The following is a 563,161-nucleotide window of genomic DNA, read 5'->3' as shown; positions in this document are numbered from 1 at the left end:
ATGACCCTGGCAACCCAGTCTTCTCTTTTATGAGCTTATTCAGAGGTTCTGAGTGAACAAAGGCTTTCCTTAAGCCCCCTCAGTGCCACATGTGGGTGAGCCCACAGCCTCCCAAGGGCCAAAGCATACAGGAAGCAGAGACTCTGTGCCTAGTGCCAGCACCTCCCAAGACATATCCCAAGGCCCCTATGCCCACCATGTCCCCACTTGGACAGCCACGTGTGGGAGCATCACCTCAGCAGGGGATGGAAGGACATGAGAACTAGCAGGTCCCTCCTGGCAGACCTATTGTGGACTCTAACCCTCCCCTGCTGACCAGCCTTGAGGAGCACTGGCCCCCATGCAGTGAGCTTAATTACTTTGCAAGAGGACATTTGTAACTGGACTTCCTCTTTGTTGCAGAGAAAGCTGGGAGTGGGCAAAAGAACAAAGGCAGGTCTTTGCAGAACACAAGTGAGGGAGAGCCCATGCTGGGAATCTGGGTCTGGGCCCATGAACAAGGGAGCTGAGGACATGAGGACTTGGGAAGCATGAGGATAGGGCTCAAAGGGAGCTAAACCCCCACCTGAATGCTCAGGCTGCCCTGTCACTGGGCTTCCACAAGATTTAGCCATATCTGAACTAATTCATGGAACCAGAAAGGGACAAAATGCCTTGAGGTTGTCTCTCTCCTCTTCCCCTGATCCTGGAAAGCCATTCTCTTAAAACAGGTTCTCTTTCTGTTTGGGCAGAAGACAGGGAGTCACAGGGAGTGCAAAATTTGTGTTGTGCCCCTGATCAAGGGCCTGAAATATCGCTGTTAAACTATTTGTCATGATATCTAATCTAAATTCCTCCAGCTACTCAATGCTGAGTCTGCAGAGACTCAAAAACGCTTGTGGGGCATCCTTTAATGTATATAATGGGATCAATGGTTCTTCCCCTGATTCTCCTGCCTTACTTGTCTGGAGGAAAATTCCCTTGGCATAATAATTCTCTGAGCAATTCTCAGCACCAGTATTAACAAAGGAAATGTCTGTGTGTGATCAGTATTCCACTCTGAGAAATCTGACCTAACACAACCTGCTTCTACAGAAGACCAAAGGGTTCCTCTGGCTGGCAGTGACCAAGACAGGTGGGGAGAGAGGCAGAGAGAAGACCCAGAACTAACTGGGGAAGAGGAAAGGTGAGGAGACAGCATAAAGGAACTCCAAGGTGCCCGTCCGAAATTAGAATCTATAGGCTGAAAACAACTCCATAGAACAGGTTACCTTTGCTGCTTACCTCGATTCCTTCACTTTGTGTGTTTGTGTCCACCTGAAAGTATATGCTTCCTCTGATGAATTTAGCTGCTCTCCTTTCTGCAAGCTACAGTGTATGCACATGGGAATCACCTTCCAGTATATGTCAAGGTCATTTCCAAATCATCCTTTGACATTCTTTTCTCCAGAATGACTCTTTCCCCGCTTTCTCTTCCCTCAGAAATTTGAAAGAAGGGAGAGGAAAGGAAATTCATGAATTGAATATATAACACAAAAGAGGCAATGAGGGAAATACTTTCCATCCATATTTTCATTTTACCCTCCTAGCTAGCTGCAAAGGTGAATGTAAATTTATCATGAAAAGAGGATAACCTTTCTCAGATAAGGAAACTGAGGCTGGAGAAATGAATTGAGTGGCCCTGGATCACTAAACTGTTAAGAGCCACTCATCAGGTTGAGCCCTGGATCTGTCAGACTCCAAGAATGGGATCTTCATGGCCCTTCCATCAGCTCTGAGTCTCTGTTACTAACCCTGACCCACTTGCATGCCCCCATATCCCATTAGCACTGCTGTTGCTTCAAGCACCTGACCTAGATCTGAACACAGAGAGAAAACCGCATCATGTAGCCAAGTTGGAAGGCAGCAGATAACCCCTAGGTCTGGGTCAGACTCATGCATGACCCTGTGGAAGTGGAAGCTTCTAGGAGAAGATGAATATCTGAATACAATTATTATCCATGGCACACAAGGCTCAAGGGCAGGAAAGGGTTCTTACTCGCCTTAGCTAAGCTTTTCTAGAAATCACAATGTGCAGCACTCAAGGCCCAGCTTCTGTAATTACCAAAGTGGTGTCAGGAAGATGGATTTCTCAAATGTGGTGAATTCTCAAATCTGTTTTCCTTTTTATTTTATTATTTATTATTTTATATATATATATATATATTATTTTATATTTCATTTATTTGAGAGAGAGAGTGAGCACACACAAGCAAAGTTGTGGGGAGGAGCAGAGAGGGAGGGAGAGGGACAGACTCTGCACTGAGCACAAGAGCCCAATGTAGGGCTCGATCCCAGAACCCTGAGATCATGACTGAGCTGAAACTAAGAGTTAAACTCTTAAACTACTGAGCCACCCACATGCCTCTCTGTTTTCCTCTTTAAGCCTGACTGTGAATCCTAGAAAGATCTCTGAATACAAGAAACACAACAGAGGCAACCACCAAGCTATAGAATCACAGAATATCATGGCTGGACAAAACCTCAGAGTTCATCTAACCAGACCCCCTTATTACACCTCTGGAAAACCACCTGTACCAAGTCTTTCTCCACTTGGCCAACGACAGACGGTTAACTCAACATTGAGACCCCCAAACTGCCATCCAACCTTCTTACCACTTCCCCATGTATCCCAGTTCAAGTGATGTATTTAGGTGTCCTTCCAGCTTGGGGGTGCCATGGAGGCAGCAGAAGGCACTGTTATAGGAAACCACGAGAAAGGACAAGCACTCGCCCCTATCTAAGAAGTCTGTGCCTGCCTCTTCCTATTACTGTCAGGCTTTCTTCCACATCAACACCTCCTCTTCCATGTGACCCAGGCAGAAATGATTTCTATCCCCTTCCAGGACACTGACATCATAAATGCACAGCGTAAGCTCATATTTTGCCTAATTGCTTCTCATCTCAGCCAAAGGAGACAGGGCCGTAGGGCTCAAAATGGCAGAGGGGTGAATTCAAGGATAGAGTTGGACTCTTGTAGTAATATGGGTAAGGCCAAGGTCTCTATCCAAGGCTCTAGGAAAATGCAGAACCATGGAGGAGAAGCCACCAAACTATAAGGAGTCTGTTTCTCTGTCTTCAGCCAGAGCCGTATGACTAACTTATAAGAGTTCTTTGACTATATGCTCACTCTGGCTTCAGTTTCTTTTTTTGTTTGTTTGTTTTTATCTCAAGAAGAAGAGGAACCAGAAGTTTATCTGGGAAAAGACTCTCTGAACCCACCTAGGGAAAGCTTAGACCACTTCACCAGACTGCCCTTTGCCTAGGAGACATTCCTGAAGCCTGACAACCAAGAGGAGCCTCCGAGCCCAGGGAGGAAGATGATCCTCCTGGTTCTGAGGGTGTCAGAGCCTGCAAGTTTGTCTGCTGTCCACTGGCTTCCATGTCAGGTTATAAAACCGCTGGCCAACCCACAGTTTCCCTAAACATGCTCAAAGATTATCTTACCATGGAGGGTTTTATCTGACACAGAGATCTTGCTGCGTTGCTCAGGAAAATATCCTAACGGCCACAAAAAGGTAAATCGAGACGCCAAATTCACGCCAGCCGGGGCCAGTAGCAACATGGCCTTTTGCCTGGCAGTTCTAGGACAGTTCGCAAATGTAAACACCTCTGCTCTTCCTCTTGTTTCCTCCCCCCTTCTCTTTTTGTTTTCTTTCCTAAGGATTAAGAGATTTCATTTTCATTGTTCCATAGAAGGAATGGGAGGTCTTTCTGAGCCAATGCCAAGCACTGTGTGTTCCTTATGGTTTGGTTTGGAAATAACTTGAAACTCTCTGTCCCTTACCCGCCAACCATCCCACACCGTACCTACCCCCAGTCCCTCGGAGCCCTCCTATCAGAATCTCGTGAAGCTGCTCCAAAAGAAGCAAGCCTTTCTCCAACCTTCCCCAACCATGTAGAAGCCAGGGAAGGCCAGTGGAAACACTGCCACCCTATCTGAGACAGGAGTGCAGGCTGGTAAGGAAGAGGAGCCCGAGAAGGGGAGAGAGCTCTGTTAACAGTCTATCTGGAAGTCCTGATGTCTCCACGCATGGATGAGACAGGGGCAGGGTCCCGGGCTAAGGATGACTACAGGCCTTAGACAGTCCCTCTCCTCTCTTGGGTCACTGGTTTCTAGTAAGCTCTTGGAAGAAGCAAAGGTAGATATCGAGAGATGGGGCAAAGGGAGGAAGAGGAGCAGGATCCTGCCCGCTATATGCTCTAGTCATTCTCCATTTGCATGCTCTCATGCCACCCCACAACAGGTCCACTCTCCTTTCAGTCTTGGGCCCTGGAACGCCTGGAAACACTGTATCCATTGTCTTCCAGCACGCAGATGGGTTCAACCAAGCAGTACTCCAGGAGGCTCCTGGAGAGTGGAAGAGCAGTGGTCCCTTCTGGATCTAAATTATTGACACATTCCTCCACTACTCCAATCATTCCCCGCCCCACCCCCAATCCCCCAGAGAGCCCAGCCTCCATGAGTCCAACCCTCTCCAAGACTGGAAATACTGCTTCCTTCTGTTCATACCTTAGAATGGTCACCGCTTCCTGCTGTTGCTGGTCTCTGGGTGCTTGTGTGCCCCTTAACATACCCCCACACTTTGTAAGCCACCACCTCACTGAAGTCTTTTTTGAACCACCCAAGCTGAACGCTGTTTTTTGCCAGGACCCTGATTCCTGCATCTGGTATGTTCAAGGCAAGTGTGGAGGGTGAAAAGGAAAAGAAGGGAACTGTTAACTCTGAAGAGGTCATGTGTGGTCCCCGGGGCCACCTGGGGACTTGTTACTATTGCAAATTTTGGGGCCCTACTGCAGACCTAGTGACTCAGAAACTCCAGAAGCGGATCCTGCAATCTTCATTGTTATCAAAAGGTTATCTCAGCAACCTAGTTTAATACCTCCATCCTGGCAGTCACCTCAGAGGCAGTCACCTCTGACACATAGGAAACAAGGAAGCACACTGCTGTGACCCTTGGGAGCCAGTGACAGGAGTCTTCCTCTTCTCTCTCTCGCTCTTTCTCTCTCTCTCTGTTCTCCCTATCCCCTATCCTATCGCGAGGGGAGGAGATGAGGAGACAAACCATCCAGATTGTCCACAGTCATGAAAACTGGGTTCCTGCCCCACTTGGTCATCCTAAGATGACTCTGTAGGGGACTTTTACCACTTGGGTGGTGGCTTGGGTTAAAGAGGTCCCTATGAGAGGACAGCCCTTTGCTGTACTGTGCAAAGGGGACAGAAGCTTTCTGCTGCCGTCAGGAGCTGGTGCTCAACATGCCTGTTACTCTCTCAGATTCTTTGCACGTAAACGCAGTCCAGACGCTTTGTTCTCAAATGCATGAATCCACAGCACGTTGGCTGCAGATACTGTCTAACTGCTTTCTTCCAGCGGTGCCCAGCTGTGTCACATGGACTGAAACACTGTGCTTTTTCATCATCAGGAAAGTTTTCTTCCACTCTCTCTGCTCACATGTGGCCCATTCTGACCCTCCGTATGCCAGCTGCTCAGGAACTCATTCACATTGGCAATGGAAACACTCAGGCTCTGGGGGAAAGACAGACCTCGCCTGGAATCTGACTACCCATTGTGCCAGCTGTGTGCCCACAACCAGCTCCTTCATTTGGCATTCGTCTCCTTCATCTATAAAAGGGGAGTGATAATCTCTGTCTCTCGGGGTGGGGTACGGACTCACTGAGATGACATGCGTGCAATGCTTTCGCATAAGAGGTGGCCCGTATTCAGGGTGGATAAAAACTTGGTTTCTCAACTCCTACTCCTGGGAGGCTATGAGCCTGTGTTTTCTATGGTGAGCAGAGCAGAACCTGGAGTCAGACGGCCTGTGTTTGTCCCAGCCCCGCCACTTATTCTCTGTGTGTTTGGGGGCAATTTATTTAACCTCTGTGTACTTCGGTTTCCTCAACCACAAAATGAGGATGATAATAGTACCTACCTGACTGGATGATCTAACTCAGAGCATACATAAAACCTAGCACTTCTGTCCGCTCCGGATGCCAACAGCTCTTATTCATTACAAATAACATTACTATTATACATTCCAAGTGAAAGACTGAGAATCAAAGCTATCAGGGAGGGGTCAACAAACAGGGACAATGGGACAAAATATTTGAAATTAGGACCACATTCATGTGCCTCTTTGCATCTTGCTCATCCCCAGTGTCAGGGGTAGGGAGAACGGTGGAGTTTAATACACCTCTCCAATAAGAGTTTAGGAAGACAGAAGCAAGGAGATCATCAGAGAGGGTGTGAAGAGTCTGAGAGTAGGAGGAAAATGGCCCAATGGGGCTGGTGGTAAAAGAAATAGCAAAGCTGAGCCAGACCCAAGGACTAGGTCTTTGAAAGGTCCTTGCCACAAAGTACTTCTCATGGGTGAGTTTTTCCATTGCCTGGAGAAGAACCAGTCTGTTTTCCATCCCCGCGTCTCTGCAGAATCCTCCACCACTACCCACTTTGTCCACGCCCTTCCCTACCCTGTAAAGCTGTTCCTTCTTTTTTCTCCTTCCAATCCTGCAGGACTCTACTCCATTCCCACTTCCTCTGGGCCACTCCCTGGTGGATCCATCCCTCTCCTACCTCCTCCACCACTGGAGACCCCCATGTGGGCTGTGGTGAACTCCATGCTACTTAGCACAGATTTGTCTGCATTCCTAGCCAGTATGCTGTGGTTTCACACATGCAAGTCTTTTTCCCCAAACCAGTCATAGGCTTCTCCATGAGGGGAAGGACCACATCTTCCACTGCTCCCAGGCCCAAGGCTCTGAAAGAAATTAGACCGAAAGGAAGCATAAAGGGTACGTTGAAAAGCTTTGAACAGCAAGGGACTTGCACCAAATCTTTCTACCCAGACTTCAGTGATTCTCGCCCCTGCATGCTTCCTTGTTCACAGGGCCCTGAGACAAATGAAAACATAAAGGAAAAATGGCAGAGTGTTCTTTCTCTATCTTGGTGATTCACTGTCCTTGTATTGGCCTGAATCTTAATCCTACCCCCACAAAGCCCACGATTTCCCACTCCCCAAGATAACTCCAGTGCTCTGCTGCTCTCCTTCCTCCACCAACAGAACAGCAGTGGACAGAGATGTGAACCAAAGGGACTCTGCTACTTGGTTCCCCTCCATATGAGATGGAAGAATTGAAATATGGATCCAAGGTTGAAATATGGATCCAAAATATATATCTATAGGAATTAATAGACGATTCTAAATTTAAAATTTAAAAATTAAGTGCAGAAGCATGGCATGGTGAGAGTTGACTGCAACTTCAATATAAAATAATAAATATTATTAAGAAAATTAAAGCAACCTGGATACATCAATAAATACCTGATGTTCAAAACATTGGTGGTGATATTTCTGCTCTACTAAATGTATTAGTCAGACCAGAACTAGAACATCTGGGACTTTTTTTGTAGGGAAGGTACAGACCAGAGCCAGGGAAAGACAAGTTCAAAAAAAGCATTTATAAACCAAACCACAAGAATAATGCTGGAAGGAACTGAAAGCATTCAGCCTGGAGGGGGGAAAAAAGGTCTCCTAGGGATATGATCCCTATCTTCAAATATTTGAAAAGTATTCATGTCAGAAAGAAACTACATATTCTATTACTCCAGAATAAGGGGAAGCAGATCTCAATATGAGAAGTTCCTTTAGTGCTCTGAAAAGTATAATGGACTCCTTTGTGAGGTGGTGAGACCCCCACCACTGGAGATATTAAGGAGACATGGCTCCTTGCAGAAGCCTGTTGCTTTCTAAGTCTGAAATCTTTAGCTGAGTCCACCCTCCCCATTGAAATCATACCTATCATTCCAGAAGGGTTCCTATCTCCCTCACTGACACCTCCCTGTCTGGCCACCCACCCCAGCCACTGTGATCCCTTGTTGCCACTTCAAAGACCTTCATGCATCCTTTACATGGTCTATTCTCCTTCAGTTTGTGTCCACTGCCTTTCTGATGTCCTTTATGTGCCCTTTATGTGCTCCTCAAGGACCGAGAACGCTGCATCTTGCATCCCAGCATTAGGGTGTTCCCAAATCTGTTCAATTGTTTCAACCAAATGACTAGTACTCTCGAAGCTTCTCAGCCATCAGCACCCCCTCCATTTTCTCTAACCTGGAGGAGTATCAGAATCACTGGGGACTCACTGAGACCTACAGAATTGGAACTTTCAGAAATGGGGCCTTGGAATCTACATAGTTTTAAAGGGGCTCAGGTGATTGTGAGGAGTGGTTGGGTGTAGGCACCACTGCTCTTGGAGATATAGAAAGCATTTCCTCTGGCCTTGGACTCTTCCCCAGATGACTCAACTCATCCAAGACCATGTTGATAAATCCCCCATTGTGCTATGGCACCCATGCTCCAGTCTCCTGTCCCTTGTCTTTCCCCCGTCTGCCTGGTCCTCTAAACGTACTTCTGTCACTCCCACCTTCTGCTTCCCTTCCATGCCATGAACTTGCACATCACAGCCCCAGCCCCCTTCTGAATGGATCCCTACATCAATGCAGTCTCTGGCTTGGCCTTCCTAACCAGCACGCTTTGCCAACAATGACCTGTGGGGAGCTACAGAAAATGTCTTAGTTTATTTGCTATTTCAGGGGAGTTCACCCATGTATTTGCTCCAAGATAAACACTCAAGAATATGACTGATTAGGTAGAATGTACCTAAAAATCTATTTGTGCTCTGTCTCTTATCTTGCAATAGATTCTTAAATGGGGGAGGGGGGAGATTCTCATTTAAAGAAATTTAGTGCCTTTGAAAGCATGAGCGGGGTTTCAAAAAGATGTACTCTTCCTAAATGAGATCTCCCATTCAAAGAGCCAGTGGCCTTTATCCCTACCTGTTTGTGACGTTTGATGTGCCTAATATCTAGACTAGCAGGGCTGGAAGGGACCTTCAGTGACATCTTATCCAAGGACTCAGAGAGTCACCTAAAGTTCTTAGAATACAAACCAAGCACTTAAAACTTTCCTTATAATTTTATTGTCGGAGGCCACACCTTTGTCTTGTCCACCAGGAGATGGAAACAGTGGATGCTGTTCTCAGACCGTGTTAACCCTTCACACATTTGTGTTCCATTCCAGGGATTCGGCCACAGGGTACTGATTCCCTGTGGCAGGTTTCTCAACAGCAGCACTACCAATATTGTTGGCCCAGTGTTCTTTGTTGTAGGGGGCTGTCCCAGCCACTACAGCCACTTGGCAGCATCTCTGAACTCTGCTCACCAGAGGCCACCAGCAGTCCTCCCTAGTCCTTTGAGGGGAGAACAGAATAGTCCCCAGAAAGAATGTTCCAGACAGTTCTATCCTCTAGGAGCCCACCATCCAGATAGGACATCGGCATCTCCACCAGTACTTGCCAAACCCCAAGATAAGCTCTATCACAGGAAAGAGAGAGGTCCAACCCTGCCTAGAGAGGCAGAAGAGCCTTCACAATTTTCAGAAAAGTCTTCATGGTGGGGTGACTCTGGGGGAAAGTCTTAAAAAATAAGAAGGCCTTTCCAGAGGAAGCGTATTTCAGCTGAAAGAAATAAGCTTGCACCCAAGGCATGGAATTGCGTGCTGTATTCCTTGAAGAGAACTGTTCAGAGGAGCTGGAACTGATGGGCCCTGGTAAGAAGGGACAAAGAAAGATAGAACAACTGAACCAGAACTTTCAAAAGCTCCAGGTTGAGATCCCTGGATGGTGTTGTCTTTTCTGACAGCCCAGCCAGTGCTGGAATTCAATGACGGTGACTGCCATGGCCCAAACCCAAGATCTTGCATCCAGGTGTGTCTGGGTGGGGAGGTTACATGCCAATAAAGGCTGGGCTTACTCTGACAGAAGGCACTCAACGTTCTGCCGAAAAAGAGAAGCTGCCTGTCAGTAGCCATTGCTTCTGGCCTTCCCAGAATCCCAGTAGCCCTCGCTACCAAACTGGCGTGCCCTCCCTCCCAGCCTCTTCTGCTAGCCTTGAGGGATGGCTTCTGTGGCCCTTCCCCTCATCATCCTTCCTCCCCTGGGTCTCCCCACACGTGACAGAATCAGAGCGAAATACTTTCATATCTGTGGGGGTACATTTTCTCCCAGTACTTTGTCTCCATCTTGTCGCTGCCGCTCACTTGGACCCTGGCCGATGCATGCGCTGTTGGGGAGAGCAGGGGATGGAGAAAATGACCTCTGGAAGACCCCTCCAGCTGACATATCTGATTCTATATCACTGAGGAAACTGAAGAAAGGAAAATGTTTATTAAAATCAGTGAGACCTAACAAGGGGGTGGAGACGGGGGAGCGCCTGAATTCCAGCATTCTCCCCACGGAGAGAGGGTGGAAAAACCCAGGCCTTCCAGCCTGGACATCATCAGATCCCAGCTTCCCCAGAGTCAGAAATCAGTGGAAATGTATATATATTTTAATACACCCTCATTACCAATAAAAACAGTGTTACATCAATACAGGGGTTGGTTGAATCGCATCCCAACTTCGCTAAACGGGGAACGCATCGAAACGCCTGTAATAATATCATGCAAGGCGGTCCCTTTGCCAAAACGTCCATGGAGGGGAATTCATACTGCCAGAGAAAATCTGTTCTTCATCAGGGCTTCAATATTTGAGGAAGCCGGGGACATTTTTCCACAATTGAAGCAAATTGCTAGCTGCCAATACTATGATTTAATTCCCTCTTTTTTTCCCTTCATTTGAAACAATTATCATGAGGGATTGGTGGGCCATGAAGTCCCTGTGCGTAACCCCACCTCAGACCCACATGGACGGAAGGAATGTGCCCAGGGAGAGCAGGAAAAGAGGGAGGGTGGTGTCCAAGGGAGGTGAAGAAGAAAGGAATGAAGGGAGCCAAGGAGAAGTGAAGGTAGGGAATAAGGGGGAAATGGAGGCACTGAATGAGGAGAAGGAGAAAGTACAAGGAAAGCAGAAAAATGAGTTAGGGAAGGACAGAGGAGAACGAGAACGATGTGGGCGAGGGGAGGGGAGGAGGGGAAAATCCCAGCCGGAGAACAGAGGATGCCAAAGTCAGAAAGGAAAGACTCAGAGATGGCGCAGCTCAGTTTCCTCTCAGGGGCGAAATGTTTGCCCAAGGCCACGGAGCTCAGAGGGAGAACCAAGCGCTCCTGACTCCTCCAATGCTGACTCCTTGGCAGCAGGCAGAGAGCAAGGCAAAGAGAGGGGAATTAAGAAGAAAAAGATGAGAGCTTGTATGTGTGTGTGTGGTTAACTAGTTTTCAATCCTGTCATTATTTAATAGTATTATGTCAATGTTGATTTATTTTGATAGCGGCTCTGGGGTTGTGTAAAATATTAATATTAAAGGAAGCTGAGTCAGAGATCTCCAAGACCTTTCTGTATTACTTTTTGTAATTCCAGTAAAACTCTTATAAAAACAAAACAACAACAACAACAACAAAAACAAACAAACCTTCATCATTATTTCAAAGGCCAGGTTTGAATTTAGAAGCAGCATTAAGTCCCTGGGTCCTAATCTCTGGACTCTGGTCAATGGCTCACCTCTCTCGTCTTCCCTCCTTCATCTCCTTCCCATACAAGCAGACATAAGTGGATGCTCTAGGTTGTTTGCCCAAGCTCCGGCCCTGGCCCCCTGATCCTGCAAATAGCCTCTCCTTTGCCACCTCCAGGGCCTAGGACTGTGCACACCGGCTATGCCATCTACCCCGGGAAGACAGACCCAGGGAAAGCTCAGGGCTTTTTGAGCAGAAAATTATACAGTCTCAGGTGCCAGAAACATGGCCTAGAAGCAGGTGTGAACCACAGGCTCCAGGGAGGCCCATCGTTGGCATCAATGTCTGAGAAGGCGCATGGGAAGAGAACTTTGAGGTTAAGGATGCCTTACCAGCTTCCTCTGTCTCCATGAAGACAGTGACCACACTCACTGTAAGGAGGCAGGTCCTGTACATTCAGATCCTGATCAAACACCCCACACCCCTCACCTCCCATCCCCTTTCAGGAAGCATCCCCAGATTCACTCCATCCCCAGACACAGGGATGCATGCTTTTCTCGATTCCACATCACCTCCCTGAACTCCTAGTAATTCTCTGATTACAATTCTTTGTGTTCAACCTGTGTCTCCTCCACTAGACTGAGAATTTCTCAGAGGCAAGGACTGTGTCTCATGCACCCCCCACACTCCCAGCCCCAAGTACGGCACATAGATGGGCATTATTCATGGATGGTTACATTGCTCTGTCTTCCAGAGAACAGAGCAGAGAGGTTAGGAGATTATGTTGCTTGGAATCACGCAATTCAGAGTTCAAATCTGACTCACACATTTCATTGCTATGTGACCGTGAAAAAGTTACTTAATCTCTAAGGCTTAGCTTCCTCGTCTGAGTTGTTGTCAGAATTAAATGAGGCAATGCTGTTGAAGCACTTGGCAGAGCCCCCAGTATTCAGCAAGCACACCATAAATGTGATGAACGGTAAGATCAGGTTGCCAGGATCATGGGCTGGTCCGTGGATGGCTGGTTTGCTCACACCTCCATAGCTGTCTCAGTTATCTCTAAGTACAGGGAGAGCCAAAGCAAAAGATAGAGGCAGCCCTGAAAGAAATCACCCCGGGTGCCTCCCAACCCCAGCAGCCAGGTCAGCAGCCTTGCTCTGTAAACTCAGGCCAGCAGGATGCCGCAGCACTCCCAGCCCACTGCTGACTGATGGAGCCCCAGACACTTTCCAGAGAGCTGACACTCTATCATCTCCAGCTCAAGCCATCATATTTCAGGGTGGCTGGTGACAATGCTGAGACACATCGGGAGCTGACAAACCAGAAAAGACTGTTTTCAAGAGATCAACACATCAACACCTGTTAGTAAAAACTAACTAATTCCAGCAGCCCGGGAATGCCAAGAAAGAAAAAGACATGAAAGATGGATCCCTGGATGGTAGTAACAGAGACTGAGGTCTCAGAGCAGATGGCCCTGTGTGGCCACAAGTCTGGTGTGTTAGGATAGGGCAGCAGTCCCCAAGGGGGTCCAGGAACAAGGTCAAGAGGAAAGTGTAGCAACTCAAAGCTACACCAAATCAATTCCAACTGCAATTAAAATGACAAAAAGCAGAAGGAATAATAAAGGGTAAAAATCCAATCAAACCCCACATTAAAAAAAAAGTTTGTTAGAGAATTAAAATGTAAGCAAATTCAATTTAGGTAGAAGAATTTCACTGGATAAAGGGCATTTCTGAAATACAAAGTCAAACAGTTAACAGATGTAACTAACTGTAGACATTTAGGGTCTAGTTCTGGAGCAATAAAGCAGCAGTGTTCTGGAAAAGTCTGTCTTTCTCATTATCCTGCCAACGCCACCAGTGAAACCCTGCTCTGCAGCGTTTGTAGGTTTCCACGGTGTGAACATTTGGAGGGAGGGGCAGGGGGAGAGGGGAAAGAGAGAACCCCATGCAGGCTCCATACCCAGCACAGAGCCCAACTCAGGGCTCAGTCTCACCCCCTGAGATCCTGACCTGAGCCGAAACCAAGAGTCAGATATTTCACCAATGGAGCCACCTAGGCGCCCCTGGACGCACTTTTTTAAAATAAGTTGTTTGTCTTGTTATAACTGAGCTCTGGGAGTTCTTTGAGTGTTCTGGGTACTAGTCTCTTGGCAAACATTTTCTCCCATAATATAATCTGCCTTCTTACTTTCTTAATAGTATCTTGTGATGAACAGAAATTTGTTTTTTAATTTTGATGAGTTAAATTTATCCATTTTTTTGTTGTTATTAACTTTGTGGTCTGCTTAAGAAATCTTAGCTTACCCCACGATAACAAAGGTATTCTCCTATGTTGCCTGCTAGAAACTTATTGTTTTAGCTTCCGCATTTAAATATATACCCATTTCAAGTTAGTTTTTGTTTTTGGTATGAAGTAGTCTCTTTTTTAAATCCCATATGTTTCTATTCAGTTGTTCCATTATCACTCACTGAAAAGAAGACCTTCCCTTTCCCACTGAGCTGCTTTGGTGCCTTTGTTGAAAAACAAGGGACTCTGTACACGTGGGTCTAGAATCTACAGCTTTCCAAACTGGTCTGCCTGCCCAGGCACCTGAAACTTCATCGTTAGAGATAATTATCTTTGTAATTTGCATGATCCAAGTCCTTAAAATCCCAAATATCTATCTGTGAAACACCAAATTGAGCTCTGTTCTCAATTTATACCTTGGGGTCCTGGCTTTCATTAAGTGCCAGACAGTAAAAATGCCCTGGGCCTGAAGTCAGAAGATCCGGGTTACAGACAGTTCCAATCCAGCAAACTTCCACTGAAGGCCTTCTCTTTGCCAGGCAGGGTGCTTGGTTGTGCTGGGGTAAGGGAAGGGGAATGGGAAAGTCTGAGAAACACTTTCCCTGTCCTGAAGGCCTTCACAGCTGGGCTGCGGCTCAAATGGTCTGAGACCACCTCCACTGACCCCAAGCCCTACAAAGAACCCTAGAACCCAGAGTGGAGAATTTGGGAGATTTTCCATTCCACTGGTAGTTTCAGAAATTTTAAGATGTCCTAGTCAGCTCCCTACTGGTTCTCAAGAGCCCTAAATTTCTCCACTGTTGAAGAAAAATTAAAATGGCCTCATTCATACACAGTGCTTAGCTCTGAACTTGACATCTAGTAAGTGCTTAATAAACAAGCTGTTATTGTGATGATGGTGATGGTGGTGGCGGTGGTAGTGGTGGTGGTGGTGTTAATTCCTCCCAGGGCTGTGATAAAAATAAAGTTGTAAGGACACAAAATCTCAGGGTTGAAGGAAACTTCCTACTGGAGATCAGTGTTTAATTATCCAAGTGGCCTAGATATCTCAGATAAAAATACAAATTCCCAGGAGTCAGCCCAATATTCCCTTCTTTTTCCACTGGGTGAGGCCTGGGAACCTGTATTTGGAACAAAAATCTCCGGATATTCTATGATCAGCTAAGTGTAGAGACCACTGACCTCTGGCACAACCAAAGAAAGGTGGGGTTGGGAGGATGCCTACTTTTCTTAGAATGGTGTTATTATACAAATGTAGTTGGTTAAGCAGACAAAATTGCTATAGTCATCAAATACTTTCCAGAGAAACAGCTACCACTAGGCAAATGCAGGGAAGGAAAGGACAGGAGATAGGAGGGGGCTGGAAAGGAAGATGGGTGGGTGCCAGGAACACATTTCAACTATTTCACAATTTTACCTGGGGCCAGGCCCTGCTTAATACCCAAAACCAATTTGTATGAACTTAGTGATGGATGAAACCAACAGGTCTGGTAGCCAATTCAAACTCTAATATGAAAAAATAAATAAATAAATTGGAGCCAAAAACTAATTGAGTGCAAGATAAGACAAGCTGATATTGCAAACTCCTTGAAAAATGATTTTAAGGCACAGTAGCAAATTTCCAATTCTGACTGAAGTATGGTGACCCAGCAGGACTGCTGAGAGTCAGGGCACCTCCAGAGTTGTGCAAATCTGACAGATGACAGGCCAAAGTAAATTGATTTCAAGATGGAACAAAGCAGGGAGGGGTTGGGACTGGTTTGGTCGGCAATAAAATTTTCCATGGGTCACTCAGATTTCTTCTTTTTTTCTGAATTTCAGGTGCTTAAGCAGATGGCTAGAGCACAGGAAGAGAGGAATAAAGGATCTGGCTGAGAAGAACAAAGTGGAAGTCCTGTAGGTCACGACTGAGACCGGGAAGCAGAATGATCCCACCCCCAAAATCTCCTGAGGACACTCACAAGCATACAGCCTCATGGTACAAGAGGAGAAGGCCTGGGCTGGGATGCAAGAGGTCTTGCTTTAGCCAATAACAACCAGAATGACCTTGGGTGATCCAATTCCATTCCCTTGGCCTCAGTCTACACATTGTCACTGGTCACTAGTCACTAGATCCTACAGCCATGACCCCTAAGGTCCCTGGAATACTGGATGGCTATTTCTGGTTCATTAAGCCTTACTTAGAGAATAGGGAGCCCACTATGGTCACCAAAAATTGCTTACCGGTGAAACTTCTCCCACTTTTCCTCATATCCACTTGTGCTTCTCAGGATGAGTGGCTGAGGCCACAGTGCGCTCAGTGGTATGGAACTGGGGAAGCGGGGGCTCGTGAGTCTCCTCTCCAACTGCAAACCCCACCAGACCTGAGTAGGAGATGGCCTTAGAAGCACTGCTGAGGTCTCTTCTAACACTTCTCCCACCCAATCTCATCCCCAGTTCCCATCATCACCTTTTCATCTGGGCTGGGGACCTGGAGACTTGTCCACCGAGGGCACTCACTCATGCTGTGGAAAAAAAGAGAGAGTTAAGAAAAGCCAAAGGGAGCACTGCCCTCCAAGTCCAGAAAACCAGTAGTATAAAGCATATTTCCTCTCACTGTCATAAGCTAACTCTGGAATGGCAAGTCCACAGTCAAAGAGAAACAGAATATTTGGCAGATAAGCTCCAACTCTGATCTCTTGGTATTCACATTAAGGAGACTTATCTTTAAGAGACAAATATGGCACTAATATTCGCTCTTTCTCTTACACATACACACACACACACACACACACACACTGTTGACACTGTTGACACCACTGTTGACAGAAGTTGGGGAAGAAGTTGATATTTTTCCCTTTGTTTTCCTTGCCTTACTTTAATTATTTCATGGTGAAGTGATATATATGTCTTAAAGAATCTTATTCCTGACAAGCCTGCCCAGATGACTTCCTAAACCATATCACCTGATGAAAAATGGCAAGACTGACTTGTTCAGTTGAATCCCTGGAAATGGTGCAGTCTCCTGATCTGTCCTTCTTATAGAAAATATGCCACCATCTTGAGGGTTGCAGTGGAAGTTCAAATGCAGCCCAGTCATTGTGACTGGGATCGTGATGATGTGGATGATCAGTTGAAACCAGCATTTCAGGAGAACCACCCTTGAGGCACCCTTTCATCCTTGGAAACATTCCTGCCTTGCCTTGGGTCAAGCTCACTGCCTTCTTGGTTGGGACAAAGAGCAAGGCAGTTCCACACTTGGAGACTCAGGGCCCGCTATCGGCAGATTACCCATCTGACGACTCACTTAAGGAGACCTGAAGTCTTTCTCTCCCTATTTCCAATGCCTGGCACAATTATTTGTACACATCAATGCAACAGAATTTCAGAAGACATTAGGACATAGTCAAATTCAACCTGCACGAATAGACACAAAGACAGCCAGGCTAAGAATAGATTTCTAACAGAGTCACCTAGTGCTTTGTCCCTTTCTTAAGAACAGAGTTTGGGCATTTTCCCTTGTTTCTAATTTGAACCTTCTGGCTATTTTATGAGTCTACTTTCTTCTTTTAAGGGAAGAAAGAGGGCTCCCTAGCACAGAGAAGACCCCACCCAAATTCTTTTTTTTTTATTGTATTTATTTTTTTCCTTTAGAGATGGGTGGTGGTGAGGGACAAAGGGAGAGGGAGACAGAAAATTCCAAGCAGGCTCCATGCCCAGCACAGAGCCCAATTCAGAGCTCAATCTCAAAACCTTGAGATCATGACTGGAGCTAAAATCAAAAGTCGGATGCTTAGCTGACAGAGCCACCCAGGCACACCACACATTCTTAACATCAAAACAATTCATAGCCTGGAAAGAGAATCAGAATTCCTCAGACTATATTGCCTGTAACTTGTAAGATGTCTGTAGGCCTAATCTTGTAAACTTACTTATTTTCCCATATTTTGAGAAAGAAGTCTTCCAAATCCCTTTTTATAGTCATAGCCACATTTGATATATTCCTGAGGTCTCAAAACCTCAAATCCACTATTGTTGGTAATGAACACAGAGGTTCCTCTACCAATAGAAGGGTCTATACAAGCCATTTCTATAAGGCACACATTCTTATCAAGAAAGGACAGGACTCACCACACACCAAGTGTGAGCACTGTGCATTTGAAATATTTCCCAATTTTTCAGATAAGAATTCAACCAGTTAACTTCATTCCACAGCCAATATCCTTCATGCAGTAACAACCAAATGGCCATATGGGAATCTAAATTGCTGGAGCTTGGTGCTTCACCACGTGGCTGAAGACTGTGCAGGCACACAAGAAATTTTTCCATCCTAGACTTCCTGGAAATGCCAAACTCTGTTTTGTCCTCATCTTAAGTGAACTGAATTATAAGTTGGAAATAACTCAGTTCCTTGAAAAAGGAGGTGTGCTAGGTACATTCCATCCCCAGATCAAATTAAATAGTTTACTCCAAAGTGATCTTTCCCGCACACCGAGGCTCATCTGAGTTTCCCTACAGTAAGCACAGACTTCGCTCAGTGGGAAAGTCTCCCTTTCGCAACCCCCAAACCCTCCTCTGAATCGTGTCCATTTCCCCTGCTGATTTTGTTCACTCTTAACATGGACAAATTGTTAAATGGGTATTCTCTTTTATTTCTCCTGTTTCCTCCCCTCGCCACACCCATACTCTACCTCTTTGCAAGCCATGAAGGAGAAAATGAATCTCAAGAGCCAGAGAAACTAGGTAGTCTAGAGAAAGTTCTTTGGACTTTGGAGGGTATGCCCAGCCCTAGGATAGCTGGAGAAGAGTTTCACAGAGTAAGAGTCACACATGGCTAGAACTGTGTGGTGAGTGGGCTTCACCCACCTGCACCCTTGGTTTCTGTCTCCTAAGCTACCATGAAAGGGAAGAAGCCCTCTCCCACCCTCTTTAAAAACCAGGCCTTAGGGGTGGGGGGTGGGAGTTTGGGGTACTAGGTGGTGGGTATTATAAAGGGCACGAATTGCATGGAGCACTGGGTGTGGTGAAAAATAATTAATACTGTTATGCTGAAAATAAAAAATAAATTAAAAAACAAAACAAAACAAAACAAAAAAAAAAAAAAAAACCAGGCCTTCTCAGAGGCTGGTCACTGATAGGTGCTGTGGAGAGTGGAATAGGGACGTGGGAGCTCCCTGTACCATGTTTGATGGGCTCCATCATCATGGTCCTTTGGGTAGTTTTAAAATCTGTTTTCAGGGGCACCTGAGTGGCTCAGTGGGTTAAGCCTTTGCCTTCCGCTCAGGTCATGATCCTGGGGTCTTGGGATCAAGCCCCGCATCAGGCTTTCTGCTCAGCAGGGAGCCTGCTTCCCCTCTCTCTCTGCCTGCCTCTCTACCTACTTGTGATCTCTCTCTGTGTCAAATAAATAAATAAAATCTTTAAAATCTGTTTTCAAGTATTTTTCCAACTTACCCATTTCCAAGATTGTATATGTCAACAATAAGGATATCATTACATTCAACAGATCATGTATATGTCATTTGATCGCCTAGCATCTAAGATCTTCCCTGCTGGAGTATGAAGAGTCTGAAGAATGAGACTGTCAGCTTTTATGTCTGTATCTGCAGATCTTAGCTTAGAGACTGGCACATATCAGGTGCTTAATAGAGATAGTTAAGTGAATAAATAAAACAATAAATGAAGTCTCAACCTAGACCCAGCATTAACTAGGCAGACCTTGGGCAAGGAAGGGAGACAGGGAGGGAGGAAGGGGGAGAAGGAAGGAAAAAATAGAGGGAGAAGGGGAGGAAAGTAGCAGCATAATGTACAGCACCAGTTCTCCAGAAAGATAAGATTTTCCTGCCTAAAATAATTGAGGAACAAGGAAATTCGATTTATATAGTTCCCTCCACTGGAAGACAAATCAGATGAGTGAAACTGAGTTTCACAGGCAAAAAAGAATGTGTGTGTGCATGTGTTGAGGGGGTAGAGGGGAGGAGAAGGAAGGTAAAGACACATAGTCTACTGCCAAAGAGAAAAGGGTTACAGGCCTGATTCTGCCAGGTTAGCCGTCCCTATTCATCAAACTCACTTAATTGCTGTAGTCTGGACTCCCTTTTGCCTGAGTAAACAAAACCTAAAAGATTTTTCGAGTTTATGCCCTTGTTTTCTTAGCTCTTCTGAATGTGCTGTCAGCCAAAGGCATTGGCCGCACCCCTCTCTTTCAACACACTCCAGGGGTTTGCTCTGTTTATCAAGCAAACAACGGGATTGCAGCAAAGACTATCTCCAGCTTCAGGGAAGCTGCTCTGTTGGCTAGCTAACCTGTTTGAGGAGCTGACAAAATCAATTTTCTCTGTTGGAATCCTCAGAAGCCATACAGGGTCCTCCAGGCTCCTTACTCTGCACCTTCTTGGATAATCAATCCATCCCCTCCCCAGGTGAAGGCTGAGACTGATGAGACCCCCTTCCCAGTTTTTGTGTTGGCCTCCTGGCTGTCATGGCCACGTTGTCAACTTAATTCCATTGCTAGATCATGAAAGTTTTAGCTACATGTTGATGGCAGCCCCACCCATTTGACTTGCACTTCTCAGATTACATGCTGAGTAAAAGGCATTTCTTTTAAATATCTAAAAACCCACCAAATGTTGCAAAAGCATGCATTCATGTGCATGTGCACAAACACATACACACACACAAATACAACCTGAAAAATCTCATTTCTCACAGGATTCTGAAGCCTTGCTTCTCCCGAAGCAGCCCTTATGCACTGCACAAGGCTTATGCTTCCACGCCCTAGAAACCTCTTTGAAATAAGCTGTTTTGAAAATTGAGCAAGTCAGAAAGATGGCGGTAGGGAGGAAGGTCACCTTGTGTAGATTAAAAGAAGTGTTCCGGTTAAATGCCTACATGTTTTGTCATCATCTAGATTGATTGCGACATTCCAGTAACACAAATATATTTATCTTAGAGTTCTATGTAATGTATACATAAATCTTACATATTTGTTCAACATTTACTGCCATTATTTATAACGGTCTGTGAGCACTGCAGATGTTAGGTTGATGCTGTTTTACATCAAAAACTTAGTCTACAAGGTAAAAACCCAACTCTGACAATGACTCCAAACACAGAGGTTTCCAAATCCAACTACACATTTTTAATATTGATTGCAGGTCCCATCCCTGAATTTCTGAATCTGGATATTGGGGAGGGAGTCTTAGACTCCTTGCTTTTAACCACATTTCTCAGTGATCTTTATCAGTCAGCTCAGCAGGGCAGGACTCAACAGTCTAGCAAATGTAGCTGCAATTATTAACAGAGTCTTCCAGATGGAACAGCCTCTGCTGACACCCAGATCTCTCTGAAGTCCGTACTCCCCAGGACCTGTGAGAATGAGATGAGGGAAATCCTGCATCCCTGGGGCATGGTAGAGACCTCAGAGAAGGAATTTCTTGAGTGAAGACCCTGAAAGATCATGGTAGAGATCAGCTCGCTCTGCTTCTTTCAACAGTGTCAATCTCATCCCCTACATCACCCTTCTCAAATTGTCCTTCCATCTGCAGGTTTCCTGTGGACATGAGGGAAAAAATGAAATCCTGAAAGATCACTCAGAATTGCTCCAGAGACCTACCCCCCAAAACATTTCTGAAATGACCTTTTCTGCTGCTTGCTCCAATTCAACATTTACGAAGGCTGTAGTTTTTCACCTTTTCTCCATCCCCCAAAAAGATGTTGCTCAAGCTAGTGCCATAAGCAGTGAGGACAATCATTAACCTAATATAAGCCTAATCTCACTTCATTTTGCATCAGAAAACTCAAGAAAAGCCCAGAGGCCAAATTACCTCCTCCTTGCACCCTTTATATTCCCCTATTTCTGGACATTCAAAGATGCAAGGGATTCTGGAATCCTTCCAGCTCTCACTTCTTTATCTTCTACTCTGGCAACATTCATCGCTTGTTCTCTGCCTTGCTTTTTTCTGCAGTTCCCTTTATACACTGTACAGACCACCAAAAAAAATGCTAAAATTCTATCCCTTAGCAAAGCAGAAACTGCTCAGTAGTGATGTTAACCTCAAGTTGGGCTTTCAGATCCTCTCCTCTTTGAACCTCTTTCAGAATCTGTCAATCCAAGGACACACACTCTTGTCTCTAAGTTCTTTATAGCTATGGTTCATCACCATCCACAAGGTCACTGACTGCCCTTCCCCATGACCTACAGCTGTATTTGTTTGCAGCCTTAAATAGTACTGGCTTCTCCTTCTAAACAACTGCCTCCCTGCCCCACCTCCCACCCACCACTCCTCATCCTTCAGCCCTGGGTCAGCCAGTGGTAAGTCAAGGGCAAGTACAAAACAAATTTGCAGTTCTCCTTCCTGCCCCAGATCTTTCTTAGTGCTAATTTTTTCCAGCTTTTTCCTTAATGCTCAATATTTGTATCTGGGATTCCTGTCTCCAGATGTATTAGTTTGTGTGTTTCCAGGCTGGACTTTACGCCCCTTGTCTCTTCCCTAAAAGAAAGGATCTTTAAATCTAGAAAGTTCCATTCTGGAATCTTTCCTATTGTCCACCAGAAGCTCCTATTCCAGAATCCACACATGGCTTGGAGAAGAGGTTGGGCAAGGGTGAAGCTTGTTCAAGCTGTAAATATCCAGCCAGTCCATCCCACAACACACACCAATATTGGCAACCAACATCGTGGCAGCTACCACCCCTCCCTCTGACCCTCATTTGAGCAGAGAACTGGCCACAGCGCCTCCCAAAATAATCTGCACACAACTTAAATTGAAATTTACAAGGAGACCTATCACATTTTTTCCTAAAATTCTAAATCCATAACATCTACAGAACTCCTTTTATCCAGTTATTGAGTAATTCTGTGGATGGAAAAAAATGGAAAAGAAGACAAACCCATCCTTCATCCACCCATTAAGGTTTTCATGTTTTGCTCTTTCTTTTCTACCAGCCAGACCTTTGCGCTTTGCCCATTGTCATACCAGTTTGACAAGTGCTCTGGTGCATATAGAAGTGATTAAGTTTGATTAGAGCTCCAAATATTCACCATGCTCTTGAAAATCAATGATGCCTCCCTTCCAGGGTCTTGGTGCTAAATGTATTGATCCATTAGGTGTTCTCTAAAATATGGCACTCAAGGTGAGTCCTGTGGGTCTGGAGGTCTGTGGAAAGGTAGTTCAACTTCACTAAGTACCTGGCTCCCTCATGTGACACCCAGGGGGCTCCTAGTTCTTTTATACTAAGCTAAATCTGAATCCCTTGAGCTAACAAAAAGAAATCCAGCCATACAGTAGTTTTGGGAGAAAGAAGCACAATGAATCCAGTCACTACCATGTCACAGATTCTGAAAGTTGGGAAATTTCTGCTCTCTGGAATGTCAGTGGGCCAAAGTGACAAACTAATTGTTCTTTTCCATCTGGGTAGTTGGCATCATGTGGACATAACTGGTATCTGATTCTACTGCCTTGACAAATACTGAAACTATGCAGACCAAATTTTATTACAACAGCCTCAAAGGGCTGTCCATTTATATCATGCTGAATTTTGCTGCATCAAAGATTTTGCAAAAGAAGAGGGCACCTGCTTAGAATTCTTGTTCCTGCCTGGAGAGTTAGAAGAGAGCAGTAAGGGTCCCCCAACTGTCACATGAAGACCTGCAGTGCCAACTGTCACATGAAGACCTCCAGTGCCCGCAGTGGCATAGCACATGCTAGCTGGCACCTTCCAGCTGGAAGAGAAAGACAGAAAGATATATGGAGAAAAAGAGACACAGAGTGATTGAACCCAAGCCACTCAGACCCCAGGCTCAACTGTCACACCCTAGTTACCCTAGAACAGAGTTTAACAGGCCATTCCCTGATCCATAAAGTATCTCAAGAATTCTGGTCTAAATTCCATGGTCTATTTAATTTCTCTCTGCTTATCCAGAATTCCCAAACTCATTCCAAGCTGGAACTCTGGATTCTGGGCCTGTGTGAGGCTTGGTGACCTGTGGGCACCTCTGATCTTGGGTGACCCCCACCTTCTAGTTTGGATCCTAAATCTTAAGTGTCTCTTCCAACTTGACAGGTTTCTACCTTGCCCTCAAGACTCACTATAAAAACCCAAACTGCCCGGGGCTCCCAGAAGTGAGCTGGCCTTGATTCAGTGATCTGGAACTAGATATTTTTATGAAGGGCTAAGTTATGTCATACCTTTCCTGAATTCCAGTCCAAATTTTGTTTTTAGAAGCTCACTAACAAAGAATACACAGCTGGAGAAAGTTATCTCTTTTCTCTTTGTTTTCTAACCTCCAAATTAAGAACTAGAAGTCACATTTCCAATAAGATATCCTGGCCTCTTGTAGATGTTCAGAAACCTGGGTTTCACTCCAGGTTCTGGCACTAACCTATTTGGTGACCTTGGGAAAATCCCTTGACCTCTCTGAGCTCAAGTATTCTCTTTAGCTTCTATATGTTCCTGTGAGATCTAAGAAGTCACAGCCTTGCCAACCTAACCACCCACCTGGCTTAAAATCATGACTATAATTTGGTTATTCAGGTAACCCCTGTGAAGGTGAATTTAGGTGTCACTTTAAAGGGCATTTTTGTTCCACATATAAGTGAAACCATGTGATAATTGTCTTTCTCTGCTTGACTTATTGATTATATAGCATAATCCCCTCCAGTTCCATCCATGTTGATGCAAATTCATCCTTTCTAATAGCTGAGTAATATCCCATTATATATATGGACCACATCTTCTTTATCCATTCATCTCTGGAACATAAGGAATAGAACGGAAGGCATTAGGAGAAGGAAGGGAAAAATGAAGGAGGAGAAATCAGAGGGGGAGATGAGCCATGAGAAACTATGGACTCCAAGAAACAAACATGGTTGCAGAGGGAAGGAGGGTGGGGGAATGGGTTAGCCCCGTGGTGGATATTAAGGAGGGCATGAATTACTGTATGATGACTAACATAACATAATAATAAATAAATAAATTGCATTTTTTATGAGATTTGCATTTAAATCAGTACACTTTGAGTTAGAAGCTCCTCCTCTGTAATATGAATGGGCCTCATCCCAACAGTTGAACCTGAATAGAATGAAAAGAGCTGTCTCGGAGTGATACAGAAATCTCCAGCAGACTGCCTTCAGACTTCATCTGCACCATCAGCTCTTTCTCGATCTCCAGCCAGCCAACACTGCAGACTTTGAACTTGCCAGCCTCCATAATTGCATGAGCCAATAGCTTATAATAAATCTCTCTGTATATACAGGCTCATCCGATTGGCTCTGTTTCTCTGAACAACCCTTACTGACACAGCTGCCAAGGACTGAGCATCTGCATGTACTGAGCCCCATGGCCATCTCTGAAACATAGGGTTCTGCTACCAAGGAGTATGCAACCTAGTTGGAAAGATAAGACAAACTTGGAGGAAATAAGGCAGAACAATATACACAAGTGGCAGAGAGTGTGGGCCAGTTGCTGGTGCTATGGCTCAGAAGAGGATTCAGAAGAAACTCTGAGGAGGAGATGACACTTGTACTGGGCCTCTAGGACAGCTGGAATGTCTCAAGGGGAAGAGAAAAGGAGGGATGGCCCAAAAGTGGAGATGTGTATGGTTCCTCTCCTGCCCCTGGTTTCCTGCCTTCATGAATGCCATCACCGTCTCCATAGGTGCCCAGATCACGTGGGCCTTGGTCTTGTCTCCACCCAAGCACTCCAGCCTCCACTCCTTTCCCCCACAGTCAAGCATCTACCTTTAGAGACTAAATACTGAGAAATGTTCCCCTGTTGTCAAGCCCCACAGCTGCCTTTCTAGTCCAGGCCGCCATTTTTGTTCCCTTGAGCAACAGGTATACCCCTTATATGCTCACCCTTTCTTTAATCTTGCCTCTCCAACTCTTTGCTCCCCACAAAGCAGAGTGATCCCTCAAAAGTGAACATTGGGGGGCGCCTGGGTGGCTCAGTGGGTTAAGCCTCTACTTTCAGCTCAGGTCATGATCTTGGGGTCCTGGGATCGAGCCCCGCGTTGGGCTCTTTGCTCAGCGGGGAGCCTGCTTCTCCCTCTCTCTCTGCCTTCCTCTGTGCCTACTTGTGATCTCTGTCTGTCAAATAAATAAATAAAATATTTTAAAAAATAAAAAAATTTTAAAAAGTGAACATTGGATCATTCTCTTTACTTAAAATTCTTCAGCAGCTCTTCATTTCCTATAGAATAAAATGCAAATTTAGTATGGCTCCATCATGTTGTACTCTAGCCTTTGCTATGTCTCCATCCCCATCACTTGCTGCTCACATCTTTTACTACTAAAAGCTCTCAGGTCCTCAGAAACGCCATCTTTCCCATCTCCAGACCCTTGCACATGCTACGCCCTCTACTCAGAACCCTTTTCCTCTTTCTTTAGCTACTTGCCACTTTTCTTTGGGTCTCAGTTCTTCTATTTTCTAGGAGGAAACCCCCCAACTTCTGCAGATTTGTTTGGGTATTTCCCCAGCTATGCCCTCTCCTCCCTCTCTCCAAGAACTTACCGTGAGGGCCAACTGATAAATTTCCTATCTTCCCAACTGGAACTTAAACTTGAGAGACATGTCCAACTCCCAACCCCAAAAATTCCCCCAAATACTAAAGTACACATGCTAGAAACTCACATGTTTTAAGTATGCTAGGTTTGTCCTGTGCCCCCCAATACAGCAATAACAAGACAAGCCTGCCTTCACAGTGCTCACATGCCAAAAATTACCAAAAAGTAGATAATGTATAAATGCAGTTAGAGTTGTGAATACAGCCATAAAGGAAATAACTAGAAGGTTGTCCTAGGCCATATTGGAGGAGCTTGAACTAGAACACCTACTTTAGACACCAAGTGGTAGAGAAGGTCACTCTGAGAAGCTGACCTTGAGCAAGGATCAGAAGGATCAAAAACGGCCAGTCATGCAAAGACCAGGGAAGTGAGATCTTGAGGCAGGAGAAAGCTGGGTATATTCTAGGAATGTCAGAAGATTGGGATGGCAACAGAGAAGAAAAAGAACATATTCTTCATGCTATTAACCCCACTATTAAAGCCCAGAGGCTCAGACTGCAGCCACTTTATCGCCTGTGAGATGAGTCACACAAAGAGGTGGTTTAGTTCCCTCCAGTGGGAAAGGCCCTCAGTAATAGAGGAGCCCCATACAGCATTGCCTTTTCTACAAAACATTTCAAAGTCCTAAGGCCCTGGCTTACAAGCTCAAATTCCAATGCAGTGAAGTAAAACTTGTCTTATTTAAAATGTTCCATATGCTAAAATCAATTAATAACTAGTAAAGAAAGAGGAATGAGATTGTTAGTGGTTCCTTTTTTCCTTGATGGGGAAAGAAGAGGATGGGCAGAAGACAAGACTTCTGGTGTCCTTCCAACCTTCACATCAGGATTATCTCTTTGAGGAGTTGGGCTCTGAAGGTATCACTGGGATGAGCAGACCTCTTTCTAAGGATTAAGAGTAGGGACTTCCCTTATGGGCATGACATTTCCCAGCCACACCCACTTTATTCCAAGGTTGCTAATGCACACTAGACCTGGAATGTGACCTGTCATCTTCTCCTGGGCTGGTTCCACCCTTTCCATGCCCCAGAACAATACCCATGATAGACTGAGTAACTGTGGATAATAACAAGGACACTGGAGCCAAGAACTATTTACATGTCCTTCTGGACAACCTGTTCTCTTAACCCACTATCAGAATCAGAGCTCCCTCCCTACATTCGTCTGCTCCTTCAGCCCTCGGAGAAGGTACACATTCCTAGCTTAGGCAATGCATTCTTGCTGTCCTGACACATACTACCAGAGTAGGCCAGGCAGGCCATTGAGAGAGCCAAGCTACCCACCCAACACTTGACTTTGGCCAAGGGCATCAAGCCAGGCCATGGTATCATAGCCACTAAGGTCCCTTGATAAGCCACATCAACTCAACTCTTAAAATTGTTCATGGTATTGTTGATGGAGTTCACGAAGATTACATCAGACTGTATCCCTCCAAAGCCCAGACTGAATGGTGTCTGGTGGTTAATTAGGACAAGTCTGATGGTTAACTCTCCCCTCACTATGGAGGCAGCTGCTAGATCCAGATCTGGGGTGGGCTTCAGTAGGGACAATATTTTTGGTTGTAGGATGCACCATAACATAATGGAAACTTCTGGGTATGCATAGATGTCTACAAAAGCTCTTAGATCCAAATCCATCACTATGAAACCACCACTGACTTTGGATTATTTTGGACAAATGTTCAATATCAATGCCTTCCATGAATAGGTTTCATTCATTCATTCATTCATAAATTGTATTTAGCAGTTCCTGCATGTCATTAGCTGTGCTAGATATGTGGGTAATGAGATAAATAGGACATGTTCCCATCTTTCAGGGATCTCCATAAACTGTGATATATTTATTTACTTTTATTTATAGAATAATAAATACATTTATTTCTCTTGAGAAGGTAGCTGAAATACCTCTACATGAAACTTCCAAAGCTACAAAAACTACCAAAAACGTCATCGTGAACTATAATGAGCACCCCATCTACAAGGACAGTGATGCTGCTGCCTGCCAGCCACCCACCACACATGGGTATCTGAATCCTTCCAGCTGCCTTAGAGACCTGGGTCATTACTTTCTCTGGGCCAATAATTCTGATGTTCCTACAGCTCTGTCCCAGCCTCTGTCTCAGTTTCTGTCTCTGAGGCTGTATTAGTCATGCTAATGCTTTTTTCTTTTCCACAAGGCCTCATGTGTCATAGACGATTAATAGTTAACAAACAGAATGGAATAGAGCTGCAATCTCTACAGCAAAGAAGGCATTCCCTTTTTTTGGTGATTACTAATGTAACATTAATATTAATAATGACATTTGAATGCTTGCTTAGTCCCAGGAAAGTTCTAAATGTTTTCTGTAATTATATCATTGAATCCTAACAGTGTTACCAAGAGGTAAACACTATCGTTCCCCTCTTTTCAACGTGACTTTGTAGAAGCAGCACCAGAGGCTAAGATTGACTTATGTACTTGATTCCCTGAAAGGATTTCCAGGGGTTCCAGCTGAGATCTGCTGACCTGGTTCAGGCTTCTCACTTGATGAAGCCCATTCATTCAGGCTTTATCACTGCCAGTCAGTGGCTACAGTGCTCTTCCAAGTGGTGGTCACAAACCCACAGGTTCCAAATTATGAGGTTATTTAGTCATTCAAGGAATACCTATTCTAAATTTCCATGTGATGAGAATTCAGTGATAAAACAAGCACAGTCTCTGTCTTCAGGAGGCTTTCAATCTGGAAAAGTAGATAAAAGATAGAAAAGCAAGAGCAGGCCTTGAACTGACTGGACTTCCTGGCACCAGCCTAGAAACCAGTCTGAGCCTGGCCCTTCAGCTCCCCTACTTCGAGCTCCCACAACTGGACTCTTGTGCTCCAGGCCCTTAGTATGGCTCACACCTTGGAACTGTGCCTTCCTATGGCTCAGAACCCTACCCTATGATCAACCTCACTCCACCAGCACCCATGTCATCAGCATCATGGGCAAGACAATGCCAAAAATCTACTTTATGCCTCTTAATGGAACTAAAGACAGAGAGAAAGCATCCAAAGAAAGTCGTTGGACAGACTGCCTCATGACTTCAGGAATTGGAAATCAGAAGACATCCATAGCTACTGAGATGAGCACTTCACTTGTATTGTGGCAAGAGAAGTCACTTGACCAGCATCTTTCTCTTCATTATGACGTGTCTGTGAACTACAGCCTGGACTCCACCATCTTCTTCATTGACATCATTGTGGCCCATGAACCTGATGGCCTCCTGGTCATTGTTACTGCCACCTTGCTAATGACAGAAAAGTGGATGGCCAAGAAGAACTTCCCAGTGAAGAACCTGGATGAGGTGGAGACCCTCATTCCACTTCTATCATTTGCTCTAACAAAACTGACACTGAGACTCACAATGGGCCCCACATGCAGTTTGACACTCAGATCTACATGGCTGACACACATGAAGAAGAGACAAACCAACTCTCTGGCTGAAGCTCTGGAATCTGGGTCTCCTTATTTAAGATAATAACACTGGATAAGCAAGTTGGGTTCAGCAAGGATAGGAAAATATTCCCATCATCAAGAAAGTTTTGCTTGGAGATGCCTCAGAAATTGCCCTTGGACGTTCTCAGAGGTCACTGTGGGGTGCTTGGGTAGAAATTAGGAAATAAAACTGCAAAAAGCCTGTAATCTCTTTTGATTCTACCAACAAATTTCAGCTCCTCATATATGAGAGTGATGGCTCCAGTGATAAATGCCCCCCTGTGATGGTGAAACCTTCTCTCTACGAAGGCCTCAGAGAGCACAGCATCATCACTATCAATGTCCTAGATTCACCCCTGGACAAAGGCACAGCTGAGGTCTTCCTCACAGTGTATACGGAGCTAGATGGCCTAGGAGAGACACATCTTTGTCTTCTACCTCCTCTACCTTCCAGCAAACAAGTTCTCAGAAACCTACTCAGTTGACAGATACCATGATCTTTCCCCAACTTTCTCCAACTTCTGCTTTGTACACTCTTGTCAACAAAAAATACATCCCCTTCAGTCTGTGCACTGTGCCTGATGCACTCAGTGAATGCCAAAGTGCTTGTATCAAGATCATTATAACTACAGGTAACTGTCCTTCATAGCCAAAACACTCCCAAGGGTGTGTAGGTACCATTTCAGCCAATAGTAGGATGGTAGAAGATATCAAAAAATGCCCATTGCTCATGGGGAGCAAGTTAGCGAATAGGCTGCGAAGGCCACTGTAGTGGCCAGTATGGAACCAAAGGACATAAATCATGAGCACCTGTATGAGCTCTTAACCAACCACTTTGGGGATCATCTTTGCAACCATTGACCATTGTGTTAGGCTTTGAGAGATCAGACACAGTTGTTGCCATGACCAATGAGGTGGTGAATGATTTTCCAGTCTAAAGAAGGCAGATATTGGGATTGTCATGGAGGTGGCAGGTTCTGATGCTGCCAAAAAATAGGTCACACCATCTTACTGAATGACAATGACATCTCCTCCCCTCGTCACAGAGTGTAGGAAGACTGCCTAATCTTTGATAACCTGAAGATCATTGCTTTTACCCTGGCCTAGAACACTGCTGAACTTTGCCCCCATTTTTAAATTAACTTTAATTAATTAACATAAAGTGTATTATCAGTTTGGGAAGTAGAATTCAGTGATTCATCAGTTACATATAACACCCAGTGCTCATTACATCAAGTGCCCTTTTTAATGCCCATCACCCAGTGACCCCATCCCCCTGCCCTCCAGCAACCCTGTTTCCTATAGTTAAGTCTCTTATAGTTTGTCTCCATCTCTGATTTCATCTGCCCTTTTTAATTTATATTACTGCTGAGTTTTCCCTGCCCACCAGCATCATTACTATCTTGTCCATCAATTTGGACAAAGACATAATTCCCTCATCACTTTATCTTACGAAAAAGCTGAAAATGATATTATGAACCAGAAGCCTCACCATAGGAAAATGGAGGGGCTGGTGAACAAGCCAGCTGCCATATACTGCTGCCCACACACTGGCCTCATGCAAGGCTCTGGAGCTTTGGTAGTTCATGTCACTATGTATGCAGGGGGAGATTTAGACCCAGTACTCTCATTAACTCTGGGACAATGGGAAAGGACAGCATGAATGACTGGGAAGACAACTATGCACAAGAATGGGAGAGGTATCAGAGAAAATACCTGGCATGAACAGGCTACACAGCTGCTCTCATTGGCATTATTAAGGTCCAGCACAGAGTACATCTGATCGTGAAGAAAATCCAGAGTAATTTCATCTTCTAGAAAGATCTTTCCAGAAATAAAGCCATCAAGGCAGGGATTGCTTCCTGATTTGTCATAGCATTATTCCTTTCCTATGGCCTTAAAAGTACTACAGTTCTGAATTTCACTGTGTTCCTGGCACAGGGTTGGTCTGAGGATAGGCCACTTGCCATTCTTCTCCGGATGTATAATCACGTGTGAAAACTTTTCATCAGACTTTACTGTGGAAGCTGTTAGGATAATATATCACTAAGACATCCTTTTCCCCATGTCTCCCAATTTCACACTGGTGATATCTTCAGATCTCTTGTGCTATGATCACAGCATCAAAATCCACACTAGAGAACAACAAAAATTACATGAAAGACATTCGATGGATGTTTTGTACTTTACAGCTGAGATCTGACTGTTCATGCATGACTTTCATCTCTACCACTATCTCTTGTTATCAAACATGATAATGTCAAGGTGATGCTGTAGGGAACAAAAACACATTTTCATGTACACAGGTTTCCATGGTAATAAATAGTCTTGTATAACCCAGATGTGAGCTGGGCTTTCCCTGCTCTTAAGCTCTAAATAGGATTCCCCAAATCTCCATTCTGCAAACTGTTGAAGATCCAATGCCCTCCCCAATATCTCTGTGAATTTCTGAGGAAACTTTCTTCAAAAATTCAGCTCCAGGTTTGCAGGAAATGGAGGTGGAGGCAGGGTCACATCATAAGAACATGGGCTTCCACATTCATTACTCTCAGATATTGCCAGCATGCTTTCCCTGCACATCACCCTTCACCCCCACCCCTCGCTGTCTCACTAGACCATTTTTGTATTATCTACTCCCATTCACCTCCTCTCCTGCCTCCCAGATTGCCCTTGACCCCTACCACTAGAACACCAATTTGGCTTCCCCCGACTCATACTCTAAAACTGAGCTCCAAGTGTACTTTATATCCTAACTCAAGGGGCTCAACTGAACAAAAAGGTCTTTCAGTTACCAGGAAGCCATTATGGTTTGAAAGAGTAATATCTATTTCTTGTAAAACATTTGCAAAGCACTTTCCAGCACTGACATTTTGCCAATCCTGTTTCACAATTTTGACTTGCGTTTATTCATGTAGAACTCATATTATATTGACAGGCCCGGAGAGAACTCATTTTAAAGTAAAAGACATTTTCTAAAACAAATAAAGATAGAAAATATTAAGTGACATGAAAGAAAGAAAGAAAGAAAGAAAGAAAGAAAGAAAGAAAGAAAGAAAGAAAGAAAGAGACTATCAGTAACTGACCTCTCACATCCCTTCTTAATTCCAATTTTCCATGATTCTGGGTCATGTACCGTGATGCCCAGTTAAAGGAATAAAAGAGGTTTCAAGGAGCAGGTGCATCTGGGCCAGACCTAAAGAAGATATAGTGTCAAGATAAGGGATCCAATGTTTAGAGAAAAAAATTAACTGATTCCATTTTCCTTTGAATGAATCAGAAGTCTTTACCCAAAAAATCAATATTGGGACTTTGACATTTCTGGGACATTCTCATTTATCTCTTAGGTTTTATTACTTGTAAAATGAGGAGATACCACTGCCTCTATTTCCATATTTATTTCCTTTAAGGAACATTTCTTGGGCGCCTTCTATGTTTTGGGCTGTGCACCAGGCACTGAAAATACAAAGATGCAGCCCCCAGAGGAAGGAATTCAAGTCAAATGGGAGAACGGAAAGACAAAAAATGTAACTCAGGTTCAGACCTTCCACCCCCGCAATCCTGACAGTCTCTAGTTTCTTTCACTCAAATTTAGGCACAATACCCAGGGTCCCACCCCCAAGTTCATTCCCACCCGCCATTTTGATGATTTTAATAATTTGCAATAAACCTTCAAAGGGAATCAGGATCACTTCCTTCCCTTCACTCCCACAGTCTCTCCCATCCCCTGGCTTCCCCCTTCCCCCTTTCTCCTTTATTCTATCCTCATTCCCCTCTCAACAACAATACAAATTTTCTTCCTTGCCCTACGCATGTGGTTCCAAAGTCATCTTTTGCTACTTGAACACAGCCTTGGGTGCCACCCTCCACCCATAGTGACTCAAAATATTTCTTCCAAAAAATACAGGCCCCTTCAAAGGGGGTCTCCATCTATGCTCAGAAAACGTAGCCATGCTCAGACTAGGGTGGGTCTTGTCCAGTACAAGGCAGAAGAGGCAGCCTGTGTGGGAAAGACTAAAGCGAATTCTGGTTGATAAAACATTATTTCTAATTCTCAGGAAGACCTTTCCAGAAATGTAGGGAGTTGACCCACATACTCGCCAATGTTTGGGTTATGTTTCAACCTTGCTTGAACACTATGAATGCACACAGTGCCAACTCCCATGTGCTTTGAGGAGGGCTGGGTACATTACGCTTCTCTGGTTTTGTTTTTGGGTCCTTTCCCCATGTGTCTGCAGTGTTTCTTCCATTAAAACCAGGACTTTTCCTCCCTCTGAGCTTCCACACAAACTCTGGCCCAAGCCAATACTCCCAAGGGATGCTAAATCCACTTTTGGAGTCAAAAAATAGGGATAATTTATTCAAAAAAACATGCCAATAACTCTACAAAGAACTTTTACAGGTGGTATCATTTTGCTCCAGATTTCCAGACAGGAAGGAGTTATTTTGCTCACTCATGGCATAGCAATGACAGGTTGTTCTCCAGACATTTCTGTGATGGAAAGAAAGGCAAGTCTAGAGCATGAAATAGGGCCCGAGAGCCCCTGCAGCCTGGTGTGGGAATTTCTGCTTATTCACCTCTGAGTTCCCTCTTTTATCTAGGTCCTTCTTATGTGCAGAAATCACATCTCAAATCAGGATTCCAGATGCAGTCTCCCAGCAGACATGATGTTCTTATTAAGGCAGCTTGGAGAGAAGATTTCAGAAAGACATGATCACTGTCCTCAAATAGTTAAAGGCATGTCACATAGAAGAGGCATTATATTTACCCAGCTTGGTGACAGAGAGGAATGGAGATAGTAGAAGCCACTAGAAGGCAAACACATCTTCATTATGGAAAAGAGGGCTTTAGACCAACATAGAATTGAGCTATTTCAAACATCTGAAGTTACAAACTCCCCCAGATTCCCCAATACCCAATTTATTTGTAGCACTGACTAGCATGTGGTGTGAAGATGTCCTGGGGAAATAACTTGAACTTGAACCATGGCCAAACTGGGGTTTCAGACATAGAAAGGGACATGGTGAATTTGGGGTGCGTGAGCAAAACTTGATAAGAGAAGCCAGACTTCAAAGGGAGAAGCAAAGCAGAATCTGCAAGGAGGAGGCAGAAAAACATCAAAGTGTGGGGTCTGAACTTCAGGAGCGATAGTGGGGACTTCGGGAAAAGTCAGACGGCAGCCTTGCTTTAATCGTGCCAGCCCCAGGCACCATGGTGATATGTGCATCAAGATAACCATGGTATCTAAGGACTCAAGCAATTTTTCAGAGGGAACCACAAAGTAGACAACCAAGACAAGGAAACCATTTCTGTCTTGGCAAAGAAAAAACTCTTAGGTAGCTTGGAACAGTAAGGTATCAGTCAGTAGCCTGGGGAAAAGTCCGGAAAGGCCTTACCACAGGCTACAGACCAAGTGCAGCCTCAGAGATAGAAACTGGGACAGAGGCTGGGACAGAGCTGTAGGAACATCAGAATTATTGGCCCAGAGAGAGTCTCCAAGGCAGGCCCAGGTCTCCAAGGCAGCTAGAAGGATTCAGACACCCATGTAAGGCAGCTCGTGTAGACTGCCAGAGACAGGATGGTTCTTCTCATGACCGTCATTACACAGGACCAAAACTTTGCAGCTACATAGATGGAGAACATCCAACTATTGAATTTTATGTCTGCATTCTTTTTTTTTTAATTCAATTTACTTAACATATAGTGTATTATTAGTTTCAGGGGTAGAATTTAGTGATTCATCAGGGCATATAACACCCAGTGCTCATTACATCAAGTGCCCTCCTTACTTCCCATCACACAGTTACCCCATTCCCCTACCCACCTCCCCTTCAGCAACTCTCAGTTTGTTTCTTATAGTTAAGGGTATCTTACGGTTTACCTCCCTCTCTGTTTTCATCTTGTTTTATTTTTCCTTCCCTTCACCTATGTTCTTCTGTTTTGTTTCTTAAATTCCATATATGAGTGAAATCATATGGTATTTGTCTTTCTCTGATTGACTTGTTTTGCTTAGCATAATACCCTCTAGTTCTATCCACATTATTGCAAATGGCAAGAGTTCATTCTTTTTGATGGCCAAGTAATATTCCACTATGTATATACACACCGCATCTTCTTTATCCATTCATCTGTCAGTGAACATCTGGGATTTCTCATCTTCTTTTATATTTCTTTAAGGTCAGAGTTATATATATAATTTGCTTAAAGTAAAATATACCCTTTTAAGTGTATAATTTAATAAATTTTCACAAGTGCATACAATGTAAAATCACTCCCACAATCAAGATACAGAACATTTCCATCACCCCAAAATGTGCCCTCATGACTTTTTGTAGTCAATACCTTTTTATAGTCATACGCCAGCCTCTAGCAACCATCAACCTGTTTTGTTCTTTCATTTTGTTTTGTTTTTAATATATACAACTGACCCTTGACCAATGAGAGGGTTAAGGACCCTGACTCCCACACAGTCAAAAATCCGTATATAACTTTGCCCAAAACTTAGCTACTAGTAGCGTGCTGTTGACTGGGAACCTTAGCAATAACATAAATGTTTGATTAACACAAATTTTTTATGTTTATGTACTACATACTGCATTCTTACAATAAAGGAATTTAGGGAAAAGAAAATGGTATTAGGAAAAGGGCTGATATCCAAGATCTATAAAGAAATCCTCAAACTCAACACTCAAAAATGGATAATCACGTCAAAAAATGGGCAGAAGATATGAAAAGACACTTCTCCAATGAAGACAAACAAATGACTAACAGACACATGAAAAAAATATTCATCACCATTAGCCATCAGGGAGATTCAAATTAAAACCAAACAAACTGAGGGTTGCTGGGGGGAGGGGGGTTGGGAGAAGGGGGGTGGGGTTATGGACATTGGGGACGGTATGTGCTTTGGTGAGTGCTGTGAAGTGTGTAAACCTGGCAATTCACAGACCTGTACCCCTGGAGATAAAAATATATGTTTATAAAAAATAAAAAATATTTAAAAAAACCACATTGAGATACCACCTTATACCAGTTAGAATGGCCAAAATTAACAAAACAAAAAACAAGTGTTGGAGAGGTTGTGGAGAAGGGGGAACCCTCTTACACTGTTGGTGGAAATGCAAGTTGGTGCAGCCACTTTGGAAAACAGTGTGGAGATTCTTCAAGAAATTAAAAATAGAGCTACCCTATGACCTTGCAATTGCACTACTGGGTATTTAACCCAAAGATACAGATGTAGTGAAAAGAAGAGCCATCTCTACCCCAGTGTTCATAGCAGTAATGGCCACAATCATCAAACAATGTAAAGAGCCAAGATGTCCTTCAACAGATGAATGGATAAAGAAGATATAGTCCATATATACAATGGAATATTATAACCTTCATCAGAAAGGATGAATACCCAACTTTTGTATAAACAGGGACAGGACTGGAGGAGACTATGCTGAGTGAAATAAGTCAAGCAGAGAGAGCCAATTATCATATGGTTTCACTTACTTGTGGAGCATAAGGAATAACATGGAGGACACTAGGAGAAGGAGAGGAAAAGTGAATTGGGGGAAATTGGAGGGGAAGACAAACAAAGAGAGACTATGGACTCCAAGAAACAAGCTGAGGGTTTGGGAAGGGAGCGGAGTGGGGAGATAGATGAACTGGGTGGTGGGTATTAAGGAGGGCATGTATTGCATGGAGCCCAGGGTGTGATATGTAAACAATGACTCTTGGAACACTGAAAAAATAAAATTAAATTTAAAAAAGAGAGAAAATCATTAGATTTCTAGAGGTGCCTAGGTGGCTCAATCAGTTAAGCAACCACTCCTAATTTTGGCTCAGGTCATGATCTCAGGGTCATGGGATGAGGCCTGTATTGGGCTCCATCCTGGGTGTGGAGCCTCCTTAAGATTCTCTCTCTCTCCCCCTCCCTCTCTCTCTTAAGAAGACGAGAAGAGAAGAGAAGAGAAGAGAAGAGAAGAGAAGAGAAGAGAAGAGAAGAGAAGAGAAGAGAAGAGAAGAGGAGAGAAGAGGAGAGAAGAGGAGAGGATTATGGGGTGCCTCGGTGGCTCCATTGGTTAAGCATCTGCCTTTAGCTCATAATCCCAGGGTCCTGGGATGGAGTCCCACATCAGGCTCCCTGCTTACTGGCGAGACTGCTTCTCCTTTTTCTTCTGTTGCTCCCTCTGCTTGTGCTCTCTTTCTCTCTCTCTCTGTCAAATAAATAATAAAATAAAAGATTTTTTTAAAGGAAAAATAAAATCGTAAGAAAAAAAATATTGACACTAACACACTGCATTTAATGGGGGGAAAAAATCTTCAGTTACATGGATCCACTCAAATATATTATTTGTTGCTTCTTCCAGAATGTCATATAAGAGGAACTGTAAACTTACACAGCCTTATGAGTCTGGTTTCTGTAGATAAGGCATTGAAACTGATCCATGGTCCATGATGTTGCACATTTCAGCCCTGGGTCCTGGTTTCCTAGTAGTAGAGCTCCAGGTACAGGTACACCATGGTTTATCATCTACCAGTTGACAGACTGTTGGTGATGTTTCAGTTGTTTCTAGTTTTTGATGACTACAAATGAAGCATTTGCATCCAGCTTTTAGTGTGGACATATGTTGTCATTGGGTAAATAGCTAAGAGTGAATCGCTGGACCCAACACTAACTATATGTTTAACTTCTTAAGAAACCTTCAAACTATTTTCCAAAATTGCTGGACACTTTGGCATCCCCACTGTCTCTAACTCTTATTGGGCAGGACCTCATTTAAACTCATCAAATCTCAGGCTGAAAATACTGATATTCTATGTCTGCTGATTCAATATCTAGGAAGTCAGACATGTCCTGAAGAAGTGGAAGAAACAGAATTTGCAGTTTCTGGGAAAGGGACTTTTGTGACAATGTGGGTATCCTGCAGGGGCTAGGTAACCACTTGTCACGGATGCAGAGGAGGGCTAGATGACCTCACCTTCCAGCACCCTCCCCACTCTGCTTTCTGTGAGACCATGAAATGACTGTCACCCTGGCAAGCATTCTCAGACACCACTCACCATTTCTTACCACTTGGCTCACAGGCAAACATGCATTTTGATGTTTGACATCTTTATCACCTTGACTGATGTATTTCCCTGAGTTGATATCTTTTATGCAATCAATTGGATCTCTTGGCAGTTTTTGCAAAAGAGGTAATAAATTAATGGACCACCCACCTTCTGTTTCAGGTTCATCTGCTGACCTGTTTGAGACTGTAGATACCTCATTCAGCCTCTGTATGCTTTAGCTTCCCCATCTCTGCCTGACAGCACCTAGTGCTGAGAATTCTGTGGAGCACACTGAGAATAGGAATGGCTGAGAAATGGTGTGAGTATTTATGACTAGAAATACTGCTTTTACTCCGTCCTCTTTACTGTGAGTTTTGGAGTCCAACAAGCCTGAATCTGGATCCTCACTGTGTGACAAGCTGTGTGATCCTGAGCCAGTCGCTTAACCTCTTTGAGTCTTGGTAAAATGAACATATTCTGCAGATGATTAGTTAATGTAGGCAAAGCACCTTGCATATTATCTGGTAGAGTCACCGTCTGGGAAACATGATTCTCGTATTTACTGTCACTGAATCTACTCTCTCGATCACCATTACCTAAGGGCACTGTGGTCATCTCAAGTTAATGTAGTAGGAAACCTGGGGCCAGGACATAGTACTAGCTACAGAGTGGAATGTGGGGATGGCAGGAAGGGCTGGATGGGTAGTGACTCAGGTGACTCAGAAGTGACCCATCTGCAAGCACTGAGGAGCTGCCTCCTTGTGGTAAAGCTCCCCTGTTTCTGGATTTGGAACCATTTTCTATAACTGTCTATGAGCTCTTGGCTTGTGATATCTTTCTGTTTAAAGGCTTGCATTTCTGTGTCTCCCAAGGCTCTTGACTCCTCCCAGCCATACTGGGCCTACAGGAGCAGAATTACCCCCAAATTACTTGAAAGGACCGCAGGACCACAAGTATTCAGCAGAAGGGTGGCCAAACAGCTCTGAAATGTTTTTCTTCTATAACCAAGGTAGTGGGTGGATCTGAATGGACCCTGACAATCAGTCTTGGCCAGAGAAATCAGAAACTTGTAATACCTGTGAACTTTGTTTTTAAAGGGATTTCCCTAAACCAGGCCATTGTCATCTCCAAGAACATGGGAATAATGAAGGGAATATGTCCTTCACCTTGAGAAATGTCTGTAAACACTTCTCAAAACCAACTCAGTGACTTCTCACCTCCCATCTCCACCCAGGTTCCTCCTGTGTATGTCACCCCTCATCCCAACCAACCTACCTCTCTTAGGTTGGGGAGGCAAATTAATCCCTTCCCTCTCCCAGCCATGTAGTAAACCAGGACAATGGGCTCCAGCCAAGATCTGTGCAATGAAGGAGCCAAGAGCTGGGTGGGCAGTGGTCACCCCTCTTCCCCAGTCCTGACCTATCCTGGATCTAGGGGAGGATGGGAGAGCGGGAGTCTGCACAGAGCACCACGGGGAGAGAACACTTGACTTGGAGGGAGAGCGCACCATGTAGATCCCGGAATTTCTGAGTCATGCAAATTTGGGCAAGTGACAACTTCTCCTAGACTCCGTGTTCAGATTCTGAGCCTATAAAATGGGGGTGACAACACTGCTCTTGCAAGATTATTTTTGGGGATTTGAGATTACACATATACAGCATCTGGCACATAGTAGGCACTTATTAAACCATAGATACTCTTGTTATTGTTGTCTTTCTTCTTAAGACAATTATTTCGAAATTCTAGTACCGATTCTCAGCAGGTCCTCCGATGTATGAATGGGAAGGAGGGGAAGGAGCAGGTTCATGAGCATAGGCTCTCCCGTCTCCGTTACTTGTGGCCTGAATAGGGGCATAAACAGGTTCTTTGTTTTTCATCAACTCAAGCCTTGGAGGGAAATCTTAGAGTGATGAAGGAGCTGGAAATGAAATCGTTCAAATGTCACTTTTCAGCTACTTAGCTTTAGAAACATATTCTGAAAGGGGGAGTTAATTTAGATGGCTGACTTTTTTTTAATCATTATCAATTTGGGGTTCTAGACTTCATTTCTCTGGGCTCTCCAAATGCTCCCTCACCCTCCCACGCCCACACCAAACCATGGAAAATCCAGAGTTGGCCTTGGACAGCGTGTTCTGCCTCCTCGCAGGTGATACCTATTTTGGGGACAAACAGAGGGGTCTGGTTTCCAAGGCTGTGGAACTGGAAGCCAATCCACTTGCTAAAAAGATTGGAAACAGCGTCCCAGCAGCTTACAGCTAAGCATGAAGGCCTCAGCCCCCAGGGAAGCTCTCACATTACAAAACTTGACAGAAACCACTTGGAGAGACAAGACCCAGGTCACTTTGTTCCTGCTGCAGGAATCTGGGTGGGAGACAGAATTGTGACCGGATCCTGGCCCCAAATGCCATCCCAGCCATGCAAGCTAGCTCAGCAAAATGGACTGCTTCTCCCAAGTCAGCCACCTCAGCCTTTCCGATCTCCCCACTCTGTCTTTATGTCCACTCATTACGCAACAGTGTGGGACCAGGACTGCTGGAGGGGCAAGATCTATTCTCACCAACCCGGAAACCCCACACCAGCATTCCTGTTTTCAGTATGATACCTCTGCCTGCTCTGGAGAATATGCTTAACCAAGCCAGAAACCAAAAATGCCCCATCCTAGGCCTTGAGATTTCACCCGCCAAAAACATGTCTTTCTAAACTGTGCAGGAGATTCCAGATCTCAGAACAGAAGTATCTCACGGCTCCTGGCTCTACATGCTGACTCATTTCTCATGGACGAGTTAAACCCCTTTTGGGATACAGAACTAAGCTACAGGTGCCCCAAACCCTGTTCCAAAAGCCCTCCAGGAGGGGGGTGCTCAGACAGAGCCAGAAGAAGTGGAGGCGGGTGGCAGGGCTGGGAAGGCACCAGAGGACGGGAAATGAGCTTCTGCCCCTCGGTCAGTTTCCAAGAGCGGTTCCTTCCAGCCAGACTGATTGGGACGCATACAGCTGTCTCCCTGGTGGGGTTTCAGTGTGTTTCCTCTCCAAAACTGCAGCTGGAAAGGACAGTTGTGCACAAATGAAAACAGGACTACAAATCCCTTTTCAGCTTCCTTTCAACACAAACGAAGTAAAAATGCGGTCAGTGAAAAATAGGAGAGAATAACATCCTGGTGAATTAGTACTTCAGCATAAGATTAATTGGAAAAATTGCTTAAGCACTAATTGTTTCTGTTTTGCATCTCTAGAATCCTGGGAAGCTAATCTAGTCTAAAGAGGAGGAAAGATAGGGACTTCGAGATTCTGATGGAAGTGTCAGCTGACCTCTATTTATGTCTGTGTTCATTGTCTCAATTCCATTTAAATTATTGTGATTTCTTTATTAAAGAAGCAATCTCAGTTTGTTGGAGCAAAAAATCAAAATTCAGTTAACTAGAAAAGCTTTTTTAAGTCCCCCTTCATTTCTTTCCCATCCCATATGATGTACATAAGTGCCAGATTTTTTCTATGCTCTTATTAAGGTTTTGTTTTTATAAAAGTGGAAACACACATATTTTGTAATTCTTTATCCTCTCAATTTTATCAATATGTAACCTCTAACCCAGGTTACCATTCTTTTTAATATATTTATTTGTGAGAGAGAGAGTGAGTGAGTGAAAGAGAAAGCACAAGCCGGGAGGAGAGGCAGAGGGAGAGGCAGGAGAAGCAGACTCCCCACCGAACAGGGACCCAGATGTGGAGCTCAATCCCAGGACCCTAGGACAGGACCTGAGCCGAAGGCAGATGCTTAACCACCTGAGACACACAGGCGCCCCAGGTCACCATTTTAAATAGCTCTGTATCATAGCCTCATATTCCATAGTCTACTCAACAAATCCTTATTATTGAATATTTACAGTCTTTCCAATTTTTTGTTAATAAACATTATAATTAAACCCCCCATCTTGCATATATAGCTATGTGAATTTGCCTGGTTGTTTAATATATTCCTAGATGTTACATTACCATGTAATATTTTGTTTATTTTTGATACATATGCCAAATTGTCTTCCAGCACGGTTGAATCCAGTTATATTCGCATTGAGTCATGAGTCATGAGTGCTCACCCCCTCCACACACACACTGTCACTATTATGAGTATTGTCATTCTTTTCTTTATTTCTTAGCCATGTCCAAGTTTACTTGATAACTGCTTTCATTTGCTTTGATGAGCATATCATGAATATTTTGTCTTTTCTTTTGATTACATTTGTGAGATCAGATCAACCTTGGTCATTGTCTATTAATAGGGGGAAAAAGAGAGAGAGAGAGAAAGAAGGAGTATGGAGGAGACAAAGGAAAGTCCAATCAGGTAAAAGAGCAAGAACTGGATGTAACATGGAAAGACCAAAAATCTTCCCAGGAAGGAGGCAGTGGAAGGGACTTGATGCAGACAATTTCCTGGGTCTTTGCCAGTTGGCACCAGTTGGCACCTGAGACAGAGAACTCTCTCGGTGCCATTCAAAATGGTAGGACACCTTGTGCCACCGTTTAGTTTCTTCACAACCATTTTTAAGTTGATTCAAGTGAGTGTGTATCCAACTCACAGATAGTGCACATTTGAGCAGAGTTGCATTTGCTTGGTCTGCAGAAGACCACCGCACAACAAAAAAGTGAGGCATTCTCAGAGGAATGGAACTGGCTGGGTTGCCTCCCAGTATGGACTCCCCAAGCCATTCTGTTCATTAGCAACCCTGTCAACAGCACCACTACCAACCCCTAACCCCAAAATACCAGAGACTCGTTGGAACACAAGTGAGAGAAATGATGACATTTTCCAAGTGCTTCTCCTGTGCTTATGACTTCCTTTCCTTTATGTTCCACACACATCATCTCTTTAATTCTCTCAATTTGAGGTACATGTCATGGTTTTTCCCTCTCTCTGTGGAGGTGGAAAGGACAAGTTGAAGCAAAAACCATGGCAACAAAGCCAGAACTTGAGTCCAGATGCTCTAATTTTCAGCTTAAGCCCTTTCCACTCCCATGGCTTGGTAGGGCTTGCAGGAACGCTCCCCACTTCTAGTTCAGTTTGAGGAGAGCCTCAGATGAGAGCCCAAAGATAGCCAAACCTCTTCTTGTTGTACCAGATAAGAAAGAAAACAGTAGTCAGGCAACAATGCCCAAAGTCCCTTTCAAGTTCTGGACACAGGGCAAGGTATCACTCTTCTTAGAGGAGTGGACTCCAGTGCCTTCAGGACTGAGAGGTGTTAAGAAATCAACCCCTTTTAGACAAGCTACATGTAAATGAATGACACCCATTCTGTTTCTCCCTGGAAAAGCTCCTACCAGACCCATGTGGCTTAATCTGAGCTGCTTAGAAATCACAGGGATCACGCAGGGACACAGGATATGAATGCAAGACACCAATCATGTGTCTTCCTCTTCTCCATGGCAGCTTTCCTCCAGGAGGCGGAGAAGATCATGGCCACCAGATGTTGCTGAGGGAACAAAAGTTGGCGCCTGGGCTTTGCCAGAAGCCTACCGCCCCATCCTGCCACAACCATGGGGCTCCCTCCAACGATCATCATGGGGTTCACATCGGAGAAGCTTCTCCAGCCTTTCCAAATGCTCATCTGCCTGGGCACCAGGGCTCAGACGAGGCACCACAGGGAGACCAGATCATCTGGTGTTAAGTATTTGTCAAGACCAAGTTGAGTCTGGTAGGCTGGTTTGAGGGTTGCTGTCAGGAACATCAAAGCAATGAAAATATTAAACAAATAAGCTACTTTAAGATATCCTCCAAGGTTGGGGGACCTCTTATAAGCAAAGGCTGGTAGAATTCTGTCATCCCTCCCCCTGTCACCAACCCCCATACTTTGCTGGATTCTCTGCAGAGAATCCAAAACTTTTCACCTAAATTAGATCTTCTACTGATGGAGCTTCAAAGCACTCCATCTCCTGGCCTCTCCCAGCCTCTCCCACCTTCTTCAATGTCTTTTAAAGGACCTTAAATCTACCCCTTTGGACCCCCTCTAAAGACAAATGCCATACAACTCCATTCTCCAGCTTTCCAGTTTTTTCTCAGACCATCCCACGTAGCAGAGTCCTCCAGCGTCCTATTTCCTAAGATGCTTGAATCATACCAAATCCCTGACTCCAGGGAAGCTTCTTTTGTCCCACACACCCACACTAGTGGCCATCATCACCTTGCACTCAGGCTTGCATTCCAGGGCAGGCGTTGACCACAAATGCCCCAAAGCACATCTGCTAATCCACACATTCACACGTCACATTGCAGGAACGCAATTACCTTGTGACTGAAATCAACCTCAGAAAACTTGCTTTCCCTGCCTTCAGTACCTTCTCTCTTCCTCGCTCACCAGACTGCCTCATTCCAGCAGATGCCGAGAGCTTCTGGTTGTTAAGAACTCATAGGTCCCCCTCAGATCCGCAAAACAACTAGATGAGTTAGATAGCATGATCCTCATTTTACAGGGGGAGGGAGCACGGTTCAGAAAGATGGAGTGATTTGCTCAGATTCACACAACTGGCTGGAGCCTGTCTACTGAGATTCGAACTCCAATCCATTGAAAGGACAACGCATGCTCTAACAACAGCCTGCCACATGAGAGACTTCCGCCAGGTCACACTGTTGTTTAGTGGGGCTAGAAAAATAGAACTAAGAGGAAGATCGAGGCTTAAGGAAGGGAGTAGCAGGGATAAGCAAAGAAGGTAGCCTGTTGTCAAGGCAAATAAGTGAACTTTTATAGGCATTTGACTATGGCAGTTTTTAAGCAGAAAAGCAAAAGTAGGCAGAGGAAGAAAAAATATGTAAGTAGAAGAAAAATCTCTAAAAATCATTATGTCTAGGCTCCTGCCTCCAGAAAAGACTTCCCTTAAGCCACACAGACCAGGTGGAATCATTTCTCAGGAATATAAGATCTCTATGCCTATATGGTATGAAATCCCAAGCAAATGTCCCTGAGCCTTCCCCAGAAAGCCCCCCTCCCATGCCACACCCTGTCTTCAGCTGCCCCGGGACAACCAGGCTGCTGCAATGGCTTGGGGTTCAGCCATGGTTTGAAGCACCAGCTCAACACTCTCGCTTGATTCTCAGTCTTGATATGGTTCATGAGAAAGCCCAGACTTCCCCATATCAGGCCCGAAGGGCAGGATGAATTCTGCAAGACCTCCCACCCAAACCAGCATCAGAACTAAGATCCCATGCCTGTGTTGCCTGGGCTGTCCCCAGCAGGGGCACAACGAGATCTCTGGGCACAGATTTTCATGGTGACTCCCAGGAACCAAGACCCTTATGGATGGGAAGCCAGACTCCCAGTCCCATTGGCCAACCCAGCACTCTCTTCCCTCATTGGGTTCAACAAGACACCACCATCACAAGTCAGGAGAACAGGGTTCTTATTCCAGGTTAATGACCAACCAGCTGTGGAGCCTTGACAAGTCTCTGACCTCTGACAGGATCAGACCCGTCATCTCAAGACCCTCAAAAGACTGAGCTTCCAACCCATCATAGAGAAGATCTGATCCAATGCCCTCATTTTCCTGGTGGGCAAGACAAACCTTGAGGCTGGAAGTGACTTTGCCAAGACAGTGGAGTTGACCAGAGTCAAACAAGACTTTAGGAGAGGAGCAGAGGCACTTTCACACCTCTCACTTGGAAGACAAATACCCCCACAAAAAAGGGGATGGCCCCTGGGAGGTGGAGGGTGGAGGATTGAATTTCAGGGATCCTATAGAAGAATAGAATGAGCACTGGACCAGTGGTTAGAAGACCCATGTCCCCACTTGCCTCTGTCTCTTACCAGGTGAGCCACCTTGCCCTGTCCCTCCACCTCTTCTTGGCACTCAGTTCTCATTTATAAAATGAAGCCCCCTATGCACGGTTCATACCTGCTATGAGAGGTAGATGAGACGTGTGTCTCGAAAACCATAAAGGTCTATATGTGCACAAGTGAATTCTGCTTGTCTACACAGCCACCTTTAGGATTTGGGTTTTGGACCAGGAAACAGACAGAGACAAGGGTGAGCTATGCTGTCTGAGCAGATCTACGGCCAGGGGCTCTCTCAGCAAAGGGGTCCCAGAGCACAAGCCTAAATCCATGTCATTAGAGCAGGACTCAGGTTGTGTGTGTCTAAGCAGCTTTGGTTGGAAAAGATTAGGAGGCCAGTAGAGCGAGAAGAAAATTTGATGAGACAGCAGAATCCGGCCCACAGTACCACACTGCCCTCTTCAGGTCAGCAAGGAGAAGGCATCCCACGGGGCCTGGTCTGGCAAAGTCAGAACCCCCAGGGTCATTGGATCCATTCCTCTGCCTGAGAGCAGAGCAATCAATCCCTCTGCAAGCTGAAACGGGGTTGGGGGAAAGTCCTCACTCTCAGCAAATCTGTTCTGCCTAGCCCAAATCTTCCTCCTGTCTTGATGCTCCCCACTCTCCAACCTGCCTTCTGAGGAGCCTGCAGGCAGCCTTAGCATCTCTCTCGCTCAAGTTGGGACTTCGATGGTTCTGGAAACAGAGTAGCAGCCCCAGCTTCCACCCCACTCACTGTATCCTCTTTGCCCCAGAACAGGGTGGTTTCTCCATATTCTGGGCATCTTCCTGTCCTTGGGGAAAACCCCCTGAGCCGAGGGAATCGTGACTTGCCTAAATAAAGGGACAAGCCAAGGCCCTGCAGTTTTTGAGAACGAACCAGAAATTCTGTGACTCAAAGAACCTCCGGCACAGAAACCACAACTGCTCCTCGATTTGGAAGGTGGCATCCGGAGCCCAGAGCCTGCCCCCTGGGCCCATGAGAATGTCCTTCTTCAGTGGCCCTGGCTGGGCCAGACCTTCCCCCACCCCCACCCCATTTGCTGTCCTTTCTCAGCTGGTATAGTTAAGAGCCCAGCCCTCTGCAGCTGGCTGACCAGCCTCCAGGCGTGGGCTCGGGCCACGCTCCTGTGTGCCCCTGTGCAGACCCGGGCAGCCGCTGCAGCCGGCCCGGCCATGTGACAGCAGTGATTCACACCCGCAGACGCCCAAACCAGCTTCTCCATTCTTCCTCTCCAGGATATCACAAAAGGCACAGTCTTGGCTGTTCAGGCTGGAAAGCCTTCAGGACAGAGCTGCATTGTTCCCAGGGTCAGGAGGGGCTAGAGGCTGAAGGGAATTAAGAAGACAGGGAGCCCAGGCACAGGGTGGCTTTCTAGGCAGCAAGCATATCCCTCGTGCAGGCCAAGCCCACTTCCTGTCCTGGCTCAGATTCTGGGGCTCGAGTTCACATCTCCTCCTTTAGAGCTGATATCAGGTTGGATCGTGGGTTTTTCTTATTTTCCACTCTCTGCACATGTGCATTTCTTCGAAAAATACACATGTATTGTTTCTTTGGTCCTTTAGTAGAGGAGTAGAGGCACTTTCACAACTCTCACTTAGAAGACAAATACCCCCACAAAAAAGGGGACATCTTTTTTTTTTTTTTTTTTTTTTGAGACAATAACATAAACGTGGGGCCTGGCAACCTTTGCCTTTGGGGCATGCTTTATCTTTTCTCTTCTGCTCCCTATCTCTAACTAAACAGGGTCCCAGCAGGTGGATCAGGTCTTTCAAGGATCTGGGAAATTATTAGTCCAGTCCTTCTGATTCTCAGATTAAGAAAATCTTCAATTCTGGGTGGTTAAAAATAAGTTCCTAATAAATATTTGGAACTGAAAGGGCTTCTGGAGGCTACAGGGTCCCATTCTGATCACTGGGGAGGTGGACCTTTCTCTAGCCCGTGGCAGGCTAGTCGGTCCGCCCCACTTCTAAGCAGCTCCAACTCATCAGGAAGTGTTTTTGAATATCAAGCCAAAAAATCTTCCTTCCCTGCCCCACCCCCGTGGTAGACTGGAAAATGGACCACCATTCATTCCACTCCTCCTCATTCCCACACTGTTTGCATGTGACTTTACAGGACAGATCTATGACTTGCTTTGACCAACAGAAGGCAACCAAGGTAGTATCATGCCATTTTGGAGTCTAGGCTTCAAGCGTCTTGCATCTTTTCACGCTCTTGGAACCCCGTCACTTCCATGAGAACAAGATCAGGGTCGCCTGGATGAGGACGAACAAAAACAGACACAAAAGGTGAGTCATACCAGCTTGAACGCCCAAGAGCAGCCAGGCCTCAGCCGGTCTGCCAGCCGACCACAGATGCACCAGTGAGCCCCGGCTGAGGTCCGCCCAACTGGCCCCGATCGGCAGAACTGCCCTTCTGAGCCCATCCCAAATTGCATGCCCTCTGAATTATGAGCTGAAGAAATGGTTGTTTTCTAAGTCACTAAGATTTGGGATGCTTTGCTATGCGGAAAGTGTAAGCTGATGTACCCCTAATAACCCTCCGGAACCATACCAAAAAATTCTGATTCCTTGTCTGGGGCGGAGGGGTGGTAGACAGGGCTTTAAAGACTGAAATAGCTGATTCTCATTGACTCTACACTCCAAAATGGCTTTGGGGGGCGGTGCCACCCTCCAAACCCTGCCTTAGAGGGAAAGCACAGCCCAGGCAGCTTCCCCCTCCCCCCACCCCCAACACCAGCCCCTGGAGCTGCAACAGAGTCTCCTTTACCCTCCATGTCTGCATCCATCAGTAGCGTCCTGTCCACTCAGGAACCCCAAAAGCCCCAGTGCTCAAATATTCTAGTCTTTCTTGTATATTCTATGATCAATTAAGAAAAAACTGAAAGGTTGAGGCAAAGAAGGCGCTAAAAGTTCAATGAAAATACTTAAGTCAATTAGGCTTCTTGAAGCCACTTCTGACCCAAATCTAAACTGCCAAAAGCCCTCCAAACCAATGTCCTTGGTAGGTTTCCAGTGGAGCCCTGGCTCCATGGGCCGCAATAGTGGGGAGGTGGTCAGAGGCTTCTGGCTTCCAGAATTTGCCACGTGGAGCCAACAACAAATGCACTGAACTTGGTCTTGGGGTCTAATGGGGAAGGTCACCATCCCCACCACAGGAGACAGATCCAGCCAACGGCAGCCCCCATTCTTAACCAGACACAGAGGGAAGTGGCATTGTGGGAAACAGCGGCCATCTGTGGATCCTCTGGCTGAAAACTTCGCTGCAAAGTTGGCCAGTTCCAAACGAGCCCTTGCAGCTTGGCTTCCTGTTTTCCATTTGCACTCCCCATGTGTCACGGCACAATTATTCTGGGAGACGTTCTCAAAATGGACGTGGTCTCCAATTTTCTTTCCCTAATAACAGTGCTGGAAATAGGGGTGAGGGAAGCAGAGAAAGAGAGAGAGAAACCCCAAACCTCAGAAAAGGATGAAAACACTCCTAAACTCTATTTTGAAAATGAGAAAGTCACAGTACACAGCCCTCTACTCATTCAATCCAGACCCCTGCTCTGGCCAGGCTACGGGTGAGGACACAAAGATTTGGGGAAGTGAGGCAGGTGAACCCTACTTTCATGGCACATGAAATGAATCAGTCCCGGAGGCAGAGAGAGGTACAGCACAGGGAACAAAGTCAATGCTATTGTAATGACCTTGGGGGGCGACTGTGCTTACCACAGGGAGCATGGAGTGACATATAAAATTGTTGATCCACTATGTTGGATACCTGAACTTAACAGAACATTGTGTATTAATTACACTTCAATTAAAAAAAAAAAATTTTTTTTTTAAATATCCTTCCCTGAGATCCTAAATCTCATCAGCGTAGCATCGATGACAACAGCAGCAAGTGGCTGGTGGCAAGCTCCTAGGAAGATGGCGGCCACCAGCAGTTGTTCTTCAGCCTCCGAAAGGACACGGAAAGTGGCTCAGAGCAGAACAAAGAAACGGCAGCTCTCTTGCAACTCTCTGCTCTCTTCCGTCAGACAAATGCACCAGTTCCCAAATCCATTCTTCCTCATGGCCGTGGAAACAGTCTGAAGTCTAGAGCATGCATATTTTAAAAGTCTTGGGGCGGACTTGCTTGTGGATTTTAGATTAAAAGGTTAGAATATGTGAGTGTGAATGTGTCTGTGTGCCTCAGTTTACCTGTTTTTTTATCCATGTGCATACAGATACACACTTGTTTTTGTGAGAGCTGCTGCCCATGAGTGAGGGTTTACATAAATAATGCTGAAAGTCAGTGCAGATGTCTGTGTAAGCCCATGCATTTGTGCACTTGTTGGCCAGTACGTGCATGAAATTGTGCATGTGTGTGTACGTGTGCAAGCGTGTGTGTTCTCCGCACATACTTCACCCCAACATGTCTTCAGGACTGAGTTTGAGGTGCCTGTACCTGCCAGTGGACGCCGGCGTCTGAGAGGTGTGTCTGTATGTGCACGTGTCCTTCGCACACGTGAGGCCCCGTGCCCGCCCCATCTCCTCCTTCCTTCCCATGAGCCTGCAACAACTTTTGTTCACCTCCCTTTGGGATCTGCCAGCTAATGGCAGGGGTCCCTCTCCTGGGAAACAACACTCCTCCCCTGCTCATTTGTGTCTCATCAGAGGGCTCCAGGCTCCAGCCCTTAAATGGCAGCCCACGATTGCAACGGACGACTTTCTTAATTGCCCGTGATGCTTGCGGGCACAGTGCAAACACCGCAGTAGCTACTAGGCAGCGTGAGCTCAAGAAGGCTGCATTTTGCGCCTGTGTGAATTGAGTGTTCCTGGGAGCTGAGAGGCCAAAGCGGGTTGGAGCCACCGAGAGGCTGTTATTATGGCCTGGCACAGGCCCACTGGAAGCTTCTTGGGACCCTGAGGCGATTTCACCACACTCTCCATCGGCAACACCCCTAGAATTTCCAAACCAGGACACCACCCCTGCCCTGGCTGCCTCTTCCCCCATCCCCTAGTCCCGCTTTCTCTTTCTCTTTCTCTGTCTTGTTCTTTCTCCCACTTTCCTTCTCTGTGTCTCTCCTCTACCCCTTTTCTCAGTTTGTCCCTCTCTCTTCTCCCCTTCTGTCCTCTCTCTTGGCCTCTCCACCCATCCTTAGCTCACAACAGCACACTTAAAGCTGGAGAGTGGCCTGAGAATCAGGCCCCCAACGGCCTGGCTCCTGCTCCCAGTCTCTCCCCCCAGGTCCTCATCCAGCCCATTCCTTCCAAGCTATGGGTGCCCAGGGGGGATTTGTTCTTTATATTTATCTCCAGGGCTTTGGAGAGACCAGGGTGGCCTCTCGCCCCTAGCAAAGGGGCGGTCTTGTTTCCCTATTTCCATCTGTTCACCCCCTCCTAGGTGCCTGAGATAGCCGTGCCCAGCTCCTTGATTTCGGCTTCAGTGGCTTTCACTCACATGGGGGAAAGTGAGGATCCAGAAACAGGGAGAGGACACAGAGAGCCCCAGCAGGACAAAGGTAGGGCCACATTGCCTGAACCCCAGGCTCTTGGGTCCATAACTTAAGGCACAAAACTTCTCCCTAGGCACAGGTTGAAGAGAGATTTGAAGAATTTTGAAGCAATGACAGCAGACCACCTGATTTCCTCCTGAAATCTGGGAGAAGAGGTTTGGGGAAGAGCGGGAAGATTCTGTTTTATAAAGGGCTCAAAGTACCCCCAACCAAACAGTTCTTCAGAACATTTTGCTTGGTTCCATAAATGTTTATAACTCAGTGAATGAATGAATGAATGAATGAACAGACTACTAGATTCTCCTCCCCAGGGATGCCAGGAAATTTCAATAATGCTAAATCTAGATCTCTCCTCCAAGCACAGATGTGTAAGGCAACATCAGCAAGGCTTTCCAACAAAAGGAGACAGCAACCCTTGGGTCAGTACCCTCCCGTGGCTGCACTCCAGATTCCTTGGCTATGAAATGAGCCTCCTGTGAGAGTCTCAACTGATCTTCCCACCAATAAGGTTGGGGACGAGTAAGCTGAAGCATCTGGAGAAAGGAGTTGCAGATTCTTTCATGGTTTTGACGCCATGCACCCAGCACCCTCTCTGGTCCCCATCCCACCAGGATCCCTGGAGACCCACCTTATGGCCCTTACACAGACTCCTCAGCACCACTGGAAGGACATAGAACCAGAAATGTGGATGCTAGCCATATTACCCTCCCCATTTTGCCCACCTTGCCAGGTATAGGGCACAAATCGCACTAAATGGTGAGGTAGTATGAGAGTTTGGGTCCCCTACTCTAGTCAAGATGTAACTCTCACTTTCTCATCCCTTGGCGGGATTAAACTAAAGTCTCCTCCATGTGTCTTTGCCTGAAAGAGCTTGTTTGACCCCCTCCCCTCCGCTGTCCTGCACATCCCACCCCCTCTCAAGCTTCTCCCAGAAGTCCTTCATTAACAAATCACCTATACACTAATCCTCAGCTCTGGTCTGCTTCTGGAAAGCTGATCTTAGACAACAGGTACTCCAACAAAAATGCTTTCAGTTGGGGTGTGTAGGCAAGAAAAGCCGTAGAAATTTCTTGTCCATCTAAAGAGAATGGCCACTTTCCAGATGTTTGTTCCTAGAGGGAATGGAAGCCATGCAGCAACATACCCTGATTTTTTTTTTTAATTCTTAAAGGAATTCATGGTTTTCATGAGATCTCTTGATTTTTAAGTGTGAGAAACATCTGAGAGCATGTTTAAAGCCCTGCTCACAAACAAAACAAATACACAGACTGTATTCAACATTCTGGCAACCAGATGCCGATATGTGATCTTCTGGTTCAAAGACTCCAGTTAGGAAATGATTGAGAATTACTTCTCTATTCAACTAAGTTGGTATCCAACCCAAAATCACCATGCACTCAAAAAAGCAGGAAAATAGGACCCATAATGAAAAGATCAACCATTCTGTGAAAACCAACCTGGAATTGACACGTGGTAGAATTTACAGCCAAGGAAATTGAAACAGTTATAAGAGCTGTGTCCTACATACCCAAAAAGTTTAGCAGAAATATGCAGCATATCTTAAAAGACGCAAATCAAACTTCTAAAAATGAAAACTAAAATGTCTAAGATGAAAAATACACGTGTTAGAATGAATGGGAAATCAGGCTTTGCAGAAGGAAAGATTAGTAAAGTTGAAGGCATAGCAATAGGAACTATCCAGGACACAGAGAGAGAAAAGAAAATTTGGGGGAAGGGGGGAGGAACCTAGAGCATCAGGGATCTAGGGGATGACTTTGAGCTGCCTAATACATGTATAAGTGGAGTAATTGAATGAGGAGACAGAGAAGACAGAAGAAATATTTAAAAAATACTGACAAAAAATTCTCCCAGTTTAATGAAAACCATATATCAACAAAGGAATGAATGCCAGGCAAGAGAAATATGAAGAAAATCACACCGTATAATTAAATTGCTCAAAACCAGTGATAAGTAAAGAGATCCTCTTAAAAGTAGTCAGAGGAAAAAGATAGATTACAAGGGAACAAAGATCAATATCTGAGTAGATGTCTCATCCCAAACAGTTCATGTGAGAAGGGCACTAGAACCACATCTTTAAAGGAGGGAAAGAAGAAACTGGAATTCTACACCTAGTGAAAATCCTTCTTTTAAAAAGGTGAAATAAAGATGTTTTCAGACATGAGAAACTGGAATAATCCATCAGCAGCAGACTCAGACTAAAAGAAATGTTAAAGTCCATCAGATAGGAGGAAAATGAAGCCAGATGGAAAATGAATCTCATAAGGGAAGGAAAAGCACCAGAAATAGTACTTTGCAGCATATTAAAAAAAAAAAAAAAAAAAAACTGAGGGCACCTGGGTTGCTCAGTCAGTTACATGTCTACTTTGGCTCAGGTCATGATCCCAGGGTCCTGGGATTGAGACCCGAGTCAGGCTCCCTGCTCAGTGGGGAATCTGCTTGTTGATTCTCTCTTTCCTTCTCCCTTTGCCCCTCCCTTCCCACTCATGCTCTCTCTCTCTCTCTCTCTCCCTCTCTCTCTCTCTCTCCCTCCTTCTCCCTCCCTCTCAAATAAATAAATAAAATGTTTTTCAAAAATGAAAAAATAAAATAAATTAACTCAAAACAAATCAGAGACCTAAATGTAAAACTGTAAAATCATGTATAGAGAGAATATCAAGGAAAAGTTTTATGATTTCGTAAATACAGTACCAAAAGTACAGGTGATAAAAGAACAAATTGTTTAACTGGTCTTTGTCAAAATTAAAAACATCTGCTCTTCAAAACGAGAATGAAAAGGTCAGCCACACACTAAATATTTATGAGTCATAAGGCTGATAAAAAGGATTTCAATACAGATTTATGTAGAGAACTCTCAAAACTCAATAATAAGAAAATGAGCAACCAGTAAATAAGACAACCAAAAGACTTGAATAATGGACACTTCCCCAGGAGAAGAGACACAGGCAACAAATAAGCACATGAAAAAGAAGGTCAGCATCCTTACTCACTAGGGGAGTGCAAATTAAAACCCTAAGCACATACCACTTGTGAAGCTAATTAAACAAGGAGGCCATTAGACTGAGGTGGCTCTAATGCTCTGGTGTCTATATAAACAAGTCAAACTTACAGGAAGCCTGTAAATGCCTCCAGGTTACAAAATCAAAAACCCCAAGGACAGCCAATCACCAACAGCCAACTAGCCTTTCAGTCAATTGATTGGTCAATCAATAATCTCCCTACTTTGCTTCTGCGTTTTCTCTATAAAATCTCTCCCTGAGCTCCTCCTGCTCCCTGAGCCCTCCTAACCACTTCCAGCTTGGTGCTACCCAGGCTCAAATCAGTGTTTGCTCAGATAAACTCTTAAAGTTTGTAATGTGCCCCAGTGTATTTTTTTTAACACCCTAAACAACTATTAGAATGGCTAACATTTTTATATAATTTTTTATTATGTTATGTTAGTCACCATACAGTCCATCATTAGTTTTTGATGCAATGTTCCATGATTCAGTTTGCATATAACACCAGTGCTCCATGCAATATGTGCCCTCCTTGATACCCATCACTGGGCTAAACCATTCCCCATCCCCATCCCCTCTAAAACCTTCAGTTTGATTCTTGGAGTCTATAATCTCTCATGCTTCATCTACCCCTCTGATTCCCCCCCCCTTCATTTTTCCTTTCCTTCTCCTAAAGTCCTCCATGCTATTCCTTATGTTCCACAAATAAGTGAAACCATACAATAATTGTCTTTCTCTGTTTGACTCATTTCACTCAGCATAATCTCCTCCAGTCCTATCCATGTTGATGCAAAAGTTGGGTATTCATCCTTTCTGATGGCTGAGTAATATTCCATTGTATATATGGACCACATCTTTATCCATTCTATTGAAGGGCATCTCAGCTCTTTCCACAGTTTGGCTATTGTGGACATGCTGCTATGAACACTGGGGTGCATACAGCCTTTTTTTCACTACATCTGTATCTTTGGGGTAAATACCCAGTAGTGCAATTGCTGGGTCATAGAGTAGCTCTATTTTTAATCTATTGAGGAACCCACACACTGCTTTTACAAGGTGGCTGCACCAGCTTGCATTCCCACCAACAGTGTAAGAGGGTTCCCTTTTCTCCACAAACTCTGCAACATCTGTTTTTTCTTGTCTTGTCAATTTTTGCCAGAATGGCTAAATTTAAGAGATTGACTCTATCAAGTGTTGGTGAGGAGGTGGAGGAACTGGAACTTCCCTAAACTGCCAGTAGGATTTTAAAATAGGACAAGCACTTTGGAAAGCAGTTTGGCAATTTCTTAAAAAATTAGATACACACCTACTGTATGACCCACTCTACCCTATGACTTACCCTAGAGAAATAAAAGCATATGTTCATACAAAGACCTGTACATGGATTTTCATAGCAGCTTTATTTGAAACAGCCAGAAACTTGAAACAACCCTTCAACAAGTAAATGAATAAACCATGGTATGTCTATACAGTGGTCCATTACACCACAGTTACAAGGAGTGAACTACTGCTATGCACTAGGACACAGAGGAATCCCAAAATAAGTACACCGGTGAAAGAGTACAGACAAGATGATCTGATCTAAAACAGATTTTCCATTTGTAGAAAATTCTAGGAAATTCAAACCAACCTGTGGAGACATGAATCAAATCAGTGATCTTATGGGGAGAGAAGCAAAAGACGACCCTGAAGGGCCACAAAGAAACTTTGGGGGATTATGGACATGTTCATAACTTGATTGTGGTGGTGGTTTCACAGGCATATACATACGTTGACACTTGCCAGATTGTACGTCTTGAATACATGTGGTTCTGGTGTGTCCGTTGTACTTCCATAAATCTGTTTTTAAGAACAGGGTCCAGCAGTTAATGAGTGCCCAATAAATAGTTGTTGAATTAAAAAGAAAATTAATGGTTACAAAGAGGAAAATGTCCCCGACCTGGGCATCTTGGTGGGGGCCAGGGGCAGGGGGCTCCACTGCCCATAGGATTTGGGACACTTGGCCCCCCATAGAGGTCCAGCCCCATGGTGGTCCCAGGGTCCATTCATTCCCTCTCCACGTGCCTCCACAGGGATTGAGTTGACAGTACATTTACTCCAAGGTCATGTTGTTAATATCCATGGGGAAATGAGAATGGATACAAATCTCCACCAGGGACCAGAGCTGCCTCAGATCTTTATTTTTACATAATCCATATAAAAGTTTGCCTTTTATCCAGGCAGAATACCTGACTTAAACTAAAATAAAAGAGTTTACCCTCTACCCTAGAACCATAAATGCAGTATAGGCCAAAAGATCCATGAGCAGGCCATTTGTTTGTAACTACTCTGCACCATGGTCTTCCTGGTGTTTACTAAAAACCTAATAAAGATTTTTCAATATGTTTCTATGAAACTGCCTTTTACTCTGGATAGGAATTCTCAAATGACCACCGAAGGGTCTAATTTATGACCCCTGAGCCCACAGCTACCTCATTTATGTTCATTTATATTTAAAACAGTTCTTACTCATTGACATGTGTTTCTTATCTCACAAGGATTTTCATAGCGCCCCGTGGGAGTCAGGGGAGCAGACACATGATCCCCTCCTCACAGATGAGAAACCCCAGGCATGAATGTGAAGAGATGTGCTCCATATGACACAGCAGTGAAGCCACGGCTCACAGGCCACATGACTACCCACGCGGTCTCCGCCGACGTGGGGAGAAGGAAGCACCGTCGCCAGTCAGGGCCTCTCAGAGACCGTGACCTTCCCCAGCTCTCTGGGGTCAGAAGGAGCTGTGCCGTGAGGTCATCCATGGGAGCCCCACTGCCCTAGTGTCCCAAGTCCTATCTGCCACAAAGACTCACCCTCCTGCCTTTACTCATTCATCAGCTGGGAAAGGATATGAATCTGATTACTGAAGGGGCCGGAAGAATCCATGGGACTGGAAGCCAAAGCGGATGCCTTTTGTCCAACTCAGCTCTGTCCCTAGAGCCAGCAGGCAGTTTAAATAGATCTCAGACAGCAACTGTGCTGGGAACCCAAGGTCAGAGAAGAACACATAACTCCTACATTCCACCACCACGAGACCCACTGCATGGGGCCAGGATCTCAGATGCAGAAAGTAGGATGGGTAGGGCTTCTCCAAGGAGAAAAGCAGGAGAATGCAGAGCTGGTCTTGCTGCATAAGCCCGGGGAACCTCTGGTCCAGCCTGACATTCCTGTTTGACCACAAGCCCCAGAGGTCCATTAAAAGTTCAAAGGACAGCACATGAGGTTCCCGACCCCTTATCTCCAAATGGCTTTAAAATCAACCAGCCATACAGCTGCAGGGATCTGCCACTGGAGATGGGGAAGCAACTCAGGATGCTGGTAGAGAAGATCACCAACCAGTAGGTCAGAGAAACCTACTTTCAGACCCAACTCTCCAATTTCTTAGCTGTGCGACCTCAGGCAGGTTACTTTGCCTCTCTGAGCCTCAAATTCCTCAGAGAACAGGCATGATGGAAGTGCCTACCTCATTGGGTTGCCATGAGGATGAAATGGATTAATGCACAGAAAGAGTTTAGTGAAACGCAGGGTACACAGGAAGTGTTATTGTTATAATTCTGCTTGGAGACAGAGGAAAGGAAGGGGACACTGTGGCCTACTGGAGGTTTGCTGGATGGGTCCCTGTGGACGAGGGGGGTAAAACAGGGCAAAGGGAGCCAAGACAGAGCACACAGATGCTAAAAGTGGGCACAGGAGGCTACCAGATCCTCCACATCCTTCTGTCATCTAATTATTGTTCTCACTTGGCAGATGACAAAATGAGACTCAGGGGGCTGCATGGTAAGACACCCCCAGCCAGCAGCTCCAGTTCCACCATGAGCCCCGATTCTGTGGTCTGTCCTTCACTCTTAATCGAGACTGGGTCCCTTCCCATCTAGAGAGCCACTGGGGACAGGATGTGCCTTTCAGCAAGCCTCTTCCAGCACCATGCAGAGAACAGCTGACCTGCTTGTCATCGTCCTGCCTCCCCGCTGTGGCTGCACCATTATCCTCTGATGCCTGTCACCCTCCCCGAGCAGAGCCCCCCAAACCCAGCCCAGCAGCCCACCTGCCCTGCATTAGAAGCTCAGGACACAGACCTTCCGGCCTTCCTCCCACTTACTGTGTCACAAGCCAGGCCCAGGCAGCTCGGTGCTAAATCAGTACTTGGGGCGGGGAGTGTGGAAAGGTGCAAGGGGAATAAATCACTCGGGCCCTACTCAGGGGGAGATCACGCACCAACCAAGTCACAAGGTTGGCTGCAACAAGTGTCTTAGAGGCAGAAGCACAGATAAAAGGCGCTGGGAGTTCTAAGAAGGGAAGAGAGCCTTCCAGCTGGAGGGCAGGGAGCAGGCATTTGACCCAGGTGGCATTTCTGTGCCCCAGACAGCCAAATCCGTGGGGATTTAGCTCCTGACTTTCCCTGATGAAATGTGGGAACAGGTGATGGAGGCAGCTGGTAGCACTTCTCTGGAGACCTTGAAGGGGAGCCAGAGCCAAAATATGTCCTCAGCTTTGGACTTCCCATGCCTACACACACACACACACACACACACACACACACCCCTGAGAGCTCCCCAAAAGAGACTGGCTGGATTTGAATGCAGAAGGGGTCTCACTCAGGGCCCACGGGGGGACTTCAGAGCCCAAGTGACTAGGAGAGAGCTCTGAGATCTCACCCCTCTGCCCTCAACTTGCTGCGAGTCTGTTGGCTCTGGAGGACCCCTCATGGACCTCACTGGGGAACCCCTCATGGACCACAGCCATTCAACAAGCAGGAACGGTGTCCCTCTACTCCCAGCCCTGGCGTAAGTGCTGGAAACTCATTCAAAAGGTAGGAAGGGTTGGGATATACAGGACTAGATGGGAAGCTCACACCTCACCTGTCCCGAACACCTCCAGGCTTCTCTGATCCTCTTTCTTTCTTGACTTCGTTCTTTTATCCATTTACTTAACAAATGTTTGTTGAGCCCAAGTTCTCTGAGAGGCCCATGGTCTCTCCCTCCTTTCAAAGTTTGCTTTCTTAGGAAGAGTGCATCTCGAATTCAGGCAGGGTCACCTTCTGTCACAGAAACATGACACGGTTGTTAAGGACTTCCAACGCTTCCTATCATTCCCATCCCAAACTGCATCAGAACCTCAGCCGTAAATCTGGGACGCAAGCACAAGTCATGGTGCCTCCAAGTCCAGCTCTTTTGTGTGCAACCGATGCACATGTGTGGGGTCTCTGAACTCAGAAGCACCCCATGGTGGCTTTGCGACTCTGCTGTCACCGTCTTGAAGTTCTTAGTATTTGTATGTTTGGGTTCTATAGGTGAAGCCCAGTGGGACACGGACACGCTTGTGAGCAGAGCGGAGACAAGCATCAGCTTGCCCACCGTCTGCAGTCAGCATTTGCCATTCCTGTGAGCAGAGTTTCAGTGGGCTCGTGGTGCGTGGCAGTTCCGCACGACTCAAAGCAAGTACAAGATAAGTGCGTCGTGCTTGTGGTCAAAGCCACGTGGGAGCTGACCATCTCAAGAAGCTACATTGCCCATTCAAACCAAATGTGGTTTGAACTCAGAAAGAAGGAAAGAACTTCTAGCAAACACGCACAACCATGGGAAGGGGAAAAGAGAGCAATGCATGGATCTTATCCCTTTCGGGTCTTTGATTCCCAGTCAGGAAGGTAGAAAGAGCTACAGAATGTGCACTCATCGAGAGACAAATTGAAACTGTAGAGCTGGGATGCCTGGGTGGCTCCGTCGGGTAAGTGTCTGCCTGCAGCTCAGGTCAGGGTCCCAGGGTCCTGGGATGGAGTCCTGCGGTGGGCTCCCTGAATCTGCTTCTCCCTCTGCCCCCACGCTGCTTGTGCTCTCTCTCAAATAAATAAATAAAATCTTTAAAAAAAAAAAAAAGGGGGGGGGTGTTCATTAGAACTGTAACTTAAAAAAAAAAGTGGGGTTTGTTTTGTGAGAGTTCCCACTTCTCATATGTGAACTATGATATGCGATTATGTCATCCCAGTGCTTCTGCTAGTTAAATGCTCCTCTATTTTTTCTTTTTTTTCTTTTTTTTTTAAAGATTTTTATTTATTTATTCGACAGAGAGAAATCACAAGTAGATGGAGAGGCAGGCAGAGAGAGAGAGAGGGAAGCAGGCTCTCCGCTGAGCAGAGAGCCCGATGCAGACCTCGATCCCAGGACCCTGAGATCATGACCTGAGCCGAAGGCAGCGGCCTAACCCACTGAGCCACCCAGGCGCCCAATGCTCCTCTATTTTTTCATCTAAAACTGGCATTGCATAAAATAACAATAAAATTTATGCCTATCGCTTGATTTCTAAATTTCCATTTACTTAGAACTACATTAAACAGCGAATTAAAAACACCTTGACAGACCAAGCAGGAAAAGAAAAAAGTTTCATGTTTTAGGAGCTCTAAAGGCACTTTCCCCTTGCTGTTGGAATAAGGGGCCCATTTTCTCATCTTGCCCTGGGGTCTGCGAATTCTGCAGCCAGCCCTGTGGACACCTGCTCATATGCATATTGGATGAATATTGGAGAACAGTCGGCTGGGTCACGGGGAAGCCGGGGTCCGAAGCCGCAGTGTGCCCGGCTGGCCCTCACCACTCGTGGCAGCTCTCGAGCATCGACAAGCATCTCCCTCGAGTCTGCAGTCAAGACATCAAATCATAACTCGAAATCTGCCACGGCGGGAGTATTTACACCCCAGAAGGGATCTCACACTACAGATCAGGCCTTTCTTCCAGACAGCTACTGTTAAACAGAGGCTCGCTCTCTCCTCGGGACACCAAAAACCAGGCGCGTGTGATTATTCAAGGTCCCATTGTTCCCAATCAGAGACCTGTCGGATTTGGTTTCCAAGGTCTTAATGTGGAAAAGGGTGGTCCCCGAGAGGCTATTGAAAACCAAAGGCTAGCAACCCAGCAGATCCCCGTGCCGGCGATGATCAGGCTCTCCCTGGATAATGCAGGGGTTAACTGCAGGAAGTGTGTCCTCCCCACGTTGTCCTGTCACCAGGCAGGAAGTGTAACCTTTGCTTACAAATGCTCACTCCAGAACATGCCTCCCGGCCCATAATTGCTTTCAGAACATGCTGTTTCCACTTAGGGAAACCTGAGCTTCCTTCCAAATGGCACCGGGCATGACCTGAAATTGCATGTTTGCCTTCCGAAATGGATGCCCCAGTCAAGCTTTGGCCCTGGAGTCCCCGAAGCCTGGGATGCAGGAGGCGCTGGCCGGAGCTTGCTGAAGCATGGACAGCCATGGCACCTGGTGAAGCCCAGCCGGATGTCAGGCTCCCACAGCTTCCGCCACAATGCAGAAGCTGGCACTGGTCCCTTCTCTACTGGTGCCAGGACCCACCCAGGGCCCAGCGCTGCGGCTTGGGCCAGCATGGGTTCCTCAGTACCCCCAGACTGCCTAAAGTCTCCATTCATTAATGCACAGCACACTTGCCAATTACCCACCTCGTGGCAGGCACTGAAGACACAAGCCTGAATGAAGTGTTTAGCAAAACAGATGTGGAGGCAAGACCTTATCATTTAAAGGAGACTCTGATGTGCTCCTGGAGAGAAGAAGGAAAAAGAAAGTGATTATGTCTGGCCTGGCAGGGAAGGACAGGGTCTAGGGTGTGTGATGGAGGCCATGATTCTCCATCTTGGCACTGAAGAATGAGTAGAGTCGAATGCTTTATGGTTTCCAAGTACTTGCGCAAGCATCAGTTCACTTGAGTCTAAGAACCATGATATCATAGAGTAAGAAAAACAGTGTTAGCTCCACTTTCAGGAGGTGGATTAGGGTCAAGGTGATTTGACCATGATCATGTAATTAGAAAAGGAAGAAAACAGCTGAATATCAAAGAGATGAGAGAAGAGGTAAGACCTTAGCATCTTCCATCCAACAGGAGGAGAAGCTTATCTTAGAAACTGAAGTGGGAGAGGGCTGGTTCTTGTTTCCCCAGATCCTGATACAAGGGTGTCCTCCATCTTCTTCCTACTGGGAGATACTCTCTCTGACCTCTGTGTCCCTCTGGTTTCTCTCTTCTCCACAAATGCTCACCCAACATCTGGCCACCCGCAGCCCCTGATTCCTGAGCCCCTTAACTCCAGTTGCCCCCCTCTGCCCCACCTGGTCTCCTGACCCACCCACCCCCCCACTCGCCATCACCAGTGTGTGCTGGCCAGTGAGGTGTGTGGAGCTTGCTCCTGGAAAGAGAATCTGGAGGCTCCTGGGCATAATCCCTGCAGCTTCATTGGCTCCAGCCATAAGTATGCCCCATCCCTCCAGCTGCAAAGAACCACATGGAGAACCTGGGAAATACTGGAGTCCTGGACCCCACCTCTGATGTCTCTGGTTTAGTGTCTGTAGTAGGGCTGGGAAGTATGACTTCTGAAGTTCCCAAGTGAAAAATGAAAAGCAGACACAGGTGCTTTTTCTTCTATCTGTACAGTTTAATCTCAGCAATACTTGGAAATACAAGGATATTCATGGTAGTATTTTGCGTTTTCATTAACATCAAAGAGGGGGTGAAAAACTTTAAAGCTCTCCAAATAATCTGACATACCCAGATTTGGGATGAGTCTACAAGGCCCTTGGGAGTCATTTCACTGGCCACCTCTGGTCTTCAAGAAGTGCCTTTTAGTCTAGCCTCTGAGAGCATGGCCCACTTCCCATCCAGGTCACTGGGGAGGCAGTGGTGATGGCCTCCCTCCCACCTGTCCCCATGGTCTCACCTCCCTCCCTGACAGATGGCCCTCCCAACTGCCTCCCTCTTTGTTGACTCCAACAAAGAGATATTTTCCCTTTGTATTGGAAGAGGACAGGCCCTTGCAGAGTTGAAGGCGTAGGGGTGACGATAAATTTTTTGGATGGAAAAAATAGAGCTTTGAAGTGAATTTACGGTGATACAGGAGTGAGTTGGGGGGCAGAGATGCATAGGACAAGGGGGTCGGGGATTCTCCTGACACAGCCACACTGAGAAGAGACAAGAGGCATTCGTGCGCTTGGGCTGAGGCTACAAATCTAAAATCAAGGAGTTGGCTTGGTTGGTCCCTTCTGAGAGCTGTGAGGGAAGAATCTGGCTTACAGATGGTCATCCTCACGTCATCTTTCCTCCTCTGTGCTCCAATTTTTATAAAGACACCAATGATATTGGCTTAGGACCTACCCTAATGACCTCACCATAAGTTCCTCACCTCTGAAAAGACCCTGTCTCCACATGAGGTCATACTCTGAGGTTCCAGGGGCAAAGACTTCAGCATATTAATTTGGGGGAGACACAAGTCAACCCATGAAAGTGACCTAAAATTTCATCTGTTTTCACACCATGTGATGCCCCAGCCCCTCCGCCTGTTTCACAGAAAGGCAAACCGAGGCGAGGCGCAGCAGGCCGCCCATCCACCAGAACTGCCTTGACTCGTTGGAAGGAGCCAGAAGTTGACCCAGCAACAGGACTCCCAGCCCAGAGCGGTCACCACAGGTTCCTGTGAAGCCAGAAGGCAGAGGTCTCAGAACTGGAATCTAAGTCCATCCAATACCGTGTGGTTTGCTCAGAGAGCCTTTTATTTACTTTAAAATATAGACATATAGAGAGCTGCGTGCCCTCCAACACATGTGAAACAACCTCTATTCAGATGATCTACAAAACCCCAAATTGTTCCTATTAGGTTCCCAGGAGCCTCTCAGTGAGCGCAGCTGGACCTCAAACCCCACTGCGTGGACAAGCACTAGCTAGTCATTCCGGTCACTGTGGAGTCTGAAAATCCCTCACATGACCCCGTCCCTGCCCAGCGCCCCCGCCCCTCACCACATCATCAGAGTTCACTAAGTCCGTCCTTAGTTCAGATTAAAAAAAGAATGTTTTTCCCTTTTTTCTAACGTCCTCAATGTCATCGTGTGGATGACAAGGGGCAATGGTGTCCCAGGCCTCCCAAAGGGTGATCTGACAATTCGGGGGAAGGGATGTAGACTGGACCTGGTGAGAACTTCCCGATACCCACGGCCCAGCTCAGACAGCTCTGGTCAGCCTCCAAGCCAGAGCTCAGTGGACCCTGACTGTGGCCATCCGTGCTGGGAGATTATTCTGAGGCTGGATCCAGTTCTCTCTGCGGCTCAGCTGAGTCCCTAAATCATGAGCTCAGCCTCCCGTGGGTTCCACATGTGAGTGTAAAGGCATTCAAACGTGTACGAGGAGAGCCGATCCGTTTTTCCAAGGAAGCATGACCTCTCAGGGATGCTCCCCACCAATTGCTATCATGCCCAGTCCATTGTGAGGAGCTTCTGGGGGATGGCACAGGGTTTGGCCAGCACACAAGGATGTTCTGGGGTTCACAGAGTCAGACAGTAGAATAAACTGACTCTTGGACCGCAGTGTGTCCATCATGTATCTGCCTGTTTTCTCCCTAGTCTCGGATCCATGCAGCACTGCAGAGAACCACACAACCCAGGCTCCCTTTCCTCTGATGTGGGGACACAATGGGAGGCTAAGAGGCAGAAAGACCACACTCTTTCTGCCCTCTCTTTCTGCTTTGAGCAGCATCTCAAGCAGTGGCCGCTCCCCTACCCCCACAGGCTGCCCGTGGTCTCAGCCTCCGCCAGGTGGTCCCCATCCTGGACACCAATAACACCACCCCCCCCTTATCCTTCCAGCCCCAAAGGAGTTTGGATCTTCCTGATATGATGAATTCCTATTTGCCGTCTCAGCCCTGCCATCTCTGTATTCGACTCTCTGCACAGAAAATATTCCACGTGGCTTCTGTTTTCTGTCTGGACCCTGACTAATACTGCGAATGACAGAGATCCAGTTAAAACCTGGCAGGAAAAAGGAAGGACGCGTTGCCTCGCAGAAGGCGACTGCGGGCAGGACAGGGAAGCAGCTGGGTGTGAGGAGCAGCCGGACCCAGAATTCTCTGCTTGCTCGTGTCTACTTCTCTCGGCAGGCCAGCTTCCTTCCCCCAGACAGGTGTCCTCCACGCTCTTAGGCAGTGGCCCCTCCACAGCTCCCGGACACACGTGCAGGTCCAACGCCAGGAGGAAATAACTGTTGTTCCTTCAGTTCTGATTAAAAAGCCAGCAGGTGAAGACGAGCTGCAGACACGTGCCCACCTCCGTGGCCGAGATGCCGGGAGCTGGCAGGCAGAGCCCACTAGAATCACGTAAAGGGGGCCCCCCTTCAGTTATCAGGCTTGTTAGGGGGCTCAGTCCCAAGGCAGAGAGAGCAGGGGAAAGGGTGGTTTGGCAGGAGGAAAGGGCAGCAAATGCAAGCAGAGCCTCATTGCCTGTCGCGGCTTCCAGAAAGGCCGCGGCCCTGACGTTCCTGTGGGCAGTCACTGCTCCTGACCCCATCTCATCAGGCAAAGGAAGGGAGAAGAACTGATCTGTTGGACCCCTCCCCTCTGCCGTCTATCCTAGGTCAAATTGTCCATACGAGGCATTAACACTCCCCCCACCCATACTTCTCGGTTACGGCAACACTTGGCATCTTGAAGGAACCCCCTCTCCATCAGAAACCAGGATGGGGGCAGGGGGCAGGAATGAGGGCCTCTGTGCACCAGGTCAGGTCAGGCCCACCATGGCGGGGGCAACGCAAGCCATGCTGTGGCCCAGATTCATCCTGGGGGAGGACAGCCCTGGCAGGAGCCATCGCCATGGCAACAACAGATGCATCTCCCTAAGCAAGGGGTGAGGACCCAGGAGAGAGAAAAGGCCGCGCATGTCAGAGATGATGCAGACACTGCTGTGATGGGAGTGAGGGGACCAGGGCCCGGAAGAAGGAATCACTGTCCCAAAAGGAAGGGGTCCTATGGGGACAGAACCAGAGCTTCAGGACTGGGCGCCGCCAAGTTGAACAAGAGGTTGAGCTGACAAAGGCTATCCCTGTGGCTTACACAGCAGGGGCACACAAAGACATGCGGGGAACAGCAAGAGACACTGAGTCAGGCTGTCTGGAGCTCTGCTGTGTTCTCTCGCGTCTCCTTTCCCTTTTCCGGGCACCCGCTCGTACCGGATACCATTTCGGGGGCTACTACATGGTCTGTGCTCACACTCACATGCCCTGAATGCAAGCACTCCTCACAGCCTCTACGCTGGCCAGCCCCGGTCCTCCCCACCCCGCGGCTCCCAGGCTCGGCTCCTAATGAGTCGGCCTGCTTCTCCAGCCTTCCTTTGCTTCAGGCTCTTCCACACACAGCAGCAAGACGGCCCTTATAAAACCCAAATCAGATCTGATTTCTTCTTTCCCCTTCTTCAAGCCCCTCAAGGCTTCCTTCCCCTCACACTTTGGACAAAAGCCATACTCGTCTGTTCTTAGAAGCTCTGGCATCTAGACCTCTAGCTTCCTACCCTCCGCTCTCCCCTCACATACCAGTCTCAGCCACACCGGCCGTTTTGCTGTTCCTGGACCTCAGCCTACGTGCTCTTACCACAGGGCCTTTGTTTTTGCTGTTGCTTTCCATGAACCCCAATTCCCCTGGATATCAGCATGGCCCATGCCCTCCCTTCTTTCAGGTCTCCGCACTGAGTCACACTCTCAGAAAGTCCCCCAGTCCATCACCCAAGCCACAATAGCACTTCCATTTCACATCCTACCCCCTTCAATTGTTTTCTATTCCTCATGTATTTACCGTGCACTGACATCCCTCTGTGTGTGTGTGTGTGTGTGTGTGTGTGTGTGTGTGTGTCCTTCTTCTCCTTCTCCATTGGAATGCATGCCCCGTGCACTTAGGGGCTGGTTCCCTGACACAGCTAAAACAATGCCTGGCATGAGAGATGTTCAATAAATATTTGCCTAATGAGCAGATTAGTCTGGTTCAGGATAGATGGACCCCCTGTGGCAAAATGATGCTCAAGAGGTGTGAGAACATGTGATCGTCACGAATGCCTTGGGCTGCATTCTGCAGCCACATTGGTCTGGGAAGCCGCAGAGGCCCGCAGCAGCTGGGACTGACCCCACCTGCTCTCTCCAGAGCAGGGCAAGGAGGATGGCAGGCCAGGATCAGAGGCCAGGCTACCTGTGGTAGGGGGCAGGTCAAGGTGGGCGCCAGGGGGAACACGGTGCCCTCCCTCAGGGCCCATGCTTACAACAGTCTATTGTCTGTTCAAAAACATTTGTCTTGGAATGTCAGGGGAAAGGGGAGACGGGCTCAGCTCCCCCTGCAGTACAGCCTAGGAAATGGAGTCTCAGAGAAAGCAAATGACTTTTTCCAACCTGACACAATAAGTGGGTAGCCAAGCCCACTGTGGCAGACACTCTTGGCCTCTCCATGGTGTGAAGGATTTGGTCCTAGGAACACACCTTCCTTCAGACAAAGACCCTGAGAAACCTTCCCACCACTCGTGGCTAAGGGGAAATTCAGCCCTTAAAGAAGTTCGTTGATGTGACAATCACTGGGTGTTGCATTCAACTAATGAATCATTGGACATTATATCGAGAATAATGATGTACTATATCTTGGGTAACTAAATTTAAATTTAAAAAAAAAGAAAAAAGAAAGATGCTTCATTGTATTTAAAGTTAAAGCAGTAGAGTGATTTGTCAGGAGACAGAGGATTTTCTTACTCATTTAAAAAAAAAAATAGGTTTTGCAAACATCATGAGGGTTGGGAAGACACTTACATGATTCCCACTGCTTTCTGAGTGCCAACCAGGGGCTGTGCACCTGGCCGGCTCTCATTAATCAGGGCTGACCTAACCGGGTAAGGAGAAGGGAGAGTTGTTCCTCTGGAGGAAAGGGGCCTGGCACCAAGGTTGGTATTGTCTCCATTTTGAGTCCTTCTTTTGTATCCATACGGGGGGAAGACTCCTGTCCATACAGGAGGCAGTTGAGATTGGTCATGGCAGTGTTAGGATGAGAAACCAAGGAATGTCCCTGATTCAAATAATTCAGTCATGGATTAAAACAGGACAACGTACACTACTCACCACTCATGAGGCCTTTCTTGATTTAGAGAGTAAGACAAGCTGCTGTGAAGCCTGGGAGTTATTCATACCCTTGTAGAGCTGGACTGAAGTGGGCACACCACAAGAAATGCCCCCACAAAGGCTTTAATTATGAAATTGCCGACATTTTCCCGCTGCCAATCGTATGAGGGAGAACGCTACCTTCTTGCTCCTAAGGGTTGGCCTCTTTGCAAACTTGCTTGACTAAAAAATGGTTTCAATAAAGAGATCTGCTCGCTCCCTGATCCCCACCTGCGGGCATCAGGTCTGTGTGATGAAAGGCCACCACTGCCCCAGGTCCCAAGAGCAGCCCACTTCTCTGAGGACATGAACACATTTCTGACAAGTGGAGTCAGCAGATCCAAATACACAGTCAGACAGTGAATGTCCCAGCAGAAACTGAAGACTGCACCACCCCCAGAGCCAGGCCTCATGGACCCCGCTCAAAGGCCCTAACCGGCTCTTCCTCTGGCCTCGATGCCCTCCACAGGGCAAGGACTTGGGGGGCAAAGGGAATATGCCAGCCCAAAGCTCAGCTCTCCTTTGCACACCAGGCTGTGGGCACCTGCGTGGGCCGCTGCCCGGGGGTCCTCCTACCAAGACCAGACCTACCCCCTCTCCTGGCACACACATACCTGGCTTGAGGGGTGACCCAGATGGGCTGCAGGGTGTGCTGTCACCACCTGCATGCACACAGGATCTCCAGGTTCAGGGGACAGACGGGGGAAGGGAGAGCCGAGGGGTGGGGATGGTGGGTAGGGACCAAGGACAGTTCTCCCTGCTGTGATATATCGCCATCTTCCAGGTTGTTAAAAAGGAGTTTTGGGTCAAGGAAGGAGGAAAGAACACACAATCTGGAGCTGTTTATAACTGTTGAAAACTTAGCCATATACTAGATGGACCTCCCTCCTACCCTGGAACCCAGTGATTATAGGGCTGGGTCTGGATGGGAAGTCACTTCTCCCCATCAAGGCCTCGGGGGCCGCTGCTCAGGGATACTAAGCCTGCCAAGGGGCTTGTGGGGGCTGGGGTTGGATTCCCAAAATCCCAGAGCAGCAACCCCATTTCCACAGGATTCACCCCAGCAGGGGCTTCCCCGAATTCGAGCTTCCAGCCTTCCTCTGTCAGAAGGAAGAAGAGTTTCCTTGGGATACCGTGAGCTGCCGACATCACTGAGCTTACTGTAGCTGTTCCCAAAGGTGGGGGAAGGGGGGTGGAGAGAAGGAGACTAGATCAAAGAATTTGTGTGGGGAGAAGGGAGGATATCTATAGGGACTGAAGGAAGGCCCAGAGAGGTTACTTTCTTTAAGAGCGTGATTCTCTGCAAGGCTTGCAAGACTTTCGAGAGATAGGGAAAGAAGCAGAAATGGTCCTGGTTTTCCTGAACCTTGGGGCCAGTGCCTGAAGGCATGGGGTTTAGCTCCATGTCAGGTGGCAGCAGAGGCAGCTGGGTCCAGGGGAGTCCTCAGAGCCCTAGAGACAGACAAGGAGGCATGGCCATCTGTCACTGACAGCACACACGGCCGGTTTGGAGGACCCCTTGAAAATGCCTTTATTTTAGCTTCTTTAAAAATTGTAAAGCAAAAATCAGTACAGAAAAATGAATATGGGACACCTGGGTGGCTCAGTCAGTTTAAGTGTCTGCCTTTGACCCAGGTCATGATCACAGAATCCTGAGATTGAGTCCCGCCTGCATCGGGCTCCTTACTCAGCAGAAAGCCTCTTCTCCCTCTCCCTCTGTCTGCAGCTCCCCCTGCATGTTCTTGTTCTCTCTATCAAATAAATAAATAAAATCTTAAAAAAAAAAAAAGAAGAAGAAGAAGAAGTAGAAGAAGGAATATGTAATCATGAATTTAGCCTGACTTGTGTTTGTCTTTATACCAGTGCTGTCATATGATGTTGAACAGTTTTCTAGAGATGAAGGGGCCCACAAAGGCGAGGTGCCTCAGACCCATAGAAATCAGACTGGGTCCGCCAACAGCAAGAGGTCCTGATGGGGCTGCAGTCCCTTTGGGAGACACGGCCCCAGTCCTCAGACTGTCAGCGTCAGTCAGCTCCGCTGAAACTGGGAGTGGAGCTGCGGAGGATGGAAGGTGGGGATAGAAAGTACTTGGCAGCGGGCAGACAACAGCGGGCAACGCCAATTACTGGGAATTATTGGCGATGGCCAAGTCCACTGGATCCCAGAGATGGCTGCCTCAGCTGCTTACGACCCTAGGCTCGCAAGGACAAATCTAGGTGCCAATCCCTACTTTACATCTCACCAAAGGTGTGACTGTGGGCGAGAACCTGCGTTTCTCAAGCTGTCGAATGCAAATTATGCATTTGCTCAGAGAGGAGCGCAAAGCCCCACACATGGTTGCTGCTCCTGGATGCTGACGTTTTCCCGGTAAGATAAGGGCAGGTGCCCGCAGGGTAACTGAGAGGTACCTCCCACCCCAAAATATCTCTCCACCAGCACCCCCTTTCTCATATCTTCAAATCGGCCATTCAAAGTCGTCTTGTTTGTGAACATGTAGACAATCTCTAGGGCCAAGTAAGAGAGTGGGCTTAGAGGGAAGAACAAGCAATGACGGAGTGGGGCGGGCATCGCACCCACAAGGCGGGAAAAGCACAGCATGAGGTGTATTAAATCAACACATTGTACGCCTTAAACTAACACATTGTTGCATGTCCACTGTATCTCAATGTTTTAAAAGTGCTTTTTAAAGCGCTTGTGTTTTAAAAACACAAGTAAGGGTTGCTGGAATAATCTAGACAGATTCCCAGCCCAGGACAGGAGCAGAAAGAGAAGGAAAGAGCCGAGAGCCCGCTCAGGGAGACAATGTGTGAAAGTGTCCCCTCCAGCAAGCTGGGGGGCCGTAATCCTGCGCGCTCCTCCTGTATAGCTGGGTTCCTGTCCCTATTTGCCCTACGGAGGGCATTTCATCCACCACCCCCACCTCCAGGCAAGACTCCTAAGAAACCCCAGGGATACCAGGAGACCTTAGTCTTGCTGTTACAGTCTCTAGGGAACAGGGACTTTGCAACCCCTTCTTCTCTGCCTGAACATTTTAGACAAATTACAGATATGTCCCAGAAATGCTGTCAGAGCCACATAACTTTCTGGGACTCTGAAAATCCCACGTTGGCCTCTGTCCCCCTAGTTCTTTCCAGCCACTCCCCAATCATCTGATTCGTACCGCAGCATTCCCACCTACAGAAGAACCTCTTAGCAGGAAATTAACTGACAGACCATTTTTCAAACCTTTTTTTTTTAAAGGCTGATTTTTTTTTTTTTTTTTTTTTTTTACCTTTTTACGTTAGGGTAAAAAAAGAAAAGAAAAAAATCAGCTGTGTCGAGACCAACAACCTGTCTTTCTTTAAAAAAAAAAAAAAATTACTTTCTTGGACTAAAATCAACCCAATGTTTTGTTTTTAATTTCCCAAACCAAACAACATGTGCGGATCTAGGATCTAAGTTTCATATCCTTCTCTCCACCAGCTCATCCCTGACGCAGAACACAGGGAAAACCAAACAAACAGGAGGGAAGGGTGGGCAGAAGAAGGCTCATTCCTTCCGGGCCAGCTGCCTGATTTCCATCAGGCCAAGTCTGAGATTTCTGTGGTCCATCCGTGGTTGGTTAGGATTTGGAGAATGACAAAGCTACACGGGCATCTGCAGAAGCTAAAAACTTCTGATGGTTGCCCCAAATCATTTCAAAGAAAAATCCCACCGTGAGGTTAAAGCAGCCATGAGCTAGCATCATGGCTGTGTGCAAAGAACCTTCATGCAAAAAAATCCCAGCCTTAGAAATCAGCAAATCAGTTTGAAAAGTTAAAGCACCTAGACCAGCAGATAGGCAGGGCAAGACCCTCATCTAGGGGTGCAATCAATGGGTCCAGGTCCCCTGCCCTGAACTGTTTCCTTTACATTCCTTTCTTCCATCACCCCAGCTGAGATCCCGAGCATCCAAGGGGAAAGTTCCAGGTCTTGCTGTGCAAGCATTTGAATGATCAGAAATGAACAGAACCGGTCTGGCTCTCCCACCCACCGTCTCCCACCCCACGATGGCTAAATGAACTCAGCTGAAAATTTCCAAAAGTATTCCACTTTGGGGCCAAGCCCAGAGATGGAAACTTTTAGCCTGGGAAGGGAATTTAGCAGGAAGCAGAGCAAGTGAAAACAGAAGGACTGAACAAGGAGGTAATGAGAAGGGCATCTCTGTCTCTGTGCAGGCAGCCCGTGGAGCCGGGCACCATGCTTGGTCCACCCTGCGACTGTCTCCCGAATGGGGCATCCAGCCGCTGAGTTACCGTCGTGGGAATGGGGCACTGGCAGGCAGGCACTGGCCTCCTTTCCCTAGGGCCTGTATAAGGAGGAGTCTCTAGTCTTTGTCCTCTGTACCTGGACAACTCACCAGAGCTAGCCCTGTGAGCTCTGAGCTGGGCTTGCTCTGGGGGCTGACCACTCCTGACCAAGTGTAGAGGTCACTGGAGGCCGCACGAGAGGGTGGCTGTGGGGTCTACATGGCCTCTCGCTGGCCCCAGAGGAGTCTCTCAAATGACCAAAAAGTCTTGAAGGCAAGAAGCCCCTATCTAATGGGGAAGATGGAGATAGGAGGGCAATCTATCATTCCTAGGGCCCCCGAACTTCCCATTCCCATCCCTAAGTAGGTTTAGGCATCTCCCCACCACAAAAACCCTTCTCTGAAGGTGAGAGCCCAACACCACCTACCTGGTCGAGTTTAAAGCAGGAAAGTTACGTGAAGCTCTGGGCCAGGTCCTGTCACTCAGAACTGACCACTGACCTTTTGAATGAAAGCCCCTCAAAGGTATGGCACCACCTGGCTCTGCACCCCTAGTGTCCGGCACGTTACCAGGCATACAGTGGTGCCTCATTAATACTAGATGAATATGCAGTCACACACACACTCCAAGTGGAGAGCTAGGGGAATCTGGAGGGACACACACACACACACACACACACATCACCAGATGCCAGCCTCCTGGTTCCCCAAAGGCGTAGGAGACACTGCATCTCTGTGAAAAAGAGGCTGCACCCTACAAAAGCCATACAGCCCGGGGAACTGAGGGATCCCCCAGAGAGGCTGGGCCAGGGGAGCAGTTTAAAGCAAGAAGGCAGGCCAGTGAAGAATTCACAGTCACGGCCAGTTCCAGAAGCCAGGCTGGAGTCAGGACCCCCCACTTCCAGGCACACTCTGATTTGCATCACATGGGCAAGCTTAGAAATACCCCAGTGGGAGAGTCCTCCCTCTCCTGGGATCACTGCCGACATACAACCCATTCTGTGGTCAGGAAGCGGCAGCATGAGCACAAGGCTTGTTGGCATCTGTATGGCTGGCAGACACAAGTATGATCTCCACTTTACATATAAGGAAACTGAGGCACCCAAGTTCAGTCACTTACCCAAGTTCACAGAGCTACTGAGTAGCAGTTTGGATTGAAGCCTACCTCACCCCTTTGGCCCCAGAGTTTAGGCCCCTCAATACCGCACTCTCCTCCCTTAAGAGGAAGAGAGCTTAGTTTGACTCCAATTAGATGGATTCCGTTGGGTGTCGTTGCTTTAGCCCAGGAGGGCTTCCTGGAGCAGGAGGAATCCTGAGAAAGCAGAGGCAGGGGCACTAAGGAACTCGGGAAGGAACGGGCTTCCCAGAGCACGACTTATGGAGACAATGGCAAAATGGGGATCAGGCAGCCCATGACCACCTTTGGGGTGAGAGGTAACAAACACTTGGACATCTGCCAAATATCACCTAAAAGCTTGTCCTGGTGCCTGGAATTGTCCCTCTTAAAAACAAAAAGAAAAAGAAATTGGCATTCCTTTAGTGGCATCCTGGGGTCTTAGAAGAGAGGTTGGCCATTCCAGTCCACAGATCTTCAAAGGAGTCAGCTGCCCTGACAAGACCCCCAGAGGCCACACACTCTGGCCCCGACCTTCCTGTCCTGTGTCACATGCTCTGTCTCTCCCACTGGCCGCCCAGATAATCCCCTGTGCCTCCACCTCATGCTCCCCAGCCTTACTCGTCTCTCCCATCAGCCTAAGCCTGCAAAGCCCAGCTCACGTGTCACCATCCTGCTTCAGGCAGACTTTCTTTCTTTCTTTCTTTTAAATTTAATTTCTTTTCAGTGTAACAGAATTCATTGTGTATGCACCACACCTAGTGCTCCGTGAAGTTCGTGCCCTCCATCATACCCACCACCAGGCTCCCCCAACCTCCCACTCCCCGCCCCTTCAAAACCCTCAGATTGGGGGCGCCTGGGTTAGGCCTGGCTCAGTAGCTTAAGCCTCTGCCTTTGGCTCTGGTCATGATCTCAGGGTCCTGGGATCAAGGCCCACATCAGGGTCTCTGCTCAGCAGGGACCCTGCTTCCCCACCCTTCTCTCTCTGTCTCTGCCTGCTGCTCTGCCTACTTGTGATCTCTGTCTGTCAAATAGGAATCCATCAAAATCCTTGAGGAGAACACAGGCAGCAACCTCTTCGACCTCAACCGCAGCAACATCTTCCTAGGAACATCGACAAAGGCAAGGGAAGCAAGGGCAAAAATGAACTATTGGGATTTCATCAAGATCAAAAGCTTTTGCACAGCAAAGGAAACAGTTAACAAAATCAAAAGACAACTGAGAGAATGGGAGAAGATATTTGCAAATGACATATCAGATAAAGGACTAGTATCCAAAATCTATAAAGAACTTAGCAAACTCAACACCCAAAGAACAAATAATCCAATCAATAAATGGGCAGAGGACATGAACAGACATTTCTGCAAAGAAGACATCCAGATGGCCAACAGACACATGAAAAAGTGCTCCATATCACTCGGCATCAGGGAAATACAAATCAAAACCACAATGAGATATCACCTCACACCAGTCAGAATGGCTAAAATCAACAAGTCAGGAAATGACAGATGCTGGCAAGGATGCGGAGGAAGGGGAACCCTCCTACACTGTTGGTGGGAATGCAAGCTGGTGCAGCCACTCTGGAAAACAGCATGGAGGTTCCTCAAAATGTTGAAAATAGAACTGCCCTATGACCCAGCAATTGTACTACTGGGTATTTACCCTAAAGATACAAACGTAGTGATCCAAAGGGGCACGTGCACCCGAATGTTTATAGCAGCAATGTCCACAATAGCCAAACTATGGAAAGAACCTAGATGTCCATCAACAGATGAATGGATCAAGAAGATGTGGTATATATACACAATGGAATACTATGCAGCCATCAAAAGAAATGAAATCTTGCCATTTGCGACAACATGGATGGAACTAGAGCGTATCATGCTTAGCGAAATAAGTCAAGCGGAGAAAGACAACTATCATAGGATCTCCCTGATATGAGGAAGTGGTGATGCAACATGGGGGCTTAAGTGGGTAGGAGAAGAATCAATGAAACAAGATGGGATTGGGAGGGAGACAAACCATAAGTGACTCTTAATCTTACAAAACAAACTGAGGGTTGCTGGGGGGAGGGGGGTTGGGAGAAGGGGGGGTGGGGTTATGGACATTGGGGAGGGTATGTGCTTTGGTGAGTGCTGATTCACAGACCTGTACCCCTGGGGATAAAAATACATGTTTATAAAAAATAAAAAAAAATTTTTAAATCTTAAAAATAAATATAAATAAATAAATAAAAACACCATGACTATAAATGTGAAGAAAAGGGACAGAATTTAAGTTTTAACAAAAAAAACCCTCAGATTGTTTTTCAGAGTCCACCGTCTCTCATGGTTTGTCTCCCTCTCCAATTTCCCTCAACTGCCCCCCAGAACTCAGCTCTCAGGCTAGAACAACTCCCTAAAGGGATGCACTCTGGTCACTATGTATCCATCCCCTGCCCCAAAGCCCCTCCAGGAGGACTCATCCACCTCCGTGCCCCCCACAGAGTGGGAGCACCCCTGTGTGGCCCCTCTCAGAAGGTCCCAACAGGCAAATCTATTATTATCAGTGATGTATGCATTTTTATTTCTGACTTTTTGACTGTGGTAGAATATACAAAACATAAAACTGACCATTTTAACCGTGTGTAAGCGAACCGTGGGCATCAAGTACCTTCACTCTGTCATGCCACCATGACCACGATGCATCTCCAGAACATTCTCATCATCCCAAATTAAAACTCTCTACACATTAAACAACAAACCCCACACCCTAGCCCCCAAGCCCCCAGTAACCACCATTCTACTTTCTGTCTATGGATTTGACTACTCCAGGGACCTCCTAGAAATGGGACCACACACTACGTCCGGTTATGCCTGGCTCGCCTCTCTAGCCAAATGTCTTCAAGGTTCCTCTGTATTGTAGCCTGTGTCAAAATTTCACTCTTTTTCGGGCTGAATAATTTTCTATTCTTATGGAATATTACATGAATATTGTTCCATGTAATACTTACAAATATTACATATCAAAGATACCATTTCACCTCTCCACTGACAACCCATGTTTTGCTCCCACTTCTGGATATGGTGAGCATGGGTGTGCACACAGAAGGGTGACTTTGGAGGTGGATGAGAAAGGGCTCTGGGTCAGGGAGCCCAGCCTGGGAGAGGGGCCCTGAACCTGGGGGGCTGGGGAGAAGCCACGCCTGGAAGCCTCCCTTTGCCAGCCAGGAGGAAGGGGCTGGGAGCACAGCACGGGTTGGACAGAGACAAGGGAGAAAACATGCCCTGCCCACTCCTGCTGGGTCTGTGCTCACTGCCCAACACACACCCTCTCCCCAACCCTCAGGGGAGCCTCCGACACAAGTACTGGCAACTCCCCCATTTACAGGACAGAAAAACATGGCACAGAGAGGGGTGAAGTGCTCTGCCCTCATCACCAGCACACAGGAGGCAGAGCCAGGATTAGAACCTGGAAATTCTGGCTTTGGGTCTGAGCTGGAGATCCAGACAGAAACCTCTCCCTACCTTGATAGGCCTCAACATCTCCCCCGGAGAGGAAGAGGAGCTGGAGTCCAGACATCTGGGAGAATCTGATGGGAAGATGTCTAGCCCACCGGGGCAGAGGCCTTGGACTTCAGAAGATGAAGATTCCAAGAGGGGGCCCAAGGCGGGGGTTGGGGGGGTTAGTCTAGAGGAACAAGGATGTAATCCTGATGCCAACAGGACTCCTGGATAGGGAGCCCTCTTGGCAGCCTAGGCTTCCGTAGGCCCCACTTGCCTTGGGAACCACAAAGCCAAAATGTAAAGGAATCTATTTTCTAAGGAAAACACATACTTATACATTCTGAGTAATTTCCCGTGGAACTAGGGAAAAACAAACACGACACCCCAAATGGTTTTTTGCTTACAAATGGTTTCAAGTAAAGAGAAGTGGCAGAAGAAAATACAGGGTCAGGGGAAACTCTGTGCTGGCTCCAAACCTCAGAAACAGCCTGGAGGCTTGAGGGGCTGGAGGGGTGAGGAGGGATGGGAAGGGATAGGGAGGGGCGGGAAGGGACGAGGAGGGCTAGGGAGGGATAGAGAGGGACGGGGTGGTGAGAAGAGATGAAAAGAGATGAGGAGGGATGGGGAGGGATGAAGAGGGCTGAGGAGGGTTGGGGAGGGTTGGGGGAGGGGATGAGAAGGGCTGGGGAAGGATGAGGAAGGATGAAGAACACTGGAAGTGATGAGGAGGGCTGGGGAGTGATGGGGAGGGTTGAGGAGGGCTGAGGAGGGATAAGGAGAAATGGGGAGGCTGGGGGGGTCGAGGAAGAGACAGGGAGGGGTGAGTAGGGGTCGAGAGTGTTGAGGAGGAATGGGGAGTGATGGGAAGGGGTGGGGAGGGCTGGGGGTGCTGGGGTGCTGGGGAGGGCTGAAGAAGACTGGGAATGATGGGGAGGGGTGAAGAGGGCTGGGGAGAGATGGGGAGGAAGAGAGAAGAATAAGAAGGGAGGAGGAGGTGTGGAGAGGGCTGGGAAGGACTGGGGATGGGTGAGGAGGGATGAAGGGGGATGGGGAAGGACAAGAAGGGCTGGGAAAGGCTGAGGAGGGTTGGAGAAGGCGGGAGAGAAATGGGGAGCAATGAGGAGTGGTGGAAAGGGATGAGGAAGGATGGGGGTGGGGAGAGATGAGGACAGCCAGACACGGGACTGAGGCGCCCAGACCCAGAGGCCTGCTGGCTCCTCTTCTAGGAGCTCCTCATCCACCCTGGGAGGACTCAAGTGTTGCATGTCCCACATGGAAGGGGATTCGGCAACTAGAGGGGAGATCATGGAGCCACAGAGCACAAGTTCAGACTAGGTTCAAGAGCCCAGTGCAGTGGGCACCAATAGTGGTGCAGCAAGGTAAAGGAGAAAGCTATGTCACATGGCCATAGACTGGATGGTCTGGGAAAAACAGGCTAGAGTAGGCCTGGGGGCCAAGGAAGGACAGCTACATGGGAGGCTTCAGAGGACAAGCATCACTCCAAGAAAGCTATGAAGAAGGACATGGGTAGGGAGAGGACAGTGTAATGGTGGACAAGCATTTTGTTTTCCCAGGCCTAAGGGTACAATGCCAAGGGCAGAGACCCATCCGTCCTCTGCTCTCGGCCAGCTCTCTCCCCCAGGACCCACCAGAAGGTGCTGGAGACAGTGGGCTCCACGGCAAGAAAACCTGATGGAGACCCAGACCTCCTTCCGAGGCTACCCGCCCTTGACCAAGTCACTTTGCCAGCCTGAGCCTCAGCTTCCTCGTCTATAAAACCAGAAATTGCCTCGGGTTAGCCATTTGTGATATTTTAGAGTCAAATCCTGGCTTCCTCCCAAAATGAACCTTACCCTAAACCCTAACCAGAAACAGAAGAGGCAGGACCATGAATCAGACCAGAGGCCTAGCAGGGCTAGCTCTTCCATCCGTCCACATAGTCCCCTCCACCAAACCAGAAACAACACAGAACACGATTTGAAACTCTCTTCACCCTTCTCCACAGAGCCCAGAAAGGATACAACTTCTCATGGCTCAATCTGGGTCTCCTCTTCCTTCTTATGTTTTCCTAAATGTCTCAACCACCATCAAAATGCTGTCAACTTCCAAATTTTAACTTCAAGTCACAACAATGGCTACCCAACATCTACTCCTGGCCCTCTGTATTAGTTGTCTATTTCTGTTTTATCTCACACAGTTTCTGCTGGAAGGTTCTGGCTCACAGTCTCTCATGAAGCAGAAGGCAAGAGGTCGGCTGGGGCTTCTGTCCTCTGAAGCCTTGAGTGGAGCTGGGGGATGCATTTCCAATATGGCGCACCCAAACAACTGTTGGCTAGAGGCCTCCGCTCCTTACTACCTAGACCTCAACAAGATGGTGGCAACTTGCCCCTCAGCGAGGGACTCAAGGGAGGATAACAAGATGGAAGCTCCAACGCTTGTTATGACCTAGTCTTGGAAGTCAGAGAACATCACAGTATTCTGTTTATTGTAAACAGGTTACTAAATCTGGCCCAGATTTAGTTGAGGGTGTTCCGGTGGCTTGCTCAGTGGGCACCTGTTGCTCTAATAGGCACCAGGAGGGTGGGATCAGGTTTGGGGAAGGAGGAGTTCACACAAGTCTGGTTTGGGATGGTGTAGTGGTTTTAAATAGGTCCACAAATCCTCTGATAGTCCTTTCTTCAAGTGTTGGAGCTGGATGCCCCTTAGAACACACTCCTCAGTCTGTGTTACTTAACCAAGTCTTTTCTTCCCCTTGACACTAAGCTCCATGCAGGCAGGACCACACCTGCCTTTCCTTGCCACTGTTTAAAAGACTCCTGAGCCAGTGCCCTGCATAGGGTCAGTTTTCAGTGTTTGTAGAATCAGCACCTGAAATGTTCTCTCAGGTACTTGTGGCCAAGGTTCTAAGATGCAGCAACTAGCTGACAAAAAAGGTCTGCCCTCCACAGCTTCCTCCATCCTTCCTCACCCACCCAGAAGGGGCTGACTCGTCAAGTCACCCAGTGAGCGGGACCACCCCTCACATCCTGCAGCCTGTGTAAGTGTAAACAGAAACTGGACCCCTTTGTGGGAGCACTGGGGATGGGGCCTGCCTGCCTTGCTCTGGGACTGGCTGGGGCTCTCCTGTCCTCTAAGGAAGTGATAGATGGATTTCACTCATGGCTTCCCCATGCCTGGGAAAGGCACACATTTGCCTGTCTTGCTCAGGGCCGAAGATCCTGGTGGTCCAAATCCCTGGCCCTCTCTTCAATTACTTTCCCTGAAATTGGGGTCAACCTTCAATATTCTCACGGATTTCTCCCCCAGTTATAGGCCTCAATTTGTTCCCTACAGTGGGATGACCAAAATATTCCCCAAGATACCCCTCACAAGCATTTCTAGGACCCCCGAGTAGATTTGGAAGAGACTTTCAGCTCTTTCCCTAAAATATAATGTTCTTTCACATATATCCCTGCCCTCAAGTTACTTAGTCATTCAACAACCCTTCTATTTATTTTCTTTTTTTGAGAACCTAATCAGTACTTGCCTCTATTTTATATGCTGAGGTTGAAGCAATGAACAAAACAGACAGCAACACCTGCCTTCCGGGGTTTGTGTTCTAGTGAAAGCCCTGCAGAGACAAAGCCAAAGTCCAGAGATTTCCTCTGCCTGAGTCAACCTCTCCAGTGCCGCCATCTTGAATAGCAGAGCATCTTGCGGATTACTGTCTCCTTTCAAGTTCAGTTCATGTTTCAGCTGTAGCTCTCCATGGCTTGCCTTCCAGAAAGGGGCAACTAGGCCCTCTTGGGCTTCTCTAATATCTCCAACATTTTTCCTTCTTCCTTTCCTTCCCCTCCCCTTTCCCTCGATCAGATTCACTAGTCAGCACTTTTAGCCCAGAGGAACATCTGTCTATCCCCTCTTCAGTAACTCACCCCCTTTTGTTTTGTTTCATCAGCATGGCTAGGCTTTGCCGCCCTCCATAAGGATTTTCTCCTCCCTAGAGGCTGCTTCTGGAGTCCACAATGACAGGGAAGCTGAGCATTTCCCAGTCGGTTGCCAGCCCTCAGCCGAGCTTGGCCTGGGGCCTGGGCAAGCATCTCAGGAGACGAAAATCAACTTTCCTGGACCCAGCTCCTGGTTTTCCAGTGAGATCCCACAGTCCCCACAAGCTGCTGGCATACCCTCTGGAAGGACATATGGGATGGTAAACAGGACTGTGTATGTCCCCACAGCCTGCAGGCTCCACAGGGCAAAGCCTGGCCCTTTCCATAGGAGTAAATCTACACACAGGCTTTATCTCTGGTTCCCATGTGAACATTGTATGTGCCTAGCCCCAGACTGAGGTATGGCCTTTGGGACCCCTGAATCCCAGGGCAGGTGATGGACTCCTGACCACTCCAAGTTTGTGACAAGGTCTGGGAACTACAGTGTCACATATGATGATGCCATGCTCCATGAGCTCTACCCTCTCCAGCAGTGAACCTGGCCCTCAGGATCATAGGGCCTGGCATGGACAAGAAGATGCTACACGTTCCCCTGCTTTCCCTCTCATGCACACAAAAAGAGAGCCATCCACACTCATGGACCAGGCAGATGCCAACTTCCAGATGAGTGAACAGGCTCAGCAGAGTCTGGACTCTCTCAGGCCCCTGCATGATGTTCGAGGCCCTGCAGATCTAGTTTTGGTCCATCATCAGCATCTTTCCACCCTCTGCCAAGGCTGAGACTCCATTTGGGTAGAGAGAATAGGCTGGGCAGAAAAGGGAGACTCTCCCAGGCAGTCACAAGGATGGCCTGCAAATGAGCAAGTTAGGACAGGACAAACAAGGGCTACAGAAATCTGCGTGGACCTCTGATACTGGGGTGGCCAACCTGACCCCTCAGAACGGAGGTTGGGGAGGGTGGCATCTTTTCTCACCAAGTGTCTCCTGCCCCATTTAGAAGAGTTTCCAACAAGGGAACATGGGCAAACTGAGGGTGACCCAGAAATGGAAGCTCAGGAGAAAACAGTGGCTTTAGGAGACCACTTGAATTGAGAGGAGAAAGTCGGGGCAGGGGTAAGACAGAGAGGTTACATTGACCTTGGGAACCCAGTAAGACTCTGAGTTGAAGCCGTCAGGGCAGAAGTCACAAGGAAATGATGACAGTTAGAGCGTGGGAGATGTTTCCCAAGGAGGGAGAGTGGGATTCAAGAGTCACGGATAAGCAGACATCATCTTTCCTGGAGAACAGTGCGAAAGAGGATACCATCCAGATGGAGTACGGCAACTCCAGCTTCCAGACCCCAGATAGGGGGCAGGGATGGTATGTGATTCTGAAAGTCCAATTTTCCCGGAGCAGAGAAAGTCCCACAGTGAAAATGCCAGAAAGGGGTGAAGACTGGCTCAGGAGAAGAGGGGGTCCAACCGGCCTCTTTGCTTTCACCCATATAGCCTAGGTCTTGAGCCTTGACAACCCCCAACCCCCAGCAGATATGTCCGATGGTACCTCCCAGAATAGGAACCATTACAGAAAGAGCAGAGGAAGGGGGAAGGATCTGGAAACATGGCTCTGAATGACCTCCATCGTCCATAACAGGGAGGGGCGGAACAAGATCACATTCTTCTGGCCTCCCCATGCGTATTTCAACCAGGATGCTTTACTTTCCTCATTTTATTTCTTCTAGTGGGGTTCCATTTGCACTTCCATTTGAAGAAAAGGTAGCCCAGCTAATGAGAATCTCTAGACCCAACATTGGCCAAGGACCCTTCCAGCTCTGCTGGGTGCCGTCTCCCCTCTGCTGCCCTCTCCCAAGCATGCTCAGGTCCTGGGAGTAAAAGCTGATGAGCCCAGCTCCTCCAGGGTCAGAGCTGGCTAGCCCTCCCCTGATATCCTCATTCACCATCTTTGAGTGTGGGTGCCACTCCCGCATGTCAACAGCAGAGTCATTCCCGTAGGGAAGTATGCTGCCAGCCTGGCAGGTCTTTTGAGACACCCTGGAGAGACATTAGCCACTGAGGCTCCTGGGAACACAACGGGAAGCCCTTGGCACAATCCTGGAGCGGAGTTTAGCCTGCTCTCCTCTGATCACGAGCCCCAGCTGGTCCCCAGTCACTTTTCTTTGGACTGTCAAAGTGAAAGACTTGGGTTATCAACGTTTCCCAGACTGTGAGCACAGATACTCTAATCCCACTAGATACTCCATGGAAGGAAGTTTCTCTGGGCAAATAATTCTCGGAAATGCTACCACAATACCAGCTCTTTTGGATCTCCCTGTCCCCCTGGGCATACAGACTAAACTTCGAAGATGTTCGGGGAGGAGGGGTGATGTTTAGCTTCAGGTGACGTTTGGTACGGCTTCCCTGCCTGGGTTATGTTCTGAAAGCTATATCTCAAACACTTTGAAAAGGGCACCCCCATAGCCCCCACTTATAAAGGAGGAAACAGAGGCATGGGTTTTTGGGTACTGAATGGCAGTGCTGGGATTTATTTAGATCAGACAGTCTGGCTCTGGAGTGGGGACTCCTAGCCTTCACTCCACAGCACTCAAGCAAGCTCCTGGGGTGGGGGTCGGGGGGTAGCGGACTGTAAAGGGGGACCCATGGGACCGGCGCATTGCCTCGCGGGTCAGCTCTCTGTCCCCTAGACCAGAGGGATGGGGCCATCAGGTAGACGTGAGCATTCTAGACCCCACCTTCCGGGGTTCCCATCTGCCCGCTCCTAAGCTGTGGGTCCTGATAGCAGGTGGTCTGGGCTGCAGCCAGGGTGGGGGAGCAGGGTGTCAGAGGCTGGAGGGGCAGGCACATGAGTGTTTGGGGGGAAAACATTTCTTGAGGAGAATGAGCAACATGGACACCCGTCCCTCCTCTAATTCTGGCCCCCTTCTCTCTTTTCTAAGTCTCAGATCGCAGAAGCCCGCCCCCTCGGCAGGTGGCAGAGACGCTCCAGGCTCCAGCTCCAGCTTCTTCCCCACCCCAAGCTGGTGACCTGTTTCCTCTGTGAGGATTCCTCCCTCCCTAGGCAAGGCCCCTGGCACCCTCCAGTTGTGGATCAAAACACACATGCACAGGAGGTCACCTTCCTCTTCCCTCCCAGAGCACTATGTTCAGTTAAGACACTCGTCTCCCCAGTAATGGTGGCGCTCCCCCCTTTTGAATCCCTCTCCGTCCCTCAGTGTCTCTATCTCTCAGTGTCTCTGTCTCTCCATCCCTCCTTCAAATTCAGTGGGGTCTTCTCATGGTGAGCCAAGTCTCTAACTGGTCTCAGAGGTCCTCCTGTCCTGTCCTCATTGCTCAAGCTGTATTCCAGGATGCTAACAGGCATTTTGTGACAAGTGTCCCAGGTCCAAGCCCAACATTTGGGAGGCTGTGGACCGAGGTGAGCAGAGCAGAGCCATGCAGTGATTGTGCTCATGGACTGGGCAGACAGATGGGGATGGCTGCCCGGCATGGGGATCCTGATGTCCCCGTTCTGTACCCCTGTGGGGTTAGTCTTGTCAAATGCAAATGGTGGCCAGGCACCTACCTTGTAATTTTGTCCTGTTTGTCACGCACAGTAAGTTGCAGAGGAAGTCACTTGGCCCAGAGCACTTATTAGCTCTTATTGTCCTTTTGATCTGAGCCAAGGGCAGGCCTCCAGGCCCCCCAAAAAAACAACAGTACCATCAGCAGACAGTCCCTCCTCTGTGGTCTGGCCCAAAGACAGTGAGGAGCGGTGAACTCTGAGCAGGTGAGAGAGGAGTACCACCCCATCACCAGGCCAAGGGGACACACTCCGGGACAGAGCCTTCGCCAGCCCAGTTTACAGATGAGGAAACTGAGGGAAAGAACCAAGGCTTCTCGTTAGCTGTGCTCTGTGCCCCAAGCCCAGTTGAGGCTTCAGCAAGACAGCACTGAGTTTAGCAGAAATCCCCCAGGACATCGGGGGTGGGGGACTGGGCAAGGAGGCAGGAGACATTGGGAGACATGCCCTCCACCAACCCGACCCCCAATGGATCTCTGCCCGGGTACCAGGCCTCCTCGCTGACCAGGCCTGCGACTTCCCCCGCTCTGGGTTTTTCTCAATTCTGCCTCTCCCCTCCTCCTCCCCCTGGAAAGCCCTCTTAGGCAGGCCTCTCCCAAGCCTCTGTTCACAAAATTATAAGCTTCCTTTGTCCCCAGCCTCTTCTGGTTATAATACTCGTGGGCTCGCCTGAGCTTTCAGGGGCATGGAAAATGTGACTTCACTCCTCAAGGATTTTCTGCTTTAACAAAATGGCATTGGGGAAAGAAAAAGAAAAAGAATGCCTCTGTCCATCCTTGACGGAAGAGGCACCAGGGCTTCTGCCACCCAGTCCAGAGCTAGGAGCAGAAGCCCCAGAGGGTCCGGCAGAGATGGACAGGGGACCCCTCCTGTCCCCACAGGCTGGGAGGGCTGTGAGGGGAGCAGAGAGGGAAAGGCTCTCTGGAGAGACATGTAGAAGGCAGGAAATGCACACATCCTTCCTTGCCATGCCCTGATCTGACTAATCGATGATTTCTGCACTTAGGGATTCGTTCCGCCAGTCCACTTCCTTGCTCCAGATGCTTGGAGTGGGGGGCTCTGGGCTCCGGCCACCCAGGTCAGAGTCCTGGCTCTGCCCCTTGCTAGCTCCTTTACTTTCGGTAATGGACTTCACCTGTCCTCGCCTCAGTATTCCCATCTGTAAAGTGGAGACAATACAGCCCATTACCTGCACCAATGAGAGAATATGCTCAAAGGGCTCAGAAACAAGCCCAGCAGATTGCAAGCACTCCGTGACCCGTGCCTCTGCTCTCATCATTCACCCCTGCACCTTTCCCAAGAAGACCAGCTTGCCGATGTTGGACCTCGGGGAATGATCTCCAGGCACCTGCTGCCTGCAGACTCCAGCCTGGCCTCTCGCCGCCGAGCCCACACAGTGGGCAAAGCGGAGGCATTGAGAGGTAGGCTGGCCGCTAAGGATAAGAACCCAGGGAGCATTTGCTGTGCACTCTTCCTCAGCGAGCTCACCTCTTAAAGAACTCAAGTCCCCAGGAAATCAAATACGTTAAAATAAAAGGCCAGAAATAATAGTGATACTCGTGTTGATGTTACTGTTCCCACTTTACAGATGAGATCCAGAGACACAGCCATCAAATGATCCAGGAAGGGTGACCCCGCCGCCTTAGCTCTTTCCTCTTCATTTTTCTCTGCTGCATTAAGGGGCACTTGAGTGGAAAATCCCAGCGCTTCTGGGAACTGGTGGTGGGGACCCCACCCTGCAAATGCGTAGAGAAGCACCGTCCAGGGGCACGAGCACCTTTGCACAGGCCTTACAAACTCTGGTTATTTTGAAAGAAAACTTTTGTTGCAATGATAATTGAGATTTTCTTTTTTAAAAAAAAGCAATTAAAGCATGGCTTTTGGTAGCAGAAAATAAAACCTCTCCATTTCTCTCCACTTAGCCCCCACCTCCACCCAGTGGCCTGGAATTTTCCATTCTTTTAAGGAAACAGAAATGTCTAGAGCTGACCCAGCGGTGCTGAGGGACAAAGGAACACAGACTGTCAAAATGGAAAGACCCCTCATTAGACAGATGAGAAAATTGATGACAAGAACGACCTGCCCAGGGTCAGGCACTTGAGCACATACTTGGGCACACGCGCGTATGTAGACACGCGGGCGGTGCACACTCGGGCTCTGGCGCCGCACAACCCAAACGTGCCCTCCCGCACGTACACAGGCGAGCCGAAGCGCCCTCTTCTTGAGCCCACCCCTCACCCTCCCGGGAAAGCGCTCTGCTCACCTGTGGGTAAAGACTGCCCCCTGGTGGTCACCGGAGTCATTACAACCTGCGGGCCGGCATCTTGAGCTCTTACTAGGTCCTCCTTCCGAAGTAAACCCAAGACTGCTCTGGGAACTTGATTTTCACCAGTGTGGTCAGGAGTCTTAGGACCAGGGAAGGAGTGAAGCAGAGACTTGGTGTTTCATGTCAGGTGTCCGGGAGGCCGACGCTGAGGTGGAGATGGGCAAGCAGGAAGTTTATGGGGGAGCATTCTAGAGACCAACACGCATGCTGGAGAAGGGCACAAGCAGGGCCCAGCTTTGGCAGTCCCCCGAAGGCCTCCGCTGACCCTACAGGGGCTCTGACGTTGGAACAGCCCTTCATCCAGACTCAACAGATTTAGCAAATAAAAAAATAGAGCATGCTCAGTTAAACTGAAATTTCAGATAAAGGGTGAACAATTTGCTAATAGAAGTATGTCACATACAAGATGAAGGTGTCTGGGCGAGAGGGTGCAAGCTGCGGGCGGGAGGAAAATGCATGTGTTACCCAGAGAGACGGGACAAACAGGGAATGGACTGCGGATAATGGGAGCCGTGTTTCTCACTATTGGGGATGGGACTAGGAAATCTAGCAAGGGAGGAGGCAGGGAAAGTAGATATGTTGGTGCGAACTCAGCTTCCAATGGAAGGTGATGTAAGAATAAATACAAATATAAACGTGTGACTATAGATATAATGTCTGAATATATACCTGTGTACATAGGCGCATACATAGTTTGAATGTTATTGACTATTTCCATATGGAAAAGGCTGGAAAATGGACAGCTGCATTTCCCAGGTTCCCATACACCTGGAATTTTAAATATGATTGGTACTCTGTCAATCAGATAGATGCACTCGGGTTTTTGAAAGCAGGGGTGGGGCTGTTACTGCTGTGCAGCTTTCTGTGCACAGGATTAATACAAAGGGGAGGGGGTCCAGCAACAAACTTCAGGAGTACCGAGGGAGTGCTGGATGCAGCTAATCGGCGACTGATGGGTTCAGAGCAGCTTCGGGTGGTTCTAGAGCCAGTGGTGGCTTCCCCCATCTAGACAGTTTTCTCCCCTTAGGAACAGGAGCTGGCTAGTGTGGTCCTGGAGATGTGGCCCCCTGAGTGTGGGCATCACAGAACCCTGGCGGTGGTTGGGGAGCGGTTCTTGAAATTTTAACCTAAAGTCTGTTTTTTCCTCCTCTCCATATATGCTGAAATTTGTTTAGAAAATTCCCTCCCACTCAAGCTTATCTAGAGTGGCTTTTGTCCTGTGCAGAACCCTGACCATACAGCTGTGTTCATGTCAACCCTGACGTTGACTTTCAGCTTTAGAGTCAGCCTATGAAGGAGAACCCAGAAATGGACCCTCAATTCTATGGTCAACTCATCTTCAACAAAGCAGAAGAGAATATTCAATGGAAAAAACGGAAAATTGGACCGCCACATACAGAAGAATGAAACTGGACCATTTTCTTACACCATACCCAAAAATGGAAGAAAGACCTAAATGTGAGACAAGAATCCATCAAAATCTTAGAGGAGAACACACACAGGCAACAACCTCTGTGATCTCAGCCACAGCAACTTCTGGTTAGACACATCTTCAAAGGCAAGGGAAACGAAAACAAAAATGATCTGTTGGGACTTCATTCAGATAAAAATCTTTTGCACCACAAAGGAAACAGTCAACAAAACCAAAAGGCAACAGATAGAATGGGAGAGGATATTTGCAAATGTCTTGTCTGATAAAGGGCTGGTATCCAAAATCTATAAAGAATTTGTCAAACTCAACACCCGAGGAACAAATAATCCAATCAAGAAATGGGCAGAAGACATGTCTTCAAAGAAGGCATACAAATTGCCAACAGATACATGAAAAAATGCTCAACATCTCTTGGCATCAGGGAAATACAGACCAAAACACAGTGAGATACCAGCTCATACCAGTCAGAATGGCTAAAATTAACAAGTCAGAAGCGACAGGTGTTGGGGAGGATGTGGAGGAAGGAGAACCCTCCTACACTGTTGGTGGGAATGCAAGCTGGTGCAGCCACTCTGGAAAAGAGTATGAAGTTTCCTCAAGAAGTTGAAAATAGAGCTACCTTACAACCCAGCAATTGCACTACTGGGTATTTACTCCAAAGATACAAATGTAGTGATCCGAAGGGCTACCTGCACCCCAATGTTTATAGCAGCCACCAATAGCAGTATTGGTGGAATGCTTTTCCACAAAGTATTGTGGAAAGCCAAAGTATTGGAAAGCCAATACTTTGGCTTTCCACAATAGCCAGACTGTGGAAAGACCCCAGATGTCCATCAACAGATGAATGGATAGAGAAGATGGTGTGTGTGTGTGTGTGTGTGCGCGCGCGCGTGCGCGTGCGTGTGTAATGGAATACTATGCAGCCATCAAAAGTGATACCCTGCCATTTGCAACAATGTGGGTGGAACTAGAGGATATGCTAAGTAAAATAAGCCAGTCAGAGAAAGACAATTATCATATGACTTCACTCATATGTGGAATTTAAGAAACAACAGAGGAGCATAGGGGAAGGAAGGGAAAAAGAAAACAAGACCAAATCAGAGATGGAGACAAACCATGAGAGACTCTTAACCATAGGAAACAAATAGCGCTGCTGGAGGGGAGGTGGGTTGGGGGGATGGGGTCACTTGGTGATGGACATTAAGGAGGGCACATGATGTGATGAGCACTGAGTGTTATATGCAACTGATGAATCACTGTCCTCTACATCTGAAACTAATAACATACTATATGTTAATTAATTGAATGTAAATAAAATAATTGAATGTAAATAAAATAAAATTAAAGTTTTTTTAAATTAAATAAATAAATAAGAATCAGCCTCTGAAGTAATCACTGAAGAAAATAGAAAGACTACAAACTTGGGGATACACAAAGGACAAAGACTGCTAATCATTAGCCAAAATTAACTATTTCGTTTTCCTCTTCTTTCTGGGCAGCTAAGCAGAATACATCTCCCAAAATCCCTTGCAAAAAAAAAAAAAAAAAGTGTACCTCAGTCTTCTGAGCTGCAGCCAATGGGGTGTGAGGGACGTGACATGTGCCTGGCCCAGAGACATGGCCCGCTTCCTCTTGTCCGTGCTCATTATTCTTTCCTGCTGGCTGGCAAACAGATTATCACCTTGGACACCCCCATGATTCGTGATTGAATTCTTCAAGCTTCCATCAGCCTAAATCAACGAATGAACTGCCAACCTAGTCACCGTCCAGTGCTGCACTGGGAGCCGGAAGTAAACTTCCACTGTGTTCAAGACGTATTTGTCTCCTCATCTAGTTGTAAACAAACTCATATAGTCAGTAAAAGCACATGTGAAAAAAAATAAATGTGCGAGGGGAAACAATTGGTGAGGGAAATGGACCCAAATATCCTCAACTTACAAAATGAGGGAGTCAAGATGTATTTTTATAATTTATGTAACAAGAAATAAAGACGCATCTTCTAGAAAGTTCCAAAATAGACAAAAGATGGACTACAGGTAGTGATATTGGTAAGAGGTGGAAGGCAAAGGGAGGGGATTATATGAGTTAGCTGTCAGTGTATCCTTGCGGAAAATGACTGCATAATCTCTGAAACAATCATCAAGAAACAGGAGCATATTATAGAAGAGGGAACCACAAACAAAACTTCATTTTTTTATTATGTTCTGTTAGCCACTGTATAGTACATCATTAGTTTTTGAGGTAGTGTTCCATGATTCATTAGTTGCATATAATACCCAGTGCTCATCACAACAAGTACGTCCTTAGTACCCATGACCCTGTTACCCCATACCCCTGCCCCCTCCCCTCTGAAACCCTCAGTTTGTTTCCCAGGGTCCATAGTCTCTCATGATTTGTCTCCCTCTCTGATTTCTCCCCCTTCAGATTTCCCTCCCTTCCCCTATGGCCTATTCCTTATGTTCCACATATAAGTGAAACCATATGATAGTTGTCTTTCTCTGCTTGCCATACTTCACTTAACATAATCCCCTCCAGTTCTATCCATGCTGATGTAAATGATAGGTATTCATCCTTGCCGATGGCTGAGTAATATTCCATTGTAATATGGACCATATCTTCTTTATCCATTCCTCTGCTGAAGGGCATCATAAACGTGAAGCTCCCTCTGGATAATGGGCCTGAGATAAGGAAGAGTGGGGCAGGGCTCTCAGGTCAGCTTCACAGGTGTGTGGACCCTACCATTGGGCTCGTTCTCATGTTCTGCTTTCAAGGTCATGAATTCTTGATGGTTTGCCTTTGAACTCGAGTTTCATAACTCAAGCCCAGTAGCCTATGGAGAATACCCATGAGCAGAGAAGATGCAGCAATAAGCTTATCCATGAGTCTTTACTGCCCAGACACACACAGCCATTGGCAACACCCAGCGAGCCCAGAATCCAGTGGCTGTGTTCTGCGCTGGAATTCAGCAGGATTCAGAGTGAGTACGAGGCGAGCATGACGTATGTATGACTGGGTAAGCTGGGGGCCTGACAGCCCTGGGAGGCCACGCCTTCCTTTTGAACCAGAACTTGCTTTGAACCCAGACAAATGGAAACCTTGTTCTAAGAAACACACGCAACCGAGGAACTGATCGCATTCTTCCTCATTCGTGTTACTCCCCCCTATGAGCCAATCATTCATGTGGGAAATGATGCTACAGAAGGAGAGAGGCGGGCCCATCGAAAGCATTCTTCATGTCTGCTACTGTGTTTTCTATTTCGAGCCTTTCCATTTGATTTTTTCTATAGTTCCCACCTCACTTTTGAAATCACCATCTGTTCATCTAGGCAACAAGCTGGAAGGATCTCAAAAACGTATTGCTTAAGTGAAAGTAGCCAAACTCAAAAGGCCACTTACTTTAAGATTCCATTTACATAGCCTCGAAGAGGCAAAACTCTAACGACAGGAAATAGATCCGTGGTTGCCACGTCCTGGGGGTGACAGAAGGGATTGACCTGAAGAGGAGCAAGGACCTTTGGAGGCTGGTGTGGTGGTGTTGGAAATACTATGTATTTTTATTACAAAAAGGTGGAGGTTAATGAAAATTCATAGACCTGTCAATCTACAATAATGAATTTTGTTACATACAAATTATATATCAATAAACCTTATTTTTTCTTAAAAAATACAATGAATTTCCTGCCATCACACTCATTCCAGGAGAGCTAACTTCTAAGAAGGTGTCCATATAAAGTGTCGGTGGTGATGGAAAGCAATGGGGCAGTCTCTAGCTCTATTGGTAGGAGTATAGATTCCTATGAGAACTTTGGAAAATTCTTTAATAATATCCACTGAAGTTGAATATATGCATACCCCATAACCCTGTCCTTCTATTACTAGGTTTATGCCCAAAAGAGATTCATAAGAATGAACCCCAGATATTTAACCCAAAAATACAAATGTAGTGATCCCAAGGGGCAACTGCACCCCAATGGCTGAAGAAACGATGTCCACAATAGCCAAACTATGGAAAGACCCCAATGTCCATTGACAGATGAGTAGATAAAGAAGATGTGGTTTGTATATCCAATGGAATACTACTTGGCCATCAAAAGGAATGAACTCGCCATTTGCAGCAACGTGGATGGAACTAGAAGGTATTGTGCTAAGCTAAGTAAGTCAATCAGAGAAAGACAAATACTGTATGATTTCACTCATGTGTGGAATTTAAGAAACAAAACAGAGGATCACAGGGGAAGAAAGGGGAAAAAAAAAAAAAACAAGATGAAATCAGGGAGGGAGATAGACCATAAGACACTCTTAGCTGGACATGGGGAGATGGAGAGGAGAAGGGAGTTGAGGGAAATTGGAAGGGGAGGTGAACCATGAGAGACTATGGACTCTGAAAAACAACCTGAGGGTTTTGAAGGGGTGGGGGGTGGGAGGTTGGGGGAGCCAGGGGTGGGTATTAAGGAGGGCACGTATTGCATGGAGCACTGGGTGTGGTGCAAAAACAATGAATATTGTTACGCTGAAAAGAAATTTTTAAAAAAGAGAGTTATAGGGAACTAACTGAGGGTTATGGAGGGGAGGGGTGTAGGGGTGTAGGGGGATGGGGTATCTGGGTGATGGGCATTAAGGAGGGCACGTCATGTAATGAGCTCTGGGTGTTATATAAGACTGATGAATCACTGACCACTACCTCTGAAACTAATAATACATTATATGTTAATTAATACAATTTAAATTTTAAAAATAATTTCTAAAATAAAAGAATGAACCCCAAGGGAGAAGTACAAAAACGCTCACAGAGCTTTACTTGTAGTAGCCAAAGATGGAAACAGCACCATGTGATTGATAATTAATTGTGCTCAACATTTATATACACGTGTGTTTTGCACACTTTTTTTAACGCATTTTGTGGGGTTTTATACTTTATAAAAACATACTCCATAGCAAAGTGGACACGGCCCCACACTGTGGACATTTCGGTTGAATAATTTGTGTTCTCAGGGTCTGTCCTGAGTATTTCAGGTTGTTTTTTGTTTTTGTTTGTTTGTTTGTTTGTTTAGCATCCCTGGCCTCTGCCCACTAGACCCCAGGAGGATTCCACCCTCCGCTATGACCGATGTCACCTGGATGGGCAAGACCACCACTGGCTGAGAACCTAGGGATTCAGAGAAGCAGTCAATAACGTCCTCTTTCCACACCTGAATTCAGAAACAACTGACTGACCTGAAGTGGGGAAGAGAAAGGTCAAAACATTAGTGACGGAGCTGATGGGACAAGGCGACTTTAGAGCAGGGGCCACACTAACTTGCTTCTGTGTCACTCATAAAGTGAGACCCTCCCATACCAGGGATGAGCAGCTCGGGACAACCCCAGGGCTCCCGCAAAGGCCAGGCCCCCAGCCACGTGGCAGAGGAGACTGGAATGCAACCATTCTAGGAGCAGGCTGCCTCTGAGGGGGCAGAGAGAAGTGCAGGGAGCTCCATCTCTCCTCCCAAACTCCCCAACCCAAGAAGGGTGAGGAGAGAGGCCAAGGCATTAGGCAGAAACCCCTCCGGAGAAGAAGAGGTTATGCCCCTAATATTGTGTCCCTCCACCCTGGACATGGCTGCGTGCCGCTCAGCTGGCCTCTCCATGGGTCCCGCAGGGATGGTGGAGGGCATGGTCCAGCCTGCTCATCTCTGGGCCCCCGGTGCCCTGCACAGGGTCCGGCTGGCCCGGAGAGCTCAGTACAGTCCTTCCCACAGCTGCTGCTCTGAGGTGCCTGGAGCCCTTAGAGCCCCACGTTCCTCCGGAGAAAACCACTCACAACAATGAAACCCGAAAGCCGCCACCGTCTGACACGCACCCTGCTCCTGGATATCTCCCACAAAGGGAGCCCCAGGCCCAGGAGGAACTCAAACTGTGGGCTGGCTGGGGGCGGCCCTTCCTCGGGTCGTCTAGCCTTGTCGTTGTAGAACCACGGCATGGCCATAAGGGGGCGACATCCCCTTTCCTAAGCCTCTGCAGCCCCGGTTCCCAAAACCAATGCTTTCCCCAGGTCCAGGGAGGTTGGAATGAGGCAGCTTGCCCATTTCCCTCTTCTAAAGGAGGAAGGGGATTCTGGGCCAGGTAATTGGCCTCGTGGCCACAGCTGGATGTCCAGTGGACTCGGACTCTAACCGTGATGTCCTTGGACAGGAGCTGTCTCTCTGTGGTTTTTCTTTCCCTCCTCCCCTACATTCCCGGAGGTTCTCTCCCATTAAGCCCTGGAGCATCCCCAGCCCCACTAGAGGCAGGGAAGGCGACCCCTCTAGTGTGGTCTCGGGGATCTCCCAGCTCTGGCCTCATGTCAACCCTCCGTCTTCTCACCACCACCACCACCCCCAGCACCCTTGTCCACAGTGTCACTGCTGTCCTTTCTGCCACCCATGGTCAGGCCCTGGAGTCTCCCCAGAAGCATCCCACAGACAACATCTGCCTTCTCGGTCTCCTGAGGGCCATCCTAGGTCTTTCAGTCCCTGAACCTTTGGACCAGCCAGGCTTCATGAGGCCAAGTGACCTATGGAAAGTCCCTTCCCCTCTCTGAGCTCAGCTATCCTGCTCACAAAGGGCACAGTGAGATGAGCGGTAACCAGATCTCATGAGCCCCCAGTCTTCCTCTCCCTAAGGCCCATCCCTGGCTGTCTTCTTCCCTCCCTCCTGTCTGGCTCTTCTCTGGTCTCACAAGGACTTCCGACTTCTTGGGACGCTGCCCTCAGGAGGCTCCGGCCTCTACTCCACCTGTACTTTCCTAGCTGAGTCTTTGGGAGCAGACAGATGTGAGTTCGAATCATTAGATGGGCTCTTATGAATTGTTACTTCTCTGAGCCTTGCTTTGTTCATCTGTGGAATGGGGGTGATAATGACCACCTTGTTGAGTTCACGGAACATGAGATCCTATGTCTCTCACACATCGCAGGCAGTCAGCAGATGTGACGGCCCTCCCAGAATTCCAAGCTGGACACCCTGCATGAAGGATTCCTTTGTCATGACTGCCCTCTGTTACAGACAAGGAAACTGAGGCATAGAGAGGTCAAATGCTTGGCCTGGCGTCAGGGACTAGGAAACCGCCAAGCACACTGGAGGGATGGCCCACCACGCACTCCGCTGCCATGTTCCACGCGCAGACCGCTGGAAACGTCTCACCTTTGTTTTTCAGCTGGGGTATCAGAACATCAGTCCTGTTTCTACAGAGGCGCCCCCTGTCACTCCTTTCGCGGGGGAGAGGGCCTGTTCATTTATTTATTTTCATTTTTGGTCACATTCGGCTTCTCTTTCATAAAGACCTGGGGTCGTCTGGTGAGCTTAGTGGCCTGGGAGTCTTCGAGAGGAACGTGGAAGTTCACGCTCACTCTCATGGGCGTCACTGACCTTGAAGAGGAGGGAGGGAGGTAAATGACCACATGACCACATCCAGGGACTTCAGATGCTTGCCTTCCTGATTCCTAGACCCCAGGCCCTGTGAACGGGAAGCTGCTGGAGGGCCGGACCCTGCAGAAATGAGCTCCCATGGGGGCAGAGGCACAGCGGCGAGCAGAACGGAATCTGCAGAGCATCTGGTCACCCCAAGGGGCAAGTGGGACCAGCTGCGTTGCATGCCTTGAGAGACCCTCACCTGCCCCCCCGCGAGAGGAGGGACAAAAGCAGGCTGGCTGCTGGGGAATGGGCAGATGGGGCTTGTGGAACCGGGGGATTAGAACACGGGGCTGGGTTGTGCAGGGCTGCAAGAAGGCACCCAGACCCATCGACTGGCCCAGAGGCCCAAGTTAGAGACGCGGACACGCAGTTTTGAGAGGGGAATTCTCTTGGCCAGCCCCAGTGTACCCAAATCTCTTGGCTGCTAGTCCAGTGCCCCTCCACGGAGCCATCCCCTGGTCAGGGCCTCAGTGACTCCTGATGCTGCCAGCTGCCTGCAGGGTCTCTGGCCCTGTCCCCAAGCAGGTCATGGAGGGGCTCTGGAACAGCTCCAGTCAGCCAGGAAGGAGGATTGGTGATGGAAACAGAGGCCTCCAGGTCTCTGTCCCTTCCACTCCCCCGGAGCTTTTAATAAACACCTGCCTCGAAGTGCCCAACGACTGGCTTCCTGCTCTAAGTAAACGGGCCTCTCAGGACCTTGGAAGTTGGATCTACCCGGGGTGCACGGACACCTCTTCCAGGAGTGCCTGCAGTTCCCCCTGTTGGCCACTGGGGGGAGCCTTGGGCCTGGGACGGCACTGGGAAGCTGGCCCCTGTGGTGTGGCCCTAAGGCTGGAGGAGAAAAGCTTAGATACCAGAATAGCAGCCCCGTCTGGACTTCCAAAGCCCTCCCACAGCACACCCCCAACCCATGCCTAGTTCCCTCCTGTTCCCTGAGGTCCCTGGTCCATCCCATCCTAAAGGACCACAGCCAGGAGCTGCAGCTTGTCTACGAGTGACCATAGGGAAGGTGGCCTAGGGGACAGAGATGGAGCAATGAGATGCAAAGTGAGGGGACAGGACCCAGGGAAGAAAACAGGAGAAAAAGCAGCTAGGAAGGGGTAGGGAAGGCGAGAAAGGCAGGAGGGGAGGGAGGGCCCCCTCGGGAAGAAACCTTGAGCTGAACGTCTTCCCTGGGCCTCCTCCGTGGGGCTGGCCCTGCAGGGCCCAGACACCCCCTCTGCATCTGCCTGGAGCCCGGTCTGCCCTCCGCAACACCAATCCAGGGCTTGGGTTATCAGCACCCCAGGGAGCAGGACATCCGGGAGGAAGGGCTGGGAGAGAGCTGTAATGTCACACCAGGCACACACAAAGGCGGCCAGCTGTCACCTGATTTTCACCTCCCTTATCTCCCCTACTTGGGGTAGAGTCTGGCAGTTCTAGTGATCTGAAGGAGCTTCATTCAGAAAAGGCCTCTCCCTCCCCAGCTCACACCTGCTGATACCACAGCAGAGCAGTGAGGCATCAGACGGCTCCTTCAGCAGGGCTAACCCCAGGGGGCTTCCAATTTCCAGGGCAAGTCACCCCCTTTCCGGGTCCAGGCCCTGAACGCAGGCTGAGCACCTGAGAGCAGAGAGCAACGCTGGGGAAGAGACATGAATCGCGGTGGGGAGAGGTCAGGGTTCTTGAAAGAGCTGTCCACACTGGCTGTCTCTCGCTACCTCCTGTTCGCTCACAGAGTCACCGATTCTAGAAATACCATGAGCTGTTTGGGGCCAGACACTGTGCTAAGTCACTTCCTCAACCCCATGCTCTGCCGTCTGTCCCCAGAGGAGGAAGCCAGGATGACCTCTTCGTGCTCACTTCAGTGACCTTCTCCCAGGGCTTTTGACGCAATCTTGGGCGGGGGTTGGGGGGGCAGCTGGATTGTCTGTCGATTGTCCATTTCTTCCACAAAACTCTCACCCCTTGCCTATGGAGACACGAGCTCTTCCTCCCCTTCTAGAGCTCCGGTCTTCTTCACAGGGCCATCTTCCTCTACCTCCTCCCTACACCCTCACGTGCCCTGGTCCCATTCACAACCCTCCCCATCCCTATAATGCCTTTAGAACAGGATGAATCTCTACCCACAGGCGCACAACAATCCTTCCGTGATTCAGCTCAATTTCTCGGTCACCCAGCCCTCTGGACAGACATAGTGAGGAATTTCAGCAGCCGGGGACCTGAGCCTTAGGGAGCATTGCAGCATCCTCTGGGAGGCATGGCCCTGGGTGGGCCGCTCTCTGCAGTTTCTGGACCACACCCCAAAACAAGGACCCCTGGTCCTTGTCCTCTGTACTGAGACCCAGGACCATCCTTCCCCTGTGTCCTGTCACCTCTCAGGAGGTAAAGTTGAGATGCTCCTACAGCCATCTGCCACCCCAGAGCCCACCTGGAGTTGGATCCTGGCCTCTGGGCCACCCTGCAGCATCCTGGGGAGGAAGCGGTCAAAGTACCCCAACGCACAGACATGGCTGCTGGGGGGCACCCCCAGAGGCGAGGTCCTTCCCCTGAAAGAGGGTGACCGCTGACCTGCACGACTATGCCACGTGATATCACTGACTCCAGGATCCTGACCCCTCACTCCTAAATGCCCAGTGACTCTTTCCACCGGAAGTCCCACGGCACTCCAGAGTCCAACTTCTGCTCAACACATGCACCTCCAGAGTCTTCAACTTCTGCTCAACACATGCCTCTCAACTCGGCGTGCTGTCGCCAGGCCCAGTCCTTCTCCACAGGCCTTCCATCACCTCTGCGTTGGGTCAGGGATGAAGCTCTTCCCTGTCTGCCTGCTGAGCATGGTCTGAGTGAGGCCACAGAAGGAAGCACAGCGCGGACACTCCCCTCGGAGTGTCCCCACAGAGGGGTTCTCCCTCCCACAGCTGCAGGTGCATGAGTCAGAAACTAACAGTGACTCCCAGCACCCACTCTCCTCTTCTCGCTTTAGTAAGAAGTCCCCAGACGTATGGCCAGGCTCTTGTCCACACAGCATAAAAATAACATTTCCCAGCAGCTAGTTGAGGCCATGTGATAGTTTGAGTCCTTGCCTTCTGAGCAGAAACAATATATACAATGGAAGCAGTGTATTGTGTCCTTAAAGAGATAGGCATGATCTTTCCTTCCCACCTTTCCTTTCCACCACCTGGAATGTAGTTGCAATGACTGGAGTGGCATCAGCCTTTCTGGCCACATATTGAGGATGGCCGAGCGACAAAACTAAGTTCCTAAGCAACTTCATACGCAGAGCTCTGATAGGAGCTAGAGCCTTTACTTGAGAGAGAAAGAAACTAGGTACCTATCACATTTATCTCGAGCACTTTCCAGCTATGAGATCTCGGGCAAACTACTGAATCTTCCAAGCTTTAGTTTCCCTAGCTGTATTACCTATTTCCTGGGGTCGTTTTATAAATAAATGAGGTAACATCAGAACATCGTCTAATGTATAGCTAGGCTGAGCTGCAAGAGAGATTGAAACAGAGAGCCCAGGCATCTTGGCCAAATACTAATCTAACCCCACCACTCCCCTGATTCACACTTTTCAAGAAGTCTTAAGGACTTAATAGTCTGAGGGGGTCTGAGGTCAAATACGCAGATAATAAACACAGCTCACATTTATCAAGCACTTACTATTTGCCAAGTGCTGCTCAAAATGTCCGTACAGGCAGAGACTCTCAATTGCTACAACAACCTGAGTCAGAGACAACCATTACCTTCCTACACTGATAGCAAGGTCGAACAACTCAGGGTGTTCGGGGTGCTCAGGGTCATACAGCTAATAAGAATGGAGTAGCATTTGAACCCAGAGCCCACAGTCTGTGCGTTTAACCACTTTTCTCTCTGGCCTGCAATTGAGTGTGAAATTAACACTATAATACACACTGCCCAGGGGAGGCACCTAAGGTTCAAGCATGCTATGCCCCTCCTGAACCCTGGACCTTAGCACGTGCTGTTCCCTCCACCTGAAATACCCTTTCTCTCCTTTCTGCCCAATCAACTCCTGTTCCCTCTGTGGACCCTAACATTTGGATAGAGTCACATCCTCTAGGACACCTTCTCTGCTCTCCCCAGACCATCAGAATCTGCTTAGAAACTCTTTCCACACCGTGCACCTGTCCTCCAGGGCACTTATCATATTGTAATTACATACTAGCTGCTTCTTTATGTTGTCCCCACTCCCCCTCCCCGCTGTCATAAAACCCAGAATGCTGCAAGAGAAGCAAACACACCACTAGTGCTCAGGGCCCAGTACAATGCCTGCACCTAGTAGGTATTCGAGGGCTAGTACAATGCCTGCACCTAGCAAGTACTCAGGCCTAGTATAATGTCTGCACCTAGTAGGTGCTCAGGGCCCAGTACAATGCCTGCACCTAGTAGGTACTCAGGGCCTAGCACAATGCCTGCACCTAGTAGGTACTCAGGGCCTAGCACAATGCCTGCACCTAGTAGGTACTCAGGGCCTAGCACAATGCCTGCACCTAGTAGGTACTCAGGGCCTAGCACAATGCCTGCACCTAGTAGGTATTCGAGGGCTAGTACAATGCCTGCACCTAGTAGGTACTCAGGGCCCAGTACAATGCCTGCACCTAGTAGGCACTCAGGGCCTAAGTACAGTGCCTGTACCTAGTAAGTACTCAGGGCTAGCACAATGCACCTAGTAGGTACTCAGTACATCTCAGGCTTATTCACAGGCTAATCGATTTATCCCAAGGGAACCCCAAGGTCTCCACCAGCTCTAGGGGGTGTCTTTTCTCCGTCTCTCCCTGGTGGTCTCCTGCCCTCCTCCAGGACCCCTGGCCCACACAGGCTCTGTTCCTGAAGTCCCCAACCAGTCTGAGTCCCATGAGGAAGGGGTGGTGGTTTGGCAGCTCAGGTCTGCTCATGCAGGATAAGAGTCAGGGTAGGGGGACAGAGTCTGTGACCCTGTGTACCACCCCCGACCCCTGGTTTCCCAGGACCAACCCAGAAGTCAGGGAATGGGAAGGGGCTGAGAAGAGGGGTCCGGAACCTAGACATCCTGTCTTGATGGCCAGAGATGATCTTTAAACCCCCAGAAAAGCTGGAGCCACAGAGGCGGCAGTACCACCCCCGCCCCGAGCCTGTGGTCGGGAGTCAGGAGCCGGCTAGATCAATATCATTAGGGAGGCGTTCAGCCATGAGTCTGTTCTGCTGCCAAGTCCCCCCAGAGGCCTGAGAGATGATGGGGAGGAGGCAAGAGGCACAAGAGGAGGAGCGAGGCTGCATATTCCTTAAGGCCCCAGAGCCCAGCTGTAGACGGAGGGGGGGGGGGTGTCCTACCTGCACACACCCTCCACCCGGGGTTGGCATTCTCCCATTTTACAGATGAGGAAACTAGGGCCCAGAAAGGACAATGCTCTCCTGAGGTCCTGGCAAAGCCAGAGCCAAATCAGCTGTGCCTGGTTCAGAGGCCAGCTCTCCCAAGGCAGGTCAGAGCGGACGAGGCTCATCTCTGGTCCAAGGGCCTGGCTGCATGGGCACTCCTGGCTCAGGCTGGAAGAGGGGCCTTTCCTAGGTTGTGCCTGCAGCCACACCTGGGATAGATGCAGTCATCACTCCTGCATCTGCAAGGTCAGGGGCTCACTGGTCCCAGGGCACACTTTGCAGTAGCTCCCCTCCACTCTGTGCTCTCTGCGGCACTCCCCTAGGAGGTGTGAAGCCCAGAGAGTGTGGGCTCCCTTGTCTGCAAGAGGCCACAGGACATGGCACAGCCATCCTCTTGGCCTCCCCACGCCTCTGTGTCTCCAAGCTGAGCTGTCCCAGTCCTTGGGCTCCTCGTGGCTGCAGCCCACTGGCCCTTTTCCACCCACTCCTGCTTGCCCATGTCCTGCGTCCACTCTGCACCAGGCCCCTGGGGTAAGGGGCTACTGTCTCTCTCCTCTGACTGCACCGCTCTGCTGATTAGCACAGCCAGAGGTCAGCTCGCTGCGGGAGTAGCCCTGTCCCATTGCCGGCTTGTAACCCTGGGACTGAGTCTCCACGCCAGACTGCTGGCAGCAAGAAGGTAGCAAAAGAGATGCCTATGTGGGGACTCAGTACATCCCAGTGGGCTAGGTCTCGTGTGTGTGTGTGTGTGTGTGTGTGTGTGTGTGTGTCTGCACGCACACAGGTACATTTGTAGTACTCCTGCTGCCATTGTTTAGAAGCAGCTGTCGCCTTCCCATACTTTGGCTTGCTTAGAAATTGCTGAGACTAATCATTAGTCATTTTTGCCAGGGAATGAGGAAAATCCAAGTCTTTAAAAGAGGAAGGCAGAATTTAACCCCCAGGAGGAGCGTAAATCCAGCCCCGCTGGAACTGGATTTCCCAGATCCTACGCTTCTACTCACATCTCGAGGGCCTGGGCATGGCCGCAGGGGACAAAGACAGCTTCTCTTTCCTCAAAGAGCTCTGGCTCAGGAGGGTTGGGGCTAGGAACCCCTCTAGATGCAGGAGGAGGGACATCGGGCTCAGCCCCTCGAGGGGACAAGGGAGGCACATGGGGAAGGAGGCCATGGGGACGCCCGAGCCCATCCAGAGGGGATTTCGTCCTCCCCTGCCCCTCCTCCAGACTGTTCACCAGTGCGCGTGCTTCTGTGTGTGGACACATGCCCCTGCCGTGGAGGATTCCATTTGCACAATGGTCTTCCACACTGGTTCCGGCCACAGAGTCCCCGTCGGAGGGGTAGAAGATTCCAGTGCCCCGGCAGGACTTCAGACTCACTCAGAACCTCAGGGGGTGACCCACCCAGGCTTCAGCACTTGTCAGCCAAGTTTGAGACCAAGTGAGAGACAACTCCTCTTTGGCCCCCAACCCCAACCCTCTGCCCCGCCTGCCCTCCTGCTGCTGTTCCTGCCTCTTCCAAGGGCAGCCTCTCCAAACACTGCCCACAGTCCAAACGCCTGCCCACAACAGAGCCTGCTCAGCGCCAGGCCCCGCCCCCGCCTAGCTCCCGCCCCGCCTGGCTCCGCCGACACTCCCTGGTCCGACAGCTGGTAGGGCCTAGGACTCCTCGTGTCCAGTGGAGGCCCAGACAAGAGCCGTCACGGTCCCCATCGTTCAGGCAGGGCGGAGGCGAGCCCTGAAGGGCATTTGAGTCCCACCGGGCCGCTCAGGCTTCAGCACACATGCAAGTCTCCTGGGGGTCTCCTGAGGGTCTGGTCTGCAGGCCTCTGCCTTTCCTATAAGCTCTGGGCAATGCCAACGTTGATAGCGCAGGGTCCGCACTCACATAGGAAATGGAGGGTCTTCTGTGTAATAAGGTGTGTCGGGACTCAAGTCCCTGCGTCAGAGCCCTCCAGCAGCAGCCCGCTCTCTCCTCCCCCTCCTCTTCCCGGCACCCTGGGAGCACAGATGCACCCCCCACCCGTCACCTCCCTGGTGGGACCCCTCAAAGCCAGGCCTCAGAGCCCAACCACAGGTCCCAGCCTGCCATCTCCTCAGTCTCTCTCATCCACTAGCCCAGGCCCAGCTCGAGGTAGCTACATCCATCCACACCTGGGTGGCCCTGGAGGGTGATCTCCTGCTCACACACCTGGAGTCCCGGTCCACTCTGTGGGAAGCTGGCCAGCCTGCCCAATTCCCAGGCCCCCCATCTGGCCAGTTCCCCCCGTTGGGTCTTCTGCCTGCCTCTCACTCATCAGAGTCTGTCCTTCCCTCGTAAACAAAATCCTAAGGGCCAAGGAAGGGGTGTGAGCTAGGAAACGCATGGGCTTTCAGGGTTCACAGCCTGCTTGGCTGATTACCAGCCTTAGGATTTCGAGCCATCTCCCCACGTCTTTGAAGCTCTGTTTCTTTCAAAGATGGCCTTCCTCCTCCCAGGAGCACGTGTGTGACAAAACACACAGACACACTCGGCATGGCCTCCAGAACTTAGCGGGATTGTTCAATGCCAGCTGTCACCAGTGGTGACAAGTTCCAGTTCCACCTGTTAGAAGCTAGGTGACTTCTCACAGACTCAGTTTCCTTCTTTGTCGCCTCAACGTAACGACACCCTCTTTCGCCGTGGTCCAGAAGGCTCCAGAGGCTGTCCAGAAAACCAGCTCTGCATACACTGGTTGTTTCCGAGCTGGTCCTATGACCCAAACAAGGCCCATCAGAGTTAAAGAGCACTTGCCCTAGCATTTAATATTTGCACAAAATACTGGGGAAAAGAGCTCCCTGCGGGGGCTGCCGCACTGGTTGGATATGAGCTGGGAGCGCCTCGTGGCCCAACGCTGGGGCACAGCCTGCCTGAATGGGAACCCAGCCCAGAGCTGAGGGATGGGGACCAATTCTGGCTCCACCGTTGGAGCTGTCGGGTCCCGCTGGGCCTCGAGAGCCAATAGAGTGCTTTTTTTTTTTTTTTTTTTTCTCTTAAACCAGTTTGAGTTTCGCTCCTCGCTAAAAGAGTCCAGATGAAACTTTCATGGCAATGAGAACGGAGACCTGGACGGCGGGAAAGCCACTGGGAGAATGATGGGGGAGCCGTGTGCGAGAGGCACCCCCTGAAGCCCACCGCACATCCGGAGCCTGGAGGGGGCACCTTTGTGCTCACCGCTGAGCCCTGGGCAGACCCCTTCCCAAAGAACACAGCTAGAGAAAGACACAGATTTTTCTTTCGCTTTATCATGAATAAAGCCATACAATGGGCGCAAGGAGAGAAAGCAGCTGTACAGGAGCGGGCGGGCAAGGGCTTCGATACATTCATATCCAGGGAAGTAGCGCAGATTGGGGTTTACACAGGTGGCAGAGGCTATAGGCACGATGATACAAAATAAAAAGGATATTTCCATCTATATAAATACACAGCCACGGGGTCGGGAGGAGGCTGGGTTCTTCCGTCTCTCCTGCAGGGGCCAGGGAGGCCAGGAGGCGGAGGCAAAGAATCTCTTACATTTGTTCTGGACGGCATGACAGAGGGAGGAGAGAAAATGGGGGAACACGGCATGTGAACACCGATGTGCTCACTCTCACACACAAACCAAACACGGCCACCCAGGAGAGTCTCCACCTGTTTAACACTGATCAGAAACCGAACTTGGGACATCCGTCGGCAAAGACCCCACTGCCAGGAAGAGGCCAGGTGTGGGACGTACATGGAAGTCCTCCAACAGTCTGGACATCGGAGGACAGAGAAGTCAGGAAGGAGCCCATCTACCAGAACCCCACCCAGGAGAGCGAGTCGTCCCCAACAACGATACTGCGGTTCCTCCCATCAGGGGCCCTCCTGATTCTTTTCACGGCTGGGTGATATTGAACTTGATGTCCTATTGCCCACCCACTCCCTTGGACGCTAACCCCACCTTTCCTAAAGAGATCAGCAAAGTATGCACCGCATACCCCTCGCGCACGCGCGCGCATGCGCACACGCCTACATCTAGCCTTACACTGGCCAGGAGCTCCAGTCTCCAGGTCCTGGGGCCTGGACCTGGATGAGGCATGGATCTTGGCCTCTGCCTCCAACTTCTCCAAGGACCCTGAGCATGGGGAGATGTAGGGGCTGGAGGGAGCCCCCGGACAGGGCATGGACCTACTTGACCTTCCCAGGGCCTGAAGTTGGGAAGCTCCAAAGAAGTGCGGTAGACCCGGGAGGGCGGGTTGGTGGACAAATGTCCAGGGCATAGATGTTCTGCTTCTAGACGCCTCCACACACCTTGTGTGGCAGGAGGAGCCTGCCCGACCTGGACTGGGGCACATCGGAGTATCCTCCCACTCCTCCTGAGAGCCCCCTTTATAAGGATCACACTTGTCCAGCTGGCTGTGGCTTCTTCTGGCCACCAGGCCCCACTGTTCCTGTCCTGCTAGTCTCTGATACACAGAGGGATTCCTCAAAACCCAAGGGAGAAGGGGTCCACGAGTTTTCAGAGCTGCTAGGAGCGACTCCGATGAAGAGGGCGATCAGAAGGCCCACCCTAAACCTCGGACACAGCGTACATGGCCCTCAAGCAGCTGACTAGGTAAGGAAGCCAGGACACCAAGACTGCTGGGCAGGGGCATTTCAGGAACCCCTGGAGGTGGACCCAACAGCTCCCTTCCTTCCTCTCTCCCCTCTGGGGTCACCTCTCCATTGTTCCCGTGCTCTGCCCTCTCCTCCCGGTCTACCGGCATGAACTCCCCTATACCTCGTTGACCCTCTCTCACCGAATCAGACAGATGTCACTTCCCTGCCCTCTTCCCTCCAGACACCGCTCAGGCCAGCCCCAGGGAGGCCCCAGGCCGACCTCAGACAGCCTGGCTGGAGCACAACGGGGGCCATGAGCCTGCCTGGTGTCTGCACCCCGCCCTGTAACCTGACCCTGCCTCTCCCGCTCCTCCTTGCCAACCTCCCCCGGACCCTGGACCTGCCAGCCTGTTTTCAAGACCAGACAGCACTCTCCTGGCTGACAGACAGATTCAACAGTAACAGCAAAAAGGGGTGCGGGGGAGGGAGGAGAGAAAAGGTTAGACATTTACACAATAATAACAATAATGATTAAAAGTGCTTTCTCTTAAAGGAAATCTTTGGCAAGAATATACTGCGGTGCTGTGTGTGTGTGTGTGTGTGTGTGTGCCCGTGCGCACGCAGGGGTGCACAGACCTAACCTGTGAGACATGAGAGGGCCACAGTGTCCTCCCAACCAGTGTCTGACCCCAAAGTGGAGCCACTTGGAGACTGGGGTACCCTTCCCAGCATTCTTCTGGAAACCCACTCCTTCCAGAGGGATGCGAGGGAGTGAGTGAGGAGTGAGCTGCTCAGCTTCCCAGGATGCCCTGGTCCTTCCCAGGGTCACACTGGGCTCAGGCCTGAGCGGGGCAGGCTGGCCGTGCCTGGGAGGCAGGGGCTGCCGGTGGGCGGTAGGAAAGCGTGTGTGAAGGCCCAGGGCTGGCTGCTGAAGGGTCTGCCGCTCCGCCAGGCCCCGAGTGAGGAGAGGCCATCCAGACCAGGAGGGGCAAGCGCCCAGGGCCACGTCCAGTGGGAGATGTAAGATATTTACAGAGGAAGTGGGGAGGAAATATCTCCCATCTGGGGAGAGAGTTGGGGTGGGTGGGAAGGAGGAGGGGAGGATTTCTGGGTATCTGGCTTGAATGCCTCAGAAGGAAGAGCGCTTTGGAGGAACCTTGGTCACCAAGTACAAGGCTGCAACCTTTAGGAAGCGGGGGCCTGCTCCCCACCGTCAGACACTCTCCTTTCCAACTCCCTGAAAACAGAACGTCCACACAGATACAGCTTCTTGGAGGAGAAAAAAATGCAAAAGACACACACGTCCCCATCCACCACACACACCCTTGTCCCGGCAGTCCCACAGGGAGGAGGGCAGCCCCCCCGCCCTCTCTGGGAGCTGACTGTTGTGCCCCGGGCTTGCCAGAAAATAAGGGGACCAAGGGAATGGGGCAGGTGCCACCACTGAGCCCTGCTTCCTCCAAGAATAAAGGGCCCCTACATTTCAGACTTCACTTAGACATGAAAAAGGGATGGGAATTGGTTTATGCCCCGGGAGGCAATAAAGCAATATGGGAAAACAATAAATACTTCTCGTCAATTTACCTATTCTTTTTTTTTTTAACCTTTTCTTATATTTTATTAGCTTACAGATTCTGTCAGTATGTCCCACATATATATTATATATATTTATATATCAGTACAATGCCTCTCTCTAAGGGACCCCATAGGCTTAAGAAGCCCCCCAAGAATGGAGTCCTGGTGAATTTTCCATTCCAGCTTAGAGTCCTTGGGTGGTGGTATGAGGGGTCCCCAACTGCCCAGTTGACCTCTTGGCCCTCTGACCTCAATGCATCCCTTGGCCCCTCTGTTCCGTGGGCAGCTTGGTTCTGCCAGGGAAACCAAGGCAGGAGGGGGGACAGCAAGTCTTTGGCATGGGAGGCAGGCCATGTGGGATGCACAGACAGCAGCAACAAGAAATCTGCTAAGGACATCCCAGGCAGTCCGGTAGAAATCAGACCCCAAAACACTCACAGAGGGAGCCACGAGCCCTTCGGGGGCCTTTCCTGGGGATTGCTGGGCAGGGCTTCTGAAAGCAAGTTCCCCAGGACAAGCTCCAACTTGAGGACCCTGAAGGACAGGGCAGGGCAGGGCAGGAAGGCTCAATCCCCCACACCCAGAAGGGCAACAAGCAGATAAGGAAATGAGGAAAGGCTGGTCTGGGGCACAAAACCCAAGAACGGGCTGAGGGCTCAGGGCAGTGGGAGCGACCTGCCCAGGCTGCTGAGGGACCACACATGTCCAGTCTGTCCAATCCGCTGAGCTCCGAGGCCGAGGCCGCCCCTCCTGGTGGCTCTCTTCCCCAAAACTACGCACATGTGTGTCTGCACCTCCCTCCAAAACCAATATTCTGGCCTCCCCTGCCCCGCCGGGGTCTTTGTTGAGAAGGGGCTGACGACACCCAGGGCCGCGAGAGCGCAGGTAAAGGGACCCACAGTCTGTGACCCAGAATCCTGGGGAACGGGGCTTATGTCCCCTCGGGCTGCCCTGTCACCCCCTGCTGTCACCTTTTCTGGACAGGAGGCACATGTGTATGCAAACACACGGGCACAGACAAGGCTAGGTGATACGACCCTGGCTAAGAGGCACGTGGAAGTCAGTGTGTGAGGACAAGGGTGTGGTCCCACGACACACCCTCTACACACACCCGCACACTGCACGGCAGAGGCACAGTCCCGAGACCCTGCAGTACCCCAGGACTCAGAAACTTTCAAAGGCAAAAGTTCGGCCACTTGATGTTCCGTGCTGGCTCTATTTGGTTCACCCATCTACCCCAGAGGCGGCCAGAAAAGGATGCTCTCAATCTGATTTCTCCTTGCCAAGCAGTAAGGTTAGGGAGACAGAGCTTTTCCATCTACTCCCAAATGACAGATCCCCAAGGAGCTGGTCGGTCTCCTCTGAGGAGCCCCATCCTCTCAGAGGGGTGGGGGGAGTCAGGTGGACCTGGTGGGCAGTGGAGGCTTTGGGGGCTCCACAGTATCCATCTACCCAGGGGAATCCGAGTTATTCTCCTTCATCTTTTTCTTTCTCTCTCTCTCTTTCTCTCTCTCTCCCCCTTCCCCTCTGCAATTCACTTCCCCCTCCCCACGTTGCACTTTCTTCTCTCCTTCTCCAAAATTGGCCCAAAGTCCTCCTTCTGGATTCAAGGGTGGTCAGGATTCATGGGTCCCCTCCCCACATGCCCCATCCCCACTGCCCTGGCCCTGGGCGAGGGGTGGCGTTCATCTCTTCTGGCCGGCATTCAGCATGACCTTGGAGACGAAGTTGACGATGGCAGAGGCGGGCTGGTTGGGGTCAAGCTCAGCGAAGAGGTGGCAGGCGTTGTCGGTGGTGCTGCCCTGCTTCCGGGCCACGAAGCCGAAGAGCCTGTGGGGGGTGGCGGGAGCAGGAGAGGGGGTGACAGGCGTGAGGGGAGGGTTGGGGGGTGGGGGACGCCCGAGACCTGGGAGAGCTGCCGGTGTGAGCAGGCCCACCCTCAGCTCGAAGCCCTTCCCCGGTCTTCCTACCTCCCCCTGCCCACAGGGACGGGAGAGAATCCTCCCTCTGGTCCAGCCCCAGAAAGCCAGGTCCCAGGGATGAGAGTGTCCCTGGTTTCGGGGTAGGCAGGCACTCCCCTTTGAGGAGCAATGGGGGAGGAGGAGCTGGAAGCAAATGAGGAGACTGGACAGCAAGAGGTGGGGAGACCAAAAATAAAACGGGGACATTCCTAGGCAGGCTTCTGGCGGCACTTCCCAGCCCCACCCGGCCTAGCCTGTTCTCGCACACAACACAGAAGCACGTGAAGGAACCACGGACGGCCCGTCACAGTGCTTGGCCTCCTCAGACACAAGGAGAGGATCAGGGAGACAAAAGGATAAGGGGTTGCCACCCACCTCACACTCACACACACACACACACACACACACACACACACACTTCTCGGCTCGAGAGAATGGGAGGGGATGGGGGACCCCACACCTGTTCCTCCCCACCCCCACTCCCTGCACCAGAGTGACCTGGCATTCTCTCTGCAAAACAGAGTTAAAAATATGAGCAGAGAACAGAATGTGAGCCCGGGTCCCCTCCCCGTCGGCACATTGCTAATTAGAGCGAGATGGGGAAATCGGACAGCTGGAGATTCCGATGGAAACCCCTCTCCCCAGGACTGGACCACAACAGCTAAAATTAGCAAAGTTGGGTCCTGCCTGCCACCACCCGCATGCATAAACACACACACACACACACACACACGCACGCACACACGCACACACGCACACACGGACGTAGGACTTCCTACAGCTTTGCTGTCCCCACCTTTGTTTCAGGAGCCTGGAGCAGCTAGGGCCCGAAGTCCGGGATAATGACCTGCCCAAGTGCAGGGGATGCCCGGGTCCATGGCCCAAGCGCCAGCACCTCCCTTCCAGGCCGCTCAGGCTCCTTGGTGCCCAGGAGGGCAGTAAGGGCGGAGGGAGGGAGTGGCTCCGAGCCACCGCAGGACCTCGAGCCAAGCCTGGCCGCCTGGTTCTGCCAGGGTGGGGAGCCAGCCAACCTCACCAGCCTAAACATGGCCTGCCTGCCCTCCCTGCTGTTTATTTCAGCTCCCCCAGCCAGTTCAATGACTGCCAGGTCCTTTCTCTGCTGGGGGGAATGGATCCAGGCAGGAAACCTCAGCCCCAGGGCAGGGAGGAGCACTTGCAGGAACCTGAGAACACGCCTCCCAAAATCTGGGGCCTCAGGCGCCTGGCACACCTACCCCCCCCCCCAGTGCTGTCCCCTGACTGAGCCAGGCTCTCCTGGGCCTCTGCCCTGCAGAGCAAGGTCACGTCAGCAGGAAGCTCAGCACAAACCCAGCTCCAGAATGAGGAGAACAACTTCCGGGCTTGGGAGCAGCCCACTTCTGTCCCCCACCCATCATCTCCTCATCACAGGGCCCGGTGGTGACCAAGGATGAACTCCTTCAGACACAGAGCTTGGGCCTGCTTGCTTGGGTCAGGGACTTGGAGACCCTAACGGTCCTGGGAACTCAGAGAAGCCTAAAGCAGGTGTGAGGCATGCTTTGAGATGGCTGGACACCTGGGTCCTCCTTTCAGCTGGGCCGCCCATTCTTTACATGGCCTCGGGCACAGCGAGGTCCCCTCCATCCCACACAGCCCCTCTGAATGCTCCCAAGGGCGTTCATGGAGCTTTCCACTGTCGAGCAAGATTCCCTCCAGACTACAGGATTCACAGAGGCTCACCCGAAGAGTGAGAATGGGAATCAAGGAAGCCAGGATTTGGGCAGAAAGACCATTCAAACAACCCCCTGCCCCGTGGCCACAGCCTCCAATATGTTTCCAGCTCCCTGTCCACTTCCCCAGCTCCCTGACACTCTGGTCCTAGGAGAGAGTGGCAAGACTAGCTCCAGCCTCAAGAAAGGAGAAGGCAAAAGTCCTCGCTGCTTGGCCAAGCTTTTCTCCCAAGTGACTGACCCTGGCACAAAGGCCTCTGTTACCCTTCACCTACCCCTGGCCCCAGATTCTAGGCCTCCCCCTGAAGCAGCCCGCTGGGGCAGTGGAGAAGACACTTACTTAGCGGGGACACCTCCCTCTGTTTTCATCCACCTGTGGAAAGAAACATACCATCGCATAAAACACTACACCTTTTCACCCCCTAGAACCCAGCCCCTCACATGACCAGGCCTCCTGGGGGAAGGCAAGGGAGACCCCATTCCAGGTGGATGGAGGCCTCCAAAAATCAAGCAGGGGGAGGCACTGAGGGTGAAGAGAACACCGCAGCCTGTCTCCCAAGGAGCTCTCTGGTGTGCAGAGGAGCAGCAGATTCAAGGTCAAGGATATGGCAGAGGGCATGGAAGCAAGCATCTGAGTCCCTGGGAGGGTCTCCAAATGTGTGCTGGGAAAAACTCAGACAGCTACTCAACACAATTACTCACAGTCTCACAGACACAGACAGACCTTCAAGTTGAACCAAGAATATTCACCCACAGCCACACGTGCACACACTTGCACACACGGAGACTCCAGTGTTCTAAAAGTGTGCAGAAGGGAAGGTGTCTGCAAAAGACTTACTTTCTCTCCTGAGGATCCAGGTCACAGAAGGTGACAGTGTTGAGTGGGTAGTGTCGTCTGAAGAAGAGCCTGAGGTACAGATACCAGGTAAACAGAGAATGAGCGTGGAAGTGACCACTCTCTTCCAACCTCCCCTTGCAGGTCAGGCCACCACGTGTAGCTGTCACGGACTGACCTCCACCTTATACACAAGATGGCCTGGGCCACTCATAGAAGCGATGCCCAGGGACAAACAGACGTGTTACTGAAACAGGTCCCAAGTGCTAGTAAGTGGGAAAAGAAGGAAGAAATTGGTATTGAAGAAGGAGAAAAATGAGCAGACCCTGGAGGAGGAAAGAAAGAAGTAGGAGGGAGAGTCTGAGAGGAAAGGCTCTGCTCTAGAGGCACTTTTGTCAGTTGTATTTATGGCTGTGTGCTCAATCCAGGCACAACTGTAGTAGGAAAGATGCAAGGAAGGAAGGATGGATGGATGGAAGGATGGATGGATGGACGGACAGAAGGAAGAATGGATGGATGGATGGATGGATGGATGGAAGGTAGGTGGGTGGATGGGTGGATGGAAGGAAGGATGGATGGACAGAAGGAAGAATGGATGGACGGATGGATGGAACGGTGGGTGAGTGGATGGATGGATGGATGGACGGAAGGAAGGAAGGATGGATGCATGTATGGATAGAGATAGAAATGGATGATGGGATAAATGGGTGGGAGAGGATAAATGGAGGATGAATGGATGCAGGAATGAGCAAATCAACTGGTGAGTGGATGAGTAACCGGACGGATGGGTGCGTGGGTGGTGGATGGGTGCGTGGGTGGTGAATGGGTGCGTGGGTGGGTAGAAGAGTGGATAGGTGGCTGGATGAGCGAGCAGGTGGCTGGATGGATGCATGGATGGGTAGGCGGATGGGTGGGTGGGCGAACAGGTGAGTACAAGGAACAAAGGGTAAGCGGGTGGGTAAGTAGATGGATAGACGGTCACCGGGAGAGAGCCCGACATGGAAGCAAGTAGAAGAGGCTTACTTTCTCTGGTTGTCAGTCAGTGTGATTCCCTGGGCAGAAACTTTGAAGTGAACGATGGTGGCAGCTGGTGTGGGGTCAGCAGCCAGCGTCTCAGAAGTGGCTTTGGAGATGGCCTGTGGCCCAGTGAGTGACTCCATGTCCACGGAGTTGACGAAGAGCACATTGCAGGCTGGAATAAGCCCGCCCAGAGAGGAGTCAGTGGGGCCGCAATGGGGTGGCAGGGGTGGTGCGGGGGGTGGGTGACACACCACGTCAGCTCTTTGGGGAGAAGGAGTGGATGAATTCTAGGCCAGCCCCCCAGCCAGGCATCTGCACAGACATGTGGACTGCCTGGCGGTACTCGGGTCTGCAGGGAGGGACAGGGCAGGCCAGAGGAGAGGGGAGGAGCCCGCACGGGGACCCAGGCTGGGGCGGCCACTCACCTGCCCCTTGCTTCAGCAGATCAGTGGTGGAGTTGGCAGAGCCCGAGCTAGCTTTCGACTCATCTGTGGGGTCTGAAACAAAAGTTTAATTCAGCCGGTAATTAAAACTCGAGAGCTGGAAAGCAGCACACGTCTGGTTGAGCCTCAGGCAAGCTCTGCAAATACTTTGTGCAATGGATACCACTTTTCCTAACAGGCCCTGGCAGGTGGCACGTGCGTGTCCAGTCGGAACATTCCAACAGTGACGGCAAGTGTGCCGCACGCGGGGGGAGCGCTCTGGAGTCCAACAGTGTGGGGTTCAGACTCTCGCCCCAGCATCTGCCAAGGAGCTATAACACGGAGATGTAATTGTACCCATTTTGCTGGGTTTTTGAGATGTTCCACGCACAGGGGGAGCCCAGTGCTTGGCATAAAGCAGGTCTTTGAGTGGCAATGGATGTCGCTCTTGTCATTGCCCGTGGGTATGTCTTTGTGTAGCTCCATGAGGGCCCTAAGCCATCAAGCCCTTAATGCGACAAAACTATAATTTCAATATTAATAAGAACTGAGTATTGTCGGTTCTTATTGACACGCCAGACTCTGGTGTGCAGGCTTACGAAAACCCAGATGGCCAAGCCCCACCCCTGAGTTCCTGAGTAGGTGGGGCCTGAGAGTATTTGCATCCAAGTTCCCAGGATGGCCAACCCCGTGGGTCTGGGAACCATACTTTGCAAAGCGCTGTTTTCTACAATGTAAATATCAAACAGCTTTATAATTGCTCCACTACTTTCATAAGTTTCATAGAACCATAATTTAGTTGGTGTCCAAAATATGGGGTTAATAATGCTACTTAAGTTGTATTTGAACCTTTAAACCAATAATGTTGGTCAATTATCATTAATAATTCAATGAATTGAGTTGGATACATTGAAAATATCAAATAATACTGGGGGTTGTGTGTGTGGGCATAACCGCAGGAGCTGCAAGAGAAACTGGAAGAAATTCCCAGAGACACTCCTGAATATCCTAGTTTTGAACAGAGGATGGGGAGAAGGGACCCAGTCTCTAGTTCCTAGACCTCGAGGTCAAGGCCAAGCACAATCCCCCACGCTTGGCCCTTGTATGTGGGGCCGGGTGGCAGAACCCCATCCAGTGTCTGTCCTGGATGTCTGTCTGCCCTCCTCCAAAGCTGAAACACTTCTCTGACAAGGGCTAAACTCTCCTTCGCTGGGCCCATGGTCCCACTCAGATTCTCACCTATAAATTCTGAGGCTCTCGGGTTCCATTTATACTTCCCACAACCAACAAGCCTTGCTCTTCCCATCAGTTCCGCAACCCCTCAGTCAGAGAACACCCTCACAGCCAAGCAGACCGGAAACTCCAAAGACATCTTGGCCCCGTTTCCTTCCCACGCCAGGCAGAGCCTGGCCACCTCTTCCTCCGAGTGCACTCCCTCCTCTTCACTCATGCCAACCTCCAACCCCCGGGGAACATCCCCCACCACATAAATCCTCCTTCCCCTCCCCCTCCCCTCAGCCCCATCCACCAGTACCCATCTCAGCCTCTATACATGGTCCTCCCCATGACTGTTTCCTAGTTCAAGTGCCTCCCCTGGGCATATTCTGAAGATTCGTGAAAGAATTCCTTAAAGCCACCAGAGAATTTTCCAGAACAATCTGGCAAGTCAATTATGTGTGTTCCTGGAGTTAAGTTTTTTTAAGAGCTTTTCCTTCTTTTGTATTGGGTGGGGGTGGGGGGAAGGAGAGAAGTTTTGAATTTCCCCAGACTGGCAAAATGACCCATGTCCTCCAACCCTGGCCTGTGTTCTGGAGAAGCTGGCAGAGCGGACACAAGAAGGAGGCCAGCTCGGAGATGTACTTGGAGAGCAAGGAGTCTCACGTTCCTACCTCGGTTTGGAATGACCAGCTTACAGGGCAGAGCCAGTGGGATGATGGAATGCTGGTAGACGAGGGCAGAGAGAGACCCTGTGGGAGGAGACAGCACGTCAGGACCGGTGTCCCTGGGAGCGGGCCAGGGCGCTGAGGAGCCGAGACACCCCACCGCATTATCCATAATCTCTGGCTTCTTTATCACCTCTCCCTCAGCCCAACAATGAAGCTGAAAACCCACCCCCTTCTTGTTAGCAAGATCTAAGGGAGAAGGTTCCAGAGGTTCCCTCTAGCTGCCACAAAGGTCCTTTCCAGAAAATTCCTCCCAACATCTCTCTTCAGTCCTTCCGGCTGCTGGGGCCCCTCTCAGGGCAGTGCAGCAGAGGTAGCAGAGAATCGTGGGATGAAATCCCAGCTCAGTCACTTATCAGCTCTGTGTTCCTTGGGTAAGTCTGGCTTCTGTGAACCTCATGTGGGAAATGGGGCCATAACACTTCCCAGGCAGAACTGTGAGGAGACCAGAGGTAATAAAAGGTTCCCAGACGGTGACTTTCACATCGTAGGGGGCTGTCTGTGGTTGTTAATTCAAATTCCAATGATCAAGCTTTTCAGGCAGTGGGACAAATACGAAAAGGCCTGTGGCTAAGCGAAGCAGCCACGGAACAGAGGACGAGGGCCACTGGTCCCTGCACCCATGACAAGGGGGACCAGGGACCACCTGCGACTCTGCGAGCAGGCTGTGGAAGTGGGGGACAGCTTACCAAAGTTTGGCTCATTGGGGCACCCCTTGAGCTTGACTCCTCTGGGGCCGGTCTCGATCAGGAAATGTCTCACCAGCTCGTGGGTCATGTCCCCTGGGATGAGAAGAGAGGAGGATAGAGCACGTTTCGTGGCACCCTCCCTCCGCCTGCCAGTGGCACTCCATCACTTCTCCCCACTGCGGCTCTGAGAGGGGAGCAAGGCTGGGATGGGCAGTACGGCCGGAACCCCAGAATGGAGAGACCACCACTCAGGCAAATACAACCACAGGGTCCCCATAATCCTGCTTCCCTGTGCTCTGACCCCAGCCATCACCAGGCCCAGGACTTGCCCTCCTGAAGAGTCTGACTCAGCAGGGACCAGGCCCCTGCTGCTCTTGGGGTCCTCAGGCACCTCAGTCTCTGAGGACACAGCACTGACGACCATGTTGTCCAGAAGCCCTGTTCGAGGAGGGGAAGCTACCTTTTTTATTCTGCTGCATGATGGTCGGAGGGGGAGAAGACACCTTCATGGCCAGCCCATAGGCCCCTCGGAAGGAGTGGCTGTCGCGGATGATGAAGGCCCCTGGCTCCTGGTCCTTGAGGAGTGCGATGGCTGGGAGGGAAGGAGGAGAGAAGAGAAGTGGGGGGGAGGAAAGAGATGGCCGTGATCTTAGCTGTAACTCGAGGCCTATCAAACCTCGTTCTTTAGAACCGAAGGTTCAGAAGGGTCCTCCTCTGCTACAGGAGACAAGTGTCTTCTATGAAAAGCCAGGTAGTAGATATTCCGGGCTCAGCAGGCAGTGCAGCCCCTGCTGTAAGCACAGGGCCACCACGGCCGCCTGACGGCAGCCACACACAATACAGAAGCCAGTCGACACGGTGCATTCCCCTCAACTACAGTTAAACCAACAGGCAACAGTTCGGTTCGAACCTGTCGCCAACACCTGCCTGCCTGGGGAGCCTGAAGTGGGCCTCATCCCCAGCCCCACTATCCCAAGTTTGCTCTTTCTGTAAAACGTGCACAAATCTTCCACTTTGTGTAGACATGGGGCTGAGATCTGCTATTACGTTAGCTGGCCTTTTACTTTACTTGGAAAACCCAGACTTCACTGATTTTAAAGATCCTTCATGGGTCTACAAACCCTGCTTCTGCACCACCCCCACGCTTCACCGTGGGGAGGTGCCTCTTACTGTCTGACCTGTGACTGCCACGTGTGACAAAAAGGAGCAAGTCTGCTTGTGTTCCGTGCCCAAGGAAGACACGGTGGGCGGCAGGTAGCAGTGACCTCCGATGGACCACAGGACCCTCGTGCCACCTGGGACTCACCCTGCTCTCTGGAGATCTCAGGCTTGTACCAATACTTGGAAGTGTCCTGAACAAACTTCACTTTAGCCCGTGTCTCAGGGCTGTTGTCTACAAGAGGAGGAGAGAGAAACAGCGTTAGGGGTTGAACTGTAGCCCCTAAGAAGGTCTGTTGGAGCTCTAAGTCTGGGCACCTGTGAATATGACCTTATTTGGAAATAGGGTCTCTGCAGATGTCATTAAGGTAAGGTGAGGTCGTGCTGGGTGAAAGGGGCCCCAATGCCATAGGACTTATGTCCTTATCAGAAGAGGGGAAGACACAGAGACATGTGGGGAGGGTCATGGAGACGGAGGCAAAGACCAAAGGGTGTATCTATAAGCCAAGGGACACCGAGGATTGCCAGCCACCATGAGAAGCTAAGAGGAGTCCTGGTGCAGAATCTCCCTCGAGCCTCCAGAAGGAACCAAACCTTCGAAAACCTTGACTTTGGACTTCTAGCCTCCAGCCCGGGAAGGATTAAATTCTGTCGTCTCAAGTGACCACGTGTGTGGTACTTGATCACGGTGGTCACAGAAAACTAGCACAGGAAGGCGGTGTCCTCGCTGCTGGAGGGGACCCTGAGCTGCCTGCCCATCCTTCCCATCTCCGGCCAACTGTCACGCATCATGAAGCTGCTCTCCTGTCCAAGAGCCTGGCACTGCATTCTCCCCGAGCTGAGGAAAGGCCTCCTCCACTCCATCCCCCCCCCTTTTAGTTTTGGACTAAACCCTTCCTGCAGCTTCTCTCCCACAGGCTAAGGCACCCCACCTTTTGGCCTCTCTCTCCACAAGATGGACTTCCCAATTGTGTCATAACCACCGCAAAGATGAGGGAAGAAAGAGACATTCCCATCGCTTCTTCCCCAGCACCCCTCACGCCCTATATGGAGAGCCCGTGTTCTGCATCACAAACAAATTCAGCCCTGCCCTGGAACAGAGGAGGATCTGCCCTGGAACAGAGGAGGGGGTGGCCTAGAGGCTATCTACTATGCATCATATACCTACCCCCACTTTTCTGGCAAATGACCCTCACTCAGACCCTCCACAGACCAGAGACGCTTTATGGAGCATTTAGATTCTGTAAGATGCTCAGAGAGCATCGAGTCTGACCACTTAACTTTACAAATGAGAGAAGTGAGGATCAGAGAGGGAGAGGGACCTGCCCAGATCACACAGCTGGTTCTTGGAAAGGCTCCTGTAAGTCCTTCCCAGGAAAGGAAACACAGCCGCCAATGCGTGGTCCTCACTCTCCAAGCTCCTCCTTCATGTTTTGGCACCAAAGAAATAAACGGGGAGCTGGAGGAAGAGGGAGAAAGGAAGATTCCAATTGCATATGTGTTTTTGCTCTCCTTTCTTGGAAGAGAAGCTGGGACAGAGGCAGCCTGGGCTGATGATGCTGGGAAGCTGATGGTGAGGACCGAGCCACGAGTTAGACTGTGTGTCCAATGCTCAGTTCATTTCGACTTGTCAGTTACACTGTGCTCGACCCCTGGGACCAGCCTCCGGAGGACAGCAAGGGGGTAGGACAGCTCCCTTTCCTGGCAGCTGTGCGTGGAGGGGGGGGTGCTCTGGGCTAGGCATCTGGGCCACAAGGGCTGCCTGCTGCCTCTCTCTCTCTGCTCAGAAGGCCCAGGCCCCCACTGCTGCTGGGGCCTAATGAGCTGTCAGAGGCGGCTGGAGCCCCATGTGCCTTCCTGTGTTGACTCCAATGGCTATTTTAAGCAGGGAAGATGGTGGGAAACAGGAAATGTCCCAACTACTAGAAGTTTTCCATCCTCCAAGAAGAGGGGCTGGGAACCAGATGTCCCTGGTGGGCAGCAGGAAGCAGGGGTGTGCAAGGTCCTTGTAGGTGTCCCGAGTTGGCAGGCTCAGGGCAGGACCCGGGAGAGTCACACTGAGCATCAAGGCAGCTGGGCCCCACCCTGGGCTGCCGGAAACTGTCTAAATCATCCTCGAATGCCCCAGAACCCCGGGGCCACTCTGCAACAGTCATGTTCCAGGACTGGCTGAGAGCTGCAGATCAGCTGAGGCCTCGACCTTTGTGTTTTAATAATGAGCCCTCTCCACAGAGGAGAAAAATGCCTAGTTCTGATGATGAGTGAAGAATTCAGTGTGTGAACACATGGGCTTCTGCAAAGCTGGGCCGGTAGGAAACAGACTCAAGCAAAAGTGCCCAACCTCTGGCCTCGGCCCACAGGGCAGCTAGCTTCTTGATCCGTTATTAGTGACATGCACACAGGGGGATCAAAAGGTGGGGACAGAGTGCCGTGAGTGGCCAAACATAGGAGGTCCACGTTGGGAAGGCAGATTTTCAAGGGAAGGCTAAATCACAAGTATGGAATCATGATCATTCAACTCCAATCACACTTTAAGGGCACAAACTTTAGGGTACGTGGGCCCAGATCAGAAATCATTTATCAAGTGTGTAACCCTGGATGAATGACTGAGCCTCCCTAAGCCTCGGTTTGCTCCTACATAAAATGGGGGTTGTAAGTGGGGGGGGCACCTGGATGGCTCAGTGGGTTAAGCATCTGCCTTCGGCTCAGGTCATGATCTCAGGGTCATGAGATTAGGACCCGCATTGGACTGTGATCAGCAGGAAGCCTGCTTCTCCCTCTCCCTCTGTCCCTTCCCTGCTTGTATTCTCTCTCTCTCTTAAACAAATAGTAAAAAATCTATAAAATAAAATTTAAAAATAAAATAAAATAAAATAAAACAAGGGCAAGAATACCTACTGTGCCATGCAGCCGTGAAGACTAAGGAGCCCATGAGTGGCTCAGAGCCTGGCACACAGCACATGCTCAACAGGTGGCAGAAGCCAGGTTGGGGGAAAGGATCATCATTCACAGTAAGGTCACCATTATTACTCTCCTCCTCATCATCCTCATGGGCACCCACATCCTCATCACAGAATCCGCACCCAGCACACTTACTCTGAGGACACCTCCAACTCCCACTGTACAGACAAGGAGACTGAGCCCCAGAAGTCAGTGATCTGCTCAAGGTCATATGCCCAAAAGACAGAGGCGGAGACAGATACCTGAACCGGCAGACGACCCGTCACAGTCGAGGCAGGGGCGGCAGGAGGGGCTCACCTGGCATGGAGTACTTGGAGAAGTCGGGCAGCGTGTGGGAGAAAGAGACAGTACTGCCCCCGCTGGGACTGGACATGCCGCTGGCCACAGGTGAGGAGGACACCTTCCCGTTGACGGTGGCGTAGTTGGGGAGGCTGCCCGCACGGTCTCCCACGGACATCCTCCGCTTTTCCGGCAAGGCTGGTGTGGGGCTCCCTTGACGGAAGGCTGCTGAATCCGGCGACGGGGAGGTGGCAGGGCTGCTCAGGCCCGGATAGTAAGCAGGGGACACGGGGAAGGAGGGTGTAGAGGGCGCCTGGTAGCCAGAGGCACTGCTCTGCCGGGACAGTGTGGGTCTTGGGTCCTCGGGAGTGGAGTGACCACCATAGGCGACGTGCCGGTCCAGGCTAGGGCTGCCGGGAACCACAGATCCAGACCCTCCCATGTGCCGGCCCATGCTGGGGCTTCCCGGGCTGGCTATCGTGTTGCCATGGAGACCAGGAGCCAGGCTGCTTTGGTGGGCCCCGGGGTGCCGGCCCAGACTGGGGCTTCCCGGAGTTGTGGCCACACCACCATGGAGGCCAGGAACCTGGTGGGCCCCGGGATGCCGGCCCAGGCTGGGGCTTCCCGGAGTGGTTGCTGCACTACCCTGGGGGCTGGAGACGGTGCTGCCATGCAAACCAGTTCCTGCTGGACCCATCACCTGGCGGTGGCTCAGACTGGGGCTACCAGGGGCAGCCAGGCTGGGGTTGATGGCCCGGCGGCCAAAGCCAGGACTGGGGGGGGTGTTGGTGCCCACTGTCCTGTGGCTTGCTTGAGGGCTCCCAGGCACCGTGTGGACACCGGCCACGGTGAACTGAGACCGCGCCTGGCCTTCCGGAGAGCCAAACTGCTGAAGGGAGTAGTCGGGGCCGCCGTAGCTGCTGCCCGCAGGCGGGAGAGGAGAAGAGCTCTGGTAGTTTCTCTGAGCCGAAGGGCTGGGCTGGCCCAGGCTGCCGGGACGAAAGCCTGAATCCAGCAGAGGCTGGGTGGGTGTCCGGGGGCCCTGGTCACTGCTTTCCCCGGACGGGAAACTCCCCACCGAAGTGCTAGAGAGAGAGGAGGCCGAGTGAGATGTCAAGGTGAAAGACAAGCTCTCCGTGAGCACGCAGCCCACCCTCCCACCACCAGCAACAATAAGAGTTCCACTGGCATGTGTGCCAAAACATCATGACTTTTGCACATCACCCCATGGAAGCAGCAGCAGAAGAGACGGAGGCTCAGAGAGGTGAAGCGCTGAGCTCATGATCACACAGTAAAAGACCAGGCTTCCGGCTCAACTGCATCTGATTTCAAAGCCCGTGTTTCCCCCACTGCTCCTGTTGGCTCCTAAATAGCAAGTCAAAATGAGGGGGTCTCCCTAGGGACACTGAAGATAGCTCTCTTCGTGTCACCTCCAATAGCACCAAAACTGAACACCAGGGAGGGGTCGACCCATCTCGCTCCTGTTCCTGCTGGGAGCATCCCCACCTGGACTCACTTTTCCCAGAAAACTATGATCGTCTTTGGACACAGAGAACGCTGGAATTGGGCTTTCATTCCTGGTTAGCTCCAAAAGGCAAAGACAACAAGTCTCCCAGAAGGAGATTTCAGCTTGTTGTAAGGTCTGCTTTCCAGCTGTTGGATCTGGCCCCTAATTCAACAAGCTGCCTTGCATGGTAATGAGACTCCTATGGTTAGCAGTATTTAAGCAGAAGCTGACCTGCTTCTTGACCTGAATGTTGGGGGGGGGGGTCTTCTCTATTGGGAGGTTAGATTAGATGAGCTCAGAGGTTGCTCCCCATTCTAAGATTTCAATAAAATTCATTTCAGAGGGGGCTGGCCCTGGGGGAATGGTCACAATCATAGATTCTCCTCTGAAGTTTTGTGTAACTATCTGTACAGCAGGGCAATGCAGCGGCCACCAGCTGGGAAACCTAGGTTCTGAAAAACCTGGTTAACTTTTCTCACATGGCAAAAAAGGGGGCTGAGTTAGATAGCCCTGATTCCTTCCAGACCCAAAGTCCTACCCCTTGATGATATGGTAGGAGAGGCAAAGGTTGACAGGGACCCTGTCTGAGCTGTGGCTGTAGGGTGGTAGCAGGCGAGGTCTGCAGCAGGAGCCCCTGGACAGGGGCCAGGGGTGGGGGGGGGCAGTCCTTACACAAGACGATGGGTCAAAGTCTGGAGCTACAGACTGGAAGGAGTCTTGAGGTCAGGATGGATAAGCTCAGGTCCCTGGGGGGGACCTGGGGTGGTGGGTCAGGCAAGAGCCAAGGGCAAGAAGCAGGTCATGGGCCAGGCCAAGAAAAAGTCTACCTCGAATCCCAGAAGGAGCTAGAGTGGAATGTCATTCCTGGGACGGAATAACACGGACTCTGAGGAATGGAAGGATGTGTCAAGCTGAGAGGGGCGGGGTAAGGGCCAGTGACATGGAGTTCTGGAAGACTAACCCCAAGGCAGAACCGCTAGCTTCCTGAGCCCTGAAAAGAGCCAACTCTACAGCAGGAGGAATCTGAGTGAGAACCAGTGAAGACATCCTAATATCAGGGCACCCTGAACAGGAGCCATGGTGGCTGGCCAGGTTAGGAAAATCCCCTTAAAGGAAGAATTCACCTTCTGCCTAGAAGCAGACTTGCCAAAGAAATGGAGCCGTCTGCCCTGTGCAGAGGTTGGAGAGGGGGCGAGATGGACCAGGGTGCTTGCTCGGCTTGAGGTTCTCAATTCTCAGAACACAGGAGAACACAGCCTCTGCACCCCCGGGCCACTCCCACCCTAACCTGGAGGGGCACGCTGCACTGGGCCAAGGGAGGGCGTAGGGCACACAGCAAACTCAGCACTAGGCCTGGCCTGTGATAACAGGAGGGGATGGCTGGAGAGTTTCTGGGCCCCATGGAAGGCCAAGGCAGGAAAGGGGGTGGACACGCAGAGGGATGCCTAGCAGTCTCCCCTCCTGGAGGAGAGCTCTGGTCGGGACAGGCGAGCCCAGTCAGCAGCCCCAGGCCTGGCACCCTATGGCAGGGCTGATCTTGAGCTCCCTCTCCCATGTCAGATCCCGTTCTCCCTGTCACAAAGCCTCCAGCCCCCTCCCCCTGCAGTCCACACATGGGGGCCTCCCTCTTCACAGCCCTTCCCAGCCTGATTCCAGGCTCTTCTCTCTGTCTGACCCACTGAGAATGCCAGCTGTCCAGCCACCTTCCCACCTGCAAGTGCATGCCCTCAGCCCCACGCATCAATACATCCACACCCCAGCCCTCTGCCCTGGCTGCGCTGTTCCTTCTAGAATGCCCGTTCCCTCCTCCTCCTCCACCTTTCCACAACTGCTCATCCTTCTGGCCTCACCACCAATACCTCCAGCCCCCAGAAACCCTCTCTGCATCCCTAGCCAGAAATAGCAGCCCCTCGCTGGGAGCTCCAAACCCTTATATGTCTGCTCTGGGCACATCTATCACCCTGGGACAGGCAGGCACAGAGACGCAGGCCCAGGCCAGAGGAGAGACGGGGGCTCTAGAACCAGACGCCTTTGGTCCGAATCCTATTTCGCTACTGTGTAGCTGCAGGACCTTGAGCAAGCTAGGTGGCTTCCCTATGCCTCAGTTTCCTCTTCTAAAAAATGGGATCATAAGAGTACTTACTGCTCAGGATTGCTGAGAGGACTAAATAAAATAACCAGATAAAGCATTTAGCAAAGTGCCTGGCACACCAGAAGCACTTGCTACAGAGTGATTGCTGTTGGCTAGGTTTTGAACTTGTGGGAAGGACTGGTTCCCCACGATGGCCCTCATTCCTTCCAGCACAGTTCCGGACAGTGGGATCAGATTCAGTCTGGGAATTATAGTTCATCCACGCTCATGCTCCCCGTGGGCTTTGGCACCCAAGGTGCTCTCTTGATGCACCCCCGCTTCCAAGGTACAGCTATCTGGATATGATTTCTGCCCAACCATGCTCTAGGCAGATCCAGGCCTGGGTCCTCTTCCCTGCTTACCTGTCAGCGCTGAGGATGGGGCTGCTGGTGGAGAGGGGGCTGGGGGAGACAAAGGAGCCTCCCAGGGTCCCGTTCCTCAGGGGCGTCTCATGGCCATAGGCTTGGGCAGCTGGGGCGCTAAAGCTCTTGGGCTCGGGGTCCTGAGTTCGGGGTCCAGCCACTGCTGTCCTCACCACCGACTCCACATAGCTCCGGGGCTCTGGAAGGGGGCAGAAGAGAGACTAAGATCCACGGGGGCAGAGTGCAGACCCCTCCCAACCTGCCAGGGAATTCCCCAGCCTGTGGGGACAGCCCCCCAAAAAGACAGCCAAGCATGCAAAGGGCACTTCTGGGGTTCTATCAGCCGGCCCATGCCTACCCAACTTCTCGGTATCGTGGAGACACTGTAAGAGCCCCCACAGAACCCCACAGAAGCTTCCCAGAAATGGACTCCAACTTTGCCTCTGAACACAGTTATCATGGAATCTTCCCTCCTATAGTTAAGCGCCCCTTTTAGCTGCTTCCTCCCTCCTAGGTGCCCCCTGGCATGGCTGGAGTCTGCTCCGGCCCAGCCTTGCCCATGTTCAGAACAGTGCCAGGTTTCCCGTGGGCTCCACCCACGCCCAGAATCCAGAAACAGGCTTGCTGGCCTAGCAACAGGCCTATGCCGGGGAGACACGCCCAGTCCCTTCCACGCCAAGACACACCCATCCACCGTGCCTGACACACTTAGCATTCCTCTAGAGACTGACATCATTATCCCTGCCTGGTGTTTAGAAGAGCCTAAGAATCTGGGGAGTTGGGGGACAGGGGCCAGAATGGGCATTCTACAGGTGAGGACACGGAGGCCTGGGGCATGTGACATCTGGAGGCAGACCGGGAGATCTGATTCACAGCCGGGATCTGCCTGACCCTCCTCCCAGATCTGTGGAGCCAGGCCTGAAAGGCACTCAGGGTGACACAGTGAGAAGCAGCAGGACACTCCTGGCTTCTCCTGGGACATGATCAGGGATAGATGATGTTCCCATCACCTCCAAATCCGGCCCTGCCCTGTCTCCCCCAAGTAGGACGTGATCGGAGCACAGCTCATGCACTGACCCCAATCAGGGCATCTGCTGAAACCAGCCCGAGAAAGAGAAGAAGCAGAGGGTTTGTGCTGCCCTGGGCAGGCCAGGCTCCGGGAACTTTTGCTGGCCAGGGCACGTGGGGGCGGGGAGAGACGTCAGCAAAGGGACAAACAAGCATGGCGTGAGGCAGAGCCAGCCAGCTCCGTGCCCGAAACTGGTGTCCATATAGGCGGAGCCCAGCCTCGCAAGAGGCCTCCTCCAAAGTCTCCTCAACCAGCCGGGGGCCACCCACCCCCCTCCCAGGAGCCTCAGACCGCTTTCCCTCCAAAGGCCTGGATTCTGTGCTGCCCGCATCTGAGGGTTGGAGCCTGGAGGCACTGCAGAGGCCCTCTGGCCCGGTGCAGGCACACATTTTGTTTTGTAAAAGATTCCACAGTAAATATTTCAGGCCATTTAGAAAACGGTCACTGGAGCAGCTAGTCAAGTCTGCTTTTTCAGCAATCACTCGTAAACAAAAAAGCGGGGCCGTGTTACAATAAAACTTTCTTTACAAAAACAGGCAGGAAAAAAAAAAGGCAGGAAGCCAGAGTTGGCCACAGTTGGCTAACCCCTGACCTCACCCCTCTTCTCAGCCCAGAGAGGTAGAGAGATCTGCCTCAGAACACACAGCCAATCAGTGGCCACCGTCTCCTGACCCTCAACGCTGGCTCCTGGTGGCCTAGAAAGGGCCCCAGCATCCTGGGGATGCCAAGAACTGGCAGCCACCCAGTCCGCCAGCACGTCAGCCTCGACTATTAATAATGATAAAAATAGCAAACAATTACACGAGGAAAGTAGGAGAACGTCAGTAATTGGAGAATGTAAGCAGCTCACCCCATCACACAGCACCAAGGGGCAGAGTTGGCCCAGGAAAGCAGGCAATCTGGCCCAGAGCCTGCCCCCTCGCCCACAGCACATACGCCAGCCAGCTAAACATCAGGGAGCCAGATTCGTCTTGGGGGACCAGCTGCATCCTTGCCATGCAACAAGGACCCCATAGAAACATTAGTGGAGACATGATGCCAGGGCCGACCGTCCCCTGCCACACCTCGCCCTTCTGGGTCACTTCCTGAATACTCCTCCTACCCTTCCAGGCTCCAGGCTTCACCCCCGTGCCTGCAACACTTGCCACCCCACTCCCACAGGGAGACAGTGAGGGCTCCATCTGCTCCCCGGCCACCCCAGGCCGATTGCTGATCTCTATTCGCTGCGCCCCACACACCCCCGGGGCACACAGCGAGCCCCCGATAGGCGTCTACCCTACAAGCTAGCAGACGCCTGACTTTCACCCTCCAGCTCCCCCCACTCCCATGCAGAGATGCATCAGAACTAGGACCCAAGAGGCACACGTTCACTTTTCTCATCCCCTGGAATTCATGCTGACCCCAGAAGTTCAAGCTACAGCCCCCGTAAGTGATTCCTGAAGTCTGTGTCCTTCTACCTGTTGATGGCCCCCCTTCCACTGGCCAGCCCGTTCTGCGCCCCTGGAGGCCGCTACTGACCGCATCACCCAGACCCTCAGGTCCCAGGGTCCCAGAAGGCTTTGGCCTTCGGCCTGTGAAAGAGACTGGCAGGAGATGGGAGACAGAGTAAGGAGCAAAGGTCAAGGTGCCAGCGCCTGCCTCCCTCTACCCAAGACCACAGCTCCGGTCAGGGTTCCTGTCCGCCAGCTCTCTGCTTTCCCTGAGGTCTGGTGTGGGAATGGCTCCTTCTTCCTGCTCGAGATCACCCGGGGGTGTTCACCATCCATCACTGCTTTACCCAGACCTTTTAAATAGTCCATGAACCTCTCTGTTGTCCCATAGAATGAGCCATCCATTTCCTACCACGACCCGGGCCCATACACTGGGTAAACAATACACATTAGCCTATACCCCACCTGTAAAAACAAACAAACAACAACAACAACAAAAAAAAAAAAACACAAAAATACTACATATATCCCTTCCACCAGCAGTAAAACAGATAAAACAGGCCTCACCACCCTGTCGCCTCGTCAGAACAGAGCCACAGCAGGGACCCGTGGACACTGATTCCAATCCCACCTGCTCGCCGGTACCCAAGGCTATGTCTCCACCCACCGCTCCTGGCCTGAACGCGACAGCCTGAGCTCCAGGCCGGGGGCCTGCACATAGTTGGCACAGGGTGGCGGTGGGATGGCGGATCAGAAATTCTGGGCTGTCGGGAAGCCCAGCGTGGTCACATTCATAAGGCATAAGTGTCATCGTCCCTTCCCCATGGCCACCGGATTGTAAGCCACAGAAGTCAGTCGAGAGTTCTGCCTGAACTCGGGGAACAGGATCGCTTCTCCAGGGAGAAGCAGCATCTGCCTTCCTTCCACACGGCAGGAAACAGTCCTCAGACTCAGAGGCCAACCAGCCCCAGGGCTCCGCTCCCAGGCTTGCAGGATTTCAGCGACCCAGCCCACCCGGCCCTGTCCTCACCTGTTCCCCACCCTTCCCCGGTCCTGACACACGACCATCCTCGTCTCTGCTCGGCTAGTCCGCTACCATCTGTCACCCCTTCCTGGCCTGCCAGGCCCACCCGGGGGCAGAGAGGAACCAAGTCCTCTGTTTCTCATGAACCCGGAGCAGGACGGACCTTCGGGAAGTTATTTCCTTTCTGGAGTCCATCTCCAGAACTGTTCAAGACCAATCTTTAGGGCCAAAATCAGTTTCCCCAGTTTCAGACTCAGTTATATTGAAAACACCTCCTTTTTCTGCTTATTCTTTGGCTTTTTCTCTCTTCCCAACCACAGGATCCCCCTTCTTTCAACTCCTGAAGGGGGTGACCTGAGACAGGCTGCTGAAACTTGCTGGGACTCAGTTTCCTCATCTGTACAAGGGGAATGAGACTACTTACCTGCGCAGCCAGGATCAAGTAACAGAGATGGGGAAGCTCCCTCTCGTTCTTTCCTGCTTCACCCCACACCAGCATTTCTAAGCAGCCCTCCCGGCGCCTGCCTCTGTCCTGGCCACACCCGCTCCTGTGTCCCTCCACCCTTCTCTCCCACCCCCTCCTGCTACTTTCCTCCTCTCGTCCAGTCCTGGGGCAGCTGCACCCAAAGGAGATGGGAAGAGTAGGAGAGGTAGGGCCTAAGGGTGCTTCACATGGAACATTCCAGAACTCAGACTTACTCTAAGTGGCTGTTGGCTGCTGAGAGCAGAAGGAAGCAGAAGAGTGACTTGGCCCCACCAGGCCCAGGGCGCGGTCAGCTCTTCACCCCTACCCTGAGGTGCATTTCCTGCCACTGCACACCCACCCCCAAGGATCTAGTCACCTGGTCATCCGTACAGAATCTAACCAAAAGAAGCTTCCACACCTTCTTTCCCTGTTTCATCTGGGAAGATATTCTTGATGCTGACCTCATGTCTTTACTGCTGCAGGCTTTCTTCCTCTCCTTCCTTCATGGAGGAGAGTGCCCAGTCCCCAGGCCCACTGTTTAGAGGTTGTGCCCAGCACAGTCACATGGAAAAGGGGGCAGCCTCCACAGATCTGGCATTCGCTCTCAGCCGTGCCCCTGACTGACCGTGTTAGGCCTTAGACAAGACATTTAACAGCCCTAAACATCATCTCCTCATTGGTAAAATGGGGTTCCTACCACTTTCTTTTGGATGCATCTGTGATTGCTAAACAAGATGATGTGACGATGGTCCTACATGGTCCTACTCCTGCCTGCTGAACCTCATCCGGACCACATTCCCCCTTGCTCCATCCGCTAGCTCCCTCTTACTCTCAGCCTCACTGATTATATTATTCCTGGGGGGAAAAATGCAATCCTCTCCAACCCCAGGGCCTTTGTACATGCTTTTCCTCCAAATGGAATGCTCTTCTCACCTGCCGGTTTCACCAAGTTAAAGTCACTCACCCTCACATCTTACTTCTTCAGCCAAAGTCAGGTTCTTGGCTAGAAAGTCTCCTAAACTATATCCCTTCCCTTTGGAGCACTCTCTCAATATGTAATTCCAAGTAATTTAATTCTGGCTTCTGCTCCTGCCTATGCTCCATGAGATGAGGAATCACAGTCCTGCTTATCACTACATTCCCGGAGCCAGGCCCAGGGCACAGGTAGGCACATAAAATACTGAATAAATGAATCAGTGAATGAGACAATGGATGCATGACAAACATTAAGTACAGAGCCTTGACCAGAGCAGATTCCCTTAAAGTCTGCTCTTCCTCTGGCTAGGTAATCCTGCCTCTGATCATTTTTCCTCACAGGCATCTTTTTCTGAATTTCTCATCAAAGTCTCAGCAGGGAAATCAAGCCACACTTCAGAGGGTCAGCAAAGAATGTGCTTTAGTCTGACCCGGGAGGTGGTACATGAGTCAGGAAAAATGGAACAGGCTGCCCACAGCCTTGCTGCCTGCCCCTCTCCTGCCCCACCCCCCAGGCTGCAACAGCAATTCCAACCCCACGCTGGAATCCCAGGGCACGGTGCCTGGAAGCAGGAGGAGGGCCTTGAAATAGCCCCTGGATGAGGAGGAGACAGAGAAGAGTAGGTCCAGTCTGGGTCCTGCTGTCTCCTCACTGTGGCCTGGGGCAGAAGCCCCAGACTCCCAACCCCACAACACACGCCTCAGCCCCCCATCCCTGAAAATGATGGGTGTAGCTGAGGAGATCTGCAAGAACCTTCCCCTCCAAACTCTGTGGCTCCAGGACACAGGGAAGAGGGCCGGAAGCCTCGGGGCCCTGAAGGCTGAGAGGCATCTGTGAGGCAAAATGGGCAGGTCTCAGTTCATAACTGCTAATACTCACTTCTCTGAAGCATCGTCCCCAAGGGGAAAACACAGCATCCAGGGCCTGTCAGCTCCTGGGATAATCTCCCCTCAGACCCTCCCACTAAGAGTGTTTGTGGGAAAAGAAAGAAAGAGAGAGAGAGAAAGGCTGATAGAACCTTTAAGGAAACCAGGCTGCAGAGAACCAGGACCCAGGTGGGAGGTCAAAACATCTAACACGTCAGAGCTGGAAGGGACCTCAGCCTCCCCGCCCCGATCCAAGGCCCCCTGGTGAAGGAGAGGAGGACACAGATGCCCAGAGCCACACACAGAAGGCCTAGGCTGGCACCCTCTCCATTTCACCTCATGCTCTGACTTGTCATTTGAATTCTGTCCCTAATAAGTTCAAGGCCTCCAACCCAATCAAGTCCCCTCTCTGCTTACGTCCCATTCCCTGCTTCACGTACAACACAGAATTCATCTAAATCGAGGGTTAAGCTGAGCCACAAACATGCGAACTCCAGGAAACTATCAAAATTATGTGCATGGGTGTCCCGACTCACTCATGTGGGAGTGGACCCATCGCTGTTCTGAGAACCCCAGAGGCATCCAAGCTCCCAGAAGGACAGACTTCCTACCATCTGTGTTGATAAGCCCCAAGCACGGGCTTCAAGCAGCCTACTCTCGGCTAAGACTGCTGAGAAGGCCTGCTTTGAGTGACACATATGGAGTGCCCCCAGGCAGCAGAAGAACATGCATCCCTTCGCCCATCGAGGGGGCTGGCAGCACCCCCAGGCAACCTAGCGGGGGTGCGGCTGAGGTGGGGGTCGACACCAGATGGCACCGCCCTGGCGCCTGGAGCTGGCTATGCCTGAACCCCAGCCCAGCTTGCCCGTCAGAACTCAGGCAACATCCAGGGTGAGTGACAGCTCATCAAGGGGTGGGGGTAGGGGTGACAATAGGCTATGTGCCCAGTCATCTGAGACCTGTCAGGAAAGAGAGCTACACCCGAGCCAGCCCGGGCAAGCTACTCAAGAATGGCCATTCCCAGACCCAGAGAGCAGGAAGCGGCCACACAGCAAAGCCACACTTACCTTTGGGAAGCTCGGTCACCACCTTCCCCTCATCCTCCTCTGAGGGAAGACGTGAGGAGAGGTAGGAGGAAGGAGAGGCAGGAAAGAGAGGCAGGTGAGGAGGAGAGGAAAGGCAGAAAGGAGAGAGAGAGATCGATTAACAGATTATTTCCTGAAAGACAATCCGCTGAGAAAAAAGAGGCAGGAAAGCAGGGGTGAGACGGGGGCAGAGGAGCCCAGGGTAAGAGGTGAGGTCCACCCTGACACGGCCCTGCGGGCTTAGGACACATAGTCTAAAGAGGGATTCGGTCTCAGGGACAAAGCCGGCCCCCACTCCCAGCCCCTGTGCCTGGGGCTTGCATCCCAAGCAGAAGTGTGCTGGCTGGTGAGAGGAAGCCCCAGGCCCCTTGTGCTCCCCGGTGACTCAGTGTCTGCGGCCATGCAGACACCTCCCAAGGGGGAGGCTGTGCCGGCCGTGTGTCCATGTGGGTCACACATGCGTGTCATTGCCCTCCTACCTGGCTGGATCAGTCTTCTGGCGACTAAGGAAGAAAAGCAAAGTTGGCCCCAAGAGCCCCAGCCCAGCCCTAAAACCAGAGACAACCTTCTGGTCTCAGCCTGCGCCCTCTACTCTCCCCTTGCCCACAGGGAGGAGGGGAGCTGGGGGATGTGGTGAGGAAGTGGGAGGTGGGAACTGGGGTGTGTGTGCACACGCACAGGTGTGTGTGTGTGTGTGTGTGTGTGTGTGTGTACGGGGGGATAGAGCCAGGCTTCTGGCAGGGAGCTAACCAACTCCAAGGAAACTGAGGCCAAGCGTCCAAATCCCCAAGTCAGAGCCCCTTTGGAGTGGCACTGACCCTACCTGTCCATGGGCACAAGGTTGCAGAGGGACCTATCCCCCTCAACCCCTGCAGAGAGCCCCCGTCCTCAGGACTGACCGCACTGTGGGCACAAAGCCAGGCTTTCTTGTTTCCAGAGGGTCCTGAGGACCTATCATCTCTGGGCATTTTTTGATGAGATCCCGAGGCTCGGCCCCGGACCACAGGGGTCCTCCAACCCCTACTCCTCCCTCTGGCCTCCCGACCGCTTCCCTTCCAGCTGGAGTCACTCACCACCTGTAGGGTGCAACAGGATGTCCGCTGGGTTGTGGGGTTTCAGGCCGAGAGCAGACAGGGGTGTCTTAGCCAGACCTGGAGGGGAGCGCACTGTGCCAAGAAGAAGAGAGGAGACACGGGGAGTGAGCCTGGTGATGAGGGAGGAGTGGGGAGAGGAAAAGGGGGGGCAGGAGCGGGGACCCCCTTGAGTGAGGACATGTCGGTGAGGGGTGGGCAGCAGGAAGGAGGGCAGAGGAGCCGGCCCCAGTCCCAGGGGTTCCTCCCTTGCTCCCACGGCCCTTTCCTGTTTCCGTGTTTCTCCACAGCTCCAACGGTAGAGTGAAAAAGTCAGCAAATGCCCCTCAAGCCGGCCCTGGCCCTCGACCTTGAGCAAATAACTTTTATCCTGGGGCCCCCAGGGGCATCACTGTGGTCCCCTTACGTCGCCATAGCTCACAACATACACACGGCTTTCCTTGGCTATCTCTGACTTCCTCCGGATTATATTCTCTCTTCCCTCATCCTTTCGCTCCCCCAACACACACACAAGTCCTTCCACACTGTGCACTTGGGTGGGCTTAGAGAACAAAAGGAAATGGGAAAACAAGAAGGCACATCCTGTAAAGGACGGAGGGAGTAAGGGATCACGGGTGGAGCCATGCCAACCCTGAGATCCCTGGGCAGCCCTCGGCTGGAGGTCTTTGACCCCTAGCCGACCATGCCACTTGTAAACCCCAGGAAGAGAGAATTTCTCAGTGTGGGGCTCTCTGTACCCCCAAAACCTCGGTGTTCCTCTGGCAAGAGCACCAACTCCCTGCGCAAACCCCAGGGCCCTTCCAAGCTGCCTGGCTGGGCTAGAGGTGTCATGGAACACACAAGGTCAGAAAGGGCCGTCAGCCTTGTCCCACCAGCCAAGGACGTGCTGAATGGCACTCCGAGCTGAATGGTAGTGTGGTTGGTATGCCCAGTCACACGATTTCTCGGGGGCAGCTGCCATGTCTCCTATCACGGCTGCTGGGAGCATGCAGAGGCGACCAGCCTTGAGGACAGGCAGCCACACAGGTCAGCCAGAGCCCAAGCCTGCCTGCCACACACTAATGGCCCCAACAAATGAGCTATAGCCCTCGGGTGCCTGGTCCCCACACGGCAGCCCCAGGACCCTCCTGGACCCCTCCTCTTTTCCCCAAAAGACAGAGAGACCCACTGGAAACAAAAAGCTACAGTCTCTCACTATAAGCAACATACATAGCTTCTCTGTGCACATGTGGGTGTATACACAGGTACACACAGAAATAGTGAGAAATCACAGGGCCCTGGATGGGGCAGACTGCGCCCGCACACCGTCCTCAGATGTCCAGTGGACATAACACAGCAGAGGGGACAAATGTGTACAAATGCAAACATCCCAGTAAAAAAGTAAGGCTAAGCTTGCATGTCTCTATCCCTCCCTCTCCTTACACACAAACACACACACACACACACCACACAAAGATTCAATTTCTGCCCCCCTGCCCATTACTAAAAATGGCGTCTTGCAATAGACCCTTATTAATGTTTGTCAAATGAATGAATAAATCTGAATGTAATTAACCATGGAGGAATGAGCCCAGCCTCAGAGACCACAGTCCCTTGAACACCCATGGAGCACCTCCAGCCCACAGGCCAGCATGTGTTGGTAAAGGAGGTGCTGCAGAGGCACAGGGCGATCACTGAGACAAGACGAAGAGGACGAGAGGCAGGGGGAGGTTTCTCTTGGTTCCACCTCCAGCTCCTCCAGCTCCCTCGTCGCTCGTGCCCCCGTCCCCTGGCATCGGGCTCTTCTGCTGAAGCAGACGAGTGGGCGGCCCCGAAGCCAGGCAAGGTTTTTGCTTCCCGAGAGAGGAATTCCTTGCATTTCTCCGCCCCTGTCCTCTCTCCCAACCCTGTGCACTGATGAAACCTCTGACTTATTCTCCCCGCTAGGGCAGCAGGGCCGGCCAGGGCAGCGAGTGAAGAACGGGAACAGACACATATGACAAAACCTAAGCCTGACTCTGCCCGGATGGCTTCCATCCCACATGGGGTGGTGCCCAAGATCCTGGCTGACTGGACCAACAGTGAATCCGAGCATGCGGGAGGGTGGCGGGTTAAGACCACCCTCAGGAGGGAGAGCGATTCCAGGGAGTCACAAAAGGCCACGGAGTTGCCTCTTGGGTAGCCCACCCTGGGCGCACACTGTCTGAGATGGCAGGCAGGATGGTGACGGCTGTACAGCCAATCAGAATTGAGATCCGCTCCAGGTGTAACACATACCAGGTCTCAAACACTTGGTAGGAAACACGAATGCGATGTATCTCTTTATATTGATTCCATGTTGAAATTATAATATAATAGATCTTTCGAATTCCATAAAACGTCTTAAAAGTAATTTCACCAGCCTCTTTTCACATTAAAAAAATTTTTTAAAGATAGAGCACTGGGCGTTAGAGGCGACTGATGAATCATTGAACATGACATCTGAAATTAATGATGAGGTACGATGTGTTGGCTGATTGAATCTCAAAAAAAATTTTAAAAAGTCTGTAAGATATCTCATTAATATTTTTATCTTGATCTATCTGTTGAAATGATAATGTTTTAGACGGTTGGGGTTAAACAAAAAAATATTACAGTTTACTTCTCCAGTTTTCTATGATGTTTTTCAATGCGGCCACTAGAAAATGCTCCATCGCAAATGTGACTTGGGCTGGATCTCCACTGGGCCACGCTACCCTGGGGAGGGTCATGGTTTCCACTCCCAGCTTTGGCTTCCTGCGTGCCCCAGACAGCAGCCCATACAAGCCCTCGGGAGAATATACATACTCTCCACCCTCCCTGGTCTCTCCTTCCTTGGTTGCCCCAGACCTGCCACGGGGACCCTGAGTCCGTCTCAGGCATGTTCCATCGCTGTCATTCCACGGCTACCCCACTTCCAGCTTCCCCGTCTTGTCTACCATAAGGTACACGACCCCGGCCCTGCACACATCCAGATCTTCTCTTTGGATGGAAAGGCCTCTGTCCATCAGGGCTTTGCCTCTCCCATGAGTCCATCACGGGCTAGAGACGGAATATTCCTGCCCGGACACTGAGGATAGATGATCTGGGGACTCCTTTCTTCCCCTGATGAAAACTTAGTAGGCTGCGTGAAATGGAAGAGGTGCCCGGATGTAGATAAAAATGGGGCTCAAGAGCCAGGAGATCAAGGGGTACAGAAGATCAGAGATACACAGCAGGTCACCGAGAGTCACTTTAGGATGGGAGGGTGGAGTTTTGCACACAAGATGCAAAACCTCTCAATGATTAGGAAAATTCTAGACTTTGGGAGGCCAGAGACCCCGCAGAAGGTCAGTAGGATCCCGATGTGGGGGGTGGCTACTGCACCCCCACATGTGTGCGTGTGGACAGTGGAAGGAAGAGGAGCCGGACAGGGATGCTGAACTGAAACGAGCCATCTAGACCCAGAGCGACAGATCTCAGCCCTGCCCTCCGTCAGCATCTCCCCACAAACCCAAGGTGCTTACTCAGGCCGGGGCTGAGAGAGAGCCTTGTGGGGACCCAGGGAAGACAGGCTTAGTGAGGAGCTCTTACCCCCACTGGATGGTGGGCTGGTCGGGGAGGTTCCCTCCATCTCCTCAAAGGCCTCCTTGTAGCTGTGCAGATGGGGCTGCGGGAGAAGAAGAGGGGAGGTGGAAGGGGAGGCCCACTGGTGGCTGTGACTCTGAAGAGCACGGGTTTACCAGGTAACAAGCCCACATGTCCCCTCGCCAGCCCTACCACCCACCCCTCCTCGAGGAACCACCATTCATGGCCCACCCCCCAACCCCAACTCCTTTGTCACTGAGAGAACCAGAAGTTCTATTTGCAAAGCCATGATCCAGCACGGGTGGAAATCAGGAACACTTGCCTTGGAAATGTTCCGCAACAGGGCCAAAGAGAATGGGGCTGGGGGTGGGGGACTCGGGTCCTGCCAGAAGGCAGCAGAGAAAAGATGTCCAAAAGCCATTTTTAGCCAGAATGACTCGCTAGCCTGGATTTTATGGGACATGGGTCACTCATATCAGAATCTTCCAGCATGGATGTTTAAAACGCCTATTCCTAGGCCCTGCCCCAGATCTAATATGCTGGGATCTCTGGAGGTGGACTTGGGAATTAACATTTTTCTCAAGCTCCCTGGTGGTCTTTGAAGTGTGAGAGCTACTGCCTCCCATGACAGACTGCCTCCCATGACAGACAGACATTTTGGCATTGAAATTAGATCTCCCAAGGAAACCCCACACCTAGAAAGAATTCAAAACCACTCTTGTCAGTCTATAGGGCCTGGCTGGGAGCTTAGAGACTGTGGTCATCTGTGTCGTACCCTTACCATCCTACTAAACAGCACTCTTTAGAAATCAAGGAGGGAACTTTGATCTCAGTGTTAATCTAAAAAAGAGAGAGCATATAAGCTATTTAGGGAGGAAATGCCAGATTCCATGTGCCAGAGAAGAGACAGGGGTGAGGACTGAGTTTCCTGATAGGGCAGGGCCACACAGGTGACACTGTGACTCCTAGACCATTGAGGCGGGCTCCACTCCTCTCTCTCTGGCCACAGGACTCACCTCTTTGGGTCGCCCTCCAGGATTGAGGGCGATGGTGAGAGCCAGCTCAGGGGAGACGCACTGGACAGGGGAACGAACCCCAGGGCTACGGGGGGACGCGGGTTCTGGAGACTGGTTCTCATACTGTCCATCGCTGGCTGCCCGCCTCCGGAGAGGGGCGGGAGGCTCTGCAGGCTGCTTCTCCCGAGCCTGCACCCCTGGGAGGAATGCGGGGCAGAGAGAGCAATGAGCATTGTAGACGAGAAAGGATCGATCAGGCCCAGTTCCCCAGAGGAGGAGGTGTGTCTCAGCCAGGGTCCACACTGGAGCTGGGCCTGTCTCACCTCCGGACTCCCCACTGCCTCCCTCTGCCCACACCCCAGGCTTCCTCTGCAGGGTGGGGGATCCACTGAGGTGGGGCTGGCCTTCCCCAGGATTCTCCGCCCTGCACAGGATTGGGGCCCAAAGCACAAAGGGCTGATACGAGAAACAGATGTCAATGCCTTTCAAACCCTGGAGGCCGAGGGCCAGGGCTTCCAGGCAAGTGAGGGAAGGTGGGGAGAGGAGAGACCGTCTCCAAGGTGACTGCATCAACCAACAAGCAACATCGGGCCCGCGGGGAAGAACTTGGGAGAGAGCAAATCATGCATCATCTCGCAGATGGCGCTCCCAAGAAGAAACAAAGAAATGACTAAGCCTTGTCATGAAGTCCCCAGCCCCAGCTGGACCCTAGAATATTGCTGGCCTTCTCTGGGGTTCCCCAGCCTTCCTCCTGTGCACCTCTGACAACCTTTACCAACCGCCTTTATGTTGGCCTCTCGTCTACACTCCCCTCGTTGCGCCCCAAAGATGGTCCAGCTTCCCGCCCCGCCCCTCCCCTCCCCTTGGAGCATCAGGCCAAGGGCCTGAAGTCATGCGCTCCATCTGCCTTTCTGCATTCCCTTCCATTCCCCAGGCTGTTAGCCTCGCCCGCCTTCCTTCCTACTCTGTCTCCCCGCAGCTGGGCTGAGCCTCTCTGAGCTGGCTCCAGAATCCTAGAAAACGTACTCCCCACGGCCCAGAAGCCAAGATAGGCTTCTTGTCTTTGGGATTTTGTGTGAGGACATCCGCAGCTCTGCCTTCACCACACCCCCTGCAGGGGTAGGTTAAGCGAGGGGAAGTTCTGGGCTGCACCAGAAGGCACGTGGGACCCTGGCTGTGCCAGCCTTGTGGCCGACACATCGGGACGCCCTGTCCCGTGGCACTCTGTGCACACACACACACCTGCATGCACGCACACACACACCACTGGTCCCCCCAGGATGTGCCTGTGAGGCCCGCTCCAGACTGAATCACCTGCCCTCCATGGTGGGGTCTGCGTGACCCCTGCTCCGGCTCCTGGCACAGCCGCTAAGGCTGCCATGAAAATCCCAGGCTGGGAAGCCTTCTGACCTGTCATGAACAGCAGGCTGCCGACGCCAGACTAGGGGAGGGCACACACTCACTCACGCACACACACACACGCACACACAGCCCCTCGGAGACACGCACTCATCCGATCACATAGCCGGGGGCCCCATCCGGATGGCAGCAGGACTGGTGTAGCGTCTACAAGGCAGACGAACCCAGGGGAGCATGGGGGGAGGTTTCAAGCCTCCTCTTGGGACTCTCTACAACTCAGGGCAGCCTGCCTGCTATCTCAACCAAGAGAAAAGAGCCCTGGAAGGGACAGTGAACCAGACTCACAAACCGCTTGACTTAAAGCAAATAAGCCCTCCTCTTAAAATGCCCTGATTTTCCAAATAGAAAAATGGGAGGTCACCCAGTCCTAACAACGGTCTGTTAGGACCAGGATAGGACCATCAAGCCAGATTAAAGACGCAGCAGGCTCTCCCAGGACTGGGCAGCTCCTGGGACCCCAGGCCGCAGCCACCCCAGGCTCCCAGCCATCAGAGAAGGGGCTGCCCTGAGCACCATGCCACGTTTGCAGGGGCTTCCTGCCTGCGCCCCACTTTTCCCACCTCCACCGAGTCCCTGCCGCCTGGGCGGCCTGGTCCAGAGCTGCCGCGTGTTTCATTCCTGGCAAAAACATTAGAAAGAAACAGACATAACCATTGATTTTCTAATAATAATTGTGACAAAGGAGGCCCATTTGGGAAAGGCTCTAGGGGTTTGGAGCTAAGTTCAGCTCCAAGGTTAAAAGAAATGCATTAGGGCTGGTTTCAGTTCCGGCTCACCCAGCCCAGCAGCCTCTTTCTGGCAGATCCCTGTGCCTTTGCAAGGGGTGGCTGGGTTCCCTGGTTGGGGATCTGATGTCTGCCCTTGAAAAGTGGGTCTGTTTCCATTCGAGGCCCTAAATCTCCCCGAGGGACAGAGAAAACGCTCTCCAGTTTGCCCAGAAGCACCCTCCAGTCAGGTGCTGAGCTGAGAAGGGGCCAGACTGCCCGAGAGGAGCTTCTCAACAGCAGAGGAAGCGAGATCCTGGTATAGTCAGCTATCTGAGAACGACCACACCTCCTCAAGTCCCGTGGCGGGGGGAGAGATAGACCGGGTGACCCCCAAAAAGCTGGACTCTGCAGAAGGGAAAGACCCCACATTCCACTCCCTCGGAGATGGCCGCTCCCCCTGCAGCGTGCCCCATGGCACCCGTGGCCAGTCAGAGCCTCTCACATTCTCTGAACACAGTATCTCACTGTTGTTCCCTTTGGCAGGCCCAGATATGCCCCAGAGCGCTGGAGAGCCATGTCCCCTCTCTCTTGTCCTTCTCTACAGGAGGGGAGACAGGGCATGGCAGCGGGGAGGGAAGAGAGTCCTATTGTTCCTCAGCCAAGCTGGGACGGCTGGACACAAGCTAACAGCCAGTGTCACAGAGACAACACCCCTCCCTCATGTCCCAGAGACTGACCGATGCTAAAAATAGGTTTAGTCCCTGCCACACACCTCCACACCACCACCCTCAACCCCAGGACTTTCTCGATCACTTGGCCTGGTTCCCTGTCTCTGTCGAGGCCTCTGTGTCCATGTGTTCCACTCCCTACACGCATGCGTGCGCGCACGCGCGCACACACACACACACACACACACACACACACTGACCTCCGGGGGCTGCAGCCCTAGCACACACCCAAACACCCACTTTGGCAAAGCACAGGTGCCCCGAGTCCCATAGACAAACGCCTGGAGTCAGGTTTCATCACACGCCGCCCCTATCCCCCCCCCCCCCCCGGCCCCCAGACTGGTCAGGGCCACCCCCGCAGACCCAGCTCTTCTTTCCAGCCTTCCGATTTCCAAAAGCCTGGATTCCTCAGCTCCAGGCGACGGGGCTGGGTGTCCAACAGCATGCCTGGGGCTCCGAAAGCCAGGGTCTCCGGGAGGCCACCTGCCGGGCCAGGGCACCAGAAAGCCACACGGCGGCGATCACACTAGCAGCCCCAGGGCAAGCCAAGCCAGCTCCCCTCGGGACAGGCCCACTGTCCCAGATCTGCCCCCAACACCCAGGTCCGACTGAACACTGCGCTCCCCACCACTGGGCCGAGAAGGGGTGAAGGGAGGGGAGAGGAGGCGGACAGGGGGCATTCTGCTAGAGCCATCTCCCCATTTTCCATGGACTGGGAAGAGGAGGGTCTAGGCAAACACCAGATACTGCCCTTAGGAGTCAAAAATCCCCACTACCCCTACACCTTTTCCTGGAAGTGCTCAAGGCCATGACCTGGGGGGAACCTGAGCACGGCCTATCTCTCCCCTGGGCCTCCAGGCTTGGAGGGGCAGGGAAAATGATGGGGCAACTCCCTCCCAGAGCTAACAGCCTATGGGCAGACGCTAGTGGGCATCACCCTCCATGCGGGCATATTGGGGCACGTCAAGCCACCATGCAAAATACACATGGTAGGCTATGATGACTCCCTTTTCCATGGTAGGAAATGGAGCTCTGAGTAACTACGAGACTTGCCCAGGGTCACAGAGGTGGTCACTGGCAGAGCCCGGACCATGCCCAGGGCTTCTGACTCTTGGACATGGGTCCTGGGATCAGAGATTCGGGATGAGGTCAGAGGGGGAGCCGTGTCCCCAGAGGACCATGCTCAAGAGTAGACAGAACAGCAGGTGCCAGGGCGCCACTCTTTGTCGTGAGCCTGGTGACCCATGCAAAGCACAGCCTGGCTCCTGCTGAGACCCTGGCCCAGCAGCCTGGGTCATCTGGCCAGGGTGGCCAGAGGGCTGGGCTGTCCCCGCCCTCACCAAGCACACTTACTGCAAAGGCATGTGTGTCCGTGGGGAGCCTGAAAGTTCATCTAGTCACCCCAGACCCTGTTCCTAGCAAGTAAGGCCAAAGCCAAAAGCATCAGGCCTGTGTCCATGCAGAAGTGGGAGCACTCGCTCATGCAGAAAGGAGGGGGAGAGAGTCTTGAGAGAGGCAGGAGGGAGAAGTAGGCTGTGGCGGGGGTGGGGGGGTGTAAGGAAGCGGGGGCGGGGGGGGGCAAAGAGAATGGGAAGAGACGGAGAGAAGAGGACAGAAGGAGGAGGAAGAAAGGTAAGGGGGATGGGAAAAATGACCCAGGATGAGAGCGGGCAAAGGTTAGAAGAAGTCCATGAGAAAGAAGGGAAGAGAAGCTGAGAGCTACAGTGAGGGCCAGAGACTGGTAAGGGGGAAGGGGTGGAGGGGAACCAACCGGAGAGGGAGGAAGATCGGAGCCGGTGGAGAGGACGCAGCTGGAAGCCGGTGTGTCCCATGCCCTGCAGCTTGGCGTTGTATGCTGCCCACCCCGACCCCGGGGAGCCGGCAGGGAGGGAGGCAAGCGGGAAGAGAAGGCGGGGGGGGGCAGGGAGGGGATGACACCAGGCAAGGGAGGCACCACGCCCATGGCACAGAGGACAGATGGACACAGAACACACGGAGAACGCAAGGGACGAGGCATTAAACAAGACGAAACAAAACAGAAACAAAGAGAAAATCAAGATTAGTTGGTGTTCTGAGTCTGGGATCTGGCCACACGCTTGGAGGGAGGTGGGAGGGTGTGAGACAAGAAGAGAGGGTGAATCCGGGGTCTTGCTTCCCCAGTGGGCAGGTGGACCTCCTGCTGTCCCTCAGGATGCCACATCTCTCACTTTTCTAACCCCAGCAAGGGGCAAGCAGGTGCTGGCCCGGGACCAGGCGAGCAATCCTATTGTTCCACAACTCACCTGTCCTCACAGTCAGCACGGCCCCATCCTGGGACCTCTGTCCTCTCGTGGTCACCTGCCTCCTCTGGATCCAGCAGTGACCCTACCAGCCTGAGCCCCAGGGCCACAGTCCCTAGCATCCTAACATCCCCCTGCCCTTCATCCTTCCCTCACCCCCACCTCTGTAACCCTCTTCCCTGGAGTCCCTTCCACTTCTACTCCTGCCCAAGGCTGCTGGGCACCACCAGAAAGTCCTTAAAATGAGCCCATCTTAATGCACTATGAAGACCTGCTACACCCTCCTTTTATCCGCATTCACTGACTCCCTGTCCCCACGGGGGCTGCACAGGAAACCCTGCTCCTTCCCCAACGCACCGCCTCACAAGCTAATCCACACCAGCTTCTTGGCCACTTCCCTCTGAAGCTCTGGGACTCAGCCCTGGGACCTCTGCTGCACGTGTGTTCCCCCCAGGTGCAACCACACGTGCCACACTTCACATGACACCATACACTGGCAACCTTACGTCCCGGCATCACGATGCCCACATTTCTAAGTTCCAACCTCTCCCCGTGGCAGCTTCGAGGGCATCTCCCAACTATCATGGCCAAAATCACACTGCTGACGTTCCCTCCAAGTCTGCTCTTCCCACATCCTTACCCATCTCAGCAAGGAGCAACTCCATCCTTAAGTTGCTCGGGTCCAAAACCCTAGAGCTGTCCTTGACTTTTCTCATTCATTACCCACGTCTAGCCTTGATGGCTCCACCTCCCAGACTGTCTACAGCCTAAGCACTTCTCACCATCTCCACAGCAGCTGCCTCACTGTCTACCTCCCTTCCATCCTGGCCACACCGATCCTTTTAGAACAAGTCAGATGACATCACTGCTGTGCACACAGCACACAGAGTAAAAGCCCAAGCTCTTAGAATCACCTATAAGGCCCCCTACAAGCTGGCATCCAGGCCCATTACCTCTTCGACTTCAAGCCCTACTCCACACCTCACATCAGGTACACCTCAACCTCAGGGCCTTTGCACTTGCTGTTCCATTTGTACATCCCCTCACTGCCAGGGCAGCCTTCCCTGATCCTATGTCAAGTGCAACCACCTACCCACTCTCAACTCCTGACACTTTCCTGCTTCGTTTTATCTCTGTGCCACTTACCACCATCTGACAGATTATATATGTATTCGCTTATGTGTTTATTGTCCACCTCCCTCATGAAGGCAAGGGTTTTTACCTCTTTTATTTACCACCATCTTTCCAGACCCTAGACTAACACAGACGAGGAATGCACGCTGAATGAATGACTGAATGGACCTGGATGTAATCTCCTCTTTCCATGATGAAATGTAAAAGTTGGGTTCTCAATTCGAGGTCCCAAAGCTTGACACATATATTTCCCTATATCTGTATTCATCCTTCACTCTTACTCCACAAGGAGGTATCTCACCTCCTCATTGAGCCTTAATCATCCCCCTGGGCTCCTAGGCCTATATCCCCTCGTCCTTCCTTATTGGTCTTATCCTAGCAACTTCTTTCTTTCTCTTCCATCTTTTTCTTCTTTCTATTCCCTCCATATTCAACTTCTGCTTCTCCTCTAAAATCATTCTCATGGCTTCTATATTTAGAGGGGGGGAAAAATAGGCTCTTCATATCAGCCTGCATTCTTCAGCTACCATCCTCTTTGCTTTTATCATACAACCACTCAAAAGAACAGTGGTCATCCTGGCTGCACTGCCTCTCTGCACTCACCCCTCAATCCTGCCATCTGCTTTCTACCACTACTGCTCTACTGAAAATATGTTTGAAAATCCCTGGGGCCACCTAACTGGAAAGCCCAGTGAATTCAGTCCTCCTCCTCATGATCTCTCCAGTGACACTGTGAACCCCCCACCCCCGCTCCTAGAAATCCTTTTCTGTCTTGACTTCTGTGGTGACCCACTGTCCCTGTCTTCTCTCACTGTCCTGAACGTTTCTTCTCAGCCCCCTTCCCCTCCATTCCTCTCATAGCCATTTCATCCTAAGTTCTTTTCTCTCCATGCCCTCTGACATAGAGAGTTCATTCATGGCCAGTGCTTTAACCCATGTCTTTTGAGGATGACTCCAAATTCTATAGTTTTTTCTATTTTTTCAGGCTCCAATTTCAGATGTTTAGCTGCTTACCATACATGTCTATGTACAGGCTCTACTGTCACCTCAAACTCAAAATAAGGAACACTGATGTCTTCATCTTATATGAAATCTGTTCCTCCTAACTCCTGGCTTATTAATGGAACTAGCATTCTGTTCCTATTCATGGAGCCTCAGAATCCTCTTTGATGTCTTCCTCTCCTTCACCCCTACACCCAATCAGTTTGTAAGTATATTGGCTCTACTCTTATAGTATCCTTGGCACCCATCTCTTCTTTTTCATCTCCATGGTCAGCACCCTAATACAATTGCCTGACCCAGTCTACTTAATAAACAATGACAACTCCCAACTCAGAGTTTCTCCTATTTTGCGTTCTTCCTGCCCAGATCTACCAGATACATCTTCCTAAATTACAGCTCTGATCATGGCATACTCCCAACTAAAACATGGCCACAGCTTCCTACATTGCCACTAGATAAGATTCAAGCTCTTTAGTCTGGTATTTTAAGACCAACCAGAGGCAGGTCCCAGGCTACCTTCCTTGACTCTCTCTCACTGCCAATATGCTCTCAATCTACTATATTCGTCAAACACTTATGCTTTCCTGTGTTCTTCAAGAACCCTGTCTCTCCCATGACTTCCAAACTCCTATTCTTCTCCCAAGGCTCTTATTTAAAATTCATACTCAAAATGCTCCTCAATCTCTTCCACTGATACTGATCTTTCCTTTTTCTTCACTCCTTGCAGAACTTTCTCCATATCTCACTATTGGGAATGACTTCATTTTAAAGTTCAAGTTCTTTCTCCCCTTACTAAACTCTAGACTCCTTAAAGATAAGATGCACATCTGATCACCAACATGCATAGAAATCTCTACCTCTAGAGACATCTGAGATCAGTCCAGTCACAGACTCAGGATCATAAGATAACATGGACTCAACGACTCTGGCTCCTATTTCTTTTTCTTGTCTTATTGCACTGGCTAAGATAGCCAATACAATGTTAAGTGATAGTGGTGATAACAGGCATACTTATTTTGTCCCTGGTGTACCAGGAATGCTTCTAATGTTTCACAAGAAAGTGTGACATACGCTACAGATTCCTGGTACCTACTGTTTATCAAGTTAAGAAAACTACCCCTATATTCTCTGAGATCCAAGCTGAAATAAGAGATAAGGAGTCATTGGATCAAAATGGAATGAGCCAGGGATCTAGTATTGAGGTATGGAGGAGGTACTGAGCCAAAGAAGAAAAGGCAGACCTGCAGGAGAAAAGCCAGGAGAAACCAGATCCAGTTCATGGCCATTAAGGGGTTCTCCCTCAGATCTGAGCTTCCTGGGTTACATGCTGAAGCTTGTGTTCAAGCTTCTTGCAGAAGAACATAGAAGCAGCAGGAAGAAGTGGTACTGGCCTGTTGCCTGACTCCCAGGTTGTTGTACACAATGATCCTGCCTTTGCACCTCTGCTTACACAAGTACTGCAGACACTCTGCAGGGTTACTGAGGAATTTGTGCAAACAGGACCTGCTGACCTAAGAAATACTTTCATGACAGAGCACGGACCAAAGAGGCCCCTTTATAGCCCTGGGGACCAAATATATCTGTCCCCTCTCTACATCTAATCCTTTCTCCTGACTGATTCACTCACAGTTGGGGGAGAAGATGATAGCAGGGTTGGGGACAGAGACATTGTACCAACATCTCTCCCTCCCTATGACTCCTTGGCAGCCAAAGCCTGAGCAACTAAGGATATGGAAGTTGACAGTCAAGACTTCAGAAGTTGGTAGGAGAGGAAAGACTGAGGGGAGATACACATTAAGATGGGCATCCTTCTGGAGCTATTAAGATACGGCTTCCTTTACAGCAAGCTCCAGGAGAGCTATACAGAAGGATTTTCTGGTAGGGAGAGCAAATTCACTCTGCTTCCTCAGAGAATCTGTCCATCATTAAGTTAGAGTGTTACTATTCCCCAGGCTACCTCAACTCTATAAAGTAGTAAGAGGGCCCCATTCCTCTCCCTTGAATAAAACCTCTGACAAAGAAGCCAAGGGTCCTTCTCTCAGGAGCTCAGAGGTGGGAAAAAGCAGAAGATGGCAGCCCCATGTGGACCACACCACAAAGCCTTTCACCTCTAGAATTAGAGAGCTACTCATCCTGTGTTTTGACATTCAGTTAAAAGCAATGATGTGCTTCTAGACCAGCTCTCCAGGCGAGGTGAAACCCTGATGGCCAATTTCCATGCCATAAATATTTTCATCAGAGCCAATCTGAAGTTACTGAGAGTGGAACTAGGGACCATGCTCTGCTCCAAAGTATAGCAGAACATCCCTGCCCCCACACCAGGTCCTGAACCCAGCCCAATAGCCAGCCAGCCTGCCCTCAGCTGCTTCCCCAAACCCAAAGTCCAACCTCAGGGAGGGGTCTCCCTCTCACCCTGCAGCTGATATGATGACTCAGCTTCCCTACATTTAGGGGAAGGGGTGGAAGGCAGAGTCAGCTGCCCAGGCTCCTCTTCTCCTGTCCACTGAGGGGCTTGGCAAAAAGTCCCCTAGCCCCCATCTCTAGCCCACCTCTGCCTGGCCTGACCTCCACAGTTAAACAAACCCACAGGATTTCCCACTGAGTGTGGCTGCCCCCATGGAATGGTCGTGGCCTTAGGCCAGCAAGAAAGGAAGAGAGCCCTTCCCACCCCTCCCAGCGTGGCCCTGCAACACTCTGCCATTTCTTGTCTAGATCTCCCCAGTAAGCTCTCTGGTTGCCCCATCCCCTCTCCTACCTCCAGAAATGAAGCCCATTCTCCAGTAGGAAATGGAGCTATGTTTCTCAGCACCTGCTGCTCATACACAGACATCCAAAAGCAAGCACTCACAGGAGAGTTGAACAAGGGGAACCTTGGCCTCCCCACCAAAATGAGACATACCTGGAGGGGACCCACCAGAGGATGAGCACTCAGATAGAGCCCTGGCCTTAAGGACACCCTCCTTTCTCTGTTATGCCTCTGGGAGGGCCCAAGAGGGAAACTGAGTCTATAGAAGCCTCCCTCCCTCCAGGCTTCTCCATACCTTCCCCAGGAACTGAAGCCTGAGGACAGCAGGCAGTTGCAGAGAGCTTCTTCTCTCTGCCTCGAAAATCTGCACTCCAGCCCCAAAGTTACCACTTCTAAACTTTCCCTGATTGCTCCAGTTGGTAAGCCTTGCTTTCCCTCCAGCTCCAGGGCTTTGGTCCCCACCCCTGTCATAGTACAGCTTACGGATCCTGTGTACCTGTCCCTTTACTATAAGACACTGATCTTTGAATCTCATGCCTGCCTTGGAGCCTAATGGACGAGGAATGCAGGGAGGGATGGCTAGCACGTGACAGCCTCTTCCCCAGTCAAAGCAGCACCTGCCATGGGGTGAAGGCTACTCTTGTACCTCCCCCAGCAAGATTATCCAAGACCAAAGAGGGCGGGCATGGAGGGAGTAGGAAAGGAGTCCCGGGGCTGGTGGTCCCCACGGCTCTTACCTGCTACCCGGTGGGCTACCAGCCCCTCCAGGTTCAGTGGCTCCTCGTCTGGAGTGCGGGATGGGTCTGAAGTTGCCTCCTTTGGTGGGAACTGAGGCTGAGCGGGGAGGCCAGAGAGAGAGGCTGGGGGCTGCTGAGGCCCTGGAGGGCTCTGGGTGGTTGGAAGGAAGGTGGACGAGGAGGAGGAGGCTGGGCTTTTCGGACGGAAGCTCTGGCTGGCCCCAGCAGGACATGGTTGATAATCGTAAGGTGAGTATGGCCTGCCAGAAGGGAAGGACTCCAGGGCCAGGGAGGACCGTGGGGCCGGCTCAGGGGTTCCCAAGGAATGCCCACTGGGGATGTAGCCAGACCTGGACTGGGTCAGGGGATGGGGCTGGCAGGGGGAGCCAGCGAGAGGCTGGGAGGATAGTGGGGAAACCCCTGGCCAGGCCCCCGGCACGCTCTGGGACTTGTGCAGGGGGGCGGCTGCCGCGGCGGGCTCCAAATCCAGCATCAGCATGTTCAGTGCTTCGATGGACTGCTCGATCTCCTGCTGGGAGGCTGCCCTTGGGAACTCAGGGAGGCCGGGGGTGGGGGTCTCTGCCAGTGGCTGAGGGCTGGGCCTGCTGTGCCCGAGACTCTCCAGGTGGGCTCTCTCCTGCTGGCGAGGAGGGGGACGAGGCTGCTGCTGCTGTTGCTGCTGCTGCTGCTGCCAGGAATTCAGACCCCTCTGCACAGCCTCCCGGCTGCTGCCACTGCGGGCCGGAGCTGGGGGCAGCTGGGGCTCGCTCTCCGGAAAGGACTGGGAGCGGAACATACCGCTGGGGTCAAGGCCATAGTGGGAGGTGGTTACTGGCTGTGGCCAGGCTGGGTGGGGCCCCTCCCGCTGGTAGCCAGCTAAACCCTCCTGTGCCGAGTAGGAGGGCCGCACAGGGGCAGGGTGGCTGACATGGGCAGGCGCCACCCGGCTGGCGGACTCATAGGGGTAGCCCCCGCCATTGACCATTGGTTCCGCTGGGTAAGACTTGTCCAGACCGTTGGTCAGTGAGGACAGGGCCTCTGGGTAGCCCCCCTCACTGGTGTTGGTGACCCCGTCCAGGGAGGACAGTGTGCCCATGCTGCCCACGCTGTGCCCGTCCTGGTTGGGCAACTCATCATCCAGGATGTCTGTCTCCCGCTCGGATGCCAAGGCCCCGCCGTTGACATGAACCTGGGCTGGGACGATGTGGCGGCCGGCGGCGGGTGCAGCTGGGCCCCCCGCGGGGCGGGACCGGAGATGCTGCGTGTGGTACATGGGCGCTGGCTTCTCTTTCTCGACGCCGAAGCCACTGAGCAGGCGGTCCAGCTCGCGCTTCTCCTCAGGACTCAGGGCAGCGGGGGCACTGGTGGGGCCGGGGGCCGGCTCATCAGTCTTGTCTGTCTTGGTGGAGGCTGTGGAGTTGCCTGAGTCGCTGCTCACGGAGAGGGTGTGCTCCACGTGGTTGGGGGTAGCCGACAGGGCAGGGCGCACGGCGTTGACGGCCCCAGTGCTGCCATGCAAGGAGTCCTTCTTCTTCACCTTGGCGTACAGGCTCCCATCCAGAGGCCCCTGAGTGTGTCCCACCACTTCTGCAAGACAGCCGGAGGACAAACGACAGGTGTCAGTGAAAGGCTGGCACACCCTCTCATCTCCCCGAGGGAGGGAGGGAGGAGCTGCCGTTCCCCGAGTCCTAAAATCTCCTTGCACCACTCAAGACAGAGCTGAGGTCAGGGATGTGAGGGACAAGGACAAAAGGACCCCTACCCAGGCTGTGGGGCCCTAACACACAGTTCCAGGGCTGTGAAGCCAAAGTGGACGGGGAGGGGGAGCCTGGGAGCAAGGGGCCCCAGTCCAAAGCATGGCCGTGGCATTTCACCAGCCTCCCAAGGACCCAAAAGTACTGGGTCAAGATGGGGTTCTGCAAAGCCAGCAGTCCCCGCATCAGAGGCGACGCGCCTTCACTCAGAGTGCTGGGCTCCTGGGATTCTGGAAAGAGGATCCAGAGAGCAAGAGGGCAGGGGAAGCATTTTAGGGGTCCAGAACACAAAAGGAGATGTTCTCCTCAAGGAGGGGTGTCCCCTGTGTCATTCTGTCTGGCGACCCCATGAGCAATACTTTCTCTGAAAGGAAATAGTGAGTGCTGGGTGGCTCAGGGCCAGAGGGCTGACTCAGGACCGAAGAACGTCCCCACCCAGAGGGACTCAGTGATTTCACACCCTGTACAGTCAGCAGCCCAGCTTCCAGCCCCGACACACACACACACACACACACACACACACACACCCCTCCCCTCCCTTCACTCCAAGGCAGGCCCTCAGTTGGCAAGAAAAGAAAGCCCCGAGTCCTAATAGGGCAAAGTCCAGCCAGACACCAAGAGTCACACGCACACACCATCCACACACAGGAAAACCAGACACAAAGACGTCCCGAGACACACACGCCAGCTGGTAATCACCCAAGTCAAACACCCACAATTCACCCAAACTGAACCCCTGGTGCACTCTCGGGGTACGCTCGATAGGTGTCCCTGAGGCACTTTACACAAACTTCATTTCCAGTCCCACAAGTCAGGGAGTATCATGCCTCCTTCAGGAACAGGAGAAAGTGAGAGTCACAGAAGTGAAGCCGTTTATCTACAGACATACGGTATCTGGTAAAGTTCTGATTTAAAATCAGAACTAATTTAAGATTTAATTAAAACAAAACTAAATTAAAGGCAAAACTAATTTAAAATCAGAACTTCAAAAATCATCCCATTTTTATTATTTCACACCATCCGTCATATAACACACACGCAGAGTAAATGAAACACGTAAAAGGCAGCAATACCCCAAAATAAATACTTAAATCTAAAGCCACAATCATTTCAGAAAATACAAGCGCCTACCATGCCCAAGGATCAGCCCTCAGGCCAGAAGTGGCAGCCTCTAAAAATAAACACTCGTACAGAAGCCCACAGCCAAAAACAAGGGATCAGACAACCACAAAACAGGAACATCGTGATCAACAGACACACACACAAACCACAGGCCGACCAAATGACGTCACCGGGAGCAAGCGCAGCGGTGCCCAACGAGGCACAGCGTCCACGCACACCCCCCCCCCCCGCCAGGGCTGGATGCTCTCTGCCCATTCACCTAACTCTCCAGACCCATCTCTCTGTCCCCTGTTTTCCCCGGGGCTTTGGGACCTTGGCCAGCAGCAGGTCCCAAGGGACACTGGGCCAGAGAGTGGCCACAGCCCCAGACTTCAGGGGATGGGGCTTGTTGGGATCGGGAATGGGTCTGAATCTGGCCCTTGTGCTGGGGCCCCTAAGGGCTGCTGAGATCAACTGGCCTGTCCTCACCTCTGAAGGTGTCAAAGCTACTGAAGGAGAGAGGCTGCCTGCATGCCGGGTTCTTCCAAAGAGCTGGGCTCCTGCCACACAAAGAAAGAGACCCCAGCTAACGGCTTCCATGGGGGGAAGCGTCGAAGACAAGAGCTCTGCTCCACTCAGATTTCTGGGGGTGGTTCCCAGGAAGGGGGGGGCCCTTAGACCAGTCAGTGGTAGGCCGAAGAGCTGTCCTTCCTTCCCACTGTGCCTGGAAAGTGGCTGGCCCCAGAAAAGGAGGCTCACACTGCGAGGTCAGCAAGCTCCTCCAGCCGCGGCAACCCCTAACCTCCCAAGTTCATGCTCCTGTGGTCTGGGAAGTGAGGGTAACAACAGCAAAGCAAAGGATAGAGTGTCCAGCTCCCCATTTACACTTGGGGGGAATGAGAACCACTGGGTACAAACCAGGGTAAACCAAAAACTATTGTTTCCTTCAGGGAGAAAGGAGACCCACTCCCGCATCTCACTTGGGTTCATAAAAGAAGAGCTTTTGGCAAGAGAGCTATGAAAGCATCCCCTGAGGGAGACAGGGAGGAAGAATTCACACTGACTACCAGTACCTGATATCTTGCCCCTTTGGGCCCCTTCATTGATTGCAACAACATCAATATTAAACCTATTCTGCCGTGTAATTAACCCCCACACGGACCACTCTTTGCAGCAACATCGGAAATAGTAACTGCCAGGCCACTGAGGCTGAGTTAGAAAATCGAAGAAGTGCAGATTGTTTAACTAAATCTTTTCCACACCATATGAATGGAAATGTCTATTGCTGTCCTCCAAAAAGGAGCCGGCTGCTCCTGACCACCAAGCGCCTGCCCCACACTCCAGGCTGTCCTACACCTTCACTGGTCTCCGTCTCCCCATCAAGAGGGGGCTGTGAGGACAGCCAGGCCCGTCCCGGGTCTGTCTAGCCCCCAGGAAGGCTCCACTGAAAGCCCAGTGTGTTGGCGTGATCCTGGCATGGCAGGTAGCCCTGTTCCCCCCGTCAAGAGATGAGCGCCGCCCCCCTCAGCCCCCCACACCGGTACACACATGCTCGTCCTTCCCTTCTGCCCGCCACTGCGGCCACATTAAGTGCTACTTAGCAGGACCACAAGAAGCCGGAACACAATGTCGGTTTCACTCTGTTAAGGCAGGAAGAGCAAGAGAGAGAGGCAGGCAGAACAAGGAAAGAAAGAGCCAGAGGAGATGGTGGGGGAAGATGGCTTTGGGGCTCTCAAGCTGGGGGGGTCACGAGATCCGACTCAGTCCCAACAGCCTCTGGGGGCACAGCCAGCTCAGGCAAATCCTCTCGGGTGAGAAGGCATTGGACACCCAGTGTGGTAGGGAGCGGGGACAGAGGAGGAACCTGCCAGACCAGGGCCATCGGTAGCGGCACAGGTCACCACGGAGGAGAAGGACAGACAGCCGGGTAACACAGGTTGCAGGCAGCCCAGAGTGGGGAGCTCCCAGGCCTGCAGGTCGGCCAGCCGGAACGTCCTGTCTTGTGGGCCATCTCCCTGGCTGCTTCTCTAGGGAAGCCAAGACGCCCACAGTCCCTTAAGACCCCATTTGCTTTGTCTGAATATGTCTCCTGGCTCCCCCGGCAGCTGCCCAAGCCCCAGCCCCACCCTCGACATCGAGCTTGATTGCACCAAGAGGCCCTTCTTCCACGGCGGCCGTAATCCAGATGTGCGAGTCATACTTTTGGAAAGCTCTGAGGAAAATCCCCAGCTGACTTGGACATGGACCTACTCCTAGGCTCCCTCCAGCAAGCCACAGAGGTGTGTGTGGTGCTAGAAGCCCAGTACAGGCCAGGAGGCAGGGAAGGAGAGACATGTGCTGCCTGCATGCTGCAAAGAGAACGAAAGGACTACGGGACGCAAAGGTGACCCGGGTTTAGGACAGTTGTTTTCCAACTTCGAGGTTCATAAGAATCTGCTCCACAGATTCCTGAAAATGGAGATGCTGGGATCCCGCCCCCAAAGACTCACTCATAGGCCTGGGGCGAGGCCAAAAAGCAGTATTTTAACTCTCCCAAGGCTCTGGGGCTCACACAGGTGGACGATATCTTGAGAAACGCTGACCCCAAAAGTCAGCCCTTTGGATCTGAAAAGAAGGATCCCCACTTCTCTTACTAACGTCTAGCGGAGAAAGTCTGCTTATTTGGTGGTCAGGAGAGATGGCCCAACCATGGAAAATAAAAGGCTCGAACCTGGTCGGCTCTAAGAAAGAAGGTTCCTCTGGTGGTCAGCAAGCGGCGACCCCACCTCCTCCGACCAGCAGGCTGGTTTTGAATAGTGAGTGACTTACTAAGGTTTTCAGGCTGGGGCCCTTCAGGATAAAAATCCCTTTGGGTCCATGTCCAGCTGAATAGCAATACATTAAAATATACTACCCAGAGCAGAGTGACCAACCAATGCGGAGAAAAATCAAAGCATGCGAGTAGGAAGAGGCAACATGCCCACCCTGGATACCGGTAGTTTGGAGGTAGACCTGGGCCCGGCACAGCCAAAGGGAATCTCAGATCCTACAACAGGGAGTGGAGCATCAAAGGTTGTGAGCAAATGTCTAGGAAGTAGGGGGCCTTTGACAAGGGCTGAGGCTTGGCCAAGAAGAAGCAAGGTCTGGACATGTGAACCGGAAATTTCATCACAGAATCTCCCTCAGCCAAGGAGGGAGCCAGGCGGGGCTACTGAGGGGCAGCATGTGGGAGCCAGAGGATGGGGCTGGGTACCAGGGAGGCCCCAGGGATGTGGTTCTGGAGAAAAGCCAGAGAGGAGAAGCGCCCCTTCAATTCCACCGTTGTGCTAGATACAACCGTTACTCAGAAGGACGGTCCCCATCTTAATGTCAAGTCGCTTGCCTCTGCCACTTAACCACACAGAGCCTGGCTTCCAAGCCTGGAGGGTGAAGATTCAGATGCTTACCTGCAGGTTTGCTGAGTGACAGGACTCAGGAGCTAAGTATCTGAAACTAGGCATGGCACATCCTGGCATGCTATGTTCTCCTCTTTCCCTCCTGTTTCACATGTTTTAACAGCTCCTATCACCCACCCAGTAAAGTCCACACCACCCCTCCACTGCTGGACAAGCCATACCTCCTATCATCTGGCCCCCCATTTGCCTTTTGAAGCCTCACCTTCACTGTCCCCAATACCCCCAACACCCTTCACTCCTCTTACTATTCCTATGCTTTTCCTACTCTGGGCTTCCCATCTGTTGTTCCCTCTCCTAAAAAATCCTTCTTCGTGTTTCCCACCCCCCCACCCACAACTCTCAAACTCCCTGGAAAACCCCTTTCTCCTCCTTCAGGTTCAGCCTGAACTTCTTTGGGAAGCAGCCCTCAACCTAACCCTTTCCACAGCCCTCCAGACTGAGCTTAACCTCTTCTGAGTTTCTGTCGCCCTGGGCAGACAACTCCTGGAACGCAAATCACCCGGAGGCTGGTCATGACTGCCATCCATATTTGTCCTCCCGCTAAGTGGGGGCTCCTTGAGAAAGAGCCTTTGTCCCCCCCCCCCGCCCGCCACCCTGCCAGTGCCTGGTTCCCAGACGGTACCCTTCACAATATGGTCTATGCCAACAGTGCCTCTTAGAGCTTAATGCCTAACCCACACGGCTTACAGCACCGCTCTGCAGAACGCAGGGCCTGGCACACATCGCACGTTTCATAAATGCTTCTTGCATCACATTAAATAGTCCAAGAATTTATATATAGTCCTGTCGGCCCCTGAGGTACTCTTCTTCCACTACCATCCAGAGATGTGACAAATCAGAGGTTCAAGGTGGACCCAAGCTTCTCCCGAAGGAAAGAGAAGAGACAAGCCCTGCAGCCAAAACATCATGAGAGAGAGGCATCTACACAGCTGGTGGCCCAGGTGAGGCACGGCAGAGGTCCTGAACCAGAGCCCACCCCAGGGAGTCCCTCAGAAGACTTGGAGCCATACTCCAGGCAGGCGGACGTTAACTTTCATAGCTATGGACGCTTTGGGATATCTGATCAAAGTCCTGACTAATTGCCCTCAAAATGCATAAACACAAATTGTGCACATAATTGCTGGGGTCCTCAAAGACCACCTATGGATCTTCAATGTCGACGTATGAATCTACAGGTGCTGCCTCTTGGACTCCTTCTCTGTTGCCTGGGATTCCACGCAGAATGCCAGGCTGCCTCTGAGAGAAATAGAAGAACACACAAAAAAGGACGATCTTCCGGCTGGAGGAGCGCAGGTGGGGCCCAGCCCAGAGGAGCCCACTGAGTCGCAGCCCGCCCTAGAGAGGGGAGTGTAAGGCGGTGATGAGGATGGACAGCTCAGACATGATCTGGGGTCCTCTTGACACGCCATGGCAACAGTGGCAGGGATCTCCTGTAACCCCGTCTGTGACAGTCTTGGCCCCAACCCATGCCAACCTCCCATCCCACAGCAGCCGGAGACTAAAGCAGTCCTTTGTTCCTCCCAGCTGCAGAGAGATCTGGAACATCTCCAAATGGGAATGGGCTCCATTGGGGATTCTGAAGGTCAGCAGAATTCGAGGTGAAGGGAAGTCCCCAAGTCTCTGAAGGGAAAGCACACAGCCTCTGGGATGGAGAGCAGGCAACAGGTGCAGCCCAGGAGACCTAATAAGGTTCACACTGGGAGGTGCCCACTCATGGGCATGGGGCCTCAGGCCCTGCGGGCAGAGACAGATGAGGCCAGGCATAGCCAACAGACACCTGTCTATCTTCCTGCTTGAGAGCACTCAGAGGGAACCCCCTGCCTTCTCAGAGTCCAAGTGACCACTCTAGAGTCCCCCACAAACTTGCCTCTGTCGACTTGGGGGTGGGGCGGAGGAGCACAGGAAAGAGAGAAGGTCCAATGGCCAAATGGGGCCCTGGTCTAAATGTCAGCCGGAGGGCCCCAGGACGGAGAAAGCCAGCATTTTGCAAACAGAAATGGGAACTAGAGCCCCTCCCACGGGCTGCTCCTGTCTCCCGCTGCTCCAGGAAGTCAGCCAAGCCAAGACGGCTTTCTAAATCCATGGAGATTTTAGCTGAAGGGTCTCAGGGGATCAGTTAATCCACTGCCCACCCCTCATATTACAGAAGGACAGTGCCACTCAGCAGGCCCAGGGGATCCCCACACCAAGGTCACCCAGCACGGACAAGTTCAGTGCTTTCTCCTAATGGCCTTCAAGGTGAAGATGGCTGGAGTCTGGGGAGGGCGGGGCGGGAGGGAAGGCCTCCAACCATGGCCATAGAGCAAAGAACGGCCCAATATAATCCATGGGGCTTCATCAAGGGCTGATGACGGATGTGTCCCCAGGCCTTCCTCAGGAAGGACCCACAGTGCTTTCACAGATACCATCTGATTTGAATTCCTCCAGAGAGAGGGAGCAGGGACAGAAAACTCAATTCTGACCTTTATTTCAGACCCAAGGGACCAGGGCCTGGAGTGACCTGCCCAGGTCACAGGACGACCCACGCCCTGTGGGGCAAATGTGAACTTGCAAGACCAGCCTCCTGACTCCAGCCTGGCCTTCAGCTCCCACGCCAGACACTATAAGCAGGGCCTGGCACTCCCACTCCGCGCCCGCAGCCTATCCGGGCACCAGATATCACAGGCGCTCGGGACAGTAAAAATAGTGCCCGAGTCCACAACAACCAAAGTCCTTCTCTGCCAGGCCAGGGTGCCCGCCCGGACACTCGCGGATCCCTGGCCAGGAGGATGATCGAGCCACTCTAAGCCCTGCCAAAGTTAGGGCAAAGTCAGGAATGGGAGCCCGCGGGTGGCCCGCAGAGGAATGGTCAGCACTGGGGGGACCACAAAGGTCAGACCACAGAACGGGAGGGGGGGTGTCCTGGACACACATCCCACTAGGGGTGTCTCAGGGGCTCGCCAGGCTGCCACCACATTTCCTTCACCCACCACCCCATCTTCATCCTCCATGAGTCATTACTCCCAAAGACTGAGGCCAGCTCAGACACACTGCCTCCCACAGACTCAGCCACCCCCCCAGACCTGAGGTAGCAGCTCTTCCCTGTCCCAGGGCAGCGGAACCAGCCAGGTCCACCCCCACCCACCTCCAAAGGCGCTGGCATGGGCCACGACCCCATGCAACCCCCACACACTTCCCGGGTCCAGGTCCACCGCAGATCCCGGTGCATAAGCCCAGCAGCCTCACAGCCCCAGGTCCAGTGGAGAGCCACCCAAGGACCCACACAAATGCCTAGCAGACACTCACCCTCTGGACAGAGAGGCAGAAAGGGGAGGAGGAACTGCTGCTCTGATTTGATCTCTGCTCCTTGTGCCTCAAGTTTCAAATAATTCCTCCATGGCTGCAGCCCCAAGGCTGGCTGTGTCCTGCTCAGGCTCCTGCAGACTGTCAGGGGTGGGAGGAGCCCGTGCCGCCTGCCTGCCCGGTCTGCACGCACCACCCCTCCCTCTGCTCACTCCCTCCCTCGCTCTCCCCCTCTTGGCCAGCTCAGCCCGCCTCCCTCTGGCTTGTAGGAAGCCAGTGGGATAAAACTCTGTCTGTAATTTCAGCCAGCTGGGTCCCCAGGGTTTCACTTATCATCCTGTAGCTATGCAGCTCTTGAATGACATCACAGTGGCTTCCCAAGCCCTCCACACGGAGTGAGGAGCCCCGGCCAGCCCAGCAACCGCCCCGGCACAGCCCGGCCCAGCCTGCCCCCGTCCCAAACCCATCACAGCCCCTGGTGCCCAGGGCAGTGGGAAGAAAGAAGAAAGGGCCGGGGAGCGGAGCAGTCGGGATGCTCGCCGGAGAGAGGGAAGGGCCAGGGTTCCTACGAGGGTACTGAGATTTATTTCCTCAAATTTTTCCACATTTTTTTTCCATTTTCAGCAAATGAAAGGCAGAACAGATGACAACAATTTTCCAGCTGCTGAACAATAAGGTGGAAATCTTTTTTTCCCCTCCCTCTCCCCCTCCTTCCCCCACACCCCCACCACGGGGTAGAGTCTCGGAGCCATGACACTTCCTTGGCTCAAAAAAGGGCAAGAAAAAAGAAAACCCACAAGCCCCTGTACTTCCCAGAGGTGACAAGAGGCCTGAGGAAAGGTACCGAGCTGTCACCCAGGCAGTTCTGGGGGGGAAGCAGGAGCCTCAAAGTTACATTCTCAGGGCAAAGCTTTGGATTCTGGCCCAGCAACCTTGACCATTCTTGAGACCTGACTCTGGGAAGGCCAAATGGGACTCTGGCCCAGGACATCAATCTACCAGGCCCCCTAAGATGCCTCCAACTGACCAGCCATCAGTACTCAGTTTGTTCCAATCTATAAAGACCAGGAATGGCAGAGAGGATAACTTCTCAGAGTGTCAGTGACCTCCACCTTCATCCCCAAGCACCCAGACCTGAAGCAGGTGCGTCTGCCAAAGCCATGAGAGCTGCCCCAAGTCCCCACCATGATCTGGCATGCCCTAAGAAGTGCCAGAAGTCTCTGGGAGCAGGACACCAGACCGTAACTCTTAGGCGCGCGATGTTAGTACCTTATTTTCACGTCATATGAATGTCCCACGCCAACTCCCAGAGTGGGTGAGACATGGCCTGGTGTCTGCAGCCAGCCCCAGGGGCACTTCCGGGCCTGCTGTCTCCTCAAGGACCTCAGTTAGTTTGCAACCCCAAAGTGCTTCTGCAGCAACCCAACCCCAGTGCCCAGACCCTCCACAGCCAGGCCTGGGCACTGCAGGTTCAGCAAGGAGAAGCATGCCAGGTCCAGACCCTCGGCTCCTCCCTCTCCTGAGCTGACACCTCAACCGCGGCCCCCTCCCTGGCACCCACTCTCTCACTGCTCTTTTCTGAGAGTAAAGAAGAAAATAGGAGGAAGAACAAGTATGGCACTGAATGTCCTGTCTTAACCACATCTTTAGGGACGAGATGGGCGAGCACCCCCCACCCCCACCCAGTATCACAGACCTCACAGGAGTCATTAAGAAGGGGGAAAGGAGGGGCACCTGGATGGCTCAGTGGGTTAAAGCCTCTGCCCTCGGCTCAGGTCATGATCCCGGAGTCCTGGGATCGAGCCCTGCATCGGGCTCTCTGCTCAGCAGGGAGCCTGTTTCCCCCTCTCTCTCTGCCTGCCTTTCTGCCTACTTATGATCGCTGTGAAATAAATAAATAAAATCTTAAAAAAAAAAAAAAAAAGAATAGGGAGGGGAGAAATGGATTCCCAGAACTGGGGACAGGAGGACTTCCGATCTTCCCAGCGCCAGGATGTTGGGAGATCACAATCCAGACAAACTCCTACGGTTTTCCTCCTACCTCTTCAAAGCCTCCCGGAACTAACCCACAAACCCCAGTTCACCCAATTCCCACCGAACCTCTTGTTTATCTGTACCTGCGAATCCCAACAACACTGTTTTTATAAAATTTTGTCATTTAAAAGAAAATTAAAAATACAATAAAATTTCGTGATTTTTAAAATAAACTTCAGTTCAAGTCGTTCTAAGCATCCGTATATCCATATACACCAACCAGGGTAAAGTCTATACTTTTTTTCTCACTATGCATTAAAATAAATGCACCTAAAATCCTTTTACATGTAACTGTCAACGTGGCCAACGTACTTTGGAAACATCACCACACCGCTGTCCTTGGAAGCAACAACCCCGTCCTATGGCGTTCTGCTCCCGTCCTGGGATTGGCTGCACCAGAAGCCAATTGAGAGACTCTTAGAAAAACCCTGACCTCCCTGGCCCCACCCAAGACCTTCAGAAGCAGAACTGTGAGAGGTGGAGCCTGGGAAATCTGAATCATAAAACACTCCCCAGCTGAGAACGCAAGGCACCCAGGTTTGGGGGAAACTGATTCTAGATGTGCTTAACTATTTTCAGTTATGGGGAATCTTACTATTGCCCCAAAATACCCATTTCATCTTTCGATGCTGTAACAAGTAGATTTCAGCACCCTATTTTTTTTTTCCACTAACTGGCTGTATGGTGCCCCATGGGATGGCTCAGACAAGCCAAATTTCTGCCACATGAGAGCTCTTTAGATACTAAACATGGTGTGCACATTCCTCCCAAGTCTCTCCTGGACCCAACCTGGAGTCCTTGAGCCCACCACACCATACCCTCCCTTTGCTTCTCTTTCTTACCTGAGCCCCTACTTCCAGCAGATTTTATCCCTCTGAAGCAAGGGACCCACAAACAACAAATTTGGCTCTCGGACTGGTAAGGAGCCCCCTAAGCCTATCACCTCCACTTTCTGGACACCATACCTTTCATAATGAGGCCTAATGTTTATACCCAGCCCTACTTGCTCACATCACTTTAGCACCTGTCAAGGACACAGTGGCTAAGAACACAGGCTTAGGCTGTCAAGCAGACACCGCTTTGAATCCAGACACTACCACTTACTAGCTTAGTGCAACCCTGGGCCAATTCCTTAATTTTTCTGAGCTTTAGTTTCTTTATCTGCAAAATGGGTACATTAATATTTTTATCTCAGACGGTACTGCAAAGACTGATAAAACGCAGATAAAGCATGGAAAGATGCTCTAAATGAGGCAGCCACATATATACAACTATGCCCACGACCTGTTTCCCCCTCCTTGTTCCCGAGCCCAGCTCCACCGTGAGCTGCACGTTGGTGACCCTGTCACCCTGGGATACAGATGCTTCAACTTCTGGGCGTATCATTTGCCTCACCCTTTCCCTTTTCGAAAATCACAGCATCAGATGAAACAGCCCAGACTCTGAGAACATGATGCTTCTCACCTAATAAATACCAAGACTTTCCAGCTTGGTCACTGCTAAGAGCAGGCCAGATAAATGCACTGCCTCTCCCACCTCCAGGGATGGCTTCCGCCTAGGACCATAGCGGGGGTGGGGGCACGGGGGTCCTGTACACAAGTAGGAAAGTACTGGGCACGGGGTGTGGTAGATCTGGGTTGAAAAAGGATATATGCAATTTAACCACTTTCTATTTGAGAAAAAGAAGAAAATTTTTTTCTCAAATACCTAGGGCGAAAATCTTTCTACATGGGAGATGTGTGAGGCTAAGCTTGAGAGGTGAAAATATTGTTCACTCTTCCCAGGTGGCTGGATAGGCCCTGTCCCCTGGGATAGCCCTGGGCAGGGCAGTTTCATGAAATGTAAGATCTAGAGCAGGGATATAACCTGGTGACCTTCTGGAGCCCCTCAGGCTCAGTAGTACTGGAGCCCCAGATTTGCCACACAAGGCCCAGCTGTGGACTGCTGGCCCAGGCTGATCCCTATAGTCTCAGCATGATCAACCCAGAGGACATCCGGAGTTCATCAAGCCCCCACCACACACACCCCAATGTGGCCAAGACTCAGGGTGGAGAAGTTTCCAAGCCCTGCGTATTGGGTCAGGACTGGAATAGAGACTAACCACCCAGGAGCAAAATGGCAGAGTGTTTTGGCTTTCAAGCAGCGGACCCTGGAACAGAAAGAGGAAGCGGGATAAGACAAAAGGGCTTGGCTTTCTCACCCTACACACAGGAGAGCTAAGAACCCAGAGGCAAAGGGCTGAGGGAACAGGGAGGCCAGCGGTCCTCCCCCAAGGTGATGTGTCCCCCCAGAGAACGTGGAACGATGTCTGGAAATATTTGGGGCTGTCTCATCTAGAAGAAATGCTATCGGCATCTGGTGGGTGGAGATGTTTCTAAACATCGTACAACACAGAGGGCGGGGCCTGGCAACAAGCAACGACCCAGTCTGAGTTCAAGTGTGCCACCGCTGAGGTGTCATGAGCCAGCCTGAGGGCAGAGGGAGTCTGGGGCGGGAGAGACAGAGCTCGCACTGTGACTCAGGAGTCCCGGTTTCCGGTCTCCGCTGCGCCACTAACGAACCACTTGACCTTGGGTAAGTCATTTCCTTTTCCTGGTCCTCGGTCTCCAAAATGGTAGGGATGGCGAGAGAAGAAGAAGACGAGCTCTGAACTCTAAAATAGCTGGTTCTACGCAGAACCACCGGAGGAGAAAAGCAAGGGTGTGCCGGGTGTTAAGGTGTTGAGTGAATGTCAGGTGGGCGAAGGGGAGCACGTGGAGACCCCGCTCCCCGGCGGGGTGGGATGCTGTGTGTGGGACCTCCTTGGGACTTCCTCCCACCTTCCAGCCCACGGGAGAGGGGAGGCGGGGCTCACCAGAAGCTTGGGGAGATGAAGAAAGGGCAGGTTCTGGGCACCCCTCCCATGGCCTGGGCCTTCCAGGGTCTCCAATTGTCCCCCAACCCAGGGCCCAGCTCAGAAGAGCATTCCCCAAGAAGGGGGTAAGGGCCAGTGTGCCAGAGGATCGCTCAGGAAGGGGACTGTCAACTTCCAGGCAAATTTCCGGGTGGGACAAAGGTCGGGGGCATACCCACATACCTCCTCCTATCTCTCCCCACTCACTGCCTCCCGAGGCTTGGCCGCCAACTGGAAAAGGATGGAGGGAAATGGAGAGAGGGCTGCGGAGCTTGACCCAGGAAGGGCCCAGGAAGAACGGGAGCCTGTCCCAGAATGGGGACAGCAGGTTCTATACTGTGGGTCTGCCCTTCGACGAACCCTCTCACGTTTGCTTCCACAAGTGCCTTTCAAGGGCAATACCATCATGCCCATCTTCCTGATAAAGAGACTAAGTCCTGGACGTCGCAGCTTGCTTCAGAGCACACGGCCAGTCCGACTCCGACGTTCAGGCTCTTTCTGCTTCCCAGAGAGGAAGAAGGAAGGAGCACGAGGGGCAAAGGGTCAGAGCCCAGAGCCGGAGCTGGTGGAATCCAGCAGGAAGAAGGGAGTGACGAGTGGCAACCAACCACGATGCTGGCTCAGAACTCGCCCAAAACAGGTGGTCCCCTGGGGCCGCTGTTCCCATCTAGGTGGTCCCCGAGGGCTTTTATGCACATATCCTAATGATGCTTCCAGGGCTCCAAGCATGTCTGGCAACTTGTAGGGAGCTGCTATAGGGCTGGTTCAAAACTCATGCAAAGGAACCCATCTCTGCACTTAGGGGTCGATCCCCATTCCTGACCCCAAACAGGCCCATTAGGTACCACACATAACTACCAGTTATTGGACTGGCCATGCAGTTTGATAACTGGAGCCTCCATCAAACACCGCACACTGTGGGGTGTGCAGGGGGGTAGAGGTCCGTGTGGGTCTATGAATGGGTGGTGGGTGTCTGTCAAGTGGGGGATCTTTGGGGTTCTCTGCACAGGTGGTGAATATAGGCAGAGGGGTCCATGTGGTTCTACACCTGAATGGGTATGGGTATGAATGGCAAATCTGATGGAGTCTCTGCTTCCTTTCCCAAATGGGCCCATCCATGTGTATCAGTATAAGGAGGCTCACATGGGCATCTCCATGGGGGTCTGCTAGGCAACGCACCTGAGCTCACACACGTGACCCAGCATGGGCCAGAAACTGGCCATCCCCGCTGCAGAGGGACCAGCTAGAAGTGACCCTCCTGACCCACAGAAGCTACAGAACCAGGGGGTACAGGCCCAGACAGGACCCAGAAGCCAGGGCACTGCCCCCAGGCTTCTTTCTCTCCTTGTGTCACATGAAGAGCGCCTGCCTGGTTCTGGAAGGTTTGCAAGCAATGCTCAGACAGAGGGAGTGGGGGCAGGGAGGCAGGAAGGGAGAAGAAAAGATCTGAGCAGCTTTGAGCTTTCATATCAAAATCTGATCTCACTGCCCCTAGAGAAGGAGGAGGACAAACATCAAAGAACACTTTGCTGCTCGACAATTTTTAAAGCTATCAGAGCAGCCCAAGGCAAAGTCTCTGACAAGCATCAGGGCATTGACAAGCCATAAGGATGTGAAGGGTTGGTTGGTCCAGGATAAGCAAGGAAGTCGGAGCTCCTGAAGCCCACCCACTACAGCTCCTGAGCTGCTTCCCAGAAGAGGGAGTCCCACTGTAGCCTGTATAAAGTCCCCCAAGGTCAGACGGGCCCTGGCCCTGGAGGGTAGGGGAGAGACCCCAGCAGGGCTACCACCGGAGGCAGGAGGACCCACATCCCTGCCAGAGAGCTCTGCGCTAGCAAGTAAGGCTTGAGCGCAGAAAGGGAGGGGCAGGAGAAAAGGGCGCTTGGGGCAAGACTCCAGAGTCCCCTTTGCACACAGAACCTTGCTGGGGCTTTGTCGGAACGCTCTAGAATTTGCCTTGTTCCCCCACATCCATGCACCGTGGTCACTCATCCCATTTAGACAGATGTGTGGGGTGGAAGGAGCCTCAAAAAAAAAAATCCAGTCCTGCCACCAGTTCTCGTTTCTCATGACCCTCCAAGGCAAGACAGTTCTCCAGGATGTCGGATCTCTCCATCCGGTCTGCTGCAGCCAAATCCCACTCTTTCCCACTCAGTCAGTCCTCATATCCCTAACTGGCCACCACACAATGAACAGACCTAGAAAAAGGCTGTCTGGTAGCAACAGCAGTTGCCTGGGAGTCAGGGGGCAGAGTACTAAGGAGTGCTCTTAAATGGGCCTCAGTGTACTCCTCTGTGCAATGGGAGAGCATAACCAGGTGACCCCTGAACTCCTGGTCAACACCAGATGCTCAAAGATCCACCTCCGAGAAGAGGCTCAGCCAGGCACGGAGCCTGGTTCTCCTCTCCTGCTTACTCCAGCCTGGGGGGCTCCAGGCTCCAGGCTCATCTGAAGTTCTTTCTGCGGCAGCCCCAGGGCCCCCCGGGGACTAGAACAGAAATAGTGCCTTACAGGAAATCTGGAAGTATACGCCAGGCTGCAGAGCTCATGAGGACCATGCTAGGCAGTAAAGAGGTTGATTTATTTTCATCAGTGAAATGCCGAAACCCAATCCCCAGAGCAAGCTGACCCAGCAGACGGCAGCAGCGGGGAGCGCCCCACCAGGGAGCAGAATTAGCCGATTGCAGCCTGCCAGGTCTCACCGCAGGGGCTGATGAGGGGAGGGACAAGGGGGGGGGCAGCTTAGACCTGTGGCTCCAGGTCCCTCAGGAGGGCCTCCTCCGAGCCTGCCGCTGGCAGGCGGGGGTCTCCGGGATGCAGGTGCAGCAGCCGGCAGAGTTGGGCAGGCAAACTTTCCATTTTTAACTCTTGTTTTCAGGAGCTCCAGACCCCAGGCTTTGAGGTCCACATGCCTACTTGTGGGGGGCAGGGGGCAGGGGCCAGAGCTCTTCAGACCCCTGCCCCTGCGAAGCCATGGTGAGAAATGAATGGTGGGCATCAGAATCCCAGCTCTATACCTAAATGGCTGTGCAAACACTTGCAAGTTACTTAACCTCTCTGTGCCTGTTTCCTCACCTGTGAAATAGGAACAAGACTACTCAGCTCACAGTAGGGTCCTGAGGAGTAAAGGGAATAACGGGCACCTCACAGTGTCCCACATACGGAGGGTACATATAGAAGGCAGAGGTGGCTTTTCCTCCTAGTCCCTAACCAAGTCGCTGGTGGGGAGTGTCAATCACTAGAACCCTTACAGAGGCCACTTTGACACTATCAGAATGATACACACATATATTCTTCACCCCATAATCACATTTCTACAAATTCCACTTCCACAGATAGAGTTGCACAAGCAAAAATGGTGACGTACAAGGTTATTCTCTGCAGCATATTTGAAAATGATGAAAGACTAGAAATAAATGTCCACATTACTTAAATACAGTGAAATAAAATACCAGTTAAATAAAACATAGAACACCCGTGCACTGATGCATCTGAAGGGGGTAAAACGGCTCTTTATAAGCTATTATGGAAGGATACCTATGCCGCACCCTTAGATGAAAAAGTTCAAGATATGAGCCAAATCCTCGCAATGGCTACCAGACCCCGCAGTGACCTGGTCCCATTACCTCTGACCTCACTGCTTACAGCCTTCACTGCAGTGACACTGGACCCCTCGTGCTTCCCAAGCCTATGTTTTGGGAAAGCTGCTGCCTCAGGACCTTTGCACTTGCTGCCCTTCTGCTGCTGTAATGCTCTTCCTCAGATATTTTCTTGGCTAACTCTCTCACCTCCTTCAAGTCTTTGTTCAGATATCTCCTCCTCAGTGAGGGCTCAGCTGATCAGCATTTTTAAAATTTTCAACTTACCTTCAACTCCCCCCAATCACACTTACTCCACTCTATTTTCTCCCAGAGTATTCATCGCCTTCTAGCAAGCTCTGTCGTTTACTCATAATGTCTTTAAAAAAACTTTTTCAGGGGTACCTGGGTGGCTCAGTGGGTTAAGCTTCTGCCTTCGGCTCAGGTCATGATCCCAGAGTCCTGGGATCGAGTCCCACATTGGACTCTCTGCTTGGGAGGGAGCCTGCTTCCTTCTCTCTCTCTCTCTCTCTCTCTCTCTCTGCCTACTTGTGATCTGTCAAATAAATAAGTAAAATATTTAAAAAATAATAATAATAAATAAAAAAACTTTTCCATTGCCTCTCTTCTCCCACTAGAATAGAATCAGACAAGGGCAAGGATCTTTGTTCACTCGCTCATTGCTGTATCCTCAGTACCTAGAATAGTGACTGACACATTGTAGGCCTTTGGTGACTATTTGTTGACCAAGTAAATGTTACTAAGGCTAGTCCATGTACCAAAGAAAAAATGCAATTTTTTTTCTTTTTTCCTTCTTTGTCAGTGGAGCGGATTCAAGGTTACCCTTACCATCATGTTATTCTCACGCTCCGGTACTCTGTTTTCTCCAAAAAGAAGAGAAAGAAGAAACATTACGGCTGTGCCAGCAGTCACCATAACCCATAGCCTGGACATTGTGGAGGACTGGTACCGGGGTGCGGGGCAGGGTCCATGGAGGGGAAGACCCTGGAAAGACCCTGGGAGCTAGGGCCAGCTCTACCCCCAGCTATCAGTGTGGCCTCCACAAGTCCCCCAACCCCAGAGCAGAGGGAGAAGCTCTCCTGAGAAGCCGTGGCCCCTGGCCACGGGGCACAGTGGCTGGTGCCACAACCCCTCCTGCCCTTATCGGCAGGCACGACTTTCTACAGCGTCTCCAGCACTAGGAGCCAGTGCAGGGCCCACCACCTAGGAGGCGATCGGTAAGGATTTGGGGGGAAGAAAGGACACAGCAAAGGAAGGGAGAGAAGGAAGAAGGGAAAGAGGCCAAAAGGGATGATGGGTGAAAAGCAGCCACCTTTGGGGAAAAAACAAGATCTGATTAGTGGAAGCATCAGTGTCTTTCCTTGCACGTGGTTAGAGTCAGTATCTTGGGGTCTTGTGGGCTCTCGCTACTTTACACTTGTCTACAGGTCCAGCGGGAGGGGGAGAGGGGCGGAGAGTGCCCTCCTCCTGCCCTGCCTAGAGCTCGATATTTGAGCCCGGCAGGAGGGCCGACATGCAGTCCAGGCCACTGGCCAGGAGCTCTGGTCTGCTCTGAGTGCAGCTCCGGCCTTCCAACCTCCACCTGATGGCAGAGATTACAGAGGACCAAAGGCACATTCACTCTGGTGGGTATTGGTTTACTGAATGTTCCATGGGCAGACACTACTCTCCCGGCCTGCCAGCTGCCTTGCAGAGAGCCAGCGCAGCGTCTGAGGGCATTGGACAAGCCCCGCCTCACCCTGCTAAGCAGGTGGCTGGCAGATGCTGGGTCAGTGGTGCCATCTTCTCTGCCCACAAGGTCAGGCCGACCTTGCATATGGACTCCCCCCACTTGGGGTATGAGAAGGCACCAGATCCTCCTTAGGAAGCCATTTCCTCCCTGCCTCTGTTACTATGTCTGTGCAGGCCATCCCACACAGAGACCCATCTCCCTTGCTTCTTGGCATCTCTGCCCAAGGATGCCAAGAGGACAAGGATCCAACCTCCCCACCACAGTTGATCCACTCTCTCAAAGCCAGGAAGTTCTACCAGATGGATAACTCAAACCCTTCCTGCTGCAGACTAAACCCTGGGTCCAAAGGACAAGACAGAACAGTGACAGATTTCTGCAGCAGCTGTGAATTTCTCCCTTTCTGCCCATCCCTGTCGCCCCAGCCCCTGCAGTCACATCCCAGAAGGGCTGCCCTCTCCAGGTTAGAATTTCCCAACAAGAATCATTCTGGCACCGAACACCAGCTTCTTGGTCAGACGATCACCCCTTAAAGCCCTTTGCTCAGAGGTAGAGGCAAAGGCATCACTGTGGGCCTCCGAGAACCTCCTCGTGAGTTATTTGGGACCACCTGTGACCTTGCACGCCTCTCTTCCTGCTTCTACTCATGTCTCACCCAAAAGGTCAGAAGGCAGGAAGGCCAAACCCTATGAAAGTATGTCAGGGGCAAATATACACCACAGGCCACACGTGTCCTTCCAGAGTGGACACAGGGGCTGTGTTCCCCTGCTGCCCAGCTGCCTCACTTCCAACACAAAGGGGTCACTTTCTGGAGGAGGCACTACCCTCCCTCCTCCTGCCTGGCCTCAGGGAGATGAAGGCACACGGGGACATGGGGGGGCTGAGCCCCTGCCACCCAGGGGTCCGAGACGTGGCCTCCCTCTCCGTGTCATAGGTAGCTTCTCTAGGCCAGCTGAAGCACCGGCTCTAGGGCTGGAAGGAGATCAGACCCAGCAGCCGAAAGCATTTCGGGCTGTAGATAAATTATCTTTTCGATCTAGATCATTAAACGATAGGAAGCCAAATCAATCCCTGACTCTGGGCCCAGGGCCCCCATGCTGGAATCCTGCCTCCATCATCTACACGGGACACTATCTTGGATAGAGCCCCTCAATCTCTCTCAACCTCTCTCCTGGCTCAGGCCCAAAGTCTGGAGGATGAGAGGCAGGTGAGGGGACAGACAAAGGGGCTGTCTTGGCCAACTGCATCCCAGGCTTAGCTGAGGCCAAAAGCACGCAGGCCGGCGGGGGGCCTCTCAGATGCTGTTCGAGAGGGCCACCTGTTGGGCTGAACTGACTTCTCTGCTACTACCTGTTTTGTCGTCTATAAGGTGGGACCCCGCATTGCTACCCGATGTTAACCTGGAAGTATCGGAATCTCAGCTGTGATAGAGGCCCCAGGAAGACAAACGCCCCATGCCCGGATGGAAGGCAGGTAATTGGCACACAAGCAATGCAGAGAAACACCGCCGGCATCACGAGCGGGAAGACACGACACCCCATGGAACGGGAGAAAACACCTGCAAATCACTTACTGATGAGGGACCTGTTTTCAGAATAAAGAACTTACAACTCAATAGCAAACAGACAAAAAAAAAATTTTTTTTTTGTTTTTTTAGTATGCAAAGGTTGTGAATAGAAATTTCTCTAAAAATGGATCTCTAGTGCTCAGTTACCACATGAAAAGATGCTCAATATCACGAATCCTGACGGAAATGCAAACCCAGACCACAGTGAGATCCTCACTGCGCCTCACGCCCGCAGGGATGACTTGGGTCCTGAAGGCAGGAGGCAGGAAGGACACGGATATACGGGAATCCTCAAGGGAAGGGACACGGTGCGACCACCTCAGGAAAGTCTGGCAGGTCCTCAAATGAGTAAACATATCGCGACCCTATGGCCCAGTAATTCCACCCTTAGATTATCTACCCAAGAGAAACCAAAACCTGGAGTCCACGCGAACACCAGTCCACGAATGTCCACCGCAGCTTTCTTTAAAATATCTAAAAAGTGGACACACAAAAAACGTTCGTTGACTGAGGTACGTAGGCCCAAAATGTGGTGTGGCCGGCAATGGGGGATTATTCAGCAATCTCAAAGCCCAGCACTGACCCACGCTCCAGCAGGGAGGCGCCCTGAAAGGAACATGCCTAGTGACAGAAGCCGCGTGCGGGATAATTCCATTTACAGGAAATCTGCAGGACATTCCAATCTGTCAGGACGGAAGGGAAACGAGGCTGGGGGTGGGGGCAAGAAATGAGCGGGGAGATGGCTGCTGATGGGGAGGGCGAGGGGATGCCCATGGCAGGGGGCGGCTGCCGATGGTACAGGAGCGCAAAGGTTCCACAGTTATAGGTTATGGTGATGGTTGTACAACCCCAAATTTAGTAAAACCCACTGAATCGTGCATTTTAAAATAGGTATAGTGCCAGTATTAAGATATATCAATGAATACAATTTTATTATGTGATATTGGGAATATATGGTATCAGCTGTTATTTTTTTTTTTTTTTTTTTTTAAGAGAGAGCAGGCCGAAAACTGTTCTGCGGTTCTAAACTACGTCACACATATCCACGTCAAGGAGGAAAAGGATCAGGAGGGGGAGAGGCCAAGAGGAATTTTACAGAGTCTTGTTTTGCTGCTGGAGGCTTTTCCCATGATCCCAGGGAGCCTTGCGGAGCACAGAGCAGGGGGGAGGCAGAGCCTGGCTCAGGCCCAAAGTCTGGAGGGTGAGAGGCAGGTGAGGGGACAAACAAAAGGGCTGCCTTGGCCAACTGCATCCCAGGCTTGGCTGAGGCCAAGAGCACGCAGGCCGGCTGGGGTCCTTCTCAGATGCTGTCTGAGAGGGCCACCTGTTGGGCTGAACCGACTTCAGCAGGAGGTGGCTGCAAGGAGCAAGGGACATGTGGGCCCAGAAGGGTTGTGACAGTCTGCCTGAGCAGCAGTCCCCCGCCTGAAGGAGACACGGAAGGAGTAACGTATGGAGAGCTCAAGGAGGGCCCCCCAAACACCCACAACAGTGCTGCAGGAGAGACACAGTCAGCATCTTTGACACTTCCAGAATCTTCCATTGGCAAAGAGCTCAGGAGTGCTCATCCACATCCACATCCACACACAGAGTGTGCCCAGTGGGCAGGAATCCCCTCCTGATTCCCACCCTCATTCCCTCAAGTCAGGAAAACCTAGTGAGCTGCCTCCCCCACACACACATATACACACACCACCAGTGCCCAGCAGGAGCTGAAAAGGGGGGGAAAGAATGGGCTGACTGAAGTGCCAAGTCCACTGGCACTGGGCGCACTGTCAATGGACCAGAGGGTGGCCCCAACAGGCATGGGACTTGCCCTGGTATCAGGCAGGTGCAGGGACAGCACAGGACAGATTTAAGGTCAGTGGTAGACAGAGAAAGGGTTTAGATAACACCACCCTACAAGTTCTGCCTAGCAATCACGAGACAGTAGAGCCTCCTGGTGAGGTGTAACCAGGAGAACGTGGAATTGAGGGTGCTGGGCTCCAGGCAGGGACTAAGGCTCCCTATCATCTAATCACTGGCACTGGCCTCATTATCATCTTTAGGGCTTTAGCTAAATCCCCCCTTTGGAATCCATCCTCCTCAGTCCACTGATAAGGGAACTGAGAACCAGAGAGGAGAAGTAAATTGTCCAAGGTCACCCAGCAAGGTGATGTCAGAGGCAAATCTCCTGACTCCCAAGAGTGGGTACCCGGAAAAGGGGCAGCTATAGATGGCTCCCAGAGAGCAGAGGGGCCAGAAGGATGTGGACTCCTTCTGAAAAAGAAAGGGCTCATATACATTCAAATAACCTCTCTCCTTCTCTCCTCCAGCACTTCAGTAATAATGATGATGATCACAATGACGATGACGATGATGGACACAAATTACCATGAGCATTGTACATACTGGGCACTCTGGATTTCAACTTCCACGTGCATTACCTCTTTGAATTTTAACATCAATCCCATGAGGAAAGTACTGCTATTTGTACCCATTTTATAGATAGAACAGTTGGGTCTCAGAGAGGCAAAGTGTCTTGACTAAGGAACAGGGCTCGGCACCAGATCTTCTGACTCTGGATCCCACAGACTTCATCCCTGCCATAGATCTTAATCTGTTCCACATTACTTCTACTTTCTGTCTTCCAGGCACCATTTCTCTGCCCTTCTTTGAAGCGTGACTTGCTTTGGCCAGTGAAATGTCACCAGAAGGAATGTGTGTCATGTCCAGGCAGAAACAGTGCGCACATCACAGCATCCGCTCCCCACAGCGGCAGCAGTGGTGGAAACAGCTATGGGTCAAAGCCACCGCCAGCCTGTCAGAGTAAATACGATGATTGCAGACCCCTTGCCGACCCCACTGGACAGGCAGCATGGGCAAGAAATAAATATATATTTTTATTTGTTTGTTTTTGTTTTTGTTTGGAGTAAGAATTTGGGGCTGTTTGTTACCCAGCAAACCAAGCCTCTCCTGACGCCTACAACTACCACCGAGCACACTGTACCCCACCGCTGCCCACCGCCACTGCAAGCTCAAAAGATGGGAAGGTCTGAGAGGGAAAATCAGTCGGTCCGTCTTAACGCCTCCCAACTCACAGAAAGAAACAATGATTAAGCTCAAAGAAACAGAAAGAACCACTCCCCCAGTCTCCTCATGTTATAGGAAATGAGGGCGCTCTAAAGAAAAGGAGTTACCAAGGGCACCCAGAACACACATCTCCAAGCCAATGTCTGTCTGGGCCTGTCTGTCTCCCTCTGCACGTCTCTTGGCTGTTTCTCCTTCTCACTCTCTGACTGTTTGCTGTGTCTCTCCCCTTCCCTCTTTCTTCTCTCTCAAAAAAAAAAAAAATAAGAATCAGACAATTCTTGGACAAGCCCTGCTCAGGAGCAGTCACCGCAGACCAGGGGCCCCTGGCTGCCATCCTGAAGGCTGTTCCCCAGCTCAGACAACAGACCTTGAGGAGGCGCTGGGTGTCTCACAGAACTAGAAGCTCGCCCCTGAGGAAGGGAAAGCCTCTCCTCACAGACCCTGCAAGGGCTGAGAAGCTTGGGCACAAAACCACACCCCCTTGTCACCAGTCCCTGGCTCTTGGGGGCCTTCCCACAGGGAAACAAAAGAGGGCCTGATGGGCAGCACACTTAAGAAACCCAGAAAGGGATGGTTCCTGGTCACCCTTGCCATCCGTAGCCGGGCCCGGAGGCTTGTCCTGGTCTCCATTTTTTCTTTTTGGCCCTGAGCTGTCCACTGCTATGCCCAGCACGCACCCCTCTTCCCCAATACCCATTTAAGTTATGAGAGACCTCGAACAACTCAGTGTCTGAGGAGATGAGGGGACAGGAGAAGTGAATGGGGAGGGGGGGACAGTGAGCAACTCACGCCTGGCCCAGCCTCTAGGCTGCTCAGAGGTGGAAGGCAGCCCACAGCTCTTGGTATGGAACTCGCTTCCGAGAAGGCTCACCCTGGAACACTCTGAAGGAATTTGGAGGCTGCTCTGTGCAGCATAGGCAAAAAACACAGCCCCGCTCCCACCCACAGGGAGCTGGGATCTGGGCACGGGGCTTCAGAACTCGGGCCAAACAGCTAATGGGGCTCCTGGAGGCTGTGAAATGTGGTGTCAGCCAGAGCGCTGAGCTGGCAGGCTCAGACCAAACCAGAGAAAGACAGAGACAGCCTGCAAGGAGGAGGCTGGTGGGGGGCCAGATCGCTTGTCCCCCCATCCGCCCTGGACCTTCTCTCCCCCCCCACCCCACGCCTCCCCACTCAGGACCAAGGCTCCAGGCATCCGACTACAGGCAACCCAGAAAACTCCTTTCTCAGTGTCATGGGCTGACGTGTTCCCCCAACCCAAGTTCCCCCCCACCAAGCCCTCAGAAGGGGGCTATATTTGGAAATAGGGCCTCTAAAGAGGTAATTAAGTGAAAACACAGTCACATGAGCGGGCACTGTCCTTATAAAGGGATCAGGACACAGACACACACACAGGGAGGACCAAGTGAAGACGCGGGGAGAAGACCGCCATTTACAAGCGCCAAAGGGACCATTGCTGCTGACACTTTGCTCCCAGATTTCCGACTTCCAGAACTGGGGGAAAATACATGTCTGCTCTTGGAGCCCACAGCGGATTTTGTCGTGATGGCTCAAGCAGCCTCAGACACCAGCCCGCGGGGTTCCCAGGACAGCACTCCTCCCGAAGTAAGGAGTTCTGGAGAGGGCAGGTGCTCCCCTGCTCCCCAGCCACAGGTCCCAAGGCCCAGGCCCTCCTCTAGTCAGAAGGTTCTTGATATTGAGCTTCCATCTTTTATCACTTCCCCTTCCTTCTGGCCTGAGTATAGGGAGCCGTACGGGTCCCGAGCATCCGTGGTCCCAGCAGCCTTGGTCCACCACACACAGGCAATACTCCCTTTTCCCTCTATTTCTGGTTCAGTTTCTGGACTCATCCGACATGAAACAGCCTGCCCCATGTGGCGGTGAGCTCTCTGCCATCCAAAGGTGTGAGACCTCAGAAAAGCATCCACAAGGATCACCCAAATTAGGGGGTTTGGGGTGCTAAATATGCTGAGCTCCAAAAGAGGTGGGGAGAGGCCAGAGTCAGAGCCCTGGATGCAATAGCAACCCCATGCCCTATGTCATGACCTCCTCCCCCCAGCACGACCACCTTCTTCACACATTGGTGTGGCCATTGGCACAGTGGGGTCAGTATGACAAGGGAGGAGCGGAGGTCATGCATAGTGGGGCTCCATGTAGGAGGGTTTCCTCTCCCTCTGGCAGGTCCCCGGACTCTCGAGCCTCAGGACCCTCGCTGTGACAGTAGGGCGTCAGACAGGCTCCGTGACCAGCCCAGACCACCCCAGAGAACAGAAGTCCTGTGGACTTTCTTCCCTCACTTTGCTGCTGAGACCGATCAGGGATATCCTGGGGCAGTGGGAACTTGATCTGGGAATGGGGGGCTGAGGGAGACGGGTGCGGTCATCAAGGAAGGGGTTAAACACACAGTAGCACAGACAGCGAAGTCAGGGGTTTCCTGCAGGAGCAGGAGGAACAGGGGGTAGAGGGCTGATGGCGCTCGCTGCAGGGAGGGGGCGAGGAGCAGCCAGGCCAGAGATCATCTCTCTCTGTTCCCCAGTGCCTGGCTCAGCGCCCCCAGCCTTCCCCTCGGAATCACCAGGCAGCCTCCAGAGGGACTGGCCTGGCCTTTCCCATCCCCTCCCTTACCGGGCCTGAAATAGAGGCGTGCCATTTCCAGAAATGGCCTCACCTCACCTCAGACACCCGCCCTATTTTGAGAGGCCATCCCCTCACCAGGGCATCTTGGTGTAAGCATCCCCACACCCTCCTGGGGCGGGGGGGTGGGGGGAGTGGGGGGGCATGTCGGGACATCAAGGGATGCGCCTCAGCTGTTCCCTGCACTGAAGCCCAGCTAAGCACCTGCCACAGGGACAGCCTGGTGGTCTCCCGGCTGCTGCGCCCGAGGTATTACAACGTCCAACCCCTCCCCCACCCTGAGACTTGAGACAGGGCTCCTCTGGTCCATCCCGTGGTGGGAGGTGGGCACGGAAGGGGCAGATTCATCCAAGATCAGTGGCACCCGGGTGTGTCATGGGAGCCGGTACCCGAAATACAGGCATCTGTGGTTACCGAAATCGTGTGGGGGTTAGCACTGGTATTCCACACCCAGATTTGCTCTTTCCTGGCGAGGCGACTTTACACAGTTTACTGAACCCTATTGTGCCTCAGTTTCCCTACCCAGGCATGGTAACAATGCCCACCTCACAGGTGAAACAGTGACTCGCAAGGGATTGGCACTGTGGCTGGCGCGGAGCAAAGCCAGAGCAGCCTCCCAAGGCCAACGGGCCTCCCCCTTAGCTTTGTCTGCAAACGTCTGAGATGCTGGCCACGGTCACTACCGACAGGTCAGAGACTTCTGAGGAGCCACGACAGCTGCCGCCACAGCTCCTACCCCCGCAGAAGGTGCTCAAAATGATCTGTCAACTGAATCTCCCGTTCACAGCAGAGCAAATCGAGGTCCTGAGAGGATGGTATCTTGTCAGAGGATCTGAACCCGGGCAGTTTGACTCCAGAGGCCACATTCTGGACCCCAACACTAAACCGCCTTCCATGAAAATTGCTGCATTAAGCCAAGGACACCCCACGTCTGCAGAAGAGGAAATTAAGACCACAAGAAGGCTAAGTCAGGCCTTCAGTGGTAGGGGGCAGGATCCAGGACCTGAACCACACCCAGGCCAGCACGCCCTCTCCACCACTCTACTACAGCATCTCAGGCTTCGCCTACCTTTGCCCGTCTGTGACATCCTCAGGGAGCAGAGAGACACCCCCCCCCCCGCCGCCAGAGCCCATTCTCCTAGCCCTAGGGCCACTCCAGGGAGCTCCCTGGCACCTTGAGGCTCCAGCTGGAGTCATCTCTCTGGCACCCCAGAGTCTTGGAGGTTAGGCGCCCTTCCCCTAACTAGTACCTAGGGAAACTGAGGCATAGGACTTGCCCACAACTAAGGAGAGAAGCCCAGACCTCCTATTTCCCTCTCCAGACCGAGAAAATTCGCCAGAAAAAAGAGCTTTTCTCTCTGAGCCCCAGAACCTAGAACCTTCCAGAAGTGCCTCCAGCCAGGAAGAAAAGCAGGACTGGAATAATGGTCACTGCTCCCACCCCACAGCTGGCTTTCCTGTCCCTGTGGGGGAATGCGGCCTAGCAGCGGACAGGCAGGCTCGGTCCCGGGGACCACCCCAACCACGGAGCTCCCAGCCCAGGCCAACCACAGCAGGGCCAGGCCAGGTCACGGAAGAGGACAGTAGAGCCTCCGTCTGCTTCCCCTGCCTGCCCTTCCCACCCTTCAGGCACGGGTCCAGCTTCTCAGCCTCCACACAGCAGCCCCTCTGTCCCTGCAGGATGAGCTGACCTTTCACTGGCCAGAAAGTCCCACGGGTTCCATCCCCCTGCCTGAGGGAGCGGATGAGGAGAGAGGAGGGAGGCAAGGGGCAGAGAAGAGCCCAGGGCTCACCCAGCCGCTCCTTCCTCCCCCGTCCTGCCTGTCGTGGCTGCGCGCTCCCTCTGCCCTGCTGTCTGCCCCTTGCCTTTGCTCAGGGCAGCGGGCCTGCCCCAGCCTCTCTTTTCCCCTTAACTATCTTACCTTTTGCTTGCCTGGCACTTTATGGTTTACAGAATGTTTTGACATTTACCATTGTACGGAATCCACAGAAGGGAGAGAGGATGGGGACACACCGAAAATACCTTGAAATTGCCAAGTGCTCTTGTTAAAAATGCAAACATCCCCAGGATGATGAACAATTAGGCTGGCAGCCACTGGTGGCTCAGAACTAATTCATTTCATCCTCTGCCTTCTCCCCCAGGCACTCAGCACAGCAGAGGGAGGGCCAGGATGACAGGGGGAGGAGCGCTGGGGGAGGTGCCTCCGCAGAGTGGGGTATCTGAGCCCCTGGAGGACAGGGAGGAGGATGGGGAGGGTGGGGACTAAGGTAGACTTGAGGACAAGCCATTCACTTTGCAGTGCTGCCTGCCTGTAAACAGCAGGCTCTCATCTAGGCCTAAATCCTAGCCCAACCACAGCCCACGGCCCACTCACTTAGAAATCCATCACTCATTCTGGTAGCCCAAAGGTCAGAGAATCTTTTTTCAAGAAAAGGCCTAGAAGACTTGCAGAGTAGAGTCAACAAACCCAAAACCCTGGAGAAGAAGGTGGAAGGAGGCGGGGAGTTGGAGAAGATCGGGAGCAGGGGGCAGCCAGTAGGCCTGGCTGTCCCTAACCCAGCTCTGCCCCAGGGCCCAGAGTCCCCAGGATGGCACACCCCCACCCACCCTAGGACCAGCTGCAGCCCGGAGCCTGGGAGCTGGAGTCCTTGAAAGGACATATCCTGGGCCGTGGGGTCAAATCAGAAGACCCTTCCTTCAAGGGGGCGTCTCAGTTATCCCCAGCTGAAACCCAGGGGATGGGCCGAGAGTCCAAGGTTCCTTCCAGCTCCCACATGCTGCAGTCCCAGGACCAAATCAGAAAAGCGAGTCTATGCCAAACCCCAGCCAGGCGTCTCCAGGGCTCCTGGGCCCCAGGCACGCTCACTTCTGGAGCCCCGCCCCTCCACCCACATTCAAATGAACCACACAAACATATACAACCCACAGCTAACCGTCAAAGACTGAACTGAGTCGCTGCTGCCCACTTGACATAATGCTAGGTTTTGTAGCTAAATTAAACACGCATTAATTTCGACTGCGGCTTACTTTTCAGATTTTGGAGCCTATCAGTTTCCAGCTTTCAAACATTTTTGTTGGCTATTGATGAAAGCTTGCAGGCCCTACATGCTGGGTCCAATTCCTAGTGCTCCGACCCAGGGGGAGTCAGACCGCAAGCCTGGAGACATCTAAGAGCAGGTTTCAAAGACATCTAACAAAGTGCTGCATTTGCTGCACAAGAATTCTATCGAGCTCCACTCAAGGCCACCTCCTCCAACGAGTCCTCCCAGGCCACTCCAGGGCCATGCCAGCTCTTGAGAATCCCTCCCCTGCCAGTGTCAGAGTCCAGGCCATTTGTTCCTTAGTGGTTGTTCACCTGCATTCTTCAGCTCTGTCTTCATTGTTTCACACATTCCTGTTTTGTCTTATCTGTTTTGTCTTATCGGCCCCCACGGGACTGGGAGCTCTCAGAGATGCCCTGGACCTCACCTCTGCCTCCCATCTGAACCTGGTACAGAGCCACGGCCCACCAGCGGCACCAAAACCACAGGAGCAGGACAGTGCCGCGGGGAGGGGAGCTGGAAGTCTGGGTGCCACCTACCCTCCATGCCGTCCTCTCGATGCCCATCGAAGTTGTCATAGGAATCCCAGCGGATGAGGGGGTCAGAGGTGTTATAGTCCACAGACACACTCGGCCCATTCTCCAGGTGTTCCATGCCTGAAGGAAGGGGGACGGAGTGCAATGAAGAGAAAGGAAAAAAAAAAAAAAAAGGATCAGCAGCTGGAAAAACAGAGGCAGCCAGCAGCTCTCCCAGGGCTGCTCCCTGAGGGGCTTCTCCTATTCCTGACCACGGTGGGGTGCGGCCAGTGGCACAAAGTGGGCAGAGAACCCAGGGCTCTGGCTCCTTGCATTCTTCTTTTGTTTTATTTTGTTTTAGGATAGAGGGCAGAGCAGAGGGAGAAGGAGAGAGAGACCCCCAAGCAGGCTCCACACCCAGCGCAGAGCCCAACACGAGACTCGATCCCACGACCCTGGGATCATAACCTGAGCTAAAATCAAGAGTCAGACACTCAACTGACTGAGCCACCTAAGCACCCCTGGTTCCTTGCATTCCTGAAAAGGCTCATACCCGGTTATAGAGGTAAATCAAGACAGGACACTGAGGAATGAAGACCCACCCCGAGGAGAAAGCTGAGGGCTCCTCTGGCTAGGTGTCTGCCTCTTCCTTTGTGTGTCCCAGAGGCCCTTGTGGCAGTGCCAGGAGACCAGAAAGGCTACCCCTGGAGTCAGGGGGAGTGTAGAAGAGGTTGGTGATGAGCGGCATGGGGTCAGGACAGCAGGGAAGCCATGGCCATGACACTGAGAGGATACAAGGTCATCTGAGCCATCCCCCTGCCTCCCACTTAAGGTGTTCCCGGCTCCAGGCAGAAATCTGAGGGGAAAAGCAGTCTCTCCTATGTACTCATAGAAAGATGAAGACCACATGAGCCACAAGCCTCGCCTCCTGGGGCAAGTCCCTTTCCTGACCTGGCAGGCCTTCCTTGAATCTTCCCAGAGTCCCTCCGCCTGTAGCCTAACTTCATCTCGTCTCATTCTGTTCTCAAATCGGATAGAGAACAACTGGTCTCCACATACAACAAGTTTAAAGGCTTCACCACTATTATTAAACCAGGCTTCTCATCTTCAGGTTGAATCACTTCAGTTTTCATAAATACTACTCATGCAGCTAGTACCCCTGAATGGGCCTTCAGCCCCTCCTTCCATCTGCCACAGCCCTCAGTCTCGGAATATAATGGGATGGTGACCTAATGGGACCAGAACAGTATACGCAGCCCAGTCCCTCTTGGTTGGCTCTTTTATTTTTATTATCCAAAGATTAAGTCACTGGTTCATGTTTAGCTGGGGGTCCACTATGATACCCAGATCCTTTACTGTTGGCCTGCCTCCCATTCACAGGCAACTTGATAATTGTAGAGCACATGAGTGGGAGAACTGTGGAAGTAGGGAGAGGACAGATTAGGATAGAGACAACGGGGTAGAAAAATGAACTCTAATAAGCTTATACCTTGAATTTTCTCTGGTCCATAAGAAAATACAAATTCTACTTTGCCATATTCTGGAAATCGATCATCTGAAAAGGGGGAAGGAAAAACAAAAATGAGCAATTAATTCCCAAAAAGGACTCCAACTTTAATCTTTCTAGAGAGATTAAATAATATGCACGTATATGGTTAATAATACTATAATACTATATACACATATATATAAAAAATATATAGATAAATAGATAATGAAATAGGCCTCTTGCCCACCTTTGGCCCCAGTCTTACTTGCCTGAGATAACCCATTTCTATTTCTTGTTCTACAAGCTGTTACCTTAAGACTCTAAATAACCACTATTTTTATGCCACCATTTCCTGATACACCAATTTCAAGTAATCTCCCTTGATTTACCACTAGGAAGATAATGAACTTGGCGCATTATTTCACTCCCATCTCCCTTATTAATTCTAATAGTAGTGGGAGTAGTATTTATTCTGATTGCCTTCGAAACTTTAAATACTACAGCTAAGCCTCTATTTCTTGAGCTATTGTCCATGGTGTCCGCTGACTCCCTTGTGTAAGAGAAGAAAGTTTGTGCCCCCACTTTCCCTGCCTCTACGGACTCCACCTTGATGTTGTCTGCTGTCCCTTTATGTTTCCCTGTTAAGACTGATAACGCTAACATTCCGCTCTGTAATTATGATGGCATCTTCTGTTTCTGCCCTCCCGGCTCCTGTACAGAGGAAACTCATCACAGAAGCATTCTTCTACTGCAAGAACCAGACTACATTGTGTGTGTGTGTGGGTTGGGGGGGGGCCAGGCTCCTCTCAGCTCCCTTCCCCCACCCTCCAAGCCCCAGCTCTATTCTCTGCTCTTGGCCTAAGTGCAGTCTGGACAAAGATTCTACCATCCACCACTTGTGGGAAGAGAAATTCCAGGAGGGATGGTGACCGCCTGTCATCCCTGTGCATGTCTCTATCACTGTACGCACCACTTCATAGCACCCCAATTGTGTGTCTCTTTCTCCCACGGAACTGCGAGCTCCCTGAGGGTAGGGCCTGACTTCTTTCTCTTTGTAATCCCAGGGTCTAGCACATGCCTGGCACATATAGACCCCCAGGTATTTCTTGGAGGATGGATGGATGGATTTGGATGGATAGGTGGATTGATGAGTGGGTGGGCGGATGGACAGATTTAGATGGGTAGGCAGATAGATGGACAGACGAATGGGTGAGTGGATGGATTTAGAAGAGTGGATGGATGGATTTGGAGTGGATGGGTGGATGCATTTGGATGAGTGGATGGATGGATGGGTGAGTGGATGAGTTAATGGGTGAATGGATATGGATATTGTCCCAAGTTTCAATGTGATACAGACAAAACCTTAAATAGATAAAGAAGCAAAGGAAGACACCTCCCTAACCACCTCTCCCTCCCTCAGGAAATGGTTCCCTCTTCACTGCTGCCGTAGTTCCTCCATTATCACTCTTCTACCTTATGGCATTATTCCCTGTTGGGTCTATGTCTCTATTCAGTGAGCTCACCTTTGAAGGCATCATCAAGGTCTTCCTTCCCAAAGACAACCCCCAGGTCATGGATGGCACAGGTGTGGAACTGCACACGGAAGATGACATCGCGGGCTGGGCTCCGGAACTTCTTGTGGTAGCACTTCAGCTGGTGGGAAGGAGAGCAGAGCCCATCAGGGGCCCGAGGAGGGGAAATCAGATCTCAGGGAGCTCCTTATTAGCTCCATGACTAAGACCCCAGGGCTCCCCCAAGCCTAATGAGGGAGAGGTCACCAATACCATATAGAATCTTAAAACTATCTGGGGAAACTTCCAGAAAACAGAATGTTGGAGGCCAATCTTGTCCTTTGGGGACAACACTGTCCTCCCAAGAAGTTCCTGCACACAGAATGGAAAAAGAAGGAGTGAATTTAAATTGCAGAAGGAAAGACTAAAGTTAGAGTTGAGGAAGTCCTGTCACCACAGGAAGCAAGAAGGTAACAGCTCACACAGAGAGATATTTCCCTGGAGATATTCTAGAACAAGAGATAAGCACAGGAGAAGGGATATTCAGCTCTGAGGCAGGGGAAGGCCTTGCAGGAGCCCTGAGGACCTATGGCCCCACGGCTGGTGTGACAAGAGTGACAATCCTGTTAGGAGGGGAGCAGGAAGATGGAAGAAAGGAGAAACAATAAACAGGGAGGAGGGAGCTTGAGACAGAGGGGCAGCGCTCACCAAGATGTCTCCCTTCAAGAGCAGCCCAGGCTCGATGGTGATGCAGATGCTGGTCTGGCTATCTCCTTGGACATTACTGGGGGAGAGGGGAGCGGAGAGAAAGAGAGCTGCTGAGGGGGCAGGCCTTGCGTTTACTCCCTGCTCCCCCTGCCAGAGGGCTCCTGGGAAGGCTTGCTGCCTCTGTCTCTCTGCCAGATGAGATCCTCCCAGAAGTCCTGGCCCCATCTCCCCACACTCTTGTCCCTGGGCCTGGGCCTCAGGCGCTGGACTCGAGCATCCTCGGCCTCTCATTCCCGCGGAATACCTACTAGATGCCAGATGTGTAGACAGGTTGCATGGCCTGGTAGATCCGGAGAAAGGGCCGACACCCTGTAAGGGAGGGTGGTGTTAGCGGGCATGGTGTGGGGGCAGGGGGAGTTGGGGAAGGAAGGAAAGGCTGGGGAGAGCAGAAGTAGGAAGGAGAAATGAAAAGAGAAAGGAGGAGGGGGCGCCTGGGTGTCTCAGTGGGTTAAAGCCTCTGCCTTCAGCTCGGGTCATGATCCCAGGGTCCTGGGATCGAGCCCCGCATTGGGCTCTCTGCTCAGCGGGGAGCCTGCTTCCTCCCCTCTCTCTCTCTGCCTGCTTCTCTGTCTACTTGTGATCTCTGTCTGTCAAATAAATGAACAAAATCTTAAAAGAGAGAGAGAGAGAGAGAGAAAGGAGGAAGAAATACTAGCTTTTCATCTGGGAGGCATTTCCGAGTTTAGAAAAACCATGGCCGCATCCAACTTCCCACACCAGCCGGCACCGCCAGAGTCAATCCCATGAAGCGACCCAGAGCTCGGAGAAGGCTCAGGAGGTGGTGAGGTCCAGACTCCCACCCAAGCCCACGCTTTTATGCCTTAAGGCTGCCTCTTGAGAAAAGAAGGTGGGAGCCAGGAGGGGAGGGAGGCCAGGGGGCTCGGGCAGGTACCTCCTTTAGACTCAAAGTTGGGGATGCCGTGCATGATCACGTGGTGCAGAAACAAGGGCTTGTTGTTCATTTTGATGGAGCCAGAGAGCAGGCCACTGAAGTAGTGCACGTACCTGGGGGCAGGGAGAGAGAGGCAGCGTCCGCCTGGAGCCTTGTCCTAGAGCAGGGCCATCCCCGTCTCTCTTCTGGCCCTGCCCAGCCCACCCACCCCCCACTCTCCTAGGTCACCTGGAAGCTGGGGTCTGCGCCCCAGCATAGTCCTTCCTAGCTGCCTGGAGTCCCAGGTAGGGAGGACAGGCAGGAACTGCTCAACTAGGAGCTGCATCAAACCCATAGGACTGCTTGGGGGTGTTCTCTGGCGCCCCCTGGTGGTCACCATGAGCATCTCGTTCCAGCTTCACTCCCAGCCCAAAAACCTCCTGCTGGACCAAAATTCCTCCCACACATCCCTGACATCCCTCACATCATTAAGCTGCGCGCTACTGCACACGGCAGGCTGATCAACCATCAGACATCTCTAATACTCTCACACAAAGCTTAAACCAAACTTACATTTAAACCCAATGCCCCAGTTCTGCCCTGACAGACCCACCAGCCACATGACAGTCGAGCAAACAGTAAGAGCTTAATAATTACAGTCCCTATTTTACATCGCACTTAAGTGTATAAATCTCCCTCTATATATGGTATTGAAAGACATTTAACTTTCACTAAGCATTCCTATCCCTAGGGTCAAGACTCCCCAATACTTTCTGGATCTTACTGGAAGAATGCAAGAATTAACACATCTCTATTCCTTCTAGAAGAGAGGGGAAATGGGGTCCAGAAAGAGTTGCTGACCCTTAGCAAGAACACACAAAACTGGGGTGGGCAGGGAGAGAGGAAAAACCGTCTGAATTTCAGTACACCTGCCAGAAAGAAAGGTCGGTCCTTCTGCTGGGGCTTGCTTGAGGCGTCCTCCTTGTCTGAATGGCCAGAGGACGTGAGCTAGGTCAGCCAGACCAATCAGAACTAACCCTAAGACTCCGTGAGGGGCAAGGGGGCTCTCTGAGGCTGGTGGAACCAGAACCCCCATGACCATGACAACAGCCCCCTCCTGTCTCTCGGCTCCTTGACCCACCAGGCCTGTAGGCCTCTGTCCCTGGGCCTGGGTGGGGCCGCCTCGCACTACCCAAGCCAGATAATCTGATGGGCACCACCAGTTCCTATTCAGCCCCTGCCCAGCCCCCAGCCCCGTTACTCAAACCGGAAATCTGGAATGGCGGTTCCTATCAGATCTCCAGCCTGTGCCAACAGGATGTGTCTATGTGCTGAGGACAATGAGTCTGGGGTGGGGTGACAATGAATGGGGGAGTTGCAGACAAAGCCACTCCCCACTCCTCTCCTCCAACTGATCCATTCCCTACAAATGACACTGCCCAGAAGGCGGGAAAGTGGCAACAAATACGCACTGAAGCCAACAGCCGCACTTTCACACGGGCCCAGACAGAACTGCCCGCCCATAAGCAGATGCGCTTGCAGATACAAGCTGCCAGGCAAACAGATAATGTAGATGCCCCCGCCCCCGGCCACGTGCGGTATGAGCGGGTGCGGCACACTGTGGACTCGCCAGACACTCCTACTGCTGAGAGGGGACACAGAGCCCAGTCCCCAGGCTTTCAGCTACAGGGACATGGCTGCTCCACCCACTTCCTCCAAGCTACATGGTGCCGTTGCTCCTTCACGGCGAGACTCGTGACCAAGGCCACCAGTCTTATGTGGCAAGTGGGTACTTGAACGACAGCATCTTTCCTCCCTGGGAAAGACTCTCTTCGATCCACAGCGGCTACGTCTGGCAGCCCAGCCAGAATTTTCTGCATGTGGACATCCGGTTTCTGATGGCTGATCCGGAGACCGGGTCTGGGGACTCACTTCTGCTTGGACTCCCCGCTACAATGGCAGACACAGTCACTGGCAGAGCCAGCAGCCTTCTAACAAGGCAAGCAAGGTGGGGTGATGGGGGATAAGACGGGGAACCCCAGCAGGGAGAGGCCAGGGGCTCCTGCTGGCCCCGTCAGCATTCAGAGGGGCTAGAAAAGCCAGGGGGATGCTTTGGCCCCAGGCCAGCCTGCTTGCTCTTCCCTCTTGCGTGGTTACAGCAGACCTGCCCCCGGATGCTTCCTTCCTCCCCTCAGAACTTGCCCACCCCACGCGTCACTTTCTCCCCAAGTTCAACCCCTGTGCCCACCGCATCGCTCTCAAAGCCATCATGTTCTGTTTGGGATTTCCCCCCCTTCCAAGTACTTCTCACGACCTGAAAGTATATTGATGGCTCGTGTCCTGCCGAAACAGCCAGCACAGCCGCAGCGCATGGAGCAGTGTGGCCCATCATGAACACGGACGGGTGGCGGGCCCCCCCCTCCGGCTACACAGTGGCTGGACCCCATTCCCCATCTCCAGTTCTCCCCTCTGGGCCTGGGCTTCTGCCTCGCCCTCACCAGCAGCCTCCCCACACCCCACTAGCCCTGACTCTACCTGTGCTCACCTGTGGACCAGCAACCATCATTACACAGCGTGTTATCCACAGAGCAGAATCCAGCCCTCAGGACTGGGGGTGGCATGAGACCAGGGGGATCCCCGGCCTGGCCTGACTTACAGGCCTCTGAGTACCTCCCAGCTCTGCGCCTACTCGCTACGGATCCTGGCCATGTTGAGTCCCCTCCCTAGGCTCAGGCTTCTCATCTGTAAAATAGGGATATGCCCTGGATGGTCATACGGTAGCTCATCATTACTCAGGTTTGGCCTCAAAGCCACCAGCTCTGACCGGTGTTCCTTGATCCCCTTCACTAAATAGCCCCAACCTCCTCCATCAGGTCTAACCCACTCCGTCCTCTTCCTCTCCTAGCACCAGCCATTACTGAAATGGTCCTGTCGGTCTACCTATAGTGCGAGGTCCATCCTTCCCAATGGGATATCAGTTCACTGAGGGCAAAGCACTTTGTCCTGTTCAACTAGATGTCTCCAGCACTTAGAAAGCAGCAGAGAACCTGAACCTTGTCTGGTAGATGAATGAACCATCTCTGCCTTACTTTCTGCCTAGGCTGCCACAGACTCCAACGAGACCACGTGCTTGAGAGCCCCTGGGTAAATTTTTAAAGCTCTTCCAGCAGAAGATGACCTTTATGGTAAGAATCTCTGACCTCTCCAGGGCAGGTGCCTAGGACGTCTGCCTCCTGTAGGCTCATCGAAGCCCGGAAGCAAGAATAGCACCGCCTTCTTATACAAGCTGCCTTCTGGCACCCAGACCAATGTGTCCCCCATCAATGGCCCCATTGCTCTCCAGCACTGGCCTCAGGAGTCAATGGCCATGCCCACCTGTGGGTGCACACAGCTACCCCTGGGCTCACCCGTGTCCCTGAGCTCACACCACTCCAGGATAGCACCTGAATATGCACGTTCGGTACACGACCCCCCTGCCCCCGAGGCATGGTTATTCCAACCCCAGCCTGGATAGCAAGCTCACACACACACACACACACACGTAGGCACTGGCTGTGAACCCTGGAGACCCACCTTCTCTGGGATGGCTGGCCAATGGGCACAATCTTATCCTCATAGAACCGCTTCATGGCAAACCGGTCCAGGGCCTGATCAGCGCTGCGGGGAGAGACAGGTGCTCAGAGGAGCCAACTCCTATGGCCGACGACAGCCCCTTGCCTCCCCAACCCTGCTCTCCCAGACCTATAGAGCCCTCCAGCCACCCTATACTGAGCAGCATTCAGGAAAAGGGTGCCCCAGCATCTCTCCATCCTGTATGCTGCAGGCCTCAGCATGCGGGCTTTGGAGCCAGACAGCCTGGGTTCCCATAGCAAGTCTGCCACTCACTCCTCAGCCCTGTGTCCTGAATCAGGTTATTTAACCTTTCTGAACCTGACTGCCTTTCCTGTCAAATGCGAGTGACCAGAGTGTCTTCTTGAAGCTTGTTATGGCGATTAAGTGAAATAACATCTACAAAGAACTCGATACACAGGGGCACACAGTGGGTACACAGGAAACGTTCACCATGAAGGGAACATTAGACTGGGTTGAGTTTCTTAAAATCACAAAACTACCATCTAAGCCTCCATAGAACATTTTATCTATCTGCAAAGAGATCATTAAAAAAAAAAAAAAAGACAGATGATGTAGCCCCTCTGTTCCTAACTCCCCAAAGACATCCCATCCTAAACCCCAAAGTCCTTATTGAGGCCCACAAGGATAAGATCACTTCTAGATGGTTCTGCCAGACCCAGATCTGAGCCAGCATTTCTTTCTGACTCCCTCACCAGCTCACTTGGGAAAACAGAAAACCTTTTGCCAAGGAAAAGTGGCCCCGACATGGTGGTGGGATGGGGTGTCCAGAGATGGGCCTGCCTCCCAAAGCTGCTCCCACCAGTGCTCCCAGTAGAGGGAGGAACTTTCCCTTCTCCCGCCCCCCAGTACGCACAGCCACCTGCCTCAGAGCTGTAGACTTCGTTCTGTGGGCTCCTCCACCCCATCCCCAGCACCTGTGAACTCCAAGGAAGGGAAAGGCCAAGGAAGGATGGGCAGAGGGGGTTCCCACTGACAATATGCAAAGAACGGGGGGCTCTTACCTGGCAGAAATGTTGCTGTAGTGCATGTAAGCCGCAATAACAACGCCTATCCTGCCTCGGTTTCCCTAAAAGAACCCCAAACACAAAGTCTTTATTTGTAAGTCAGCCCTCCTGCCCCAGAGCCCATCCAGAAACCTGGAGAAAAGGGGGGCAGTGGCTGGAGAGAGGGGTGTGGTTCTAAGGGAGAACTGGATGGAGGAGGGAAATGCAAGGGAGGAAAGCAGGTCAAGCTGAGTCTCAAAGAGAAGAAATACAGCCGGTCATCTACCACCCTTGAGGGCCCCACAAGCTCATTTCTTGGGGTGCCCCCTGGGACAGAAGCTACTATCTCCTAGAAAGGAGAAAACACACAGACTTGCACGCTCACACAGTCCAATGATACAGTCAGGCACACACACTCATCCAAGGCCACATCCACGCATGTGCACATGTATGACCACATAGGCACATGTGTACACATGCACACACATGCACACGCACACCCGGCGTACCCCCTACTCTGACCTTATTGTGTAGAACAACGACGTTGTGAGGGTCTGCGTTGAGCCAAGTGTCCATGGCCTTGCAGACACTGCAGATCTTCTCCAGGGCAGGGGTGTGAAGGTCAGGCCAGCCAAATTCCAGTACCTACAGTCCAAGCCATGAGTGAGAAGGGATGGAAGTCCCAAAGAGTGGACCAGAGCTAAGGGGAGGGGGCACATACCCCATACCCAGGGGCCACAACAGCAGCCACCCACCTTGCTTCCTGCCCTGCCATCAGCCGAGAGGGCAGGCGAGGGTGCGGATGCAGGGGACACCCCCCCAGGACCAGAGACCCAGGGCCCGAGTCTCAGCTCTCACATTGCCTCGCACTAGGGCCTCTGGCAAATCATGGCCTCTGTCCTGGCCTCAGTTTCCCCATATGTGTTGTAAAGCCAATGACTGCAAGATCCCTTCCACGTGATTCTGACTCCAAAATGTGCTGGGGCCCCCCAGTACTTCTCCCAAACTCTCCTCCCACAGACAACCCCAAGGCCTGGCTCAGGGACAAAGAGGGGAAGTCAAGGGCCCCCAGCCGGTGACACCTCTTTTCCAGGACCGGACACACAAACCATGGGTTTTCCAGGTCAGCCAAGAGAAGCCTGAAGGGGACAGAGGGCAGAACTGAACAGCAGCCTTCAGGCTCCTCGAAACTTTTAACTCACACATCATTAAACGGAGAGAGAATTCTTGCTCAGAAGAGCCAAGAGAGCACATCTCATCTAGCCCTGTCCACTATCAGAGGTGCAAACTGAGGCCCAGAGAACTGTCACCTGCCCAGGGTCACAAAGTAAATGGGCGCCAGAATCCGGGAGCCCAAGCACATCTGTGCAAAGCCCTGCACTCAGCCTGCTGAGCCAGTAAGTGAAAAGGGCCGTAGGCAATTCCCAGCCAGTTTAAATGCAAAATGCATTTCAATATGGCTAGAAATTCCATAGCTCCAGCCTCACCCCAGAAATACTCTGTGCACCCCAGGGGGCCAGAGCTGGGTAGGAAATCGCTGCATCCAGCTTGGCTCTCAGCAATTTGTATTGCAAACACAACAAACACAGTCTTTTCCTTGTTCTAAAGAGAAGATGACACAGACTCGGAATAGGATCGGCAGAAGGGTCTCAGCACTTCCCCCCAGATTCTAAAGCGGGAACCACAGGGAGACAGAGCCCGTCTATTCTCCTTCTCTTCCAGGCAATGGGAAGCCCCCACCCCGGATCGGCATCAGCTCACCTTGGCGTGGAGCTTTGTGATGTCCGGCCTCCGCTCAGAGAGGTTGAAAAGCTGGGAGGAAAAGGAAGAGATTGTGAGATAGTGTCCGCTGTCTTCTGTCTCTCTGTCTCTTTCTCTCCTCCCCCCGCATGCCGCCCTCAGTGAAAATCCTACCCGTGCAAGAGCTTGCAATGGCGTCCCATCAGACACACACACACACACACACACACACACACACACACACACGCTGATCGACAAGAGCTCTACAGGTTCTCAGGGTAAAGAGGGGGAGAGGGAAGTATATAGACACAGCCACTCCCCTCAGGGAGCAGACAGACACCCAGAACTGAAGACAAGAAGGGGACGGACGCAGCCTGTCTCGGGTCCCACATGCCCCCTGCAAGGTGAGTGTCTTCATACCCCGAACGGGAGTCCGGGAGGGTTAACTGACAAGTATTTGGCCGTCTCTGGTTTCCACTTCCCACGTCAATGTCAGAACCTCATCACCCAAAAGTGCAATAGTTGTGCAGCGGGACACCCTCCCTCAGAGGGGGAAAGTCGCCCCGAGTGGGCCCTCTCTGACCCTCAACACCCCTCTCCCCGCAGATGCCCTCCAACACCTCACCATGTCCCACAGGATTCCCCCCAGTTCCTGGAATTCCCTTTTCCACCTCCAAAGGAGGGGCACAGAATTGCCGTCTTCCTGGGGAGAAAAAAGGACCCACAGCCTGCTGTGGGTAAGACAGAGGGAGGGCAGCACAGCACAGAGACCCACAGGATCCTGGACTCCTGACTGGGAACAATCTCAGAGGGCTACCAGGCCATTCTTGGACCCCACAAGGGCTCACACTTTAGCACATTAACAAGAGGTCCCACTCCAGTGTCCCCAGTCAGCCAGCTTACGCTGAGGCCTTTACATCTAGCAGAGGGCTTAATCCTCTCAACCACCACAAGAGGTGGGTGGTGTAATTAGACCCATTTTACAGATGTACAAACTAAGGTTTTGTGAGGCAAAGTGCATCAGAGCAGAGCCTACATTCAAACCCAGGACTCTTCCAATATCTGAATCAGAGTCCTCAACAATGCCCACCACGGCTAACGGACAGACCTCTGTGGGTTCAGCAGCATCCCATAAAGATTCATATCCACCTGAAACTTCACAATGTGACCTTATTAGGAAATAGAGCCTTTACTGATGTAAGTACTTAAGGATCTCAAGATGAGGTCATCCTGGATTTAGGGCAGGCCCAGGATCCGATGCCTGGTGTCCTTATAAGATGAGATGAGGAGGCACAGAGAGAGCCAGGAAAGAAGGCAGGCCGTGTGTGGACAGAGGCAGAGTGATGGGAGTGATAGAGCTACCAGTCAAGGTCACCGAGGATTGCTGGGAAGCACCAGAGCCCAGGAAGGGGCGTGGCCTTCCCAACATCTTTATGTGGACTTCTAGCTTCCAGAACTGTGAAAAAATTAATCCTATCATTTATAGACCAGCCAGCTATGGTCATGTGTTATGTGTCAGCCCTAGGAACCGAATATGGCCTCCCACTGCCTGCCTCGGCTCACATCGCATTGAGCCTGCCCCGTCCCGTCTGTGGGTCCAGCCCAACCCCACAGGTGCTTCCCTGTAAAGTGGAACCGAGCCCTCCTCTGGGCCTGATCCCGCAAGCCAGCCCTCTGACATCAGAGAACACCACTGGCCCCCTCATCCACGTCCGTGCGGCACTCCTCCTGGGCCAGGCCCTGCCCCAGTGCCAGCCACATGAGGTCCCACAAGATGCCTGTGCCACAACTCTGCCCTCAGACCTCAGCTCTGTCACTTTCCAACGCTGCACCTGAGGCAGACCCCCCTACCCCCACTGCGCTCCAGCTAAACCTGATTTCTAGAGCTAGCTCGAGGTCAAATATGTGGACAGCAGTTAGAACAGGGCCCGCCTCAGAGGGAATGCTCGGTAACATGAACTCAGTGCACACACACACATGCACAGACACACACAGAGGCGTGCATGCACACAGGACTCGGGTCCAGGTGCCGCATTCCAGCTGTGACACACGCCTCCCAGCAAAGTGGGGCCGGAGAGTGAGTGGAGATTCGGGCCACAAGCAAGGCACATAAATCACGGGAAGGAGAGGGAGTTGGCCCTGGGGACACCTGAAGCAAGGGGGTGGCGAGCAGAAGGGACGGGGGCACCGGGCCCCTCCTCACCAGGTAGCTGCCGCCGTGCTTGGACTTGAGCATCTGGGCCACCTCTCGGAGGTTGCTCCGGAAGTTCTCCTCATTGGCCGTGCTGGGGAAGGAGACGGCGATGATCCTCTCGGTGACGTACACTAGGTCCAGCTCACAGCTGTCCTCCATGGCCCGGCTCACGCTCATGTTTCTGGAGAGACAGGGGGCAGAAGGGGGTCCAGTCCAGGTCGGGACCCAGCTCCACAGGGCAAGGTTAAGGTAGCTGTAGTCCCTGCACACCACGTGGGGCCCCCAATTCCATCCCAGGAGACTTTGATCTCCCCTGACCCAGAGCCAAGCCTGGGGCCTCCCCTGGCCAGGCCCGTGCAGTCAGCAAGGCCAGCCTGGGAGCCTGGGTGCACCCGGCCGGGGGCTGGCAGGATCTCGGGCCATTTCTGTCATGACAATAGTCCTAAATGCCCATCCACCCTGGCGGCGCTGCCTTCAACCTGTGAACCCAGAGGTCAGGGCCAGGACAGGAGGTAGCCAAGAGTACAGCTCAGCCTCCCGACACACCGTGGCCACCTGGTCTGGCAGCCATCTCTCGAAGCATCCCGGGACAGATCTTGAAGAGGAAGGAGAGCCTGAGCTGGGTGCTCTCTAGCATCCCAGGGCTGAGTAGCAGGCTGCTCTCCCCTTGCTCCCGAGCTATACAGAGGGTGGGGAGTGTTCTTGGGGGAAAGAGCAGCTCAGGTGACATTCTCACCTGGGCTCCAGGTAAGCTAGACCACAGTGCCCATTCCAGCCCTCCCCAGAGGCAGGCCAGTTCCCGCCCTTTGTTCCTCGGCTGTCCCTCACGTCTGGCAGCTCCCACCACCTGCCTAGGCTATTTCTTGGCAGTGACCTCTGTGATCTTGAAGGACCCAGGGAGCAGAGGGCACTGAGTCTTTGCTGCTGCCATGGCAGGGGGTCCCCAGAGACCCCAGCACCATCTGAGCTCTTCAAAGAAGTGGGAAGCCCCGGGCTGGGCTCTGGGTGAGGGGACGTAGGGCTTCATGCCTTCACAGCTCACGAAGCTTCTCTTCCAGTACGAGGGCCCAGGAAGGGGCAATGGGTCTCTGCACACTGAAATTCCATCCCGAGGCATACCTGAGGCTTCTGGGGGCACCTCGCACCTTCCTACCTTCACACTTTTCTACCCTATCCCCAACCCCCTACTGTCTCACTTGCCCTCTCTATCCAATGTGGGCCACACTCATATTTCCTTTTGGGCATCTTCCACTACGGCAGTGTAAAGGAAAGACTTGGGGGAGCATCGAAGAAATGCCAGCAGGATATTTCAAGGAACAAGACAGCACTGGCAGAATCCAGATGTCCATCAGGATCAACTCTGAGTCCAAGCGTGTATCAAGGGCTTGGAGCTAGGGGAGCCAAGGGTGATATATGACTTCTCCATGGTAGCAAGGAGAGGAGCCAAGTGGCAGAGGTGCCAGTGGGCTGTGGCAAGGAGCCCAGTTTGATTTGACCTCTGAGCCCCCACCATCCTTTGTCCCTAAGATAAGGTTCTCACTGCAGCCTTGGTCGGGGTGGGGGGGTGGGGGGGTGTCCAAGGCAGAACAGCACCACCGCCTGGACAATTCCAGCATCGCACCCTGCACCCACCCACCCCAAGGTGGTTCTCCGGGCAAGGGAAGAAGGGGATCCTCTAAAAGGCCCCCCTGTCTGTGGGCCGCCGGGCCACAACCGGCTGAGGGCTTTAGCTACACATTTAGCTACACATCAGCCCTCTCTGGCTGGGGCTCCATTTCTCCAGGGCCAGATTCTCAGTCATCTCGGGAGCCTCAGGAGTGGAGGGGAGGCAGAAAGGGAAAAGCCTGAGCCAGAAAACCACAGAACCCGGACACAAGGAAAAGAGATTCTGGATCAGCAAGACCCCGAGTCTTCATGCATCCCCTCCCCCAGCCCCTGTCAGCCAGCCAGCCAGCCAGAGAACTTTCCTTTTAGAAATAGCCCTCCAACACCAAAAACCCCTGCCCACAAAAAGGACCTAGACCTAGCCCAGGCCTTGACGCCTGCCAGTCCCGAAGGCACACCCAGGTCTTGCCTCTTGGTAGCTGCGTGACCTTTAACAAGTCACCTCACCTCCCTGAGACTCAGTTTCTTCATCTGCGGAACGGAAACAAAACACTTACCTTGCAAGATTGTTGCAAGGACTAGATGAGATCGTGCAGGGACCATAAAGAATCCAGCCCAAGGCCTGGCTTCAAGCTAAAACTCAAAACATGAGCATTTCCAAATGGGCAGCTACTGGCATCCTCTCCCTGTGGCTGGCATGTCTCCCACACCCCCTACCTGTGGCTTTATGACTTCGGTCACAGAAACCCAAAGGCATGACTTGCTGGAAACACCCACAGTGACCTCACTGCGGCACCCCCACCCCTGGCCCCCCACAGGCCAGGCATACCTGATGGGCTGAGGATGGGGCTGGACGCTCAGGGTGACTCTGGCAGAGCCCTGGGACAGAGAAAAGAGAAGTGGCATTACAGAGGGGCCCGGCAGAGGGCCGGCCACGGGAGCAGTCAGGGCTATGGACAAACACAGATTCCCTTCTCCTCTCTCTGCCAACATTCCAGCCCAGGCACCCTAACACCCAGGCAACACAGCGACCCAGAGCCAAAAGCCATCAGCGCCATTTCCTCGGGGGTGTGCACGCAAGCCCTCAGAGGGCTCAGCTTCCCCCTCCCTGGGAAAGGAAGAAATCCCAAACGCTGAGCACAGTCTGGGCTGGTGCCGTCTGCACGGAGCGCACACTCACAAAAAAACAGTCACTAAGCAGATGGAAACACGGTTCGTCTTGAGTCCCTGGACAGCGTCATAGCAAGTCCGGGGGGAAAAGATGGACCACAAGCCTCAAAGAAGGAACATCTGGTCCAGCAGCCCTCCGCCTGGCTCTGAGCCTTTGTTGGCGACCACCATCCCCCCACATTCCTCCCCGCAAGGTGCTGCCGCTGGTGTGGGGTCCAGAGTAGCTGGAGGAGGTGTGTACCAGCTGAGGCCAGTGTGAGGCAGCAAATCACACATTAAGGACCCGCTGCCCATTGTCTGTCACCTCCTCAGCTGCTCCCATCCCCAAGGTGGTTCCCTGGCACAAAATTAGGCAAACGGACCCACACTGGGGTCCCAAACAACCCAGGACAACCCAATAGTGCAGGGAGGAAAGCTCAGGGCTGGGGCCCCGCAGCACCCCGCCGGGCCATCTTGTGCTGCTTGACGCTCTAAGCTTCCAGAATGTCCCACAGAAAATGAGGCAGTCCTTACCGAGCGGTTTGACGATGAAAAGGACGTAGGCATATGGGTTACTTATGCAGTGTTACTGTTCTTACATCTGACCCAATTAAAGGGTTAGAGATACAACAATTATTCACCTCTACAGAAAATCAAGGCCTGCATCGCCTCTGCCGCAAGCTGCCGCCCACCCCAACAGCCACCTCACCTGATGCCCAAAGGCCCAGTTTCTAGCTCCCAGGCCCGGCCAGAGCCCTCAGAGCCCACTGGCATCTTCCAAACCTCCCTGTGCCTCCCAGCCTCTCCCAACCTCCAAGCTGCAACCACCTCTTGAAGGAACAGGACCACAGTCTGCCGGGAAGAGGGGAAACTAAAGCAGCGACTCACCGCCCCACCCCAAGTCCCGGGGAAGTCGACAACTGGCAGGATTCACCCTCAGTCTCTGGGTTTGACGGCGGGGGCCCGGAGCAGAGAAGCGCCTTCCAGCCTCTGCCAGGGCCCTGCGGCACCTACCAGGCAGGGGTGCATGGTAGGCTCGAAGGCCTGCCTCCCGGCTGGGCCCGAAATCAGGGCAGCCCCGCAAATGGGAGGGCTCTCCATCCAGCCCCCAGAGAAGGCTGCAACCAGAGCCCCCTCTGTGTGGGCTACAGCTGGCCCACCACTGCTCAGCCTCTGTGACAGCAGCGGGAGGAACAGAGAGCCAAATGGAACTGTCAGCGTGGGAAGTTTCTGTCTCCACAACCCCCTGGCCCTGACGACTTGGGTTTACATGAGTCAGGCATGGGGGCGCGAGTAGAGGGTGGTAAGGAGGGATCGTGTTTGGTTTTCAAGCCCCAAACCGGGCTGTTACAAGACGACCTACCCAGAGGAACATAAGAGACCCGACACTCCATCCGTCTTGATCTCACTGGTCCCTGATTAGGAGTCACTGAACCTCCCCAGGCCCCAGGCCCTGCTCCAGGCCCCAGGGATTCCTGCTATAAATAGCCCCTCACGTCTCATCTGCTGCCGACCCACAGCTACACTTGGGGGACTCAAACACTGGAAGCCACAGCAGTAGCTGAGGCTCAAGGTGTGACTTGGGCCACAGGTCCCTACCCACGGAGCTGTGGGGAGACAATGCGATATTGAGACTGGCTTGGCGTGGGGACTGGGGAGCCAAGGGGTGCCAGGAGCCTCCCGGGACCCGGGGTGAAAAGGAAGAATGGGGCAGGAGAGCTGGATCCCGTTTCTCCACCCCCCCCTCCCAACGTTACAACACTCCACATTCCTCAGCTTCCCCACCCCAAAAAAGTCAGGAAAGATAAATAAAAACTTGGCCCCAACGGAGTCTGGCCATGCCGCCTCCAGAGGTGATAAGACAAAGTCCAAGCCGCTGTGCTCCCCTAGGCTGGCCAGGGCAGGAGAGGCAGGGGAGGGATCTGCCGTGGGCCATGACCCCACCAGATGACAGGGATGGGAACAGCTGGATGGTCATCCCCTGTTGAATCACTGGGCTGTCCTCTCACTGACGGGGCTTCCTGTTTTCCGCAGAGTTTGGGGACATGTGACGCTTGCTGGCAGAAAGCAGACAGAGACGGGTGACAAGTCTGAGTCCAGTGGACATGGAGACTCACACGCCGTTGCGGGGCTAGGGGGTGCGAGCCAGCACGGCCTAATGCTCCAAAACGCACAGGTGACCTCACACAGGTAGCCAGAGACAGGCCCCCCACTGCTGCATACCTCCCCATGCAGGGTCTTTCTGGCAGGCTGGGAGTGAGTGGGACACACAGGTCATCTCTGCTACCCATCACAGTGCTTGAGCCCTCCTCCTGAGAGCCCTCACTGGGTGCCACCCACTATGTGCCCGGCAACATACGAGGCACATACGGGGACCAGGTGAAGTCCCTGACCTCAGAGAACTTCTATTCCATGAAGGAAGACACTCTTATGAACCAACCCATCTGTAAAATGGGTACAGCCCAGCACTCATGGGATTTCACGAGATCTACCTGTTCCACCTAAAGCTTCCAAGGAAAACTACCAGACGGCTTTACAAAGAGTCCTACAAAGATTTTATTTTAAAAAGAAAAGTAAATTCTCTGTCCTCGGGTAATCTCATTCTTCTCCTGTCTGGGGCTGTCCGAACCCTTTGGCCCCCCAGGCGTCCACTTCCTCCCGGCCCCTCCCAAGACCGAGATCAATAAGACAACTTCAATTCAACTCCCTAGGCACCAAGAACTCTCTCCCTGTAAAGATCCAGATCATGGTCGCTGTCTCAGGGAGAGAACAGCATGAAAGGAAACTCCACCCCACCCCCCCTACCCCTGCCAAAATAGTGGTCTTGCTTCTCTTACTCTCGGGAAGTTCCTCCTGGTGTCTAACCCCTCCCCTCCTCCTGCAGATCCAACCAACTCTTTTTGCCTCGGTCCTCTTTGCCGACCACCACTCAGACACTCCTGAGCAGCTCAAGGTCTGCGGCCCTAGGTTCCAATCCTGCCTTCTCCACTGTACAGCAAGGAGCGGGAACCTCAGGACTTGGGTGGGGTCGGTTTAGAGCAAAATCAACTGTGTGGGAAGAGTCCTGCCTGCCTTTGAGGTCCACAGACCAAACACAACAGCTCGGGACCAAAAGAAAAGGCGTTTCCTGAGCCCCAGTCCCTAGGGGGCCCAGTTGGGAGGAGGGTCTTTATGAAACACCAGGGGCCACGTCAGGCAGCCAGAAACTGGTGCCCAATCTATGTCAGGGGCCCATCCCCATTCCTACCTTTCCTCTGGGGGCTGTGGCCACCCCCTCCACCCCCGCCAGCCCCTCCAGCCACACCCCTTCCTCTCTCCTTCCTGCCCACCAGCCTGGATTTTTCCAAAACAAAGTGCGACACAGCACACTGTCCACAAACCTCTCTAACACACCAGCCCTGCTAGAGGAAAACAGCCATTCCCGCCTGTGAGTCCTGGGCCATGGGCCAGAGCCAGGAAAACAGCTCAACAAACAGGCACACAAGCATGCCAGGAGGCCCAGGGTTGCAACGGCTCAGCCTCTGAAACCGGTCTCCTCACACGGGCCAGACTGCAGGGGAGCCCCAGGCTGGGCGGGTGTGGACTAATGACCCCAGGAGCACCCAACCTGGGACAGGTGTCTGGGAACTTCAAAAGTGAGGTCTTGCCTCCTCTGCAGTACACAGGCCATTCTAGAATCTGCTCCCTTCACTAGACTGGCTAAACTAAGATTCATGTTGTCCCCCACCCCACATCCAGACAGGACACAACCCTTACCCACCGTGGCACACCCAGAAACACACACACCCTCATCCTAAATCAACAAAATTTTCTTCTAAAATAACGTCCTGTCCCAAATAAAGGGCCACTTCTTTCTTCCCCAGGACCAAGGTCATACCCACCATGGCGTCAAAAAGTCCTTCATGATGTCTAACTTCCCTCTCTCTTGCTATAGCTTTCCCTGACCAGCTACATCTGGCCCAGGCTGGAGTTGTGGGAAACAGCAGCATTAGGACTTGGCTTTTAAATGTGCTCAGACTACTGTAAAAGGTTTGGTTCACACAGCGTCCCCGGGTCAAGGGTTCGGAGAGCCGGTAACACCAGATCCAAGCAGCAGACCCAGAAAGGGATGCAGAAGGCCCTCACCAAGTCACTGAGCCCTTTCAAGTCTCTATTTTCCCATCTAACAACTAAGACCAGAGCATGTGCCATTGGGGGGGGAGGGGGCAGGAGGGATAAATAAATATATAAATAAAAACCCAGTCCACCTCCTGGCCCTTAGTCAAAAGAATAGTAATAATAATGGCTAATATTTATTGAGCACATATTATATGTTCTATGTGCATTAAGTTTGTTCGTCCTCAGTAGCAGGTACACACAAAAATTAATTTCTGACCCACACCCCAGCCCCAGAAATATCATAGACTTGGACCAGAGTCCCTCCCGACACTTGCACTCTGAGCCCAGGGGACCCATGCATACCTTGAACAGAGCTTTCCCCACTAATTTAGGAGGCATGCTCCCACTCCGGACAGGCTATGCAGCTGGGGAACGCCTTGGCCTCGCAGGGCGGGCCCCGGGGCAATGCGACAGTGGCAGGCTCCCCACAGAAGTGTGGCTGCCTACGGGAGCTGTCTCCTGCGGCCCCAGCACCTCCCTCCGGGGCCCTCCCCACCATGGGTCAGGCAGCTGTCAGATGATAGGGCCTCATGCCATCAACAGCTCCCCCCGTGCCAACCGCCAAAACCACTCCCTGTTCCTCTGCAGAGCAGGGCGGGCAAGGATGGAGAGGCCAACAGAGGGGCAAACTGTCAGAGGAGGGTGGGGAAGAAAGAGCAAGGCCCAGCGCTGGGGGGTGTCTCCCCCAGGGATGTGAGGACAAGCCCAGACACAAGCATTGCTCAAAGTAGGGTCCTGAAAGAGCCCCTTCTGCCCTTCCCTGGGGTCTTTCCATTGTAGGAATCTGCCCCTTGACCTCTACCAAAAATGCATGGCAAGAGGAGCCCAGAGGGCTCAGCTGGCTTGGCCCACCTTCCAGGCTGCTCCTGAATCGAAGGCATTGAAATCACACAGAAGACTCTGACATTTTCAAAGGCTCCGTTCTCCCAAGAAGCCAAGCCTGCAATACCCCAAGGTCTGATGACCCTGAGAGCCCACAAGTCCTTCTGCACCTTGGCCCTTAGTCCTTGGTATTACCTTGGTGACTGCTCACCACCACGCCAGGCCTCCAAGAGTTCTCCCTCTCTGCCTTCCCCACCACCCACCCGGCAGCACAAAGGTCTGGCAAAGCGGTGGGCAAATGAGCTCCAGAGCCAGCCAAGCTGGAAGCCAAAGCCAGACGGAGGCCCAGTGCAGAAGTACATGGGGCCTGTTCACCATCCCAGCCCCTCCTCCCCTGCTCGGCCACAGAGCTGAGTGACTCCAGCCCGCCCTTCTGGAAAGGAGGCAAGGGATGTTCCACCCAATGGGACAGGTACGGGACCTTCTCCCCTACCCCATCCCCACACTTACGTCTTCCTCAAGACTTTTCCGTGTGTTTCCACCCCGGAAAGCTCCTTCTCCCTGGAGACAGAGAAAAGGCAATCAGAGCAAGGAGTCAAGGAAAGTATTCAAAAGGCACCGTGGTTTCTGACCTCCTGGGTCTGGCAGGGGTGGGAGGGTGAGGGGGCTGGCAGAAGGGCCTCGGAGGAACTTAGCTGTTTCTTTAGCATTTTTTTAAAAAGATTTTATTTATTTGACAGAGAGAGACACAGCAAGAGAGGGAACTCAAGCGGGGGCAGTGGGAGAGGGAGAAGCAGGCTTCCTACTGAGCAGGGAGCCTGATATGGGGCTCGATCCCAGGACCCTGGGATCATGACCTAAGCGGAAAGCAGACACTTAAGAACTGAGTCACCCAGGTGCCCCTGTTTAGCATTTCTTTGTCCACTAAAAGCCCCTCAGAGCTAACCAACCCTCTTCCCTGTGTCTCCTGACCACTTTCCCGGGAGATCTTCCTGTTCCCATTCTGCACGTGAGAACACTGAGGCACACACAAGCCCAGGACTTGCCAACAGTCACACAATTAGAAGCTTGGCAGAGGCAGGATCTGAACGCAAGCCCTCTGACCGGAAGCCCACTACTGAGCCCAGGCCAAGGCCAGGAGATGTCCCTTGGCTGCCAGCCTCAGCTTCTCCACTGCAGGACCCGCCCACTCTCTTCCCTTCCTCCTCCATGCAGCCTGGAGGAAACGGGGAAACTGCCTGTCTTTCTGCTAAGTCAGAAAGATCTGTTTGGAAATATCTGCCCGGCTTTCTTGCACTCTGCATATTTGATAAAGAAACCCACATTAAACCACGGGCCTCTCCCACCTGCCTACTTCCCTAGCAATCCATTTCCGAACACACGAGTGAGGTCACATGCCTGGCTCCCAACGTGACCCACATCCTCATCACTCTCCCCCAAGTTCCTCAAATCGACTCCAAAAGGGTATCCTCAGACATCTGTGTTCACCTTCCCCCCATATCGCCCTTCTGCCTTTGGGCCTCCCCACGTTGGCCCAGGGTGTTCCCCACCACCCAGCCCACCTGCTGTCACTCACCGTGTCGGCTACATTCTTCGGGGCACTCTCCGTGTTGATGGGCTGTGAACATAGGGAGAAACCAGTGTGAGGCCTCAGGGTGAAGAGCCATGGATTGGCTCTCTCCCCAGGGCTGGTGGCCGCATGGGCGGAATGCCTCCTGAAGCCGGCCCCATGGCATCAGCCCAAGGCTCAGACTTAACCTGGCTCACCCCAAGCTTGGGAGGCAGTTGGGAAAATGAAAAACAATCTTACTGGTACTAGAACCACCCAGCTCGGCAAACCTCACCAAGGCCTCTGACTCAGTGCTGACCCCTCAAAAAGGAACCCAGAGCAGGTAAAAGTCACACCTGTACCTCTGGGCCAGACACCTTCACCCACACCGGCTCATTTATTCACGACAAGAACCCAGGGGGGTAGGTCCCACGAGCTCCCCTGAGCCCCACTTCACAGAAGAGGAGGTTAAAGGAGTGGTAAAGTCATTGACTACTCCTGGTAACAATAGGATTAATACCCCATCCTCGGACTTCAGGCTCTTGGTGTGAAATCACCACAGCCCAGGACAAGGCCTGCCAGAGTCTTAACTTCTGTGGGCTTCCAAGGCCCCACACCATAAGCCCTGGCCACTCGCAGACCCCAGTGCCCCAGAGCTTGGCCCCATCCAGACCTGTCCCCTAGATCCCCTTGCTTATTCGCCATCCGGCCCTTTGCTTGTGGGACGGCTCCCCTGCCCATGCTCTTTTCCGACAAGCTGTCGTCCCCCCCATAAGGCCATTCCTGGACACCCAGCAAGAAGGACTTCCTCCCATCTTGGGACTCCAGTAAGCCTGCCCTCTGGGCGACGTATCTGGTCCTTAGGGTACAAATACTCTCATCGCGGCAATACGTCTCGTTCCCCAATACGATTTGGTGAGTCTTATCCCACCTGCCTAAACAGATTCAAAGCAGCACTGTAGGAAGTTCCACGGTCATGTCCAGGGACTGGGGTGGATGTGTAGAGGCCACCAATAACCCCTGTGGACTGAGCCTATCCCACGAGCCAGTACCACCCCTTCCCAGCCAGGACCAACAGACGTGCTTTCTACTAATGGCATCCTGAGAAGCGGCCTCCTTGGACTCTCCCGTAACGGGAGAGAAACTTCCCCACTCCAGGTCCACTTCGTGCCTCCAGTCTCTGGGGCTCCATTACCAACCCAGTGAAGTGGTTCCAGGGTCCCCTGAGTCACACAGAAGGACAAGAGCTTGACCGTGAAGGTGAGGAAGCAAAGCCTTTGCCAAGATGAACAGGGACCAGCTCAGGAGCCGGTGACTCAGAATAGAAATGCCCACCCTAACCCCATTCCTGATGAGCCCCTCATCCCTGAAGAAGACAGGGTAATGGACAGAAGGGCCTCTGAGAGGCTTTGCCATCAGGGAGGACAGCAGGGCCAAGATGGGCATGGAGGAAAAGAGCCAGTGGAGGTCAAGGTAGCAGTACTCTTTCAGGAAACAGCCTGGACTCCTTTCCCCCTAAAGCCTGGAGGATGGAGAGCTGAGGTCAAAACTGCTTTCCAAGGCAGCTTAGATAGTGGAGGAAGACAAGACCCGAGAACAGAGCAGGAGGTGGGAAGGCAAGTCAGTGGGGCCCTCCCAACCCCCAGGTCAGCTCACCTAGAGCCTGAGGATGGCTCCGGAGAGGAAAAGGTGCCACGTTCCACCCTCTTGGAAGACCCCAGTCCTCCCCCAAGCCCCTCCTAGCCCCCATTCCCGAGCCACAGGCCACCGGGCAGGGACCTCTGGCCCTAGGCTCGTGTCTTCTCTGGGCGGCTCTGGCCTCCAGGTGAGGAGGAGAACCAGGAGAGCAGATCCCAGGGGCCTTCTACATGCAGATTCTACACCATAGGACTGTGATTTGAATCCAGATCTCTCAACCCCAAACCCCTCTCTCTTCACCAGCCTGCCTAGATGGGGGCAGTCAGAAAGGACAGAAGTGGGGTGGGAGGGAGAAAGCAGAGACAAAGCACTGCCCCAGGCCCACGACAGGCCCTGAAGAGCCTCTCATCCTGCTCTGAGTGAAGCCTCCTAAGAGGCCCGGACTCTGGGCAGAACAGAACGTGAGGCAGCAGCCCCGAACAGCCCTCAGAATCACCTGGAGGGCTGTGGACACACAGGGGACGGGCCCTGCCAGGAGGGTCAAACCGAGCGGGACCTAAGAACGTGCCTTTCTCAAAGGTTTCCAGACCTGGGAATGACACTTAGAAAACCACGGGTCTAAGCGAACAGCATTAGCCGTAACGTCCGGGGCCGAGTCCTAACTCACTCTGATTCCTGTCCCGTGTGACCTCAGGCAGGTCACTTTGTCCTCGGGGCCCCTCACCAGGCCTGCAGGGTGCTGTTTTGTGAGCACCAAATGGGACGGAACACATGAAGCGCTTAGAGCGGGGCCTGTCCTTAGGAAGCTCTCGTTAATGTCAGCTGTCATTTCTCACCCACACCCTGCTACACGCTCCAGGGGCCCAGGCCGCCCCACCTTGACCCTCCTGCTCTGTCCGCCCCTCCCCAGTCTGGCACGACGCAAACCGGGGAGACGGGAGCCAATATTAGAAAACACAGGCCTCAGCCCAGCTGGAGAAACTTCCCTCCCAGCCAGCAGCCTTTGAACAGCAGCTCCCCTGCCCTCACCCCTTCCGCAGGCCAGCCCACAGATGCCTGCAACTTACTGGTCAAGGTGCTCCCTGGGAAGGCAAAAGCCCATCCAGAGTGACATGCCCCGTGTTTTTCCCCCCCGCAGCGTTTGCAGACAGGACCCAGCGTGCTGGCTGAGCTCCCCACCCCTCCCCTCCCGCCCAGTCCTCCCAGGATGGAAGCCCTCCCTGCTTCCCTGCTTCCCAGCCACCGCCAGCTCTGGGGCTATTGGGAATGAAAAGGGCAAGAGGCAGGTTGCATGAGGGCAGGCTCTCCCCCGACGCTGCCCCCACCTTGCCCCAGGCCCCCAGCGATGCTGTAGGGAAGCTTCCAGAACACCCGAGCTGTGGGTCCAAAGCCAGAGCCAACGGTCAGAGAGCCCCACTCAGCCTGGGCTGTTACCCACCTTGGACACAACCACGCAAACATGTCCTTTGTCCCCGTGGCACGGTTTATTTTTCTCCTTAGAACTCCTCACTCTCTGGCACACGATGTATTTTGCTTCCTGATCTCACTTAGGGTCTTCCTTCCCTGCTAGCACGTAAGTGCCCACAGCCTCCAGAGCCTAGGACTCAGCCTCGCACACTATAGGCCCTCAGCAAATACCAGCTGAGTGAGCCGACCAGGAGAGCCCCTCACTCTCTTCCCCAACCCCCTGACCTCGCTCACCGCTGACCACACAGCACCCCCGGCCCTTCTGGAGCAAAGGTCTCTAAGTTCCATCTTTGCTTGGATCTGGGCCAGGACACAGCCCATCCTTGCATACCACTCCTCAGAACACCGGCTCTGGGAAGAGCCATCTCCTCCCTCCCTGTTTCACAGATGCGGAAACTGAGGTACAGAGAGGCACGACGCCCCACCTCTCACAGTGGGGTCTGTGGCCAGACTGGGGTTGGCACCCAGATAAAGGAGAGCCCCCTGCTGAGCTCACCTTCTGCAGAAGGATATGGCCCATGGAACCCAGACAGAGACAGCACCCCCACATCTAGACCAGGACACCTAAGCCCAGGACAAAGTCTTTGGCTTTTTTTTTTTTTAAGATTTTATGTACTTATTTGTGAGACAGCAAGAGGGAGAAAGCCAAGGAGAAGGCAGAGGGAGAGGGAGAAGCAGACTCCCCGCAGAGCAGGGAGCCAGAGATGAGGCTCGATCCCAGGACCCTGAGACCATGACCTGAGCTGAAGGCAGACTCTTACTCAACTGAGCCACCCAGGCATCCTGACAAAACCTCATTCTTCAGGACCCCAGGCCTTCCAAAGCTGAGGGCAGCCAACGCACAGCCCCACCAGGGGTCTTCCAGAATACTCTTGGCCCCCAGGCAGGACAACTCCAAGCAGGAGGCAGGGTTTGGACCTGGTGTCCCTTGATGGCCACACCTTGTGCTTCCCAGTTCGCTCTGCTCTAGGGTCTCAAAACCAGGGACTGGGGTGAGGAGCTTCGGGCAGGAAAGTTCAGGAGGCGTTCACTCTCAGTTTGCTGGACGTGCATCCACACAACGCTGACAGCCAGGCCCCCTCAAGTGTCCCACCCTGCGTGCCTCCCCTGCCTGGCCTCTTCCTGCCCAGCTTTGGGGGTGGGGGGGTACCTTTTCATAACAGCAATGTGCTAACAATCACAGTTCCCAAAGTGCTAATGATCTGGGTACAATACCAAGTTCTTTACTTCCACAATCATAGGTCCTCGGAACCGCCCAGGAGAGGTAAGCATGACCCCACTTTGCAGTTGAGATGAAAGGCCCAAGAGGTTCAGTAACTTGCCCAACATTGCATAGCTGGTCTTTGACCTGGCCTCGCTCCATACTGGGTTCGTTCTCCTCTCCCTGACGAAGACCCTCACTCACTAAAAGTTCCTCTCGTTCAACAGCCCTCCCATTGGGAGCAAGCTCTCTGTGACTTGGAGTGGAACCTTCTCGGGTCCTCGGGAGGAAGAGACTCCTTCAGTCCACTGCCATAGGAAGAGGAGGAAGTGGACGGCAGTAGGAGACACTGAGATCAGACATCAGCGAGAACTTCCTGAATGTGAGGGGTTGTGAACCACAGGGCGGATAAGGGAAACTGCACATCCTTTGCTTAAGTTTTTTTTTTTTTTTTTTTTTTCCAAAAAAAGACATGCACGCCCCCTCCATGCATGCATACCCACCCCTAACCGTGTGGGCTCAAGGGGCTGGGTGGCTGGGAAGATGCCCAGAGGTTCGTGCATATGATACGTTGGTGGCCTTCAGGGAGGGTGGGCTGGGAAAAAATGTATCTGTGGGCTGCTGCTGTGGAGGACGGAAAAGGCAAGGGCCATGGCGGGGGGAGGGGTAGATGCCCAAGCCCAGGCTAGGGGGAGGGGTCTGGCGCAGAATGCGGACTCAGCCTCCGGAGGAACATTCTGTCCAGAAATTCCTCACACCCTCCTCCCTTCCACCCCTCCCGTCCTCCCCAATCTTGCCCCCTGGGAGGCCTGGAATCCAGGCAGTTTTTCAGGCCAAAAAAGACCCCATGACATCACATCTCCTGCCAAGGCAACCCACTGTGAGCTCACAGGCGGCGCTGCCCGTCAGGACGGGAAGGGAGCCAGTGGGAGCCAGCAGGTAGGGCTGCGGGGGACTGGAGCGTCCTCAGCCTGGGGACCCACAGCAGGTTATCCGAGGCTCACTTGCTCTACAAATAGAACCCTAAGCAGATGAAGGGAGGGGCTGGAAGCAAAAGGGAAGAGCAGGGATGCACATTTACTGGGCACTTAGAGGGGGCATGGCAAGGCTGGCACCTGACAGACCCCCCCAGTCCGCCCAGCGGGAGCGGGACCACAAGGATAAAACATCCCAACATCCCGCAGCAGCTGGGGCCTCTCAGGGAGCTCTTTGAACCCCTTTGTGCAGATGCAGAAACCAAGTGTCCAGGTCTGCACCTCCAAGCCTGTGTCTGCCCCCTGCTTACCACCCACCCCCTGCCCTGTATTAATTACCACCATCCTGGGAAAGGGGGGAGCTCCTGGGGGTGGGCCTCGACACTGAGGGCGGGGGGCTGGAGAGAGGGTGCGGAACTGGTAGGGCTAGGCCCTGCCAGGCTGGGAAGGAGGCCGATGGCCTGGTTCCCCATGAAGTCCCTTCAGGGGCTCCATCCTCTCCTGGGCAGGCCTAGGCCACCAGAGAAAAAGAACAGGCAGGGTGTGATGGAATGAAATGTGATGCCTGATTTTCCCTGCCCCCCACCCAGGGAGGGGCCTGGGCAAGCCCACTCCTGTCCTCAGGCCGGCCCCAGCTCACCCGGAGGGACCCGGCCCAGGGTTCCTGGCAGAGAGAGGGCAACAGCAGGGGCAGCATGCGCTCACTCGGCCAGGTCACGGGGGAGTACTCCTCCACCCCTCCTTCCCCGCATCGGATGCTGTTTTCCCCTCAGCCAGGGCCCTGAAGGGTCCAGGAGTCCCCAGGCCCTTCCTCTGTGCCCCTCTGGCCACCATTGGCCACGCTCTCTCTCTACTCCAGCTGAGCACCCGTGCCCAGCACTCCTCCCACAGCCCCTCCCCACCGAGCCACACCCCACAGCTGGCAGCAGACTCTCAGATCCTGCTCTGGGTCGCTTCCCCACTCAAGGACCCATCCTGGCCCTACTGCTTGGCTCATCAAGTTCAAGTTCCCCTGCCTGGCTTGCGGACTCCTCCCTTATCTGGCCCTTCCCCACACATGCCATGTTTGCTGTTTCCATTCCTGCACTCATCCCAGCCAGGGCCACCAACCAAAATGACACAGAACTCCCTGGTCCGCACTAGCCCCCCAGCAAGGGCAGACGGGCCAAAAATATTTACCCTGGATTTGCCCCGGCTCCCAACAGGCTCAGTAACTCATACCAGGGCCCTGCCCCCTCTCTGTTTCAGCTCTCCCTCCTCCTCCCCTCCTCTCTTCCATTTGCTCAAACCTTAAACTAGACCTGGAACAAGAGACAGACTTCCTCAACTACCACAGCACAGACTGATTGCTTCCTTCCCAGGCCCCCAAGGCCACCTTTGGTCAGAAGCCCCCATACAGGCACTAATTGTTTTCCATCTCACACTCCTCTCTTTCTCCCCCACTGAACAAGGCTCTCAAAGGCTTCTCTTCACCTAACTTGGGTCTCTCCTAATGGAGATCCCCGGATGGTGGTCAGCACATTCATGGATGCCTTGACCTCCAGGAACCATGTCCTTTCACAGCCCGGTCTACGGGCGGGACTTCTACCAGTCCCCCCAAAGAGAAGGAACTCGCCAGGAACACTCGCTTTATACCGAGTATGTGTCGGTGAGTATGGGTTCCAGCAACAGACAGCGACTCCCCGCCCCACGACAGGAGAAAGCTCTTCTTTACATCTAAGTCTCCTCCTCTTTGTAAGAACCTCCACTTACCAGGTTCTACTCCAGGGAGCAACAGCAAATCTCCCCTTGCCCACTTTCTCACTCCCATTCTGCATCTGCTCCCTATTTCCCCTCTCCAAACCGCATAGCCCTGTTGCACAAATGCAGATCTTCAGCTTCCCTCGCCACTCTGAGAATCTTCTTTGGAACGTAATGCCCAGTTTTCTCTCTCCTTTGAAAACCAAGACTCTATCGGGCTCATCTCTCCTAACATTGCTCCGTTTTCTAGAATCCTCCCAAGATGGCCTCTCGTGACATTTGTGGCGAGAAGATGAAATATCATCAGAGCCTAGAGTTCAAACCAAGAAGATGAAATATCATCAGAGTCTAGAGTTCAATGACTGCTAGTCATTCTCCTTAATGGAGGGCAAGATGGCATCGTTGAGGCTGAGGGCTCTGCCCACTTGTCCAGAACATCACATCCTCCTCCTCGTCCGTGAGGCACCGTGGTGCCTTCTTCCCTCACATCTGGCACTTGAGAACCTTGGGAAAGTCATCTCAAAATCTGAGGACCACCACCTTACGCCCAGGAGGATGGCTGCTCGCAAGAAAACAGCATTATTCACAACACCTAAAACCCAGAAGTAGCTCAAATGTCCACTCACAGATGAACAGGTAAGTAAATTGTGGCACAGACAGACAACGGAATATTATTCAGCCTTGGAAAGGAAGGACATTCTGATACACATCACAACACAGGAAGGCTTGAGGACATCAGTGCTAAGTGAAATAAGCCCTTCACAAAAGGACACATATGAGTTCACTCACTTGAGGTACTTAAGTGGCCAAATTCATAGAGATACAAAGAGAATGGTGGTAAGCAGGGATTCGGGAAGGGGAGGGAAGAGTTCTTGCTAAATGGGTAGACTTGTCTCTCTCCGCCTGCCTCTCTGCCTACTTGTGATCTCTGTCTGTCGAATAAATAAATAAAATCTTAAAAAAAAAAAGATATTAAATGGGTAGACTTTTGTTGAGCAAGATGACAAGAGTTCTGGAGATGGATGGGTGACATTTGCACAAGGGCAGGAACGAACTTAATACCATGACTATACACTTGAAAACAGTTAAGGTAATTAATTCTATGTTCTAGTATTTACCACAATAAAAAAAAATCTAAAGTCAAAAGAATTTTTCAGAGCCTCCTTTTCACCTGAAACAGAGCAGGACTAGAGCAAATGGTGTGTAAAGTCCTCTCATTCCTATGGCTCTACGCCAACCCCAACCCCACCCACCTCCTAGAAGCCGCACTGTGGCAGAAAGGAACTTTGCAGCCCCAGCATTGACACAGCAGTAGGCACAAGGCAGCTGCTCAGAAAATGTTTGTGGGCAGGACAGACGGACAGAAAGATGAAGAGACAGACGTTCCTCTAAATCCCAGGCCCTGAGCTAGCTAGGTGCACTTGTGGTTGGCGCTGTTACAAAATCCCAATCCGTGAAACTGATATGACATTGTGTGTCAACTCTACTTTAAACAAATGGAGGGAGAGAGGGAAGGAGAAAGGAAAGGAAAGGAAAAGAAATCCCAGAAAAGTCCACCTGGCTGTCATCAGTATTTATATCAGCAGCAAGCATCCAGGAGGTTCTGGGGAGAAAGCAGAACCAGGAATCTAAAAGCCTCTTCCTGACCCAGCACCCCATTACCCAACCCCCCAACTCCCGTGGGACTATGAACAGGTCACCTCGTCTTTCTGAGCCCCACATTGTTCCTCGGCCTACCCAGGTAGCTCTGACAACATGCCCTGACTTCCACAGAATCCACCGTGGGGTCCCCGTGGCCTGATGTCCCGGGAAGGGCTTTGAGAACCACAGGTGTCGTGCAAGTGAATGACGTCTGCCATGATTGATGGTCAAGCAGGCGGACGGCAGTGCTGGGCCACTGAGTCAAAATCCCACACCTCCTTCAAATAGCTCTGTGGCCCCCTCAGTTCCTCATCTGTAACACTGGGATAATCCCACAGCATCTCTCTTGTTGTGTTGTCATGAAGAATAAATGAGTTTATTTTTGCAAAGCTTTCAGAACAATGTCTGGCAGAAAGTTCCATATAGGGTGACCATCTCACCATTGCTCTGATGGCTATTATGGGAGAATCTGGCCTGGCATTCCCACTGTCCCATTCATCTCTTCCCTCCTGTCCCAACAGACTCCCCACCCCACGTTCAATTCATTCTGAGCACCTGCTAAGGGGCTGCTCTGGGTGAGGAGAGGCATTGCTCTCCCATCTGTCCCCAGCGCACGTCTCCTGGGTGCCAGGCTCTGTGTGCAGGAGGGCCCACCATCCGGCCAACCTTGGCGGCCACTCCACTTGGCTATCACCCTCGGGAAATTCCTTTTGACTCTTTATTTTTCAGAAGTGGAGAAAAGCTGCTTCAGCAATTTCCAAGGATCAGGAGTGTCCGTGCCAAACAAGCCCTCTCACCTCTCCATCCTGCCCCCACCAGGGGACCCCACAGGAGGGAGGTGACCCTAGGACCCTCTACCCAAGGCCTTGGGCAACATCTGTTGAGTAAGATGAAAACACGGGTTGAAGATTAAGCCACTTTGCCCCGGCTGGCCTGGCACAGGCTGGAGAATGTATCCAGCAGACCCACAGCAGGCAGAAATCCTGTGCCCAGGACAAGGGCTCCTGATCTGAGTGGGGGTAAGATCAAAGCGAGACAGGTGAGATGGCCAGAGGGAGATCTGTGCCCTCTCTGAGACCTGGAGAAACCACAGCAGACACACACGCTGCGAGGCACGAGGGAAGGGGGCAGGGAGACCACAGACCAGCTCTGCCAGGGCTGCAGGGGAGGCAGCAAATGGAAAAGGAAGGAAAAATACAACCCGCCCTTTCCTCCCTCTTGTGAACCTGCTCAAAGCACTTGCCTAGCCTGCCTTGAGGAAACAGGTGCTGAGTGCTCTCTGGGGGAAGCCGAACTTTCTCCCGGTTTCCCCTGGGCCACTTTCCCACTCCCTGGGATGACAGCAGAGCGTCCTTCTGGAGCCCAGCACCCTTCCCCAGGAACAGAGAGACCCCTGCCCACGGGCAAGCCAGGGAACAGCAGCCCTACTTGCTGAGCCCCTACCCGCACAGGGCATCCAGCTGAAGCCTTTCTTCCAGCCACTCGGTGAATGCGCGCTGAGTCGGCGAACACCTACTACGTGGCGGGTGGTGGGGATACAGCAGTGAACTTGATAGATATGAATCCCTTGTCCACACAGGCTGCTGTGCTGGGAGGAGGGGAGCCCTAGAAGTGAGATGCACCATGTCCCCAGTGGTGAGACCGTGAAGGGACTAGGAAAGCAGGCACGGGAGACGGAGTTGCTGGGGAGAAGGGACATCTCCCACATGTGTGAACACCTGAGGGAGGGAAAGAGCCTCAAGGGGGACTCGGGGGTAGAGCCTCCCAGCCAGGAGGCACACGAGGGACAACAGTCCGGGAGCAGGATCGTGCCTGCTGTGTTCAAGAGCAAGAAAACCAGGGCGTCTGGGTGGCTCAGTGGGTTAAGCCGCTGCCTTCGGCTCAGGTCATGATCTCAGAGTCCTGGGATCGAGTCCCGCATCGGGCTCTCTGCTCAGCAGAGAGCCTGCTTCCCTCTCTCTCTCTGCCTGCCTCTCCATCTACTTGTGATTTCTCTCTGTCAAATAAATAATAATAAAATAAAATCTTTAAAAAAAAAAAAAAAGAGCAAGAAAACCAGGTATCTAATGCAGAGTGAGGGAAGGAGAGAGTTTCTAGAAGGAGATGTCAGAGAGGAAAGCCATGCTGCAGGGTTGTACATGCCAATGCAAGATGCTGGACTTTTACCCCAAATCAGGTGGGCAGCTCTGGAGGGCCCTGAATACAGATTAAATACACTCACGGGGCTCCTGGGTGGCTCAGTAGGGTAAGCGTCTGCCTTCGGCTCAGATCATGATCCCGGAGTCCTGGGATTGAGCCCCGCATTAGGCTCCCTGCTCGGCGGGGGGCCTTTTTCTCCCTCTCCAGAGCCGCCGCCTCCCTACTTGTTGTGTGCTTTCATGTGCACACTCTCTCAAATAAATAAAATCCTTTAAAAAAAAAATTCACTCATTTGCTCCTTTTATTCTCCCTAAAAACCCTACAGGGCAGCGGCTATTACCAACTCCCAATCTGTAGAGGGGAAACTGAGGTCCAGAGAGGTTAAGCATTGTGTCCAAGGTCACAGAGCGGAGACTGAGAAGCCAGGATCCAAAGGGAAGGAGTCTAACCCCCTCACACTCTTGACCATGCCGGGGCGGGGGGCGGGGTGGGGGGAGCCTCAGGGAGCACAATCTGGTACGTCAACCACTCCATCACCACGTGGCCGACCCAGCCTCCTGGAATGTTAGAGCCCCCCTCCTCACAGGTGGGACAGGACACAGGGATGGGAAGAACCTTCTGGTATCTAACTGCAATCCTTCTGGCCCGAATGCCAACCTCTTCCCTTTTGTTCCAACCCCTGACCCTTCCTCACATAAACAAGCTCTGAGTGGCCAGAAATCTGGCTTCTGCCTGCAGATCCCTAAGCCCCAGACCCCCCAGCTACCCTGAACCAGCCAAGGACATTCTGTTCTCAGGGGCGAGGTGGCAGTTGAGTGGAAATGATGAGACTTATACTCCCTGCTTCCTCCATCCCCTCCCCATCCACCCGCTACGGTGACCCTCTACAACCCCAGAGCGACTTCTTGCTAGTGGTTGCAAACCAGGCCTTGCACTGGCCTCCCCCTACCCCCCTACCCCCTGCTGTTGTCAGATGACCTGTGACCAGGCTCTGTGCGAAGAACACTCCACATCTGGAGAGGCATGGCTGGGCAGAGCTGAGGCCCAGAAGGGTCTGAGCCCCATGAGACCGGGGAGGCAGGGCCTCCGAGAGGAAGAGAAATAGCTTGGCGGGGCCCGGCCAGGGCTGCAGAGAACAGGCACCCGGCCATGGGCCCAAGGCGGCCAGGGCTGCAGAGGACACGGACCCGGCCATGGGCCCGAAGCGTCTGAGCGTCCGAGACCCGAGCGTAGAGTCCCCCTACAAACCTTACTTCACCCCATCCATGACCCTCCATGGAGGGGACACTTCCAGCACCAAGAAGGCCTTGGGAGCATCGGGAGCAAGCACTCCCCTTGACAGGAAGGGAAGCTGGGGTCCAGAAAGAGGATGGGCTCGACCACTGTCACTGAGTAAGTGGGTGTCCGAGGGAAAGGAGGGACCAGGGGTCCTGACAGTGTCCAGGCTGAGTGGACGCACAGACGCCTGAAAGTGCCAGGACACCCTGGCCCCCTCCCCAACGGCCACCCACACTGGTGTCACCAGAGGGTCCTCTGTATCAATAAACAGGATTGTGTCCATAGGGGCCCTCTGTCCTGTGTGCCCCCCCACACACACGCAAACACACATACATGCAGAGCCCTCCGCTCCAGCCTTCAGGGCCCTGCCCACCTCCAGCACCAGCCTGGGGAGGAGGGGCGCTGGGGACGCCTGAGAGCAACGGGAGGAGAAGCTCCCAGTGTTCCAGATCAGCCCAGCTGGGATCCGTCTGGAACGAGCCCCTCTCCCCACAGCCCACAACTCATAGGAGACCCATCCCTGCCCACACTCTTCTGGAAGACTGACAGGGGAGGCTGGGCTGGGAGACACGGAGACAGAACAGAAAAGCAGAGTCAGCCAAGGAGCTTGGAGGCGGATTGGGCCACCTGAATGCGAGCCACTGCCCAGGCGGGGGAGCTCTGTGGGTCAGGTCATCCACAACCCTCCCTCCGGCTGAAGGGGACCTGACCCGAGACCCGGCAGGTAGAAGAAGGTGCCGTCCCCTGGTCCCAGAAGCCCCAGAACAACAGGCACCTGGCCTGGCCCAGAGGCATGCGAGATGCCCTTTTATGGGTTTTTCCAAGGACTTTGGTCTCAAATGGAACTAAGAGGGCCTGCATCTCGTCAGAAGGGACCTCATGACTCATTTCCTCCCAGTCCAGCTTCGGTCTGGGGAAGTGTCCCCCTCCTCCTCCTTACCTAATGGCCCAGAACCCTCTGGGGCCAGCAGCATGCTTAGGCCTAAAGGCAGCTGTAACAGAGGAGCTGAAGAAAGAGGGGAGAGAGCCCAGCAGGGTAGGGAAGGGACTGTCACTCACCACCAGTTCACGGCTGGATGGAGGGATGCAGGGGGCAGCCACCTGTGGGAGGAACAGAGAAAGGGCAAGGTTAGTATCTTTCATCCACACAGAAAACCAGGGCCTCCTGAGGCCATTCCACGGCCCCACCTCCATGCCAGACACCCCTTCCCTCAGCTTAACACACTGACCATCTCCGGCTTGAGAGGTCACTAGAAGATGCTGCAGCCACGTGGTAGATCCCTCAGGCAATCACACTGGGGAGAGAGGGAGTGGCAGAAGGCAAAAATGAAATGTACATCATGATTTTTTTTTTCAAGATTTTATTTATTTATTTCAGCAAGAGCGAGCGTGCGTGTGCACGTTCAGGGTGGGGAGGGGCAGGAGAGGGAGAGAATCTCAAGCAGACTCCACGCTAAGTGCAGAGCCCCATGTGGGACTCGATCTCCCAACCCCGAGATCATGACCTGTGCTGAAACCAAGAGGCGGAAGCTTAAAATGACAGAGCCTTCCAAACGCCCCGTATATCATACAATTTTTAAATTCTGTAGAAAAATAGGCAGAACACTGGAGGTCAGTGCACCAGGATTTTTAGTAGCAGTGGGTTCGGGTCATAAGAAGAAGGTTTTTTTTTTTTCTTTGCTCTATGTTCTAAATGTTCTACAATATACTAAGGTTTGTTTTATATTTTTTAAAATATTATATTTTATATTGTTTTATATTTATTAATATTATTAATTATTAATTATTATTAATTATTAATATTTATTTATATTATTATGTTTTATATTTTTTAAAAACTCCTTTAAGAAAGGAGGTTCTCCCCAATGCCAAGGCATCTCACCCAAAGCTGCAGACAGAGTCTGGGGTCCCCACAGCTTGAGGGAAGCAGGTTGGTGAAAGGCCCTGCCAGTTCTTCTGAAGAAAGCCTTGAGGGGTGAGAGCACCCTTTATGGGCGAGATTTTATTCTTAACACCATCCTCATCTTCCTCTCAGATGGAGGGTGGGGACCGGCACGTGGGCCTCCAGACAGACGGAGGGGAGAGGGAGGGCTGCATTACCCCCTCCCCTGAGATAACACCTCCATCCTGGCCAGGCAGCCAAACCACTACCCTGACAATTAGCAGGGCCCTTTATCAGAGACTCAGTGTGTTCTTTTTTTCTAGCTGGGACACGTTTTTCTTGGAGCTCATACCTTAATCTTGGCTCCAATTCCCAGCCCAAGGGGCCCACAGAGGGGACTGGGGGGAGGCTCTCCCTCAGGCATAAGTGGGTCTGGGCACAAGCCCCTGATTGCCAAAGACAGGGCTGCTGCCTCTTCAAACAGTAGGCAACCCCAGCTCCGGCCACCAGCTCAGCGGAGCGGCGATGGTGACAGCCTCCAGGCTCGGCTAGAGCTGGCTCCCCCACAAGAAGCCACCCTCAGCCGGGCCCCCCTCTGCCTGACCCAGCTCTGTCCTCCATCCAGCCCGAGGGATCCCCAGGATTGACACACCAGCCCAGAAGGGGCAAGGCTCATGTGACAGTGTGCCCTGAGTTCTAGAAGAGGCGGAGAAGCTGGGAGTTCAGCATCCCTGGGTTCTCGACCCAGTCCAGCTACAGACTTCCTGCCCAACTCATTCTCCAGCAAAGAAGCCTGAGCTGAGTCTCCATGTCTATCGCCCTGTGCTCACCGTTACCCCGAGACTGAGAGACTCACATGTGGGGCCAAAGGAAAGGAACAATTGCTACGCTCATTAGATACGGACTGTAGGAGCGACAGGCATTATTATCAATGCTTGGCCCATATTAACTCATTTGATCTTTTCAAACATCCAATAAGGTAGGTACTAGTCCATCTTTGGCTAAGGATACACAAGAGGTTACACAACTCGCCCAAGGTCACAGAGCTGATAAGCGGTGAAGATTTAGTCTGAGTCCTAAAATGAAATATGAAGGGAAACTCTTCCCCTGTGTTCAAGAGAAAGAGGAAACAGGGGGCCAAATGCTCTCCCAAGTTCAGGGTTCTTGATACACACAAGCATGGAGCCATCAGTGAGTGTTTTAGAAGTTTCTGGGGGAGACAGAGTCCAGGGCGGGGTGGAGGATCCCAGGAGAACAGACTGGGAAGGAAGGAAAGGTCCCAGAGGTGGCTGGGGCTGGCGGGCCAGACAAGGTCTCAGCCATGGGGGACACAACTGCCCCCCCGGCACCTGTGGGGCAGGAGTTCTGCATCCAACCATGGCCTCTTCCCGTGCCCTACTGCCCCTAACCCCATTCACAGGTTGTAGGTTTCAACCTCATGGGGCCAGGTTCCCAGTGTCTCCTCTCCCACCACTCTGTCATGTAGGGGTCCCTCGGGCACTGGGTGGGAGCCAGTGCAGAGCACTCTGCTCTGCTCCTTCCTCCGGAGCTGGAGCTGGAGCTGGCGCTGGCGCTGGGGCTCGGGTGAGGCTGGGAACCTGCAGGAGGGACGCTACGGGCTCCGGCCTCAGCCTCCAGACCTGAGCAAGTCCTGTCCATAGCCATTGTCTCCCACGCCGTTACATGAGGGGTTTCTAGTCTCCCTTCTGGGTCTGGGGACTTAGGGAGTCAGGGGAGGTTATAGATCCATTTAAAGTGGGGATGGAACGGACAGTGTCCTCTGAAACAGGGGGAGGGCCTCTCTCCCAGAACCACCTTAAGGCAGTGGTGGAAAGAAGGAGGGTCCAGGTGTCCCGACCCCAGGTCCCTTTCCTGTTTCCCCTGAGGCAGCACCACCCCTAAGGACTGAGCTCTGCAGCAAAGCGGGGGACCCCCAGCTGGAGGGCCTGACGTCCGGGTGCCCCTCGTGGTCTTCTGCCCCCCAGCCTCTCCTCCACCCGCCACCCACAGCTGTGCATTCCAGGCCAGCCGGCCAGCCAGCCCACTAACTTTGCTGTGTGTTTCAGTGTTTCTTGTCTCTCTCTTTTTTTTTTTTTTGTAAGCAGAGAAATGTTTCCTTAAAAGGCTCTCTCCTTCCCTCCGGCACCCTGGCCCCTGGCCACCCTCTCAGGAGCCTGGAATGTGCCAGGGAGAGCCAGGGCCCCCTGCCACTCTGTGGCCTGTGCCCTCCGGCCCCACACCCCTGGTGTCAGCGGTGACCACGCCCTCTGCCCTGTGGGGACCTGAGCTAGGAATCCTCTCTCTGCAGAGGGGGCAGACTCTGGGACATCCACAGGAGCTCGGGGTCCCAGCCATGTCATAGTCTCGCTTCCCAGCCACTGGCAGGGATTCCTGGGCTTGGGCCCAGGAGGTCAGCCTTAGGTAAGCCTCCTCCCCCAGTACAGCTCCAAAAACCCGGCTACACACTGGAGGCTGAGCAGGCCTGATGCTCAGTCTGTCCACTCAGAAAAACGTACCAATTAAACTAGCAACAGCCACAGTTACGTACATCACACTTACTATAGGCCCGTCTGCATGAACTCCCTCATTCTGTTCCTACAACAACCTTCAACATCCCATTTTACGGACCAGGAGCCTGAGACGTGGACAAGTCAAGAAGCTAGCCGATAGGGAAGACGGGCTGTGAACCCAGCAGGGAGGCTCCAGGCAGAGATGCGCTCCTGCGCTCTGGGGCATGTGGTGCTTCCGTACACACTAATGTCCGGACAGCTGTGTCCAACAACAGCAACAGCCCCTGGAACGTGGCTTTCTGTCTGCTCCTAGCCTAAGCTCTCAAAATGTTTGGGGTAGAGACTCCTTCTCCCCATTTCACAGATGAAGAAAGTAAGGCATAGAAAAGGTAACAATTCATCCAAGGCCACCGCAGAGGCGCAGTCTGGCTCCGATCCTGCAAGGTAGAGAGCTGGGGGCACTGCTGGGCGTGACTTGCCAGGCCCAGACCACAGCTAATGCCTGGCATTCTTCAGTCCCCTACCCACTAATACCTTCTGAATTTCGAAGGTCCCTGGATGCGATTCCAACAACAGGACACACCCACCCATGGAGACACCCCCGGGGTCAAACGCACCAGACAGCAGCCCTCCAGGCCAGGGCTCCCTGTGTGATCTGGGCTCTGAACCTCCTCTCCACCAGTACTCTGTGTCCATCCCCCTTGCCCAGGACCTAAAGCCACACATCAGAGTGACTCTTCTCAGTCCTTCAAGCACACCTAGCTGTGGGCCTCCTCGGGACCTCTGCATATGCTGTTGCCTCCACCTGGAACACTCTCAGCCCAGCCATCTGCATTAGCTGTGTCCTTCCCAGACTTCTGGCTTTGGGTTCAATGCCGCCACTGCCAAGAGGTCCTCCCTGATTCCCTTAAGTCACACGCATGCACACACCCACACACAGACACTGTTTCTCCAGCCCTCTTATCTCTATCTTCACAGCCCTAATTGCAATTTGCAATTAAACAGGTGTCAATTTCCTTGTCTGTAACCTGGTTCCCCTGTGAGAGAACAAGTGTCTTGAGGGCAGAGAATACATCTCATTCATCGCACTGGACCCAACACATACTGGCTGCACACAAAGCACTTGCAGAAGGATGTAGGACACTCAGGCCCCAGGAAGGAAGACACCTGCAGCCACCAGTGGCCAAAGTCACCACCATCACTGAGCACATCCTATGCGTCAAGTGCTGGGGCCAGTCCTGCCACATGCTTGTCCCTCTCCGCCCTTCCAATCCTGCAGAGTCAGCAACATTGTTCCCATTCTACAGATGAGAAAAATAGAGAGGCTCGACGAGATTGTGCCACTCGTCCCAGGTCAGTCAGCTGGGAAAGGGCTCACTGCAGGTGAAATCTTGGTCTGGGAGCTCCAGGCACTGTTCTTGGCAGAGCAAGAGAAAACCCAGGCATGTACCTGTCATGGCCCTCCCGTCACCTCACTAGCACGCAAGCGGCAGGACCTGGTCCCCAACTAGGTGACACTCCATCCCTGGGGCCTCAAGCTGTTGGCCCTGGTTACATAAAACCCTGGGCTCCTAAACTTGCCCAGCCCTCCTGAGAAGCTCCCCACATCCGCCTGGTCCTGGGGCCAGACAGGACCACCTTGCCCCAGCCAAAACTGAGAACCACTCAAGCCTCTAACTCTAGCTTCATAAGATCAGAGCAGAAGGTTTTTTGGTTTTTGTTTTGTTTTGTTTTGTTTTGTTTTGTTTCCCCTATCTCTAGCTAGTCCTCTCTAATCTTATTGTAGTAAGATGCACACAACATAAAATTTACCATTTTACCTATTTCTAAGAGAACGTTTCAACAGCAGGTAAGTGCATATTCACGCTGCTGTACAAGCATCACTCCTCCCCACTTCCAGAACCTCGTCACCTTCCCAAACAAGAAATCCCACATCCTTTAAATAAGAGCCCCATCCCCCTTCCCTTCCAGCCCCTGGGGATCTCTCAGCTCCTGTGTTTCTGAATTTATGTGTTCTAGGCGCCTCACATAAGAGGAATCACACAGCACTTTGAATCTGGCTGATCTCACTTCATGTCCTGGGCTGAGTTCCATCCCCCCAAATTCACACGTTGCAGTCCTAATTCCCAGGACCTCGGAACGTGACTGCATGGAGCGAAAGAGGTGATGAAGCTACAACAAGGCCATCAGCGGGACCTAATCCAGCCCGACCCGGTGTCCTTATTGGAAGAGATTAGGACCCACAGAGAGTCACCAGGGGAACGTGCAAAAGGCAAGGGCCATGAGTGGACGCAAGGATGGGCCTCAGAGAGAATCAAAAGTGCCCACACCTGGACCTCAGAGCTCCCGCCTCCAGAACTGGCTGAGGAGGAGTTTGCTATGCGAGCCATCTAATGTCCAACATGTTGTTAAAGCAGCCCCAGCAATTGTCACACCCGGCATCCCGTCCTCATGATTCATTCAGGTCACTGCAGGCATCAGAGGTGCCTTCCTTTTCAGGGCTGCATACTAGTCCACTGGGCAAGCACCGCACACTGTATTTACACACCTGTCCTCGACGGACATGCAGGCTGTTCCCGCGGACACCGCCTCCACGCCCTTGCTCCCACAACTCCAGGCCCCCATCTCAGTCGACACACAAAGGTACACAGGAAGGAAGGAGCAGAGCACCTATGTGCGTCACTGACCTGGGTGCTTTACGTACATTTTATATAGTCTTCATGACAGGTCTTTGTGGTACGTGGGTTCAGAGAAGTCAAGTAACAGCCCAAAGTCAAACAGCTCAGAGTAGGAGGAATGGCAGATGCAGAAGAAGGCAGAAAAAGATGCTCACTGTGTACCAGGCACTCTGTGTTATCCCTTCTACTGCCTGGGACCTTCTGGAGGAGAGACGAGTACCCTCATCTCACAGGATCTCAAGAGATCTTCTCAGCAATCCTGTGAGATCCAAGATGGCATGGCCACTAATTGACACAGACCAGGGTCTGCCTGATTCCAATGCCACCTGGCCCCACGCGCCACACTCTCTCCACAGCCAGATGGGGGCACCCGGGGCTGTGAGAGCAGAAGGCACTCAGGGGTCCCAGGTGGGGTCCACAGAGGAGGGGACACTTACGCCAGGCCTTCAGGACATATTGCTTCTGTCTACTGGGCATCTCACCTAGGACCATTCCAAGAGCCCCGAGGGTGGTAAGGCCTGGTCCAGAGCCCAGGGCTCACCGGGCATGTGGATGGGATTTTAAAAGGTAAAGATGAGGAAAGGGCATTTTGGGTGGAAATGGTCACATGAACAAGGCAGGGAGGAAAAAGCCACTACAAGTCCCCTTTGGTGGGACATGGGATGGGGGAAGGGGAAGAGGAAGGACACACTGAAGAGGACAAAGGGAAGGAGGACTGGCTGCAAACTCTCTTTCCGGGCTGGACCACAGGCAACTCGGAGGGCCCAGCCGAGAAGTTAAGACTTTCAGACGCTGGTACTGGGGAGCCACCAAAGGTGCCTGAGGAGGATAGGGAGCAGAGAGAAGTAAAGAGTAAAGCTTAAGGCAGACAGAAGATATGTAATGATACTAATAATAATGGGGGGGGGAGAAGGGGAGCCCAAAGCCCACAGATAAGGGGCCACTGGGCACCCTAAAACCCAGAGGTCATCATCTCCACCCTATCAAAACACACATTTGGACAGACCCCGACCTCCAGCCTTGCCCTCTCTTCCCCCAGCCACAGCACGGGAGGACAGCACTGCCCCGACTTCTTCCCTCCCTGCCCTACCAGGGGGAGCAAGTGGACCCGCCCCACAGGGCTTCTGCTTACCCTCTGGGCCCCACCTGGGAAACCCGTGACCAGCATGTTGCCACCTCTGAGCCCTCGTCACTGAGGCGACACCACAGAGGTCAAGAAGAACAGAGACCACAATCCCCAGAGGATCTAGACTCCATGCCACATCACTGAGGAAAGAACCAGAAGACCCCATAGCCCGTGGACAGCCCGGCACCTCAGGCTTCATGGGACAAGTCTGCCGAGCTCCAGAAGGAAGACCATAGCTGGGCCCCATGAGCCGGGCCAGGCAGGCAGGCAGGCCCATCAAGTGGACAGAAGATGGCTTAGAAGCCCGGTGGGATACCAGTGTGCCCTGAGTGTCCACAGCAGGCAGCTACAGAATGCCTCAGCCGGGGTCGGGGTAGCAAGGACAAGACCAGGGCTGAGAAAGGCAGAGCCCCAACCTGGTTCAGGGCCTCAAGACACCGGCCTCCCTTTCCAAGGCCCAGGCCCTGGGCCAGGGGCTACTAAGGAGAAGATGGCTACCACCCTGGTTCCATTTCCTCCCAGGCCTATGCCCCCCCTCGAGGCCGCCTGTCCTCACCAGAGCGTGCTCCCAGCCTGCCCGGCTCCTTCCTTCCCTTATATAGAGTTCTGCTCACGATCAGGAAAGGAAGCGCATCCAGTTCCTGGAGGCAAGAAGGGGCCTGTTCCTAGGGACACCTCGAGCTGAGGGGGGCAGGGCATGTTCCAGCCGAGAGTCCCCTCCAGAGGCAGGGACCAGGCCTTTTCCCAAACCCAGCACAGACTCCAACTCCAACAAGAAACAGAGGAGAGTCCCAGTGAGGCAACTCTGAGCAATGCCCCCGGGACTCCTGCCCACACTGTCTGCATAAACCCTCCTGGGCCACAGGCCTCTTGAACTGATGGCCCGGTCAACCTGTTCTCCACGCTCCGGCAGTAGCCCCTTCTCCCTGGTCCTCCCTCTTGTCTCAGGACCTTCTCCTCAGGCCCCACGCACCAGCCACCCAGCCCACTGCCAGCCTCTAGGTCTGGTAACACGTTCAAGAAAGGGACCTCCAGAGAGAGACGTTTCTCTGCAGCCAAACTCCAGCCATACTCGCACGCAGCAGCCGAACCTGCACTGCCCAACCCTCCGCAAGGCGGGGAGCCGGAAGGGCTCCTCCTGTGCCCGGCCAAGAGGAGCACCCCCAGGAAAGGGGGCATGCAGTGGACCTAGTGGGACACAGGCTCTGGTCCCCCGCAGAGCCCTCTCGAAGGATGGCATGAGTTGGCCCAGGCTGGAGGCCCAGCTGGTGGCAGGGCATTTTCTCTGGTAAGGGGAAGCTGTGCCTCCCCTTAAACCCAAGCCGAGACACCAGACACTCACAGGAGTGACTGCGGGAGGCCTGACTGTAGTGACTCCAGGAGGCCTGAGCTTGCAACCAGGCCAGTCTTCTTCTGATGAAACCCCCACGATCAGGAGAAACAGAGAAATTGAGTTCAGGGAAACCTCTAGTGTTTGCCAGGCCCTGGGAGCACAAGAGAGGAAGCCAGCGGTCCCAGAGGGGCTGGGCAATGGCCCACAGGTGAGGTGGGTCACGTGGGGCCGCAGGAAAGCACCAGCAGGGGTAAGAAGGCACAGCTGGGCCCTGGGCTTAACACTGGTCAGCATCCTGGGCCACAGCCCTACTGCCCCCCAACAACCAAATGCCTCCACCTCACTCCCCCACCACTGGCCACCCAAGGTTCTGAAGCCAGAAACCTGACCGCCTGCCCTAACTCCTCCTTCCCCTCCCTCCCAGGTGGGAGGACCGTTCTTCTGCCCCAATACCTCTTCGGCTGCCCAGGCCCGCCACACTGAGATGACTACAAGAACCTACAAGAACCTCCTAACTCAGGTCTCTGCCTCAGGTCCTACCCCTCTAACCTATCCTCCACTCAGCAGCCAGGGAACTATTTCTAAAATGCACATCTAGTCCTGTCACTCCCCTGCCGAAAGTCCTTCCCAGCTCCATGGGATGGAGTCCAAATGCCCTAATATGGTCCTTGCGGCCCTGCGGGACCTGGCCGGGTCTCCCTGCTTCAGGCCCCATTCCCCACCTCTCGGCCTCAAAGCCCTTGCTCCAGCCAGGGACACCTCCTTTCAGGTCCAATTCCGTTCCACGTACTGCACTCTGAGCCTATTTCCCAGATGAGGCTCAGAGAGGTCACACACTTGGCCCAAGGTCGCAAGCCTCAGCCGTGCTCAGCCCCATGCCACCCGGACCTTTCCGAGGCCCAGCAAGGCTTTCCCGCAGGGCATGGCTTCGGAGGCGGGTGGGGCAGGAGAACAGAGAGGAGACCTGCCAGCGAGGCCCGAGGCCCGCAGGGCAAAATGGAAGAAGAGGGTCAAAGGGGGCGCTTTGTGCAAGGCGTGGAAGGCTGAACTGACACCCATGGCCAGCGGCTTAGGACGAGCCCAATGCCTGCAGGGCCAGTAAGAGAGGGCGCAGGCGAGGCACGGGGTTGGAGGCCAAACATCCAGGCCAAAATAGTCAGCGGCTGCCGAAGTGAGAGCAGCGCTGAGCCAGGGCCGGGTGCAGAAAAGAGAGGCTAGTGGGGGATGGAAGAAGCTGGAGAAGCCGGACCCACCAAGGGGCCAGCCTGGAGGCCTCGGAGCAAGCAGCGTCCGTGCTATACAAGTGGAAGTGTCCACGCGCAGTTAGAAATGGAGATTTCAGAACTGCCTTCTCCTGAGACCCAAAGCCCGGGAAAAACCCCAGCCCTTCTTCCCCGCCTGGAGAGGGGCCATTTGTTCCGAAGCAGGGGGGTGGTGTGACAGGGCCTGCAGCACAGAAAACACAGCTTCTAGGAAGTTCCTCGAAGAATCTGGTCAAGGAAAGGGCTGTGGTCTGTGGTCAACGTTTCGGTGGAACTGGGGGGTTGGGGGGGGCAGTGGGGGACAGGCATGGGAAGCAAGACCCTGCATTCACCCAACAGCACTAAATTAGTCCCCTCCCTCGGTGCCAGGTTCCCAGCAAGGGAAACAGAGATGAATAAGAATGGCCTGGCCCCGGAGGGGAACTTGGGGCCCACATGTAAACCGGGAATTATAAAAGAACCCAGTAACTGCTATAATGAAGGTATGAAGAGGGCTATTATCTCACTGGGATTCAAATCCATCTGTTTTTCCAGAAATTACGCCCAGAGGGAGACTGCCCACCCAACCCCCCTCTCTCCCCACTGAGGGTTTCTGTCCCTAGAGGAGAACTTGAAGGGACAAAGTCTTTGACCCTAAACTGTGCCAGAAGAGTAAGGCAGGAAGGACGCATGGGAAAAAGAGCTAAGAGCAAGGGGGAAGCCCAAGGAGTCAAGAGGTCTCAGAACTGCAGCAAGGCGCACCAGCAGTCTTGCAACGTGGCAAAGGAGGCTGAGGGAGGGCTGGGGTGGGGAGCCGCTGGGACTCAGCCAGGCCACCAAATGGAGAATTCTGAGGCTGGGGGCCACCCTCAAACCCACGCCAACACAAGAGGGTCCCTCTGCCTTCTTAAACCAGACCAGAGTCAGCTCGCGGGCCAGGTCCAGGGCCTGCCGGCCTCTCTCTCTCCCTTCCACCTCTGCAAAGGGCAGGGCTCTCCACCCTGTTTCCTAATCTTAAAGGTGCTACAGGTTGCCGAGGGCACCACCCACTGGATAACAGCTTTTGAGTGGGAAAAATGATACCCCAAATGGGCATTTCAATTGCAAGATGCATGCTAATTTCAGCAATACTCAAATGTAAAAAAAAAAAAAAGAGAGTCCTTCAGGCTCCCCAAACTGCCCTATGCTGCTGACAATCAGGAAGTCTCTCCCAGCATCTACCTACTTCCTTTTTTAAAATTTGAAGAACGCCCAAAGAAAGAACAAAGTGAAAGGGAAACCCAAGTCCATGCTACCAGGAGAAAATTCTGTATATTCTCAAAGGCCATCTGTGGACCCCTGGACCCCTGCAGGTCATTCTGTCCCATCGCCTGAGAGCAGACAGCTTTGACTCTAAGCCAAAACCAGGAGCTGGGAGCAGTTCTGTTCTGAAAAATCACACCTAACACCTTCTCTCTGTGGATCCCTCCTTCCAAATTCCTCAACACATCGAGAGGCTGTGAATTTCCAACCAAAGGGCAAGAGCTGGGACCCAAGCAGCAATGGGCTGGGAGCCAGGTTCACGTTGCCACAGACCGCCACTTTCCACTACTCCCCGAGGCAGTCTCCTCGTCTGGAAAATGGAGAGAAGGAGACCTATGTTGTAGGGTGCAACTAAATAACGTTGACTGAATTGACACAACTAAAAACTCCCAGAACCCAGCCCATGCTTAGCACATGGGAATCCCCTCCATTTGGCGGCCACCAACATGGTGCCCCCCATGTCTTCATGTCCAGGGTCATAAGCTGCACGGCATGGGCCACGCGCGGGGGTCCCGTTCTAAAGGCTGCATGTATCTCAGCTCATCAAATCATCATATCTGGGGCACCTGGGTGGCTCAGTCATTTGGGTATCCAACTCTTGGTTTGGGCTCAGGTCATGATCTCGGGGTCCTGGGATCAAGCCCTGTGTTGGGCTCTGCACTCAAAGTCTGCTGGAGACTCTCTCCCTCTGCTTCTCCCCCTGCTCGTGTTCGCTCTTTCTCTCTCAAATAAAAATCCTTAAAAAGGAAAATGTTAAAAGAAAAAAGTCATCACTTCAGCCCTGGGAGGTAGGCTCTGTTCTTAAGCCCACTTGACGGAAGAAGAATGGAGGAACTATAACAGGTGAGAAGAGGTAGTTGATTGACAAGGTCCCATCCACTGAGACATCAGACCTTGGGACCCTATAATACAATGGAAAAGATTCCCATAAATATTAAAAAAAAAAAAAAAAAATCCTCCTCTTTTCCCTGAGCCCTTGACTCTGGCCTCAGCTTCAGTGATCTGAAAAGGCACTCACACAGGAAAGTCCTGGGCCCCAGACGGCAGCGCCAGGAGGAGTTAGCAGGTCGGTTGTGCACAATTAACCCAGAGCAGGGACTGGTGTTCTGGAACCCCATCTGGTCTGATGGGTCACACCAGGAGCCCCGGAAGCCAGAGTCCCAAGGGCAGGGTGGCCCAGCCCCATATTGCTCCTTTAAATCCATCTGCGATGAGGCACAGGAAGCCCCCCTCTCGCGCGCAATTAGCCGGCAGCAGAGACTTGAAGTGAAGCCAGCACTGAAGGCCAGCGGAGGCCTGGCTGTCACCGGCATTGTTCGGCTAGATCTGACGCATATCCACCTCCCCGCAATGTTTCCTTGTTCTCCGGGGAAACCTCGGAGATGCACGCCTCTGAAACCAGGTCTGCAGGGAAGGGGTTGCTGAAGGGAGGGGCAGCGGAAGACCCAACTCTAGCTGGCTCAGAAAGCATAGGCAGATTTTAAACAGATGGGGGAAAGGGCTCACATGCGCCACAGACCCGGGGACCCAGAGACACTGCTGAGGTGCAGACGCACAGTTCACACACCCCAAGGCACACACACAGCGCAGACACAGCCCACAGAACCCCTGCCAGCTCCAGATGCAAAGTCACTCCCCAGGGTTGCCAGCCCCACCCTGAGCAGAGCCTGCACTGACTGCTGCCCAGAAGCCTCGCCCCCACACCCAGGGGAGGGGGGACGCGGGGGACACGGTCCCGGAGCACAGCTGATCTCAGGAAGCTAGGGCAGGGAATGATCTGTGGATGCAGACTGGAGGAGGGGAGAGCGGGAAGCAGCAGAGGGGGGGCGAGTGTGAATGCTCACCCAGATCTCAAGGTGTACCCAGGAGCCAGCCTATCCACCTAGCAGGGCCAGCAGCAAATTCCCCTTGCTCTCTGCCCCCTCCTCGCAACCCGCCCACCCTCCTGGAAAAGCAGGTGAGGGCCAAGGCTCACTGATGGAAGCTGGGGAAGAGATGTCAGAAAGAGGAGGGCTAGTGTACCAGCTGTGAGGCAGAGCTGATAGGAGAACAACTATCCTGGAAAACGTGGAATACAGGCTTGGGAGCAGAAGTTTTAGGGGTGGAGGTGGGGAGGAGTCGCAAAACAGAGTTTAGGGCTTGATGTACCACTGAATTCGCAGACTCCCTTGAACGTACTGGGTATTACAGACCGAGTCCTCTCAACGGCACGTACAATAGTCAAATCTCCCTTCTCCATGTGGGTCAAGAAGCTCAGGGAGAGGAAGTTAAGTTGCCCAAGGTCACACAGCAAGGAGCAATGGAGCCAGGACTCAAACCCGGGATAGCCAGACCACAAAATCTATACCCCTTCGGGCACACCAAGTCACCCCCGTGCTTCGCCGACAAGATGGGGCAGCTGTGCGGCCTGGAGGGTGTGGCGGGATGGTAGGGAGGAAGGGCTAAGGCAGAGGGGCGCAGAGAGGCGAAGGGGGTATGGGGGTGGGCATGCCGGCCTGGACCCCCAGCATCTAAGGCACTCAGGCTGTCGTGACTCAGTGGCTGGGCCTCCGGGGAGCATTTCCGGAGCCCCAGACAGCTGGGCAGCCTCGGAGCCACCTGCCCAGCACAGACACTGGACCATTACTCACAAGTGCTGGTTACTCACTCTTCTCGGCACCCTGCCCCCTAGCACATCACTCACTCCCACTCTGCCCCCTGAGAGTGGCCAAGAGGAGCCAGCAGATGGGGCTGATTCCCACCCTCGCTCTGCTAGCCTCGATCCTGCCAGCGCAGCCCCACCTGAGTCACTGGGACGGAGCCCCACAGACTCTGGCCCACTCACCCCGGACAGCTGTTACCCTCCACTCTGTTCCAGGAAACAGAGCTGCCCAGAGGACTGCTCACTGGGCAAAGAACCTTCCAATCCCAGGGTTGGAAGGGACCTTCCCAGCATCTTAGCTGGCGTCCCAGCAGATGCCTGAAGACCTTCCAGGACCCCCACATCCATGCTAGATGGCTCCTCCATCAGCCCCAAGAACAAGAGCCTCTCTGTTCAGAAAGATCCGCAGCCTTGCAGAATTTCAGCACCGGTTAGAGAAATGGAGGGCCCTCCTAAGGCCAACCTCTCATCTTACAAATGAAGAAACCGAATCCCAGAGAGGGGACATGATTTGCCCAAGGTCGCACAGTGCCAAAGAGGGACTGGAAGCTGGCCGTCTGGCTCCCCTGCCACCAGTCCCTCCACTCACGGCAAGTCCTTTCAGCCCACAGGGAGTCCGTTGGGCCGGCCCTTGCAGCCTACCCCAGCAGCCCACCCTCACGCCCTCCTGTTGCAAAACAGCTGCACATAGGGGAGCTGAATTTGGCCTGGGGAGAGCTGAAGCCCAGATGAGAGAAGGAAAGAGCTGCCGTAAATCTGTGCTTCGTGGGGAGCAATCACTTTCTAACAGTGACGGAGCATCAGGAACATCTACCCGGCAGACGAGAGATAGACCACAGGCCTTCAGGAGGCCATGGAGCTAGAAGGCCAGGCCCTCTGGCAGGACAAGATGGGAGGAATTCCTGGGGTCCCAGCTGGGGACTTGGGAGAGTCCTGGCCTCCTCTCTGCTCACCTCTCCTCCCCCTGCCCCTTGCCCCGGCTCACCCCTGCTCTCCCAGGGCTCCAGCCTGGAATCCAGGCTGGCCGCGGCCTCAGCTCCCACGCCCAGCTCAGCCCAGCTGGCCACATCAGACACAACCCCATGTGTGGGGTTGGAGGCAGCTCACGGGGGACGAGGAGCCTTCGAAGCCTCTCAAGGAGTCTCGTCTCTCCTAGACTTTCCCACCCACTTGGGGCACTCATCCCTGAGAGGCCCCTGCCTGCCTCCCTCCTTCTGCACCACAAACAACAATAGTAGTAAGAGTAACCAAGGGTCACAGAGAATGGCCCTGTGTGCTGACCATGGCTCTATTTATTTCCCACTTTAGACAGATGAGTAAACTAAAATACCGACAGGTTGGGGTCAAGACCAAAACCCAGATGGCGTGGCCACGGCCTCTGATCTTGACACCCCCTGCCCCCGCCCCAGCCTCTGGCCCCATCGTGCCCCGTAAGAGGACCTCGCTCCAAGTTCAAGCTCCCAAAACCCCTGCCTCCTCATCCACGTACCGCCACAGACCTCCTGCAGCCACGTCAGCCTCAGTGACCCTTCAGCAGTCCTCAGGCTCTGGACAGGCAGCCCCCGGGCAGACACTGTACCAGGCCACATACGGTCAGGCCAGGCACCCTTGGCCTCCGAGCAGGCAGGCTCCTCCACCCTGACTTGGGGACACTCCTGTCCTGTTTGTTCATTCATTCGTTCAACAAAGAGTGAGGGCCCGCCGTGCGCCAGGCAGATGGCGGAAGACGCCCCCAAAAGGAGCGTCCCGATTCCTTACAGACACGAGCGGCCCGCGGTCTGCCCTCACTCCTGCCCGCGGCGATCCATCCATGCCAGTCTTGTGTGGGAAGCCTTGCCAGCAACGGCTCTCTTTTGGCCTGAAAGATCTCCCAGGAAGGAGATCCCAGGGCCTCCTCAGCCACCTGATCCAGGAGAGGAGGGCAGCCCGTGGGAAGGACCCGGGAGAGATGCAGCCAAGTGGGAGAGGCTTTCCCAACTTGGGGCTGAGAAATTCACACAGCAGACTCCGAGGGCACTGGCTCATGGGCTGTGCCCAGATCTCCCTGGCCACTACAGCCTTCACAGCAGCCGAAATCATCCTAAATAACAGTCTCATCACATTTTCCCCACATGAAAGCCCTCTGCTGCTCCCTCGTTCACCTGACCCAGAAGTCCCTCCATGACGGGGCCCCAGGCAACACCGGCAGGCTCGCCCAAAGCCAGCCTTTCTCACACACACACTTCCGGTGGGTCTAGTCTGTGCCAGGCCCTGAGCGGGGCACTTCACAGAGACGATCTCATTTCCTCCCAGTCATAGCTCTATGAGGCTGGATGTCAGCCCCATTTGACAGATGCAGACATTGAGGTTCAGTGCAAGGTCACCCAGCTAGCAAACAGCGGAGCCAGGAGGGACAGCACGTTCTGTTTGACTCTAACACAGGGCTGGGGCCATTATTTCATCCATCGTGACATGTGTGCCACTGTGCCTTCAGGCATGCCGTCCCCCTGTGCCTGAAGAAGTCTTTGTCCCTTTTGCTCCCCGTGGAACTCCTCCTCAAACTTCAAAACCCACCTCCAGGAGTGCTTCTTCTCCAAAGTTCTGCTAACCCCACCAGCTCATGTACACTGCTTCCTTCTTCAGTTCCCCTCTGCATTTGGTAGAAACCTTCCATCTACTCCTCTTCATCTCCTTCTAGACGGTGTCCCCCTGGTCTTTCCAGCCCCATACCCCTGGCACCTTACCTGGCAAAGGGTTGGTGCCTCAGAAAGTCTTGGAAGTGAATAATCAGGGCCCTCATGTACCAGGCCAGACTCAGCCACCATCACACGGCCACCACTGTGGGTCCCCAGGCACGGCCTCCACCCAAGAAGCCCCACCCCCAGTCACAGGCAGGGCCCCCCATGACCACCTAACACCCTGCTCGTGTCCCTCGGTGGGAGCTTCTCCCTGTGCCCAGCTGCCTGCCCCACTCTACCCAACCAGCTTGGCTGTTTCTGGGAGTCTCAGCTGGTGATTAGGGCCCTAATCAGCAGGACTTCCTGCCAGCAATTGCCAGAGGTGGGGGCAGGGCAGGAGGGAAGCAAGGTCAATCCAAGGTGAAGTTCTCGCAGCCTGGGACCAGGAAGATTCAGTCAGGGAGATGGAATCACAGATTCTTCCAGCCCCTGCACCCCCCAGCCTTTCACTGACAGGTGAGGACATCAGGCCGGGCAAAGGAAGGGACTCTGATTCCAGAGTGTAGGAACACAGCAAGAGCACTGCTCTCCCCCATGCTCTGGGCCTTTCTTATGCTCCCTTTGAGACCTCTGTCCGCCCCTCGACCCTGACCCCAGCACCAAGCCCAGGGCCAACCCCAAAGACTGCTCCCTAGAAAAGGTTGTTGTAGACCAGTGAATTGCTCAGGTCTGGTCAAGGTCAAGAGCCAAAGGCAAGCCCCTCCTCTAGATGAGCAATGGCCTAGAAATGGAGCAGAGGTGAGCAGGGGCTGGGGAGGGGAAGCGAGAAAGGGCTGGGCTGAGCTCAGAAACCCTCCCCAGCTGTCATCATCATCAACCCAAACCCATTCTTTCTCCAAAAAAAGCTTAATGCCTTCTGCAGCTGCAACTGGGCGGGTCAGGGGTCCGGAAATAGAGCTCACCCCCGACCTGGAGCGACCCCAGCCTCCCTGGGTGGGAACCAGGGGCTAGGTGGGAAGGCTGTTGGGGGCTGACCCCTGCTAATGAGGGACGTCAGAGGCACCAGAAGTGGACGACCCCAGAAAGGACAGAGGTCTGGGATGAGGCAGGAGTGTGGCCAGGACGCGCCCCTACCACGGGTTCATCGCTCAGAGCCTTGCAGCATGCAGGAAGGGCTGGCCATGGTTCTCCCTCACCTCCCACCAACAAGGGACTGAACTTAAAGTTGCAGCAAGAGGGATGCAGGTTAGACTTCAGAGATACCCAGAGCTATTTAGAGATCCCACTTTAAAATACAGACACCACCCCTATGGGTATAGCCCAGGGTCAAGAGTAGCCTGCCTGGAGGCGGGGCCAGCCACGTCTTTGCCAGGCGTGGGAGTCTCTGATTCAGTGACTCTCTTCAAGGAATGGGATAAGATCCAAGGAAGGGAGCTTGGACGGGTTTATAATAATGCATCTTGTTTACACTGATGGCCGCTTTCTCAGAGTCCTTCATAAACACAGCTCTGCATCGGCTCCCCTGGTCAGACAAGGCCTTGGGAGGTCCCCTTAGCTCCCTGCCTTTCCCCATTCACAGAAGGGGGAAGGGGAGAGACATATGTGGGGGTGTGGGGAGAGTCTCCTCTCTGGGCTCTGATGTTGGGTCTCCTAGAGGGAAATTGATGCCACTGTCTCCACCCTCTGGTCCCATAATCCTCCTGTCTTAGGGATGCAACCACCACAAGAGAGAGAAAGGAGTCCACGCAGAATTGGGCTCCGGGAGAAACACCAGTACCACTGCTATGACCCGTAAAATAACTACAATTACTAACATTCATCAATCCCTGACTATGTGCCAGGCGCTGCTCAAAGTGTTTCAAATAAACTAACTCATTCTATACTCACAACCACACCCAAAACAGGTGCAAAACTCTGCTTTCCAGATGAGGAAACCGAAGCTCAGAGAGGTTCCGCTGCTTGCCAAAGCCACACAGCTAATAAACAGGGTCGGCCTGAGTTAAGCCCCAGCAGTCTGGCCTTCAGAGTTACATTTTCTGCCTCGCTCTAGACCTCTTGGCCAACACAGCCCTGTTTCCAGGCCCAGTCTAAATCCCTCACTCCTCCGCCCCTCCTCAGGCAGTCAGTTAGCGCTGAGCACCCTTGGACAGGCACACGGCATGGACCACCAGGGAGGCAAAAGGCACGGGCTTGCCCTCAAGGAGCTTGGAATCCAGCTAGAAGATCTCAGCAAGTTTGCAAGGAAAACTGAGGGGTCCCATATTCTCTGTTGGAGAAGGCCTAGGAGGCCAGTTTCTGGGGAAACTGGACCTCAAACTGGGACTCCCCTTCACCATGGTGGCAGGACAGAACTCCAGTCTGTCACCTCACTCCTTGCTCATTGGCTCACTGGGACCACACCCTCCCAGCCCGCTCCCTCCTGCTTCCCAGAACACTCAGGCCTGAGCTACAAGCCTCCAGCCCTAAAAAGGCAGGGACTACAGAGCCAAGACTAGCCCTGGAGGAGGCAGCACCAGGGACTGGCTCGGGCCCCCCAACCCCCCACCACCCCACCCCATCAAGCTCCAACTCTGCAGAGACCGACCATCTCTCTGAGGGAAACCAAGGTGTGAACAAGTAGGAAAGATGGCCAAGGTCACCAACCTGAGTGGAGGCAAGCAAGGGACCCAGCTGTGCCTCCTGCCAACTCTGTCTTGGGAAAGTGCTGAAGGCAATCTGAGCACAGGAAGGAGAGGAGGGCCAAGTGTGACCTTGCATAATGGAGCAGAGCACCCAGGGAGGTGGGCACGGCCCACAAGGCTGGCAGCCCAGCCACCTGGCTACTCCCGTTCCAGCTCGCTGGTGCCCACACCTCTGCGTGCCTAATGGCTTTGAAAGCTAAGAGCCAGGGCTATGGGAATACAGCTCTGGAGACAATGGTCCCTCCAGTATCCCAAAACCTCTCCCTCCCTCCCCCGGCATCGTGCCCACTGGCTGTTTTCAGAGTCCAGTAACGGAGAGGGCTTTCCTCTGCTCCCCTCCAGTATACATCCCTCAGACAAACCTCAGCTCCCCTTTCTGGGCAGAGACTCGTGGCCCCAGAAATAAGCCAAGAAGCCAGAACCGCCCGCTGCTGAGAGCTTTTGCCATCCATGCCAGCTCTAACCCTGACTCGTCCAGACTCAAGGGCACACTCAGCATCTCATCTTCCCGCTCCTCTAGGGTCCCTGTTGGACCAGAGGAGAGCGTGTCCTCCTGAAGCAGCCTCATCTAGTCCCGACCGGAGACACAGGACTCCAGTTCGACACAGAGAAGGACTTCATCCTCAGATGAAGCCAGGACTGAGAGGAGGCAGGAGGATAACCAGGGCAACTCAGGCCCTACTCCTTCACTCTCCCCACCAAGGAGAAAAGGAGTCCCAGGGACCGAGGGGAGATGCAGGCTGGGACAGAAAGGACCGAGCCCAGGCGGTCCTGAACCCAGCCTAGAAGCCCACATTTGACATCATGAAAAGCCCCAGCCTCCCAGGGTGTGGAGTTCAGAAACCTCAAACCTCAACCCCACCCTGCCTTTCCGCCCACTGCCTGGTGCCCACCCCAGAGGGAAACAGGTCTGGAGAGGTGGCAGGGAGGGAGGGAGCAAGGGGATCCACTCCCCCACACTCCTCCCTTGCAACGCCATCGCGACTCACACATACCACTTCAAGCTGCCCGGACAACCCTGTGTTAGGTCACGAATTTGGAAACTGAGGCTCAAGCAAGGGCCAGCCCTGGGACTTTCTGCATCTCAGAACTTGACACTGTTCCTCTGCCTACTACCTCCAGGCAGCCTGGGGAGGCCCCTTCCCATGGTGGGGGGTAGTGGGACTATGGTAGAAGACAACAAAATGGCAGGGGCTTGAGCTGTCAAACTTCAAGCACACCCCAGCCCCTAATCCTCCCGCACGGGCCACCAGTTAGCCCCCTCAGCAGGGAGCACAGGCTCTAACTGAAGGCGGGCAGGGGGCAAGGTCGCCCCCTCCATTCCGCACCACGTCACACAGCCCACAGATCTGTGCTGGCCCTCGTCGGGTTAACCAGCAGGGCAAGGCTCAGAGTGAGACAGGAAGAATCGGAAGAAACTCAGAATCTTTGCAGGAAGCAGCTGGGGCAGACCTGGTAGGAGAGTGTGCAGTGGGTGCGAGCAGAGAGCACCAGGCTCTCCGTTCCCCAAACACCGGCAGGGAGGAGGAGGCAGTGCCCACACCCCAGGCTGGAGGCCACCGCCTTCCTGCTTCCCCGTTCTGGCTGTCAGAGAATTCCTGACTCCAAGAATCCCAGGACCTCAGCATCCCAAGAGACCATCAGGGTCATCTCTCCTAACCGCATCCCAGCTCAGGAATCCTTCCATGCTGTTTTCCAGCCTCTGTCTGAACTCCCCCCTGGACGGGAAGCTCACTACCTTACAAGGACCCCATTCTCCTGGGCTGGCCAGCCAGGCTAGTTAAGAACCCCTCTGTTAAACCTGAGCCAAGCTTCCCTCACCCAACAAAAATCCATTCTCCCTTTTCGCTTCCTGTTCCTACCTCAGTATAAACATGTCACTGAGAAGTCCCAAACTCCAGGTCTTCTGCTATAGCCCGTCAGAGATGAGAAGATGGTCACCCAACAGCAAGGTCGGCTCTGAACTCACCCACACCGCAGCCAGCACCCGCCACCCACCCAGCTACCAGCTCCCGGGTGTATACGATCCTGGAGGCAGCCACCCAGTCTGAGACTCTAAGCTGGGGCTCTGAGCAACGTGAAGTATGGAGAGCACTGGGAGAGGGATAGGGAAGGAGAGGCAGGTGTCTGGAAGCAGAGGGTCCCATGCTGCCTCCTCCACCACCTGAAAATTCTCATTTCCAGATCAAAGACCTGGCTCCCAGCTCGGAGGGTGGGGTGGAGGGGTCCTACAGACTGGTGGAGACCTTCACCACCCTGGGATCCCAGCACTGTTCCATGGAGAGCTCTTCCTGCCAGCTCCCCACCACAGCCCTGGGCCAGGGGTCGGACAGGGAGGCACTCAGCTGTAGCAAGCTCTGAGATCCTGGGGGAGAGCGAGGGTGGGGAAGACAGGAGCAGCGGCCAACTGGCAGGACTAGAAGCAACTTAAGGCCAAGTCTGAGCCACAATGGTCCCCACCCCACCCGGCAGCTCCAGGAAGGGGCCCAGCAGAGACTCAAGGAAAGAGAGTGCTCCCCACGCCCTCCTGACCCCCCTGCTTTCCCTCTGTCACATGGAAGAAGTTCTGCAACTTCCAGAAGAGAAACCCCTGGTTTCCAGGTCCTCCTCTGAGCCTCATCCCACAGTGGCTTGTCTAGCCCTCCCCTACCCAGCTCCCATCCTGTCCGCTAACCCCATCCCACCGCGCAGCAGGCTTCTCCTGGTCTCCCCTAGGTCCCCCTCCCCGCCCGGCTTTCTCTTCTACGATAGTGGCCTCAGCCTAAGAACATCTGGTCCTGAACTGGGGAGGGGGGGTGTGCCAGATACTGAGGTTAGCTTGGCAGAGCCTCTCCCGCTTGGGAAGGGGTGGCAGGCAGGGCACCAGAGGGTCAGAGGAGGAGATGGGGGGGTGGGAGGAGAGGAAAGGGGGGTAGAAGGCAGCTGTGTGTGTCTGTTCATTAACTACCTGGATTAGCCATTTCTGCCCGGAGGGGTGAGGAGGGGCTAAGAGCTCCTGGCTGGGGGAGGGCAGCGGCGGGCACGCATGCCAGGCTGGGCCCGCATGCCCAGGGACCCAAGCCGAGGGCAGTGCAGCAGGGAAACCCTTCCAGGCCTGCCTAACCCTCCCGTGCAGCTGTGGCCCGCCCTCTGGGAGATGAGAGGTGGGAGCCAGGAGAGCCCCAAGGAGGAGAACAGGGCCCAGCAGCAGCTCCAATGGGAGGCAGGGAAAAAAATGCCCAGGCTCACGTCTCTCATAGCCCTCTCTGAGACAGCCCCGGGAAGGCCAGTGGGTAGGGGAAGAGACTAATACTTCAAGCCTCCCCCTCTTTTGCCCTGCTGACCTCAGTCTCGAGCAGCCCCTGACACCCACAACTTCCCCAGCAAACCAAACTCCTGCGGATGGGCTGAGAGCAGGGACAACCACACCCCAGACATCCTTGCCAGAACCAGACCCCGAAGGCAGGGAACGGACAGGTTGGCCTCCAGGGTCTAGACCAGCCCCAGGGCATGTGACCGGGTGGGCTGACCTCCCCCTCCCCTAATTTATAGGATCAGGGGTCCTGACAGCATCAGTAGGACAGGCCAACATGCATGTGTGTGTGTGTGCGCGCACGCGCACACACACACACACACACACACACACACACACACACACACGCCACACTCACCTTTCCAACAGAAGGGCCACCGGGTGGGGTGGGTGTCAGGTCTCACAGGACAGAGCAGTGGGCAATGACGGGGCAGCAGCTGTGGCAGGCCAGAAGCTGGTTGCCGAGAGGAGGGCGTGAGTGAGCCTTGTGTTTAGGCAGGAGCGGGCAGGGGAGCGGAGCTGGTCCCAGGGCCACTGCTGGGAGCAACTGAGCCTGGGCGCTGCTGGCCTGGCTCCCTCCCCCCCGGCGAGGCGGGCAGACAAGCGCACCGCCTTCTTCCCCTCCTTCCCGGAGCCGGCCAGCAGCCTGCCCGCCGCCGCCACCTCCTTTAACCCCTGAAGCGCTTGGCTCCCGGCTTCCAGCTCCCGGCTCCCAGCTCCCGGCTCCCCGCTTCCAGCTCCATGGCTGGGCAGCAGGCACATGACTGGGGCCCTGGGGCCCAGAAGTTCGGACTCCCCTCCTTCAGCCACCAGCCCAGCAGTTTCCCCCCGGACCTGTAGGGAGGCATCAAAGGGCCTGGGGACACAGGTGGGGAAAGGGGACAGGTGGCCAAGAAGTCTGGGACACCAGGGAAAAACACAGCTGCAGAGAAATGGCCACAGTGCTGCCGGCTGGAAAAGGATATTTGGTCAGATGGTAATGACAATGATAATCACAAGAAGAGCAACTCCCAGTTTCTGTAGCGTACCCTGCTCTCTGCCAATCCCCACTCATTTGGTGGCAGGAGACCCAGAATCTCACTTTTGAACCCATTTTTCTGAAACACTCCCTGCTTTCTTCTCTGGGCTGAGTTCAAGCTTTTGTGACTGTATTTTATTTTTATTTTTTTTAAGATTTTTATTTATTTATTTGACAGAGATTACAAGTAGACAGAGAGGCAGGCAGGTGGGGGGGGGGAGTAGGCTCCCTGCTGAGCAGAAAACCCTGTGACTGTATTCTTAAAAGTGATGTGAAGTGGGGGCTCCTTGGAGGCTCAGTTGGTTAAGCGTCTGCCTTGGGCTCAGATCATGATCCCAGGGTCCTGGGATCGAGCCCCAAACTCTTTTCTCCATCCAGCTAGTTCTCTAGAGTGCATGCGCTCTCTCTCTCTCTCTCTCTCCCTCTCATTCTCGCTATCTCCATTGCTATCTCTCTCGAATAAAAAAATATTTAAAAAAAAAAGTGATGTGAACTCTAGTTAAAGAGACACATGCTTCAGCTCTCTTTGAAACGCATCAAACAATACCATGGACTGATGGATGGAGAGAGAAACAGAAATGTGATAAAGCAAATACACCAAAGAATTCATCACAGACTCTAGGGAGTTTGCCATAATCTTTTCAGCTTTTCTATACGCGCAAATATCAGCGGAAACAAGATCTGAAAGTCTGAAGCACCATAGAAATAAGAGTGAGGAAGGGAAAAGCCATTCGCTGAACACCTGTCGCACTCCAGACTCTGAAAGAATATTCTCTCTCACTTCATCTACGAATCTCCTTCATCCCAGCTGAAGAAAGCCATCTTGGAGTGGTTAGGTGACTTGTCCAAGACCACACAGGACGGTGCTGAGTGGAAACTCAGCCTTGGACAAGCTCGCTCCAGAGCCAAGCTCCCCACCACTCAGTCCTCCAGAGGCGGAAAGGCCCTTCTCTTCCCCATCTAGGCCGCCTTTGTGGGAGGTCCTGGGCCAGCAACCTGCCTCTCAGAGCCTCAGTTCCCCTGCTGTCTGAATAGTTTGAATCCAAAGTTCCTCAGGATATCTTCCAGTTCGAACACTCTGACTTCACTAATTTAGCCAAACCCTTCCCCAGGCTTCAGTTCTTCAAAGAGTAAAGTGACAGGGAAGGCCAGAGAAGGGACAAACGGCCTCAGGAAAGATCTGGGGGCATCTGGGGCCACCAATGGTCAAAGCTTCGGATGCCTTTCTCCCTCCCCACCCCACCTCCCTGGTTTTGGTGATAGTGAGATCCTTCAGGATTCAGGGAAGGGGGCACCTTCCTGTGGACCCTGTGTGGGCAGGGTAGAGACAGAGCCTAATTGTGCCCTCCCTATCCCGGCCTTCAGGACAAGATGACTTCACCCCTTCCTAGGTGGAGAGTCTGGGTTCCCAGGGTCCCAGATGCCAGCATCTCAGAACCTACCAGCCTTGCAGGTGGCCTTGGTGTGTGAGAGTGATGGTGCCGGCAGGGACAGAGATGGAAGAAACGTGCCCCGCTGAATGTCTGTGTCTCTGAGCCTGACAACTACCCAGCCCAGCTCCCTGCCCAGCCCTCCCTGGCCCCAGTTCTGGGGCAAAGGTGAATCCTGAGAGCCTTGTCCTGCTAACCCTTGCACCCCTGCAGACCAAGGGTGGCCCGGGGGCTTGGGACAGTCCTGGTGAGGTGAGGAAAGTGAGAGATTCCGCCTAAGAATGTTGACTCTGGATTCCCCCGGCCTCAGGGCCCCATGGGCCAGTCCCAATTGGGACTCGCCTAGAGGTGGATGAGGAGTCAGCCATGAAAGTGGCAGCCCCTCCCTGAGTCTTGGGCCACAGAGTAGCCCCCCAGCCTCATGTGCAGGACTGCACACTGGCTCCAGGGCTATCCTCCCCATCTCCTCATTCCAAGCCACACCCCCTGTCACCCTGATCAATACGAAACTGTCCCGGGCCCTCCACTGCCTACCAGATCCAGTCCCAGCTCTGCAGAAGGATGCCCTGTGACATAGCCCCAACTCTGAGCTTTTTGAAGGCACAATTCCCTCTCTTCTCTATCATTCATCAGGCCTCAACTCAAAAGCCACATCCTCCCTGGGTCCTTCTGCATCTGCACTATTTGGTAGGTACTGTCCCTTTCTCTGGACCCTCAAAGCCCTTGCTCAAACATTGACACCAGGACACTCACTTCTAGATCTCCCAGTGAGATCTAGATCCCAAGATTTATGCATCATTCCCTTCCACTATCCTAGCGCACCCAATGCCCAGCACAAGGTAGGCACACAGACTCTCAACGAATGCAGGTTGAATAACTGAATAGTAAAGAGATGGATGGATGGATGGATGGATGGATGGACGGACAGACAGATGATGGATGGATGGATGGGTGGACATATGGATGGATGGATGATGGACGGATGGATGGACAGACGGATGAATGATGGATGACTGGTTACAAACAGAAGGAAAGAGCACTTTTAAATGCCTGATTCTGCCCAAGACTACCAAGACGATAAAAGACGACTTTTATCTTCAAGGCTGTATAAAAAACTGACCATCAGAAAAACTGACCACGTTAAGACATGAGGTTCATGTACCTGATTTCCCAGGCACACACCCTCCACAGGAGATTGGGGAGTGGGGTGGGTGTCTAAGAGATGCTGTCCTCAGCTCCTTGCAAGGAGCCACTGGAAGGGACGCGCTCCAACTTCCACCCCAACACTACCCCCTCTCTCCCAGCCCTCCTGCTCCAGCACCAATCCAGCAAGTCTCTAGAAACCACACAGACAGGAAATCAAGGAGCTAGAGGATTTCAAAGCAAAAGAGTAGCCTTCCCCTTGATTTCCAAGAGCTGTCCCATAGCCGATCATCCCCCGGAACCCCTCCCTGACACCCCGGGGTTTCCCCAGTGTCAGTCCCAGCCTCTCACATGCCTGCACACACGCACGTGCACACACACACACACACACATGCTCACATCCAGAGTGAGAGCTGCTTTCTACAGAACGCTGCTTAGCCCCCTTTCCCTCCCCTCCTCACCGCCCTCCTCCAAAGGAGGCAAGGGATTCCCAGGGTTTCCCATCTCCCATTCCACCCTCCCCTCCCCGCCTCCTAAGCCAGCCCATGCCCCTCTCCCTCCTCCCGCCCTCCCTCCCTCCCACCCCTAGTGCAGGACTGCACATCTGGTTCCAGTTGTGGTTGGTCCGTTCAGGGGTAGGCCTGGGGGTTTCTCATAAAACTGAATAATACCAGTGTTGGAGCCTGTGGAGCTGGGGGAAGGGAGGGCAGGAGGCTGAAGGGACGGGAGGGAGAGAAGCGGGCAGCAAGGAGGCAGAGAAAGACACAGAGCCCAGAAAGGAGCAGGGCCGCGCCTGGCATCTAGCAAAGATTCAATGGGTGCTTGTTGAGGGGCGATAGAAGCCAGAGAGACAGAGGGCAGGAAAGCCAGGAGGAGAGAGAGCAGGACAAAGAGAGGGTCAGAAACAGAGACCTAGAAGGAGGAAAGAGACGAAGCTGGGGGTGGTGGGACAGCGCCACTGGGCCACAGAGCAGCCATTGAGAAGAACAGAGAAAATGAATCGTGTCTGTCGGGGCCAGGTGCTGAGTTAGGCACTTCCAGTGGAACAGGAGGGGATGTGACAGAAAGGAGGACAAAGGGACACACAGAGACACAAAAGAAAGGGCAAAGATAAAGTCAAGGGAAAGCCTGACTGCCTAAGAATGTCGACTCTGGATTCCCCCGGCCTCAGGGCCCCATGGGCCAGCACAGAGCAGTTCCCGGGTTTTCTCTTATTCTGTTTGCGCCAGGATTTGAAAGCCCAGCCTGCACCAAACCTTTCCCATGTGTCTTTCCATTAAAAACCCAAGAGATGTCTCTAATTCTTATCCCAGTCTTAGAGACCGGCTCAGAGCAATTAAGAAATTTACCTAAAACCACAGGGCAGCTGATAACACGGTATCTGAACCCAGGTCTTGCCACTCAAGGCTGTTTCGCACACCGACACAACTGAGAATTCCGGGTCCCTGGCACTCCCTCTGGAGGCCATTGCGCCATGTAACCCCCACTCTTGTGGGGCCGGATCCCTGGGTCCTTCTCACCCTGAGCAGGGCAGAGAGTAGACCACCACCGTCCAGCAGGCAAGGACTGGCTTCCCAATCTTCCTAGGAGGTGCTGGAGCTATCCTGTCTAGCGCCCTTGGCCCCCACCCGCGTCCTCCCTCTCCATGGCAGGGAAGGCAGTGCCACAGGCCCAGGTCCCAAGGGGAGAGGCCCTGGGCCTCAGGATCCTGCTTGGCCCACACCACAGCTGACTGGGAGCCAGGCCCTGGGTAACACCCTAGGCATTTGGTCAATGTCTATGCCTTGGGTTCCCCTCTCCCCCTTCAGACGACCGTCTCCCTACCAACACCCCAGCTAGAGAGGAGTTGGGCTTTCTCCCAGGATCCTTCATCTCAGGGCTACCTCCTGGGAACCACCCACCCCTCAACTCAGCGGGCCCTCCCTCTCCCCCAGAGCTGGCTTCAAAAGCCACACCCCCACCCTGCTGCCCCAAAGAGCCCCTCTCCCTTCCTTCCTGATGCTGGGTTCCACAGCCCAGGTCACAGGTCTCTTTTCTATTTGTCATCCTCAAGACTCAGGCCAGGGACACCTGGGTGGCTCAGTCAGTTAAGCCACTGTCTTCGGCTCAGGTCATGATCCCAGGGTCCTGGGATCGAGTCCCACATCGGGCTCCTTGCTCAACAGGGAGCCTCCTTCTCTCTCTGACTCTGCCTGCTTCTCTGCCTGCTTGGGCTTGCTCGCATGCGCGCTCTCTCTTCTCTCTCTCTCTGACAAATAAATAAATAAAATCTTAAAAAAAAAAAAAACTCAGGCAAGAAAGACTGAGGCAACAGCAAGGGGCACCCCCTCCTCACCACTGTCCACTCCATTTGCATCTAATTTGCATGCATTCCCAGCATCTTGCCAAGTGCAGAGCCTCAGCCCAGTGCCACACTCTCCCCCCCACCCCAGGGAGGGAGTCACACTCTGCCTTGTGCATTCGGATTTCCTACTCTCAGGTTTGTGCCCAGGGTCTGAGGGCAAAGGATCAATAAGGCAGGAGAAACCTGAAAGAAATGGTCTGCCAAAAACTTGTGCCTAAGACACATACTGGCAGCCCCTCCCTCCTGAGCCTGCCTCAGTTTCCAGCCAGGAAAGGCCCTTGGATCTAGCCCCAAGGCCTCAGACTGGGAGTCAGGGTCTTGAGTTCCAGCCCTGTCCAGCCACCGACGCCTTGGTGACCAGATGACACTCTTGGTCCCTCTTGGCTTCCATCCCCTCATCTGGCAACCTCTAAGATCCCTTGGAAGATTCCCAGAACACATTTTTAGGCAGACATTGGTCCTTGGCAGAAAGTCCCTGCTGTGCCAGTTCATTGCCCACAAATCCCTGTCTCCCCTGAGAAACCCGATTTTAAAGCTGTAAGAGCTCTGGGCTTTAATCGCCTCTGGGACAGGACTGCTTTCAAGCCTACACCAGCGATGATCACCGGCTTCAGCCCAGATACTTATTTTCATAGAACCCACAGCTCTCCCTCGCACAGCACACCCACCACCCTAACCCCACTATTACAAGGCCCCTAGCCTGCACAGGATAGTCGGGGATCCCCCACACCTGAAGTTATCTGGATTTCAGGAAGGTGTTGGCAGGAGCTGTGATGAAATGCTTGGAGACGAGATAGAGAGCCGAGCAGATTCCTAACCAGCAAGGCAAGGGGTGTTGATTAATAGATCAATGTCAACTTCCTGACTTGCCAAAGGGCTCTGTCCTCTGCCCTGGCTTGTCCAACATACTTATCAGTAACTTAGATGAAGACTTAGAACAGAGGCTTACCAAGTACACAAAGGTAAAAACGCAAAAAAGGAAGAGCTAAGGCGCTCTTGAACCAAAATGCAAAACTGACTTTATAAACAGGCCAGAATTAGTAAGGGAACATTTCTCTTGGGGTCAAGTCCTAAACTAAGGTTCCAAAAGTCATAAAAACCCTGAATTAATAATATTTCGTGCAATAACAACAACAAAAAAAAATAGTTCATGAAAGGAAAGGCCTAAGATTTAATGAAAACAGAAATTCAGTTCAGTTCTCAGTAGGCTATGGCTGCCACCAACAGGCACGTGGTCTTTGGGTTGCATTAAGAGAGGTATAGAATATAGACCAAGGGAGATGAAAGTTCTACTCTCCTCCATGACTCTCAGACACCACCAGAAGTGTCAGGTATTATTGAATCAAAGTACAAGAAAGGTTAAAGAAATTGGGCCAATTTTTCTTTCAAATCATTAAAAAAAAAAAAAAAAGACACAACACACATCGTCAAGTATTTGAAAAATGTCTTGGAGAAAGTGAGCCAGGACAAACTCTATTGCCCACATCCACCTCCTTTGCCTTTCTGCCCCTTCATCTATGAATTCCCTGAAGCCTGGGACCATTTCCCATTCATTTCTGAATGTCCAAAGGGCAGAATCAGTCAGGGGCTGAGCAGCTGTGAAGGACGAAACAGCATCCTGACCAGGCCTGTGGGCACTGATTAGTAGGGAGCGTGCTGGCCCCGGCACTAGAGCTGAGCTTCCGCCAAGCTGGCTGCTGAAGCCAGAGGAGGCCAGGAGCCGGGCTGGTGGCTGAACGTCTGGCTGGCACACACTGTCCCAGGCCGGCTCTCATGCTGGCCAGCCGGCCTCCCACCCCCCAAGACTCACCCCTCACCACCGTTCTGTGGGGACTGGCCCCAAATGGGCAGCCTAGCCCGACGTGGGGAGCTGCCCCGTGGCCCAGGTCCTGCCATCACGGGATTGGTCCTGTCTCCCATCACCTGCATGGCTTTCCAGCTCATTTTATGTGCATGGACTTTCTCTCCCTCACCCCCTAACCGACCCTCCTCTCATCATCCCTCCTCCTTAACATTGATCCTCATGCCTCCAGGGCTCTTAGGGCTGCTTCTTACTCTCTGCTCCCTGGCTGTAGGCTGCTAACAATGGCGGCCCTTGCCCTGCTCCCACCTCCTCCCCCATTTTTTCTTATTTATGTTGTGCTTTCAGGGCTGGAGAGCTGGAGACTCTCTCCTGAGGACTTAGCCTTGCCCCCCCCCCCAGATAATGATCTCTCCGCTCCATTTTGAAATGCTCCACTTTGAAATGCGGTGCTGTCCCTCTAGGAGTTTGAGAGCCAGGGAAACCAGGCCCTATCCTTCTGAGACTCCCCCCAACCCCTGTCCCCGAAGACTGTGTGACCTCAGGCAAGTTACTAACCCCTCTGAGATGAGCGCAGAGTCTGACCCAGAGTGGCTCTCCCTATACCCAAGCTCCTGCCACCCTCTCCTCCTTCAGAGATGCCATCACCATCCGGACCCTGGAGTCGGGGATTCATCTCTCCTTCCTGTGTGTCTCTTAGGACCTGTTTCATAAATACATTTACTAAGAGTTTTCCATGTGCCAGGCACTATTCCTAGAGCTTTGCGGTTAATAACTTCGATCGTCCTAACAACCCTATGGGTATTGACCACCGTTAATCCCATTTTCTAGGTAAGGAATGATGCTCAGAGACATCAACTGTGATTGCCACTGCTCTCCTCCCTGAAGCCGCGTGTGAGGGGGCCTCGGGCCCGTCACCTTCCTGTGTCCGACGGATGCTCGCTCACAGCCTCTCCTCTCCCACACCAGGCCCTCGGAGTTTACCCCACGCCCTGCTGAGGCTGGAAGGTTCCCATTGAGAGGCAGCCTGCTTCCTGTGCCTCTAGTTTCTGCTGCAGAGCGCAAGTCCCTTCAAAGCTTTATTCAGAAATATCTCTCTCTCTCTCTCTCTCTGTGTGTCTCACACACACACACACACACACACAACAGCTCACAATCTCCCCCCAAGTCCTCACTTCACAGGATAGACATTCGCAGCTCTGCTGCGGTTTCTGGCTCTTTCCACCCTCCAGGTGCTTGCCTATTTCCCCGCCTCTGACCCCATCCCGGCTGGCCTTCCTCTGTGCCTCCGTTCGCCCGTTCATTCAACAAACACTCCTGAGTGCCTGCGGGGAGGGGGGCCCAGGGCCAGCACTGAGGGCAGATCCAGGGGAAAGCCAAGACGGGGCACCTTCCCTCAGGAGTCCTTGGTCTAGAGGAGGGGACACCACCCAAAAGAAGCCTCAACACTTCACACCAACAGTGCTGAGCCGTGCGAGGGGAAGAGGAGAAAGCCCAAGGGAGGGGTGGCATGGATCCTGACAGCTCATGTGCACCGGACATGCTCCAGACCCCGATATAAAGCCCCCACATGCCTCATTAGCCTGTTCCCTCCTCACCATGGCCCTGGGAGATGTCTTTCTAACCCCACTTTGAACAGTGGGGGGAGCTCAGACACAAGTGGCCAAGTCACTTGCCCAAAACCAGTGAGACAACAGCTAAGCAGCGGTGGCCACAGCAACAGGCCTGAGCCCCAACTCTGCTCTCAAGCACCCGGCCCCCTTATCACCAAGAGGTTAGGACTCAGTTCCCAAACACCGACACCCCCCACACACGCGCAGCAGCAGCGGGCCATGCAGAAGGTAGCAGGCCTGCCCTGGTGGGACCCGGACCCCTCACTGTGCTTTTCACCCATCTACCCCTCAAGCAGCATCAGCTTCACCAAGATGGTAGTCACCCCAACCCTGGACTCCCCACTTATTCTCACTTTGCTGTCACCTTCAGACAGCTGACCTTTTCACTCTGGTTGGCTTCAGGATGGCTGGGGACAGCTCCTCCCACCAGGGCTTGCTTGAAACATGGCTCCTAGTGTCACCAAGGGGACCAGGGAAGGGTCGAGAAGGGCTCCAAACTCTGGGACACAATCATCCCAGGCTCTCCCCAGGGCCACCCAAGTGAGGCTCACAGCTATGGTAAGAATTTAGAGTTGAGGCATCCAACCCTCACATTGTAGTTAGATGCAAAGTGAAGCCCAGAAAGGCCAAGTAGGGAGTCCCAAAGTCACCACGGAGAGGAACTCAATGGCGTCAACCCAAGAACCATGTGGCCGGTGCAGTCCCCTATATCACACCAGCCTCTAGGAGAGCCAGTCCTGGCCTTGACAGAGAGGGATCCAGTTAATCCTGAGGAAGACAAGAGAGGCCCGGGTCCCTGGGCTGGTGAGGGACCCACAGGACCAGCTAAAGGATTCTTGGGCTCCAGGTGCAGCCCAGGCCTACTCTCCCCCAATGACCAGAACGGAGGCTGAGGCAGGAAGGGTAAGCAGGGCAAGGGACATCAGCTGGAGCCCCTCCCTCTGGGGGCTCCTCCCCGGGGACCCCATGGGTGACTGTTTTCCTAGGAACATTGTGTTCAAGCTGTGAGTCTTGGCCCAAGCACCCTACCCTGGCAGATCTCCAGCTGCCTGTTTAATAATGTACAGCCGATCGGCCAGTAACAGCAGGTTCCAAAAAAAATTTTTTTTTATGGTTGTTTTTGTTGTTGATTTTTTTTTCTTTTCCTTCCAGGTAGTTGGTGATGGTTATGAGGAACAAGTGTCCCCTGGCTGGGGTCCAAGGCAACCACCGCCTGCCCAGGCTAAGGGATCCTGGCAGATCCCACCTGCCTCTGCCCACCCCTCCCACCGTGCCCAGGCGCCAAAGTGCCCACACCCACCTCCGCGGTCCTGCTGACACCCTGGGCCTGCTTCCCAGGGGCGGGCAGCTGTCCGGGCACCTGGGAGGTCCAGAGAGGCCCAGTAGGGCCGAGGGAGAGGATGTGGGATGTGCTGGCGGGGGCAGAGGAAGGGCAGGTGGGGGCTCAGCACTAAATGGGCCCAGCGCTTCCTAAGAATTCCGCCCCGTCTGGCTGCAGTCAGGAACGGAAGGTGGAGCCGGGGTTAGCCCAACCAGGTGCGAGGACCTAAGTCCAGAGCCAGACGGCCAGCTCTCCTGGGAAGGACTGGGAGAAGGGGTGAGGATTTGGGGCCCTGCCCTCCTTCGGGCGACTCATCTCCATCTGAGAGAGAATCTGCAGCAGAATCAAGGGAGCTGGAAAACAGAAGCCTCACGGGAGGGGAGTTAGGACAGAGAATGGAACTTTCAGTCCTGTAAGAACAGATCCAGTATTGCAAAGATTGCTCCTGGGCTACGTGCAGCGCCAGGCCCAGGTGAAAAGGCCGGCCAGATGCCCCTTGCCTATCCGGCCTGGCACCCCAGAAATGGGAGTGAGGCAGGGCAGAGGGTGGGAAGAGGTGCCAGGAGCCAGGGACTGGGTCCTCACAGCTCCGCACAGCTCCCTGATGACCCCAGGGCCAGTCTGTGTCCTCTCTGGGCCTCCATCTTACTGCTATGCCAGGATGAGCTGGGGGTCCCAACCACAGAGGGACTGCCAAGCCCAGATGCAAGGCAGATGGAGGAGTCCAGGATCGTGATGAAGAGGGAGATGCATTAGCACCTATCAAACTCTCAGGATGGTCCAGGCCCTGTATGTTTCCCTCTGTCATTAATTCTGCTGGGCAGGTGCTATTACTCCGACCCCTAAACAGAGGCAGACACCGAGGCTTGGAGCGGGGGAGGACCCATTTACCCACAGAGGGAAGGTGGGCGTGACAGAGGCTCAATGTGCACACCAGCCGGCTGGCCTTGGAGATTCTGACGAAGGGGAGCAGCCCAGCCTCCAAGCACCAAGCACCCCAGCAACCCCTCCTCTCCGCTCTGCACATCCAACTGCCACCCCCCAGCCTCTGTCTTGCCCTGGTGGGTTCCGCAGCCTCCCTTCTGTCCTTTCCCTCCCTCCAGCTCATTAGGCCCCCTTGGGGCTTCCTGCTTCCCCCAGGGCAGAGGCATATGCAGCCACACGGCCCTGCACACTCACACACTCATACACACACACACTCACACATGTATGCACAGGGATCCATGCACTACACACAAGCATGTGTGCTTACACACACACACACACACACACACACACACACAAGCACACCTGTGAGCCCCAGCCACGGGTGGCCTGGCATAGACCCCTGCAGACTGTCTGGGCAGGCCGAACCGGACAGACGGCTGCCATGCCCCCAGGGTGGTTATCCCAAAGGCGAGAAGGCCGGTGGCTAAGAATACTGCGGCGCATTCCAGGCCTGAGATAAGCGGCCCCAAGCATCCTCGGCACGTTCTGGCCTCGCTGTCTCACCCCCGTGGATTCCACCCACCCGCAGCCCCGTCCCGGAAGGGCCCCAGCAGCCGGCGCCGCCAGTGCACACACCTTGGCTGAGGGCTGGCCGCCCTCCCCTCGCCAGGGACCCCAGGCACATGGCAGGTCTCGGTCTCCCCAATGAAGACACGCACGCAGGGAAGGAGGGGACATATGTGTCCATCCTGAGATGTGGGCTAACCTACAGGGCCAGCAAGCACACCCCCCCACACACACCCCTTGCTCGTTACACACCAGCCAGAACCTCATCACATCTGCGTTCACCCCCGCTCCGCAACATCACCGTATCCTGCAGGGGAAGGGACCGAGGTCAACAGAGACCCCACTGCTAAGAAGGAAGAGACCCTGAAATTGAACCAAGGTCTTTCAGCTCCTAAGCCAGGGCTCTTCCCAGGACCTCAACCCATCCCCCTTCCCAGCTGACTCTAAAATTACATCTTTCCAGGGCCACCATGCAGATCAGCGACATCCTTGAGGAAAAGACTCGTGTTCCTTACAGGCTTAGGAGGGGACTCTCAGTCACACACACACGCAGGCAATACCTCCACAGAAGGGTCAGGTGTTCTGGGGCACCTGCAGCTGCCTTGAGGAGTCAGGATTTTCCTAGGGGCAAGGGACAGAAGACTATGAGCTCCCAAATCCCCAAGTCCCCGAGGGTTTGGGAAGAAACGGAGTGAAGACAGAGAAAGGGGCTCCCCCACCTATGGAGCCAAAAGGGAAAGTCCTTTGGATTTTAGGGCCAGAGGATCAGGACAAAGGGCGGGGCCTTGGTGAACAAGGCAGGATCCTGAGGGTGACAGGAACATATGGAGTCCTCAGGGGCCCAGAAGGGACACAGAGAGGACAGACAGGAAAGAGAAAGAACAAAGCTAAGGAACCTGAGGTCCCTAAAGGAAAAAGGCAACAGGGAAAAATAAGAGATGCGGTTACGAAAGTTCTGGTGTACCTTGGTGATCCCGGGCAGCCCACACTTCTGTCTTTTTCTCACCTCATAGCCCAACCCTGTTCCAGGGCAGCAGTTCTAAAGTCTGTGTGCGTGGAAACACACACACACACACAAACACACACACCCTTACATCTCAAGTGTCTCTCTGGGTAACCCAGTTAATGAGGTCAAGAGCTGTTCTGGACACTTCTCATACGAGAACAGTGGGGCCCAGAGAGGGGCTGTGGCTTCCCGAAGGCGCCAGGTTTCCTTTTTGCTGGGTTGGGGGAGCCAATAAGAGGACCCTAGAATCAGGAGTCAGCCCTGCTAAGGAACAGAGCTGAGGCCAGAGGCCTCAGAAGCAAAGGGAGACCGGAAGGAAGCTGGCCCCGGGGACTCTGGGGCGTGACTTTCCCAGCCCCAAGGAGATGGGATCAGGGAGGATCAGAGCAGCATCCAAGCTTGGCACCAGCTGACCTTGGCTGGCGATGAAGGCAGAGGGCACAGAGGCGAAGGAGGTAGGGTCACAGTAGGGAGTGAGGCTGAAAGAGGGGGTGTGTCCCCATGAAGACTTGGCCATCCCCAGCCACTGGCTTGGTAAGGCAGCTGTGCTTCCCAGAGCTGTGTGACCCCACAGCCGGCGTTGCCTGCTGAGCACCCCATCCCTCCCACTCTGAGCAAGCCAGGCAGCCTTACATGGACATCTCAGGGACACAGGCGTGTGAGCTCCCCCTCCCCCCCAGCTTCACCCTGGGGTGCTGCGCTTTCTCCACCGTCTCTCCTTCCAGAGCCCCCCTCTTTCCTGGGGACAGGGCAGCAGACCTGCAGGCCAAGGCCAAAGAGGGGAAGCTGAGATGGGTGGGGGGGATATTGGGCTGTGGATTTCACACCAGCTGGGTAGAGACCCCAGCTGGAAGCTTGTAGAGAAACCTGGAATGGAGAAGCCAGGGCTACAAACTGAGGAATGAGGACCCATCGGAAAAGGGATCACAGATGCTCTGCTGATTGGTGAAGGGACAGAGCCAAGAATATATGTAGACACATGATTATTCCAGAAACAGGCAAGAGCAGGGTTTGCACATTCATTTGCCTGATGCAAGCAAATCAACCGAAAAACAAGACATTTTTGAGATAATCAGGGAAAATTGAACATGCACTAGGTTTTAGCTGCTCCTAGGAAATTGTTATTAATTATGTTGACTATAATAATGGTATTATGGTAATGTTAAAATTAAAAGTCCTTATCTGTTAATGATACACAGTGAAGTATTTACAGTGGAATGATATAATGTCTGGGATTTGCTTTAAAAACACTCCAGCAAAAAAAAAGGGGGGGTGGGGGAGGGGGCAGATGAGACAAAAACAAGGAGAGTTCACAGTTGTGGAGCACGGGTACAAAGGAGTGCATCATGCGGATGTTTTAAATCTCCCACAATAACGAACTGACAAACACACACACACACGCACGTACACACGCGCAGCAGGGGAAGGGGACTCATCTGATCCGTGTTCCCCAAAGTGTGGTATTCAGATGATTTTAGCTGGAAACGTGGCTCAACAATTTTCTTTTAATATTTTTGCATATTGAAAGAAATTTAAAATATGCAATTGTAGAGTAAGCCTACACTTTTTTTTTTTTAGAGTTTATTTATTTAATTGGGAGAGAAAGAGAACGAGAGGGAGAGGGAAAGAGAATCTGAAGCAGGCTCCCCACTGAGCATAGCACAACCCAGGTCTCCATCCCACGACCCTGAGATCATCACCTAAGCTGAAACCAAGAGTCAAGTACTTAACTGACAGAGCCACCCAGATGCCCCAGAGTAAACCTAAACATTCTATCACTTAAATGAGCAAAAGGTTATAAAAGCCAAGTCTTTTTTTTTTTTTTTTTAATGCCATAATAGTGTAGGCTGGTGAGAACAGAAACCTTCGAATGGCAAAGGAAATGCACCCGAGCACAGCTGGGAAAGCACCAAGCCCACCCAAACTCCCCATCGCCAGGGAAGCCACACAGAGTCCCGCGGCGGAGTCACTCCTCCCTCGCCGACATCCTGGACAAGCAGGTGTGCCAGCATGCCCGAGACACCACCGCAGAGGCTGCACCGGGTGATGCCCGTGAGCCGCTGGAGTGCAGGGACCGAAGTGGGGAACAGTGGCTGCTGTCTACCAAGGGCAACCCCCTGGCTCTGTACTTGCACCATCTCCCATCCCTGATCCCCACACAGCCCTCCAAGGTAGACAACATCATACCCATTTCACAGATGGGGAAAGTGTGACTCAGAGAAGAGGGGACTTTCTCAGGGTCCCAAGGCCAGTGTATGGCAGAGTCAGGATTTGAGCTCCCATCTCTCTGACACCCAGGCTTGAAGCTGAACCAAGAAGGCAGCCAGGTAACCAGGCCAGCCGGAGCCTAAGGTCCAGCACGGATCTATAGTGTTAAAAGAGTTGGGAAGGAAGACAAGAAGAACAGGCGCTATGGGAGGGAAAGAAGGGACAGGCGGGCCTGTAGGCCCCGGGCTGCACCATCGGCTTGAGTGTCCACAGAGTTGCTACCCAAAAGTGGCAGACAGGAAAGGGACTGCAGCAAGCTGAAGGAAGGTCAGACAGCTGGGGGCACTGGAAGGTAGAGATGGAAGGCTGGGAGCTTTGGTCAACGTTTCAAAACGCACTTCTGAGCTTCGGGCTGGAATTACACCAACTCAGCACGGGAACATAGGTCATTCCGTGCCTCCTGGAAGTCGGTACCCAAAATGTGTTTGACTAACAAAAATGGAGAAATGCATGTAATTTCTCCAAATGTGAGGTTCAGGGGGGAAATAGAAATAAAAGAATCCTTTCGTTGTGCACCAGAACCTGGACCACACCCGAGGACAAAGGGGTTAAGGTGGTGCCCTTGGCAAGTCTATCTGCCTCCCCAAGGTTCGAACTTGGCAAAGCTAGAAAACAGGGAAAGGAACGCTTGAGGGACACAAAGCTTCTATAAAGCCCTGGGCACCCAGAAGATCCCCATCCATCTTTCTGGGCAGCAGAGATGCCCCAGGGGTGCCCAGACTGCTAAGCAAGTCTCGCTCCATTCTTGTATCTGCTCTCGGGGCTGGAGCCCGGAGCCTGGCTTGGAAGAGCTGCCTAATGCTGGCTGTAAGGAGGGGGTCGCGTGTTATCAGCAACACAGGGGTCTGGCTCCATTCATTCGCTGAGTGAGGCTGGGCAAGCAGCTTGATCTCTGTCCTGTTCCTCCGGCCTTCCCACCTTCCCCTGCCCGTCCAGCCACGACTGAAATAATAATAGCAATAATGAGTTCCTCGTGAGGCTGTTTGGAGAATTCACTGACATGATCCATGTAATGTGCTTAGTGCGGAACCTGGCGTCTAATTGCTTGATCATTGATAACCACGGCGATTATTATCCTTAACTATCCTGTCTGAGAGCCACAGTGGGGCCCTTTGGCCCTCAAGGCCTCAAAGAGCCTGGACCAGAGGAAGCCTTAGGGTGGGCAGCAGCCCACAGGACAAAGGAGGCTGAGAGGGGAGAGCAGCCCAACCCCATCCTCTCCAGGAATGCGGCTGGCGGCTGGGAGGGCGGGGGGCGAGGGGAGATGCCTCGACGCTGAGGTCAGGCCCTATTAGGAGCTGGCAGAGTGTTTATCATCCTCACGTGTGGGGGGAGAGGGGGGTGGTGGAGATCGGAGAGGGGGAGGAGGAGAAGCAGCTGCTGGAAGGAGCGGGAGGACTCCCGAGCGGGAGAAAACTATGCCTTTGCTGGTGTCCTGGGAGACCCCCGACCCTGGGCCCCTCCGCTAACTCACTCCGCGAGTGGGGGGCAGGAGGAGAGCCGGGTGCACACAGAGGTGGCCCCCACTCACTGCCCCAGCTAGGAACAGGACACCCACCTCACCGAGGGCCCCATTCCCAAAGATCCTCACAACAACCCAGCAAGCTAGACCTCATCATCCTCATCGGACAGTCAAGGAAACTAAGGCTGGGGCTGGTCAGGCTCACTGCCCGAGGACGCTCACTGACACCAGTCCCCAACTCCTAGGTCTCCTCCGTACCCCAGAGGCCTCTCATGGGAGTGGTTGCCTGGGAGGGGGGCAGGGGAGTGTCAGTATGAGAAAGGCTATGGTCTTAAGGAGGCTTGGTTGGCCTGCACTGGTTTTCCAGATCAGTGCAAGGCTGGCTGAGATGCACCGTCCTACAGACACACTGGCTGCCAGGTCAGGACAGCTCAGCCCTCCCCTGGCCAAATACAACCACTTCTATTCCTGACATTCCAATCAAGGGGCCCCAGCTGCTCCTTCGGTCCCCTGGTGCCCCTTTCCTGGCTCCCCACCCCCAGAAGACAGCCCCTCCGGAATGAACCCAACTCACTCCAACTACCATTTCAACCTGTCTCTTCCTAGACTGTCCTCCACCAAGACCAGGAATTTTTTCTGGGTCCCCTCAGTGATTGGGGTCATACCCACTCCTCTAGTGGAGCTAGAACCACCCTGGGCCTCAGTTTTCCCTTATGGAAAGAAAGAGGGCAAGTGACCCAAGGCCCTAACGGTATTTCTTCCTCTCTCTCTCTCACTCCTTCTCTCTCTCACAACACACACACACACACACACACACACACACACACCCCTCATAGCCACAACTCCTGCCTGTGCTCTGTGACTAGCCCACTTTGATGACTCCGATTACTGTCTCCCATAGTGATCAGTCACCAGACAGACTATGGCTGCCAACGTCTCCTCTCCCAGAAGGGAAGGTACCTCATGTGTCCCCAGAAGACTGGCCACACGTCCCAGAAGGCAGCAGAAGCCAAGCCTTGTGGAGGGCATGTTCCCACTAAGGCTTCTGAGGAGATATTCAAAAGCCTTCCTCTGATCCCCCCGCCCCCCGAGTCCTCTGAGAACAAAAATGACTCTTGCATTTTACAGAGGAAAGGAGGGATCTACTCAAATCTCACAGAGGGCAAGAGTCAAAGATCAAATTAGCAGACTAACAGGCCCAGACCAGAAGCGCAGACTTCCATCCCAGATCAGCCTGGTGGGGCCCCTGTATTCTCTATCCCTCTACCTACCCTGACAAATGAGAAGCTAAGTGACTATCATGCTTCCTGCAGAATGGGTGGATGTGATGTCCGTCTGCGTCAACTTGTCTCAGCCACAGTACCCAGTGATTTAACCAAACAAAATCCGGACGTTGTCTGAGGACATCTACATCTACAATCATTTGAACTTGAGTAAAGAAAATCGCTCTCCAACATGAAGACAGGCCTCGTCCTAACAACTGAAGGTGCAAAGAGCAAAAACTAAGGCTTCCCGGAGAAGAAATTCTGCCTCCAGGCAGCAACACCAGCTTCTATCTGATTGGCTAGACCACCGGCCTGCCCTAGAGATCCCACACCAGCCAGTCCCCGCTGCCGCGTGAGCCACTGCCTTCAAATAAAGTCTTATAATATACACACGGGCATAGCTCAGAGACGATGCACAAGTTCAATTCTAGACTACCATTCTAGAGCCAACTGCCCCAGTAAAGCCCGTCAGATGACTTTTTTGGTTTCCCAGTGCATATCAAAGGTAAAAGTTATGTTTACACTAGACTATAATCTAATAAGTGTGCAAAGGCATTATGTCTAAAACTTTACACAATTTAAAAAATACTTAATGGCTAAAAAAAGCTAATCATCACTGGAGCTTTCAGCAAGTCACCTTTCCGCCCTGTGCAGGGTCTTGCCTCCGTGCTGATGGCAGCTGACCTATCCGAGCGGGGACTGCCAAAGGCTGGCGAGGCCGTGGCAACTTCGCAAAATAAGACAATAACCTTAGCCACGGCATGGACTCCTCCTTTCATAGACCATTCCTCTGACACTGTCTGAGAGCATCTACCCACAGCATGACTTCTTTTATCACTGGAGCCAATCCTCTCAAACCTGCCTCTGCTTTGTCCACTAAGTGTGTGCACGATTCTGAATCCTCTATGGCCTTTCCAACATCCCCACGGCATCTTCACCGGGAACAGACACCCTCTCGAGAAACCGCTTTGTTTGTTCGTCCACAAGAAGCAACTCCCCGCCCACTCAAGTTTGATCACGAGCTGGCAGCCAGGCCCGCACATCTTCAGGCTCCTTGGCGAACTCTAGTTCTCCTGCCATTTCCACCACGTCTGCGGCTACTTTCCCCACTGAAGTTTTAAACCTCCAGTAGGTGGGGGGGGGGGGGGGGGTGAAAAAGGCAATCCTGGCAAAGCACACTATAAAGAGATATGTCTGTGTGTACCTCCTACTGGTCGCTTCTGGGAAGAACCCTGGATGCAAATAAGATGTCAAAAAACGTGACTCCTACCAACGTAAACTCCCAATGGCTGTGGCAGGGTCAATTCGACCAAATGATGATGATGATGATAATAATAATAATAATAATAATAGCATTGGGTTACAACTTTTTTTTAAAAAGTGAATATCCAGGTACCATACTGACATAAATAAATAACTGAATAAAACAATAAGGGCTCATAGACAGTGGGCTGAATAGGGACAGTACAATGTGAAAGAACAGTCGAATTCTATCTATCCATGTAGAAGGAGTGATGCAAACATAGACTCAAATAAACTCAAACTAAGAGACAGTCTAACAAATATCTGACACGTATTCTTCAAAAGTGTCCAAGTCATGAGAGACAGAGAGGGATTGCCGAACTGTCCTGGCTGGGTAGAGGCAAAGCCGGCAGACTGCTAAATGCAATATGGGATTCTGACGTGGGTCTGGGATCCGGAAAGGGGCGGTGCTGGAAAAACCCAGCGAACTCTGCTAAGATCTGTGGATTAGTAACAGCATCCCATCAGTGTTAATTTCCTGGTTTCGATCATTACACAACAGATCTGTAAAGCTGTCAACATTTGGGGAAGCTGAATGAAGGGCATATGGGAACTCTGAACTATTTTTGGCAAACCTTCCGTGAGTTTAAAATCATTTCCAAAAAAAAAAATTTTTTTAAGTGAGTTCTAAAGAAGACACAGATTAAGGGTCAGAATGAGAGCCGGAGGGGCAGTTAAAGAATTAGATCTTTGGGAGGAAAGAGGGATTCGATGTGGGAAGTCCCCCGATGCCTCCACGAATCAGAGGAGGGATGCTCAGATGAGAGAAGGAAGAAGGCAGGCTGCTCAGGGTGCATACAGCACAGCACACAGATCTGGCCTCTGGATAAGGAGACACAGAGTATTTGGGCCTCCCAGCTCTGGGACCCTCACCTAGAGAGAGCCAGACCTGGCTAACGACCATGACACCACCACCACCACCATAGATGTCACGGGTCACAGGCCACTAAGCACCAGGAGCTGAAAGCACGCTCCATATTGACTAATTTCACCTCATTATAATCCTGCAGGAAGGTCTTTATGACCTCAGTTTATAGATGAGGAAACTGAGAATCTGCGGTAAATGACCCCAAGTCACTCCACTATAAACAAGGGAAGCAGGGAATAAATCCAGCTCAGACTCCCAAGCTCCCAAACCTCAAAAACAAAAGAGACCTTGACTACCCCCAGTCCATCTTTCCTCTGCACAGCACAAGATGGCTGCTAAGAGCTTACCATCTCACCAGACATCCTGGTCTGGGGGGACCATACTCATTGTCTTCCCTGAAGATTAAAGCTGGCTTGGTCATACAGAATTCCCTCCACCCAACCCGGCAGCCTCTGTCTGGGACCCCACTCCCAACGCAGTGACAATGACACAAAGTGCTGGGATTCATGACGGCTCTGAGCACTGTCTATGCATTCACTCATTTAACCCTTATGTGACAAGGCAGGGACAGATCAGAAGCCCATCACAAAGAGCGTGTTGAAGAAGAAAACTCAGAAACGGATCTACCGTGTACAGGTCAGACTCTCTCCTCGAGGCTCTCTGTAAGTCTGGATTCTATTTCTGGGCCCCAGTCCCACCACCTTCCCGGCTGGGTGAGCAGGAGGCTCAACCATCCCAGCCCGTCTCCTCCTCTGGGTCCTAGGGGATTACCGTAATGCCTACCTTTTCGTGTTATTGTGAGGATTAGATGAAATGGCTCCTGTCCATGCCAGGATAGGGGATCTTTGTAAGCCAGGCACTCGTGGTGGAATTCAAGCCAGTGTGCTCTTCCTAGTGCAGGAGAGGGCACTGGAGCCTTTCTGCTGTTCCTCCAATCACGTATGACCCACGAGTGACCTTCCTCCCCGGCTTCCTTCAGCAGAACCCAGTTTGAACCCAGACACCTCTGGACACCCTCGCTTGGGTGCCCAGGCCCAGCAGGTGGAAGCCGGCCAGGGGGTTAATCTGTGACTCACTCAGAGCTTTCTTCTGCCTCAGGACATACATACCCCTCTCTTCCTAATGGCCCCCCACGAACATCCCAGCCTGCTTGCCAGCTACAGGGTACAAATGACCAAGTCACTCATCAGCCAGAGGCCAGAACCCTCAGAGAAGAGGGGGTAGGGCCTCAGAGGTCCTCAGAGGCAGGGCAAAGCAGGGCACAGGAAAAGGGGGCCAGGAGGTGACCCCAGGCAGAGGAACCAATGTGGGGGAGGGGGAGGGAGTATGGGCCATTGTCATTGTGGCGGAGCTGGCCAGACCTGCAAGCTGGTAGATTTCTGGGGCACTTGGCTGTCTGTTATCTTTGGGTCTCAGAATAACAGAATAAAATATGAGTTTCCATGTATTGAGAAAGAGCCTATCTCATGCCAGGATCTTACCAAATCCATTTTCTCTAATCCTCACATCAACCTTGCAAGGTTGGCTGATATCAATGTCACCAGTTCTATATAGATGAGGAAGGCAGATTTCGGAGGTTGAGAGACTTGTCTGATATGACACAGCTCACATAAATGGCAGAGTCAAGATCTACCTGACCCCAAGGCCAGAGGAGCTCCAACTCCCCAGCGTACCCTCTTGGGACAGGCAGGCTCTGGAAACTGCTCGAGGGCAGTGGCCCGGGAGGCTCAGAAGTTTAAGACAGTCTTGGCCGCTAGGGAGAGCCATGCAGGAAAGAATGCTGGGTTCTGGGAAGGCAGCTCAGGACCCCAGGAGGGAGGGGCTCACCGTGCCCCAGGAGGGGGGAGCCCACTTCTCCCTTACCCTCTCTGCCTAGCCGGCTCCAGCAGAAACTGTAAACCCTCACGCTAAAAGCTGGAAGCAGTGGAGGAGACTGGTATGGGCCAGGGATCTAGGAGTCACCCTGTTCCCTCCCGCAGCACGGACAAGCTTCCCCATCTGCGCCACACCACGGACCCCAGGCCTCATCAGATCTCTCACACTTTCAGTGGGAAACTGCTGGCCTCTGTTCCCTCCCACATATTTTACCACACGTCCTGTCTCAACAGGACCCCAGGGTTTCCCTCTCCCTTCCCCCTCTCTGGCTCCAAGTCTCCAACTCCCATTCGCCCCCTCTCCCTGCTCTGGGCTCGCACCCTCCCCCTTTCAAAGTCCTCTGTTCCCTCAGAGGCAGCAATCCCCTATGGGATGTTTACACAGCCCCAGAGTCAGAAACACTGCAAACTATGAGACCTTTGGGGAGCCACATTCCAGGAAAATGAGAAGCTCAGTGTCACTTTCTTTCCCCCCCCGCCCCCCCCAAGCCCTCCCCGCCTCGCCCCCTCCCCGCCGGGATGTGTATGTGTGTGCGTGCGCGTACTCACTGCGAGGACACATGCCCCAAGCTCACTTATTAACTCCTGAAGGTCCTGCACGCTATTACCTCAGAGAGAACTTTAGGAAGATGGGGCAGGGGTGAGCAGGGATATAAAAATGTACAACTTCTTGCAAATTTTTATAACACAGCAAGGAAACAACTTCCCATCCAAGACCTACGTTATCCTTGACCCATAACCCAGGGGGGAAGTGGAAGCCAGGAGAACACAGAGCCCGGAGGAACCAGTGGCTTCCTGGGGAACGTAAGCCCGGGAAAGCTGAGGAGTATCCAGGGCAAACACGGGTTACTCGGGTGCTGTCAGGGAACCCCACCATCAGAATCTTTGGGGACATTACGTAGTACTACGTATCCCTGGACCTGAGTCCAGGCTCACTGAACCAAAGCCGAGGGTGGCAGGAACATGCTTAACGGGCTCACCAGGTGATGTGGGACCCACTGACAGGTGATGTGAGGAAAGAGCGACCCATGGCTCCTCCCCCTTAGTAATCGGAAAAACGGGCCTCCACAGCAGGTGGTAGAGGCCAAAAGCAGAATGGGGTGGGCCCCGCTACAGGGAAAAGTCATCAGGCTTGGGAGCCCCAGCTTCCCAGAGTTTGACCTCGGTGTTCTCATTCAACAGCGCATCCAACAACATCTGCTTTAGGTATGTTTTCTCAAGGACGAAAGGAGTCAAGTGTCACATAGCTGCCACGCAGAGGACACTCAAGAAACAGTGGCCACAGAGTGATTGAAATGAAGAATCCCGTAAAACTAAGAGGAAAAAAGTAGGGTCCTTGAAAAAGCCAACAAAGTTGACAAGCATTTAGGTAGCCCGACCAAGAACAAAAGAGAGAAGACCCAAAGTACTAGAATCAGAAATGGAACAGATGTTCCTGCCGACCTCATGGAAATAAAAAGGATCGTGAAGGAAGACTACAATCATATGCCAATAAATTAGATAGCCAAGAGGAAATGGACAAATTCCTAAAAAGACACAAATGTCCTGAGGCGCCTGTGTAGCTCAGTCGGTTAAGCGTCTGATTCTTTATTTTTTTTTTTAAGATTTTATTTATTTATTTGACAGACAGAGATCACAAGTAGGCAGAGAGGCAGGCAGAAAGAGAGAGGCGGAAGCAGGCTCTCTGCAGCCCGATGCGGGGCTCGATCCCAGGACCCTGGGATCATGACCTGAGCCGAAGGCAGAGGCTTTAACCCACTGAGCCACCAAGGCGCCCAAGCGTCTGATTCTTAATCTCAGTTCAGGTCATGATCTTGGGGTCATGAGATGGAGACCCACATTGGCTCCACGCTCAGCATGAGTCTCCTTTGGATTCTCTCTCCCTCTCCCTTTGCTCTTCCCTCTCTTTCTCTTCCATATATAAATAAATAAAATCATATTTAGAAAAGATACAAACTTCCAAAACTGACTGAAGAGGAAACAGAAAACCCGAAGAGACCCCTAACAAGTAAAGAGATTGATCTCACAATCAAAAAACTGCCCACAAAAAAAAAAAAAGAAGAAGAAGAAGCCCAGACTCAAACTGTTTCACATGTGAATTCTACCAAACATTTAAAGAACAATCAATATTAATTCTTCCTAAACTCTTCCAAAAGTTGGAAAAGGGGCAAACACTCTCCAACTCATTCTGTGAGGCCAGTATTACCTTGATGCCAAAATCAGACAAAGACGTTATAAGAGAAAGAAAACTAAAAACCAGTATCTGTTATGAACAAAGACACAAAAACCTTCAACTACACACTAAAAAATAAAGCCAGCTACATTTAATAATAATTACACACCATGACCAAATGGGTTTTGCCCCAGGAATGCAGGGCTGTTTTCACACCTAAAAATCAACTAGAGTAATCCTATTCCATAATTAAATTCCTTAATACAATCCATATCAAAGGAATAGAAAAAACAAAACCACTGATCACCCCAATAGATGCAGAAAAAGATTTTGACAAAATCCAGTAATATCTCCTGATTTATAAAAAAAAAAAAAAATACTCAATGAACTAAAAATAGAAGGAAATGCCCCTAACAAAGGGTATCACAAAAAAAAAACAAAAAACCCACAGCCAACATCATGCTTAATGGTGAATAAAGCCAAGAATGAGATTAAGATTTCTGCTCTTGCTACTTCTGATCAACACGGTATGGGAGGTTCTAGCCAGCAAACTGGGGGGATGAAGGGTATAAGAAATCAAAAACATCCAGGATAGGGGCACCTGGGTGGCTCAGTGGGTTAAAGCCTCTGCCTTTGGCTCAGGTCATGGTCCCAGGATCCTGGGATCGAGCCCCACATCGGGCTCTCTGCTCAGCGGGGAGCCTGCTTCCTCCCCTCTCTCTCTGCCTGCCTCTCTGCCTACTTGTGATATCTGTCTGTCAAATAAATAAATAAAATCTTTAAAAAAAAAAAATTCAGGATGGAAAGGAAGGAGTGAAACCACCTCTATCCACAGATTACATGACCTAATATATTGAAAATCCTAAATAATTCACTTAAAAACTATTAGAACTCCCCCGAAGCAAATAATGCATCATATTTTTTTTATTTTTTATTAACATATAATGTATTATTAGCCCCAGGGGTACAGGTCTGTGAATCGCCAGGTTTACACACTTCACAGCGCTCACCATAGCACATACCTTCCCCAATGTCCATAACCCAACCACCCTTTCCCTAGCCCTCTCCCCCCAGCAACCCTCAGTTAATGCATCATATGTTAATAAAAATAAATAAATAAAATAAAAAATAAAAACTATTAGAACTAATGAATTCATCAGGTTGCAGGATAAATCTCCAATGTTCAAAAATCTGTATTTCTACACACTATGCATGTATTTCTATACAGCCATCTGAAAATGAAATTAAGAAAACAATTCCCTTTAAAGAAATTCCATTTCTTCCATTGAAAAGAATAAAATACTTGGGAATACATTTTACAAAACATACTCTGAAAACTACAAAACCGTGTTGAAAGAAATTAAAGAAGTTCTAAATAAATGGAAAGACATCCCACGCTCCTGGCTCGGAAGACTCAATACCGTTAAAATAGTAATACTCCCCGGATGGATAGATTAAATTCAATGCAATCCCTATTAGAATCCCAGCAGGTTGCTTTGCAGAAATTGATAGGCTGATCCTAAAACTCAGGGACCCAGAACAGCCCAAGCAATCTTCAAAAAGAAGACTCACACTTCCCAATTTTAATACTTACTACAAAGCAACAGTAATCAGAATAGTGTGCTACTAGCATAAGGATAGCCATATGTATCAATGAAATAGAATCAAATCCAGAAATAAACCCACACACCCAAAGTCAATTGATTTTTTGACAGGGTTGCCAAGATCATTCAGTGGGGAAAGAACAGCCTTTTCAACAAATGGTTTTGGGACGACTGGTTAGCCACATACAAAGGGCTGTTATGTTGGGTGCTTACCTCATACCCTCATACCCTATATAAAAATTAACTCGGGGTGTCTGGGTGGCTCAGTGGGTTAAGTGTCTGCCTTTGGCTCGTGTCATGATCTCAGAGTCCTAGGATCAAGCCTCACATCTGGCTCCCTGAGCAGCAAGGAGCCTGCTTCTCCATCTCCCTCACCACCCCTGTCTACCCCACACAACTTTTAGCTCACGCACTCACCCATGATCTCTCTCTCTCTCTCTCTCTCTCTCTCTAATAAATAAATAAAATATTTTTTAAAAATAACTCACAATGGATGAAAGACCTAACTGCAAGAGCCAAAACTATTAAACTTTTCGATGAAAACTTAGGGTCAAATCTTCATGACCTTGGATTTGGCAATGAATTTAATATATATAAAATGACTTTTGCTTTTGGTGTCATACCTAAGAATTCATTGCCAAATCCAAGGTCATGAAGATTATATATATTTGCATATATATATACACACTGTATCAAAATTTTGCACTTTTGTGCTACAAAGTGAAAGGAACAACCCACAGAATAGGAAAAAAATACCTCAAATCAAATATGATAAGGGACCTGTATCATGAACATAAAAACAAAACTTACAACTCAATAATAGAGACAACCCAACTTTTTAAGTGGGCAACGAATCTGAATAGACATTTCTCCAAAGATACACTAATGACTAATAAACGCATGAGAAGATGCTCAGCATCACTAGTCATCAGGGAAATCAAAGCAAAACCACGATGAGAGGTCACTTCCCATCCACTAGGATGGCTAGAATCAAAAAGTCAGATAAGCTGCGACGAGGAAGGGGAGAAATGATAACCTTCCCCCATTGCTGGTGAGAATGTAAGATGGTGCAGCTATGTCATGGGCTGGACTGTGTCCCTCTAAAAAGATATGTTGAGGTCCCAATCCCCAGCATCTGAGAGCATGACCTTATGCAGAAGTAGGTTCTTTACAGAGATAATCAAGTTAGAGTGAGCTTCTTGTTGTGAGCCCTAATCTAACATGCCTGGTTACTGGAGACGAGATGAGAAGACAGAAGTACCACTGATTGCCAGCAAACACCCAGGCACTAGGGAGAGGCAAGAAAGGATCTCCTCTACACCTATTAGAGGAGCATGGCCCTGCCAACACCTTGATTTTGGACTTCCAGCCCCCAGAAATGTAAGACCATAAATTCCTGTTGTTTAAAGTCACGAGTTTGTAATACTTTGTTACAGCAGATGTAGAAAACTAATAGAAGCTACTTCCAAAAACAATCTAGCAGTTCCTCCAAAAGTTAAGCAGAATTACCCTACGACCCTGCAATTCCACTCCTAGGCACATAGAACTGGCCCTTGAACAAGGGTGTTAGGGGCACCAACAGTCTAAACAGTGAAAATCCCCATTTAAGTTTTGACTCCCCCAAAACTTAACTACTAATAACCTACTGTTGACTGAGAAACCTCACCAATAACATCAAGTCAGTTAACACATTTTTTTCATTGAAATTGACACATATATTCCATACTATAGTCTTACAATAAAGTAAGCTAGAGGAAAGAAAATGTTAACAAAAACCTCATAAGGAAGAGAAAATACATTTACCATCCTATAAAAATCTGTGTATAAAGTGGACCTGTGCAGTTCATACCTGTGTTTTTCGAGGCATCCAGGAGAAATGAAAATATACAGTCACAGAAAGACTTGGACATGAATATTCATGACAGCGTTATTCATGATAATCGAAGATGAAAACAACCCAAATGTACACCCATTGATGCATGGGTAAACAAAATGTGGTAGACTCTCGTGATAGAATATTGTTCAGCTACGAAAAGGATGTGTCTTTAAAACATTACGCTAAGCGAAAGAAGCCAATCACAAAAGCCATACGTTTCTATTATTCTATTCATATGAAATCTCTAGAACAGGGAAATACGTTGGGACGGAAAGTAAATCACTGGTTGCCCAGGACTGGGGCAGAGGTGGGGGGAAAGGATGGAAGGACTGAGTAGCAATAGCTATCAAGTACAGGTTTCTTTTCAAGGGGACTAAAAGATTCTGACACGGATGGTCAGTGCCAGACCAAGAGAGAAATGATGGAGACGGGTCTTCGGAAACTGCAGACCAGTGGTTCTCAAATTTGGCTTCCAAGGGGACTTACCTGGCAAGGTTTTCATTAAATCAACTTTATCAAGAGAGAAAAAATACAATAAATGCAACCCTTTTAAGGATATAGTCCAAGGAGTTGGACAGATGTATACATCTGCATAACTATCACCACCATCAAGATAAAGAACATTTCTATCACCCAAAAAATTTCCCACACACGCTCTGGCAAGCTTCCCACCACCCCCAGTTCCAGAAAACTACTAACCAACTTTTTTGCCATCATGGCTTCCGACTTTCAAGAACTTCAGAAAAATGGAATCACCTAGCATGCGCTTCTGTGTCTGGCTTCCTTCCCTCAGCAGTATCATCAACATTCACTCACAACGCCATGTGCAACAACTGTTCATTGCTTTTCGTCGCTTGGTCATTTTCCACTAGCCCACAATATCACATGTTTCTCCACTCATTTGTTGTTGAACATTTGTTTTTTTCCAGTTTGGGGTTATTGTGCATAAAGCTGCTATGAATATTCATGTATTTTGTGGGCATGTTTCCATTTCTCTCTGGTAAATACCTCGGAATGGCTTTGCTGGGTCAGGCAGCAAGTGTGTGTGTAACTTCATAAGGAATGGTCAAACTGCTTTCTGGAATGGTCGTACCATTTTACATTCCCAGTGCTGGTTGCCACTTTAAAAATTCCCAAAGCCTGATCTTGCCCCAAAGCAACTAAATTCGACTCTTACCGCCCTAGGTGACTCTCCTGTATAGATAAAGTCTTTGGGACCACTGCTATAATCTCAGGAGCCCTGGGGCAAGCAAACAAGCAAAAGACACATCATATTTGCCTGCACCATTTCCTCGTGCCTTCTTGATAATGGACAGAAAAGAAGAAACACATAAGCCAGTATCTTGTCAAGTCCACACTTTGCCCTGTGTTGGTCACTCAGATTTTCCCCACCTTCCAGGAGTTAGAAGGCAGGAAGAATACAAAATAATAAATATTGGCAACTTTTTCACCACTTGATCTAGAACGTGGCATATAGTTGGGTCATCACTCTCAGTGCTCCCGAGAGCCCTACGAGATAGGTCCTACTCTCATCCCCGTCCTAGGAGGGAACTGGAGCACAGAGAGATTAAGGAACTTGCCCAAGGTCACACAACCAATTAGGGATGCACTCAGGATTTAAACGCAATACTCTGCCTTCAAGGCCAAAGAACAACGGATGGGTCCTGGGGCTGTGAGCCTCCCCCAGTCCAGCTATAACCCGGAGCAGGAGAGTACCCCAAGCCTCCAGCACAACCACGAAGGAAACATAAGCAGGTTTATGAGAGAGCGGGAAAGGTGGTGTGTCGTAAGACTGAAAGGCGGGAATTCATTATAGGATTTCCTTTCCTTTCAAGCTTCAAGGATGAGATTTAAACACTCTGGTATAGGAGAGGAGACCAAGTCATTGCTGGTGCTTGGGACAGGGAAGAGCCAGGGTCTGGGAAGCGGGAAGGAGAAAGAGAAAGAGAAACAGGAGGTGAGTAGAAGCCGCCTGGAGGCTGAGGCGGGGACAGTTTGCCTGCCCAGCAGTCGCCTGGTACCTTCCTTTCATTCACATCTGACCTGGAATGAGCATTCTGCTGGACGGAGCAGCATTTTTCATCTGGGATGAAAATTTTAAACAAGGGCAAATCAAGAGCAAGAAAAACATTTCTCAAAAACATATTAGGGCTTAGGGAAACGGTGTGGGCTACGTGGGTACCCCTCAGATCATCTTTGCAACTTTTCCGTAAATCTAAGACAACTCTAAATTTACAAGTTCCCTTTAAAATAATAGGTAAACAGATGAGAGTTAGCTAGTTTGATAAAATGCACCTGGAGGTTGTGGACTCCTAGAGCAGGGGAGCGAGAAGAAACACAAAACGGACGAAAATCTGCCGTGTATATATACACACTGTGCGTACGCTGGAATAAACGTGGAAGACAAATCCTGGACCATCCATTTTAACCCTCAACAGGAGCGAAGCAACTGGGGACAGATAAAGACCCCATGAGACAGACGGATGGGGACTAAGGAGGCTCGGATCTGCCTCCTTCAAGGGATTCGCAGTCGGGAACTGGAGGGTGGCATTTCCATCCACTGGGGTGACTCTCCAGTGCCCAAACCAGCCCTCTCTCTGTCTGTTTCACTCTCTTCCCTTCTCACTTGCTCCCCACCCATGGATTAGGGCAGTGCCAGAATCGCATAGAAAGCCTCTGGCCCTTAGCCAAGTCGGCTACCCTCTCCAGGCCCCAGTCTTGGATCTATAAAATGGGGCTGCCATGAGCCCAGCCCACCTCACAGAACCGAGAAAGTGAATGAAGATGTTTGTGTATTACAAATTTCTGTGTCGACAGAGATGATTAAAAGTTTCTAGTCACGTCTGTTCAAAATAGCCCCAAACTGCAAATAACCCAAACAGCAATCAACAGTGGGATGGATAAACAAACTGTGGTTTGTTCATAGGCTGGAATACAACACAGCAATCAAAAAGAATGAACCACTGTAATATGCAAGGACAGAATGTTGAGTGAATGAAGCCAGGCAGAAGAGTCAACAGGGGCATCTGGGTGGCGCCGTCGGTTGAGCATCTGATGCTTAGTTTCAGCCCAGCTCATGATCTCAGGGTCGTGGGATCGAGCCCCATGTCAGGCTCTACACTCAACATGGAGTCTGCTTAAGACTCCCTCTCCCTTTCCTTCAGCCCCTCCCCCCTCCATGCTCTTTCTCTCTCTCTAAAACAAATAAATCATTTTTTTAAAAAAAGAGTAAATGTACTGTATGATTCAATTTATAAGAAGTTCAAAAAGAGGCAAAACTAATCTGCGATGGCAGAAGTAAAACTAGAAATTTCCTTTAGGGGATACTGTCTTGGAGGGGTGCAAGAGGGCACTTCGGGGAGCTGGAAATGTTCTAGATACTGATCTAGTTCATATACAGGTACCAACTTACTGACGTGTGTACTTGACGGTACGTGAGTTATACTCCCGCTAGAAAATGTAAATGACTAAACGTATGTGGAGCGTGAATCTCCGTCAGAAGGTCAGAGGGCTATTTGGAAGGATATTACGAAATGATTTTGCTGCTCCTTCTCTCCTGCTCTCAAGCCCTCCCTCATCCCCACTCCTCTGCCTCTCTCTAAATAGGAACCTCTTGTTCCTCAACATTCCTTTATTCCACTCCTTTACTCCTTCATCGGACCCCTACTATGAGTCAGGGACTATTCTGGAAGCTGAGGGTACAGGCTAGCTCTCAGCCCTCCTTTGCGCAATTAAACAGGTACTTCATATCTACTCAGGGGCCCCTGCTCAGCAGCAGGGAGCATTTCTCTCAAGCAGGTCCCAGTGGCAAGAACTGGGCACTGAATACCTGAGATCCCTTCCAGTCTTCACCTGTGGTTCAAGAAAGGAGAAAGGCGCCTACTGTGTGCTGGTGTGCATTTATTTCTCTACAACACAGGTCACAGAGCTGGAAGGCAGCAGGGGTAGAGGGACAGGTTTGATTCCTACCTCTCTGCCCTTCCCAACACTGCCAAGGACCACCCTCCCAGGAGCCAGGTCAACCTGGCCCTCTTTCTGAGCATCCGTGAAGTCGGCCTCCAAGGTGGCCCCTCCATTGATTCCTGCCTCCAAGTAATCATGTCTTTACATAGGTCCCTCCCATAGTCAATGACGATGACCTAGACAACAAACAGGATTCTGTAAACATAACTGTATTTGTCTTCCAAGGAGAGGACAAAAAGACATTGTGGCCAGCACGTTGCTCTCTCTTGAACCACCCACTTTAAGGAAGCCAGCCACCATGTTGTAAGGACACTCAAGCAGCCCCATGGAGAGTGCCATGGGGCAAGAAACTAGGACCTCCTGCTAACAGTCCACGTCAACTCGATAGCCACATGAATGAACCACTTGGAAGCAGCTCCTCCAGCACCAGTCAGGCCTTCAGATGACCACAGTCCCAGCTGACGTCTTGACTGTCGCCCCACGAGACATCCCCAGCCAGAACCAGCCAGCCAAGTCACTCCCAAATTTCTCACCCATGGAAACTGCATGGGATACTAAATGCTTGTGGCTGCTTTCCACTACTAACTTTGGGGGGAGATTGTTACATCCTATTGCTGTGTAAATAATACAGCCCCTCTCAGATCAGATTGTGGTTCATGTTGCAAGAACAGTCCGGAAGGTGGCATGTTAAGGCATCCAGAACTACCCACTCTCCAGAGGGGTGACCAGTGCAGGCTGAGTTTGAGAAGACAGGAGAGAACACACATATGCAAGAAATCCCCAGCATGTGGGAAAAGAGCTGTGAAATAAGAAATCAAGCAAAGCAGAAAACTTGGCACCTTCTTCCCTAGAAATTTCTCACACACTCCATCTATCTCGGTAAATGGAACCACGTGCACCCAGTGACTCTAGCCAAAAACCTGGGAGTCATCCCTGGACCCATTCTCTCTCACACACCCAACATCTCATTCATCAGCCAAGTTCTGGGCTCTACCTCAGAATGTATCCCAGATCTGGCCCCTTTTCATTGCCTTTCCGACAAGCACCATGGACTAAGCCACCAGCCTCCCCTACCTGGACTATGTCAGCAACCTGCTGGCCCATCTCCCTAGCCTACCCTGTGCCTGCTCAAGTCCAGAGCAGCCTTCTCAAAACAGAGATCCGATCATGTCCTATGTGCTCCAAATGCTCCAGGGCTCACTATTCTATAGTGACGTGACCTTCTTTCAAGCATTTGATAAGCTCATCTCACCTCGGGGCCTTTGCACTTGTTCTTCCAACTTCCAGGTCACCAAGGAACATCAACATTTGAGTCTCACCTCATGTGATCCTTCCTCTGAAAAGTCTTCCTGGGTCACGTTAGCCTAATCACTCTCTAACACACTGCTTTAGTTCATTTCCTTCATAGCATGTTTATCCTACTTATTGTCTGTCTCCCCCAGGAGAATGTCAATCCCATGAGGGCAAATGCCTTATCTGTCTTATATACCCAGAACACTGCCTGGCCCTTGGAAAGAGCTCAGCAAGCATTTGTGTAATGAGCCCTGTCTAGAGGTAAGGGGATAGATGAGATGACCTCCAAGTTGATCTGGTTATAAAATCCAGAGGACAGAGCTCTGCTGTGTGCGCTGGGGCTCCCACCGCCCTTCCCGGCAGGAGGAAAAGGCAGGGCAGTAGTAAGATCTGTGGTTTTAGGGGAAAGACTTGCCAGCTGGGTGGAGTGCACGCCACCAGTGCATCCCATTTCCTATAGAGGAAAATCCTCTAAAAGGCTCTTTCTGTCTGTCTGGCCATGCCCTGCCAGTCCACCTCTACCCTCTGGGCTGTCCTCCAGGGCTAGGCAGAGCAGAATTTTGCTATAACCGACAGCCTGGGAGATTCTGAGTCCCCAGCATTTCCAAGAATTGCCAGGCAGGTTATGCTCCCAGAAATCATTTCTGGCACCTCTCTGGCATCTCAGCCTCCATTCAACCAGACTCAGACCCTTCCCTGCCAGTGTGTTCATTCCCTCATCCTGTCTAAAGGCATCTGCTGCGGCAAGAGACAGAAAGCCAAGGGGGAGGGGCAGAGAAAGATTAAGGAACATCAGCAAGATGGGATCTTTAGAAGGAAGCACCAAGGCCCAGGGACAAAGATGGTGAGGAGTTACACCAGGAGACCTTGGGAAAGTCATTCACCCTTTGGGTGCCTCAGTTTCCTTATTCATAAAACAATGGGATCCTTCAGCCTGTTTTACGCCATGATGGATTAAAAGAATAAAGTCAGATAATGCACTGAAGTGCCTTCTAAAGCCCAAAGCGCTGTACAAACATTCATTGTTATTAAGAGAAGCAGGTGCAGAAGGGAAGAGAGAAAGGGAGTAGACAGGGGAGGAGCGAGAAGGCGCAGCCTCTGGGGTTAAAGGGTGGAGAAGCTCTGCTCTGGATGAACAGAACAGGGAGGCAGATGGGGGGAGAAGCAGAAACTCACTGCCCGCCCCCACCACGGGAGACAAGGCTTCGAGAACCAGAAAAGCAGAAGGCGATGGGAGGGGCAGCTCTCCAGGTGTGCCCATTGTGAGCCAGGCCCTTTGCACTTCTGCTAGGAGGGCACTCCTACCTGGAGTTTACCAATGGGGAGACGGCCCCAGCAAAACCAAGGATTTTGCTTGAGCAAGGTCACCAGGGAGGAAATGGATTACCTCGCAGATCTGTCCGCTCCATGAGCACCCTTCTCTAAAATAATCCTTGGCGCTTGGAGTGACCGGTTGATGATAATGACCAGTTACTCCATTCTGGAGCACCTACCTTACGTCAGGCACTGTCCTGGGCACTTTCACACCCATTATCCCATTTCATCCTCATAATAACCTCTTCTTATTCCCGTCCCCTCGAGGATGAAACAGGCTCACAGAGGTTGCATGACTGGCCCAAGGTCATTCGGCAAATAAAGAAGCAAAGGATGAGATGAACCAGATACTGAGTCTCCACTGCCCCCTGCATGCTTTTGAAACTTCCTCCCTCCTCCTTCCATTCACTGAACTCCTTCCAGAAAGATCTGGGGTGAACAGCAAAGGTGGACTGCAAGGGCAGGGGAAGATGAGCCATCATGGCGGGCGGCGCAGACGGACAGGTAAGGCCCGGCATTTCCACCTCCAGAAAGCTGGCCCATGTGACAGAACAGCCGCCCTCCCAGATAAGCCATCACAACGCAGCACTCTAAGAAGCCCGCTCCTGACCCATCACCCCTCTGTCCAGGCCTGAGAGGATGCAGCAGGGCTCCAAGCCAGCCAGGCCAACCCTCTAGCCTTCTTGCCTCAGTTTCCTTCTCTCACTTAGGCCAGCCTTGAAACACCAATGGGGAAACAGGACCAAAGTGCCACCTGGCCAATAATAAGAGTGAGATGATCTTGCGAGAGGTTCTGTGCCCGGGGAAAGCCTGACCTCCGACCTCATCCCCACTTCCCCACCTATCCCGTTTTCCCGCCACTGGCCTCCTTTGGCTGTGGCCCCCATCCCAAGTTTTTCCAGACTGCCTGAATTGGGCCAACCAGGGCTCTGTGCCGCCCACGGGATAAATGAAATGCATCCCCCTCCTCCTTCATTCCCTGAACCAGCGCCCCCTCCCCCAACTAAGGGAAATACTTTCAAAAGTCCCCTCCCTTGGAGCTTGGTCCCTGCCAGGCACCTTCAGGAGCTGCTCAGACCCCGCACGGTGGCCCCCCACCCCTGGGCCTCGCCTTCACCTTGACCCGAGCCCGCTCCCGGCCCGAAGCTTTGCATAAACAAAGAGCAGGGCAGGGGGACGACCCGGGCACCGCCCCCGGCCCGCCGGCGCCCCCTGCTCCCGTCCCGGACCCGAGCCAGTCCCGTCCCCGAGTCCCCCCGCCGAGCCTGCCGGCCCGCGGCCGCTTACCTTGGCCTGGCATTTCCGATGACAGGAGAAGCTGCAGACTGCGAGAGGGCGAGACACAGAAAGAAAGTTTAGCCGCGAGGTATGAAATGGAAACTCGGGCGAAATCTCCTCCCACCCCCGCCCGCACTCCGCTCTCGGGAGGGAAGGAGGGAAGGAGGGAAGGAGGAACGGAGGGAGGAGGGGGCGGAGGGGGGCGGCTGCCGCAGCTCCCCGGGGCCTGCGGGGCGGGAACGCCCGGGACTGCGGACCCGCGGGCCGCGGAGGCGCCGAGCCCCCATTGCCAGAGCCCCCGGGGGGGCGGGTGCGGGGAGGTGGGAGGGGCAGGGGGAGGGGCGGGGGGGACCTACTCCCCTGCTGGATCTGTGCCAGGGGCAGAGGAGGCCGGGACCCAGGCCCAGTGGCAGCCGGGACCCAGGCCCAGTGGCAGCCGCGCCAAGGAATAGGGCTTGGGGTGGGGTGGGGGTTCTCCCATTACATACACACCAGGCAGGCAGGCAGCCGGCAGCCCAGGAACCCGGATCGTTGACTCTCCCCCAGAGAGAGACGCACACACCCAATTTACGGTCCAGGAGAACCTGGGTGCACACACACATGCACACTCACACTCACCAATAACCACTATCCCCGTGCACCCGGCCAGACATCTACACATACACATATATATACACACATAGCCTCACACACACTCGCACTCATACTCATGCCCCAGGGAAACCTCTGACTCAGGGGCACCAGCACACACACTTTCACAGGACACCCCCAGCATACAGCGCGACACAGGCATTGGACACGGACACACGTATAGATGAGCCTTACGCAGGCTCACAAACTCCTTGTGCATCATTTGAAACACACACACACACACACACACACACACACACACAGCAGACTTAACTCTGCCCTCCCACCACCAGAAGCTGGAATCAAATTTCCTATGGGGTTCCCTCAGTCTGGAATGTCCCAGCCCTGCCTGCCCCACCCCCAGGGCCCTCCCTGGGGTTTAGTGGTTCCCCTCCCACCAGGTCTCACCGATGGGGTGAGGGGTCTCCTGAGCTGAGCTTCTGCACTGACTTGACCTTGTTAGCTGCTGAGAAAGGGGGGGGTGGTGGTGGTAGGAGTCAGGGAGGCTGGGGAGAGCAGCCTCAACCCCAAATCTTCGGCAAGCACAGCCCTGGGCCACAGCCCGCTGCCATGGCCTCTTGGATCTACAGTTCGTCCAACCCCTCTCTGGCTTTGAGCCAACCTGATTCTCAGCAGAATGCAAAAGGGGGAGACTGAGGCATAGATGAAGGCCCAGAGCTGCCAAAAGAGGGCTGTCCATACTAAGGCTTCTGATTGGTCTGTAGGAGTGGAAGTCTAGGATGTGACCTTGGCCACTGGCCCTGCCTGGGACCTTGTTCTCCCAGAACCTAGTCCTGGCCCCAACTCAGGCCTGTGACTCAGCTGTTGCTGAGCAAGCCTTTCCAAACCCCACCAGCCACCCAGGCCAGCTCGGGAACTTCTGCACCCCTGACCACACCAGGACATACCCACCCCTGGCCACCCAAATCAAATCATGCCCATCTGTCTAGCCTTTCTGCTTCTCTCTTGCCTTACCCCACCCCACCCCTACTACCCCAGGATGGCAATTCCCCTCCAGACACCCCAGCCCCACCCCCATGCCTTCTCTCCTGGCCTTGGAATGTGGAATTGAGAAAGCCTCAGGCCATGTGGCTTGGGCTGGCCCTTCCAGCCAGGCAGGCGCCCCACTGGGCCACTACCTCCAAACAGAAGGACCTTTCCCCTTCCTCTGCTGATCAAATCCCAACCCTCCTGGAATAAGTCCTGGGCCCCTCCTCTGTTCCCTACCTCCTCACAGCTATCACCACACAGAGCACATTTCCCCCACCGCCTCGGTCCCTATAACTGTGGGCTCCTTCAGAGGAAGGACCTGTCTCTCTCTCTTTCTCTCACTACACAATACCTGGTACACAGTAGAAGCTTAATAAATGATTAAGGAGTTGGACCTGACTGAAGATCTCCCCTGGAGTTTATGTGTTCCCCCATTTAATCATTCCCACCCCACTCTCAACTTTCCCTTGAGCCATACCCTGCCTGCCCCCAACATTTCATGATCCATCACAAAAGCATTTCCTAAGTGTCCACTCTGGGCCTACTGACCCCAGTCAAGATACCAATAGCACAATGACCTCTGGGACTCCAACTTCAAGTATCTGACAGTTGATAGAATGCGCCAAACCCTTTCCTACCTCAGGGCCTTTGCACTTGCTGTTCTGGCTGCCTGGACCATTCTTTTTCACCCCAGCTGTCTGTCCATTGCTCACCAAGCCAAATCCTTCTTCTCCTTCTAGAATCCACTGAAAGCCATCCATCTCCTCCAAGAGCCTTTTCCTAACCACCAAATGACATTAGGCACCTCCAATATTCTTTCTCGGCAAGACCCTGATAATTTCCTTCTTAATACAGTTCACAGTCTGAAGTCAACATGGGTAACTACTGCTCGCTTATGAATAAGTCTGCCTCCCTACACTAGACCTATGAGGGCAGGGAGCATGCCTGTCTCATTCACACCAAATCCCCAGTAGCTAGAACACTTTCTGATCCAGCCCCTGGGATGCACAGCTGAATGCAGCATCTTTGTGGAAATGGCAAGAAGGTGCCCTTTCTCCAGGCAGACCCAACTCTGTACCTGGGTGCATGGTCTGGAGAGCAAAGCGTGGCTGCTTCCAGCGCTCTCTCGGGTAGGTGCCCTTGGCAGTGAACAGCCTGCTTGACCGTCCGGGGCAGCCCCGCCTGTTGCACAGTGGGCAGACACTCAACAAATGCCCTTGGGTGGAGGGCAGATGGAGAGATCATTGGGCAACTGCAGTACATTGAGCCGAGGGCTCCGTGAGTGCTGGAATGCAGAGGGTGCCCTTGAGAGCTCTCCAGTGGGGAGCAAAGGGAGACCTTCCCCAGGCCCCAGCCCGGAACACAAAAGCTCCTCAAACTCCACTCAAGTGGTAGGTTCCCAGCAGCTCTGCCGGTGGATTTGTACACCTTAGGAGCACCCATGCCCACCCCCAGAGAGGCCCTCTTGGACTAAGCGCCCTCCAGGAATGGTGCCCCCTAGTCTGGCCACCCTTCTCCGGTCTCCCCCAGGGGGCAGTATTTCCTACTCTAACTGGCAGTTCCCCTGCTGTCACGTGGAATTTGGGCATGCCACTTTCTGCTGGCTTCCCACTTTCCAGATCCATGGCACGTTCAAATGTGCTCCAGGAAGGGAAACTGCGGCAGCCAGTGTTTTCTGCCTCCTGGAGGCACGCCTTCCTGTCATCCTCTCCCACAGTGAACAGCGCTGGCTTATGTACCCCGCTGAATATTGTAGAAACACTGGCATGTGACTCCTGCAGCTCTGTCATCAAAGGCATGGTGGCTTCAGCCCTGGTGTCTCCAATCACTGTCTCTGGGGGAAGCCAGGTACCACCCAGGATGCGTGAGGACCCCCAAGCGATGCTATAGAGAGGCCCACATGATGAACAGCTCGGGTCCCCCACCACCAGTCAGTGCCAACTCGGCAGGCGCGTGACCAAACCACCTTGCAAGCAGACCCTCCGGTCCCCGTCAGGCCCTCCGATGACTATGACCCCAGCTGACATCCTGACTACATTTGTGAGAGGTCCAGACCACCCCATGAAACCACACATGAAACCCTGACCTTCAGAAATCATGTGAGATCATAATTTCATATCTGTGGCAAATTGCTAAGTTTGGGGACAAATTTGTTGTGTGGCTCCAGATAACCAACACAAAGACCAGAGCCCAGGACCCCTCAGAAAGCAAGAGGCTAAAGGCTGATGCTGGACACTGAGGCCAGAAGGCATCTCCCCAGTCCTTCCTTGCACACCAGGAACAGGCATGTTCATCTCTGAAATTCTTTCTTCCCTTCCCTTCCCTCTACCAAGAATTAGTCATCATATCCCAGAAAGTAACTCCAAAGAGACTGTCCAATCTCCCTACCTCCTGCCAGTTCAGACCAATTAATCTTCCCTGGGTCCTGTCTCTCCTCCAGCCTTCCCCGCCCCCTTTAATCCACAGAGCCACAGGCCATTCTCAAGTGCAAACTGACCACATTGCACTCCTGCTTAGAACGGTCTTGTCCAGCCCCTCAGCACACTTATAACGCCCTTGCCGCCTCTTCCAGCCACTGCCCCAAAAGAGATCTGCCATCCTGAACTCCCCCAAAGGACACTGAATCTAGTATGTCTGAAATGGGGAACTCATATACATCCTCCAAGACCCGTTTCAAAAATGTCCCTCCCTGAATAATCAGGCACTCAAAGATGATCCCTCCCTCCTCTCTGCTCCCAGTGAGGTCCTGTTCAACCTGGCAGTTTTGTGTCCTGCCCCTCCTCCTGGCACAAGGTCTGACATACAGATGGGGCTCAACAAATGTGATGTAAATTTAAAAACTGGAAGAATTCTTCCCAGCCTAAACCACTGGGACCGATGCTGATGTTCTGGGGCAATGGAAGAGCCACAGGAGAGGGTGAATGAGCCCCACTTTTCCGCTCCAGCCCCTGCTAGGAGAGGGCCAGTGTGGACCATGACCAGTGCTTTCTGAGTGTCTCAGGACACACACCACCCATGATCCAGCCTGGTCCAGCTCTCCATGTACCCGCTTTCCTATCTGGCTGCATGGAGACTGGCTCTCAGCCCAGATGTTGGTCATGCTCTGTGACCTGGGACCAGTAAGCCACTCTGAATCTCTATGTTCTCCTTATCTGTAAAATGGGGGCAATAGGAGCATCTTTCCCAGGGTTGTTGTGAGAATTGATGGACTTCGTGTGTGTGGCTGGCCCCGAGGATGCTCTGTGGAAGGTTGTAGCTGGTATCAGCATCGGAGAGCCCCTGTCTCCTAATCAGGACACCGGGTTCTAGTCCTGAGGATCATCTTACAGCTGTGTGACCCGAAGCAAGTACCTCCCACTCTCTGGTCCCCACCACACCCTGCTGACTCACACTCGTTAGTTAGCCTACATTAGCCCTGAAAGTCCCCAAACTGCTGAGCCCTAGAACAGAGGATCCTCAAGCCATCTCCCCGCTGCGAGAGCCTGGGGCAACCCACTGGTCTCTCCACCAGTCACCACTTGTCTCTTCCTCCCTCCGACAATGGAATCGTGAGCAAGCCTGGGTTCCGACCCCGAACTCATCCCAGACTCTATGAAACACCGAGCCTGTGGTGGACAGGGAGGCCCACTCTGCAAAGTACCCCTCCTCATTGTGGGGAAACTAGGGCAAGAAAACGCCGCCTTCCCATCCTGCTGGGCTTCACGCTTGAGTCCTCCCCAGACACACATCCCAGGACCCACCCAACCTTGGTCCCCTGGCTCCCGCAGAAGGCTGGCCTCATAAGCCAATGACTCCACAAGATGAAGCCCCCTGGGGAGGGATCCTGTCAAACCAAAGCTTGGTAGAGCCCCAGGAGCCTCATCTCTGCCCATGGGTGTCAGCATGCCCCCCCCATCCCCGCCCAGCAGGGCCCAGCCAGTGGCAGGGCTGAGAACCTCAGAGTGTGGAGGGGTCCACAGGTTACCTGCTGGGATGGAAAACCGCACCCCCCCCCCAACCCCATTCTGAGCCGGCTCCTGCCTCGCAGGGCTGCTGGGACTCTGTCCTGAGGTGGCTTCCTGCCCTCCCGGGAACACAGGAAGCCAACATTGTTGGGATCTAAATGGCCTTTTCCTCCCAGCCTCAGCTCGGAAAATGAGCACATAGCCTCGGTGTGCACCTGACCCCAGCAGGAACTGCCCACACCCCCAGTGGGCCTCAACTCTTTTCTCCAGCTGGCAGAGACTGGCCCAACCACCCACCTGCGCGCACAGCCTCACGGCCTTTCCCTGCCCCACTTATCTCCACAGCCTGGCCTGGAGGTGTGTGACGGTTTCTATGATGTGTCAGCTCAGGTAGGCTATCTATCATACCGAGATAGTTGTTCAGCATGATCCTAGATGTTTCTGGGTAGGGGCTTTTATGGATAAGATTAACATTTAAATCAGCAGACGTTGAGTAAAGCACATTAACCTCCATGATGTGGATGGGCCTCGTCCAATTAGTCGAAGGCCTGAATAAAACAAAGACTGATTTCCCCAAGCAAGAAGGGACTCTGCCAGCTAACTGGTTTTGAATCTGAACTGCAACTCTTCCCTGGGTGTCTAGCCTGACCACAGATTTTGGATTTGCCAAGTCCCCATAATTGCATGAGCCAATTCCTTAAAAATAGATTATCTATCTATCCATCCATCCATACATCCTGTTGGTTCTGTTTCTCTGGGGTACCCCAAGTAATACAAGGTATCTCAGGGCATGGCCAGGGGTGTGGGTGCCGTGTGACTCTGAAGTTCAAGCAAGAAGAAACCTTGATGTTCCCATCCAGTGGTTTCAAACTTTTATGCAGATGGAATCTTACAGGGAACCTCGTTGATCTTGGTCAACATTGACTAAATGCTTGATCTGAGCTCTTTATGTGTACATATTATCTCATTTAATTCCCAAAGTAACCTGAGGAGGGAGGTGTGCTATGTGTCTCATTTGAAAGGAGAGGTGACTGAGGCTCATACGGGTGACACGGGCTGCTCGAGTTCTTACTGGTAAGGGGCAGAGCTGGGATATGAATCCAGGATGTTTGGGCTAAGCGCAAGACCACCATCCATTCTGCCTCCCAATATGTCTAACCTCTAAAACCAGAGCTGTTCTGATTAAAGTGTACAGGAGTTCCAGAACCCCAGCCCTTCAAGCCTTCCGCCTTAGGTTTCCCCATTTCCTACCTTCTCAGACCCCTAAATCGTCTCCAGAAAAACCTTACAGGTCTGTTGGATGAGTTTAGAGCCTCTGATCTAGTCCAATCCGTCCTTTAGAGAAATGGGAAAGCTAGGCCCAGAGAGGTTAAGTTTCTCACCCAAGCTCACACAGCCGGGCCATGGCAAGCCAGGACTAGAACCCATGGGTCTTCCCACCCTACCAGGCTGCCTCTAATGACCCCAAAGAGGTCCTCAGGCAGAGGGTAGAAGCTGGAGTCCCCAGTGAAATAACAAGAGGACAAAGAGCTCCCTGCAACAAGGTTTCCCCACATCCAGCCGGTAAGGGCTTCTGGGTAGGTTTGTCCCATTGCCTAATAATTTGCCTAATTATCTTTCCCAAGTGCATCCCCCTTGGGGGAAACAGCAGACGACTTCCCCGATCTTCCAGGTCAATCAGAGGCATTGAGAAGAGAAGTAATCTAAGCTTTGCCCCCCCCCAATCCAGGCCTAGATGGCAGCCCTTAGGCTCTTAAGCTGGCATTGTGGTCTCTTCCCTTGGGCTTCAGCCTAGCAGAAGGCCAGAGCCCTTTGGCAAGGCTGTAGCCTCCCTAGAGCACTGCTGCAAGCATCTGTGAGAAACCCGTTGTTTGAACGGAGGAACTCCTACACATCCGTCAAGACCCAGCCTACATCTGCCTTACCTGATGAACCCTGGTAGGAAAATCTCTGCTAAGTCAGAGAGGACCTTTCACACACACCTCTCTGTCAGTTTTGCTGCCATTTTCTGTGATTGTCGGGTGGCCTGTCTGCCTCTCAGGTCAGGGGCTGGGTCTTGGCTCCAGTACCTGGCTCCGCATCAGGCCCAGAGGGGGCGCAGTTCACCATCAGCAGATGGACACACGTGTGTTTGCAGCAGGTGAAGCGGCCGCCTCCACTGGGACAGTTAGCAGGCCTTCACAGACTCCAACCAGGGAGATTTCCAGATCCCCCCTTCCCCCATATGGCCCTCAGTGCCATTCTTGTCCAGCCCCCTCTCTCTAGCTGAGGAAACTGAGTCCTGAGCGGTGACATAACTCACCTGAGGTCACGCAGCGTGTGAGTGGCAGGGCCACAAATAGAGCCCAGACCCCTAACAGAGGCCCGGGCCTCCTCTCCTGCCATTGTCTTCATCCGTCCGTCTCCCCCAACACGGACACTTAGTCCCTAACGCCAGCATTCGTGTTACAGCCACACACAGAACCTCCGTGTTCCTCACAGTCACCACCTGCCCAGGGACCTGGGACAGGGTTTATTATTAACCCCACAGCACACAGGAGGAAACGGGCTCAGCGAAGGAGAAGACTGGCAGCCGTCTCACAGTGACCTCTTGGCCTGTTTATCAGTCACACTTACGCCCGAATGTCCTGCCACCTTAGTTCAGGCAGACAAGCGCCCCAGTTTCTCTAGATCTAGGAAATTGTCCTCACTGCCCCTGCCTGCAGGACTTCCCTCGGTGCCACATGCCCCGTGGAGACTGAATTGACAGCCTCGATGTTCCAGACACTCTGCCCCTCATCAACCCCAGCCACGAATCCAGAGGGTAACCATTCTGTAACCCCAGACTTGAAGCCCCAGAAAAGGAACCAGAGCACAGCAAACCCTGGGCTTGGCAAACAAAACATGACCTGGATTTTAGTCCACAATCACTCCCTTCACCAGGGAGCAACAATGCATATCTTGTGGCCCTGGATGGATGGATGGATGGATGGATAAGAGCATCTATCCAGCTTGTGCCACCTCCCGGTTTCAAAGCACAGAGAGTCGGCTCATTGCTGCGTCGCCCACCAGTTAGTTCAGTGACCCCAACACTGACCTCAGGCCAGGTGACACTGACGGTCTTGCTGAAAAGCCACACAGTAGCCTGTAGAGCTGGGAGTCTTCAATCCTCCCTTGCTGGGCCCCAGACCCCAGCCCTTCCATGGCCCAGTGCTGACACCTGGTGGTGCCTTTGGACATTAGTCCTGGCTTGCTTTCCACTTCTCAGTAACTCATTCAGAGCTGCCAAACCAGCCCAGCAGCCCACTGGCCATCTGCCCTCCACTCTGGTTCACACCAGCAGGGCCAGGCTCCGAACCAGGTAAAACCCGCGTCTCACCTCGGGAGCCTTCCATTCCCACGGGTCACATCCCCTCTTCAACCCAGGCCCTCAAGCCAGGACCACAGACCACAGACCCAGGGGAACCCAGGACCACAGACCATCACAGAAAATTCAGCCACAGATGTGTGCCCAAGGTCACAGTGAGTGCCGGACTTCCTTCTTCCCCACCCCTGTGCTGCCTCCTATCAGAGAAGTGCCAGCGGTCGCTGGGGTGAAGGGAAGGCACGCTGGGGAAGGAAGGAAGGATCTGAGGGGGACGCTCAGGGGTGAACTTCAGCAGGTTCAGGGGGCGGGGTCACGTGGGGTAGTGACGCTAGGAAAATGCAAAGCCCCGCCTCCAGCAATTCTGGCCTGACTCCTCCCACCTCCCCACGCTGACCCACCACCCGTCCTAGTGGGACCTCTGGGGAGGAGGGTGACACTATGCGGCGAATTTGGGTACTGCAGAAGGCCTTGTTGGCCGCCTAAATCCCAGCGAAGGACCATTAACCTCTACCCTTTGCCGAGAGCGGGACGTGCCTAGAATGTCCTGCACATGTACATTCGCACACACTCACGCTCCTATCCACCCACTCCCCACTCCATTGTGCCGCTGAAACTCCTTGTCTAGGAAGACTTCCCACCCCCAGGGAGCGCACCCCGACAGCCCCACTCAGACCCAGCCAGCAGTGTGCCTTGGCAAGAGTCTTAGGGACTGATCCCCAGCTTCTTCCTCTATAAATCGAGGGTGACACAGGCACCACCCCTGCCCCACGCTGTGAGCACCACAGGAGAGCCTTGTGAGCGCTGTGATACAAAAGGCTTTGATAATTACTCTGCTTCCCAGCCCCACTAAGACTTGGGGGTGGGGAGGGGGGACGTGGAGGGGAAAGTCCAGGTGGAGCCACGCGAGTCAAGGCCCAGGGCGAGAACAAGATTGGCCCCTTCGGCATGTTTGACACACTTGGTTTATGCAAGAGCCGAGCAGGGTGCAGATGGGCTGAGTGTGGACTTGGGGGACAGGAGTAGACGGGTCAGAGAGCTGGCAAGGGGTGGATGCCGGCGGGCCTCACAGTGAAGGAAGGGGACAGGGCTCTGGCTTGGGGGCCGGGGAGGCTCCCAAGGCTGAACCCGGGGACAGACAGAACTAGGTCTGCATAGAGTCCGGCTGGGAGAGGGTGAGGAGCAGTGGGTTGGAGAGGATGGGTCAGGAGGCAAAGGGGCTGCAGTCAGCCCTCCAGGTGAGAGGTGTGACAGCCGGAATTGGCAGCAGAGAAGCTCAAACTAAATTGGGAGGCCCTGCCAATGGAGAAGGGGAGGAAGGCATCTGGTAGGGCAACTGGATGAGTGATGACATCAGGCACCGCGATCAGGCGCAGGGGCCTCCCATTGATTTTACACTGATTTTACGGTGCGATCTGGGGCAAGACACTGATTTCTCTGACAAGAGTGGCAGCCAGACCCCAGGCTGGGTCAGAAGCCCATGAGAACAGTGACTGAAAAAGCCCAGCAGCCACCAGCCCCGCCCCGGTCTGAGCTGGGGCCTCTTAAACTCTTAAACTCACCCCTAAATTTGGTGCCCTTCCCAGTGCCAGGCATACGCCACCCACACACCTTCCACACACCCCATCCCCGTGCCGATCACGGGACCTCCACGGGTCATCCACGTGCTCGCCGCACAACACCCACACATCCCCACGCCCCACGTGCGTGCCAGCTACACGACACCCACAGGCTGGCCGCACCCCACTCACACCCCCTCCACACGCTCACTACGTGCCAACCACACACCACACACCACTGGGCGTACACCTGCCACAGGCCCCAGCATCCACGCATAGGCCATATGCCATCTCCATGCCACCCATCACCGCCACGTACCACAAACACCCACAAGCTCGTCATCTGGTGTGCTCAGATGCTCAGATGCTCAGCAACCCCAAGGACATCCGCCCAGGTCCCAGGCCACCTCATTCCCCCGACGACCCACTTCCCGTCCCCCATAGCCTGCCCAGCTGCTCACCTTTGCAAGTGCAACCCTCGCGGGTGATGACCTGACGGCAGATGCCACAGGGTTTCACCTTCTTGAAGGTCTTCACCTTGAAGTGGTGAGTCTTGGGGGCCTCCAGATCCTCTGGCTGTGGGGGGGAGAGGCACAGTGATCAGGCCTGGGCACAAGGCCGGGAAAGGAGCCGGGGGGACTCGGGGATAAGTGGGCCAGGACTGGGGAAAACAAGAGGTGAGAGAGCCCCTTCAGGGGTGACAGGCCTGAGCCTATTTCTGGGAGGAGATGCCCCAGGAAAGAGAGCTGAACAGGACCCAAACCCAAACACTGAGGTGGGCGGCATACGGGGACACTGATTTCACATGACTTACTCAATACAATTTCACACACGTACGCCATGTCACCACACTCCAGAAGACTCTCTCATAGCCGTCCCAGTCAATAGCCCCCTTAGGTAAATACTATTGTGACTTTTTTAAAAAGATCTTATTTATGTATTTATTTGTGTGTGAGAGCGGGAGGAGAGCAGAGAGGGGGAATGGGGAGAATCCCAAGTAGACCCTGAGATCATGATCCGGGTCAAAATCAAAAGTTAGATGCGGGGCTCCTGGGTGGCTCAGTGGTTTAATCATCTGCTCTTGGCTCAGGTTATGGTCTGGGATCAAGCCCCACCACCGGGCTCCCTGCTCGGTGGAGAGTCAGCTTCTCCCTTTGTGCACGTGGTCTCTCTCTCTCTCAAATAAATAAAATCTCTTAACAAAAAAAACAAAACAAAACAAAAAAAAAAGAGCCGGCTATTTAACCAACAGAGCCACCCAGGCACCCTGATACTATTGTGACTTCTATGGGCAAACACTCGTCTTGCCGGAGTTTGAAACTTCACTGCATCGTGAACGTCATTCCTGTGTCTGGCGTCTGGCGCTCGGGGTTCATCTGTGGGATTCAGCCACATGGCTCACTGCTGTGTGGTAGCCCACGTGTGAGAGTTGCTGCTTCCTTTACCCATTCTACTGGCGATGGTCCTTAGCCTCTTTACCCACGGAATGCCACGACCCCCCCCACTCTCTCTCACCCTCCTGCTACCACCTGTGGCCCCAGCCCAGAAGCCTCTGCCGTCTTTATTTTTATTTGCAGTTCTTTGCATTATGAAAATATTGGTCTGGGGGCACGTGGGTGGCTCCGTGGGTTAAAGCCTCTGCCTTCAGCTCAGTTCATGATCCCGGGGTTCTGGGATCGAGCCCCACATCGGGCTCTCTGCTCAGCAGGGAGCCTGCTTCCCCCTCTCTCTCTGCCTGCCTCTCGGCCTACTTGTGATCTGTGTCTGTCAAATGAATAAATAAAATCTTAAAAAAAGAATAAAAGAAAGAAAGAAAGAAAAAGAAAATATTGCTCTGTTAATTTTTCTTTTTATTTTTTTTTGAAGATTTTATTTATTCATTTGACAGACAGATCACAAGTAGGCCGAGAGAGAGGAGGAAGCAGGCTCCCTGCTGAGCAGAGAGCCCGATGCGATGCGGAGCTCAATCCCAGGACCTCAAGATCATGACCTGAGCTGAAGGCAGAGGCTTTAACCCACTGAGCCACACAGGCGTTCTGGTTAAATCTCCTTTTTAAAACTAGCCCAACCACACACATGAGATGAGAGGTGGGCAGGTGGTCCGAGACTTCTCTGGGTCTGACCAGCTGTAAGCCCCTGCTGCAGTCACTGCCCACTGCTACCAAGGCCTCAGTTTCCTACTCTAGACAGCGCAAGCTTGGACCACACACCCTCAAGCCCCAATAGTCTGTCTTTTGTAACCAGGTACGGGAACGCACTCTAAACCGCAAAGCCCTGCACCACCGGGGCTTAGACCCCCTACCTCCTTCTGTGGCCCTCAGCCCAGGCATGGGCTGGGGGAGCTTCCCGTTCAGGAAGACATCCCTGCTCACAGCACCATGCCTCTTCAGGGGACCCCACCGTGGTGTCCAACCGGATTCATTTCCCAGCTTCAGCAGCAGGGGCCAGCAGAGCACAGACCTTGGCAGCTCCATCGCTCTCTCCCTCTCTGGGGCCCAGAGCGTCCTGACTCCCATCTACACGCATAGCCACACACAGAGACACAGCTGATGACAGACCCTGCAGTTCCGGGGGAGGAAGTGTTCTTCTCTGCCAAGTCTCCCTCCCCATCCCCTGCGCCATTGCCTCTGGGCTGGGGCTGGAGGGGGTGACTTGTGTGTTCAGAGGAGGGAGGGAGGCAGCCTCCCGCAAACCCAGTATGTCCAGAATCCTCTTGGAAGACACTGACTGCAGTGGGGAGTCCCAGGGAAGAGAGAGGCTGAGCCATGAGCGAAAAACCGACAGATTGAGAGAGAGACAGAAAGCCAGAGAAACGAAGAGGCAATGAGATAGAAAGGGAGAGAGATAGACAGAAAGAATCAGAGAGACACAGATAAAGAGAGAGAGGAACAGAGAAGGATGTAGAAAAGCAACAGAAAGTCAAAGAGGAAGGAAAGAAGACCCAGATAAGGCAGAGGCAAAGAAAGGCAGAGACGAACCAGCACACACAGAGAATAAGAGAAATTAGACAGAAACACACGGAGAATATAAAGGGAACCGGAGAATCAAAGAAGCAGACAGACAAAAGGACACAGGCGCCAGCTTGAATGGGCCCCCAAAGGCTTTTAAACCTGGGCAGATTTGAGCATCACAATATGGAATGGTAATAGTGCTTAAATGAGTCCAGGCCCATATGGGAAATAAGTGAAAAAGCTCAAAGTTGATGAGAAACAGAAGATTTACATATCTCAAAGACCCTCACCACGCCACGGCTCTAAATTACAAAGGGGTAAAAAGTAACTTTGCCTGGAAGACTCCTCGTTAATCAAGGGATCAAAGCAAACATGACCAGTAATGGGGTGAATGGAAATCGTGCCCCGCAGAGGGGAAGCTTGGAGAACAGGACCCTACGTCTGCCATGTCCCTGCCTAAGGGACAAGTGGAATGTAATCATGAGGAAACATCAGACCGACCCAAATTGAGGCACAGTCTACCAATTAAATGGCTTGTGATCATCTGAAGTGACAAGGTCACAGAAGTCAAGGCAAGTCTGAGATTTCCAGACTGATGAGAAAGACCGCTGGAGTCTGAGGAGATACGGTGGTCAAAGGCAGGGGCTGGCTGGCACTGGGTTCTTCCCCCCAGCCCGTAAAGGACATCAGCAACTCGCCTGCAAACAGCTTAGGAAAACAAGTTCTTTGCACTATATTTGCAACGTTTCTGAAGTTGGAGATGGGCTCAAAATTCAAAGAGAAGACAAGCAGAGATGACAGGGAGGCAACCCCAGCAGAGACAAAGCCCAGGACAGACAGAGGTAGAGGGAGCGGTGGGCGGTGGAGCTGGGAGCCCGGCACTGCCCCCTGGTGGCTAAACCAGGCAACAGAGCCTGGGACCTGCAGGTCTGGAGTGTTGGGTCCTAGGAGCTATACTTCCACCTTCCGCAGAGGGTGGGGGCAGGGTGGCAGCAGGGGCAGGGCTGGGCACTGTCCTGCACTAGACCTCATTCAGTGTCCCCCAGCCCATCGGGAGACACAGGTGAGCCCCCACCATTCTGAAGTCTCACCTCCCCTGTTTGCCCGGCTTGGCCCTGCCTGGCAGCCTTCCAAATAATCTCGGTCTTAGACATTCCAGGGAGGGGGCTGGGCCTAAAGTCAACGGCAGCAGCCCAGCCCTGGGCTGGGGGGAGGTGCAGGAAAGGGACTTGGGGTTCCGTTTAAGGCCTGTGTAAGGAGGCAGGCAGGAAGCCCTATAGCCCAATCTTCTCAGGCCTACTCCAGCCACCCCCCAAGCCTGCCTCTCCCAATCCATGGAGTCAAGTGGAACTCCCCATTCCAGCTGAGCCCCTGGACCTCTCTGTCTATACCCCAAATCCAGCTCTTCCCCCCCAAAGCCCACGGAAGGAGGCCTTCTCCCCAAAGTATAGATGAACAGTGGAATCCCCCAAAATAGGCTCCTGGCAGCCCAATGAACAGATGGGAAGCAGGCAGAAACTTCCAGGCTGACAAGCAAACGCCCAGACTTCTCCCCTGGGACCTCCTGCCCAAACTCATAAATGTTGAGTTTACAAACTCTCCACACACGGGCGTGGAGAACAGGAACAGGGTCTCAGAAGCATTCTCCACCCTCATTCATCTAAGCAGCCTGTAGGCCAAGGCCAAGCCCACTCCTGCCCCTCCCCCCACCTCATTCTGGCTCTCTTGCTGAAGGAACTCTGGGATGGGAGTCTAAAGGAGGACATCAGTGGCCTTCTCTGGGCCTCACAGACCCCAGAGGAAAATGATGGGTTTGGACAAGATAGTCTGGGTATAGAAAGAGCAGGGGAAACATTAGGCCACTTTGACACAAGGGGCTGAAGGAATTGGGGTGGGACATGCTCATGGTTACAGAGAGGGGAGCCTCCTGGGATTTTAGCCCTCCACGAGAGGCTGGGGAGTGAGATGGGAGGGAGGAGGCCACCTCCAGGCAACTGGCCCCAGGCTGTGACCTCCTCAGGCAACATTAGCTTGTCCAGCTATAAGACAGGGTGTCTGGCAAAGTCATCGAAAGAGTCACTTACAGAGCTTAAGGTACCAGTCTGCTGGAGGAGAAAGTCTAGGGTGGGTGAGTCGTAGATCTTCCAGTATCTGAAGGGACTGTCCTTGTAAGCGGACACCAGACATGATCTATGAAGTATTCAAGGCAAAGCAAAACTCAGGGCGCAGGAGCCACGAGGACGTGTGGTTCGATGCAAGGGGGTACAAGAGCATCCCAACGACCAACCTGAGGTTAAAATCCTAGCGAAGAAGAAACTGGGGTGTCTGATACCCACATGGCCCTCACCCACGGTTACTCTGCAGACGCGGGTAGAGGACGGGAACGAGCCCACAAAGGCAAAGCTCTGCTCAGGGGTAGCCACTGGTTATGTTTTCCTGACAAGTGGCAGCCAGCCTCCCAAAGCACTCCCCGACCCGTCTTAGCTGGGTTAGCTCCTAGAGGACCTGGGGGATCCTGGTGGGCAAAGGAGGCACAGCCATGGCAGGACCTGCCTCCCTCAAGAGCCAAAGCCCAGAGAAGGGAAGGGGTCCTAGCCAGGAACTCATTCCTCCCCACCCTCCAAGCCCAGAGCCGGAGTCTGTGATAAGCACCCCCACCCAGCATCCAAGGGCTTTCCGGGGCCTCAGGGGGATCCTGTCCTTCCCACCCTCCATTCAGCCAAGCCAGACTGCCAGACAGTTCCATCCAGAGGGGCGTGGCACATCTGGCTAGAACAGCTTTGGCGGGAGTCCTGGGCCCTGGGGTGGGAAAGGCTGTTTGTCGGTTCCTCCCTGCCCTATGGGGGCAGAGTGTGGTGGGGGTGGTGAGTGAAAGGGGACTCACAGCCCTAGAGGTCCTTCAGCTCAGGCCTCTGGCCACCTCCGCAAGGAACTCCCCCAGCCCTACCCCCACTCGGAGCCCCCAGATGATGTGGCCAGAGGGCAGACATCTGCAGGCCAGTGAGCCTGGGGGAAGAAAGTCACCAAAAAGCAGGCGCTTGGTTGGTGCTATCCCCGCCTCCTGGCCATCCACCCCTCCCTGCCTTGTCTTCTGGGGTGGGGACACAAGGACGTGATTGGCATCAGCTGTCAATTCTGTGGGGAAGACTCGGACCCCCCAAGAAGCCGCAGGCTGGCATCTGGGAGACCCCAGTTACTTCAAGTGCAAGCTACCTCCAGACCTACCTCCCCTCACATACACACCAAAGTTCCTTAAACCACCCCCCCCCACCACCACTACCACCACCAATCTGCTAGCCAGCTAAGGGCCTGCCGGTGTTCTTGGTCGCCCGGGTGGAAAACTCTGAGTCACCCCCAACTCCTCCCAGCCCTCCACCCTCCAATCCAACTAGCTGCCAGACTCTGAATTTTGCTTCCCGAACACTCTCAGCCTTCTTGTGCTTTTTGATTCCGGGGTGTCTGCCCTGTGGAAGGCCGGGTCACTTTGTCCACAGCCACTGCCACAGTCTCCTGGGCCGCCGACCCCGAGGCCCTCCTCCCCACACAGCATCTAGGCAGCCTCCAAAGAACACAGCTCTGTGGGATCACCGACACCCCCACTTACCCGAAGGCCTTCCATGGCTACACAGGTACTCAAGACGAAATGTGCCCTCCCTCAAGCCCGCAGGGGAAGCAGCCTCCGTCCATACCCAGCCCCCGCAACCCTGGCATCTCAAACCCCACACCCCGCTCCCCAGCTCCCCACCCTGTGTCCACCTCTGAGTCTCTGCCCTGCTGTTCCCCCTTCCCAGAATGTTCATCCTCCCTCTCAGCCTGCCAAGCCTCTCTAGGTCCTTGGGGGTCCACCCTCAAGCCCCATGCCGCCAGGGAGATCCTCCCAGATCCTCTCCCCCTGTGCTACACTGCACACGGGATTCAGAGTCTCCACCCCTGCCTTCTTTCTCATTTCGAAGGGTTTGAAAGCGCTGGAAAGGATGAGCATGCATGTTCCGATCACCGTGATTCACCGTTTGCTCATGTTGTGCCTCTCCTGCCTGCGTGGTTTCTCCCGCCTCAGCCCCTACAGCAAGCCCGCCGTGAGGGTCACATGCAGGAAACCCCCTGTCAAGGGGGTACCGTTCTCAAAGATTCTGTTCATATTCGAATTCCCGCTTTTGCCCCATTAGCGTCCGTCACAGCTGGGTCTTTGGTTTGGGTCTGCTCTGGGACTCAGCATCCATCAGGACCCTGCACCACGTCTCCTTGCTGGGTTTCCTTCAGCTTTCATCTAGACCGCTACGCCACCTTTTGATTTCCCTTTTGTGAGGACTCCGGGCTGTTTTGCAGGAGGTCCCTCCGTTTGGATGTGTCTGCTTACTTCCACGGGGAATCCGTTCAGGCTGAGCAACTCCCCACCCCCACCTCACCCTCAGGCACCCCCTCCTCTCCTGGTCCCACTTTGCTGGTGCCCCATTGGAGCCCTCTATGCACCTGACTGTCCCCGCTCCTCCCCTGTTAGCCAGGTGGCCCCATACAAGTGGATTAACCCCATCTGCCTCACTTTACTAATAAGTAAAATGGGCTGATGATAGTTGCCTCCCACAGGTTGTTCTGAGACAATGCCTGGCGCCTGGTAAGCAAACCCCTAGGCATGGGCTATGTTTCACGTCATCTGTCACTCACGTGTGCACTAGGGAGCCCGTGTCTGCCGGAACTTCTGTTCCATGTCTCCGTGACCTGGAAGAATGCGATCCCTAAACGACTTCTGAAGGAGCGAACTGAGTGGATTTGCTGCCTGGCCTCAGTTACCCCGTGTGTAATCATACAACACGCCCACCGGCCTGCCCTCAGGGAAAGGACACAGGTCACCCCCCTCACCAGCCACAGATGCCAGGCTCAGATGAAAGCTCTTTGACTCTCAGCAGCCCTGCTTCTCCACGGAGGGAGGAGGGCAGGAGGCCTCACTGACTGAGCTCCTCCCCTGTGACAGAGGGGCACACGGAGGCTTGGGAGCCCAGCACTCAGCACCAGAGTCAGTCTCCGGAGCTGGATCACCTCTCCCCTGTTTGCCTCACGGCCCTGCTCAGCAACCTCACAAACACCATCCCCACATGCCTGAGCAGCCAGTCCCAGGTCCTTTCTTGTGCCCTAAAGTGAGTGGTCTCCTGGGGTAGGTGGCAGGGCTCAGACATGCGATAGGCTGATCCCCAGGCATGCGCTGGTGCTACAGCAAGAGGCTGCCACAGGTTCCCTCACCGACCCCTCATGTGATGAGGAGCCTGAGGAGCCTGCTCTGGACACACGGGAAGGGCAAGGTGGAACAGAGGTTCAAATCCAAGCCTCTCAGAGGCAGGGTCCCAAGTCCCTAGCACCGCACTCCCATGTCTCTGACAATGGGCCAGAAGCCCCAACAGTTCTGTCCTCAGTGTCCCTCTGCCCAAATACCTCCTGGCAGTTTCCCCAGTCCCGTCCACCCACAGTTATCCTTACCTGCTGCACCTGGACTTCTAAGCTCTCAGCTTCACCCCTACATTGAAGTTCACCTTCCGCAATACCTCCCCCTCCTCCAGTCCAGGTGAGGTCCCCCTTACCTACCTCCGCAGCTTCCCTCTTGGCAACACCCACCTTATTGTAATCTTTAGTCCAAGATCCGAAGCTTCTTGAAGAAAGTAGGCACCCATAACCACCCGTACGATGGACAGACCGGCGGTGGGGGTGCCCACGCGGCCCAGTGACTGGATGGTTTCTCTGTTGCACACAACGCTTTCCCGACACCGGCTGCTACCCCCAACCCCCACACCCCCAACCCAGAGCGCCAGCCCCTACCCTTCCCTGTCTAGGAACACTGAACCCAGAAGCCATGTGGGCCTTGGGCGGGCCCCTTCCCCTTTGTGGGTGCCCTTCACCGTGGCTGGAAACTGGAACTGTCGTCCCGGCCCTTCAGGACGTATAGAATCACACTGAGCTTCAAACAAAACTGTTGAAGTCAAGGAACTGTACACAAGGAAGGCACAGAGAGGCAAAGTAGCTCACCTGGGCACCCAGCTAACACGTGGTATCCAGGCAGGCTGGCCCCAGAGGCCATGCTCAGACCTTCGTGCCCGCTGCCGGCAGGAGAAGGCCCTGACTGTTCTCCGCCTTCTCATCCTTCTCCTGATTCTCCTGGCCCCACTCACACGCACCCCACCCACCCTGCCCAGGAGGATTCCCAGAATGGAAAGCCCTTGATGGGGGACCAGGAGAACCCCGCTCTCCTTCTGCTCTAGCTTGCCAAGGGCTCTGAACACAGGCCAACAGACAGTAAGAGCTAACATTTCTTGAGCCCTGACTGTGTGAAAGCCACTATTCTAAATGTAGGCACCCATTCGCTCATTTAAAACCCAACGACCCTCTAGACAGGTGGGGAAACCAAGGCACATGAACATGAAGCTACTTGCCTAAGGTCTTGCAGCTAGCAAGTAGCGGGCTGGGATCAAAGCCAGCCCACTGCCCTTCCTCTGACCACTGCAGAGAAACAGTGAGGTACTTGTCCCTGACTTCATGCCTCAGACGTCATTCTGGAAAGCTTTGCAAAAGGACGGTTTTCTTTCAGACCCCAGTCAGTCTCATGTAGCCCAGCCTAGGTTCCAAGCCCCACTTATCAGGAGGCCCGGAAGGCGGGGGACGGGGGGGGGGGACGCGGTCCTCAGAGGTGGACAACACTCCAGAAACAGCGGGTTCAGAACCAAGAGGTCAAACTGGGGGTCTCTGTGGCAGAAAACACACACCGAGAATCCGTGGGCTCGTGAGGATTCTCGATCCTTCTGAACCAAACCGCGCGCTTAGCTCTGGGAAGAACACCAGCTCCAGAAAAGAGAACGCTCATTGTCTGCAGCTGGAAAGGGTCTCTGAGAATACTTTCTCCGCGTCTGTGAGGTCCAGAAAAGTCGAGTGACCAGCCAGAGGCCACGGGGCTTGCTCAAGGCAGGGCCAGAGCACTTGCCCTCCCCCGACCACCCGGGGCCCTCTGTGGACTCCTTCAGCCCCAGCACCTCAATACACACCTTCCCAGTTCCAGAGAGGAGAGCAAGCCCTTCTGGAAGGGTCGAGACCTGCAGCTCCAACTCCATCAGCACAAGCCCAAAAAGCCTCAGTGAATGGGCATGTAATTATTTTCTAAATAAACCCTCCCTGAATATGTAATAACAGGAGCATCTGATGAGAAAATCAAGTTATGCATAACATGTAGCCTCGCTCCTCCACTAATAAATGATTTTTATTCCTTGAGCTCATGAAAACCGTGCACCACAGATACACTGCTGCCCAGAGAAAGCACCTGTCCTCATCTCCGTCCGCATAGACAAGCATGCACATACATGAGGGCACAAGACCTATCTCTTTCATTCCATGCCTCAGTTTACCTCCCTGAGGCGGAAGACCCAGCTAGTTGTTGGCCTCAGGATAGCTGGGCGGTCCCAGGGTGGTCACAAGCCTCAGAGGTGGGGCCCCATCGCACCACAGCCCTCCCAGGGAGATCTTCTCACACAGCAGACAGGGGTTCAGAGCATCCCACGAGGCAGGTAGGAGGTTTTGGAGTGGGGGGAGGATGAGCATCTACTGAGCACCTACTGTGTGCCTGGACACTCGATCTTTCGACATACATTATCTCTGTGCTCATCCCAGTCATGCAAGGTGTGCTTTATTATTCCCACTTCACAGACCAGGAAACGGAGTCTCACGAAGGGAACTGTTTTACCCAAGGCCTTTCTGGTAAATACTGGAACTAAGATTTTAAGCTAGCCTCATCTGGTGTCAGAGTCTGCACACTTCCTGCCACCAGCTGCCCCTTGGCGAGGTCTCCAGGGCCTCTGTGCTCCCTCTCCTCACCGGGCCATCTACCCCTCCATTGCCTGCCACAAACATACACCCAAGTCCCACCAGGAAGAGAGAAAGGTTGCTGGTAGAGCTGTGGGGGGCGGGGGGGGAGCCACTGTGAGGGAAGGGGCGCCAAGGGTTCTGACACGGCCAGAACTGTGCCTTGTCCACCCCACACTTCCCCAGACTCCAGCCCCCCGGCAATGGCCATCCCCGCTGCCCAGCCCACTCTCACTGGCTCTCCCTGTTCCCACAGACGAGCACCCACTGGGCTGGCCCGCAGGGCCGGGAAGGGCAGAGCTGAGAAGGGACCAGGAGAGAGGGCAGGAAAAGGGCTCAGAGGCCCCAAAGTGGCAGTATCCACTCCTGCCTTTGGTCACCATCACCTTCTCCCAGCTCTCAGAAAGGGCAGGAAGGTCCACAGGGCACTGCTGCCTACCTCTCAGCAACTGCCCTTCACTACCCTCATTTCACCCGCGGGGAAACTGAGGCCTGCCCAGGTGAAGTACTTCTCCCACGACCTCTGAGCAGAAGTGGCCCTTCCTCCATCCACAGCAGCCTGTCACCCCTGGAAACCTAACAGCCATGTGGGCCACTGCAGGGCTCCCCTGCTCCCCACCTCAATCCTCAGCCCTGTAGGCAGGCCTTCCAGAGCTGGTCCTAGGAGCTGGAAGGGTCTAGAGTGATGAACTTGGCCAAGGCTCCCATTCTACAGATGTTAACACCAGCCCAGAAAAATCACTGGTGTAGCCTCTGTGCAGGGCGTTCCAGGCTCTCTCCATCGACTGTTCTAACCCACCCCTGCACCCGAGCTCCACCCAAACCCCCCTATTCCATCCCCTCTCCACCCTTCCCCTCTCTGCCCCAAGGACACCTGGCTGCCCCCATCTGATCTCCCACAGCTGTCCCCAGCCTGGGCATGCCTGGGGACTGGCCGGAACAGGGAAAGGGGCAGGAAAGGCCACATCTGGATCCTGGGCCCAAAGCCCCCTCCCTCTGCAACCAGCCATCAGTCTCATGGAGACCCACATGAACCTCAGCCAGGGATGACTTCCTCGCCCTCCTGACCCCGTGCATGCCTTCACCCCTCTGAGGAAGGGGGCGGGGGTGTCTCCTGGCCCTCCCCCCACCCCTCCCATGGCAGTCAGGACTCTCCCAGCCTCCCTCCCTCCCAGGAGACTTTTAACCTCATCATGTGGCCCTCCAACCCCTGTCTGCCCACCATCGGGCACCCTCACCCCAACACACACCTCCCTAAGTGGGGAGAAGTGGGGGACACAACAAGGGAGAGGCAGGAGGGGAGAGAGGCAGGAGGGTCTTGGTAAGGATGGGAGGCCTAGAAAGGAAGCGGCAGCAGCGGGTAGAAGCTGACAGTGAGTCTAGAGGGATAAAAGTGATGGGATCAGAGCAGAACTCTCCACAGCCAGGCTTCCTCAGGCTTTATTCGTTAGGTCAGTGTCTCCCATTCCCTAGGCCCCCAGCGTGGCCACCTCCTCTGGCCTGGGCTGAGCCCCCCGAGGGCGTAGAGTGTTTTCCCCACAGTGTGGCAGGGGGGGGGGGGCGGCCAAGGAGAGGTTCCAAAAAGAAACAAACTTCTGGATGGCTTCCTTCTACGACAGCTCCCGGACTCAAGAGAGGGGCTGAGGGGGTATGTCCTAACCAGTGGAACCAGGGCCGAGGTCTCTGCTGATGGGGAAGGACCCCGGCTGAGGGCCCGCTCTAGTCTGTCTGTCCTTCTGTCAGTCCGCAAGAGGCAGAGAGGCCCTCCACCTTCACTACCAACACTCCCTCACGCTGGCTCTCAGCCTCAGCCTAAGATGGAAGGTGTGTGGGTGGGGGGGGGACCCACGACCTCCCAACTGGAACAGCCGGACCTACCCAGAGCATGCAGGACAGACAGATCCACGTCATCTTCGGCGGGTGCCGTCCCTCGGGCCCAGCCTGGAGCCTGCTCACGGCCCCCCTGAGCTCACCGCCCCCGCGGAGCAGGCAGAAGGCAGCTCTGAGACGGAGTCTGCCGCTACTCCAGCCAGCATCTGCTGGGCCTCTCACCCTGCCTGCTCCAGCTCACCCTCCCTCCTTGCCTCCTCCCCCCACTCCACCCCCTAGTCGCAGCCTCCTGTCTCCTCCCTCCTCCCAGGCTCTGCTGCTGGTGGCTTGAGGGTCAGAAGCCCTGCTTTGTAGGGGGGCGGAGGGGGGGGCGGTGAAGGAGACAAGACAAGGCAAAGGGACAGCTACTGGAGACAGCTCCCCCCCAGGCCATCACCATCCTGTCCACCCTGCGCCCCCACCCCCACCTCCACACACACAACGGCCCTATGAGCCACCAGGGCTCCTGCCTTCTGATCTGAGGCTGGCGGTCCTCACTGCAGAGCCCCCCTCCCTGTCCCCAGACCCCTGATGAACAGACAGACACAATCTGTACATCCTGGGGTTCCCCGGCCCCATCGCATCTCTTGAGAACAGATGCAGGCCCTCCTGCCCTCCAGACCTAAAGTCTGAAGTCCCAGTTCCCCTGCCCTGGGAACACACATTTATTTGCACACACTCAGCAACAGGCCCTAACGCAAGAAAAACCAGGCCCAAGACTGTGGGAGAATGGCCCTACCCCCAGGCTGTGGATTTCATTCCAATTTTTTTTCCTACTTTTTTTTTTCCCCCCTTCTTTCTTTCTTTTCTCCAAACATCTGTCCCAGCCCTTCCTGCCCTTCCTAAAGGGAGCCCCGCTCCGGGCTCCTGCAAGAGTCTGTTTTTCTTGACTGTAGCCTGGGCCAACATTTGGTTTGCATTTCCCCACTTCCTCCCCCACCCCCCCTGCTCCCCCTCCCTGGGCCCAGTTTTCACCTCCCACCATTTCGCCTGCTTCTCCCCCACGGGGTTCCCCTTCCCCTCCAGCCCTCCCCTCCCCTCACTCCCACCTTAGCTCAGGGGTGAGAGTTTGGGGTCCAGAGAGGGGTAAAAAGTAGGGTACGGAATAGAAATGTATTCCCGGGGAGCACTGCAAGGGAATGCAGCAAAATCGGCTCCAGCCCCTGTTGTCTTGATCCCCCCCACCCCCACCCCCACCTTCCCCCCAAAGACTTTCCTCTTTGAGCTCTGGCCAAGGCTGGACCAAGTGAGGGTGGGTGGGGCTGGTGAATCACCCATTCTGCTTTTTCCCTCTCCTTCCAGGGGAGGGAAAGAGGGCTCAGCCCCACCCCCTTCTGCAGACACATACACCAGGACACACAGTCCAACTCACATAAACACGCAGAGCACCGAGGACAGGGCCCCACCCAGACTAGGCACTCTGAGACCACTTTTCTAGATTGAGTCACCTGGCAAGAAGTCCCCTCGATTGGCTCCCCTGCACATACACGAGTGTGCCATGCGTGCCCCTGGCATGCACAAAGCCTTCTGTATCCTCTGACTCTCTCCCCCACTTCACCCAAACACATGCCCTTGCCACCCTCTGTCAACACCATGGCACAACCCAAGGGTTCGGTCCCTACAACTGGCCTCTCCCCTCAGCCAGACCTGTCCAGCCAGGTGTGTGGGCTCCCAGTCCAACTGAGACATTTACCTGCCTAACTCCAGAAAGAGAGGGATCCCTTCACACTTCATCCAGGGGAAGGCTACCATGTGCAGAAATGCAGGTTGTGCACTGCACAAGGGACTGACACTCTATCTTTTGGGGATTCTGAGAAGTCAGGGGAGGACACCGAAGCAAGGTGTCTGATTCTGGTCCTTGCTAGAGCAGATGCCTGAGTTCAAAGTCTTTGTTCTTGACAAGGAGACAGAGTGAGGAATCAGGGAAGGAACCCCTTCTCCAAGTCTCTCCAGGTCCTTCTGCAGAACTACAGAGCTGCAAGTGAGCTCCCTACCAGGCCTGCTGGGGCTCACTGATGGTTTGGCTGACACTGAGCGCACCAGATTTCCACGCATAGCTGGTCCTGTGACCACCGCTGGGGGCGTCCTCAGACAGACACCCCCAAGAACCTTCCCACCCTCCACAGACTGGAGCCAAGGGCAAGCAAGAAGGTCCAGCTCTCAGGAGGCCCTTCAGAGCCCCAGCCACCAGCCCTTCCAGCCTTCCCACAGCTCAGAGGGCCCAGCCAGCTACATCCTGACATCCCAGCACCCTGGTCCACCTGTACCCCCTGCCTTCTCCCACCACCCTTTGCTGCTGGCATCGCTAGACACGCCTCCCGGCAGCTATCTCAGAAGTTCTGAGAAATCACCTTGCAGCTTCCCAGAAATGCCGGAAAACAAGTCTGAAGACCAAGTCACAGTGACACCAGCTTGTCGGGTCTCCCACAAAGCCCAAAGCAGCCCTGCAGACCTCAAGCCAGCTCTTCCCCAATCCCCTTAGGCTGCAGAGGACCCTCATGCTGGGGGTCCCCCTGGAAGGACCCTCTCCCAGAATGTCCCCATCCCTCTTTTCCAAGCCTGCAGGGGTCTCTCCTGGATCTGAACCTCTTGCCGTAAGGAAGTCGTTCCTGCTACCTAACCATCCTGTTGAATGTTACACTCTGTCACCTGAGGCATCTCTAACTCCGTAATGACCCCATTTCTGGTTTATCACCCACTCTTCATCCTTCACAGCCTGGTGTCCCCTCCCCACACACACACAAGGGGAGTGTGCCTTGGCCAAGGACATGCCCTGTGTCTTGTGTCCCCAAAGCCTGGCATACTGCAGGTACCAGACGTGGCTGAAGAATGAATGAGTTGCTCTATCAGTCAGTGGGTCCTAAGCTATTTTCCTCCCATTAGCATCTACTGTCTGCTTCCTAAACCTTGCTTCTCTCCCCCTCTGACCCCCTTGGACGGGCCTCGGGCAGTCCTGCCTGTGCATGTTTGCACACAACTGTGACACCCACCCAGCTTCAGCACCGTCTCTTCCTGCCACCCCCTGGCTTCTGGGCTCTCTCAGGCCAAGGACTCACAGGGGGGCCAGATAATACTGCTCAGCCTGGGATTCTCCACCTTGGGCTTGGACCAGGGTCTTGTCTGCAGCAGACCTCAGGGACATGCCAGTGGGTTGGCCGGATTTTCTGGGCTGGGATCCCAGAAGCCTCAGAACCCGCCTCCACCCTGTGCCCTGCCACCCCCACTGCCTCCCCACTGTCGTTGCCAGGTTTGGGTTCCACTCTGCTCCGCCATCTGCACGCAGAACCCTACCTGCTAGATGCCCTCCAGATCCAGACCCAGCAGCCAGCAGTAGCCGCTCTGCAGGCTCTGGGGCTGTCGTGTGGTCACAGGGGACTGAGCTGGCACAGAGGGATGGATGAGCGAGGGCGGGAATGAAGCTCAGGGTCTTTGTGACACCCCTGACCCCCCACCCCCATTTCCTCACCTGCGGAATGACCAAGCTGATGGTCTCCGGGTCCCTGCCAGGTCCACCTATTGTGATGGCCCCAAGTTCCCAGGCTGAGGCCCCAGGTCCCTCCAGTCCACTCTTCCTATCCCTCGACACTCATCCATCAGAAAGTTCTTCCTGTCATCCAGCCCATCTCCTGCGGTGGTAAAGAGCCTTGTCTCTGTCACCACTAGCACAGAAGCTGAAGGTCAAGAACATGGGAGGTGGAAAGAGTCTCGGGCTCATCCAGCAGTCACAGTCAGGGCGATGAGGAAGGTGACGGTCAGAGCCTTCAGGGGCCCGACACAAGTTAAATGGGAGGAGTGGGCAAGGAAGGGGTCTCTGGGGATCTCAAGAGGGCAGCCCCAGCTAAAGAGGACATGGACTCCTCAGTGACAGCAGCCACTGTGGCATCAGGGACATCTGACAAAAGACCACCAGATCCTTTAATCTGTCAAAAGGTCCCAAATCTAAATTATCATATAAAATCTTTCATACAAGATATGCACAAAAAAACCCAAATTTTGAAATGTTGGCTTAAAAAAAAGTTCTGCTTGCCGAATTAAACATGTCCACTGGGAGAGTCTGGCCTTTGGGGTGCAGCTTATCTGACCCAGCCCCCTCATCAAACAGACGGCAACACAGCAGAGGAGGGCGGTCACAGAACTGGTCGGGAACACAGTCCCAGTCTCATGGTTCCCAGGCCCTGCACATCTCCCCAGTGGCCTGCCATGCAGCCCCTGTGAGCCCGGAGTCATGCTTCCAGCTTCCTGCCAAACCTGCCGCCCACCGCCCTCCACGCAGGGGCTGCTCACACCACAGCTTTCCTCCCAGTCGGTCCCAGATGCCTCCTGTCAAATAGGTGGGGGCACTGCTGGCTCTGGGGTTCCTCTCCAACGCCCGGCTACAGAGTCTGACAGCCAGGGACACGCAGGACGTCGACACCCAGCACTCGGCCACTCTATACCCTTTGGTCCCTTAGACAGTACTGCTCTACCCCTTGCCTCAGGAAAGATCGATCCTAATTATTCAGGCACTTCATTGTAGCGTCCGGTGAAGGCTGCGACCAGCTCTCATTTTACAGATGCAGAAGCTGAGGTACAGAGAGGTTCGGCAAGCCGCTCAGAGTCACACAGCTAGGGTGGGTGACTGACTCAACATTCTCGTGGGGGACTGAGAATGTTTCTGCTGCTCCTATCACCACAATATAGCCCCCCAGGGACGAGGCGTTGGGGTCCGCTGGGGCGGTGATGTGTTAGCTCTCCTCCCACTGCTGATCCAAGGGCTGGCGCTGCAGCTCCGCAGCTGGGGTCCATTACCCAGGCCCAGGTCTGGCTTGGGTGGAAGGTGTCAGGGGAAGAAAGAGGGAAGCCGGGGACAGTGCTGCCACAGGGTTTGGGGTAAGACTGACCGGCTTCTTCATGGCTCCCGAAGAGCCAACAAGAAGAGAAAAGCCGCAGACTGGCAACCTCTAGGGCCTAAAGTCTGGGTGAGCACGGGGTCTGGCCTGCGCTGCCAGAGAGCCTCCTTTCCAGTAAGCTAGGCCTCCTCGCCCTGCTTCCCAGCCCCATACACACTCGGCTTTTGAGTTCTACAGTGCTAGAATCCTAGCATGCCTCCACGTACCACTGCACAGGGTGCCAGGGGTCAGTGGGGGCTGAAGTCCCACCTACACTCCATTCGCCAAGCTGGGCCTGGGACAGACACATCAGCCCGTAGCCTGAGGCATCCATCCCAAAGCTTACCGAGGCACCCGCTGGGCTGGGGAGATCTTGCCCCTCGCCCCCATGCCCACCACCCCTCTAGTAAGAGCTGGAGGTCATCCCCTTGCATTCCAAAAATCAGGTTGCTCCCTGAAACAGAAGGTGAGGTTCCAACTGGGCCCTGCCTGGGCCTCATGTTCCCTAGCAGTCACAGGAAGGAGCATCACTCACATCCCCTTCCCCTAACCTCTCCTCCATCAGCGCCCTAGGTGGGGACAGAGTCTGGGCCCAATCCCAACAATTTTTAATAAAATCATTCCCAGGGCTCTAGTGGGTCATCTTGATCTTTCCCCCCAGCTCTAATTTCCGCATGACTTTGGCCCTCAGAGGCTGACGGGAGGTGAGGGGGCAGCTGCTCATCCACCCCCTCACCCCCAGTGCCCCGCTCGGATCCTGGCCCAGGAGGAGTTTGGGTCACCCTCCAAATGAGGACTGAGTTTGCACCCTCTGCAAATGAGGACTGGGGGGATTGCTAAGCGCCCCGGGGTCCAACTGACCTGGTCCTGGCTGGCCATTTCCCGTTGTAGGCTGCCTTTTCCCAAATGGGAAAACCCGACTCCGCAGCATGTGAACTCAGAGCCCGCTGGACCGTGGATGGGGCTCCGGGCCCGTGCTCCACAGCTGCAGCGCCTGCCTCCCAGCCAATCACTGGGGACAGTGCATTTTGCTAGAAGATTTCAAAGCACACTTTGGGTGACTGGGGTGGAAGCCTGCTGGCACCTTTCCCCACTGCGGAGTGACAGAGAGGGAAACTGAGGCCCAGGGGCAGCACCTGGGAGGAGGAGCTGAACGTTCAATCCCATACGATGGAGAGAGTGGATACCAGGAGAAATCCCTCCATCCCCACATACCCCAGTCCCAGCCTGTCTGGAGGTCTACAAGGAAGGAAACCTGTGCTGGAAAGGCACAGTAATCATCAAGATAACATCCCTAATTTTTATTGAACACCTACTATGGAATAGGTACTTTGGTAAACATCTTAAATGTATTGCCTCATTTAATCCTCACAACAACCCAGTGGGGTAGACAGTTTCATTATCTCCATTTGACACATGTGAAAATGAAGATACAGCCAGATTCAGCGACTTGCCCAAGGTCCACAGCTAGTAAATGCGAGAGCCAGAATCCAAAGCCAGGCAGACAGGCTCTGGATCCAGCACTCTGAATCAGAAAACTGTACTGAGCCCCTCTCCCCCAGTGTGACAGTGACCCTGCGGGTTCCCCAAAGAAATGCACAACGGATAAAACCAGTTCCCTGTTCAGGAACGCTAGTCCCCAAAATCCTTCCCCTCACTGGAGGGGAAGCATCTAAGGGCTAATGGTCACGGTCTTGGGGTTGTGTCTGCCCCTCCAGGGGAGAATTTAAGGTTACCCACAGATTTTCCAGTTCCCTACTCTGCGGGCTAGCTATGACCCCACCTCCACCCTCTCCCCAACCTCCCCCCTTAAACACACACACACACACATACACACAATCAAACACACCCTGAAGGCACCGTCAAGGAACTTCTCTGGGGCATCCCTGAGAAAGACAGAGAGACATCCCCCAGGACACGCCCACCCACAGACCCATAGCACTGTGGTCTGGTCCCCAAGACCCCTCCACACTCCTCCCCAGCTACTGCCTCCTGCCCTCATCCTCTCCCTGCCCAGTTCCCTGGTCCCTCCACCCTCTGGGAAATTCCTCCTGAGACCACCAGCCCCTTCAGCCCCCACTTCCATCTCACTGCGCTATTCCCCAGCCTCAACTCTGGGTCCTCTTAGTCCAGGAATTCGTCCTCCCTTCCCACAGAAACTTGGGATGCTGAAAACGCTTAGAAACACTCCTCTGTGCTCAGATCCCCATAGACTTCAGACTTCAGTACTATCCTTCGGACTTCTGACCCAAACTCCAGATGCGCGGGGGAGGGGCAGCCACTCCTCCCTCATGCATCCGCGGGAGTCCCCAGACTCTGATGAAAGCCAGGCTGACGAGGGTCAAGACGGCGTGTCCCTGATGGTAGGAGGGCCACACATCGGCCGCAGAGGAGACCACGGTCTGGGGAGTGCCGGGGGGAGGGGGGTGCAGGGGTGGGGGCGGGGGTTGGGGCGGACAGGTCCCAGGAGAGGCGGAGGGCTTTTACCTGGCTGCGGAGGCAGAAGCGCAGGGGCAGCAGGCAGGTGAAGAAGTACTTGCCCCATCGGATCACGCAGGAGAAGCACCAGCTCAGCCGAGTCATGGTGACCCCAGGGTGGGCGCCTCTGGCGGGCGCAAGGGTCTGGGGCGAGGACCGGCCGCTCCGGGCGCTTGAGTTGGAGTGGGAAGAGGAGGAAGGCGAGAGCCCGGCCCCGGGGGGGTGTCCGGGAGCCCCAGCCCCGCGGGAGCAGCCCGAGTGTCCGGCCCCCTACTAGCCGGAGGAGCCGCCCCGACGGGGCTCCATTTCCCGGAAAGCCCCTGTGGGAGGCGCGGGCCGCTGCTGGGCTCTTCCCCCCTCCGGGACTTGGTCCTGCGGTTCCCTCTCTCTTCCCCGCGGCAGGCGGCTTGACAGCCTGACCCGCCTGCTTCACGGGCGGGCTGGGGGGCGGGCACGAGCACCCCGGCAACTTGGGCGGCCGGCGGGGCGGTGCAGGAGAGGCGGGTCCGGACCGGGCCGAGGCGGTGCCAGGCGCCAGGAGTCCACCTGCGAGCAGGGTGCGGCGGCGCTAGGAGCCTGGGCGGCGGCAGCATTGCGCTCCAAGCTGCAGTGAGTGTGTGAGCGAGCGTGCGTGCGTGGATTCCCTCCAGACCTCTCTCCAATCCCATATTGCTCCCCAGAGCATAATGTGATTAACTTCCAGGGACGCCACCGGCTTCCAGGACCGGCAGAACATCCATGAGCTGGGGCGTGCACATGGGGGACGCTAAGCACAGCCTAAGCCAGCTGTCCCCACTCACCACCACCCTCTGATCCTGGCCACTCTCAGCCTCCTCTGCCTGAGCTCTCTCCAGCCAAGTCAGAGAGTGAGTGTGCTCTGAGCATCCAGAACCCACCCAGACTGGAAGAGACGCTGCCTCCGGGGCTGAACCAGCTCTCCTGGATGAGAGCGGAGCTATGGCTGAACCTTCTGCTCAGGGTTCAGGCGCACCACTGGGGGTCTTTACTTTCTGTCCTGCCCCATGCCTGCCCCTGGAGCGGGGGACCCTTCTTGGCCCCTGCCATGCTCAGATGTGAGCTGAGGACTGCTCCTCTTGGAATCTTGTCTGAGGTGACCATCCTGTGCCCCTGGAACTAGGGAGAGGGAAAAAAAGAGAAGTGAGAAGGAGGTGCAAGACGCAGGAGGGAAGGAAAGAGAAACAGCCACAGAGACACAAGAGCGGAGACAGACAGACCAGAGGGCCAGAAAACAGAGAGGTGGACCGGCAGCCATGAGCTTTGTTCCCAGCCCACTACTGCAGAGAAAAAGGGAGGGCAGCCAGCCAGCCAGCCAAGCCCGGAAAGAAAAAGGCCAGGGGGTGCGGCATGCTAGCAGAGCCCTATAAGGGCCTCCACAGCAACAAGCCACCAGAGCAGGGAGCTAGGGACCCCTCCCGCAGGGCCCACAGCCTGCACTGCACTGCCCAGCCAGGCTTCCTTGGGACCATCTGGGGCCTTTTTCTTGGCAATGCCTTCTCCCTGCCCCCTTCCCCGCACCCCTGTCCCAAGCTCTCCCCTACTCCAGCAGACTTCTCAGACCCCTGCCCCCTCCCCACTTCAGATCCCCCCCAGGAGACAGGCAGTGGGCGGGCAGTGCTTCAGGGGGGACGGGTAGAAACACAGTGAAAGAGAAGGAAGAGGTCCCCCTCCGGTATGTGGCTAGAGAGGGGGTAAGACAGACAGGAGGGTTCTCAGTCCCTCACAATCCCCCAAGCAAGGGGCCCAACATCACCCTCCCCCCAACAGACATGCACAGGGGCCTTCCTCCTCCCTGGGAGTCAGGCAATCTCCACAACCTCCCTCCCCAACAAGGCACCAGAGGAAATGGATAAGACTTAAGACCTGAGGAAACCGGGCTTAATCCATAGTGAGTGGAACAAAGTTTAATCGAAAGGAATCACTTGTTGAATTTTTTAAATAGGAGGAAGTCCTTCAGATAGGATTGGGTGAAGTGTGGCTCTGCTCAGCCAAAGAGAGGAGGACCAGATGACTTTTTCTTCCTAGCATCCTGAAGTCTTCCCAGCACTTAGGGCACAAAGGCACTCATCAAACACAGAAAGAAAAGGGGGAGGGGGTATAGGAATAAAGAGAAGAAAGTAGTGGCTAGACCCACTGCAAGCTTCAGGATCCACTTCAGGATCCCAGCAAGGAGATCCTGAAGAGAAAGGCTCAGAAGGACAGAGCCCCTCACTTCAGCCACTGCCTAGCAGGAGGTGTCCTTAAACTAAGGACCCTCCAGAGAGGAAAAGAAGAGTGTGCAGCTGACAAGGACATGAAGTCAGGCCCATCACTGCCTGGAGCCGGTCCCCAGCGCTCTCCTCCCAGCCTCCCGCCTAGCTTCATGCCCCATGTCTCAATTCCTGAAGATCCACGTAACCGTGTCCCCAACGTGCACTGCTGTGACAACACCCAGAAATGTGCCCCCCCCCGCCCCCTAGGAGTTTGATGCTTTTGGCAAATCACAAGTCCTCTGTTCCATGTTCACCACCAGAGGAGGTCAGAATCCTGAGAGTAACAGCTGCAGGATCCCCAGAACCACCTGGAAGTTTTCGGCAAGAACCCCTTCACTTCCTCTCCCACCAAAACTTTTGTGGGTTGGTAGGGGAAGGTGAGGAAGAGCCAAATCCCAAAAGGTGTCTCAATATCAATCCCCTTTTCCTGCAAAGTACTCAAAGCACCAGAAATTGCCTCCAGCTCCCCGTCAGGGTTTAGTACATCTTTCCTCCCTCTCCTTCTTCTTCCACACCCCTGAGCATCAGGGACAGAGATGCAAGGCTCCACAGAATGGACCAGACACGGATGATCAGACCCAGGGGACCACATATTAGAGTCAACGGATGGAGTGAGTGAGGGGTCGGGATGAGGCTGTGGGGAAGGGGGGTTGGTCCATCAGAGGACCTCACATCAGACCCTCAACCTTTACAGTGCCCACGTGGGTGCCAGGCAAGAGCCCCCCGACTCCCTACTCTCCTTTCCCACTGGAACCTTTGAAAAGCTGAGCACCATCCTCAGAGGGTTAACCAAACCTTCAATGACTGCTTCCACCTCCCGCCCCCCCCAACCAATTTGACATGGCCCTGTTCACGCCTCCATGGTCCCTGGGCCTGGCTCCCCGCACTGCCGCCCTCTGGGACCTCTTCTGTTCCTCTCTCTTCCTCTCTCCTCAGCTAGAGTCTACCCTGGCAAGCTAGGCTGTGCTGCAGGACTTGCCAGGGCTCAAGGGAGAAGGAATTTCTTCTCCTCCACAGCCCACTCTTGTTCATGGAGCCCAGAGACCCGGATGCTGACTGCAGGCCAGGGAGGAAACCCCTGGAGACCAGGTGAGATGGAGGCATAGACAGGGGGCATACACGGGGCCACTCTGGGCTTTTCTCCCCAAGTTTTCCCTGGGTCAGAGCCAGGAAGGCCCCTTTTCCGTTGAGTGGCAGAAGGGGAAACTTCCCAGAGGCTGCCAGCAAAGGTGTCAGAGAAATAAGAGAGCAGGTCACAGCCACGAGACCCCTAGGGACAAGCCTTGGGAGGAGGGCCCACCCACTCAGGGGAGGCACAGAGCCTTCTCTGTCCCAGGCCCCCAAGGTCACGGTGCCCCCCGCTGGTTTTGTCTGCAGGGGGACAAAGGCGGCTCCTGTCTGGGGAGAATGGCTTGGGCATCTGATCAGAGGCTCCAGGTCTTCTTTTCACACCCGGAGAGAGATGCACAGAGGCCGCTCCCCAAGGACCTCCCAGCCTTTCTCCCGCATCAGATGGGGACAGCTCTGCAGGCCTGGCTTCCTCGCTACCAACTCCTTTCAGCACCTCCCAGCCACAACAAGTCCTCCCGTGGCCTCCAGGGGGCTCTGGCTGGGGTCTCACCGCCCAGGCCGCTTCCACAGAACCCATCACCGTGCGGAGACAGACTTCACAGGCTGCTCCCATCATTTCGCTGCCCAACCATCTACAAGGTTCAGAACTCAAACAATTGTCCCTCCACAAAACAGTATAGGGGTCCCTGCAGGGCTGGGGTCCCATCTCATGTGGGCTCCAATGTCATCTCCTCAGAGAGCCCCATTAAGTCCTTGCACACTGTTCCAGCATCCGTCTGGGGGGCCACCAGCATCTCTTCACAGCGCTCAGCATCTCTTGTTGACAGATTCGCTCTCTCCCTGTCCTACCCCTTCCCCACCAGAATGCCAGCTTCCTGAAGAGCCGACCCGCCTCTCCACTGTACCCCTGGCGTGCGGTATGGTGCCCGGTGTGTGGCTGATGGACACACATTAGATGGTAGATTGGTTGGTTGATTGAATGAGAAGGAAGGAAGGAAGACCACTCCTGCTTCCAAGTGCACCAGTCAGTCAGGTCCCCCAGCCCTGGATTATGGGCCAGTGCAGAATGTGGCTTTCAGGCTCTGGCGGCTCTGGCAGCCAGTACAGTGAAGTCTTGATCCAACTCCTCTCCATTCGCCCCTAGCTAGGGGCCCCATGTTCCTACTCCAAAACAGCTCCCCAATATCCAGTCCTGATTCCAGTTCAATTCCAAGGAGACCCCACATCTTCTCCTGCCCCCACCCCAACACACACTCATTTACCCATGAGGCGCGGAGAGGTAACGTGACTTGCCAGGGTCACTCAGCTAGAAAGCAGCACTGCTGGAACTGGATGCAGGGCCCCCATGCTTGGTCCATTGCTTTGCAGAGCAGAGGAGAGGAGGCAATGAAGGGGGAGGGGAGGAGGAAAGGCAGGAAAGGCTTCTCCTCTTAGAGATAGCCCAAAGAGGTGAGTCCCTAAGTTCTCTTTCTCCCTTTCTCTGATCCCCAACAGGCAGGAAGTTCCTCCTGATACCTAACCTGCATTTCCCACTCTCTAATGCCAAAACTAGACTGCTTTGCCCGGGGAGGGAGAACAACTTGGTCACTCTCCTCTGCACAATGAATGCCTTCAGGCGCTGGCAGCTCATTATTCAAGCCCCCATCCCCACCCCACCCCCACCCCTCTCTATTCTGCAGGATGAGAATCCTGGGTCCTCTGGGCCCCTTTCCAAACGACTTCCATCACCACCCAGCGGCTGACATGAAAAACGGTGGAGGGGGGAGGGGTGGGGACAGACCTGGAGGGATGGTGAGGATCGATCCACTGGGAAGCCTAAGGCCTCATCTCCCTTCCAGGGAAGGCAAGAGCATCTGGGGGTGGAGAAGTAAGAACAGGGGCACTGAGGTCATCCTGGTCATCCCTCCGGCCCTGGGATACTGGTTGCAGGGCCCCCCGTGGAAACTGCAGACCAGTAGCTGGGCAGCTGGGTCTGAGCCCAGGCTTCTGCATGAGATTAAAGCAGGGACTGTCTAATTGATTCTGATGGAACTGGGAGAGGGAGGAAGATGAATGGAGAGTGGGGAGGAGGGGTAGGGAAGAGGGGAGAAGGGAGGGGGGAAGGGAAGGGAGGTGGACCGAGAAGGGCCCAGGCTGGGAAGCCCAATGGCATCAGAACTAGAGAATACAATTACCATTCCCCTCCACCCCCTCCCACCGCCACCCGGCCCCCTCCCCTTCCTGGGAAACCAGCCCACTGACTAGTCTGCCCCCAAAACTGGACAGAGAGTGGGGGGTGAGTGTGGAGGACAGAGGAGAGGAGCCAGATTAAAGTCCCCCAGTCCCAGAACCAAGATGACACAGAAAGGCAAAGACAGTGGCAGTGACTGGCAGACAGCTAGAGACATCCGGAGACCAAACGAGGCAGATACAGACAGATAAGCAGATCTCCATCTGCCCCCTCTTCGCCCAACAACCTCCCTCCCATCCCACTCCTATCACACCGCACCATCCTCCCCGCAGTCCCCTCCCTTGGGCTCCTCTCCTTGGCCCACCCCAGACAAAGGGTGAGGAAATGGGAGGGAGTCCGGGAAAAGAGATCCCAGAACTCTCGGTTTCCCCACCCGGCCCAGGGCCCTCCGCCTGTGCCCTACAGCACTCCGGGGAAGTGGGAGAAGGAAGTAGGGCCAGGAGGAGCCAGGAGCCCAGTCACTGAGACGGATCCCAGATGGACCCGAAGACTGAGCTGCAGGTAGGAGGGAAAACAGAGCCTCCAAGACAGACAAGCAGGGACAGGGAAGGCACTGGGGCTGAGACTGTCAAAGACAGGACGTGAGAGGAAGCCCGTGAGTAGAGAGAAGGACGACGCAAGCAAAATGGGAAGGCAGGAGGCCGGCCCCAGGACAAGGAGACAGGGAGGAAGGTGCCAGAAGGAATGGCTCCTCTGTGCCCCTTGCCTGGATCCCACATCCTCCCGGGACCCACAGACTTCCTTCTGCTCCCCTGACCTGAAATGTACAACAGGGCTCCCTCTTCCCGCTTCCCAAAGGGTCCCACAGCCCCTCTGTGATGCCCTCAGTCTCGACTTCTGGCATGTTCTAGTCTCATTCTGTCTGGTAGCTTCAGGGCAGAGCAGAGCAGGCCTTGGCCCCAGACAGACCAGAGAAGAGGAAGTTACTGATGCAGCCCCACGGGTGTCTGAGCCAAGTCACAAGGCCATGGGGGGTAAGGAGTCAGGCCCAAAGACAGAAGGCAACATCCCAGACAAGGCTGGGGCACAGCCCCTCCAGGAGCCCAGCACCATCTGTGGAAGGGGTACTGCCACCTTTGCCTTTCTCCCCTCCCAGGGCCGTTGAGAGTGTGCCAGGAGAGAGCTTATGGGAAGCATCACCTCCCAAAGGAAAGGATACAGGTTCAAAGCCAGAAGAGACCAGGGTCCAAATCCCTACCCTGACACTTAACCAGCTGTATGACCTGGAAGAGATTAGTTCCCTGTTCTGAGCCCGTTTCCCCTTCTGCAAAATGGAGCCAAGGACCCTAACCTCATGTGTAATCGTCAGAATAGAATTAAATGTGAAAATGCCTGGCCCCAGACCTGAGTCATCAAGGCACCCTGGGGAGCTACTGAGCAAATATCTCAGAACCTGGGGCAGGGGGGTGAGGAGGGGGGGCACCCTAGGGCAACTCTAAAAGCAAGTTCACCCACCCCCACCAGACAGACGCTCCCCACCAGAACCTTCGGCAAGAGTACCCTGTCTGGAACACACAGTTCACACCACCATCTGGGGAATGGACACCCAAGAAAGAGGAGCCAGGAGTCCTAGCCGGATGAGCCAAAACGGCATTGTTATGCGATGTTGGAAGCAGGCCAGAGGAGAGAGAGAATGGGGGCACATGAGCCCAGAAGAAGCCGGAACTCAAGAAGAAAGAGGGATTGAGGGAAGCCTCTCAGGCAAAGAAAACAGAAGGAAAAAGCCAAACGGTGAGTTCCTGAGCTCCCCACCCACCCTGAGAATAAACACGAGGAAATGGATCTGGACGAAAGCAGGAGAGACTCAAGTTAGACAACAGGCAGAACTTCCAGTGACACACCACACCTACAGAGAGGCCCCTATTTTCACCCCATTACCTCCCCTACTCTCCTTTAAACCTCAAGTGACGTTTGAGTCTTCAGCTTTCCATTACTCAGCCTAAAACCTCAGTATTGGGAATCCCTGTTCTCCTCAGCAGGAAAATAGGCCAGCCTTGTTTCCCTGATCGCCACATCTCCAGACTCACTCAGCCCAGCACTCTCCGTACGGATTCCCTGGCAGAAGCCATTACTCAGTCCTACCATCGATGGCCATCTCGGATGCCTGGAGTAGGGGACCACTTCCCACACAGACATCTACTCCTAACCCCTCAGGCCTCACCTGGACCACTCAGACCTGGCTCTGTCTAGATCAGTTGTCCCCTTCCTTACGTTTTCTCTCTGGGAGGCAGCGGGAAAGGTCCAGAGGCTGAGGGTGGGAGCAGGGGACACGGGGGTTGTGAAACAACTTTGGGGACGGGGGAGCCCTCACAGGGAAAGGCTGATGGAACCCCATTATTGTTCCTGAAAGCTTGGACTGGGTTGGAAAGGAAGCAAAAACAGGCCTGGAAATAGGAGCGTATACAACAGACACACACATACATAAAACATAGGCCCGACAGGACAAAGTGAGGGTCCCGGAGAGTCGGAGCCAGGCCTGGGACCCAGCAGACAAGGAGTGGGGGACCAAGGCAGGAAAGAATGAAGGGGGTAGAGCTGAATGGCCCCCCAGAAAGAGAAAAGTAGGTGCCAAAGGAACTTTCTGACCATTTTGGACCCGAAAATGACATACCAGCCTGATGCAGAATGTGCAAATGAGCTTGCCCACCGGGAATTTTTTATCTATGCTTGGCTGTCATGAGATGTCAGTGTGGGGGTGTCGTGTGGAGGTAAAGAACCAGCCCCAGCACCCCCAGCCCCTCACCTCCCTGCTGGGGGCCCGTCTCTCCCTCAACCCTTGGGTTCCAGAGAGAGGGCCTCCTGGGACCTCTCTGGACCCCGCCTCTGACCCTTGGGTCTCTTTCTAGGCCCCCAAAGCTTCCCCTATCTCTGCCCCTCACACCCTAAACTTCCTCCTTCAGCAAGGGGCTTGTCTCCTAGCCCACAGAAGGGGGATTCTGCCTCCCACAGAGAGAAGCTTTCTGTGGATAAAATGAGGAAATGTTTATCAACACTCATGGAACAGACAGGCAGCGAGGCCCCCTGGGATCTCCCTAGTCAGCCCTCTGCCTCCCCGGAGAGCTCCTCCAGCCCAGGCCCACCGGGGGTCCCTTCTGGCTTAAAGTTCTCCTGAAAGGGAGACCCCACAGCTTGCGCGGATCCTCCTGTTTCTCTGGCGTCCCCGCCCCGTTGGCTGGGAAGTGCTCCCGACTGTCCCACCTGCTGCTGTTTTCAAGCTGGCTTCACACACAGGAAGACAGGAGACCCTGCCCCCAGGTCTCCCGAAAGAAGGACTGTGTCTTCCAGTCCTCCTGACCAGCCACACGGCCTCTCTGTCTGCCAATTGTGGCTTTTTGGTTTTTTTTCTTTTTTAAAGATTTTATGTTTAAGTAATTTCCACACCCAGCGTGGGGCTCAAACTCACAACCCTGAGATCAAGAGTCGGAGGCTCTACCAACTAAGTCATCCAGGAGCCCCACACCCACCCGCACTTTGCTCTCCTGCAGGCCAACAGCGGCTGAAGCTCCGAGAAGCCAAGAAGAGAGTACTTCTGGTGACGTGGGCCAATAGAATATACACGCTCACTTGTGCTCCCTCTTGAAACTCCTCTAAAACAACAGCAAAAAAAAATTTTTTTCTTTTTTCTTTTTTTTTAAATTAAAGCAAAAAGCCGGAAGGACAAATAAAACAAACGAGAAAGGAGAAGACGCAGCACAACACAGGCCCCCCAGGCCAGCAGCGGGACAGCAAACCCCATCTGTTCCAGTCGTGCCCTGCCCAGGGCTCCAGTCGGGGGCACCCCCTCCCCCAACCCAGAGGGGCTCATTCCTGGCCCAGGAAGGGCCTCGGGACTCCTCCAGCCTCCCAGCCCAGTCGCTTGGATCTCTGGTTAAATATTTTGATGATCACCCTTGACAACAGTATCAAAATTCTGGGAGCTGGAGGACAGAGGGATGAGCAGGATCTGGGAGCCCGAGAGAGAGCTGCACCCCGAACTGGCCAGAAAAACCAAAGCCGGGAGGCCACCAGAGCCTCAGGCACAGGACCCTCCAAACGCTCTGAGCTGGTGGAGGCAGATACCTTTGGGGCTGGGGGCGAATGTGAACTTAAATTAGAAGATAGGTAGGACATTGGAGAAGCGGTTGGTTTCCAGATCCTCTCTCTGACCCCACCTTCCCCCAGTGGAAGGCAGGAGGTTTAGAACCTGGAGAGGATAAAACAGCGGGCCCTGGCCTGGGGGCCGTGAGGCACAGCTGCGGGTGTGAGTACTGGTGGGAAAAGGGGAGTTAAGTGTTTGCAGAGCACGAGGTAGCCAGGCCTGGACCTGACAAGCCCGGAAGGAGGAACCCAGATACAGACAGAAGGCTCCCCAGTGCAGCCACCCAGCCAGGTACCCAAAAGCCAGGCACTTGTGGGTCCATTCCCACCCTCAGAGCAAAGCATCCACCCATTAGGTTCCCATTTGAAATACAAGGCGAGAACCCAGGCTGCAGGGAAAGCTTACAAGGGAAGAACTAGAGACACAGAGCCACTTGGAGCCACTTGGAGTCACTTGGAGGAAACAGGTGGGGCGCAGGGAGAAGAACACTTCAGATCAAGTTATTGGCATTCACAGAGGCCAGAGAAGAAGGTACATCTATGAAACAAGAACAGGAGGCAAAAAACAAAGAATAAAAAGAATATTCAGAAAGCAAAGCAAAAAGCTCTTGGGAATTAACTGAAAAGTCCAGAGCCCAGACTGAGGCCCTCACTAGGCACTGGCCCATACCTGCCCCTTCCCCACTCTGCACACGCAGGCAGCCGGCCAGGCTCTCCTCTCCGAGAAGCTCTGCACCCCCCTCAGAGCCCCAGAGTCCATGATGGGAGTGGTCTGGAGACCAGATGAAATGAAGACTCAGACCCAGGGAGGAACCCAAGAGGCCAGGAAGACAAGGGTCTCCAAGGGCTGGAGAGGGCCAGAGGCCACCCACTTAGGTTCCAGCCTGGGCCCCTGACACTTACCAGCGAGGAATCCCGGGTGGATATCAGCACTCAATGCACGTCCCTCTGCCCACGTGTCACCCACCAGCACCGGAAAGTCTCTCCCAGATGTCGCTGGGGCCCATGGCCCTCCAACCAGTCTTCTGGCTGCAGCAGGGTGGTGGGGAGGCCCCGGAGCCCTGGCAGAATATGTCCCCCAAGGAGACGATGAGGGACCTGCGGGGTGGACCCTGCCTTCACCCCAGACTGTTCTGAAAGCACCCCAAGCATGGGTCTATTTTTAGCCAGTCCCCAGCGGGTGGCCAGCCACCCAGAGTTATTCTCGGCTGTGGGGACATTAGGCTAGCCAGGGTAAAGGGGAGCCAGGGCTGAGGCTGTGGGAATGGCACGCCTGGGAGGAGACACCCGTGGCCTGGGGGAGGGGCTGAAGAGCAGAGCCCAGGGCAGGAGTCAGGGCCAGAGAGGGCTGAGCTGGGGGCAGAAGTCCAGAAAAGCACAGGAGACTGGGAAGGCAGTAGGTGACAGGCCTCCCTGGAGCTGCCATCCAGGGACGGAGAGGGGGGTCTGCCTTGTTCTCCTCGGGGACAGGGGGCTGTGCCAAAGGAGGCAGAGGCCAGGCTGAGAGCGAGGGATGGGCATGGGGATGGGCATGGACCGAGTGAGCTGGGAGGACAGAGAAGGGGCAGGACAGGGAGCGAGAGACAGACAAAGAGACGAATGACAAGAGAAACAGAGAGCTGGGGTAGAGGTTGGGACGTGGGGGGGGCGGGGAGGACAGCACCGATCCTGGGGACAGTCTTGTCCTCAGGCCACACACCCTCTCAAAAGCACCCAATCTCCTTCCACCCACCAGGGCCTCTCAGCCTTGGAGGAGAGGCCCGACTGCTCGGCATCCCTGATTCAAGATTCCGCCCTACACCCACGTTACATATAAAAGTCACCAAGCTCAGACATGGACTGGAACGCATGCACGCACACACACACACACAGGTACCCACGCACACGTGCAGCCTCCTGGGAAGTGATGGGGCAATGGAGAGGGGCGAGAGGGGTGTCCCTTTGTCCCCCCTGCCCAGCCTTGGAAGCTCAAATCCACATAAAGAGCTTCACAAAGGGCCTCTGGCTCCCGGAGGGGGAGAAAAATGGGGGAAGCAGGAGGGAAGGGGAGACCCCAGAGCTGGAAATGCCCATCAGTGGGTCTGGGAAGCAAAATGAGGGCTGTTCTCATAGCCACAAGAGGCCACAGAAGAGCTTGGTGGGGAGGGGGCATTGGCTCAAGGGGCAGGGAGAAAGCTAGGGCCCAAAGTGGCTTCCTGGAGGAGGCAGTCAGAAGTACTAACCTGCTGAAGACATTGAGAGAGAGGTAGCCGGGCTTCCTTGCCCAGCTTAAGTGAGGGGGCAATAAGCCTAAGCCTACCCTATCCCCAGAGAAGGGGGCAGGACCGCAGACCACCCCATCTCCCTCCCCCTTCCCTAGGCTGCCTTGGATCTAGCTGGAGAAGGGTGGATACCTTCTTCAGGGCTGAAGACCAGGCCTGCATGGGGGTGAGGGGTCCCAGGAGAAGGACTGATCAGTCAAGCAAGATCATAGCTTCTTGACCCAAAGAGGCCAGAGGAAACAAGCTGAACCTTTTCCTTTGCTCCTACTGCACACCCAAACCCGTCCTACTGGGGGCGGGGAGGAGCTGTCCTACTCAGAAGAACAGGTAAGAAGCAGGAGAGAGACCATGTGCACAAGAGGCCTTAAGGTTCCTGGCTCATGTCCTGACTACACTAACAGCAGCGGGGCCATTGACAAGTCACCTCCCAGGGCCTCAACTTCCCCATCTCTGAAAGAGGCTAGTGGTGCCGGCTCACATCTTTCCAGGGTTGTTGGGAGCATCACGTGAGGCTGTCTTTAAGGGCATTGATTATCATGATCACCCAGTGACCTCTGACCTGCCAGACAAGTCAGAGGTCCCAAGCCCAGGGCTCCCCTTCATTCCTACTCCTGCTTTCTTCTTTCCGAAAGCAGTTCCCAGGGGAGGCTTCTGGCAGCGAGGGAAGGGGTCAACCAGATGATCCCAAAGCCTTCCCTCAGGGGAAGGACACTGATGTTTACTGGGGACCTCCTGTGTGCTAGGAGCTTGACGCACATCAGCCACCCCAATCTCCCGGCTAACCCTGTGAAGCCAGTGCCATCATTCCCATTTCCCAGATGAGGAAACTGAGCTCACAAAGTTATGAGGGACAGAGCCCAGACTGGTGACAAGAGGAGCCCATGCCCTGGGCTCATGCTTTTCTACCACAAACCCTCCCTCATTTCCTCATTGTAGTGTTCTACGCTCCCCTGTCCCTGCCCCTCACCCAATCCCTGTACCCAGAGCAGAGCTCCCAGAACCGCCCCTCCCCCAACACCCATCCGCAGCTGACCTCAGGATTCAGGACTGCAGCGGGTGACCAAGGAGCGACAGGAGATGCCAACAAGAACAGAGTGTGGACAGGCTGGACCAGCCTGCCCACTGTGTCCCAGGACTTGGCACAGACTGTGCGGCCAGCCCTGCAGAACAGCCTGGCGAGGTGGGCTCTGTGCGCCCATTCTCACGGGAGAGGAAGTGAAGGCTCAGGGGCACCAAGCAGCTTTTCCAGGGCACCCTGCTAAAAATCGGTAAGCAAGGATTCGCCCAGCTGCCTGACCCCCATCTCTGCTCCCATCCAGGCTCCCGGGGCTACAGGGCTTCCTGTCTGGACTGCAGCCTTGGAAAAGGCAGTGTGGAGTCCTGCAGGGAGCCCAGGGGTCTTGCCTCAGAATGCAGAAGAACCAGCGAAGAACCCCCCACCCCCACCCCAGGGCTACCTCCACCCTGCTCACCCCCTGCTGTCTTTGTGCAATTCCATTAAGAGGCAAAGGAATAAATTAGCCCTGCTTAGCATATTGAGTGGCTGGGGTTCAAGAGGCCGTCTGGGTGGCTCGGGCATCTCAATGCAGTCTGCCGGCAGCTGCAAAGGCAGAGAGCCCACGGGGTGGGGTAGGGGGTAGCGGGGGGGTGGGGGGGCAGTCTGGCCAAGCTGGGCCTGCTCCGACCTCCTACAGATGGCCTCAGCTCAGTGCCCAGCTCACTCCTGCTCCAACTTCATTCCCCTAATGGTGTCGCAGCTTGGCACACACTCTCCGCACCCGTGCCCCCTGCTCAGGCCAGCCCAGCCAGCCCCAAGCCAGCCCCTGAGGACACCCAAGGGTAGTGTCAGGGCTGGCGCTCTCCACACCCCTGCCCCCTGCTCTGACTAGCCACAGGCCGGCCCCAGCCAGCCACCCCACCTCCCCACTCCAGCCCCAGGACACCCAAGGGTAGTGTCAGGCCTGGCGTCAGGCTGCCCATCCTCCCCAAGATGAACTTTGGGATGGATGGCTCTGTTGGAGGGAGGGGCGGGGAGAAGAGAACAGCACAACACAGAGTCTGGAATGCCCCCCACCCCAGGGTAGGCTCTCACAGGCCTGAGGTGCCCATGCCTCCGTTCCCTCCTCAGCACCGAGACACCCCCAAGCACAAAGGAAAGATGGAGAGGGGAACCAGAGGGTCATGCCAAAGGCCAGCGGGGTCATCCCTCTGCCCTCAGAGAAGGGCATCCATTTCCTGTGACTAGGACAAGTAACTCAACAGCCAGAATCCAGCCTGAGGCCAGACTCAGCAGGCCCAGGCCTGGGAGGAAGCAAGACAGCCTGGGCCCCAGTCTGCTGCCTCCTGCCACACCTACGGGTCCTTCCCCTCCACCCCTCTCAACAGCCGCCCCAGATCCCCCAGGACCAAAGGCCTTTCCTCCTCCTGGTCTCCAGGCCCTGTGGCAGCCACAGGAATGCACCTTTCAGTCGTCCTGCCAGAGGGAGCAGGACCGGCCAAGGCCCCAAGGCCCCAGCTGAGCACTCTGAAATCACTACCGGTGCTCGCTCACGGCTCACCAGGGCCAAGCCTCCAGAGGGGGCCTCCGTTCTTGGAGGGCTAGGGCAGCTCTGTCAGCCTTGTTCTTGACAGACCCAAGACTTCCGGCCAACCTGGGTTCGTGGATCCCCTGTCAGCCTGGCTCCGGCGTGCACCGAGGGCGAGGACACTTCCGTCCCACCAGGCTCACTCGGGCTCCCCTTCACTCAGGCTCGGACTTGCGCGGCCATCTGAAGGCTCTCCCAGCCTTCCCTGGTTCCTTCCTTTCGCTCAGCCATTTCCCCTAATAAAATCTTCACACCTTTACTGACATCTTGTTTCCCGGAGGACTCAGACTCACACAACCACTCAGTAGCCAGCAACAACAGCTACCCTTCGTTAAGGGACAGCAACAAGCCCCAAACTGTTCTAAGAGCTTCTGAGGCAGCAGAGGGTATCGAGGCACAGAGGGGTTATATACCATGCTCAGCGATGCACAGCTGAAGTGGCAAAGCCCAAAGCTGACAACAGTTTCACCCCAAAGTCCCCTGGGTCACCACCCACCACCTCACACTGCGTCCCCTAGGACAGAGGTGCCAGCCCTCCCGTTTTCTGCCTTCCGGGGGGAAAAAAAGAGGGTAGAAAAGGGAACCGCGACTCCTGAGAAGCGGGCAAGACAGACACGCAGAGAGAGAAAGAAGGCACAATGGCTCCCCCCAAAGGGTCCTGATTCCCACAAGCGAGAGCACCTTCTCTCCCCAGGGCAAGGACGAGGCCCGGGGACCACAGGGAGCAAAAGAGGAAGAAGGTGGCTCTGGAGCCCTTTCCAACCCCGTTCATTTCTTGCCATCCTTGCCCCCCTGTCCCGAAGCACCCCCCTTGGGCATGTGACTGGGGTGTGCCCGAGGTGTCAGCCAAGGGACTCCTGGCAGCACCCAGTCCCTGCAATCTCCATCTCTCCCCACCCCCGCCATTCCTCGCCCTCCATCCCTTCCCGGGCAGAGCCGGCAGGCCTAGCCCGGCCTGGTCTCAGGGTCCCAACAAAGCCAGGCCTGTCCCCTGCCCGGCCTCCGTGGGAGTGATGTCTGGGCTGGGCAGAAGGTAAAAGTGAGCCAAAGGGACATGGCCAAGAGCCAGCTGTATGCCCTCCAGGTGAGTTCCCAGCTTAACCCCTGGCCTGCCAGACCAGAGTTCTCGAGGCTATTAGTTAGGGGATGAAGGGGTTGGCAGAGGTGAACTCAGGGATAAAGAAGGGGAACCAGCTTCCAAGGGCACCCGTCTACACACACACATGCATGCACGCATACACACACACACACACACGCACAGGTGCACACACGCAGATCCCCATCTGGTCCAGCCACAGGGGAAAGACCCCCCACCGGCTCCAGGCATCCCACACCCACCTCTCATCCATCTCCCACACTGTGCCGGAGATATTTTAAAACACAGACTCCACCTGCTCCCTACACACAGACCGCTAAACCTTCCAGGGGCTTTTTATGACCCACATTAAGTCTGAAATCCAAACTCTTTAGCTTGGCATTCAAGGCCCTGCGCTCGCTGACCCACCTCTTTTCCGGCTTCTGATGCAGTTCTCCCTTCCCACCCTATGCTCCAGCTCCCTGAGGGTACCACACACTTTCATGCCCCTGAGCCTTCCTCCCCTCTCTGTCAGTGAACTCCTACTCACCCTGTAGGACCCAGGTCAACATGTCACCTCCTCTGGGAGGGCTTTCTAGACTGCCCCAGGCAAACTAGGCCACCCCTGCTCTAAACCAGGGGACAGCTTATTCAGGCCTTCCAGTGCATCTTCCCCCTGCCCCCCAACCTGGGCCTCTAAAGGGAGGGTGAGGTCTAACTGGGGAAGACTAGTGTGTGTCCTCAGGACTTGGCAGCAGGCAGGTGAGTGGCAGAGAAGAAAGGCAATGGGCACGAGGACGAAGGCTGGGCAGGTCACAGGGTCTTACTCCCTTCCACTCGCTCCAAGCCTCGAAAAGGCCACCATCAGTGGACTGCTGACAATGGCTGAACTTGACCCCGGTGGTCCCATCCTCAGTCCCATCCCCTCCCCACACCCATGCCCATCCAGGGGGTGCCCAGAGGAGCTCAGGCCCAGGGAGAGCCCCAAGATGGAGCAGGGGTCTCAGCTTCCCAAGCAGGATAGCCCACCCAGCACAGCAGGCCACACCTGCCCACGGCCAGACCCTGTGCCCAGCCTCCCCCTGGGTTCTCTCGCCTCTCTGGGGTCTCTGTCTGTCCCAGTCTCACATGCAGCCGTCCTTCCGCTGGGCAACCCTTATTGAGCCCACCCTCTGCTACGTACCTAGGATACCAAGCTCTCAAGAACTGGACTCTGGTCTAAAAACACTGGCTCCGGGGCACCTGGGAGGCTCAGTAGGTTAAGTCTCTGCCTTCGGCTTGGGTCCTGATCTCAGGGTCCTGGGAGGGAGCCCCGAATTGGGAATCTCTGCTCTCTCTCTCTGCCCGCCTCTCTGCTTACTTGTAATCTCTCTGTCAAATAAATAAATAAAATCTTTTAAAAATAAAATAAAATATTTAACAAAATATAAATAATAAATAAAAACACTGGCTCCTTGGGACACCAGGGTGGCTCGGTCGGTTGGGCGTCTGCTCTCAGCTCGGTCGGTTGGGCGTCTGCTCTCAGCTCAGGTCATGATCCCAGGGCCCCCGATAGAGTCCTGCATCCAGCGCCCTGCTCAGTGGGGAAACTGTTTCTCCCTCTGCTTGTGTTCTTTCTCTCTGACAAATCAATAAATAGAATTTTTAAAAATAAATAAAATAAAAAAATAAAAAGCCCTGGCTCCCCGATTTCCTGGGGAAACAGAGAGCTTTGTGACGAGGTATCACCAGAAGTACCCTACCGCTCTCACAACCTAAGTCAGGAAGAAACAGTAAGGCCGAAGTCCTCCATCCCTTATCCCAGGGTGGGTTTGGAGACCCAGCCTCTGCTCGGGGGCCCTAGGATTTTTCAGGCTGGGAGAGAGAGGGGCTGGCTCAAAGTGTCAGGGCTGTTGTGTCCAGTGGGGAGGGGGTCAACTTAGGGACCAGAGCTAGGACAGTCAACAAGGGGGACCGAACCCTGGACACTGTCTATGTTCCCTTTGCTCCCCACCACTTGGCTTTTCTGCAGACAGCAGCCTCTGCTTCCCACCCACAGGCTGCTGCCCCTCCAGGGGCTGCTGTAGCTTGCCTGCCCTTGGCACCACACTCAGTCCTGGTGCCAGGGGCCCTTGGCAAGTTCATACATCAAACAGGGAGGCAGTGACTGGCTTCCTGCCCTTTGGGAAGGAGGGACGGTTGGAGGCATGGCCCATCCTCGGCTTCATACCCTCCTGACCCACCAGGGACCCAGACCTGCCCCTAGACAGTAGGTAAGTCCAGAGATGTGGTCAGCGGACTTCCACCCACCCCTACTCCAGTGCGGGCCTCCAGAGCTTCTTCCCCATTCTCCTCCTACCTGAGCCTCATCTTGAGACGGGGACATATTAGGGTGCTGGAGAATCTCCCCTCCCCCAAAATGCCTGAAGTGCTCCCTTTGTAGAATGATGCCTCTGATTCTTGGGATGCTGGGGTCTTCCAGAGACACTCATCAAAACAGAGGAATGAATCAGCCCGCCAGAAAGCACAACCAAAAGACAGGCACAAAAATGTTCACAGCAGGGGCACCTGGGTGGCTCAGTGGGTTAAGCCTTTGCCTTCGGCTGGGGTCATGATCTCAGGGTCCTGGGCTCTCTGCTCAGCAGGAAGCCTGCTTCCCCCTCTCTCTCTGCCTACTTGTGACCTCTCTCTCTGTCAAATAAATAAATAAAATCTTAAAATATAAATGTTCACAGCAGAGCTGTTTACAATAGCCCCAAACCAGAAACACCCCCAAAGGCCTGTCAGTAGCAGAACTGACAAATAAATTGTGTCTCTTCACCTGGTGGAATGGTGTCTGACAATGAGAAGGAACACCTCCAAGCAGGTGTAAGACGAAGGATGAAATTCACAACCCTAATGTTGAGCAAAAGAAATCAGGCACGAGGGGCGCCTGGGTGGCTCAGTGGGCTAAGCCTCTGCCTTCAGCTCGGGTCATGGTCTCAGGGTCCTGGGATAGAGCCCTGCATCCGGCTCTCTGCTCAGCAGGGAGCCTGCTTCTTCCTCTCTCTGACTGCCTCTCTGCCTACTTGTGATCTCTCCTCTGTCAAATAAATAAAATCTTTTAAAAAAAAGAAGAAGAAGAAGAAAGAAATCAGGCACGAAATAACCCAGAGGACATGCTCCATTTATAAGAAGCTCCACAACAGGCAAATCTGTGTTGTTAGAAGTCAGGATAGCCAAGAAGCCTCAGAGGGGGATTAGTCACTGGCAGGGGGCATGGGGAAAGGCTTCCAGATGTAACAACCCATTGCTGGCTGAGCACTGGGTCATGGGCACATGGGCATGTTTGGTCTGGGAAAATTCATGTGCTTTTCTGTATTTATGAAACACTTCATATTGATAAAATACTAAACTGAAATGGAGAAGTGCCTGATGAAGGCTTAGCAGCTGCACTGAAAATAAAGGGGTCAGGTTCATACACATCTCTGCCTCGCACCCACCCATTCCCAGCCCCTCTCCACCTCCTGTCCTTGTCCTTTCTCTCCTGACTCAGGCTTGGCCTCACTCCCCTAAGCCCTCCCTGTGGCCAGCCGCCTAACCTAAACCGCCACCCTCTCACCCAGATGACTGCAACCGCCTACTCCAGGCAGGTCTCCTGGCTTTGCGCCTCACTGTTTCCAATCCATATCCACAGTGCATGGAGTGCAGGGTTCATGGAGAGCCAGGAGCAGCCAGAGAAAGTCTCTGTCAAATCCTATAAGGGCTCATACCTCTTCATCTCAGGACCTTCAACTGCGCTGTTCCCACCCTTTGGGATGCTTCTCTTCCCTACCTTCTGCTTGCACTTGGTCTCCTCGCTTAAACACCACTTTCTCCACCTTCCCAGTGGACATCTGACCCCTCCACTGGCTCCCATGACACCCTTACTTCTCTCCCATGGCACTGTTTCCAGTACCGCATTTAGTCGCCAACTATTTGTTTCCGCTCTATTCTGTCTGTCCTGCCGGACTGACACCATCTCTGAAGGCAAGAACAGGGACTGTCTGCTTTCCTGCTCCATCCCCAGCTCCTAGCTCAATGCCTGGCTTCTTAGAGCAGGTGCTTAAAAATGCATGTTGACTAAAGGACTTAATTGTTCCCACTACCAAAAAAAAAAACAACACAAAAAACGATGTGACTTGTAAATGTGGCAGCTGAGATTCCAGCAGTAATCACATGGCAAAGTATAAATGTATTACATCAATGCCTTGTACACTTTTGGCTTATACAGTATCACATGTCAAATGTATCTCAATAAAAGTAAATTTGGTGGATCACCTCCGTGGCTCAGTTGGTTGAGCTGCTGCCTTCAGCTCAGGTCATGGTCCAAGGGTCCTGGGATCGAGCCCCGCATGAGGCTCCCTGCTCAGCGGGAAGCCTACTTCTCCTTCTCCTTCTCCCACTCCCCCTGCTTGTGCTCCCTTTCTCTCTGTGTCTCTACCTGTCAAATAAATAAATAAAATCTTTAAAAATAAATAAATAAATTTTTAAAGGTACATTAACCTACAATGAAATAAACTCAGTTAAAAGCTAAGGTAATAAATACTCCCTCAAACTGCCCCCAGAAAAATTCTAGTTGAACACATGAATGGCCAGGCCTTGGCAGACAGCCTTTGGAAAAGGCCAGGTTGCCTCTGGAAACAAAACTTCCACTTGTTGGGGGTCAGGACACCTGGGTCATGGTCCTCACTCTGCCACTCACTTGTTTTGTGGCCTTGGACAAGTCATTTCTCTCTGGGTTCAGTGTCCTCATTGTGAAATGCAGGCATGAGATGCAGCGGGGCCCTAGGTAGGCTTGAAGAGGTATATGACGTGTGTGTGTGTGTGTGTGTGTGTGTGTGTGTTCACATACCCGTGCACATTTCCTTAGCAAGAACATCCATAGCTTTCGTCAGATTCTTAAAGGGATCTATGACTGCAAACAGTTCAGAACCACTAATCAAGATCCTTTTCGCCTTTGGGGGGGGGGTGTCTATGATCATAGATTACAGGAAGTAATTCAACCTATAGCAGAGGGCGTTCAAGAACTTCCATCAGGGGTGTAGGACCCCACAATAGGAACACAAGGGAGGCTGCAGGACATGACCTCCTGGGGAAATCCTAAACTCAACGGGGCTCCTAGGCAATTGGGGAGAAGCCACAGCAAATGACCCCGGGGGGCTGGTTTTTCAAGACAGAAGGCAGAAGGAGCCCAAAGTCTCCTCCTCTTGGCTCCTGCCACCAGCGGACAAGCACCCACTTGTCTCGGGCTACGGCAGAAAGCGAGGAGGCGAGGCTGGCACCTGGAGATGCCCTCCAGGCCCCTTGGCACCCAGGTCAGAGAAGACTTGGCGGGAATGCTCAGGAGGGGTGCCAAACCCCACCTTCCCTTCTCCCAAGGTCGGCTGGCTGATGTGTAGAACCAAAGAGAGCTCAGGACGTAGGGCAATCATGCGCCCCTGAGGGGGCCACCTGAGGGGTGAAGAGCCTATACTTCCAAGCCCCAAAACCCCAGAGCTGGGGCTCTGAGGCCAGGGAGGCAAAGTGTGCAGGTCTCCCCAGAGCAGGCATGAGCAGGCCACAAATTGGGGATGGAGGGGGAGAGCAGAGTGGGCCACAGAGCCTGGGAGGATCAAGCAGGCCGCCAGAGAGAAGAAGGCAGTGTGCTCTGAGCAGAGGACAGCCTGCTTCAGGGATTAAGCTGGGGCAGCCCTGTTGGGGATGGGGGGGGGGGCAAGAGGGCAATGTGACCTGGATGGGAGGGGGCTGCCCCGAGGTGGGCGGAGCGGGCTGTGGGCGGAGGAAGCCATAGGAGCCTATGGCCTGAGAAGAGAAGCTTAGCAGTCCTGTTGGAGAACAGGGGAACACGCTTAGTGGCAGCAACGGTGACATGTCGGTGGCACAATGTCAGTGGGAGTGCCCTGGCTAGGATCCCAGAGGCCGGAGTAACTTCTAAGCCCTGACTCCTGAGGGGAGCTGAGAGCCCAAGAGATGTTTATCTGCCACAAGAACGTGGTAAACGCCTCCTCCTCCAACCGAGCCAGGCCAGGGAGCGAGAGGCCGAGAGGCCGCCCGGCTGTTCTGTCCTGGGTCTCCTGAGACCTGCGGTATAAAGGGGGAGGGGGTGCGCTGCTGAGGGGAGAGAGCAGCCAGGGGCAGCGTCCCCCACTGGAGCCAGGGCCAGGAGAGTAGCACGCACAGGCCAGGCCGGGGCTGGGATGGGGTTTCATCCCGCAGACGAAGGAGGGAGTGAGTCATGGGCGAGCGCCAGGCCCTCTCAAGAGGCCGCTCAGAAACCAGCTCATCCGAATGCAGACAGACACTTGTCCCCATCCCTGTCCCTGTGGCTCTCACACACCCACGCACTCACTCCTCTTCCCACTCCTCCCTTCTCCTTGATCACCCACATCCACTGCCTCTGGCTTCTTCCTCAGGAGGGGTGCCAAACCCGACTACCTGTCCCTGTCCCTGTCCCTGCCTAGTGGCTCACCTGGTCCCTAGTCCACAGCCACCCGCATCACAAGTGCAGAGGTAGGGAGACAGAGAAAGCCAAGTGAAAAAAGGTCTGAGATAGGAACAGATGAGGGAGGGAGACTGTGAACTCACATCTGCCTGAAACCTCCAAGGACAGAGCGGGTTCTTGAGGCTCTGGGTCAGAGGAGAAGTCCTGATGACCTCTGGAAGGGCCTGACCTGAGGGTGTTGGGCCAGGTCACTTTCACTCTCCAGACTCTCTGCCCCCTTTGTGAGGACTGAGAAGCGATAGTCTGGGATACCCAGCTGACCCCCAGAGGCCTCACCCTACCCTGGGGCACTAAGCTAATTCAGGCTCCCATCCGAATCACACCTGCACCACCACCACAAGATCACACCTGCACCACCACCACAAGATCGGGACAAGTACTCTGCCCCACCAAGGCTGTCCCTCCTGGTACACTGTGTTGCCCGAACTCCGTGTGCCTCAGGTGGAGGGATGTAAGACCCCAGCATAATCCAAACCCAGAGCAGCAAAACAAATCTGAGGAGGCTGGAAACTTCCCAGCCCCAGGCCGGCAGGTAAGTTGGGATTAAGCAGGTAGCCTAGAGCAAGGTTACCTAGTCCTACCTAGTGACCCCAAATGTCTCCTTGTCCTCCACTTCCTCCTTGGAGAAATCTAGTGCCCACATATAGTGGTTCTCCCGCAGACAGAACAAACGCCCACCTCCCAGCCTGGGCCAATCCCTAACCCTCTGGGTCTGCTACCCATTCGCAAGGTGCCCAGACTTACCGGAAACAGAGAAAGGGGGACTGGTGTCGGAGGGGGGGGGGTCCAGCTCCCCAGATCATCTTTAGGTCAGTCCTTGCTCTGGTAGGGCTTTCCCGGGTTCAGAAGGCCCCTCCCTCCTGCCTATAGAGGTGGGCGACAACCGCCACAGCTACCCTGGGACCCACGGTCAACTCTGGACCAGCTCAGGGGAAATAAATTCTTTCAGAGCCTTTCTCCAGCATTCCCAGCCCGGCCCTAAAACTGACCTGAACCATTTGCCCTTTTAAGTGACGGTCCTACATTCGTCTCTTCCAAGGACACGAGAGACTCAGGAGGGATCTCGGCTCAGCTCGGGCCTCCTCACCCGGTAGCGGCCCGACCCGCGCCTCCACCCCCTCCACGCCCCGGGGCCATGGGCCCCGGCTTCGGGCTGACGGGCGCTTGCCCGGCGCGGCTCCCTACCTGTCTCAGGTAAGCCGGGCTCTGCCTGGCCACCGCCACCCGCTTCCCCCGGCCGCCCCGCGGCGTCCTACCTGAAGCGGCAGCCGCCCGCTTTCGGCGCGCCCGGAGGCCCCGGGCTCCCAGCGCTCGACCCGCGCCGAGGCCGGGGGGCTCCCCGGGGGCTGGGGGCCGCAGGGGGGCCCGGGCTCCAGCGCCTCGCAGCACACCAGGCTCACGGTGCAGCCCATCCGGCCGGGCGCCCTGCGGGCCGGGGGCGGGGACGCGGGCGCGGGGCGGGGAGCTGGGAGGGGGGTGTGTGGGGAGCCGGCCCCCGCCCCCCGGCCCTGGCCAGCGCGCGGCCGGGGGGCGCCCCGCACGTCGGAGGGGGTAAGCGGCGAGGCCCCCAGCGCGGCCGCGCCGGGAGCGTCCTGGACCCGCGCCGCCAGCCAGCCGGGGAGTGCGGGCCGGGCGAGGGGCCGGGACGCGGGCGCCCGGGCGCAGCCGGGGGCGGAGGAAGCCCGAGGGGCGCGGGGAGGGGCGGGGCGGCGGCGGCGGGGGCTCGCAGCCCGGGGCGGCGACCCGCAGAGTCTGGGAGCGCGAGAAAAAGACCGACGGCGCGACGGGGGAGGCAGGAAGCAGATAAGAAGAGAGAGCAAGGAAGAGACCGCGGACGCGGGGACCCGGGGGACGGGGGCGGGGGGCTGGGGAACGAGGCCTCTGCGCGGGGACACCAAGTCCCAGAGAGGCAGAGACGCGCAGGAAGGGGCGGCGGGAGGGCAGAGCCGGGCTCGGCCACTGCGTGTGCCACTGTTTACAGGCGGTTGCTGAGGTCTGGAAAACCGGAGTCTGCGGGGGAACCTGCTCCTCTGTTCTTAGCCCCCAGGACCCGCCTTCGGGGCACCCCAGCCTAGAAAAACGGGGACCGGGAGGTGGAAAGACCCCAGCCTCAAGGAGGCGGAGCCCAGCCAGGGTGGAAGGGCCACGGCCCCAGGGACACCCAGCTGGCCGGGTCCTGGATCCAAGCCTTCGAAGTGGTTTCACTTCCATTCTTGGGGGAGAGGGGGCGGGTCGGGCAGTATGGCACTGGGGACCCGGAGACTAAGGTGGGGAGGAGGACAGGGCGATGGGGAGGACAGGGTCCCCACCTGCACCAGACTTCCACCGAGAGACTGAAGCCTGGCAGAGGAGCCGGAGGAAGGGCAATCCCAGCCTCTTGGTGCCGCCTGGTGGGGACAAGGAAGAAAGACAAGAGCAAGTGACCGTGGTAACAAGGGAACTTGCAGGGGGGCAATTGCTGCTGTCCCTCAGAGTGAGCTGGTGTGTGGCCAAGGAGTGACTCTAGCACGGGGTCTGCCTGAAGGGTACCACCCCCCAGTTCACCCATTCTGCCCTGGCACCCTGGGCCCTGCCTCTACCCCCTCTCCCCCCACCCACCATGTTCTGTGCTCCTCCTGCTCTGAGCAGGGTTTCCCCCTCCAGGGTGCTGGGCTGGGCCTGAGTCACTTCCCCGGCAGCATTCCGGGAAAGGAGGTGCAGGACCTGCAGTCACAAGGGACAGGCTCAGTCTGCAGTGCCCGCTCTCCAGGCCTTCCCAGGTGAGGAGCTGGGAGGGAGTCTGGGGGAGGCTGGAGAAAGGGGGCAATACCAGGGGTGGGGCGTGGGGCAGAGGCTCCTGGACAGAGAAGAGGGAGCTGAGGAGGCCCATCTAAGTGCTCATGGATTGTGTAGAGTGGACCAGAAGGGGACACAGAGACCCTCAGTCTGCCCTTGGGTCTACAGGTGGGGAAACTGATGCCCAGGAAAAGCAAAAGGTCACACAGTGAGTTAGTAGCAGGATCAGGATGGGGACCCAGGTCTCTTAACTCCCAGCTCAGTGTCTCCTGAACACCACCCTCATGCAGCCTCCCTCATTTACCTTCTTTTCTCACTCCCTCCCCCTCCACTGTGTCCCCTGCTTCTTCCTTCCCACCCACCGCTGGGTTCCAGCAACATCAGCCTGGGAGGCAGGGCATGTGGGTTTCCCATGCCCGGCCTTTCCTCCAGGTTACATCAGGATAAGCCACCGGACCCCAGCAGCCCCAGGGTTCCTCTCTGAGCCCCAGGACCCACTGAGGAAACAACAGGCTGCAGTTCCCCTGGGAGAGGACCACGGGATTAAAACCAGCTGCCCTGCTCCCACACATACCCTGTGGGTCATATTCTGGCACAGCCCCAGCTCTAGGGTCTCATTTTACTTCTACCTCCCTTTCCTCAAAGAACACACATTTTCCACTCAGCTGGGGACCCGGAAAGGATGAATGTGTGTCTCAAGGCAGATGACTGCTCCAACAAGCTCCCTGTGGGGAACAGGAGTGACTCTCCCTCAGCCCAGTGTCCTCACGCAGGAGCATGAACGGGTCTGCTCATGCCAAGTCGCCCCGTGTGAGGGCGCACAGTCCAGAGTTCGAACTCAACTCTAGCTTCTCAGCTTAGAGCTTTGTGATATCGGATCAAAGACTTCTCTGTCTGTCTGAGCCCCCCTTTCATCTTGTATCGAATGGAGTTACTGACCTCCTAGATTATTATGGGGACTGAGTAAGACAACGATGTCAGGCATGGAGCATGGCGCCTGACACCCAGGAACTACCCCCATTCATGGGGGCCACACGATCACGTTCCCACGCCAGCCTACAAGGAAGAGCTGGAGTGTTTATCCTACCTGTGAACTCACTGTGTGTCCCTAGACATATCCCATTTCTGGCCCAGGCTGTGATTCCTCCCCTGGGTAAGGAGCCATCCAGGAAGGGGCTCCTTTCCGGGTTGATCTCCCAGAACCACGAGGAATCCCATCATTCTGAAATCCTCATGACGGAGGAGGGGGCCGTCCTCACCAGAAACCTGAAAGGTGAGTGCGTCTGGAGAAATTTTCTGGGCTTGAGTTGGGGGAGAAGGGAGGGGTCTTGGGAGCCCCTCTGTCAGAGCCCCCACGACCCAGAGCCTGATGATGTCCACCATCCTCCTGCCCCCACCCCCTCCAGCTGCTGTCTCGGCCATCCTCCAGGGCTACGGGGGCCTGCAGCGGCCAGTGACAGATGCCAGTGCTGAGCTGCACACACTCTGTGGCTGCCTGGAGCTGCTCCTGCAGGTGACCCCCTCCCTGCCTCCCTCCCACCCTCCATCTCTCTGGGCCCAGATAGCCAGGAGGGTTTTCCCAGATACTGAGGAAGAGCCACTGACTAGTTTCAGCCCACTCAGAGTCAGCAAGCCCTTCTTGACATCTGACCTCACTCTTGGGGGTTGACACCATAGCCTCGGAAGTAAGTGGGGGCCCAGCTGGGGCCAGGTGGGGACGGGTGGGGCAGGGCGGTCACCCAGCTCTGAGGACTGAAGTTTCAGAGGCAAAATATCCTTGGGCTGGCCTTCCTGCTGCTGGCCGTTTTACTTAGTACTTACCATGGGCCAGGCTAAGCCTTCCTCCTGTCCCACCTTATTACATTCTCATTCTAGCCCCTTGAGGTGCCTGATGACCCTGCCACCCCCACGGATGCACACACACTCACAGCCTGTGTGTGTCTCTGTGTGTGATGCACATGTGGTGTGAGTGTACATATATGTAGGCATGAGGTGTGTCTGGTGCATGTGTCGATCTCCTGCCGGTCTACCCCTCATCTGCTACACTCCAGTCACGTTGGACTCCTTGATCTTCCTCAAGCATGCCAGGAACTCACCCACCTCAGGGCCTTTGCACTTGCGATGCCCTCTGCCTAGACTGCTCGTTCCTCAGAAATGTGGATGGCACAACTCATTTCCTTCAGATCTGGGCTTGAGTCACAGTTCCTTAGTGAAGTTCTCTCTAGTTTCTCTAATCCAAATTTTTTCAGATTTGGGAGAAGGGGGAGAAGAGCACAAGCAGGGGAGCGGTGGCAGAGGAAGAGGCAGCAGAGGGAGAGGGGAGAACTGATCAGGGAGCCTCACGTGGGGCTCCATCCCAGGACCCCGTGATCATGACCTCAGCGGAAGGCAGATGCTTAACCGACTGAGTGACCCAGGGACCCCTCAAATCCAAATTTTTAACATACGCACACAAACCCTAAATCACAGACACTCAGGCATACACTCCACACATACACACGACACACTCACAGACATCCCACACCACACATACATACATGTGTGCGCACACCACATACTTTCAGGTCCCCTTCCCTTCTTTATTTTTCTCCTTAGTAGTCAGTACTGCCATAACATATGTTTTACTTATTCGATTTGTTCATTGTCTGTCTCTACTACCAAGTGTAAGCCCATGCGGGCAGCTTGTCCACTGCTGAATTCCCAGGGCACAGAACGAAGCCCGGCACAAAATAAGTGCTCCACAAGTGTTACTGGAGTGCATGACTAGAATACCAAAGGCTCAGAGAGGTCCAGCACCTTGCTCGAGGTCACACAGCCAGTAAGGGCCAAGCCAGGTCTGCCCACAGTAGCCCTGTCCTCTCTCTGTGTGCTGGGATACAAGGTGGGTGCGGGGCGGGGGGGAAACATTTCTATGCTTTCCTGTCCCTCATCCCACTACCAGTTTGACCAGAAAGAGCAGAAGAGCTTCCTGAGGCCTCGGAAGGATTACTGGGACTTCCTCTGCGCCACCCTGTGGCGACAGCGGGGTAGCACGGAGCCGGCCCGCTTCATCCTCGCCCAGGACAAGGTATCCAGGGCCAGGTGGCCCTGCCACCGGGCCCTTGACAGGGATGACCTCCAGAGGCCCCCTTCCCACCCATCTCTGCTCCGCTGACCACAGACTGCTCACCTGGTTCTCAGGTCTCGTTAGCCCCACCCTCAGTATCCCTCCAACCACGTCTCTGCTCCCAAGACAGTACAAGCTCCCAGCTGGCCTCTGTGCTGGCTGAGTTCCCTTCATTCTCATAGCAGAGGGCCGTCCACCCCGCCCCCCACCACTATTCACCCGCTGTGCACTCTGCAGTCAAAGACACCTCTGGCAAAAGGCCGTGCCTTCATCCGCTTCTGCCTGGCCCAGGGACAGCTGGCCGAGTCCCTGCAGCTCTGCCTCCTGAACCCAGAGGTCACCAGGTAGGGCTCGCGGCACATGCTCCTCCTGACTCCCCCTAAGCCCACTGTCCTCCCCGTGAAACGTGCCTCCCCCCGCCCACCACCACATCCGGATGGATGGGTTAATGTCAAGGACAACTAAAACAAGAGCCATGAAGGAAAAGTAATGAAGAAAGGGCAAATGGAGGGGGGTGGTTAGAACACAAGAGTCCCAGTAGCACCATGATACTCAAGCCACCTGCTCCCCGAGGGCCTCAACCCAACCGTGGGAATCATGCCATGTGGTGGACAGCAGATTCTCGGGGGTTCAGGGGGCAGCAATAGTACCAAAGCCAAAGGCCAAAGGCGCTGGTCGCCATTACCACAGGGACTGGTATGGCCCCCGGAGCCCCCTGGTGTGCCCCGAGCTCCGGGAAGACCTCCTGGACTCTCTCTATGCTCTCAATGGGGTGGCCTTCGACCTGGACCTGCAGTGGCCGAACCTGGATGAAGCCTGGCCCATGTTCTCAGAGTGAGTGGGGGGGAGGGAGGCCCCCTCTTTCTAGGGCCTTACTGCCGGTTGACCACCACCCACCCCAAGCAAGCTCCAAACTCGGCCTGCTAGCCTTCCCTTCTTGCTGTCTGAGCCCCTGATGCCCCCCTCCCCAGCCTTCTGTTTTCCTGGGGTAAGCCCCTCATGTCCCATGAGGGACACACTCTTTAGGAGCCGCTGGATGCTGGGGGTGGGCCGTCAGAAGGATGAGCCCCGGGGGGACGTGAGGATGAGTGGTGGGTGGGGCACAGGCAGGGATAGAGAGAGCCGAGCCGGAGTTGGCCGTGAGGGCGGGAGGGGTGCTGCGGTGCCCGGGTTTTTCGACTGCTACCAGAGAGAGGCCCCCAGCCACCCCCGCCCCGCCCTTTCTCCACAGGTCCTGTCACTCCAGTCCCAGACGGACCCAGGGAAGAAGACCCAAAAAGAGCAAAGATTCCCCAAAGCAGGTGCCTCTGCCCAACTTCATTCCAAATCGCCTGCTCTACATCTCTGTTGGGCCTCCCAGGATGAGCAGTAACCAAGCAGATAGACAGACAGATATCAAGGAGAGAAGGAGACCGTTGGCACCATCCGTGGGAGGCAGGGGACCCAGGGTCGGGGGAAGCGCTCTGCTAGGTAACTAGAAGTAAGTAGGAAGGCCTCTGTCGAACAATGGGCAAACTTCTCAGTTCAGTTTGCCAAGGGAGCAACTGAAGAGCCAGGTTTCTGGGTTCAAATCCTAGCTCTGCCGCTAATAACCAAGGTCTTTAGCAAAGTACTTGTCTTGCCTTGAAGGTGATTGTGAGACAGTTGAGACAGACCATGTGTAGCCCAGAGCAAGGCCCCAGGCCACATGTTCAGGAAGTGGTGGCTTGTGGCTATTGTCATTCCCCAGTCTTGCTCTGCAACCCCTCAGCTTCCAGGCGCCAGGTACAGGTACCATGAGGACTCAGCCTTTGGCCAGAAGGGGGAACCTCTCATAACACAGCCCGTTAAGTGAGGTGATGCAGACATGCGCAGAAGAACACGGGAGCACACAGAAGGCTGCTTGAGAGAGGGGACTCTCGGCCCCTGTGGGTCTCTAACACCTGCCCCTATGGGCAGGTGTTATTACTCCCATTTCACAGGCAAGAAAACTGAAACACAGAGAAGTTCAGGGGGCAGAAAGGAGGAGAGGAGAGGGTAGGAAGAACTCGCAGGTCAGGGTGGGGAGGAAAGGAAAGAACACTGAGAGGCATCACTGCTCCCTGACCAGACAGGAACTCAGCCCCCGGATCCACCTGGGGTGCTGGTAACTGGGGGTGATTTGGGGGCTTCTCTGCAGATCCCAGCCACATATGGAGACCCCACAGGAGCCCAGCCAGAAGAGCCACACACTAGCCAAGCTGGTCTGCAAGCTGCGCCCAGGGAAGATGGGTTAGCTGGACTTCCCGGGGCCTGGCAACCCAAGCATCTTCTTCCCTTCGTGGAAAAGGAGAGAGAAGATCCCAAGAGCCTCGGGCCCCCACGGAGCACGTGGGAACCGGAGGGGAAGGAGCTTCAGCCAGCCCAGGAGAAGGGAGCCCCAAGAACTGGGGTCTGCCTGGAGAATTCAACCTCCAGTAGCCAGGGACAGGGGGAAGGGACCAACAGAGCTCCGAAGGAGGTGATAGGGACAGAGGCTGAGGGAAGAGGGGTTCTGCCCGGTGCAGAGGGGACCCACAAAGGGGAAACAGAGTGGGGTCATGTCCACAGGCTGCTGGCCTCCAGCCCCACAGGGACAATAGAGGACACAATGTCAGGGAGCTGGCAGAAGTGGAAGGCATCTAGCATTTGGGGGATGTCTGGGGTCCTACCGGACCTGGGAACAAAGGAAAACTCCACCCCAGAGAGGCCGCAAGAGGAAAAGGGAGTGACCAGTGTGACCAGGAGGAAGGAGCCGGCAGAAGTGGCCTTGCAGGATGTGGTCAAGGTGAGAGCTGCTGAGCGCTGTACCTGCCTTTTCTCCTCCCCCAACCCAGCCCCCCAGGTGGGAGTCATCAGTGGTGATGGGAGGGGCATCCTGTGCGGATCAATTCTGATTGGTCCGCACAGGATGATTATTCTTCGAGGGGGTCTTCTTGCTGTGAGCTCTCGCCAGGGCCACTTCATTCATCAGTCCTACGTGCCTGGCCCCTTGCGGGCACTTGAGTCTGAGACCCCTCCCCAGCAGCTCTCCGCCGGGACAGCCGCCTAGCGGCCCTCGTTGTACTTGCTTCTCCCGGAGATCACCAAGACTGATTTCAAGCTTTCCTTCGGCCTCCTCTCTAGCCGGGCGGGATCTTCATGCCCCTTGACTTCTGTAACTCTCATCCCTCAGCCAAGGAAGAAATGGCCCCAGGCTCACCCAGGGGCAGAACCTGGTGTCTAAGCTCCCGGTGCTGTGCCCAGTCCCGCCCTCCACCCGAGGGCTGTCTCGTCCGGCCTGGGGTCTCCGGAGATGTCGTGAGGTCAGACCCGGAGCTGGCATCTCCGCCCTCCTCCCTCAGCCTCCCTTCCCCTTCCTTTACTTCCCACCCCCAAGAGCCTGAGACATGAGCTCCGGAAGACCAAGGAGCAGGCCCGGCACCAGGAGCAGCTGCTGAAGGAGCAGGAAGGGGAGCTGAAGACACTGCAGGAGCAGTTCAGCAGGTAACCTTGGCAACTGTGGGCGCAAACAGGCCTGGCCCGGAGGTCCGCAGGACCGGCGGCTCTCCCTGGCTCCTGCTCGCCCCCTCGTGGTCACTTTGGGAAGCGCCTTCTGAGTGGCTCTCGCGCGGGGGGCACAGGCTCAGGAGGGTGAGGTTTGCGGGGCATAACTCCTGGGGCTCCTTGGGGAGCTCCCACTGGCCCCCAGCCCTGCCGGCCCCTCTCTCGCTGGCCTCCCCGAGAGCCTGCAGGAGAGGTGAATGCCTCCTGCCCCTCCCTCCCCTCCCACGCTCCCCTCTGCCCCTCTGCTGCCACTCCGCTCTTTTCAAGCCAGTCTCCTTCCCTGCTCTCCATCTTCCCTCCATACCCTCCTCTCATTTTCCTGCTCCCTGTTCCAGCCTCTCCTTCACCCTCGTGAGTCACAATCGTCATCATAACTAGCTCGTACGGAGCACTTACTAGGTCCCTGGCACCGTTCTAGGCGTTCCCTCCTAACCTATGAAGTAGGTTCTCTAAGAATCCCCATTTTATAGATAGGGCAACTGAGTCTCAAAGGTGCTGCACAATTCACCCAATGTCACCAGTTAGTAGAGGAGCTGAGGTCCGCACCCCAACAGCCGACTGCAGCACCGGACGGCTTACACACGGACCCTCAGGCCCTGTTTTGAGTGCCTGTGTTTATTTCAGTCCCCCCCCCACCTCTCCCGCTCGGCCCCCTCTCACCATCCAGCTTCTCCCACTTTCCGTCATGCTATTAACCTCAAGAGCCCAGAGCACACTCTCTCCATGTCTGAGTTTCTCTTTCAGAATTTTAAAAATATTTCCGCCATGCAAAGGTCTTCCTGGGTCTGACTCAGTCTCTGTGTCTGTCTCCTGTCGTCTCCGTGTGCCTCCGTGTGCCCACCCGGCTCTGTCTCTCACGTGTGGCCGACACCCACCTTGGGAGGTGCCAGCCCAAACCCCATTGGAGCCTGGGTAGTTGTGCTTCAGACTGAATCACGGGCCGCTTGACAGACTCTCTGCTTAAAAGGCTGAGAGAGGCTGCGGGCCCAAAAACCAACCCCAAAAGGCACCCCTCCCTGGGCTTCTCCCGCCGGATGCTTGGCTGAGCTTGGCAGTTTGGTCAGGAAAGATTCCTGTGACCCAGGCCCTAGGCGAACCCAGGGGCCTTGCCCACCCAGGAGCCTTCTCTGGGAATCACGATGGGCTGGAGGGAGCCGCTGGGAGATCCCAAAGAGACCACCAGGCCCAGGCTGCTCCCTCAGCTGGGGGAGCCCCTGTCTCATAGCCCACTATCCTGCCACCTGTTATCCTAGCCATTATCCCACAGACACTCAGATTGCCTACTCGGTGCCAGCCCTGTTGTAGCATATCAGAAATCTTCTTGCAGACAACACAGACCAAATCCCTGTTCCTGGGGAACGTCCCTTCTAGTCGGAGAAAGCCAATGGTAAATACGATAAGCAAGTTAATTGCATCGTGTCAGATGCGACAAGTCCTAAGAAGGAAGAAAGTCAAGCTGTGTCAAGGGGTATAGGTTAAATATGGCAGCATGGCCAGGGAGGGCCTCCGTGAAAAAGTGATGCTTGATCGAAGACCTGAAGGAAGTGAGGAATAAGCCATGTGCATATGTGGTAGAAGAACGTTCCAGGCAGTGGAACAGCAAGAGCAAGAGCCCTGGGGTAGGAATGGCCGTAGCAGGTCATCAGAACATCACAGAGGCCCAGTGGAGTGAAGGAGGGAGAGGATGGAGGGGCAAGTCAGTCAGGTAACAGGAGACCCTCACAGGTCATCCAGAGGACCTTCGCTTGCACTCAGAGTAAGATAGGAACCGCTGAGAGTCCTGAGTAGAGAAGGGACAAGAATTGACTTTTGGCTTTAATGTTAAGTATGTTTGCTTTTTTTTTTTTTTTTTAAACAGTTCAGTGGGGTTTTGTGTATTCATAAAATTGTGCCTTGATCACCATGGTTTAGGACATTTTCATCACCGCAAAGAGAAATCCCGTACCATGAGCAGTCACTGCCATTTTCTCCCAACCTGTCAGCTCTAGGCAAGCATTCATCTGTCCCCATAGACCTGCCTATTCCAGACTGATCTGTGCTCTCAGGGGCTGGAGGCTGCTGCTCCGTGGGGCTAAGCTGTAAGGAAGCAAGAGCGCTGATGAAGAAGGGGAGCACGGTGAAACCCCCAGATGTTCTCTGGCAATGGAGGTGCAGAGAAGCTGCAGGATTCTGGAGCCACAGTGAGGCCTGGCTTCCTGGTGGGAGAGAGAAAGACAGGCATCAGGAATGACTCTTGTTTTCCGGCCTGACCAGCTCGGAGTCCAAAGTCCCCGCTGACAGTTTGCCCTAGCAGGGCAGGCTTGTAGGGGGAAAGTCAGGAGCTGGGACGAGAGCATGTAAATTTGAGACGCCAGTCGGACGGGCAAGTGGAGCCGCTGGGCAGCACGGAGGGTGTAGAGCTCAGGGGAGAGGCATGGGCTGGGGATCTGCTGGAAAGTCAGCAGGAACAGAAGCTCCTGCCACTAGGAGGACGGAGGATGTGCTCCCCTGCCGCCTGGGGTCCAGGGAGCTTGGGAGGAATGTCACACTCGGGGGGGGCTGTGGGCACCAAGCTGGGATGGGCTGTCTCACCACCGCCAGACAGAAGTGCCGTGGGGCCCACTAAGTCAGCCAGCAATAGTGTTGTCCCTCTACTGAGGCCGTGAGCGGGGTGACAGCAGTCAGCAGAATAGGCGGGGTTTGGGGACGGGGAGACAGATGATAATTCAACAAATGGAAATGGGATGTCAGCTAATCATGGGGGCTGTGGGAAAACATCAGTCCAGGAATAGGGATAGAGATGGGAGTGCTCCTGAAGGGGGCCCGCGGATGCAAAGTCCCTGTGGGGCTGGAGCAGAGGGACACTCTCATGTGCTCTGCAAGGCTGGAGGAGAGTCTTGAGCGGGAAGTGGGGAGTCGCCAGGGCTTCAGGATTGATCTGTCTGTGGTGTGGAGAATAGACTAAAGGTGGGCAGGGGTGCGGCCCCTGGGTGCAGAGCCCCAGGCTAGACACACAGGGGAGACACAGCCGACCAGCCAAGCACCAGACCCCAGCAGACCAACCAGGGGCCAAGAAAATACACTTGGAACTGAGCTATGGTGCATGCGATAACCACTTCCCAGCTAACCACTTTCCTGGGAAGGAAACTGGCCTTCCCTGTTTGGCCTCCAGTCCCTGATTTGCAAAAGGAGATGGTGCTCGAGTTCCTCCTACAGCTCTGATGCTCTCTGAGACCATCTGCCAAGCAGGTGGGTTTCCTCTGTCCCTGGGTAATACCTCAAAGCAAAAGTGATTAGATCAGGTGTGAGTGGAAGAGGTCCTCAGATAGGGAATTAGGCAAACATCACATTTCTCCTCCTCTCGCTCCCCAGTGAGCTTCTCTGGGGCACACCAGGGGCTTATAACCCATCCCTTGCTCCCAGCCACTGCCCACTCCACTCTGGTGCTATAAACCACTGGTGACCAGGGCCCTGACTGGATAAAAGTGTGGGGAGGCAGAAAGAGTTGATGGCCTGACAGGTCTGCCTCCAGATTTCTGCTCCCTCCACTTACCAAACCTTGTGGCCCTCAGCAGTGTGATTTCCTCTCTGAAGCTCTATTTTCTTTCCTGTAAAATGACAACAGTCTTACCTGTCCATACGTTTGTGAAAATTAAATGAAGCCAGGCTATAAAACACTGAGCTCAGGGTCTAGCATGTAGTAGGTGTTCAATAGACTTGAATTCCTCCGTGTCCCCTCCTGCACCAGGAGTGTCTGTCAACCCCCACTTGAAATACTTCAGTGGATTTCCATTGCACTGAGGTCGAAGCCCCCTCCTCTCGGGGCCAGCGAAGCAGAGATCAGGCCCTGTCTCCTTCCCACCTCATCTCTTGCCCACCCCCACCTCCTACCATTCATGAAATTCCAGCTTCCCTTGTCTTCTTTCAGTTCCTCAAAGAAGACAAGCTCTTGCCAACTTGCGGACCTTTGCATGTGCCTTTCACTGGCTCTACATGGCTGAATTCTCATCTTTTGGATCTGCTCAAAGGTCACCTCATCTTGGGAGCCTTTCCCAAGCACCCTCTCAAGTCTGTCCCTGCCTCTCCTATATGCCGGTCATACCCTTAGCTTCACCGTGTCACTGGCCTGTCACTTGCTTTGACCACTGCCCCAGACACACTCTAAGCTCCACCAAGAGCCATAGGCACTGCTCCTATGCCCCCTCTAACAGCCCCTGGCACACAGGAGGTGCTTAATAAATGTTCCCTCCCACCTCAAAGACACACTGTAACGCATGCAAGTAAACTAGCTGGACAAAACGAAACGCCAGTACTAAGTAAGGATACTGGAGACCAGAATGTTCATTAAAAGTCCAAACACGGCCCTGAGCACAAGAACAGCCTTCCTTAGGCTGGAGGGACTGGCGGGTCTGCTGGAATTTCCATGGGTATCTGTAGTCGATTTGATCTCACAGCCCACCCGGCTTTCTTTCTGAGGCCTGCTACTCAGCAGTGTTGTAAAAATTCATAATTCAGTTCATTGTGAAGCCTCTAGCAAAGCTTCAAACACACTGAAGCCCAGGGTGGCGCCACGCACAGACAGACAGACACACACACACACACATCTGAGGTCACAGGATGTGTGGACCCGCCTTTGCAACACCCTCCTATCTGAGCGATGTAGGGAAGGGCTGGGACCTTCTTACTTCCAGTCCAGCACATTTCTTGGAAGAAATCTTCTAGGAAGCCACCAAAGACAAAAGGAAGAAGCCAGAACAGAGCTGAGGCAATGCCAGCTCAAACTGAAACAAAAATTTATGAAAGCCATATGTTTCATATTGCCTTTTTTAATTGAAAAGACAATGTACCATAATTTTTCAAAATATTTTAATAGCTAAAAATCACCCCAAGTCCTCTACCACTAATCCCCCCCCCCAACCCAATGATTGTTCTCAGCTAGGCACAGCCCAACCAGCCTGGGGCCCCAGACACCAACAGTGTCCATTTGGTGTATGTGGTATGGTGTGTTGTGTGTGTGTGAGCATGTGTGGCATAGGAGGGTGTGGGGATGTGGAGAATGTGTGTCTATGTGAGTGTGTGTGTGTGGTGTGGTGTAAATGTGTATATGTGCAGTGTGTATGGTATGCGTGTGTTCTGTCATACGCATGTGGTATGTGTGTGTTATGTGGTATAGATGTGTTGTGTTGTGAGTGTGTTATGTGTATCTATGATGTGTTGCCTCATGTGTGTGAGTGTGCTACCAGCATGTAGTATGTGATATGTGTGTTATATGTGTGTGTGATGTGTGTAGTATGTGTGGTGTATTGTGACTTGTGTGGTGTGTGTTGTGTGGCATAGTGTTCGTGTTGGGATTGTACACAGTGTATGTGGTATGTGGTGTGTGTGTGTATGTGCAGTGTGGCACAGGGGGATTGTGAGAGGCGGGAGTACATGTGTAGTGTGTATATATACATGAGCGTGTGTGTGGTTGACATGTGTACATGTGTGAGGCATGTACAGTGTGTGTGCACACCTCAGCTGTGGGAGGCACCACCAGCTTCCCCCAAGAGCTCCTCAGCAGGCAGAGGCCTGGCCTACCTCAAGCACAAACGCAGAGAACTGAGTCCTCCTTCTGTGCCCAGGTGTCAGGAGGAGAGGGACCAGCTGCAGACAGAGCTTGAACAGAAGCAGCAGGAGGCTGAGAGGAGGAATGCCATGTATGAGGAGGAGCTCGGAGGGCAGCAGGACCTGGTCCGCGCCATGAAGAGGAGGGTGCTGGAGCTGATTCAGTAAGGGCGGACACAGTGGGGCTGGGGTGTGGAAGGGGGGATGGCCTGGGATGTGGAGACTGGGGAATGAAAATTCTGAACCTTCTCTGTATGCTAACTCCTCTTTTGGCCACCCCAGCTGTTCTCCTCATTTTATAGATGAGAAAACTAAAGGTCAGAGAGGCAGACTTGGCCACCAAGGACACACAGCATATAAATTACAGAGAGTCCTCTGGCTCTAAGGGATACCACCACTCCAATGCACCCGCACATACACACACCTACAAAGTTAGGGGAAAGGAAAGGAGCTCACGGATAGAGAAGGAATTGAGAGAAAGGGGAGGTTAACTAAGAGCAAAGCATATATCCTGTGCCTGACTGCCTGCTGGGCTTCCATACACCAGGCCTGTGGGCCATCCTGGGTCATCTGCCCTAGGTTCCAGAGGCTGGGCTCACCAGGATCAATTCCAAACCACTAACACACTGGGGGATGGAGGAGTTATAGAAAGCCTGGTTTCTGCTTTTCAGGCCAGTGGGGAGCTAATGTTATACTTTGACCCAGTTCAGGAAGCAGGGTACCACTGGACTCAGCTTCCATTAGAATCGGAAGGTCATGGAGGGATCATCTAGGGCTAAATCCTCTGGCACAAAATCCAAGTGATACTAAAGCTGAGAGAAGGCAGAGGTCAACCTGGAAAGAACAAACCAAGAATTTAAGGAGTGATCTCCTTCAAGGAGCTGTCAACTTGGAGAAAGGGGGACATACAATGTTAGCTTTATAGCTCACAAAACAATTTGAGGTAGCCAACAATAAAAGACATATATACACACACACAGACACACACACACATGCACACACACATACATATGCACACACACATATATATAATTATTATATATAATATATATGATTGTTAAAGAAAAATAGATGAAATCAAAGAGAAAAAAATATATACTCCCAAGATATTAGGATTAGTGTTAGGGTTGAAATTTAACTCTGAGCATCTTGGCAGCAGAATATAAAATGGAAACACAGAAAGTTGACTAAACGTCACGAGGCATTCCAAGGAAATACGCCAGTGCATCAGGAGGGAAAAATGCTTTTCCTCATGTTAAAGAAACTCATCCCAAGATCCCAGGCTACACAGTATAATGTCCCTTGCAGAAGCGTTATGGAAAATCTGGCCCTAAGCCAAAAGAGGCAGTGGAAAGCCCTAGACACTGACTTCTGCATCAAGATGGTGATGATGACACCATGGTGATGATGGTGAAGATGACACAATGCATCACATATTTTCCATCCTGAGATCTCACTAGAATGATCAGAAAGAAAGAAAGAGAGAGAGAGAGAGAAAGAAAGAAAGCAAGAAAACTTGTAACAGAAAGGTAGAGGAGCCAACAACAGAGAAGAGACTTCAGCTACTTTCCAGAAACTGGAAAATGGATGAAAAAGTAGATACTGGATTTAGCCCAAGTTAGAACTTCAGGGCCCAGAAACACCAGGGACGTAGATGGCAGAAATGACATGGGTGACAGAAATCAGGAAAAAATAACTGATAAAGTTATTAGAAAGAGCAGTGTACCCTGCTTTCTGCCTGCCTCCCTGACTGCAGAATGTCAACACTGAGGGTTCTATCTCCCAGGCAAATAATTAAAATGCCCTTCTTTTAAAAAAAGTTTGATGCCGCCAAATGAAAGGGCAGTGTGTTCTGACATTCGACAGTCCATGGGGCAAGTAGCTCCCTGCCCAGTCCTTTCTAAAGGGAAGCCATAAACCAACCAACCGCCCTGTCCACTACTTGAGGCTCCAGCAGCTTGAACATGAAATGGTAACCAGATCCCCAGATGTTTGAAAAGAATCTAGAACATAAAGGGGGGAGACAAAGATAAGCAAACCAAAAAAATTCATCTCCCATGAAACACAGTGCTGTGGAAAGTGACCATCCAAAGGTGAGAAATGTTCTTGGAAATTAAAAATATCTCTCAATTTTTTTTTTAAATTCATAAGGACTGGAAAAGAAAAAGGAGGCAGTCCCTCAGGGCATAGCTTGCAGGGCATGAAGAGATGGAATACATGAGAGAAACAATTGCAAACATAAAGAATCAATCCAGGAGTTTCACTGTCTTCTCCAACTGACAATAATTCCAAAGAAAGACAAAATAAAATCAAGGATATTATCAGATAAAAAGCTGAGAGACTTTCCCAGCTCTTGGGGTCACAGGTCTCCAGATATAGAAGATGTCACTGAGTAATCAGCACAACAATTGAAAGGAAGGGAAATGCATGTCGAGATACAGTGTGTGAAATCTCAGTGAAATAAAGATGAGGGCAATATACTCAGACACATCACTTATAAAAGAAGTAGGACACAGAAAAACATGTTAGGGGTCAATGGCGCCTGGGTAGCTCGGTAGGTCAAGCAGCTCTTCATCTTGGCTCAGGTCTTGATCTCAGGGTCGAGGTCAAGCCCTGCATTAGGTTCCACACTACATGTGAAGTCTACTTAAAAAATAATAATCATCAATGTAGTCATACTTTCAAGTTCTGAGGAAAGATAGCTTTTGCCCCGGAATTCTAGGTCCGGCCAAACTATGAAGCCAGTAGGGAAGGTGATGCAGGAAAGACGTTTTTCAGAAAGACAGGTCACAGAAAATGCACCTCCCACACAGCCTTTCCTGGGAAGTTAATTAAGGATGTACTTCAGAAAGACAAGGAAGTAAGCCAAGAAAGGAGAAGATGTGGGATTTAGGGAACAGTCGTGGTAGCCCAGGAGAGAAGAAAAGGGAATCCCCAAGATGACAAGAGGACAGCAAGCCCAGGGAACAGTCAGTACAGACTTCAGCAGAAGTATTGAGGACCCAGGAGGAAAGTCTCTGGGGAGAAAGAGAATCAACAGAATAACTGATATGATGAACAATTTGTTGGGGGGAGGGAATAATTTGGCTATGTGAAAGGTATGTCATGCAAGGAGCAAAGGAAGGCAATTGCAAAGTCCTGGAAAAACAGAAAACTTCCAAGAAAGGAAATGTGTAGAACACATCTTAGCTGTCCTTGAAGCAATATATTTATATGTTGTCTAATACAGTAAATACTATTTATCGATTTTTTTTAAATGTTGGAATTAACCTAAAGACCAAGCACAGAAAACAACTGCAATTACAGAACAAATGTCCATTAGCACTTAAACAATATTACATATAGAATAGAATCCAACAGAATTTCTGTGAGGATGGAAATGTTTTCTATCCGCCCTGTCGAATATGGTAGCTACCACTCATGTGTAGCAACTGAGTACTCCACATGGGTTTTGTGGGACTGAAGAACTGAAGTTCTACTTGTGGTTCATTTTAGTCAAATTAAATATAGATTAAAGTAGCCACATGGGCCTAGTGGCTACCATATTGGATGTTGAAGGAAAAGATGAGTAGGAGAGGAGAAGAGGAGGCCCCCCGAAGAGGAAGGGATGCTGGCATCATCATATTACAGAATGGCAGTCCGGATGCTATCTGTGCTTCATAGGATGAGTGAGAAATAAATGTGTGAGCATATTCTGGAAAACTACAATCGTGAGAGAGGACCCAGAAATGGGATATTCTGGAGAGGAAGGAGATGGAGTCAGTGGGGATGGTACTAACTAAGCTAACCCCCTGACATCAAGGTAAGGTGTTCTCTCTTGATGTGTCAAAGAGAGAGGATATGAGCACATTACTTAAGTGTGAAAGTAACATCAAGGAGAAAAAGCTAAAAGTATAAGAAGTGGTTTGTCACTGAGATCAGAAGGAGTAGGGAGGGTGTCTGTTTCCTTCTGGTATAAGTTCTTCTGTACTATTGAATTTTATGAATCATTTTGATTAAAAAAAATATTTTTTTTCTGAAGAGGAAAACAGAGGGGGAGGGGCAGAGGGAAAGAGAAAAAGAATCTGAAGCAGGCTCCACACCCTGCTCAGAGCTGGGGGCGGGGCTCAATCTTGCAAAACCCTGAGACCGTGACCTGAGCCAAGAGTGGGAGCTTAACCTACTGATGAACACAGGTGCCCCCTAAACATCCTTTAAAAAAAAAAACAGGGGGTGCCTGTGTGGCTCAGTGGGTTAAAGCCTCTGCCTTCGGCTCAGGTCATGATCCCAGGGTTCTGGGATCGAGTCCCGCATCAGGCTCTCTGCTCAGCGGGGAGCCTGCTTCCTCCTCTCTCTCTGCCTGCTTCTCTGCCTACCTGTAATCTCTGTCAAATAAATAAATTAAATCTTAAAAAAAAAAAACAGTGAGGATAGTTTTGCTGGAGTGTATCATACATAACCAGAAGGATTTGTATCAAGTGCCAAATGAAAGCTAGGAGCATTATAAGAAACTGCTGGGGTCTCCTTGGAGGAGGTGGGCTATGAAGGCTATGTGGGGCTAGGGGGACCCGGGTGTCACCATCTGTCTTCCCAAAGACTACAGACTCCCTCATCTCTTGTGTGTGTGTGTGTCTTTCATGGTCTCTTCATTTCTGTCTTTCTCTACCACTGTCTCTTTCTGTCGCTTCGTCTTTCTCTGTATTTGTCTCTCCCTCTCTGTGTGTGTCCCTGACTGTCTCTGCATCTTGTTCTCTTGGTCTTTCCCTCTCTCTCTACATTTATCTCACCATCTACCTCTCTTTATCTCCCTCTCCATCTCCCTGACCTCCTTTCTCTCTGACCGTCTCTCTTTCTGTCCCTTTGTGTCTCCCTCTCATTTTCTATGTCTCTTTCTGCTTTGCTGTCTCTCTCTCTCTTTTTCCCTTTGTATGTGTCTCGGGATGACTCTCTCTCCCTCTCTATCTCTTCTTGGTCTCCATATTTCTCTTTCTCCCCGTCTTGGTCTCTCCATCTTCCCATCGCTTTGTGTGCCCCCCCCCCCCCAACCCGCCCGTCAGAGAGAAGGATGACCTGTGGCAGAAAGCCCAGCATCTGTCTTCCATGGCCCCCGGATGCTGTGTGGACTGCAACAAGATCTTTGGCCGGCTGTCTCGGCGATACCCGTGCAGGTAACTGAGAGGGCACAAAAGTCTTGTTCCGGGACAAGTGCCGTTTCCACCAGCCCACAGTACTCTGCCCCTGCTCAGAAGGGAGGGACCCAGGAACTGGGGGTTTATGAAAACCACTTAATGTTGGCCACTCACTTTACACAACAGTTAGCGTGGACATGAACCAGAACAGTGGGAAGAGGTCAGATAAGCAACAGTGTCTGGAAGATGGGACTGTGCAATCCTTCCGAGAAGAGACAGATGAACAGGCTTCTGGTCTGGGAGGAGATCTGAACAGAGGAAGCTACTCCCCTCACCTTCTGGGAACAGGGTGGCAGGACTAACCATGGGAGGGGGCGAGCAGGAGACCCTGTCTTTAAATCTTTGGATTTAAAGGACTCTGGAGGGGGTGGAGCATTGAGACACCTTTTAGGAAAGGGCAGGCCTCCTTGGACAGACCCAGGGCTGCTCTGCTGGAAGCTAGGAGCAAACCCCATGCTCCCCTCGCACGCATACGCCCAGGAGCTCCCCACTCTTCCTTCCTCTGTTCCAGACTCTGCGGAGGCCTGGTTTGCCATGCCTGCTCTGTGGATTACAAGAAGAGAGAACGCCGCTGCCCTCCCTGCTCTGAGAAGGGAGAAGCTCAATCCAGCTGACCGGCTCACCCAGGACGGGCCACCCACCCCACTCCGGTCACCTCCCTCCCCTCCACCCTTTCCATTCCTCTTGTCTGACCAGTCCTGCCTTCTAGAAGGTGATGACCTAAGACAGACAGCCCTTGCGCGCACCCGCAGTGTGAGAGTGGAAGCAGCCGGCTGGCCGGCAGGAGGCGGGAGTGAGGAGGCCTGCTGGAGCCCTGCACCCCCCACCCACGAGTGGGGTGGCTTGACAAAGCCCACAGCTGTCCGTGCTTCTCCCGTCCGTGAGGGCGCCAGCCATCCGCCTCCCTGAAGGCCTTCCGTGCTCAGAACATCCTGGACCGAGAAGACGCCTGGGCCCTGACGTGCCTGGGCAGCCCACCTCGCCAGCCACTGCTCATCTCACGCAGCAGTGTCCTGTCTGGAGTCGGCTTTGAAGGTCTGCTTTGGCAAGGTTTCATTTTTTACAGCTTTCTTGAGGTCCTATGGACGTTGAACACACTTCACACACATTGCACAACTGGATGGGTTTTGACTTTAATATCCACCCATGAAACCATCACCATATTCACACTCAGGAGCACACCATCAGCCCCAGACCTTCTTCATGTCCTTTGTAAGCTCTCCCTCCCAATCTCTCCCTCCCACTCCCAAGGCAAACCCTTACCTACTTTCTACCATTAGACACTGGTTTTCCGGAATTTTATATAAACGCAATCATGTGGCATGCATTCTCTATGGTCTGCCTTCTTTCACTCGGCGTCCTTATTTTGGGGTTTTTCCATAGTCCCTGTTTACTGTTAAGTAGAACTCCACTGCATGGAGAGACCACAATTTTGTTGACATGTTCAGCTGTTGCCAGACATTTGGATTGTTTCCAGTTTGAGGCTGTTACACATACATTTCCTGCGATCAGCTGCATACAAATCTTTGTACAGACATCGGCTTTTATTTCTCTTGGGGAAACACCCAGCAATGATATGGCCACGTCCATATCATTGATATGGTATATGTTTAACTTTTAACAGTTGTTGTTAAAAACTGAGTTGTTTCCCAAAGAAGCTGCGCATCGTCCCTTCCCACCAGCGGGCGCTGGGAGTCCCAGATGCTCCCCAGAGCCCAGACACAGGGCTTGCATGGGCCTCCCTCGGTCTTCTTTCCTCCCAACCACTGTGGTCAGTCCCAAGTGGGGAGTGCCTGGACGGAGGGGCAGAGACCAGGTGACTCTCTTCGCACAGTACTCAGTCAGCTACATTTTTTTTTAAAGATTTTATTTATTTATTTGACATAGATCATAAGTAGGCAGAGAGGCAGGCAGAGAGAGAGGAAGGGAAGCAGGCTCCCTGCTGAGCAGAGTCTCCCCCCCACCATACGGGGCTCCATCCCAGGACCCTAGAATCATGACTTGAGCCGAAAGCAGAGGCTTTAACCCACTGAGCCACCCAGACACCTCAGAGAGCTACATTTTAATAAAGAGGGTTGACAAGGGCTTGTGTAGTTCCACAGTACAAGGTCATATCCCTGACTGCCTGAGAATTCTTCAGTAAATTCCATGTTAATACCATTTCAGAGGAAGCGTGGGCCCCACTCTCCATCAAGGGGATTAGCTGCCCTATCTGAGCTCCGGGGCAGACTCTGTGGCCCCAAGCAGCCCTGCGTGCTCTTATCCCCATCCCCTCTGCCTCACACAGGCAGTCAGAGCTTCTGCAAGGGTTGGGCAACCCTGTGGCTCTGGCCAGTGCCTGTGCACCGCCTTTTGGGGTCAAGGCCACTCAGAGTTGCCTCCCATTACCATTGCATGGAGCAAGAGTTTTGCAATAGCAGTTCCTGCCCTGGAGAGCTGGTGAGAACTTCTCCTTAGCAAAGCCTGCAACAAGGTGAGGGGCAGGGAACGGAGGGAGTGGAGGGGGACAGGACCAGGGCTCTGGAGCAATTAGGGCAACAGAGGAACGGAGGGGCAGGGAGGGAGCGGAGGGGCACAGGACCAGGGCTCTGGAGCAATCAGGGCAACAGAATCAGCCCTACCCAAAGGGGCAGCAGTCCCTTCCTGCAGGTCTGATTTGCTCAGAAATTTGTATTAGGACAAAGTTCATATTCTAGTGGAAGACATTATGTTTTAGTGGAACTCCAGTGTCGAGTTCATGTCTGCCTTAAGACAGAGGGAGAGGAGAGACCTGGCAGAAACCTATGTTCAAAGAGGAGGCAAAGAGTTCTGCTCCTGGACCAGAACTCATCTGAAGGAAATCGAGGGCTGGGAATGGGGAAAACGGACCTTCTCCCCATTTGGGGAGGGATGGAAGGACAGTGCCGAGGTCCAGCCTCTAGCTCCGCACTGTCTCCACCCCAAAGAGTCCCTGCCAAGTCCAAGGAAGAGTGCAAAAGCTCCACAGACATTAGAGGACTGGGGACCCCTGGCAGAAGCTTCCACAGTCACCATAGCCACTCCTGGTGCTGCATGGGGACGTGCGTGGAACATAGGAGTGACTCCAGAGCACATGTCTAGCCCAGCAGCACCCAGAAGAGCACCTGGGGGGCACTTGCAACAGACTCCCTCAAATTCCTGGGAGAATTTATGGGGGGGGAGGCGGTGAAGCTTGCATGAGTGCAGAGACTGTCAGCCAGCGTGATTGTGGTCACAGCGCTTGATGGGACCTCGCTGTTACCAGGCTGGAAAACTTGGACAAGGTCATTATTTCTTGAAACCAGATGTCACTCAGATCCTCCAATGTACACGAGTTCCCCGACTTTGTCAAATCATTCCATGCTCGACAGAATGCTATGAAGCCCCCAGGACATGCCAGAAAACACTGTGGTTGGTTTGGGGATTCAGAGATTTTTATCATAGATTCGTCCTATTTATGTATAATATTTATATATTTTTCTATATTGTGTACCATCAATTTATATATTATTTTTATGTGTTTTTATGTATTACATATAAAAGATATAAAATCCCTACTTTTTTTTTTTTTTTAATTCCTACTTTTAAGAATGTCACAGTGGGGAGGCGGGAGCAGCAGAGATGATTACCAATCCCATAACTAAAGCCATGATAGGGATAAGCCCCGGGGGAGTGGGGCTGTGCAGACCGCACAGAGAGAGAGCTGCATGGCTCAGGGGCGGTCTTGACCAGGCGGAATCTTAAAGGAAAAAGAAGAGTTGGCCAGACCAAGAGTGTAGGAACGAGCATAGCCCAGGGAGGGAAAGGCATGCCAGGCTCTGCGGGGAACCACAGGGCTCTTTGGGAGCAACCCCTTGTTCTCTGTGGTTGGAGTTGAGGAGTCCGGGAGGTGTGGCCTGGAACAAGGCCAGGTAGGTACAGAAGGTCCCATGCGGAGGCTCTACCTGAGGGCAGTGCAGGTCCTTGAAGGGTTTGAAAAGGAAAAGAGCCTGATCAAATTCACACTTCGGGAAGATTGTTCTGAGAGCAGAGTGGAGGATGGTTTGGGGGAGAAAGACTTGAGGCAGAGATTATTTCGACTCGCTCTCTGCCCTCCGCGCCCCTCCCCCCCCACCCCACAACTGCTCATGCTCGCTGGCGCACGCACCGCTCTCTCTCAAATAAAAAATCTTTCAATACAGACACATTTAATCCACATGACAACACTATGCAGTAGGTGTTTCAGTAGCCCCATTTTACAGATGATGAAACTGAGGCCCGTGAGACTGAGTAACTCGCCCAAGGTCTGCAGTCCAGCTCTGAAATCCACAGCTCTCCCCCATGTATTGCTTTAGTTCAGGCAAGAGAGAATAAAGTGTTGCCTAACACTGTCCTTGAAGATGGCAAGGGGCAGATAATCAAGAGAGATGCTAAGAGATAGCCTCCTGTGAGGGGCCTGCCAGGGGCAGACTGTTTCCTGTAGGCTAGTAGCCCAGCTAGGAGGGTGGGGTCAGAATTCCCAGAGACAAGCTTTCTACCTGCTGCACCTTGTGGACCTACTTGCAGGACCTGTGGGACCTCAGGGGAGACGTCAAGAGGCTGCAGGAGGCTCAGGCTGCACAAGGAGTTTGAGCTGCAAAGAGAAGTTTGGAGGGAAGCCGGGCACTGAAGGTGGGGGAGACCCCAGCACTTATGGGGTGGGGGCTGAAGCCCGGGGAGCAGATGGGCTGGCCTGGTGAGGGCAGGGAAAGAAGAGGACCTGCATTGGTCCTCTCCTCTGGAGAACATCCAGGAAACATCCAGATTTGAGGGATGAATGGAGAACTACAGCCACAAAATGAGACCAAGGTTCAGGAGAAATAGGAAGAGAATGAGGTCAGTGGGATTAAATACTGCAGAGGTCAAATGAGACTTGAACAATAACCATTTCCCCATAAATACAGTTATGAGGCATACAGCAGGCTGGGAGAAAACATTTTAGCATAATTGACAAATGTGAGATAGTATGAGTAGATAGGGTAACTAACAGACCCTTTTATGAATTGCCAGTGGGAGAATAAATTGATAGGGGTTTTTTCTTTTTTTCTTTAAAAAATTTTTTTTAAATTTCAAGATTTTATTATTTATTTGCTAGAGGGAGAGACAGAGAGAGAGCACAAGCAGGGGGAGTGGGAGAGGGAGAAGCAGGCCTCCCGCCGAGCAGAGAGCCCAATGCAGGGCTTGATCCCAGGACCCTGGGATTATGACCTGAGCCGAAGGAGGATGCTGAACCACTGAGCCACCCAGGTGCCCCAATACAGTCTTTTCGTATGGAAGCATAGTGGATACACAATGTTATATTAATTTCAGGTATATAACACAGTGACTGGACAGTTCTGTACATTACGCCACCACAATACATGTAGTCACCATTAGCAGATATAGCCTTATCAAAATTTAAAGAGGCACCGATATGACCCAGCAAAATTACACTTAAGCCACACAAACCATCATACAAATTCCCAGAGACGTACATCCAAAGATGCTCGTAGCAAGACTTAAATATTCATCCACAAGGCAATTATCGGATCAATCATGATACATCCGCCCCGTGGACTAGTATGTTGTCAGGGAAAAAAGAAAGGTGGACCTCTGTGCAGCCCATAACAGTGTGGTGAAGTGCAGAATGATATCATCAGTTCCATATCATTTGTTTTAAGAAGAAGAAGAAGGAAAGCATGTCCATACATGCATGTGTGGAAAAGTCTGGAAAGATGGACATAAGATCTGTGTGTGAATCTAAGGACTTAAAGGAGTCCTTCCAGTTCGACTTCAGGTCCTTTGGTGGTTCCTCTATTCTTTACAGTATGTGGGCTTTGTTGTTATAACCGTAAAACCGCTTTATTTAAGAAATGGGCGTGCTTGCTTCGGCAGCAGATATATTTAAGAAAGGGGCTTTTTGGACGTCGTGGCCTGAGGTTGTTGGTAGTGTTGGCAAGAGCTGTTTCAGCAGAGGGACGGGAAGGGAGCTAGCAGCAGTGGGCTGAGCAGTGAAGGAGAGGAGGCGAGGGGGAAGTAGCCACTTTCTCTAGAAGTCCACCGTGAGCAGAGCGCTGGGGGCACAGTAGCTGGAGGGGTCCTACGACAGAGGGCGAGTGACAGAGACATGAGCAAACTCAGGGAACGAGATGGCGGATGGGGCAGAAGGGCCAGGAGACAGACCCCTCAAGGACGCGAGAGGCAGGGTGTCCCACAGCCGGGGCAGGAATTCACCAGAAAGAGAAGAAGGGATGCTTCTCACGCTGACCCTAGAAGGAAGGAAGAAAGTGTGTAACAAGCGCAGGCAAGTCTGTTCACCAGGGGCTGGGGTTGCCTGCATCTTCCTTGTAAAGAAGGATGTGCAGGTTGGAAACACTCAGAGATAGCCTGAGCAGGCTCAGTCTCTCCTCAGCCTGGCAGGCTCCTCCAGAAAGCCTCAGACAGGTAGGTGTGAAAATCCCCAGTGCTCACCACAGAATCTCCAGGCAGATCTTTGGCCTGGAGTCAGAGTCCTAGGACCAACCTCATTGCTTCTCTGAGGGGACGCCTCCCCGGTGGGCCTCCTGGAATTCACCCTGCTGACCCCAGGTCAGACGTTTCCCTCTAAAGCTGCTTCACTTTTTTTCCGGCCAAACAGTGCTGACTGCTCCCAAGCCCCTAGCCCCGGAGGAAATCAGGAGCTACTCATCCGACGACAGCAACTGTCGTGGCAAATAGCAGGTAAGTGAGCTGTTCCGAGCGAGGGCCGTCAGGGACTCGTGTCTGGTGGAATTTCACTCTCCTCTCTGAGTCCCCTGAGAACTGATGGGTTGGACTGCAGGAACAGGAACATAGAGCTAAAGAGAAAGATATCTTCACCTGGACAGAGTCGCCCAAAAGAACTTTCTGCAGTCCCGGGGGTGTTCTATATCAGCACTGTCCAATATGGTAGCCACTTGTCACATGCGAGCCTTGAACCCTTGAAAGGCGGCCAGTATGACCGAAGAACTACATTTTTCGTTCTCTTTCAACTCAGTTTCAGTAGCTATGCATATCCAGTGGCTCTCGTGCTGGACAATACAGATCTAGAACGATCGCTTCATTTTCCAGTAGACTGCATCAAGGCCCAGCGAGAATTGACTCGTCCAAGCTCATCTTGACCACCAGCAATGGCATCAGCCCATTCTACTCACCCCACCATCCACGTGCAGGTGCCAGACCAACCTAATGAATATCAAGAAGCGGCCCAGCGGGGGGGCGGGGCGGGGTGGGGAGGGCAGATGTCAGATCTGGGCTCCTCTTTCTACACCTTTTCATTCCGTTGTCTGGGACTGAAAGGTTCCTAACCAAGCTCGGAAAGCTGAAACTAGGCTCCAGCCCCTTGTTACAGTGGACAGAATACAGAGTTTGAGGTCAGGTAACAACATTTCTTAAAAACTGTTTAAATGCCAGTTCCCTGTGTCACTCTGATGAGGTTGCTTAACTCCCAGAGTCTGGTTTCCTCATTCAGAAAGTGCACACTTCACGCCTTTGTTATGAGGATTAAATATGTACCAATTCTTTTTTGTTCAAGATTATATTTTTTTTAAGATTTTTTTTTAATTTGACAGACAGAGATCACAAGTAGGCAGAGAGGCAGGCAGAGACAGAGAGAGTGGGAAGCAGGCTCCCCGCTGAGCAGAAAGCCCCATGTGGGGCTCCATCCCAGGACCATGGGATCATGACCTAAGCCGAAGGCAGAGGCTTTAACCCACTGAGCCACCCAGGCACCCCATCAAGATCATATTTTTAACTGATCTCTATACCCAGGGTGGGGCTCTAGACCCCAAGATCAAGAGTTGTTGCATGTTCCCCTGACTGAGCCAGCCAAGTGCCCCTCAGTGCACAAGTTCCGAAAAGCACTTTTCCCAGAAGCTGGACCTTAGCAGGGACCAAACACTGTAGCTCACATGACTCTTGTTATCCAGGCCAGAGCCGATGGGGCTGTACATCAAAGTCTGCCCGGGAAGCAGACCCACTGCTTTTCCTTCCCTGGGGGGGTGGGTGTAGTGGGACAGACTTAAACCAAGAGTGGTTCCTATTTGATATTCTTTCCTGCCCATCTTCTTACCATTTTTTAAAAAATTGAGTTTTTAATTACCATACAGTAAAATTGACTCTTTCAGATGTAGAGTTCTGTGAATTTTAGCACATCTATAGATTAATGTAAAAGACAGCATGGTTTGCTGGAGGGAGAGGGAGCTTGGGAGGGAGCCGTGAATCAGTGTTCACTGTTCTGCCTGTATTTATCCTTTCCACGGTAATTAATAACAAATGTACATTCTCGGTGTCACTCAACTCTGCTTTCGAAAATGTGTTTGGACTTGGATAAGATGTGAATTTTTCCCAAAAGCCTTTCTTTCCAAATGAGATGGTCTTGGCTCCAAAAGTGGCCAGCCATACACACCCAATCCCAAGTGTACAGGCCAAGAAAGGGCTCTGGGAGTGCATGGGGTGGGGACAGGAGACATTAGGTCCAGGATCACCAGAAGCCCAAGTTCCATCTCTTTCATATTCATGAGCTGCTCTCCTTTGAGATGGGAGAACTGTTCAAAAGCAGGACGGAGTGGGGGCTCCCAAGCAGGGGGCAGCCCGAGGCAGTTAGGGTATGGGGACAGTCAGACCAGGCTGCTGAAAGAGCCAGGGTCTGCTGAGACCAGGGCAAAGATGAGAGAAATCCATGTCGTCCTGGTTAAACCACTGCCTTGGCATGGGCCTCCGTTTGCTCCTCTGTGAAATGGAAAGATTGGCTAGAAAACACCACAGGTCCCTTACCGATATGAAACTCTACCAGGTCAGAAAATAACTCACCATCCAAGAGCTGACCTGAGAATTAATTATTCAAGTTATCAAAAGCATCCAGCAGCCTGAGGACTCCACCCTCGAGTTGAGCAATGTAATCCACCGCTCACTTCCTCCACTCTCTTCTCACCACCCCGCCCTGTCAGTCAGACACATCTGCCCTCCTGGACGGGTCCCACAGGTGAAAGGCCCAGGCTCCTGGTAAGTCTTGGAACACCCACCCTTCTCACCTTCCAGAATGTCTCTATTCTCTGACCCCCTTGACACCCAGCCCCCAATGACCCCAGACATCTCTCCCCACCCCGGGGTGGGCTTCTTTCCTCTTAAGACCTCCCTAGATCCCCAAAGGGAGAGCTCCTGCCCCTCTTCCTTACTCCTCTCTCCAACAACCACTTAGGGCAACTCTCTGCCCAGCCCCTTCCCTTCCTGACTCAGCCAGCTCCCCTGCTTTGACTAGGATGGGGTCCAAGGAAGGGCCAGACATCATCCAGGCCCCCTTCCCTATATTAAATGCGAATATTGTGGATTATATTTATAGAGAGAAAGCATGCTAGAATTGTATTAAAATTCCTGAATTTTCTATTGTGATTGAAAAGATTGCCTTCAATGTTTGGGATCTTGTATGTCTCCGTTGTTTAGCATTTTTATAAAATGAATTAGAATCATCCCATCCATGGAGTTTCTGAATGACCGTGAGTCATTAGGGTCCTGCCATTTCACTCAATGAGGGAATCTCCTGCTTGTTCACCGAGAACATGACCAGGAGGTCGGTGGGAGTCAGCCAGTTTAAGGGTGTTTTGTTTATCATTCTTGCAAGAACTATTTCTTTCGCTCTGGCCCTACTGAATAGATAAAAAACAATGTACAAAATAGCAAACAATAGGAGTAAACTGTATGCAGTCTGACTTCATGAGATCTTGAAAACTTAACTTACAAATATATTTCAAAAATATTTAATATAGGAGGTATGACTTTTTTTTTTTAATAAAGCAAGTCTGTAGATTCTAAGTTGATCCACACCTACATGGAATCCGGGCTGTAGCATTTGTAAGCTCTGTGACCATGGGCTGACGTCTGAGCTCCTCTGTGCCTGTCTTCTCATCTGTAGTCAGGACTAATCATATCTATCTCTAACACTCCAGAGAGGTCATGTACCTCCGAGGCACAAAGCAGACCTCAGACGGGTCAACTCCCTTCCCTTAGTTTCTCCCTTTGACTGTCAACACATCCTTTCTAGAGACTGGTAAGCTGAAAAACCCACAAGCATCCACAAAGCATTGTCTCCCCAGTGGCTGGAGGTCACTGCCCTGTCCTGTTTCTCTTGCCTGCTTCTTCTTGTCCTGTTTCTCTTGTCAGAATTCTGACAGGAATTCTCCACCTCCTGTCCTGACTTTCAGGGTCTCCCTCTGGACCCTCAAGCAGATCTTCCATGTCTGGGAGTGGGGGCTCCCCTGTGTATCTCCAGCCCCTCCCCCACACAGTTGAGCACTGGCTTATTTAGAATGAGGACTTACCAGTGAAGTATGCTTGGCTGCTGTTGTCCCCTGTTAGGGCAGTTTCTCCTTCTGCCCTGGCCCTGCCTTCTCACGGTCAGTGTTCCTAAATACGGGCCTGTCCTCTATGGGCACAAGCTCTCTGTCCCATTATGCTCTGCTAAAAGTGGGCCTTCTCTAGGTCATTTCTTCCCTTGAGAGCATCTCTGATCATCTGTTCCCAGAGGTGACCCATTCTTGACCTTGTGATTTCATTGGACAGAACCCTGGGATAAACAACCTCTTGACCGTGGGATGGCAGAACTAGTGACTTGTCACAGGTCTCGCCAACAACACTGGCTAAGTTGTATGGTGGCCTTTCCCATTATTACTTTATCTCCCTGGCTAGACATTCCCCAAATGCATCAGATCTTTCTAGGTTCACAGAGTCTGCTCTATGCTCTCCATGGGCTTAGAAGCTGATTTAACTGGCCACAATCACCTAGACTAAGAATTCCGTCCCTCCAGGGGAAAGGGCATTGCTTTTCCAGTTTCTCCTAACCCTATTCGGCTTTCTTCTTTGCTATATATGATTGAGAGTGACAGACCTCCCTCTGCTAAAGAGAAAAGCTTTTGGAGAGTTTCATTGTTGATGTGGTTGTTTTACTATCTGTGTTTGCTTCTCAAAGGTGTCCGCCTTTGGTTAATTTTTTTCTAATTGAGATGGAATTCGCACTCTGTAAAAGTCACCCATTCACAGGGTACAACTAGTGGTTCCTAGTATTCGCGTGAAGCTATACAATCCTTCCACTGTCTAATTCCTGAACACTTTCATCAGCCTGGAAGGAAACCCCTCCCTCCAGCACCTGGCAACCCAGATCTACTTTCTGTCTCTACTGATTTGCCTCTCCTGTACATTTCACATACATGGACTTGTACAGTATGAAGCCTTTTATGTCTGGCTTTTTTTTTTTGGGGGGGCCTGGAATAATGTTTTCATGGTTCATCCACGTCGCAGCAGATGTCAATTCTTTATTCCTGTCGTTGGTTGGATAACAGCCTATGGTCTGTGTGCACCTCCATTAATTTCTCCATTTATCGGTTGATGTACATTTGAATTGTTCCCACTGTTCGGCTGTCACGCTGCTGTGAACATTTGTGTACAAGTTTTTGTGGGGACATAGGTTTTCCATTCTCCTGGGCACGTATCTAGAAGTGAAATTGCTGGGTCATTGGTAACTATGTTCGACGTTTTGAACAACTGCCAAACTGTTCAAAGCAGCCGCTCCACTGACGCATCTCCACGAGTAATATAAGAAGGGTCCCATCCCCCCCCACATCCTCGTCAACAGCGTTACTGTCCCTCTTGTTTTATAATGATGATCCTATTGAGTATTGAAGTTATTCTGGAGCCTTAGTACTTCGTGTTTTTCTCTTTAACGCTGGTTCCGTTTTGAGATGGGTTACCTCCTTGCATGTGGTCCCAGGACTGTCATACCTTGTCATAAAGAAATGGCACAGTACTGATGCATCTTATGGTTCACAAGGAACTCACTTGGGAGCTGGTTTACTTTCATTTACATCCTCTTTGAAAACTGGGTAAAATTTCAGAGTGACTGCAGCTTCCCCTGAAAGCAGGCTTTGGGCTATCCCCAAAACAAGGGCCGAGCCAACAGAAGTGGGTTTACCTGGACTTCGTCTGGGGGTGCTGAGGAGTGAGGGATGGATGAAGGTACTCACTGGCATGACAGAAAGTGTCCCCACCAGAATGGAAAAGCCACCAAAACAAGGATAGTGTGTCTCCACCCGTCTGCACCTCCTGATATGGCACAGGTGCCACTGCCTGCACCTGTCTCGACCTGTCTTTTCTGCCTCTCCCACTGCTGCGAGCACTCTGGATTTCTCTGCTCACCTCCACGTGGCAGTCCACGGCTGTGACAGTCTGTCACATTTCACCCACTTAGAGAATCAATCAGCCACCTGCTTAGGATTTTTAATATACTTTTTTCAGACTGCACAAATATTCCCACAGCAGGTCTCCTGCATCCTGAAAGAAAAATGCTGGGCTGTAAATAAGCTTTCTTCTAGGTCCAGTATCCTGCAGCTGTATTGCTGTTACCACTAAATCTATTTTCCCACAAACTTCTTTTAATGACTTCCCAAAAGTGGGACAGAGGGGCTCCTCCCTCAGCTTTCTAGTCAAACCTCTATCTTTCTCTAGCAGTCAAACCCTGCTTCATCTCCCACATCAAGAACTGAATGGCACCTCCTATTTCTGACATTAAATCCAGCTTCATTAGCCAGAGAGGCTCACCACTGAAGAATCTGAGACATGTTCTGTAGGGATTGGGATTTCAACAATGTTTTGGGTGATGGTGATGTCATGGAGAGAGCTCAGAACCTCTTTGGCTTTGAGGGAACTACAAGTTTTGTGCAACGTGCCATTTATCACAAAATGTGGCTCATAACGTAGAGCCACAACTATTTCCTAATGTGAAGGTTCCGTGTAATATACAAGCCAAGGCAAAGAATCCTGTCTGGGATTCATGGGCAAATAGGCTAGAATCTGGGGAGAGATTATCATGCAGTAACTCCCATCTCTCTTCTCTAGGCCAGGACTTAAGTTTGCCTCCAATATGGAAGACGTGGACTGGGAGGCTTACGGCTTGGAAGATCTCTTTGGTGAAAATTACAGTTACAGCACAGACCTGCCCTTCATTCCAGAAGGCTCTGCCCCATGCAGGCCAGAATCTCTGGAAATCAACAAGTATGCAGTGGTGGTCATCTACGCCCTGGTCTTCGTGCTGAGCCTGCTGGGAAACTCCCTAGTGATACTGGTTGTCCTATACAGTCGGCTCAGCCAGTCTGTCACTGACGTCTACCTGCTGAACTTGGCCATAGCCGACCTGCTCTTTGCCCTGACCTTGCCTATCTGGGCTGCCTCCAAGGCGAAAGGCTGGATCTTTGGCACACCCTTGTGCAAGGTGGTCTCGCTCCTGAAGGAAGTCAACTTCTACAGTGGTATCCTACTGCTGGCCTGCATCAGCATGGACCGCTACCTGGCCATCGTCCATGCCACACGCACACTGACCCAGAAGCGGCACTGGGTCAAGTTCATATGCTTAGGCATCTGGGCACTGTCCCTGATCCTGTCCCTGCCCATCTTCATCTTCCGCAGGGCCATCAATCCCCCCTACTCCAGCCCGGTCTGCTACGAGGACATGGGCGCCAATACCACGAGACTGCGGATAGTGATGCGGGCCCTGCCCCAGACCTTCGGCTTCCTCGTGCCCTTGGCGGTCATGCTGTTCTGCTATGGACTCACCCTGCGTACGCTGTTCCAGGCCCACATGGGGCAGAAGCACCGGGCCATGCGGGTCATCTTTGCCGTCGTGCTCGTCTTCCTGCTCTGCTGGCTGCCCTACAACCTGGTCCTGGTCACAGACACCCTCATGAGGCTCCGGGTGATCGCGGAGACGTGCGAGCGCCGCAACGACATCGGCCGGGCCCTGGACGCCACCGAGATTCTGGGCTTCCTCCACAGCTGCCTCAATCCCTTCATCTACGCCTTCATCGGCCAGAAGTTTCGCCACGGACTCCTCAAGATCATGGCCTTCCACGGGCTCATCAGCAAGGAGTATTTGTCCAAGGACGGCAGGCCTTCCTTTGTTGGCTCTTCTTCAGCAAACACTTCTACCACCTTCTGAGCCCCTGGGCCCTGCTGGAGCACCTCGGGGCACCTCCCGCGTCGTCAGCATCCATCCTGAGCCTCATGTCCACTGGTTGTTTCCAGTCTCTGTGTCAAGGCAGCTCCCAGCTGTGGTTACAGGAAGCTACTGGGACCACGTCCTTTTCAGGCCCATTGGACGGTTTAGAAAGCCTGCCCTCGCTCCCCACGCCTCCCTATACTTCCTATGCCAGCTGCTAGAGCTCAGTCCACCCTAGCACTGAGCTCAAGCACTCTGGTGTCTGGGGCAGTTAAAGACATTCGAAAGGCATCCTTTCAGGTGACGACAGAAAGTTCCTACCACGGGGAGCCATTAGTGGCAAACAGCAGTCGCTGCTTTCCTGACTCTCCCTTTCTTGCTTGCTGGCAAAGCCCACCTCCCTTGAGGGAGGCCGAGAAGGACAGACACTCACTTTCCCAGACTCCCTTAGCGAGGAGAGGCCCTGTCATCCACTTCTGACTAGTAAGGTTTCAGGGCAATAGTGTGCTGGTGAAAAGAAGTCCGGGTTTGTAGCATTTACCAAGTTGCCTGCATCAGCATGTTCCCACCAGGGCGATGTCAAAGGTTTTCATGTGTTTAGCAACTGGCTCACAAAAATTTAGGAAATGAATGGGCTGCTTTCACAAGCAGGTACAAACTGGCTTCAGGACACCAATGCTTAAGAGGAAGTCTGCTGGGTCCAGGGACTCCTGGGAAGTATTCCTGATTTAAAAAGAGAGAGAGGCACACACACCCACATGTCCTTGGTTCTTGCCTTTATGGTTCTTCCCAATATGGTTGTGGGATATGATGTGACAAAGAGGCGAAAATTGTGCTCAACACACTTGGGCAGATGGAGTGGATGAGAACAAAGAGCCCAGAAGGAGACCCAAGCAGAAATGGTCAATGATTTTCAACAAGGGTTACCAAGACTATTCAATGGGAGAAAGGATAGTTATTCAACACATGGTGCTGGGCAAACCAGTTATCCACATGCACAGGAATGAACCTAGTCCCTTTCCTCATACCATATACAAAAGTTAACTCAAAATGGATATAACCTACACAGGAGAGCTTCAACTACTAAGTGTTTATTAGAAACGTAGAAGAAAAGTTTTATAACATTGGATTTGGCAGTGATTCCTTGGATATGACACCAAAAGCACGGGCAAGAAATGAATAAATAGATAATTGGATTTCCCCAATGTTAAAAACTTTGTACATCAAAGGACACGATCAAGAGAGTGGAAAGGAAAATCATAGGATGGGAGAAAATATTTTTGAATCAAATTTTATAGTTTACTCTCCACGATACACAAATAATTCTTAAAATTCAACATCAATGACAACAACAACAAAGACAGATAATAACAAGTGTCAGCAACGATATGGAAAAAGTGGTGGGACGCTTGTGCACCATTGGTGGAAAAGTAAAGTGGTGCAGCTGCCATGGAAAACAGCACCTCGAAAGATGAAACAGAACTACTGTATGATCTAGCACTTCCATGTCTAAGTGTACACTGAAAGCAGTGAACTGAGAGCAGAGACTCAAACAGTACTCTAATGTTCATGGCAGCATCATTCACAGTTGCCAAAAAGTGACAATCACGCAATGTCAATCAGTGGATGATGGACAAAAAAAATGTGGGGTATACATGCGATGGAATATGGTTCAGTCTTAAAAATGAATGAGTCTCTGGGATATGCTACAACAGGGATGAACCCCGAAAACATGATATGAAGTAGAAGAAGCCGGGCAAAAATAGTGTATGATTCCACTTTTTAGAAGTATCTACTATAGTCAAGCTCATAGAGACAAGAAGTCCAACAGTGGTTACCAGGTCCAGGCAGAGGAGAAAGTAAGAAGTAGTTGTTTAATGGGTACACAGTTCAGTTGGGGGCGATGAAAAGTTTCCTGAGATGGATAGTGGTGATAGGGGTAGGACAGTAGGAATGTGCTTAATCCCACTAAACAGGACACTTAAAACTGGTAAAAAAAAAAAAAAAAAAGGTCAATTTTATGTTGTGTGTATCTTACTGGAAAGGAAAAGAAAACAACAACTAGTTCCCAAATGACAAATTTCAGCAATTGAACCATTTGTGGAACCATCTACCTGTAACTTCTTGTTCGAGTAGATAATTAAATGTCTTTTTTTCTTTGTACAAGCCACTTAGAGTTGTGTATTTCATTACTTGTGATCAAAAGCATCTGAACTGCTACAGGCAAGGGTGGGCAGAGGTCCTGAATGTAGATTTATTTACAATAATTAAATCCCTTCTCTGCTTATTGGGTGCACAGAGAGAGACAAGGATTGAAATCGAGAGAGAACCCAGCCTTTCTACTTCCTTCACCCCTAGCCCAAATCTGTGGCCGCTGGACATGTGTTATGGAAGGAGATGTGTCCCAGGATCACAAAGTGTTTCTTGTGTCTTTGGGTGAAACCAGAGTCCTGAGTACCAAGGGTCAGTGTGTTTTACCAAATCAGCAGGATTGGGGAGCAGGAAGCCAGACAGCTCTGTTGAGCTCAACCAGCCACCCCTACTTTGAGTCTCCACTCTCTTCTCTCTCCCACTCAAAACACACTCACACACACACACACACCCGACATGCAGGACCATCAAAAGCACACCTTGCAGAATAGGGACATGGTATCCAGGCAAAACCAAGGATCTGCCTTGGTTGGGCAGTATTTCCTGAAGACCTGCCTTCCCAGAGCCCTGGGACATGGCAGAGCCTTACCCTGGCAGAGCTCCCGTTCACAGGCCTTGTCCCTGCGGGGGCTTTGGCAGGAGGGGTTTGGGCTCGGAGCAGCCCCCTAAGGAAGTAGGACGGCAAGGGGAGTCCGACGGCTCCCTGGTGAAGTCCCCAAACTTCACCAGGCTCCGATCCCCTTCCTGTTAACAATTCTCCAACCACTAAATCAAAGAGACAGCAGCTGTGGCTCTGACCAAAGACCTCTCCAGGGAGGCAGGAGCAAACCTCTGAGCTGGGGTGCTCAAGGGACAGGTAACTACCAGTCCTGACTCATGAAAGTGCAAACAGGATTAATCCAGCCCTAATAATCCCTTGTCTCGAGCTCATTGTTTGCCAGGCACTGTGCTAAGCTCAGGTTCAAGCTTGACTGAGCTGCTCTGGCCAAGCCTTCCAAACAGCTTCTGATTTAGCAGGCCAACGTGTGTTAACTGGAGGGAACACCCCAGTTGCCAGAGGGACTGGAGGTGTTCTGACCTGGCAGGGCTGATGGGCCAGATGGCTCTCTGAGATCACTGTCAGTGGGAAGAGGCCAGACCAAGTGTCGCTGTGGTTCTGGGGCTCTGCTCTTTGCTCCTCTAACAAGGGCTAGAGGAAGCATGTTTCTCGAGGGAAATGAGGAGATAAAATAAGCCTAGGAGCTGCACTTGTGTAAACTGTTACTCTCTCTCTCTCTTCCTCCCTCCCTCCCTTCTTCTCCCACATAAAGGCAGTTTTGGCACCAAAAAACCTACCAACCAAGACATCACTGGGAGGAGGCAAATCCAAGGTCTGTCTTCGAGTTGTTGATTTCCTTCTTCCCTCCGATGTTTCCAGGCCTAAGTCCCACATTCAGGGCCCAGCTCTGTTCTGCCTAGATCTGCCTTCTCAGTCTGAGCCTGCCCCTCTGGCTTCTGAGCTACCTCCCCCCCCTTACATGAACCCCCGTCTTGTTGCTCCGTTTCCCCAGTTTATGACATCTTCCTTGACGCAGTCCCTCCTCATTGCAGGAATGGGCTCCCTTTGCTCACGAAATTAGCCCCAGTGTCTCCTGGGTGACAGGAAGACATACCCCCCAGGAGGGGCATGTCACGTTGACGTTCATCCCGTGTTGACTGATGTGGAAAATGGCCACCCTGCCCTGGCAGAGCCAGAGGAGACCTAGAGCATCCCTCCACCCCCCGCGGGGGGCTAACCCTTGCAATATGCAAGTGGGGAAACTAAGGCCTAGGCAAGCAGCTCAATCAAGATCTCATGGCTGGGTAAGAGTAGAGCTGGATTAAAAATGCCTAGTGCGGTTCATATTTCTAGATATTTAGCTTTTCTAGTGGTGACCCCTCAGGCACCTTACAAATAGAGGGAAAATATGTAAATGAACTTCCCAGAGTGTTCCACTCATATGGGTAGGGCTGGGCCACTTCTTCAGCGCCTACACTCATCTGACAGAGTCAAGAGGCAACTGAGGCTTGGGGCCCAGGTTGGGAGCAGCTCAGATGGGGTTACCCTATTCTGAGCTGGTAGGTAAGAGGGTTAAAGAGACCGTTGGATGGGGTTCCTGGGTGGCTCAGTCAGTTGAGTGTCTGACTCCAGATTTCAGCTCAAGTCATGCTCTCGGGGACGTGGTATCGAGCCCCACGACAGGCTCCACGCTCTCCCTCTCACTTCTACCCACCCCTCCCCACCACCGTTCACACACCCACATATGTGTGCACTCTCTCTCTAAAAGAAAAGAGACAGCTAGAGCCCAACACAAAATTCAGAGACAGATAAAACAAGCCTCTGTCGAGGACACGTGCTCTATCACGCAGGGCTCCACTGGAAAGCAGGACCACTCGGGGGAGAGATTCATTATCGGGATTTGACTGCACGCAATTGTGGGAGCTGGCAAAATGGTCTAGGTTGGGCAGTTATCTTTGCTTCTGGTGCTAGGACCTGAAAGTGGCAGGCCAGAGAGAGCCAAGAAGGAAAGATCCCATGAAACAGACAACAGGGAGGGCGAGCTGGGACCTGCCAGGACAGACTGAAACCTGCGCCAGTCTCTTGTGGACTACAAGTTCAACATGCAGACGGCCTGCGAGAGATGCTGACGCCTCCGTCGTGAAGGTCAGAAGATGCGTGGCTCAGGTTAAGGACCGCAGAGACCAGCATCTGGTGCTTGCCACTGACCTTCCAGAGCATAAAAAAGGATGCAGCTTCTGCCCCCCTTTCCAGCTTCCAAAGCTCACACAACAGTCTCTTCTGGCCGATGTTAACACGAAACTAGGTGAGAAAGGGAGGGAATTTGATGAAACATGATTCCAGCTTAAGTGAACTGACTCATTGCAAATCTTTCATACAAACTTTAGGTGCGGACTCTAAAGAGAAAGAATGATCACCACCAGTGTTTGGATAATGTTTACATAAACTTTCAGTCTATCAGGGAGGAATGCCTTTGGGGCTTTTGATAATACCGGGAATATTCTTTCTTTACCTAGATTTGGTTACCTGGGATTCATTGTATTATTATTCTTACAGCTGTAGTCATTAGTTTTCTTCAACCTGTGGTTTGTGTCCTATTCACCATAAAAATGCTTTTTTTTTTTTTAAGATTTTATTTATTTATTTGAGAGAGAGAGAGATCACAAGTAGGCGGAGAGTCAGGCAGAGAGAGAGAGAAGCAGGCTCCCGCTGAGCAAAGAGCCCGATGCGGGGCTCGATCCCAGGACACTGAGATCATGACCTGAGCCGAAGGCAGCGGACCAATCCACTGAGCCACCCAGGCACCCCAAAAATGCTTTTGATTATTAAAATAAAGGGGGAAATACGAAGAGAGTTATCAGAAGAACAAAAGGACAACTCTGGTCATTTGGAGGGGCCACAGCAGGGAGCCCAGTGGAAACTGCTACATCCTATAGTTTTGGGGTCAGAATCCACCATATTATTATTAGACCATATTACCACCCAAACTTGTAGCAGAGTAAATAGATACAACCATGAAAGAAGGCAATTTGATCAGATCTATTCTAGTGCCCAAACCTTCTGATTCAGGAAATATCCTTCTAGAAATCTACCCTATAGAAATACCCACATAGGGAAACAAACATCAATACAGAATATTCATCACAGCCTCATTTCTAAAACTCAAAGCTTAGAAACAACCTGAATGTTCAACAACAGGGAAAGAGTCCAATAAACTGTGAAGGTGCATCCAGGCCACAGAATACATTGGACGTGTGTGTGTAAACACAAGGCAAAAACGTGGTGGTAAGTGGGAAAAGGCAGAACAGAAGATCACATATCGTATGATTCCACTGACATAAAATGTCTAAAAAAGGCAAATCTACGGAGACAGAGAGCTGGGTTGTGGTAGGGTTGGGGAGAGGAGCCGGGAATGATTAGAGATGGGCACCAGACCTCTTTTAGGGGTAATGGAAATAGTCTACATCTGGATTATGGTAATAGTTGTACAACTCCATGAAACTGCTAAAAAGTCATGGTACGGTGTGCTTAAAGCAGGTGAATTTTACAGTCGGTAAATTGTAGTCAATAAAGCTGTTTTAAAAATCCTTATGGAGGGCACATATTGCATGGAACACTGGGTATGGTACATAAACAATGAATTCTGGTACAGTGAAAAAAATTTTAAAAATAAAAAAAATCCTTAAAATATAATGAGGTAGTGATATGACAGGACATGGAAAGATCTTGAAGAAATAATGCTGGATGAAAAAGGAAAGTAGAACAGTGGGTGTAGTCAATGGCTTATCCATGTGTGTAGAAACACATTATAAGTATGTTTATAAATGTTCAGAAAAACATCTGGAAGAAGATATATGAAGTTGCTGAAAGGAGTTATAGTTAAAGAGAAGTAGAGGGTGGGCTGATATGCATGATTAATGCCTACAGTTTTGCATTGTTTCAGTGAACTTGATTGGGGCAGGATTTTCTAAAAAATGCAAGAACCCAGGCTTGACTGTCCATGCAGGGGGCAGGGCACGCCAGGCAGCGAGATACCGTTCTCCTTACAGACAAAGGGGCTAGGCTTTGTGAATTTGTTTCTAGGCTTTTATTCTTTCTCAGTGAACAGTCTTTTTTTTTTTTTTTTTTTTTTAACTTCATTTCTGGTAAAGTTGCTTTTGCAAAACGTCACCTTAGTCTCAAATGAGTTAAGCACCGAGAGGCCAGACAAGAACTAGAGGGCACTAACGGCCATGAAGCCGTGTTTCTAAAAATATGCCATGTTTAGAACGGGCCCCTTGCTTCAAACGTGGCTTTACGGACAACCCCTGAATGGGTCGGAACCCTGGCAGAACCAGATGGCTGACCGGAGCTGGGCCAGGAGAGAGCATTTCACCAGACTCGAGAGGGTTTAATAAAGAGTGGAAAGAATTTGGGGAAAGGAGTGGTGCAGTAGCCCAAGATCAGAAAGAGCTAAGAGCTGTTGCTGCCACTAGGCCTGAGAGGTGAGGCAAGGGAGCCATTCTGGGAGCCCAGGGAGGAAGCTGTATGATAAGGGCTCCCTGCCAGGATCCAATCCCAGCAACTAGCAGGGACAGAGCTGGGGGAATAAATGCCCTTCTTGAAGCTTCTGCCCATCCATCTCCTGCAAGGGTTCCCATTGACTGGACTCAGAATCCAGAGGACAGGGGAATCCATTGAGATAGTCCGTATTGCTCAGGTTCCCAGGGCATAGAGCAGGATAAGATAGGTGGAGGGTGGACCTAGAGCACAGTTGGAAGATATCCAGCTCACCATCCCAGCTTAAGGTGAACGTAAGGGTGAGGGTCCCATTGCTGCTGAATCAGTGTACCTGAGAGTGGGTCCTGGGAATCTGGAGTCCCTGATGAGTCTGATCAAGACTCAAGTTTAAAACCCACTCACCCAGAAGAAATGCAGCCCTCTTCTGACCATTCCACCTGCCCAAAGTGGAACAGACATGGAGATGGGGAGGGGACGTGGGGAGGAACGGAGACCCGATCCCAACTCACGGCCCCTCCCCCAGCAGCTTCAGAGACATTCACAAGTCACTTTCCCGGAGAAGACAGACATGCAACTGATTTCTCAACAGAGCCTTGCAAATTCTGATGTCAGACATGTTCCCCTGACCAAAAGCATCAGGGTCAGCTTCCTATCAAAGCTGGCTCTGTGCCAAACCAATTCAGAGATGGAGTCAAACTTCAAGGTCCATGAGGTGACCTGTCCCATGTTCTCAAATCCACTGTGGTAATAAGAACAGCTAGCATTTCTAGAGGATTTTCTTGAATGGCCAGCATTATGCTAAGGGATTGACTACACTAGACTGCACAGCTGCCTACGGCATTTTGGACAATTCTGCTGCCCCGTAAGTATATACTTGAGTTTAACTCAATGGCCAAAATGCAGAGCATGACTCCCAAAGAGCTTCTGAAAGGCTGAGTCTCAATGTCATAGTAGCTCCCAGGAACCAGGGTCAGGGTTGCACAAAAACTCTGTGTTTATGGGAAGACCCTGCTAACTCAGCTTAGGACATATACATATAAGAATGTTATTCACACCATACTCTATGCAAATGGCACCACTTAGGCCAAGTAGTGTCCAACCTGCCCATCTGCGAGTGGGGGTCCTGAACTGCCCTACCTAGATCTAGTCTGTTTGGGTGGAAGGGAGCTCAACATAGCCCCTTCTAGACCAAACTCTCCTTTTGACAGGTGAGTGACTCAAGACCAAGAGCAGGTGGATAGTCGCCAAAGGTTTTGAACTGCAAGTGACAGAAGCAATGCTGGACTCTGGTCTCCAGGTCCCTCATCCTTTGCCATCTTCACTCTTATCAGGAAGACTCCTGCCAAGTTGCTGGGGAACCTAATTTCCATAGGACTGACAGCAAGATCCACGAGAACATGCCCCTGACCTTTTTCTTCTAGTACCGATAGGTAAAGATCCAAGGGGAAGGAAAACCCAAAACTAAAGACTTAAAAGGCAGTCCTAAACTTACTTCTTCATTTGTTTGCCTCTGTCATGAGAGGCACGTAGACATTTGGAGCTGGTTTAGATGGTAGATTTAATTATTTCTGGATCTGACCCCAGGGCCTATCACCTATAAGTAAGTAGGTTTAGCTTAGGTAGTAAGCCCTAGAACCACATCCCTACATGCACATCCCAACTCTAGTTAAACTCCTGTGCCTCAGTTTCCTCTTCTGTAAAATGGACTAGTTACAGAACCAGCCTCATAAGGTAGTGTTAAGGATTAGATTAGTTAGTGAACACATATAAATCATGAAGCTCAGCAAACGAGCAAAGGGAGAAAAGAGATAGAGGGAGACAAACCAAGGAACAGATTCCTAATTCCAGAGAACAAACTGATGGTTACCAGAGGGGAGGGGCGTGGGGTGGATGAGTGAAACAGGTGACGGGGGTTAAGGATTGCACCCATCATGATGAATGATGAATGGAATTGCAGAATCACTATATCATACACCAGAAACTAATACAGCACTGTATGTTAACTAACCGGAATTGAAATTTTAAAAATTTTTAAAAAGCACTTAGTTTAGTAATGGAGCATGGTAAGTGCTCAGTAGATTTAGCTATTAAGTTTTCTTTAAATATTTAATGTTGCTTCAACTTCACAGATGTAGTAATTTGGGCTAAACTTTATGCACAGCCACACTGATATGAAGTTTAAATGAGCTCCCAGCTATGGTGTCAGTATAAAATGAACACAGCAACCATCAACTTGTCTGTCGTATAAAAATGGTGACATTTTGAAAATATGTCTTGCAACCCAATGTGTTCTGCTTTTAGCCATTCATTTTCTTTATCTGCTAATAAGTGAGATTAGGCAGTTTTTATCTAAGCACTCAGAACCCCATTAACTTTCAGAAGACTAGTCCTAAATCACACACCCTTCTGGGGGCTGACACTCACAGGGCTCTGATGAACAGTGGAGACCATGCTGCCATTGGAAGAAGCCAGTGTGGTGGGTTCTCTTTCTCCATCATATGCCTGAATCTTGCAAAAAAAAAAAAAAAAATACTCACATGTGGTAGAGGGAGACTAATCAGCTGTTCTGTTCATTCATTTAAAATTGATCCATCAGTGTTTTAGACCTCACTCTTCCCCTGACTCTAAAGAAAAAAAGGTAACCAGGCTCAGTGTCTACCTCCAAGACCTTATGGTCTAATGGAGAAATGCAGGAAACCAATTAACACAACACAAATTCAATAAGCATTCAAGTCAAGATGTGTAATGGTTTCATGGGAACACGTGGAGGGACTCATAACTCAATGTAGGGAGGTTTTCAAAACTGTCTAGCCTATGAGCTAACTTTTAAGCAATGAATAAATTTAACAGTTGAAGATGAAGGGGGAAAAATCTCAGTGATGAGAGTTCAGAGACTCCTTTGAGGGTAGCATCCAAGCATCCCTTCTCCCAGCTATGTGTGTTCTACCAGAAGCTGCCTCCATGGCCAAAGCTGGGCCAACCACAGTTGCTTTTCTGGAAATGGAAGTCTGGGATATTACCTGGGATTTTCAACTGATTTGAGGTGATGTAAACTTGTACAGTAGCTGTGGTCAGAAAGAAGTAGAGAAAGCTGATGTGCCTGGAAAGAGGAGTGAAACAGACCTGCTAAATGAAGTAGAGAGGAAAAATCAGTAGTCCCCAAAGAGAGAGAGCCCAGAAAAGAGCTACCTTTCTGTTCCTTGTTCTGGTCCCTCTTGGAATCTCCTGACCCTTGGGGTCCATCAGATGACCCTTGGATATTTACACTAAATTCCTTTTACGCTTCAGTCTCTTTAAAGAAGATTTCTATTACTTACAAACAAAGAAATCTAGACTAAGACAGACATCATGATGTATTAGGGGAAATTTAAGGAAAACAGTCTGGCCAAAGCAAATGTCAAAACAGATGTGGGATAAGATAAATAAGACCAGGCCATCAGGCAAAGCCAAACCTCAGGGGGCCTTGAATGCTATGCCAAAATGTTGGAACTTTATCCCACAGGCAACAGGAGATCTGGAAAAGCTTTCAGCAGATGAATATGCAAAAGGATCATTCCCTGAGTGGTGTGTGAATGGACCATGAGGGCTAGAGATTCAGGCAGGAGTCTAGTCAGGAGGCTATAGCAGAAATGGTGAGAGTCTGAGCAAAGTAATGACAACGGGAGTGGAGTTTGAAAGTTCTTTAAGAGCAAGACAACAGGGCTTAGCTAGCCACTGGGGATAGTGATGGGGCAGCGAGAAAGAAGGAGTGGGTCAAAGAGATTTATTCCACCCATAGCTTGGACAAACAACTTGAAGAAAGCAGGTTTTGGAGAGAAGATATTGGCTTTCATTTTGGATTTATGGTGACATCAAAGTAGATGCACTTTGGAAAACTTAGCTCAGGAAGCCCAGGAGAAATGGCTAGCTTAGAGACACATTTTTGAAGATCATTTTCCACAGAGGTGGCAGATCATTAAAGCCACAGGGGTAGATAACATCACCCAGAGGAAGCTGGTAATAGATAAAAGGCAGGAAAGGGGGGACAATGGAATCTGGAAGAACACCAGTGCTTAAGAGTCTGGGAGAGGAAGAGGAGCCCTCCAAAGAGACTGAAAAGAAGACAAATATACAAGAGGAAATCAGGAGCGTAGGGAAAATAAAGTGTTAAGAAGGAGGAAGTGAGGAATATGGAGAAATAGCTCTCCTATTCTACTGGTAGGACTGAAAATCTGACCACCATTTTCTTCTTGAGCTTTCTTTGCCTACAACCTGTATAAGGACATCCAATAAGCAAGCTGTGATCTGGCACCTCAAGGAAACTCACTGGGACCCTCTCCCCATCTGTCCCTTTGAGGATCCTTGGTTTTTTTTGTCAAGCTGGCCTTCATCCGTCTGCCAATTCCAGCCTGGCCACCCAAAAGAATAGGGCCAACTTCCCTGAGTGAGTGTGTTGCTTGGGCTAACAAAATCTCCCAGTGTTTTTCCTTTTCTCTTCCAGCCCCATCTCCCTAACACTTAGGTGAGAATCTATGGGCCAGAGTCCATAGTCTTAACCACAGTGCCTACTCCCATTGTCCCCAGTTCTGACTCATTACCCTTTGCAGGCCCATGGACCTTAGTCTTGTCCCATAAAATGAGTTAATTTCTTCAAAGACCTTTGACCTCTCATTCCTTTCAGGTGTGCCCAGACTTACATGAATCCCCAGAGTGGCCCAGTTCAGGTTCCAACTGAGACTCTGCTAAATGTCCCTTGTCTCCCTTCATGGACTTGTAGTGTCCCTTGAGCCGTGAGACTCAGATCCCAGCTGCAAAGTGAAACAGAGAAATAGAAGCATAGTTGGCAGGGATGTGGAGGGGTTTCAAGGGAGGGTTATTATAAGAAAGGAGCTTGTATGCTAATGGGAATGATTCAGAAGAAGAGAAAAAAATGGTTGTTGTAGAAACATGAAGCTGGACCATTGATCCTCTTTCCAAGTCCTGTCCTTTCATCTCAGAGCTGTCCAATGCCTACAAAAGTGGTTTATCCCAACTTTCCTATTAGTCCCTTGCCCATGTGACATCATGCAGGAAGCACTGCCATGAAAGTTAGAAGGTCTGGGGATATTTGCCAGTTTTTCTGCTGAGTCATCCTCCCAAGACTCTCTACTATGGTAACACTGTCTGTCATATGTCAAGGCCCTGGTCTGTTCCAAGAGTCTGGCATATATAACCTTGAAGCTTGATAAGCATCTAATTTTAACATCCCTTCAAGGAGACAGAGAAGTTAAGTTACATGCTCAAGATCGTAGAAGTCATGATGGACAAAGACCCAGCTGGACTCAGATCCCCAGCATGGTTCTCGCTCTACCGCAGGGTTTCTCTACTACCATGAGCTGTTGAGAGCTCAGACTCTGAAAGCCTTAGTCCTTGATTTAATCTCCAGTTTTGCCACAACTGCTGCTCTGTTGCCTTGAGCAAGGTATTTAATCCCCTTGGCTCTTATTTCCCTCATCTGAAAAATGGGCATAATAGTAATTGCTACCACAAAGTCTCAGCGAGCATTAAATGAAATCATGAATGTAAGAAGTGTCTTTCACAGTGTCTGTCACAGATTAGGTTTTCAATTAGCAGACACGTCTGTTAGTGACAGATTAAGCTGACATGTCAAATGGCGGTGTGCAAGCTTCTCGTAACCTTGAGAAGTCAATCTCTGTACTTCATGGCTCAGAAAGGGAGAGTCTTCTGTGTGAGGGAATGATTCCAATCATTCTTGTTCTAGGCTTAGTGACTGAAAGAAAACTCTTTCCCTCACCTAGGGGTATTTGTCCTTTTTCCAGAGAGCCTGCCTACCCCAGGCTCTCTGAATTGCCAACAGATGACAAAAAAAGGTATTGGAAGGGAAGGAGGAAGAAAGGAGGGGAGAGCAGGAGAAAGAAGGGAGGACTCTGTGGAACCCCTCACGTTAGGCCTGGTCAGCAGCTTCCTGGAAAGCACAAAGAAGTGGCCTTCTGTGATATACCTAATCACTAATGATCATGATCTGAGCAAAGATAAAAAAAATTTTATCAAGTCATAGAACTCTACATCTGCACAAATAACGGATGCATTTGTATATCTCAGTAGACTCTTAGATTTAGATCACCTCCTGGAACTGGAAGGGAGCTTACCTAATCAGACCTCATTTCAATAAAAAGGAAACTGAGTTTCAGAAGGTTTTAGTGAATATTCAAAGTCACACAGCTGCTAAGTCTTTCTTTTCTTTTCTTTTCTTTCTCTTTTATTTAATTAGAAACACCCCCCCCCCCATATCTTCAGATTGAACTTGCGGTATGTTAGGACATCCAGATAGACCTCTCTGCTCTGGCCACCATGACACTATAGAAAATTTCATGAACCCTTCACACATTCTCCTTTCATTCATAAGTTTCCTTTGTCCGCTCAGTTTCATGTGTACTATGCATGTCCTCACCTCAAGGATCAAACACAAAGCTGGGTGCATAGTAAGCATTTGATATGTAGTTAACTGGTTATTGGATTCTTACTCATTAATGTATGTTTTCTAAAACCCGTTGGCCAATGTGCACAGGGGATAGCACATGCTAAGTATCATCAGGGTCCCAGCCAAGAGGAGTGTACAGGACATTGACCAAGTGGGGAACGCAGCACCGCATGCTTGTTCTCCCTCTACCCCTCCACCCTCCACACTTTCAGAGCTGGACCACAGCCAGCTATTTCAGGAAGACAGCCTTGTTTACAACATGGGAAACAAGAGAGGTACGGATGTGGCCTCATCTTTCTGTTGGGCAATACAACTTCTTCCCATGTCGGAAGTGACTGGATTTCTTCAGAAGCACCTTCCTACTTACCTTCTCTATCTTATTTCTCCCACCCCCACCCCCAATCTGAACCTGGCTAAAAGAAGAGGGTGATAATTCTGGGATAATGTGATATCGTTCACCTCCAACACATGCATACACATTCACACTGTGAGTTAACTAGAAATCTGATCCGTGTGTTTTCCAGGTTTACATTTAAGATGTATTGGCTATGGTGAGTGCTGTGAAGTGTGTAAGACTGACAATTCACAGACCTGTACCCCTGGGGCTAATAATACATTATTTGTTTAAAAAATAATAAAAAAATTTTTTAAAAAAGAAAACTTAATGAAAAAATGGATGTAATGGGAAAAAGTTTTAGCAATGCTTATCTTAATGGAAAGGAAATAAAGAATAGGAAGGGAAACTTTGTTTTTATTTTGTGTGTTATTTGAATTTTTACTGATACCCTATCATCATGATGGTGGACTGAGGGGCATGAAAAAACAGCACTCACACACACTCACACACACAGACACACACACACACATTCTACATAGAAATATGGTAATTTACAAGTATTTTTAAGTTTTGAAATAAATGCCTGAGATCAAAAGCAAAAGGTGAGAGAGAGAGAAATCTAAGGGCCAGATGGGAAAGGAACTTAGAAATGTTTGGACTTCTCAGGAACAAGTTAAATCCAGAGGAACCCAGAAGGATGCTAGAACTGATTATGTACCTCAAGGATGGGAATGGTAAAGCAACAGGTCTACAGACCCCACACATAGCAGGGAACTGGAACAGGTTTCCCAGTGAAAGGCTAAGAACCAGGAAAAGAGTTGGCCCACCCTTGTCTCGAGATAGAACACCAGGTAGTTCTGAGACCTGACTCAAAGGTGAGCTGCCTGCCCTAGGCCATAGGGGAAAGGGAGCCACCTGGGAGACAGTCCCAAATCCCAAACCTGAGTAGCAAATGGTGAGGACACAAACCTGACCTTTAAAATGGTATGGAAACCCAAGACCAAGAAACAATAACAATAACAAAAAGTGCTCTGAACTTTGAGACCCAATAGAGCTCCAGCAAGGAGAGCCATGACACTGTCCCTGTGTAGACTTCTTCATAACCTAAAATATATGCAAGACTCCCATGTGGAAAAAAAAATTTTTTTCTTCAACAGATGAGTTCACAATCAAAGAACTCCAAAGAATTACAAAGAACTAATACTACTACAAACAATAGTCCTCCAACATAACAAATGGGAGAATTTACACCTGAGGAACTGAATATAACAGAATGATACAACTGTGCCCTTAAAATAAATAAATATATATATATATATATATATATATATATATATATATATATATTTTTTTTTTTTTTTTTTTTTTTTTTTTAAGGGGCACCTGGGTGGCTCAGTGGGTTAAGCCTCTGCCTTTGGCTCAGGTCATGATCTCAGGGTCCTGGGATCGAGCCCCACATCCATCAGGCTCTCTGCTCAGCAGGGAGCCTACTGCCCCCCAACCCCACCCTCTGCCTACTTGTGATCTCTCTCTGTGTCAAATAAATAAGTAAAACTTTTTAAAAAGTATATATATATTTAAATCCAGGGGAATTTTATCTAAAAAAAAAAAAAAGGAAGATTGAAAGAATGTTTTTATCTCTGCTCCCCCTCAAAAATCCACTAAAATGACACTAAAAAGTTTTTTTAAGATTTTATTTATTTATTTATTTAATATATATAGAGAGAGAGAACAAGAGAGAGCAGGCACTAGACGGGGGGATGGCACAGGGAGAGCAGGGCTCCAGGGCTTAAGCCCAGGACTCTGGGATCATGCATGATCTTAGCGAAGTCGCTTAACCAGCTGAGCCACCCAGGCACCCCAACACTAAAAGGATTTTTAAGGCATAGCCCACAATGTACAAGGGCAGAGAAAATGTAAGAGTTTTTTTTTTTTTAAAGATTTATTTATTTATTTGACAGAGAGAGACCACAAGTAGGCAGAGAGAGAGAGGAGGAAGCAGGCTCCCTGCTTGAGCAGAGAGCCCGATGCGGGGCTCGATCCCAGGACCCTGAGATCACGACCCAAGCCAAAGGCAATGGCCTAACCACTGAGCCACCCAGGCGCCCCAACACTAAAAGGATTTTTAAGGCATAGCCCACAATGTACAAGGGCAGAGAAAATGTAAGAGTTTTTTTTTAATAGAAATCAGAAAGTAGATGTTATTGGACCAGGAGAAAAGACATAGAGACAATGAAGCAAGCCAAAGAAATCTTCACAAAAACCATAATATCCTCAGAAATATAAGAGGAAGTATTGCAACCATGAGGTAAGAAAGGGATGTTATAACAGAGAACCTTGGGGAACAGAAAAAAAGCCTACTAGAAATTCAAAATATGATATAAAAAATGTTACATTCCAATTAACAGGTTGGACAATAAAGTTAAGAGTAACTTCATGTGAAGTGGAAAGATGAAGATACTGAAAAACAGACAAAGTGATAATAAAAATTGAGTTAGAGAATCAGCCTTGGGAAGTTCAACACCCAAGTAAATGGAATCCTAGAAAGAAGAAAACAGAGAAAATGAAGGGTAGAAAATTATCAAATAAATAATACCAGAAAATTTCACAGAACCTGAGTTTCCAGATTAAAAGGATTCACCAGCAAAATGAATGAGAAAAGAGCCCCCACCAAGGCACATCACTGTGCATTTCTAAAACTAAGAGGATAAAGAGAATATCCTAAAAGTTTATCTTTTTTAAGTAATCTCCACACCCAGCATGGGGTTAGAACTCACAACCCTGAGAGCAGGAGTCACATACTCTACCGACTGAGCCAGCTAGGAGCCCCCTAAAAGTTTCTAGGAGTCAGTCTCATACAACAGATCAAGAATTAGAATAGCATCAACAGTCTCAAAGCAACCCTAGAAGCTAGAAGAAATTAAGAGACAGAAAAATTCTGAAGGAAAATTAATTCCAACCTAGAATTCAATACTCAGCCAAAATACCAATCAAGTGTAAGAGTAGAATAAAAGCTTTTGGGGGCAGCACCTGGGTGGCTCAGTCAGTTAACCATATGCCTTTGGCTCAGGTCATGATCTCAGGGTCCTGGGGTCGAGTCCCACGTCTGACTCCCTGCTCAGCAAGGAGTCTGCTTCTCCCTCTCCCTCTGCCTCTGCCCCCCCCACTCCAGTTTGTTCTCGCTCCTCCTCCCTCTCTCTCTACCCCAAATAAATAAATAAATAGATGAAATCTTTTTCTTTTTAAAGCTTTTTTTTGAAGTTCAAGGTCTCCAAAGTTACTTCCCATATATCCTTCCTTACCAAAGTCTAGTAATCTAGTAAAATAAAGGATAAACCAAAATATTTCTGTTTATTGATGACATTTATATAGTACCTATTGTATGCTAGGCATTCTTCTAAATGTCATAGGTGTGTATGTGTGCTTATTTAATTTAATCTCCATAAGAAATAGCTGAACATTGTTATTATCCACATTTTATAAAGTAGTAAAGGGAAGCTCAGTAATCTGCCTTTGGTCACAAAGTCTGTAAGCACTTAAAGAAAGAGGAAGATTTAACACCCATTCACGGGAGGAACCTCGTCAGCCTGATAAAGGTTAGCCATAAGGTTAACCTCAGGACTTAATAAAGACTGAATGCTTACTCCAAAGACTGGAAACGGGACAAGGATGTTCACTTTCACAACTTCTTTTTAGTATTGTACTAGAGGGTACCTGGAGGTACTGGAGATACTAGAGCCAACGAATTAAGGCAGTAAATAAATAAATAAATAAAAGACATTTTAAAAAGTAAAAAACACAACTGTCTTTATTCTCAGATGACATGATTATCTACGTATAAAACCCAAAAGGATCTTTAGAAATAAAACCACTAGAACTAATAAGAGAATTTCCTGAGCTCCTGGAATACAAGATCAATACATAGAACTCAATTATACTTCTATACACTGGCAAAAAAAAACAAAACAAACAAACAAACAACAACAACAAAAAACACAACCAAACCTGAAAAAAAAACTTTAAATACTATTTATAATAACATCCAAATAACTACAAAATACTTAGGGATAAACTTAAGAACATGTACAAGATCTGTGTACTGAAAACTACAAAACATTGCCTAGATAAATTAGAGATGAGAAAAAGTGGATAAAGATACCATGCTATGGATTGGAAAACTCGATATTGTTCAGATATCAGCTTTCTCCAAATTGATCTGCAGATTCAACATAAACCAAATTAAAATCCAAGTAGGATAATATAGAAATTGGCTATCAGATTCTAAAATTAATCTGGTAATGTAGTTAAAGCAATTTAGAAAAAAAAAAAAAAAAGCATAGGTCTGAAGAGTAACCTGTCTCGGTTGAAAACAGGACTATGAAGGCTCTAGAGAGAGGTGTCCAAGAAAGAAAAAAAATACATATAGACTATCTGATGAATGTGAAGGTATTCAGGGAGACATTTGAGAATGATGTAAATGATGTAATAAAAAGTAATGATGAAAATCCTATTGTTGGGCGCCTGGGTGGCTCAGTGGGTTAAGCCGCTGCCTTCGGCTCAGGTCATGATCTCAGGGTCCTGGGATCGAGTCCCATGTCAAGGGCTCTCTGCTCAGCAGGGAGCCTGCTTCCCTCTCTCTCTCTCTGCCTGCCTCTCTCTCCATCTACTTGTGATCTCTCTCTGTCAAATAAATAAATAAAATATTTTTTTAAAAAATCCTATTGTTAATTCCAGGGAAGACAGAACTTATACAAAGAAAGGAAATGCAAACATTGTATCCAACTGTGAATTATTTCTTATATAGTCATTATAACAAAAACATTGAATGTTGATTTAACCAAAAAACATAGTTATCTGTCCTGGGAGAATGGGAGAGGCAGTATTTGCTTGAACAGGAGTAATTGCCCGAGAGAGTTTGAAAAAGTGTTAAATCCTCAGAAGCTAAAGGAGAAAGTCAATAAATGATATCTAAAACTGGAAGAAAAAAATCAAAAGCCAGCTGAATAAGCATATTTAGAAATATGTACACCACTATTAAATGAAACAACTATCAGAGTTGAAAGTTGTTTCCTTCTCTGCAGGGAGTGTGGCAAGAGGGTTGCTGCTGATGTTCACTATAAGCTTAATAAAACTATTTCACTTTTTTAAACAATGTACATGAAATATTTTGATTAAAAAACTAATTTAAGAAAGTCTGAAAAAATTCTGTTTCTTTTATACATTTTTAATTCTTAAGTTCATGTTTACTCTCAAGGCTGGAAAAAGGATCTTGAGTTTAAAAACAGAGTCCCAGGATACATAAAAGCAACTGTGGTGAGAACATAACCATTAGCCACGTGTGGCTTTCTAGAAGGACCAAACCCAGAGATCTTTGGCCACTCCATCTTCCGCGTGGAAACAGCAAAGTCTGTCATCCATCATGATTTTTCAGTTAGTGGTCATCTCAGAGAAGACACATCTCAGGAAAGACCCTTAGACCAAAGAGGAGGTAGTCATTTCATTTCCTCTGAAATTCCCTAGTTCAAATGCAAGTTGCAGGGAAACCCCTATGGAATAAAACCTGGACTCTCAGTTAATCTTTTTTGCTGGAACCAGTAAAAACAGGCCACTGGACTGGGCAATGGATGGTGAGGGGCCACAGTTTGTCAGACAGATAACTAGTGTAGGAGAAAATAGTATATTTCAACATAATTACATGGAGTCTGGAAAATGTTAACCTAGCCTACAAAAAAATTTTCTTTTTTTAAAAACATTATATAATTTATTTTTTTAAGCTCGTTCACTCATTCATTCATTTTTAGTATTCTCTACACCCAAGGTGGGGCTCAAACTCACCACCCTGAGATCAAGAGTCACATACTCTTTCCAGCAAGCTAGCCAGGTGCTCCCAAATCAAATTTTCAAAACTTACGAACAGCAAGCACCAAACAGAACATACATTCACATCCCAATCCTTGTCCCCGACTCTATCATTGAGGTTCCCCACATCCTTAACCTAGTCCTATCCCTGGCTCACTACCATCTCTGACACCCCAGTTCCCTGCCAAGATACATCCCATCCCTGATCCCAACCTCACCCTGGACATCGATCCCCTCTCTGAGATGAACCATCTCCTTGACCTTGCCCTATCTAGTAGTTGAAACACTTGCTTTTGATATTTCAGGACTCCCTGTTATTTCAGCACCCACATCCCAACATTGTTACAGATCTGAAACCCAATCATTTATGTATTGAGCTCTACTGGAGAATTACACATTGCACTGAAACTCTAATGGAACAATGTTGCCTTTGTTCAAAGAGAGTTCTGACTACAGTTGACCCTTAAACAACAGAAAGTTAGGGACATGGACCCCACCACATCATCGAAAATCTGTATGTATACTCTTGACTCCCCAAAAACTTAAGTGTTAACAGCTTCCTGTTGACCAGAATCCTTACCAATAACATACATAGATGAACACATATTTTGTATGTTCTATATACTATATTCTTACAATAGAGTGACCTGGAGAAAATCATGAAGGGGCACTTGACTCAGTCAGTGGGCCATGCCATGGGTCTTGGGGTCGGGAGTGCAAGCCCCATGTTGGAGGAGTAGATTGCCTTTAAAGTTTTTAAAAATCAGGATGAAACTAGGTTTATACTACTGTATTTATTTTAAAAATCCACATTATCAGTGGACCCACACAATTCGTTTGAGAATCAACTATATATCCCTCCCTGTTTAAAACAATTCCAAATTATTTTATTGGTCTTCGATTCTCATTTCCCAGGTTACTAGTGAGGCCAAGCATCTTTTCAGATGTATTTGAGTCATTTGTGTTTCCCCAGACCCAATATGGATCCATATTCACTTACTGAAGCCCCTGACAGAGTCATCTTTGGGACAGCAGAAGGTGGAGGACGATGGGCATTTAAGCTCGCAGTTGAGAGGTGGAAGGAAATTAGGGGAAGGAGGAAAAGAAAGGAAGATTCCAAGACCCATTTGCCAGCCTTCCTCCCTGGACTTCTGCATTCTTCCAGCTTCTTTCCTGAATCAGATCTACCTCTTAGGGCTTGAGCCCTAACTCCTTTCTCATCAAACCACTTGGAGACCCTTGGCTGGACAGCCAAGGTACCACCATCCTGGTGCCCAGAAAAGCACCTTAGACAATGTTCCCCAGAAAATGGTGACTCTACCAGTGATGTCTTTTTGCTCCAGCCACTAACTGGACTACAACAGTAGCCTCTAACATTCACTCCAGTTCTGACATCTCTCCCAGAGACCCACCACACTCACACACTCATGCCGTTCCTACACCTCATCCATACTTGGTCCCAACCCCATTGCGCCTCCCTGAATCTCACTAACCCCAGCCCCAGCTTCTCCCTATTCTGGATCTCCCTCTATTCCCGATACCCATCCTTTTCTGACCTGTCCCAAACTGCCACCACATCTCCGGCTCCCGGCCACATCACATCTAACTCTAACCTCATCCCTGGATCTACTCTCAACCTTGATCTAAAGCTCATCTCTGAACTTCTCTCCATCTCCAACCTCAAACCAAAGGAAGCTTTTCCTTATGTTTTCTCCCAAGAGTTTTATAGATTCAGCTTTTATCATTAGGTATTTGACTCATATTGAATTAACTTTTGTATATGGTATGAGGAAAGGGACTAGGTTCATTCCTGTGCATGTGGATAACTGGTTTGCCAAGCACCATGTGTTGAATAACTATCCTTTCTCCCACTGAATAGTCTTGGGAACCCTTGTTGAAAATCATTGACCATTTCTGCTTGGGTCTCCTTCTGGGCTCTTTGTTCTCATCCACTCCATCTGCCCAAGTGTGTTGAGCACAATTTTCGCCTCTTTGTCACATCATATCCCACAACCATATTGGGAAGAACCATAAAGGCAAGAACCAAGGACATGTGGGTGTGTGTGCCTCTCTCTCTTTTTAAATCAGGAATACTTCCCAGGAGTCCCTGGACCCAGCAGACTTCCTCTTAAGCAATGGTGTCCTGAAGCCAGTTTGTACCTGCTTGTGAAAGCAGCCCATTCATTTCCTAAATTTTTGTGAGCTAGTTGCTAAACACATGAAAACCTTTGACATCGCCCTGGTGGGAACATGCTGATGCAGGCAACTTGGTAAATGCTACAAACCCGGACTTCTTTTCACCAGCACACTATTGCCCTGAAACCTTACTAGTCAGAAGTGGATGACAGGGCCTCTCCTCGCTAAGGGAGTCTGGGAAAGTGAGTGTCTGTCCTTCTCGGCCTCCCTCAAGGGAGGTGGGCTTTGCCAGCAAGCAAGAAAGGGAGAGTCAGGAAAGCAGCGACTGCTGTTTGCCACTAATGGCTCCCCGTGATAGGAACTTTCTGTCGTCACCTGAAAGGATGCCTTTCGAATGTCTTTAACTGCCCCAGACACCAGAGTGCTTGAGCTCAGTGCTAGGGTGGACTGAGCTCTAGCAGCTGGCATAGGAAGTATAGGGAGGCGTGGGGAGCGAGGGCAGGCTTTCTAAACCGTCCAATGGGCCTGAAAAGGACGTGGTCCCAGTAGCTTCCTGTAACCACAGCCGGGAGCTGCCTTGACACAGAGACTGGAAACAACCATGAGGCTCGGGATGGATGCCAACGGTGCGGGAGGTGCCCCGAGGCGCTCCAGCAGGGCCCAGGGGCTCAGAAGGTGGTAGAAGTGTTTGCTGAAGAAGAGCCAACAAAGGAAGGCCTGCCGTCCTTGGACAAATACTCCTTGCTGATGAGCCCGTGGAAGGCCATGATCTTGAGGAGTCCGTGGCGAAACTTCTGGCCGATGAAGGCGTAGATGAAGGGATTGAGGCAGCTGTGGAGGAAGCCCAGAATCTCGGTGGCGTCCAGGGCCCGGCCGATGTCGTTGCGGCGCTCGCACGTCTCCGCGATCACCCGGAGCCTCATGAGGGTGTCTGCGACCAGGACCAGGTTGTAGGGCAGCCAGCAGAGCAGGAAGACGAGCACGACGGCAAAGATGACCCGCATGGCCCGGTGCTTCTGCCCCATTTGGGCCTGGAACAGCGTACGCAGGGTGAGTCCATAGCAGAACAGCATGACCGCCAAGGGCACGAGGAAGCCGAAGGTCTGGGGCAGGGCCCGCATCACTACCCGCAATCTCGTGGTATTGGCGCCTATGTCCTCATAGCAGACCGGGCTGGAGTAGGGGGGATTGATGGCCCTGCGGAAGATGAAGATGGGCAGGGACAGGATCAGGGACAGTGCCCAGATGCCTAAGCATATGAACTTGACCCAGTGCCGCTTCTGGGTCAGTGTGCGTGTGGCATGGACGATGGCCAGGTAGCGGTCCATGCTGATGCAGGCCAGCAGTAGGATACCACTGTAGAAGTTGACTTCCTTCAGGAGCGAGACCACCTTGCACAGGGGTGTGCCAAAGATCCAGCCTTTCACCTTGGAGGCAGCCCAGATAGGCAAGGTCAGGGCGAAGAGCAGGTCGGCTATGGCCAAGTTCAGCAGGTAGACGTCAGTGACTGAGCGGCTGAGCCGACTGTATAGGACAACCAGTATCACTAGGGAGTTTCCCAGCAGGCTCAGCACGAAGACCAGGGCGTAGATGATCACCACTGCATACTTGTTGACTGACTCAGTGTCTATCCTACAAGGACCATATATTTCTGTGGGTGGTGTGCCACTGAAATTTCCAAATTCATCGTAATACCACTCATCAGTGTCATTCCATAGATTTTCCATTGAGAAAATCATGGATCAATCTAGTCGAAAGATTCAAGAGAAAGAAATGTGATTTAGTAACTCAGATTGAAATCACTTATCAAGGATGTGAGAATAGTTATCAGAATAGCTTTGCTTCTCTGTTGGTTTGGCAACAGGAGAAGCCCTTCCCTCTCCTCTATTTTGAACTTCTTTTGAGGTCGATTTCATAGCATCGTCATTAGAGAGGAGTCCCCATCCTTGTTCCCCCTAAACATCCACAGAACCATCAGCAGTGTTCAAATATTTTTCCAAATTGTGAAAGGTTTTGCTGAAGCAAAATCACACCGAAAGACCAACGTGTAAATCCAACAAAAATTCATCTGCTGGGAAGGAAGGGGTGCTGCCATTTCCACCCACATAGCTGCTAAGGTGGGGCCCCCAGAACTCCCAAGATCTCCAGAAAACAGTCTGAAGACCTTTGGAAGGTTACCAATCCTGGGTAGGATCCAGTCCTCACTCTATGCTGATTTATCAATAATAAGCTGCGTGACCTTAGGGGGTTGTTTTACCTTTACAGATTTCTGCTTTCTCCTCTGCCACTGGAGGGAGACAGAGTATATGACCCCTGAGTCGCCTGCAGGCCTGAGGTTCTCTGAGTTCATTCCGATACAGACATTCTAGTATGTTCTCTGCCTGCTGATACTGCATTTTTCCAGAAGACAGCATTTGAGGGCAAAGCAATAAACATTAGACTGGGAAAATGCAAGCCTCTTCCCCCCCGAAAAAGGGAGAGGCGTGAAAGGAGGAAGTGACAAGACTGTAGCCCCCTTGTTACCAACCACAGCCCCCTATGAGATCGGAATTGAATAGGTGGTCACAAGGGAGGAAGCAGAAAGCCAAGAGTCTTCAGGTCCCAGAGAAATGGATGCATTTTCTTTTGTCTTTTTTTTTTTAAGGTTTTTATTTATTTATTTGACAGAGATTACAAGTCAGCAGAGAGGCAGGCAGAGAGAGAGAGGAGGAAGCAGTCTCCCCACTGAGCAGAGCCCGATGCGGGGCTCGATCCCAGGACCCTGGGATCATGACCTGCGCCGAAGGCAGGGGCTTTAACCCACTGAGCCACCCAGGAGCCCCATGGATGCATTTTCTAAAACACAGTCAAACCAAGACTCCCTCCCCAAAGAAAGTCCTGGCAACAGAGGTGGCTTCCTACCTGAAGCACCCGCCAGGTGTGTCCAACTGTAGAAGGCTGGAGCTCAGAGACCAGAGGGATTTAACAGTCAGAGGAAACTTGATGAATAAAGGGAAATAGAGAAGCTTCGTCACAGCACACCTCCTCTCTGAGCCCCGCCCATGTCCGTATTTGGAGGACAGAGTGAAGTCAAGGCACCGCCGGGCTTCGGAGACTCCCAGTACCCAGATGTCCAAGCAGGGCTACCAGACATGAAGATGGAGTTAAGGGTCCACTATCTGAATTCTCCACATGGATAACTACTTTTGTTTTCTTCTTCTTGCATTCGTGTCCACTTGTTTATCCCTTAAATTCCCTTGATCACCTTTGAAAGCTGACTTGCTTGGACTTGAATAAAGGGGAGAGGATTTTACTCTTGACAGTAGATACTTCAGAAGAAGTTCTGATAGGAGACCCCCCTACTTAGGAGGGACTGGGGGCCCGCCACACCCCACACGTTATTGTGGGAAGGAAGTGGAGGGCTGTCCTTGAGCTGCGTTTGGACAACAAGCACACAATTTTTCCTTCTCCTACAGGCTTCCTTGGGGTGGCCCCCGGGAGTGCTGGAGACAGTCATGAAGATCAGAGGGAGAAGTAAACCGCCACCCACCCACCCACCCCAACACATCAACACAACCATTCTCATTAGAATGGCCCGAGGCTGGGGGCAGGGACCCCAGGGAGACCACTGGAGCTGGGCCAATCTGTGACCAGAGGAGTTGGGGTGAAGCTCATCTTGCTCCTCTCCCAGAATGAAGGACGTCTTCTAGGAACCTGGCTCAGCTGTTCCCAGCAGTTAACGTGTGTCCCCTGGCTTTACTCCTCTGGTACAGTAACCACGTCTCTGTTACAATACGAACCCTGCATTATAATGACACTTATAAGTCAACCTTCCCCGCCAGCCCATGAGCTTCTAAAGAATAGAGACCCTCTCTCCTCCACCTTCCAATCCTCTGCCAGGGAACAGAGTAGGTGCTCAATCCATCGCTGTAGAAGAAACATCAGACAGACCTGCCATGATTCACGGATCAGGTCACCATCCTGATTCAGAGTGTCTGTTGCTTTTGCCCACACAGTCATAGATGAGGTGTGCCTGAAAGTTTCACTTCCACACTGCCAGGCCAGTCTGCCTGGCATAGTTCTTCTCCGACCATCCTCTAGAGTTTAAATTTAGCATCGATCTGTTCCAGTATAAAGTCTGCCCCTACCATGAATGCCCCACAACTCCGTGCATAAATTCTGCCACTGACAAGCGTGTTTTCTAAGCTAAGTCATGCTCTCCCCCTGGGTTCTCTTCTCATTCATACAAAGTTGCAGGAAGCATCAGGAGACGATTGCCCTGGGGCCACCCACGCTTTGCTTTTACTGGTGTTGGACTATTGTGTTCTGATGCCTAGACCAGAAAGGACTTGAAGTGGGGAGTCCCTGAAGGGAATGGACATTCCCTTATTAATCATCTAGGGGAAAAGTAATTCTGGGGCGGCAAACGGTGACTGGTAACACAGGAGAGAACAGACGGTGGGGTTTGGCTGCCAAATGCCTAGGAATATGCTAGTGTAAGCAGAGACCATGGAGAAAGAGAGTGTCTACCATCAGGAGGTGGTAGTCGCCGGGCAGGAGGACATCCTTGCAAGGGACCCAAGGAGACAGACCAGGGCAGGAGCTGCTCTAGCTAGTATTTTAATTCCCTCTTTGTCTATAACACCCTTCTGCTTTTCTTAAGCCCTGACTTCAGTCAGTCCAACATTCCAGCCTAATCCAAAGGAGGACTGAGGTAGGAGGGAAGGGTCTGGTCCGCCCTCCGGCCCAGGGAGTAAAGGAGAAGCAGTCCCTCTCGGTGGTTGTGGAGGCGGCCACGGCGGTAGCTTAGATCTCCAGTGGGAAGGTGATCTGGAGGAGAAGAGTTAAAAGGACTCTCCTCTTCGTGGAAGGAGAGAAAGGCAAGAGCATTTCACGGGAGGGAAAAGGCATGAGCTTGGAAGAAAATGTTACCCACTTGAAAATGTTCCAGCAAGTCCGCCCACCCGACAGATCCTCCGTACCACACCTTCCCACTTAGAACTGCTCCCTCTTTAACAGATCTGTGATGTTCCTAGCAGGAAAGCATGTTTCTATTCTGTGCGGAACATCCAGTGCCATCAAGATTGTTATGACATGTGTCGCCTGAATGCCAGTCCTCTGGCAAAATGCGGAGGCCCCTTCTTGCCACTCTGATTTGAAAATGGAAGCTTCATATGCAAGAACGTGTGAGCGGCACAACATGGCTGGACGTATCTATCCCGTCCCTCTGTCAGCTTTGATGTCCACGTTGGCCTCCCTTCACGGTCCTGCAGAAGAGTCTGCTTGGACCTGGGGACCAAAATAGAGGTAGGGGAGGAGGAGGAGAGAATTCACCCCCTCCCCCATGATCACTCGCATTACCATAGTGACAGGTGCAGGGTAAATATGTGACCTAAGATGGTCCCCGCAGAGCCAAGGTTGGGATGGCTGTTTGGCGACAACGGAAAAGCCAAGATGGCGTCTTAGTTACAGCTGGAAGCCATCTTGGTGCATCAGTGGCAAACCAGACCAGGAGTCAAAACTAACACACAGAGGAAGGCAGAACTGGGAGAATCACTGAGAAACGGAGCCAGAGTCCTGAACAAACCAGAGGCAAACCTCCCTAAGTCCTTTTCAGTTCTTCACTGTTAAGACCAGTTTAGGCTGAGTTTTCTGTCACTGGCAACCAAAACTGTGACCCACTGAAAGAGTTCTAGAAAACAAGTGGTCCAGGATGAGAGGAGGGGGAGGAATGTCAGCGCCTCACGGGGTCCGGGCTATGAGAGTCAGGGTGAGCAAGGACTTAATAGGTATGATCTAGGCAGGTGCAGACCTCCGAGGCCTAACAGAAATCAAAGAGGAACCTCGAAAAGTAAGCACCTAAAAACCAGTCTGAGAACCCACTCCCAAATGAACTCAGACATCTTCATCAAAGACCCATAGATCTCGGCTTTGGAGTCAGACAGATGGTGCTTCATATACGGGCCTTCCTTTATTGGTTTATGATCTTGGATAAGTTTCTTTTTTTTTAAAGATTTTATTTATTTATTTGACAGAGATCACAAGTAGGCTGAGAGGCAGGCAGAGAGAGAGAGGAAGGGAAGCAGGCTCCCTGCTGAGCAGAGAGCCCGATGAGGAGCTCGATCCCAGGACCCTGGGACCATGACTTGAGCCGAAGGCAGAGGCTTTAACTCACTGAGCCACCCAGGCACTCCCTTGGGTAAGTTTCTTAATGTGCATCAAAATATCTTTATTCTTGGAATTAAAATTAAGATTTAAAAAGACTAAAAAAAAATCCTTATCCATAAGACATGGGATCAGGATCCTGACTTCATGGTGCTGTGTGATGATGAAGGGGTAGAGTGCGGGTCCTGGAACCCGACCACCACGCCACAGATCCCAGCCCTGTCCCTGGTCAGCCGTGTGCCCTTCCAAGGCTCAGTGCCTTCACGTTCTCATCTGTAAAATGGGAAGAAAGGTAGTGCCTAGCTCATAGAACTGACATGAGGATCAATGAAATAAGCTAATACATGTAAGGGACTTAGCACAGTATCTGGCAGATAATAAAGGTTCATTCACCTTTTGCTGACCTGATACACATACGCACCCCTCACCCATGGTCCTATTGGGAGAATATGCATCGAACACACTGAACAGTGCAGACCCTCTGACCCTGAAACCCCACCTAATGTGAGGAATGGAAGGGAGGGTGGCAAAGAAGACAAAGCTCATCACAGGCTTGTTTATATAACACAGGTTCATAATGACTTCAGTACGCTTCCAAAACTTTTATACAAATTACAGTAGATCTATAAAATGGAACACCGTGTGTCCATTAAACTCAACACGGAGAGCTACAATTAATGTTACAGAAAGGTACCTATAATAGGATGTCAAGGGCAAATGTGGGTTAGCAAACAGAACGTACAGCAAGATAACACTTTGTAATAAATGTGTGTAGGCACACAGGGGAAAAATAGGAAAGAAAGTCAAAACGTTAACAGCGGTTATCTTTGGGTGGGGGGCTTATAGAGAGTGGCTTTCTTGTTTGTACCTTTTGATGTTGCCCAATTTCTCAAATAAGCAGGACTTTGGCAATTTTTAAAAAATACGTAGCCATTTTCACCATAAATAAATAAATAAACAAACAAATAAATGGAACCCGGTAAATGGACCCTCTCGTGGTCCTTTCCCCCTCTCCACTCCAATTTGCCTGTCCAGCTAGGCTCATGAGCAGACACCCAGGATGTTGAGTCTCCTGTCCACTGAGCTCCCAACTCCTCCAGCCCTAAATGCCCTGCGTCCTCCTTCCCCTCCCCTCCTGTGTCACCCGTCCAGGTTCTCCACTGTGCTGGTTTCCAGATTGTGTTACTGAATCATTTTTAGGAGTCTTTCCCTCCTACTGGGCTGTGAACAGGCAAGACTCTGGGACAGAGTAGTGATTCATACACCATCCCTTCGTTCCTTGCCCCTCCTTAAAGACAGGAACTATAAAGGAGTCTATTTTGCATTCCTGGTGTCCCGCAAAGTGTGTGACACATATGAGTAGATGCCAAACAGGAAGTGGGTGGATAACCAGCGCAGCCACACGGAGTCCTACGCTCAGAGGAGCCCTGAGCTGGGGGCAGAATGCTCTGCGGTCCGCTGTCTTGAACTTCTTAATAACTTCATCTTGGAACTGGTGTCTTCTGAGTGAAGTCTGGTGCAACAGGGGAGCACGACAGGGGTTGGAGCTCAGCTCACACGCAGTCCCACCCTTACTGCCTCCTTGGGCTCAGCCTCCCACTCCCCCACCCCACAGGGGCCCTATGCCTCTGGGAGCACAGCCTTAAATAGCAAATAAAAAAGATAGAGTCCATTAGAGACTATCCTTAGGGGCACCTGGGTGGCTCCGTCACTTCAGTAAGGCCAGGTCTTGATCTCAGGGTTATGAGTTCAAGTCCCACACTGGAGCCTACTTAAAAACGAAACAAAACAAAACAACAGAGTCCAGTTAAGAGAATGATCATAGAAGAAAGAAACAAGCTTTTCTCCTGCTTTTGGAATGAGGGGGTCCCACGCTCTTATTTCGCACTGGGTGCTGCAGCCAGCCCTGGCACCAAGTAAATATTGGTTGAATATTTTAAATAAATGAACGAAATAGTGGAGGGGAATGAAGAGGCAGATTAGAATCTTCATCTTACCTCACTAAATGGCCCCTCTGTCCTTCCAGGAGCTCGGGCCACTTTGTTGACTCATCATCGACACCTGTATGTCTCTTACACTCAACATTCAATCTACCAGAAAGTTCTGTCAGCTCTACCAAAATGCATTCCAGTTCCTATTTTCTCATCACCCCTACAGCTGATGCTCTGACCCCCATGCCCTTCCCTTCTCACCTAGACTCCTGAAGTGACCTCCCAGTCCTCCTGCTCTTCTATTCCCTTCTTTTGAAAAAAGCCAAAATCCTTTAAGTCCTGCCCCATCACTCCCCACCCCCACCCTGATCCTGCCTCACCATCCCTGGTTATTAGTGGGCTGGGTGGCTCACACAGCAGAGAGTGACTGTCTTTCAGTCCTGGAGGCTGGATGTCCAGGACAATGGTGTCAGCAGGGCTGGTTCCTCCTGAGGGCTGCAAGGGAAAATCTGTTCCAGGCTTCTGTCCTAGCGCCCGCTGCTTTGCTGGCCATCTTTGGCCTGTCTCTGCCTGTAGGCACATCAGCCCAATCTCTGCCCTCATCGTCACATGACACTCTCTCCTTGGATGTCAGTGTCTGTGTCCAAATTTCCCCTTTTTAGAAGGACACTAGTCATGTTGGATTCTGGCGCCCTCTGGTGGCCTCATCCTGACTACTATCATCTGTGACAACCCTATTTCTAACTAAGGTCCCATTCTGACATACTGCAGGACTCTAACATATGAATGGGGGGGAGGGGACATAATCCAGCCCATAGCATCCTCTAACTCTATCCTCCTCCTTCCCCCACTTGGAGCTCTGGTCCAGCTGTATTAACCAGGCTCCTGCCTTAGAGCATTACTTCCAATGCCCACTCTTCTCTGAATGCTCTCCTACAGACCTCCCACAGGTAACTTCCCCATGTCCTCTGAGAATTTGTTCAAATGCTACCTTCTCGCTTAGGCCCACTCTGTGCACCTATTCACAATTCCACCTCCCCTAGCATTCCTGATGTCCCTGGCTATGCTGTTTCCCAAACATTTTTCTCCTCTCACAGCACTTACTACTTCTAGCATCCTCTGTAATCTGCGTGTGTATTACATATACTACCATTAATGTCTCTAGACTATAAGCTTGGGGAAGGCAGAAATCCTTACCTATCTAGATCACTGTATCCCAAGTGCTAGGAGACAGCTTGGTGATTAGGATGGGATAGAGTGTTGGAAGAAAGAAAACCAAAAGAGAAAGGGGGGGAAGGATGGATTCCATTTCTAGAGGCTAGGAGACCCCCAAGTAACTTGCCCTCTGTTTCTCTCACCTCCAACCACTGGGATAGAGCACTGAAGGGAAAACTGATTCCACCGTGGCTGTGAGAAATGACTTAGCAAAGCCTGAGACCCTTAGCTATACTGACAACACCTGAATCAAGAAAGGGTTCCGATGCTGGGGGGTTGGGGGGTTGGGGGGGTGGTTGGTTTACACGGGGTGGGGGGGGCAGTGGCTGCGGTTGCAAGATCAGCCCAGGAGAGGGCAGCATTCCCCTCCTAGCAGAACAAATGACAGTGGGGACCCAAAATGAAATCATCTCACTGAAAATACCCTCGACCCCAAAGAAGCTGAGTCAGGCAGCCAACATCTAGAACCCAACATCATCCTTGAAGGTCTGCAAATCCTTTCACATGCATTCATTCACCCCTCAAAAGTCCTCCCAGAGGAGAGTTTAGCGGTTGGCAAGAGTGTGAGCACAGTTGAAGTTGATCGCCCCTTGTGCTCATAGGCCACCCGATTTCTCTCCGGCTTCTAGCACTTCAGAGTCCTGTCCCTGTGGTCTTCCCCCCCCCACCCCCCACAGACCCTTCCACCAGACCAGTGGTTCTCGGTCTCTCGGTGTGAGCCCGCACATTCAAATACAGCACACCGGGATGCTCTTGGCAAAACAATTCAAAGGTATATTTCAAAGAACTGGAAATCTCCTCACTGTTTTCTCAGAGCTCACTTTTTGGTGCCAGATCCGCATCTTAGGCAGTTCAGGCTGCTGTCACAAAACAGCGTAGCCTTGCTGGTAGGTGGACATCAAGGTGCCCAGCACCAAAGGCCCAGCTTCCTGGCCAGCATACAGCTGCCTTCTCACAGTGTCTGCGCAGAGGTGACAGAGAAAGGGCTCTGGTCTCTCCCTCTCTGCCTAAGGACTCAAAGCCCATCACAGAGGCCTCACCCCATAATTTCAGCTAAACCTAGTTGCCTCCCAAAGGCCCCACCTCCAAATACCATGAAATTGGGGGTTAGGGCTTCACCATAGGAATTTTGAGGAGACACAATGTAGTCCATAGCAAGTTCCACGGCACACTCTAAGGAGGATGATTTCCTATCCTGATCGCGCTCTCTTACATATTCATGAAGCAAGGTTCTAGCAAGTTCTAATGAAGTTCCAACCGGCTTTAACGTGGGCTTGCTTATTTTCTTACATACCACCAACTGCAGCGAGCTCCACCCTGTGCAGCCCAGCCAGCATGCCCGACGTTCTGTCTGACAGACACGGCTGCCAAAATAGTGTCCTTGGTTGTGGTAAAAAATAAACTACGCAAATGGTGCCTGGGGGTGGAGGGGTTGAAGACGGGAACTGGGCAGATGGGAGACAGGTGGGAAAAGACTTTTCATTGATCATTTTTAATTTTTTTTTTTTTTTGAAGCATATGGGGGCGCTTGGGTGGCTCAGTCAGTTAAGTGTCTGCTTTCAGCTCAGGTCATGGTCTTGAGTCCTGGGATTGAGCCCCAAGTCCGGCTCCCTGATCAGCAAGGAGCCTGCTTCTCCCTCTCCCACTCCCCCTGCTCATGCATTCTCTTTCTTGCTTGCTCTCGATTTCTCTCTCTCTCTTAAATGAATAAATAAAATCTTTTTTTTTTTTTTAAAGAAATATGTGAAGTGGTTTCCGTTGAAATTTTTAAATGTATAAAATGTAATCTTAGCCTGTTAAAAACTAGGAACTTGAACTTGGGGATGACGAGTAGGAGGTGCTGCTGGGAGTCTTCCTTGAAGCTCTCGCGTCTGGAATTGTCCATCTCCTAGCTGCTCTGTGTCAGCCACCACCCAGAGAGATGAAGAGGCCTTCTGCCAATTCCACAAGTCGTCTTTCTGGGCCTGGGCTTAGGGAACTGTCCCTCTTAGTTCCCTGCATTCCAGGCCCTTGATTCCGAATCAGCTCACCTGGACCCTCTTGGTCCTTGTCTCTTTCCTGTCAGTAATCTGTCCAGATGCCTGGATTCTCAGGCCCCCAACTGTAACCCAGGGTATGCTGGTATCTCCTCATTTCTCACCTGGCCCTCTCCGCCTATATTGTTTCTAGATACAACTCCAAATAGCTCCACAGATACACTCCCACTTCATCTCACCCCAGCAGCAAATTCTCATTCCATCACCGACTACTGAAACCTGCCCGCCCGGCGAACACTCCCATTTTCTATCACTTAAGATAAGGTCCTCGATTTATACTTGAATATACATATATCCAGCTTCCTCCTGAAATCATCACCCCTGCTCCCAAGCCTGCAGACCCAAAGAGTTTGTTCAGCCACATGGAGCTGATCTCTTTGTCTGTTGTTCATTTAAATTTAGACTTGGTTTTTAACGTTTAAAAATTTAGACTCATTCAGGGCGCCTGGGTGGCTCAGTGGGTTAAGCCGCTGCCTTCGGCTCAGGTCATGATCTCAGGGTCCTGGGATCGAGTCCCGCATCGGGCTCTCTGCTCAGCAGGGAGCCTGCTTCCTCCTCTCTCTCTCTCTGCCTGCCTCTATGCCTACTTGTGATCTCTCTCTGTCAAATAAATAAATAAAATCTTTTAAAAAAAAATTTAGACTCATTCACATTAAGAAACCACCAAAGTTTCTATGCTGTCCTCTAAAATTTGGGAAGTATGGCAATACTGAGCCCATGGCAAAAATCAGCTGACACTGGTACAGGAGAGAGATCCTAGAAACAGAATCACACTCATGCCATCATCTGATTTTTCAACAGAAGAGTCAAAGCAGTCAGATGGGGAAAGGAAATTTTTAGCAAACAGACTATTGCTGGGATAGTGAGGTATGGGAAAAATATGAACCTTGACCCCTACATCATACACAAACATTATATTGAGATGAATCACCAGCCTAAACCTAAAAGCTAAAACTGTGAAGTTTCTAGAAGAAAACATGAATGAATACCTCCATGACTCAAAGCCAAGCAAAAAGCTTCTTGCGCAACTCAAAGAAGGCAATAACCATTTAAAAATGTCTTTGCTAAATTAAATTTCATCAAAATCAAAAAATTTCTGCTCATCCAAAAGACACCATTAAGAAAAAGGTTAGACAAACCACTGTCTGGAAGAAAACAATTGTGAAACATATATCTGATAAAGGGCTGGTCTCCAGGATATATCAAGAAATCGAACAATAATAAAAAGAGCAAAAGACTACTCAAAAAAAAAAAAAATGGGCAAAAGATATGAACAGGCAGGGGGCACCTGGATGGCTCAGTCGGTTGAGTGTCTGACTCTTGGTTTTCAGCTCAGGTCCTGATCCCAGGGAGGTGAGATCGAGCCCCATGTTAGGCTCTGTGCTCAGCACAGAGTCTGCTCGAACTTCTCCCTCTCCCTCTGCCCCTCCTCCCTGCCTCAAATAAATAAATAATAAAATCTCTTTAGGGCGCCTGGGTGGCTCAGTGGGTTAAGCCGCTGCCTTCAGCTCAGGTCATGATCTCAAGGTCTTGGGATCGAGTCCCGCATCGGGCTCTCTGCTCAGCAGGGAGCCTGCTTCCCTCTCTCTCTATCTCTGCCTGCCTCTCCATCTACTTGTGATTTCTCTCTGTCAAATAAATAAATAAAATCTTTGAAAAAAAAAAATCTCTTTAAAAAAAAAAAAGAATTGAACAGGCCTTCACAAAAGAAGAGATACAAATGAGCAATATGTCCGTGAAGGACACAAAGGCTATGAAGCAGTGGGAGTGTCCTACATCGTTGGTGGCGGGTATAAAAGGATATAACCCCTCAGTAAAAAGGTCTGGCAGTTCCTTCTAAAACTAAACGCACTTCTGCCCTCTAACCCAGCAATTCTGCTCCTAGAAATATATCCAGGAGAAACGCAAATATGCACTCACAAAAATATTTATACAAAATATTAATAGCTTATTCATAAGAGCCAAAGACTAGAAACAGCCCAGCTGTCCCCACACGGAGGATGGCTGAACAAACTGGTCTGTTCACACGGTGGAACACAGTGGAAGATTGTCCATGACTTAGAGGGATGAACCCTCAACAACACTCAACAACACGGATGAATGTTTAAAACTTCAAGCTGAGGGAAAGTACACGCTGTGACGAGTCTGCTTTCATGAGGTTCCTGAACAGGCAAAGCTAATCTATGGGAGAAAATAATCCGGTAAGGCCTTATTCTCTTCTCGTTGCTGAGGCCACTGTGCCCTTGTCAAGTCTCTGGCCTCCCTGAGACTGAGCGCTGTGCCTTCCATGATGCTGCAGGATTCTGATGGAGAGATATTTGAAGTTGATGTTGAAATTGCCAGCCAGTCTGTGACTATCATGACCACATTGGGAGATTTGGGAATGGATGAGGGAGGGGACGATGACCCAGCTCCCCACCAAATGTTGACACAACAATATGAAAAACAGTCATGGAGTGAGTGGTTTATGCCCCCTGAGAAGGATGACAATAAAGCAAAGCAAATAGATGATATCCCTGTTTGGGACCAAGAATTTCTGGAAGCTGATCAAGATGGCAAACTACTTAGACGTCCAAGGTTTCCTTGATGTTACACGCAAGAGGGTGGCCCGTACCATAAAGGGAGAGACTCCTGAGGGGGGTCTCAAGACCTCCCATATCCAAAATGACATTTCCAGGAGGCAGCCCAGGTATGCAAAGAGAAGCAGCAGTGTAATAAATGAAATGTCGTGTCTGGCCCTATAGCGCTCTAAGGATTGTCCCAAAGACTAGTTGCACTTCTCTGTTTATAATTGTTGGTATTAGACCAACAGTAGACACATGCAGCAGATCGGTGGTTTGGGCAGAATATTGTCTTCCTTGCAGGTGTGGATTGAGTACAGATTCCAAACGTATGGCTCTGTTTCCTCCAGGATGATCTAAAGTCTCTTTTTAATTTGCTCCAAATAAATCTGAACTGTGGGTTCTCTCTAGAAGGTGGTATTTGGTGCTTTCCCTCTCTTTGTAGAGTGATTTCTGCCTATTGTCTCGTTAACTTTAGTGACCTGATGAAAGGTGGCATTGTATATAAAACAAGCTGCAAAATAGGAAAAAAAAGGGAAAGGAAAGAAAGAAAATCAGAGCAGTGGCTGCCTCAGGAGGGACAGAAGCAGAGACAAACAGGAGGGACTCCAGGGGACCTTTAGGGATAGTGGTGATGTTTTCTGTGTTGATGGAGGTTTGGATGATACAGGAGCACATACTTGCCAAAACTCAGTGAATATACACTATGGATTTGTGTGTTTTGTTGCCTATGAATTTTACTCAGAGGAAAAACTATAAATACTGATCTTTAGTTCATGCTCTACAACCTGATATATTCAGAAAGAAGTGCATAGCTGTCTGCAATTTCCTTTGAAACTCATCAAGAAAGCAAAATGGATTAATGGATACAGGGATGGCTAGATGCATAGATACAAGGAGAGGGCAAGCCAAATGTTAATGGTAGATTCTCAGTCGTAGGTATACAGGCATACCCTGTAAAGTTCTTTCAACTTTGCTGCATGTTTGAAAATTTTCACAATAAAATGTCATGGACGGGGTCAGCTGGCCCTTGGTCTCAGGACTCTTTTAAGCAGGGTGCACACTGTCCAGTTTGCCACACTTCCTATCCTACCTTCTTGCCCCAAGCCTACCCTGCTTCACTCGTTTACATTTTCTGCACCCCCTGGTGGTCTGAGACACATACCCCATATCCTAATGGTTGTTAAAGAAATCTCTGAAAGAGGTAGAATTAGCATTGCACCAATCCCTCCACTTACCAGTTTTGTCATCGTGGGCAAATTAATTCACCTCTGAGCCTTGATTTTCTTGTCTGTAGGATAAAGTGAACTGGTGAATGCAAAGTCTCCAGCACACAGTGGGCACCACATCCATGATGACTATTATTACACACTCCAGTATACTGACATTGTAAATGTAAACAGATAGAGGAGTGTTTGATTTTCACAGTGAGAAACTCTCTAGAGTTTACACGCAGGGGAAAGAATGGGAATACTTCTTGCTGGAAACTGCCCTATGTGCTTTCACTAAATTTCCTCTTGAGCAAGAAAAGCAAATGCCACCTGTACCTGTGAGCTAAGCACAGTCTCTGAAATGGAGAATTCAGTGGGATGGTTGCAATAAGAAACATATATTTGAGTCACCAGGGTGGCAAAGAAAGCTTCACAGAAGAAGGAACACTTGAGTTGTGTCTTACAGGATGGATAGGAGTTTTCCAGGTCAACCTGGGGAAGGAGGGCTGTCCAGGAAGAAAGAACAACATCGGCAAAGGCATTGAGCACAGAAAAAGCAATGGGGTGGGGAGCCTGGGTGGCTCAGTTGGTTAAGGGTCCAACTCTTGATACTGGCTCAGATCGTGATTTCAACGTCCTGAGATCAAGCCCCAAGTCAGGCTCCACATATAGCAGGGAGTCTGCTTGAGATTCTTTCTCTAACTCTTTCCCTCCCCTAGCTCTCTCTCAAATAAATAAATCTTTAAAAAAAAAAAAAAAAAAGTAAAGAAATGGGATCCTCAAAATTGACAAACAGTTTTTACTAGTAGAGCCCAGGAATGGCAGGAGATAAAACTGGAGAGGGAGGTAGTGGCTAAATCATGGCCCATTTGCTTGCAGCTGGTTTGGGTTTTGTGCTGCTGATTAAGAGCTATGGGCCCATTTTAGGAAGCTACTTCTACAGCAGAGGAGGGCTAGACTGACGACAGAGCGCCCCAAGGCAGGGAAAACAGCTTGGTTCCAGCGCCACCCACTGCTCCCCAGAACTGATTGGGATCATTGTGAAGCCAATAGATTCCAGGGCCCACACCAGCCGTATTGAATCAGAGTGTAGGAGCAAGGCCTGGGAATCCAGATAATGAACAATCACCCCAGGTTTCTAACAAGCTTAGAAAACAATGAGTCCAGGAGACGGTGTTCACAGTCCTCCAAAAGGAGATTAAGGCCAGAACTGAGGCACTGGGGAAAGAGGAGATGAGGCATATTACATACAGCATGGTTGATCTTAAATAATGTGGTGAGCGTTTGCATGTGGGGGTGGTGACTTCCGGGCATGACTGTGCAGACTATTATACCGTTTAACGAGATAGGGAATGCTGAGAAAGGTCAAGTTGAGAGAGAGGAGATAATGACTTCTGCTTAACCAGATGAATCACTATCTCGATAGCCAGCACTGTCCGGGGAGTGGTGAGCTCCAGCCCTCGAAGGTCACCCAAGGAGAGACGATGACGTGAGAAGGAGAAGAACAGTAGCTCCCAAGTGCACTCATGTTCTCTTGCGTTTCTCGCACAAATCCGTCGCTTGGATGTCTCACATTTTCCAACCATGTTAAACAGGAATCAGGACAATAAATTACAGGCATAAAGTTTGAAAATAGACAAGCAGAAAAAGTAAACATTCCCTGAGTCTTCAAAACGCAGATGCCTGACAGATTCAGGCCTCATCCTGCCTCGGGACTTAAGCCAGGGACAGAGCTCCTGGGTGACCTGGCAGGCCCTGGACGATACCCCATCTCTCATTAGCCTTTGATGCTGTTTATGGAATCAACACTCCTGCACAGGTGACCCTCCTCAGACGACAGAGACGGCATCAAGGGCATACCGACTGCCAGAAAACTGGGATCAGAAGAAGAGGGAAGTGGGCCGCCTAACCTCTCAGAGCCTCTTTATGTTCTCGGATAAGGATGACAGCAAGTGCTGTAAGGAACAAATGAGGAAACACACATTAAGACCTGTCAAAAAGTCTGCTCACGGCTCTAAGGAGTCATAGAAACCCACTCCCACCAGCTCAAGTTGAAGGAGACTTTATGGAAATGAGACAACAGGCAATCTCACCAGTTTGCAAGAGCAGGAAATGAAGTAGAGTTTGTCATTCAGGCATCGGAGCTGAAAGCCTGACATGACTCCCTACCGCGGCATTCTCTCTGGGGACATATGGCCTCCTGTCTCTGCTTCGCTCTGCCTGGCCATGTGTTCCCACATGGCAGACATGGCACTCGTCTAACCCACACCCGTTCTTCCTCACTCCAAAGAGCTCAGCTTGAAGAACAGGGTCGAAGGCAACTATGCCTGTTTGCTGTTCACGTTCCCAGCCTCCTTTCCACCTAGCAGTGGCCTCCTGTGTGGTTCTGGCAGATGCTTAAGGGGAAGACTTAAGAAGCAATGGGAACCTAGCTAGGAAAGCTCTTGCTTTTCCTGACAAAAGGGAAAGATGCTGCTGGGTGCCACCTCTTCCTTTTTCTTCCTTTTGCTTGTGGGAGCCAGAGCTACAGCAGCCATCACGGGACCATGAAGAGAAGGTCAGAAGAATCACAAAGAGCTGGTTCACCCTCGGACTGCAATGAACCCTGGAACCAACACGAACGGATAGCATGTGTAGAATAACAACAAAAATCCCGCAATGTGTTTAAACTCTTACGAGTTTGGTTCTTGTTACTCGCAGCTGAAGGCACTCTTGACTGATTGAGTGATTCAACTATCATCTAATTTGGGATTTTCCAAATTTCAATCATCCTCAGATCGTCTGCTGCATTTGTCCCGTGTCCACTCAAGTGCTATGTTTTTCTTTAAGTTGACTAATTTGTATCATAATAAGTTAAATACCCACTTTAGCCTTGTGGCTCTCTTGTGTGAGTTTGCGGTCTTTCTAATACCTGTTCAAATAAATATGTAATGATTAAAATTAGGGGTGACTGAGTGGCTCAGTGGGTTAAAGCCTCTGCCTTTGGCTCAGGTCCTGGGATCAAGCTCCGCCTGGGGCTCTCTGCTCGGCGGGGAGCCTGCTTCCTCCTCTCTCTCTGCCTGCCTCTCTGCCTACTTGTGATCTCTGTCAAATAAATAAATAAAATCTTTAGAAAATAAATTAATTAAATTAAAACAGGTTTCCAAGTTGGTAAACATATCCACCCACCACAAGGGTGGTGCACCCCAACTCCACCAAGAAGTTCCTGCCTCAGAACCCTTTCAGACCTTGCCTGTCCACCTGGCTGTTCATTTGCATCCTTTTTTTTTTTTTTTTTAAAGATTTTATTTATTTATTTGACAGGTATCACAAGGAGGCAGAGAGGCAGGCGGGGCGGGGGGGGGGGGGCGGGCAGGCTCCCTGCTGAGCAGCGAGCCTGATGCAGGGCTTGATCCCAGGACCCTGGGATCATGACCCAAGCCAAAGGCAGAGGCTTAACCCACTGAGCCACCCAGGCACCCCCATTTGCATCCTTTATAATGAACTGGTAAATGTAAGTAAGGATAATAATAATTTTTTTATTTTTAATTAAATTAAATTAACACTGATTCACCACAGGCCACCTCAAATCATCTCATTTTTACCAGTGGAACACTTCACAAAAGCAAAACCAGCTCTGTCTTTGTCTCTGTCTCTGTCTCTGACATTCCTGTTCCAGATTCCCAGAAGGGAACGCTAGTGGTAAGAGTCTTCTCCCAAGCCGTGTGGCACATGACACCATACATACCTCAAGGACTTCAGGGGAGATGGGGATAAGAGGCAGGTTTATCATAGCCTTATAAAAGATGAAGAAGAAGGAGGAGGAGGAGGAGGAGGAGGAGAAGGGGGAAGGGGAGGAGGAGGGGAAGGAGAAAAGGAGAACAGAAGGAGAAGAAGAGGCGGAGGAAGAGGGAGGAGGAGGAGGAGAAGGAGAAGGAGGAAGAAGGAAATGGGGGGAGAAGAAGAAGAAGAGGAGGAGGAGGAGAATGAGTTGAAGAAGAAGAAGGAGGAAGAGGAGGAGAAGGGGAAGAAAAGGGGAAGAAGAAGGAGGAAAAGGGAAAGGGGAAAAGGAAGAAGGAGAAGTTCTCATTGCAAAACTAGGATTTCTGTGTACCTGAAAATAAAAGAATTAGGGAATATTGGTCAGTCCTTTTCTCTCTTTTTTTAAAAAGATTTTATTTATTTATTTGACAGACAGAGTTCACAAGTAGGCAGAGAGGCAGGCAGAGAGAGAGGAGGAAGCAGGCCCCCTGCTGAGCAGAGAGCCTGATGCTGGGCTCCATCCCAGGACCCTGGGATCATGACCTGAGCTGAGGGCAGAGGCTTTAAACCACTGAGCCACCCAGGCACCCAGGTCAGTCCTTTTCCTATGCCTGTGCAGAGCAAGCTACATGGCCAAGGAAGAATTAGGATCACCAGGCTAGCTGGTACTGCTGGTCCAGTGGAAGCAGGAAGCTCCTTCACAGGTTCCTGAAGACTTTGCTATGTCTACCTCTCAACATCGTCAATCTAGCATTCAATCTGTTGTGAAGCAACATTTCAAGACAGTAAAAGAAAGATGGGTTATTCAATATATGGTGTTAGGATAGCTGCAAATTTACTGGGGGAAAATTAAGTTATATTCCCAATTCACTCCACTCCCATATACATATACACAAAATTCAGATTGATTAAAGATTTAAATATGAAATAATTAAACCACAACTAATGGTACAATAGACTATCATGTAGCACCTAGAAAAGGCAGAGGTCAATCTATTTGTACTAACAAGGAAATACTATTCAATACAAGAGCAGGTTACAAATAACATATATAGAATGATACTATTTATGTTAAATATGTGTATAAATCTCCATATGAGTATATGAATGTAAATGTATTAAAGGATGTTGAGAGGAAAAATCTTAATCAGATGACTATGATTACTTCTAAGAAAGTGACAAGAATGAAATAAATAATGAAAAATAAATAAATAAAATAAAGTGACTAGAATATAATCAGATATTTTCCATCTAATTTTTAAAAAAGCAGAAAAGGATAAAATTTGAATGAAAACATTAAACTACAAAGTAATAGAGAAAAATAGAATTTTTTTAATAATTCTGATGTGTAATCAGCTTTCTTGGGAGTATGTCAGTGACATAAAAAATAAGTTAAATGAAATAAAATAGGGACGCCTGGGTGGCTCAGTTGGTTAAGCAGCTGCCTTCGGCTCAGGTCATGATCCCAGTGTCCTGGGATCGAGTCCCACATCGGGCTCCTTGCTTGGCAGGGAGCCTGCTTCTCCCTCTGCCTCTGCCTCTGCCTGCCTCTCTGTTGCCTATGCTCGCTCGCTCTCTCTCCCTCTATCCCTGACAAATAAATAAATAAAATCTTTAAAAAAAAAAAAAAAAATGAAATAAAATAAAATAAAATGAAGGGGCACCTGATTGGCTTAGTCAGTAACGTATGCGACTCTTGATCTCAGGGTCATGAGTTCAATCTCCACACTGGGCATGGAGCCTACTTAAAAAAATTTTTTTTTAATTTAAAAATAAAATGAAAAGAAAGATTGAGAAACTTGACATGAAAATGTGAAACCTCTATATCGCAAATCAAATCAATGGCATAACTAAAAGATAAATAACAAAATGGAAAAAATATTTGCAACACGATGGAGAAAGAGGAATATTATTAAACTACGGATTATTTAGAAATAAATAAGAACATTACAAACCCAATAAAAAAATGAGTGAAAGGCATTAAGAAGCACTCCATAAAAGACATGCAACTGTCCAAAACTCATGTTCAAGATGTTCCGCCTCGCTAACAATTACAGATAAGCCAATTAAAATAAGATGTCATTTTTCACTTATATAAACAAAATTTAAGACTTATAAACCAGTTGTTAGCAAGAGTGTCGGAAAACAGGCACCCTTACCTTCTGTGAATGAAAGCTCAGATTGGCAGAGCCTTCCGGAGACCAATTTAGAGACGGGCATCAAAATTTTAAATGTGTACACGTGTTTCCCTGTTCTAGAAATTTATTTTAAGAAAAAAATGGTGCAGGGGTGCAAAATAGTATGAACAAGAATGGTCATTGTATTGAAAAATTAGAAACAACCTAAATGCTAATCAAAGCATTTTTGTTAAATAAAGACATGAGACTCAGAGGTGTTATGGAGACCAGAGACCAGGCAGGTGTTAAGAAAGATAAGGACGATCTTTACATAATGACACAAAGGATAAAATGTGAAAGTGAGAGAACCAGCTCACACAATTCCATATATTGTCTTCTGTTTAATATGTAACCCACTGGCAAGGTAGTTGCTCACCATTAACAATGGTTATCTCTGTGGGGTAGAATTTCAAGGGAAATTTTCTGTATTATTTAAATTTTTTTATAAGGAACACATGTTACATGTATGATAACTAAAGTCAATAGGGATTTCATTTCAAAACATTTAAAGAAAAATATGTTATATATGCTCTCCTATGAAGGGTTTGTACATGTACTCTCCATTCAACATATTATTAGTTTGTTATGTGAAATGTGGTATCTCGGTGAATGCAGAAAGCCATGAATGCTGAGTTCTGAGGACCTCCCTCTACTTGCTGACACCAGACCAACACATCACAGAGCCCACCCCCACACCTTCCTCCTTTACTCCTGCCATAGTAGTGCTGCTATCCCTTGGCCACCCCAAAGCCAATTTTGTGCTTTAGAATCCATCTCCCTGCTGCTTTCTTGAAGTCTCACATTACTAGTTATCATCTTCACTTTCTTTATCTTCAAGTTCTCCTTTCTTGAAGCCTACTTGTCGGCAATGAGAACTGCTCAAGGTTCTTCTATACTAATGAAAAGAAAGAAAGAGGTTAGGGAGGAAGGAAGCAAAGAAATTCTAGATAGAATTATTGGGGATGAGAAAGGAGGAAGGGAACAGGAGGAGAGAAGAGAAGAAGAGGCTTCTTGGGCAGATTTCCCATTCTTAACATTCTTAAAGAACAACGCTAGCCTGACTATACTAAAAACATGATAGGCAAAAAAGGTGCTCTCTCTCCAGCTGACCAAGAAAGCCACCCAGTACCTTGTACCACAGCACCTGCCTTAGGTTGCCCACTCATGATATTAGAACCTGGATGATCTCAATAGTAGATTCATCTCCCTACAGTTATCACTTAATCTCTCCCCACATGGCCAGACTTCTAGAAAGAACTGTCTGCTTGCCCTCCCCTTCCTCACCTCCTGAACATCCCTCAGCCCATGGAGTTGGCTGCTGAGTCCCACCACTCCACCAAAACCAGTTCTTCCATGGTTGCTTCAGTCCTGCCTCACCTTCTGAGCAGCACTCAGCACCACACTCTTGTGTCTATCCTTGCTTGGTAGGCTTTGCCAGTATTTCTTCTCCAGCCTGAATTTTCAGTTTGGGGGCTCCCAGCACCCAGTCCTGAAATCTTTGCCTCCCTCTATCCTCTTTCCTAGGCAGTTCCATCCAAGTCAGCATGCTGGTCACTGTACAAACACCAGACACCTCTATGAGATACTGGCCTAGTTACTATCTCCACTAGGATGTCTCACAGATCTCATTCATTCATTCAATCATTCATTCATTCATTCATTCATTATCTCAAGCACCTGCTATGTGTCATGAACTACCCTAGGCACTGGATAAAGAGTGAAGAACAGAATAGGCATGGCTCATGCCCTTGAGCAGCTTACCTTGTCCAAAACTGAACTCAAGATCTTCCCTGAACAAACATGTTCCTCCATGTTCTCTAGTTTTGTAAATGGCAATATCACCACCCATTCGCTCAAGCCAGAAATCTGAACATTATAGATGACACTTTGCGTTCCCTTATCCTTCCTATGGCAGACATACTCTAAGGTGTTATGCTTTTGTATACTCCCTCCCCTTGAGGTAGAACCTGTGACTTGCTTCTAATCAGTAGAATATGGCCAAGGATGTCGGTTCCTTGTTTAGGTTGTCTTACTTTGCAAGGGTGAGAGGATACCAGGCCCAGGATTGTGTTATGTAAGAGTCCATCCTGCAGGTTGAAGTGAGAGAGACTCCCTTGCTAGCTTTAAAGAAGTAAGCTGTCATATTTGTCAAGGAACTGTGGGGGATCCCCCGACAGCCAGAAAGAAAACCGAGACCTCAGTGCTACAGATTTCAAGGAGATGACCTCTGCCAAGAACCTGAGGGAGCTGGGAAGGGAATATTCTCCCTGCTGATCCTCCGGTGAGACCACAGCCAGCCCCAGTCAGTACCTAACTGAAGTCTGGTAAACGCCTGAGCAGAAGACCCAGTCCTCTGTGCCTGGACTCCTGACCCATGGAAACCATGAGATAATACATGAGTCTTGCTCAGTTGCTAAGTTTGTGGTGATTTGTTGCTCAACAGGGAAAACTAATGCAGCATCTCTCAATCCAGCACCAGGACTTTTGGATTTCTTCACTGAAATCATTCTCGAAAACATTGAATTCTCTTCATCTCCACTACTCCACCCAGAGCAAACTGTCATCATCTCATAGCAGACGAAGAGAAGAGCCTCCTGACCTCCCCTGCCACATTTGCCCCTCCTCTCAGAACTGGGCCAAGGCATGAGAGCACCCTCGCAAGCCAATAACTTGGCATTCCTTCAGCTCAGCATTTATTCAGCAGACATGAGGAGAAATTGTCTATTAATAAAAGCGGTATGTATTTCAACTTAGGCCAAAATGGGAAGTTCAGATTTATGTGATTTTTTCCACAGCAGATAAGTTTTTGGGAGCCATGTTAAACCACATAAAATTTAAATAAAATAAATCACTAATTTCCTGTAAATAGCACAACCCATTACATTATTCATATTCTGACTTTCAGCTGACTGTCCTTAATGATAGTTCTTGGCTGACTCATCTCAGGTTTGGAGACACAGCTCGCATGCGTCTACCACAAGTTTTTAATTTTGAAGAACACTTTATCTCTTTTTCCTTTTGTTGTTGTGCTCTAGTGTCACATCTAAGTACCCATTGTCAAATCCAAGGTGATGAAGATTTGCCTCCATGTTTTTTTCTAACAGTTTTATAGTTTGAGCATTTATATTTAGGTTGTTGATCCATATTGAATTAACGTTGGTATCAAAAATGAGGTAAGGGTACTACTTCACTCTTGCATGTTGTTAACCAATTGTTCCAGCACAATTTGTTTAAAGAGAGACTCTCCTTCCCCCAGCAAATGGCCTTGACTGCTCTTGTCAAAAACCAACTGGCCATAAAAGTTGGGTTTATTGCTTGGACTCTCCGTTCTATTTCCTTGGTCTACATATGTCTGTCTTGATGCCAGTACCATGCTGGTTTTATTGTTTTAGTTTTGTAGTAAGTTTTAAAATCAAGACATGTGAGTCTTCCGATTTTGTTACTCTTTTTTAAATGCTGTCTTGAGGGGCATCTGGGTGGCTCAGTCATTAGGTGTCTGCCTTTAGCTCAGGTCATGGTCCCAGGCTTCTGGGATCGAGCCCCACATCGGGCTACCTGCTGAGCAGGAAGCCTGCTACTCCCTCTCCCATTCCCCCTGCTTGTGTTCTCTTTTTCATCTTTCTCTCTCTCTCTGTCAAATAAGTAAATAAATAAATATTTTTTTTTAATGTTTTGGTTGTTTGGGGCCCCCTTGTAATTCCCTATAAACTTGAAGACTGACTTTTTGGCCAAAAAAATTTTTTTTTAAATAGCCACTAGAATTGTGAGAGGGAGTGCATTGAACCTCTAGATTGCTATGGGGATTACTGCCATCTTAATAATATTCAGTCTTTCAATCCATGCATGGAATGTTTTCATTGATTTAAATCTTCAATTTCTTTTAGCAATGTTTTGTAGTTTTTAGTGTCTGAGTCTTTCATCTCCTTGGTTATTTTTATGCTTAGATAATTTATTATTTTAGAAGCTATTGTAAATGGAATTGTTTTCTTCATTCCTTTTTTAGATTGTTCATTGATGGTATATAGAAACACAACTGACTTTTGTAAATTGATTCTGTACTCTAAACTCTGCTGAATTCATTTATTAGCTCTAGCTGTGTGTGCGTGTGTGTGTGTGCGCGCGCGCATGTGCATGTTCTATAGGATTTTCTTTATATAGAACCATGTTGTGCATATAGAGCTACTTTAATTCTTTATTTCTAATTTCGATGTCTTTTGTTTCTATTGTCTGATTGCCATGGCTACGGCATCCAGTACAATGTTGAATAGCAAGACATCTTTGTCTTGTTCCCAATCTGAGGCGGAAAGGTTTCAATTTTTCACCATCAAGGATATTATTAGTTGCGGGTTTTTTCATAAATGTCCATTACTATGTTAAGGAAACTCCCTTTTGTTCCTAGTTTTCTGAGTACTTTTATCATGAAAAGGCCCTGAATTTTCTCAAATGCCTTTTCTGCATCTATTAGGATGTACTTTTTTCTTTTCCTTCATTCTGCTAATGTGGTTATTACATTGATTGATCTTATGTTGAACTGCTGCTGTATTTCTGGAATAAATCTCACTGGTATATAATCCTCGTGGTATATAATCCTTTCAGTGTCATGGTATATGATCTTTCAGTGTGCTGTTGGATTTGGTTGGCTAGTATTTTGTTGAGGATCTTTGTATCTATATTCATAAAAGATATCACTCTACAGTGGCATCTTGGTATGGGTTTGGTATCAGGGAAATGCTGGCTTCATAGAATGTGTAGGAAGTTTTCCTTCCTCTTCTGTTTCTTGGAAGAGCTTAAGTAGGGTTGGTATTAATTCTTTAAATCCTTCTTTTAAAAGATGTTTCTTTCAGAGGGGAGGTGGGGGGGATTGGGTGAAATAGATGAAGGGGATTAAGAGATACAGACTTCCAGTTACAAAATAAATAAGTCACATAGATGACAAAGTCCAGGATAAGGAATATAGTCACTAAGATTTTAATGACATTGTTTAGTGACAGATGGTAATTACACTTACTGTGGTGAGCACAGAGTAATTGTTGAATCATTATATTGTACACTCTTTTTTTTTAAGATTTTATTTTTTTATTTGTCAGAGAGAGAGAAAGCACAAGCAGACAAAGTGGGAGGCAGAGGCAGAGAGAGGAACAGACTCCCCCCGAGCAAGGAGCCCGATGCGGGACTCAATCCTAGGACCCTGGGACCATGACCTGAGCCAAAGACAGCGGCTTAACCGACTGAGCCACCCAGGCATCCCTATATTGAACACTTGAAACTAATGACAAAACTGTATGTAAATTATACCTCAATCAATCCAACAAATGAATGAATGAATGAATGTCTTTTCTTTCTTGGGAGATGTTTTGTTTTGTTTTGTTCTGTTCTGTTCTGTTCTGTTCTAAGTCGGCTCCGGGCTGGGCTTCACAACCTTGAGATCAAGCCCCAAGCTGAGATCAAGAGTTGGTTGCTTAACCAATTGAGCCGCTCAGGCAACTGAGGAGATTTTTTATTACTAATTCAATCTTTACTTGTTACAGGTCTATTGATATTTTCTACTGGTTCTTGAGTAAGTTTTGGTAATTTGCATGTCTCTATGAATTGCTCATTTCATCTACATTATGTAATTTGTTGGCATATAATTAATAATCTCCCAAATCTTTTAACTTTCTGTATGGTCCCCAGTTTCATTTCTGATTTTAGTAATTTCCATCCTCTCTCTTTCTTTTCTTAGTTAAGCAAAAAAGTTTGTCAATTTTATTCTCTTTTCAAAGAAAAGAATTTTTCTTTTGGTTTCATTGTTTTTTCTTTATTGTCTTTATTCTCTATGCTCCAATTTTTTTTTTAAGATTTTATTTATTTATCAGAGAGAGAGAGGGGGAGAGAGCGAGCATAGTCAAACAGAATGGCAGGCAGAGGCAGAGGGAGAAGCAGGCTCCCCGCCGAGCAAGGAGCCTGATGTGGGACTCGATCCGAGGACACTGGGATCATGACCTGAGCCGAAGGCAGCTGCTTAACCAACTGAGCCACCCAGGCGTCCCTCTATGCTCCAATTTTTTAAAAAGACTTATTTTAGAGAGAGTTGGGGGGGACAGAGAAGCAGGCAGGAGTCTCAAGCAGATTCTGCACTGAGCACAGAGCCCAGTGCAGAGCTCCATCCCACGACCCTGAGATCATGACCTGAGCTAAAACCAAGAGTCATATCCCGACCGACCGCCACCCAGGTGCCCCTATGGCCCAGTATTTATCATTTCCTTTCCTTTTTCCAGCTTTAGCGTAATTTGCTATTCTTTTTCTAGTTCCTTAAGGTGTAAAGTTAGTGTGTTGATTTGATATCTTCCTTCTTTTTTTAATGTAGGCACTTGCAATTATAAATTTACCTCTGAGCACTGCTTTCACTACATTCCATCGGGATTTGATATATTGATATATTTGTTTGATATATTGTTTTTGTTTTTATCCACCTCAAAATATTTTCTAATTTCCCTAGTGATTTCTTCTTTGATGTATAGGTTGTTAAAGAGTGTGTTGTTCAATTTCTGTTCATTTGAGAATTTTCCAGTTTTCCATCTGATATTGATTTCTAGTTTCATTCTTTAGTGGATGGAGAAAATATTTTGTATGATTTTGATGTTTTAAAATATATTTTAAGATTTTTCTATGGCCTAACATATGGTCTATCCTGGAGAATGTGCTATGTACAGTTGAGAAGAATGTATATTCTCATGTTGTAGAGTGGGGTGTTCTGTATATGTGTGTCAAATATAGAAGTCCTCAAGTCTTCTATTTTCCTATTGATGATCTTCTGTTTAGATGTTCAATCCATTATTGAAAGTGGCATACTAAAGTCCAACTCTAACTATTATTATAGACAATCTATTTCTTTCTTCAATTCTGTCAGGATTTGCTTCAGATACCAAACTGTTGTTTGGTGTATATATGTTTATAATTGTTCTGTTTTCTTTATGAATTGACCCTTTTATCTTATGCAATGTCCTTCTTTGTCTCTCGTAACAACTTTTAACTTAAAATCTACTTTTCTGATACCAGTATAACTACCCAGCTCTCTTTTGGTTAGTATTCACACAGAATATATTTTTCTATTCTTTCACTTTCAGCCTGTTTATGTATCCGGATCTAAAACAAGTCTCTTAAAAAATAAAATAAAATAAAACGAGTCTCTTGTAAGCAACATCTGGTTAGATCATACTTTTTTATTCATTTTGCCAATCTATGTCTTTTAACAAAGTTAATTTACTCTATTTATATTCTAAATGATTACTGGTAATGGAGGACTTACTTATACTATGTGCTATTTGTCTCCTCTACATCGTATATCTTTTTTGTTCTTTATTTCCTCCAACACTGCCTACTTTTGTTTGACTGATTTTTCTGGTGTACAATTTTGATTCCTTCTTCATTTCCTTTTCCAGACATTTTTTCATTTATTATCTTGATGGTTACGATGGATTACAACTGACATCCTAAATTTATTTTTTTTTAAAGATATGTTTACTTATTTGAGAGAGAGTGAGCATGAGGGGGAGGAGCAGAGGAAGAGGGAGAGGGAATCCCAAGCAGACTCTGATGACTGCTGATCCCGATACAGGGCTCAATCCCACTACCATGAGATCATGACCTGAGCCAAAACCAAGAATTGGTCACTTAACCCACTGCACCACTCAGGCACACCCTAATTTATTTTTAAAATCTAGTTTGAGGGGCACCTGGGTGGCTCAGGCTGTTACCCACCCAACTCTTGATTTCAGCTCAGGTCATGATGTCAGGGACCAGAGATTGGGCCCCATAGGAGGCTCCATGCTGGGCTTGGAGCCTGCTTAAGACTCTCTCTCTCCCTCTCCATCTGCCCCTCTCCACTTCTCTCTCTAAAAAGTTAACTAATTAATTAATTAATTAAAATCTAGTTTGAATTTATATTGACTGACTTCAATGACATACATTTACTCTGCTTCCATCCAGCTCTATCTCCTCTTTATCATTGTCACAAGTCACGTCTTTATATACTGTGTGCCCATTAACATAGATTTAAAATGATTATTTTCTGCATTTGGCTTTTAAATCATATAGGAAATAAAAAGAGAAGTTACATTCAAAATACAATAATATTAGCTTTATAAAGTTTATCTAAGTGGTTACCTTTACTAATAATCTTAATTTTTTCCTAATACTTCAAGTTACCATCTAGGGTCCCTTTGTTTCAGCCTAAAGGGCTCTTGTTACCATTTCTTGTATGGAAGTTCTGCCGGCAACGAATTCCATTAGTTTTTGTTTATCTGGGAATGTCTTAATTTCTCCTTCACTTTTTTTTTTTTAAAGATTTTATTTATTTATTTGACAGAGAGAGATCACAAGTAGGCAGAGAGGCAGGCAGAGAGAGAGAGGAGGAAGCGGGCTCTCTGCTCAGCAGGGACTCGATCCCAGGACCCTGAGATCATGACCTGAGCCGAAGGCAGTGGCTTAACCCACTGAGCCACCCAGGTGCCCCCTCCTTCACTTTTTAAGGACAGTTTTGGTGGATATGGAATTCTTGATTGATGGGGTTTTTTTCTTTTAGCACCTTAAAGATTTCATTCCACTGCCTTCTGACCTTTGTTTTCCGATGAGAAATCAGCATTAAATCTAATCAAAGATCCCTCATAAATGACAAGCCACTTCTCTCTTGCTACTTTCAAGATTTTTCTGTCTTTAGCGTTCAACAGTTTAGTTATAACATATAATAGTGTGGATCTCTGTGTTTATCCTTCTTTGAGTTCTTGGAGCTTACTGGCTGCTGTATATTCATGACATTCAACAAATTTTAAAGTTCGTCACCATTATTTCTTCAAAGATTTTTGCCCATTTCTCTCTTTTCCTTCTGGGATTTCCATAATGTGTATGCTGATATTGTTGATGTTGTCCCATATGTCCCTTATGCTGCATTCACTATTCTTCATTTCTCTTTGCTTTCTGCTCCTCAAATTAGGTAATTTTAATGTGCCCCATCTTCAAGTTTGCTGATTCTTCCTTTTGCCTACTCAAATCTCCTGATAAGGTATTCTTTTGCTTTTTAGGTTCAGAATTTCTTTTTGGCTCCTATTTATAATTTTTATCTCTTTATTGATATTATATATGTATTCATACATCATTCTCCTGATTTTCTTTAGTTTTTTTTTTCCATGGCTTCCTTCATCTTTTTTAATATATTTAAGACAGTTATTTAAGTACTTTTCTAGTAAGTCTAATATCTGGGTTTCCTCAGGGATGGTTCCTATCAATTTCTCCTTCTTCTTTACTGTGAATAGGCCATACTTTGTTGTTTCTTTGTATACCGTGCAATTTTATGTGAGAATTGGGCATTTTGAATGTTAAAGTGGTAACTGTGAAAATCAGATCCTCCCACATATAGGGATTGTTGTTATTGTGTGATTAAAGTTGCAGTCATCTGTTTATTTAGTACCTTTCCCAAACCAATTTTGCAGACTATATTCTTTGTTGTGTGTAGTCACTGAAGCCTCATTTTATTACCTCTGTAGTCAGCCAGTGACCTGACAGGGATTTCCTTGAATGCCTGGATCCAAAAAGGAAAAGAATGGAAAGGAAAAGAAAAGAAAGAAAAAGGGTGTTCTGTATATTTAAAACTTAACTGACACGACTGGGGAAGTCACTTCTGCATTGAAACAATGACCAGCCTCTGTAAGTACCCATTAGCAAACTGCCAAGCAGATCAAACCACAAAACCCTGATTTTTTTGGAGGACAAGTTCCCTATTGCCTACACTTGAATCAGCAAGTCACGTCAGTGATGTAGAATGACATCCAAATAGCTACTTGCTGTGGGAATGAGGGATGGTAGCTGCTACATAAAACACTGAGACTCACCAAAAGTCACCAGCATCTTTCTTCATCAAGCATTTCCCTAGATGCTACAAGTGTTCAACTAGACTCCAAAGTTCCAAATAATCTACTCTGACAAGCTCTTGCCAGCTCAGTAATGTTTCAATGAAGGGACCAATTCCTGGAGCTTCATTATTTTCCATGTTATCACTATGTTATCCATGTATATCTATGTTATCACTATGTTTCACTATTTTCTATGTTATCACTCTCTATCCCATATTAGTCTTGGTACCACAAAAAATAGATGGGAGACTTAAGAGGAGGGGCTATTTACAAAGTGTGGATGTGGGATGCCTGGGTGGGCCACTAGGTTAAGTGGCTGCCTTTGGCTCAAATCATGATCCTGGGGTCTTGGGATTGAGCCCTGCATTGGGCTCCCTGCTCAGTGGGAAGCTGCATCCCCCCTCTCTCACTGCTCCTATTCACCATGCTCATCCTCTCTCTCTCTCTCTCAAATAAATAAAATCTTTAAAAAAATTTTTTTTAATGTATAGGAACCATAAGAAAGAGTGAAATAAGCCAGGACTAACAGCAGCCAAGTCGATATCACCTCTAGGCCCTAAGCTTTGAGGAATAGGGATGGTTACCTGGCACCAAAGGAAGGGAAGAGTTGGGCTGAGGTTGTCACGTTGAGAGGAACTGTGACATTTGGTTGAGGGACAGAGTCAGCCTGAGGGAACTTCACAAAGAGGAGGATACAAGGGATTAAATACCCTAATCTCTCTTTCTGTATCTCTCTCTTCTCTTCCTCTCTCCTTCCTCCTCCTGTTGGGCCTTCCTATTAGGCCACAAAGCCCAAGTGTAAAGGGGCCCAGATGATGTTAGAGTGGAGAAGGTTGAAGAGTAGATCCAGAGGACTAAATGGAAGACAGCCATACAGCCCCTGAGCCCCAGGATGAGCTCCAGCCTCTCTCTTCAAGACCAAAGAAACAAATGTCTGACTGTTTTAGAACAGTCAATTTTGGGGCTCCTGGGTGGCTCAGTCATTAAGCATCTGCCTTAGGCTCAGGGCATGATCCCAGGGTCCTGGGATCAAGCCCCACATTGGGCTCCCTGCTCAGAGGGTAGTCTGCTTCTCCCTCTCTCACTCTCCCTGCTTGTGTTCCCTCTCTGTCTCTCTCTCTGTGTCAAATAAATAAATAAAATCTTTTAAAAAAAAAAAAAAAGGCCTCGGGATGCCTGGGTGGTTCAGTTGGTTAAGCAGCTGCCTTCGGCTCAGGTCATGATCCCAGCGTCCTGGGATCGAGTCCCACATCGGGCTCCTTGCTCTGCAGGGAGCCTGCTTCTCCCTCTGACTCTGCCTTCCACTCTGTCTGCCTATGCTCGCTCTTGCTCGTTCTCTCTCTGACAAATAAATAAATAAAATCTTAAAAAAAAAAAGCCAGTCAATTTCCCTACTTTGGCCATCAGGATTCAACAGGATGAAGCTGTTGTCATCATTTTTAATGGAGTGTTAGATCCAGTTTTTTAATGCATTGATTTTTTTTAATTCAAGATACAGAACTATCCATTTCAGCACCAGATACCAATATTGCATAGTGATCAAAAAGCACAACAGTTGAAGCCTAAATCTCAGCTCAGTGACCAGCCGCACATATGATTTTAGATACATTCTTCAGCCTCTCAGCATCTGTTTCATCATTTACAAAATGAACTACTAGGAGTATCTACTTCCTAGAGTTGTCCTAGGGATTTAATGAGATAATACATGTAAAGCTCTTCAAACAGTGCATAAAACAGAATAAATCCTCAACTGCAATAAATGTTAGCTCTTACTGTGTCTTCAGCTATCATTTTCTCGGCACATCAGCCCTCCAGCTCTACCCCACAATTACTGGTCTGCTTTCACTCTCTGCAAGATATTGTGTTCTCTCGCCTCTAGGCCTTCATACATCCCTCTTTTTCTGCCTAGCTAATTCTTCTTTTTAAAACAATGAAATGTTTATTCATATCCACCCATTTCAAAGGCTGACAATACCAAGTGCAAGCAAGGACAGGGAGCAATTTATTCTACTACCAGTAGAAGTATAAATCAGTACAAGTACTTTGGAAAGCAACTGGACAACATCCAGCAAAATTGAAGATGTCTGTAGCCCACAAAATAGCAGTTACATTCTGAGGAACATGCCAGAAAGAAATCTTCACATCTATATATAGGAAATAGGTACAAGAATGTTCAAAGTAGCATTGCTCGCGATAGCAGAATTACTGGAAGGAACTGGTGTTCTTCAATAGGAGAATGGAAGAAATACCTTTAAAATCATAATGTATAATGGCACATTGTAATGCTCTATCACAGTTAAAATACCTACACTTAACAACATAAGTAAATCTCAAAAGTACATTGTTGACTAAAAGAAATAATTTTCAAAAGAGATATACAGTATAAGACTATTAACAAAAGCTTAAAATCATGCAAAATATGCTATACATTATTTATGGATACATACATATGCAGTGAAAGCGTAAAAACATGCATGAGAAGAATAAACACCAAATGCAGGATGATGGTTATGTTTATGGAGTGGGGAAGGAAGGGAAGAAAGGAATGGAATCCAGTGGGAATCACAGGAAGTTTCAACTATAGTTCTTTTTTTAAAAGCTCTGAAGAAGGTTTAATTATAATAACATATTATAATTAAGATTCAAGAAAAGTGGGTGGTAGTACAAAGATGTATCACCTATTAGTCATAAATTTAAATAAACCAAAAGCGATAAAGAGATAAAGAAAATGGAAGAAAATCCATATCAAAAGTCTTTGGGGGACGCCTGGGTGGCTCAGTGGGTTAAGCCTCTGCCTTCGGCTCAGGTCATGATCCCAGGGTCCTGGGATCGAGCCCCCGCATCAAGCTCTCTGCTCAGCAGGGAGCCTGCTTACTCCTCTCTCTCTGCCTGCCTCTCTGCCTACTTGTGATCTCTGTCTGTCAAATAAATAAAATATTTTTTTTAAAGTCTTTGGCATTCTAAGTGCACCAGCAATCAAGGGATTACCCCTTTCCCACCCCCATCCACCCCACTTCCACCTCTTCCTCTACTACCACCACTGAAGATTCATTTTCTATAGACTCTAACCCAGTGGAAGCCAGCGGGGAGGCACATGGTTAATAATGAGATTAAGGGGAAGTCAGCTGGGACTCAAAGCATTCTTCTGGGAATGTTCACGGTCAAATTTATAACCCCCAACACAGCTGGAGGCTCCTTCTCTGGTGAAAAGACCTTCCAATATTAACTTTGTGGGCCTCCAGTGAAGTCTGGCACACCATTGGTGCACCTTATAATGAAACCCATTAATCTAGGGCTTCTCACAATACGTGCATTTAAATTACCCGGTGATCTTGATAAAATGCAGATTCTAGAGGCTCTGGGTGGCTCAGTCGGTTAAGTGTCTGCCTTAGGCTCAGATCATGATACCAGGGTCCTGCATTCTAGTACCATATCAGGCTCCCTGCCCAGCACAAGAGCCTGTTTCCCCCTCTCCCACTCTCTCTGCCTGTGTGCTCTCTCTCTCTCTCCTCTCTGTCAAATAAATAAATAAAATATTTTTTAAAATGCAGATTCTAAATCTGTAGTTTTTAATGGGGACTTAAATTTTGCATTTCCAAAAAGTTCCCAGATGAAGCCAATGCTGGTGGTCCCTTCTGAGTAGCAAGGTGTTAGTGAACTTATCTTGCCCACACACTGAGTCTCCCTTTCGCTTCTTAGAGTCTCATTCTTAAATATAAACAGACTGCTAGAGTAGCCAGACTTTAGAGAATAGCCATTAGCATAAAAGAAGGAGATTTAAATAAATGAGCATTAAAAATTACCCAAAGAAACATATTAAAGCAGAGAGCAGAAACAAACACACTATAACAGCTCAGAGAAATAGAAGATATTCCTGTCCATAAAACAAAGATAGAATAATATGAGGTTGGGTCAGTCATTAAAAAGGTCTTAGGAATTAAAGACAGAAAAGCTGAAACTTAAAATGGCTGAAGATAACGACAAGGGAAGAAATATCTCAGAAAAACAGGACAACAAAATCCAACAAACACTGGGTAGAGAGTTTCTGTTTTGCAGGATGAAATAAGTGGTTATACAACAATGTTAACATTCTTAACACTACTGAATAGTAAACTTAAAAATGGCCAAGACAACAAATTTTGTGTTATGTATATTTTACCACAACTAAAAATAAAAATCAGGGGCACCCCGCTGCCTCAGTCAGAAGAGCGTGTAATTCTTAATCTTGGGGTCATGAGTTCAAGGCCCACATGGGATGTAGAGATTACTTAAATAAATACAACTTAATAAATCAAGCAAACAAAAAAAAAAAAAACCAAGAATAGGAAATAGAAGAGAAAATTAAAGAATCAATCCAAAAATGGAACTTCTAAATAAAAGACATTCCAGAAAGAGAACTAAAAATATAGAGAAGAAATTATCAAAAAATAATGAAAGAAAATTTCCTCCCAACCTGAAGTACATGAGTTTCCAGTTTGAATGAGTGGTCAGCACAAAATTCACAGCAAAACACATCATTATAAAATTTCCATCCAGTAGCCTAAAGAGAAAATTCTAATGCTTCCAGATATGGAGATACAACATACAAAGGATCAGGAATAGGAATAGGAATCAGACTTTTTAAATAGCACCCCTGGATGATTGAAGAAAATGAAGTAATACTTTCAAAATTATGAGGACAAAATTATTTTCAATTTGAAATCAATAACCACCTGTTAAAAAACAAAATTTAGGGGTGCTTGGGTGGCTCAGTCAGTTGAATGTCTGCCTACAGCTCAGGTCATGATCTCAGGGTCCTGGGTCTCGAGCCCCACATAAGACTCCTTGCTCAGTGGGGAATCTGCTTCTCCTTCTCCCTCTGCCCCTCCCTCCAGCTCGTCTGCACACCCTCTTTCTCTCTCTCAAATAAATAATTTTTTTTTTAAAAAATGTAAACAAGTTAAGTTAATTTGAAGATCTAATTGGCTTTATTAAATGACTCATGAATCAGGTAACATCCCATCCAGTAGAGGGGAGTTCTGAAGGGCTACAGAAAAGGAAAAGTTTTTTGTTTGCTTTTTTAAGTAGGTTCCATGTCCAACGTGGGGCTTCAACTCATGGCCTTGAGATCAAGAGTCACATGATCTATACACTGAGCCAGCCAGGCACCCCAGGAAAGGTTTATAAAGGCAGGACAAGGAAGTCAACGAGAAAAAAATGGTTATTTCAGGTGATGTCACCTTCACTTGGGGATAAAGGGGTCTTAGTAGAGGATTAATTCATCTTCCTTTGGGGGATGGAGAGGGCCCATGAGATTGATAACCTTACTGGTGCTGACAAGAAAATTTCTGACTAATGGTTAAGACACTATTTCTGGAGGAGGCTGAAGGTATAATTTGATTAAGTATTAAGCCGAAGGTTGGTGAGTTGGCCTAAGCAACACCATTTTCAGTTTCTTTTTAACACAGTCCATCTATAGTCCAAGTGTTAGAATAAAGACATTTTCATATATGAGGGCACCTGGCTAGCTCAGTCGGTAGAGCATGTGACCCTTGATCTCAGGGTCCTGAGTTAGAGCCACACTTTGGGTGTAGAGATTACTTTGGGGGGGGGCGTTTTCAAATATGCAGATTCCACTAACATATCCATTAAGTCTCTTCCTTAGGAAGTTACTAGAGAAGATACTTTAGTAAAACAAGGAAGTAAACCAAGAAGGGAAGCCCCTGGATCCAGGAAGTGGGCAAAATGGCCCAGAAAAGCAGTAAGGAAAATCCCCAAAAGACAACTGTACAGCAAGTCTAGGGAGCAGTCAATCCAGATTGAAACAAGAGAAAGGAGGGATCTGGGACAAAGACTCCAGAGAAAAAGTGCAACTTATGTCTTTGAATATATGGAAAATATTGCTAGACTTTGACCGGGTCTTAGAGCACTTGGGAGAGGGGATGGGCAGGCAACTGTAGATAATATAGAAAATCTACAAGTAAGAGAGAAAAAAGGCAATAATTAAGTCTAAAAAAATAAAGGGTTGTGTAAGTTAGTTGGCATGGTTGTAATGCACTTTGGGGCTTACTGGTAAGAAGCATTTGCACACGCAATAATTTAAATGCTGATTATTGGCAGTTACCTTATGTAACTGCAGGAAGTCAACAGGTAATGCTTAAAATTAACAAATCGAGAATTAATATTACAAGCATTTGCTTCCATATATAGATCAAATCAGGAAGAACTGGTAAGGATTGAAGATACTGCCTTTACAAAGTAGGCCAGTGAACTGCTTTTTTCATTACAAGACATTTAGCTTACTTTTGCACGGGGTATGTGCATTATTTTAGTTCAATAAACATTAATTCTAAAATATTAGCATGTAAGAATCTGTTTTAAAGAGCTATCTGGGCCTTGATGACAGGGGCTAGTTTTTCTTCATGTTTTGGATTCTCCCACTCCCGCCTCAAGAGTAAATAGCAGAAAATAAATCAATGCACGTAGAAGAAACTTCGCTAAGTTTATTAGATTCTGCCTGGAGGGAAAATACGAAACAAGGTTCACAAGGTGCGGACTCCGCACCTTCAGGTATGAAGGTATGTCTCTGGCAGAGGTACTGAAACGCAAGGGTACCAAAGACAGAAATCAAATCATGTTCGTCGCACCCAGAGGCAACTCCCCAGGCACAGAGTGGAGGCATGACGAACCCAGGGAGGCCTATTCACCTAGGTGACTTACTGCTTTCCTGCGTTGCTCCTTTAACTATTTGTAGTTCTATAACTGAGAGTGGTTTTGTTTCCTTTACCAGACTATAAGCTCCACGAGGGCAGGATGTCGTATCATTCTCCACTACACTCCCAGCACAGAGCATGAGCCCGCTAAATATTTGTTGGAGAAATGAATTCGTGATGGTACCGCTAGACAGCCATCAGTGTGGCATGAGTAAGGGGCACACGGACAAGCTGAGAGCCAAGGAGCCGGCTGGGAGAGGACAAGGGCGGGCTTCTCGCGGCGTCTCTGAAATGACACGACCGGAAGGGTGGAGCTGGACCTCTGCGACAAGCGGGAGGGAGGGGCTGGACAGTGAGGCAGGCCTCGGAGAATGACAGCCAACAAGGAGACAAACTTGCAGGAGAGGGGCCTGAGGGGTGGAGGGGCTCTGCGAGAAAGTGAAATGGACCCAGGGTAGGGGTGGGGGTCGCGCATGCGCCAGCCCAGCCTCCGCGACGCCCCTGCGTGCGCGTGCACGAGGGGTCGAAGCGGAAATGGCGCCGCGGGGCCGCGCGTCCGGGCAGCGAGCGGAAGTGGGTGTGAGAGCGGAAGTGGCCGGCTGGAGCCGGGGGCTGGGCGGGGACCGGGCTTGTCGGTGAGGCGGCAGCGGCGGCGGCGGCGGCTCGGCAGGCGGGTTCAGGCTTCGGGGGCCAGGTCGGTCGGGTGGGTGGGTGTCTCCACAGCGAGTGCGTGCGAGGGCGAGCGCGCGTCTTCCCCTTCTCCCCCCACCCTGGTCCCTCTTCCCTTTCCCCTGACCTCCTACCCCACCCAACCCCCCTCTTTCACGGGGCAGCAGGGCCGCTCCCTCAAGTCCTTTCCTCCCTTACCCACCCTCACCCTCCCTTGTTTCTCCTTCCCCTGCCCGGGGCAGCCGCCGCCATGATCCTGCTGGAGGTGAACAACCGCATCATCGAGGAGACGCTCGCGCTCAAGTTCGAGAACGCGGCCGCCGGGTGAGCGCGCGTTTGGGGCCGGTGGGTGGCGGGGGAGGCAGAGTTGACCCCCGCTGGTCCTCAGTGTCGTTCAGTCCTCCAGACTTGAAGGGATGAGGTGGGAGACCTGGCCGGGTGTGGGGACGGACCCGGCCGGGTAAACGTGGGAGGCTACTGGGCGCGGTGGGGTGAGGGGCAGAGATGCGTGGGGAGAGGCTCGGAGGAAGGATGCGGAAGCGGCGAGTGGACCGGAGCGCGCGTGCCAAAGGGCAGGAGACCTGTGGGACGTGAGGGCAGCTGAGGCCGGAACTCCGGGAGGATCCCATTGCCTTCTGGAGGGAGCAGAGGATCCCTTCCCTCTGTATTCCCCGTCATTGTTCTGAACCCCAAGAAAGCCTGTTTGGGATTGGGTTGGAAGGAGTTTTCAGGAATTTCCAGGACCAGATAAGGGAAGAAGATGCAGGCCCAGATCCCCACCAGCCTTCGCCCTCTCCAGCCCCACCCCCACCTCTTCATCTAAAGATGCTGGAGGCTAGACTGAAAGCACACCCAGTCTTGCAGCTCGGAAAAACGCGACTGGTCTGGTTTCCCTTCCCCGAAACCTGCTGTAAGACACTCTGGTCATTTTGTTAATATATTTCTCAAGCAAAGCTAAGTCTCCCCATCCACACCCTTCCTTATCTCTCTCCTGAGGTTATAATTCTTTCTCCACCCTTTTATCTTTTAAACTCTTATACAAGACCCCTGGTCTGTGATTTTTAATGTGGTAATCCTGGCCCAGGTACACATTTACAAGCATCCAAAGTCTATAAAGTTCTCAGATAACCTTTATTTACCATTGGCCTTTTTAAAGGTAGGTTAGCACATATTTCCAAGGCTGCCTTCTCTGTGAAACACAAGAATCGGTAGAAAACAACCTCCTACCCCAAAGCTGCTTTGCTTTTCTGATATTTAAAATGTGAGCCAGGGACCTGGTTTTAGCTTCTAATTTTTGGTAACCTGTAGCCAGTCCCTTTGCCTCGTTTCTCCGTTGCGAGGCTGGGGCTTTGCCTCTTGGTTGCACAGTTTAGGAAATGAATGCAAACTTTCTGGTGAACTGGGAACTAGTCATAGGAAAGTCACTGCTTGGAGATCTACAGAGGGGAAAGGATTGGTGCAGGGGAACTTCTAAGTGCTCATAATGAACTTGTGGTTTGGAGGCATTAAATAAAAATACTTCTAACCTACTGCCTGAATTGAACATATTTTGTCTCCGATCTCTTTTATAAGGACACAGATGTTAATCTGTAAAGTAAAGCATGGTTTTCGTTGAAGTAAGGCTTACAAGAAGCCTGTTTCCTGCTTGCAGTTGCTTATATTTTAAGCTAACTTACTTCTTCAGTCTCACTTACCAGTCCCTTTGCTTTTTAAATGTGTGAGTGAATCAGCTCAGAGTCTTATTTTGGGTGCTTGCTGGGTACTTTTTTTTGAGCAGTGTAGCATAGAGGAGGAAGTTAAATTAACTTCTGCATTTTCATAGCTGAACCTGTTAAGTGCCTTCTCGAGTCCAGACTAGCAAAGAATGAGGCCTGGGTGGTTATAAGCTGATCTACAAGATAAATGTCTGTTCATTTTCAAGTAGAAGCATGCCTTGTAGTGTAGAAGTATATTCATATCTATTTGTGATTCCAAATAAAGCCCATCATCCGGAACAATAGTTCTTTAACTTTTAGAAAATTAAATCTTACAAAGTACTGTTTCAGAGGAATTAAAATAAGCACTCAAGTCTGGAAGCGTAAGTTAGAACTTCTAGGACATTTCTTAACCAACTGAGCCACCCAGGCGCCCAGAACTTCTAGGACATTTCTTAACAAATATATGTTACAGCGATGTTGGTTATTGGGCAGGGCAGCAAGTTTCGGCTTTTACTGTGGCTGTCTTCCCTTTGAAGTGTGACTTTAAGTAAGGGGACTCAAAACATACTCTGCTGAAAAGCTCTCTGAAAATCTTTGAAGAGACCCTGATAGCAGGCCTGGAGGTAGGTGGGACTGCAGATCCCACCCATCAGAAACTGGCTTCTAGGCCTGCTGTGAGTTTCCAGGCATACAACATGAGGCAGCAGTGAAGTAGTTAACGGATTTATTGAGGCGCATGCCTACTACACTAAAACTTTCAGCAAAAAATGACTAGTGTGATAATCACAAACATTTATAGGATTCTACCAGGGCTCAGCACCAAGCAGAAACAGCGAAAGGAGGCCCTTCTGAGAGAGTCTATTGGCAAAAGTTACAGAGGAGCTAAAGGGTGAGGTGTGTGCCGGCCGAGATGGCAGAGAGACATTAATGAAGGGGAGTAGCTTGGAGGAGAAATCCTGGGAATTGGAAAGGCTTTGCCAGTGCGCGAACCTGCTGGGAGAGGGCAGCTGCCCCGGACTTTACGCTTCTCAGAGCAAACCTGTTGGGGGAAATCATCGTTCTGAGCAGCCTCTTCCAGAGTAAATCTCATAGCTCTGTGGTGTCCAGTATAATAGCCAGTGGCTACATGTAGCTAGTTAAGTTTAAAGAAGAAAGTAAAATAAAACTAAAATCCAGTTCCTCACACCAGGCACGATTCTAGTGCTCAGTTGCCACATGTCTCTGGTAGTGGCTATATTTGGACAGGACACATGTAGATCATTTGCATTATTGCAGAAAGTTCTGTTGAACAGCACTAGCACTGTTGCAGCTACTGAAAATGCAAGCGTGAGATAGTTTTAAAAATAGTTTTGTGGTATATGCTTCAGAATACAGTTGCAGTAATTTTCCTCCTGAGGGTTTTTTGTTTTTTTAAATGACACCTCAGACCATCCTGAATCCTCTTGTCTGTGACATCCTACTAAGAGTCTAAACTTCTTTTGGGTAAACAGTTATCAAAACTGTTGAACATTTAGGCATGATCACCTTTTAATTTGGAGGCAGTTCGGACAAAGCCTAAGATTCATTCCCAACAAATTGCTTTTTATTGTTTTCCTACCACACTCCTGGGAAAATGGCTTATTGGAACGGTTCATATATCGTCACAAAATGGTAATTATTGGTAAATTGTCTCATTAACAGCCTACATGCTAAGAGAATATGCTGATTAAGAAGCTGTGCTCGGCACTACCAATAAACTCGCACAGGTCTTGTCAACAGCATTGCCTTTTCATTTAGAAATTCTTACCCAGATGCCCAATTAAGACAGATGTAATCGGGCAAATTAATTTAATTTTTTTGTTACTGTGTACACTACAAGAACCTCAGCCTTAGAAGGTAGCCCATGAACTTAGAGCCTGGAGTCCAGAATTGAGGAAATGCTGTCACATGCGAATTGCTGTTGCTTTTAAGTGCATGCTGGCTTCTTGCCACAGCTCTGCATGTTGTGGGGGCTCTGTGGTTATGTGAGGGGGAGTGAAGCTCAGTAAGCAAGAGGTGCCAGTTGGGGTGGGCAAGGACTGTGGGAGGAGAAATTTGAGAAAGGAATAAATTAAATCTTGCTGATACCTTGTTCTCATTCCTAAATATGCTGCATGTGTCCTCAGGGAGACTGGTTTGAAGTGATTTGGAATTGGGACATTGTTCAAGAAGCATCTAGAAGAAATGGAACGGTCTGGTTGGTCTTTGTACAGGTAGTTACAGTTGTATAGGCTGTCTGCCTTCTGACCTTGGCACCACTTTGTGCGTGAAGCCCCAGAGCTACACTCCACGAAACGGATGACTCCTTAAGGGCAGGGCCTATCACTTTGGTCATCTTTCTTTCCCAGCATCCTCATGTGTATATGGTTAGCTCAGGAACTAATTTCTTGAAGGAATGGATGAAGCCAGGTGGAATGAATCTTAATTTCTTTAGGTGCTTAATTTATCACTATTCTGATATTGCATGAATCAGCTTTTTAAAAAATCACTTTTTTTTTTTTTACAAGAGATTTTATTTATTTATTTGACAGAAAGAAAGAGATCACAGGTAGGCAGAGAGGCAGGCAGAGAGAGAGGAGTAAGCAGGCTCCCTGCTGAGCAGAGAGCATGATGTAGGGGCTCGATCCCAGGACTCTGGGATCATGACCTGAGCCGAAGGCAGAGGCTTTAACCCACTGAGCCACCCAGGCGCCCCATGAATTAGCTTTTAGATCATCTTTGTTCTCCATAGTTTGAGTCTGGCTTAGCAGAGAGTAGGGACCACATTTTGTAGTCTTTGCTCGAATAGGTTGATGGGAGCCCTATAGGGGAATTAACCGCAGAGTGATCAAAAACTTTTGGTGAGATAGCAGAATTCAGTAATTTTTCATTCAGCTCATAGAAGGAGAAAATAGAAGAGGCACATAAATTCCCAAATGGGGAATTGGATGCATTCAGGAGTAAAAACTCCGAAATCCTTAATGAGAAAAGAGGATTGGAAAATACAGTTGTCAGGAGTTCTTTATTGATTGGTGACATTCTAGAAACTTCCTTGGGAAAAGAAGAGAAGAAAATTTTTCCTAACGATTTTAAGAATAACTTTCAAAATCCATCTGAGTAAATTGAATATATTTTAGTGTTCCATGCTATACAGTCAGTAACCCTGAGGACTTATCTAGCTGGTTTGTTCTAGGATTCTGGACATTACAGCACTGATACTCATGGGGTTCTCCTTGTAGTGCTGACCAGTTCCTGATTCTGGGAGTTAGCATAATCGCACAACTTCTCCCAGCTGTGACTTCAAAGTCTGGTGTTTTCTGACTCCACCTAAAAGAAAAACTAATTCATCAATCACTGTCTGTGATATTAGACACTGTGCTCTAAGCTTTAATAACATAACTTCATTTGATTTCTGAATGTGCCTATGTGACAGCAGTTCCCATTTACAGTTGAGAAAACAAGGGCTTTTGGGAGCTGTGGAGAGAGTAGACGTAATGCATTAAGCACTGTGCGGATACCCTTCACTGGTGACTTCTAACCTTACGATGGGTCACACACAGAACATGGTATTTGTGTGGCACATTTGAGTGAATAGTCTAGCCTAGAGATCCTGCTATTGGACTGCCCTGAGAGCTGTGAGGATCATTATCTCAGCCTGTCTGTAACTTAGTCACAAGACACTGGTTGGGAAACTGTCCTGTACACATGTCATTTCAATTAGTCTTCACAACAACATTTTAATCTTCATTTTCTAGAAAAGGAACCTGAGGCTCAGCAGTATCTGAGCAACATTGAGTGTGGTTTATAGCCAGTAAGTGACAGGACTTGAGCTGAATAGTCAACTCCGAAGAACTTGATTTTGTGCTTAAACTCATTCCCAGCATCTGAAACTTTAGCAGATGGTAAAATAACAACAACAAAAAATACTTAATCCATTTATCTTTTCGTATTGTTAAAGTGGTACACTTTCCCCCCGGCCCAGTCTTATTCCCCTCTAGCTCCAGGGTTTTAAAGTAAGTAACAAACACCTGGTCTTGGAATTGACACATCCTGTTTGGTATATTTCACTCTTGATCTGGTCTCTTTGTTGGGCACAGAGTTTGTAACTCCTGCCTGATCTCCAGAAGACTCCTTTGGCCAAATGCATTCCTCTACAGCCTGTCTTCTCTATAACCTACTGTGCAGCCATACAACATAAACTAAAGTATTAATGGTGGTGATTTGACAAATATTCCCAAGTCAGGCAACAAACCTTTTAGTATAGCTCTTCCTAAGCATCTTCTCCCAATGGGGATTTGTCCTTAGAGAACTTGACAACCTAGAGAAATTCAGAATTTCAGTTAAAATGTTTATAGATTGGGAGGGATGGGGCTGGGTATCTCAGTTGGTTAAGCATCCAGCTCTTGATCTCCACTCAGTTGTGACCTCAAGGTCATGCATTTAGGCTCTGCATTGGACTTCACGCTGGGCATGGAGCCTACTTTTAAAAATTTTTTTCTTTCAATGTTTACAGCTTAGAACCCTAAGGCTTTTTTATTTATACCTAATTTTTCTCCATCTTTGATGGAGTAGGAGAATGAAGAGCTCACTCCTTCCTTGGCTGAGTTAAAGCCTAAGGATTAAAAAAAAAAAAAAGAAAACCCAAAACCCAGCCACCTACTAAGTGACGCCATGTGGACTTTCACAAGCCTCCACCCTGACGTTTTGGCATAGCCATCCTTCCCAGGGGAAACAGACTTCGGTGCTTCCTGCCATTGTGCAGCCTCTTCATGGTTCGTGCAAGTGAGCCTTAGATGAATGTTTATTCTGCTTCTTGCTTTGCTCTTGCTTTTTAGAGGTTGAGGAATTGTGGTTGGCCATTCATTGTCTTTGTCTCCTGGCTGTAGTTTCAGACAAAAGGTCAGAAGCAATGGAAGGTTTCATGTCGCTCTTTTCATTATATTCTGAACTCACTGATTCTCCATAAACCCATTCAGTGCTTTGATTCTTAGAGTCTCCCGGACTGATTTTCCTAAACCATGCACGGATGGCTGTGCAGGAGTAGAGTGGAATCTGTATGTGACTTGTATCCGTTGATTTTTCAGCAGGGCTAGCACTTCATAAAAACCAGTTTCCTGGAAGAGTAACTGTGTAGCATCTGCAGCACTTTTTAACATGCATACACCACCCTGTGTATTCCATTATTTCCCAGCAACCCGAGAGGGCAGCTCAGTTGTGGTTCCCTTTACAGGTAAGGGAGCGGAGGTAGTATAAAAAAGATGTACTTGATGGTGAGGTCTTGAGCAAATTAGGCAAGGATAAATGTGGAAATGTGTGTGTCTTGTTTGTTGGTCCATAAAACAAAGTGGAATCATTGGAGTCCTAGGTCATTAGAGATAAAACCGTGGAGTCTTATTTTGTTTCCTACCATTGGGCTTTGAGGAGAAGTGGGGAAATCCCATAACGTTGCTTTCATGGGAGGTTAATTGACCATTATTGTTTATAGCTAGGATGTATGTCATGCCTTCTAGGTAATAACTCAGCAGCATTTATCAAGTGGAAGTTTCTGTACCAGGCTGAGCTGGGCGCTGCACAGAAAGTATCAGGCCATCGGTGTTGCCTTCCAGGATGAGTAGTTTGTTCTCTTGCTTTATCTTTAGCAGTTCAGTGAGGTTGTATTCTCCAATTTTATAGATGAATTAAGACGTGAGAAATTCAGGCGTGCAGGTGTTAATTGGTCTGAAAACATGGTCCTGATGAAAAGCTAAAGCTGGAACCTTGGTGTCTTGACTGTCCCCAGCGATTTTGCAGTGTTATTTTGTGCTCCACTTTCTATGTAAGTGCAGTGCAGGAATTTCAAAACAAAACTAGGGTAGAACCAGTCCGAGAGGGCTTCATGAAGGAGAGTGGTGAGAACTTTGGTGACGTTAAGGGAGAGGGAAAGACGTGTAGGAAGACTTACAGATTGTCTTTGAAATGGTATAGAACTTCCTGTTTTGTTTTATTGCCTGGAATTATCCCTTCTTTAGTGGATTAAAACCATTCTGCATTCTGTTTAGCAGAATGTACTACCTCCATGTCCGTCACTACTGTCCTGTGGGAGAGACATTGATCAAAAGATGGCATTTTATAGTTCACATATGCAGACATACATATCATAGTCTTAAGGAATTCTGAACTAAGCACCAGCTATAGCAGAGATTTGACAGCAGCTAGAAAACAAAAACTGTCCTGCAGCTTTTCTGTGTCCTCTTAAGGAAGCCCAAAGGTTCAGGTACATGAGAAAATGAGTTGCAGTCTCAGGTCAGCAGTAAGCATAAGACTGGTCCTGAATGCTCCAATCTGGAACAGAGCTCAGGAGTCTGCAAGTCCCCTTGGGGGCAAGCAGCAGTACAGCTATCTTTATTGAAGGACTGTTCTTTTGTTTTGCAGTAACAAGCCAGAAGCAGTAGAAGTAACATTTGCAGGTAAGTGTTCTTACTTCATCCCTTTTAAGGCACAATATAAAAATAGAAAACTCATTCCTAAAATACATTTGGAGATTTGGAGTACTGTCCCTTGATTGTCAAGTCTTCTCAAGGTCTTTGTTTTAGATGATCATTTTGTGGATTTATGGAGCTATGTGAAGTTACTTGCTGATATCTTAAAAGTTGGGGCTTAATGTTGTGTTATAAACTTCAGTTTAACTTGGAAATATTAAATTACTGCCTTCTAGTAGCCTTCATCTCAATTTGCCTAGCACTAGAGTAGTGGGGAAACATGGATAATACTAGAGGCCTGTTCAACAAGTCAGAGAGAGGTTACTGTTTTCTAGTCCCTATAAAAAATTAGCTATTGATATTACTCACTTGCTTTGTGGACTTTAAGGAGTTAAACAATCACCCTCTGTAAAGTGAGGGTACCTGACTAGATTTTGGAAAACTTTTTGCAGCTCTGAAGTGCTGTGATTGGAGACCAGGCACCATCCTTGTCCCCTCCCACTAACCAGCAATGCCAGATCTCCCTAAAGCGATGGCCCTCAGCACCTGGTTTCAGGAACTACCCAGGGTTAAGTCCTCTCTGTACTGCAGGAAGATAGAAGCCAAAGAGAGGGGGGCCTGGATATAAATTAGAAGAAACTTAAGAAATAACCAAATGCAATGTGGGGGCCTTGTTTGGATCTAATTCAAATAACATGACAGTATTTTAAAACTTTTTTTTTTTTTTTTTTTTTTGAGGCAGAATATTTGAACACTAGACTGGATATTTGACATTAAGAAGCTATTCTTAAACGTTTAGTCATGGCAGTGGTATTGTAGCTGTGTTGGTGTTTTTGTTTTGTTTTTTTTTTAATTCTTCCTTATCATCTGGAGATGCATTCTGAAATATTTATGGATGAAATGATGCGATGTCTCAGATTTACTTTAGAATAAATCATTGGGGGGGACATCTAAATGAAAGATTGGCCATGTGTTGATAATTGTTGAAGTCACATGGAGCAGGCTAGGAGTCTATTCTATGTTCTATTATAGCTTCTTTAAAATATATCACAACAAAAGCTTTTTAAAAAAATATATATATATATATATTTTCAGCACCAAGCTGTAACAAAGGTAAGAATAGTTTTGTAATTTTGAAGAGAACAAAGAGATCAGTACTTGACAGTTCTGTCCCAGTGTTTTTGCTGACTTTCTGCATGGATTTAAACATACACCTGCTTCCAAGGAAGACCTCCTTGTGGCCTGTAACAAGGTAGGCAGTCACCTTGAGATCTAATCTCCCATTTCCAAGTTAAGCAGGTTTTTTTACATTCCCTCATAGATTTCGATGGAGTCCTCTATCATATTTCAAATCCTAATGGAGATAAAACAAAAGTGATGGTCAGTATTTCTTTGAAATTCTACAAGGAACTTCAGGCACATGGTGCTGATGAGGTATGTTCCATGTCATTTTCCTTGGGTCTTTTGTTTCCTCTTCACCTTACTGGCAGCTTGCCACTCCTAGAAGGTCTGTGGCAGTGACCTCTGGACGGCTTGCTCACCTAACCAGGGACTCTCGACCCATATTACAGAGAAGGGTGTTTTTCAAAAAAAGCTTTGACTCTTTGCTTGTTGTTTATTACTCTAGAAAAATAAAGATGTTCCCTAACCAGTGAAACCCAAAACAACTTTAGTTCCCAAAATATGCACCAAACAATACATTCTTAGACCAGTAAAAAAAAAAAAATAGCTGTCACAGGGCACCTGGGGGGCTTAGTTGGTTAAGCATCCACCTCTTGATCTCAGCTCAGGTCTTGATCTCAGGGTTATGAGTTCAAGCCCCACATTGGGCTCCACGTTGTGTAGCCTACTTTAAAAATAGCTATCTTGGGCGCCTGGGTGGCTCAGTTGGTAAAGCAACTGCCTTCGGCGCAGGTCATGATTCCAGGATCCTGGGATTGAGCCTGCTTCTCCCTCTGCTGCCACTCCCCTTGCTTGTGCTCTCTCTTTCTCTGTCAAATAAATAAGTAAAATATTAAAAAAAAAAAAAAAAAAGCTGTCTCAAGACTGAGATGGGTTCCATTCTATTTCTGTAATATTGTGAAGTAGGTATATAGCTCTGGCCTTTAAAGTTTATGGTCTTAATTTCTCATTCTGGAAATTTAGGTACAAATCTACCCTTTAAATTTTTTGATTTAAACTTCCTTAGAGCTGGCTGCTTCAAGTTTCTCTTCTTCCTTATAACTACCATAGGGGAGATAAGAAAGGTTGTCCATGCATTTTGAAATTCTTGGTGGCCATGCCTTGTTTTACTAGCTTCTTTCTATAGCTTAAGTAGCAGGTTTGGTTCCTGTTGAACTGTATTTGCTCTGGGGAGAGCCATTTATGGAAGAAAGAAAATGCTGTTACACCAGTGTGCATACGTTGTGGTTGGGTCTCAAAGCAGGAAGTATGACTCAGTTCCTGAATCAGTTTTCAGATATCTTTTAGTTTTAACAAGCTAGGTTCACCAATTTATGCAAGAAAAGGCTGTTTGAGAAAAAAGATCAAAATCTATCTCAGTAATATTTTGGTATAAAAACTAAAATTGATTTTAAACAACTGTGATCCCAAGGCCAAAAGCAGTCATTTCTTTTAGTTATTCCTATGCAGTTGATCTGTCCCAGAAATTCAGGGGAAGAGCCAAAACCTTTTCTGAATTGCCTATTCAAGGGAAGAGGAAGAGTCTAGAGAATTTGTATTTGGGGTGATTTTACCTGAAAGAAAAGATTCTGGAGGAAGACCCAGTCTCATAAAACATAAGGATCATTCTAGAAAAGTAGCCAACTCCTCTCTTTACCAGATTAAAACCAAAAGGGAACAAGTGACTATTATAAAGTGGCCCCACTTCTGATTTACCATAAAATGACAACCTGAAAAGAATTGTTAAAGCTTTGAACAGACAACTCAAAATTGTGTAATCGTTCTCCGCAAATAGTCCTCTCTTTTTAAAATGCAGGCCCAATGATAGTAATCTTTGGAAGGGAAAGAAAGCGTTAGAGATAGATTTCTTAAATCTCCTTTCCAGTCTGTGCCTTCTGCACTCTGGAACTCCCCAACACAGTGCTATTCTGGTAGCTCCCACAGGGTCAGAGAACCAACCCCACCTGCCCACGTAGGTGGAGCAAGTAACACTCAGAGCTTTGGAGCAGAGTGCCTGGTGCATGGCTCTCTGGGTTGGTTAAACAGTGACCAGCCTGCGATAACCAGAGGAAACTTGCTGCTTTGCCCAGGCCCTTTTTCAAGGCAGAAAGCCTATGCTGCTAGGGCGGGAAGGTCTGATGGTGAGGACCGATGGGCTCCACCCATCTCCTGGTGTCAGATTGGAAGAGGGGGCACTCGGTGGAAAATGAATCATGGTTAAAAGTGCAGGTGAAATCAACAGGGAAACATTGGCTGGTTTTGCCAAGTGGAAGGAGCAGAGGAGTGAAACGGTGTAAGTTTGGCTCTTAGATCTCAGAATATTAAGGTTGGAGTTAAACTAAATCTTCAGAGCTATATTTTTTTCTTCCACAATCTAATTTCCCCTTCCTCCAAGTACCCACAGTCCACCCGGTGCAGTACTGTAGCTCAGAGACCACATGCTAGTTCAAATTCTGCTGGGATGTGCCCATTATTCTTCCCGCCGCCTCAGAACTTTAGAAGTGGTATGTAGGACACCTGAAGGTGAGATCTCTCTGTGCCACCAACAAACTCTGTGACCTTAACCTCTCCCTTCAGTTCCTCTTCTGTAAAAGAGACAACCCTACAGCGGCATTATGGTCACCAGATCGGAACTGCGGGTGACATTACTTGTTGTTTGCCTGTATATGAACCAGTGTGCCCACACAGTCAGAACTGAGGCCTGTTCTCTTTCCATCATTTGATATATAGATAGACAGAGAATTTCTTCCCGCTGTAGGAAAGTGGTGACATAAATGTGTGGAATATTAAAGAGTATTTAAGAACAGGAAGCAAAGAACTTCACTGTGTGATAATTTTTTCAAATAGGCCATACGTGGTTTGCTGCTGCATATTTATTTATTTATTTATTTATTTATTTATTTATTTTTAAATACCTAGAGGGTGCGTTGAAAGTAAGATTAGAAGAAAACCTCAGAATTCACTTGGCTCTGTTTACTCCCAATCCCCATACGCAGGCATGAGTGAGCTCAGGGCCTGCTCGCATGGGGCTCCCCTCTCGGCTGCCTACACTTGGCGCTGCTTTTCTCTGGCTGATGGAGTCCTGTAAAACCTGCATGTGTAACTCCTACAATTAAAACAAAAGTTCATGCTTTTGTTCACTTTTAATTTGGTAACTTGTCATTGATGAAGTATCCTTTTTTTTTTTTTTTTTTTTGGTATCCTAGAAAATTACAGAGGATCGTGAGTATGTTTGTGGTGAGGTAGTGTTGAGAAATTGACTAAGTATCTACAGACAAAGCTCGGTAGCCTGTTGTACTGCTGTCACATATATTGGCCTCTGTTTTCCCTTGTGGAATAGCAACGACACCTTCCCTCCCTAAGTGTGTTTTCAGTGAGGGTTAAGAATAAACCATGTCTGTTTTGCCTCTTAAACATATAAATACTACTAAATACCAAAAATGTGACTTAAGTTCTGACGGCTCTAATGTTTACGTTTTTCTATCCTCAGATAGCTGCTTTTTTACTGCTTACCATAGCCTGTATAACATTTAAATCTGAACTGGTCCTTCCAGAAGGTTTTTGTTTCTCAAACTGTCAGCCTAGGAGCAGTTTGTACCAGGTGAAGCAGTCACTCTGACAGAGAAACAGGAAGGTGTATAAAGGGCTCTTGTTTTATCATTTACTCCCCAAAGCTGGAGAGGAGCCAGTAGCAAGTATTTCAGGGTATAGGCAGGCATTTAGAGAGTACAGCCTTCTGTGGACCAACCAATATAAATAAATGGCTATGTGGTTCAGTGATCTCTTGTCTTTTGTCATAAAACCGATGAGCTAAATAATTTTAAGGCTTTCAAGATAAGCAGGCTGACTGGAATCTGTTCCCAGCAATTCTGCCTTTATCTCTTTACTCACCTGGGTTACTGGTTCAGCCTGTACTTGGTTGATAACTAACATAATCTATTCTCACTTGGGTTTGGCATCCTTTTGCATTCTTGAAAACAAAAGTGATTGTGTGTGATATATGGTCGGGAGGAGAATGGAGAACGTAAAACAGGTGTGACCAACTCCTAAAAGTTGAAAGATGAGCCTGGATTGAGAAACAGATACTAGATTAACCTTCTGGATTTTTTTTTTAACAAGGTTTTGGTTTTTCTGTTTTGTTTCTAAGATTTTATTTATTTATTTGAAAGCGAGAGAAAGAGCATGAGTAGGAGGGAGAGGGAGAAACAGGACCCCCCCCCCCCAGCTGAACAGGGAGCCTGGTGAGGGGCTCGATCCTAGGACCCTGAGATCGTGAACTGAGCTGAAGGCAGGTGCTTAACCAGCTGAGCCACCCAAGTGCCCCTAACCTTTTGGATTTAATCTTCACTCCGTGAGTGACTGGCTTGGCAGCTCAGATGTATCTGCTTCCCCTTGTATATCCAGTGTCCCATCCACCAAATGAAAAATTCTGATTTAGAAGGAGCTTGGCAAATATAGTGCTTTAAAAATAATGACATTATCATGACATTTGGATTAACATTTGTTTTTGTATTTTCTAGTTATTAAAGAGGGTGTACGGGAGCTTCTTGGTAAATCCCGAATCAGGTATGTAGTAATGCAACTAACTGTGGGGTGACATGGATAGAGACCTGTCCTGTTTGTACTCTGCTTTTTTTTAACCAAAGCATTTCATTTAAATACTGTGCATTCTACAAATATTTCTGCCTGAGCCCAGTTCGCACTTCAACTCTCTCCGTAAAAATAGCTTGTAAGGGACTTTGCTTTGTCCAGTAATGGTACGTAGCGTGGTTTGCAAAACTGATGTGGGTCATTTTTAGTGTTTATGTGGTGGAGCCAAGTGACTTAGAACCAGTGGGCCCCTTTTGTTTGCTCATGGTGATTAAATGCCTTTGAGACTGAGCAAACATTGGTTTTTACCCCAGCCCCTAATAACACCATTTTATGTACTCTGCACTTTTGGAGAAGGAAACATAACTGTTCTCACATTTTCCAGAAACAGAAATTTCAGTCCCTCCTTTTAATCTATTCTTTTTAATAAAGAATAAATAGCCTCTTCACAGCCAGAGGAATTGAAAAGCACCATGGCCTTCCTTGATTACAACAGCTATGTTCCTGCTGTTTTACAGGAAATTTAAAGCAGAAAAACTGAACAGTATTTTCATCCTCGTGAATAAGTGCTGGGCTCAGATTCTGCATTTAGCTGGGCCCCCTGATGAGGACCAAGTAGTTAAGTTCTTTTGAACATATTACTCACATTTTGTTCCTGTGGTACTTCGATTAGCAAATTGTTCTAAGGAGAGTTCATCTGTCTATTCACAGCTGTTATTTTCACTAGCTTATTTCCTTCCCCAACCTTTGTGTGGTTTTTGTTTGCTTATTTATTTTCATTTTTATAATGTGACATGCCTCACCAGTCCCAATAAAAGACCCTCCCCGGTCAGTCCCGATAGAAGACCTTCCCAGTCTTCTGTATGCTGTGGAAACAAAATAACAAATACAGAATGATATCTTTGGGATATAACTTGTTACTAGGGATACTGTGGGTGGGAGCATTGACTACAGTCCATAAGGAATACTGGAATGTTTTCATCCCCAAATAGATGGTAGAAATATATCAAGAAATAAAAACAAAAAACAAACAAACAAAATAACACTGTAGGCTTTAAGGGGATTCAAGGAATTTTAGAGAGAGAAGAAGAAAGAAAGGAAGACAGAAGCAGAACTAGACTAGAAAAAATCGTGTTGGAACTCATGGGCATGCTTGACATAGCTCAGATCCTACAGTCTCCCAGAACCACTGGAGTGTAACACAGAACTAATGTTTCTGTCCCTGAGCCTTTTCTTCTGCTTCCTGCTAAAAGCACAGGCCATTGCGAGATTGCAGACCTTGTGTTCATACAAGTGCAAAGTATAAATACATGTGAAAGTGATGTGTCTCCTCTTTTTCTGTGGGTTTATATAGGCAAGTTTGGGAGTCTTACCAGGCTCTACTAGATTTTTCCTTTTAATCTGTCCTCAGTATGTTCCTTTTCATCATATGAAAGCCTTACTTAGAGTCTGACTTGAGCTGTAGTTTTGTTTTATTTGGCTTCTTAAAACGAACAAAGCTCAACTTCATATATTTTCATTTTCTATCTAATTTTTAATCCTGTAGTCTGCTTCTCTGGTTTTCAGGTACCCAAAATGGAGTGATGATTGATATTACTTAATATTAGAGTGCCAGAAATATGCTCAGCACAATCTAGAACAGAGATTTAGATAGCCCATGTTCTCAGTGAAGCTCGATCCAACAAAAAACATACCTCCAGAATGCACTTGGGGAAAAAATTAAATAGTGACAAAGTATAAATGTTCAGGTACTCCATACGGTTCTGGTAAAATTATTCCCAGCAGTTACCTAGAATATGAAATGACCCTCAGTGTTGTACAGATACTCTTGCAAAGCCACCTGTAGGCTTTTTGCCTTGTATTAATTGTTTGATTAGCTAATTAGTTTCCCCAGCCATGTTTGCTGGAACTCCTACTTGACATGCTGTAAAGAGGGAGAATAGTAGGCAGTGGTCAGCAGACTTGGCTTTGGGTCCCATTTATTGATAACCTACTGTGTTCTGGGTACTTTAAAATACTTACACGCTCTAAATATTCCCAAGGGCCTCCCTGGTATAGCCACCCTTTTTATTGTTATTTTTATTTTTTTTTTTTTAAGGTTTTCTTTATTTATTTGAGAGAGAGAACAAGAGATAGCATGAGAGGGGAGAAGGTCAGAGGGAGAATCAGACTCCCCATGGAGCTGGGAGCCTGACGTGGGACTCAATCCTGGGACTCTGAGCCCAAGGCAGTCACTTACCCAGCTGAGCCACCCAAGCACCCTAGCCCCCCTTTTTAAATAGATGTAGGAATTATAGAGGTTAGGTAGTTTGTCCAAGGTCTTGAAGTGGCAAGACCCAGGATTTGGACCCAGTTCTGTTCAGTTCCAAATAGAGTTGCCTGTACCTCTGTATCATGCTGCATTTAGCATGGCACTCTGCTCCTTTGAACTTGTTTTCCCTTTAAAACGGGAACAACTGTATCTGGCCTGCCTACTTCAAAGAATTCTTACAGAGATCAAATGAAGTAAAATATTTTATTTTATTTTTTTTATTTATTTATTTGACAGAGAGAGATCACAAGTAGTCAGAGAGGCAGGCAGAGAGAGGAGAGGAGGAAGCAGGCTCCCTGCTGAGCAGAGAGCCCAATGCGGGACTCGATCCCAGGACCCTGAGATCACGACCTGAGCCGAAGGCAGCGGCCCAACCCACTGAGCCACCCAGGCGCCCCCGAAGTAAAATATTTTAAAACACTGTGAAATTTTGGGGGGTGCCTGGGTGGCTCAGTTATTAAGCGTCTGCCTTCGGCTCAGGCCATGATCCCAGACTGGGATCGAGCCCCACATCAGGCTCCCTGCTCAGTGGGGAGCCTGCTTATCCCTCTCCCACTCCCCCTGCTTGTGTTCACTTTCTCTCTGTGTCTCTCTCTGTCAAATAAATAAAACTAAAAAAAAAAAAAAAAAACCTGAAATTTTGATAGTATGTAGATATGAAAGCTTTTGGGGCAGTATATACATACACACACACACATTTAAATTTGTCCATACTTCACCACAAAAGGTTTACGATGGTATGTAAAGGATTTTTTGTTTTGTTTTGTTTTTTGTTTTAATTAAAAAGCTACCCAGGGGGGTGCCTGGGTGGCTCAGCAGGTTGGGCCTCTGCCTTTGGCTTGGGTCATGACCCTGAGATCATACAAGATCAAGTCCCACATCCCCACGTCAGACTCTCTCCTCAGCGGGGAGCCTGCTTCCCCCTCTCTCTCTCAGCCTTCCTCTCTGCCTACTTGTGATTTCTCTCTCTGTCAAATAAATAAAATCTTTTAAAAAATAAAATAAAATATCTTAGTAAAGAAAAATAAAGCTACCCAGCTGCTGACTTTGTGTTAGCACTTGGCAGTTAAACCGTCAGAGAAAAATACATAACTCCTATTATTATAGCTTGATAGCATACACAGGTGCCCCCTTCATTCCTGTGTCTGGAACACTAAATTTCTACTCAAAGTTCTGAATTAGGGCTGCTGCTTATTCCTTATTTGTAATCAGTTATCTTTGATATTGATTCAAATTTTTGCATAGCATTTGTTAATTAGATGTATATATTTACGGTGGTTATACAAGAATTAAAGTTTTATCTTAACCTTGAGAGTGGACAGCAATCTACCTGGGTTAAAAGTACAGACACTGAAACAAGATAAAATGTCATTAGAACCTGCAAAGTTTTTTGGGTTCGTTTTAAATATAACCACTTGTGGGTTTTTTTCCCCTCTCTAGGATACAATGTCTCTTTGCTATATGACCTTGAAAACCTGCCGGCATCCAAGGATTCCATTGTGCATCAGGCTGGCATGTTGAAACGAAATTGTTTTGCCTCTGTCTTTGAGAAATATTTCCAATTCCAAGAAGAGGGCAAGGAAGGCGAGAACAGGGCAGTTATCCATTATAGGGATGATGAGACCATGTGAGTATAGAACCTGGTCCCAAAGCCGGGGCAAGGCTTACGTGCCGTCACTGAAAGATACACATTAGGTCAGACCTTAATCTCTACTGTGTGAATCCCCCTAACATGTCTTTCTCATAAAGTTCTTTAAGCCAGGTTGTAGATGACAGGGGAAAAAAGGGGGCCATTTTCTGCTCTTCTCCACAGATACCAGTAGTTGGCAAAAGATGAAAGTGCTTTCCTTTAAGACACCACTATTGAAGGTCCCCTTTAGTCATATAGCCTGAGTGACAGGGAGAGGGGACCGTGTGTTTTCTGTGTTTGCAACTCTTGGATCATCTACATAGTAGGACTCTCCTAGTATATAAAGAAAGAAATGTTTTAAAGTGAAGATTCTGGAGTAACCCCAGATTCCATGTCCCACCACACAGACACGTCAGTACCAGCTCCTAAGGGTGATGGTCCTCTCCTGCCTCTCTGGGCGGGCATGTGTTACACTGACTCTGTTGGTCAGACATACTGAGTCTCCCTTGGCACACCTTGTTTTATGAACTAAGTGATTTAGGACTTACCGCCTCCTTCACTTGGAAATCAAGTTCTTGACAAAATCTCTTGCTGATTCTTCTTATCTCATGGGTTTTGTTCCCCTCAGGTACGTTGAATCTAAAAAGGACAGAGTCACGGTAGTCTTCAGCACAGTGTTTAAGGATGACGACGATGTGGTCATTGGAAAAGTGTTTATGCAGGTATGCAGCGGATGTCTTGTGGTGGGGCGGAGGGAGCACGGTGGCGTGCTGGTTTACACCTGGGCACCGAAAGCACACCGTGAGCATAGGAGAGAGAACGGGCCGCTCAGAGGGCGCTGACACTTGTCAGAGGTTTCGTCAGATAGCCTCCACAGAACTCACTGCGTGTCGTTTTTCCCTAGTGCCTTTTGCCTTTTTAGCACTGGACTGGAGAGTGAATTGAGGATTAAACATACTAACAGTATGACTGAGTTTTAAGCACCCTTGCTGCCATAGGGTCTTCATTTTTAAGCTTAGTCATGTTTCCTACCCTCTTGTGTTTACTGCAGTTTCTGGCAAGGTCCGTTCTTGGCTTGGTTTAGTTCTTCTCAGAACTGAGTCTCTAGATTCCTGAGCAGCAGGTAGTGTATCAGTAGGGCAGAGTCGGGGGGCAGACAGGGAGGCAGATTGGCCAGGGTTTGTCCAAGGTCACTGCAGAGCGCCTCCCTCAGAAGGAGCTCACCTGCCAAGGAGAGGAATGGGGCTGAGAGGGACATTTGGTAATTGGATTTCTGGTACAGTTGGACTCTAGTCTGATACAATACCCCACTGTGGCTTTGTCCTGCTGTCTGCTAACCAGCTGCTCACTCTGAGATAGGAGAGCTCATCGGTGAAGTGATATATTCAGGCTGATTTCTTCCAGGATGGCTCAGCATTCAGTAGCTAGTACGGCGGTTAGATTGTCAAACACCTTTTGTACATTCATCCTGTTCCTTGGGAGTGTAAGGAGATTTAAGAATTCTGAGACAGACTCTTTTTATTTTATGGGCTATTTTATGGGTATCCTCTCTAAGCGGCTAGGGACATACTCAAAAGTAAGAGCCTCAATTTCATCCATCTCTGGTGGCTTTTTGTGTTTAGTTTAATTAATCAGAAACTCTAATTTTGCAGTCACTATGCAGAAAAAATTGGAATATTGACACTTTCAGCATTTGAGAGCACTAAACTTTGACACAGAGAGAAAGAGTGTGTGTGTGTGTGTGTGTGTGTGTACATACACACAGATGTATAGACCTATATCTTGGGTCCTAAATGTAAGCCTCCAGACAGGCATTTCATCTGTTTTTAGGCGTAATTGACAAGGGAATTAAATGCAGTAGCTTAGAAATTGGGCTGAATCCAGACTGACAAACTAATTTTAAAAGCTATGAAGTATATATTTAGATTTGGCTGGTTTTTTACCAGTCTTGTTCCATTTTATTCCCAACGACATCTTAACTTATTTTTATGCTTTAAACAGACCTTATCTTGGAGAGCTTACAGGAGATTTGTTCCTTAGGAGAATTTTGTGTTTTTTTGCTTGTGAATTTAAACTTCTCCCTCAAAGTACATGTGATAGTACACTGGTCTCAAAGGGAAGAGGGAGTCTCTGCATTTTTGCACTGCCAGTATCTCTAGTTAGTGACTGGACTGGCACCGGGCAGCCCCATCTGGTGTCCAGGAATGTGGAAAGCCTATGCTTGGGAAGCCATCTGCCTTTCTTCCATCTCCACAGAGTCAGAGGCTGGGACAGTTTATTTGAAATGACCTTAGAAACCTGGGCTTATTTTGCTGGATTTTGCTCCAAAATAAATTATCTGAGAATTTTCCTGGACATTGTTACTTTAAATTCCCAGAACAGCGGGTGCCTAGCGCAGAATGCTGTGACTCTGGGATGCTGTTTGAAGTTCCTCCTGATAACTGACCTGCTGGCTGTGGGCCTTTGTGAGTTTCCCCCCTACCAGTGTGGACCTCCAACCTGGTTCAGAACATGATTGCTGTTTTTGTCCGTCAGCAGGCCAACTCTGACCGTTGCTGTCCTGCCTTTAAGAAGACAGGAGCTTCCATTCCCCACTCACATGGATATTCTAGTGTTTGCCTTTGGTGCACTATCTTCATTGGCATGCAAGCTGAGCACTAGAGAAAGTCTGGTAGATATCATGTCACTGCTCATTCTGTGGCAAGCACAAGAACAGTACAGTTTTGGAGATTAGCGTATGGTGAACTAGAATATTTTTCATATTTTTAGATCTTAACGTCAGCCCCCATAACCAAGAAAAGTTAAACATAGTCCACTGGTTTCTGTATGTTGGGGGACAAGACACAAGCTGTCTGCCTTCTAGGCAGGTATGAAGGTAGGATGTTGAGGACCCTGTCTACCTGGATGCCTGTGTGGTCATAGCTGCAGGATATTTTCCTGAATTGGGAGCACGGAGTCCAAGGAACTCTAGTAGATATTGCCAGACCCTCCACAGAAGTTGTGCCCTTTTGCCTCCCACCTTCAATGCATGAGAGTGCTCGATTTCCAGAGTATGTTGACAGACATTCAGATTTCTGCCAGTCTGATGAATTAAAAATGATATTTATATACTCTTGGGAATGAGGTCCCAAAATCTTTTCTTAATGTTGAAGGCTATTTATTTTTCTTCCCTTTGAGATGTCTCTATCCTTACCTATTTTTCTGTTGGGTTACTGATCTTCTCTATTTCTTTATATACTAGAGAGAATAGCCTTTTATCTATGTAGGAGTTGCAGATATTTTTTCCAGTTTGTCATTAGAGTTTGTGAGGGGGGGGGGGGTTGCCCTCAACGCAGAAGTTTATTTTCACAAAGTTCAGTCCATCCCTTCTGTGGCTCCTAGATTTTGAGTCATGGTTAGAAATGCCTTCCCTACTCCAGAATTTTAAAGAAATATACCTGTATCATTTCTTAGTATTTTTATAGTTTCATATTTTACACCTAATCTTTTGAAAGATGGTTCCATCATTTTTTTCTGAATGGCTACCCCCTGGTCTCAATAGTCATTGTTTCAAGGCCTGTGTTTATACTACCAATTGAAGGTGCTACCTTTATCATATACTCCATTTTTGTATATATTTGGATATATGCTGTATTTGCTATCATAAATTGTGCTTTGGTGGAAGAGAGAAATAGTATTGTGGTACTCAAAAGACATCCTAGTTGGAGGAAAAAGAAAGGCATCATTGCTGACAGATACAGGACAAAGACCCTAACAAGAAAGGAGAGCTATTTGTGTGGGTTGGTTGATTGTTTCTGAAGTATTATTTAAGAGAACGCAGCGAGAAGAAACAAAGATGGGAGGGAGCCCCAAATCAGAAGTGCATTGTTAACCAGATATAACGTGTGGTTTTCTGCACACAGAACCCAAGGAATCCGTGCTAATAAGTCACCATGGGTTTACACACACCCCATCTGGGTTTGAATGCCAACAGGCACCAGTGATTTGGAGTCTTCGAGAAACTTAATAAACACAAGAAAATGCTGGCAGTTATTATCTGTTCTATTTTCTCCCCATCCCCCAGGGGAGGGGCGCTAAAGAGTGAAAAAAGAAGTGAGAAAACCTCCCAACCCTTTGCAGAATGAAAAGTAATGTTTTCTAGAGATGGGTAATCTCAGAAGCTTTGCTTTAGGAATTTCCATTTTAAATGATCTTGACTCTTTCTCTGCCTCTCCAAATATTTTTCATTTGAGGAACAAATTTAAGAGGGAGCTAATAACCTAATCTGGCTGTGGTAGTTATCTTCCACCAAGCTCTAGAAGCCAGGCAGTGCCAGCTCAGGAGGCAGCATAGGGAAACAGGCAAGATCCCAGACTGGGCATTAGAATTCCTCAGATGTTACCCTTCTTTTGCTGCTAATTTGTTGAGGGCTTGCTGCCCTGTGCACTTTCTTCCTGCCTACAGGTGGAAGCGTAGTCCCTGTCCCTTCCTTTACAATGCAACAGCACTAAGTCAGCAAGGCTAGAAAGCGCTTGCTTTCATTCAGCAAGCCGTGTGCTCGCCGGCCTCTTTGAAAGAGAAGTAATGGATACAGAGTAATAAAGGAGGATCCTTGGCATGTAGAGCTTACAACCTGGTAGGGAAGCCAGACTGTTAGTGAATAATAAAGTGCCAAAGTAGAGACTTAGAAGACATGGGAAATGCTGACGAGACAGCAGCCAGCTGCCCGAGTATGCTGGAGATGGCAGGATAGAGGAGGTCATAGCTGAGCAGCAGCAGAGGAGCATCACAGACTGAACAGCCATGGAAGCTGCTTTTTGGTCCTCCTGACACTCCGAGGCATTACCTAGCCCTCGGTTCCATCCTTCTGCTATCATTCAGTGAATTTGGATGACCCTGTTCTGCCAGCATTGCTGGAAAATCTAGTTCTGTTTTTGCACATCTGGGTTGAGACAGGGATGCCTTGTATCACTTTGGTATGTACACGGGAATGTATGTGTTAGAAAAGCCTGTGGTTTGAAGATTAAAACATGTGAGGAATGACCTGGTTTTTACATCCTCATTTTCCTGTCCTTTGAAGAGGGTGGGGACATTGTCTTAGGGATGATTTGCTCTTAGGCAGAGTGGTGGTGATTGAATTCATCCAAGACCAGAATTAACGGTCAGGCTTTAATTTCTCATGTTACATAGGCGCCTTCTCTCAGGGATGAACCCTAAAACAACTCTGCTTCTTTAACTTCATTGTCTTCTGCCCCCAAGAAGGGCTTACATTTAGTCTGAAGTTCCATTTGGTGGATTCTAAACAGTAATGGTCTAAGATACCTCAGCAAAACAGGACTTAGGTGAAGGTCCAGAGCCCCGAAAAAGCCTGGTTTCAAGAAAGAGGAAGAAGCAGAGATGGGGCGGAAGGGGCGGTGGGGGTGGGTGAGAAATGGGCCAGCTCCTAACGGGCTTTCAGGCAAAGAGGAAGAGAGTTAAGATTTTATCTTGAGTCTTAAGCAAGCTAGAGCCTGGGTTCCATAGCACCCTGAGATTTTAAAGATTTCCTGATAAATACAGCCTCTCCACATGAAATCAAAAGAACCAAATCAGCAGTAGTCCTTAATCTCAATGTAAGCTGGTTCTCTCCTGCTTTGCAGTTTGTTGTCTGTTTAGTCTCAGATGGACTTTTATTGCCTCTTTAATTGCCTCTGGCCTTGCAAAGCAAGAGAAAGGAAAGGGGATTAAGAACGTTCTCATCAGAGGCGCCTGGGTGGCTCAGGCGGTGAGTGTCTGCCTTCAGCTCATTCAGGATTCCAGGGTCCTGGGATGGAGCCCCACATCTGGCTCCCTGCTTGGTGGGGAGTCTGCTTCTCCCTGTCCCTCTGCTCCTCCCCACTCTCTCTCTTTCTCTCCTTCCCCCTCCCTCCCTTCCTCCCTCTCTTTGTCTCAAGTAAATAAATAAAATCTTAAAAAAAATTTTTTTTTAAAATGCTCTCATCACATTTTGAAGATCAGCTTTGTTAAGGACTCCGTGGTCTCTGCTTTTTGAGTCCAGATCGTGTGGGTAGCAGGTGGCACTGTCCTACATCGTGCCAGGTGTTTCTTAGCTGTCTGCCACTCTGGAGTGCTACAGAGGGCACACCCCATGGGGCCAGCCTTGTAGTGGAAGCTGCTGTTCTCCTTACGTCAGATTCTTTCCTGCTTGCTTTGTTCAGGAGTTCAAAGAAGGCCGCAGAGCCAGTCACACAGCCCCGCAGGTCCTCTTCAGCCACAGGGAACCGCCTTTGGAGCTGAAGGACACCGATGCTGCCGTGGGCGACAACATTGGCTACATTACCTTCGGTGAGCGGCATGGGGGGTGCCTTCCTGCTGCAGGAGGCCTGAACAGGGACAGGGCTTTGTTAAAATGGGGAAGGGGCAAAAGCAGGCATACCAGATCATTCTGTGCCAGTGCATTAACTGTGGGAAGGAGTGCCATAGTCCTCTTTTTTATTCCCCGTTTTTCTTAAATGCTGGGAGAAAAAAAAATCTAGCCCCTGGTGTCAGGTGTTAAGACTTGGGACCACAAAGCAGCTGGGTGGGAGGGAGTTCTCTGGCATTTGGCGTTTCTTGGTTTTTTGCTTCCTGAGCCAGCGCTCCAGCCATGATTCACTTATTCCACTGAAGAAATTCAAATCTTCCCTTATGGTTGTTCCAGACCAGTGAGCTGGCTCGTGATTATAGCTGACAGTTTGAAATAACCGCTTGTTCACACTTGGCACCGGATGCCACTGAGATGTTGCCTTTTGTGAGATTGAAGTCCCCTCACTCCTGATGGTGCACCTGCTGATTGGTGATGAGCCCGCCAGTTTACCATGTTTCCTAAAATCCGAGCTACACATTTTCTGTCGTGTGACGTCTTTGAGGTTGGAATACAGCTTACAGTTCGCATATGCCCCATGCTTTAGTTGGTAGCCTTTCTCTCTGTGGTGCATATAAACGGTCCGGTCGTTGGCATCTTAGATCCTAGGCCACATAGTTACCTCTGGTTCTGGTGTTTGTTTCTTCTCAGGGCAAATGGACACCGGGGTCCCACCCTTTCTTCTGAGGTATTCCTTTTCATGTTAGCAAAGCCACCTACTTGGAGGATTTTACTGTTGCCGAGACCACTGAGTAGAGTAGGTGCAGGAGATGGGGAGGATTGCAGAAAGCTGAAAGGAGGGGTGAAGAGAGCAGAGTGGCTGCAGGGAGCTTCAGTGCATGGTGCCCTGGGAGGGGTTTTTCTCATGCCCGGCCAGAGCAGCTCCTGCTGCCTATTCTCATCAGGAAAGTTGAGGTCCTTGGAGCTTACAATGTTTAGTGTTCACAAGACCACTGAATCTTCTGAAACCAAGTGCCTCTGAAGGCCAAGTCACCATGGATGGAGGATAAGCAGGCTGTTTCCTCATGCTGATGTCAAAGATAAGGTGTTTTCTCCAAAGTCACCCCCACCCTCCCAGCCAGTGGTCCCACCTTCTCAAGAGACCATGACCTAGAGTGATGCCGGCACTAAGCCCTTTCTTAGGGGAGCCCTGGTTTTCTGCCATCACCTCCTCCATTTTCCTTGACATAGCCTCCATTTGCACTCACTGGGACCCGCCTTGTTGTAGTACTTATCCCTTCCTTGCTGGAGGAGAACACCTTGTCAGAGCCTGGGCTTAGTGAAACAAGTGCATTCTCCTCAGGCAGGGAGAGATCGGAGCTGACTGTAGGCTCTGATCTTGCCACCCTTTGGCCTTGATGTTACCCTGACGTCTTATCTGTGTCCCTGCCCGCAGTGCTGTTCCCTCGCCACACCAATGCCAGTGCTCGAGACAACACCATCAACCTGATCCACACGTTCCGGGACTATCTGCACTACCACATCAAGTGCTCTAAGGTGAGGCGGCACCTCGGGCCTGTGCTCCAGGTCATTCTCCACCGGAGTTAATGGCTCAAAAGTCATTTCTGCGTGGGCTGCACCTGGCTGCCTCAGTCAGTAGGGCATGTGACGCGATCATGATTACGGTTGTGAGTTTGAGCAGCATACTGCAGGTAGAGTTTACTTTTTAAAAAAAAAGTCATTCCTATAGTCCAGGCTGTTGCTATGAACTCTAATGGTTCTGGAGACTTTAAGATCCCATGGCCTTCCATCTCTCCCCACTACCTCTCTGCACAGTAGAGAGATGAACATATGTCTCCAGAAAGGGTTGCCCTCTGGCTTCCCTGCATGGACCTTTGTCAGGCCCAGGGCATATGTTCCCCGACCTTCCTGAAAGCAGAGCTGTCTTTCTAGCACATGACTGCTTCAGTACCCATTGTGTTTGCTCCCAGGCCTATATCCACACACGTATGCGGGCGAAAACATCTGACTTCCTCAAGGTGCTGAACCGTGCACGTCCAGATGCCGAGAAAAAAGAAATGAAAACAATCACGTGAGTAGGGCGGTCTCACAGGCAGGACCACCCTCCTTTCCCGATTGCACCAAGAGGAAAATAGTGGATGTGGGTGACCTGGCCCTCCAGGTGTCTGGTAGCTGCTGCCTACATGGGAAAGGCAGGCAGGGTCGGGCCTGGAGCCACCTGACTGACTGAAAATGGGATGGACAGGTTTTCAGTCCTGATTGGGCCGGGATGGATTCCCTTGTTTCCACATCTTTGTGAGCTAGCAAAATGTCAGCTAGGGAAGACAAAAAGGGACCTTTTTACTGAGATGCACTATGTTCTCTTTGGGCCTGAGTTAAGAGGTCAGTCCTCAGGGTCTTCCTGGAAAAGGGAAGAGATTTGCTTACAGACATTTAGCTGAGTTAACGGGCCTGCAGCCACCCCCTATTTTTATCCTCTGCTCTGCTGCTTGGCAGGAAGTTGCATGGAGACAGAGTTATCTTTCTCAGGGATAGAAATGCTGAATAGCACTCCCATGTGTGGCTCCGTGCAGGAGAGGCCAGCGTGGCCTGGAGCCTAGTTAGGGATTAAGGTCTTCAAGCAAAATGTCAGGTTTGGATGCCCCTTCTGGTGAAATTTAGGCGATCCTGTTCTCAAGGAATAAGTGCTTATCTGCCAGCTTCTGTGCCCATTAAACTCAGGTCTTGAGGTGAACTAAGCTTCTGCCCACCCCTCCCAACCAGCATATTTGCCAACACCAACTCCTCTCAGGGATGACCTTTGGCAGGTATGGTGTGCACAAGGCTCCGAGTTCTCCCCTGGCACATGAGGCCTCTCCTGCCAAGCTAGTTTCTGCTGCCACTTGACAGGATAAGAGAGGCGCCTGACTCTTGGTACCGGAGCTGAGGGTTTTCAGTCTCGGGAACATCAGAGCAGTGAAAGTCACTCCCAATTTCCTTGGGTAGAGGCTTATAAAAGCAGTGGAAGTCATTCCCGATTTCCTTGGGCAAAGGCTTTAGAGGCTAGGTAGTAACTCGCTGTAGCTCCTGCCCAGAGCCTCAGGAGGGGTGTTCAGGCTGTAGTTGGGTCTTCTGCTTCCAGAGAGGTGTCCAGAAGCCATGGTGGCGAATTCACAGCGTCACCCCTTCTACTCCGCAGCTCTGTGGCAAGGCCAGACATGGGCAAAACCAACACTGTGGGGAGGGCATATGTCCTGGGACACAAACGCTGTTTCCACCTCTTCTAGAACCTGGCCTCCCTCCTGGAGTTTCCAAGGTCCCCTGCCCCTCTGGCTTTCCATGGAACCGCTCTTGTCACTTTGGTGACCTCAAGCGTAAGGCAGCCAATGCTGTGCTGTTTCCAGGGCCAGTGGAGAGACTGGCTGGGAGGTGAACGGGCAGCTGGGCACAGCAGAAGGAAGCCTGACCCGTCAGTCCGTCACACACCAAATAGGAAGGCTGGCCTCGTAAATAGGCCATAAGGGCCTGCCTGTGTCATCCTTAGCCCTGTAACTTCTCGTCTGTTCAGAAGAGCCCACCAAGGCAGCCACCACCCAGTGTCTCCCCACAAGGGTTCTCCCCTGTCCTGGTAAGGAACTGGGGAAAGGTAGATCCTTAAATTGTCCGTAAACCTCCTTCCTGGGGCTTAAAAAGAGCAGCTCTGCCTTTTTCTGTTCTGTGACCTCTCTTTAGCAGAGATGGGCCCCAAAAAGGAGGAGGGGGAGGCAAACAACCATATCCAAGCTGAAAACCAGGTTGTGTTACTAAGGATGAGTAGGAGAAGCCAGGACCCCCACCCCCCACTCCCGGCAGCAGAAACGGGCTGCATGGAATAGGATGGTTTCCTGGCTTGGTGCCCTCTGCCGGAATCGAACACTCAGGAGCTTTGCATGGCGGGATGGGGCTGTGGGGGAAACACTACAGTTTCAGTCTGGGCTGGGTGAGACATTCAGGATAGGAAAATTTAGCCCCCAATCTTTGCCCCAGTTTCCCATAGTTCTCAGCCCCAGCTTCCAGGCTGCTTTACCAAACGACCTCTGTCTTCAGGAGCTAGCCTGTTCCCAAAGCTGGCCCTTCCAGAGTAATACTGGATGGGACAGAAGACCAAGATTCAGGAGCCTAAAGTCAGGCGAGTGTTCTGTAACCGAGTGTATGGTCACTGCAAGGCAACACACAGCTCCTGTACTTGGAAGTTTCGAGCATCCTGATCCTTGGGGACAGATTGAAGGAGCTGCTCTCTGTGAGCCTGAAGGGGTGTAAGCTATGTAAGAGAGGCCCTGAGCTCTCGGCCTGGAAGAGGGTTGAGTCCTGACTGAAGTTCGAGTAGGTCTAGGCCATCCAGACACCATGGGCCAGGGACTGTCCTGTCTAGCTTGGTACATTGAATGTCCTTGCGGGCTTGGCACAGGTGCTCCCTGGTGTCCCCAAAGTGTTCAGCAGGAGGAAAGCTGATGAAGTCTCTCTGGGAGCTGGGGCTTATTCCAGGCCTAGAGTTCCCACAGCCTCTAAGGAACTTACTCACCTATGTCTGGTGTCCCTGGGATCACATCCCCAGTCCAGGAGTGTGGGGCGGCAGGACAGGTGAGCCAGAAACTGGCCTTCACTCTTCTCTCTGCTTTTGAAGGGGGAAGACGTTTTCATCCCGCTAACTCTCGGGAACAGGAAGAGGAGGCGGCTGGCAGCTGAAGGCGGGAACACTTGCTGCTGGATAATCGTAGCTTCTCAACGTTGCCCCTCTTCAGGTTCTTACGGGATTCTCCGTTTTGGTTCCATTTTTGTACACGTTTGGAAAATAATCTGCAGAAACGAGCTGTGCTTGCAAGGACTTCATAGTTCTCAAGAATTAAAAAAAGAAAAAAAGGATTTCCACTTGATCAACTTAATTCCTTTTCTTTACCTTCCCTCCCTCACTCCCTTGCCTTCCTCCCCTTTTCCAAGCTGTTGCGCTTTGCAATATGTTACTGGTAATGAGTTGCAGGATAATGCAATCTTAACTTGTTTTCTCCTAAGTATTTGAGTTCAAAACTCCTGTATCTAAAGAAATACGGTTGGGGTCATTAATAAAGAAAATCTTTCTATCTTACATGAGAATTTGCTGGGTTTCTAGACTGAATCCGAAAGGGGGGGTGGTGGAGAGTACACATGGCGCTGCCCTTAAACTACAGACCCAAATCTGGGAAACCTTAGACCACGAGTCCCTCAACCACCCTTTAGAAGAGAGAGAGGATGGCTGGTTAGTGAGCTCTTGGTTGGCGGTTCTCAGTAAATGTGAACGTGCTTCCTGTAAAGCCTGCTTGTTACCAAGTCTGGCTGGCTGTGGCCGAGAAGCTTCCGGGACTGTGATAGTCACATAAGTGTTTTCTGGCTTTTTTTTTTTTTTTTTTTAAGATTTTATTTATTTATTTGACAGAGACAGCAAGAGAGAGTACAAGCAGAGGGATTGAGAGGGGGAGAAGCAGGCTTCCCATTGAGCAGGGAGCCCAGCTCAGGGCTCAATCCCAGGATTTGGGGATCATGACCTGAGCTGAAGGCAGATACTTAAGGACTGAGCCCACCTAGGCTTCTCCTGGCTAGTTCTTTAATTATGGATAATACACAAGATTTCCCACAATGAGTTCTGTGGCATGTGTTGTTCTGCAGGACATTGATGGGTGTTAGGGTGTGGGCCCAACGTAGACTAACTGGCCACCCTTTCTCTTCCCACACAGGATCCCATAAGACTGGCATTCCGCAAAATTTCCTTTGGAGAGATGCTTGCCTAACAGTACCATGCCTAGAAATGTATGCTGGCCCCTAGCTAGCAGGACAATGATCCCCAAAATAAAATCGTTCAGAATATTCAGTAGAGAATGTTAGGAGCACTTGAAATGGTCTAAGGGCCATCCTGGCAGTTTTTAGCTTCTTGCTTTCCCTTTTAACTTGTCTCCATCTAGTGCAGTGTGTTTCAGACTGGTTTTAAGATTCATTCGTGAACTGTGAGCTGTCATGATATTTTTGTTTCCTGAACTGTTATGAGATGACTGTAGGTTCATATGCAGCCGTGAAGAAATAATATAGAATTTCTGTGTGCCCTTCACCCAGCTCCCCCCAGTGGTAGCATCTCGAATGACTGTAGTGTGGTATCTCAGCCAGGACCCTGTCCACAGTCTGGCCTGTGTGTGTCTGTGTGTGTCGGCAGGGAGGGGCGGGGGGGCGCGATGTATTTCTGTATTTCTGTCACATGTGTAACTTCATCACTGGGTTATTTGTTTGTTTTTGTTTTTGTTTTTGTTTTGAAGATTTTATTTCTTTGAGGAGAGAAAGAGCAAACACAAGTGGTGGGAGGAGAGTAGCAGTCCCCCCACCCCCACCACAGAGATAAGAGCTCAGTGCAGAGCTCAATCCCAGGACCCTGAGATCATGACCTGAGCTGAAGACAGAGGCCTAACCAACTGGGCCACCTGGTGCCCCAGCTTTTTCTTTTTTTTTTTTTTTAATGGACTAGTATAGATGAGAGTGTATCACATTTCTCAAGGGTAAGTATTGGTTTTGGAATGTGTTTTGGTTATGTACACACGTCTTAATTAGATTATAAAAAGCCCCCCCCCCTTTTACTCTGGGTCACAGTCAAGAAATCTGAAAGCTGTAGGTCATTCAGTCACCCAGTCATTTCAGACTCCACTGAAATGGGCTCTCAGCTGGGGACATAGCTCAGTCCCCATCCCAACAAACCTGTGCACTGGGGAGGAGTGACCCCTTGTACCCCACTTCTGGTGGTGGCAGAGATGGAGAAAGCAGTGTTGGCCGCTGTGTCAGCCCTCTCCCACTACTTAGCAGTTGCCATCTCCATTCCCTTTGGTCTCATTGGAAGTGAAGACTCTTGAGTTCAAGCAAAGCTATCCACTCCTGGGATTGCTGAAAGCACTGTAGTGGCTCTGAGGGGCCCGTGTTGAACCTGGCTTAACCCTAACAGGAAGGACCAGAGTGTCTTCTGGCCAGAGACCTTGGCCTCAGGGCTTCCGGAGGCCAAGGTCCTGGCTAGGCTTGTGCCCAGAGCCCTCCAGAGGCTCCCAGGGGCTTGTCTACTCTTGCCTAGGGGGGAGTGAAGAGTTGACAGTGGTCCCTGGAGGGCAGCCAGGATCCAGAAAGCCCTGGAACCGCCTCCCTTCCACAGGTCCCATTAGCGAGTACCCCAGCCCCTGTACACCACTCCCGCCCAGCGCTATCTCAGCAAAGAGCTTCAAATAGGAGGCCCAGGAGGATTCCCTGGCAGGCCTGGGCCCCACAGTAGAGGCTCTGCAGGAGGAGAGGAGAATGGGGACCACAGAGGTCAGCCTGCAGCTAGAATGGAGGGTCTGGAAACTATCTGCACCACAGCCCTCCTATGGGCCACGGGGAGAAGGCTGGGGTTGAGTCCACGCTAGAGTTGGGTGAGAGAGCAGAGAAGGCCTGGATGGTCCAGTGAGGAGACAGGACCCAGGCTTCCTGGCCCCTGCTGCCTAAGCCACCCCCTTCGGACGTCATCCCACACACAGTGTTTAGACAAAGCAGTGAAGAAGAAACACAGACATCCTGGATCCCTTAGGGAGGAGGCCAGGGCTGGGAACAGAAGGAGGTCTGTTTATTCCTGGCAGTCCTACATCTGAGGGGCCGCACACCCACTTCTGTCCAGGCCCCAGGCTGAACTCTCCCAGAGCCTCTGACTTCTGCCCGACCAGATAGCGTGGGTCTGAGGGCCGGCTGCTGGAAGCCAGCGTCCTCTGGCCGCCAGCTTGCTGGAGGAGGGGTTTGAGGCTGGATGCTTTCCTCTTCCCACTTGCTGTCCTAACAGAAGTCCTGTCTCCCCAGTTCCCCCAATCCTCTGCAGGATGGGCAGAGCTAGACCCTTCGGGTCCACAGCCTTCAGCTCAGGTCTCCTCTCCCTGCCCTTCCTCACCGAGGGCACCGAAGTCCCCATCTCAGTCTACCTGCGCTCTTGAGCAGGGAAGTCTTTCCCCATGTCTCATCTCCAGCTTTCTTGCTGCAGTTGCTACCAGCTCCCTCACGCTTCAATCTGCTTCTCTCTGGCACCCCAAGGCCTCACTTGATACAAGTGAAAATTGGAGCATCACACTTCTTGTCTCCCTAGCCTTGAACTTGCCCTTCTGTACCGACTCCACTCAGTGTCTCTGTGGAGCTGAAGTGCCCTTCTCCTCTTGCTTTTTGTGAGCTCTCGATCTGCCTTTCTCTACAGAGTTCTTAGAGGGGGCAGGTGGCTGGAGGGGAGCGACAGAGGGCAGGAATCCTGAAAATGTTAATAACAGCCGTCTGGGGGCCTAGTGTTTATCTAAGTCTTCACCACACATTAGCTTGGGGTTCATCTCGCCATAGGTGAGCACAGTACAAGCCCCCTTCTACAGATGAGGAAACGAAGGCAAAAGAACTGGAGTAATTTTCCCAAGTTCACACAAAAGGGGGAAAAAAAAGATCCCGCGATTCTAAGATTCATACCCAGGCTTTCTGCCTCCAACACTGGCTCACACCTCTTACTCATCACGGAGGCCTCCTGTTAAGTGTCAGGCTGTCAGGCACTGGGATATATAGAGTCACATGTTACTCTGTGTTAGTCCCCAACACCCCAGAGAGGTGCTTTTACTTGTATTTTACACATGGGAAAATTGAGGCGCAGGAGTAGCTTGTCCAAATGCCACACCTCCTAGCCCAGAGCCACTTTTACCTCCTATCCCAGAACTAGACTCAAAGCAGTTGAGAAAAGTATAGAATGACCCGATTCTAGAAGGAAGTTTGGCTTTATAAACCGGAAGGCCCACCAGGTGATAGGATGGAAGGATCCTCAAGCTCCAAACAGCCCCACCCCTGCCACCATCAGATACTGCTTTTTTCCCAATTAACTTAACGGAGCTGGGTGTGCTGTTGGCTGGTCCGCAACCCCAGGGGTTTATAACTCATCAAATGTAAATGTATTCGTTGGGACAAGAAGCAGAAAGGAGTAGCTGAAACCCTGATTCCTCAAATTCTGATTCCTCGCTGACTGGATTGCATTTCTCAGATTAGCTAGGCGCGTGGCAGGTGACCGGGCTCCCCTGAGGTAAGGGATCTGCCACCTCAGTGGCAAGCTACAGCTGGTGGCTGGGGAGGGGGCACACAGGTACAGGAGAGGGGGAGGGCACTGGACAAAGACGGCCAGCCTCCTGACTCCTGCCGCCTAGCCAGTGCCAGGCTCCACCCCTGAGAGGCGGGGCCAGGCTGAGCCCCACCACCCCCAGCTCCAACCCTCCAGAGCCCAGGCTGGGGCAGAGCCTGGGCAGCAGAGAGCCTGGGGCCCTGCAGTACCCGCAGAGTGGAGGCACCATGCCCTCACCGGCCACAGGGACCACAGACCGCGCAGGAAGCCCTGCAGGCCCGCCTACAGCAACTCCCTGACCCCCAGGGGCAAGCCCAGGCTGGGCCAGCAACACCTGCCTTCCAAGAGCCATGTGAGTAGCTACGCCCTCCTCCCTGCCCCCCTCCACGCCCTCTGCCCCCACCAAGCACCCAACCTCACCTGGAGACCTCAGCCCCAGGTCCTGAAGAGGCCATTGCAGCCAGCCCAAGCCACCAGAGCCTCCACGGTGTGCAGGTCACGGGCCAGCACACCACACAAGGTGGCCCAGGTGCCAGCCCTGCCTTTCATGCTGCTCCTGGGGAGGAGGGGTGGGTCTCCCACCAGGGGAGTGCTGGGACCTCCAGCCCCGGACAAGAGTCCAGGTTTGAAGTCAGGGCCCCTGAGGTCTCATGGGGTTTAATAAAGTTTGTGGCGCAGGGACAAAGGGAACAGAAACTAAAGGGCGTGCTAGAGAGGGAAGGATGTCCTGGGTAGAGGGCTCAGCGTGAGGGGTGGGGGAAGTTGAGGAAGAGGAAATAAGCTGAGGAGAGGGGAGAGGGGCAGTAGCTTGGCAGGCCTTGGTGGGTGGGGGGAGCTGGAGAGAGGACGGTCCTGAGCTCAGGGAGACATGGGTGCCCTCAGATCCGATGACTTGGGGGTGGGAGCAGGTAGGAATCCTTTCCTTATTGACTTTAATCCTAGCAACAGGCGCTGCTCTCCTGCCGACAGTAGCAGGAGTTTCCCCCTGGGCCTGGACCCTTCCTCCTCCCCACATGTGGCCTTGGGGCCGGGGTGCCGGAAGAACCGAGGAAGGAAAGGACTGGGCCAGATCAGAGTCACAGAACGGCCAGACCCTGCCCTCGGGCTCCTCCTGCCAGCTCCCGGAGGTGTGGGAGCTATCCTCCTTGCGGCTGGCATCCTCCTCCTTCCTGGCGATTCCTCTCTTCCTCCAGTTCCCAGGAAGGGCTCTGTTGCTAGTGTGGTGCAGATGAGTCAAGTTTATGGGCTGGAAGTCCTACCCAGAGGCTGCTCACTGAGCTGTAATCATTACGTACTGAGGGCGGGGTGGTGGGGGTAGGGGGCGGGTTAGGGGAACAAGACAACCTGCTCATTGCTGCCTTCCGTGGCTGTGGCCTGTCACTGACTCAGGTGTTCAGCCAGCCCTGCCCTTGCCTCTGCCTCACTCACTTCTGCCCTGACCCCCCAATCCTTAGCAGCCTACCCTCTCCCAGGGCTCCGGTGCCAACCAGGCTGGGAGCATCCGAGGACGGGGACCCCTCCTTCATCAGAGCACCCACCCCTAGCCCTGGCCCCAGCCCAACCTGAAGGAGGCTCTCAACTGATCAATGGCCAGAAGCCACGACACACCAGCCAGACCCTGTTCTCCCTTTTGGCCAATGTGGAGGCCTTGTCTTGTGGAGGCCGGGATGGACAAAATGCTCTGGGGCTTTGGGGCTGGGTGGGTCCACCCTTTAGTCTAAATGGAGGCTGCCCAGAGAGGGTGGGATGGGTAATAGCACTGGCCAACACGGGTAGAGCCTGGGGAGTTGGGGGAATACAGCTGCCCCTCAGCTCCAGCCCGTGGCCAGCACGCTGGGCATACTTGTTGCTAGAGGGGACCTCTTAAGAGAAGCCCAGAATATGAATTTTTATGTAAATTTCAATAGGCAGTTATTTGGGGGGGAAAAGTGTTCTCAGCAAACAAGATAAGGGCCCACAGCCTGCTGCTGTGCGCCCTCTGGACGACTGCCCAGCACCCCCTAATTCTGGCTGCCCATCTCTCATTCAGGCACGCTGGCTGCTGCTCCAGGCCTCCCCTGTCCCCAGGCCAAAGATGATCCCCAACAGCACCAGGGAGGCACCCAGCCCGGTTCCCACGGGGGCCCTGGGGCTCTCCCTGGCCCTGGCCATCCTCATCATCGCCGCCAACCTGCTCCTGGCCTTGGGCATCGCCAGGGATCGGCACCTGCGCCGCCCACCCGCTGGCTGCTTCTTCCTGAGCCTGCTGCTGGCCGGGCTGCTCACAGGACTGGCGCTACCCGTGCTGCCCGGCCTCTGGAGCCAGAGCCACCTAGGCTACTGGTCCTGTTTCTTCCTCTATCTGGCGCCCAATTTCTCCTTCCTGTCCCTGCTCGCCAACCTCCTGCTGGTGCACGGCGAGCGCTACATGGCAGTGCGGCAGCCCCTGCGGCCCCGCGGGAGCACATGGCTGGCCCTGCTCCTCACCTGGGCCGGGCCCCTGCTCTTCACCAGCCTGCCAGCCCTGGGGTGGAACCATTGGGCCCCCGGCACCAACTGCAGCTCCCAGGCTGTCTTCCCAGCCCCCTACCTCTACCTTGAAGTCTACGGGCTCCTGCTGCCCGCTGTGGGGGCCGCCGCCCTGCTCTCTGCCCGTGTGCTGGCCATGGCTCACCGCCAGCTGCAGGACATCCGGCGGCTGGAGCGGGCAGTGTGCCGTGGCGCGCCATCGGCCCTGGCCCAGGCCCTCACCTGGAGGCAGGCGAGGGCACAGGCCGGGGCCACGCTGCTCTTCGGGCTGTGCTGGGGGCCCTATGTGGCCACCCTGCTCCTCTCAGTCCTGGCCTTTGAGCAGCGCCTGCCGCTGGGGCCAGGAACTCTGTTGTCCCTCATCTCACTGGGTAGTGCCAGCGCAGCAGCCGTGCCCGTGGCCATGGGGCTGGGGGATCAGCGCTACACAGCCCCCTGGAGGACGGCCGCCCGCAGGTGCCTGCGCATGCTGCCCAGAAGGACCCCCCGCACTGGGCCTGGCCCCCGCACAGCCTACCGCACCAGTAGCCAAAGCAGCGTGAACCTTGACTTGAACTAGGGGAAGGGCCTCTGCTGGCTCCTACTTGAAGCATCTGTCCATCTCCGCCAGGAAGGCAGTCTCCTCTTGTCTCCCCGGCCCTGCATCAGAGGCCCTGCCCTTATCTGACCCTACCCTGACCTAATAAACTCTGGCCAGGTCACGATTATCTCATTCTGCTTCTCCGAAAGGGGGTGGGGAGAGAACTAAAGTCAGATGTGCATCCACAGAGATCCGACTCCCTCAGCATCAACCATCAGGGAGAGCCAGCTGAGGGCTCTCAAAGCCTAGCAGATTCTGCGGGGCCCCTCACCCCGACATGCCCCTCCCTGGTTTCTCATATCCAGATGCCACAAAACCACACACACACAGTCTCTGGGAAGTATATTTTATTTACATTTTTAAAATCTGTAACTAGTATCTCTTCCTCCTTTCCACCCCCAGAGACTTGGGAAGGGAAAGAACGGGAACCTCAAGGACCTACTCCCCACATACAAACACACAGCCCCGTGATCACACCAGCAAATGAAGGTGAATGAGAAAGAGGCCTGACCCCCCACCCCGACTCTGAGGGACCCGCAGGTCTGGGCGAGGGTGGGGGCGGGCGCAAGGGGTGGGTCTCTTAAGAGAAGGGACAAAGGGGGCAAGTCAGTTTGAAGGGGTTGGAAAGTAGTCCAAGGCCCCCGCCTCCTCCTCCCCCATACCCTACCGCCTCTGCTGGTGGGGTTCTCCCTTCACCCCTCAACACCAGAGCAGAGGCTGCAGCCATTAGCGGTCAGGTCTCTGGACACAAAATACTTTTGCTTTGTGGTCTCCTGATGTAGTCACCACCAGGGAGGCATCTCTGTGGACAAAAAGCACAGGTCAATGGGACTGAGGGCCCTGAGGCCTGGCCTCAAGCCCACCGCCCTGAGGCCCTCAGGGGGCCTGGTGCCTAGCACCAGGCTGCCGTGTCCACGTCAAGTGAACATGCTGGAAACCTGCACCCCGTAGGGAGTCAGAAAAGAGCCACAGCGTGGAGGAGATGGTCCCAGCCCCTCGGTGCCAGAACAGAGATGTGAGCGCCCACGCAGGTCCCCAACCACCGGAAGCGACAACTCCCTCAGGCTTCCCTGCACTTCGGGCTCACAGGCTGCCAGCAGGCCTTGGGGCCCACCTTCTGTCTCTTAGAAGTCCCTCCCACACCCCAAGGACCCTGCGGCCCCCCAGGGGCCCTTCCCATCCTCCAAATACTCAAAGAGACTCCAGCCCTTGCCAGATTCGTACTTGCTGAGGGCGAAGTCCAGGATCTCGGCCGTGTGGCCCCGGTAGTCTGTGAGCAGGCGGCCAGTGCGGGCGTCCCAGAGGCGCACGATGCCATCTAGGCTGCAAGTGTAAACCACGGCGGTGCCCGCCTCCCACAGCAGCTGCACAATGCCTGACTGCGCCGGTGCCAGGAGACAGAGTGGGCATCAGGGCCAGAGAAGTGGGGGGCCTGCCTCTGACTCTCAGGGAGAGAGGGGAAGGGTAGGGAGGGGGCGGGGCAGGGGGGGAACCAGAGAGCAAGCCCTGCCAGGGCTCCAGGCTGCCCGTACCTGGTGCTGACACTGGTGCCTAAGGGTCTGTGTAGACAGGTCATAGATGGCCAAGGTCCCATCCAGGTAGCCAACAGCTGCCAGAGGCATCCTGGGCAGAGGAGAGGACCACTCAGACTAGCGGACAACCCTGGATTCCCATACCCTGCACTCCTCTCTGGTTCCCCAGCCCAGGCAGCCCTCGCCAAATCCTCCTCCCCAGCTGGCTTCCGCTTCAGGCCAAGGCCGTCCTCACACTCACACGCTGCAGAAACCCAAAGACTCCACAGAGTTGGACTCGCTCTCCTCCCCTTCTCCCACACTGGGCTGGGACGCCACGGTCTCAGGTCTGAAAACACCCACCACCTAGAATGCCCGGGAGAGAAGCTGAGGATGAGAGCAGGGCTGATGAAGGGGAGGAAAGGGGACCAGAAGAGTCCCGGAGTGGAGGTGGGGCGGCCATGGGAGGCAGCAGCTCGGCAGCCTGGCTCTGGGTTACACTCACCTTGCCGGTGGTGGCACTGACCAGCTTGGCCTGGCAGTCCACAGAGCCGGTGAGGATCAGGCTGCCGTCCTGGTTGGTGGCGACACAGGTCAGAGGGCCCTGGTGACCCTCAGTCCCTAGGAAAGAGCAGACGATGAAGTCAGGCTTCGTCGTGGCCCCCGTAGCCCACCCCAGGCCTTCCGCATAGAGACCCAGGGACCCCGTCGCGCCCTGGAGACCTTTTAGTACGTGGATCGGGCTTCCCTGCTTCAGGTCCCAGATCCTGATGGTGCCATCTTCATAGCCGACCACAGCTCTCTTCCCTGAAGGCCCACAGGCACAGATGGAGGGGAGGACAGACAACGCTCTCAGACACACCCAGCAAGGGAACGGCAGGGAGGGTAAGGGAGCAGACACTGCCCCTGGGACTCGCAGAAAGTCAGGGCAGGAGAGGGGAAGCCGTCTGCTCTGGGGCCTGGGTCCATCTTCCAGACAGCAGACCTCAGAGCTGGCCGGCTCAGGCCAAGGAGGGAGCCCAAGACGCCACAGAAACCTGCAGCCCACCACCCAGCAGCCTGGCAGACAGCAAGGGGAGCAGCCCTCACCATCAGGGAGGACTCGGCCGCAGGTAGCTGGGCAATTGGGGCCTTGGAAGGTCTTGCAGTCGCCATTTGGGACCTTCCACATCCAGGTGTTGCCGTCAGCTGTGCCAGCCAGGAGGACAGGTGCCCGAGGGTGCCACTCCATCCACTGGGCAGAGAGGAGGGGTCAGCAGGCAGGCCTTTCACCCCATTCCCCAAGGAGCCCTTCCATAAGCTCCACCCAAGCTGTCCTTGCTTCTGAGGGTGGCAGGGACTGGGCAAGAACAGAGCCAGACACTCGTGCTGCGCCTGGACAGCACACTGCCTTCAAGCCAGCGTGGTCTGGTAAAGGCGAGACTGGACCCCCCCACCCCCAGCTCTTGGCACCTACCAAGGCCCCACACAGCTCAACACCACTCTGAAGATCTCACCTCCAGATCTCCTGCTTCAAAGGACCAGACCTCCTCCTTGGTGTCCACCTGCCACACTTTCAAGAGGCCGCTCATGTCCCCTGTGGCCACGAGGGTAGAGTCGTGGCTGAAACCAGCACAAGTAACAGAGTCTTTATGGCCTGCAAAGGAAAGAAGGCAGAAAGAGAGGAGAACATCAGGAGAATAGGACCCAGGTGTCTGGCCCCCTGAAAGGACCAGTTGGGAAGAGAAAGGTGGGTCCCACCATAACAGAGGCCTCAAGCTCACTGCCAATCCAGGAGTCAATACTCAGCCAATCCCCCCAGGTCTCCCTAGGGGTGGCGATGCTAGCCTTTCACTCAACCATGCCTAGCTAGCTCAGGCCTATGTCCTCCCCATTCTGTCTGCTCCATACCTCTGCCCAAAAAACCAGCTCCTCCTTTCTGTCTAAATAGCCTAAGACCGCTGCTACCTCCTCCCAGACCTTCCCCAGACTCCTCGGGCCAATACTGGCTCCCTCCCCATGCCCAAGACAGTCTAGGTTATTCTGTTCTGAAGTCCTTGGGTTCAGCACAGAGCTCGCCCCAAATGGGGACCAGTAAATGGTGCTGGATGCACAACCATTGCAGGCTAGCCCCCAAGACCTCCAAAGTAACGTAACTACACCTGCCCCCCCTCACCTGCACACTCAAAGAGCAGCTCCCCATCACTGAGCCTCCATACGAAAGCCTTGTCATCTTCACCCCCAGTCACTGCCAAGGTGTTGGTCTTGGGGTCCAGGCTCACACAAAACACAGATGCTGTCCCAAGAGATATTCCATGAGTAAGCGGACAGGGTTCCCCCACCCCCCCACCCCGGGTTCTGTCCTTTGGGACCTTCAGGAAGCCCACCCCCTTCCACCCAAAGCAACATGTCTTTCCTCCTGGAAAAGGGTGCATCCAAGTTCTAAGTTTCAAGCATCAAGTTGTTGGAGCAATCCCAGCCCACGCTTGCCAAGCTCCAAGTCCTTCCCCAGTGCTGCTGCCCTCACCGCCCCAGACAGACAAGGAGTGTACACGTGCAGGCTTCCAGGTCTCAGCACAGGGTGTCACCAGGCTGAGCACAGAGTGAGGAAAGCAGCGTGTCACTTCCCTTATTAAGGGCTAATATTTGAGAGAATTATATAAAACACGTTCAGAAAGGTACAACTACCTCTAATTTACTACAAGGTAACCTTCTGAAAAGAAACTAAGACCCAGAAAGATTAATAAAGATCATAAATCGCTAAGGAACAAGAGGAGGCTTTGAAGCCAGCCGGCTCCAGTAGCCAAGCTCTCCCCAGGCCCTCACAGTGCGAGCTCCTCCAGGGCAAGGCCAGCCTCTGCGTTCCCAACTCCCTGTCCCTCCAAAGGCTCCCTACACAGCAGGAGTCTGATGTTCCAATGCCCACGTGCACTGAGTTGATGGCGGATCCCCTCAGAGACCTACCTGAGTGCAATGCAAAGGTGACTTCACTATCGTCTGGGCCCTCCATGCTGCCGACCACCCCTTCCTGGGGTTCTAGAACCCAGCCCTCCTCGTTGCCCTCTTCCTCTTCTTCTTCTTCCTCGAAGTCCACATCTTCCATCTCCTGGGCCAGATCATCTGCTTTGGGGAGAGGGTTAAGAGATGCGGCTGGGCAGACAGTAAGAAAGAGGGAAGGGGAGAAGTGGTGGGGAGGTCTGAGGCGCTGGGGTGTAACAAGAGGGTCGGCTGAGGTCAGAGAGGGAGAAGCAAGGGTAGAAGCGGCAGGGAGGCGGGGACACGGGGGACGGACAGGAGAGGTCTGAGGACCCGGGGTTGGCTAGAGACGGTGTGGGAAGGGAGGACCGAGGGGATGATGGGAAGGGGGTGTGTGAGGGGAAGGGCCAGAGGAGGCGTCAGGGGAACCCCCACCCCTGCCAGGCCTAAGAACTAAGTGTGGGGGCAGGGCAGGGGGGGAAGGGCGAAATGGGTCGGTAGGAATGACCAGTGGGGAGAGGAAGGGAGGGGGGAGAAGCAGGGGTCAGAGGCCAGGGGTGAGCGCCTCCTGTCCCACGGCCCGAGGAGCGGCAGTTCTCACCTGGGTCCGGCGGACCAGGATCCAGTTCTACCACCTCGATAATCTCCTCATCACCATGGAAGCTCAGGGTCTCCAGTGGGGGGGTGTCAGCGGCGGCCCCGCTCTCGGATTCGGACTCCATGCGGCGCAAGCGGCCGATCCACTTCTCTGGGCCCAAACGCCTCCCAGAGTCAGCTCTGCGCGACGACGCGGAACTCGAGCCCCTCCTCCCGGGAGGAAGTAGGCGTAGGCAACTCCCCGGCAGAAAGAGCGACGGCCACTAGGCCAATAGTGAAGGGGGCTAACTGCCTGATCCACCAATCAGAGGTCAGAGTTGGGAGAAGGGGCCGGGACGTGGCGGGGAGAATCCAAACTCCGCCCGGCCTGACTCCGCCTCCAACAGGAGGGAAACAAGCGAGCGTGCGCGCCTCCGGGGTCTCCTGGGAAGAGTAGTTCTCCCAGGTCCCCTCGCAGGCTTCTGGGAGTTGTAGTTTCTGGTCTGTAGGCAGGACGGAAGGAGCGGGGGAGGCTCCTTACGCAAACTACAATTCCCGGCGGGGAGCGCGGCGAAAGGGGGTGGGTTCTGAACATGGCGGCGGTGGTAGCTGCTACGGCGCTGAAGGGCCGGGGGGCGAGAAATGCCCGCGTCCTCCGGGGTAAGGAGAGGGACCCCGGGGAGGGCAGGACGGCAGGGGATCCCCTTTTTTTATACATCCCGACCAGCGATAGCAGGAGGTCGTGGCTGTCGATTCCTCCCCGCACCCCGCTCTGCAGGATCATAAAGAGTCTGGGGGCTAAAAGATGCTCTCTAGAGGTCACACAGTCCATCCCCCTGCCCTCAAGTTACGCGACACCTCTGGGGTCATGCTGCGAGAGGGAGCTCTGGGGAAGCCTTTTAGACTCCCGCGCTCCAGGTGTTTCACACTCACCGCAGTGCAGATGAAAGAGCCCTGGGCTTCTGGAGGCTTGGGTTCTAGCCCCGGATAATTAGCAGTTTGACCTTGGGCGAAGCAGCTCGTCTCTCGGGGCTTTAGTTTCCTCTTGTCTAAAATAAGGGGAGAAAGTAAGCTTCCAGTGCTAACATCCTGCAGTTTGAAAACCTTTCCTCGGATTTCCTTCATACGACTTATGTGAGCCCCACTGCAGTCCTTCACATCCTGTCGTCCGATCAGATGAAGAACAACGAAGCTCGCTCTCCTGGCACCAGGGTGATGAGCCCGCAGTGACGTGGAAGTGGCTTCCAGAGGTGCCACCTTGATGGCAATTTTCCCATTTCCCTTTGGATTCTCCCTGGCACTTGTAACTTCAAACTGCCGTCACTCCCCTTTGCTCCCCTGGGCTTTCTTCTCATCCTCTCTTACTGACCCTCCTTCTTTCCATCCACAGGAATTCTCTCAGGAGCCACAGCTAACAAGGCCTCCCAGAACAGGACCCGGGCACTGCAAAGCCACAGCTCCCCAGAGTGCAAGGAGGAGCCGGAGTCCCTTTCCCCTGAGCTGGAATACATTCCCAGAAAGAGGGGCAAGAACCCCATGAAAGCTGTGGGACTCGCCTGGTGAGTTTTAACTAAAACTCTTTGCCCACCAATGGGGAGTGGCGCAGGGGAGGGCGGGACCCAGAAACTTCTCCAAGTTTCAGGAGGTGAGTTGAATCGAGGTTGTGGGGACAGAATTGCTTGGTTTGAGGACTGGAATCTCAGAGCAGGGGTGGAGGGGAGGTGGGAAAGTATGTGGAATTGGAGGCACAGTGGGTTTTGTAGTAAGCTGAGCTGATCTCATTTGAATTTGGGTCCCTGGCCGCCTTCTCTCTTTTGGGAGCTTGGGCTGAAAGCCCATTTAGCTCTTTCATTGAAATCATTGAGATCATGTGAGATTATGTTAGTTGTATAAGTAGCATCTAGATGTTCAGTATATCGTTGTTTGGATCTGACTCTGACCTTAATGTGTATTGTTGATTGATATTAAAGGAAAGAAGGGGAAAATTAACACTTTTTTCCACACCTGAGGTGTGCCAGTACTTTACAATGTAATGTTTTAGTTTTTTCTGAGATAAATATTACATCCCCTAAATCCAAAAGACAAAAAATTTTTTTAAAATTCCATCCCATTTCACAGAGGAGGGAACGAAGATTCAGAGGTGGGATTCCCACCAGGTCTCGTGACTCCATGCGCTCTACCCCACACCACAGTGTCAAGCAGGTAGCGGTGGTTACTCAGATGAAGAAGGGGGTCTGGGAAGGGATGTGTGTGGGGCGGTTACAGCAGAGAGAACCTTTGCCAGCACTTGGGAGAGGAAAGGAGTATGGGCCGTCTGGAGAACCTTGCATGGTCGGTGTGGCAGGATCGCAGGGCTCACGTCGAGGGGCATGAAACTGTAGGGGACAGGAGTGAAAAGGTGGGCAGAGGACCAACCATACTGGGCCTTTTGTGCTGTGCCAAAGAGTTTGGATTTGGCTGGGAAGTGACGGAGAGCTGTTAGGGAGTTTAAAGCAGTGCGGTAGCCAGGATCTGATTTGCTTGGGGCCCTCCAGCAGCCAGTTGGAGGAGGCTGCCCAGAAATGAGAGGTATTGCAGTGTTCCTGCGACCGATGAAGCTGGAATGAGATTCCCCCAGCTCCTCTGGCTCAGGCTTGGCCCCTCCCCAAACCCCGTGCACATCTCCCCACCCCTAGGGCCATCGGCTTCCCCTGTGGTATCCTCCTCTTCATCCTCACCAAGCGGGAAGTGGACAAGGACCGTTTGAAGCAGATGAAGGCTCGGCAGAACATGCGGGCATCCAACACGGGCGAGTATGAGAGCCAGAGGTTCAGGGCCTCCTCCCAACACGCCCTGTCTCCTGAAGCTGGGTCAGGGGTGCAAGCCTGAGGAACACTGCAGCCCTCCCCTAGACTCTATTGACTGTGGCTTTCAAGACTGTGAAGTCCTTTGGGTTTGGCCAGGATTCCAGCCCTTGCCTGTGAGGGCCGCCAGAGGGCGCATGAAGCTCAGGCCGCTGCCAGCGCCTGCCCCGTTCTCCCCAGAAGCCAGCCAAAGGCAAATAAAGTCACAGAGTGTTTTGAGCGCCAAGGAACCAGGAGTGGGCTTGTGAATTCCTTGGGACGGGAGGGGTTGAGGGAGGGGTTGGTTACTTACTTGTGCTCCCTCTCACAGAAGCCCTCAGTGTTCCTGGCTGGCTGGTTGGGGAGACCACAGAGACTTAAATACAACAAGCCTAGGCTTGGGCTCAGGGGACCAAGCCTTCAGAGCTGCTGGCCAGGAGGGTGGGGCCCCCTGAGCCTCTAACAAAAAATAAAGAGAATTCAAAAAGGGCATTCCGAGTGGGGGCGGGTGGGGTGGGGGTAACTCCTCTTGGTCCAGTCCAAGAGACTGGGCCCTCTGGGCCTCAGTTTCCTTGTTTGTAACAGGGATTGGGCTAGTGATGTCTAAGACATGGGTTCTAAACTTGAACCTGTGGTTCATTGCCCCCCATCCCCACCTGTGAAATTGTGCGTATACATACAGCTTTGTGGGGAGGAGACTTCATAGCTCTCGTGTGCTTTTATAAAGGGTCCATGATGCAGAAAAGGTCATGTGCCGCTGCTCCGACAGGTCCCTGCCAGACCCGATATTTCAAGGTTGAACCTTTACCAGTCTTTTGCATCCATCACCAAGACCAGTGGGGCAAAATGTACTTGGTTATCTTAGCAAAGGCAGAAGACGCCAAGCCGGAATGCAGAGGTTGGAAGTGGGTGCTTTGGGCAGAGCCAAACCAGCACTCCGAGAGCTCCCACCTTAAAGAAATCAGATCCAAATAGGGGTTTAACTTCTAAACATAAAACTTTATTACATTTCTAGTTATGTCCTTTTGCATGATATATTTAGGACCAAGTAGTTAAGAGAAGTCCTACTTCAGGCTGATACTCTCAGGCTGATTTGGTTTCCACCCCCCACCGAGTGACTCTTGTCCCCCTTCCCCATTTCAGCTTGAGGCACTTGATGTCATGAAGAAAGTGGCAGCTGGCTGGAGAGATAAGGCTCAGGTCTAAAATCCCCCAGCACAAACTGAGGGGAAGTCTCCTTTTGCTCAGGATCCTCCCCAGGTTATCGTAAGGAAAGAACACAGACATTGCCAGGGACACCACAGGAGGCTTTCATTTCCCTCAGACCAGGTGGAAGACGCAGAGCATTTCCCCTATCCCCACCCTGGCCTGTCTTCCTCCTCGTTACTTCCTGGCCACACTTACAGTCCACAAACCACCCCAGTGCCTGACTTTTGCTCTTCACTTTCTGATCTGAGCAGCTTAGGCACAGGAAGCCAGAGGTCTCTCTGACCAGAGATCTCAGAAGCACCCAGGGAGGCCCCAGGCAGCTGCGAACAGGCCTGTCCTCTCCACCACCAGAAGCCCTGTGGAAGCCCAGGGGCGATGCTGCTCTGTGCTTGGCCCCTGTGCTTGACTTTGCTTACTCTCCTCTTCCTGCCCCGCTCCAAATAAACAGTATATGCCATGGAAAGAAGAGGGACTGAAGCGGGGGAAGACCATGGGCACAGATTTCTTCTACTTTCATGAGCTCGAAGGCACCAAGGGTTGTCAAAGGAGTACTGGATAATGGCCTAGCAGTCCAGGAGGCTGGGGACAAAGTTCTCTGGCCTTCTGGGGCATTGAGGGAGGAAATAGCTCTAGTTACAGACCCTGGAAGCCTATGGCAGAGGTGGGAGGGGACACCTCATCACCTTGAAGTCACTTCTACTGCTCATATTCCTTTTTGGCTAGAGAATAGGCTCTCCTAGTCCCTCCCTGCAACCCCAGCTGTTGAGAAGAGTTTGGTGCCATGTAGCAGGTGGAGGAAGAAGGCACATCTGCCTCGTGCTGTCTCGGTCTGCCAAAGGCAAGTTAGTCCCCAGTTCCTCCAGCCCATCAGGTACCTGTGCCTCTCCTGCCAGAGAGGCCACCCGTCCCAGGACAGAAAAGAAACTGGGCATGTTACTGGAGGGAAAGGAAAGGGACGGATGTGAGGTCCAGACTCCAGTCACAGCCACCTAGCCCTCGAGGGAAGGGAGAGCCCACGGAGGGGCGGAATGCGATGCTCCTTAATTGCGATCCCCAAGCAGCTGCAGCACAAAGGTGAAAATGTAAATGATGTCAGTGTAGATCTGCAGAGCGCCAGTGATGTAGTCCTCGGGGCTGATGGTGTGCTTCCGGTTCCCCAGGACCAGCTGCGTGTCATAAGCCAGGAACTGTAGGAACAGGGAAGGCACACGTGAGGACCCCGGGGCTCAGTGGCCAGAGGTCCTTTCTGGTTCTCGTTTCAGCTGTTCCCAGCAGATCTGTCCTGGGAGCCTCCGTGCTGCTTAGAGACACGCTAATGAACAGCATAGCACATAGTGTCTACTCGCAAGGGGCCCACCGTCTAGAAAGGGGAAGAGACCCACCCTCATCTGTGATATGGCTTCCTGGGTGTGCTCCCTAGCTGGTAGTGAACAAGAGGGGGCAGGAATGCCTAGAAAAGCAGTCCCCTCTTGACAGTGGAGAGAGGGATGGGTAGCTGTGGCCCGCCTCTGCCTCCAACGCAGCCTAAAATCATGCTGTATCCTTCTGGTCACTCCCAGCCCAAGCTCCTCAGCTCCTCTCCCGAGAGGGAACAGGTCCTTACTCACCAATGTGAAGCAGATGGCCCCCAGAGCGGCATAGACCATGTGGAGCCAGTAAATCTGGGGAGAAGAAGCAGGGATGGTGTTAGAGATCTTAGCCAAGCACAAGCCCAGGCAGTTCCTCAGAACTGGCTTCTCCCCAACCCCTGACTTCTGGTACTTGAGTCGGGAGACCCAGGAAGGTAGCTACATGAAAGGACCAGTTCTGCCTTCTAGATCAAGGAAGAAATTAGGAGGAGTAACATATTTGGGGTGCCCGGCTGGCTCAGTCAGTGGAGCATGCAACTCTTGATCTCGGGGTTTTGAGTTCGAGCCCCACATAGAGTGTAGAGATTACTTTAAAAAAAAAAAAAGAATAGTAACAAATTTGGACAGAGAAAACGGGCCATCCTTCAGTGCTTATATGATACCAGTCTCCAAAGTTAGGGTACAGAAGTGTCCCCTGTTCTGGGAAAAAGCAGGTGGTTGTGTTATCACTCTGGGAGGGGCAGAGCCAGGCAGACACTGGTTGAAGAGCCCTGTCACCTCTCCCCCAGTCCTAGTTTACACTTAATTGTGGTTCTTGCAGCCAGCCTGGGAAGGAAGCCCCCAGGAACACTAAGGAATGCCAGAATCCTGGATCCCTCCAGCTGCCTGTTCACAGAAGGCCAGGGCCGGCCATGGTCCGGTAGGCAGGTGCCCTCCCAGCACTGTGCTCCCCTCCTCGCGGGTCCCTTCCATCCAAGCCCAGCTTCTTAGTCCTGGGCACCTCTCCCATCTCCCTTCTAGAACCTAACCTCAGCTGTCAGGCACATCCCACCCACTACTTCCCATGGGAATTCGGCTATGCTGACCAGGGCTTCGGGTTCTAAGTCTCCCAGGGCCTTCTAACTCCAGATAGAGCTTACCCTAACCCAAAGGATGGTGCTCTGGTGTTGGTCCCTTTGCTAGCCAGTGGAGGGCTTCCAGAAGTCAGAGCCTGCCCAGAGGCCTGGGTGGGGCCTACTCCCAACACTTTATACGGGAAAGTCTCCTCTGAGAGCTAGGTTCACTGAGCCCAGCTCTCCCAGGACACTCACATATTTGAAGGACAGCACAATGGCAGTAACAATCCCAGTCACCATCATCACAATTCCCAGGACACAGAAGAGGCCTGTGCACGAGGTGAAGTCCACCTGCCGAGAAGGGAGAAGGAGGCACCCATCAGATGAGTGTTACAACCAGCCGCCCAGCCAGACTGCCCCAGCTCCCTGACCACGAAATCCCAGTGCTGCCTCCTAGAAGGCGCCGTAGTAACCATGACATTCTAGGGACCGCTGCAAGGAGGAGTTTCGCAGGTGCAGATAGGTGGGGAAGGGGATCGGGGTCTCTGAGGGAAATCCCTGGTGTAGAGTGGTCTGGGCCATGGCAGGCCTGCTGCAGGGCCAAGCCTGGAGGGCCAGGTTATATAAATAAAGGGGGTGTGGGGTGGCCAGGGAAGCCCCCCACCCCCATACCCTCACCTTGGTCTGAAAGCAGAAGATGGTGACTGAAATGGACACCACAGCAGTGATGATCATTGCAATGATCACGGCCTTGGTTTCATACACGCTGCGGGGGAAAAAGGAGTGTGGAGAGGCCAGAGGCATAAGTCATGCAGGAATGACTTCAAAACTCTCACTTCAAGAGGGATCCTGCCCAGCATCCCCCCCCCTCCACGCAGATGACTGCCAGCCCAGGGATGCCCCACTCCCCCATAATACTCCGCAAAAGTGTGGTGATTTGTCCCGAGTATACCTGGAAATGGTGCCCGTCATGAAGCCCATGGCAAGAGTCTGAGGGGAGGACAAAGACGAGAGTGGAACATGTAAGAAAGGCCGGCCCCTGGAGGCACGGCCATGGCAGACTGCCAGAGCTGGGGCCACGTGTGACCGAGTCCCAGGCAGCCAAGGGGAGACCGAGGTCGTGGGTCAGGTTAGGGTCAGAAGAGAGCACCAGGGACATCTTCCATGGTCATGTCTCCAGCCCTTCCCTGGGACCCACCCGCCCTCACGCCCTTCATGACTTACAAAGATGGTCAGCAGGATGATGTTCCATGGGAATCGGCGTCTGAAGGGAAAGAGACGTGATTAAGTGACTTGGGGACCACCAGGTGTCAGAGACTCCTTGAGCAGAAGGTAGTTCTTGGCTCAGGTGCTTGGAGAATGAGGCCTTGACCTGGGGGAGGGAGGCTGGCCTGGCCTTTGGTACCGGCGCAGGTGTTCTACGCAGGGACAACATGGGCCAGTGGGACAGACCCGGGTCCTTCTGCAGCTCATACACTGCCTGCCGGTGTGACTGTGAGGAAGTTACTCGGCCTCTCTGAGCATTGGGTTCTTCCTACTTGTGAAATGGTTAAAGCGTTACCTACCATGCAGAGGTACTGTAAAAGCCGCAGCCACATGACAGACTCAATCCCACACAGGCAAGGGACTTTGAACACACCTGCACCTCAGCTGTGCCCATCACCACTCAGCTGCTGTCAAGATTCCCATTCTCCCCCAAACATCTGTCCCCCCTGCTCCCCACTGTCCCTTATCATCTATCTAGGACTCACCTGGGTCCCTGGCAGCAGGCGAGGGTCAGGTAGGTGGCCAGGAAGACAGCACTGGCAAGAAAGAGAAGAGGAAGTCGTCTCCAGGCCCGTTCACCCCCCCAGCCCCCCCCGGGCCCCACCTGGCAGCACTTAGCAGGCCAGCAGACTGGGGGCTCTCGGAAGCTGGGCGTCCACAGAACCATCTGGAAGTCTGAGGGGAGGCTACCCAGGACAGGATTACCCCAGCCAAGGCCCTGGAGATCCTCTGAGATGCAGGGTTTAGGCAGGAAGGAGGCTGAAGGAGACTGTGGCAGAGAAGCTAAGAGAACTTGGGGACCATCTGACAGTCTGCCCGTGGCCAACAGTCCCCCACCCCTGCTCTCAGGAGCTCTGTGGTGCTGTCAGTCCTCACTGGGTCACTCCCACCCACCCACACTTCCCAGCACAGCTGGTAGTTTGAAGGGCCCCTCCCAGAATATATATTGATCCCTGCCCTGAAAGAAGCTGGTCCGAGGTACCCCCCCATCTCCCTGCCCAGCCCCCCACCCCCAGCACATGCACACACAGTAGAGGGGAGCAGAGACTCACTAGGACAGGTAGTAGACAAACAGGTTTCTCCTCACGAACTCACCAACCGGCTTCCTGTGGAGCAGGGGAGTAGAGGAGAGGAGTCACACAAGGCTTGGCTACCTCCTTCCCCAGGCCCTCCCAGCCACTGCATGCAAACTCCCCCTCGGGTCCATCTGAGCACAGGGTCCCCTCCAACCCACACTCCCCACAGGGGACCCAGTAGAACTGGGTGAAGTCCTCAGACTCACACGAAGGTGAAGATAGCGATGATGGCCACCGTGATAAGCAACTGGACGGAGATGATGGAGTAAACCTGGAACGCAAGCCAGGGTGGGGGGGGGGCAGCACGTGTCACACCATCCCCCCAGGAAGCAGCCAGCCCTCCCCCAGGAGCCCCAAAGACCGGCTCTGATGGTGGGGAAGGGGCTCTTTCTTAATTTTGAAGGATCTAGTCTTACTTCGCTACCACCTGAGGGCCCTCCCCTGCTGCTGCCCGTCCTAAAGGCCACCCCAGAGTAAGGAGTCTGGCTCAGAGCCTACCCACACTCCCAACACTGACCCCGAGCTCCAGCTGCTCCTTACTATCCCCTCACCTCTGCCCCCACCCCCACCTGCACATGTCCCATGGCTAGCCTGGCTTCCCTTCTTCCCCCCACCCCCTGCACCCCGCCCCCCACTACCAGGCAGGCTCCTCCCAGCTCACACAGCACTCCCGTGCCCGCTCCTTTGCCCACCTAGAGTAGCGCATGCGCACATGGGGGCTGGGGAGTAGGAGGGTGACTGTTCTGGCTGCAAGCTGCTGCCAATCTCACAGGAGAAAGAAGTTTGGGGAGGGCAGGACACTTCGGCAGAACCCACCTAGGTTTTCCCAGATTGAATCTGTCCCTGGCCACAAGGTCAAAGAAGAGAGGAGTGAAAGGCAGGGAACATGGGTCAGAGGAGATGCCCCCCGCCCTCCCAACCCCCCCCCATGGCAGGGCAAAACTAGAAAGACATTGGAAGGCAGCAGCATATCTCCATTGGAATGAGTGCCCGGGGTTCACAGTGCCTGGCCACCTGCACCCCATTCCCCCAGCCCAAGGGGCCCAGGGACAGTGGCCTCCCAGCCCGTGTCTCACCTTTCGGATGAAGGTGTGTCGGACTTTCCTATCATCCCACTCTCCGGGCCCGAAGCTTTCACTCACTGCTCGCTCCTCCCCATCATAGCCCTGGCCTGGGCCTGGGGGGACAGATCACATGTGACCAACAGGGAAGTGGGACAAGTGGCCTCAATCCCGAAGCCCACATGACATTATGTCAGAGTCTCTAGGATCTCCAGCCAAAAGACCAGTGCCATATACTCAGGAGCTCCTGACCCCAGCCAGGTTTTCTAGACACCCTCAAGGTGACCCAGTGCTGGCCTGGACACCACACAGAGCCGTATGTCCCTGCCACGAGGGGCCTGAGGTATGAGCCCATCTGTCAGTGCACACTCATTTGTGGTTTTTTTTTAAGATTTTATTTATTTGACAGAGAGAGAGATCACAAGCAGGCAGAGAGAGAGGCGGAAGCAGGTTCCCCACTGAGCAGAGAGCCCCATGCAGGGCTCGATCCCAGGACCCTGAGATCATGACCCAAACTGAAGGCAGAAGCTTAACCCTCTGAGTCACCTAGGCGCCCCAGGGCACACTCATTGAGGCCTCCCTGCGTGAGGGTGTCTGGCCCACACCTGGGTGCTCTGCGGTGTGAACACCCATGGTCCCTGTCATCTGGGGGTCACGACCTAGTGGGGAAGCCGGCAGGGACAGGCTCGGAGCCTCGGTGACAGGAGCTGGCAGCGGCAGGGCAGGAATGAAGAGAGGAAAGGCAGGTAGACACACGGAGTGTGCGTGCGGAGGACGGGGAACAGAGCGGGGTCGTGTCCTCCATCTGGCAAACAGCATTCAGGGATGCTAGGGGTCTGCATGCCCAGGACAGGGCGTGACCATGAATGTGACTGGCGTGTGAATATCCCCGCCGGAACATGTATGAACAAGTGCAGGCGGCTCAGGGCTGGCCGTGGCCCGGCATTCCAGAGACTGCGGGGCTCAGAATGTTCCTTCAGTTCTTCCTTGAGAACCGCTTTCAAAATCCGCACATGAGCCATTCACCAAAAGTCGCCACATCTAATCTCTCATTTTGGACCCAACAGAGCAGTTACCTGCCGTGACATATACCGAACATCCAAATGACTTCTAGACGTTTGTAAAACTCAGATGTTATCTTAACAGAGGAGGACCTGTTAGCACCAAGAATACTTAAAAAAAAAAAAAAAAAAAAAAAAGTGCTTCCGGTTCCAAAGGCAATTCCTGAGGGAGAAGGAGTCTGGGCGCAGAGGGGACAACTGTCTAATTAGGAACAGTAACTAGTTACTTCATCCTGCCACTTTCTCATCTGATGTGTAAGTTCTGGTGTATGACTGTGGACTCAGTTTCCTTGCTGAATAAGGGGCTAGCAGGCATCTGGTGGGGGGTGAGGTGCCAAGAGGGCAGGTGGGGGAGTTAACAAAGATGAGGAGACAGGAAGAGAGAACTAAAGAGGAAATGAAAAAAGGGATGAGACAGGAAGCTGAGAAGGAAGGAAAAGAGGTGTCCTGCGTGGGCCGGATGCTGCCCCGCCGTCCCCTCCCCCCAGCTCCCTTCAGGGACTCACCGTAGTGCATGGGCATCGGGTGGACAGGCGGCATCGGCTGCGGGTAGCCAGCGGGGTGACCGTAGCCAGGCTGGGGGTAGGCTGGGTAGGCAGGGTAGCCACCAGGCAGGACGGATGGCTGCCCGTAGCCCCCCTGGGGCGGAGAGCCAGGGTACAGGGGGTTGCGGTCCTCATATGGAGGGGGGGCACTGGGGTGGGACATAGCTGCTCGAGGGCTGAGGGGAGACCCCAGCTGCTGGCACCTGAAATGGAGATGAGAAAAGCAATCAAGGGTGCCCAGAGCCGGCACACGGGGCCCCAGTCCAGGCTGTCCCTGAGGAGAGGGGACCCTCATATTCTCTCTCTTAATCATGTTCCCCGTGCATCACACTCTGCCCTCAAGCCATCCTCCTGATCCCCACAGTGCCGCTGGCCCCACCAGCTCAGCCCCAGCCCCTCTGCCTTCATGCCAGCTTTCTGGCCATGGCACTACTTCGGTTCCGTTTCAGGCCCCAGGAAAGCAGAAGGGGAGGTTTGTGCTGGAGCCCAGAGCAGTCACTGGGCCCCGGTGGTGTGAGGGGCGGGGCGGGGCGGGAACTCCCTGTGCTCAGCTAAGCAAAGCTTCCAGGGACCAGCCAAGCCTCTGGGTGAGTCACAGGGCCAGCTGGGACCCATTGCAGGGGTCAGCCCAGCCCCCAGGGCAGCTGGCAGGAGCTTAGGGCCTGAAAGGCAGAGCTGGGGAGGAGCCAAGGCTCCAAGTGGAGGGGGAGGGGTGTGGACAACAAGTGAACCCCAGGGCTGAGCCACCAGGCACCAAGCCGGAGGGCAGCCAGCCCACGGCCAGTGGCTGAGTCAGGGGAGGCCAGCGGCTGAGTCAGGGGACGCTGGAGAGGTCTAGGTGAGTGGGTGCGCTGGGCTGGCCACTGGGAGCTGGGAAACTGCAGAAAAGGGCAGGCCAGAGACAGGGCTTTCTGGTTACTTCGGGTAATAGCTGAGCACATCCGCTGAGGCACATCCGATAGGTCTATAGCAGCCTCTGGCTGTGTTGTGTGGGGAGTGGACAGTGTCTGCAGGCCCCGAACCCCCCTGGAGGGACAGACACATGTCTTGAACCCCGGGGCCTCTGGTATCCCCATGTTCCCCAGCAGGGGCCGTGGCTAGGGGGGAAGGAGAGCGCCCTGAGGAGTCTGCCACCAGACCTGGCCCATACCTTCTCTGTAGCAGGAAGACTCCCATAGCCAGGGGAAGGCTGAAGAACGCTGGGAGCCCCCAAAACAGCTCAAAGCGACCTCCAGGTTGTATGGCCCCAAATGCTCAGTTCAGATAAGGGAATCAAGGCGCCTAACAGTGAAGGGACGTATAACTCCGAGGATCACAGAACTAGCAGAGGAAGGAAGGCACAAACAGCACCGAGGCCTTCAGGGGCCTGGGCATGCATGATCTGTGTTACACTGCATTCTCGGTCCTCTTAGGCCAGATAAATGTCCTCCAGGCCTGGTGTTCCCTCTGAGGTAGCAAAGCTGGGGCTGGAGAAAAGCTAAGGAGGAGGTCCCAGAAAGGCCCTACGTCCTTGGTAATGAGCCTTGACAGTGCCACAGCCTCCTGCAGCATCTCCCAAGGGGCAGAACTTTAGGACCTCACAGGGAGGAAGCACCCCCGGATCCAGACAGGCAGACATCCCCAGAACTTCTGCTGGAAGGAAGAGGGAACTGGCTTCTCTTATTAGGGTACTCCACGGAGTCCAGGGATCCGAGAAAGGACTGTGTTACCTCTTCTCTCTTAGAAGTGGGATAGCTCAGAGGGGAGGTAGGGAGAGGCAGGGAGAAGGGATCGAGTAACAGGCCAGGCTTCTAAATGGGTTACTTTGAGGAAAGCTGTTCTCCATCCTCCCAGAGTAGACAGACCAGCACAACAAGAATGTGTCAGGTCAGAAATAAGAAAGACCTTTCTAGCAGTGAGGGTGCGACAGCACCTCCACGCCAGGCTTGTGGTGAAGGTCTACACAGTGGAGGAGAGTGACCTGACGAGATAAGGAGCCAAAGAGAACAGGAAAAGACCAAACACTGAGTGCTGCGAGTTTCAGAAACCGGGAACTGAACTGCTGTGGCAATGTTCTGGTCTCCTGTAAGGGTAGGGAAATTAGCACAGGTAGCTGTAATATGTAAATTATCACAGATTTTTCAAAAGGATGAAACACAAACTGGCTCTCATCCCAAGGCAAGAGGCTCCTTCTCTCTACAGCCCCTTGCCTGCCCGTCTCCAGGAGCCCCTTCTAACTCCACCAAGAGAATGGCATCCTGTTTGTAGAGGTGTGAACAGGTCACCTTTGAAGTAGGGCTCTCTGTCTGTCATCATTACGGCCATCCCGGCCCCAGGTCGATGGGATGCCCAGCCATCTGGGTGGTGGTACACGCAGGTGAACAGGCTGAACGTGACCCAAGAGACCCTGGCAGGGAAGGCTCCATGGTTGGAACCCCCAGTGGGGCTACCACAGGGATGTCACCGTGACCCGGCCCTGTCTGCTGCTCAGGGTCCACCTCTGTAAAATGACATGTCACAGGCCAGGTGATCTGTGAGCTCCAGCTCCAGCAGACTGAACTCTCAGAGGCACCCAGCTCTGTGGAGCTTGCCCTTTGTCCAGCCAAGCAGCTGGTCCTCCCTCCTTCCTCTAAGCCGAGCCAGGCCAACAGGTCCCTTCCCAGACCACAGGGGCTGTGGCCGCAGAGTGCGGGGTGAATCACCAAGGGCAAGGTCAGCCTTGAAAGGGCCCCCCAGGAGACTCCAGCGGCCAGTTTCCACTCAGAAGGCTACTGACGCATAAGGACTCCCTTGCTCCTCCCTTGCCCCTCCCTCTGACTCTTCTGGTTTCAGAGGAATTCACCAGTAGACCAGCCTGCTGGGACATAGCAGGTCATAGTCCAGGTGTCCAAGGGCTCAGCCACCAGCCCACGCTTACCAGAGACTGGCACTGGACCATTTGACCCCACTATGCCTCATTTTCTCCACCTGGAAAATGGGTTTAACAATATACTAGTACAGAACTGAACAACTACACATAAAGCACTTAGAGGGATACCTGACCCCCGATAAAAAGAGTAAATGGTGGCTGTTTTTAGTTATTATTTTATTAATCCTCATAGTAGTCCAGCAGGGTGGGTAATGTTATCCCATAGATGAAGAAAGGATTAAGTCACTGGCCCAAGGTTACTTAGCTAGGGTGAGATGAAGTCCACACCTGAGCTCAAGATGGACTCCAGAGGCCACACTCTAATCCCACAGCTGGACACCCTGTCCATCGAAGCCTCTTTTCACATCTCATGGCTCCCCATCTAAGACTCTAGCAATAACAGAAGGCTTACATGACAAGTAGACACCGAGCTGTTCAGCCTCCCTCTAAAATCCCCCCCCCCCAAATCCCAGTTCCCAAATAACCGCCAGGAGGTGAAGAGGGTGGTCAGAGATAGAGTCTTAACTGCCTGAGCTGAAAGCAAGTCCACTCATCTAAGACGAGCCAACCCCCTCGCTTTACCAACCGCACAGAAAGATAGAGTGACCCATCCATGGTCACAGTGCTAGGTGGGGGACTGGGACCACATCCCAGCTTTCTGAGTCCTGGGCACAGGAGACGGTGTTCAGGCAAGTCAGGGAAGTGGCTAAGTTCAGCCTCACTCACCTCTGAGCAGGGCCGGGGTAGGGGGGTGGGGGGCTGCTGACTGCTGCCCAGCCTACATGAGGGGCCTGGCCACTTCCATGGCCTCGAGGCCTCTCCTAAGGATGAGGCTTGAGGCTGGCCTCCGCCTGGGTAGTAGGGGCAGGGGGAAGTAGTCAGTGTTTGCTTTTGTAGCTATGACTAAGGGCAGGAGCTGGAGAACGTGGAGTCGAAAGGGAATGAGGGGAAAGGGAAGGGAGACAATCCAGAGACCAGAGACCAGAAACCAGCAATCGGGTCATTTGAGTTCCACCAGGAGCTAGTGGAGGAGCTCACGGTCTCCATGGGCTAAAAGGGAACTTTAAGGCTCCCCACTGAAGCCTGACTTTTCCTAAAACACAGCAGGTACTCAGCTTCTCCTGAACACACTCCAGTAACCGGGAGCCAGATTGTTCCCTTGCCGGCAGCCTGAATCATTAGAACTTTCTTCCTCACCTTGCCTGTTACCAAGACATTCTAACTCTGCCCCATCCCTGCCATGTTACAGAGCTAAGTTTGCTCCTTCACCCTCAGGACCCCAATGCCCCCGCAGGAAGTTGCCAGAAGCTCTCCTTTCTCCTCCAGACGCAGCCATCCTAGCAGCAGAAGCGGGTGGGCTCCAATGCAGAACTCGGGTGGGCTCCAATGCAGAACTCGCTGGCTGTCAGGGATTTCAGATACAGCCATGGGGTGGAACAGCCCCTTCCCCTGGAGCCAGCTCAGTGTGGCCACCACAGCCCAGCCAGCTGAGGCCCAGCCTCAGGCTCCCCTGGGGGCCCCTGAAGGGTTAAAGCTCTGGAATCTGCACAGAAGGGTGGAACCAAGAGGGTGTGTGTGTGTGTGTGTGTGTGTGCTCGCAGAAAGGAGCAGCTGACTGGTCCCAGGCAGCCTGCCCTCCTCTCTGCCAGGAACGGATGCCCAGAGTCAGAATGGAAAGAATAGCTCAAAGTGTGCATCTCAGGAAACCCCACCCAGCAGACGTAGGAGCACAGTCCTTCCCTCCCATTTCCTTTAACTACCCCAACACCCCCAGCTCTCCCCCAGCCCCAGGAACCGGCCCCCCACTCCCCTGCCCTGGTGCCAGCACAGAGCCACCAGGGCAGAGAAGTAAAAAGATACACCCAGAGGTGTCTGGGCAAGTCACCAGACTGCCTGCACGCGGACCAACAGGCCCAGAACCAACTTATCCTTCTGTCTGCTTGGCTTCTGGGAATAACAGCATGACGCGGAATAGATCTAAAAAGAGCTAGAGTGCCTTTAGAAATCATCTGGTTGTCTGACACACCAGGAAACCCCAATACCAAGAAAGTTCCTGCCCAGCGCACAAAAGGCCCTGTGGGTCACAGGTTTGGAACTTCCATTCCCAGCCAGCCCTGCCCACAGTCTGAGAACCTAGAACAGATGTAAGCACACACACAGCTGAGGCGGAGCCAGGACAAGCCACCCGCCTTCGGTTCCGCCCCCCTCCTCTGTGCCTCCACCCTGCTCAGAAACAGATAAGACTGCCAACCCTCGACTTCCCTCCTGGCCTGGCCCGAGTCACAAGCCCAGGGTAGCCTCTCCCATCGGAGCTGAGAGAGATGGGGTGGGGAAGATGCCCTGGAGAGCAAAGGAGCCCCACAGCTCTGTCACCCTTCTTCACCGGGGTAGGGGGGGTGGGGGGGGGAGAATATAAGTGTGTCACCAGTGTGGGTAAGCTCAGTGATTCCAACCACGTCACTGGTCCCAAAGGCCTGGAAGTGCAGATAAGGAAGGAGGACTCAGAAACACTGTGCCTAGCCACCTCCTCCCTTGCCTTTCATCTCCGGCTTTTCCTTGTGTCTTGAGATTAGGAGGGAGGAGAGGCAGATGTAATTAGCAACCCATGGTGGAGAGGGGACTAACCCTTCCCTCAGTGGGCAGGGCGGGCAGGAAGGAAGAGAGCCGCTTAGAGCAGTGAGTATGGGTACCCGTCACTGGCTCCCAAGGCAGGCCTGAGCCTGACAACAGCCCTCTGAGGTGTGTTCTTATCCCCACTCTCCAGAGGAGAAAACTGAAATTCAGAGGAAAACAGATCTAGGGGCCCACAGCAGGCAAACATCAGAGATGTACTGGAACCCAGGCTAGACATCCGATTTTAGAGTCCAGGCCCTTTGCTTTTACACCTGCTTGGAACACGAGCCCCTCAGGCACCCCTATCAGCCACCTTCGTGCACAGACTCACACCCAGGATGGGCTGGTGTAATGAGGACCTTTTCCTTGGAGAGAGTCAGTCCACCACGCCAGAGCCGTGGGTTAGAAGGCAGGTGCAGAGTTCTTGTCTGGCTCCTAACCCCTCTATGAGTCTGGGTGGGCCACTCCCCATCCCTGGACTCTCTCTTCCCCACCATAAAACAGGTACACTGAGCCAAAAGATCAAGTCTGTTCCAACTCCAACAGCCTTTGCTTCTGAAGGAGCAACCCGACAGAGCACAGCAGGTCAGGGCAGACCGCCCTGCTTCCTAAAGAATCTACACCTGGGCTTACTCCCCATCTAGAACGGCTACAGAGGCAGAGACACATGGCATGTTCCAGGGATGGGAGTGGCCCTAACATCCTCCCTCCCAAACTGTCCCCATATTGCCCTCTGGAACCTTCGGCCAGCATTTCCAGGGCGCTCACTTACCCTGCAGCCGGCAGAGAAACAGTCTAACAGTGTAGACAAGAAAGACGACCAGGCAGGAGGGAGATCCGAGAACTGGGCTCCAGTTCTAAGCCTGCCACCAGGCAAGTGACCTCCCTTGGCCTCCTTTCTCCACCCCCCAACACCAGCCCCCATGGGCAGCGGGGAGGGACCAGTTACCCAGAACCCTGGAGCTGACAGCTAAACTCATCCAACCAGGCATTTCCCAGACTGCTCTAAAGAACACCCCGGAGATGTTACTGGATGAGCTCTGAAACAGAGAAGTCTGAAAAACAACCAGTACCCCTTTCAGAAATTCCCAAGGCACAACGGCGTATCCAGCCTCTGTGCAGTCCTGCAGGGGGCAAGAACTGTTCAGCTTTGTTGAACCCAGCTTCCCCCCAGACTTCCTTGAGCCTGAAACAGTTTTAATCAGGGCACACCTAATTAATATCCCGTGGGGTCCTGACCGGTCCACCTTTGTTTTACAGAGACCCAACCCTGAGAATGATTCCTGTCCTAACCCTCGTATCTTAAAGCCCCTGTCCTCCTAGCCAGCCCTCGGAGCAGTCACGTGAAGTACAAGCGTGTCCCCTCACTCTGCGTCAAGTGGATCCTTCGGGATCCTTCCTCTCCCCCCCACCACCCGCCCCACAAGACAGCTGCTGTCATCTCCACAGTAGCCTTAACGCCAAGGGCTGGGCGACATCTTCAACCAGCACAGTACTAGGAGACTGGCGTCCCCTAACATCACCCTTATGGAATGGGAAAAATACCAGTCATTAAATACAAAGACTCATCCGTCCTCCTCCCTGACCAGTGTACTGAGGACTCTCAGCAGCCGGGACTGTGTCCTGTGGACTTCCGAACATCTCTACTTCCAAACAACACCCAGGTTTTGGTCTAGAAGCCCAGACTCTTAGGGTTGGAGGATCCGGTCAAGGCCATCCGCTCCACAGCATTCCCAGCAGAATATTCAAGAAGGCCCACATCAGTGTTAACCATATTGTCAGCAGAGGCCTCCTTCCCAGAGAGCTGTCTGAGCGTGCCCACTCTGGCCCTCCCACTCCAGCCCTGTGAAGACACGAGCATGTGTTTCTTCTCTGGGGCTTCTGCTCTTTCTGAAGGAGCCAGGGTGAGAAGTTTGGGGGTGGATGTGCTCTGAGGAGGACAGCTTCCAGCCGAGGCCCCCGTTCCCAGGGAGGTGTTGTAGCTGAAGTGGCTGTTACCCCAGCTCCTGATATGACGCACTCCCCACACTTTCAGTGTACCCCATCATTACCTCTCTGACGTGCCCATTTTTACAAGTGAGGCCCTGAGGTCATGGCACCAGAAGACAGAGGAAGTCAGTGCCCTCGACACTGTGGTCCCACCACTTGTTCTTAAGTTACAAACTGGCTCTCTGTTTGGGTCCCCAGCCTAGAGGGCCAGGGACAGCAACCAGGTGAAGAGAAAGTATGGCTGCCACTTTGCCCCAGACAAAGCAGACCCAAGGCAGCACCTGGCTTTCGCTGCCACCACTGGCCAGGCCAAAGGCACCAGCTTTGAAACCAAAGCTCACCAGTGAGATGAATATTTCAGAACCCCAGAGAACTGGACACCCGAGGGACCTGCCCTGACATCTGGCTCTGACCCTAGTTCCCAGGCCTTCCTTCACTTATCTCACATCCTAAGCTGGCATCAAGTAGAACCTCACCCCCCCCATACCACACCCAGGCCACAGTGGGGTGAGGGGGGATGGAGGACCCCCCCCCCCCAAGGACAGGAGCTGACGCAGGACCTCCGGATCAGGGCCAAGCCTCCCAACAGCCTTCCCCGGCTTGCCCTGCCACCGTCTGCTGGCACCTTGTCCGGCTCCACTTGTTTTCCCCTTTCCCAGGCTCCAGTTGGGTTTTTATGCTGACCCAGAGAGGGCACGAGGCAGACAGCACTTCCTTGTTGCTTTCTCAACCCAGCCTCGGGACAGTGGCTGGAAGCAGGCGGGCCGAGGCAAAGTCACGGTAACAGGGGTGGCCACTTCTCCACGCTAGGGACAGTGGGCCGCTGGCTGCTCCCACCCCAAGAGCCAGGCCCCCTCCCCCCATTCCCATACTCAATTCACCTGGCTGCGCCGAGGCTGGCACCAGCCTCCCGGCCGCTCCCCTCCCCCTCCCGCCGGCCCAGGGCCCTGACAGCCCTCCTCCCGCGCGCAGCAGGCCACTCTGGGGGCTCGTATGGTGGACACACCCTGCGACACGCGCCATTAGGAGGGAGACATGACACCCTCTGACCCTGGCCCGCTCGCCCGGGCCCACAACCCCCTGCTCGCTCCCAACGCGAAACAGGCGCCCCTCGGCCGCCCGGACGCCGCGGGAAAGAGAAACTCCAAGGGTGAGGGCCACAGATTGTCATCCGGCGCCGCCTCCCCGGGCCGAGCACTCGGAGAAAGTTCGGGGCGTCACCCCCGCCCCGTCCCCGCCGGCCCGCGGTCTCCCACTCCCGCCGGCCCCGGCCCCCTGACTTGCCTGACCGCTCCGACGGTGCGCTCCCGGCCTCACTCCCGGCCTCCCTCCAGGCGCAGCTAGTCCAGCAAGGAGCGCGCGGGCCTGCCCTGGGCTGGGCGGGCCTGGGCTGGGCTGGGGTTCCGCGCCCCGCCCCGTCGCGTCGGCCCCCCGTGGGGCGGGGCCTCGGGATACCGCCAGGGGGCGCTGGGGGCTGCCCGGGGGCTGGGGGCTGTCCCGCGCGCGCCTCGGGAGGCCGGGACGACGGTCTAGGGTTCTCGGATATAAAGGCAATGCGTGATCATTGATGGAAACTTAGAAAACACCAACATACAGGAGGAAAATCTGTTCGCTACACGCCTCCCGACTTCCTGCGGAAAGCGCGTGTTTTTTACTTGTCTTTCCAGAGTGGGGCGCATTGTATGATGTTTTATCCATTGCTTTTATTTTACTTAACATTTTATCATGAACATTTTTCTTGTCACTAGATAATTCTTCAAAAGCATCATTTTAATGCCGCAAAGTATTCTATCACATAGCTGTGCTGATTTATTAAATTAATTTCCTACCGGAAGACACTTAAATTGTTTTCTGTTTCTCATTATCAGACACAAATCTGTGCTGAACATCCTTGACAATTCTCTTCTTTTAAAACCGAACGCACTTCACAGGTTTAAAACGTCAAATGTCCAAACATAAAGATGGAACTTGGAATCTCTCTGTCCCTGGGAACTAGGACATTTCCTGCTTGAAGTTACTCCAACCTGGAAAGCAGGTGTTTTGGACTCAGAAATCCTGACTTGGGTTGTAGGTTACCAGTATTCGTGGCCCTGTCATCTCAGCCTGCCCAGCCCCTAATGCAAGGATGCCCTCCGAGTGCTATTTTGCAGAACAGGAAATGGGTTCTGGGAATTTCTGAAACATCACCAGAGTGTGTATAGTTGCAAAGTCCATGTTTTTTTCCATTACGCCAAAGCTGCCGGTCGTTGAACAGCTTTATTTCAGGCGCTTATCTAGTGCTAATAGCCACAAATCAACACTACCCGCTGGATGTCTTTCTCAGCCTCTAGGGCGCTAACTTCTTGAATGGCAGCAGTGGGACCCTTAGACTTGACAAAATGCAGCTAGAACCCCTCCTGATTCCAGAGCCATCTCTAAGCACTTAGCCTTCCATGATTCTCTCTGGTGGCCAGTCTAGCTTTGTCACAGACCAAGACTTGGGAAGGATTTAATCTGCGAGCCCATGAGTGAAAGCAGTGTGCCTATGAGTAAACATAGTAAGCAGGATTACCACTCAGATTGTATATTTCAAACCAATTAAAATAGAAATGTTTTTTCAAATTGCCTATTTGAAAGTTCCTATGTTTATTCGTATAGATACAATTTAAGTAGGAGTTACTTATGGGGACTGGTGGACATTTTGGCAGGCTAACCACCCCCTCCCCCAGCCACCCCAGCTCTCAATGTGAATTCACATCTTAGAAGCCATAGACTTCATTTTAGGAAGTCCCCTCCCAACATGTGACCTTCCAAGCAAGAAGGTCACACTACTCTACCCTGAGAGTAGAATAGAGCCCCAGGTGAAAGGCACAGCCCCAGATGTCTGGACACCTCTTCGCATTCTCTACACTTAGGCCTCTTCTCCAGAAGGCGCCCTCCAGGGGATATAGCTCAGGGGTAGAGCAGTTGACTGCAGAAGGCGCCCTCCACTTTCTGGAACTGCTAGGGCAGTCTCCAGGGAGATTCGTTTTCCAGCTAGCATTCACATCCGACTCATGGGAAAGCGGAATGTGGAGACACACACTGACAAAACTCCACACCAGCCTCACTGCATGCTTTCCTCTGAGCCCATTTTCGGATCACGGAATCACGATTATAATCCTAAAAGAATCCTAAAGGGAGCACCGGGCCCAGGGCATGCCATGGGCATTCAGCAAGTGATGTCTCCTTCTCTTGACCCCCTTTTATCCCTGGATAAAAGGGATAAAGGCCTAATTTATAAGACTCTTAGCAGATTACTGAGCCCCTGCTGTCCGTCAAGCGGACAGGAATTTCTGGTTCCAGAGATGACAAACTGAAGGACGCAGCCCAGCCCCGTCCTCAAGAAACTCAGAGTCTCTCAGGAAGATTGTAAAAGAGTATATCGTTTTAGTTTTGATAGTTTGACAAGTGCCGGGATGAAGAAGGTTTCACTTGGGAACAGCATCTTAAGCAGGTGGTTTAGGACCCCTACATACCAGCATTCTCGGGTTAAGCGGGTGGAGTGATAAGAAATGGGCCGGGGAGCCACCTGGGTGGCTCGGTCGGTTAAGCACAGGACTCCTTTTTTTTTTTTATATATAATATTTTATTTATTTATTTGACAGAGAGAGAGATCACAAGTAGGCAGAGAGGCAGGCAGAGAGAGGAGGAAGCAGGCTCCCCTCTGAGCAGAGAGCCTGACATGGGGCTCAATCTCAGGACCCTGAGATCATGACCTGAGCTGAAGGCAGAGGCTTAACTCTCTGAACCACCCAGGCGCCCCAAGCACAGGACTCTTGATCTCAGCTCAGGTCTTGATCTCAGGGTCATGAGTTTAAGCCCCATGTTGGCATGGAGTCTGATTTAAAAAAAAAAAAAAAAAAAAAAAAAAGATGGGACTGAGCAAGGATGCAGGGGGTCAGAATTGAGATTTCACCTTTAGGACAATGGGAGGCCTGTGACTGTCAACAGGCATCTAGAAAAAAGTCGGGAAGGGGGTGGGAGTCATGATAGTGCCCTTGGAGTCAGGGTACAAGCTTTGACAAATAAAGACACAGAATGACCAGTTATATTTGAACTTCAGACAAACAACAAATAATTTTTTTGCCTAAGTATGTGTCATTGTCTCATATAATATTTGGGAACACACTAAAAAGTGTTCATTGCTTATCTGAATAGCACATTTAACTGGGCGTTTGGTATTCTTCTGGCAACCCTGCCCCAGGAGGAGAGTTGAGTAAAGTTGAGTCAAATCAGAGGCAGCAGGAGACGGAGTAGAAGAAACGAAAGGAATCAGGCTGATAGTTGTTTTAGGGTTGGGACAGCCAGAGCTTAGTGATTGGAGAGGGGAGATTGACGGGAGTGGGCCCCTGGGGTGGTTTCCCTGGAGCCCGGGGGTGGGGTGGGGGGAACCAGGAGGGAGTGGGCCAGGAACTCAGCTTTCTCTGAAGCCAGCCTCAGGGCACCAGTAATCTGTCCTACAGATTTCTCCTACCGGGTGCCTGGTCACTTTGAGTTTATGCTTAATTCTCCTGAGAAAGGTCTTTTCATTTATCACTCACTTTATCCAAAAAGCGCCCTTTTGTTTTTCAGAGGTAAATATGGGGGTAAATATGCCTCCTTCTCACCACTGGAGGGTAAGGACAAAGTCATTCATCCCCAGCCTCAGAAGGCCCTGTCCCATCATCTGTTGAGTTAAAGGGACTCTGTTGCACCAAGCCAGGGTGGGGGAGGGCATTAGAGCTCATGACCCGAAAATTAGTCTTATTACCTATAAACATCAGTGAGCACTTTCATAAAGAAATCAGGAGTAGAAAGAATAGTGGATTTGAACATCCCAGGAACAAGAGTTTTGTCCTACCTTTGTCCCTGAGTGGCTGTAGGCCTGGGGCCCCATCTTTCCTTAGAAATGAGTCTAATCATACCATTCTTTCCTTCCTCCTACACTTTTGAAGCCTCAGATGAAGTCACCTACATGAAAAGTACTAAAAAAGTCTTACACATGGGTCTGTTGTTAGTGATCTTGCCAGTGAAGTGGAACTGGAAACAGGTTAGATGAGAGAGCTCCCCCTTTCCTGGAGGTGTCGCCTTGTGACGTGGCCAGGGTACAGGGCCATGCTTTCCAGGCCTCCCTGACTGTCAGAATCACCGAAAGGCTTGTGAAAATATGTCCATTCCTCGGGGCATACCTCTTTCTGGAATCAGAAATGTGAATCAGAATCTTCAGGGGAGGCTGGAAGAAACACCCCCTACTGAATCTAATTCTCCACGGGCTTTGGTGCTAGACAGACCAGGGCTCTTTTCAAATCCTGTTAGTGGTTGCGTGACGCCGGGGCCAGGTGTATTACTTAACCTCTCAAAGCCTTGTGTCCTTTTCTGTAGAAAGGGAGGTAATAATGCAGGGTGTGAGGTTTAAAAATAGCAGTTTCCAAGTGCTTGGGGCCTAGCAAATATTGTCGGCTATTACCGTTGGTGGTGAGAGAGAAGCCCAGTGACTCAGTGATGAGTTCACACCTCTGATCTGCTGGCAGCGTGGTTGCATTTGGAAGGCTAAGCGGGACCAGAAGAGAGGAGTTTGCGGTGGCTAAGGTGTGCCCTCTCGCCCTGCCCACTGACGCCCGTGGACCTTGGCCTCCTCGGTCACCCTGACCTGCTAGGGGAATTCCCAGCTCTGCATACCTCTCCTGCACAGGAAGGCCCTCCCGTGTTTTACCTGCATTTGTCTAAACAGCGCCACACTCCACAAAGCCAACAGCTATTTCCTCTTCTCTTATTCCAGCCCAAGATAATAGCTGCCCTAGGACCTCTCATTGCCGGTAACTGTGTCCCCTTCGTAATCTCAGTGTCAGGCGCCCACACTCTGATCCCCATCGGTCTGCCCAACTGCGACAACTCTGTGACCACACCAGGATTGACAGCTTCTTTGTCTCATCTCCTTTGCCCTGTCCCTCCCCGTTTCACTTCCTTCTTAACCGGCCTCAAACTCTGATCCCCCATGGGAATCCCCATACCTCTCCCCCCTCCCAGCCAGGTGGAGCTCAGCTGAAAGGGAGAAGGAAAGCATGCAAGGTGCTGACAGATCTCACTGAGTTCATCAAGACTTGGGTTTTTCATCTTGACCTTCCCACCCTAGATAATTACTCCACACTTCCCCACCAATTTCTTCAAAGCTCCCAACTCCTCCACAGCCTCACTCTCAGGCTTAACCTTGCTTCCCTGTGTCACTGAGCGGGCTAAAGCTGTCAGAGAACTGCCACCTGGATCTCCGCCGAGCTCTCTCAAACTTCCGTGTGCAAACAAACGACGTGGGAATCTTATCTAAATGCAAATTTTACTTCCTGTGGTGGGGCCTGAGAATCTGCATTGCTAATGAGCTCCAGGTGAGGCTGCTGCCTGGTGACTTTCTCTCTTCCTCCTGAGGTCAGAAGCTTCTCAAACTTAATTTGACCAACGCTTAATTCCTAATCCCCATCCCCATCCCCACCCAGTCTGAGTGAGGATTCTAGCATCCTCCCTCATCTCCATCAAGGATGCAAGATACACAGGTGGGGGGTAGAAGGAGCGATGTCAGAAGGCACTCCAGCCTTGCAGGTGCTGTCTGATAGAAACATGACTTAAGCAGCACAAGTACTTTAACATTTTCGAGGAGGCCCATTTAAAAAGTAAAAATGGGGCATCTGGGTCGCTCAGTCAGTTAAGCGTCTGCATGATCCTGGAGTCCCAAAATCAAGCCCTGCATTGGACTCCCTGCTCAGTGGGGAGTCTGCTTCTCCCTCTGCCCCTCACCCTGCTTGTGTTCTCTCTCTCTTCCTCACTCTCTCTCTCAAATAAACACATAAAATCTTTTTTTAAAATAAAATAAATAAAATAAACAGGTACGATGAATTTTAATAATTTATTTCCTTAACCCAACATTTGTCTAAAAGTGCCATTTCAACATTTAACCAAATGACAGGATTTCTTTTCATGCTAGGACTTCAACATCTGGTGCGTAGTTTACACTTACAGCACACCTCGATGTGGATGCTAAATTTTCATCAGAAATACTGACTCTTTATCTAGATTTTATAAAAAATGTATAGTTGACAATGTTGATTCACATACCCAGGTTGTTCCGAACATATTTGAGGAACTGAAATCAGTGTTAATTTTTATATTTAACTTTAAATAAATTGAAATAAGATAAAAATTAAAATTCAATTTCTCCGTTGCACTAGCCACAATTCAAGTACTCGCTGGCCACATGTGGCTGGTGGCTACCGTATTGGACCACACACGGACGTATAGCAGTTAAGCTGGTCATCAACTGGAGGTAGATTCTGGGGGTCAAGGTCTATGCTGTAATTCATCTCAGCCCCCCACCCCCGCCACACTTCTCCCTAGATGCCTGGCCTAGGACCTGAACTCAGTACTTTTTATGGAAATAAATTTATCCCCAAGTCAAAAATTGATGTCTAGGAACACACGCTTCGTTCCCAAATATGACCACTAGGTGGCAGGAGCTGGCTATCATCTCTTGGCAAGAAAAAGGAGATGGCTAACAATTTTCTACACAGGTGGAAGGTCATTGGGGCAGGGTTTTATTGCTTCTCATGACCCATTAGCGATTTCAATCGAGTCATACTGACATTTAAAAAAAAGAGACCAGAGGGGCTCCTGGGTGGCTTAGTGGGTTAAAGCCTCTGCCTTTGGCTCAGATCATGATCCTAGAGTCCTGGGATCAAGCCCCACATCGGGCTCTCTGCTCTGCAGGGAGCCTGCTTCCCCCTCTCTGTCTGCCTGCCTCTCTGCCTACTTGTGATCTCTGCCTGTCAAATAAATAAATAAATAAATAAAATCTTTAAAAAAAGAAAAGAAAGAAACCCAACTTGGCTAGACTTTATGGCCACCTCTTCTTTAAAGAAAAAAAAAAGAGAGATAGAGAGACCAGAAAAAAATACGAACATAAGCTCTATTATTGTTATGTGTAACATTGTGTATGAGTCTTTTTTTAGGTTTATTTATTTTAGAGAGAGAGCATGCACAAGTGAAGGGAGGGGCAAGGGGAGAGGAAGAGGGTCCAAAGAAGACTCCCTGCTGAGTGTGGAGCCGGGCACGGGGCTCCATCCCACAACCACGAGATCATGACCCGAGCTAAAATCAAGGGTGGGATACATCACCAGCTGAGCCCCCCAGGCACCCTGTGTATGAGTCCTGATGTAAAATGTTCTTATTGTGAGTCATGGTCAAAAAAGTTTGAAAATCGCCTGAATTTCCCATACTTACAAGTAAAAAAACCAAACCCACATGCTAACCAGTATTGTAGGAGAGCTCCTGATGCGGTCTCCTCTTTGATTTAGCTGTTGTAAATCCTCTGAAGTTAATTTGAAAGGAAGCTGAGCTCAGAGCAGCCCAATGGCATACCGGGCTCAGGGCTAGGAGCTATAGAGCCAGGCCTCACGCCCAGTGCTTTCATACCGACTCAGCAAGGGTTGCTGGGGGGCTGCTGGGCCAAGGGTGTGCTAAGGTCACCCACAAGGCGCAGACAGACAGGAGGGAAAAGCATAAACACAGCTCCTGCCCCCTGGGAGCTCGCAGTCCAGTGGGCAAGACAGACATTAGCAACTAATCTCACACGTAAATATATCATTAGAAACAGTAATATCTGCTCTGAAGGAAAATGGACACGGGGTCCTAAAAGAGCAATGCATGGGACTGCGCTGAGCTTGGAGAGAGAGACCATGGTGGCTGCCTTGAGGGGACGGTATTGAAGAGCAGCCCGAGTCAGATGAGTCAGATGAGCTGTGTGTGTGTGTGTGTGTGTGTGTGTGTATGTGTGTATGTGCAGAGATGTGTGGGGCGTGTGTGGATGTGTGTGGTGTTTGTGTGTGTATGGGCGTGTGTGGAGTTTGTGTGTATGTGTATGTGTGTGTGTGTAGTGTGTGGTGGGTATATGTGTATGTGGATGGTATGTGGTATGTGTGTGCAGATGTGGCTGTATGTGGTCCATATGTATATGTGTATGGTGTGGATGTATGTGGATGGTGTGTGAGGTGTGTGTGTGTGTGCACGTGGATATGGATGTGTATGGTGTCTGTGTATCATATGTGATGTATGGGTGTGTGTGCATGTGTGTGTGTGTGGATATGGATGTGTATGGCATGTGGTATGTGGTGTGGATGTGTGCGTGGATGGTGTGTGATATGTGTTTCTGTGTATCGTATGTGATGTATGGGCTGTGTATGGTGTGTGTATGTGTGTGTGTGTGTGTGTGTGTGTGTGGTTGTGTGGCAGTGGCAGGCATGCTGCGATCATTCTCCACTGAAGGAGCAAGCTGTGTGGAGGCAGCAAAGGCTGCCCCAAGGCCGAAAGTGTCTGGAGTGCTGGGGAACTCAGAGGTGAGGTGAGCCCCGGGGCGCAGCCTGAGAGGAGACTGGGGAGCTGGTTGGGGCCAGACCTGCAGGACCTCTTGGGACTTGTGACAGATTTTGAATTTTACTTCAAAGGGAACCATTGAATGGTTTCTGAGCAGAGGAGAGACTTGATTTGGTTTTCGCTTTAAGAAGATGCCCTGGCTCTGCGTGGACAGTGGGCTGGGATGGGAGCATGAGGGCAGGGCGGCCAGTCAGGAGCTCTCTCGGCCTCGGAGGGAAGATGGCGGACTTCCACCCCCCACAGCCACCCCAAACCACATTTCTTCGGCCTCCCTTGGCTGGCTATCCTTCAGGTGCCCCCACAACTATCTCTGCCCTTCACTGTACTCAGAGCTGGCTTGGTTGGACACATCAGTGGGCCCTTTGTCCTCCAGCTTCAGTTGGGTTTGGTCACTGGAGGAGGGGAGTCAAGGAGCCTGAACTCTGGGTATTTGCCGTCCTTCTCCTTCCCGAAAAGTCTCCATGGACAGGCTCATCCTTCAACCAAAGACCAGGTGGTCCTGTCCACTCACCTCTTTCCCTTCAAGTTCTGCACCTGCTCCATGCCATCACCCATCGAGGCTAGAGGTGGTCCAGGGCCCCACTGTCATGGTCCTGGGGTACGGCCACTATCCCTTGGGCTCTCTGTACCCCGCCCATCGCCTTGTCATCAGTCCATAATGCTCCCCTCAGTCCTCAGTTGGGTAGGTCCTCCATTTCCTGGCCCACTCTGCCTCATCTGCCTTCTTGCCCCCACCCCCACCCCGCTGGCAACACAGCATCAGTGGGAGGAGCCCGGACATTGGGGTCAGATAAAACTGGGACCGAATTCTGGCTCTGTCCCTTACTAGCTGCGTGATGGGGTGCATCGCTTAGCCCACCCGAGCCTCCGTCTGTCCATCTCTAACACGAGGACACTGTCACCTGCCTCACACAGTGGCTAGGACAGCGAAGGAACACATGCAAGGGTGTGGCTCAGGCCCTGTGCACAGCAGACCACCTTCCGCGCTTTGTTTTTCCTTCCCCGGCCACCAAGGGAGCATTTGCCGCTCTGCACAGGGTCCGGCGCCGTAATGGGAGCTGGGATGAGGGGGACACTGGGGAGGCTGCGGTCCTGGAAACAAGCTACAGTGACTCCCCCGTTGGACTCCACCACAGTTCAAGGTACAAAATCATGAGGCTCACTTTCCAAACCATTCATTTCATTGTTTACAACTCTGTGGCAGGTGTTTTTCCAGAGTCTGGGGATAGAGTAGTGACCAGGCATAAAATGTGATCAGAAGGGGCTTCGGAGGGGAGATTGAATTCACTTTTAGCTTTAAAGGAGCTGTGCTCCAAGGTAAGCCATCTCCGTCTCCCTGGGGACTGACCTCACTTTCCTCCCTCCCCCTGGGAGAGCCTGCAGAACTCCCCAGACTGACAATCAGCCTTAATTAGTCACAGCCACTTCAGGAATGTATTAGATCACCTTGACCATGTGGGGGCAGAAAGTACCCAGAGAAGAGTGCCTGGGGGATTTCTCCAGACCCGGCGGGGCAGATTTAGGGAACAAAAAATCCAGGACAGTGACCAGGGCAGACCTACTGAAGGGGTGTGGGGCACATGGAAGGGGGCGGCGGGAGCATAAAATGCTGACAAACTGGGTTGAAGCCATATTGCTAAATCAAGCAACGTGAATTTAATGGTGTAGGCACTGGCTTTAAGTGGGGAGGGGGCAGACCTGATTGAGAGTTGGGCTTCCAAAGGCTTTGTCTGATAGCCTTTGTGAGTTGGGTGGGGGCCAGGGGTGTCTGTGGTGGGCTGGGTGCTAGGACCCCAGCCCAAATTGGGGTGATGGCAGTGGGAAATGGAGGAGAAGGATCACCCCCTCTGCACCCATTCCTAAAATGTATATTGGCGTGCCCATAAGGACCAGGCGTCAATGTTGCAAGAAAGACAAAAGATTCAGTAACATCAGTGAATGAGTATCTGGAAAGAACCCCACACTGCGAGCTTTACTTGGGTAATCAAGGTTAGTGGTCAGAAAAGCTCCATGCGGGTCCTCAGTCCCTTCTGCCAAGAAAGGGATTGGGGATCCCCTATACCTGCCCAGCCACACCTGGAAATGACAAGAAAGAGGATGGGCATTTCAGTTTGGAACTCGAGAGGGACACAGGAGTGGACATTCTCCGCGAGCAATGCTTTCTGTGTCACACGGAGGCAAGGGAAGCAGTGAATGTGACTCTGGAAGTAAAAGGGCCAAGTCATGAGCTCTGGGGAACCGGAACGATGGCAGCAGAAGGGGCTGCCTGTGGGAGGACAGTCAGAAGAGGCTGCGGTAGGGAAGGTAGAGCAAAACAAGGCTCTGCCCAGAGGTTAGGTGACCAGGAATGAACAGTGACAAAGGGTTTTGTTTATTAATATTTTTTAATTTTTAAGTAATCTATATGCCTAATGTGGGGCTCCAGCATACAACCCCGAGATCAAGGGTCACACGCTGTCTGGACCGAGTTGGCCAGATGCCCCAAGGGGTTCAGAACCGAATTAGGATGGAATGATGGGAGCAGAAGCTCAGTTGAGTGGCCTAAGATCAGTGCAAAGTGAAAAGTAAAGGCAGGAAGGAGGACTGCTTTCTTTGTTTTAATAAAATTTATAGATATCTTAATTATATATATAATTATATATATTAATAAAATTATATATATATATATATATATTTTTTTTTTAAGTAAACTCTACCCCCAATATGGGGCTCAAACTCATGACCCTGAGATCAAGAGTCACATGCTCTATTGACTGAGCCAGCCAGGCACCCCTCTAAAATAATTTTTTTATTAAAATAATATTTTCTCATTGTAGTAAGACAGAAAATATTTTTAAAATATAAGAAAAAGAAAACAAGGGGCACCTGGGCGTCTCAGTTGCTAAACATCCACCTTTGACCCAGGTCGTGATCTGGGGATCTGGGTTCTGGGATCAAGCCCCACATCGGGCTCCCTGCTCAGAAGAGAATCTGCTTCTTGGCCTTCCTCTCCCTCTGTCCCTCTCCCCATGCTCAAGTTCTCTCTTTCTCTGTCTCAAATAAATAAATAAATAAATAAATAAATAAATAAATAAAATCTTTAAAAAGAAAGAAAGAGACAACAAATGATACCCCATAAGTTCATCAATCAGCAATCATCACTGGTAGCATCTTAGATTTTCTTCTGTGCATTTTGTTTACAGAACTCTCACCAATGATACAAAATTTACACATGCTTGTATCCTGTTTTCCTCCCACTTTATGTTAAAATGGACACCCACAGTATTAGCTGGAATGTTTTCGGCTGTAGTTATCAAAGCAGAACGAAACGACTAAATGTGGCTTAAACAATAAGGACTATTTTTATTTCACGTAATGAGAAGTCCAGGGGCAAGATAATCTGGACTGGTTAATTCAGGGACTTGGTTATGTCTTCAAGGACATTGGTTCCATCCTAACTTTTACTCTGCCATCTCCAGCATGTTACAGTATCCTCCTAATCCTAAAGTGGCTGCTGCAGTTCCAGGCATCACAGGCAGATGACAACATCCTGGACAAGAAAAGAGCACAGTGCTATTGTATTCCTCTTCAACAATTAGGAAAACCTTCCTAGAAGGTCTGCAGCCTATTTCCTATCCCACCTCGCAGCTATGCATCGTGGAGCAATTGATCTCTCAGTGCCTCAATGTTTTAATCTGTGCAATGGAAATTATAACTATTTGACTTACAAGGCTATTGTGGGGAGCTGAGAGTTTTTCTGCATAAAGCACTTAGAGCAGTGCCTGGAATATGATTTGTACTATATAAATACTTGTTGTTATTATTATCTAATGGAAGGAATTTCATCCCATTCCTGGGTCTAACTAATTATGTGGCAGGGCAAAGAATGTACCAATTGGCTTGGACTGGTCAAGATGCACCCACCCCAGAGCTGGGGAGGGGCTCATTCAGAGGCTATGGCAATTTGGGGTGCTGGGCAGCTCAGTGGATTAAAGCCTCTGCCTTTAGTTCAGGTCATGATCCCAGGGTTCTGAGATGGAGCCCCACATCCGGCTCTCTGCTCACCAGGGAGCCTGCTTCCTCCTCTCTCTCTGTCTGCTTCTCTGCCTACTTGTGATCTCTGTCTGTCAAATAAATAAATAAAATTGGAAAAAAAAAAAAAGCTATGGCAATTCATAGCAGAGCTGGCAAAATACGGGTTAACAAGGGAAAAGGGCGGGGGAGTGGTGAATGGGCATTAATCAATGGGCAGGATCAGCCACACCTGTGTTGCTTTGCCTGCACGTGTTTTGTTTTGTTTTTTTAAGTAGGCTCCACGCCGAATGTAGGGTTTAAACTCTTGACCCTGAGATCCAGAGAGCCCTGTGACTGAGCCAACTAGGCACCCCACCACTGTATTAATTAAAAAAAAAAAAAAAATCTAGGGGCACCTGGATGGCTCAGTTGGTTAAGCATCCAACTCTCGATCTCAGGATATCACCACAAGTGGTGTATGAATACCCATCTTCCCATAGTCTTTCCAACATTCAGATGTTATTAGTTTGTTGTTTTGTTGTGGAGAAGGGGCAGAGAGAGAGAGAGAGAGAGTGAGAGAATCCCAAGCAAGCTCCATGCCCAGCGCAAGCCTGAGGTGGGACTTGATCTCATGACCCTGAGATCATGACCTGAGCCAAAATCATGACCCTAGATTTTATTAGTTTTAATCTTCTCTATTTAAAAAAATATTTTATTTATTTATTTCAGACAAACAGAAAGAGCGTGTGCACAAGCATGGGGGAGGAGCAGAGGATGAAGCAAGCTCCACCACTGAGCAGGGAGGCTGATGCGGGGCTCCATCCTAGGACCTTAGGAGCATGCCTTCAGCTGAAGGCAGACACTTAAACGACTGAGTCACCCAAGAACGTCCCTTTTTTTAAATTATTTTTAAGATTTATTTGAGAGGGAGTGACGAGAAAGAGTAGCTTACATTTTCTCGTGGGTTTTTTTTTGATATTTTATTTATTTGACTGAGAGAGAGCGAGAGAGAGAGCGCCTGCACACAAGCAGGGGGGAGGGGCACACAGGCGAGAAGCAGGCTCCCCATGGAGCAGGGAGCCCCGATTTGGGGCTCGATTTCGATTCTGGGACTCTGGGATCATGACCTGAGCCAAAGGCAGCTGCTTAACCAACTGAGCCACCCAGGTGCCCCGGGATGTCTTTAAGAAATTTAATTTAACTTGGGGCGTCTGGGTGGCTCAGTGGGTTAGGCCTCTGCCTTCGGCTCGGGTCATGATCCCAGGGTCCTGGGATCGAGCCCCACGTCGGGCTCTCTGCTTGGCAGGGAGCCTGCTTCCCTTCCTCTCTCTGCCTGCCTCTCTGTCTACTTGTGATCTCTGTCTGTCAAATAAATAAATAAAATATTTAAAAAAAAAAAGAAATTTAATTTAACTCTTAGATGTTAAGAGTTTAACATTTTTTCATGTACCCATTTATCCCTTTGTTAATTGGGCTCTTAGTGTCCTCTTATTTATTAAGGTCTTTATACTATAAAGGTCTTTATTATTTAATAGGTAGCTTAATTCTGTGACAAATTTTAGGCAAATATTTTCCATGTTTTTTTGTTTTGGGCTTTTTCTTTTGTGCATGCATGGTTTTTCTTTTCTTTTAAAGATTTTGCAGAGAGAGAGAGCATGAGCATGAGCACAAACAGGGAACGGCAGGCAGAGGGAGAAGCAGGCTAGCCTTGGAGCAGGGAACCCATGTGTGGGGCTGGATCCCAGGGCCCTGGAATCATGACCTGAAATGAAGGCAGACGCTTAACCGACTGAGCCACCCAGGCATCCCATGGTTTTTCTTTTAATATATGAAAAGCTTAATTTTTTTTTTTTAAGTACCTAAAAGGGTAATTGTTTCCCTTGTTAGATCTTAAGTTGCTTTTCGTCTAAGAGTAATAGATGCCTACTAAAAAAATTAGAAGAACTCTTCAATTGCTTTTTGCTGTAGAAAGTCTTCCACTGTCCAGACGTTGAACATGCATTTAAATTTCCTCTAATTGTATATGGTTTAATTTTATGTCCTTAACACTTTCATTCACTCAGTTCATTTTGCTGCACTCTGCCATGCACAGATCTAAATTGCTCTTTTCCAAGTAGCTCCAAGCATTGTGTTTCCAGCACTGTTACTAACTAACCTTTTTGCTTCCCTCTGGCTCCACCCGCTAGTGTTGCAATCATGCTGCATAAGGAGCAAATCCAAAACTGAGAAGCATACAACAAGCACTACTCTCTCATGCATCCATGGGTAGGTGGAGTTTCAGCTGATCTAGGCTGGGCTCTGCTAGGCTGGCTTCTAAACTGGGAGTGGGGTCAAGCAGGCTCCATGTGTTTTCCATCCTTCTTAGACCAGCAACTGCCAGAGGGATGGTCTCCTGGAAAAAGGCATTAAGAGACCAGATTCAATCACCATCACATATTTAAGACCTCTGCTTATATCATTGTCTGCTAACATTCCACTGGCAGAAACAAATCATAAGACCAAGCCCAAAGTCAGTGGTGTGGGAAAATAAATACACTTCACCTTTATTCAAATGTGCATAGTCACATGACAAAGGATGTGTTTACAGGGAGAGATGAATTAAGAACTGGGGTGGGGGGAAGAACTGAGAACTGAAATACAATCTACTAAACCCATGGAGACCAACTTTCAGGAAGCTCAGTCGTGTCATGATAAATGGCAGAACAGAATCCAGAAAGGGACCCAAAGTCAAGGGAGTTTTTTTTAAGGCAACGAGATACTCACATTTGCTCATAGGTTGAGGAAAAGCAGTGGTCAGGAGGAACACCCCTTGAAGGTATGAGCAAGGCTAATAGCATGTCCTTTAAGAATGCATATGGAAACAGCAAAATTTGTAGAGGGGGTGGGCAGGCACAGAACTTATTTCCTCTGAGAAGGATGTTGGCTGGAAGAAAGAGAACTGGAGGTGGGCCTGAGGTTTCCACTGGCAACTGGGGGTCATGAGCAGGCATCCCAGCAATGTCAAAGCTGTGTCAAGTATTCCTGTTGGAGGATCCCAGTGAAGCCTGAGCGGTAGAGACCCTCATTCACATGGGATGGCCATTTGTCTCCAGTCCTGTCCATGAGGGTGGAGCAGTCCATGGGCTGTCAGGCTGGTCCAGGCAGGCTGGAGCCTGGCAGGCCAAAGATGGAGGGCCCGGGTTGGGCAGCGAGTGGTTCCTCAGCTTCCTTCCTCAGCTGGTGAGTGGTTCAAAGGACTGAACCCAGGTTCTCACTGGGAAGGAAATGTGGGCAGGAGGAGCGGAGGGGCTGGGAGAAAACACAAGGTTTGAGGGGCCAGAGTTAAAGGAGTAGAGGATGTGGGGCTGAGGGGTCAAAGGGAAGGACACCGGACTTAAGATGTTCAGAGGGCAACAAGTTCCAGGGGCGTCCAGGCTGGGACCACATGAGGAGGCTGTTCTATTGAACCGAAGGCCTCAGAAGTAAGGTCAGAAGTGAGGTCAGAACTGAGGCCAAGGCAGAGTTCAGAGTTACCCGTGCTAAATGCAGATTCCTAGGCCCTGGCCAGACCTACAAAATTGGAATCTTTTGAGGAGAGGCCCAGGATTCTGTATTTTCACAATCTCCCCCGAGGGGTTCTTAGACTCCCTGAAGTTTGAGAACAGCTGAGCTGAAAGTACCAATGGGCCACGCTTGCTGTAGGTTCCCCCTCCAGAAGGCAGGGCAGCCAGAGGGAGGAAGGAAATGGAAGCCACACAAACCGGGGTTCCAGAATGTACAGCACAGCTGGTGGGAGGTCTACGGTGGGAGGGCGGGATCGGCGTGGGGGCAGCACGTATGAGGCTGGGCTGAGGCGGGGACAGAAAATCCTAGCCACCACTCCTGTGTCCGGCTGTCTTTTCCACGCTGAACTCACTTCCCCACCCCCGTCCAACAAGATGTCTCTTTTCTCTAACATTCAGACAGTGCCAACCATCTCCGCTCCTTCATGACCACTCATCGCCATCGGCGTCATCATCACCATCACCACCATTAATTCCCTGATTTCCTGACCACCAGCCAAGATGGCAAGTGGACAAGGGGCAGAGTTGAAAAACCCAGGAACCTGTGGGGAGGCTTGCTCTTCATGAGTTAAACTCTAAAACCCCCCCATCAAAAAAATAAAATAAAACAAAATAAAAAATAAAACCCCCCATCACAGGCCGGAATGACATGCTGCCCATTGTCTGACCCAGGTGATTAATGGGTTCTCTCCCAGGAGAGTCGCAGAGGCAAACCTTAGCCTTGGCAGTGCACCCCAAGCTGCTTGAGGGTTCCTCAGACTTGGCTCTCCTGCAGCCTTCCCTCATAGTAGGAAACACGGGCAGTCACCAGGCTTGTCCCACCTCTCGGTTCACTAGCGACCCTCCCGAGTGGGGAATGGCTTCTGCACATCCGTCCTGCAGGGACGCAGCCCACTTGGTCAGGATGGTCACAGGTTCAGCAGCAATAACCAAATTATCATTCATTCATTCTTTGTTTCTCTCATTCACTCCTTCGCTCACCAGATGTTTGTCACCTACTTTGAGCCAGGCATTGTGCACCCCCCTGAGAATACCGTGGTGCAAAGACAGACAGACCCTTCCCTGCCTTCACGGGGCTTATATTCCAGCAGGGGGACAGATGAGATCACAGAATAATGTCAGTGTGAAGGCGTGATGAAGGAAGTGAGCAGGATGGAGGGGTCAACGAGAGCCTCTCAGAGGGGGTCGCATTTTTTCTTTAATTGGATGGATAGCCTACATATGGTAAGTGCACACATTTTTAGGGCACCGTCTGGTGAATTTTCCCATTTGCGTAAGCCATGGTTCGTCCATCTCTGAACTATTGACATTTAGGGCTGGAAAATTCTTTGTGGTGGGGCCATCCTGTTCAGTGCACGATGTTTTGCAGTATCCCCTGGCCTCTACTTACCAGATGTCAGTAGCACACCTCCCCCTCCCTTTTGTGACCATCAGAAATGTCTCCAGACTTGGCCGCATGTCTTCTGCGAGGCAGTGTTCCCCCGTGGGGGGCTCCTGGGCTAAGCCATGTAATCGTCAGTCAGCTCAGGATACAGGCTGTTCCCATCACAGAGGGGCTGGTCTTTGAGCTCCGACCCAATGGATGAGAAGCTGCTACCTGTTCAAAGAACTGAGGGAAGAGCGTTCCAAGAGGGAGCATGAGCAAAGGCCCTGGGGTGAGAACAAGCTTGGTCCACCTGAGGAACAGTGTGCCTGGTCCATCTGAGGAACAGTGTGGCTTGTCCGTGGTGACAGGGGAGGAATGGCATCTGAGAAGGTGGAAGAGATAGGCTTGGCATCACTAAGCAGGGGCTTTGGCGTTAGGACATTACAAAGAACATTTGTCCGTATTTATATGCATCTGGTACCACGCCAGACACTGGAGATTCAAAGATGAATCAATTAAATTATACTCCCTGCTCTTCTGGAAGAGAGTAAAGTCTTCTAGACTCTTGAAATAGACATGTAAACAAATACACACACACACACACACACAGCATGAGGTACTGCATTGAAAGATAAACTTATGGACAAGACCTAGAGCTGGCAAAAGGGGCGTCATGCATAAGCCCATGCTGGGGTGGGAGGGTTCAAGAAGAACTTTCTTAAAGAGAGTGCATCTGATCTGAGTCTTTGGGGGAACAGAAGATGAATGATACTCCAGGCAGAAGGCACAGCAGGTCAAAATCTCAAGGGTGTGGATTCAGGGAATGACAAATGATAGATTCAGGGAAAGACAAGTAGGTGATATAAGATGTAAGATCAGTAGGAGGTGAATACTGAGACATCAGTCTGGCTGGGACAGAAGATTTCCATGGAGTGGAGATGACACTAGGCAGATTTTGGGGCGCCTGGCTGGCTCAGTGAGAGGAGCACGAGACTCTCGATCTTGGGGTTGTAAATTCAAGCCCCGCCCCCTGCATTGGGTGTAAAGATTACTTAAAAAATAAAAAGTAAATAAGTAAATAATAAAAGCAGATTCAGAGCAGACGTTGGAAGTCTTCCAGAACAGTCCAGGGGAGGAAAGGAGGCCTTCCTGAGCCCACGTGAGACCTCTAAAACACCCACCCTCGCTCCTTATGCCCAGCCCTGTCCTGGCTCCATATATTTCATAAAATGCATCTTGGATGATTATCTAATCTTGTCAGTGTGTGTGTGTGGCTGAAGATGAAGGCTTGGATCATCTTGTATTCTAAGCAGGCTCAGGCCTGAGCCTGCATTTCCTGTTTCAGATGACAGAGACTGTGTTAATTTCCCAATATAATGCCTCACCTGCAGAAAGGTGTGTTCACAGTGTCTTTTGATGAAGCTTCATAATTCTTCACTTTGCATGTACAGACCCAGACTTAGAGACATATGAAGTCCCCTGGCCTGGAAGGGACTTCTGCAAGGTAGCCTGCTGGTCTTGCCCAGTACTCACAGGTGGGGAGCTAATCACAGGTGGGAGCCTAATGCCATTCTACCTGACACTTGTTTATTCAGACTCTTGGTGGGCCAGGCTCCAAGAAGGAGCTGACCTATGGAAAAGGAGACAGAAAGGGAGCAGGCCATAGGTTCTGGCCCTCAGGATGTATCCATGTAAGAGAAAGTCCACATCTGGGGTTTCTGAATGAAACCAGGATTATGTGTTGGGATTACAGTTCCATTTAGGGATAAATCAACCCACCTCCTGGCTTTTTGGAAGGATGATGATGACGCCTCCAATTCATTGTGCATGATGAACCCATCCGTCTATGCTCTCCACGCTGGGGCCCCAGACATGTCCATCAGAGGGAGACAGTTCATGACTCGGGGGTCAGTTTAGCCAGCCTCCTGGGCCCATGCGCAGGCTGCAGGGAAGAAAACAAGAGCATGCCTCACCTGCTTCCCTCCCCAACCCCTCCCAGCAGGAGAGAGAGCTCACTTGACTGTTGGCAACATTTCTTTTCCTTCTCCAGCTGGGCCAGCCCTAGGGCTGGAGCCAGAAAGTTTTGCCAAATTTGTCGATGTCACCATGCCTGCCCTTGCATCCACTTCCCTCCCACTGACCTCAACAATTTCTGGAACCCATCAGGAAGGCAGCAGTGCAGGGGGCAGGAGTGGGGAGGGGAGGGGTAGGAATGGTGTGGAAATCCCACTGGGCTTGGAAGGCAGGGTACCAAGGTCTTTCTCCTGTCTCTGCCACCCGTTGTTGCCTAATCCTGGTTGAATCACGCCCTCTGACCTTTGTAGTCTCTTCTTATCCTTAATGGCGCGTGGTTTACAGGTCACCTGCTTAAGGAGGCCCTGGCCCATCTAAATTGGTCCTCTTTCCTCCTTATCATTGCCCCCTGCGCTCGATCCCTTTATCAGAGCACAGTTTGTAATCACACACAGGTATGTACATATGTGTGTGGTGTATATATGTGTGTATATAGATATAAATAAATGCGTATATAATTATGTTAGTTGGCTTATTTGGTTTGTTTCCCTGCCAGATTCTAGATTGCAGGCTCCAGGAATATAGTGGCTGTGTGTCTTTGACCCTTGCATCCCCAGTGCTTGGCGCAAAGGAGGGCATAGAATAGTAATTTAGTGAACAAATAAATGAATGAATGCCGTTAACCCACAGGATCTTCCAGGTTTCTTCCACCTGAAAAAGTTCGGTCTAGGGTTTCCTGCCAAGAGGACCATTCCGGGGCCTCTCCCAGAGTCCTCTTGTTGGGGGAAGGTGGGAGGATGTCGGGGGTGGGGGTGTGGAGGAGACGTGGGTGCGCGGACACCCGGCGAGCCTCGGTCCCCTCTCCACCTCTGGAGAGCTTGGACTCGAATCCCTGTAGGTCCGACGCCCCACGGGCCCCGCCCCCGGGTCAGTCGGCGGGGGCGGGGCCAGGCCGCCTCCAGCGGGTGGCATTCCGGGCTTGCGCCGAGAGTAGCGAGGGGGAGGGTTCGAACGCGAGTCGCAGAGTGGGGCGGGGCCAGAATGCCCCTCCTCGCCCCCCAGGCTGGCAGGGCAGGGGGCGGGGCCCTAACCCCGCAGATCCCCCGCGAAGGGGCCTGGGCCGAGCCGTCGCCTAGCAACGCCCCGCCCCGCCCGCCCCCAGTCGGCCGCGGGCGCCTGCCCCCAGCATGGCCTGGCAGGGCTGGTCTGCGCCGTGGCTGTGCGTCTCCGGCTGCGGGCTGCTGCTCCTTGTCCTCGTCCTGCTGGTAAGCCCCCGCAGCTGCCGAGCGCGGCGGACCCTCCGCGGCCTCTTCATGGCGCGCAGCAAGCGGCTGCTCTTCCGAATCGGGTTAGTGCCGGGCTCCGGCGACGGGATGCGGGGCTCGGGAAGGCGCGCGCGCAGGGGAGAGGGGACCGAGAGGCAGGGGGCGGGGGGCGGGGGGCGGCCCGAGGGTTTGGACGGAGCGAGGGCTGGGGCATCCAGAGCCAGAGAAGAGAGAGCGAAGAGGCGGGCTGGAGAAGCCACTGACTTGGGGGAACTGAGCAGAGCAGGAGTCGGGGGCGGGGGGGCCCGGGGGGGAGGCGCTGGAAAATTGGGATGGGCTGGGGAGGTATTGGAGGGGCAGGCCAGGGTGGCCAGGGAAAGGGGGCATCTGGGGAAAAGAGCCAGCTGAGGGGCCGGAGACAGGGAGCTGGAAAAGGAGGGCAGGTGCAGGAGAGAAGGAATGCCTCAGACCATCAGTGTCACTTGAAACTGCCAGCTGCTTCCATGTGTCCCTGTCTTTCTCCCCATCACCCAGCCCCCCCCCCCCCCCATTCTGTCAGCTCTTTCTCCCAAGCAAGAGTCCCAACTCTGCAGGTCTGTCTCTTTCCTTCTACTCCCTACCCTGGCCGGTGTCGGAAGGCCAGGCTGTGAAATCCAACCCTCCTCAATCAGCTTGGGGAAGTTCATCGACCTCCAATGACTTTTTCCTATCCCCTTCCCCCAGTCCTCACTCTTTCCTTCTCCCTACTTTTCCCCTTTCCTGGGCTAGACTAGGGGGCTAACCAGCTCTGATCTGCCATGGAGACACTAAGAGGCAGGAGGGGAACCACAAGAAGCTTCCTAGGGCCCCAAGCCCTTCCCGCAGCCAGCAGGCCTAGGGGACAGGACCTCAAGCTTGAGGACAACTATGATGGTGATGGGAACTGTGGGAGCCCTGGCCACTGGCCAGGTTTGGGGGAGGGCCTAAGGCTGGGAATTTCCTGAGCTTCAGAGAGGGTACATTGTACAATTTATCCCTCCTCCCTAGACCACCTCTGGGGCTCCCTGGTGGCTTAGTGGGTTAAAGCCTCTGCCTTTGGCTCCGGTCATGAGCTCAGGGTCCTGGGATCAAGTCCCGAATCTGGCTCTCTGCTCAGTGGGGAGCCTGCCCCCCCACCTTTCTGCCTACTTGTGATCTCTGTCAACTAAATAAATAAAATCTTAAAAAAAAAATGAAGAAAGAAGCTTCAGCCCTAGGGTTCTACTGAAACTCAGTCTAGGGGGTACAGATACAAGGGCTAATTGGAGGAAAAGTGGAAGAACATGAGGGGAGACAGAATCTTGCATGGGTGCGGCTTTGGGGCGTTCACATCTCTAAAGGCTTGAACACTGGTTGCATTTTCTTATAAGATTTTTTTTCTTTCTTTCTTTTTTTTTTTAAAGTAATCTCTACACCCAACATAGGGCTTGGTGCTCAAACTCACAACCCAAGATCCATAGTCACATGCTCTACCCACTCAGCCAACCAGACATCCCAACACTGGTCACATTCTTGATAATGCTCCAAGTCACCATTGCTCTGCAAAAAGCATTAAATAATGAGATTTACAGATATTTACATAATTTCATGTTTGGGACCTAAAAAAAAAAATTCCCGATAAAATTTCTGGGAATTTCACAGCTCTGTGTGGAGATAAATTTTTAAATTTACTTCTGGTTTTCAAAATTAGTCACATTAAAGTCATACAAATAGCCTGAGGAAGTGGAAAAGAAAGGTTTCCACAAAGAACTGGAATCAAAAGTTCTGGAATAAGAATTTCCAAGATCGCCTTCTCCGAATCCTGAGGGTCTGAGTATTCCTAGAACTTAGGATCTGGAAGTTTCCAAATCTCAAAACTTGGAATTCTCAGAGAACTTCTTCGGAATTCGGTTTCCCTATTGGACTTTCCTGTCTGGATCTCCTTATTGCCTTGGAATCAACTCCCCAAATTTGCAGAGCAGAAGGGCGTGCCTGGAATCAGAATTCCAGATCCTGCCCTTCCATGGTCTGGGAAACAATCAGTTCAGTCCCTTGGGGGAGAGGCTATTGGCTGCTGGGAGGGACAAGGGGGAGTGAGCAGGAAATGGTCTGGGGGAAATGGGCAGGTGTTGTTACTGGGGGTGGCCTCCAGGAAGGATGGAGAGGAGGGGAGGTGTGGGATGGGATGGGATAGGCTGTGATGGGAAGGGGCAGAGTGCAGGGGCACACTCCACCCTAAGCATGTGGTTGGGAGGACCCCAAATGGAGGTTCCTTTGGGGGTTGGAAAGCAGGTGATGGAAATACTAAGAGAGGAGCAATTATTATCATTAATAACAATCATCACTGGTGTTGGACGATTTTATCAAGGGCTTTCCTCAAACATAATTACAGTTGTCTTGGGGCGCCTGGGTGGCTCAGTGGGTTAAAGCCTCTGCCTTAGGCTCAGGTCATGATCCCAGGGTCCTGGGATCAAACCCAGCATTGGGCTCTCCGCTCAGCAGGGAGCTTGCTACCCCCCCACCCCCCACCGCCCGCCCCACCCTCTGCCTCTCTGTCTACTTGTGATCTCTGTCTGTCAAATTAATTTTTTTAAAGATTTTTTAAAAAATCTTTTTTTTAATTTTTTAAAAATCTTTAAAAAAATTACCGTTGTCTTGGGATGGGGATGAATGGGCATCATGGATTGTATATCTAGGCTAACCTGAGATAGACACACACACTTGGGGACTCGGCAGGGCACGGGAGACAGGTAGTACATGGCATGTGGGGTTGGACAAATCTGCTTTTGAGTCCTAGGTTTGTTGCGTAGCAGCCATTGGATCTTGAACAGATAACTCAGCCTCTCTGTACCTCGGTTGTCTGCATTTGTAAAATGGGCATGGTGATGGTACCATCCTCATGGGCATCCCATGAGGATCAAATGAAAGTATGCATAGAAATGTACAGGGTTTGGCTCATAGTAAGTGCTCGGAAATGTTAGCAATGGCTCATTCTCTAGCATGGAGCATGGCTGGGGGGTGGGGGCGGCAGGCATTGGCCAAGGTTCCTTCAAGAGCTTCCTTTCTTACTTCTCTTTTCCAAGACTGTCCTGTCCACCCAACCCTCAGGAGATCCCACATCCCTCCATTCCTCCAGTGAACTCCTAACTCTTCTGGGTTGGGATTGTGGGATCACAGATAGGAACAGAGTCTGGGTGCTGCCCTCAAGAAAGAGGGGAAAGGAGCAGGAACAGGGACCCAAACCATGGTGGGAGGCAGGACAGGACAAGTTCCCCAGGAGTGTCGGGGGTGCCTGAGGAGGCTGGGATCGGGAGCGTGAGACCCTCCCATATGTGCCCCCTGCTTTGTGCCTCTGTTTCCCTTTTGCTCCTTTCCCTTCTCAGTGGTAGTCAAGAAGGATTGCAGAATGGGGCCCTGAGCAGAGCCTCCTCAGAGGCAGGGGTGAATAGGACACAAAGCTGAGCTCATCCAGGGCTTGGTACATCTTCCACAACTGGGAAAGCAGATGGCACCCAACCTTTGGGGGTAGATAGTCCTAGCTGCCAGAGCCCTTCTGCACTCCCTGACTAAACCCCTTCTTCATTCCTACCTAGGCCGAGGGGGTCTTTCTTTCTTTCTTTCTTTCTTTTTTTTTTTTTAAGATTTTATTTATTTATTTGACAGAGATCACCAGTAGGCAGAGAGGCAGGCACAGAGAGAGGAAGGAGAACAGGCTCCCTGCTGAGCAGAGAGCCTGATTTGGGGCTCCATCCCAGAATCCTGGGATTATGACCTGAGCCAAAGGCAGAGGCTTTAACCCACTGAGACACCCAGGTGCCTCTGAGGGGGTCTTTCTTGACTCTCCTGAACCAACTGTCCCTGGGACAAATCTTGTTTGCTCTATTTCTGCAAGAGGAACCTGCTTCTCTGGGGCCTGTGAGGCCCACTGGCTTGATTTCAAGGAAAGGCAAGAATCCTGAGCTGAGGGCCTCAGGGTAAATGACCCACCTGCTTGTGACGGAATGAAGGCTTCGTGGAGGCAGTGGGCTGGGCCGTCCCCAATATGGCCTGTCCTTTTCCTTTCGGCCGGCCTTTGGGACCTTGGGGAGCTACAGCCCCAGCATCCACAGTGGCCCCTCTGCCGCAAGGTAGTTTCCAAAGCATGGCTCTGAGTGGGAACCCCCATCCCCAAGCCACATTGCCTACAAAATGGAGTTGACACCCCGACCTAGGCCTTTGGGACCCTCCTTCACCCCTGCAGACCTACCCAGTGTCATCTTCCGCAGGCCCTGAGCTCTTTCTACACTTCCTTCTGGGGCCAGTCAGACCTTCCTTCCTCTGTCTGTCTCTACCTGTCAGACGCTGTTGCTCGCTCAAAGCTCACCTTCAGAAGATATCCAGGCACACCTGTTGGCTCAGTCTGTAGAGCATACGACTCTCGATCTTGGGCCCCATGTTGGGTATAGAGTATACTTAAAATAAATAAATAAATAAATAATAAAATATCATCCCAAATCTGAATACACCTATCCCTGCTTCCGCTGTTGTCTCCCTGGGCCAGCCCGGGGTCCTCTCCTGCCTGGCCTCGTAAACTGCTTCCTTTGGCGTTTGTACCCCCAAAGTGTTCATAGCACAGCAATTAGAACGAAACCATTAAGATTTAAGTCAGAAGTGTGCCATTCTCTGCTCAGATCCTTCCAGAATAGCTGAAGTCCTGTGTGACCAGCCAATCCCCAGCCCACCTTTTGTGCTCTCTCCCTGGCGCATTCTGCAGTGCCTCCTTGGGCCACTTGGCTCTTCCCCCAAACCCTCTAAGACAGTCTTACCTCTGAGTTCTTCCACTGCTGTTGTCTCTCTCCAGAACCTTCTTACCCCAGATGGCCACGTGGCTTGCTACCCTGCTCCCTTCAGGTCTCTGCTCAAATTTCACCCTACTGGGGAGTCTTACCCTGACAACCCCATATAAAAAAAAACAACGCTCACACTCCTGGGCTCTATCCCGGGGAACCTGCTTCATTGTTCTCCGTGATACATAGCACCATAGGGCATCCTATGTACTGATTTGTCTGTTGGTTTATTGGTTTCCTCGCCCAACCAGAATATGAGCCACAGGAGGGGAGAAATTTCTTCCAGTAATGTATCCCAGTGTCCAGAACAGTTCCAGGCACACAGCTGGCCCTTGTTAAATGTTTTCTGAGTGAATGAAAAGCTTGGCACAGGTTCCATTTCCTCCGTGAAGCCTGCCCAGGCTCCCCAGTCCAAGTTCATCTCTGCCTCCAGCGTGCCCTTGGCTCTGGCTTTCCCCTTAGAGCTTTCACTGCCCATCCTGGTTTGTTCTTCCATTAGGTTTCCACAGGTCAGACTCCTAGCCCAGGGAACAGGACCCAATCAAGAGGGCTGGCATTGGGGGAGGGAGAGTAGGGGAAAACTGGATGGAGTCCAGGGAGGGCTGTGAGGGCTGCGGACAGGCATGGAGACTGGAGAAAGGCCCCCATGGTCCCCCGGGGCAGGCCCCTTTCGACCACGCAGGTGCTGCCCCTCTCCGGGGTGTGGGGAAGTGCCCCCCTACTCCAGCCCTGCTGGCAGCTTCAGGAAACTCCCTCCCTAGGGCCTTTTTAGCTGTCTCATTATCTTCTTTGGTTTCCTCAGTTTTGAGAAAACGTCAAACACTGAGTCTCCTTCTGTTCCTAAGGGTCCTGGCCCCGTCCCAGTAGCACTCCAGGCCCCTCGGCCCTCAGACAGGCCCTGGTTGGATTTCATAAAGAGCTCCCTGTCCGGTGCAAAGCCTGGGTCAGGCTGTGTCCTGGGGGAGAATGAGGGGAGATGGTGAAAGTACCCCCTGACCAGAGGCCTCTGCAACCTGGGCCTGCCTGTTGAGGCCCAGTGGTGGTCAGGGCCCAGAGGGAGCTTGGTCTGACTGACACTTGAGAGCCCTCAGGCCTCTCTCACTGCCCGAGGGAGGAGGGGAAGAAGAACTCCATTGTGTGTTCCGCACTGGGTGTCTGGGAGGGGGAGGGGCTGTGTCTCAGTCCCCAGCTGGCCCACAGGCCTCCCACGGGACTAGAAGTTCAGACTCACAAGCCAGAGAACCCATGCTCTCTGTTCAGTGAAGCTGGAGTGAAAGGTGTGCCTGTGACCCCTCACTGGGGTGACCTGGGCTGTGTCCCAGCTCTAACCCCTCAGGGAGGGCCCCTGAGGACAACTGCAGGGGATCACCCCAGGCAATCTGCCCCAATCCCCTCCCAAACCTGCACTGTGGTTTTTCTGAGTCCCAGGAGACCAATTAAGAAACTTACTTTTGTTTTTGGTGAAGTGACAGTGGGTATTCTGGGCCCCAGAACTGCTGAATCAGAATTCAGGCGAGGGGCCAGGGCATGGGGTCTAGGGATGGGGGTGGGGGTGGGGAGTGTGGGTGCAGGGAGAGCAGGCCGAAGAGGAGAAGGTACAAATCTTCCTGTTTAACTAGCACCTCCAGATTTCTGCTGATGCCTGGGAACCCCAGGGCAGGGAGTTTGAATCCCACATTAGGCCCTGGGGTGTCAGCTGCATCTTATAAATCATGTGGCCTTTCCAGGCCAAGCTGCCCCTTCACAGGGGAGGAGCACTTGGTTTCACAGGGAGGGAAATTGAGGCAGGGAGTGCATTCCTGCTTCTTGCCTCTGGCAACAGAAGAAAGGAAGCCACAGGGGCCCATTTGATGGGGCAGTGACTCCCAGCAAGGTTTGGGGGTGGGGGAGCTAGCAGATGAGACAGATTCTTCTTCCCAGTGACTCCTTCCCTTTCACATGTTCCTCCTGGCTGGGATCTGTTCTATTTTCCTGCTCTTCTGCCCAGGGAACCATCAACGCCTTCATAAACCCAGGATTAGGAATCAGAGCCCTGAATTGAAAGGGACCTTCAAGATTCTCCAGTTCAGGGTTTCTTCCCCAGAGGGCTGTGGGGTCTCTGAGCCTCCATTCATCAGCGAAATGTGGCATGTGTAATGAGGTCGCCTCAAGTCTGGTCTCGAAAAGACCAAAATCAGTGATCTAAGAGGTCCCAGCAGCCAGATCCGGGCTGTGTGTCTGGGTCCCTGAAACCACCCTGATGTAGCATTTTTCTCAACAGAGGCCCTCAGAGGAGGTGGGTCGACCTGAAAATACTTCAGGCCCACTCATGTCATCCTCTGCCCTCGTTCAGGATTTGGGGAGGATGCCAACAGTCACACATGTGAACTCCAGGATCAGGATGCTGGGGTTGAATCTCTGCCCCTCGCTCGCTTTGCTGTGATCTGGGTGGACACTTTCCCACATTTCCGGGCTTCCGTGTCCTTGTCTATACCATGGAGGAACGAATAGTAGCTGCCTCCAGGTTGTTTGGAGGGGGACAGGAGATGACTGATGGGAGACATTGAACTCAGGGCTGCCCGGGGGTGTGGCTGGGGAGAGATAAGCCCATGAGCTGCGGAGGCATGCTCTAACCTGCGTGGACAGACCCCCCCTTCCCGTCCAGTGCTCCCTCCATCTCCTCCATTTAGTGGCCCTGGGCCCCGACCCCAGAGCCTGGGAAGTTGGGATTTTGTGCCCTGTGACACAGCCCCACCCATGCCCTTGGGTCTAGGTGACCTGGTTATCAGAGCACCCGGCTGGGCCGGGTGTGTGGGTGCTGCAGGGAGAGGGAGGGACTTGGACAGCCAATGGGTGAGCAGGGGAGGGGAGAGCAGGGGCAGAGGTGGTTGCAACTTGGGCCTCCCAAGCCCCCACCAGACTTCACAAGGTCCACAGGCAGACGTGGGGCCCACTGAGTGGATAGAGCCTTCTCTCCTCCAGGTTGCTGCTTCCCACCTGCATACTGGCCTCCCCTGCCCCACAACCCCAGCCTTTGCTGGCCACTAAGCCAGCATTCTCTGAGAGCCAATTTGTGTTGTGCTGGTGCTGGGGTACTCCAGCGGGGGGGTTGTGCAGAGGAGCCACACAGAGCAGGCTGGGTCACCAGCCGAGTCCACCTACCCCGTGCATGGCACTGATTAGACACCTGGTAGAAGTGGATAAGGCCCTACCACTGGGGGGCTCAGCTCCTGCCACCCCCCGGGGTGGGGGTGGGTAGGGGGAGGCCGAGTGCTCCAGATGGAGCAGAAGAGGGTGGCTTTCTGCGGGGGCCATCAGGAGGGGGGCTTGAGCCGAGCTCTGAAGGATACTTAGGGGTCTAGTCAATGGAGAAGGCCTGGAGGGTATTCGAGGCCAGAGAGCAGGAGCCAGTCGCAATGGTAGTACGAGGCTGGCGGGAGGTGTCTCAGGCGTGCAAAAGCAGGTAGAGAATATAGCAACTCCCCGACCTCCTAGCTTCGGCAACAAAATATCATGGACCCGTGAAGTCTCTGTGCCCACCTCCCAGCCGACCTCCTCCCTGCCTGCGTGGGAACCCTGCTGAGCTGTACAGTGACTGTCCTCTCAGCCACCTTGGTTCTTTCCCTACACCCGATTGTATCCCCAGGCAATCTGCATAGTGGTTTTGCGTACTTTGACATTTTTATTTATCTTGTATTATTTTTTAAAGATTTTATGTGTGTATTTGAGAGCAAGCGCATAGGCACAGGAGTGGGGGAGGGGCAGAGGGAGAGGAAGAAGCAGACTCCCCCTGAGCATGGAGTAGGATCTCCCCCCCGCCCCCCATCATGACCTGAGCCAAAGGCAGACATTTAACTGACTGAGCCCCCAGGCGACCTGCTTTGACAGTTTTAATAACTACTCTCAGATTGTCTGTTTCCCTGGTAGCATGTCTGTTAGCTTAATGTGTATTTGAGTTTCGTGCACGTTGAGACCTGGTGCTCTAGATGGTTCTGGTTGTGGGACACACTCCTGTCACCAGCGGGGAGCCCCTGGAGGCTCCCAAGCAAGAGCGGGGCTCATTCAGGTGTCGATCTGAGAACTTAAAGTTTTCCATTGGTTTGCGGTTTGGGCGGAGAGCTGAGGAAAGGCTTTCGCAAGGGCCTGCTGAAGAGCTCCCAGGGCCTGTTCCCAGGCGAGACCCATGCTGAGGCTTGGGGGAGGGGAAACTGAGAGGATTCGGTTTTGGTAGCCTGTGTGTCAGGGAGAGAGTTAAATGCCAGCTCAAGTTTGTGTCCCTGGGAGAGTGACAAGGCCTTTCCCAGAGAGAGAGAGGCTGTAGGGGGTAAGGGGAAGAGCTGACAAGCATGGATTTGGGCTCCTGGCAGCAGGCCTAGGAAGGAGCCACAGCTCTGAGACTGGAGAGAGTCACACAGAAGTCTTTGTCAGGGAAAAAGCAGGCCTAGGGACAGGATCCCAGGGTCCCTGCGTCCTCGCCCCTGCCTCTCACCCAAGCCAGCGTTCCCCTGCTCTGTATAGTGACCCAGACTTCAGGCCCATGAGGCCACCTCGTCCCTTCCCCCACAGCCAAGCAGCGCACCCATCTCAGGTCTGGCATCCGTTCCCACCTACCTCCACCTGACCCCTCCAGTCCAAGCCCTGGTCAGGTCCCCCACTGGCAACTCAGTTCCTCTTGCCACCTGCCACTCTGCTGCCTTTCACCGCTCCCTCCAACACGGCAGGCCAGCAAACTCTTAGAAAGGGAATCAAAGCATGTGCCTCCTGCTTTAAAACCTACCAGCAATTTCTGTCCGCCCCACCATAGCCTGGCCCCTGACCACTCCGCTGACCCCTTCCCTGGCACTCTCCATCCCTCCAGCCCTGCCTGGCAATTTCTAGAATATGCCTTCCTGCTTTGGGGCCTGAGGACTGCTCGGACAGTCTGCACTCCCTCTCTCCTTTGGGCTCCCGGCTCCAGTGTGACCCTCAGGGAAGAGCCAGGCCTTCCACAGTCAGACTCTCCTCCCTCGCCAGCTGCACTCGACCACTTGCCTCTCATTAATGTGTTTCCTAGTTTGGCTCTGTCAGCCCCCCAGAGTTGCCATATAAACGTCCATATAAACTCTTAACTACTGCTGTCTGCCCAGCGCCCAGCACGTGAAGCAAGGTTTGCAGAAGACAGTGAATGCATGAAGGGGGCCTTGTTCACTGCAGCCTCCCAGTGCATGGCCCCTGTCCTCATGGACTTGACCTTCCCTTGGGGAGAAAGCATGCCTAAGAAGCATCCAGTAAGGGAAGACAGGCAACAACTATCAGTCCCTCCTGAATGTGGACAGCCATTTCCAACAGCTGTGATGGGGGCCTGGCTGAATTCGGGAAGGAAGTGACAGTTGCTAAACCTTCCACCCACCCGGCCCTTGGCAGACTATTCACACTTGTTATCTCGTTGTATATCTCTGCATGTTCACACAGTCCTGCAGGACTAAGTCTTGGTGTCGCCACTTTGTAGATGAGGAAGCCGATCTAAGAGACCAGTAACTCACCCAAGGAGACAGGGCTGGGAGCGCCAAGCCATAACTGGCACCCAGAGTTTTCTGTTGCTGGGGCCCGGGCCCTTCCCATAAGTCTAAGTTGGAAGGAGTGAGGTCAGGAGCAGGACTCCGAGCATGGATGCGAGGTGGTGTCGGGGCACAGAGGAAAATGATTTTATTGACTTATTTGTGATCTTTTGAGTTTTCATTCTGAAATAATTTCAGACTTGTGGAAACAGTACACAGGATCCCCCAAAGACCTCTCACCCAGCTCCCCTGAATGTTCTGTCTCCCATAACCACAGACAGCAAAACCAAGATGTTAAATTAACATCCATATAAACTCTTAACTACTCTCCAGACCTTACTGACATTTTTCCAGTTGTCCCACTACCATTCCTCTTCTGGTCTAAAGTGCAGTCCAGAATATTTATGTTGTCCCAACCAGTCCCCTCCTGTTAGGCATGTCTGTCGTGCCGACTCTGTGATTACAACAGCATAGAACAGGGAGTCAGCAGCCCCTGCCAGCTAGCTCCCTTCCTCCCCGCGGGGACTTTTCTACTTCCTGTCAGTCCAGTTCTTGGTAAGCCTTCCCCAGATTCTGGCCCCGAGTGCTCCCTTGCTTCTTGGAAATGTCACCTCCAGAGCAGCCTTCCTTGAGGTCACCATTCTCTGTTCTGTTGCCCAGTTTGGTTTTATCCTCTTGACTTGACAATGTATTTGTCATCCTGTCTGTCCCACTAGCATATAAGCTGCCAGAGGGCAGTGACTCTGCCTTACTCCGCCCAAAGCAAAGCCAGGCCTCACTAAATACCGTTGAATGGGTGAAAGTGGAAGATCTGGAACTGATTTGAAAATGAAAACAGAGGGGCGCCTGGGTGGCTCAGTTTAATTGTCTGCCTCTGGCTGAGATCATGATCCCAGCATCTTGGGATTGAGCCCCACATCAGGCTCCCTGCTCAGTGGGAAGCCTGCTTCCCCCTCTCCTGCTTCCCCTGCTTGGTTTCCTGAGAGTCTCACTGTCTCTCTCTCTCTCTCCGTCAAATAAATAAATAAAATCTTAAAAAAAAAAAAAAAAAAGAAAAGAAAATGAAACAGAAAGAGGGCTGGGCCTCCTGGATGGCTGGCTCAGTGGGTTGGGCATCTGCCTTCAGCTGGGGTCCTAATTCCTGGGTCCTGCTCAGTGGGGAGCCTGTTTCTCCCCTTCCCACTGTTGCTCCCCCTGGTTGTACTCTCTATCTCTGTCAAATATATAAATAAAGTCTGAAGGAAGGGAGGGAGGGAGGGAGGAAAGAGGAAGGGAGGGTAGGAGCCTATGGAAACTGGACATAAAGACACAGAAAGCATGGCAAAACCCTGCCACAGGGTATCCAAATTCCCCACGCATACAGGTGCACAGGCACCTGGAGCAGGGATGGCAATGATTAATCTCTAATGCAGTCATGGAAACCTGCTCATTTTTTTTTTTTTAAAGATTTTTTTTTTTATCCATTTGACAGAGAGAAGTCACAAGTATACAGAGAGGCAGGCAGAGAGAGAGAGAAGCAGGCTCCCTCTGAGCAGAGAGCCCGATGCGGGCCTCGATCCCAGGACCCTGAGATCATGACCTGAGCCGAAGGCAGCGGCTCAACCCACTGAGCCACCCAGGCGCCCAAAACCTGCTCATTTTTGACCAACTTATTTGTAGACAATGAGCTAGCTCTTCCCAGAGGGGCCTCAAGAGCTGCTGTCCCTGCCCCCTCCGCCCCAAGAAAGACACAGCAAATCTCCATCGACCTTTAGGGTCTACCATCTACCCCCAACCCTGCACCTCGACTCGTCTCAGCCTTTTTTTTTTTTTTTTTTTTAAGATTTTTTTTATTTGAGAGAGAGAGAGAGCGAGCTGGAGAGTGAGCAAGCAGGGAGGAGGGGCAGAGGGAGAAGAAGAAGCGGATTCCACGCTGAGCAAGGAGCCCGACATGGGGCTCCATCCCAGCATCCTGAGATCATGACCTGAGGTGAAGGCAGACACTTAACCAACGGAGCCACCGAGATGCCCCTTCTTTGTCTCAGTCTTAATCAGCCAGATTTTTCTTTTCTGACTGACTTGCTGGATAACCTTTAACATGGACACAGGAGGCTTTTGTAAGCCCCCCGCCCCTGGCCCAACACCCCACCCTGGTCTCATTTTTCCTTCTGAGAGGCTGAGGTGTGAGACAGCTTGAGGTGGCTGGTCCTGTGCTGGCTGGGCTGCGCACAGTATTCGCAGGGCCCAGTGGAAAACGGAATCCAGAGCCTCTTCCTCAAAGAGCAGGAAAAGGTTGCGATGAAACATTCTAAAATATCGGGGCGCCTGGGTGGCTCAGTGGGTTAAAGCTTCTGCTTTCGGCTCAGGTCATGATCCCAGAGTCCTGGGATCGAGCCCCGCATCGGGCTCTCCGCTCAGCAGGGAGCCTGCTTCCTCCTCTCTCTCTGCCTGCCTCTCTGCCTACTTATGATCTCTGTCTGTCAGATAAATAAATAAAATCTTTAAAAAAAAAATTCTAAAATATAAGTTTTTCCTTTCTTCTACAATTTCTTGTCCTGATGTTTTTCATTTGCTACTTAACATCAGCCTAAGTAAAGAAAATTTAAAAATCTAAATTATCAGCATTAATTTTGCCTTTTGCTTTATTATTATACAATCCCAGCTTTTTGTTTTTGTTTAAGAGGGAGAGGATCCCAAGCAGGCCTCACCCCCAGCACAGGGCGCTATTCCCTGACGCTGAAGCCAGGACCTGAGCTGAAATGAGTGGGAGGCTCAACCAGCTGAGCCACCCAGGCACCCTTGTACAATCCGTTTCAAATGCAAATATAAGACATTTAAGTCACATATGAAATCACCGAAACTGCAATACACCTTCCTAGCTTGTACGCAGATATGTATTTAGTTCTTACCCAAGCAGTGGAAATGCTGCACAGAACGGAATTACCTGTTTCTATTTTCACTTTTGGTACGCCCACATTCTGCAGCCCCGTCTGCCTTTGGATTACTAATGAGCCAGGGTGGACGGAAGGGACAGGACAGTCGGGCTACCCTCTATCCCTTGCCTCCTGTAGCAAGGTTTGCAGCCAAAATGGATCTTACAGGGAAGTAACACAAGTGAAAGGATGGGGCAGGATTTCTTGGTCATTTGTGTTTCTTAGAACACCTTCTTCCTGCATTTGAAACAAGTTCTGGTTTGGACCAAAGGAGTGGCCTCTCGGGCCCTCACACAGTCATAGGTGTATAGTCACTTTGGAACCCATTTGAGTCTTGGTGGGGCCACCATATTCCTGTGATCCTTGGCACCGTGAATGGGGTAGGGGGGCATCAGGGACCAAGCATGCGCAAATTGTGTGGCCTCCGACTTCACTTTTTTCACTTCCGGGACACACAGCCAAGGGCAAAATCATTAAGAATTTCAGGATGGTGGCAGTGGAGCGTTGAGCCCACCGTGGGGCCCTGCGCGACTGCGCTTCTCACACATGCCCCTGCGGCTCTCCTTGCATGCTGCCGTCCTGTGTTTGGAGGACTCTGTTAGTCACAAGACCCCTCTTTGTGTCGGGTTTTTCCGCCTTTTCCATATGTAGCCTGGGACGGCCTGACATGGCGAGAAGACGGAGAGCGGTCAGGCCATCCCGCTTCATTACTCCCTACTTCCTCCTCCAACCCGCCAGACTGCACTTTCTATAGTTTCCCCAAACACGGCCCTGCTGTCTGCTGCCTCTGGGCCTTGCCTGTTTCCTCCGCCCCAGAGGCTCTCGGAGTTTGGTCCCTGGGCCCCAGCAACCAGCATCACCTGGAGCTTGTTAGAAATGCAAATTCCCGGGTCCCACCCGAGCCGGGCTGAGGAGCGCAGACGGGGTGATGGGGCAAAGAATCTGGCTCAGCAGCTCCCCGCGTGATGTGATGCTCTCCTGCTCTTTGAAACTACTTTTTTACACCTCGTTTCAGCTGCGTAACTCCTACACCGTTTGTGGAATAAACCTCTCACCCTCTCGAGTCCCTTCCGTGAATCCCTGCGTTCCCATCTCCGCGGATGGCCCTGGGGCTTTGGGTGTGTCTGTCCCATTCTCAATCTTGGCCTGACGACTAAGCAGGGCAAACAGTAGGCACACAGTGACAGGAGAGATGCGGGGACTGGGGGTGTGGCCAAGGGTGTGGGGGCGGGACCCTTGCGCCGGGGGCGGGGCCGAGCGTGCGGGGGGCGGAGCTGAGCGCAGATTTCCCGCCCTGCAGGTACAGTCTGTACACCCGCACCTGGCTGGGGTACCTCTTCTATCGCCAGCAGCTGCGCAGGGCTCGGAATCGCTACCCCAAAGGCCACTCCAGAACCCAGCCCCGCCTCTTCAACGGTGAGCTCTGGCTGCCCCGGGCCAGCATGGCCCCAAGCTGTGCCCACCCACCCTCCCCGCATCGTATACTGCCCACTCACCACCACCACCACCACCACCACCACCACCCCACAACCTCCCCCACCGCCAATCGCTGGGCTCCTTGGCCGGAACCCCGCCCACAGCCCATCTCTGTCCTCCAGGAGTGAAGGTGCTTCCCATCCCTGTCCTCTCAGACAACTACAGCTACCTCATCATCGACACCCAGGCCCGGCTGGCTGTGGCTGTGGACCCCTCAGACCCTCAGGCCGTACAGGTGAGGGGAGGATTGGGGGACAGTGGTAATTTGGGTCACCTTGGGGACTGGCAGCTTTCCCTCACTGGAGAGGGGCTGTTCCTGATCCCTCTGCCAGTGGGATGTGCCCCCTCCTTGTGCCCTCACACACAGACCCCAACATGCAAGAACACACAGAGCCCCCCAAAACCACAATATGGGGGAGGGGCCAGAGCCCAGGGCATGGCCTGGGGAGTGGGGGACCTACAGCTTGGGGGAACCGGAGCCAGAGGGAAGGGGATGCAGATTCAGGACCGTGGTCTGAGGTTTCTTGTGTGTCTCACTCTCTGTGGTGCCTTTCTGACCCTCTAACTTCTCTCCTCATCTGTGCCTGTTGGTGTCTGGGTCTCTCCATCTTTCCTTCCCATTTCTTATTTCTCTGTGGATGTGTGTACCTGTGTGTTCCCCTGCCCCTCGAGCCTCCCTCCACCCACCTCCCCATGATCTCCCCTGTGCTGTGGCTCAGCTTCAGCTGCCCCCCTTCTCCCCAGCCTCCTCCCTACCCTCTCATTCTCCCTGCGCTCTGCTCTCACCCGGCACCTGTGCCCCCGCCCCCGCTACACACCACCCCTCCATCTCAGTGCCTCCTCTCTCCCCCAGGCTTCCATTGAAAAGGAGGGCGTTAATTTGGTTGCCATCCTCTGCACCCACAAGCACTGGTAAGGGGCTGGGGTGGGGGCCTGGGTCCAGAAGATCTTCCCTGGCCAACCCTTGCCCCTGTGGGCTTGGCAGGACTAGACCCAGGGAGGAGAGGCTGGGCTGGGGGGGGGGGCAGGGAGTCGGGATGCAAGGAACCTACCTTCTTCATAAAGTCTCGGGGGGCACCAGCAAAAAAGGAGGGAAGGGGCAGGTCTCCCACCGTGGGGCTTATCAGGCTCCTGGAGCCCTAGAGGAGGACAGGACAGGCATTTATCTTTCATTCCTGAGGCACGTATTAGATATCCACTGTGTCTGGGACATGGGCAAACCCTGTGAGTTCTTCCCTTGAGGAGATTATAGTTGGGTAGGGGAGATAGCCCTGCGTGATCAGGTACAACAATGACAGACATTTAGATGGCATTTGGCACAAGGTACAGGAGGTGGGGGGGCTCTTGGTGAAGTGTGACCAGATCCACTTGGAGGACTTACAGGCTGATGGCCCTGAAGCTGAGAGAATCCAAAAAGATCGGCGGGCACTGGCTGGGCGAGGGAGGGGAGGGGTGGCAGGTCGTGGAGATGACATTGCGAGCAGGGGAGCAGCTCGAACAAAGGCCTAGAGGTGTGGACAGCTTGGCTCAGTTCAGAAGCCCGGGGCTCAAGGCTTGAAGGCCTAGAGATCTGGAACAAGGAAGGCAAGGAGGCCTAGTACTGTTGCCCCTTAAAGTTCCTTCCTGTCTCTGCTGTCCTCCAGGGACCACAGTGGAGGGAACCGTGACCTCAGCCGGCGGCACCAGGACTGTCGGGTGTACGGGAGCCCTCAGGACGGCATCCCCTACCTCACCCAGTAAGTCCCTGTCCTGGGGTGGGTGGCCCTTCCATTCGCCCCTTCCCACACCCTGTCCTGTAGTCGAGTACTGTAGGAGTGCCAGCAGCTGGATCTTTGCTGACCCCCTTCCTGGCCCTTGGAGGGCAGATCACAGCCCACCCCCCAACTCATCCAGCCATGGTCCCCGAGAGTGGGAGAGGCGAGAGTTTGGATCTGAAGCCCTGGGCACTGTCAGTGCCTTCCCTTTCCGGTGTGGAAGCCCTGCCTCCTTCAATTCACCAAACTTCTTGGGCATCGGGTGGGGCAAGGCCCAGCACAGTCCAGGCTCTAGCACCTTCTCTCCCCTGCTGCCTTGCTTCTCAGCCCCCTGTGTCATCAAGATGTGGTTAGCGTGGGACGACTTCAGATCCGGGCTCTGGCCACCCCAGGCCACACGCAAGGCCATCTGGTCTACCTGCTGGACGGGGAGCCCTACAAGGGTCCCTCCTGTCTCTTCTCAGGGGACCTCCTCTTCCTCTCTGGCTGTGGTGAGTTCCCCCCCACCAAAAGGGAAGTGGGAGCGGGGGTGGATAGAAAGGAGGGAGAGGTCAGGGCTGAAACCCAAAGACGGCACAGCTCCATGCAGTGCATGAAAACTTTGCTTTCAGTGCAGACACTGCCTTGCTGTTATGCCCGTCCGGGTGAGCCCGTGGTTTTTAATACCCTTGCAACTTCCCACAGAGGATGCACAGAACGAGATGATGCTTGTCACAGAGTACAGACCTGGCAGGGCGTGGGTTTCCACTGGGCGGAGCCTAGTTCTTCGTACCTGGAGAGACTCGGTTACAAAAAGTAGAGAAGCCCTGAATGCGAGGGTGACCTGTGGGTAGGGAAGGATCACAGTCCCAGGCTGTGTGGAGTCTCAGAGCGCAGCCATGGAAAAGAGTCACCCCACACCAACTGTGCTTGGGGCCCTGGGCACTCAGCCTGATGCTTCCGTCCCCCTCTCCATCCACATGTCAGTATGTGCAGTGCAGGCCTTGCCACAGGCTTGGTTGGGGAGTGAGCATGTGGGCTCAGCAACCAGTGGGAAGGAGGGTGTAGATGCCTGGGGGTGGGGGTGGCAGGGGCCAGGATGAGAGCTGGTGGCCAGTCCCAGCTGTGCACGCTGGTCCCCAGCCCGCTCCCTGTACCTTACACCGAGCTGTGTTCTTGTACCTTGTGACACACCCGCCGCCCCTCGCCAGGACGGACCTTTGAGGGCACCGCAGAGACCATGCTGAGCTCCCTGGACACGGTGCTGGGGCTAGGGGATGACACTCTGCTGTGGCCTGGTGAGGTCCCCTTCCTCCTCCTCTCTCACTCCCTTACAGCCCCAGCTGCCCCTGCAACTGGCCCAGAGGGGATACCACTCCACCTCCAGTGGCTCCTCGGAGCCAGCTCGAGCCATGAGGGCAGAGCCCCCTTCATTCTGGAATACTGGCTTGGAACGCGCCTCTACTTCTCATGCCAGCTGCCCCTGACAGCCAGCCCTCGGCCTCCGGGGAGCCCTGTAGGCCCCGGGGCAGCCCAGAGATGGCTGATATTTTACAGCCAGAGCCAAGAACAGAAAATCACCTTCGCTTATCAGAGAAGTCAGTAAACCCAACTCTGCGCATGTCCACTGCAGGCACCCATACCCCACATTGCATGTGCATCTGTCCCCAGGTGTGTATGTGGCATGTCCGTCCATCCGTCCGTCCAGACACTGCACATCCCTACATATGTCCACAAACGTCGGATAGCTGTAGATTCTCAAGCACATCACTGAGATGTCAGCTAATCCTCAGAACATAGATTTACCCATCCATTCATTTGACAAACACTTGATGGAATGCCGAACGCATGCCAGCCTCTGTCCTAGGCACTGGGGACACATCTGTGTTCTGGTAGTATTATCTGCTCCACGTGCCAGACGACAAAACTGCGGCTCAGGTGCCATGACTCTGCTGAGGTTGCACAGCTGTGCAGGGGCAGCGTGAGGGCTAGGAGGCAGGGCTCCCGGGCGGCTGGGGCTCTCCCAGCCCTCCCCCTGGCCATCAGGTGCCTGGGGGGAAGGAGGACTTTTTCTAACCGCACTGCTGCTCTCTGTGCCTGGCATCTTGGTCCCTCCCCTCCCCGCCCCTTGGGCCTCAGGTCATGAGTACGCAGAAGAGAACCTGGGCTTCGCAGGTGTGGTGGAGCCTGAGAACCTGGCCCGGGAGAGGAAGATGCAGTGGGTCCAGAGACAGCGAATGGAGCGCAAGAGCACGGTGCGGGCGGGTGGGGCCTGGGGTGGGGGTGGGGGATGGGGGACATGGGGGGAGGGGGAGATAAGGTGGGGGCAGGGGGAAGTAAGGGTGGGGGGACCCCCCCAGGGCACGCCCCAGCAGGAACCCCTTCATGCTGAGCTGTGGCCTGCAGACCTGTCCCTAGAGCCCCGACATGTTTGGTGCACAGGCCTTCAAGGGAGGCCCCCTGAACCCTGAAACAGGGTCCTGGGGGGATGACTTCCCTGATTGGGTCTGTCTCCGAGACTGTCTCCACCAAACCTGGTGCCTCTTGTCCCGCAGTGCCCATCCACGCTGGGAGAGGAGCGTTCCTACAATCCGTTCCTGAGGACCCACTGCCTGGTGCTGCAGGAGGCTCTGGGGCCAGGCCCAGGCCCCACTGGGGACGATGACTACTCCCGGGCCCAGCTCCTGGAGAAGCTCCGCCAGCTGAAGGACCTGCACAAGAGCAAGTGACAGCCCCCCGCCCACGCCAGCCCATCCCCCATGGCGGGGAGTCCACCCACCGCCCGCACCATGCCATCCCCCTCATTGCTGCCACCACCACCTCCATCGGCGCTCACGGGGGGCCTCAGGGTCCAGCACTGTCGCGGGAGGAGGGACAAGGGGACGAGGCCATGAGACCGAAAGGACAGAGGCTGGTTGAAAGCTTGGAGACCCCACGGGGGGAGGCGGAGATATCCAGGGCAAGAGGAAAGGGAGAGCCTTGGGACCTCTCCAGACCCTGCTGGGAGGGGCCTCCTCCCCGGCCCCACTCCTGCCCCTGTCAAGGACGTGGAGAGTGCTGGTCACCCCTCCCTCAGGAGGGCCTCACTCTCACCTAGGGCGGCAGGAGCCAGGAGCAGGTTGAGTCCTCTTCCCCCTTCTCCCTTCCCAGCTTGGGAAAGACACTCAGGCCCCCAAAGTGGCCTGAGGTGTGGTGCCTTGGAAAAGCGGTCACTCAGAGGGGCAGCTGGGCTCCGGCGCCCTGAGACACTGGCCCTCCTCCCCAAGCCTCCCCCCTGCCCGCCCCCTTGTCCCCCACCCATGAAGGCATTTTTCAAACAGAGCCATTTCTGGGAACGCTGAAAGGGCTGGACGTCCGCATGTCTGGACAATCTCGGCCTCAGTGATCCCCCTGCAGCCTGGAAGGGGGAGGGTCCTGGTTGTCCCTGACACCGCGCCCTCAGGCTGAGGAGACAGGGGATGCTGGACTGCAGCCTGGCCAGTCAGGCTCCCTGTGCAGCTGTGTGCCTGGGGCCCAAAGGACTCTGCTTCCCAGGGGCGAGAGCCATCCTGCACCCCGGCGCGGCAGTTCTCTCCTCATGGCCCTTGTTCTTAGGAACTTCTGCCTTGTTCTCACTCCTGCTTTACCCTCCTCAGTCCCTCTCCTCTTTTGGTTATAAAACCCTTCCTCTGGCCCTCTAAAGTTTGCCAAGAACCTCCTCACGTCATCTTTCATTCGATCCTTGATCCCATCCTGGCCGGGGAAGGGGGTCCACGCAGCAGAGCGCAGAAATCAAGCCTGGGAGCAGAGAGCTATCCGCTCTCCACCGAGTGGCAGCCTCCAGGACCCCAGGCCGGAGCCCTGCCCTCTGGCTCAGCCTCTCCTCTGGTCCAGGTCCCTTTGGGGCCTCAGAGAGGATTCCTGAGGTCCTCCAGGAGGAGGCATACCTCGGGAGCCTTTGCTTCCTGTGTTCAAGCTTTCCCTCAGGCTATGCTCGCCTCTAGTGAGCTTCTGAGATGCCCCCTGCCCTCGGTTTCCCCTCATCATCCCGCCTCTGCCTCTCTCTCCAGCCGTAGTGTCTGGTACCAACTCTAGCAATACCACCAGAATACAGTCCCCACTCCCCCAACAGACACGCAGTTTCATGCCGCTGTGCCTTTGCTCATGCTGTTCCTTCAGACTGGAATGCCTTTCCCCTGCTCCTCCAGCCTTATCTGCCTGGCAAACACCCATTCATCTCTCACAATACCCCTCAAAGTCCCCCTCCTCCAGGAAGACAACCCCATGCTCCTCACCCTCCAGGCTACCTCTGCTCTTTGTAAATGCTTCTCTCGTGGCACTTCTCACATTGTATTTTACTTGTTTACATGTTTGTCTCCCCTTCTAGACTGTGAACCCTTCAGGGCATGGACTGTATCTTATGCATCTCTGTAATTCTGCGCCTAGCACGGTGCCTGGCACACAGGAGGCGCTCAATAAATCTTGAATGAATGAATAATTTAACTGGGGCTTGATCACTCCATGAGACCATCTTTATTTCTGGTTCCAGGCTGCTAACTGGGAGTTACTGAGCTCCAAGAGCCTTGGCCAGAAACAGTGCTGTAAATAAGGTCCTTGCATGCCTGTGTGGGCTTGGTCAGAATTACAACATGCTTGCCTCAGTGTCCCCCAAAGCGTGGGAGGCACAGGTGCACCTCCAGCCACAGGGAGAGGACTAGCACTGAGAGGAGAGGTCTTGGTCCTGACCTCTCTTCAACGCGTCTCTAACAGAGCCAGACTCCAGGTGGCACCTTAGTTGGTCAACTATCTTGAGTTAAACTTTAACACCCTGGTTTTGTTTTCATTGTATTTACCTTTGAGGTCCATATCTTTTTAATAATTTATTATTTATTTTAGAGGGAGAACACGGGTGCATGCAGAGGGACAGGCAGACTCCCTGCTAAGCATGGAGCCCAATGTGGGGCTCGGTGCCCCCACCCTGTGATCATGACCTGCTCTGGAATCCCAACATCAGAGACTCAACTGACTGAGTCATCCGGGCACCCCTGGGTTAATATTTTTGACACATGATAGCAGTGTTCTTTTTTCTTTTGTTTCCACAAAGTGATCGCAGTTTTCAATACATGAAAGTAATTAAGGATATTTATTGAAATAGGAATGAAGTAAAGGAGACCCTGGGCCCTGGCAGAACCCCCTTTTTTATTTGAGAGAAAGACGGTGTGAGCGGTTGTGGGTTGTGCAGAGGGAAAGGGAGACAGAGAATTGCAAGCAGACTCACCACTGAGTGCAGAGTCCAACTCTGGACTCGATCCCACAACCCTGAGATCACAACCTTTGCCAAACTCGAGAACCAGCCTCTCTCTTCTGAGCCACTCAGGCTCCCCCATAGCAGAACTCTTAAAGGTCGCTTTGTTATGCCTGAAGACTGGGCAACACTGGCCTAATTCCACATTTCCTTGGGGCCAGACCAAGGCATAGTTTTCCCACCCCTGGGCACAATTCAGCCTACTCCTCACCCGAAGCAAGGGACCTTGCCATGGGCCCCTAGATTAGGGCCGTGATTAGGGTGGGCATGGAGTAAGGGGCCATGGTCCTCACCTTCCAGAAGAGCAAGCTCTCCTTGCTCTCTTGCTCCGGGTTACTCCTGTCTTGAATGGGCAATTCCCAGGGCTAGGTCTCTTTGGGGATGCCCAGCTACAAGGGTCATTTGCGATGGTTCTCTAGGGCTGGTGAAGCATTTTCCTAGAGTCTTAGGTGATCCGCCCACTGGGACATCGCCATGAATGATGGCCCAGGCCTTTCGTGCTCCTGGCACTGACCAGCAACAACCAGGCTACCTGCCCTTTGCTTATAAGCCAACAGGTGTCTTTGGCCCTAGAGACTTGGGTTCCATTCCCAACTCTTACATGCAACATCCAAGTGACCTTGGGCAATTTCACTTCTCTGACCAACATGTTCCCTCACCTTCCACGGATATGACACCCTTGAATGTGTCAGGACATTTTCAGGTGCCAGTGACATACTCAACACTAAGGAGCTTAAACCAAGAGGAAAATTTATCAGCCGGTGAAATAAAGAAGTGGGAGATTATGTCCTGGTGAGTGCAGGCATTGCTGGATCCATGGATTCCAAGGGCAGTCTTATCATTGAGCTCAGCTTTCTTTTGCAGTGGTATCGTTGTTTGTCAGGTGTTGTCCCTGCAGTGGAAAAGACCAAGTCTGCAAGTTCCAGGCTTACAGGCTACTAGTTGGTTCATCAAGTCTAGCCGAACTTCCCCTAGTCCCAGGGGCTGAGTTTCATTGGTTCAGCTTGGGTCATGTGCCCAATCCTGAGCCAATCAGGAATTAGGGAATGGGCCCCTCTCACTGGCCAGGTTAGGTCACATGACCACACTTGGCAGGGCGGTGTCAAACCCAGCTGGAAGCTCCGCTGGCAGTGCCGAAAATGTCACCCAGAGTAGAAGGGGTCTGATACCAGAAGTGATATAAGGCAACAAAATCATTGACAGTCACCAACAAGTCCACTTATTAGAAGCTGTTAGGAGAGTCCGATGAGCAAGGGCACATGAAGTCACTTTGGAAAATGCTACATCAGATTCTTAGGGCTATAATACCTTATATAGAAGAAATGGAGGTAGACAGGTGGCCCCAAAAGTATTTGAATAATACCTAGTTTAAAAAATAACCAGCAAGCTGTTCATTTTTTCCTGAATCTCAGGCTGGCTGTCTCTAGGGGCAGGAAAGGAGAAGGGGAGGGAACACTAAGCAGGCAGCCATCAGCGCTCCGGGGAGGAACAGAGACCCGGGAAGCCACCATGTGATCGGAGTAGCCCTCTGCCTACCTGTGTGTGCTGTGGGGGGTCTTAGTCCTCCAAGCAGACTTTGAAAGTGGGTAGGAACCTAACCTAGGTGGTCAATAAACCCTAGGCAATGACACTGAGTTCCTAACCAGAGGCAAAGCCCCATCAAAGATGCAGAGAAAAACACCTGTCTTAGGGTTCTTCAGAGGAACAGAACCAACAGAAAGTGAAATGATAGATGATAGATAGGTGGGTAGACAGATAATAAGTGGGACAGGGTGGCAGGGAGAGGACTCAGAGAGGGACGGGTCTGGATAGGAACATAGGTTCTACCTCTGGTTGACCATTGGTGATGCCAGACAGGCATCTCATGTCACCGAGCCTCATTCTGGAACAACTGGGAGGACTAAGTGAGATGCACAGTGCTGTTCAGTGAAGAACACCTCCCCCTCAACACACACTGTTACTAATAAACATAGGGCCAGTCCCTCAAGGACAATAGGACAAACTGAGAACATGGATTCTGGAGAAAGCCCATCTGGGCTGCGGTCCATACTTCCATTTTTTAAAAGATTTTATTTATTAAAGAGAGAGCACGAGCCGGGGGTGGGGGGCAGCAAAAGGAGAGAGAGAAGCAGACTCCCCACTAAAAAGGGAGCCAGACCCAGCGGCTCCATCCCAGGACCGCGGGATCATGACCTGAGCCAAAGGCAGACACTTAACCAACTGAGCCCCCAGGTGCCCCCACACTTTCCATTTATTAACTGGGTGAACTTGGGCAAGTTACTTAACCTTTCTGTGCCTCCCTCTCTCCTGCATCCACTGAGGGTGTGGCTAGCACTGCCGCAGAAGCTGATTGTGAGGACCTAGTGAGTTGATACCTGCAGAGCTGAGCACAGAGTGAGGCCCTCTTCATGTTAGTGGCTGTGGTTCCTTAGATGCCGATCGCCGTGACTCAGAGGATACAGGCTGTCCCTGTCATAGATTCAGAGAGGCCAACCTGCCCAACACTGCCGCACAACTAGTAGGTCAACCTGCTACAGAGCATCCTTCCACTGGGGAACCTCCACTAGGAGGCGCTAAGGGGCGGGGGACGGTGACAAGGGTCTGTGGCAGATCTCTTTCAGACGTTTTAAAATCGGACGAACAAACTGAATGTTGATCCTTCTGTGAACCACTTTGTCACATTTCTTTCTCTGCTAGCAGGAAACGGCCAGCATAAATGGAAAGAAATGGCCGGGGCGGGGGGATGAGAAAGTTGTGGACAGACTGGCGGGAGCTCTGTGCAGCTCCAGGGGCCTGACCAAGGAGAGAGGACGGGGGAGGAGGGAAACTCTAAACAGTAAAGGGCTTGGAGAACAAATCTGCCTTCAGGCCAGGAGTGGGGGGTGCACAGTAGGGAGAGAACTACATGGGCACCCCTTCAAGAGCATCTACACCATAACTGGCTTCTTTTTTTTCCAACTTTGTCCTAATAAGCAAAAATATTTTTTCCAACTTTATGTCATTTACGTATGAAAGCAACAGGGTTTGCTTTTGTAGATCTTATTTAAATATCCTTTTATTAAAAACTCTCTTGGGGCGCCTGGGTGGCTCAGTGGGTTAAGCCACTGCCTTCGGCTCAGGTCATGATCTCAGGGTCCTGGAATCGAGCCCCACATCGGGCTCTCTGCTCAGCAGGGAGCCTGCTTCCTCCTCTCTCTCTCTGCCTACTTGTGATCTCTCTCTGTCAAATAAATAAATAAATAAATCTAAAAAAAAAAAAAAAAACCTCTCTTGATCTATCATGGACGTGGCACAAAATTCATCCTTTTAAAGTGTACAATTCAGTGATTTTTAGTATATGCACTGTTTTGTGATCATCACGATCTAATTTAAATTTTTTTAAGATTTATTTATTGATTTGAGAAAGAGAGCACGCATGTGGGGGTGGGGAAGGAGGGGCAGAAGAGGAGAGAGAAACCCAAGCAGACTCTGTGCTGATCCAGGAGCCCCACATGCGGCTTTATCCCATGATCCCGAGAGCATGACCTGAGCCAAGAGTCAGTCACTTAGTCTACTGCGCCACCCGGGGACCTCACAATCTAACTTTAGAACATTTTCATTTATCCCCAAAAGAACGCCAGTGCCCATTGGATTTCACTCCCTGCCTCTCCGGACCCACACCAGACAGCTACTGATGAGCTTTCTGTCCCCACAGGTTTATACAAATCACAAACATGGCATCAGATAGTACGTGGTCTTTCGTGACCAGCTCCTCTCGCTCAGGCTGTTCTCAAGGCTCGTGTTCCAGCACCTGTGCATACTTTACTCTTCTTATGGTTGAATAATATTGCATTGTGTGTATATACACCATATTTTGTTTATCCGTTAGTCAGTTGACAGACAGCTGGGTTCTTTCCACTTTTTGGCTGTCATGAATAATGGTGCTATGAACATCTGTGTACGGGTTTTTGTGCCAACAGATGTTTTCAGTTCTCTTGCATATATACCTAGGAGTGGAATTGCTGAGTCATATAGTAACTCCACATTCAACTTTTTGAGGAACTAACAGACTACCTTGTAAAGTCGTTGTGAGTTTTCTTTTTTTTTTTTTTTTTTTTTTTTTTAAAGATTTTATTTATTTATCAGAGAGAGAGGGGGAGAGAGCGAGCACAGGCAGACAGAATGGCAGGCAGAGGCAGAGGGAGAAGCAGGCTCCCCGCTGAGCAAGGAGCCCGATGTGGGACTCGATCCCAGGACGCTGGGATCATGACCTGAGCCGAAGGCAGCTGCTTAACCAACTGAGCCACCCAGGCGTCCCCGTTGTGAGTTTTCTTAATGCCGCTGACAGTTGCTTATGTGCAGAGAAAGGCTTCTTCAGAATGCACTGTGGCTTTTAAAAATTAACACTCAAAATAAAATTTAAAAAACAATTAAAATTAGGGGCACCTGTCTGGCTCAGTCGGTTAGGGCTTGAGACTCTTGCTCTTGAGGTCATGAGTTCAAGCCCCACATTGTGGGTAAAGCTTACCAAAAAAAAAAAAAAAAAAAAAAAAAACCTAGTAAAAATAAAATTTAAAAATCTAATAGTCAGTTTCTTAAATTGCAAATTTTAAAACATAAGCATTTTAAAACTTTTAAGTTCAACTTATCAGTCCTGTTTTCATCATAAATCCAGTATGTTAATGTTAATAATATAACAATAATAATGTTATTAATAACTTTTAAGGGGACTTTGATTAATAATTGGTCCTCTTGGGGTACCTGGGTGACTCAGTGGGTTAAAGCTTCTGCTTTCAGCTCAGGTCATGATCCCAGAGTCCTGGGCATCGGACTCTCTGCTCAGCAGGAAGCCTGCTTCCTCCTCTCTCTCTGCCTGCCCCTCTGCCTACTTGTGATTTCTGTCTGTCAAATAAATAAATAAAATCTTTTTTAAAAAATTAGTCCTCTTTTCAAAATTGCAGCTGCTCTCGGCAGTTTATGTTATATTTATTCATCCCAGATATTCTTCCTTTTTAAAGGGAACTGATTATATGTCAATTATATCTCATAAAGCTGGAAAAAATAAAGTAAGATAAAAAGAATCCAGTTATCTTAAAAAAAGAGAAACAAGCCTCCCAAGTACTTTGGTTGTAATCTAATAAAAATAAACATATAAATATGGTAAATTTGGGGGCACCTGGGTGGCTTGGTTCAGTGTCCAACTCTTGATATTAGCTCAGGTCTTAATCTTAGGGTCATGAGTTTGGGTCCAGCGTTGGACTCCATGTTGGGTGTGGAGCCTAGTTATAAATACATACATATGGAACCCACTGGGTGCCTGTGAGGTTAATAAAACATAATAATAATAATAATAATAATAATAATACATACAGCAAAATTAAAGGTTTTTCATTTTATTTTATTTTTAAAATTTTGATGTTTTTAAAAAATGTTTTGGTTCTATTTACAATTCCAGTAAGAATTTTTTCCATTTTACTTTTTTTAAATTAATTTCTTGTCAGCATAACAGAATTCATTGTTTATGCACCACACCCAGTGCCCTCCATAATACCCACCACCTCGATCCCCCAACCTCCCACCCCCCGACCCTTCAAAACCCTCAGATTGTTTTTCAGAGTCCATAGTCTCTCATGGTTCATCTCCCCTTCCAATTTCCCTCAATTTCCTTCTGCTCTCCATCTCCCTATGTCCTCCATGTTATTTGTTATGCTCCACAAATAAGTGAAACCATATGATAATTGACTCTCTCTGCTTGACTTATTTCACTCAGCATAATCTCTTCCAGTCCCATCCATGTCAATACAAAAGTGGGGCATTCATCCTTTCTGATGGAGGCATAATGATCCATAGTGTATATGGGCCACATCTTCCTTATCCATTCGTCCATTGAAGGGCATCTTGGTTCTTTCCACATTGATGCTATGCCATTATAGCATCAATGGCGACTGTGACCATTGCTGCTATACATTGGGGTACAGATGGCCCTTCTTTTCACTACATCTGTATCTTTGGGGTAAATACCCAGTAGTGCAATTGCAGGGTCATAGGGAAGCTCTATTTTTAACTCTTTAAGAAATCTCCACACTGTTCTCCAAAATGGCTGCACCAACTTGCATTCCCATCTAGTAAGAATTTAACTTCAGAGTTCAGTCTAAATCAATTATTCAGCTGCCCAATTTATTTATTTTTTTAAGAGTATTTATTTATTTATTTGACAGACAGAGATCACAAGTAGGCAAAGAGGCAGGCAGTGAGAGAGGAGGAAGCAGGCTCCCCGCTGAGAGAGAGCCCAATGCATCACTCGATCCCAGAACCCTGGGATCATGACCTGAGCTGAAGGCAGAGGCTTAACCCATTGAGCCACCCAGGTGCCCCCAATTTATTTATTTTTTAAAGTTTCTTTTGTTTTTTTAGGTGCTCTCTATACTCAATGTGATGCTCGAACCCACAACCACCAAGGTCAAGAGTCCCACCCTCTATGACTGACCCAGCCAGGTGCCACTCAACTGCCTGATGTAAATTAGAATCTCAAGACTTCTCTTTTTTTATTTTTATTTTATTTTTAAGATTTTATTTATTTATTTGTCAGAGAGAGAGGAGCGAGAGTGAGCACAGGCAGACAGAGTGGCAGGCAGAGGCAGAGGGAGAAGCAGGCTCCCTGCCGAGCAAGGAGCCTGATGCGAGACTCGATCCCAGGACGCTGGGATCATGACACGAGCTGAAGGCAGCTTAACCAACTGAGCCACCTAGGCATCCCTCTTTTTTAATTTTTTTTTAAGATTTTTTTATTTATTCATATAAAAGAGAGAGAGTGTGCAAGAGTATGAGCAAAGGGGGAGGGACAGAGAGAGAGGGAGAAACAGGCTCCCCGCTGAGCAGGGAGTCCAATGTGGGGGTTGATCCTGGGACCCTAAGATCATGACCTGAGCTGAAGTCAAACACTTAACTGACTGAGCCACCCAAGTGCCCCTCAAAACTTATCTTTTAAGCATCCTTCTATGCCAAATTATTTTAAAGAACTTGAAATACCAAATAGGCACAATATGACACACACAAAAATTAACATTGTTAGTTCAATTGTCTCAAGCAATTCTACTCATAATTCTTTCTTTTTAGTCTTTTTAAAAATTTTTTTATAAGTACATAATGTATTATTAGCCCCAGTGGTACAGGCCTGTGAATCGCCAGGTTTATACACTTCACAGCACTCACCATAGCACATACCCTCCCCAGTGTCCATAACCCCACCCCCCTTCTCCCAACCCCCGTCCCCCCAGCAACCCTCAGTTTGTTTTGTGACATTAAGAGTCTCTTATGGTTTGTCTCCTTCCCGATCCCATCTTCTTTCATTTATTCTTTTCCTACACCCCAAACCTCCCACATTGCATCTCCACTTCCTCATATCAGGGAGATCATATGATAGTTGTCTTTCTCCAATTGACTTATTTCGCTCAGCATAATACCCTCTAGTTCCATCCACGTCATTGCAAATGGCAAGATTTCATTTCTTTTGATGGCTGCATAGTATTCCATTGTGTATATACACCACATCTTCTTTATCCATTCATCTGTTGATGGACATCTAGGTTCTTTCCATAGTTTGGCTATTGTGGACATTGCTGCTATAAATATTTGGGTGCATGTGTACCTTTGGATCACTATGTTTTTATCTTTAGGGTAAATACCCAGTAGTGCAGTTGCTGGGTCATAAGGTAGCTCTATTTTCAACTTTTTGAGGAACCTCCATGCTATTTTCCAGAGTGGTTGCACCAGATTGAATTCCCACCAACAGTGTAGGAGGGTTCCCCTTTCTCCGCATCCTCGCCAGCATCTGTCATTTCCTGATTTGTTAATTTAAGCCATTCTGACTGGTGTGAGGTGGTATCTCACTGTGGTTTTGATTTGTATTTCCCTGATGCCGAGTGATGTGGAGCACTTTTTCATGCGTCTGTTGGCCATCTGGATGTCGTCTTTGCAGAAATGTCTGTTCATGTCCTCTGCCCATTTCCTGATTGGATTATTTGTTCTTTGGGTGTTGAGTTTGCTAAGCTCTTTATAGATTTTGGATACTAGCCCTTTATCTGATATGTCATTTGCAAATAGCTTCTCCCATTCTGTCAGTTGTCTTTAGTTTTGTTAACTGTTTCCTTTGCTTACACATAATTCTAAATCTTCCTGAAGCTGGTAATTACCTAATGAGTAGACATTGGAAGATTACCTTCCTGAGGACTATGGTGGGGGTCGGGGGTGGGTGGCCAACTCCTTTGGTGATGGAGGTTTCGGAGAAGATTTGTGTGTGTGATTCTTTCAGGCTGAACCCCTTTTTGTAGTCACTATGATGCAGACTCAGACACTTACAAGGTGGGGACCAGTTCGGCCACAGCCTGGGGTCTGAGTCCTATCATAACACAGTTTTCGTCTTTGTCACCAATCACTACCCGTTCTGTGGCACTTGTTTGGATTCAACCTATTGTCTATTTGCTGCTTCATTTTTCTTCGAATTCTCTCTAGGAGCCAGACTGGCTTGAGTCGTGGCTCTGCCCCTTGAACAACATGGCGGCTGGGCCCACCAACACTGCCCCGCCCTTTCAGACACGGTTGAAAATCTGGGCATGGGTCACCTGGCTGGTTCAGTGGGAGGAGCATGTGACTTGATCTCAAGGTCATGAGTTAGAGGCCCACATTGGGTGTAGATATTACTTAAATAAATAAACAAACTTAAAAAAATAAAACTGAAATTTGTGTTTTTAAAAAAAAGGAAAAACTTAAAAAAAAAAAAAGAAAAGCCAAATATAACTTTGACTCTCTCCAAACTTAACTATTAATAGCCTACAATTGACCCAAAGTCTTACAGATAACATAAAATGTTGATTGACACACATTTTGTACCTTCTGTTATTATATATGGTGTTCTTCCAATAAAGTAAGTGAGAGAAAATGTTATTAAGAAGTCATAAGGAAAAGGGCTGCCTGGGTGGCTCAGTCGACAAAGCATCGCACTCTTGATTTCGGCTCAGGTCATGATCTCAGGGTGGTGGGATAGAGCCCTATGTCTGCTTGAGATTCTCTCTCTCCCCCTCTCCTCCTGCCACTACCCCCCCCCATCTAAATAAATAAAATCCTTAAGAAGAAGGAAAAAGAAAACATTAGGAAGAGAAAATATATTTACATTACTGTACCATATTTACTGAAAAACATCTGCCTATAAGTGGACCCAGGGAGCTCAAACCCGTGCCATGCGAGGATCAACTCTATCAGCCCTGTGACCTTGGGAAGACATTTAACCTCTCAGTGCCTCAGGTTTCTCAGCCATAAAGTGCAGGGGAAAAAAGGACCTGCTCAGAGGGTTGGTCTGAATATTGAATGAGATCACCTGTGTCCAGCCCTCCAGAACAGTGCCAGGTCTACAGTAAGCATAGCTTAAGGGTTTGCTGTGACTGTCATTGTTATCACCATCATTCTCACATAGGGCACTATTCACGGGGCATCTAAGGGGGGTCTACGCATGTGAGGTCATATCTGACTCAGGGCCACAGTTTCCAAGGTCATTCTTTTTTTTTTATGTTTACTGTTATTATTATTTTTTAGTAATCTCTACACCCAACGTGGGGATAGAACTCATGATTCCGAGATCAAGAGTCACATGCTCCTCCAGCTGAGCCAGCCAGGCACTCCCTAAGGTGATTCTAATGACCCATGTCATCCCTCTGCTATGTCAAATGTTCCCTCTGCAGGACAATGCTTCAGGCATGGCCTGAGTTACAAAGCCCACAGTTCCTACCATTGTGTCCAGGTCTGGGTGTTTTGTGAGATGTGTTGATGGCCCTTTAAGAGGCGGTAGCTGGCTTCCGGTTGCCATGGAGACAGCTGGACGCAGCCTGGGTAGCCAGAAGGCAGCATGTCCTCTAAACTTCAATCCACAGGTGGGAAGGGGGCTGTTGGCACTAGAAATTGAAGAAGCACCTTCTCCTCTTCTCCCCCACCATCCTCCTTGAGGTTGGCCTTGGGGATTTTGCCTTGGGGACTCGTGTCCCATCCCTGTCCCTCTCCCCAAGATTGCCACCTCAGCCTCTCCTCCTTCCCTAGTCCCCAAAGCCAAGGACCACCAGCCCTCAGCTGAAGAGAGTCTGCCAGCCCCAAAGGCCAATGCTGAAGCCATCCACTTCCTCAACACCCTCGGTAATCTGGACAGTGGGGGCGGTGGGGGCACAGATGTGGAGAGGAGGGAAGAGAGAAGGCCCAGACCTGGCACTGTCTCTCTCAGCCTTGATTCCCTTGGGACTCAGAAAGGGTTCAAGGGTTATTGATTTTTTTTTTTTTAAACACAGAAAATTTTTTTGTTTTGTTTTAATTTTGTGTGTGTGTGTGTTTTTAAGATTTTATTTATTTATTAGAGAGAGAGAGAGAGAACATGAGCAGTGGGGAGAGGGGGAAGCAGACTCCCCACTGAGCAGGGAGCCTGACATGGGCTCCATCCCAGGACCCTGGGATCATGACCTGAGCTGAAGGCAGCTGCTTAACTGACTGAGCCACCCAGGCGCCCCAATAATTGTTTATAAAGATTTATTTATTTGGAGCACCTAGGTGGTTCAGTCAGTTAAACCTCTGACTCTTGCTTTCAGCTCAGGTTATGATCTCAGAGTCCTGAGATCGAGCCTATGTCAGGCTCCCTGCTCAGCCAGGGAGTTTGCTTGAGATTCTCTCTCTCCCTCTCCCTCTGCCCCTCCTCACCCAGCTCCTGGGCTTAGGCTTTCTCCCTCTCTTTCTCTAAAATAATAAATAAATAAGTCTTTAAAAAATTAATAGAATAAAAGATTTATTTATTTATTGAGAGAGAGAGAGAGCACAGAAGGAGAGGGAAAAGCAGCCTCCCGCTGAGCAGAGAGCCCGACATGGGGCTCCATCCCAGGATCCCGAGATCATGACCTGAGCCAAAGGCAGAGGCTAAACCCACTGAGCCACCAGGTGCCCCTATTTGTTGATAATTGTCAAGAGAAGACCCCCAAGGCCATGGGGACTCGGGGTGGTGGCAGGGTCTTCACCTGCTGTCTGTTGTACGGGCTAACGGAGCTGCCTGGGACCCAGGAGATGAGGAAGGGGTGGGTGGAGACGGTGGGGCCCTGCCGGGGCGGCGGGGGGGGTGGTCTGAGAGTTGAGACCCAGGAGCTGGGGCTTTATCTGTGCCCATGGGAACCCCCCCCACCCCCAGAGCAGGAGGAGCTGCAGATGCTGCTGTTCTCTGAGACTCTGGCCATGGTCTCGGACACGGGGGAGCCTCAGGGAGAGCTGACCATTGAGGTGCAGAGACGGCAAAACAAAGATGAATTTGGAGTGATGTCACACTGCCTCTTCGTGCATGCCTTTAGCCGTGGCTTCATGGACAAGATACTCTGCGGAAACTCCCTCCTGGGTAGACTTGTCGCTGCCTGAGGCTTCACCTCCGTCCTTCCTCCCTCCGCCCTCCACCCCCATTCCTAGGATCTTCACTCAGGACCCACCCTGGACTTCACCAGAAGGCAGCAAGGAGAGTGTGTAGGAGGTGGGGGTGACAGGGACGTTAATCACAACTGCAGACTTAGGACAAGAGCGCCTCTTAGTTTCCCTGCAGTCACAGTCCCCCTGCATCCTCCAGCCTGGGCCCCCACCCTTCCGCCCTGCTGTCTCCCGGCCTGTCACCTGTGATGAGGTCGTAGTGACGGCAGCCTTCCCCTCCTGCTCCAGGCTACCTCTCATGGAAACTGCATGTCATGGAGCAACATAGTCAAGAGTTCATCAAGGTACCCCCTGGGGCCCCAAGCCTAGACCCCAAACCAGGGAGAAAGAATGGAGACCCTGGGAGGGAGGGGGAGAAGAATGGGGGGACTCAGGGGGATGTCACCCCCAGCTCTCTCCAAGTTACCCTGTAATCCCCATCACACTTGGAAACCAATCCATCTGGGGCAACAGGTTGTGTCTCATGACCTTCTAATACACGACCCCTGGGTCCAGTCCACCCGGGGTCTCCCCAGGCCAAGAGCCCAGTACCTCCCTGAGGACCATTCGGGCCAGCCTTTCCCAGAGCCTGGCCTTTTCCAAGGGCCCTTCACCCCCTCACCTCCAAATTCTCCTGCTCTGTGCCTCCCACACCCAGCCGCAGCCACTTCATTAAATTCTGGAACAGGACCAGTTTTACACGCTGGAAAGCACTTGTGCCTAAGAAAGTTTCCCACAGAAACCATTCCCCTCTTTTAAAACTCGTGTTCTGAAGGGCATTTGCTTCTTAACTTTCTATTACACCATCATATGCCTTCTGGTCTTGAACTTCACTACAAAGATATTTCTATCCAAATTTCCCTCAGTTTTCTCATTTCTAAAGGAGAACGGGGCAAGGCGACCTGTGGGGGTGCTGTTCATGTTCACTCGGGACCCAGGCCAGCTCCTGCTTCTCCCCTCCCTGCTCTGGCCCTTAGTTCCGTGTCCTCCCCATGGAGAGGAAGATGACTTTGGTGAAGCAGGATGACCAGCTGACCATGACCAGAAGTGTCAAGGAGGGGGAGGTAAGGGCGAGAGACAGGTAGGGGCCGTTTCCCACATCTTCTTCGAAGCCAAGAACAGGGGCCAGATTGTGTTAGGACGGGAGCCGGGCGTGGAGACTCAGCAAGGACCCTATATGAGCCCAAATACCTGGCTTTCCCGTCCTCCCCACCCCTTCCCAGATGGAAGTCCCTGACCCAGACTTTTCCTGAACAGGAAGTCAAGACTGAAGTGACTTTTATCCCAGGGAGCTCAACCATGGGCTTCATCTCCGAGGCTGCCAACCTGGTGTTGCTGAGGGTGATGGCCTGGCGGCAGACGGTGCCCAGCAACGCCCGTTTCCTGGCCTTGGACACGGAGGGCAAACTCTGCTACTCCACTTACGTGAGGGGTCTCCCTGGGTGGGGGACTTGGCCTTGGCGAAAGCCAGGAGGGGCACAGAGGTCGCCGAAGCAGGGGAAAAGACAGCTTCAGGTGTGGAAGAGCTGGTGGGCTGTGGCCCTGCGGGTGGGACTTCCAAGGGCAGGAGAAAGGAAGTCTTCATGTGTTCGAAGATCACATAGGGGCAGGTGGCATGATAAAGAGGAACCAAAGCGGGGAGCAGTTGAGAAGCAATGCTTCTTGCCCAGAAGTCAGTCCAGGAAAAATAAACATAGCAGAGGGCTGCTTTTAAAAGAAGTATTTTTTTAACATCAGGAAATGCACCTTTTCCAACTGCATTTTTATTATGTCTCAGACCTGAAGGGTTCCTTTTTTTTTTTTCTTTTTCTTTTCTTGTGGCTAAAACTTCATGATCAGCAAACCTAGGGCTTTCTGCCATGTGCAATTTTAAAGCTATGCTTCTAAGCACACATTTTGGGGGCTGATTTGACCAACTTTGTAAATGACATTCCAGTCTTTTCTATCGCAAACATGACAAACAGGCCCATGTCACTTCCCCCACCTTCTCTGAAACACAGTTCCTGCATTAGCTCCTTTCGGCCCCCTGTCCGCAGCTGCTCCCAGCGTTTTAAATTGTAACGACAACAGGGCGGACTGCGGGCAGCAGCAGGGGCCACAGATCTCAATCTAGCCCCCTTCTCAGAGCATCGCGGACCCCGCCCTCAAAGAGCCTTCCCACGCTCCCCGCCCCCACCTCCTCAGGCTCACACCTGTTGGATGACCTCATCCGGTAACTGAATCTGCCAACCAGGAGAACTTGGTCATCAAGATGAGGAGGGGAGGGTGGGGCGAGTGCAGCATGGAACTGGCCTTCTACAAGGGGACCCCCCACTTAACTTGGGGGTGCGATTGAAATCCTGTGGTGGCTGAGGGCCTGGACAGCCAAGGGTTGTTTGTCACTCTTAAACAAGGAACGAAGCAGCAAGGTGGAGAAAAGCGCCAGAGTGAGATTTGGGGGAGATGCTGGTGGGCATCCACATCACCTCCCTCCCTCTTATCTTGGCTGCTGCCAGCAAGACCTGGGCTTCCAGAAGATCCAGGTGGACCGCCAGCAGGTAGAGGTGTTCATCGTGGAGCAGACGGTCCACTCAGTGAAAGGCATCCCCAATTCCTGCCAGTTCTATCTGCTGTCGGATGGGTGAGCTACTGACAGTGGGGGCTAGGGGGCAGTGTGGAGCACAAGCCTGGGAGCTGGATCCTGGGGGCGGGCATGAGGCCAAGGAAGACTACTGACTCTGGGGACACGACCAGGAGGAGCGCCCCTCTGCTTTATCCACATCATTCATTCTTTTCCACATCATTCACACATTTTCTCCTGATTCGTACAATGTCCAATTCGTGCCCAATGGGTACGCTTTCCCTGATGCAGTCACGTCCAAACCTCACCAAGGAGCCCTGAATGGCTGAGAAAGTCATTACTAACCTCACAAAGCCTAAGGCATGGTAGCTAAAGCAGCTGCCACCGCTGGGTATAATACCAAAAAGCACCAAGGTCTGCACAACAACACTGGGTAGAATCAATGTGCATTGGGGGGAGAGGGGGACATCCTGGCACATTGTCAAGCTGTCACTAGCCCAGCACAGGAGCGAAATCGTTAGAAAATTGGGGAGGGAGGTGGGGGAAGAATTTGTTTCTTGAAATTTCCAAAGAGGTATTGATAGAATAATTACATAAGGGAAGCAAATAATCGGAACATCGTTGGCTTTCCTTATTTGATAACTTAGCATGTTGTTTCAATTTGGGGGGTCACGAAGCAGGAGGCTCGTGAGGTTTTTTCTTTTAAGATTTTATTTATTTGACAGACAGAGATCATAAGTAGGCAGAGAGGCAGGCAGAGAGAGAGAGGGGGAAGCAGGCTCCCTACTGAGCAGAGAGCCTGATGCGGGGCTCCATCCCAGAACCCTGAGATCATGACCTGAGCCCAAGGCAGAGAGGCTTAACCCACTGAGCCACCCATCGTGAGTGTTTTAGTGCACACCAGCACACATCTCCAAGCGCACAGACAAGACCCAGTTTGAAATGCGGTGCCGTTATCTGGGGACCTAGGAATGAACATGACCCTAGAACTCAGAGATAAGTGGTGTTGGGGAAGCAGCAGCCAAGGAAGGCCCCCAGGACCGCTGTCAGAGGGGTGGGCTGGTGTAGGAAGACTCCCACTCTCACACCTGCATTGTATTCCAGGCACCTGGCCAAGAGAATCCAGGTGGGTTCCCCGGGGTACTGCCTGGTCACCCAGATGCCTATCTTGAGGGAGAAGGGTGAGTGAAGCCACAGGCTGGTGAAGACTTCACGAAGGAGAGGTGGGGAAAACAGGGACCTTCCGGGGTGCAGAGGCTGGACTGAGTGGAGACGGGGAAGTTTTGCCCTCCAGCCTCTGACTCCAAGGCAATTAGGGGAGGATCACTTTGCAAGGACCCCCTTCCAGCAACTCTGGCCATTTGAGCAGAACCTGGGACTGCAATTTGAGTATTCTTGGGCATCCCCCTGTATCTGGGGAAGGTTCTGGCGTGAGAGAGTGCCGCCTTCCTCCCTCCGCACCCAGATGAGATTGAGCCTCGCCCCGTATTTGAGAAGAAGCCCCTGGTGTGGGAGGAGGATATGGAGCTCTACTCGAGGTTCGTGGACCGGAAGGTGAGGAGAGGCTGCAGCCAGCCTGGGGTCCCCATTCCCCCCTGCGCATGAATTCCACCATTACCGATGCCTCTTTGTGCCTGCTTGAGAGGCACACCTGGACGGTTGGAGGGCCCTCCTTGGGGCGAAGGGGGCGGCGAAGGGGTGCTCCCGGGGCGCGGGGTCCCGGGCCCCGCTCAGACTCGGTCTCCGCCAGGAGGAGCTCCGTCTCAGCCACAGCAGCTATCTGCGACAGCACCCCGAGGCCCAGGCGCTCATCTCAGACTTCCTACTCTTCCTGCTGCTGCGCCAGCCCGAAGACGTGGTCACCTTCGCCGCGGAGTACTTCGGCCCCTTCGCGAAGCGCCACCCCCCGACCCCCGCCTTGCGCTCCTCCCACCGGCCCAGCCCCTTCCGCTCGCTGGACCCCCGGGACCTCTTCCACTAGGCGGGGCGCAGCGGGCGGGGACCTGCAGGAAGTCGGGCGGTCGCCGGGGACGCAGCGGGGAACCGGAGGGACTCACCCCAGAGGCGCGCCTTGCGAGCTGCGGGTTTTTTTTTTTTTTGAGGGGGGGGCGGAATAAATTGGCCCCATCCCCGCAGTTCCGCTGTGGGCGCGGGAACCTTCCCTAGCCAGAGTCTTGTGTCTTGGCTAAAAAGAGGAACTGTGAGCAGAGTTTATCCAGCGAATTTCACGCTTCTTCCAAGATGCTATAATCAATACTCCTATTTCACGGGTAAGAAAAGAGAGGCGCGGGAAGGTTAAGTAACTCACAGAATTAGTACGAGGAAGCGGGAGTCAAACCTGGACGTTGGATGCTAACGTTAGATGCCACACTCTTAGTCCTTAGGTTTGTAGGGATAAAGGGGCAGGGCTTCTTGGTGCCCCGAAGCATAAACCAAATTACCCTTCTTCCCGCTCCCACCCCCCCCCCCCAACCTAGAAAAAGAGCAGGGGCTGGTGGGGGATCCGGACCACCATGGGCCTCGCTCATCACCTCTGAAGCCTCCCAAGACATGTGGGCCGCCAGCTCTCACATTCCACCTTCTTTTCCACTGACAGGAACCCCTAAGCTGCGTGCAGGGTCCCCAGTTACCGACTCCCTGAGAAAAAAGGATAGGCAGGGAATCATCGGCTCCAGTCTGGCCAATGGCTTTTTTCTGCCCAGGGCTGGCCACAGCTCATCTGCAAATATCAGGCAAGCTTCTCCGGGACAGCTGGTAACGGGCATGCAGGCCGCATCCCCCCACTTACCCACTCATGGGCCTGCCTCTTCCAGTTGAGGGAACCCCCCCCCCCACTTCCCTGACCCCCCCCCAACCTTTGCCCTGTGATGAGGGCAGCCATGACTCCAGTCTCGGGGCAACAAGGCTTCATGAACTATCACTTGAATTGAGCCTTAAATAATTTTTCTTAAATACTTTCTTTGTCCTCATCCCTTATCTCAAAAGGAATGCATGTTCATTAGAGGAAACTGAGAAAAGGGTGCTAAACCAAAAGAAGAAAGTGAATTCACCCCAGTTTCTCAGCCTAGAGGCAATTTCTCTTAACATTTGGCAAATATGCTCTTTACTCTTTTTTTTCTGATGCATAAAAGTGGCCGGTGTTCGTTCAGCATTTACTCTGTGAAGTAGTTTGTTTACTGTCTTAACATTACCATTTTTTATTATTGAAGTAGAGTTGCGATACAATGTTATATTAGCTTTGTGTTCAGAATGTTCTTAAAATTCCTTTTTCTAAAGACAGTTTGACTTTAGGGGTGCCTGGGTGGCTCAGTGGGTTAAGCCTCTGCCTTCCGCTCAGGTCGTGATCCCAGGGTCCTGGGATTGAGCCTCCCATGGGGCTCTCTGCTCAGCAGGGAGCCTATTTCCCCTTCTCTTTTTGCCTACTTGTGATCTCTCTCTCTCTGTCAAATAAATAAATAAAGTCTTTAAATAAATAAATAAGCAAAGCAAAGATTACTTTGCTTAAAAAGAATTAAATAAAGACTGTCTGACTTTAAAGATTTTATTTATTTGCCAGAGAGAGAGAGAGAGAACAAGCACAAGCAGGGGGAGCAGCAGACAGAGGGAGAAGCAGGTTTCCCGCTGAGCAGGGAGCCCCATATGGGACTCAATCCTAGGACTCTGGGATCACGACCCGAGCTGATGGCAGACGCTTAAAGACTTAGCCACCCGGGTGCCCCCACGTCAAGCACTTCTACATAGAATGTTTAATCTGGTCTTCAAAACTCCAAGGGACTTTTTTTTTTTTTTAACAAAAATGAAATCATACAGTAATACATGCTCACTGACTGATAATTACATACTTAATTATATTCTTTAAAAGTTTCAAACTTTACAGATAAGGCTGGAAACTTCTGGTCCCAATTTCTTCATGTTTTGTAACTTTTTTCCTGCATTATAACTGGCTTTCTTTTGTTTAGCAGTGTATTTTGAAAGAGTTCCATGACATTATAAAGTCTTCTGTTTTTGATGACTCTACCATAATTTTTTAAAAGGTTTTTTAAATCCATTTTGAGAGAGAGAGAGAGAACAAGAAGGGGGAAGGAGCAGAGGGAGAGGTAGAGAGAATCCTCAAGCAGATTCCACACTGAATACAAAGCCCAATGTGGGACTCCATCCCAGGACCCTGAGATCATAACCTGAGCTGAAATCAACAGCCTATGGTTTAACTGACTGAGCCACCCCGGTGCTCCAAAGGCTCTACCATAATTTAACCAATGTCTCCCCACTGCCTGCTTTTTGTCTTTGTTTTGGTGTAGGGGCGGGGGTTTGGCTACTATAAACAGTGCTGCATTGAACATTTCTCTATCAAAATCTTCACATGGATCATTATTTACCAAAGGATACGTTCTGAGAGGTGTAATTGTTGAATTGATCTTTTTTTTTTTTTTTTAAAGATTTTATTTATTTGTCAGAGAAAGCGAGTGAGAGCGAGCACAGGCAGACAGAGTGGAAGGCAGAGTCAGACGGAGAAGCAGGCTCCCTGTGGAGCAAGGAGCCCGATATGGGACTCGATCCCAGGACGCTGGGATCATGACCTGAGCCGAAGGCAGCTGCTCAACCAACTGAGCCACCCAGGCGTCCCTGTTGAATTGATCTTAAGGCTTCTGTTTCATGTTCCCAAATTCTACATGGGTAGGATTTCTATTAAGGATCAGTTAACGCACTCCAGGCAGAGAGAATGACCTGAGTAAAGAATAAAAGTAGGAAAGTGCCATGTGTGATTACGGTCTAGAGCAGCGGGGGGCCACAGATCTTCCCGAAGTGATGAAAATGGTCTGTACCTGCCACATCCAATATGGTAGCCACTAGTCATATGTGGCCACTGAGTGCTGGAGATATGGTTCATATAACTGGGGAACTGGAGTCTTACTTTAATTTCAATTTGGCCACACGTGGCCAGTGGCTGCCATATTGGACAGTGACAGCTCTCAAGCATAAGGTGTCTCCATTCAGCCTGACACTCAGCTCATCAAATAGTGGGTCCCTTCCACGTGCCAGGGTCATTCTGGGCAGTAGGAAATCATCAGTGACAGGACAAAGTTCTTGTCCTCATGATGCTTACAGTTTCCACAGGGAAAGAGAGAATAAACACAAGAAGTCATTTCATACGTGCAATTCGGACATTTGTGGGGAAAAAAAATAAAGCCAAGTCCTGGGTAGACAGTGACTCAGGGTTGGGGGCTTGACTTCAGAGAGAACCCTCCCCAGCATCTCAGTTGACCTGGGATCTGAACGAATGCCATGGAGTCCAATCTGCGGAGAGCTGTGATGGGAAAAGCATTCTAGGCAGAAGGAAGGGCAAGCAAGGACTCTTGAGCATGTTGCTGTCAGGCCGGGAAGGCTGGAGCACGACAGGGCAGGAGAGGCTGGAGTACCAGAATGCTCAGTCACCATGATGCAGGCAAGGCTGGGTCGCAGAGGGCCTCCCCACCCCGGCGCCGGCCCCGCAAGTTCACTTCATGTGTGGAGAACTGAAACCAAAGCTGCTTGGCCCAGTGCACCCAGAACACTCTACAGAGATCTAGACAGTCATCTCCAGTGCCTGATGTTCTGCAAGAAGGAGGGCAGTGACATTTGGCCCACTGAGATCCTTCCTCTGTTGAGCTCCCTTGTATTCGGCGGCTTGCTGTGGGAGAGTATCAAGTCCAGGCCCTACCTGCATGACACACAGCCAGCCTAGAAGAGAAGCGACATCAGTCAAGGGTCCCATGAGTGAATGTGTGAGTGCAGAACATGGAAAGTGCTAAGAAGGGGCACCTGGGTGGCTCAGTGGGTTAAAGCCTCTGCCTTCGGCTCAGGTCATGATCCCGAGGTCCTGGGATCGAGCCCCACATCGGGCTCTCTGCTCAGCGAGAAGCCTGCTTCCTCCTCTCTCTCTGCCTGTCTCTCTGCCTACTTGTGATCTCTGTCTGTCAAAGAAAGAAAGAAAGAAAGAAAGAAAGAAAGAAAGAAAAAGTGCTAAGAAGGAAACGTATACACACCGCAGTGGAGTGTTAAGTGTGCACTTGACCTGGCGTGGGAGCCCCAGGAGGCAGAGGGAAAGGAACAACTATAATGAGAGCAAAGGCTAGATGGCACTTATTATTTTAATCCCTCTACACATGGTAATTCATGTGATTCTCACAACACCCCTGTGAGGTCAGTTCTATTATTGTACCCATTTCACAGATGAGGGAAATGTTAAGGCCAAGACCATGCAACTGGTTAGTGGCAGAGCCAGGATTTAGACCCAGGGACTCTGCCTTGAGTGCATGTGTCCATTCACTCTGATAAACAGATCAGATGTGGCTCTCTGGAGACAGATCCCGGAACAAAGACGAGGCATTTTCCTGTTTTATATATTTCTAAAGTAGCCTTAACTATACACTGTCTTTCTCCTTCCCTGAATACCCAGAAACTGCCCGTTCCTTACTGCACTCCCCCTGACAGCAGCCTCACAGCTGAGCTGCTTGGGAAGGACACTGTGCCTCATGAGGGAGCACAGAGCCTGGACCTGGCAAAATCAAAGAAGGCTTCCTGGAAGAGGTCACATGGGAGCTGCATCCCAAAGGACAAAAGGCTATTTGCCAGGCAAAGGGTGTGAGGGACGTTTGAGGAGGAAGCAGTATGTGCAGAGTCCTAGAGGTGAGAGGGAGAGAACTTGGAAAGTTTTAGCTACTGCAAGAGGTTCAGGATGGGCTGGTGGAGGCTCTGGGAACCCAAATGAAGCACTGCCTGCCCTCCAGAGACTGACAGAGCCCGGAAGTGGGGCAGGCAAATGCCCGCATGCCTGCCTGTTTGTGTGTTTTTCTTTCCTCCCTCAAGAAGCCGTAGGTGAGCAGATAGACTAAGAGGGATGCTACAGATAGATGGAGCCCCACAAGAAAAGTCTTACATTTAGGCGCTGGACAACAGACTCTCAGGCCAATGTTGGTGACGTCCTTGGAAGGTGCAGACATGGCCTCCTGAATCTCTATGCCAAGCCTCCTGACCTTTGATTGAATCTGCTGTTCCCCCCAAACCAGCATTTGTGATAAAACCTGTTCTTGTTCAGTTTGATGGTCTCCTCATTTTGTTTTATGATCTATTGCGTGGAGTTGTCTGCCATTATTCCATTCTCACAAATTTCCCATGTTTGAGCTCTGCTGAATCCCAAGGCTTGGGTGGGCAAGTGTGGGCACCCAACCACCAGAGGCAGCAATGTCACTAGCAGAAAATGCGTCTGGGGTTCTGAAGGACTGACGGTGGTCAATGACATTTTGGAAACCCATTTACAAAAGCAACCAGGTGTGGAGTGCTAGATGCATTTCTTGGGCTTCACAAACACCCTTTGGGGTAAATACTTCTATTATCCCCACTTTCCAGGTGAGGAAACTGAGGCCCTAGGAAATTGCCTGAGTCACAGAGCTGGTAAAAGTAAGATTCAAGGGACGCCTGGGTGGCTCAGTCGGTTAAGCCACTGCCTTCGGCTCAGGTCATGATCCCAGAGTCCTGGTATTGAGTCCTGCATCGGGCTCCTTGCTTGGCAGGGAGCCTGCTTCTCTCTCTGCCTCTGCCTGCTGTGTGCTTGTGCTCTCTCTCTCTCTCTCTCTCTCATTCTCTCTCTGACAAATAAAAATCTTTTAAAAAAAACTTTTTTAAAAAGTAAGATTCAAACCCAGACCATTTTTTAAATTAATTAATTTATTTATTAAAGAGAGAGAGAGAGAGCGACCACAGGCAGACAGAGTGGCAGGCAGAGGCAGAGGGAGAAGCAGGTTCCCTGCTGAGGAAGGAGCCCGATGTGGGACTCGATCCCAGGATCCTGGGATCATGACCTGAGCCGAAAGCAGCCACTCAACCAACTGAGCCACCCAGGAGTCCCGGTCACACTTTTAAATCAATGTTATTGAAGTATAATATTCATTCAATAAAACCCATCCTTTTCCTCCATTTTAAATACTGAAATAATTGCAGATTCATGCTTAACTGTGGGGAAAAAATTGAGAGAGACCTCAGGTACACATAGCCTACTCCCCACAGTGCTAACATCTTGCAGACCTGTTACACAATATTATAGCCAGGATTTTTTTTTCACATTTTGGTGGGTGGCAAAATGTACATGAAATGTATCCATTTAACCATCTTTGGGTGTATTAATTCAGTGACATTCAGGATGTTCACACTGTTGTGCAACTATCACCACCATCTACTTCCGGAACACTATTATCGTCCTAGAATAAACTTTAGACCCACTGAACAGTCAGTTCCCCTTCCCCCTTCCCCTAGATCCTGGAAACCATCCTTATACTTTCTGTTTCTATAAATTTGTCAATTCTGAGAAACTCATGGAAGTGGATATGCATACAATATTTGTCCTTTGGCTTATTTCGCTTACCATAAAGTTTTCAAGACTCATCCATATTATAGTATGTATCAGATGTACATTCCTTTTTTTAGAAAGATTTATTTTTTATTTTTTTAATTTTTTTAAAAGATTTTATTTATTTCTTTGACAGAGACATATCAGAAGTAGGCAGAGAGGAAGGCAGAGAGAGGAGGAAGCAGGCTCCCCGCTGAGCAGAGAGCCCAATGTGGGACTCGATCCCAGAACCCTGAGATCATGACCCGAGCTGAAGGCAGAGGCTTTAACCCACTGAGCCACCCAGGCGCCCCAGAAAGATTTATTTTTATTTACTTTCGAGAGAGTGGGGGAGGAGCAGAAGGAGAGAGAGAATCCCAAGCAGACTCCCTGCTGAGCACGGAACCCAATCTGGGGCTCCATCCCACAACCCTAAGGTCATGACCTGAGCTGAAACCAAGGGTCAGATGCTCAGCTGACTGAGCCACCCAGGAGCCCCCAGACTCTCATTCCTATTTGACGCTGAATAATAGTCCATTGTATGAATAGACCACGTATTATTTATTTATCTCTTGATGAATATTTGGGCTGTTGTTGCCTTTTGGCTTTTGTGGAAAATGTTGCTATGAACGTGGGTGTCAAGTGTCTATTTAAATCCCTGCTTTCAATATTGACATTGACATAATCTACTCATCTTTTTCAGATTTCCTGTTTCATTTGTACTCATGTGTGTGTGTGTGTGTGTGTGTGTGTGTGTGTGAAGTTCTATACAATTTTATCACGTGTGTAGGCTTGTGGATCCACCACGAAGGTCAAGATACTTGAATAGCTCCAACACTAAAAGGATCCTTCAAGTCACCCTTCCATAATCACTCTCCACCCTCTCCACCCTCCACCATACCCAGTGGGGGCCACTAATCTGACCTTCACTTCCAAAACTTTGTCATTGCACAAGTGTTCTGTACATGGAACAATACGGTACGTAACCTTCTGAGATAGGCTTTTTTCACTCAGCATAATTTCTGGGAGATTCCTCCAAATAATTGTGTATTTCAATAGTTTGTTTCTCTTATCGAGGCATTACAATCCATAGCCTGTAGAACAGTTAGTGTAATCATTCTTCTGTTGAAGGACCTCTGGACTAATTCTAGTTTTTGACTATTACAAATGAAGTTGCAACTTATATACAGATTTCTGTGTGAACATAGTCTTAGTTTCTCTGGGATAAATGCCAGGAGTACATTCTCCGGTATAGATATACTATAGTTTGCCTAACCATTCATCTAGTAAAGGGCGACAATGTGGGTTGCTTCCAGTTTGGGCTATTATGAATAAAGCTGCTATAAAAATTCATGTGCAGATTTTTGCATGAATATGAACCATTTCTCTGGGGGAAAATGCCTAGGAGTGCAGCGGATAGATCATATGGTAGTTGCATCTCAGGTTTTGTTTTTTTTTTTAAGATTTTATTTATTAATTTGACAGAGAGAAATCACAAGTAGACGGAGAGGCAGCCAGAGAGAGAGAGAGAGGGAAGTAGGCTCCCTGCTGTGCAGAGAGCCCGATGTGGGACTCGATCCCAGGACCCTGAGATCATGACCTGAGCCGAAGGCAGCGGCTCAACCCACTGAGCCACCCAGGCGCCCCACATCTCAGGTTTTTTAAAGAAATTCCCAAACTATTTCCAGAGTGGCTGTACCATTTTACCTTCCAGCCAGCAACATATGAGTGATCTAGTTTCTCCACCTCTTTGTTAATATTTGGTATTGTGACCATTTTTTCTTTTAAGTACTCTGATAGGAGTGTAGCAATATCCCATTAGGGTTCTAATTTGCATTTCTCTGACGGCAATGATGCAGAACATCTTTCCATGGACACGGGATGTCCATCTGTACATCCTATTTGGTGAAATGTCTGTTCATGATTTTTGCCCATTTTTAAATGGATTACTTGATTTTTCACTGTTAAGTGGAAAGAGATTTTTCTCTTTGTAGAAAGATCCTGGTCCTTTGTCAGATATGTGGTTTGCAAACATTTTCTCTGAGTCTTTAGCTTGTCTTTTCATCCTCTTAAAAGGGTCCTTCACAGAACAAATGGCGGTAATTTTGATGAGGTCCGGTTTATCGATTTTCTCCCTTATGGATCATGCTTTTGGTGTTGAGTCTAACAAGTCTTTGTCTAGTCCTAGATCCTGAAGATTTTCTCTGACTTTTTTTCCTGAACATTTTATAGTTTTATATTTACTTTTAACTCTGTGATCCATTTTGAGTGACTCGGGCTTCATGAAAACTCACTGTGCATGGGCAGGCTTTGGTATTCTGCAACAGCTCCAGATCCAAGGGGGCCACTATGCAGATTTCTGGAGCCCTAGCTCAGTAGCTTCCCTCTTGTTGATACTCTACAAGGAAGCTCTGCTCTTAACCATTACACTGTACTGCCTCTTCTGTAAGGTAGAGGTTGTGCAGGTATAGATCAGTCATTAGTCAATTATACTGACTGAGTCCAGGTAAAACTCCACAAAAGAGGTGAAGAAGAAGACCTCTGACTTAGGATTCTCCAGAAAAACAAAACCAATAGAAAATATAGATGGATAGACAGATAGCTATTAAGGAATTGGTTCACATGAGTAGGGAGGCTGAGGAGCCCCAAGATCTGTAAGCTGGAGCCCCGGGAGAGCTGATGGTAGTGTAATTCCAGTCTGAGTCAGAAGGCCTGAGAACCAGAAGAGTCTATGATCTAAGTTCCAGTCCAAGCTAAGCTTGAAGGTAAGAGAAGTCCAATATCTCAGTTCAAAGACAGACAGAGAGAGTGAACTTTCCCTTCCTCAGCCCTTTGTTCTGTTCAATTGGGTGGACGAGGCCCACCCTCATCAGGGAGAGAAATCCGCTTTACTCAGCGTATGGATTCCACTGCTAATCTCCTCCAAAAATACCCTCCCTCACCAACACACCCTGAATATTTGACCAAGTATCTGGGCACACTATGACCCTGCCAAGTTGACAATAAAATTAACCCTCACAACATCCTACCCCAGCCACCCCCACATGAGCCCAAGGTAGTGATTGGGAAATTTGAGACAGTGGCAGCATGTTGAGCAAAAGGATTGCACAGGGACAAACCATGACGTCCCTCTCTTCCACGTGACCTATCATTCACTCTTCTTCCTGCACCCCTACCTCTCCAGTCCCTCCAACCTCCTCCATCCATGAGGAGCCAGGAAATCAGTTGCCAACACCCCCTATCCAGCTCCCAAGCTTTGGCTAAAATGAGCCCAAATGGGGATATCATACCCTGGTTCATGGCTGGGCCCCAGAGCTTGCACCTGTTTTCTCTGGATCTTGAGGTCTCAGATCTTGGAGTTGGAAACCCCAAAGATTGGTTTTGAATCTTTCTTGGCATAAAACGAAGGCCACAGGATAGAGGATGGGAGTGGGCACAGGAAGAAGAAGACCTTGAGGGAGGAAGTGTCGGGGGCACAGGACAGACAAGGAAAAACAATCAGGAACTGAAAAGAGTCTTAACCCCCTTCATCCAGAGAATACAGACTAATAACTCTCAAGTGGAAGCTAGCCTAAAGGAACATTTTGTTTAAATTACACAATATCTTCAATTTTGGGGGCCTACGATTCAAGAAGTATATGTTGCCTACAACTCAACATCTTCCAATATCCTTGACAGATCAGAAGACGTGGTGACGGCGGACACACATTCTCACAGGACAACTGGTTAGAATTCTGTAGGCATGGCCCCCTTTGGACAGAGTATGTGTCTTTGGTTTTATTGCAGTCTCCCCACTCCGGTCACCCACCGACACTGAGCCTCGGCATCATTCCTCATTGAACTCTGAACCAGCACTGTTTTTCTTTTTTTCTTTTTCTTTTTTTTTTTTTTTCTTCTTCTTCTTCTTCTTTTTTTTTTTTTTAAAGATTCTATTGATTTAGGGGCGCCTGGGTGGTTCAATGGGTTAAGCTTCTGCCTTCGGCTCAGGTCATGATCTCAGGGTCCTGGGATCAAGCCCCTCATCGGGCTCTCTGCTCAGCAGGGAGCCTGCTTCCCCCTCTCTCTCTGCCTGCCTCTCTGCCTACTTGTGATCTCTCTGTCAAATAAATCAATAGAATCGTTTCTTTAAAAGATTCTTTTCTTTAAAAGAAACGATTCTATTGATTTATTTGACACAAAGAGAGCAGGGGGAGCAGCAGGCAGAGGGAGAGAGAGAAGCAGGCTGAATAGGGAGCCTGAAGTGGGGCCTGAGGTCATGACTTGAGCTAAAAACAAGAGCTGGACGCTTACCGTCTGAGCCACCCATTTGCCCCCCAGGCACTGTTTTTCTGACTCCCTACCTGTGTCATATTTTATCTGACCTACGTGGCCTTCTTGGGCCCCTACTCTTTTGACCTCTTCGCAAGTCTGAGTCCTTCATGTAACAGAAGAAACAAGTTCAGAGAAAGGTACGGCCTGCTGATGACCTTGAGTGACTCAGTGGCAGAATCAGAACCAGAATCAGGACCAGAGTTCCAGTGCCTCGTTCTTCTGAGGCTCTCCTGGGCCTGAGTCTTCAACGCCTGTCCCCTGGCAGTGCCCGAAGCTCTTCTCCTCTGAGGCACTCAATGGGAAACTGAGGCCTGCTAGCCATCAGGACTCCCACTGCTGGGGACTCCAGACTGAAGAGAAGGGCCTGACTGCTTGTGTGGGCAGGGAGTCATGTGATCTGGACAGGAACGTCCGAGTAGCAGGAACTGTCTTGAAATCAGAGCTACGTTGGGAGATGCAGACCGAACGGCACTTGGAAGGGGGCCAAAAGTGTGGTGGGCCTCAGGCCAGGAGGGGAAAATAAGTTCCTGCATTTCGGTCAACGAGACTCTTCCGCCAGAGCTCGCCACTTCTGCCTTTGGAAAGTGTTTCACAATGTGTGTGAGGACAGCTGAGATCAGCTGAGGGTGGAGAGGAGGTGTGGGCTTGCACACGGACGGGCAGGCACCAGCCCTCAGAGAGAGAGTGTGTGTGCTGAGTGGCCGCGAGCATCCCACTCGCACGCACAGTGCCTGAGTCTGCCATCCTCATGACAGGTGAGTAGCCCCCTCCAGGGCCAGAGTCCTAAAAGGGGGTTGGGAGTAGGAGAGAGTCAGGGACTGCCATGGGTATCCTGGCCTCGACCCAATGCCAGATAGTAGCCGGGGGTTGGGCTCTTTTCAAAATCAAGTGCTGAGTGTCCCATTTGTCTGTTCTCTGAGGATTTGGAGCTCCTGGAGCTTACCTGTCTGGTGGAGGAGGCAGGGTGAGGCCATGGGACTTACACATTGGCATCAGTGTGCCCTCCTCAGAGCCCAGTGTCCCCCTCTGCATCCTTTGTGGCAGGAGAGACCTGGATTTGAGAATCTCTCTGCCCACATGGAAGGAGAGTAATTCTAGCAGCTTCTGAAATATTTGGTTGGTCGGGGCACCTGGGTGATTCAGTAGGGTAAGCGTCCAGCTCTTGTTTTCAGCTCAGGTCATGATCTCAGGGTAGTGACACTGACCCCCAGATTGGGCTCCATGCTCCGCGTGGAATCTGCTGGAGATTCTCTCCCTGTCTCCCTCTTCTTCCCCCTTGCATGCGCTTGCTCTTTCTCTCAATAAATTAAACAAACAAACAAACAAATAAATAAAATCTTGACACATTTGGCCAATGGTTGGAGGTGATGGACCCAAGATGGGAATCAAGGGTCCCTGTTCACATGGGTCTTAATCTCTCCCCTTTGTCAGGAAGCTACTGTAGGGGGGAACAACAGAGAGCTTTACACCTGGGCCACCAGAAAGAAACCAGGCACTCACCACCCCTCCTTGGGGCCCTTTGCAGGTGACAAGGACCCTCAAAGGCCAAGCAGGCCCAACTATGGCTCCATCTCCAGCCCACCCAGCTCGGAGCCACACGAGCAAGAAGCTCTTAGAACAACATACCTGAGTGAGAAGATCCCCATCCCCGACACAGAACCGGTAAGAAGGCTGGAAACATCCTGGGGTCTTTCAGGATTGACAGGATGTTATAGGATCTCACAGGCCAGGGGAAAGAGATCTTTTGAAGACCATGGGAAGTCCCTTCCAGCTCTGAGCAGCAGTGACTGACAGTGGCGACTGGTCCTCTTCTGTTTCCATCCTTAGCACTTACCTAGGGGGCTCACATTTTGTCTAAAAATGATCGAGTGGATTTCTGAGCGAATCCCAGCTTTCTTACGGGCAGAAAGGGATCTGGGGCGAGTTGAGGCTGGAGCCTAGAGCATCTCTTGTGGTACTAGAGAAAAGGACCAGGGCGAGGACACCGGGAGAAATGACGGAAGCTGACAGGATGCTTTCCAGAGTGCTGTCAGCTTGCACTTCCAGAATCTTCAGCAGATCCTTAGGCTGCCAGGCCTCGCCCTGGAATGGGATGGGGAGATCTTAGGCTCAGTGGACTCCAGAAAGGAGGGACTGTGGTTTGAAAAGGGACTGGGGAAGGAGGAGCAGGACCAGGGAGGCCTGACCCCAGGAAAGACACCCTCTGGGCTCTGAGGATCTGCTGAGTCAGGGCAAGCATGAGGCAGACTGGTCAGTCGTAGGCCGGCTGCCAAACTGGACAGATCCAGAAAGCAAATCCAGTATGACTCAGCAAATCCTGCTGCTTCCTCCCACTCCATGCCCTCCACCCCAGGGTGGCAGCTCCAGGAATGGGGGAAAGGAGGGGACAGGGCTAGATAGCCTGGGGCTGATGAGCTCAGAGGGGTTCAGCGGGGGGCACGCCAAGGCACCAACATCTCCTCCCTTCACTCTCACCTGCAGGGCACATTCAGCCTGAGGAAGCTGTGGGCCTTCACAGGGCCCGGCTTCCTCATGAGCATCGCTTTCCTGGATCCAGGAAACATTGAGTCGGATCTTCAGGCTGGCGCTGTGGCTGGATTCAAAGTGATTGAGTTGGGGCACCCTTGGGAGGGCAGAGCCTCCCCCACCCCGCAACTTGACACACTTCCCCAGAGTGGACTCCATGGCCCGTGTTGGAGGGAGCAGGCATCAAGTTCAAATGGACCCAAAAAGGGCCCCCAGGGCTGCCCTGCCAGTGTGGGATGTATGGGGGAGAGGTGCTGGTCTTCTGGCTCCATCTCCTCTATTCCCTCCCCAAGGGGTGTCTTTAGAGGGTTAGAGGGTACCAGCAGCAGCTTGGGTTGCCAAAGGGTTCCCCACCCCCCCAAACCCCCACCACTGAAGACCTCTCCCTGTCTTCTCACAGCTGCTCTGGGTGCTGCTATGGGCCACAGTGCTGGGCCTGCTCTGCCAGCGGCTTGCTGCCCGGCTGGGCGTGGTGACAGGCAAGGACTTGGGTGAGGTCTGCCATCTTTACTACCCTAAGGTGAGCTTGGTGCACCTGGACAGGGAGCACTCACAGACCCCAAGCCCCAAACAGCTATTTACAGCTTCCATGGTCAAATAAACACATCATCTCAAGCGAGGCATCACAAGTCCATTTGATAGATGGGAAGACTGAGGCTCAAACTAATAGCGCACAGACTGAGAGGGATGTTAGAGATACCTGCTCATTTTACAGGAGGGGGCATTGAAACCTGGGAAAGTGACTTGCCCAAGGTGCAAGTTAGGTAGGCACTGGCTCGGGATGGTCATTGGCTGGAGTGGACACTGGGGACCCTACTGCCGGTGACCGTCCAGGTGGGAAAACAGAAACCAGGCCATTAGATATTTCAAAGGTATTTAATGCAGGGATGCAGTCACGAAGCTATTGGAAGGGCTGGAGGAGCAAGGAAAGGAGGTGTTACCCAGGGATCAGAAAGCTGCTGGGCAGCTGCCCCAGTCACCATTTGCAGCCAAGCTTTTGGAAGCATAGCCACCAAGACTGAGAGAGCCCCGGCTGCCAAGGTGCTCTTGCTGGCAACACTGCCAGGAACACCCCTAGAAGTAGGGGGGAAAAAAAACGATCTCTCCTTCCCTTTCAATCTCTCTTAATTGTTTCCTACAAAACCTAACTGGAAGCCAGCAGGTGAGGCCAGCAGGTGTTGCAAGCTGGCTGCCTGCCCAACCTTATCATGCAGGGTACAGAAAGCCACGGGACATCAACAAATAATGAGGATAACTGGCCCATCATTGGTAAAGGGTTGCCTCTTCCCCCAGGTGCCTCGCACACTCCTCTGGCTGACCATCGAACTAGCCATCGTGGGCTCAGACATGCAGGAGGTCATTGGCACCGCCATTGCGTTCAGTCTGCTCTCAGCCGGACGGTACCACCCCAACGGGTCCCAGTTCTGCAGTCCAGGGACCTCCCTGGACTTGCCCGAGTCCCTTTGACCCAGCCGAACCCTCTGACTTAGAGCTGTTGTGCTGTGTTGCTTGCTGGGGTGGGGGGGTGTGCATCAGAGAGATGTTGAAATTCTGAGAGACCCAGAAACGTAGAGTGACTCCTCTCAAGTCACACAGATGCCAGTCACCACTAGGGCTTAGGAACTGCAGCCCCGAGGTCGAGGTCAGGCTGGCTCCCCACCCAGTTTGGCCTTTCTTTCCTTGTGTTTTGTGTCATTTTCCCATCCCCAGCACGCTCTGCTCCCCTCTCCCCTTAGCTGCCTAGAGCCACGTGGGTCCCTGCTCCCAGGAGGCCAGATTCCACAGTCTCCTGCCTGGGGAGGTGGAGGGGGGGCGGTGGGGGGTGGTTTCCGGACCCTTGCCCCTCCGCTGGGCTGACCCTGGCCACTCCGGTTTCAGAATCCCGCTCTGGGGCGGCGTCCTCATCACCATCGTGGACACCTTCTTCTTCCTCTTCCTTGACAACTACGGTGGGTGCGCCGCTCGGCTCACAAGCGACGGGTATAAACCTCGCTCTGCGGTACTGAGAGGAGAGAAAGGCTCGCAGCCCGCTCACTCCGGCTGTGTGTGGGCTTGAGCGAGTTACTTGGACTTGGGTTTCTTCATCTATACCATTACCAATCGCTTACAATTGTTGTTGGTGTTGTTACCCTTTGCTTTCCCCCTAGGGTTGCGGAAGCTGGAAGCCTTTTTTGGATTCCTTATTACTATTATGGCCTTGACCTTCGGCTACGAGGTGGGAAGCCAAGGAAGCCAAAGCCGCAACACTCCCCTCCCCCCTCCCGCCAAGGCCATTCCTCCCGGCCCCCTGCAGAGCCTGGGAGAGGCAGGGGGACAGCGGCCTTTAGCCACGCCCCCTAGCGGCCAGGGTGCGGGCGGATGGTGGGAACAGCCGGTCACCCAGGGCTCGGCCTGACCAGGCATCTCCCCACAGTACGTGGTCGCGAGACCCGCCCAGCTAGCGCTTCTTCAGGGCCTGCTCCTGCCCTCGTGCCCGGGCTGCGGCCGTCCAGAGCTGCTGCAGGCCGTGGGCATCGTCGGCGCCATCATCATGCCTCACAACATCTACCTGCACTCGGCCCTGGTGAAGGTGAGCCAAGCTTGGAAGGGGAGGGAGTGATGTCAGCTCCCCTCCGCCCGGCTCGTGCGGTCACCGAACACGGGGCCCCGCCCCTTTGGCTCCCGCCTTCCTGATTTCAGGCGGGAAGTGATTCATTCCCTACTTATTCAATGTGTAGTAATAGGGTGTCTACTGTGTGCTGGGAATCAGGGAACAATGATGAAAAGGCAGACAAATCATCCGCCTTTCTAGGGCTTGTATTCTAGTGGGGCAGACAGACCAGGAGCAAGTAAACAGGTAAAGGAAAGAATTATAGATTGTGAAAGGTGCTTTGAAGGAAGGAAACAGAGAAATATGATAATGACTAAGTAGGAGCTGCTTCAGAAAAGTTAGTCGAGAAAGGCCTTTCTAAGGAGGTAATCTTTGAGACACAAAGGATGGGAAGGAAGATCAGGGGAGAAGATATTCCCAGTAGAGGGGATGGCAAGTGCAAAGGCCCTTAAGACAGGGTATAACTGGGCATACAGGAGGGGGTCAGCTGACCCAGGCCTGTCCCAAACTGCCACAGGGAGAAAGAAGAACTGAGGCTTGCAGGGAACAGAAGTACAAGTGTGAAGATGGAGAATGTTGGGGGAGCTCTGAGGAACTTTGGCTCTTTCCTCCCCTCTGACCTTCTTAGTCTCGAGAGATAGACCGGTCCCGCCGGACGGACATCCGAGAAGCCAACATGTACTTCCTGATTGAGGCCACCATCGCCCTGTCTGTCTCCTTCTTCATCAATCTCTTTGTTGTAGCCGTATTTGGGCAGGCCTTCTACCAGCAAACCAATGAGGCTGCGGTGAGCTACACCTCCCTACACAGCCACAGCCGGCCTCCCCAACCCCCAAACCCTGCAGGCTCTGCTGGGGACACCAGGCAATGCATCTGAGCCCTTTGAGTGTCTGTCCCACAGTTTCTGCAACGGTAGGGGAGGGCATCTGTGGACTGGCCTCTGGCTGAGACCCCTCCCCCACTCTGTTGGGGAGTCATGGTTCCAACAACCTTGGGGGGGGGGGTGGAGGAGGGGACAAGGCACAGACATCCAAAGGAGGTGACTGGGAGGGAGGAGCTGAGTCTTGGAGGAGACTTGGAGGACCCAACTGTACCTTGAAGGATGCCAGGATTTGTCCAGTGAACTTTGGGGAGAGCATTCTGGGAGTTGGGGCCCACTTGAACATGAGCACAGAGTTGGGAAGGTTCAAGCAGTCCTTTTCTTCTCTGAGTCCTCTCTCCTGATCATCTTCATCATTAGCAGATAAACCATCATCCATTCAGCAAAGATTTACTGAGTATGTTATGGCTTAGTCAGTGCCTCGACACTAGGGACAGAGCAGCCAATGATACAAAGCTCCTCGCTGGGTCTCTGGGATCTGGGACCTGTGCCTCTCTCCTTTCTCAGTGGGTTTTTGCCATGCGGGTCTGACAACTGCTAGCCAGGGGTGTGGGTGCTCACCGAACACTGAGCACTGTAGGGCGTGGGGGTCGGGGGGTGGCGGCACTGGCCATGTCTCCGGGGATGCAGCAGGCACTGCCACTGTCTCGCTCTGTGGCCTTAAGGACCAGGCGGCCTCAGGCCTGTGCTAAGTGGGTCCAGTGTACGGGAGAGGGGCTGTAGAGCAGCTTGGGTCACTGCCAGCCAACTCATTGTGGTAATGCCCGCTGTTACAAACTCAACAGAACCCTGGAAACCGGGTTCCCGTATGGATTCTTCTCAATTTTAGATGTTGGCCACAAATTCACATTACAGAGGAAAAACATTCGTTAGTCAAAGAAACTGTCTGGCCGGATTCAGCCCGGTCAACAGTTTTCGACCCCTGGTAAAGGCCTGGCTGTCTGATTTTCTGAGACTGTGCACGTTACATCTGATTTTCTGAGACTGTGCACATCACCTTCCTACTGTCCCGGTGCCCACAGTTCAACGTCTGTGCCAACAGCAGCCTCCACGACTACGCCAAGATCTTCCCCAAGAACAACCTTACCGTGGACGTGGACATTTACCAAGGAGTAAGCACCAAGCAGGGGTGGGATTGGAAAGTAACCAACCGTCCAGCCCCAACCGGGCTCATCGCCACGCCCACCTCGGGGTGGAGCTGTGCGAAGGGGCGGTGCCACAGGTCTAACCACACCTCGCCCCGCAGGGCGTGATCCTGGGCTGCATCTTCGGCCCCGTTGCCCTCTACATCTGGGCCGTGGGGCTCCTAGCGGCCGGGCAGAGCTCCACCATGACCGGCACGTACGCGGGACAGTTTGTGATGGAGGTGCGGTCTGGGGCGGGATGGGAAGGGCCAAGGGTCCCAGGTCAACGGCTACACTACTGGGGGGTCAGACACCTCATTACTCCTTTAAGCAGCCCAGAGGCGCTATTTTAAGCCCCGCTTTAACGATGAGAAAATCTGCAGAGAAGTAAGGCTGCTGGCTCAGTAGCTCACTCACTACTGGCTGCAGACCCACGATTAATAGGAGCCTTTACCCCAAAAGCTTAGTCTTAAGCATGCAGCTGTGGGGGAAACCCCTATTTCTTCTCATCCATGCTCTCTCTGCCAACTAGCATCAGAGCTGCTCCCATTTCAGAGATGGAAAAACAGGGGGTTTGCCCTGTTGCGAAATGGGCTGAAGGACGACAGAGGATCCCTCCTCTGGAATCCCTAGTCCTGAACCCCACCACAAAGGTGCCCCACTACCCTATACCCCAGGGCTTCCTGAAGCTGCGGTGGTCACGCTTTGCCCGCGTGCTCCTGACTCGCTCCTGCGCCATCCTGCCCACGGTGCTGGTGGCGGTCTTCAGGGACCTGAAAGACCTGTCAGGTCTCAATGACCTGCTCAACGTGCTGCAGAGCCTGCTGGTGAGCCCATGGTCCCTGGCATCCCTGCACCTGCCGAGCTGCACAGGAACCACAGCAAACCTCCATTCGCAGCCTGTCCCCCACCCTTAACGCTCATCGAAATACACCTTGCCTCTAAGGCTCACAGCAGTTCCCAGGGGAACCACCATTGTCCCCATTTCACTGACTGGAAAACTGATGTACACCGTTAAGTGTCCCGGGGCAGAGCTGGCATTCAGACTTGGGCAGCCTGGGACCAGAGCGCCCAAACGCTTTCTCCTGCTTTGAAGCCTCACAACTTTGGAAGGCACAAAGGTGGAGAGCCTAAAGGCTCTGAGCGATGAGGGGACTTGGCCAAGGGCACACAGGCAGAGCGGGACGGGAGCCCTGCTCCACTCCCCCCTTCCGGCTGCATTGTGAGGGCAGGGCCCCTCAGCCCCATCCTCCTGCTTCTCCCCAGCTTCCCTTTGCTGTGCTGCCGATCCTTACATTCACCAGCATGCCCGCTGTGATGCAGGAGTTTGCCAATGGCCGGTGAGTACCGCCCTCCCCCAACCCTGGACTTTCAGTTCTGCATTTGATCCTCACACCCACCCAGAGATAGGAATTACCAGCATCCAAAGAAGCTCATGAAGGTAAAGGAACGTGTGCAGGAACACCCTACAATCAAGTGTGGGGAGCTAGGACTGGAATCTGGGGAGGGAGGCTATGTCTAGAACCTGAGCTCCTCACCGGCTCACCCCAGACTCTGCTCTTGCCAAATCGCACCAGTGTGGAGTTGGAGGGCCCAGGAGACAGGAGCGGGCAAGTGGTCTGCTGCACCAGATCCCACAGCCCAGAGAAGGTGGCTTTGCGCATGCCCTCGGCCTCCTCCAGGCTGGCTTGGGCAGTGGAGAAAAGGAAGAGATGCAGCCAGTGCTGAGCAGCATCCCTCCTGCCCCCAGGCTAAGCAAGGCCATCACATCCTTCATCATGGCTCTGGTCTGTGCCATCAACCTCTACTTCGTGGTCATCTACCTGCCCAGCCTCCCGCACCCTGCCTACTTTGTCCTTGTAGCTCTGCTGGCTGCCGTCTACCTGGGTCTCACAGCCTATCTGGTACTGCAGGGCCAGAGGGTGCCTTGGGGATGGGGGAGGCAAGGAAAGGAGGCAAAGGATGGAGGGCACCGGGGAAAGGGGATTCACCTGGGCTTCCTGGGAGGTCTTGCTCTCTCCTGGACTCATGTCATCCCTCTCCCAGGTCTGGACCTGTCTCATTGCCCATGGAGCCACCCTTCTGGTCCACAGCTCCCATCAACATTTCTTGTATGGGCTTCTTGAAGAGTAGAAGAGGGGGAAGATCTCTGGATGAACTCCCCACCCTGTGGCTGGCTGGGGTTTGGGATGACTGGGGCAGATGGCCCTGCTGGGGTGTGTGTGAAGGCAGCAAGATGGAGTGGGAGTTTTGGAGGCAGGCCAACCTGGATTCCATAGGAACCTGCTGTTTCCTAGGTTGGACAAGTGATTAACCTCCAGCCTCAGTGTTCTCATCTGTAGAATGGGGACAACACCAAACTTGCAATGGATGTAAAGCACTTTAACACAGTGCCTGACACTTGGGACTTAAAAACTATAGTAATTCCAAAAATATTTATTGAGCACCTATAGGAGTGACCTGACGGAGGGACCCAGTTGGGGCAGGACACCAGCTCTAAACCGGCGTTTAGGATAATCCGATGAATGCTCAATAAATGCTAGTTCACTTCTCGTCCAAAAGAGCGGGAGAGCAGAAACCGGGAAAGCACGAATCTGCTAGAGTAGCCTCAGAGTTTCTGTACCACCCGCAAACCACATCCCAGGCAGTAAAACGGAGGAGGCACAGTTGTCCCATCTTCAGGCACCAGGTCGTGGAACCCGAGTCCTTGCCTCGGAGGCCCAGTTCATTTGCCATCTCCCCAGGGGACCCGGCCGCCCGGACTCCCACGCCGCGCGTTTAAAGCTCCCTCCGCACTGACTTCCAGCTCCCCCTAGGGGCAGGGACGGTCCCAAGTGCCCTCACTCCCCGCCGCCGCCTCCCCACTCCCCGCCAAAGAGGAGGAGGCGGGCGCTGGAGCATGGCGCCCTGGGGCCTCGGAATCCGCCCCGGCGAACCTAGGGAGGTGAGGGGGGAACCTTGTGGGCGGGGAATCCCTCCCGCCGCTGGGAGCCGCCCGGCACCCCTTCGCCCGGTGCAAGGGTTGCACTTTATAGACGCTCCCTGGGCTGTTTCTAGGCTCCCCCAAGTCCCTCCTCCTGGCTCTCCGGGTGTCTCGGACCCTAGCCCTTGAGCTGCGGAGAGCGGTGGCGAGAGGGGGCCGCCAGGCCTTTCCCTGGGTTGAGCCTGGAGCCAGCTTTGTGCCTGAAAGCACCCCCTTTTGCCCAAGATCTGGTGGGGCAAGCTCCGCGTTCTGGTTGGGGCGCTTGTTTATGAGAAGAATTTCCTCTTTCTTAAAAGGGCAACGATGCGAGTGGGGCCCTCCAGGAGGCACGGGATGGGACAGGTCTGGTCCAACCAGAGAAACGGTGGGAGAGGGTGCAGGACCTAAGCTAGAAGGTCGCTGTATCCTCTTCTGGGCTTGGCCCTGGAGAAGGTGGGACCCACGCTAGGTGAAAAGGGGAGATGGATGGGGACCGGATAATAGGAGAAAGAGGCATCTTCCATTACTCCTCTCCAGCTTCCTGGAGGTGTCCCCAGCCATACCCCTGCACACCTCTCTCCATCAATTTACTATTAATTAGGTGCCATCCCTGTGACAGACGTGGGGGAGGAAGGTAAAATCCCCGAATTAAAGACGTCAGCGCTCAGGTTGCTCACACTTCAGCAGGGGGAGCTAGCTAAGTCCAGTGACAGCAAATCCAACAGCCAACAGTGGGGCGAGGTAACAGCCAAAGTGTGTGTTAGGCATACCTGGAAAAGTGAGGCCAGGGCCAGAGCAGGTAACTCCTGAACAGGATTTTGAAAGCTGAATGGGTAAGGGCGGGCAGCCAAGGGAGAATGAACCTCCCAAGAGTGGGGGGCAGGTGTGCCAAACAGACATGCAGCCTTGTGGGGAGTTCTTGGATCTTGTAGGGCAGGTGGGGGGTGGGCTGGGAACCCCAGAGGCATAAACCCGCTGTCCATCAGAATAGTTAAGGCTGCCACTGAGAATGTGGGCGCAAGGAAGGCATGGAGGAGAAGGGACCAAAGGATCAGCTACGGGGCTACCCTGGGCCTGGGCAAGGGGTTACCAATGAGGTCAAGCCAAGGTCTGTCATTTCTGGGCAGGGAAACATTTACAAGGTGCTGCTCTCCACCGGCCAGTAGCTCTGGTTCTTCCTAGAGGGAGGGACTGGATGCTTCATCGGCCTCTCAGGTGGAAAGGGGCACCAGGATTCTCCCCCTCACATAGGGCGATGGAAGGACACCCTCCCTTTCTGCCCTGACCACCCCCCCCCACACACACACGCACACTTTCACTTGGCTGGGTTGGGCTCTTAGCAACCCCATTTGGCAGATGAGGAAGCTGAGGTGTTGAATGCAAGAGACACTTGTCCACGTTTGCAAGTCAGAACCCCTCAGAGTCCTGGTGTTTCTGGACCCACTGCCCGCATCATCTGATTCCCTCCGAAGTACAAGGAGGAAAATAATGTGGCTAAGGCGCCCTCCAGCCGCTGGAGCAGTGCAGTTCCGGAATAGCAGCTGAGTGTGGACACTGTCCCTGCTGCCAGGGAGGAAGCCCCAGGCCCAAGATCCTACTGCTACTGCGACTTACTTCTGCCAGTTCCTCAGTGTCCATAGACAACCCCCCCCCCCCACACACACCCCCCACACGCACACACTGCAGGGGGCCTCCTGACTCCCTGTGGGAAGTTACACCTGGAAGGCTTTGGAACCTGGGAAGGTCTCCCAGGGGAAGAGGGCTTGGAGAGGGCTAGTGTTAGAGTTGGGAGTCGAGGAGGACGGGCGGTGGGTGGGCAGTGGGCAGCGGGCAGCGACCCTGCCCAGTGCCATATCCATTCGGGCAGCTACTTGGCCTCCCCAGGTTCCAGCCTACAGAGAGGGAGAAACGAAAGAGAGGAAGGTGAGCCGCTCTGCTCCGGCCATGGCGGCCATGGCGTGAGGCCAGGGCCTCACTTAGTCCACCACACATTTCCTTTTGGGGTCAGTGCAAGCTGGGCCTCCGGAGATAAAGCTGACACACACACACACACACCCCGCCAGGGCTCAACTGAAGGGGGAGGGTTCTCAGCTTGGTGGCCAGAACCCCACTTCTCCCCTCACCAGAAGGCTGGCTCAAGTCACTTCACTTCTCCGAGCTCAGTTTCCTTATCTGTAAAATGGGAGATGTAGGACGAGTGAACGAGATTAGGGAGCATAGCCCGCGCAGGACGCGAACAGAGCGCTCGCTACACGTGGGCGATTGTTAGGATTATATGCAAACCCGCCGGCGGTGTGGGCGCCACACCTACCGTGTGGGCCATCTCCTCTCTCCCCGGTCGCAGGGCACAAAGCTGGCCCGCCTTCGGGCCGGCGCCGCTCTCCTACCCTGCAGCCCCAGCGCCGGGCCTCTCCCCTCCCCGGCTCCCCCGCCAGCCCACCCCGCCCGGGCCTGGAGGACGTGCGCGGCGCTAGCACCAGGCAGCTGGACGGGACAGGGCGCGCCCGCTCCGCCCCGCCACCGAGGCCCCGTGAGGGAAGGAAGTGCTGGGGCGTGTTTGTCAGGGCTTGACGTTATTATTATTTTTTAAATGGTGAACACAAAATAGTCAGGAGAATGGAAAGCACTTCATAAACAAGAGAAACAAAAACACCCGCAGACCTCGCGGCGCATAACAGGGGAGCTTCCCTCCAGAAGAATCAGCGGGGCGAGCGCGGTCCCCGCGCCAGCTGGTGTCTCCTTACACCCCAAGTGGAACGGGTGTTTCACATCGTACAAACAGCTGATGTCTGTGGGCCCCTCCACCGTCAGAAATTGAGCCCGCAGGGATTAAGCGCCCACTGCGTGTTGGCACCGCGTAAACGCCCTCCCCAACAAGTACAGCGTGGCCGGCGTGGGGAGTAGACGAAGGGTCTAGGAAGGCCTCTTGGAGAAGGTGGTCAGTGGGATCCGCTCCGAGAAGGGGCTGGAAGCGCCTTCTAGGCGGAGGGAACAGCGCACACGAAGGCCCTACAAGTGGGCGCGGACGCGCGGGGTACCCGATGGAGCAACCGGGCGAGGTCCGCCGGGGGCATTCTGG

General features: G+C 51.4%; 11 protein-coding genes and 3 long non-coding RNA genes across 51 annotated transcripts; 7 read left to right on the top strand and 7 right to left on the bottom strand.

Annotated features, from left to right (window-relative positions):
• Positions 1 to 15,981: 15,981 nt before the first annotated feature.
• On the bottom strand, positions 15,982 to 17,934 carry LOC309843655. The gene is made up of 3 exons (XR_014300270.1): positions 17,863 to 17,934; positions 16,202 to 16,256; positions 15,982 to 16,115 (listed from the first exon to the last, which is right to left on the bottom strand). It is a non-coding gene; the product is annotated as an uncharacterized lncRNA (long non-coding RNA).
• An 87,261-nt stretch (positions 17,935 to 105,195) lies between these two features.
• Positions 105,196 to 326,643, bottom strand: TNS1 (tensin 1). Of its 25 annotated transcripts, none has more exons than XM_082690433.1 (36): positions 326,473 to 326,643; positions 283,608 to 283,722; positions 272,690 to 272,727; positions 214,687 to 214,728; positions 201,577 to 201,618; positions 200,511 to 200,561; positions 194,701 to 194,750; positions 192,276 to 192,447; positions 190,094 to 190,144; positions 188,855 to 188,977; positions 188,351 to 188,415; positions 187,290 to 187,373; positions 183,738 to 183,850; positions 183,094 to 183,154; positions 182,786 to 182,861; positions 182,090 to 182,219; positions 180,567 to 180,632; positions 179,102 to 179,218; positions 148,422 to 150,008; positions 142,295 to 142,378; positions 137,670 to 137,866; positions 136,660 to 136,735; positions 133,072 to 133,164; positions 132,478 to 132,501; positions 131,981 to 132,019; positions 125,083 to 125,281; positions 121,101 to 122,167; positions 117,991 to 118,077; positions 117,145 to 117,276; positions 116,685 to 116,777; positions 115,942 to 116,019; positions 114,056 to 114,127; positions 113,634 to 113,802; positions 112,614 to 112,682; positions 112,116 to 112,148; positions 105,196 to 109,935 (listed from the first exon to the last, which is right to left on the bottom strand). In XM_082690433.1, exons 1-36 carry the CDS (start codon positions 326,626 to 326,628, stop codon positions 109,791 to 109,793), a joined length of 5,796 nt encoding a protein of 1,931 aa, XP_082546559.1. In that variant the 5' UTR covers positions 326,629 to 326,643; the 3' UTR covers positions 105,196 to 109,790. The 25 variants fall into 25 exon arrangements, with proteins under 25 accessions (XP_082546559.1, XP_082546568.1, XP_082546579.1 ...); XM_082690442.1 differs by lacking the exon at positions 326,473 to 326,643 and adding an exon at positions 313,697 to 314,000; XM_082690453.1 differs by lacking the exon at positions 326,473 to 326,643 and adding an exon at positions 303,155 to 303,576.
• RUFY4 (RUN and FYVE domain containing 4) lies at positions 326,198 to 346,718 on the top strand. 2 transcript variants are annotated; one of them, XM_082690467.1, is made up of 13 exons: positions 326,198 to 326,410; positions 327,198 to 327,975; positions 329,104 to 329,264; positions 329,398 to 329,504; positions 330,933 to 331,058; positions 331,335 to 331,441; positions 331,788 to 331,931; positions 332,329 to 332,398; positions 333,256 to 333,882; positions 334,474 to 334,580; positions 340,241 to 340,387; positions 345,260 to 345,370; positions 345,903 to 346,718. In XM_082690467.1, exons 3-13 carry the CDS (start codon positions 329,225 to 329,227, stop codon positions 346,003 to 346,005), a joined length of 1,689 nt encoding a protein of 562 aa, XP_082546593.1. In that variant the 5' UTR covers positions 326,198 to 326,410; positions 327,198 to 327,975; positions 329,104 to 329,224; the 3' UTR covers positions 346,006 to 346,718. The 2 variants fall into 2 exon arrangements, with proteins under 2 accessions (XP_082546593.1, XP_082546594.1); XM_082690468.1 differs by lacking the exon at positions 326,198 to 326,410 and having other exon boundaries at positions 326,951 to 327,975; positions 329,126 to 329,264.
• On the bottom strand, positions 336,443 to 345,358 carry LOC309844160. Its single transcript, XR_014300522.1, has 3 exons — positions 345,273 to 345,358; positions 338,173 to 338,227; positions 336,443 to 336,835 (listed from the first exon to the last, which is right to left on the bottom strand). It is a non-coding gene; the product is annotated as an uncharacterized lncRNA (long non-coding RNA).
• A 962-nt stretch (positions 346,719 to 347,680) lies between the features above and the next one.
• LOC309844547 (C-X-C chemokine receptor type 2) lies at positions 347,681 to 361,554 on the top strand. 8 transcript variants are annotated; one of them, XM_082691571.1, is made up of 4 exons: positions 347,816 to 347,864; positions 352,023 to 352,105; positions 354,352 to 354,406; positions 358,289 to 361,554. In XM_082691571.1, exon 4 carries the CDS (start codon positions 358,314 to 358,316, stop codon positions 359,382 to 359,384), a length of 1,071 nt encoding a protein of 356 aa, XP_082547697.1. In that variant the 5' UTR covers positions 347,816 to 347,864; positions 352,023 to 352,105; positions 354,352 to 354,406; positions 358,289 to 358,313; the 3' UTR covers positions 359,385 to 361,554. The 8 variants fall into 8 exon arrangements, with proteins under 8 accessions (XP_082547696.1, XP_082547697.1, XP_082547693.1 ...); XM_082691566.1 differs by lacking the exon at positions 347,816 to 347,864 and adding an exon at positions 351,315 to 351,829 and having other exon boundaries at positions 354,198 to 354,406; XM_082691565.1 differs by lacking the exon at positions 347,816 to 347,864 and adding an exon at positions 351,315 to 351,829 and having other exon boundaries at positions 352,023 to 352,150; positions 354,170 to 354,406.
• A 15,596-nt stretch (positions 361,555 to 377,150) lies between these two features.
• Positions 377,151 to 384,356, bottom strand: LOC309844102 (C-X-C chemokine receptor type 2-like). The gene is made up of 2 exons (XM_082690294.1): positions 384,267 to 384,356; positions 377,151 to 383,112 (listed from the first exon to the last, which is right to left on the bottom strand). The coding sequence occupies exon 2, from the start codon at positions 383,102 to 383,104 to the stop codon at positions 382,034 to 382,036; it is 1,071 nt and encodes a 356-aa protein (XP_082546420.1). The 5' UTR covers positions 383,105 to 383,112; positions 384,267 to 384,356; the 3' UTR covers positions 377,151 to 382,033.
• Positions 384,357 to 419,514: 35,158 nt separating this feature from the next.
• ARPC2 (actin related protein 2/3 complex subunit 2) lies at positions 419,515 to 448,896 on the top strand. The gene is made up of 11 exons (XM_082691564.1): positions 419,515 to 419,654; positions 419,872 to 419,953; positions 427,735 to 427,769; positions 429,103 to 429,215; positions 433,463 to 433,508; positions 437,284 to 437,470; positions 438,102 to 438,195; positions 443,650 to 443,776; positions 445,231 to 445,331; positions 445,766 to 445,866; positions 448,438 to 448,896. Exons 2-11 carry the CDS (start codon positions 419,880 to 419,882, stop codon positions 448,460 to 448,462), a joined length of 903 nt encoding a protein of 300 aa, XP_082547690.1. The 5' UTR covers positions 419,515 to 419,654; positions 419,872 to 419,879; the 3' UTR covers positions 448,463 to 448,896.
• Positions 448,897 to 453,046: 4,150 nt separating this feature from the next.
• Positions 453,047 to 456,125, top strand: GPBAR1 (G protein-coupled bile acid receptor 1). Its single transcript, XM_082691563.1, has 2 exons — positions 453,047 to 453,268; positions 454,946 to 456,125. Exon 2 carries the CDS (start codon positions 454,991 to 454,993, stop codon positions 455,981 to 455,983), a length of 993 nt encoding a protein of 330 aa, XP_082547689.1. The 5' UTR covers positions 453,047 to 453,268; positions 454,946 to 454,990; the 3' UTR covers positions 455,984 to 456,125.
• A 211-nt stretch (positions 456,126 to 456,336) lies between these two features.
• AAMP (angio associated migratory cell protein) lies at positions 456,337 to 461,297 on the bottom strand. Of its 2 annotated transcripts, none has more exons than XM_082691488.1 (11): positions 461,072 to 461,297; positions 460,459 to 460,617; positions 459,671 to 459,790; positions 459,012 to 459,151; positions 458,605 to 458,749; positions 458,239 to 458,322; positions 458,021 to 458,136; positions 457,778 to 457,881; positions 457,537 to 457,627; positions 457,229 to 457,383; positions 456,337 to 456,806 (listed from the first exon to the last, which is right to left on the bottom strand). In XM_082691488.1, the coding sequence occupies exons 1-11, from the start codon at positions 461,190 to 461,192 to the stop codon at positions 456,731 to 456,733; spliced, it is 1,311 nt and encodes a 436-aa protein (XP_082547614.1). In that variant the 5' UTR covers positions 461,193 to 461,297; the 3' UTR covers positions 456,337 to 456,730. The 2 variants fall into 2 exon arrangements, with proteins under 2 accessions (XP_082547614.1, XP_082547615.1); XM_082691489.1 differs by having other exon boundaries at positions 460,459 to 460,614; positions 461,072 to 461,280.
• Positions 461,298 to 461,534: 237 nt separating this feature from the next.
• On the top strand, positions 461,535 to 522,514 carry PNKD (PNKD metallo-beta-lactamase domain containing). 3 transcript variants are annotated; one of them, XM_082691532.1, is made up of 10 exons: positions 461,594 to 461,706; positions 462,437 to 462,605; positions 516,124 to 516,239; positions 516,422 to 516,534; positions 517,153 to 517,211; positions 517,943 to 518,035; positions 518,381 to 518,544; positions 519,244 to 519,330; positions 520,172 to 520,287; positions 520,588 to 522,514. In XM_082691532.1, the coding sequence occupies exons 1-10, from the start codon at positions 461,640 to 461,642 to the stop codon at positions 520,759 to 520,761; spliced, it is 1,158 nt and encodes a 385-aa protein (XP_082547658.1). In that variant the 5' UTR covers positions 461,594 to 461,639; the 3' UTR covers positions 520,762 to 522,514. The 3 variants fall into 3 exon arrangements, with proteins under 3 accessions (XP_082547660.1, XP_082547658.1, XP_082547659.1); XM_082691533.1 differs by lacking the exons at positions 461,594 to 461,706; positions 462,437 to 462,605 and adding an exon at positions 501,245 to 501,655; XM_082691534.1 differs by lacking the exons at positions 516,124 to 516,239; positions 516,422 to 516,534; positions 517,153 to 517,211; ... (3 more) ...; positions 520,172 to 520,287; positions 520,588 to 522,514 and adding an exon at positions 463,722 to 464,119 and having other exon boundaries at positions 461,535 to 461,706.
• Positions 464,847 to 481,397, bottom strand: TMBIM1 (transmembrane BAX inhibitor motif containing 1). Its single transcript, XM_082691541.1, has 12 exons — positions 481,264 to 481,397; positions 472,452 to 472,693; positions 470,900 to 471,000; positions 470,030 to 470,094; positions 469,800 to 469,853; positions 469,233 to 469,283; positions 468,706 to 468,745; positions 468,434 to 468,471; positions 468,160 to 468,247; positions 467,737 to 467,832; positions 466,685 to 466,738; positions 464,847 to 466,264 (listed from the first exon to the last, which is right to left on the bottom strand). Exons 2-12 carry the CDS (start codon positions 472,651 to 472,653, stop codon positions 466,118 to 466,120), a joined length of 936 nt encoding a protein of 311 aa, XP_082547667.1. The 5' UTR covers positions 472,654 to 472,693; positions 481,264 to 481,397; the 3' UTR covers positions 464,847 to 466,117.
• Positions 495,896 to 500,371, bottom strand: LOC309844544. Its single transcript, XR_014300751.1, has 2 exons — positions 500,074 to 500,371; positions 495,896 to 496,674 (listed from the first exon to the last, which is right to left on the bottom strand). It is a non-coding gene; the product is annotated as an uncharacterized lncRNA (long non-coding RNA).
• Positions 522,515 to 533,112: 10,598 nt separating the features above from the next.
• On the top strand, positions 533,113 to 540,478 carry CATIP (ciliogenesis associated TTC17 interacting protein). Of its 3 annotated transcripts, none has more exons than XM_082691535.1 (10): positions 533,113 to 533,218; positions 533,382 to 533,474; positions 534,505 to 534,705; positions 535,017 to 535,072; positions 535,745 to 535,831; positions 536,025 to 536,192; positions 537,263 to 537,387; positions 538,432 to 538,508; positions 538,793 to 538,881; positions 539,078 to 540,478. In XM_082691535.1, the coding sequence occupies exons 1-10, from the start codon at positions 533,194 to 533,196 to the stop codon at positions 539,306 to 539,308; spliced, it is 1,152 nt and encodes a 383-aa protein (XP_082547661.1). In that variant the 5' UTR covers positions 533,113 to 533,193; the 3' UTR covers positions 539,309 to 540,478. The 3 variants fall into 3 exon arrangements, with proteins under 3 accessions (XP_082547661.1, XP_082547663.1, XP_082547662.1); XM_082691536.1 differs by lacking the exon at positions 533,113 to 533,218 and adding an exon at positions 533,231 to 533,291; XM_082691537.1 differs by lacking the exon at positions 534,505 to 534,705.
• Positions 540,479 to 550,432: 9,954 nt separating this feature from the next.
• Positions 550,433 to 559,681, top strand: SLC11A1 (solute carrier family 11 member 1). The gene is made up of 15 exons (XM_082691490.1): positions 550,433 to 550,755; positions 551,526 to 551,662; positions 552,482 to 552,604; positions 552,927 to 553,046; positions 553,820 to 553,926; positions 554,405 to 554,475; positions 554,674 to 554,741; positions 554,940 to 555,095; positions 555,745 to 555,903; positions 557,019 to 557,108; positions 557,243 to 557,362; positions 557,798 to 557,947; positions 558,387 to 558,460; positions 558,871 to 559,024; positions 559,167 to 559,681. Exons 1-15 carry the CDS (start codon positions 550,749 to 550,751, stop codon positions 559,251 to 559,253), a joined length of 1,623 nt encoding a protein of 540 aa, XP_082547616.1. The 5' UTR covers positions 550,433 to 550,748; the 3' UTR covers positions 559,254 to 559,681.
• The last annotated feature ends 3,480 nt before the right edge of the window (positions 559,682 to 563,161 follow it).

The sequence above is a fragment of the Mustela nivalis genome, assembly GCF_964662115.1.
Source record: "Mustela nivalis genome assembly, chromosome: 11".
In the NCBI taxonomy this organism is placed as follows: Eukaryota; Metazoa; Chordata; class Mammalia; order Carnivora; family Mustelidae; genus Mustela; species Mustela nivalis.
This window is presented reverse-complemented; position numbering and strand designations above follow the sequence as displayed.

Coding starts and splice junctions, on each gene's coding strand:
- LOC309844547 (XM_082691570.1), top strand. CDS start 358,314: ATGGAAGACGTGGACTGGGAGGCTTACGGCTTGGAAGATCTCTTTGGT.
- AAMP (XM_082691488.1), bottom strand. CDS start 461,192: ATGGAGTCCGAATCCGAGAGCGGGGCCGCCGCTGACACCCCCCCACTG. Junction 458,323..458,604: donor CGGCCGAGTCCTCCCTGATG/GTGAGGGCTGCT, acceptor GTGGGCCTTCAG/GGAAGAGAGCTGTGGTCGGC. Junction 457,882..458,020: donor TCAGTGCCACCACCGGCAAG/GTGAGTGTAACC, acceptor CGGGCATTCTAG/GTGGTGGGTGTTTTCAGACC.
- GPBAR1 (XM_082691563.1), top strand. CDS start 454,991: ATGATCCCCAACAGCACCAGGGAGGCACCCAGCCCGGTTCCCACGGGG.
- TNS1 (XM_082690433.1), bottom strand. CDS start 326,628: ATGGGCTGCACCGTGAGCCTGGTGTGCTGCGAGGCGCTGGAGCCCGGG. Junction 150,009..179,101: donor TCGAGAGGACGGCATGGAGG/GTAGGTGGCACC, acceptor GCTGTCTTGCAG/AAGTGGTGGGACACACTCAG. Junction 122,168..125,082: donor CCCATCCTCAGCGCTGACAG/GTAAGCAGGGAA, acceptor CTCTCTCTCTAG/CACTTCGGTGGGGAGTTTCC.
- LOC309844102 (XM_082690294.1), bottom strand. CDS start 383,104: ATGATTTTCTCAATGGAAAATCTATGGAATGACACTGATGAGTGGTAT.
- CATIP (XM_082691535.1), top strand. CDS start 533,194: ATGTCCTCTAAACTTCAATCCACAG. Junction 535,073..535,744: donor ATAGTCAAGAGTTCATCAAG/GTACCCCCTGGG, acceptor TCTGGCCCTTAG/TTCCGTGTCCTCCCCATGGA. Junction 538,882..539,077: donor CGAGGTTCGTGGACCGGAAG/GTGAGGAGAGGC, acceptor GGTCTCCGCCAG/GAGGAGCTCCGTCTCAGCCA.
- SLC11A1 (XM_082691490.1), top strand. Junction 552,605..552,926: donor GCGCTGTGGCTGGATTCAAA/GTGATTGAGTTG, acceptor GTCTTCTCACAG/CTGCTCTGGGTGCTGCTATG. Junction 553,047..553,819: donor GCCATCTTTACTACCCTAAG/GTGAGCTTGGTG, acceptor CTCTTCCCCCAG/GTGCCTCGCACACTCCTCTG.
- ARPC2 (XM_082691564.1), top strand. CDS start 419,880: ATGATCCTGCTGGAGGTGAACAACCGCATCATCGAGGAGACGCTCGCG. Junction 427,770..429,102: donor AGTAGAAGTAACATTTGCAG/GTAAGTGTTCTT, acceptor ATTCCCTCATAG/ATTTCGATGGAGTCCTCTAT. Junction 438,196..443,649: donor TTGGAAAAGTGTTTATGCAG/GTATGCAGCGGA, acceptor TGCTTTGTTCAG/GAGTTCAAAGAAGGCCGCAG.
- RUFY4 (XM_082690467.1), top strand. CDS start 329,225: ATGACGGAGGAGGGGGCCGTCCTCACCAGAAACCTGAAAG. Junction 331,059..331,334: donor TCATCCTCGCCCAGGACAAG/GTATCCAGGGCC, acceptor TGCACTCTGCAG/TCAAAGACACCTCTGGCAAA. Junction 332,399..333,255: donor GCAAAGATTCCCCAAAGCAG/GTGCCTCTGCCC, acceptor GCTTCTCTGCAG/ATCCCAGCCACATATGGAGA.
- TMBIM1 (XM_082691541.1), bottom strand. CDS start 472,653: ATGTCCCACCCCAGTGCCCCCCCTCCATATGAGGACCGCAACCCCCTG. Junction 469,284..469,799: donor TTTGTCTACTACCTGTCCTA/GTGAGTCTCTGC, acceptor CTTTCTTGCCAG/TGCTGTCTTCCTGGCCACCT. Junction 466,265..466,684: donor GGGCCATCTGCTTCACATTG/GTGAGTAAGGAC, acceptor CTGTTCCTACAG/TTCCTGGCTTATGACACGCA.
- PNKD (XM_082691532.1), top strand. CDS start 461,640: ATGGCGGCGGTGGTAGCTGCTACGGCGCTGAAGGGCCGGGGGGCGAGA. Junction 462,606..516,123: donor AAAGCTGTGGGACTCGCCTG/GTGAGTTTTAAC, acceptor CCCGCCCTGCAG/GTACAGTCTGTACACCCGCA. Junction 516,535..517,152: donor CAGACCCTCAGGCCGTACAG/GTGAGGGGAGGA, acceptor TCTCTCCCCCAG/GCTTCCATTGAAAAGGAGGG.